The following is a 576,716-nucleotide window of genomic DNA, read 5'->3' on the forward strand; positions in this document are numbered from 1 at the left end:
GCACAACACTGTTGGCCGAAGGGCCTGTTCCTGTGCTGCACTGTTCTATGTTCTATGAAGTGAAGCAATGCATTTAACTCCAACCAGGGGAATAAGCTTTTCCTGAAACGTTGAGTGTGGGTCTTCATACACGATATGATGTGAATGAAATACTTCGCAATTTTAAACATATTTTTTTTGTCTAATGTCAACGTGTAGAAATTGAAGAACTAGGAAGGACTAGATGTGGCTATCTCTGTGGATCATTGTTGGAGACGCCGTAAGTGTGGGTGTTTACTAACTCAATCGTATTCTATCTATGCTGCCCCAATGTGACTGACTTCAAAACGCGTCCGTTCCCAGCTCCACTGCCGGTGAAATTGAGATGATTCCTTGCCAGGCGGCGCTGTTACACCGCGCGGCGTGTTTCCCATTTAAAGGTACATTACAGTAAATGCAGCCTACAGCTAGACAGGTTTTCTGGAAACTGTACAGGAACAATGTGAAAAACAAATTAATGCTGTTCTTGTATCCAGTGAGAGCCCCTTTTTTTTTGAAAACGCTCTAAAACTCACGGCAGGTCATAATCCTGCCTTTTCTTTCTTTTTGTGTGGAGGAAATCCCAGTGGCAGTGGAGTGTTCCGAGAAGCCATCGTTAAGGTTGAAGCAACCACCCCCCCCCCCCCCCCCCGCCATATTTTCTCGTCCAAAGATATACGGAAATGACCGCGATGCTACCGGAGCAAACTGTGTCATAAAAGCAAAATACTGTAAATGCTTGAAATCTGAATTTTTAAAAACTGGTCCTTGGAGTGAGTCCCAGGTGTGAATGTCTCAGATCCATGTGCTGGGCCTCCTAGATGTTAATAGAGATGTTAGGTTTTTTTCCTATCCCACTGTTGAAGCTGCAAGACCCGATATGGATGAAAGCATAGTGGAATTTAAGGCAACTGCTCCCCCTCTGTCCCTTTCCTCTCTCCTCCTGATCTCCCCAGTTCCTCCCACACCCACCCCAGCCCCTATCACCCTGTCTCTTCCCCTCCCCCCACCCACTCCACCGGCCCACCACCCACACACCCCTCCCACTGGGTCTCCTCCCCCCCCCACTGTTCCCACCTGCCCTCCCCACCTCCCTTATTTGGTTCCATGGTCCACCTTCCTCTCCTGTCAGATCCCACCATCTGCAGCCCTCTGTCACCTCCACCTCTCACCTCCCAGCCTCTGTCACTGTCTCCACTCCCCCCTCCTCCATCTGCCTATCCCCCCTCCTCACCTGGATCCACTCATCACCTCCCAGCTCTTGCCCCACCCCTTCCCCCCACCTCTTTACACTGACTATCTCCCCTCTGCTCTTTCAGCCCAGTTGAAGGGTCTCGACCTGAAACGACGACAGTCCATTTCCCTCCATAGATGCTGCCTGACCCACTGAGTTGCTCAAGCAGTTTGTTTGTTGCTCCAGGTTCCAGCATCTGCAGTCTCTTGTGTCTCACATGAGGAATTCTTCCAAATTTGGTTTCTATTCCGGGGAGTTGGCTGGGATATCAACAGCAATCTAGATACAAGTTGCCAAGCACTACACCCATCCAAACAACAGTCTAAGATCCAGTGGTACAACCAAAGTCTACCAGCTACTGGTAAACCAGGGCACAACAACAGATTCATTGTTGAACAGCCACTCGGGAAAGCTCGCTCACTCATGACTACGTACTCTGCACTCCGATATGCTGCTCTCCAAATCCTTCTGCAGGGCATAGAGTCCTGATTCCATTCTGCATGCCACACAAATAGAGCAGACTGTACCCACCTACCTCATAGAAACAAAGGTAATAGGGGCAGGAGTAGGCCATTTGGCTCTTCAAGCCTGCTCCGTTATTCAATCTGATCATGGCTCATCATCCAAATTCAGTGCCACGTTCCTGCTTTCTCCCTATTTCTCTTGATCCCTGTAGCAATTAGAATTACTTCTAACTCCTTCTTGAATATATGTAATGATTTGACTTCAACTGCCTCCTGTGATTTCCAATTCCACAGGTTCACCACTCTCTGGGTAAAGAAATTTCAACCCTAGATGGCCTACCCTGTATCCATAAGCAGTGACCCCGGGTTCCGGACTTCCCACTACTGGGAACATCCCTCCTGCATCTGGTCTGTCTGCTCCTGTCAGGGATTTAGAGGTTTCAATGAGATCCCCTTTCATTCTGCCAGACTCCAGTGAATACAAGCAATGGTTCCAATCTCTCTTTGTAGGTCGGTCCTGCCATCCCGGGAATCTGTCTGGTGAACCTTCACTGAACCCCCTCCGTAGCAAGAAAACCCTTGGATCAGGAGACCTAAACTGTACACACTGTTGAAGGTGTGATCCCACCACGGCCCTACAACAAACCCTCCTGCTCCTGTACTCAAATCCTCTCACAATGAAGCTAACATACCATTTGCTGCCTTAACCACCTGCTACACCTACATGCTTACCTTCATCGACCGGTGTACAAGGATACCCAGGTCTCATTGCACCTTCCCTTTACCCAATCTATTGCCTTCTAGATAATGATCTGCCTTCCCGTCTTTGCCACCAAAGTAGATAACCTCACATTCACCCACATTAGTCTGCACCTGCCATGCAGTTGCCCACTCCTTCAACCTGTCCAAATCCCTCTGGAACCTCTCTGCATCCTCCCCACAGCTCCCACTCCCACCCAACTTTGTGTCACCCACACCCTTGGAGGTGTCACATTTAATTCCTTCATCTAACTCACTAGTGTATATCATGAGTAGCTGGGGTCCGAGCACAGAACCCTGTGGAACCCCACCGGTTGCTGCCTGCCAATCGGAAAAGGACTCATTTAATCCAATTCTTTGTTTCCTGTCTGTCAAATGGTCTCAGTCCAGTTACCCCCAATCCCACGTGTGTTACTATTCTCAGATGTGGGACCTTGTAGAAAGCATTCTGAAAGTCCAAAGCAATTGGTTCTCTCTCATCCCCTCTACTTGAGACATTCTCAGAAGATTCCAGTGAATTTGTCGAGCATGATTTCTCTTTCATAAATCCATGCTGGCTTTGACTGATCCTGTCACTGTTCCCCAAGTGCTTTGCTATTATGTTTTTAATAATGAATTCCATCAGGCTAATTGGTCTATAATTCCCTTGAGAAGGTGGTGGTGAGCCGGCCTTCTGAAACACTGCAGTTCCTTTCGTCAACTCTCTCAGTTGATGTTGGTTCAACATGCTATGCCACTTGATATTCAGTACACAGTGAACTCAGTGCATGTGGAAAGAGTTGAATCTCACTTGCCTTTGTTGGGTCAATAAAAGCAAGGCGCGGTGCCCTTTTTCTGCCTCTTGCAGCTGCCTTAGTGACAATACTCTGCTTACTGCTGACCTTTCTGTACCAAAATCACACTGAGACTCTGGATATACTTGCTCAGCCTGTGTCCAGCCTACTCAACACAACCGTGACAAATCATTGTCCTGTAATACTCAGTCACTTTGGTGTCTTTTAGTCTTGTAAGGCGTCACGATGTTGGAACCCCATGTCTTGTAGCACCAAAGCTTTCCTTCAGCACAGGCAATCGTGCCTCTCCCACATTTTATAATGTTCCATATTTTCATTCGACATGTAAGGAGGCCATTCTGCCCATAAAGTCTATGCTGCCTCACAGTACAATCCCACCCCCCCCAACTAATTTTCTCTGTAACTTGTTCCTATCAACTCCTCCCAGATTCTATCATTCGGCCACATATGAGGAGCAATTTACAGTGCCTAGTTGACCTACCAACCCACACATCTTTGGGATGTGGGAGGGAACCAGAGCACTCGGATGAAACCCATGCGGTCACAGGGGGAACGTGCAAATGTTTCCAAATATTTATCCCATTTCTAAGTTCCCCATTTACTCTACAGCTTGCCCCACCCTTTGTAACTGAACATTTGGCACAGCCAGCATGGACCTGATGGGCCGAATGGCTTCCATCTGCACTCAGTGATTTTCTTAAATCTGCCCTTTACCTACTTTGCTCTTTAGGAGAATAATCTCAGGCTTGAGAGGTTTTAATTACATGATAAGGCAAGTACTATTGATCTCACATGTTAGCTGCACTGATGTTATCACCTCACAGAGATCCTCTGCTGGGATATATTGGGCATTCACTTTATAAAACTAAGAATAAAAAGCCACATTCCAGAGCATAGGAAAGGCTGATGCTAAATAGAATTAGCGAAAGGTATTTCTGGCAACTTAGGGGCACTACGTTTTGAATTAAATGAAGACAATTAATTAGGTTTTCCAGAGAAGGAAGTTCACACCAGCTGTTTAGTTTAATATACAGGCCGTCCCTAGGTTACAGCAGGGTTCCGTTCCTGTGAACTGTTCATAACCCAAACAGTTTGCAAGTAGGAAATGCAGCCGCAAACCGAGTTCCCACCCGGCAGAAGATGCCCGCAGCCCCACAGCAGCTGGTAAATCCATCCTGCCGGACTCCCAAACGCTCACCTGTATGTATGGGTTCTACATAAGTCAGGGGTTTGCAAGCTGGGAAGGACCTGTATGGAGATCCATCTCATGCAATTTCTTCTTTAACCTATTGGTAAGCCAATTCCCACCCCTCTCCCACCTAAAACCCCAACACAATAACATGTTAGTCCCCACTCTCTATTCAATAACGTTCGCCCTCTCACTTCCCCACCAAATGCTGGGTTTTGATGCCCCCACCACCACCCCCTCAGTCACAGGAAAGGAGAACCAAGCAGGACATTTTTGTCCAGTCTATTGCATTTGGGGCCTTAGTCGCAACTGAAGCTTCATGCCACTAATGGTGCAAGAGAATTTCTGGGTAGACGTACTTCAGTTAGAGCACCAACAGACTGGCAAGAATCAGTGGGAAAAGGACATTCAGTGTGAGTTGATGTTAAATTAAAACAATTTTCAATACAAAAAATACATCAGAGGAGTTTTATCTAAATTATTTGATGATTCATTTTTTTAAGCACTCTGTTCCCATTTCATTGGCATTTGCATTACCTTATTTGAATTATTACTTAATTCAATTGTTTCTAGTATTAAGAAAATAGACTTGAATTATTGGGAGCAGCTACATTTGTTAATACAAAAGGCTTTCCTTGCATACTCCAAGTTTAATGTAAATATTCATTTTAAGTAAAGTATTCATACACAGTGTAATGAGGTGAGCCATTCACTTTTCACTGAATTAACATCTGCAATCTATGATAACACAAATAAACCTCTGCCTTCCGCTAAATGGAAAAGTTTACACGACTGAATGTAACAACCATGAATGTTAAGGTTTTGTTTTTGCACTGTGTCTTCCTTTGTATATATTTTATTATGAATAAAGTTTCTTTTTGAAATTAAAAAAACTCAGTGTGGCATGGGGTATTTCACTAAAAATATAATGAAGCTACTCTGTTAAAATTGGTTCATACTTCTGCTGTCCATAATGCATTATTACAAGTTTAGTCCATACCTTTCTCTTGAGTACAGTGATGCTCTTCACTCTCAGAAGTAATCTGAACATCTTTAGTTCAGGGGTGTGTCAGTGTTGGCAAATATCTTCCTATATATAACCGGAAGCTGTAATGATAAAATGCCATTGAGATCTGAGCTAAGTATTCATGTCTTTTCTCACTTGCCTTTTTAAAGATGGATTTAGAAAATCCCTGCTACCACAAACCCTGATACAAATTGGAACCTTTTCTTCAAACCAAATAACCAAAGAGAGCAACATTATAATTATTAGTTCCATTGTTAATGTGTGGTTATGCAATAATACAACATAATAAAAGACACAATATTTCCCTACATTAATGAAAAATCGTCCTTAAACAAAGTCAATTCTAACTACAGTCCTGTATTTTAATTTTCTGGGCTGTGCAAAACCTTGCTCTCGGAGCTTTCCATCTGAAAGATGACTCTGTCCCTTTCTTTCGTGGTAGTGTTTCCAACCATAGGACCATAAGATATAGGAGCAGAATTAGGCCATTCGGCCCATAGAGTCTGCTCCGCCATTCGATCATGGCTGATTTCTTTCAACCCCACTCTCCTGCCTTCTCTGTGTAACCCTTAACCCCCTTACTAATCAAGAACCTATCAACCTCTGCCTTAAATACACCCAATGACTTGGCCTCCACAGCCGTCTGTGGCAACAAATTCCACAGATTCACCACCCTCTGGCTGAAGAAGTTCCTCCTCGTCTCAGGTTTAAAGGGACGTCCCTTTATTCTGAGGCTGTGCCCTCGGATCCTAGACTCTCCCACTACTGGAAACATCCTCTCCACGTCCATTCTATCCCGGCCATTCAGTATCCGGTAGGTTTCAATGAGATTCGCCCTCATGCTTCTGAACTCCATCGAGTACAGGCCCAGAGACATCAAAAGCTCCTTGTACATTAACTCTTTCATTCCCAGGATCGTTCCTGCAAACCTCCTCTGGACCCTCTCCAGGGCCAGCACATCTTTCCTTAGATACAGGGCCCACCAACCAAAGAGGGATACCTCAATGTGAAGGGCACAGGTCTGTACAATGGGTTTAATGTGGAAGTAGGCTAACAAGTTGTCGTTTGCAGCCTTTGGGAAACAACTCCAAAACCATTGTTTATCTGAATCACTTTGCACCCCTCCCCCCCCCCCAAATTTAACCTGAATTCACTTTGCTTCAATAATTCTTTCTGTTTAAAAAAGGTGCATTGTTTATAAGTGTAAGTGTACCTTTACCAGTGCACCATGGGGTCAGACTTTTGATACATTGTTGTACCAGACACTGCTGTTAGTTGGAAATTACTGCATTCATTAAAGGCTGTTCTTTTGATAGGTCGACCTCTGATATTTGCCATAGTCAAGGACAGCTTCTATCCTGCTGTCATCAGACTCTTGAATGGACCTCTCATATGCTAAAGGGTGAAGTCTTGATCTCCCAATCTTGTGGCCCTTGCACTTCATTTGTCTACCTGCACTGCACTTTCTCTGTAATTGTAACACTATATTCTACATTCTGCTTTCCTTTTTACTATCTCAATGTACTCATGTATGGAATAATCTGTAAGGATGGCATGCAAACAAAAGTTTTTCACTGTATCTCAGTACATGTGACAATAATAAACCAATTCCAACCATTTCCAATTTGCAAGTAGAAATGCTAAAGAGCCTGTACGCAAAATAAAGGTAAAATCTATTCTGAGATAGAAACAGAAAATGGTGGAAATACTCAGCAGGTTGGGCAGCATATGTGGAGAGAGAACCAGAGTTAATGTTTTGAGTTCATGACCTTTCATCAGAATTGGGAAAAGTTAGAGATAAAGAAAGTTTTAAGTTATATAGAAAGGGGAGGGAGAGGATGGCAGGAAATGAAAGGTGTGTGAGAGACTGTGGTGGTGATTTGTTAGTCACCAGGTTTCCCCATCCTGTCTCAGCCACCACTTGTGTCATTCAGTCTCTCCTGGTCTCCACCCGACACACAGACTTTCCCATTTGTTCTCTCTGCAGCTCTCCCTTTTTCTGCAACTTAGAAATTTCTTTATGTCCAACTTTTCCGGCACGGATGAAATATCATCGACCTGAAGCATTAATCTGTTAATCCTGCTTCGTTCTCCACAGGTGCTGCCAGGCCCAGAGAGTCACAGCAACATTGCCAGGGATGGAAAATAGTAAAAGTGCAAAAGGATCGGCTGGGCTGGGGTCGTTTTCTTCCGATGAAGGGAGGTGCATTGGAAGGACCCAATTCTCTCAGCAGGGAGGTAGATGACCATCGAGCAAAATTTGAAGAATTAGAAGAGAGTTGAGGAATATTTTTTGCTATGAGTGGTGGGGGTCTGTAGCTTACTGTCTAGCAGGGTGTTGGACATAGAAACCCTCATCATATTTCAGAAACACTCTTGGATGTATACCTGATTTGCTGTAACCTGCAGCGCTATGCACCAAGAACTGGAAAGTGGGATCACTCATCTTTTGGCTGCCATGGATGTGAGATGGGCCAAATGGCCTCCTTCTGTGCTGTCAACTCCTAAGATTCACATTTGCATAGAGATTCTGAATCTGTTTTAAGTCCATTGCTTCCTGAAAGTGAATAGAGTGGTAAAGAAGGCACTCGGCATGCTTGCCTTTATTGGTAGGGTGTGTTGAGTATAATAAATCAATGGAAGCAACTGGCCAGTCAATACCCTGGAACCAGAGATGAACTTCTACCCCAGAGGCACCAACTGTCTGCTGGCTCCAACAATGACACACTCAAGAGTGTTGATGGGCAAGCCTACCCTCTCTTTTCAAAGCGATTTCTGTGTCTCCTCTCATTAATGTGGAAGCTGGTTCATTAACAGACTACAAAGCAATGGAGTGATGGTTGCAGGAAAATTAGCGCAAGGTTGGTGGAGGAGAGGGTGTGGTGGTCTCGTCACATAAGGGTTGCAGAAGCAACAGACGTGCAAGTGAAGCACTGAGCAATGGAGGCATTGATGGGCATCGCAACTGTATAAAACTTTGGTTAGGCCGCACTTGGAGTATTGTGTGACGTTCAGGTCACCACACTACAGGAAGGATGGGGAGGCTTTGGAGAGGGTGCAGAAGAGGTTTGCCAGGATGTTGTCTGGATTGGAGAGTAGTAGCTATAAGGAGAGGTTGGACAAACTTGGGCTGTTTTCTCTAGAGCAGCGGAGGCTGAGAGGAGACCTGATAGAAGTTTATAAAATTATGAGAGGCATAGATAGCGTAGATATTTTTCCCAGTGTCAAATACTAGAATACTTAAGTTTAAGGTGAGAGAGGGAAAGTTTAGAGGAGATTTGCAATGCAAGATTTTTACACAGAGAGTGGTAGGTGCCTGGAACGTGCTGCCATTGGAAGTGGTAGAAGCAGATGCCATAGCAATGTTTAACAAGCATTTAGACAGGCACATGAACAGGCAGGGAATAGAGGGATACAGACCATGTGCAGCCAGATGGGATTAGTAGATTGTCATCATGGTTGGTGCAGACATGACCAAAGGGCCTGTTCCTGTGCTGTACTGTTCCATGTTCTTTTTGCACACTGTGTTCTAGATAATAACAACTTGCTGTATAAGCGCATTCTCCTCAAGCCCTGCTTTTTTTAACCAATTATCTTAAATCTGTGCCCTCCGTTTACCGACACTTCTGCAGTGGTTTCACCCAACTAACTCTAATCAAAACCACTCCTAGCTTTGAACACGCCTTAAATCTAACAGCTTTGAGAACACAGCGCCCTTCTACAGAGAGCAGCAAAAGGGAGAATGGTGGAGTGGTGCAAATTGATATGATCATTGGAAGTCTGAAGTGAGAACAGAAATACTCAGCAGGTTAAGCAGCTTCTGGCATACAAAGGGAAGTTAATGATTCAGCTGTTAGTCATCTCTGCTGCATGTTCTGGCCCCTGCATGATAAACCATGATCAAGGTTTCATCTGTATATTGTTGAAACTTTTATTGTGATAATTATAAGAGACTCCATAGTGTAAGGTAACATTAAACAGGTTTTGCATCATTTTCTCGCAGAGTCTGCATTATTATCTTGAGCTTTTGGAAACTATTGCAACAGGAAAGGAGCACAAAACCACTGAAACATCCAGCCAGACGAGAAACCTCCGCCTTTTCTTCCTACAAGAATACTTTATTTCTTAGAAAATAGTTCCATTGAAAAACATGTAAATGGACAGTTCATACAAACACAGACAATATTTTACATAGTTAGAATCAATGCATTTGTTCTAACCATTCTATGTACATTCAATACATTCATACTTTACTGACCAGCACTGAACAACTTCATTTTTATTTGGGGACCTCCACGTTGGCTCTGTCCTTTCACACGGTGGGTGCCAAGGAGGTTTGGTGAGAGTGATGGAGGACATTACACAATACTGTCCATCGGTTAAATCTGGCCAGGGAGCATCAAACAGACTTCGAGTTAGCGCTTTGGCCTAGGGTGTCAGTTTGAGAACAGCAGGGTTAAGGTTTAGGGTTAGGATTGAAGGGTTAGGGTTAAGGACTCAGGGTTTACAATTAGGGATGAAGGATTAGAGAGGGCTCAAGGGGTAGGGTGAGGGTTCACGGGTTACAATTAGGGCTCAGGGCTTAGGGTCAGGGTTAAGGCTCTGGATTTGGACGTAGTGTTAGATCTTGGGGTTCAGACTAGTGTAGCCACTTAGCAACACTCAATCATGGATAGGTTATCAGCTGGAAGACTGATGGATTTCAGGCTGACAATGGTATCTCTTCCACCAAGATAAGGAGCTGCTGGCAGTAACTGGAGTCCATCTCTACGCTTGTCCAAGGGACCAGCCCAGAGAGAAGAATCTATTTACTGACCTGCTGGGAATGAACTGGGGCAGATCCCAAAACATCTCTTTCCACACCTCAGCAAAGGAGCTTCCCAGCAGCAGGGGAGAAAGACAGTCCCTTCCCCACCGCTCCCTCGAGAGCAGCTCACAGTGAGGCAGAGGCTCCAAACATGTTGGAGGGACATTCCTCAAGGAGGCCCATTCTTGCTACCCTCTGGGCTCATCCTGACAGTTCCAGCAACAAGGTGCCTTGCCAAATGATGTTGACTGGCTAATCTAGAAGCCTTAGCTAACGAGCACTTCCTCTTAACATAAAATGCAGACTGCTGGCAGAACAGAGCCATAATATTTATGAGAAACAGAGAGACACAGCATTGTAAAATGAGGTATTCTATATTCTGGAGATAACTAAGTTTGTGTTTCTGTGATTAAGGAGAGAATCCATACTCAATGCACATCCACTCTAATGTAACTCAGCATGAGGTATGCTTAATCCATGATGATGGTAGATATTTCCCACTCTACTTTCTTTGCAGTGTTGTGAAGCAAGTGAGATAAAGGTTTTGAGAGGCCCAGTCACCAAATGATGGCTTTCACTGGCACTGTCAACATTGTTCTAGCCATCCAAAAGCTCAGCCTATCAATAGAGACCACAGATGTGCTTGCTTTTGCAAGTCTAGAAGATCCAGACCAATCACTGATGGAAAGTGTGAGCTTCTTTTGCACATCTGCACACGACTATCACACCCATGAGACGGGATCTGTTCCAGGACACGAAGACAGCTGTTCCCACAGTGTCAAGAGCCCATCCCCAATAGAGTCACTCCATGTATCTCCTTTAGAGAACCACACATACACCCAGAGCTGACTGTACATTTACATTGTCACTTAGAATGAACTATTTGTGCTCAAATGCAGACCTACCCAAGGGTAATTCTGTAGACCATAGATCTTTCGGACATAGAGGAACAAATCACAAGATTAGATCAGGCAGGCATTAGATGTGACAGACAATATCTGCACTTTTATTATCACTACTCATGCCAAAGTGCCTTAAAGCTGACGAAATATAAAATATTTTTGAAGTATGGTCTCTTTTGTAACATAAGAAAGCAACAGAAATGTAATAATTAGCCTGATAACCATTAGCCAGGGAGAATTCTCCTGCTCCTCAGCAAACTAGTGTTATGGGATCAGTCCTGATGCAGGGTCCCGACCTAAAACGTCATCTATCCCTTTGCCACCACAGATGCTGAGTTCCTCCAGCAACTTGTTTTTTGCTCGTGTTACGGGATCTTTTATGCATGTTCGACATAGCCAGAGGGGAATCAGGAGTCATCAAAAGACCAAACCACTATTGCATTCGGAGTGGCAGCCTGGATATTTTGGAGCAAGTCTCTGGAGTGAGGCTTGAACCTAGAACCCCTTGACTCATGTGTGCTCCCCACTGAGCCACAACTGACACTACATAAAGGCCAGTGTGGAACAATTCTTCTAAGTTCAAGGTCACATATCTGATCACAGCTATTTTGCAATGCTTCTTATCTATTTACCTCCTGTGGCAGAGCACAGAGGAGATGCCCCTTCAATGCTCAGAAGGTACAGCACCACTTTCAGTGAGTTATGCATGTTATTGCTTCTTTTTCCTGGAGAGATTGGCAGCATGTGGATAACCACCATTCTGTTTCTTCCCTTCTGCAAACATGCCATGATTGCAAGGGTCAGTCCCAACAGCAGATAGAGTCATAGAGCACAGAAACAGGCCCATCAGCCCAACTCATCCATGCCAACCAAGATTCCCATCTACACTAGTCCCATTTGCCAGTGTTTGGCCCTTATCCCTCTAAACCCTTCCTATCCATATACCTGTTCAAGTACCTTTTAAGTGTCATTAATGTACTTGCCTCAATCATTTCCTCTGGCAGCTCATTCCATATACTGACCACCCTCTGGGTGAAAAAGTTGTCTCTCAGGTCCCTTTTAAATCTTTCATCTCTCACCTTAAACCTATGCCCTGTAGTCTTTGATTCCCTTTCCCTGAGATAAATATTGTGTGCATTCACCCTCTCTATACCCCTCATGATTTTATACACCTCCATAAGGTCACCCCTCAGTCTCCTATGCTCCAAGGAACAAAGTCCTAGCCTGCCCAACCTCTCCCTATAACTCAGGTCTTCAAGTCCTGGCAACGTTCTTGTAAATCTTCTTTGTACTCTTTCCAGCTTAATGATGTCTTTCCTATAACACGGTGACCAAAACTGTACACAATACTCCAGGTGCAGCCTCATAGATAGACGGATCTCTGTGGAAGTAGTTGGAAGAACCACCATAGCGTCCCTCTTTCATGCTTGAAATTTACCTGTCTCGGAGCATGGGCGTTAACACCATGGGAACATGAGTGGAAGTGTGGTGTTCCAACTTTGCCAGCTCGCTGGAAGCCCAAAATGTTCCTTACCTATACAGTTGCTCCATACTGATTACTGGCAGGCTGCAAGCAGAGGATGTAATTGAATGGTAGAATCTCACAATCCATCTCTAATGAGTGTTCTTGAGGCATAAGCTGATGAGGTGTGGGGCTTGATACACTTTGTACTTGGCCCCTCAACTTCATGGCAACCACAGCTGGTGAATCGCATGCGGTGCATTTTATTTCAATGTGATCATGGACCATAATGATCATGGTTTTACTTTTCATGGTGTATTATTGTTTTAAATCAATTAATAGTATTTTGTGCGCTTTTAAATACATGTATTTAAATTTTTAAATTATAATTCTATTTCTTTATTCTTTTTCAACTGTTTCCCAATGTCCTTGATCATCAAAGACATAGAACATAGAACATTACAGCACAGTACAGGCCCTTCGGCCCACAATGTTGTGCCGACATTTTATCCTGCTCTAATATCTATCTAACCCTTCCCTCCCACATAGCTCCCTATTTTTCTACCATTCATGTGTCTATCTAAGAGTCTCTTAAATGCCCCTGATGTATCTGCCCCCACAACCTCTGCAGGCAGTGCGTTCCACGCACCCACCACTCTCTGTGTAAAAAATTTACCCCTGACATCCCCCTTATACCTTCCTCCAATCACCTTAAAATTATGTCCCCTCGTGTTAGCCTTTGTCACCCTGGGAAAAAGTCTCTGACTGTCCACTCGATCTATGCCTCTTATCATCTTGTACACCTCGATCAAGTAACCTCTCATCCTCCTTCTCTCCAAAGAGAAAAGCCCCAGCTCGCTCAACCTATCCTCATAAGACATGCTCTCCAATCCAGGCAACATCCTGGTAAATCTCCTCTGCACCCTCTCTAAAGCTTCCACATCCTTTCTATAATGAGGTGACCAGAACTGAAAGACATATGGAAATGGTGGAAAAGGTCTTTGACAGCAGAGGCTGCCAGAAGGCTATCGGGGCATTCTATGGGGATAGCTGTAATCCCCATTGGATGCAGCCCGACTGCCACTTGTGGCCTCCTGTGCCTACAGGCAGGGCTGAGGTGGTGCCATCAGCAGTGCATGGGGTGCTGCGTGGTTGCAAATATCCAGTGTGGACCCGAAGTTGGTATTGGCAGTGACGGCAAGGCACGGGCCAAGATCAGCAGGCTGCGACAGTGGTGCAACTGGTAGAGCCGCTGCCTCGCAGCCTCAGAGACCCGGGTTCGATCCTTACCTCGGGCACTGTCTGTGTGTGTGGAGTTTGCACGTTCTCCCTGTGACTGTATGGGTTTCCCCCGGGTGCTCTGGTTTCTTGCCACATTCCAAAGATGTGCGGGTTGGTGGGTTAATCGGCCGCTGTAAATTGCCCCTGGTGTGTAGGTGAGTGGTAGAATCTGGGGGAGTTGTTGGGAATGTGGGGAGAATAAAATGGGATCAGTATAAATGGGTGTTTGATGGTCGGTGTGAACTTGGTGGGCCGAAGGGCCTGTTTCTGTGCTGCTTGAGCCTATAAGTCTATGAGCACAATCTGGCCCATTAATACACCATGCAGTGTATGGGCCAGGTTTTCCTGTGGTGGGACGTTTAACTGCACCTACAATTAGACTTGCCCCTGCAAGGAAGCTAAGAACAACTTTGCCAATGAAATAGCTGAAAGTTTCAGGTGATAATGTGCAGCTTAAGGAACAAGGTATCCGGCAGCTGAATGAACAGGACAAAAAACAAGGTATCCCCACAACCAGTGAGACTGAAAGATTGGAAAACAAACAGCGGAATGAGTGAGAAGAAGAGTGAATTTGGGGTTAAGTCAGTTACAGAAAGAGAAGTAAAAATAAGAGGAATTACATTGAGAGGGAAAAAAAAACAGAATTGGAAAAAAATTACATTTAAAATCTGACATTTTTAGACTCTTAAAAATTCACAACCTGAAGGATTGAGAAAATGCTGGGAACACAGCAGGTCAGACAGCATCCGTGGAAAGAGAAACAGAGTTAAAGTTTCAGGTTGGTGCCCTTCATCAGAACTGCTGAGGTGTTTCCAGCATTTTCTGTTCTTTATTTCTGATTTCCAGCATCTGCAGTAAAGGATTGAGACTACACATAGTTCATATTTAGTGCCAGAGGCTAACTGGCAGTAATTAATGACTGTTAAAAAGAATACTTGTGCTACTTAATAGCTGAGCCAGGTGCAGAGCCATCTACAATGCAAAAGCAGTAACTCAATACGCACCAATAACAAGATTGTCAGTGGAATACAACTTTCACGAGTCAGAAGGCAGCATCTGCCCTTCACCTAAAGTTACAGCTCATTTGCAAGTAAATAATATTTGTCACTATTAGTCCCAGCTTTATTTTGGCCCATGATCACTGCAATCACAGAAGCACGTTCTGTTAAATGTTATATATCACAGCGAATTACAAACATTGAAATGATGGAAGTAAAAGCCGTGGCCCAAAGTGGACAAATGTAATTACTCTTGCATTAGCCAAGGACAGTGTCATCTGCATAATAAAAGATCATGCACCTGAAACGTTAACTGTTTCTCTCTCCACTGATGCTGCCTGACCTGCCGAGTGTTTCCAGCATCTTCTGTTTTATTTTGGATTTTCATAAACTTCTGCTTCCCCTGGACCTTGCTTTTATAAAGCTTCCTGTTGAATAATCACCATGGTGTCCTTTGCAAAGAGAGCAAGGAACTTCATGTGCTACAAGCTAACCCCTGCTTTGTTCAAGTTGAAATTTTGCAAAAGACTGTACAAGAATTTATATATTTCTATCCATATTAAAATGAAATGCAAAGTATCTTTCTTATCAAAGTAAGAAAAGCAGTGTAGGCATTTTTGCTACTACCAGTTAAAACCATTGATAGCATCAATGTGCTCCATTTCCATTGGCTAAAATTTGGAACACAATGTTACTGTGAAGCTATTGAGGCAATACCAGCTGTCACTTGCAACCTTCTTGGCTAGCTTTTCTGCTTAATGTCAGATAATTAGTTGTCAGGTTCCTGTATGCAGGTCACCAAAGCTCCCCGAGTAAAGTCATTCATCACGAGTATACTCAAAGTTTTGTAGGTAAATGCAGCAGCTAAGTTGTGCAGAGCAAATTCTTGCAAATAGTTATGGGATAGATGGTGAGTTAACCTGCATCGGTGGCATTGGTTGCAGGGAAAAAAATCACCACTGTATCAAGAGCTTGTCTCAGTTCTCCTTTGATTTTACATTAACATATATGGGCAGAGGGGGCTTGGTTTACCACCTTATGGAAAGAAGCTACATTTGACAGTGCAATGGTCCCCCAGTATGGCTCTGAAGTGTCAGTCGAGGTTACTAGCTGAAACCTCGAAAGTAAGGCTTGTGTTAGCAACATTACAGCTGAAATAACTTTTATATCTATATGTAACAACGCAGCACAATTGATTGATGTTCCCTGTTCACCTCCACGTTGTTCTTCAAACTGAGTGCTTTTCCCGTACTTCCCTCTCAGCAGTAGATACATCTTGCCAATTATAATTCACTCACATGACCAGCAGTAACCTCTCGTACCTTACGAGGTAGAATCATAAAGCAAGAAACTGCAGATGGCGGAAATCTGGAATAAAAACAAGCGCTGGAAATCCTCAGCAGATCATTGCTCTGAAATATTTATTGTTTCTCTCCCCATAGACGCTGCCTGACCGGCTGAGTATTTCAAGCACTTCCTGTTGTTATTTCAGTTTTTTGTGATAAGTTGCTCCCTCCAAGGGAACTTCAGTTTGCGCACACCGCAGTGAATTGAAACACTGAGTCTTACTTATAGTGTTTATTTGTGTGTTAGGATGCTTAATGGGCCGTTGAGCAGCATTACTGCAGCTGCATTCTGGCTAGGTGCTCAATTGTGCATGACAGAAGTCCTTCAAGAAGGTTCACCAAGTCACACATCACAAGTGTGCCAAAAACAACAAATGCTTGTGTCAAGTAATCCATGATCAGTGCACCAGGGATAAATTAATCTCTAGCCTTTGTTAACAGGCCTCTCCCTAACGCAGAAAGGTAGAAACCTTTGTTTGGCACTGAGCACTCCAACTTCTCTGCTTTTTTGGAATCCTTTTGCAACATGCTGCAGCTTATTCCTACAGCCTTGTTCAGTTCTTCATCTGTATCACAGGACACAATTAATTTACTGAGGATTGAAACTTATTCTGTTACTCTTCTCATGAAGCAGAGAGGGAAGGATTAGTTGCATAGGGGACTAGGATCTCATTGCAGATGGTGAAAAACAGATAAATGGACCAGATGCACAGGCGAATAGGATGCATGTCGGGGCAGTCATGATTATGGAATCCCCATGACCGAGAAGATTAGGACTATAGTAATACCTCTCAGCATCTCGGCTGCAACCTATGAAATCCATTAGCGCATACTGGTAAAAGAGTTCCACTGAACTATTAAACTCGTCTTTTCAGATCTGGCGAGACCAGATATATTTTACTACTATTCTTTGCATATAATGAAGAGTTAGAGTTAATACAAGCAAAGGACCTTAGTTACAACAAAACCATTGAGCCTGAAGCCTTTATTTCTCTTCCAATTGCAATAGGCATTACCTGGCTCCAAAACTTGCCAGAGTAACGTCACTAAAATTGGCAAGGATTTCTCAGCGGCGCTTCCCATACCTGTAACCTGTACCATCAGGACAGTGAAGAAGGTGATGTTCCTAGTGGCTGCATAGGAACATCACTCCCTTCAAGTATAATTGCCATCCTTGGGTCAAAATCAACAGGAGACGCCTATAATCTGTTTGAAGATGGTCACTGCCCAGCAGTTGTGTTGCATAACTGTTACTTACTACGTTTATTAGCCCAGACCTGAAGGTTGTCCAGGTCTTACTTTATGTAGGCATGGGCTGCTTCATTTTCTGAAGATTTGCGAATGGAATTGCGCATTGTGCAATCATCAGCGAACATCCCCACTAATGACTTGACAAAGGGAAGGTCCATCAAAATGTCCCTTTAGATACCGAGTTTTTGTCACTGGACAATCTCCATAATTAGCACAGATAAAAGCAATGACCCTTTTCAGCTGCTGATTTTGCTATCTGTAAGGTAGTCAAATATAATTCTTATAATTAAATCGCCTACTGGCGGTATCAGGCAAATTCCAGTCTCTGCCACTTACAGGCATATATGCCATCATGTGGAAGATCATCAAAGAGGGATATTTAACTAAAAGCAAGATGAACGGAGGGGTGCCACAATCAAAGTACCTGCATCAACAAAAGCCGTTCCTTTTTCTCAAGACTTAATGCGTGCTCCGTGAAATAAAATGGGACACAAAAGCCCAGAAACATTTTGAAAAAGCAGTTAAATCTTTCTTTTTTATTGTTGTAAAAGTAAATCATTTGCATGCACATATATAAAATAAACAATACACAGTCAGTCAACATAGCTCACCTTTTATTTCATGAGTGATAATCTTTGTTAAGGCCGTAGCATCAAAGTAAATTTAATGAAATTATTAAATTTAATGAAGTAAAACTAAATTTTACTTTAATTTTAATAACATTAGTATTTTAAAAATTGCCATTGCCTTTGTTGTCCATATCAGAACCATGAGGAATACGGCACAGAATGAGGCTATTCAGCGCATCGTACCTGTCCTGGCTCTTCGTTGGAGTAATCTAAATCTAACCCACTGATCTGCACTTTCACCAAAGCCCCAGGACTTCCTTTTGTTTCAAGGTTTTTCCTTAAAAGGTACTCCCCGCCAAGGGCACAGAGGATTTCAGCACTGTGCTCAATGCTGCTTAGATAAAGGGCTGGAAGGTGGTGTCATGTGAATGGAGACAAGTTAGTTTTCCTTCCATAACCCCCATGATAAAACACCACTTGGTCAACTCCAGTAAACTTGTGGGAGGTCTCGATTTTATACCCAATCAAAAGGTTGGAACCAAAAATCCAACACAGTTGAACTTCAATTAGAAATATGAAGTCATTCAGCCCCTCGAGACTGCTCCACATTCCACTATCTAATTCCACCTTGCTGCACTACCACAATTTCCCCTCATCCCTCTTGCATTCAAGCATCCTTAATCTTAGTTTTGAATATAAATGTCTGAGCATTCACAGCCTTCTGGGGTAGAGAGTTCAAAAGATTCACCGCCATTTAAGTCAAACAATAGAAGACTTACCCCTTATCCTGAGCCTGCAACCCCAAGATCTGGACTCCCCAACAAGCCTCCTGCATCTACCCTATTAAACCTGGAAGAGTGTTATTTTGTTTCAATAAGTTATTCTAAATTCTAAGAAATATACACATAATCTACTCAGCCTGTCCTCATAGAACAATATCCTATCCCAGGAATCAGTCTGGTGACTCTTTGCTAAACTCTCTCCTAAAGCAAGTACAAGGAAGACACCAAAACTGTATCCATTATTCCAGATTTATAAGTGGGACGCTCTCTGCTCCTAGGTTAATCTGTTATAAGGTAAAGAGAGCCCAAGTAAACACAAGTAAAGCTCGGGGGAGTCTGAATGATCTGAATGCCTTGATGATTAGCCAGAAGATTTGCTCTCATATTGTCTGCTGTGTATTATCCTTTGCACAATAAATAACTATCACATGTGGAAGAGTTAATCAAAAACAGAGACAGAAAGATTAAACACCAATTAGAGTGAGTCTTGTCATTATACAAGCACCTAATGTCTTTCTATTAAAATTTCCATCTCCTACTTTCACAAGAGTTAACCCGTTTATTTCACACGTGCTAGTGCCTCCATTATAACAGTAAGGAGGAGGAACGCAATAAGAAAAGGTGAGGCAGTTGTGTGAAGATATCACGTAGCAATTTCCAGGTTGATGCAGAAGGCACCTGGATTCCTATCCTCAAAAATCATAATAATCAATGAAGGTCAGCAGAGCCAATATACACCTGCTGCACTGGGTCGCCATAATCAGACATTAACCCATTCTTATCAAAAAAAAAGCAACCGTTTAAACAAGCAGCAACAATTGATAATCTTACATTCTCTATATGAAAAAGCATAGAAACATAAAACTGTACATTTTCATTGCATGGAACTATTTGAGTACCACACTTATCAGCACTGCTAGTCAGTTCCACTCGATTATATTGTTACATTGCTGTTTCTCTTAAATGGTTAATATTTTGAAATCCCATCATCATTATATTATCCAGCATGTCATTATTGTGTTTAATATGGATTTCTGGAAAAATTACTGATACAAACATGGAAACTGGTAAACTCTACTGAGTAATTTTTGTCAGTTGGTACCAGGACCAGAGGTCTAATTACCTTCTAATGCTCTACAGAATCGGATGGTTATTATGACAGTGCCTGGTCTCACTATTGGGAGCAGGAGTGGATAGGTCGATGTGGGTGAAAAGTTAGTGAAACCAGTGCAATAGTAAGCAGCAGCCAAATATTACACAGAAAGAGTTACTGATTCAAAGAAAAATGACTGTATTGCAAAATAAAACTGAGTGTTCAGGGGAATGTACTCCTAGCATTTGTGGGGGTGGCTGTTCTATCTGCCTCATCCACAGTCTTGTCCAGGCCTGAGTGCCAATGGAGGAGGAGCACATAGTCTTTGCATCTGCACTTCAGACCTTCTGCTACCAATGGACGGCACAAGAAACTAGAGGACGGAGTAGGTATTGGGGATAATACTTCATTATTTAGAAGTTTCTGTTGTTTTACTGTTTACTTTCTTATTTAGTCTGTCACTCTAAAGAAGCAGCTCTTTTTCTTGGTTTAGGTTAGGTGATACTTCCAGTGCCTCCTTCTTGCATGATGTGCTTTCCTGGATCGTGCCCACGACCACATTGTCATGCCGTTCTCATCTTCCCCAACACAGCCACCTTCCCCCGTTCCTCAAAGCTCTTCCACAATTCTTTGTGGTTTTTGATTCTGCAATTATTTGCAGGAGCTTGAAGTTTGGCACCAAAACAGTGGGTACTAAAGGAGATTGCAAGGCTGGTAACTTCTGCTCTGTGGCTCAAGGGAGACCTGGTGCAGGGGGCGAAAGACTCCTCTGCGTGCATTTTTCCCTTTGCTGCCTTGCATTGCTTTTTGCCTTTGCTGCACTGCGCCAAAGAAGCAAAGAAAATGCAAGACTGTACAATGCCATTGACTGGCATGGAATCCAATTGTTAGCTGCCATTTTCCTTTGTGCTTTTGCGCTGCTATCCCTTTGGGAAATACTGCTTTGAAATGGCGCTCAATTGCTTTTTGAGCCGAAACATTGGCAAATAACTAGTACTTGGAATCATCAAGAGAATGAAGGCCGAGAGGACCTAAAAGGCCTTGTGCTACAAGGGATGAAATGCTGTTGCAAAAATCAGGAGCTGTAGGCCAATCTGATGACAGACAGGAGTTACTGCCTGTGGTCCTTACATTGGGAATGATCATGAAAATCATTTTAGCTGCTCTGCATCAACAGTAGGAACTGCAAGCATCGAGAAAGTCACTTCATGGAGGCACTGCCTCAGAACCCTGCCAGATTAAAAGCCAAAGGCCAGTACTACTTTCACAGCAATCACCTGCAGAGCAAAACCATTTGCCGATGTATTGCAAACTCCCTGGGGAATGAATGAACAGTTTAAGGGAAAATGACCTTTACCGTTAGGGCTCCAACTGAAATAGGAAATGGCTGTCAGTCTCAGCCACACCAGGACATTTCCTTCTGCAAAGTACTTTTGCCAATAGCCCCTTGAAATAAATTCTCTGACTGCGTTGGGAAAGGTACCAGCTTAAGATCATTCACTGGCAATTTGCCTCAGGCATGAGCTGACCTTGCAGTGTATAACACAAAGCAGAAATGGATGGTGACGAAGCTCAAGAAGAGTGTGAAATACCAGTGATCTCAAAGACCAACAAGCAGCAACCATAGATGACAGCTTTGAGTTAATAGCTTTCATTTCTTTGCAAAGCTTTTGTCCGACTGTTATTCGGTGTTGATATTTTAAAAAAACGATCTTTCTGCCTGTCTGCTCCTTGTGGTGAACTGCAACAAATGGGTCACTTTCCAAGAAAGGGTTGCATTTGGAAAAGCTGCCTCTATTGAAAATGCAGAAACAATTAATTTATGCCACACCTTAAGGTCAACAAAATATTGTGGCTTCATGCACCAGCTGAAATGAATCTGCAGTCCAAGCAGCACGAAGGTAACATTTTATTTTCAGAGGTAAATTCAAACTTAACAAGAATTTACCCCAATTTTTCAACCCAAGATAATTCACTTGAAGGTCTTTGCTTGTGCTGGGGTCTTGTCCTCTGCCACCTTGCCCATCTGGTCATTCTTCACACCTGAGTCCATGCAGTAAGTACCAGTGGACTGTTCGTCCATAGATGCATCAAAGTCAAGACCATCCCAAGTCAATTTTAGACACTGAGGCAAATTGAGGCCCCTATTACTAACAGCTGAACCTGCCTCCATTCTACATTTGGGAGAGTGTTTACTGAATTGACTAGAAGGGTGGCCATCTTTAGCAAGCGTTTTGTCTTGGGGGACAAAAATCAGTTCTGTCCATTCTAATTTGGTGGAACACTTCCTGTGTAATGTTTCAGAATGCAACATCCTCAGCTGGTGCTCCATCTCATCTGCACTTAAGAACTCGCTTAACTAGACAAAGTTCCCATCTACATTCTGCATCCTCCAAAGTGATTGAGGTCTGCAGTGCAAGGGTCAACTTTCAGAAGATTTCCAACAGGACTGGCAAACTACTAAACCTACAGTTGCATTTTTAAGGCTAAAGTGAGATTGCGCTTCAGTTAAAGTCCGCATTTAATCCCCGTGTGAAGAATGGAGCAGCCCTGTCATCATCAAAGACAATACATTATATTGGGGCAAAATGCCAACCAGTCAGAGAAAGAAATGAAAGAATTGTCATTAATGGGAATAAATTCCTTTTGGCGCTTATTCTCAGGCAATTTGCTGCATCAAAGTACAAGATTATCAGTCCAGCCACAGACCTTGATGAACATGGACTAAAACTTGACACATTTTAGGGTAACAAAAGTTTCATTATATCAAAGGCCAATAGTCAAGACAATAAATACATTTCAAATATGTTCTTATGATCATTATAACTTTATGAAAAGCCTTGGGTATAATGTACCAAAGTTTAAAATTCTCCATCAATGGCCCCATGCACCAATGGTTCAAGATCAAATGCCCAGTCACCCAATCCTGGACAAAAAACATCACCTTCCCCAATGGGAATGGAAGCCCAAGTCAATGAGGCCTTCAATGATCCAGACAGTTGCCAGTGAGCAGTTAATAAACAACATTCTCATGAGGTCTGAGATTGGGGAATGTTGTTGGTGGTGGCAGTGGGTGGATGTGGGTCCTTCCTCCCTGCTTCACAGCTCAGGAGTCAAGTGGGGGGATGGAAATATTAATACATGGCTGGGAAGATTGGGAGAGGTAGGAAATGTAATTATTTTTCATGGGAATAGCATTATTCAGTTAAGAGAAACAGGCTATCAAATATTGATTAGTCAATAATTTAAGATCATTAGCTCTTTATTTACCAAATGCTGTGCCATTTAAATTATCCAGATGTGACCGCAATATTCCAGTATAAATTCTTAGTTTTGGTATGAGAATAGACACAGGTCTACTTTATGGTTAACAGAAGTTGTTCTTTGTGCCAAAGTACAGGTTGCAGCAGCTCAATTTATTCAGCAAGGACTGTGAATGTCGACACCCATTCCATATCTCCATTCATTGTCTATTTAGAAATGTTTCAAAATCATTTTCATGGGGCAAGATTTGAATAATCTGAATATTTACACAGTTACTGCTTTGTAGGTTGGAAACACACTGGAAAATGGCAGGATAATGAAATGTGTGTGAAAGGACTCCTACCAAATCCACTTTAAAAGCGTTCTTGGACAAATTTTTTTAACATTCAGAAGTTTTCTCATACTTAATGTATTTAACTCAATAACCATCCATAGCCACCTTGGCTGCTTGGATTTAGTTCAAAGACAATAAACCAGTCATAATCAAAAGATTAATTATAGGTGAGGCTTGTGGCCATTCAAATCCCTTTCTCTATGGCTGATTTCCACTTTATCTTCCAGCTATTCTCTGCCCCACCCCTACCCCCCGACCTTACTTATCATCTCTTCCTGATTGTTTCTCAATTCCACCCCCTTTCTCCCTCCATAATTTCACTAATGCATGTTTTGGGAACTACAAGACAAAAATATTACTTTAACTGTATCCAATTCACTAATATCCCTTAATGCATCATCCCTTCTTAATTTATGTTTTAAATACCTTCAATCTCACTGCATTGCATACTCTTTTAAAAGGTTTTTGGCAGTACTTACTTGAGGTAAATTGGGGCCAGTGTGGTCCTTGAATAGTTTCAGTTATCCAACTGAGGGGAATTTTTCAGATTTATTTTCTCCTAAAAGTGATTTCTTTGTACTTTTTGTTCTTCCAAAAGGGATGGAGGAGGAAGGGATTACGCAAAGTACTCTCAAGTGGGGTGAATAGCACAATACACACACACACACATATTGTGATGTACAAGGCACTTGAAGTTATGTGGCCCTTCTTTGTCATTGTTTGTAAGATAACAGTGGTTTGTGTGCTTGGTTAAAAGTTGGGAATTCACTGGCTCGCCTGGTTTTGTGAGGGACTCCTTAGTACTACAAAAGTTACAGGGCAGTTAAGGCAAGGATATCCCCACACAGTGCGTGTGCCTTGCTGTCTGCTCGCACACATTGTCCTCTACATATGTTAAAAGGAATCCCTTTGAAAATCCTTTCAAAACTGGTTGAGCAATTTTCTTCCAACTCAGAAAAGAGTGAAAGGTGCAAGCCAGCATTGCTTTGAAATAGAGTATCAGAGTTTCTTTTCAAAGCTGTGCTTTTTGTTTTCAAAAGAAAGTGCTTATTCTACAGGAAATCCTCCTACAGGTACTTTGGTAGACTGCATTATTGTCATAAGGCCTATTACAGTTCAAATCCCTAATACACAATGCATTTGCAAAACAAAGCATCAGCTTAATTCTCAAAGACTTTACAGTGCAGAAGAACATCTTAAAAACACCTCCAACATTAAGTTGCTTCCATAGAATGGTCCAGGATGATTTTGGTTTTCTACAGCCCTGCACCAATCCTTGTGCTTTTAAAGAACCGTTTGCCAGTCACAAGGTGTAACTTACCTTTCTGCATGTAAACCTGGCAAGAAAAAAACAGCTGGATAGAGTCAAGAGCTGGATTTCTTAATTAAAGTAGAGGTGTTCTCTAAAATGCCATCCACCAAAACAAACATTTGATGACAATCTTCCTTTAAGGCTGCAATAATAAATCCAGTTTCAGTCATGTTGTGTTACTATGGTTACCTCCAAAGCCCTGCCACTTCCTGTTGCAGTAGGCCACCCAAGTTGAGGACTATTCACAGTGTTCACTTTGACTAAGTTAAGCTTCCACTTGAGAAAATCCTCTGAAGAAAAATCTAAGAAGCCACCCTTTTGATAAGGATCAGATTTGCCCAGAGGAGTCTTCGCTGGTTGCCAAACAGATGTTGGGGTCACAAGTTTATACCTGGAACAAAAACAGTGTCAGATCCTTTCACAGAAAGCCTGATGGTCCATTACTGTGCAGAGCCATTCCCAAAAATAGGGGTACCATTCACAGTGGGGTGAAAGCCTAGAATGCCATTGGAATCTTCTGTCATCTAAAAAAGAAAATTGGACAGATGTTATCAGAGGCACTTGTATACACTTGCCTCCTACCTTGCCCCACTCTCTTCGGAAGGTTGCTCAGTGAGCAGGTCAAGTGGCATGAAAAAGAATTTGAATTCAGATACAAATGAATGCTTGCAATGCCTCACTCTTTCTCCATACCGCAGGAAACAGGCCAATTAGGGATGGTCAATGGATCAGCAAACTGTGGGCTTACATATATATTCAGGCCACTTTGTACTCTTTCAATTTCCGTATCTGGGAGGAATAAGGAGCCCTGCCTATTATCATTGACCAGAAGTATTATCAGTCATCTGGAGAGTAGTCATTGCAAACCTGGGAGAGGCATCCTGTCTCCTTCACTAGCTGCACCTCACAAATCTCCTTTCCTGACCCTTTGCTTTGAGGTGGCAGGAAGGATTTTACAGCTGTCAGTTACTCTTTGGTGCCTCATCACCTAGACATTCTACACATGATCCTTAACAACGTCCTTTCTATAGGTTTCCTCCAAAAGGAAAAGAACAAGACTATGTAGCTTTCTAATGGAGAAGAAATTAGTAACAACTTCCCTTTATATAATGCTCCTAATAGAGTGAAACATCCCAAGGAAGTTCACAGGAGATAGAAGAGGAGAAATTAGGCCAGGTGACCAAAAGCTGGGTCAAAGAACACCAGTTTCAGAAAGAAAGAGAGGTAGAGAGACGGAGAGGTTTAGGAAGGGAATTCCAAAGATTTTGTAGCCTTGGCAGCTGAAGGCATGGCCGCCAATGGTTGGGTGATTGAAATTGGGGGTGAGCAAGAGGCTGAAATTGGAGGAGAGCAGAGATCTCAGAGGGTTGTAGAGCTGGAGGGGATTACAGAGAGGGCAGGGGTGAGGTTTGGGTGGGAACTGAAAATAATGATGAGGGCTTTAAGACAGAGATATTGCCAAACTGAGGGCCAAAGTAGGTCAGGAGGCACAAGGGTGAAGTGCCAAGGATGAACAAGACAGTGTTGGAAGCAGGGGTCTGGATGAGTTTTTAAGAGTTCAGAAAATGGATTCCAACCAGGAGAGACTTAGAACAATCATGTCCAGTGAGAACAAAAGCATGGATGAGGGTTTCAGCGACAAATGAGCAGAGGCAGGGGTAGAGTTCTGTCAGGTTCCAGAGGTGGAAGTAGCCAGCCTTGGCATTGCAATGGATATATGACCAGAAGCTTATCTCAGGGTCATATACGACACCAACACTTTGGTCAATCTCAGACAACTGCCAGGGAGAGTGAGAGAGAATCAGAGTTAGCCAGCAGATGTTTGTGGTAGGGACTGAAGAACATGGCTTTGTTTTTTCCAACACATAGTTAGGAAATTTATGTTCATCCAGTGCTGGACATCCGACAAGTAGTCTGACAGTTTGGAGGCAGTGGAAGGGTGGAGGGAGGTGGTGGTGGGATAGACCGGGTGTTGCCAGCTTACATGTGGAAACCCAAAGGCGTGTTTTCAGGCGAAGTTGCTGAAAGGAGGGGGTGAAGGACAGATACGGGGGGGACACCAGAGGTAACAGTGGAGACACAGAAAGAGAAGCCATTGATGGCTATAACTTGCAAGAGGATGGTGCGCTCAATCACGTCAAAGGCTGAAAATTTATGTGATAATGATCAGATTTCCTGGTTATTACTATTTGTGGTGACTGGCTGTGTACAAATTGACTGTTGTGTTTCCTACATCAGTGACTACACTTGAAAAGTCCTTTATTGTTTAGGGCACTGTGAAAGGGAAGTGAAAGGCGCCATAGAAATGCAAGTCTTTCTTTCTTTTCCAAACTGAAATCACATTTGTAAAACACCCATTTGTGCTTGCACTTTGATTGCAATGTTTCTTTCAATTAAAATCAGCAACCAGCTGGGTATGTGGTAGCAAGCAAATAGTCGTGTCAGAGTATTGGACAAGTCCCCACAAGCGCTGAGGTATTAAGGTCAGGGTTTCTCCTCTCTCAGGCCCGTGAGGGAAAACACAAGACCTCCACAGCACGGTGAATTAAAAGGACTTAATATTGCCTTACCACATCTCTCAGAAATGTCTGGAAGCTCTTCACATGCAATTGGTTGCTATGAAGTTCAGTGCTTCTATTATGTAAACAAACTTGACAGCCACTTTGTGCAGAGTAAAATCAAACAAACAGCAACAAGGTCAATGGACAGTATGTCTGTTCTTGGCAAAGTAGAGCTTTCTCCAGAATAGGCAGACAAGTCTGAAAAACATCACCTCCAACAGTGCAGCACTCCCTCAGTATTGGGCAGAAGCTTGAGACTCAAGTTTGTAGACTGGGACTCAAACCCACAACCTTCTGACTCAGGGGACGAGAGTGGTTCCAGCTGAGCCACAGTTGAAACTCAGTATGAAATTCCTCTGTTATTTCAACAAAGCCATTAATCCATTTACAACTGGCTTTCATTAAATAGAGTTCCATGAAAATGATAGTGCATTCTGCCCAATAAGTCCCTTCTGGTGTTTATGCTCTACACTAGCCTCTTCATCTCCCCCCATCAATATAACCTCCTAATCCTAGTGACGTACTTATCCTCTCATAGGCAGCTTGATGGATTTTAAGAAGGAGCAGGAGTAGGCCATTCGGCCCTTGGAGCCTGTTCTGCCATTCAAAAGAATTGTGGCTGATCTTTGACCTCAGGATCACTTTCCAGCTCTATCCCCATAAGCCTCGATTTCTGTCATACCCAGAAATCTATCACACAACATAGAAACAGGCCCTTCGGCCCACCATGTCCATGCAGACCATCAAATACCCATCCATGCTAATCCCATTTACTAGCACTTGGCCTGTAGCCTTCGGTGCCTTGGTTATTCACGTTCTTGTCTCGAGATCGATTGAACTCTATTTTGAATGAACACAATGACCGAGCCTCTACAGCTGCCTGGGGTAGAGTTCTAAAGATTCACCACCCTCTGACTGAAGAACTTCCTGCTTATTTTGATCCTAAGCTGCCGACCCATTATACTAAAATTGTGCCCCCTAGTCCCAGTCTCCTCAAACAGGGAAACCATCCTCCCTGAATCCAGACTGTCAGGCTCTTTAAGAATCTTTTAAGTTTCAATGAAATCTCCTCTCATTCCTCTTAAAGCCAGAGAATTCAGTCCAGTTTACTCTAACTCTCCTCATACAGTAAACCCGCTATCTGTTGAACCAGTCCAGTAGCTATTTGCTGGTACTGTCTCTGAAGCAATACATTCTTCCTTAGGTAAGCAGACCAAAACTGTGCACAGTACCCTAGTTGGGATCTCACCAGGGCCTGTACAATTGCAACAAGACTTCCTTACTCCTATATTCAAACCCTCTTGTAATAAAGGCTTGCTTGTCATGTGCCCTCCTGATTACTTACTTCACCTGCATGTTAGCTTTCTGTGATTTGAGTACAAGCACACATAGGCCTCTTTGAACATCAATATTGCCCAATCTCTCACCATTTAACAAATACTTTGCTTTTCTGTTGTGTGCACCAAAGTGTTTGACTTCACACATTTCCACATTGTATTCCATCTGTCAGCTCCTCGCTCACTCATTCAGCTTGCCCATATCTCCTTGAAGCCCCTTTACATCCTCCTCTATACTCACAACCCCATCTAGTTTATTATCTTAGCAAACTGGCAAATATGGCACTTGGTCCCCTCAGCGAAATTGTTGATATAGATTGTGAACAGGTAGGGCCCAAGCACTGCTCCCTGCAGTCCCCCACTAGTCACAACCTACCGACCTGAGAAGGATCCGTTTATTCCCACTCTTTGTTTTCTGTCTGATAACCAGTTCTTAACCAACTCGAGTACATTACCCCAATTCCATCTGCTCTAACCTTGCGGGCCAACCTCCCATGTGGAACCTTACTGAAGATCTTCCAAAAATCCAAATACATCACATCCCCTGGTTCCTCCTTATCTACTATACCACTCACATGCTCAAGGAACTCCATCAGATGAGTCAAACATGATGTTTCTTTCATAAATTCATGTTAACTCTAACCAGCATGTCCACCATCTCTAAAACATTTCAGGAACATTACCATCTTCTTGTGACAGTCCCACCAAAGACTCCCAACCCAAATTAAAATCATCCAAACACTAGGTTCAGCAACTTATTGTCTGAGATGCCATCTTTGTGGAAAAAGTGCTTCACAGGAATAGGACTTGTTACTAATAACACATGAGTCTCAACTTGTCTGAGCAACTATTCTTCCTTACCTTAACTAAAATACCCAAAGCAGACATCCACGTGGCAAATTCTTCCAAGCTAAACTCAACTCTGAATTACAGAGTAATTTTCTGCTTCACAACCAGAGTTAAAGATGGTCTAAGTTCTTCAAAAGACTTTTCTATTACCACTTAACTCTTCTTGGTCCCAAGGTAAATGAGGACCCAGCAAGCTTAATCTCGCAAGGTGTTGGAAATGCATTTCATTAGAACTATGAGCCTATGAGCCAGTTCCAGAACTTGGTCAGCTTGTGGCTGAACCCTACTCCAACTCCATTTACTAGTCATATTCATTGATATCCTTGTCCTATAAAAATCTATCAAATTCAGCTCTGAACATTTCAGTTACCCAAACATCTCCCACCAAGTGGCAGAGTGAATTCTACATTTTACAAGCCATTATATGAAAAGCTGCTCCCTAATTTCACTCCTCAGTGCCCTTACACTAAGTGTAAGTCAGTAACTCCCCACACTGCACTTCTGAGTTACTGATCTTCTTGAAATCCCTTAATTATTTTGAAGAGCTTAATTAGATCACCCACTACCTCCAATTGTCTAAGCTCAAGGGAATACAAACCAGCTTTATTCAGCCTTTCATCACATGCTTAACCTTTTGAGCCCCAAGACCATTCTGATTATTCTTCATGTGTACCCTCATATATATCTTTGAGAACTCTTCTTATTCATTCATGGGATGTGGGCATCACTGCTAAGGCCAGGATTTATTGACCATTCCTAGTCATGCTGGGATTGGACCTTAGCTTTTGATACACTGTGCAGGAGGACCTGTTCCAAGGGCCAAGTTGAAAGGCCCTGTGTTTCAAAGTGTGTGACATAAGCAGAGCCAGCCAATCAATCTGCGATGGTTTGCATCTCACTGAACTTCTCTGCCATAATGTTTTATAAGAGGAAGTTATGTTGTTCGAGGTAAAAACTGCTGACTACACTGCACATTGAAGGGGAATCACATTTTACTGAACAAGAATGAGGAAGTAAAAGATTATTACTTCAGAATAGGTACCACCAGTGGTTAACACAATCTTTAGCATAGTAATAGATTCTGAACTCTGTCATTTTTTCAACATGCCCATTTGCAAAAGTTTCCATTTTGAGGTGAACTGCATTTGGTCAATACGCCAACTCTTATTAGCAATTTTCTTTAGCACTGATTTACTCCTTCACTGCTTGATGAAAAGAGTTCCTGCTTACCACTCCAGATATATTCACTCTGTTCCTTAGGAATTACCATATTTAGAGTTCCTCACCCAAGCATCGCTCTTCTGCCACCTAAACATCAGCAAGGAACCCCCACTATTCCGAGCAATCAAGGCTTCCCAGCTCCTCCCCAGCACAAGGGATTCACCATCATTCAAGGTAGCTTACCGCAGTGGTGAACATAACCACTGTCCAACCAAACCCATGGAGACTGAGAGGTAGCAGTTGGAGGAACTGGATAGGTGCTGGTCAATCTCAAAAAGCTCAAGGTATTGGAAGTGCGCTTCATAGGAACTGGAGTGGACCATTTACCCTTCAAGTCAGTTCTACCACTCAATCAACTCCGTTTATTTGTCACATTCCTTGACGTCCTTGCCCGATATAAATCTATCAGTCGCAATTCTCAACATTTCAGTTATCTGAACATCCACAACTGTTTGGGAGAGAGAATTCCACATTCTCAAAAGAATAAGAAAATGCTCTGAATTTAAAAGGTTCTCTCTGCAAGAAGGTATCAGCCTCTTAACAGATCTTCAGTGCCTAGAACACCCCTTATTACCTCAACTTTCTTGAGTGTGGGCTGAATCTAGACCTACTCCAGATCTGACAATGAAAAGCAAAAAAAATCTGATAAGGTTAGTGTTAGGTAACCACGTTAAAATTTTGGGCTTACCTTGTACAGATCAACAGTGCACCAGCTATTTTGTTCCTCGGGGTGTAAGCGAGAGTACTTGTTCATGTGAGACAATGGGACTGTTTGTGTCGGGTGAAATGCAGGAAGGTTTGTACTCTTCCCTGCCACGTGGGGTGCTGTGGAGCTGAAAAGTGGAAATGCTGTCCCATTTGGTTGGTTGGCTCCAGGGAACCAGTCAGTTTGACTGCAAGTCTCGCGTCCATGACTAGCTAGTGCAGTGCTTGGTTGACTGAAGTCAAGTCTGCTCTGTTGAGAAGGAGCAACACAGGGAGGGGCGCTGGATGGTGAATTGAAGAGGGATGTGTTTTGCTGTGAGTTAACTCTATATCTCTGTACAGCTCTCATGTATCCATTGCTGTTGCTGCAGTTTATTGTGGCAGCTGGATTTTGTCCAGTGACTGGGGATGGACTGGGATTGCTGGACTGCTGTGGATAATGGTATGACTGCTGGTTGTAGTACTGCGTTGGGAGTTGCCGATCAGGTGGCTGCATGTGCTGTTGCAATTGAGGGCCTGGTCTTGCATCCTGCTGCTTCTGGAGAACGTGCTGCTGGATGCATGGTTGCTGCATGGGACCCGAAGTCTGTGCATACTGCTGCTGCAGAGAATGGGCCCAATGCAGGTTCTGCTGCTGAAGCAAGTCCTGCTGTGGCATGCTTTGTGCTCGGTTACAAGGTTGCATTGCTTCTTGGGGCAAGTAACTTGCCTTGGGGGACTGTTGAGGAATTGATGATGACATGCTCTGCTGCAAATGCAATGATGCAGTCTGAGGTGGCCTGTTAGCTTGCGTCTGTGACATTCCCAAGCATTCAGGCAATTGGTCCCCTGTGCCTAAATTTGCTTGTAATCCAGTTGGTTGGTGTGAGCTCTCCTTCTTCTTGAGTGATTCATGGACATAGGACAAAACCTGGTCGTTTGTCAGCATGTCACTGAGGGGGCATTCTGCAACCACGTCCATACTCAATGTGCTCTCCACCCAGTGCATGAGCTCCAAGTCTTCTGGTGCCAAGCTCTCCAGTACATTGGGAAGGCCAGTCAATCCTTCGCCATTGTCACTTTGAAGGATGTCATCCAATATGGACAACAGATCATCTTCCTGCTTACTGCTGAGGGCTTCCTCTTTCACATTTTTCTCTCCATTTGGGGGACACTCCATTCCTCTCCATTTGGCTGCTGATCCGCTGGCAACTGCTCCACCAATTCGGCTGAAGGAGTACTTGGGCTCTGCTGCTGGGTGCCTGATGTACACCGCCTTGTCTTGGCTCATCATGGCTCCAAGGAGTGAGTTGGGATCCAGATATCCATCCTTTGCCACGCTGGAATTACCATTCTCAGATAGAAATGGGTTGTTGAGCCCAAGCAGAGGAGAACTGCTGTCATACAAGACAGCCTCCCCTGTTGAGAAGGGAAGTTGGAATGGCATTGTGCGTTTCTTAAAGTGATCAATCCCTTCTTCATCCCTGTGGAAAAACAAGTAAGTTCTTCAATGAAGACTTCTACAAGCAGGATAATAAGAAGCATGGCTATGCAAGACTTACTGCGCACATAGGCAAGACATAATGTGAGATCAACATGACAGAAAAGTTCACAATCATTCATAGAAAGATACAGCACTGAAACAGGCCCTTCAGCCCATCGAGTCCATACCAACCATCAACTACCTATTTACACTAATCTCATTTTATTCTCCCCACATTCCCCTCAACTTCCTCCAGATTCGACCACCCACCTACACATTAAGGTCAATTTACCATTGCCAGTTAACCTACCAACCAGCATGTCTTTGAGATGTGGGAGGAAACTGGAGCTCCCAGAGGAAACCCATGTAGTCACAGGGAGAACATGCAAACTACACACAGACAGCACTCAAGGTCAGGATTAAACCCAGGCTGCTGGCACCGTGAAGTCAGTATTGAGCCCAGGTTGGACCACTGTGCTATCAGTATTACAGTAGTTTTTTGAATTCTTTCCAGGGACGTGGGCATAGCTGGGAAGGACAGCACTTAATCCCCATCCCTAATTGCCCTGGGACCAAATAGCTTGCTAGGCCATTTCAGAAGATGGTTAGGAGTCAGCCACACTTCTGTGGGTCAGCAGTCATATTTAGGCCAGATTGGACATGGGTGAACCATGGGGGTCTTTATAACAGAGTGGTAGTTTGACTATCATTGCTGCTACTAGCTTTTCATTTCAGATTATTTAAATAACTAAACATAAGTTCCCCAGTTGCCAGGGTGGGATTTGAACTCATGCCTATGGATCATTAGTCTAGGCCTCCAAACTGCGAGATTGGTAACCTATTTGCTGCCATACACCTACCAGTAATGTTGAATACACAGAATAGTTTTATTAAATGGCTGAATTAATGAAATAAAGACCAATTAAAATAGGAAGGAAAGTTGCAAAATGTTGGTATCTCTTTTCATCCTGAAATAAAAGTTTGCAATATTTATTCCACAACCAATTTTCCTAATCAGCTCAAAATTTGAACTGAACAGTATACACAAGCTCGCATGGCACAAAACAGATCAGGTAGAGATCTTCGGTCTACATACGTTAAGAGTCTCTGCCTTGCTATGATGTAATCTGGCTGCCCGTTCTTATAGACCAGTCGGGCATTTGCCTGAACCCAGATCCAGATGTTCTGTTTTGTCAATAGCCTGAAGATAGTTAATCCACTCTCTCCTGTCTTCATCACTGGGGGAGAATAGAAGTGAACAGTTAGAAACAGCCCAGCCCAGGCACTGCAATGTGGGTAACAAGTGTGGAAACAGAAAGAAAATTTAAGAAACAAACCACGGGGAGTAAAGATGTGCATTTCTATAGTGCTGTTCATGACCTCTGGCTGTGCTTTACAACCAATGAAGCACTTTTTGACGTGTAGTCAGGTGGCAGTGTCAGAAATGCGGTGGCCAATTTGCACACAGCAAGATCTCACAAACAGTGATGTGACGATGACTACTTTTTAAATCAATTTTGGTAGCCTTGGTTGAGAAATAAATATTTCCCAGGACACCAGGTGAGCTCCCCTGCTTTTCTCCCCTGCAATCACGTGGATTTCCTCCCACATCCCAAAGGCGTGCAAGTTGGTAGGTTAATTGGCCGCTGTAAATTGTCCCTAGTATTTGGGTGAGGGGTAGAGTCAAGGGGGCGTTGATGAGAATGAATGGGGATTAGTGTAAATGGGTGCTTAATGGTTGGTGGGGACTCAGTGGGCTGAAGGGCCTGTTGCAATGCTGTATCTGTCTATGACTCCATGGAAATGCCATCACAGGAATGTTTACACTGACAAATGGGCTTCATTCAACATCCCACCTGAAGAACAGCATCACTGACAGTACAGCCCTCCCTCAGTACTGCACAAGGCTGTCAGCCTGGAGTTTGCTGCTCAAGTCTCTGGAGTAGGACTTGAACCCAGAACCTCTCAACTCAAGCAAATGTGAAAGCAACTGAGTGAGGGCTGAGAGGGAATGAGGAAGATGCTGAGGGGCTAGGAGAGTGTGAAGAGAGAGAGGCACACGCACACAGTTGCTGCAAGAAAGCACAGCATAGTGACAGAGGGTAGGAGAGAGAAATAAATCGGTAGAGAGAGGAGTGGAGAGAAGGAGGGAGGGGGAATTAGGAATGAAGGAATTAATGTTGAGGATCTGATGCACAAAGAAAGATCTTCCTAATGTTACATTTTCTGCTCATAATTTTAGTCTTTTAAAGCCCAAACATGGTTATCGCCTAAAGTTTGATTGATTTCCTCTTCCCTTCACTCCTCTGACTCTCAACACTGTAGTTTTAGATTAGGATCCAATGTATGCAAAATGTGGTCCCATCATTTTCTCATTGACATCCGTCGCATCTGACTTTTGAGTAAAAGGGGGTCTCTGCTATTCAAGGCACCATAAATAGCATGGGTGTTGCAGAGTTGGGGAGTAGCAGGAAGTACAACTCAAGGCAAGCAATGCCCAACAATGATTTCCTCTACAGTACCAGAAATGCCACTTACAGCGAACGTGGTTGTCAGCACAGTAAAGCATGTCGTGTGCATGGATAAAATGGTACCCTGAACCTCTCATGCACAGCTCCAGCTCTGAGTAACCCAGCACAATCCTAGCCCTGGAATCAAGAAAACAAAGAAACAGGGAAGGGTCAACATTCTTCGTTAGTTACTTATCTCACATGAAGACCAGCCACATTCCACCATCAAAAGAGAGAATGAGTCCATTACTGAACATTGACTGTGAACAGAATCTTGAATGGTGCCACTATTAGAGCTGTGTCGATTACAGCTTTTAAGAGCACCTGTTCCTCCTTTAACATTACTTCCATTTTCCTTGGTTTCTATCAGCATCCAAATACATCTTAACCCTTTGCAAGAGGTACAAGGCATTTATTTTTAAATGGTTAAGGGACTGGGTAACACAGTAATCCCATAAAAACAAATGTGCAGATGTCACATTGACGATTTCTTGAAGTGAGGGTTAAGCTACTTCACTTAAGGTGGGGCAGGGGAGGGGGGTGGAAGTTACAAGAGAACAAAAGTCTAAGTGTGAATTATGTCATGTGTTTAAACTCTGGGGTACTTAATGTTGAAACTGGAAGCAAAAGTGGATTAAAAAGCTTTCTAATCTCACACTGTTCTTATCCTCTACCTTTACTTAGAATAGAAGGTCCCAACCTGGGCTGCCTCTGAAGATTACAGGGGGTCTGTGAGGTTTTAATAATGTTGAGGTAATTAAGGCAGAAAGTTTACAAGAACAGTAAGCATAAATAAAATATACTCAGTGGTTATCTGTCGTGGTTGTAAGGCAGCGAGGAATCCCTGGGACAGCCCCAACTCCTCAAAAAGGGCAGTCTGTAACATCAGCAGATGGTAATTGCAGGGGTGGGGCTTTCAATCACAAACATTGGAAACATTGGGATAAACTATTCTTCTCTCTCCACAGATGCTGCCTGACCTGCTGAGCATTTCCAGCACCATATCTGAATATTAAGTATCAATTAGCCCTGGAAATACCTCAGCATTTTCTTTCAACTTTACACTACTGTATATCCAAGTATGATGATCAGGTCCTGTTAGTAAAAGGGGTTTGTGGTATCTCACATCCCATGATCTACAGTGGGAATGGGTGTTAATGTGATGGGGTTAACACCGTGGCAGCAAAAGGGGATAAGAAGCCAATAACATAAAAGCTTCTCGGGTCAGTTGCTGGCTTATCACAGCTGAACCCTTATCAGCCCAATAAGCATTTTATATGAATATAATGTATAAGTGCAACATTTGAGAACGAGGTCACATAAGTGAGCTGAAGTTCTCTTCAGACACTGCTGTTTTCATGGCTACCTCTGAGATCAATTTAACCCCTGTAATGTAAACCCTAAAAAACTCCACCTACCCAGCCATCCCACCCACCCATCACACCATTAAAAACACTAACACAGCAGGCCACTAACACAGCAGGCCAATAATGGGGCCCTCTAAGATCCACAGTGGTACCTACTTCGCATCACAGGCAACAGGTGAGAAGTCGAGCTTGTGTTTCGTCTGAAATAGAGCACTCCTAGTCCGAATTTCAACGATCGAAGGCACCTGGAGGGGGGTTGCAATGGCAAACAGTGCCATCTGAGGTGGGAGGAGGGAGCCATCTTCTGCCCGCTTGTTCTGTCCATGAAGATACTTCAATCTGCCTTCAATGTTTAGAGCCTGAACACATCATTTAGGAGAAGAAAAAGAAACAATGGTTTTAATTAAACCAGTGCTACTTCAAAGAGAGAAAGGTACAATCCTGAACAACTCAAGCAGGTTCATCCCCTGTTGGCTCTTGTACATTTGTTCATTTATTCAAGCATTCTTTTCTATCACATTTCTGCACAAGTGATTATAGTCCCTTAAAGATCTAACAATCAAAAAGCTCTCGGTGTTTAACAATTGTTTTATGAAAGGCCACGAATCATCCAAATAGCGTTAACTGTGTGATTAGCCCACTCTCATTCTCTACGGGCCTCGCCTCAGCTTCTTACTGACGTCACTCCTGTCCCACTTCCTCCTACCAGCACACCCAACTCACTTCCTCCTGACATCGTATCATCCTCACTTGTACTTTTATTGTGGCATTAAAGTAGACAATGCTGGCATTCCCAACAATGTCCACATCCTGAGAATGAATAAATAAAAAACACCTGGCAAGCAGATGCTGCTGGCACCTGTCATAGTGGCATAACAAAGGGTTGTGCATTTACAATCTGACTCAAGATCAGGGCTATACTGGAGCAAACCATATGGGGTTTGAAGGCTTTATGACAGTGATCCTGTGTGTATTCTCGCTCTAAAATATCTGTCATTCTAACATGGATACACATTCAGGTTTTGGCAACGGTCTTGATTTTTAAACCATAGGCCCACGCAGTGTCACAACTGGAGCAAGGGTACATGCACAGTCATAGCTGGGATACTGGTACACACTAAGTGCCACAGCTGGAGCAGAAGCTCAGACTGTGCCACGACTAGAACACAGATACATACTGTGTCACAGCTAGAACACAGGTATGCGCCGTGTCACAGCTGGAATACAGATATATACTGTGTCACAGCTAGAACAAAGATACACATCATGTCACAGCTGGAACACAGATGCACACTGTGTCACAGCTGCAACACAGATACACGCTGTGTCACAGCTGGAACACAGATGCACATCATGTCGCAGCTGGAACACAGAGAAATACACCGTGTCACAGCTGCAACACAGATACACACCATGTCACAGCTGGAACAAAGAGACATACAATGTCAATGCTAGAACATAGATATGCGCCATGACACAGCTGGAACAGAGATGCATGCCGTGTCACAGCTGGAACAGAGAGACACAGCTGGAGCATGGGCATGCACCATGTTACAGCTGCAGCATGGGTACATACTGAGAGTCACAGCTGGGATAAAAGTGCATGCAGTTTCACAGCTGGAGCACAGGCACACAGAATGAATCACACATGATTGCAACAGTTTCAAAAGAACGTATGCGGTGGACCAATAATTTCCTATTGTCAAAACAACTTCACAGAAACAATCTTTGATTTTCTTTGCACGGACGTAATTCAGTTATTGTCTCCAAAGACATGCCAGTGTTTCCCACACAAAAAATCAAATTCGCTGGTCACAGCAGGGAGAGATGGAGAGAGCGGAGATCCAATAAGAAAGTAAACTGACTGGAGTTTTGCCCGGGTACATCTAGAGGCAATAAAGTCACCTCATGGGCCATAGGAGATATATGCTTCTTGGTCACCTGTGTCCACCCCAATGATTGAATAAGCCTTCGTTCAAGATACCAGCCTTGAACTATTTCTTACCACATAGCCAGAGGAGCTGTTGAGGAGAGAGCGCATCTTACACACGAAGTTCCTCTCCAGGAAGGTGGAGTTCTCCGGTGGGAGTTGCTGCGGGTCATACCTGGCAACAACTTCACGCCTTGTGCCACCACCTGGATACAAGAAAACAAAAGGCATCTTTAATCACTTCGAGAAGGGAGATTCCAAAAGCTGGACAGCAATAATAAATTCATCGGCACAACAACTATTTGTGATCATAAGGCTCCATCAGTGGACCACATTACTGCAGACTTGGCAGATTAGGCAAGTCCCCTCCACTCTAGTACCCTCCCCGCACCCCCTGTCTCTGTGGAACAAATTATAACTTTTCCTGCTCTAACTAAAGTTGTTCTGTTGTTTCTGGATCTTTGAATATTAAGGGAATTGAGATATGGTTTATTTAAGGTGAGGGGGAGGGGGCAAATTTAAAGGAGGTGTGCGGGGCAAGTTTTCTTACACTGAGTGGTGGGTGCCTGGAATGGGCTGCCAGGGGTGGCGGTGGAGGCAGAAACTATAGTGGGGTTAAGAGTCTTTTAGATAGGCAGTGAATATGCAGGGAATGGAGGGATATGAATAATGTGCAAGCAGAAGATTTAGTTTAGGTTGGCATTGTGTTCAGCACAGACATCATGGGCCGAAGGGCCTGTTCCTGTGCTGTACTGTTCTGTCTCCTCTCATTCTTCTGAACTCCACAGAATACAGTTGTGGCACCCATTTTATGGAACTATTTCTGTTGGGATAGTTATTGCAGGGAACAATGGAAAAGCAGAATATTGTTTAAATGGAGAGACGACAGAATACAGAGGTTAAGAAGGATTTGGGGATTCTATACATGAAAGACAGAAAATTAACATGCAGGTACAGCTAGTAATTAGGAATGCAGGCCTATTTTTCAAAAGGGAATATAAAAATAGGGAGGTTTCGAGACCACATCAGGAGTACTGGCACATTTTTAGTCTCCTTGATTAAAGAAGGACATACTTGCATTGGAAGTAGTGCAGAGAATTTTCACTTGGTTTATTCTTGGGATGATGGGGTCGACATGTGAAGGAAGGATGAGCAGGATGGGTCCAGATTGGATTTTAGAGGAATGAGAAGTGATCTTATTAAAACATACGATTCTAAGGGGGATTGATAGGATGGATGCTGAGAGGAGGTTTCCCCTGGTGGGGGTATCTAAAAATAAGAGGCAGCTTCAGAATAATGGGTTGCCCATTTCAAATGGAAATGAGGAGTCATAGAGTCTTAAAGCATGGAAACAGGCCCATCCGTGCATCCATTCACACTAACCCAATTTTTATTCTCTCCACATTCTCATCAACTACTCCCCCCCCCCAAGATTCTACCCCTCACCTACACACTAGGGGCAATTTACAGCGGCCAATTAACCTACCAATCTGCACATCTTTGGGACAAGGGAGGAAACCCGGAGGGAACCCACATGGTCACTTGGAAAACAGACAAACTCCACGCAGAGAGCATCCAAGGTCAGGAAGCTTTACTGCGCCACCCGAAATTTCTTCTGCGAATCTTTGGACTTCTCGATCCCAGAAGGATGTGGAGAATGAGTCATGAAGTATATTCAACCTGACTTTCAAGGATTTTCAGTCTATTCGAGAGTCAAGAGTTATGGAGAACAGGCAGGAAAGTGGAGCTGAGGCCAAGATCAGATTAGCCATGCATTTTATTGAACAATGGAACAGCATCAAGGGGCCGAATGGCCTACTCCTCTTCCTATTTCTTATGTTCTTATTACTCTGCCCAAGGGCATAAATGATCTACTTTTGGAGACAGAGACTGCAGCCATCTCAGCCCTATGCTCTGAAACTCTTGAGCCTAAATCCCTCTACCTCATTACCTCCTCCTGATCCTGCAGGATCTCACTACCACACAGAGGCAACTAGCACAGAGACACAAGATAAGTTCATGACGGAGAAAGGAGACAAGGTGGCAAGAGGCTCCTGTGCAGCAGAAACACCTGTTGGGTGAATTTTCTATAGAATTCCTCGAGAACTTCCCCTTCGTATGTGCCCCTGAGGCAACCCTGTTGGAAATGCCACACATCTGCTTTCCATCTTTGTGAAGCACCGCTGGACATTTTGTAATTTTTAAAGTCTAATTGCAAGTTGTTCTTGGGAAAAGGAAACAGGCATAAAAATAATGTAAAGGAAGATCTTTCAGAATTCATTGATATTTTGCAACAAGAAAGTTAAGTGCAAGGTTGCAACAAATACCCAAAGCAAGATCAAAGAAATCAGCAGCATCTTGGTGAGGGGAAAAAAACTGTACAAGGGGGACAGGTGGGCTCAGGGAACTGGTGCAGGAGAAGAGACAGCCTGCTACAAAGTGAGATTTGGAAGAGAGTAAAGACAGCTCTGATGAAGTTAATCCTCCTGTTGATTAGGCCTTCTACAGCAGAGAAATAGCAGGGTAAACAGGTGATAGTCCATCAATAGGACAAGATAGCCATGTCGATGGATGGTATTGATTGCAAAACTCAGGTTAAAGTTGGAAACGGGAAGGATTGGAACAGGGGAGGATAGGAGTTAAGTCCTGGTGGGCAGCCCAGGATCCTAATGGAGATGATGACGATGGGAGGTGAAAAGAACCAGTTTAATTTCATGCATTATTAGATAAGATGAAATAAGATATCATTATTAGTCATGTGTACATCGAAACACACAGTGAAATGCATCTTTTGTGTAGAGTGTTCTGGGGGCAGCCCGCAAGTGTCACCACGCTTCCAGCACCAACATAGCATGCCTACAACTTCCTAACCTGTACGTCTTTGGAATGTGGGAGGAAACCAGAGCACCTGGAGGAAACCCACGCAGACACAGGGAGAACGTACAAACTCTGGCCACTGCCTGTAAGGAGTTTGCTTTCCCGCTGCTCAACAATAAATGTGAATCAACCTCTGGGCAGTTAAAGTAAAAGGTGCAACCTCAAGGTATCAGGATCTACCTTTACCCACATCTGATAGCAACAAGCCCTTGTTTTAAATAGTGCAAGGTCACATGAAGGTTGCAGCTGGGCTGCCAGGTAGTTCTCGCACCAAGGGTCAGGAATACCAATTTGAGAAGGCAGACGTAAAGGGTTGGGCACTAAACTAAGTCAATATGTGGAGAATAATTGTTTAATAACGCAATGAATGCACTGACAACAACACATACTGTGACGTAGCAAAATGCCCCAAGGTGCTTAACATAAGCAACATCAATAAAAACATTTCTTGACAGTGAGGCACATAAGGAGCTATTAGGACAAGTGGCTATAAGGTGGGTCAAAGATGAAGGCTTTAATAAGTGTATTAAAGAGAGTTACAGAGGTGAAGAGAATGTTGGAAGGAATTCCAGAGCTGAAAGCCTGAGCAGCTGAAGACATGGCCGCAGATGGTGGACCAGAATTTGGAGGAGTGCAGATATCCTGGGGGGTTAGAAGCGGATGCAGAGGTTGGAAGGAGCAAGGCCTAAGAGAGGTTTGAAGACAAGGGTGAGAATTTTAAAACTGAACTGGGAGCCAACATGGGTCAGCAGTAATTGGGTGGGTGGGGTGAGAGATGAACAAGACTTGAAGTGAATTGAGATTCTGGTTTTGGATGAGCAAAGGTTTGCACAGAGTGGAAGATGGGAAGGGGACCAAGACCGAGCTGCAATAATCAAGTCTGGTGAATTCAAAGGGATGGTTGAGAGTTTCAACAGATGAGCTGAGACATAAGAACACAAGAAAATAGGAGCAGGAGTAGGCCACCAGGTCCCTGAAGCCTGCCCACCATTCAATGTGATCACAGCTGATCTATGCTGGGCTCAACTCCTCTTCTGTGCCGGTTCCCCATTGCTCTCAATTCCGCACTCTTTGAAATACCTATCTATCGTCACCTTAAATATATCTAATGATCTGTCCCCCATCACCCTCAGGGGCAGAGACTTCCAGAAATTCACCACCTTCTGAGAGAAGAAATTTCCACACATTCCAGTTTTAATTGACTGGCTCCTTATTTTGTAATGATGTCCCCTTGTTCGTGACTCTCCTATGAATGAGGGCGTCTCAACATCTATGCTATTAAGCCCTCTTAAGATCTGATATATTTGATTAAGGTCACTCCTCATTCTGCTAAACTCCTGGTAACTGTCTAATCTCTCTTGATAGGACAACCCTCTCATCCCAAGAACTAGCTTGGCACATCTCCTTTTGCACTGCCTCCAATGTGGCTATATCCTTTTTTTTAGGTAAAGGGAAGAAAACTGTGCAATGTTACAAAGGTGAAAGTACCTTTTACTGGAGTGAGCATGTGGACCAGAGCTCATCTCAACACCAAAGTTCTGCTGTAGGTCATCCAGCTGAGGTTGTGTTTGCCAGAGACCATAAGACATAGGAGCAGAATTAGGCCATTCAGCCCATCAAGTCTGCTCCGCGATTCGATCATGGCTGATTTATTTTTCCCTCTCAACCCCATTCTCCTGCCTTCTCCCTGTAACATTTGACACCCTCACTAATCAAGAACCTATCAACCTCCACTTTAAATATACCCAATGGCTTGGCCTCCACAGCCGTCTGTGGCAATGAATTCCACAGATTCACCACCCTCTGGCTAAAAAAATTCCTCCTCATCTCTGTTCTAAAGGGACGTCCTTCTATTCTGAGGTTGTGCCCTCGGATCCTGGAAACTGGAAACATCCTCTCCACGTCCACTCTATCCAGGCCTTTCAATATTCAGTAGGTTTCAGTGAGATCCCCCCTCATCCTTCTAAGCTCCAGTGAGTACAGGCCCAGAGCCATCAAACGCACCTCGTACATTAACCCTTTCATTCCCGGGATCATTTTCGCAAACCACCTCTGGACCCTCTCCAATGCCAGCACATCCTTCCTTAAATATGGGGCCCAAAACTGCTCACAATACTCCAAATGTGGTCTGACCAACGCCTTATGAAGCTTCAGCATTACACCCTTGCTTTTATATTCTAGTTCTCTCAAAATGAATGCTAACATTGCATTAGCCTTCCTTACTACCGACTCAACCTGAAGTTAACCTTTAGGGAATCTTGCACTTGGACTCCCAAGTCCCTTTGCACCTCTGATTTCTGAATTCACACCCCATTTAGAAAACAGTCTACACCTTTATTCCTTCAACCAAAGTGCATGACCGTACACTTCCCTACGCTGTATTCCATCTGCCACTTCTTTGCTCATTCTCCCAACCTGTCCAAGTCCTTCTGCAGACTCCCTGCTTCCTCAACACTACCTGCCCCTCCACCTATCTTTGTATCATCCGCAAACTTGGCCAAAAAGCCATCATTTCCATCATCCAGAGGTATATATTACATAACCCAACACCACTCAGTTCCCATTGCTCTTTATTAAACTGTTCAGAACAAGAGGATGCAGGGATTTTCAGTAAACCATCCCCTAACCTCTGTGGATGTCAAGACTAACAAATGAAGAGCTTCCTGCGGGATGCATTGCCTTACCAGGTCCTGATTGATCCACATTGGAAGGCAGTAGTGGGTTTAGTGCCCAATGCAGCTGCCGCCGAAACTCATCCCGGTCTTCAGGATGGATCAGTTCAAAGACAGGCTGGTGCAGGACAGCAGTCTACAACAGGGAAAAAAACAAAAATATCAGAAATTTTTTCCACAGTATGTCTTCTTTCATGGCCCTAGGGTATTCGTGTTTTTTTTTGTCTCCCCTTGGTTGTGTGAGGATGGGAAAGAATGAAGTTGCTGTATGGAGGGAATAAGGAATCAAGGGATATGGGGTTAGTGCAGGAAAGTGATGCTGAAGTAAAAGGTGATGCCCTGATCTTATTTAATGGTAGATCAGGTTCAAGCGGCTGATGGCATCCTCCGGCTTCTACTTCTTATGTCTCCTTGAAACATCATTGTAGAAACACAGCAGCCAAATTGCGCACAAGCTCCCACAGTGTAGTAGAGGTTAGATAATCAGTTTTAGTGGCATTGAGTGAGGGATAAATATTGGTTGAAGACACTGGGGAGAACTCCCCTGCTCTTAGGCCCACAGGATTAACAAAATACAAGATGCACCAAAACAAACCTCTCGCAGTCGATGATGGCTACAGGGGAAGTGACTCTACCGATTTCATTATCATCTGGAAAACAACGGAGCAGAGCAAATTGTAACCCCTCCACCACACCCCTACTTGTCCAATTTTCAATCTGTTCAGTGGGCAATACCTTCCACCCATTTACCATCCAAGGTGAGAACTGCATCCTCCCTCCCCCCAGGACCAATGTTGTCCGACACCACATGATTGTTCCCGCCCCTTGCTCTCCCTGATGTTGCGAGCTCTGCCTCTGACCTGGTGGAAGCCCAGGTATTCCTGCACAGTGGGCGATGCATAGAAGATGTCGCCTTCTGCTGTCACAACGAGGACAAATCCGTTCAGAGCCTGGAAACAAAGAAGACATTGAACACTTTGGACCAATAATTCTCCCAAGAGGTTCCAACAATGCCCAACGTAAGCTTGAGGAACAGCACCCCATCTTCCTTCTGGGCACACTATAAGCTTCGGTCTCAATACTGAATTCAAGAAATTCAAGTAACACACTTTCTCTGTTTGTGTCAGAAATGGCCAGTTCTGCTATAGGTTACCCATCTGCAATACTAACTTAGTTTTCCACTCCACACACACACACACTGCCTGATCTGCCGGACATTTCCAGCATCCTCCTGTTGGTTTCAGGTTCAATAACCGCTCTGAGCTGCATCGCACAGCTTTAAAGTGCCCCTTAGTTTGTTTTCTCTCTCTCTAACTTCCCTCATTAACCTATTAACCAGACAGCTCTGTAAACATTGAAATCAACTAGACAACCTTGACCTCACTCTAGGACAGATCTTCCATTTGTCATATCCAACCCTCTCCAACTCTCTCTGCAACTTAAAACCCACTTGCATGAAGGGTTTCGGCCTGAAACGTCAACTGTCCATTTCCCTCCATAGATGCTGCCTGACCCGCTGAGCTCCTCCAGCTCCTTTGTGTGTTGATCCAGATTCCAGCATCTGCAGTCTCTTGTGTCTTCATTCTGCTTTCTCACTTGCCCTATTCTACTGCAGAGTCTTTCCACCTGAAGCTTAAACTCGGTTTCTCTTTCCGTGGATGCTGCCTGACCTCCTAAGTGTTTCCAGCATTTTCTGTTTTTACTCACAAAAGGTTATCTTACCCAGGAAAACTGCTACAGCAGGATTCCCAAAATACAAATGAGATAAATAGCCAATTGATTTTTTTCTTTTGTAGTGTTAGTCAGAGAGTCATAGAGCTGTACAGCACAGAAACTGGCCCTGCTCTGACAGCTCATTCCATATACCCACCACCCTCTGTGTGAAAAACTTGCCCCTCAGGTCCCCTTTAAATTTCTCCCCTCTCACCTTAAAACTGTGCTCTCTAGTTTTAGACTCTGCAACCCTGGGAAAAAGACTGAGTATCTACCTTCATAATTTTATTAACCTCTACAAGGTCACCCCTCAGCCTCCTTCATTCCAGTGAGAATAAACCCAGCCTTTCCAATCTCTCCTTGTAACTAAAGCCTTCCATTCCAGGCAACATCCTGGTGAATCTCCTCTGCACTTTTTCTATTGCTACCACATCCTTCCTGTAGCGTGGCAACCAGAATTGTACACAATACTCCAAGTGTGGAGTATGTGCAACTGCAACATGTACAGCTGCAATATGACACCCCAACTCTTATACTCAATGCCTTGGCCTATGAAGGCAAGCATGCCAAATGCCTTCTTCATTATCCTATTCCACTTGTGTTGCCATTTGGTAACTCTGGGAACATCAGGGGTAACTCTGGGAACATCTGGAAGAACTCCCTTACTCTTGGAATCATACAGCACAGAAACAGGCCCATCGGCCCATCATGTCCATGCCAACCATCAAGTACCCTTCTATGTTATCCCATTTACCAGCACGTGATCCACAGCCTTCGTTACCCTCGTGATCCTTGTTTGAAAGAGTGCTGGAGGATTTTTATGTTCATCTGAGTGAGTTTTGGTTTAACATATCACCTGGAGGGCGGTGCTTCAGACAGTGCAACACTCCCTCAGCACTGCCCTGGAATGTCAGGCTAGATTCTGTGCTTTAGTCTTTGAAATGGGAATTAAACCTGAGGTTGTTTTTCCTTCCTCATATTTGCCCCTCCATCTACCCACCCCCTGAAAAGAAAAAGCCACGTAAAGAAGTGAAGAAATACCCTGGAACTTCATTTACCTGTAGTATCAGGTCCCCTTCTGACAGTATTGAATTGCCGAGGTTTGGGAAAAGTTTGTCCATTCCACTGATGCCAGTTTGCTCTGTGGGAAGACTCTCCTTCCTTTGTCCCAAAGTAACTGCAAGACAACCACAAGCACAACACATGAAAGCCAACCAGAAAAAGCTGTTTCTTCACATGCAGGAGAAAGGCAAGATCCTTATTTAGTACAGGTCTCAACCTAAGTGTTAAATTCGTAGCAGGTGTCACACAGGATGGTAAATTTAGGGGTTCTCATACCAGCAATGCAATTGAAAAAGGCAGAGTCGGAGGAGAGCAGAGATCTTGCAATGCTTTAGGGATGGGAGAAATTACTTAAATGGGGGAGAGGCAAGAACAGAATCAGACTCCATTGCAATGTCCCCACAACTAGATATATTGCGCTTAAGTCAGATGTAAAAAACATATTTTAAATGAGGTACTACTCTGCAGAACTCTGTGCATCCTAGTAGAGCCACTGCCTCACAGTGCCAGGGACCCGGGTTCGATCATGACCTTGGGTCCTGTCTGCATAGAGTTTGCATGTTCTTTCTGTGACTACATGCATTTCCTCCCACATCTCAAAGATTGATAAATTGATGGAGAAGATCCTGAGAGACAGGATTTATGAACATTTGGAGAGGTATAATATGATTAGGAATAGTCAGCATGGCTTTGTCAAGGGCAGGTCCTGCCTTACGAGCCTGATTGAATTTTTTGAGGATGTGACTAAACACATTGATGAAGGGAGAGCAGTAGATGTAGTGTATATGGATTTCAGCAAGGCATTTGATAAGGTACCCCATGCAAGGCTTATTGAGAAAGTAAGGAGGCATGGGACCCAAGGGGACATTGCTTTGTGGATACAGAACTGGCTGGCCCGCAGAAGGCAAAGAGTGGTTGTTGATGGGTCATATTCTGCGTGGAGGTTGGTGACCAGTGGTGTACCTCAGGGATCTATTCTGGGACCCTTACTCTTTGTGATTTTTATAAATGACCTGGATGAGGAAGTGGAGGGATGAGTTAGTAAGTTTGCCGATGACACAAAGGTTGGAGGTGTTGTGGATAGTGTGGAAGGCTGTCAGAGGTTACAGCAGGACACAGATAGGATGCAAAACTGGGCTGAGAAGTGGCAGATGGAGTTCAACCCAGATAAGTGTGAAGTGGTTCATTTTGGTAGGTCAAATATGATGGCAGATTATAGTATTTAATGGTTGGACTCTCAGCAGTGTGGAGGATCACAGGGATCTTGGGGTCTGAGTCCATAGGACGCTCAAAGCGGCTGCACAGGTTGACTCTGTGGTTAAGAAGACATATGGTGTATTGTCCTTCATCAATCGTGTAATTGAATTTAGGAGCCGAGAGGTAATGTTACAGCTATATAGGACCCTGGTCAGACCCCACTTGGAGTACTGTGCTCAGATCTGGTCACCTCACTACAGGAAGGATGTGGAAGCCATAGAAAGGGGGCAGAGGAGATTTACAAGGATGCTGCCTGGATTGGGGAGCATGCCTTATGAAAACAGGTTGAGGGAACTCGGCCTTTTCTCCTTGGAGTGACGGAGGATGGGGGGGGACCTGATAGAAGTGTATAAGATGATGAGAGGCATTGTGGCTAGTCAGAGGCTTTTTCCCAGGGCTGAAATGGTAGCCACAAGAGGACATAGGCTTAAGGTGCCGGGGAGTAGGTATAGAGGAGATGTCAGGGGTAAGTTTTTTACTCAGAGAGTGGTGAGTGCGTGGAGGTGGATACGACAGGGTCTTTTAAGACACTTTTGCTTAGATACATGGAGCTTAGAAAAATAGAGGGCTATGGGTAAGCCCAGTAATTTCTAAGGTAGGGACATGTTCGGCACAGTTTTGTGGGCCGAAGGGCCTGAATTGTGCTGTAGGTTTTCTCTGTTTCTATATGCACATTGGTAGGTTAATTGGCCACTGTAAATTGCCCCTGGTGTGTAGATGAGTGGTAGAATCTGTAAGGAATTGATGGGAATGTATGTAAATGGGTGGTTGATAGTCAGTACGGACTTGGTGGGCCCATATCTCTCGGCTCTATGGCCCCTGAAGAGACTTGAAAATCTCATTGCCTTCTCAGAGGCTCCTTCTCCATTTTGAGCAGTCAGGGATTCCCAAAACCAGTGAGGATGTTACATTTTTTTGAGGAGGCTTTCAGAAAGTCCTTGAACGTTTTTCTCTGTCCTCCTGGATATCCCCTTCTGTGACAGAGCTGGGACTAGGGTGCTTGTTACAGGATAAGGAAGATGTGGCCCACCTATTGGAAATGGTTGACTGTGATCATGAGCCTCACTGATGGGGATGTTGGCCTGGGAGAGGATGCTGACATTGGTTCATTCATTCTGCCAATGGATCTGAAGGGTTTTGCAGAGACAGGATGGGTGGTGTCACTAGGGATCCAACAACCATGTTGAATAAGGGTAGATGATTGGCATAAACTAAACCTGACAGAAGGCCATCAATCTGAAACGTTAACTCTGTTTCTCTCTCCACTGACGCTGCCTAACCTGCCAAGTGTTTCCAGCATTCTCCTTTTGAATCATGTGTTAACTTTTAGTGGTCAGATAACCTTTAATTTGACTTCCGTGTTCAATGTTATCTTAGCCACTAAAAAAATCTGGGCTAACTTTCCCTTTGTGTGTTGCTTTAAATATGGGGAGTTGTTTGGGTCAGACAAATAGGATTTAGTAGAAAAGAAGATGACACTTGTCAGCCAGATGAGTCCCAGCATTCCTCATCCAGAACAGAACCGAATATAGTAATTATAGTTGAAATCTATAATCAGCATGATCAGTCCCACACCCACAATGTTTCCCATCTATAGGATTGGGGCAGGACAAAGGCTGGTGATGTGCAGAGAGAGGAGGTGAGAGGGAGAGGGACAGATCTCCTTTAGTCTTTCCAAAGACCAATGATTCCCATCAAAAAAGATGGGAGATGGAAATGGAAAGGACAGTGCTATGTGGTCTGGTGGTGTGAGCTGGGGACTTGGTAACTCAGCTCAGACTGTGCACACAGAGAGAATCAAAGCAAAGGGATCAGAAGCAAGCCAACTGAAGAAATACACACATGGAAGTAATGTGCAGCAACCTCAGGAACCATTAATTGATGGCCAAAGGCAATTCTAGGAAGAGAACATTAGATTTTTTTTTCAAGTGACTCTCCTTCCCCATGCCTTCCATAATGTTAAGGTCATAAAAATGTGGTGTTGGGCTAAAAGATAACCTAATCCAGGTGAAATCAGGGTAGTTTGCCAACTGGTCTTTCTAAAGATGGAGCATAACACTCGCTTTGGGAAGATGATTAAAGTAAATTGTGGGAGGTATATATCCTACCACACCATGGGCAACCATACCAACTCAGCATTATGTTCTGAAATTCCCTCCCCAGACCAGTCCTTCCCTCTACCACTGCTCAACCTTCCTTAAAATCCACCTCTGATCAAATGTTTAATTGTATCCCCTAATATCTCCTTTCACTTGCCATACATTCTCACAGGTTACATCTCAGAATTACTTGGAACATTCTGTTTGCCTTAAAGGTGCTATCTAAATGCAAGTTGCTGTCGTCATGGGGGGTGGTGGTGGAGGGTGGTCAATATGTCTCTGTGTTACACAAAAAATGATAAATCCCACTCCCACTGAGTTCTCTGTTCCTGGCCAAATACACTATTCCAATGAAGATCAATGCAAGCTCGAGGAACAACACCTCATCTTCTGACTGGGCACATTACAGCCTTCCTGACTCAACAATCTCAGAGAATGAGATGTCCAGTGTCCACAATACTTTCCTTTGGACAACTATTCTGCTCTCATTTGCACCTCCTTCAGACCAGTCATTTGCTTCTTTATTTCTCACTTTACTGCCTTCCCTTATCTTGCATCATGATCCCCTTGTATCATTCAGTCTCTCCTGCCCTCCACTCTATCACAGACTTCTCTTTTGCTTTCTTCACCCCCCTCACCTTTCCTTGTAACTTAAACATTTTCTAGTTCTGATGAAAGATCATTGACCTAAAATGTTAACTCTTCTCTTTTCACAGATATTGCCTGGCCTGCTGGGTATTTAGCATTTTGGGGGGTTTTTTTTTGGATTTCCAGCCTCTGTTGTCATTTGCTTAGAGCTAGATATCAAAAGTTGCTCCAGGGTTCTATTAAGAGGGCCATGTTTGGAAAAAAAGTGTTGATGGGCTGGCTTAAAGAGCGGGCAGGACACACCAATTTCATTGTCAGTAAGTATTGTGCTGCAGTCTGATTGCATGCGGATTGTTATATCTCAAGGGAACAGCTCTGACCAAGCATGTTTATCTCTTTCGTTCATGCATAGAACACTTGCTAACAGTTGGTATATACAGCAACGATACAAAAAATAATACAGCAATAATAGTGATCAATTTTCTTCAATGGTTCAAGTTACTTCTCACTGTACAGAATTTCAAGAACTTGAAATGCTTTCCAACTGTGGCATTGGGAAAGTTGTCAGGAGAATGCTGCTAATAAAATCCACAAGACATCAATAGGATTCATTCCTTTCATACATTCACTTCTTCTGTCAGGTTCCCAGTGCCCTCGTCCAACACAAGATGTAGTCATCATTCCATTTTACAATGTAATGTCAACACGTGAACATATCCCCACTGCACATGCAGGACCCTACTCACAATTGTCAGCAACAACAGATAGGGAGTTCAGGATTCAAACCCAGTGACAATGATGGAACGGTATATTTCCAAGCCAGGAGGGGAACTCTGTGGTTGGTGCTGTTCCCATGCATCTGTTGCTTTTGTCTTTCTTGATCATAGATTTCATGGGTTTGGAAGGTGCTATTGGAGCAGCCTGGGCAAGTAACTGTGATGCATTTTGTAGATGGTACAAACTGTAGCCACTGGGCACTGATAATGGATGGATGTCAATCAACAGGCTATGTTGCCATGGATGGTGTTGAGCTCCTTGAGTGTTGTTGAAGCTGCACTCATCCAGGCAAGTGGAGAGAATTCCATCACATGGCTGACTTGTGACTTTTGTAGATGGTAGAATGGCTTTGAGGTGTCAAGAGGCAAGTCATTTGCCAGAGGACACCCAGCCTCTGACCTTATAGCCACAGTGTTTACGTGGCTGGTCCAGTTGAGTTTCTGGTTAATGATGACCCCAGGAAGTTGATAATGGGGGACTCAACAATGATCGTGTCATAGAACCTGACATTAATAGTTGGGAAAATGTTTAAATCTACTGTTAAGGAGTGGTAACAGGACATATGGAAATAATAATAGGATTCGGCAGATTCAATGTGGATTTCCGAAAGGGATAACATATTTGAAATTTTAGAGGTTGAAACTTATAAAATAGATAAGGGTGAACCAGTTGATGTCATGCATTTGGTCTTCCAGAAGTTGTTGCACAAGAGGTTATTGAACAGAGTTAGGGAGCATGACATTGGGCGGGGGGTGGGGGGGAGGAGGTTATTATACTGGTGTGGAATGAGAATTGATTAGTGAACAGAAAACAAAGAGTAGGAAAAAACAGGTCACTTTCGGGTTAGGAGGTTGTGACCTGTTGGGTTGCCACAGGGATCAGTGCTGGGACCCCACCCCTATTCACAATCTATATCAATGTGGGAATCAAGTATACTATATCCAAACTTAATGATGATACAAAGCTGGGTGGCAGAATGGGTGTGCGGAGGATGCAAAGAGGTGCCGGGGGATAGAGACAAGTTAAGTGAATAGGTAAGGATATGACAGATCGAATATATATAATGTGGAGAAATGTACAGTTATCCACTTTGGTAGAAAAAAGTAGAAAGGAGAAGCAATTTTTAATTGGTAAGAGATTGAAAAGTGTTGATGTTCCGAAGGACCTGGGTGTCCTTGTACACAAATCACTGAAAGTTAGCATTCAGATTCAGTAAGCAATTAAAAGGCAAATGGTATGTTGATCTTTACTGGAAGAAGATTTATAGAAAGAAGAGCAGAGATGTCTTGCTCCAATTAAATAGGATTCTGATGAGGTCACATCAGGACTATTATACAGGTCTGGTCTCCCTAACTAAGGTGGGATATACTTGTGATAAAGGGAGTGCAGTGATCCGAGATCGATCCCTGGGATAGCATTTTTGTCATATGTGAAGAAATTAAGGAGACTGGGCCTGCATTCTTGAGTTTAGAGGAATGAGGCATGATATAATTGAAATATACAGATCTCTCACGGGTCTTATCAAGGTATTTGGGGGGGGTAGAACCACAGGTCACAGTCTCAAAATAAGGGGTCAGCCATTCAGGGCTAAGTTTCTTCACTTAGGGAGTGGTGAATCTTTGGAATTCTCTACCCAAGAGGGCTGTGGAGGCTCAGTGTGTGAACGTGTTCAACACATAGATTGACAGGTTTTTAGATATTAAAAGAATTGAAGGATATGAGGTTAGTACAGGAGCGTGGCACTGAAGTAAAACATCAGCTGTGCTCTTATTGAAGGGTAGAGCAGGTGCAAGGGGCCAAATGGCCTACTCTTCCTTCTATTTCTTATGTTCTTATATAACACATCAAGAGTCACCCCTTTAAAATTTGGATTCCGACCAATTCTGTTACTTCTTATTCATTCACACGATATGGGTATTGTTGCCAAGTTTACACTTATTACTTACTCCTAGAACCAGGATTCACTCACATTGTTATTGGTCTGAAGTCACATATAGACCAAAGAGGCTTTTAAACAACAGCTGGTAGTTTCATGCTAGATATTTATTCCAAATTTATTTAATTACTGGAATTTATATTTGGCAGCTGCTCGGGTGGAGCAATAGTCCAGGCCCAAGGAGATGAGCCCAGTAACTACCACCACACCAACATGTGAACACACAAATTAGGAGCAGGAGGAAGCCGCTCAGCTCCTTGAGCCTGCTCTGGCATTCAGTAAGATCGTGGCTGATCTGATTGTAAACCCCAACATTCCTGCCTACCTTTCACCTCCTCGCCTGTCAAAAATCTATCACTCTCTGCCTTCAAAGACTTTGCTTCCACTGCTCCTGCAAGGAAGTGCCAAAGACTCATGACCCTATGAGGGAAAAAAGTTTATACCTCCTCTGTCTTAAATGGGAGATCTTTTATTTTTAAACACAGGTTTTCCTGGCATGAGAGGGATTGTTTATTCTGAATTAATCATTCAGGATAATGTAATCCAAGATGGAGCGGGTCCGACAGGTCGCCATGCACAAGTCCCTGGATAATGGGGGCAAAAGTGTCCCCAATGTTGCCCTCATCCTGATGACCACCTTCATCTGTGGCTGCATCAGGCTGTGTGTGGAACCAAAGTACGTAGGCACTAAGTGTCACTACGTGCCGAGGTTCTACCTGTCCCTGGTGCTGCGAAGGATGGGCCTGGCCCCGTTGCCACGCAACGCCCCAGTCAGCTGGACATTGCCGCACTACCCGTCCTTCGTGGAATCAGGCAGTGGTCAGCACAGAACATCCTGCAAACATTGCAGGAGAAGGACTCGGGTGGTTCCCTGAGCAGACTGTCCAGACCATCTGGCAGAATGCCTCATCACTAGAACTCACCAACAAGCACCAAGACCTCACTTGGCTGCCGGTGAGAAGGGCCCTCCCAGTCAGATCCTTCCTGCATGGTTGGAACCTCACTCCCAGCGCGCGCTGCCCCTGGGAGGACTGCGATGAGGACAAGACTGTCACCCACCTCTTTGCGGGCTGTGGGTTTGCGAGGAGGGTGTGGCGACAGATGCAAGGGTCCTTGTCACGGTTCATCCCCAGCAGATGTGTAACAGAGGATTCTCTGATCTACGGGCTGTTCCCGGGGACACACACAGAGACGGACATCAACTGCTGCTGGAAGGTCATCAACTCGGTGAAAGACGCCCTTTGGTCTGCCCGAAACTTGTTGGTCTTCCAGCACTGCGAGATGTCCATAGGGGAATGCTGCTGACTGGCACATTCCAGGCTGCAGGAGTACGTGCTGAGGGATGCACTGAAGCTGGGTACAGCCAACGCAAAGGCTCGGTGGGGAAGGACAACAGTTTAGGGTTCTTTTGCCACTGGAGAGGGAGGGGCGGGGTCAGGCGAGGAAGCCCCTTAAATATTGTAAATATGGGATTGGGGTATCACCCCAGGGAGCCACACGAGTGGCATCGGTGCTGTGTTTTTTTATATAAAAAGGTAACGCTATGGATTGAACTGTACAAGAATGTAAAGGCTTGCACTATTTTATTACTGTATATAGTTTGTCCTTTAATATGAATAAAGTTTATTTTGGATTTAAAAAATTGAATGGTAAGTCACATGCATATTCAATGGAAATGCTGCAGCTCCTGTGGTTGACCATGTGCACTGTCCTGTCTCTCCGTGAATTCTAAGGGCTGATAGGTCTCGAAAATAAACGTGTGCCCAATATTCCTCGACGTAAATAGAGTCATAGAGCTATGCAGCACAGAAAACAGGCCCTTAGGCTCATCTCATCCATGCAAGGACAAGTCACCTGGATGCTGAGCGATAGAGCAAGAAACTTAACATGATGGTTATTAACACCAAACTAAAACTGTTTCCGAAGCATTTGAGAGATCCATTCCCCAGTTTCACAATTTCAACAACTATGGGTAATTATTCAGAGCTACTAGGTTCTTCACTCCCTCTGCTGACCTTCACAACATGCGTTTTCCATGCAGGAATTAGCAGTTAAATTCTGGGGTCAATACCAACAGCCAAAGCCTTGTGATTGCCCAGGACAGTGGGGGTGCATCATACAGCAGAATAATCCAAAATGTTACAGCATTTTTAAAAAACACTAATTCAGTGATTGCCTCTGTAGCACGAATCAATGCTGGCACAATAGGAAAAGTCAGTCACAAACAAAAAAAAAACCCTTCTTACTTTCCCAACAAGGTCATGGCATGCAATGCAACTCCAGGGATCAAATTAGACCTGACTATTTATAGAAAGAGAGAGAGGCTCCTGAGCATTGGCAACACGACGGCAGTACATATTCAAATACAAAGTGGCTGTGCCCACAACCAGCCTTCGCTGTGCCACTCACTAGGGCCCACTTCTTCCCTTCCAAGTTACACTTGCCAACCCTGGTCAAGTCCATTCATGCCACCAGCAGCCCATAGGGATCAATGGAAGTTGGGAACCTGTTCCATTCTGCACAGCTGCCCCTGTGCTGCCATCTGCAATTCACCAATCCTCCAAAGGGAAAGAGACTCTCTATTATGACAATTGGATGAAGTGCAAACAGAATCACACTGCACCACGGAACTTTATTTGTCAAGCAGTGCCTCAAGCTTCAGTGCTCATTTATCTGCTTCCCAGCATGCCTTCCTGCCAATGATTCTACAAGGCCACTAGAGCTGGACCCGGAAACGTGACACTGTCTTACACTTCAATGCTGCTTTATGTTAATCCAGCCTCACCTTCAGTTACAAGAGTCTATGTAGCATAAATGTTGGCACAATCTGAAAAACTGCTTTCAGACTGGGCCAACTTTAACCCTACAAATGTCAAGGTTCATTGAATGGAGTCACGTGTCCATATAATATCTAGTTAACCTAGTAATGCAGTCCTGCTAGCTATTTTCTGGAGGGTGGTGATGGCCTCTTGTATACAAGGAAGGCACAGGGATTGTCACAGCAGAGTTTACACTATCTGAGCCAGCTGGATCTGGGAGAAGCTCTCAGATCTGATGCACAGCTTAAAAGAGCGCAAAGATATGAATATTCTTCTGCTTCCTCTCTTGGCAGTCCCCTGGGATCGAGGGTGACTTGCTTCCACTCCGGTTCTGTGGGTTCTGAGGTGACTGATGAGGCCAAATGTGATCCATGGACTCTGCCACAGGTGGGGCAGGAGGTGATTGACAGGGTGGAAAATGTGGGAGGCAATACATCCCTCACAGTTTTCACTGGACTGCCAAGTTGCCCGACAACTGGACTCGTGATTCTCAATGCCATCCTGAATGTTCCTTCCACATTTTGAGCAGGCATGAGCCAGGGATCCCCAGGAATCAGTGGGGATGTTGCACTTTTTCAGGTGTGTGAACAATGTGACCTGCCTACTGGAGCTGGCTGAGTGAAGTATAAGCATGCAAATCAAATATGTGGGTGAAAATTTTTGGCAGGGTGGTTGGGACCCAAGGCAGGTGAGGAGTTGAGGCAAATATCGAAGTTAAAGCAAGCAAATCCAGTAGGTAGGGCAGGCAGCGGCAGGACAAGGTGCGAGGAAGGTCTGATGGGCTAATCTGCATTTATTTTAATGCAAGAAGCCTGAGGTAAGGCAGATAAACTCAGGGCATGGATAGGTACATGGGACTGGGATATTATAGCTATTTACAGAAACAAGGTTGAGAGATGGGCAGCTCAGTGTTCCACATTACAGAGGCTACAGATGTGACGATGATGGAGGCAAGAGAGGAGGAAGAGTTACATTTTTGATTAGGGAGAACATCATGGCAGTACTTACAGAGGATATTCTTGGGGGATTGAACATTGAAGCTACATGGGTAGAATTTAGGAATAAGAAGGAAGTGATCACTTTGATGGGATTGAACTATAGGCCCCCCCAACAGTCAGCAGGAATTACAGGAGCAAACACGTAGGTAGATTGCAGATAGCTGTAGGAGTAATAGGGTTGTAATAGTAGGTGATTTTAAGTTCCCTATTATTGGCTGTGGCTGCCAAAGCGCTAAGGGATTAAGATGCTAAGGGGTAGAATTTGTTAAGTGTGTTCCAGAAAGCCAGTGAGGGAGGGATTTCGTAACTTCACTTCCCTCCAGCACCCATTCATGGAATGGCAGTGATGGATACTTGTGCTAGGAACAATTCAGTGCCCTTACATCGACCTGCCCAACCAACAAAAGGTGCACTAATCACATAGAAACTCATACTAAGGAGATCCTGGCTCCAGTTGCTGTTGACCAGAGTGAATTAGGGATACAGGGAATGTCTTCAGCTTGATGGGCAGTCAGTCTTCCCACTCTCAATGACTACACAGCTCACTGCAGGAAGTGTTTGGCATCGATGCTAGACTGAGCACAGGATTGGGCTACTTTGATGCACTCTGCAGTAGAATAGCCCACTGGAGCTCCCTGTTAAGGTGCTACAATTGGCCACACACGACTAGGCACCGGTTTCTGTCAACTGCAGAACCATCATTTCCTGTATGAGCTGTCTTGTACCTAGGGGAAGTAGTTGTTGCTTTTAACTGAGGCAGTGGTGGAGAGGTGGAATTTGGAGGAATAACAAGGCAGCTGTGAAGGCCAGGCGTTAAATGCAGAAATACTTGAAGGGGAAAAGTGTGTAGGACTGTGCATGGGGGGAGAGAACTGGGAAGTGGGACTAACTAGGCAGCACTTTCAAAGCGGCACCACAGGCACAATGGGCCGAGTAGTTTTTATTCTGTGGCTAGAAATCATTTCCACTGTTAACCAAATGCATGCAGAATGCTCAAGAAAAAAAGTGCACTGTGTGCACTCAAAGTCCTTTTGGTTTCTTCAGAGCACAGTGCTACCTCCAGAGTGAATCTTCCTTGCCTCTCCACATGCAGGAGAGAACAGTTATTCCCTGGCTCCACGGTCAAGTGATTCGATTGTAAAGACAATGGGGAAATCCTAAGGCTGACGCCCACACTGCACGCAGACAATGAAGGGCAGCACCAGGCCAGGCACTGTACAAGATGAAGGCTCACCCATGATGTTGTGTTCCTTCTGGTTTCCACATGCATCGAATAGCGTGATAAACGAGCGTGCGGTCAAGCTGAGGTTTTCCTCTGGGTTCGGCAATCACAGCCATTTGGTATCAGCTTGACTTGAACTTGAATCATTATATTTTTGTGGTTAAGCTGGGACGCAGCCTATGACTCACCAGAAAAGAAAAATTCACTTTTAGCTCTGAAATCTAGTAAAACTTAGAAGCACGAGCTCTGGAAAATTCAGCACTGCGTGACAGCTTCTGAGTCACTGCCGCAGCAATTACTTCTGAAATGTTGCTTCTTTAACAAAAAAAAATTTACCGACTTTGTGGTGTAGTAACGTGAGAGAGAATTAGTTACCAGGAAATAAGTGGGTGAATGGAATTGCCAAATGCGAGCAAATGAGACTAGCTTAGATGGGCATCTTGGTCAGCACAGACGAGTTGGGCAGAAGGGCCTGTTTCTGTGCTGTATTAGTCTATGACTCTACAATCATCTACTTCTTCTCCAGCCCCCAGGAGCAGGAGAGTGAGCATGGGGATTTGCCTCCATTGCCAGCTTCCCCAAAGTACAGACGTTCAGAGACTGTACTTGACCTTACAGAGATCTCCCTGGCAACCTTCCCCCAGCAACACTGGGCTGTAACCCTGGAGGGTCACCATGGCCTCCATACACATTGGGCTCAGTTCTTCACCAGCCTTCTCCAGTCCCTCTGATCCCCTGGAAACACTCTTCCATTCCCCTCCCATTATTGCAGCATCCACCCATTCAGTAGCAACACTCTCCTGTAGCTGGAAGCGTGCAGCTGGTACTGTGGTGTGTCCCTCTTAGAGATGACTGCAGTGATCGCACCTGCTGGTCTATACTGGCAGCTGTGAGAACTTGTAACATGCCAATAGGGAACACAGGGCTGAAACGGCCAATGTCAGTGTCAGTGTGGTATTACACTGGGAAATCTGTCAGCACTGTTCTCTGAACCTCACAGTTCAAAACCTCACTCTTTATGTAGCCCTTCTCTAAGAGATATCAATTGATTTCAGAATTGAAAATTTGAAGTAATAAGGAATCCAGAGTATTAGCAGAAATTCTAGATTCCCATTATGGTTGTGCAATGACTGCTTCCAGGTTTCCCCCTCAAAGGCCTGCCCCGATTTTACAATTATACAATCGCTTTTTTGTTACTTTCCACACCATAGAAAACAGTTCCTCTACACCTGATCTATCGCCTTCCTCAATCATTTCACGTGGCCTGTTTAAGGTGACCCCTCAACCTCCAATTTTGCTATTCATCCTTCACAATTGGACCCTGTAAGCACCAGTATCATTGTAGCAGGTCCAACCACTTGGAGTCCAGACAACAATTGGATGAGATTAATATTGCAGCAAGATTGCAGCATGCAGGTAAACAGCCTGAAAATGTGACCATGAATGTTGAAGAGTGCAAATCTTGGGTGATGGAACACTTGCCACTTCAGGTACCTTGTGTCAACAGTGAGTAATTGCAGATTAATATTAACAGACTGCTTAAATTTAAGAAGTTTCTGTCCCAAATAATTAAGCCAGAAATCGTAGTCAAACGATCCCTACTGTGTCTGTGACATCTTCCCTTGCCACACCACTGTTCCCTGTTGGCTCTCCAGAGTGAGATCAATGCTTCTGTACCAATGTAGGCTGGAGTTTGCTGGGAACTAGAAAGAGTATGTCCAATTTATTGTAGCTAACATGCCTACATCTTCCAGACATCCCCATCAATTGCAGAGGGTTTTGATTCATGCCCACAGGGAAACTGGCACTGAGCTAAAGCACGGCCTCAGTCAGTGTGTGTGACAAGTTCTCTTTATGCGTGGGAGAAAGCGGTTCTTAGAAGTGGTCTTATTGCATGCAGGAATGCTTGTGTTAAAGATCAAAGTCACGGAATATTGAATCAGGCAACCAAGAAGCAAGAAAGCCTACAGTGCCCACATACAAATATACCATTTAGGAGCAGGAGTTCAGAACCTCAAGCCTGCTTTGCATTTAAATAAGATCATAGCAGACCTGTTTCTAATCTCAAATCCATTTACTCATGGTAACCTTTCACCTTGGAATCAGGATCAGATTTATTACCACTGACCTATGTCGTAAAATTTGTTGTTTTGCGGCAGCAGTACAGTGCAAGACATAAAGACATAAAAATTACTATAAGTTACAAAAATAAATAAATAGTGCAAAAGAGGAATAATGAGGTAGTGTTCGTGGGTTCATGGACCATTCAGAAATCTGATGGCGGAGGGGAAGAAGCTGTTCCTGAAACATTGAGTGTGGGTCTTCAGGCTCCTGTACCTCCTCCCCGATGGTAGTAATGTGAAGAGGGCATGTCCCGGGTGGTGAGGACCCTTACTGATGGATGCCACTTTTTTGAGGTGCCACCTCTTGAAGGTGTCCTCGACAGTGGGGAGAGTTGTGTCCGTGATGGAGCTGGCTGAGTCTACAACCCTTTGCAGTCTCTTGTGATCTTCCACATTGGAGGTTCCATACCAGGGGGTGATGCAACCAGTCAGGATGCTCTCCACTGTACATCTGTAGAAATTTGCAAGAGTCTTTGGTGACATACCAAATCTCCTCAAACTCTGAATGAGGTAGAGCCGCTGGCGTGCCTTCTTCGTGATTGCATCAATGTGTTGGGCCTAGGATAGATCCTCTGAGATGTTGACGCCCAGCAACTTGAAACTGCTCACCCTTTCCAACGCTGACCCCTCAATGAGGACTGGTGTGTGTTCTCCCGACTTCCTCTTCCTGAAGTCCACAATCAGTTCCTTGGCCTTGCTGATGTTGAGTGTTGTTGCGACACCACTCAACCAACTGATTATCTTACTCCTGTACACCTCATCGCCATCTGAGATTCTGCCAACAACAGTGGTGTCATCAGCAAATTTATAGATGGCATTTGAGCTGTGCCTAGCCACACAGTCATGAGTGTAGGGAGAGCAGAGCAGTGGGCTAAGCATGCATCCTTGAGGTGTTGATTGTCAGCAAGGAGATGTTACCACCGATCCACATTGACTGTGGTCTCCCGATAAGGAAGTCGAGGATCCAGTTGCAGAGGGAGGTACAGAGGCCCAGGTTTTGAAGCTTGTTGATTAGCACTGAGGGGATGATGGTGTTGAATGCAGAGCTGTAATCAATAAACAGCAGCCTGATGTACATTTTGCTGTTGTCTAGATGCTCCAAAGCCAAGTGGAGAGCCAGTGAGATTGTGTCTGCTGTAGACCTGTTGGTAGGCAAATTGCAGCAGGTCCAGGTCCTTACTCAGGCAGGAGTTAATTCTAGCCATGACCAACCTCTCAAAGCACTTCATCACAGTAGATGTGAGTGCTACCGGGCAATAGTCGTTGAGGCAGCTCACCCTGCTCTTCTTGGGCACTGGTGTGATTGATGCCCTTTTGACACTGGTGGGAACCTCCGACTGCAGCAGAGGTTGAAGGTATCCTTGAACACTCCAGCCAGTTGGTCGGCACAGATTTTCAGTACCCTGCCAGGTACACAGTGGGGGCCTGATGCTTGCAAGGGTTAACCCTCTTGAAGGATGTTCTGACATCGGCCTCTGAGACAGAGAACACAGGGTTGCCAGATGCTGTGGGGATTTGCACAGGTATAGTGTTATTCTCTCTTTCAAAGCTGCATAAGAGGAATTGAGCTCATCAGGGAGTGAAGCATCACTGCCATTTATGCTGTTAGGTTTCACCTTGTAGGAAGTAATGGCATACAAACCCTGCCACAGCTGTCGTGCATCCAATTGAGTCTGTAACTTCACACAGAATTGCCTTTTTGCTCTCACGATGGATTTCTTGTAGGGTTCTGGATCACTGGTCTTGAATACCTCTTTGCTTATCAAGGATCTCTCTACCTCTGTCTTAAAACTATTCAAAGACTCTGCTTCCACTGCCCTTTGAGGAAGAGACTTCTAAAGAATCTGAGAAAGAAGAAATTGTCTTGGCTCCATCTTAAATAGGTGACCCCTTGCTTTTAAACAGTGACCCCTAGTTCAAGACTCTCCCACAAAAGGAAACATTTGCTTCAGAGCCACCAAGTCCCCTCCTGCTTTTCTGAACTCCAGTAGTTATAAGCCCAGCCTGTCCAATCTTTCCTCATAGAACAATCCTCCCCACCACCATTCCAGGTATCAGTCTAGTAAACCTCTCAACTGCTTCCAATGCATTGATATCCTTCCTTAAATAGGGAGAGCAATACTGTATACATACTCCAGGTGAAGTCTCACCAAAGCTCTTTATAACTGAAGTACATCTTCCCCACTTTTGTATTCAATTCCCCCAGCAATAAACAGTAACATTCTGTTAGCTTTCCTAATTACTTGATGTACCTGCATACTAGCCTTTTGTGAATCATGAACTGAGACACCAAAATCCCTCTGCATTTCAGAGCTCTGCTATCTCTCCCCATTTAGATATTACTTTCTTTTTTCCTACCAAAATGGGCAATTACACATTTTCCCACATTATATTCCATTTACCAGATCTTTGCCCACTTATTTAACCTAGTTCTATGCCTTTGTAATCTCCTTATGTCCTCTTTACAACTTACCTCCCTACCTAACTTTGTGTCATCAGAAAACTTAACATCCACACCTTTGTTGCCTTCATCCATGTCATTTATATAAAATGTAAAAAGTTGAGGCCACAGCACCGATCCCTGTGGCATACCACTCATCACACCTTGCCAATTGGAAAAAGACCGATTTATGTCTATTCTCCATTTCCTACTGGTCAGACAATCTACTATCCATGCTAAAATGTTACTGCCTACACCATGAGCTTTTATTTTTGACATGGCACCTTATCAAATGCATTCGGGAAATCTAAGTACGGTATGTCCACAGGTTCCCCTTCATCCATGGGATGTTACTTCTTCAAGCAACTCCAATAAATTAGTCAAATATGACTGCTTTCACAAAACAAGGTTGACTTTGATTACCTTGAATTTTTTTTTAAGTGTCCTGCTATAGTGCCTTTAATAATAGAAGCTTCTACCATTTTCTCTGTGACAGATTTTAAGCTATCTGGTCTGTAGCTTTCTGTTTTCTGTCTCCCATGCTTTATAAATCAAGGAGTTACATTTGCTATTGTCCAATCTAATGGAATCTTCCTCAAATCTAGGGAACTTTGGAAAAGTAAAACCAAGACACCAACTCTCTCACAAGCCTTTTAAAGCTTTGGGACATTCTGCCAAGGTGTGGCGGGATGCGGGCAATGAAATCCGACCATTCAACTCAACAGCAGCCTGGCTGTCAGGGTGATGAGCCGAACAAAGACATATTCATGGGCTGTATTGGTGAGGGAGGTAGTGGAGTATGATGACATGAAAAGAGGCAATAAATTAACCAGGTCTGTTCTCACCTGCCTAGCCACAACCTGCAATGCAATTTGATCTGTGAATTCCTTTGGCTCTCCCTTTCTCTGCTTGGCCTGTTAAATAGTACTAGAAAGCCAAAGGGGCACTTTGTAAGAAGTAAGTCCCATTTTGTAAGAGGTTTTTTCTCAGCTCCATGACTATCTGCACCTTATTTTCCAATTTCCGCTGCCTCTCACAGGCTTCTGCTGGGTGACTGAGCCACAGCACCTCATCTTCCACCTAGGCTTGTTGCAGCCTTCAGGACTCAATATTGAATTCAACAATTTCAGGTGCCTCAATTTTGCTGTTTGTTTCAGAAATGCCGAATCTGCTACTGGTTATCCATCTCAGTTTTTCTCTCTCCACTGACGCTGCCTGATCTGTTCAGCATTTCCAGCAGCTCTTACCTGCATTTCACAGCTTTTACATGCCCCTTATTTTTGTTTTTTCTCTCTCTAACTACAGTCATTAATCTATCAACCAGAATACTGCATCAACAGCTTATCCCAATGGCAACCCTGGCTTCACCCTATTAGAGATATTCCCTTCATCCTATCCAACTCCACTCCCCCCACCTTCTCTGCAACTTAAAATAACCAATTTTCTCACTTTCCCAGTTCTGGCGAATGGTCTTTGACCTGAAACATTAACCCTGTTTCTCTCTCCACAGATGCTGCCTGACCTGCTGAGTTTTTCCAGCATTCTCCATTTTTATTTCAGGTTTCCATGATCTGCAGTGTTTCACTCTCTGGTAACATCCTCCTTCCAACATCACCACCAAGTTAGGGGACTCAGCCTTCCAGCCAGGCACCCCATGGGTCACTACGCAGAGAAGCAGCTTCAGAACACCTCCATGCCCCCAGTGTCTGAACTCCCTGACACAAGGACAGCCTCCCAAACAGACAAAAAAAAACTGAGTGGGCCAAAGTATGTAACTGTGCCATAGGCAAGACAAATTAATGCACCGTGGACACAAAGTACAGGGTTAAGAAATTTTTAACAATGCTTGGTGCAGATTTTTTTTGGCCCTCGGCATGACACTCAGGTTGACACATGTTAAGGTTGTCACATTTTCTAGGCTGATGCAACTCCGTAGCAACCCTTGCAGCTAGGCAGGCCTACTTAAGCTTCACTGAGGATGTCCAGAAGAAACATATCTAGGCAAATTAAGTGCAACAGAGGTTATTAAAAGAGCTTGCTTTGAGTCAGAAACAAAATGAACTAAAGATAGTCAAAGCCAAAGGAAATGAGTCACAGAGTCATACCGAACAGAAAAAGCCCCATGTGTCCATGCCCCAAGTACCCAACTATACGTGTCCCATTTACCAGCACTTCTATACCTTGGCGATTCAAGTGCACATCCAGATACTTCCTAAATACTCTGCCTTCAGAATTAGGTAGCCAGTCAGTTATGTGGTGAGTATGGTGGTGACACAGTAATTAAGTTACTGGACTAGTAATCCAGAGTTTCATGGCAGCTGCAGAAATTAAATCCAGTTAACAATCTGGGATTTAAAAAGATAGCTAGGCCTTATAATGGTGAGCACAGAACTACAAGATTGTTGTGAAAGCCCACCTGGTATACTGATATCCTTCACCTGGCCTTGGTCTGGCCTATGTAGTTGTCATAGAGTCATACAACACAGAAAAAGGCCCTTTGGCCCACCATGTTCATGCTAACCATTGTACCCGTCTATACTGATCCCATTTACCAACACTTGGTCTGTAGCCTTCTATGCCTTGGCCATTCAGGTGCTCAATCAGATACTTCTTAAATGTTGTGAGAGTCTCTGTTTCCACCACCCTCTCAGGCAGTGTGTTCCAGATTCCAACCCCCCTCCATAGGAGAAAGATTCTTCCTCAGATCCCCTCTAAACCTCTTACTTCTCACGTTAAAGTGATGCCCTCTGATAATGGCAAGCCATGAAGTTCAAAGGCAATCAAGGTTGGGCATTGAGTGCTAGCGATACCAGCAATGCCCAGGGCCAAAAAAATAGAAGTGGACAAATGGTTAGGTAGAGTTTCTGGTCCTCCTTGATCTTCCTGCATCTGTCATTGGGCAATTCTGACAGCTGATTTCTTTATCTCAGAGATGCCAAGTCACTGGTGGATCAGCTTTTATCTTTTGCTAACATGATTGGCCTTCCATTGGATGAGCAAGTAAATGACTTGGCACCAGTGACGGACTCCAGTTGGTAGCATGAAATCAAATGACATCCCCAATGCAAATAGCAATCAAGGAGAGAGAAATGACTGATCACAATTATGTCACGCACCAGGGGATGGGCAGGAGAATCTCTGACAGTAAGATCAATAAGATCTGAGCAGAACCAGCCACAAAAATGCACAAGTAAGATCAGGCAATGTTAATTCTGAATTATGCTGCACTTACTTTCAGAGATTGATGGATCTCAAGAGATACGGGTTTCGTGTAGGAGAGTGGTGCTGAGGTACAAGATCGGCCACAATTTTACTGAATGGTGGAGCAGGTACGAGGGGCTGATTGGCCTCCTCTTGCTCCTATTTCTTATGTCCTTATTTTTTCCATGACCTTTTATGGTGGAGTAGTACCTTGATTTATGAAAGGATTGTGTTTTTGGTAACAGTTTTGTTAAGCAAAATCGTGTAAATTAATAATGCTAGGCAAAATGCATTCAGGGTATTTCAATCCAATATATTACGACACCCAAATGGTGATGCACAGATTATAGCAGCAAAAAATAACTATAGGTCTCGCCAGCTGTGCTGGTTAGGGAAGGCCCTTCAAACTGCCAGTGCACCCTGGTGAAACCATTAAAAGGCTCAGCACTGACAATACCATGTACTGCCTTGTAAGCTCAGATGGTAATTGTGTGACATAGAGTTAATTTGAGGCATTCGTAATGGGGAGTGTATAAGGTATTTATTAAGGGTATGGCCACGATTTAACTAACAACAATGGTCGTACTTTGGGACTTTTTTGGATTCATCCACAGATTCTGGGTGTCACTGGCAGGGCTGGCCTTTATTGACTGTGGACTGTGTGGCTTGCTGGACCACTACAGAGGGCATTTAAGAACCATCCGCATTACTTTGTCAGGAATTACATAAAGTCAAACCAGGTAAGGATATTCTTCCCTGAAGAAAATTAGTGAACTGGATGGGCTTTTATGACAATCCAGTAGTTTCATGATTACCATTATTGAAACCAGCCTGTTCCAGATTTATTTAATTAATTGAATTTATATTGCACAGTAACTGTGGTGGGATTTGAACTCAGTTTCCAGATCACTGAACTCTGGATATCAGTCCAGTAACTTACCCATATATTGCCGTTCCCTATTGAAGAGAGTTACATAGCCTAGTGATTTTGGGTTTTGCAGTGGATTTGCACACTTCATGCAAACACTTCTAACCAGAACAAAGTTGATCACATGACCCATGCTGGCATTTGCTACTTGACAAAAATATCTACCAAGGGATGGGTTGCAAATACAATAGAGGCTTTTGTAATTCAACACAGGTGCATACCACTGGTCCCTGCCAACTCCTAAAACCAGTGAAAGCTTTCTGAACAACTTCAAACACATCCCCTTGGACAGTAATATACAGCAAGAGGAACAAAACAGTATCACAGGTCACATCAGAAGGTCCTACAGACTAAGGGTTGAGTCACATTGTGGTTAAGTTACTGGTTTAACATGTAGAAACCTGGACTATTAATCCAGAGATGAGAGTTCAAATCTCACTATGGCAACTGGGGAATTTACATTCAAGTAATCAGAAATTAAAAAGTGAGCAGCGGTATTGGCAACCAAAGGGAGTATTTTAAAAATATCCATATGGTTCACTAATATGCTTCATGGAAAGAAATCTGCCACCCTTATTGCGTTGTGGGTCTGGAGCCACTCACAACGCTCTCCGAAATAGCAAGCTACACAACCTAGGAAGAGACAATAAATGCTGGTCTTGAAAGTGACATCCATATCCTGTGAACAAAGAGGTATTTGAAATAAAACTACACATCCCTTCAGAAGGAATACAGCAAAAATTCCAGATCCCATTTCCTATACCATTCTGGGTCTGCCTGTTGGAAGAACCTGGGTGCCAGGTAAGATAGAATTGTCTCTGCTTGCTGTTCCCTGCAGCTTAATAGCCCAATGTAGGCCTGCTGGGGCTCCCACAAAGCTGAGATACCAGTGGGTTCCCAGTTCCCAGCACATTTGCAAGCCAGGAGGAAAACACTGCCTTTGGGCAAGAAGTATAAAATTAGAGAGAACCAGAAGGGAAGGAAAGGGAGAAAAAATACTTTTCATAACAATCTCCACTTGTATTGTGCCTTCAATTTGCACCAGGTAGGGAGATATGAGAGCATTAGAGAGCAACAAACAAGATGCTGGAGGAGCTCAGTGGGTCAGGCAGCATCTGTGGAGGGAAATGGAGAGTTGACGTTTCAGGTCGAGACCCTTCATCTGACTGAATGATAGAGGGGAGGTAGTCAGTGTAAAGAGGTGGGGGGAAGGGGTGGGGCAAGAGCTGGCAGGTGATGGGTGGATCCAGGTGAGGAGGGGTGATGGGCAGATGGAGGAGGGGGGAGTGGAGACAGCGACAGAGGCCGGGAGGTGATGGGTGGAGGTGACAGAGGGCTGCAGATGGTGGGATCTGACAGGAGAGGAAGGTGGGGCATGGAACCAAATAAGGGAGGTGGGGAGGGCAGGTGGGAACAGTGGGGGGAGGGGACCCAGTGGGAGGGGTGTGTGGGCGGTGGGCGGATGGAGTGGGTGGGGGAGGGGAAAGAAACAGGGTGGTGGGGGCTGGGGTGGGTGTAGGAGGAACTGGATAGACCAAGAAGAGAGAAAAGGTAAACTGCTTCCCCTCTGTCTCTTTGCACCTCCTTTATTTGGTTCCATGGTCCACCTTCCTCTCCTGTCAGATCCCACCATCTGCAGCCCTCTGTCACCTCCACCTCTCACCTCCCAGCCTCTGTCACTGTCTCCACCCTCCCCTCCTCCATCTGCCCGTCACCCCTCCTCACCTGGATCCACCCATCACCTCCCAGCTCATGCCCCACCCCTTCCCCCCACCTCTTTACACTGACTACCTCCCCTCTATTCTTTCAGTCCAGATGAAGGGTCTTGACCCGAAACATCAGCTGTCCACTTCCCTCCACAGATGCTGCCTGACCCAGAGTTCCTCCAGTATCTTGTTTGTTGCTCCACTTTCCAGCATCTGCAGTCTCTTGTGTCTCCAGTGTCATTAGAGAGATTGTTTTTAAACTGCATTTTAATGCAGGAGAGAGAGGCAGGAGGGAATTCCAAAGTTTGGAGCCTCAGAAGCTGAAGGAAAGGTAACCAGCGGTGGAGTGATTAAAATAAGGGAGATCAAGGGACTAGAGTTAGAGGGTGCATGCTCAATCCCTTTGGAAGCTAATCACCCAAACTTATAAATGGGAAGGAAGGGGATCAAAATACAGTATTGCATGGTAGAGTTAATTTGTTCTTTAGTCTGGTGGGCAAAATTTTAAAGGGGAATCAGGAGTGGCCTTCTTCTGGCTCAGTGGGAAACTGCACTGCCCACTTCATCACAGCCAACAGGCCCAGTAGGGCCTGGGTTTAGCAGAGCTAAATTAGCTGAGCCTGCATTGGAAGGGGGGGGGGGGGGGGGGGGGGGGGGCGGGGCGAGGGAAATTTAACCAACAATTTCTATCACTCTGACTCCAAACTAAGAGTGGGAAAATAATAAATCAAGTCAGGCCAAGGTTCCTGATCAGGATTGCTCACTAATGATTCCCACTGGTAGTGTGCGTGGGTAGTTGTTGGGTGACTTAAAGGCAGAAATAAAACCAGCTGAAACAAATAGGGAAAAGGTACAATGCTGTAGATAATCTGTCACAAGATAACTCTGATGAACTCTATCAGCACAAACAAATTAGCCCCTACATTCCTTAATCTGTCATTAACAATCGCTGGCTCTCATCCAGGCTCGACTTTGGCACGAAAGGCCTGACTAAACAATACCAGATGAAAGCGATGAGACAGTGAAGCAATGGCAAATATTTATAATCTGCCTTTGAATAACCAGCAAAATCAACATGAGTCCTAGGGAAAAACCAAATATATAGCCAATAGTAAGCTAACCCCCACCACCACACACACACAAATTCTACTCAGACACACACAGAATATACACTAACACATAAACACACACACGACAAAGACTACCCATAGACACACACACACAGACTACACACAGGCACACACTCTCTCTCTCTCACACACACACACACACACACACACACACACACACACACACACAGACTACAGACACATACAAAGACTACACACAGACACAAAGACTACACACAAAGCCACCTTTGTTCTCAGGGGATGGTGTATAGCAGGATAGGCTGATAGGGCCCTTAGTTTTGTGGGTGCCAAATCTAAGGCTCATTCTCTCGGACACTTCAGTCAATGTCAGCAATTGCTTGGAGCTCAGCCTCTGAGCATGCTCCTGCATTAGCACTGCCTGTGTCCTGTAATTCAATGACTAGGGATGGAGTGATCTTGGTTCTGGAGTGCAGATGGTACATTTTCCTGATCTTCTCCTGGATGAGCTCCACACCAGCGGGAGTTGGAGATGAGGAGCAGCACTGTAACAAGGAACATTAGGAAGAGGGTTGGAGTGATGACACAGACCCAAGTCTGCACTGGGACAGCCTCCAGGGTGGACCCACTGATGAGAATCAAAGCTTGCATGTCACCGTGAAGCAGACAGAGGACCAACGGCAAGAGATTTCCAGGACAGAGGAAATAATTCAGGGTTGTGCTTGAAATTCCATTAAAAAAATGTAACATCCTCACTGTCTCATGGGAATTGCTGGTCCAGTACTGTTCAAGATAGGGAAAAAATATCAGGGATGGCACTGAGCACTTCAAATCCATTCAACGGGAGCATGCGGAGGCCTAGCAAAAACGGTGGAAGGAAAACTACCCAACCGGCTGTTCTCTCAGCCAGCTCCTGCCCTATCTGTGGGAGAGTCTGTGGCTCCCACACAGGTCTTTTCAATCATCCAAGATCCCACAAAACTGGAGTGGAAGCAAGTCATTCTCAATCCCTGACAAGGCCACAGATACAGACAGCCAGACAGGGAGACAAGACGGGGCACAGGCGCACACACAGACAACCAGATAGCAGCGTGGACAAAACAAAGGGACACAGATAATCAAATGAGGGCACAGACAGTCTGGCAGGATACAGACACCAACTCAGTTGGGAGGGCAATAAATGTGGACATTCGGGCTGTGGCAAAGAGATAGACTGAGTCAAAGATGCAGACAAAGGCAACTGGGTGGGATACAGACAGGCAGCCAGAGGGCCCACAGACAGTCTGAGGGGCGATAAATGCAGATTGTTAGCATATTTTTTATCAAATTCTCCCAGTGTAAGGCACAGGCCATTCAATTTAGTCCTTGCCCTGAAATGTAACTGAACAACTTTAGCCTTTACCTACAGAAAGGATGCCATTATTCAGAGATCTTGAGACTTGCTTATCTCTGTTACTAATCTCGCCCCTACACAAAGAAATCTCAGTCTGAGAATTGAAAAGCCCAACTCAAATCAATATCTCGTGACAACTCCTTCCTCTTTACACACCACACACTTTCCAGCTCATAGAACAACAGGTAATCGCTGCCAGATTAACACTTTCAGTGCCGGAACCTTTTTTGGAGTGGATGAAATTGCTAACATACTTTGAGGGAGGGAGAGATGAAAGGAAGAAACAAGAGAGCCTGATTCCCAGAGCTTGGGGTCATCACCTCTGCATGAGAGTGCTGTGAGCGACAGCTCCACTGCTTATGCCTTCCACAGTTAAATAGCTGACTTTCTTGGTTACATTCCAATGGTTGCCAGGGAACACAGTAAGAGGGTGCGCTCAGTTTAGGCCCAAGGCAGAAACCTGGAGGCTGTTTGAATTCAGGGAAATGTGATGGAATTCATTTTTGGGTGGAATTCTACACTTTTTTTAAAAAAGATTCTGATATTTTCAGGGTGGAAGGGGAAGAGGCAGGGTTTTCTTAATTGTCCCCTTTTGTTCCATATTAACTGCTGTGTCAGGTTAATTCTAAGCTGTGACCAGGACACTTCCTCAGTCAGGCTTCAGTGGAGCTTGGACCACTGGAAAAGCTCCATGTACTCGCTCTACAAGATGAACTAATCCTAGGGGAATCAGTGACCTCTGTTGTTCCTGAAGGTGGAACTTTAGCCCTTACAAATTAGCATGGGGTTTACATCTTCAGTGATCAGTAACCAGCCATCCACCATGTCAATCAGCATTAGCCACAACAGTGAGGTTGCACTGTTGCCTCTGTCAAGAGGGTCCAGAGTTCAGAACCTTGTGTGCAAAATGTAGGTTGATAATCCACTGCAATACTGAGGCCGTACTGCACTGTCAGAGGTGCTGTCTTTCCAATGCATTAAACCAAGGCCCTGTCTGCTTGGTCTGCTGGGTTTAAAGGATTGCACAGCACTATTTGAAATTCTCCCCAGTGTCCTGGGAAATAATGACCCCACAAGAAGGACTGCATAATTGCAGTCAGAAGAATTGTTTTTGTCAGAATGTAGCCAGACTAACAAGGAGGGGCAAGGGGAAGGTGTGCGCATGCACATGTGTGTGTCTGTGTCTGTGTGTGTCTAATTCTGGATTTAGATTTTGGGAATGAAGCTGGGGTTAGATGGAAGGAGAATCAGTGTGAGATCATTTTTGAGGTAGTGATAATAATTCGGTTAGACTTAGCATAGTTATGGAAAAGGATAAAGGTAACATGGGAATATAAAATGGGGCAAGGACAATTTGACTAGAATGAGAAGTGATATAGGAAAAGTGGACTGGAAACAGTTACTGTGGATACATTGGTCTCAGAGCAAAGGGAGGTGTTCAAGAGAGAGATGGAAGGGGTCCAGTGTAAACATGTTCCCAAGATCAAATGAGCGTCACTGCCACATCTAGAGCCCTGGGTGACAAGGTGCAGAGAGGGGAACACAAGGCAAAGAATGAAACCCACGCAAGGTTCCATAGTAGGTTCCTCAAAAACAGTCAGTCTGTGGGATCCAGAAGAGAGTGACAAATTAGATACAAGATTGGCTCAGTGGCAGGAAGCAAAAGATAGTGGCTGATGGAGGGCATTAGCAGTGGGGTTCTAAAGAGCTCAGTACTCTGCCCCTTGATTATTGTAATATACATGAATGACTGAGTCCTAAATGTAAAGAATATGATAAAGAAGTTTGGAGATGATCTAAAAATTGCCTGTGTGGTTGGCAGTAAGGAGGAAAGCCTTAGTTTGCCAGAAAAGAGAGAGAGTCTGGTCACTGGACAGGAAAGTAGCAAATACAATTTAATCCAGAGAAGTGTGCAGTAGTGCATTTGGGGAGGCACAAAAGACAAGGGAATGTACCAAATATGGAAGGATATTGATAGGTGTGGAGGAACAGAGGGACCTTGGAATGTACATCCACAGGTCCTTAAAGGTAGCACGACAGGTCAATAAAGCGGTGCAAAGGGCAGAGGGGGTGCTTTCCTTTATTAGCTGAGGTGCACACTATAAGAGCAGAGAGGTTACGTTAGAACTGCATGCAAGAGTAGTTAGACCACAGCTTGAGCACTCTGTACAGTTCTGGTCCGCACATTATAGGAAAGGTATGACCATACTGGAGAAGATGCAGACGAGATTTACAAGGATGTTGCTGGACCTGGAATATTGTAGCAAAAGAATGGATAGGGTGGGGTTGCTTTCTTTGTAACAAAAGAAACTGAAGGGAGACTTAATTGAGGTGTATTAAAATTATGAGAGGCCTAAATAGAGTTTCTGACCCCTTTGTTAAGGGAAATAGAGGAAGGACCTATTTCCCTTAACAGAGGGGTCAGAAACAAGAGGGCACAGATTTGGTAATTGTTGAAACAACTGAACTTTTGAACAATTGAACAATGAAAACTCCAACGCACAGGAATGCAATAGGAATACAGAGAGCGGTGGGACTCAGCCTGTTCCATCATGGGTACAGCTCTCCCCACCATTAAAGACATCTACAAGAGCCGATGTCTCAGGAAGGTGACATCCACCATCAGGGACCCCCACCATCCAGGCCATGCCCTCTTCCTGATGCTGCCATCAGGCAGGAGGTACAGGAGCTTGAAGACCCTACACCCCAAGGTTCAACAACAGCTTCTTCCCTACTGCCGTCAGGTTCTTGAACCCACCTGAAAACCCCAACACTGCCTTGGACTATTTTTGTTTCCCTCTCTCAACTTGCACTAATGTTGTTATGTTTAATTTATTGTTTATTTTTGTGCACATGTAAGTTATGTATAATTTATGCTAATGTATGTAAATATATGTTGGTCACGTATATAATGTATTGTGTTGCTGCTGCAAAAAACTAATTTTCATGGCATTTATACCCTGGGGATATGTGCCCATGACAACAAACTTGAATTTGAAGGGAGATGATTTTTTTCCACCCAGAGGGTGGGTGGGGGACTGGATCTCACTGCCTGACAGGGTGGGAGAGGTGGAGACCCTCACCATACCTAAACAGTACTTGATGTGTACTCGAAGAGTTGTAACCCTTAGGCCCAGGGACACAGTGCTGGAGGTGGGATTGGGTTGGGCAGCTCTTTTTTGACTGGCACAAGCACAATGGGCTGAATGGCCTTCTTCTGCATGGTAAATTTTCTATGACTCTATGAAAAAGCATTCAAAGACCAGTTCAGTCAAAAGCTCATGGTACATTCAGATGTCACAAGTCCACAACCCTTACCTTCAAAGAACCTTTTAAGTCGGAGACAACTGACACTGAGACGCAGCACAGACAGTTTATCCAACCTCCCAGCAACATCCTCAGTGGTCGGAAGCAGACTCAGCAGGTTGTCAAACTCCACGTTGAGGCGGTCACGGTGCCTTTTAGAAGGGTTGGACTTGGTGGCGTTCCCAGTTCCCTGCTCGGTGCTGGGTTGGCAAGAAGGCAACGGAAAAAGAAAATTCAGGATAGACTCACCAACACCACAAACAAAATCATCAGTTCTGAGGCAACTAATTGGAATCGGTATCGTGCTCAACAAACCCAGTGAGGCCCAAGAAAATCTAGTCAATTGCGAATCCCACATCATTTAGCCAACTCTTTTGATAGTACTATTGCGAATGTACATTTTTATAATTGTAAGTGGACAGATTTGACACCAACTCATTGAATCACTGTTATCTAGTAATTTGGAGAAACCCAGAACCAACCCTTTATATGTTCAAATGTCTTGCTCTCTCCGGAGCTTGTCAACTCCTTCATGAAATATTAGTGGGTACCCATACCAGCACAACACAATAACACAAGAATTAGGAGCAGAAGTAGGCCATTCGACCCCTTTAGCTTACTCTGCCATTCAATAAGATCATGGCTGAGCACTGGCCTCAGCTCTACTTTCTTACCTGTTCCCTATTACTCTCGATTCCAAAAATGTATTCAATGACTCCGCCTCGACAACTCCAAAGATTCCAACTCCAAAAATTCCAAAGATTCACAACCCAATAAGAGCAACTCACTAGTTCTAGCCCCTGGCCACCTTTTCCATAGCCTGACAATTTTTTTCCCCACCATTGATTAATCTAATTCCCTCTCGAAGGTTACAGTGGAACCTTCTGCCACCACATCTGTAGGCAGTGTGTTCCAGATTTCAACCATACGCTATGTAAACAAAAGGGTTTTCCTCATGTCACTATTAATTCCACTGTAACCTTCAAGAGGGAATTAGATTAATCAATGGTGGGGAAAAAAATTGTCAGGCTATGGAAAAGGGGCCCAGGGGCTAGAACTAGTGAGTTGCTCTTATTGGGTTGTGAATCCCTTTACCAATACCAATGACCTCAGTCCTTGATCCCTTATATAAATAATATTACAATTATACTGTTATTAAAAATACTACTAATAAATGTAAATTGTAATTGTAAATATTGAATTTCTTGAAACAATTAAAACGAACTCTAGAAAACACACAAAAAAGTCAAATATGCTTAAATTAATTCAATTATTTCAAAAAAGGCAAATTACCGCAAACTTGCCTCTCTCCCTTGGAGTTCTTCTCCACTGAAATGAATTGAATGACTGAGCCAGTGCCAAGTGTAACCCGGGACAGGTTCAGCCCCCAGATTTCCCAGCACAATTGCCAGGAAACTATAGAAAGTTGGTTTGCTGCCGCTAGATCCCACTGAGGAGTCCAATGTCGGAGCATTGTTGGAATGAAGTGGCAAAGGCCACCCAGAAAGTTTGGGACTTTCACATACACACAAGTGTCCCTCAGAATGGTTTTGGATTATCAACCTGATCCTCTCTGCAAAAATAAGTTGTGACCACTGCTCTGCACATAATGAATTAGCATAAAAAGCTGAGTGTTTCCCTATCTTGTATGACAAAATTAATTGCAATAGAACACCACTAAGAAGACTCTGTCTATCTAGCTGGAATCCTCTCACTAATTAAGGAGGAAAGTATTTGTTTTCCAATTAAAAATGCAAGGTAATTTCCCTACACCAAACCTTTTTAGGTCATTTGATGCAGTCTTGGACTGTACCAGGAGCCAGCTGGTTCCAATTCCAACCAACGACCATTTCCTTCCAGCAACAAACAACCTGTTGGAGGAACTCAGCGAGTCGAGCAGCATCTGTAGGGGGTGAAAGGAACTGTCGACGTTTCAGGTCGAAACCCTGCATAAGGACTATTCCTGTCCTCCGACAGTTGCAGCTCAACCTGCTGAGTTCCTCCAGTAGATTGTTGCTCCAGATTACAGCATCTGCAGTCTCGTGTTACCATCTTCTTCCACCCTTGGCAACCTCCCCACAGCAACGACACTTCAGAAACAACACAATGTTCAGACATTGAGGTGGGTATGTAATGGTTCTCTGCAGCTAAACCAGCCATGAAAAGAAAAGCAAGTCAGCCTGAAATACAAGTGAATGACAAGACTTATAGCATCAACATATTCACTAAGTACTCTTTCCCCACTCTTCCTCACTGTGTAGAATCCTTCCATTAGCTCCAGTTACCATCCTTCACAGCGAGCTTGGAGAGTGAGTGCTACAATAAATTGCAGACAAATTATAATCAGGAATTCAGACCACTCAGCCCATCCAGTCTGTGTTGGTGTTTATGCTTCACGCCAGCAGCAATCCTACCCTGTCCCAGATCTATTTCTTCTCTTTCCCATCAACTGTTTATCTGACCAACTCTTAAAAGCAGGCATGGTCTAACCACTTCAAAAAATTCTCAGAGGGCATATGGCATGGCTCCCCAACAGGAGAAATTTCTTTACCCAGACCGAGTATGGATAAATGTGTATCTCACTACTATAGGGAGTATCTGAGGTGAATCCCATAGATTTAATGCAAGGGAACCTGGATAATACAGCAGGGAGAAAGGAACAGATGGATATAGGAATGGGGTGTGATGAAGACGAAAAGGATTTTGTGGAGCAGAAATACTGGCGTGGTGATGGCACAGCACTGGTTGCTGTATTGTAAATTCTTTACCACGCTCTGCAACTTTGAGTCTTCAGTTGGCATCAAGAAATTCTCTGACTCGACTTCGTGGTGACCTCAAGCCACCTCCTTAAACATTCCATCAGACTCACTTTGACAATCACAAGGGTTTGACAATACTGGACTTGTTCAGGGACCCAGTACCACACATATTATCTTGTTCCAAAGCAAACTTGAATATGTTTATACATGCTTCCCTTTTTCCCTATAAACTCCCATAAGGAACTGAGCAACATTCCAGAAATCCTATAGCCGTATGAAGGCAGTTTAATTAATATTTGTGCTTTTACCACTTCACATTCTGTAAATAGGCGGTACCAGTATCCCTTATTTACAAATGCTCTATTTACTAATTAATGCTGTAATGCTATTGACTCTTTTGGGTATGTATCTTTGATTTGCAAATTTATTTTTTGCTATAACCAATAATATGCCACTCCCAGTGCATAGAAATACACTGTACCAAAATACCCATAATGGATTTTGCCCAATCTTTTTGACTCAAGAGGTTTTGCTTAACATTTCCCAGGAACACATCCTGTAAATTATGGAAATCCTGTACTCTTAATTCAGCAAAGTAAGGGTGGCATAGTGATGCAGCAGGTAGTGCTACTGCCTCATACTGCCAGTGACCTGGGTTTGGTCCTGACCTTGGGCGCTGTCTGTGTATGTGGAGTTTGCACATTCTCCCTGTGTCTGTGTGGGTTTCCCCCGGGTGCTCCAGTTTCCTCCCACATCCCAAGGGCATGCAGGTATGCTAATCAGCTATTGTAGATGTGTAGTGTAGATAGTGCAGACGGGTGGCAGGAGAATCGGTTGGGGGGGGGGGGGGGGGGAAGAGAAAGAGTTGACGGGCACATGAGATAGAATAGTTTATAGGGAAATAAGTGGGGGGAAATAGGACTGGTGGGATTGCTCGGAGGACTGCCATAGACTCAATGGGCCGAATGGCCTCCTTCTCTGTCGTGAGGGATGTTTGAGTACAATTTGGAATGCTTTTGTCCACCCCCACACCCTCATTACACTCCTCACTCCCAACCAGGACTTTGGTACCCAAGACCTGTTCGAGTTAGGGTTAGGGTTAGGGTTAGGGTTAGATACACTAATTGGTCTCCTTATTTAAGGAAGGGTGTTAGTGCACTGGAAGCAGTTCACAAAAGGCTCACTAGACTAATACAGGTCCTGGCCAGATTATGAACACTTGTACATACAGACGAGCATTTGGGAGACCGGGGATAGATTTGCCGAGTGCCACAGGGCTGCAGACACTTTCTGCTGTGTGGGGAACTCGATTTGCAGTCACCTGTTACAAACGGAACCCTGCCGTAATCTTGGAAGGACCTGTACTTGGAATGGGCAGGTTGAACAGGCTAGGCTTACGTTTGCTAGCATTTAATGAGAGTGGTTTTGATTGAAATATATTAGTTCCCGAGGAGGCTTGACTGGGTGGATGTGGAGTGGATGGTTCCTCTTGAGGGAGAATCTAGAACTAAGGGGTCATATTGCAAAAATAAGGGGTTGCCCATTGAGGCAGTTGAGGTGAGTCTTCTCTCAGGGGGTAGCGAGTCTTTGGAACCCTCTTCCTCAAAGGGCAGTGGAAGCAGAGTCTTTGAAAATTGTCAAGGAAGAAGCAGATAGATCATTGATAAGCAACGGGGTAAAAGGTTACTACAGGAAGGTGGGAATCTAGATTTGAGGTTCCAGTCAGATCAGCCATGATCTTATCAAACGACAGAACAAGCCGAAGGGGCCAAATGCCCTACCCCTTTAGGCAGCACAATGACACAGCTGGTAGAGCCGCTGCTTCCAGTGACCCAGGTTTTATCCCAACCTCGAGTGCTGTCTATGTGGAGTTTGCACATCTTCCCTCTGACCACATCGGTTTCCTCCGAGTGCTCCTGTTTCCTCCCACATACCAATGACGTGCAGGTTGGTAGGTTAATTGGCTAGTGAAGGAGTGCAGCACTGTCAGAAGATACCAGCTGCTCTTTCAAGTGGGTTTTCTACTTCAAGGCATTATTCAGCCACGTTCTTCCTGGTACGCTGGCCAACATCACCAGCTGTGGGAGCTTGCTGTGCACAAACTGCTCAATGCTTGGGGACATCCTGTGATTGCAAAAGGTGCTATGGGAATACAAGGCGTTATTTTCTCTCGTCTCAAGGCACCTACAGAGTTACTTTGAAGTCACAGTTCTTAAACTGCCAAATGCAACAGGCATTTTTGCACACAGCAAGATCCCACAAACATCCAAGAAACGAATGAGCTGATGATCTCCCTTTGCAGGTGTTGGTGGAGAAAGACAGACTGAGTGGGCTCCTACAGTTCAGAGGTCCAAGGAATGATTGAATTGGATTCAGTGTTTTAAGTACAGTGTGGGTACGGGGCAGGGGCATGTGTGATTGGGGCTGCATGCTGGACTAACACACCAAGTAACAAGACAACCCTGTGACTATCCATGTGCTTAATCATGCCAATTAAACTATGAAACCAAATTAAATGAGCAACAATGAACAGAACTAATGATGGAAGAGATTCAGAAATGATCTTTTTATATTTCAAAAATAAAAACTTTTCATAAAAATATATACAAGAAACACAAGACAATGCAAGGCTTTCTTTACACTTGTAGTGGTGTCCGGTCTCTACATTCATAGTGTCATTAAATTTGTACAAACCACCAACGCCAGTTATGTGGCTCCTTTGAACAATACACCCTTCAAGTGTTCACGAGTGTTATGCAGGAACCGGCCCTTCAGTGTCCAGTGGCAACAGGATCTTAGACGGTGGTCCTTCCCCACCGAGCCCTTGCGTTGGCTGCACCGAGCTTCAGTGCGTCCCTCAGCACGTACTCCTGCAGCCTGGAATGTGCCAGTCGGCAGCGTTCCTTGATGGACCTTCTGTGCTGACCACTGCCTGATGGACGTGGTTAGAGATGTTCTTCTGCAGAAACTTTACAACGAAAGACAGGTAGTGCGGCAAATTCCAAGTGAATGGAACACTCCGCGGCAATGAGGCTAGGCACATCCTTCGGAGCACCGGGGACAGGTAGAACCTCAACATGACACTTGGGTGTTTATGTACTCGGGCTCGACGCATATCTTGATGCAGCCACACACAAAAGGGGCCATCAGGATGGAACTCAGAAATAATGTGTTAATACAACCTCACATTCAGAACATTAGATAAGCATCCAGCAATTGCAAGCAGCCACCACAAAGGTCTCCTGCGCCATCTTTCAGGAGGTGAATACATTTAAATATTTGATGTGGTTTGAATTGTCTCACTTTCCAGGAGCTAGAATCTCCTCCCTCACTGTCAACAGGAAGGCACGCGGTGAGCAGAGAGAGGAAATGCTTCGACATTTTCAGGTCGCATTCACGTAATAGAAATATTTGCATTCTGGGCATTTACCTAAAACAGAGCTGACTGTCCCATTTGTCCGCCAATCAGTGGTTCAAGAGAGCTGTTCAAAACTATGAAGAAGGTTAAGTGGAGTAGATGGTGAGAAGCTGCCTCCTCTATTGTGGTAGCAGAATTAGTAACCAGAGAACAGACAAGAACCAGAGGGGATATGAGGGAAACTTCTGCTTTAAATATAGTAGGTTGCTATAATGCATTATTGGTGGAAGCAGGTTCAATAGTGACTTTCAAAAGGGTGCAGATATGCACTTGGGTAGGGAAATTTGCAGGACTCCAGGGAAAATAGCCAGTCTGTGCCCAAATGTGGCCACATGGGATGCTGTGAGGATAGCGGTAAGGAAAATGGAAATAGTTACATAGTGTGGTAATAGGAAGCACTGGTATCTGGCTAGGATAATTATCCTGGCTGAGAATGCTTAATGTTCTTGGAGCCCCAAGCTGGAAGCACTTTCCAATCCCACGCTGGGCATCAAGGAGTATAGGGATAGTGGAGGAAAATGGAACAGAGCAGGAAAACCTTGGTGAATGGTGGAGTAGGCTCAAAGGGCCGATTGACTACGTCTTGCACCCAATTCTTATGTTCTCACGTTCTCCCACTGAGTTAAACATTCACGTCTGCCCTCCACCCCCACTCTAAAAGGAGGCAACTTCTCCAGCGCTCACCAAAATTAGATGCGCCGTGGTTCAAAGTACAAGCTGGGTTCAGGCCTGTCGAGTCAGACACGACTAAACGTGTATACTTTAAAAATCAATCTGATCTTTATTTATGACAGACTTCAAGTACCAGCAAAGCAGCAACATGTTTCCAGCAGTAAAAGGACACGCTGCTACATTCCTTTTGTGGGATGGTGCTTCTGATGGTGTACTGTGATGCTGGGAATAATGCCAACCAAGGTTCTTCTCTTCTGCAGGCCTCTGCCTAAGTGTAGACCTTTATAATTTCTCACATCACTGACAGCTGGTGTTCACCTTTCCCATGAACTGACCTGCACTTGAATGAACACGTGGCTACACTTCACTGTGGATGCCTTTGCGAATAGCCACTGACATGCATCAACACCTTATTTCTTCCTTTTTATGAAAGCTATTCAGCTCTAGGATCCTTCCCACCTGCGCATCCCTTGTCCTCCAATCGGTAGGATTTTGGGTTTATTCCCATACAAATACCATCTCAAATGTCTCAGCTGCTTCTGCAAAATACTATGGTCAAAGTTACATTAAACACAGAGTTACAATAGAGATCAAAGCTTAGCAATATTACACGACTCCTTGGAAAAATCAATCAGGCCTGGTGCATTATTTTTGATGAACCATTCGGCCTCTACAGCCAGCTCCGCCGCACAGTCAACCTGATCTTCGCTCGCAAGTCTACCTTCCTGCACTATCGCCACACCCATTAATTAACTTAGTATCCATGAATCCATCAATCTCACTTTCCAATATTCATTTTACTGAGCTTCCACAGCACTGCATGGCTTCAAAGTAAGAGGTTGGCTATATCAGATTGAGAATAACCAACTTCTTATTTTGAAACACTGGCAATTGGTTTCAGTCTCCACAGCCTGGGACAAACATGCTCCCAGCATCTACCTCTGTTAAGGTCCTCCAACATTTTATACCTTTCATGGACATCTCCTTTTATTCCACAATCTCTCCTCAAACCAATTCCCTAAACCCAAGTATCAGTTTAATAAACCACTCCCTCTGTGCCAAGTATTTCTCTGCTTTGGTAAAGAGACCTGTTATAATAATTTCTCCCAGTTCTCTCACTATTTAAAAAATATTTGTGCTTTTATATATCTTTATTCCGAAGTGCATGACTCCACATTTGCCCCAGTCTTGTCTCCTCACGTAACCTTATCTTTGCAGCATCCTTGACTCCTCCTCCAGTTCACTTTCCCACTAGCTGTTTAATGTCGGAAACTCAGATACATTACAATCTGTCCTTTTATCCATGTAATTGATGTTGGCTGTAAATAGCTGAGGCCCCAGCACTGATTCCTGAGGCATTCCACTAGTTACAGCCCACCAACCTGAAAGTGACCCACTTATTCCTATTCTCTATTTCCTGTATGTTAAGCAATCTATGCTAATTTATTAACCCCAGTCCTATGAACCATAATTTTGTTTAATCTTCTTATGAAGGATCTTACCAAATACTTCAGACTGAGTGTTTTTTTAAACCTCCATCCTAATCTAACATTGACCAAAGGCATCATCCAACAAAATGAGTTGCAATTCTATTGAAGGAACCAACTCCTACCAAATATAATAAACAATGTGTTCTGGATACATCCCAAGAACTACAGAGAGATGCAAAGCTTGTATCGGTGTTGGCATGAGAAGTTGAATGGCCTCCTCCTATGTTTTAAGGTTCTATATTACATCCAAGAGCATTGGAATGTCTCAGGAAGCATTGAATGAATTTCTGCAGTCCAGTGGTTGTTATCCAGACTAACGTGAATCCCATAAAAGGCAAAAAGGTGATTAAGCAAAGAATTTGTTCTCGGTGGCCAAGAGGGGTGTGGGTGAAATGTTAGCCTTCACTTGGAGAGCCTATGTCCCCTGCAGCCAATGCCAAGCCTGTACTGAAGCAGGTTGACAGGGCCATGTCTCAGTGCCTGAAGGAGCACTCCCTCAGTCTTGTAATGGCGTGTCAGTCCATGCTCACATATCGTTGTGTGACCCACACCACCCTCACCCCAACTACACCCAAAACCTTAGCCACAGAATGCGACGAACTGAGCCAAGTTGACATTCCGAACCAAAACAAAGAGAACTGTGAGACAATTTCACAACAGTTTGAATGGTTTCCTTCCCAGTCAAATCTGAGTTCTCCCACTCTCTTGCCAGTCGATACTATGCATTGCGTGATTAAGTATAAGGTACTTCTTCCAGTTTTAAATAAGCCTGTACTTGTCCCAACACATCTTCCACTGCCTGCCAGACTTCAAACCTCCTGTTTTCAATACACGTCTCTCTCTTTTCCAAGACACTTCCTCTGTTGCCCCCATCTTTGGTTCTCCCCCGACCACAATTGGCCCCTTAAGGGTGATTCACTCCAACTAACCAGCCTTTGGGAGGTGCTCAAACACACCAGCACTGAGTAATCCCCCACCTTTTCATCAGCCTCTATTCACTTTTGATGAGAGTTGAACTGAAACTCTGTCTGCTCTACCTAGTATATTCCAGTCAATATTTATCCCATCATGACATCATTAAAACATGACTGATCTTTCCTCTCAGTGCCACTTTCCTGCGCTAGCCCCATATCTTTTGATTTTCTTAATATCTAAAAAAATCTATTGATCTGTCTTTCTATCCACCTATCTACCGATTTCTGGCAGGGAAACATCATCCCTGCATAAAGCCCCTCATTAATTTTGGACACTTTGATGAGATCATATCTCATTCTTCTAAGCTCTACAGAGTTTGGATCCAGTCTGCTTAAACTCTCCTCAGAGGTCAACCCATTCTTGCAGGAATCCACCTGGTGAACCTTCACTACACTCCCTCTATCACAAGTATATCCTTTGGTAAGGAGACCAGATATGTGCACAATACACCAGGGGTTTATATAATGCAGTAAAGACATCTTTACAATTGTATTCAAATCCTCTTGCAATAAAGACCAATGTACTCTTTGTCTTCCTGAACTGCTTGTTAACTTCCCGTGATCATGTACAAGGACACCCGAGTCCCTCTGAACACCAACACTTTTCAATGAAATTACAATGGAATGAACTTTGGAGCACAGTACAACGTATTGATGCTACTATATGGCAAATTTAGTGCTTCTGACTGGGGATAATATTTTAAGCAGTTAACTCTGCATTCTACTCCTCACTAGCAATGGGCTCTTCCTGTGCCCAAAGTGGATGCTGCATTTATAGATTCACAGAATCATACAGTGCAGAAATAGGCCCTTCGGCCCAACTCATTCATGCCAACCAAGATGCCCATCTACCTAATCACATTTGCACAAGTTTGACCCACATCCCTCTAAACCTTTCGAATCCACAAACCTGTCCAAATGCTTTTTAAATGCTGTAATTGTACCCACCTCTACCACTTCCTCAGAGAGCTTGTTCCATATACCCACCACCCTGTGTGTGAAAAACTTGCCCTAAGTTCCCCATTAAATCTTTCCCCTCTTACCTTAAACCTGTGCCCTCTAGTTTTAGACTCCCCTACCCTGAGAAAAAGACTGTGACCATCCACCTTACTTACACCCCTCATGATCTTATATACCTCGATCGCCCAATATAGCTTACAGTACGTTTAGCACTCGCACTGCTAAAATGTGATTAGTTGCTTTATAAACTCAAGTGGTGCTCTGATTTTCACCCACTCTGTCCTTTGAATAGCTCTTGGCATAAAGTAATACAAGCACAACAAATTTCCTTCCACTCAAAAGAATTATTCTCTTTCTTTAAGCAGTGTGCTTTTTAAACTATTCAAACACTCTCCTGGATGACCCTCTTATTTTCCCCCTTCTTTAAACTTCAGTTCACCCCACTCCCCAACAAAGCTCCTTGTCCTATCTGTTGTAGCCTGCACATTGTGAACTCTGCTTCTTTGCTTCACTGGGCTTCACTGAAAAACAGATCGTGGAGATCAGTGTGAGAGAAGAAAGAACTGGCTCACTTCCAAGTGTATCCAAAGTCCAACTCTTACTGCAGAACACAAGGTATGGTATCTCGGCTTTGATCCTGTACCTTACAGGCACCAACAGTGCTACAAAAGTTGCAGAAAGCAAGTCTTCACATGCCTGTAGGATGAATTGAAAAAAAGCAGCAGCATTTTCAGATTCATCTCCCGGACAGCTCAAGTGGGCACTGCAAAATAGAGGAAAGGGGCTGTTTCAAAGAAATGCACTATTTCAATAAGAAATCCTCCATCTCTCCAAATCCCCGAGCCACGCTTATCCAACCATCTTGGGAGAATTTTCATAAAGAAAAATTAGGGACATGTCTTTTGCCAAAGCCTCATTCTAGTTCCTGCTCACTACCAACTGGTCAGAAAGTGAGGCAGTCCATGCCTGCACACAGCAAAACCTGGACAGGCAAGGCCAGGTCAAGGGGAAAAAAAAAATCACTCCATGCAAGCGCCAAGCGATGAGCAACTGCAAAGGAAAATCTCAACACCTACCTATCATATTCAATGCAATACCATTCCTGAGTCCCTGGCCGCCAACATCTTGGGAGTCACCACTGACCAGAAACACAGCTGGACCAGACACATAACTACTGTAGCTACAAGAGCAATTCAGAGGCTGGGTTTTCTGCAGTGAATGACTCACCTCCTGACACCTCAAGGCCTTTCCACCATCCACAAGGCACAAGTCAGGAGTGTGATAGCACATGCTCCACTTGCTTGGATCAGTGCAGCTCCAACAACACTGAAGAAGCTCAACACCATCCAGGAAAAAGCAGCCCGCTTGACAGACACCCCATCCATCACCTTAAACACTCCCTCCCTCCACCACATGTGCACAGTGACTGCAGTGTGTACCATTTACAAAATGCACTGCAGTTACTCACCCAGGCTACTCTGACAGCACTCTGACCTCCAGCACCAAGAAAGACAAGGGCAGAAAACACTCCCATCTGCAGATACCCCTCCAAGTCGCACACCACCCCAATTTGGAAATAGATCACTATTTCTTCATTGTCACTGGGTCTAAATCCTAGAACTCTCTCTCCAACAGCACTGCAGTAGCACCTTCACCAGAAGGACTGCAGTGGTTCAAGAAGGCAGCTCACCCCTACCTTCTCAAGGGTGATTGGGAACAGGCAATAAATCCCTTGCCAGGAATGCTCACAATCTCAGAAATGAAGAAAGATAGTCTCACTCAGGGACCCTAAGATTACTTGGAAACAAATAAATGCCACACTAGGCCAACAAGGAGCAATGTGTAGGACTGATGGGGAGGACTGGAATCTCTGGTTGGGCTCGTTCCCATTAACTATCCAGTCCCTTGTGCCTTTCCTACCATTCAAACAGATTATGACTGGTCCACTCATAGAGTCATAGAAAGATACAGCAAGGAAACAGGCCCTTTGACCCACAGAGTCCATGCCAACCATCAACCACCCACTTACACTAATCCTACATTAATCCCATTTTTTATTCTTCTCCCATTCTCTTCAGCTTCCTCCAGATTCTACCCCTCACCCACACACCAGGGGCAATTTACAGCAGCCAATTAACCTACCAACCTGCACCAATCTTTGGGATGTGGGAGGAAACCGGAGCACCAGGGGGAAACCCACACGGTCACAGAGAGAATGTGCAAACTCCACACAGACAGCACCGGAGGTCAGAATTGAACTTGGGTCACTGGAGCAATGAGGCATCGGCTTTACTAGCTGTGCCACTGTTCCGCCCTGAACGCCATCTACTTTGGTTCCATTTCCCTCTATCCCTTTACCCAACAAAAACCTATCACTCTCAGTTTTGGAATTTTCAGTAGAATCCTGCCTCAGCAGGTTATGGAAGTGTGTTCGCGATTTCCACCAACACTTGCGTGAGGAAGTGATTCACCTCTGAAGAGGATGGCTCGAAGTTTAAAGTGATTGTCCCTTCTTTGTGACTCTTTCATCTTTATGAAATTCTTTAATTATTTTAAACACCTTAACTTGATCTGCTGTACTGGAAGGAATACACAACTTAGATAATGCAGTCTTGCCTCCTAATTTTTGTCCCAGTATCATTCTGATGAACCTGCAATGCAGCCTCTCAAATGTCAGAAGACCTTTCTTAAGATGCCCAAAACTGAACACAGTTCTCCAGATGGGATCAGACCAGAGCTTTATATATCAATTGCATCATTTTGATCACATGGCACAAGAAACAAAGGTTTGTTATTGTCAGAGCCCCAAGTTTGGATCACTGATGACACCAGGTCTGACTGGCACCAAATACTGTCGGGCCGTTCACTGACCCAGTTCACTTATGTGGTTGTAAAGGTGAAGACAAAACATTACGCCGCTAGGAACCAGCTATTTTTACTATCAATATTAATATTGCAGACAAACAGGGAGTCAACTCCAATGCAGCCACTAGACAAAGCAGGATTCGTGAGTGGATAAACAGTGGAAGATGGAATTCGGACCATTATTTTTAATGCAAATCTGTTTCTAATCTTTTTTTTATTTTTCTTCCATGCACATTTTGCACACATTACAAGATGGAAAGCTGCTGCTCAGCCCAATGAACCTGTGTTGATGTTTATTCTGCACAAGAGCTGTATCCTAGTCCCATGTGCCTGCCCTGTTTCCATATCTCTTTATTCCCATCCCTTCAACCTCTTACCTAACCAACTCTTGAACAGTGCTGTTGGTGTGTGCTTCATTCGCTAACTCAGACAGTGCCTGACAGTGCTGGGTGAAAAGGTTTCCCATGCTCCCCATCCCAAATCACTTCCATTTAAATCTTAATCCTGCCATTCTAGACCCAGTCTGGCTCACAACATCCCATCCTAACTTGGAACATCTCTATCAAATCACCCAGTAATCTCCTGTGTTCTGATTCCAATTTTGCCAAGCCTTTTGTTCCATTTGTATTTCCTGGTATCAGGTAACACGCCAATGAATCTGTGCTGTGCCCTCTTTATTGGCTGAGCATTGTTCCCATTGTGTGTGGCCCAGAGCTACACATGGTGCTCTGACTGTGTTAAACACCGTAACCTTACTATGGCTCAATATAGCTTCATATATGAAGTGGAACTGATAGAGTAGATGAAGGGAAATGATTTCCACTGATTGGAGAGTCTGGGACCAGACAGCAGGGTCTAAAAATTATAACCAGAACTTTCAAGAGTTAAGAAATACTTCTACATGCAAACAGTGGTGGAAATTTGAAACTTCAGCAAACAGCAATCAATCCTGGGCCAATTAACCGCAGGTCTGACGCAGATGGATTTTTGTGAACCAGTCGTACAAAGGGATATGAGGCGAAGTGGAGTTGGGCGACAGGTCAGTCATGAGCCCTGTTGAGGCAGAAGGTGGCACAGCAGTTAGCATTACTGCCTCACAGCTCCAGGGACTTGATTTCGATCCTAACCTCTGGCGCTGTGTGTGTGGAGTTTGCACGTTCTTCCTTTGACCGTGTGCGTTTCCCCCCGGTGCTCTGGTTTCCTCCCACATCCCAAAGATATGCTTCTGTGTTATTTGGATTCTGTAAATTACCCCTTAGTATAACGAAGGTGTGTGAGGGAGAGTAGATTACAAAACTACAGGGAATAAGGAAGGAGGAGTGGGACTAATGGGATTGCTCTAGCTGGAAACAATGGGCTGAATGGCCTGCTTTTATGTCAAAGCATACAAGCCTGAACACCAGTTAATTCAAGTGATAATTTGTGGGTTTCATGAGCTAATTGAATGGCTGAACAGACTGAATAGTATCATAAACCATTTGCCATGTATCCTGATTATCCATCATTGCAACCGTAATCCACCCTTCATGCTCACTTGGCAGTGAAGGCGCTAGTACACCACGACTGGCAGGATATCCGGTCACAACCTGGCAGGTTTGTATAGGGAGTTCCTATTAAAAGCGAGGGCATAGGAACTTATCATGGGAGAAATTAGCAAGAAGTGCAACAGATGCAAGGTTTTGAACACAACAAATATATAAATCTGCTAGTAAATCACTGGAGGGCATTGCTCGCAGTGAATATGATTTTGATTGAATCCAGGTGGAAGAGGAACGAACCCTACAGTGCCACCTTGTGGACCAAGCCACCAACTATGACAGTGCAAAATCACCAAAGCGTGACCAAGGTTCAAGTTAACAAGGCCAAATTTATTGAAAGGGTGGATGGTGGGGAGATCTAGAAGTAGGGAATACAGGATCAGGGGTCCAACATTAAAGATGAGGAGGAATTTCTTCTCTCTGAGGGTGGTGAACCTTTATCCTTCTCATCCAGGAAACCATGCAGGCTGAGATCGAGAGACTTAGGTTTTCAGACAATTGAGAATGATGGGGATCGGGAAAGAAAGTGAAGACGAAGTCAAGATCAGACCAGCCATGGCTCGAGCTGCATGGATCCTCAACAGAATTTAATATTCCGTGGAATTCAGAAAATTAGAGGGTGGTTGAGTTTGAAGTTCAGAAGAGATGAAGGGGATATTTAGGGTGGGTGGAGAGAAACTATTTCTGCAAGTTGGGCCATGGGGCCAGATCTCAAAATTAGAGCCAGTCCTTTCAGGTTTGGTTAGGAAGTACCTGTACACAAAGACTAGTAGAAGTTTGGAACTAACTGCAAATAGGAATTGACCAAGCATCAATTGTCAACTATAAATCTGAGATTTTTGTTAACCAAGAGTATTAATGGATACAAGGAAAAGAATATGGAGTTAATTCTCAGATCAAGTGTGGTCTTATTGGATAGTGGAACAGATTGGAGGGGCTTTATGACCTCCACCTGTTCCTATCTTGTTATACACCCAGTACTATTACAACCCCATGAAACAGAAAACTATTCCACAATAGCTACCATACAGTTAACGCCAGAAGTTCACCTCCCTGAATTTTTTTTTCTTAACCATTCAATGGATGCAGGCATCGCTGACAATTTCCTGTCCAACACTTTAACGTCCTCCTCAGCTCAGGGGGCAAGTAAAAATCAACCACAATGGTGGAACTGGAGTCACGTAGAGGCCAGGCTGGGTAAGGAGGGCAGATTTCCTCCCCGAAAGCCATTAGCAAAAGGTTTTTAATAACACTTTGGCAGCTTCAGTTACCATTACTAGCTTTAATTCCACTTTCATTTAACTAATTGAATGTAGACTCCCAGCTGCCATAATGGGTTTCGAACTCAAGTATTTAAATCTATAGTGAATTCTGACTGCCAGCCCAGCAACTTAACCACTATGCTACTGTACCCACTTCATTAGGAACACATTAAACAATTTAACTGAAGACTATAGCACAATGCAACTGACTCACTGTATTGCTGATCCTCTCCAGTCTATATTGCACATGAAAAACCTATGCCTTCATTGCAGCTGTACAGTTGAAAGTCACCTTGACCAAGCCTGGGATGTGGGCCCCAGAGGTCAATGGAAGGTCATTGGGGTTCTCATCTAACCTCAACACCAAATTGAAGAGGGGGCGTCCAATTTTATTCCCCTTGAACTGAGCCCAGAATCTCACACTAAGCAGCTTATCAAGGTGATAAATGTGCAGCATACAGGTTAAAGATTTTGTTTTGTATTTAAAAGCTGAACAGTGCTACAGACTGATCTCACAAAAACAGTGAGAAACACCTTTAATACAATTAGTGATTGGATAGAGCCCTTGGAGCTACATTGGCCATAGCACGATTGCAAAAGAGAGCAGCCAAGTTCTCTGTGGCCTGCCTGACAACATCTACCCATCAACCAACATCACTAAAACTGACCACCACCGCATCGCTGCTTCCGGATGCTTGCTGTGCCGCATTTCAAAAGTACCCCATTGATTGCAGAGAGTTTTGAAAGATTATGAAAGGTGCTATAGAAATGTAGATACAGCACTGGGCACTGATACAGGTCAGGGAACTGGTTTTGCGATTCCAGATTTTACAATTAGTCTCAGATATCTGAAAGTTTGATCCAACATACTTCAAAATTTATTAAACACTTATATTGTATGACGCTAATAATTCTTCCCCTCAAATTACTCTGAGTATTTTAACCCAAGGTTGTGTAGCTAATATACTTTCCAGACACAACTTTAGCCTGGGTATGTGGCCGACTCCTGAGGAGTTGCTGAGGATGAAAATAGTTTCCAACACAGTACTCTCCACAGTCCAGTGGCTTGCCAACCATCACTATTTCGGCCTCATCATTAAGAATGGCCCAGCGTTAGCCGCTATCCACTGGAAGATCATGGGGAAATGAGAGAAAAATTGCGGAGGGGAAATAAAAAGGAGTGGTGGGAGGGTCAACTTGAAGTTTAGTTTTACTTTTATTCATATTTCATGGTGTAAAAGGGATGAAAGAAAGTTGACATTTATACTTCACCAGTAGGAACAACATGTCAGATTTTTAATTAAGAAACATCTTTGGCCAACGGAGGCCTGGAATCCATCCAGTTTTACAAGATCAGAGCCAAAATGTTGGATTATGGAAAAGGTGCAAAGCTCTTGAATAACACAAGGCTGTGAGTTTGTTGCTACTAGTCATGAGAGCACAGTGCTGGGGTTTACTAGGGTAATGATCTGTGACAACCATCCATCTTAGTGGAGGGCAATGAGTCTGTGAATGGGGTAGAGCGAGTGGTGATTAAACTTTCAAGAATAAACCCACCCAGAGTTGGCTACCCTTGCCTGTGGAAGCTGGGGTACTCACCCTGTGGCCAATGCCAACATTAATGGTTTGAGACACCCAGCAACAGGCCATCTCTTCATCTGTACAGCCTAAACCTCTTAGTGGCAGAGCAAGGAAGAGGGAAGAAGGATAGATGGGGGGGGGGGGGGGGGGGGGGGGGGGGGGGAGTCTCTCGAGAGAAAGGTACGCGTAGCATTCTCAACAAAAATGCACACGGTTAACAAGTGGATATTGCACAATAAGTTACATTTGCATTGAAATGGTAATGAAAGGCTTCGCGTTGACAGCTTATTCCGCAAGCTTCATGTTCAGCACTCCAGGCCAGAGCACCTGTCAGCCTCGTTCATTGCGCCATTGAGCGGAGATAAAGGCTGACATTGTTTGAGCCCAGAATGCCAGCACATTGGTGCACTGTCCCTGAATTACTGCTCCACTCACAGCACTTGCATCACATTCACCTCACTGACCTCCTTCAGCTGGGAACACGGAAAATGCACCAGTGTTTCCGGGTGCACACTGCCACCTAAAAAAGAGAGAAAAGAGAGCGAGAGCGAGAGAGAGCGAGAGAGAGAGACTAAATGTCAGCCAGATCCTTCAAATTAAAGGAGTGCACAACTAAGTGTTGGAGATGACAGAGACAGGGAGGGCCGAGGTCAGGGGGACTCAGAATATAGATTTTTAAATCTGGTCAATGCCGATGGGAAAGTGGGAAAGACAGATGTAACTTTTGTTTTGTAAATCATCCAGTTTAGTATTTTGTTTGAATGTCATCTACAGCCCCTTTCATTTTAACAAGGTTTAAAAAACATTTCCAAGGGAACTCAATATCTAGTGGAGTTAATCTCAGTAAATCCACCCTGTTCTGCGATGAAATGGCTACTCATCTCTGTGCTGTAAAAACAAAGGGAAGTAAAGAACACCCAGGAGACAGGAACAACATGTAGCAGTCAGGGCAATGAGGCTGTGGGAGAAAGCATGGATGGATGCAGTGAGGCAGGGAGCTGATAGGGTCAGCAGGGAAAGAGGAGTCTTCCCCTCCTTCTAACTGCCAGGGACACTATCAAAGCACAACCTTGGATTTGCTGATCACTGGGTTTTGATTTACCTTCTCCTTTCTCCTAAACTACCTGTGCCCCAGTGTGATGGGTCAAGTGAGCAGCCCAGCTTGCAAAGCTGAAGTGGTAACTACCCTGGCTCCAAAGGCTCAGGAGCTCAATGATGTACTGGTAGGTGCAGATCAGTGACATCCCAGGCCATTCACAGCTCCAAGTCAGGCTGCGGAGAAAAGGTCAGACTTTGACCCTTGGCCATGCCCACATTCGCTGCCTGCCAACCCTTTCAGCTGTTGTTGCAAGTACATTTCCTGCCGGCACCAAATCAGTTTCTAGACAGTGGGAAACGACTACACTGCGTTCCCTCCCACACTGCTGAAAGGTGTGAGAAGCCAGGGCACAGGATGTAGGGAGCAAGGCCCAATGAACCACTCTCAGGGTTTTGCACTCAGGGTTCTCTCCTTACAATGTACCAGCCTCACACCACAACCTGCCTAGATCAGGATTTGGGTAGTAAAACTGCCCTAGCAGGTGGTTGCAAATGGATCCAAATGTTGGAAAGTCCATGTTGAAAAAACTGTCTACTGCAGCCACAATGCTGGGAGATGAGAGACGAGATAGAGATAGAGATAGAGAGAAATTCAAGTGGGCCATCAGGGAGGGCCCATGTTCTGCATTCTGTGCTAAGTAAAAAAAAATGCACTGAAAACAACCAAGAGCATTGGATGCTCACATTTTCCACCTTGACATTTAAAGAAATAAAACCAGTAACAAATGGAGAGAAACTCGAGAGTTTGTTCTTCAAAAACCTCAATTGCGTGCAGAAATCAGGATGCTGTTGAACTCAGGTCTTTTTTATCTCCCTGACATCATTGCGACGGCTTCTCCCCACAGCCCCCGCTGCCGTTTACAGTTTACTCAGGGCCAGTCAATGCTCGCAGGTACCTGCTCACTCCCACCCAGTGAAAACTAGTGAAAGTGAAAGTCGACTCTCGAGTCAGCCTTGTTTCAGGCCTGGGCAATCCCCTTCCCTGCCAAGGGAAGCCAGAACTTTCACATTGCTGCAATCATTTCCTCCAAAGAGGACAGAGCCGGAAAAGGGAGGTGAGCTGGTTTGCATCTTGGCTGTGAGGGCAGGAGGGGGTTGCAGTGACTACGTTAGTCACAGATGTCGTTATTTACATGTCCTGGGGTGGAACTGGTGGGCAAACGTTAATGCATGTCAACTTCCAGCAGGATTTGCTGCTGGCACACATTACTTACATTCTGCTTCCTCACTCCTACTTTGTACCAAGTCCTCCTCACCCACTACACTCGGTGACCTGTACTGGCACTCACTCCATGTAAAAACTCACACCCTTGTGCTCAAATGCCTAAATAGCCTCACCCCTCCTTGTCTTTGTCACCCAGCCCGACTCTGCGCTCCGTCATTTCAAACTCCTTGCATATGCCAAGCCACCATTGCTCCGCCAGTGGTGAGCCATTCTTTCAGCTGCTGAGATCGCAATCTCTGGTGTTCTCTCCCTAAACTGCTTCACCTCTGTGACAAAGCTTTTGGTCACCACTCCTGATACTTCCTTACTGTCAAATTTTGGACGATAACACAGCTTCAGGCACTGTACCATTTTAAAGGTGCTATATAAATGCAACTTGTTAGCATCCTTGCAGAGAGTGCCCACACCAGACAAGATTGATGTCACTACACATACAGCAGCATAGCCTCCCAGGGATCAATCATGAAAAATCAACTGAGTAAGGTGCCTGAAACCAAATAAGACTCACCAAGTAAATGCCTTTGGGGGAAAGGGAAGTTATCAGAGAGAGAGGGTAGGGAGGAGAAAAACAACCTTAAACTTCATATCTATTGAGGAGACAGGCAACATAGTACGCAAACACAACAATCTACCCTCTGAAGAGCACCCAAAACAAATGGTTCCATTAGATGAAAGGCTTCATTTTCTGTTATTTAGAAACACTTCCTGTGGCAGTTCTGATGCTTGCACTGAACAATTCATACTGTTAACATGTTGATACAAAAGCTATTTTCAGCAGCCATTGATAAACTTTTATCTTGGACTGATAATTAAGGAAGTGGAAAAGACAACTCTGGATAGATTTGAGGTGCGTCATTTTCTTTAAAACTAGACCTTTTTTTCTAGGGCAGAAGCCTACAAACTTACACCAAGCTGTTAAGTGACCAACATGAAGGTGGGAAGGTAAAAAAGCCAGGACTCAGTGAAGGAATAGATGGATATTTAAATGAGAAGACTCCTGGAATCTTCGTAGACAGACAAATCTAGACCCATAATCCTCATCCATAATTACCCTGGGACTGCTATTAGCTATGGTGAAAGATTACTGGGTGGCAGCTAAAGTTGATGCTATGCTTTATTCTATCAGTCAGGTTTTTTACTGGGTGGCAGCTAAAGTTGATGCTATGCTTTATTCTATCAGTCAGGTTTTTTACTGGGTGGCAGCTAAAGTTGATGCTATGCTTTATTCTATCAGTCAGGTTTTAAGATTATTTAAGAAGATTACACCCATTTACCTCAATCGTAGGCTTTTTTCCTCTCCCCTAAAGTCACGATACTCCCATCCCAAATGCCCATGCAAATCACACAGATCTAAGTACTAAGTAGCTTGATGGCAGTTTATTTGTAATGATGTCTAGAAGTCACTATCATGGCTGCTTGATAAGCCTTTTTACCGACATGTCAATTTAACACAACTTCCTGGATAAATCAAATAGGTGTTTACAACCAAGAAAACGCATGCATCTTACACAACAGTGACAAAAGATGTCAGATATCCTTCAGTAGTTGAAATTGAGACTCAGACACAATCTTCAAAGAGTGTGGAACTCTTCCAGTCCCTCCCTTTCTCTCTTTCACTGATAGGCCTTTATCACCCTTGTGAACACTTTGATCCACTTTCCCCTCTTACTTTTGTCAAACGCGGTAGTGAGTTGCAGAGGGAAGAGGCGGGCAGAAGACCATCAGGGATTTGGAGCAGGGAGAGAAGGAGAAAATGAATAATATAACCCAAGCCAAATATACCAGGAAGGACCCCTCTGCTCCCTCTACTCCTCCAATCTCAGTGGGTGCTTATTGTTGGAATTCTAACAGAGACTGGCTTTTTGTGAGATCCCTTTCCTTGCAGTCGGCAAAGGCAGTAAAGCTGCTTGGAAGTACTCACTGTATGGAACCAGATGGTGCTGCCCACGTCAATAGTTCCACTGGCAACAAACCCATTACACAAAAGTGCACTCCTGGGAACACATTTACTGTGCAGTCATTTTTCTTCCCGCGTCACAACGGCCAAAGATTCCAGAATGCCACCTAAGCCTTGCCAATGCCAACAGTGCCTGACCCTTGAGCCACAACCCCACCAGTGTCACTCACAGACAAAACCACACTGGTGCCCACCCAATGCCAAAGCCTCACTGCCAGCAAAGAACTGCCACTGTCAAAGATGGCCATTACTTAGAATGATTCGCTTAGAATTATTCACTTCCCTCTCTCAATCTCCCTGAGGTGTTACAGGTACAAAGGTTTCACCCAACAATGGGGAAGATCCATGGTTAGAAATGTAAATGTTGTGAATGCAAATCAGAAACAAATACCTGCACCCAAAATTGTATGCAACAGCCCCTACTGTTCCAGCAGCACAGTGGCACAGCAGGTAGAGCAGCTGCCTCACAGCTCCAGAGACCCGGGTTCGATCCTGACCTGCAGTGTCGTCTGTGTGGAGTTTGCACGTTCTCCCTGTGACCATGTGGGTTTCCCCCGAGTGCTCCGGTTTCTCCCCACAGCCCAAAGACGTGCAGGTCAGAGAGTTAATTGGTCACCGAAAATTGCCCCTGGTGCGTGGGTGAGGGGTAGAATCTGGAGGGAGTTGATGGGAATGTGGGGAGAATGGGTTAGAGGGAAATAAGTGGGAGAATGGGACTGATGGGATTGCTCCGAGAGCTGGCATAGACTCAATGGGCAAATGGCCTCCTTCTATGTAATACGTAAAATCCAAAAAATAGCCCCTCCAGTTCCTTTCTTCCTTATGTGTTTATTTAGTTTCTTCTTAAATTTATTGAGTGGATTCACCCCAAACACTCCCTGTGGCAGCAAGTTCCACATTCTCACCAGCCTCTGAGGAAAGAAACTATCCAGAATTTCTTATCCGACTTGATTGTGACAACCTAATATTTATGGTCATTAGTTCTGGCCTCCATCACAAGCGGAAAAATCTTCTCAATAATCAATCCTTCAAAGCACTTTCGTACTCTTGAAGACATCCATCAGACTACCATTTGGCTTCCCAGTTCTAAACAAAAAGACCTCCAGTCAGCTCGATCATTCCAATAGGTATAAGCTTCCAGTTCTGGTACCATTCTAGTAAATAGTTTACACACTGACTTGAGTGCCTCTATATTCTTTACCAAAGTGCAGAGACCAGACACATGCACGAGTATACTGAATGTGGTTCGACTTAAGTTTAGCAGAACCACTCTACTTTTCAACATCATCCCTCAAGAAATGCATTGTTTGCGCTTTTTTTAAAAATAGACTCACACATATTCAAAAAGAAAGGTTCCAATTGTCTCAGAATTGGGTGTCAAAGCCTCCTAATCCTTTTATGTAGAAAAATGCAAGAAGCTTTTCCAACTACAGTGGAACAGCGCGTTTTTGAAAGAAAAGCCACAAGAACTCCTGCCGTGATTACATTAAATCTATTGTCTAATAGCAAGAGAATGAAGTCAAAGCACTGTGGTTTTTACAAGCCTGTAGTGGGCAGAGATAATGTGCTTTTAGCAGGTGGACATGAGAGATGAGGATTACCTTCAATAAGTTTCCTGCTCCAACAGCTCAAAGTTCAGTTAACTGGAAACAGAGTTCAATATGAAAAATTCAATGCACTCTCCATTTCACTTTGTGCCAAATTTTTCTCCCCATCTGCTGGTATACAGTTCCCCTCCAGTACCCTGCTTCAAGAACTGACCCAGTGGCACAGCTAATACAGCTGCTGCCTCACAGCTCCAATGACCTGGATTCAGTCCTGATCTCCGGTGCTGTCTGTGTGGAGTTTTCACATTCTCCATGTCCATATGGGTTTCCCCACGTGCTCCGGTTTCCTCCCACTTCTCAAAGACGTGTGGGTTGGTAGGTTAATTGGCCGCTGTAACTTACCCTTAATGTGTAGGTGAGGGGTGGAATCTGGGGGGAGTTGATGGGAATGTGGAGAGAATAAAATGGTATTTGTGTAGGATCAGTTTAAAGGGGTACTTGACAGCGTAGACACTGTGGGCCAAAGGGCCTGTTTCCATGCTGTATGATGAAGCCTTTTTTTTAAATTTCAGTTGTTACTGAGACCTAGATGGCAGGCCCAAGTAAAAATTGGCTGCTGCATTTCCAAAAGGCAGCGGTGAGTACATTCAAAAATCACTCCATGCAATCTACTACACAAACCCAAATTCTTTCTTTCCCTACATTGATCAAAGGAGAGAGTGAATCTTCATTTACCTAGCGCTTCAGTTTTCCCAAAGTTTTACAGCAAATGCAATACTTTGAGGCCTATTTACTAATGTATAGTACAGAAACATGGTGGACCAATTGGCATGCAGCAAGATCCCAAAATGGAAAATGACCAGATAATGTAGTTTATTGTGCTGGCTGATAGCTGAATATTAGATGTTGGATACCAGGAGAATCCCAGTGCTTTTTGAAAAGCATGTGACACGGGATCCTTCATACTCACCCCAGCCCCACACACCTTGACAAATGCAACAGAGCTACCTAAATGTCACAGTAGCACAGCAGGGTGCCGTCAACTAAGCTTGCCATAAATGGAGCACAGTAAAAGGAACTTGTGGGGCACAATCTGCCCCAGTGCTGATCAGCAAGGGCTCAAGGATGTCACTGCGAGGGTGAACTTTCACTTTTGTCACCAGACTGGCGAATGAACTTTTTTTATTTCAAAATAAACTTCATTCATAAAAAATATAAACAAGAAATACCAAAATACAAAAAAAAAGTGCAAGGTTATCTTTACATTCGTAGTGTCGTTCAGTCTATACATTCACAGTGTTCTATACATTGGTAATGTTAGCACATTCTGTGTACAAAGCACCATTGCCACATGTGGCCTCCTGGGATGATACAAACTTCAAATGTTTGGGAGGCTTCTTCACTGAGTGAGTAAAATGATTGGGAGTAGGTCGACCACCATTAAGTGTCTTGTAGTAAAGGGACGAGTCTAAAACCAGCAGCCAGCTGACTACCCACCTCACTGTATAACTGAATGTTCACCCCTGCATGCTTATAATGGAAAAATGTTCCATACCCCAACATTAACCTATGAAACCACCTGATAATCATAAAATCCCTCCACAATGTACATAAAATCAAGTGGCTCTACAGCCTGGCAACGTGTTTCATCAATACTATGGCAAAGATTTGGCCGAGGACATGACATCATCAGTTGATATCACTAGATGACCAGATTTCTGATTTTTAAAGAAAAACTCTACTTTCTCTTCAACTAAAATGCTCAACAAAGGAACACACCAAATCAGACACTGGTTGGGATATTCAACTCCAATGTTTGCCAATCCACAACACTCCAAGTTAGTACAACTGAGACAGAGTCCAAGCCAAAGCCAACACCGGAGGAATAGCCCCTTGAAACTATACCACCATCCACTTAGATCACAGTGATCCTCACCTCCAGGAGCACATTCTGCTCCAAATCACTTGATAACCCTTACCAACCTCACTCTTGAAACCTCCAACTGACCACCCAAAAGGCTACTGCCATTAAAGAGAACCAAGACTTCCCATAAAGCGCTTCCTCCATTTCCAAGATTCTGCCTCTGATCTGGATTCCCTAAATAGCTTCTCCACAGCCACCCCGTGAATCACTTTCTCATTTTTTAATACAGCCAGTATAACAAGCAAAAGAAAACATGGTCCAGAAAAGACTTTAAAATGGCGCCTCATTTTATGTTCCACCATGTGTACCGCATCAAATAATTTCAAAGTTGCACAGGAAAGGTGACTATTTCTTTTAAAAGCAATATACTATTGCCTGTTACCGGCTGTGACAATACCGAAAGGTCACACTGGAGTGACCAATGCAAAAGTACAGAAGACCTTAAGGTCTCCTGGCACTATGTCTGAAATGTTCCATGTCACTTATGCCCTCTCAATTTTAACAGGTGGAACATTGCAAATCCAAGTCAATGTTCACCTCATCAGCATTTCCTTTTAACCAACGGCACATTTTTCTTGAATACCTGTCCCAGTTGGAGTAGCACAGCACCACAGTTGGTAAAGCCTCTACCCCACAGCTCGAAAGGCCCGGGTTCAATCCTGACCTCTGGTGCTGGAGATTGCACGTTCTCCTTGTAACCACATAAGTTTCCTCCGGTTGCTCTGGTTTCCTCCCACATCTCAAAGACGTGCAAGTTGGCAGCTGTACGTTGCCCCTAGTGTGTGGATGAGTGGTGGAATCTGGGTGGCATTGATGGGAATGTGGGGAGAATAAAATGGGATCAGTGTAAACGGGATGGTCAGCACGGACACAGTGGGCCGAAGGGCCTGTTTCCGTGCTCGAAGAAATCCAGGTGCTCCTGAAGTCTCTTTGGTGAGCTATTCCAAAAGCAGACCACCCTCAGTGAAATAATGCTATCTAATCTCCTTTTTGAATCACTTCTTTACAGCTTATACTCTTGGGCCTTGTTCTGCAGTCTTATCTACAATCAAACATCCTTGACTGACCCTGCAGATCCAATATTAATGCGAGTCATATTCCCACCCCCTCAGTCTTTTCCTCTCCAATGACAGGTTCCAATTCCATGAATTGAATCTCATGTGTCTTCATTATCCAGTCTCGTAATCATTCAAATCTGTTTCTCCTGTGCCATTTACAGCTCAACTACATTCTTACAGTAGTGAGGATTAAGAACTCCATCAGGTAAGTTATTACCACATTTATAAACAAAAAAAAATCATTCCTGGGAAGTGGTGTCGCTGCCAACTAGCATTTATTGCCCATCCCTCACTGCCCCTGAGAAGGTGGTTTGGGAGTGTTATGTTTGTTCTTCATCAAGAGGTGAACTTTGCGTGGGTTTAACATCTGAACATTTTATTAACCAACAAGTTTGCTCGCTTTCCCTCTCTTTTTACAGCCACTTCCTGTTCCCCCATGTGACCCTTTGCATTGCCTACTGGGAACTGTTGTTCTTTATTAAAACTACATAATAACACATCTTCCCCCTTTAAAGAAAAACAAACACAATACTTTTGCCCTTATAAACCTGCCAAGAACCCTTGTCCACTCAGCAGCTTTCAATCAGTCTCTGTGGTGATTTAATGGTCCTTTTTGTTCTGGTACTTGTTTCCACAGGTGTGTTGCTTTCATTTGCTGCATTAGTGTTTTCCTGGGAACTCTGGTCCACATGTTCATTTTCTCCATTTGCTGGCCCCTTTGGTGTCCTGACAGGACACAGGTCACAGCCATGGGTTGGAGCTTGTGGTCGTAGATCTACGCGGTTCCTCCTCAGAGGTGGGCCTCGCTCCGTCTGGATCTGGTATGAATGTGGATTTACTTCCTCTTGCACAACTCCTTGCATGGACCATGTGCCAGAATCATGATCTCGGATTCACACTTGATCCCCAGGCTTCAGGACTGGTCAGCTTTTCGCTGTCTTGTCGTGATTCTGTTTCTGTTTTTCTTTCCCTTCCTCTTTAGCCTGTTTGACCTTGTGTGCTCCTTCAGGTGTCAACAGGTTTTCATGTATTGGAAGGTTAGTGCATATGCGTCGACCCATCAGCATTTGGGCTGGTGAAAGGCTGTTCTGCAGTGGCGCACTTCTGTAAATCATTAGACTTCTATGGAAATCCTCTCGTCCATCTTGCGCTTTCTTCATGAGGCCCTTCACCACCTTAACTGAACTCTCTACTAGACCATTAGATTCTGGGTGATGTGGGCTTGAGATTATATGTTGAAACCCCCAAACATTGGCAAAGGATTCAAATTCACAGCTCGAAAATTGTGGACCATTGTCTGATACTACTTCACATGGAACTCCATACCTCGCAAACACAGCTTTCAGGAACGTGATTACTGCTTTGCTGGACGTTGATTGCAGTGTCGCAACTTCTGGGTAATTGGAAAAGTAGTCTGTTACAACAATATGGCTCTTCCCATTACAGTCAAACAAATCCAATCCAACTTTGAAATACGGCCTGTCTGGTACAGGGTGTGGTGTAAGTGGTTCTGCTTGCTGCTTTGGTCTGTAGGTAAGGCATATTTCACATGAAGCAGTGGTCCGGCTGATGTCTTGGTTCATTCTTGGCCAGTACATCACTTCATATGCTCTGTGTTTACATTTTTCCTCCCCAAGATGCCCTTCGTGTATCTTCTGAAGCATCTCCTTGCGTAGTGACAGTGGAATCACAAACCTGTTCCCTTTGAAGACCATATCTTTAGCTACTGACAGTTCAGCTCTGCATGCCCAATAATCCCGAATACACATTGGACAGTCATCCTTTGCTGTTGGCCATCCTTTCTGTATTGTATCATTGAGTACTTTCATTATTTCATCTGCCTCTGCTGCTTTCCTGATCTGCTCTGTTCTATCTGGAGATACTGGAAGAGAGGTGACAATCATGTCAACGTAGGCCTGTATATCTGCATTAACCTGTTGGTCACTCTTTTCTGTCTTGTCGACTGCTCGAGACAGCGCATCAGCAGCAAACATATATTTTCCTGGTGTGTAGATCATCTTCACATCATATTTCTGCAGCCTTATCAACATGTGCTGTATCCTCATGGAACAGTCATTCAGTGGTTTGGACATAATTGAGACCAATGGTTTATGGTCTGTCTCCACTTCAGTAGCTTGCCCATAGATGTACTGACGGAACCTTTCACATGCGTAGGTACTGGTGAGAAGCTCTTTCTCTATCTGTGCATAGTTGGCTTCCACACTTGTTAAAGCCCTTGATGCATAGGCCACAGGTTGCCATGTGCCATCATGCTGCTGCAGTAGTACTGATCCAAGGCCGTGCCGGGATGCATCAGCTAACATCCTGATACACCTTTCTGGATCATAAAACTTCAGCACAGGCTCTTCAGTTAGGACCCTTTTCAACGTCTGGAAACACTCTTCTTGCTCATGAGACCAAATCTATTCATTTTGTTGCTCAAGGAGTGACCTAAGTGGTGCTGATACTGTTGACAGTCGAGGGATGAACTTAGCCAGGTAAGTCACCAATCACTAAGAAACGTCTCACCTCCTCTTTGTTTTGGGGCCTCTCCATGATTTTCAATGGCTGACATCTTTCTTGGGTCAGGCTTCACTCCCTCTTCAGATATGACATCTTCTATGAAGATCAGTGTCTTAACACCAAACTCACATTTCTCTTTATTTAATTTCAAATTGACATTCCTTGTCACATCAAGCACTTGTCTCAGTCGAGTATCATGTTCCTCCTTGGTGGACCCCCAGATGATGATGTCATCTATCATGGTCTTGACACCAGGCATGCCCTCAAAAATCATGTAGATGGTTTTATGGTAGACTTCTGGCACGGACAGGATTCCATATGGCAGCCGAAGATAGCAATATCTTCCATGTGGTGTGTTAAAAGTACACAGTCTCGAACTTGACTCATCAAGCTTCATCTGCCAAAACCCAGATGATGCGTCGAGCTTGCTAAACCATTTGGCACTTGAAAACCGGGACATGATCTCCTCCTGTGTTGGCAATTTAAAATGCTCTCTCGATGGCTTCATTGAGATCTCTTGGGTCTAGACATATCCTCAATGCTCCATTTTTCTTTTGCACAATGACCAGTGAACTCACCCAATCTGTTGGTTCTTCAATTTTCTGTATGACATTCATCAGTTCCATGCGTGCTAGTTCTTGTTTAAGTTTATCTCTAAGTTGAAACGGAACTTTCCTGCATGCATGGACAACAGGAGCCACTGCCTCATCTATATGAATTTTGTGTACACCAGGTAAGCACCGAGCCCCTCAAAGACATCTGCATACTCTTCCATGAGTGTCGTGTGGTCATCTTTGGTATGTGGAGCTACTATGAAAACTCTTTTCACTAGGTTGAGCTTTTCACATGCACTCAGACCTAATATTGGCTGTACTCTCTTTTCTACAATCAGTAGCTGTGATTTTAAGTGCTGCCCCTTGTGCTTAAAGGTCACCATACAGCCCCCTTTTACTGGAACTTTCTCTTCAGTGGAGCCTGTCACTTTTAACTTCACAGGGTAAATCTTACTCTTTACTGAGAGAGTCTTATAATCATCCATGGATGACAGATTCACCTGAGCTCCGGTGTCAAGCTTGAATGGAAGTACTGTCTCATTCACAGTTACTGGAACAATCCATTCTGTTTTACCAGCAGCCACAGTCTGTACAGAATCCACAAAGAATTCCTCCATTTCCTCATCAACTGCGTGCACCTTTCTCTTGTTAGCCCCAGCTTTGCAGCACCTTGCAAAGTGATTCTTCTTCCCACAGCTATTGCAGGTCTTCCCATAAGCAGGACACATCTTTGGAATGTGTCTACCTCCACATCTGCTGCATTTGTTGTTTGAGCCTTCCTCTTTGCTTTGCTTTGCTGATGCTTTCGGAAATGCCTTGTGTGCTGCTTCTCTGTTTTCACAGCATGCACTGTTGTGTCTGCCCTGTGCAGCTCCTTAGCTTGTGCTCGTGTGGTTTCTGCTGACCTACACATATTCACCGCCTTTTCCAGGGTCAAGTCTTTTTCACGCAACAGTCTTTCTCTGAGTCCATTATCTGGAATTCCACAAACCGTTCTGTCTTTAACTAGTGAGTTTCTCAAATCTCCAAATTCACAAGACTTACTCAGTGTGTGAAGCTCAACTAAGTATTGGTCGAAGCTAACACCTTGTTTCTGGTCACAGGAAAAAAAGTTCTCTCTCTCAAATGTGATGTTTTTACTTGGGATAAAATACTCCTCAAATTTTTTCATCAAAGTGCCCAACTCAAAAGCTGTCTCATCAATTTGAAAGCTGTTATAGATGTTCAAAGCATCTTTGCCAATCACATGCAGAAAAATAGACGCTTTCAATTTTTCATCGTTCCCTCCCGCTCCACTGGCATCTAAATATATGTTGAATCGCTATTTGAAGCATTTCCAACTATCAGTTAGATTGCCAGTAAACTGCATAGGCGTGGGAGGACTTAGCTTATCCATAACGGGAACTCTCGGCCTCTCACCTGAATCTCTCTTGGCAAATCCGGTGATTGCTGAACTTCAGGAACAATGTGCTCCCTCGCCACGCCGGCCAGCTTTTTCTCCATCTTATTACAGCTTTTCTTTTGTACTCACTGATTATCTTTCTCAACTGCACACAGTATTCATCTACTCTCCCTGTTCAGACCTCACTCCAACTTCTGACACCATGTTATGTTTGTTCTTCATCAAGAGACAAACTTCACATGGGTTTAATATCTGAACATTTTTATTAACCAACAACAGTTTGCTTGCTTTCCCTCTCTTTCCAGCCATTCCTGTTCTCCCATGTGACCCCTTGCATTGCCTACTGGGAACTGTAGTTCTTTATTATAACTACATAATAATACAGGGAGGGAGTTCCAGGATTTAGACCCAGTGAACAATGAAGGAACCGTGATCTATTTACAAGTTGGGACGGTGTGTGACTTGGTGGTGGTAGCGTGCCTGTGACTTGTCCTTCTTGGCGGTAGAGGTCACGGATTTGCCAATCACTGCCCCGAGTATCCTTACCTAGTAACTCCAGCCCATTTTGTTACAAAAATACACTCCAGCCACCGTGATGGAAGGAATGCAATGTGTGTTGAAGGTAAATCATGGGGTGTCGACCATGCGGGAGACTTTGTTGCACAACTCGCTCAGTTAATAACAGCACCTCGCATCAAAATTGCTGGGGGATGCAAAACAATTCTACTTGCGAGATAACTAATGACTTGCAGCAAAGTACAGCACCCAAAGCAAATGCTTTCCTTTCAAAGAAACAGATGCAGTTGGCTGACGCACAGGTACACGGCAGAGAGAACAAATGAGAGAAGAGAGGGGAAATTAATCCTCCACAACAGGTAAAACTAATGGAAATATTTATTTATCACAGTGCACGTCGAAGTGCAAGAACCACCTTGGAACTCATTCGAGTTTGGTTGCCTGCCAAATAATAATTAGAAACACACTCAGTGCAAAGGGCTACGAAAACAATCTGAGAGCGCAGACCAGGCAATCAATCAGCCCAAGTCGATAATAAACACACACAAAATGCAGACACTTGTGGATCCAACACAGCAAGGAGCAGACATCCCCATCACAGTCTCAGGTCAACTGCCCTCATACCTGGCGTTCAGCAGCACGGTGCTGTCAATCTTCACCCCCCCCCCCCCCCCCCCAATGCCCACCTCACTCTCCAGCCGAGCGCGTGCCAACTTTTCGGCGCGGGTTTTGCAGCGCGAGCCCCCTCCCCTCGGTACCTGCTGCGCCAGAGCATGGGGAAACGGCGCCCTTAAGGACACAAAGCACAACACCGACCCACCCAGCAACACTCACCTCTTGGAGCCCTGGCCGACTCTTTTCCTCTTCCTGCCCATGAAAATGTTCCTTGTGGTGGCGATCATGGTGCAGAGGCCGGGGTGTGAAGGCGTGACCTGCGGAGCTCGCTTCGGCCCGACTATTTGGTTTGACATCCTCCGAGCGAACTGCTGGAAGCGCTGTAAGTGACGGACCAGGAAGTCTGGGGCTTGTAGTCTCTCTCTCTCTCTCTCTCTCTCCCTGCAACCTCTCCATGCACAACACAACAGGAATTAATCGTGACCCCGACCTCCTACTTCGCGATTACATCATTCATTGTGATTTCTATAGTTAGTAGACAAAATGAAACTCGCACTATTATCGCATAAACATTTAAAATAATGCCCGTACCTATTCGCGTGCAGGATACAAACATAGATGTATTTGTTTTATTTTTTTTTAATGCTGTTTTGTTTCGTGCGAAAGACTGAGGCGCCTCCTGCTCCTCATTCCTGGGGTGTGGGAGATGTCCCACACCGTCCGGGGTGGCTGGTCTGTCCATAAACTGTTGTCCCCATTTCGCGCTGCATGTCAAAAAGACGCGAGGGGTGCTATTTGTCAGGGGGAGTTATCCCCGGCGCACTGGGACAATATTCCTTAATCGGTACGAGATCGTTTGCGGTTACTGGGATCTTGCTGTGCGCGAATTTGGCGGTTGTCCCAATATTTCAGCGATGGCAAAAGTTGTCTGCAGCGCAGTACCACACAAAAAAGATTCACAGGAATGTTGCCTAGATTGGACAGTTTGAGTTATCAGGAGAGATTGGACGGGCTGGGACTGTTTTCCCCGGAGCGAAGGAGGCTGAGGGGTGACCTTATGCAGCACAGAAACAGGCCCTTCGGTCCAACTGGTCCACGCTGGCCAAGATTCCCATCTAAGCTAGTCCCGTTTGCCTGTGTTTGGCCCATATCCCTTTAAACGTTTTCTATCCATGTACCTGTCCCAGTGTATTTTAAATGTTGTTAATGTACCTGCTTCAACCACTTCCTCTGGCAGCTATTCCATATACTGACCACCCTCTGGGTGAAAAAGTTACCCCTTGTGTTCCTATTAAACCTCTCCCCTCTCACCTTAAACCTCTGCCCTCTATTTATTGATTTCCCCAATCCTGGGGGAAAAGACTGTGTGCATTCACCCTGTCTATGCCCCTCATGATTTTATGCACCTCTATAAAATCACCCCTCATTCTCCTACACTCCATTGAATAAAGTCCCAACCTGCTCAACCTCTCCCTATAACACAGTCCCTCGAGTCCCGGCAACATCCTCATAAATATCCTCTGCACTCTTTCCAGTTTAATGGCATCTTTCCTGTAGAAGGGTGACTGAAATTGAACATAATATTCCAAATGTGGCCTCACCAACGTCTTGTACAACTGCAAAGTAACATCCCAACTTCTATACTCAGTGCCCTGACTGATGAAGATTTATAAAATCATGAGGGGCATAGATAAAGTGGATGGTCAGTCTTTTTCCCAGGGTAAGGGAGCCTAAAACTAGAGGACATAGGTTTAAGGTGAGAAGGGAAAAACTTAAAAGGGACTTGAAGGACAACACAGAAAGTATCCTGACTGGCTGCATCATGGCCTGGTATGGAAATTCCAATGCAGGAGGCTGCAGAGAGAAATGGACACAGCCCAGTCCATCATGACCATTGCCCTCCCCACCATTCACAGTATCTACAGGAGGCGCTGCCTCAAGAAGGCGGCATCCATCATCAAGGACCCCTATCATCTGAGCCATGCCCTCTTCTTGCTGCTACCATCGGGCAGGAGGAACAGAAGCCTGAAGTCCCACACCACCAGGTTCAGGAACAACTACTTCCCTTCAACCATCAGGTTCTTGAACCGACCTGCACAACCCTAACCCTACCTCAGCAACGGAACACTACAGACCACCTCTTGCACTGCCCTGGTCTTGTCTCTGATTGTGTCTTTGCACTAATGGTTTGTTTTGCACAGTCTTTTTCTTCACTGTCTTAAATTATACACAAATTGTACATAAATTATATATGTTTTGTGTGTTGTCTGAATTTACGTCCTGATGGTGCTGCTGTAAGCAAGTTTTTCGTTGTACCTGTATCTCACTGTACTTGTGCACATGACAATAAACTCGACTCGACTTTCACACAGTTGGTGGTGGGTTTATGGAATGAGCTGCCAAGGGAAGTGGTAGAAGCAGGTGCAATTACAATGTTTAAAAGGCATTTACACAAGTACATGGATAGGAAAGATGGGGTAAACGCAGACAAATAGGATTAGTGAAGATAAGCATCCTGGTTGGCATAGACGAGTGGGGCGAAGGGCCTGTTTCTGTACTTTATAACTCTATGAATTTACTCCCTGATCTCAGGTCGAAGTTTGGGTGGTAAGCAAGGTTGGGGAGTCGGGTAGGGGATGTGGAGACATCATCCCAGATTCCTGCTGCTTTTCAGTGGAAAGCTTCTGAAAAAGCTGGCAAGGATGGGTTGTTCTTTAACAATGCAGAGCTGCTGCAGTTTAGTGAAATGTCAGGCTAGTTGTTGTGGAACAACGAGCACAGTAGTTTTTCCTTTGACGTAGGAGAGAATTCCTAGATCCCCAGGAAATTCCTCTATGAGGATATTCCAGTTGGGCAAGGCCTGTGAGTTGGATATCCCAGAGCATCAAGATTAGAGGTGATTGCCTTCAATGTTGCCAACACTGCCTTTGATTTGAGGAAAAGGCTGTTTCAAGATCAAGACCTCAAATTTAGCACAAAACTCATGGTCTAAAGGGCAGCAGTGATCCCTGCCCTCCTACCAAGCTTCTGACACCTGGACTACCTACAGCAGGCATCTCAAGGCACTGGAGAGAGACCATCTCTGCAAAATCCTCCAAATTCCAAAGCGAACAAATATCTGTGTCACCTCCCAGGCAATGTCCTCAATAATGAGGTCCTAATTACACTCAGTTGGCACATTGGGCAGACCACGTCATTTGCACGTCTGACATCAGACTCCTGAACCAGACACCCTGTGCTGGGCTCTGTTGTTGGAAGAGATCACCAGGTTGACAGAGGAAAAGAGTCAAGATTCAAGGTGCACAAAGTGTCCTTGGAAAAAAATGCAACATCGCCACTGGCTCCTGGGAATCTCTGGCTCGAGTTCACTGAAAGTGGAGGAGGAGCATTTGGTATTGTATTGAGAACCTCCAGTCCATGTAAGTGGAATATACAGAAACCCAGATTAAAGGGCAGAAGGGGTGAATCACCTCCCAAAATAGCTACCCACCACCAACTGTCCCATCAGTGGAAGAGTCTGCAGTTCCCTCACTGGCCTCATCAGTTACCTCAGAACCCACAGAACCAGAGTGGAAGCAAGTCACCCTCGATCCCCAGGGACTGCTGGGGAGAAAAAAGAGAAAAGAAGGTTAACACAAAATATGTAGTAAATTAATATTTTCACACAATTAAATCCACTTTCAAGCAATAGACCAATGAAGTATTAACACACGGCACGGTAGCGTATTGGTTAGCACGACGCTGTTACAGCGCCAGCGATCGGGGTTCGGTTCCCGGTGCTGTCTGTAAGGAGTTTGTACGTTCTCCCCGTGTCTGTGTGGGTTTCCTCCGGGTGCTCCGGTTTCCTCCCACCTTCCAAAGACGTACGGGTAGGTTACTTTGGGTTTAAAAATGGGTGGCGCGGACTCGTTGGGCTGGAAGGGCCTGTTACCACGCTGTAAATAAAATTTAATTTAAAATTTAATTTAAAAAAAAGTGGGGATAAACAATGTACTGTGTCCCTGCTAATAAAAATCTGTACAACTCTGAATCAACCCAAGTCAAGATCTCTTTGGATTTTAATTCTTTCTGAAATCTTACTTACCATGTGTGCAGTCAGTTATTCATACTGCTTGTAAGGAAAATGGTCCTGAGTCAGCCAATGATGAGACTTGTACAGACTTGTTAAATCTTAGCACTTGCTGTGGGGCAGGTATTTCTGCCATTTATGGTAGGCAGGCCAGTGATCATGAAGGCTGTAAGCAAAAGTAGGGGAGACACCTGAAGATTTCATAAGGAGAATGTAGATCTCTATTTTCTTTGAAAACAAAATTGACAGAACAATACACACAAAATCCTATCAAAGCAGATAGGTTAACCTTCATGATCACATAGTCAAATCATTCTGCCATTGCAGCTCCTGTTGAGAGCAATCAATGAAGGCCCACCTGTGGAATGTAACTAGTGTGCATAGATTGTGATGCTAAATTAACATCCTTGTTTAGCTTTAATGGGACATGGGGAGAGGAGGAGTTGGAGTGAAGAGAAGAAAAGCTTCTAACTGTGCATATTTACCTCCTTCATGGGGGAAAAAGTACATTTGGGAAATTCTATGGCAATGTAGCTAACGTGCACAGAATGTTGGAAGATGTTCCTCAGCGTGTCAAATTGCCTATTTCTTGTTCAATACTTTCTCCTTTGCCAAAAAAATGCATTGCCACTCTGTACTTTTGAATATAGTGCTGAAAAATGTGTGCAAATTCTCCAACATATTGCAAAGCAGAAACTGTTTTATCCAGGCATCCAGCAAGGATAGGCAGTGGATAGAAGCAGTGGTGCAGTGGCTCTCTGTTCAATCGTTGGGTGTTGACAGGCTAAATTATACCAGTGGTCATATAGAGAGCCATCAGCCACTGTCTCCACCCTCCCCCTGGGCCAGCCCGACTCTGAGTCCCATGCCTATGCATTGCAATCAGGAGTTGGAGAAGGCTGGATGGCAGATGCCAACGCGTTGACCTCCCACTCTTCTTCTCCACTCAGCACTGAGTCCAAAGGCCTGCTGAACTGAAGGGGCAGATACAGTTTGTATCCAACCCCTCACTTTACGCCAGGGAGAGTTACTACATGGACATCATTTGAGTGGGGTCATTGACTTCATAAAGGTAAGTGGTTTATTTATATTTAATTTATCCTTAAGTTTTAATTAATTTCTTGTAGTTCAGAGTATTTGGAAGTATAGTTTATTTTTTCATTGTTTAAATCCATGTGAACTGTTTCTAAATGTTTCGTGCCATCAGAGTAGTTAAAAAGGCTTGTCAAAAGGACCATGGTATTTTGAGGCGGGGCCTCAGGATCTGTCACCTGAGGTCTATTCATCACTCATAGCACACTCAGCCTCACAGGATGGATGCAGAAGCCATCCTGCAGAGGCACAAAAGGTAAGTGTAGCAGTGGAAGGAACACAGGGAGTGGGGTTGAGTATGGGTCTGTCTACCTGTGATGCCACTTTCAGGGAGCAATGTACTTGTACTCCTTGGTGCCTCTGTTCGACAACACTCCCCAGGGCCCTACTGTTCACTGTGAAAGTCTCACCCTCATTTGACTTTTCAAAATGCAATACCTCACATTTATCTGGATTGAATGCCATTTGTTATTCCTCAGCCCACTTACCTGGCTGATCAAGGTCAAAGTTGAGTTTATTATCATATGCACAACTACATGTATGTACAGCTGCAATGAAATACTGATTTGCAGCAGCATCACAGGTGCATAGCATCGTACAAGCAGCATTCACAAGAAAAACATAAACAATTTTAACAAGAAAACACAATTAGAACACAAAAGAACTAAGTCTATTTCAGTGCAAAGTGATAATAGTGTTACTAAACTGTAGTGATTAGGGTTTTGCCAGTTGGTTCAAGAACATTCAATGGCATGGGACTTCAGGCTTCTGTACCTCCTGCCCAATGGTAGCTGCGAGAAGATGGCACGGCCCAGATGGTAGGGATCTTTGATGATAGATTCCCTCGTAATTTTTGATAACCTTCTTCATTATCTATGACACTATTTTAGTGTCATTTGCAAATTTAATAATCATGCCTTACTAACCATGCCATGCCTTACTTACTATGCCTTTCATCCAAATCATTTATATAAATGACGAACAACAATGGGCCCAGCACTGATCCCTGTGGCGCTAGTCACAGGCCTCCAGTTCAAAAAAACAACCTTCTACCATCACCCACTGCTTTCTACCATTAAGCCAATAATGTATCCACATAGCTAGCTTTCCCTGGATCCCATGCAATCTAACCTTCCAGACTAGCCTTCCAATGTGGGACCTTGTCAAAGGTCTTGCTCAAGTCCATGTAGACAATGTCCACTGCCCTGCCCTCATTAATCCTCTTGGTTACCTCTTCAAAAGAACTTCACCCATGGCTAAAGATGATGCAAGTATCTTTGCAAGGGCCCCTGCAATTTCTTCCCTAGCCTCCCACGAGGTCTAAGGATGCCCTGGGGATTTATCCACTTTAATGTGCTATAAGACCGCCAGTACCTCATCTTTGGTAATGTGTTTTAATTTTGGTTTCCTTTTAACTGAAGAGCAGGCTGATTATACAGGATGAAAGATTTTGAGGCACAAGTAACCACTTATGATGGGTAGCCGTAGAGGACACACATGTAAATAATAGAATATTTGGGCCTAGAAATTTGTAATCCTGGTTTCAGTATTAGGTCTGTGAAATCAGTTGCTTTAAGAATGGAGTGTGAGTATGATGCATCTCTGGCTGGATATTTGACTGGGTGTTTCCAGTTGTGAACTGTACTTGTGTGGACGGTAAGAATTCTACATGGAATGTTATAATTTCCCATACAGTACTTGCCTGGGAAATTAGGTCACATTGTTCTGAAGGACCCCTGTCATTGGGTACTCTCTGAACAACAGTGCTCCGAGCTAGTCCCATTACCCCCTCTCCTTCAGCACTCACCCACGTGGTACTAGCACCCCACTGGTCTCAGCCCTTGGCTCCCCAATCACCCTCGGCTCCCACCTCCCCCTGACCCCAAGAAGGCCCCTACCTCTGCTCTGACTCCCCAATCACTCCCCCCAATCGTGCCTCCAACTTGACTTGACCCCTGACTCTTCTTGCCCCACGATCCCTGGACAGAGGTAGCCTGGACTTACCTGGTACCTTGCGTGGTCCACAATGGCACAGTGCATAGAGGAAAGTTTTTCAGGGCCATTCAACAGTGCCTGAAGCCTCAGATGCTACTGAATTTTGTTGTGGTGAGCCCACAACCAAAACAGCCATTGGTGCAATGAGCCAAGACCCTTATTCATGCCTCATCTGGCGCTGATGAATTTCTACTCTTTGGTGACCAACTAGTGTCAGCACACAGTGCATGTGGCTCCCCCAAAAGCCCACGTCTGATCATCAGCAAATAGTCCACTGATATTAGCAGCAATATGTAGAATGCATAGCTTGGAAACAGGTTTATGCTAGTGTTCATCTCCACAGGGGCCTCCTCCCACTTTACCTCAGGCAACACTGTTAGCATGTCCTTTTGGACCTTCCTCCTTCATGGGTTCCCCAATCTCCTCTAAAGGCATCTCTGCTATTTGGCTCATCCACTCCCTGTGGTAAGGAGTTCCACATTCTAACCACTCCCTGCTAGATCGAATAGTGACTTTCGTTCATACGGAAAGGATCTCCACATGTTGGTGAAATAACCTAGGCAGCTGGCACTTCTGCAAGAATCACCCTAGCAATGAATCAGCGTTCTCAAGAAAGGAGAAGTGAAAGCCAGAGAAACTACAAACAATCAAAAAGTGGAAAAAAAACTGCAGATGCTGGTAATCTGAGATAAAAACAACATGCTGGAGATGCTCAATGGGTCAGACAGTATCTGAGGAGAGAGACACAGTTAACATTACAGGGTTCTGAAACATGAACTCGATTTCTCTGTCCACAGATGCTGCCTGACCTGATGAATATCCCCAGCATTTTCTGTTTTTAAATTTAAAAGACTGAAATAACACAATATTGAACATTTCCAAATTTTTTAATTACTTCTGAGAATTGAACATTAAATAAGTAAACTGCTTGACAAACATTCAATAAAGAAATGAAATTTGTTAACAAAATGTACAATGCAACCACACTCAAATATAGATTTATATACAACCACATTTTTTTTTAAAAATGGAGCACTTTGATTATCTGAGCTATATTAATATTCAACAGCTGTATTTAGACATGGGTGCATTATCACTTGACGTCAAAACATTTAGGTGAAAGGTCATGACTAGTGATTGACCAGTGCAGACACACAATCAGTGTGTGTGCCATTATTTATTCCCCTGCTGCCTGCCTTGACCATGTTCACACACTCACTGTGGGAGGTGAGAGGAGATCAATAATCATTTATGCATGGATATTTTGATGAAATGCACTGAGATTTATTTTGCCCCTCCCTCGTCTCTTTCCAATCTTTTCTTGGGAATCAGTTGGCGTATGGTTGAAATTAGCTCCTCACAGAGTAATCTCTGATTTGAAGCACACCAATTTGAGAAGAGACAGCACCAAATTGCACTAATGGCCTATTTGTAAAGGCCAGGCCATTGAAAAGATAAGAGTATGGGGAGTGAGAGTCTGGTGACATTGTTCAGGATATGGCATTCTTAGCAAATCTCCAGGACAGATGATCAAACAGCAGTGACATTGGATTGGTGTGTCTAAGTCTACACAGGATCAATCATTTTACCTCTCCTAACTCTACTGTAGATACAGAGTCTAACGAAGAAATCAGGTTAAAGGCAGGAACTGGTCAATCACTAGGCACAATAAAGTGTAATGAACATCAACAATTAGAGGAAGAATATCTATATTTAAACACATTAGATGCAAAGTGTACACCAAAAGGGAGCATTGAAAGCAGGTAAGGCACAAAAATATAGGGCAGAACAGTTACAGACATTTGCTGTTAACTAATTTGTCAAGGAAATGCAATAAGGGAATAATTTGTGACCAGTGATTTAGTGTCCATGTTAACCAGTTTGTGATATAAGGAGCACAAAACTTCTTTCCTTTAGGCTTGTACTCATGAGTTACATGGCTTGATGTTGTTCAGTGGGATTGTTTCTAACTTACTTGCCTTATTCACCTCATTCTGTGAAGGTTAAAGTTTTATCATGCCAGCTCGGACCTGGGACCTGATTGCAGCGATACCTACCTGTCAATCATCTGTTCTTATGGGCTGTAAAATTCCAAGTTTGAGATCAACCAACTACTACTTCCTGATTTACCTCAACTTGTCGCCAATGCTGTTTGGCCTGTCTGGTGATCAGCATAGTGGAAGCTGATCCTTCACCTTTGCTTCTTCAGTGGTTTGGTCTAAACTGGCCTCCATGAGCATCTGTTCCTGTTGGGTGCTGTGGCCACCCAGAGACAAAGGGACCAGTCCAGCAATGAACCTGCTGGACCACCAGGACACTTCTGAAGGCCTGAGAAGAAGGGGCAGGGTTGGAAGGCCAGAGTGCAGAAATAACTTCCAATGATTTGAAGAATTTTGGCATTATTAGGTACTTGACCACACACATTTCCTACAGGGAGCTATACTCAAACAGAGCACACATTGGATTTCAGACATCTATGGGACCAAACTTCTGACTGTATCCCTTCCTTAGTAGCAGCGTGGGATTAGTGAATTTTCCCTTAAATGCTAAAAATAATAAAAGATGATGCACCCTGAATAATTCACATGTGTGCATATGGGTAAGATAAGCTCACTCATTAATCAGAAATGCTGGTTCCAGCTAATTGGTTAGGATCTCTAACTGTTAGCTCCAATAAGTGTGGCAAAGCCAGTCTTGGTGAAATAATTAAATGGCATTCAAGTGAGAATTTTACCTCTAGATTCTACAAATATCCTTTAATGATTTATTGACAGTGCACCTTTTGATTCAAATCCTTCAGAGGGCGATGGGAAGGTTGAGAGAAGCTGGAACAGAACATTTGACTGCAGTAATACCAACAACTAAAATCTTTTTAGTTTTTCTAGGTCTCCAGGATTGGACAGAACAAAACTGTGTCAAAACAGTGCTCCAACGCTGATAATGCCCCTTTTGCCTGTTTGAACAAAGCCACTCTGCTCTATAGACACACTGCCTGGCCACCAAATACTGTTGCCAATCTGTTTGTCAAATATTTGATTCCTTGGCAGACAAGTGGCTCATGAAGATCCCAGAAAGCTTTGGGAGGAGGTTTCTTTGATCTGATTTAAGGCATTGGAAAAGATCAGTCAGCTCCAAAGTGAAATAACAAGATGGGGGAGCGGTAGAGGGGCTTGGGGAGGGCTGATGCATCCACTGCTGGTTTGGCACTACACTAAAAGCGGTCCTGAAACAAGCATCCCACCAAACACTTGCCCCTACATCTCTTACCACTGACTGAGTGTGTGTGCAGATTTTCTTCATTTTTCTTTAAGCCCCACCCTGTCTTGGATCCCATGGCAATAGACAGCAAGTATTCCTTGCCAAGGGCAGTTTGAACTTGACATTAGCTGAGTTGTCCCCGTCTACCAGTGGATTAACACTTAAAGAGACTAAACAATGTGGCACTTGTTCTGCTAAATGACTATAACTGGCCGAGCATGCAGATTCTAACCAGAACTTGAGAGTGAGCAGAGGGAAGGCTGGAGGAGAAACCTTGAACTAATTACAGCACCTAGAAATCTATCTCCTCAACCCTCTGTGCAGATAGAATCTCCAGCCGAGGTTCATCCAAAGTTTCTCTTTCCTGTTGCATTTAAAAGCAGACGAGACAAGACGGGGAACGTAAGCATTAGGAGCAGGAGTGGGCCACTTGGCCCCTCAAGCCTGCTCTGCCATTCAATAAAATCTTGGCTGACCTGAACGGGCTTGCTGAGGGAAAAGGGAAGGAGAATTTTTCCTATTCTGTTCCATATTCCATCTTTCCTTACATCATCAGAGTTCATTTCAGCCCATTAAGTTGATGCCGACTCACAGTGCAATCTGATCTGCTAATTTTCCCCGTAACCTATTCTCCCTCCATTCCCATCAACTCTTCCCAGATTCTCAGGGTAATTTATGGCAGACAATTAACAATTGGGATTGGTCTTAAATTAAACATGGTGTCCATTTCATGTTTCAGCAATGCCCAGACTAAACTAAGCATTTGGGCACTTTAGATTGGCACTAGCCTAAAGGTTTAGTCACCTGTCTTTGCCATTGGAACAATACATTGTGTGGGTAGAGCTAAAAGGTAAGACAGCAGAATGCGGGTTCCTCATAAAGTACTGTACACAAGTGTGAAGCTCTTAACCATGAAACAAAGATTAAAGCTTTGCTGAAAAGGAGTGTTTCCACTGTCCTCTGATACAATCACACTGATTAGTCGCATTCATAAACTGGGAAACATTGCACACCAATCTGAATCAAGCAAGACTTCACTCTTGCATGATCTCTGATAATGCACACCTTGCTACTAATGCACACAATTGATTTAACACTGTACAGTACCATACATTAAACTGTGTTGAAGTCACTTCAGGTCACTAATAATTGTTGCTGCACAATAAAGACTTTCTTTAAAGATTCAGTAGATGGTAATTCAGTGTCTGTACTCATGATACAGCCCTACAGGTCAACAGGACCAGTCAAACACGATGTCAGCCAGTTCAGAATAAAGTCATGAAGCTACGAGGCACTCTGTGGTCACGGGCCTCTGAACGGTTGGCGCCAGAACAACAGGAGACGGAAGCCCCTCCAATTTTCCCCTCACCCTCAGTATTCTCCCCATCCCCGCCATCACCCAACCCTGTGGATTATAACCAATTCCATAACCCTCAGGCTGAGATTGAACCCAAGGTTGTCTGGGCCAAGGTAAAATGGGGTGAAATTTGAGTTGGGTGGAACTGCTTGATTTTTGCTATTTCAAAGGCAAAGGAAGTAAATAATGGAGTGGAGGGTGACAGCACACCTGTTTTTATACAAACGTTGAAGACCAATTCTACCTCAGGGTTTCCGCATCAGGACCCACCTTTGAAAACTCCTGCAGAGAAACAGCAAAAGAGACTGTTGCGGGAGACACATCATGGCCTGGGGAGCAGAGAATCTTGAAATAAGCTGGTGACCTACTCATAAACACCCTGGACCACTGATAGTTCCCCTTTAGTGCTCATCTCCCAGAATAATCAGCCAGAGCACTTCCGGCCAATGGAGAGGTAGAACTGGAGTACATACCCACAGAATTAACGTTCTCAGCAGAAAGGGGGGAAACACCAGAGGCAAATTCCGGAACATGGAAGATACTTTGGAAAAGAAACTGCCAAATTAAAGGTGGAAAACCTGTAGTCTGGTCCTGTTTGCTGGTCTGTTTCGTGAATAAGTCTCCAAAACATACTGAATGTGCCAAGACATTCAAGTCCACAGATTCATTCAGACAATAAAAGAAATCAAAAACAGGAGCCATATTGGTATGTTTCTGATTACCACAGAGGAGTGTTTGAGTTTGATGCCTAATTAAGACCAGATTGATTCTGCTTAATGGGAGAGTGACCCTCAAATGTTTCTAGGCTGCATTTGCACTTTATCCATTCACAATTAGTGGTGGTGGGGGCATGGTTATCCATCTACACAGCCCATCCAAAGATATTTTCAAGGTTTAAGGACAATACAGGTTGTTGACACTTCCTTGACTTGAAGCCTCTGCCCACAGGCCCTGGCTCCCTTTGAGAAGCACCATCCACTAGGGCTGGTTGAGGGCATCTAAAAGCAAAACACTGCAGATGCTGGAAATCTGAAACATAAACCAAAAATGCTGGAAACACTTTGCTGGTCAGGCAGCGTCTGTGGAGAGAGAAACCATGTCACCACTTCAAATCAATGAAAGGCCATTGACGTGAAAGGTCAAATCTCTTTTTCTCTCCAAAGAAGCTCTCTGGCCCAGTGAGTGTTTCCATCAATTTTGGTTTATATCTCTGCAGTAATGAATGCTTCGCGTCAGTTGCACATCTATTGCACAGTTCTTAATCTCTACACTGCTCTAAGAAACAAATATGAAACAAAAAGAGAATGTGACACATGTTTCACCTCTAGAGGTGTGAGATCATGGTCACCAAAGTGGATCTTAGGGGACAATGGGGGGAAAATGGTAATTCAGGGGCACCTGAAACCTTCACCAATGCCTTTTCTCTCTCACATCCGCTGTGCATTCTCAGTATTTTCTATTTTACTCATTCCCAAAGTGAGATTTGTCCCAGAATCAGTCCAGTAATAAACACTGTGAAGCAGAGTGAATCCTAAAACATGTCTCATTTTGCATTATCATGGAGTGCCCTGGGCCTTTATTGAACCATTAATTCTGTGTGTTGGCTGCTACTGTTAACTTCTGAATGTTACAGTTCTCCATACACTAATGTTAATCAGAGCTTTGTGTCCCCAGACAGGACACCTAGGTTGGGTCCCATAGCTTGCTGGTAGTAGGTACTTGAGACTTCCTGACATCCTGGCTGTACAGTGAGCCTAGTGCTCTGACTCAGGAGATGCCAGCATCATTGAAGAAGCAGCAAGGTACTGCTTTGGTGCTGTGTTTTTGTCTGTGTTTATGGGTGTTTGTTTAGCCCTGTGCATGGCCATTTTGGGTTTACATTTTATAACAGCTGTTGCCTGAAAACAAAGTGTTGAGGGTCCTGGTGCATTGGAATTGACCTGATTATAGTGTGGGGCAGGAACTAGCAAGGATAGAAGCACTGAAATTATTCAGTGCCAGAAAATTTGGAATGGACAAGCTGAGGGACTGCCCTGTCTGAGAAAGTCTAAAGTTAGCATCATTTGGTTGTCCATGGCATTCAGCATCAGAGGGTATCTACTGCCAACAGAGATGGAGCCATGTCTAGTGCAAGATTCAATGCAGAATTCGTGCCTAATGTTCTCTGACAGTTAAACAGTGAATAGGTACTTGAATTTAGCAGTCTGAATCAGCTGCTGGAGTAAACTGGCAGCAGCAGTTTTATGGCATTAAACCTGACAAATCTAAAGCATTTAGGTCTAGCTATTAATTCTGATGACTTAAGTGGTCCTTTTAAGGCAATTCTTTGCTAAATACCTTACCTTATTCATTTACAACTGCACTGTAAGATAACATTGCTGGTTATGGCTTATAATGGATACAATTACTTCAATTGTAAAGCATAAATTACACAACTCAAGGACAGTGGTTTAAGACATTAGGATATAATTGACCAATGTAGTCAATTATTATTCTATTTGTTACAACTTGGTTCCAATTTTGAAGCGACATTTCGATGTGTCATGCATCAGTTGGATGTGGTTTTGTACCCAGAATTCAGCCTGGGATGTACTTCTAATCAGCCTAAGCCCTAAACAAAGAGCAGGGGGGAACCTGGGAGAAAGAGGTGAGGAAAATAGAAAAAAGACAAAGAGGTAGGGGAGAGAGGGTTTGGGGGCTGATTGATTCGGTTTGAAAAAACTGGTGTGCTGCATGTTTAACATATTGTGAGGGGAACACTAAAGTCTGGGGGTGGGGTGGGTTTGCTGAAGGTACTTATCTCTTCACCAGGACTGTCTATTTATCTCCATGAAGTGCTCCACAAGGAAGCCCAGACAACTACACTGGCAGATAACTAACCGGATGTCAAATTTGAATCTTAAGGAAAGTCACAGACACTTGCTTTGACTTGGAAGGAGTTATTTTGCAATTCTCCATTCTAACATGAAGCCAGACTCCAACATGTGGTTCTGCCTCTGACCTGGGTGTCACTGAATGAAACTTCACACTTGGAGCTTCACTTCACTAAATGACACCATTTTTTTGCGGTCTACTTAGTTATTAGGGGATGAGTACCTAATGTCTGCCAAAGTGATTACCTTGACCATTTCAAGACAAGACTGAAGTTCTTGTTCATGCATCTGTAGGTTCAACCCTGATGAGAAATCAGTTGTGGTCTTAGTGCTGGTCACTGATCTCAGTGACCCAGCAGATAGCCGCGCTCAAACAGAACAGAGAGTCAGAATAGGAGTTTATGCTGATGGGCTGGAGGGAAGCCTGTTAGAGCACAAACACTGGCATGGGCCAATGAGCCAAAGAGTCTACCTTCATTCAATGTCAGTCACCTCATTCCTTATTTTTTGGTGGAATCTTGCTGTGCTAACATTGGCTGCCACATTTCCTTACTTTACAGCAGCAATCACACTTAAAAAGCAGTTCAATTAGCCAGGAGCTGTTTTGGGAAGTCCCACGGATGTGCAAAGCATCTCATCAATGTAAGTTGTCATAGTTCCCTTCTCTGTTTCTTACATATTATAATGTGATCTTAAGAAGTGATGTCATCACCTCAAATCCCCAGCAGCATGATATTCCTTCATCGTTGGCATTTTGTTTGTTGTGTCATAGGCAGTCTGCATCAGACCAGCTGGAGTGAGCTTGGAAAGCAAAAGGCTATTTTCTTGCCCTGGAATGAATTGACAGGGGAGCCATCAACTAAGAACATCTTACAGCCAGTCAAATATACTCTGAATGAGTGCTAAATAGGCAGTCAACATGTCCTGTTTTACATCTGATTCGTCACATCTGAGGTGGGTCCGGTGGTAAGTGACAAGTCCCCGCTTCCCCTCACACTCAACCTGGAAACCAAGTCATAGCAGATTATTTTGTTGGGGATCTGAACCAGGGCACCACAATGGCATGATAACTGTTGACATGATTTAGTTGGGGTAAGGAGGTGGGGGTTGGCAGAGGGGAGGGTGCTTATTACCTATATAAAAAACCAAATATGAATGACACCAAGTCTTCTAATTCAGCAATGGTAAGCACCATCGTGATGTACAATGAGATCAGGGAAGCATCACCAACAGAGAGTAGTCAAGCATCTACTCTGGGTTCAGGATTCAAGTTTGTGGCTCTCACTGTCTCAGAGTGTCACCTTGTTCATTTTCAGTGCAGCTGGTAGTTGCTATAATCAGAAACATACATGATTGTTGGGAGTTGTAAGGTTGGGGAGGGCATTGTTTTAAGCTGCTTATTAAAGTATATAAAAATAAATAAGGTTCATGAGTAGCCATCACTGTCAATCCAGTGAGTCATCCATTCCTTCTGATATTGTGTCTTTTTCTCATCAATGTGTAGCTGTCGCTCCTCTTTTCCTATCCGCACGGCGTGGTACTGAGGGACGGTGTCGTTGTAACGGGAACGCTTAAAAAATCCACACTATAAAAGGACAAAAAGAGAGAATGCCATTTATTTCTGCTTCCTGAACTGTGCAAAACAAATCAAAGAAATGGGATCTGGCCATGGGCAGCCTTGGTTAAGTTTCTTTCAGTGATGCTTGGCACCTGCCTTTGGATCTGAGTTTTTCCCAGCTTCCTCCCTCTCCCCCCTTCCCCCCCTCCTCCCGCTAACCTCTGCACCCCCATCCCCACTTCTGTGTAACTGCGTCTGGCAGGGGGTTCAGTCAGTTGCACTCTCTCACCTCAGAGTTATAAGGTTATGGTTCAACTCCCATTCCAGAGACTTGAGTATGTAAATCAGACTGACACTTCAGTGCAGTGTTGGGGAGTGCTGCTTTGTCAGAAGCGCTACCCTTTGGCTGCAATGTTAAACTGGGGGCCCTATCTGTGTTCTCAAGTGGATTTAAAAGATCCCATGTGTTCAGGAAGAGCAGGGGAGTTTACCCCTAGTGTCCTAATTTATGCCTCAACCAACATTGGTAAAAGATGTATTATCTAGGTATTATCTCACTCATGCTTGTGGGAGCTTACTGTGTATAAACTGCCTGCCCTACTTTACTGCATTTCAAAAGCTTGCATTGGCTCTGAGCACCTTTGGGAGGTACTGATGTACACTGACATTTATCTATCTCTTTCTATTGCAGACTTCTACCATAGTCAAACCCATGATGCCAAGGCTATTTCTAGTTAAATTTGTCTGAGATTGGTAAACATTGCCATCCCTCCACACGACCGCCTGTTGGCCTTGTATTCTGAGCAATGGGAGATGCTCCATGTCCTGTGTGCTAACTCTTCGAGCTGAAGGAAACTGCACAGTTACAAAGAGACTTGTAAGTAGCGCCAAGATGTTCAGAAGCAACCTAGGGAGACCCTTAGAAGAGAGCAAAGGAGGAGAAACAGAGATAGTGTTTAATACTTCCTAAAGTTGAACTGTTGTTTGTGGCAATGTTACTTCATGCAAATTAAATCCAAATGCCCCTTCAGTCCAGATAAGCTTTATCTCAACCAGAAGGGCAAAAAAGCTATTTCAATAAGTAAAACATACACACAAGCATGTGGGACGATATGTCTGATTCTTTGGGGATATAAAACACTCAAATAAAATGTGTTTCATGCAGAGCATTTCAGGCTATTCTTACTGTGTACACACTGAAAATAAATCCAAACTTCACAAGGTGTGGGGAAGAGGAAAGTCACAGAAATCAACAGAAATCAACAGAAATGCATGCCTAATGCACATCGCAAACCCATCCATTGCTGCCTAATGATACACAAATGCAGGGAGTGGTGAAGAGTGCAAGGATTATTTCCTGAGCAAATCACTTGGATTATTTTAAACATCCCAGCTGATGCCTTGCCACAGCGGATGGATGTGTACTCACTGGTGCTCACAATGGGCTAGAGATCTCAAATAGTCTTTGGCTATGACTCTGCATATGCAGTGAAGACAGCTGCCAACCATCAACCTCACCCCTTGGCCAAACACCAAACCTCACTGGCATTATCAAGGCAGACAACTTGTGGAACCCAGTAAAGAATCAATGACTTTGCAGCACAAGACAATGTTAATCTGAGGTGGTGGTTGGGGATTCACTGTATTTGCAATAAAGACTTTAAAATTTGATAAAGATGTGAGCTGAGTACTGGGTTTGGTCATCTTTATGTTCTCAACCAGATTCCTGATTTATAATGGGGGGCCGAAACTGTGAACTGGGGAACATCCCTTTGAGGCATATTCAGCTGCTCAATGGGAGATGCAACAGGGTTGAAGTCTTATGCCCAAATCATTTAAACTGTAGATAACTTAAACATGAGATTTATTTATAATCCTTACACCACCCGTCATCCACTGGCGTACAAGCACTCAATGCCGTGCAAAAAACACACACTATATTCATTGGCACTACCACAGCAAGCCTTTGCCCCGGACCAAGCAGGGATCTGGCACTACAATTACCGCTACAGAAGTCAGCATTATGCCTCGGTGGCCAGTTTGTCCTGGTCAGATGGCTGGGTTTGAAGATGGGCCCTGTGATATTCGGTTTCATACTTAGCCTCTTTGCTTGTTCTCTTGAAGAAACCGCACTATAAGGAAGCAATGTTGGTCCAGTGTTATGACAGGTAAACCAAGTAGGGATGAGTTATCTGGCATCCAAAGGAATAGCAGGGATGTGTGCAGGATTTGGGGCTCTCATTTCAGGAACGCAGTCAATAGACTAGAAATCAGAATTCAGTTTGGCTCAGTTTTAAGAGACATCAATGGTCAAGACCATGACTGGAGACAGGATTTTCTAACCTCCAGGAGAGAGCAAATTCTCTCATGAATGCCTCCTTACTTCAATTTGATGGCAAAATCCCTGGATCCCATGAAGGAAATCCTGAAATGAGAGGAGTTCTGAACCCCACAGACACCGTACCTCAAACCCAATCCATGTAGTTTGTTCCTTTTTCATTCCGAGGCAACCACAGTGTCATTCTGTTCAATGCACACTTTGAAAGCACTACAATCCCTTCTGTAGATTTTAGCCAACCCTTTGGGAAGCTTTTCTCTGGGCAATAGATAGCAAAGTAAAAGGCCTGCTCTCAAAGAATATTTACAATTTAGTTGCTAATGATGCACTAAGGTAATCCACCCCTTACGATCAAGAATTGGAATTACAATTGCATGTCAAACACATTTGAAACTTAAGTCATAATTTTACATTTCAGTGAACTGATTCTTTCATATCTAACTTCCAAAGATAGTGAAAGGTGATAGAACGATAAAACCATGTCCAAATTGGCACAATATCAGCTGGAGGGATCACAGTAGATCCCAGTCCATGGTAGAGAAAGGGCAACTAATGCACAGAAGGGTAAGTGGAGCAGTCTCAAGATCATAGAACATAGAACAGTACAGCACAGGAACAGACCACTGTCCCTGGCACCATTCCAGGCACCTACCAGTCTCTGTAATAAAAACTTGCCCCTCACAAGTGGAAGGAAATGTATGATGCTGTGAAGTTGATTTCTATGAGGTTCAAAGATACCATAAGATTGAATTAACTTGATATACTGAAAGCAAATGTCACTGGCCCTATAGCAAACACCAACAAATCACAGCTCACCAATTGAGAGCTGATGACTCTGACTGCAACCAAAGTAACTAAAAAAGTTGAAGGCAATCATCATCATAACTTTCATCCATAAAGGCTGAAGCTTCTTGCAAGGAAACAGTCTACAACACGTCCCATCTGCTGATGGAACATACACCAAAGGCAGCATTGGACCTGCTAAATCTTTCATGATGCTTTGGATGGAAAGTAAAATCTGGACCAGACTCAAATGGACAATGCCTTGTTTTTTTTACCCTAATGCTACATCTAGTTACTAAGTGGAAAGAAACAGTTCTACTCATGTTTGAAGCCTCAGACCTCATAGGTCAAGAAATGTGAAAAAAAGATGTGAACTAGCGAAACCACCAACACCCAGTTGAACAGATCAGATCTGTGCTTACCTTCCAGAGGAGCAAAACAAGCAGAGCCAATACCAGGATTCCTGCTAGGACAGCAATCAGTATAATCAACCAGGGTGTTTCGCCATATGCTGCACTTGCCTTCTCTGGATATACTGGCAAGGTAACCTGTAGAAGTTAAAGGTCACAGTGGTAATTCTAATAAGTTCTCACAGGATCAGAAGCCTTTTTTTAAAATCTCTGGATATGCAGCGATTTTGTGTGTGCGTGTGTGCTTTGTCAGTGAAAAAGGGTTTGGAAACACTACAAGGAGACAAGGTTCACAGGCAATTTGTCTTCTTGCACCAGAAGTCAGTGCTGTAGTTAAAGTCTCAAAGTGCTTTCTTCAGAGGTTTTTACTGCAAAGGTTCTATGGGTCACCTTGAGGAGTATAGTAGGGGTGTGTGTGAAAATCAACAGAAAAGGGATTGGGAGCAGATAGGTGTGCACACTTTACTGATGCTACAAATGCACTAAAAACTTTAATAATTATTGTCTAAACATGGAACTTTGTAGGAAATGAGAGAAACTGACATTGAATATTAAAAAGATGGACTTCTCTTGTCTGGTTTCCATTTTAGATATTTCCAGGCAAACTTGGATGGATGGTGACCCTTCTGAGGCTGACAGTCAGCGAGTCCCTAGCATTCTCCTGGTGGGTGATACTACGCACACATTGTCCTATCATGGTTATAGTGGAGGTAGGAGATGAGTCATACAGCCTTTTGCATTAATCCAATCCCCAATGGGAAGTTCAGTGAATCTTTCTGTTGTATACGGTGCACCTGGAATGCAGCTTAAAATAGTAATAGTCAAATATCAGAAGCTGAAATAAAACCTCACGCATTCCCTACATGCCTAACCTACTGTGTCAGATCTAAAAGCTGGCCGACACTGACAGTAAAGGCTGGGTTTGTAGTTATTTCCATACCTGCGCAGCAGCCTTCTCCACCTTAAGGTTTCTAATGCTTGACTTCACACTAATGTCAGCACGAATGATCACATGTATTTCACTGAGTGATGCATACTCCTGTAATTTCAATAAGACAGGTCAACACATCATTAAAAATGAAAAGCCTTTCTGAATTCCCCGCCCTAGGCCATTCATTTCTAAGCAGGAGCAATATACCACCAAAGGTCAACACCAGCACAGCCACACACAAATGTGCTAGCACAAGTCGGCAGCCTTTCAGTGTTTCACCCACGTCTGAGTTGAGACAACTACGACACAAGATGATTCCACTGTGGGGAAGTCATCACTGCCAAGTCCGACCAATTTTCTTCAGTATCTACGTACATGCATTAAGTAAGAAGCAGTCACTAGGCAGACATGAAAGGAGGGAATGTGGGCCAGCTTTCCAGCATTTTCACCACCGCTGAACTTAGCAACATGTGCACAGACTTTGGAACCTGAAACCTGCATGATTCCATCTTCCACTACTTGCCTCAACATCTGAGCTCATAAGAAAAATACTTATCCCAACGATTTCAGTTTCCCACATCAGTTGTGCTTATGCTATCGAAGAAATTGGAAATGGACTGTAATAGGAGGAGGCTACTCAAGCCTACTTGACATTGAATTAGATTCAATCAATCTGCATCATCATCTGAACATCTTGTTTCTGTAACCATTCACAATATTTGTCCTGAATTCTAGTTAATTTTAAACTCAAAGTTATGGCCACCAAGAATTAGAATGAGGTGACATTTAATTGACAAGCCTCCACAGGCAGTGCTGGGAGACCTTCATTGCACTATTCTGGGCTGGTATGATTTGGCAGTGCAATTGCTTGTAAAATTACCTCCAAAAAAGTGCTGTTCCATAGTCGTGCTTTGACCTTCACTCTGGTTGTGTCCAGGGTTTGCAGGGGACACTGGAAGACAACGCAGTTAGCAGTCCCCTGTTCACAGTCCTGTGGGTAGACGTTATACACAATTAGAAACAAAAGCAATTTACACATGGACGCTCCATAACAGGCGTTGCTGTTTAATCAAATGTTGTGTGCAGGTTTGAGCTGATGGGTGCTGATTTAACCCACTGAGAACTGACAATCCTTCAGGTTTGTCTGACACACAAGAAATGGAAGCTTTGACTTTTGGACTATAATAGTTCAGCAAACTGGTTGGATTCCTTGAAGTAAAAAAATCAGGCTCGAAACAGTTGCAGTTTTAACCCAACTGCTGACACATGTTACGCAATTACAGCACCAGTGACCCGGGTTCAACTTCTGCCGCTGTCTGTAAGGAGTTTGTGCATTCTCCCTGAGTCTGCGTGGGTTTCCTCCCACATTCCAAAGACATACGGGTTAGGAAGTTGTGGGCATGCTATGTTGGTGCCGGAAGCGTGGCGACACTTGCGGGCTGCCCCCAGAACACTCTATGCAAAAGATGCATTTCACTGTGTGTTTCGATGTACATGTGACTAATAAAGAAATCTTATCTAATCTTAAAAGTTCCAGGAAAGACATTATTACTGTATTGTTAACTCTGCTGGGAAGTAAACAATTAAGACAGTTTCAGTTGAAGATGGGCTTTGCTTGGAGGTTTGTAACCTGCCTGTTGTTACTCACCCATTTTCTTTTTTTAACTACTTTAGCTGTCGTTTTTACACTTAGCATATATTAAATCTATGCCTCTTGTCCTTCACAGTTAAACTCTTAATTTTCTTTTTCTTTCATTCCCTGTTCACTTTGGAGGTGGAAATGACTTTCAAACACTTGAGGGCTTAGGGGTGACTCCAATCTTAGCCAATCAATAGCCAAAATTATCATAATTGGCATGGCTGCATCATACATGTGACCAGGAGAGTGTTAGTTAGGTATTGGTGTTTGGGGTGGAGGTTGGTTACTAAACTCAATAGATAAATCAGACCTGTGTTGGAACAAGGCAATGGACTGAGGTTACCTCTGGGGCGACAGAGGAAAATACTTCACTCAGCTGCGTCTTTTGGTTCACTTCTACCTACATTCACCAAGCATGTATAACAGTTTGGTCAGTTACCAAGGTCAGGCTCTTCTTTGTTCCTGTTTGGTGAGCCACCATTTGTCGCTGGTCTCCATTGTCTCCCTGTAGCCATTCTGCACGAGGTTTAGCTTGGCTTCTATTGCTAAATGTCTGCCAGGAGAAAAGAAAGATGACATCAAATTGTGCCGAACCTACTTCTATAATTCTAATAAGCTTCATTCCAGCATCCACTGAGAAAGATGTTGGTGCATGTGTACAGTCAGGTAACACAATTACCTGTGGTGAGGTGACTTGGGTGGTGCACTGAACTGGCACACCAAAGCACAGAATCACTGCAGAATAGAAAGAGGACATTCGGCCCATTGGCTCCATGTCAGCTTTCAGCAGAGCAATCCTTTCAGTCAAATTCCCTAGTCCTTTCCCTGTGGCGCTCCAGTGCCCATCCAATTCCTGTTTAGAATCCCTGATAAACTGTTTTGAACTCTCTGTTTCAGATTTCCAGCAGTTGCAGTTTTTGCTCTTTTACAGTTCCAGCAAATGCTTTTCCTCTCTCCACATCCATCTGCTGTTTATACCTCCAACAGACAGATCAGCTGTGAGTAACAAGCCTTGACTACTTTCTCTCAGCCAGCACCAACACTAACTGTGTCATTCAGTCTCTCTTGGTCTCCACCCTGTCACAGACATTCCCTTTGTTCTTTCCACCCCTTCTCCTTCTCCGCAACTCACAGCAGTTACAGCTCAGCGATCTGTTTCTCTCTGCAGATACCACTGTGTATCTCCAGCATTTTCTGTTTGTATCTCCTCTCAACCTTCTCTGCTCCAAAGAGAACAACCTCAGCATCTCCAGTCTAACCACGTAGCTGAAACCTCTCATCCCAGGACCAGTCTAGTCACAGTCATACAGCACAGAAACAAGTTCTTCATCCCAATAACTGCATGCTGACCCTCAGATACCCATCTATGCTTATCCCATTTACCAGCACTTGGTCTGTAGTCATCTCTGACTTGGTGATTCAAGTGCTGGTCCAGCTAGTTCTTAAATATTGTGAGAGTCTCTGCCTCAGGCAGAGTGTTCTCGATTATAACTACCCTCTGGGTGAAGAAGTTCTTCCTTAGAGCCCTTCTATCCCTCCTACTCCTTCCCCTAAATCAATATCTTCTAGTTTTTGACAGCTCTGCTATGGGAAAAAGATTCCTACTATCTACTTGTCTATAACCCTCATAATTTTGTACAGCTCAGTCAGGTAACCCTCTCAACCTCCTCCACCCCACAGAAAACAACCACAGCCTATCCAGTCTTCCCTTCTAACCAAAACGCTCCATCCCAGGCAACACCCTGATGAATATCCTCTGCACCCTCTCCAGTGTAACCTGTTGAGGCCCTTTACATTCTGTTTGGAGGTACGGTGATGGGAACTGGACACAGTACTCCACTATGTTTCGTAAAGATTCCTTCATTTGTCCTTTTATTACCAAGTCCTGGGGCTGAGCACAGCCCTCAATGGCTTGTTGAGAATATCTACTTGTTGCCGGTTGGAGTCGTCCAAGAACAGATGTTTGGGTATTTTTGGTCCCGTCTGATAGAATCTTTAACAATCAGGGGCCTGAGTTCAAATCTCAATGGCAGCTGTGGAATTTAAACTCAGATAATAATCTGGAAAAAGCACCAGTTCACCTTAATAATGATGACCACAAAACTACCAGCTCTCGTGCTATCAAAATCAGCCTTCTCTTAACTTAGGATCTTAACTTCAGGACCAGCCTTATCCCTTTCTATATACCTTGAAGCTCACAGTTGGTCACTGTTGCCAATGTGATCCCCAACTGACATTTCCACATACCTGCCTGGTTTCATTTCCTAAAATAATTTCAAGTACAGCTCCTTCTCTGGCAGGACTATCTGCAGAAAGTCTCTGAAACTATCTTGCACACACTTAACAAATTCCACTCCATCTGAGCCCCTTGCAGTCAAGGTTGGGAAAGTTAAAATCCCCACTACTCTACCCCTATTGCCTTTGTAGCTTTAATACCTTGGACTTAAATTGATTCTCTCTCAGCAATGACCAAGTCCCGAGCATTAAATTTCACTCAGAGGTATTTTCAGTCCAGGAAATGCAACTGGTCGGAGAGATGCTGACTTGATCTAACAGCGTAAAGTGGGTGAGCTGCCTGGCCATTCTACCTTTTCTCCTTCTTCATGTCTGTGCCAGTGCACAAAGGGAGGCAGGCACTTCTGCAGAGAAGCTTACCAGGTTAAGAGGGTTGATAGCGTGGAATGGAGAGCACTGCGTATTCTCGTCACCGTCAAATTCTACCTTCATTGGGTACAGCAGCCATTTGCCATTGCTGATCTCATGAGGCCATCGGATATTCAGGAAAGCAGAGCTCAAGGCTTTCAGAGGTTTTCCTGTGTTCAGCACCTGATGGGTTGAGAAGGTGGACAGTTAACGTTGGCTCGTGCTGTGCACAGGGGTTCTCCTCCCCACATTCAAGCACAGCTGACAACAGGTCAAGCAAACCCCTCCCATCTCTTTCACAGGCCACCGTTCCAAAGCAAAATCAAAGTTGTTCAGAGCAAACATCCTCCCCCTGTCTGTTTCTTGTTGGAAAGTTGTCACCATGTGGCTGTTAAAATATAGTAACAGAACTTCCTGAAAAAGCTGCAAGTTGTTTGGTAAAGACATGATTTAGAAGTCACCTTTACTGCAGTTTTTAATCTTTCTGATTGTTTTGCAGAAACAGATGAGGTCAGGAAGGTCCTGTGATATTGGGGGAACACTACGTGGTGAATGAGTTGAACGGCATTCAGTCTGAAGGATCTGAGCACTGAAGGAAGGTCATTTTCAAGTTATAAAAGCTAAAATGATCAGTTGAACCATTGAACAAAAATCATCAAAGTACATCCTAGAGAACTTTCAAATGTAATCCCAATATATAATTCCAATGTACAAGGGGATAAATTCACTAATTACACATTCCCAAGGGGTAGTCTCATTCAAAGGAACCATATATGGATACACTACAACTATATCTAGGCCATACTCTTTGAGGGCAAAACTTTGCTGTATCAGTGAATTCAGCCAAAACTAACTTTCCATCCACTCCCTTCTTATGGAAAACCAAAAACTGCAAACTATTTTCTGCATTCAAGAATCCAAATTATTTCCCTATCCCTCATACAAGGGATATCAGTGAAACAAATCCATCCTTATTCCATGTCAAATCCCTTCCCACTTCAGTGAATTCCAACGTGCAGAAACCCCTTCCCGTTGCTGAACTTCAATCATCAGTCATTAGTGAGTAAGGTGGTGCAGCGGTTGTGTTACTAGATTAGCATCCAAAGGCCTGGAGAGATGAGTCTGCATCTCACTGTAACAGCTCAGGAATTGAAATTAAAACAATTAAAGAAATCTGGAATTAAAAAGCCAGTCTCAGTAATGAAACTACCAGATCGTCCGAAAGACTCAGTGGCTCTGCCAACTTTACCTGGTGTAGCCTACATGTACCCACTGCCAATGTGGTTGAAGCAACTGCCTCCTTGGTTCAGAAACAATGTGGGATGGATGATAAACATTAGCCAGCCACAACTAAAAGTGAGAACTGTTGGGTGTTATATACTTGCCGCTAATTCGTAATCAACAGTGCTCCCCACAGCGTCTTCTACTTTTATCGCACTCTCTCCCACTATTTCACCTCCAAAAGTGACATAATTAGGTGTAACAGATCTGTGAAAGGCAGAAAGAGCCAGCATTAAAGAAAATCCACTGAATACACTGTTCCACATTCCCAATGAGTAATCTCGCAGTAACGGTGACCGAGTCATTAATAAGGGTGAACATCAGAAGGCAACGGAACAGACTGGCAGTTGGTACCTGGCACTGACATTGCCAGTTGGTACAAACACACCAAGTTGTAATCCAGGCTATTGGGGCAATTGGTTCCTCTCTTTGATGACTGAGGGGTCCTAACCACCCAAAACTCAACAGTTAATGCTAGATGCAAGGAGAGGCATTACTTGTAATTCAGGAAACCTGAATGTGCAGTCGATGGTATCTCACAGAGAGGTTGTTATAACTCGACACTGACCTACACTGGCTGCCCAGACCCCATTGCATCGCATTTTAAACTCCTTGTTTCCTCTTTAAAAATCTTTGAAGCCTTGAATCTCCTCCTGCAACTGGCCCTCCCTACCTCCCCCTTCTGTTTGCCCGATGTTGACAGTAGCACCTCCAGTTATTTTGGCCACACTTTCCCAGAACTTCCTCCATCAACATCACCCCCATACCTACCCTCAACCATCCACCTATCCTGCTACATGCCCTCCCCACTGCCCTCTCTGGTTCTCCATCCTCTGCCTCAAGACCTGCCTTTCCACCTCTGTTTTCAGCCACTTCTTGAAGCCTGTCCCATGGCCCATTATTCCTTGTAATCTATTTTGGGGCGTGGTGTACTTTGAAAGCAAAAGTGACAGCAACTCTTGATGTTGGATTACATTCTTAAAGTCACCACCTCCTGTTGGCCTATTTTTTTAAAAGATGAATCTCGCTCTTTGGTGATTCTTCGGAGGTGGCATCTTTCCAATGAGACATCAAATCCACTCTCTCATGTAGACATTAAAAGTCCTGGGATACAGTGTGGCAGAGCCTGGACCAGTGTTCTGGCAAATGTTTATTCAACTCATGTCACTAATATAAGGTCATCTGTTCATTCATTCTCCTGAGGCTTGTGGGATCCTATGAGAAAGGAATACTCTCTATGGCACCCCTCACAGTCTCACAACTTCCCAAAGTTTTGAAGGAGACATGGCAAGATCCCACAAACAACAATAGTGACCTGTTAACTGTGACTGCACTTTGTTTGACTATATAGTTCTCGTACCATGGAGCATGTCAGTGGGGCTCTGGGATGAGACTACTCAAATTTACTTCATGCAAAATGTCCAAAGCTGGCAGCCCATAACACATATCCCTTCTCTCTTCTTTGGGTTTACATCCAAGTCAGAAGTCAGCAACCAACCTGCGGTGTGGCCCTCTGAACTTTGACACTAGTCTTTTAAACAACTGGCACCTTTGCAACATAATAAGCTGAATTCTAATAGGAACATGTTATTGAAACAGAAGCACCTACCCAGAGAGGGTGAGTGGCAGTACAATCATGACATGGGCAGCGGCTGTGATAGGATTCAAGTCGCTCTGTTCACTTATGCTGTAAAAAGAAGCAACTAAGAATTTCAGAACCCTCATCATAATAACATTGATAAATTATCATTAAATTCAAAAATTATCATTCCAATTTTTACCAAAATATCAGAAATAATCAAAACCATACTGTAATAGTGAACAGGCAGCAGGTGGCGCCCTTGTACAAGTAGGGAAAGAAGACATCAAGGGCAACACTCCCCTCTGCTGAGAGACTTCAGAACTACAGCAATTGTCAGATAACAGGCTCCTTCAACGGAAGGGAACTGAGAGTCAGGAGCAGGAGTATGCCACTTGACCCTTCAAGCCTGCTTCACTATTCAATAAAACTATGGCTGAACTGACTATACCCTCAACTCCACATTCCTGTTCATTCCCTGGTAACTTTTCACCCCTTGCTTATCTAGCTCTGCCTTAAAAACACTCCACTCCCCTCTGAGGAAGTGAGTTCTGAAGACCCGCGACCTTTTGAGAGAAAAAGTTTTCCCTCATCTCTGTCATCCCTTATTTTTAATCAGTGGCCCCCAGTTCTAGATTCTCCCACAGGAGGAGACACCCTCTCCACACCCACCCTGTCAAGACCTTTCAGGATTGTACACGTTTCAGTCAAGTCCCTTCACACTCACCTAAACACCAGTGGATACAAGCTTAGCCTGTCCAGCCTTTCCTCATAAGACAACCTGCCCATTCCAGGTATTATTCCAGTAAAAAAAAACTGCTGGAGAAAACTCAGCGGGTCAGGCAGCATCTGTGGAGGCAGGGGGATGGTCGACGTTTTGTGTCGAGACCCTGCATCAGGACTGAGAGTGCAAAGGAGATGTAGCCAATAATAAAGAGGTGAAAGGTAGTGGTGAGGCAGGAGCTGGCAGGTGATAGGTGGAACCAGGTGAGGAAGGGGGATAACAGGCAGATGGGGCCAGTTGGGGGAGAGGGGAGGGGGAGGGAGAGACAGAAGCTGAAAGGTGCTAAGTGGAAACACAAGAGGCTGCAGATGCTGGAATGTAATCAGTAAGGAAGGTGATAAGTGGAACCAGATAAGGGGGGATGGGGGGCAGGTGGAGGAGAGGAACGCAACAGGGTGACGGGTGGGGTGGTGTAGCAAAACCAGGAGAGAGAAAGCAGCACCGGGGGTGTGGGTTACCTGAAGCTGGAAAATTCAATATTTTGATGAAGGGCCTCGACCCAAAACATTGACCATCCCTTTCCCTTCACGGAACTGCTTCCAACACATTTATATCCCTTGTTAAATAAGGAGAGCAATAATCAACAATACTCCAGATGAGGTCTCTAAAGCATAACCTCTCAATTTTGTATGTGGGAAATGTGACATGCTCTGTTTTGGCAGGAAAAAATTTTAAAAAACTGTTATCAACAGGGTGAGAGATTGCAGAGGTCTGAGATGCTGAGGGATCAGTGTATGATCCACAAAAGGTTAGTATGTGGGTGTAGCAAGTAATTAGGAAAACTAGCAGAATATTATTATTTATTGCTAGGGACGAATACAAAATAACTGTTAATGTGGAACTTTATCAAGTGCCAACTGGAAATCTAAGTATAGTACATCCACCAATTAATTGGCCAAATGTGATTCTCCTTTCATAAAATCATATTGACTTTGCCTGATTACCTTGAAATTTTCTACATGCCCTACTATAATGTCTTTAATTGGAGGTTCTAACAGAGTCAGAAGCAAGCCCATACACCAGTGTCATGCACTGGCTGAGGAAGGATGATGGCAGCTAAGGCTGCAGAGATGACCACATCTGCACTCAAAAGGGAAGGAAAAGGTGCAAGTACACAGCCAGTGAATTAATAACTGGAAATAGGACAGATTTAAGGTTAATGCTGTCCTTCAAAAAACACCCACTGCTGCCTGATTTGCAGCAAGGCAACAAACACTGAATTCAAGAGCAACAAACAAACTGCTGGAGGAACTCAGCGGGTCAGGCAGCGTCTGTGGAGAGAAATGGAAAGTCGACATTTCGAGTGGAGACCTTTCAGCTGGACTGAACATCTGCAGTCTCTGTGTCGCCAATCATTGAATTCAAGTTTTCTTAATGCACTGAAAATGTCAGTCATTCTTTTGTCTTTACAGATGTCGAATTCTTCCAGGATTTTTTTAGTTTTAATTCCAGCCACACTAACTGTATAGTCTGGCAACACCGGACCAGGGAGAAATACATGACATAATTCCCCCATGACATTGAAAGTCACATCACGTGATTGATTTTCAAGATCAAAACAACACTCACGTTGTGAGCTGAAGAATAATTGGCAGGGTGGTGGTTTCGATGGTGATCGTGGCAGTGCTTAAGATCAGGTAAAATGTGACCTGCAGATAAAGAATGTAGCATCATTTAACACCTGCACCAAGCAACTCTGCAATCAGCAACTGTCCAGAAGAATATCTTTTACACTGGTCCCATCAAACACCCAATGGGGCAGGTACAGTAAAAAAAAGAAATAAAAGGGAAAAAAAACAGGTCAGACACAAGGTGAGGCTCCCTCCGCACCATCCCGTCACACACTCCCGGGGTCAGACACAGAGTGAGGCTCCCCCCCGCACCGTCCCGTCACACACTCCCGGGGTCAGACACAGGGTGAAGCTCCCCCCGCACCGTCCCGTCACATACTCCCGGGGTCAGACACAGGGTGAGGCTCCCTCCGCACCGTCCCGTCACACACTCCCGGGGTCAGACACAGGGTGAGGCTCCCTCCGCACCGTCCCGTCACACACTCCCGGGGTCAGACACAGGGTGAAGCTCCCTCCGCACCGTCCCATCACACACTCCCGGGGTCAGACACAGGTTGAGGCTCCCTCCGCACCGTCCCGTCACACACTCCCGGGGTCAGACACAGGGTGAGGCTCCCTCCGCACCGTCCCGTCACACACTCCCGGGGTCAGACACAGGGTGAAGCTCCCTCCGCACCGTCCCGTCACACACTCCCGGGGTCAGACACAGGGTGAAGCTCCCTCCGCACCGTCCCGTCACACACTCCCGGGGTCAGACACAGAGGGAGGCTCCCTCCGCACCGTCCCGTCACACACTCCCGGGGTCAGACACAGGGCGAGGCTCCCTCCGCACCGTCCCGTCACACACTCCCGGGGTCAGACACAGGGAGAGGCTCCCTCCGCACCGTCCCGTCACACACTCCCGGGGTCAGACACAGGGCGAGGCTCCCTCCGCACCGTCCCGTCACACACTCCCGGGGTCAGACACAGGGCGAGGCTCCCCCCGCGCCGTCCCGTCACACACTCCCGGGGTCGGACACAGGGCGAGGCTCCCCCCGCGCCGTCCCGTCACACGCTCCCGGGGGTCGGACACAGGGCGAGGCTCCCTCCGCGCCGTCCCGTCACACACTCCCGGGGTCGGACACAGGGTGACGCTCCCCGCGCCGTCCCGTCACACACTCCCGGGGTCGGACACAGGGCGAGGCTCCCCTCCGCACCGTACCCGTCACACCACTCCCGGGTCGGACACAGGGCGAGCTCCCTCCGCGCCGTCCCGTCACAGGCTCCCGGGGTCAGACGCAGGGCGAGGCTCCCTCCGCGCCGTCCCGTCACACACTCCCGGGGTCAGACACAGGGCGAGGCTCCCTCCGCGCCGTCCCGTCACACACTCCCGGGGTCAGACACAGGGCGAGGCTCCCTCCGCACCGTCCCGTCACACACTCCCGGGGTCAGACACAGGGCGAGGCTCCCTCCGCGCCGTCCCGTCACACACTCCCGGGGTCAGACACAGGGCGAGGCTCCCTCCGCGCCGTCCCGTCACACACTCCCGGGGTCAGACACAGAGCGAGGTTCCCTCCGCGCCGTCCCGTCACACACTCCCGGGGTCAGACACAGAGCGAGGCTCCCTCCGCACCGTCCCGTCACACACTCCCGGGGTCAGACACCGGGCGAAGCTCCCTCCAGACCATCCCATCACACACTCCCGGGGTCAGACACAGGGTGAAGCTCCCTCCTCCCCGTTCCGTCACACACTTCCGGGGTCAGACACAGGGTGAGGCTCCCTCCTCACCGTCCCGTCACACACTCCCGGGGTCAGACACAGGGTGAAGCTCCCTCTGCACCGTCCCATCACACACTCCCGGGGTCAGACACAGAGTGAAGCTCCCTCCGCACTGTCCTGTCAAAACTCCCAATCTGTCAACAACTGCTTGCATTTATATAGCATCTTTTATTGTCATAAAATGTCTTAAGTCGTTTCAATGGAGGGACTTTCTTCAGGCCATTTAGGGAGATAACAGGGCTTGTGATCAAATGTCTGGTCAAGGAGCTGGGCTTGAAGGAAAATCTTAAGGGTGGAGGGAGAGGGATAGAAGAGCAGAAAGGTTTAAGGAGGGAATTCCAGAGTATACACCCAGGCAGCTGACGGTACGGCCGCCAGTGGTGGAGCAATTAAAATAAGGGATGTACCAGGAGCGTCTGTGGGTTTGTGAGCAGAGACATAATGGGTGACTTGGGTGAGTTAGGATTTGGGCTGCAGATAGTGAGCTCTGCAGGATGGACGGATCTGCTCAGACAAACTAACCCGTAAATTCTCAATGTCAGCAAGTCTGCAACTTTATGAGTAAAGGTTACCTTTGTTACTCAGTGCTGTTTGATCAGTCTCACACTTTCACATGACTGCTCCAAATTACACTAGTTGTGGCTGGCAGATCAGAAAGGAAACATTGCTATTCAGCTGATCGCAGGGAAGTAAATCCCAGACGTAACACAGGTCCAGAGGTACTCTGAAACGTCTGGAGTGACAGGAGCCGGAGCATCTGTTTCTGCCTCTGGACTACGTGTGGAGTCCATGGCGGAAACCAGGAGTGTTGGGATTCCCCGGCATTATACTGGGATATCTGCTTCTTGAATCCTCCACCGGCCAGATCTAACATAAGGAGCGGAGTTTCCATTCATTCCCAGCCTGAAGATGCCTGAAGTGAAATAGGTGAGTTATTTTTTCCCTATGGTACTCCAATGTTTGAATTATTCCTTCGTGCTTTAATGTATTTTTAATTAGTTTCATTTTAAAAATAATTTTTATTTTCTTCGATGAGAACTGCAGGGTGAAGATAGAGTACAACGTGCTCCTCAATGTCTGGCAGGAGAAAATAAATGGACCCATTTGCATACCTCAGTGTCCCGCTTCATGGGGTTTCCCAGCTCACATTCAGCCTGAGAGCCATTGGTATTTGCCACACAGACCAGGTTCTTGTCCTGGAAGAAGAGGCATAAATGCGTTAACCCTTTTGGGTCGCCAGCTTTATTCATGCACTTATCTATGTTCCATAGCAACTAGAAATGAGAAGTCTTTTGGTCCATAGGTCTTACTACATATGCTTTGTTCAGTCTGAGTACTGATCATTGCCTTTCTTCCTTTGAAAGAGAGAGGAAGTCTGAGCCAAGATTAAAGGGGCCGTGGTGTTCAGGAGAAAAGGGCGTCAGGTGGGATAAACTCCTTTGGAGAAGGAAGAGGCAGAAGAGGCTGTCTGTCATTTCATTTCCAGTGAAGAGTTTCACTAGGATATTGCGTTAAACAAATGAAAAGAATCTACTAAACAGTTAAATGAGGAGAATGTTTCTTCAATATAAGTTGGGCTGTGCAATGACTTGGCTCAGTGTTAGGACATCTGAGGCCTATTACAGGCCCAGAACACTGGCAAAAAATGATGCCAGAACTGAGAGGTTATAACTATCAGGAAAGGCTGGGGTTCTCTTCCCCAGTAAAGAGAAGTTTTAAAAAGTGTTTGGTAGGGTAGATGTGAAGAAGATGTTTCCTCTTAAGGCAACTATTCCACCTTCCTACTTTATTCTTGTAATAGTTCAATCCCAGAGGACATAAATATTACAGAGTCAATTCAGGAGTAGCCTCTTTTCCCAGAGAATGGTACATGTGTGAAATGCACTTTTGCAAGGATTAATTGTGGCAAACAGCATAGATACCTCTAAGAGAGATAACTAACTGAAGGAAAAATGAGAGAAGATTGTGGTGACGGAGGTGAGACAAAGAACAATGGGAAGAGGTTCATATTGAGCATAAAGCTGTCATAGACCAATGGGGCTGTAATTCAGCAGCAGAGGAGCTTAGAACCCAGGTTCTGTTTGCTAATTTACTTTGGAAAGTTTAAGGTGAGCAACGTCAACATTGACCAAAGGGTATTGGTCTTGCTTTTTGTTTTTTCACATCTGGTGTCAATATTTTCCGAGAGGTTCCAGCCCATGTACAGAATCAAGGCCCCATGTGCAGGAGAAATGCCTCTTACTGTGGCCGTGGTCCTTTCTTCCTCTGAGGAGCTGGTGCATTCTCACGCTGTGAATCATCCAGTTCCCCTGCAGCCTCTCCAAATAAGGCTGCCAGGTTTGAACAAAACTGGTGCCAAAGTACAGGCAGCTGCTGCCCATTAGAAACCATCTATCACTGCAGCTCCTCCTCTGCCTAAGCTGGCCTTTCCCTCTACAAGCCATAGGCTTGGTATGAACACAGCCAACCATTTTTGTTTACTGATCCTGTGCTCATTCCCATGATGTGGCAAGACAGTCATTGTCCATTCCTGACCCATGCCCCTGATCATTTCAGGGGTTGGTTAAAAGTCAACCACCAGTGAGTGGGTCTGGATCCACGTACAGTCAAGGCAAGGACAAGTTCTTTCCTTGAAGGAATGAACAATGGGCTGTTAGAACAACACAGAAGTTTTATGGTCAACGTTACTGTTAACAACTTTGCTTTCTAAATGTACTTAATTGCTTGAATTTCAACTCCAAGCTGTTATGATGGGAGTCGCCCACACATCTGTGGTACCATGGCTACCAGCCTAGGAACCTACCACCGCACCTACACCATGGGCCTTCTCAATTGAAAGGGACCTGTACCAAGTGATTGCTTTATACCTGTCTGCAGCCTGTCATAATACAGTACTCCAAATAACCGCGCATGGAAAAAACTTCAGGCTTTTCTGTTGGGAAGCTGAGAATTTTCTTGTACCTGAGATGATCGGAAGGCAGAGTAGGAGAGTGTGTCTGGGAAGCTTGCAATTAGAACAGCCTCATGAGCGTCGTCTCCATCTTTACTTGGGTTCCCGGGGTCTGACGGTGAGTTTGTGACTTTGATCTCCAAAGCAATGTCCTTCTGGTCACTGAGGGAAAACACTTGTCTTTTTTGTTCATCTCTGCAATGAAGGTGGTGCAGTATAAGTAAATAACCCACTGCCCTTCAGGTAAGGTTACACTCACAACTGCACTCTTGCCTGCCACCTCCTCCTTCACAATGTTAATAATTCCGAGCATTGTGATGCAGAAAGGGAGGTGGAAACATGACTCCATCTCGTCATGTCCAGGAAAAGTGGGTAAAAGAGAAGGCCGACGCAACATAAACAAGGAATTGGCAGAGAAAGGAAAACATATCAAGTTTCTTGCTTATTTCCCACCCCCATCCTAACATCGTAAGAGAGGTTCTCAGAACTGAGATGATGAAGCAGAGGGTGAAAATTTCAGATGGGAAAGAAGGTTTAAAAATATTAAAACACCTTGCAGGAAATTCAGGAGAAATGCCAGAGAGTGGTGAGAATGGGAAGCCTGATCCCACAGGAAGTGGCTGAGGTGACTCACTTGGATGTATTTAAGGGGAAGCTGGGCAAACAGATGAGAGGTAAAGGATTGAAGGATACATCATTAACATGAGATGAAGGGGTGGGAAGAAGCCAATATCGACCGTCATTTCTATTTGTTTGTAAAGAAACATGAGAAATAGTATCACACCTTCCATCTTTTTTAAATTCCAGCTGTTATGTATTTCCTTCATGTTGTTTACCTTAGGAGCATTTATGTGTCTGTGATATTTGACATTTTGAATCCATAAGCATAATTTTGTTTTATTTCAGAATAATTATTTATACAATAATGACCATAAGATTCTAGCATGCTTCCTGATCCGTGATCTTGTTTGAGTTGAAAACCCGCATTCTATTGCAAGCAGTGGTCTTTATATTTCCCAAAGGGTTAATCATAATTTACCAAGCTTCTCATGAAAAACCCAGATCGGCTTCCAAAGGCTGTTAGGTGAGTACTTGCCCCCATGTGGATTCTCAGAAACCCATCCCAAGACAACTGGCGGACCAGAAGACTAGCGGATAGAAAGTTGTCCTTGGTCACTTGCACACGACTTGAAATACACCAGTGAATGCAACATACTCCAGTTCCAAAACTCGGTTCCATTGACTCCAAAGGATATGAGTTTCGGAAGCAGAGTACAATGGCAGCCGCTACTATATCTGGTATAGTGCAAGTGACAGAAGGCAGCCATCTACCTTCAAGTTTGAAATGATAGGATAGTGTTCCACACTTAGGTGACACCAGAGGCTGCAGATGCTGGGACATGGATCAACAAACAAACTGCTGGAGGAACTCAATGGGTCAGGCAGCATCTGTGGAGGGAAATGGATAGTCGATTACTCGAATCGAGACCCTTCATCTGGACTCTAGATGAAGGGTCTTGATCTAAAACGTCAACTGTCCATTGCCCTTCACAGATGCTGCCTGACCCGCTGAGTTCCTCCAGCAGTTTGTTTGTTGCTCCACATTTAGGACTATCTTCCTGCAGCTGCAAAGTGACAGGTAAAACAGGGAAGATGAACAATTCAAGTCAATCAAAGGCAAATCGGTGGTCAGGTCAAGCAGCTGAGTGCCTCCTGGAGAAGTGGGTCCCAACATGAAGGGGAATGGGAAGGGAAAGAGAAATGAGGCACTGCTGACTGGGGAACTAATGCTCGACAATGATCGTGTACTATCAGGACCACCAAGTGCTAGTGGTGGTTGGGCCTCGAGTTTCATTATTATGTCGGTATGCGATCCACAGTAATTTGGCCATTTGGATTCAGAAATGGCTTGCCCATAGAAGACAGAGGGTAGTGGTCGATGGATCTTATTCTGGCTGGAGGTCTGTGACTAGTGGTGTTCCGCAGGGATCTGCACTGGGACCTCGCTGCTTGTGGTATATGTGAATGACTTGGATGAAAACATGGATGGGTGGGTTAGTAAGTTTGCAGATGACACAAAGATCAGTGGCATTGTGGATAGTGTAGAAGATTGCCAAAGGACACAGTGGGATATAGATCAGTTGCAGATATGGGCAGAGAAATAGCAGATGGAGTTTAATCGAGGTAGGTGTGAGGTGTTGCACTTTGGGAGATCAAATGTAAAGGGAAAGCATATAGTTAATGGCAGGACCCTTAACAGCATGATGTACAGAGGGATCTTGGGGTACAAGTCCATAGCTCCCTGAAAGTGGCCGCACTGGTTCATAGCATGGTAAAGAAGGCGTACAGCATGCTTGCTTTTATTAGTTGAGGTATTGAATTCAAGAGTCAGGACTAACGTTGCAGCTTTATAACACTCTGGTTAGGCTGCACCTGGAGTATTGCATTCAATTCTGGTCACCTCATTACAGGAAGGATGTGGAGGATTTGGAGAGAGTGCAGAAGAGGTTCACCAGGATGCTGCCTAGATTAGAGAGCATGTGCTATAAGGAGAGGTTGGACAAAGTTGGGTTGTTTTCTCTGGAGCTACGGGGGCTGAGGGGAGACCTGATGGAAGTTTATATAATTATGAGAAGCATAGATAGAGTAGATAGCCGGTATCTTTTTCCCAGGGTCAAAATGTTTAATACCAGAGGGCATGCATTTAAGGTGAGAAGAGGAAAGTTCAAAGGAGATGTGCGGGGCAGGTACCCAGGCCAGAGTGACTTTAAGGAGAAGACATAGATGGCAAGCTGGGGTGGGACAGGGGACGTGCAGAAGTTATGAGAGGTGGCAGCAGGAAGAGGGCAAGCAGGATTCACCCCAGGGCCAAATTTGATAGCAGAGATGGTGGCCACAGGGCACTACGGTACCAACGGTTCTAAATATGGGTTCAAGTTGGACCCTGAGCTGGGCAGGCTGCATTAAGTCAGTAACACTGCCCTCTTCCTCAGATGCCAGGTTGAACTCACTGCTGTGAAGAGCTGAGTTTCACAGTGACAGAACAACATGACGGTCAGTGATGTGATTGAAATAGTAACTGAACAAGGCACAGCAGGAGCATGCAGTAAGAGGCAAATGTGATATTTGCCGAAGGTCCGAATGTACATTTAATCTTTGAGGTATTGTTCTCAGATTTCCTCCGCATTGTACACAGAGTCGGAAAAGTATGACAGGAAGTAAGTGAGATACCAACAAAAAGCATGCAACTTACACATGACCTTTACAATACTGCAGATATAAATAGGAATATACAATAAAAGGAACTCTACGTACAGAGGCAATGGATGGAAAACATCATTATCGTCCCTGGTGCCAAATGTATAATTCAACCGTAGATTACTCTGACAAATCTTATCGGGCCCACAACCTTCCCTTAGGAAATTCACCTGCAAGCAGACAACAGGAGACCTGTCAGCAAAGTACAATTTGATTTGCAACCATTAAAGTCTGACCTGGTGGCTACATCAGCCTTGAAAGCGCTCTTGCGTCAGTAGGTCTGAGGGTCAAGTTCCACTCTGAGACTTGACTGCCGAAATCTCAGCTGACATTCCAGTGCAGTACCGAGGGAGCTCTGCACTCTTGCTGCCTGTTGAATGGATAGGCAGACCAAGAACCCATCTACTCTCTGGGGTGGGCATGAAACATTCCACAGTACTTGGAAAGAAGAGCAGGGAAGCTCCAAGACCCCTGACCAATATTTGTCCTTCATCCATCATTAGTAAAATAGATAATCTGGCCATCAGCACCAGGCTTTTTGTAGGTGTTTGCCGTGTGTAGTTTAGTTGCTGCATGTCCCAATTTCAATCATAACTATGCTTTAAAGATATTTGATTGGCTCTACAGGGCTTTGAGACAACCTGGGATCATGAAAGGTGCTGTGGCAATATAAGTCTTTCTTTCTTAATGTTGAAACCACAGCAAGAAAAGCAGCAGAAAAGACCCATTCAAATCATTGAACACTGTCACCAATTCTCTCCAAAGTATTCAACCCACCAGTGGGGTGAATGACTACATGGATTACCTATGTAGGTTTTTTTTAAATTAATTCATAGGATGTGGCCAAGGCCAGCATTTTTTTGCTCAGCCTTAATTGCCCTTGAACAAAGTGGCTTGCTGGGCCATTTCAGGGGACAGTTAAGAGGGAACATAGGCCAGACCAGGTAAGGACAGCAGATTTCCTCCCCAGAAGGACATCAGTGAACCAGACAATTGGCAGTTGCACAGTGACCATTACTGGAGTTCTAATTGAAAATTTACTTAATTATCAATTTCAATTCTCCCCGTTGGCATTTTTCCCCCTTTTCCAAAGGAGGTTTATTCAGTGATGACAGCATCACATCATTACAATACTACAGTATCCCACGATTCACACTATTTACAGTCAATTGTCTCAAATTATAACACAATCATCTCTATCCAGAATGCATTCAAGCCTCTGAGGTGCCCACCGGTCCCGGAATGCCCCCAATGTACCCGTAGATACCACATGCTCCTTCTCCAGGGACACATGGGCACACATAACCCCAGAAGAGGGACAAGCAATCAGCTCGGGCAGAACCCTCGATTGCCCACCGCCTGGACCCGAGAATGGTCACCTTGGCCTCCAGTTGGCATGGTGTGATTCGATCTTGTCTCGGGATTATGTCCAGGCAAACAAATTGCATTTTGATTCTGAAATCCCCCTCCCAGTGTTGTGCACATCTAGAGCAGAGGATTCAGGCGCACCTACCTCTTCCCTCAATGTGTTTGAGATGTTAGCATTTAAGACAGGCATCAAATTAGCCAGCTGTCTCTCAGCCTGCTTCTTCTTGCGCTTGGCTTCCTTGATCACATAAGTCAACGTCACCGGAATGGGCCGCAGCTTGTCTCTGATGTTCTCCTGTCAACCAAGGCAATGGTGATCATCAGCTTCCCACTTCCAATCCACGTGTGTGCCTGCAGCCAGTGCAGCACACCTCTACAATGTTCGTGCCACCTGTAGCTTTCAGCCTTACCTGCAGTTTCATTGTGACATTGATACAGTTAGACTCCTCCTGCCTTCCCAGGACCACCTCCCCGGTGTACTGGTTCTCCGGATCAATGGGCTTCCTTTTCAGAAAGAACACACGGGGAGGCCGCCGTCTCTGCCCATCAACCTTCAGCGAATCCGCCTCAATTGTAAACCCGAGAACTGCAAGCAACAAGAACAGCACATGGTACAACATATCACAGTGACCGCCACCAAATACACAAGTGGACACGTTGGTCAATCAGTTCAGGACTGGTTTCTCCAGAAGCACCCCTTCTGGTACCCTCACTGAAAAGATGGGTGATGCTTGCACACCTTCAACACTGATGCCAAGTATGTTCATTTCAGAAATGCAATTTTTAAAGAAATAGAACTGCTTATTAAAACATCAAAAGTTGTTTGCGCGTAAAAGATGGCCTACAATTGATCAAGAGTAATTCTACCTTCAACGAAGCCTGGCTGAAGAAGAGATTGGGGTGGAGGCAGGTTGGGGGTGGGGATGATTCTGCGACCCACCTCCCTGTTCACGCTCCAGCGGGGAACACCTGAAACACTGACCTTTTGGCATCACCTTAAATCAATTCTTGCAAATAAGGAAAACCTCCAGCTTGGCGCTTTTGCCTCTGTGCCAGAGGCTTGTGGGTTCTCACCCCAAACCAGCACTGGTTTAGGTGGATGCTGAAAATTCCACGCCACGTTAAGAACAGGGGGATTACGTTCCCTCCTCAAAACACACCTTGCCGCCACTTTAGTGGGATCTTGCTTTGCGCAAAATGGCTGATGCATTTGGCTGCAGAAGTTTATGAAACTCCATTGCATGTTAAGTGCTTTGAGAAGTGAGAAGCTGCAAGAGGAAGACAAAGGGAATAGGAATAACACGTTGAAAACACAGGCAGGAAACTTTGAACACCACACTGTCAGGTGTGCAATGGCACATTGTACACTCGGTGCGAGAAATGTAAATAAAAAGGCCCGTGTCTTCCATTTCAATTAATTCCAAACGTTATTTATTTGGCACTCATTTTTTCCCTGCTTGTCATGCAATATAGTGAAAATGACAGCAGTGTGCTACACACTCCACTCACTGGTCCAGTGGCTGGCGTCATGAAAGGGAGCACTGCAGCGTAGAGGGACTGCCACTTTTCCCAGGCGACACTGCCTGGTTGGGTGCCAAGCTGCTCCTCCACTTCTTCCCCATTCTCCACCTCTGTGGGCTGGGACTGAATGAGGTCCATAGGCAGGTCAAGCGCAAAGGTGCAAGGCACGGTCACAATATATCCTGCTTCAAACAGACTACGTCCATGAGAATGCAGGATTCTGCACTATATGGTGTAACAGCTCAACTCTGCCAGCTATGCCCAGAGAAGATGGCAAAACTTGGCCACCATATCACACTTCCATAAAGCACTGCTCCTCAGCTAGATCCTCTGGCCTGACAGTCCTAGCAGAGGGGTGTAAATGGTAAGTGAAGGTTCGAAGAGTTACTTTCTGCCACTTCATAATTGCTCCATCACCAGTCAATGGGACCCAGTAATGCCACCCCAGCAACACATGCAGGGCATGCAGTTCCACAGCAAGTGCTGGCTTGGCCCAGTTGCCAGTAGACTTGCCTCAGAGTTTGAATGATGTGAGCTCAAAGCCGCTCTTCAGAATATGTGCACATAGTTTGGTCAGAAAATGCACTGCATTACTGGAGAAGATAAGCCAAGGTCCTGTCTGTCAGTTCCACTGAGTCAAATGGATCTTACTGACCCCTGAGAAGGATTCAAGAAAAACTGGGGTTTTGCTCTAGTGCCTTGGCCAATGTCTGTTCCTCACACAAAATAGATCAAATAGTCATTTAACTTATTGCTGTTAGCAAGAGTTTTACTGTGCGCAAAGAATTGCTGCTGCCTTTGCCAGCTTAACAACCATTACAACACTTCACAGGAATCTGGACATTTTAGGAGATGCTGCACGATGCCATTTTCTTTCCTTCCCTGTTGCGATGTCTGCTCCTTTTACGTCGTGTACAGCAGAAGTTGAAAGAAATGATCGACCTCAACAACCTGTGCCAACTTTTTTCTCAATGGCAACCTTTTGGCACTCAAAACCCCATAGTAAACCCTGGTGTTTGGCAACTGCTCAGTCTTTTGCCCATCCCATTTGGCGTGTGGATTTCCACATAAGTTAATGCATCATGAAATCCCCATTACCCCCTTTCATTTTAACACTACGTGGATGACGCGGGCCATTCTGTTGAACTTACCAATCCTGGGGTTGTAGGTTTCAGGCTTCGATCTATAAAGGAAGCAGGCCCTGACATCAATACTGTGGGACAGAAAAAACATTGTAAATTAGAACATAAACAACCACTGAAACATAATCGTTAACACTGTGGATTCCTACCCTGCTCTCAGTTCCTAAGGTTCAACGGCAACAGGTATATCCTAATCCAGCAGCAATTCTGTGGGGCGTACTTTGAATGGTAAAGCATGCCATGGTCAGTGGCATTGCTTCAATTCCAATCTTTGATACTCATCAGAATCAGATTTATTATCACTGACTTAGATGGTGTGAAATTTGTTGTTTTGCAGCAGCAGTACAGTGCAAGGACGTAAAATTACTATAAATTACAAAAATAAATAAATAGTGCCAAAAAAAAGAAATAATGAGGTAGTGTTCATGGGTTCATGGACCATTCAGAAATCTGATGGCGGAGGGGAAGAAGCTGTTCCTAAATTGTTGAGTGTGGGTCTTCAGGCTCCTGTACCTCCTCCCCGATGGGAGTAACAAGAGGGCATGTCCCGGATGCATTGGAAGTTTGCAGATGACACTATATTGGAACAGATCTGAGAAAAAGAGGCAGCATGTATGTACATTGAAAGCTGTGTGGGTCTTTTAATATGCAATAAAAGGTGAACCTGATCACATGCTATTCAAATTGCATTTTGAGAGTGCTCCTTGGCTTGGCTTAGGAGTAGGGCAAGGTCATTGCTTAAATACCAAGTGACCAAAATGTCATACTTGGCAGGACTGTCATTTCCATCACAGAAAATTCAGAGGTCAGAGAATTACCCCAGACTCAGTTCCCTCTCTGTCTACCCTGGAGTCATGTGAGGGTTAACCAGCCTTCCCAAGCGCTCGTTAGTCTGCCCGTTTATTGCCGGCAGGAGCTCTGCAAGTAGCCACACATTGGGCCATCCAGTGCAGTTGTAGAGCCAACCAGTCCAGTCACTGACAGCAGCCGGCATCCACCCTGACCCCTGGGCACTGTCAGTGGCTGTGCCGGTTGCAGGTCTGCTTTGCAAGGGAGATTACAAGACTGAGATCATCCAGGTTTGTTGGCGTCAGCTCTGGAAGAGCTGATCGAGGGAGTTAATTAAAAGGGGGAAGAAGATCAATAATAGCGCCCCACCTCCTTTACTCCCACCTCTCCCATCCTCAAAGAGCATTTAGTACATGTAGGAACAGGCCACTCAGAGCCTCAGACTTGTTCTGCCATTCAATCAGATCATAGCTTATTTGTGACCCAATTCCACATCCCTGCCTCTGTCCCTTAACACTCATGGGAAGGAAATCACTGAAAGGCTCTTTGGAGTCTCCTAAACCCACAGGTCCTGGAATGGGAAAGGAAAATTATGTCAGATTTAATAAAATAAGCTAATAGCACTGACGCACAGGGAAACATGCAGGAAAGTCAGGCCCATTTGACTCTAAGTCTCCACCTACTACCTGCTAGAGCATGCAGAACATAAGCTGTGCAGTCCCGACATGAGAGAGCCAGTGCAATGAATGACTGGCAATGACTGGGAGAATTGTGCATGCAGCAGCTGCAATTGCAAAACCGTGTGGGCAGCAACAACACTTCAAGCAGCTTCACATGACTTGCAAGCCCCCTCACCAGATGTACTCTGTTTAAGTGGCAGCCTGCCGCCCATCACTGAAACTGCAAGATGTCGCCAGCACTCCATGTACGCTCGATATCTCGGTATTATTCTTCAGGTTGAGGAGCGAAACAGCCTGTAACGTGGCCCCCCTACAAATGTAAACTGAGCAGCACCATGTACACTTGAGTCTGTGTGAGCTACATAGCAAGGATCAGTGAGCAGCATGGAGACTACTAGACGCAGGGATGTTGCAATGCAGAGGTCAGCTCTGCCAGAACTAAGAGGAACTGGCCAGGATGCCTGTAGCACTTACGGATCAGGCCAATGACATGGATAAGCTATCAAGCAACCATGAGCAGGGCCAGGCAGCCAACACAATACTGGGCATCCATAGTTCAAAACACCACAACAGCCAACTAAACTACAACAGGCTCGTGGTGAAGTGCTGCTGGCCAAACCACTCCTCTTCCTTCAAGGCCACCCCTGAGGAGAGGCCATAGGCTAGCTGGCTAAAGTGGCAAATGAGCCATGAATCACATGAAGAGCAGTTGGGGAGAGTGATACACTGAGCCGTTGGGGAGAGTGATACACTGACCGTTGGGGAGAGCGATACACTGAGCGGTTGGGGAGAGTGATACACTGAGCGGCTGGGGAGAGTGATACACTGACCGTTGGGGAGAGCGATACACTGACCGTTGGGGAGAGCGATACACTGAGCCGTTGGGGAGAGCGATACACTGACCGTTGGGGAGAGCGATACACTGAGCCATTGGGGAGGGCGATACACTGAGCCGTTGGGGACAGTGATACACTGACCATTGGGGAGAGTGATACACTGAGCGTTGGGGAGAGTGATACACTGAGCCGTTGAGGAGAGTGATACACTGACCGTTGGGGAGAGCGATACACTGAGCAGCTGGGGAGAGCGATACACTGACCGTTGGGGAGAGCGATACACTGAGCCATTGGGAGAGCGATACACTGAGCGTTGGGGAGAGTGATACACTGAGCGTTGGGGAGAGCGATACACTGAGCGTTGGGGAGAGCGATACACTGAGCGTTGGGGAGAGCGATACACTGAGCGTTGGGGAGAGCGATACACTGACCGTTGGGGAGAGCGATACACTGAGCCATTGGGGAGAGCGATACACTGAGCAGCTGGGGAGAGTGATACACTGAGTGTTGGGGAGAGTGATACACTGACCGTTGGGGAGAGTGATACACTGAGTGTTGGGGAGAGTGATACACTGAGCAGTTTGGTAAAGCGACACACTGAGTGAAACTGAACCACTTGAAATGCTGCTTCTTTGCACATTCATGAGTCATTCTGATGTAGCCTGATCCTTGTTTCACCAGCGTTCTGGCATAAAGATATCTCAAGCCAACTTTGCAAAAGGCACCTTTGGCTTTCCAATCATTCTACCCCTTCAAAAACGGGTGTTTCAGATGATGGTCCTCAAATGAAAGAGATGAGGACATCCATTTCCACCATTGTGTATCAGTGCGGTCACCCACCAGTTCCATACTGATATCATAACATCCTTCACATCTCAGCCTGCGTCCTCCTGCAGGCCTGTGGACTCCTCTCCTGCTGCTTTACTGGCAAAAGTGATGCCCTGCAAAAATTTCATCTGCTGGATCAACCCTTGGTCACCAAACCAGCTGACATTGGTGATGTCTGTCGAGCAAGCATACAAATCTGATGCCTTCCATTTCGTTGACAGCATCTCACATTGGTTTGTTGGTCCTCACCCAGGAGACGGCACAGCTTTCCTGCTTAGCCTTAGCTTCCTGTGGCATCATTCTTCAGTCACTTCCAGGAATGGCACTGAGCTGTAGCACCTTGCTGGCTCTCCCTCCGCGCTAATGAATGGAACACTCATTGTGCACAAAATGCAGTTGGCAGGAGCTCATCATTTTTCAAATTAGAAGACCTCTCAGTGCAACTGAAGGGTTAAAAACACGTCACTGCAAGCATGGTGGCAGTTGTAGAAAATGCTTGCATCTGAAATGTGGCTATTACACCAGCTTCACCAGCCTAACACAAGTTCAGCGCTAAAGTGTTGACATGCCACACCCTCCCTCTTGCTATCGCTGCTCTGCGGTGCATGATTTGCGCAGATCTTCACTGTGATGCTGACAGTAATACCCATGTGTACTTTAACCTGTAAACAGGATCTTGGTGCAGGAGCCCAGCATGAAGTGAAATGGGAGGGGGTTTCCCCCTCCTTCCTTCAAGGTGTGGACAGCTGGTGGGACACACTTCCTTGGGTACAAGCAGCCTCTGTGTAGCCAGCCTGAGTTGTTATTCTTCATATGCAAGGTGATAAATGGGCTAGTTTGAGCATGGGTGGCCCAGAACTAAGCCTGATCACATGGGAAAATGATCAACTCTGTATAATGAAATCTCTAACCCATTCTTTATGAACAGACTGACAATTTTGTTAGAGAAAGTGCAGGGGGGTGAATCTCCTTCCCTCTTGACCTGCACTCACTCCTTCCCCAACAAATCTTCACCCAGTATACCGGGGATCACTGGGAAGTGTCCATGCACACCGAACAAGGCTGATTTTTACCTCAGACCAGGGGCCGAGGCCAATTCTGAGCAAAGACCTGAGGTCGACCTTCCCTCTTTAGCTGGCTCACCAGCTTTAGTACAGAGCTGAGCATTTAATCACTGAGCCACAGGGATCTCTTCTTTACATCGAATCACATGGAATGTACAGCAGAGAAACAGGTCCTGCGGCCCAACTGGTATTTATGTTCCACATGAGCGTCCTCCCTCCACTCTCCACCCCCTCAGCATTTCCTTCCATTCCTTTCTTTCTCACTTACACCTCGTTCCCCTTTTAATCCATCACTACTATTCACCTCATATATTAGTGAGTTCCCTCACTCTCTGCAGAAAGAATTTTCTCTAGAAACGTCAACTGGATTTATTATATTTACAGCCCTAGTTTTGGATTCACCTGCAAGAGGAAGCATTTTCTCTGCATCTAATCTTTCATAATTTTGAAAGCCTTAATCAAGCCACACCCCTCAGCCTTCTCTTTTTCCTTCTCCTTTTTAGGACTCTTAACAAGAGGGAGAATCTGTAAACGGGAGATTGCAATACAATTTCCTTTTAAGGAGAGCAGACTAAATGACCCCTAGTGCAGCCACAGCAGATGTTTCCTGCTGCCTTGCTTCAGGGAAACATCTCGTTAGGTTCCATTGTCCTTTTTGAGATGGATTCTTACCAGATCCCCGAGACACGCCTGCAGTTCTTTAACTCCAGGTCAATCTGTTGGGGTTTGATGTAAACCTGCTCCGTCACATCAATGACAGGACATGCTCTGAGGAAAAAAGACAAAGATTCAGAACTCACGTGGGGAAAACTGATAACACAGGCTTGACCACAGTCTATTAACCTTTGTTTTAGGAGCTGGAACTTCTCAGCTGTTATCAGTGCGCCTTTTTCTTCTGACATCTTTCAAGAGTTACAATTTGTTCGCAGTCTCAGAAGCAGCGTGCGCCCAAAACTTGAAGGCCCAGAATCAAGGGAAGTTGATCCCTGAGCTTTATCTACTGATTGGGGCAGGATGCTGGGGGATTACACATCCGCAAACAGTGGGCCCTGAGGGATATGGCTAGGTTGGGCCTGGCTAGGTTGGTAAGTCCCATGAGAGCTGTACTGGAGTCTGAAACGCCCTTGTTGTTGTGGTGGAGAGGAGAGGGGTGGTGGGAGGCTGGAGATGGAGACTGCAGATGCTGGAATCTGAAGCAACAAACAATCTGCTGGAGGAACTCAGTGGGTCGAGCAGCATCTGTGAGGGGAAAGGGATTGTCGACGTTTCAGGGCAACACTCTGCATCCCATTCTGATGTAGGGTTTTGACCTGAAACGTTGATATTTCCTTTCCCCACCACAGATGCTGTTCGACCCACTGAGTTCCTCCAGCAGTTTCTTTGTTGCCTGGAGAGCTCGTGCCCCTTTTTCATAAAGAAAATGCAAATTTCCTACCGCTGGTTGGCATGGATGAGAAACCCACAGCTCACCGACAACCAGGGCTCCTTCAGTGGGCTTTAGGCCCCTCATTAACATATTCCCAAGGCATTAGGCCTGCTCTTAACATTTGCCTCGAGAATGCCTGAAAAATGTGCTTGGCAACTTTACTGACAGACTGAGTACAGGCTGTCTCACTGTGAAAGTGGACACCTTGTGCCCATTTTATGCTGGAAAAACAGGAGTAATGGCAACTAATTAACCATTAATCTGCATCCAACGTCTGTCAAATCCCCAACTGGTTGTGGTTCCATATGATGCAATTTGATTCAGCACACAGGCCCTTCCAGGGTTATGAACCCCTGACTTATGGACATCCCATACATACGATCGAGCGCTTGGAAGACCAGTGAGATGGATGGGGATGGATTTGCCGGCTATTGTGGGGCTGCAGGCATCTTTTGCTGGTGGAAACATGGCACTTCTAGGTGCCTTCACCCTCTACCCCCGAGCCACAACAATTGAGGGCTGGGTGGAGCTGAGCAGAGCTGGGAGCGCTGAGCAGACTCACTCGCTCACTCACTGAGTCAGTGTGACCGGCTGGCAGCCGCTCTTCCCACGCCTGCTCTCTCCCCTGTCGCTGCTGTTTCTGTGATCCTCTCCCACACACAATTTGTTCATTTCTGACTTACAAACAGTTTGGGTTATGAACAGTTCTCGGGAATGGAACCCTGGCATAACTGCCTGAATACATTTTTGGGTCAGGTAAGCATTTTTATGTCCATTCTCTCTCTCTCTCTCTCTCTCTCAATATACAAGGTGCCAACACATATACGGTGGCTCCATGGCATGCTACTTTGACCCTTGTCGCTCTCCATTATTTGTGTTCTTTGCTGTTAGTGAAACACTTATAAATTAGGCTGATGCTATGCAAACACACACATCTCTCGAGTGATTCATTTGAGTCTCAAATTCAGAATCAAGCTAATGAAAGGCTGGATCCTTCAAACCTAAGTCACAAATTAACAAAGCCATTCAATGTGAGGCAAGTTTCCACTGGACCAGGATATTTGGATCACTCATATCCCAAGGATTGATAGAATATTTAGCCAGTTCATCTCATCTAATATGCTGTAACAGCAAAGGAGAGGTGCTTCAAAATAGAGTGACCAACAAGAGCACTATCTTTTTACTTAAAAGATCACACTTGGCACATTTTAACAGTGCAATAAATGTTATATCCCAAGAATTATGACTTCTCCACTCACTGGTCACAGGAATGGCCTGGATGTTTTGTGCACTAGCCCTTCTTCCAGAATACTAACACTACTGCCTCTCATGTACATTGACTCATAGGATGGTCACAGAATAGGAGGCCATTCAGCCCATTGTGTCCATGCTGGCTCTCTACCAGACCAACTCATTAGTTCCAACACCCAGTCCTTTCTCTATTGCCTTGCAAATGTTTCAATATCCAGGGTTTCCTTACATGAGTCCTCGCCTCCACTGGCTAACTGCCCCAACTGTTGAGCACCCCATGTGGTAAGGAGCTCTCCGTGAGGTTTTACCTGAACAGAACTGCAGAGTCAGAGAGTGACCCGACCACCATATCTGGGTAAAAATTATCGTCGATGTCTACTCCTCCATCTATGGAGTACCCGAACTTGGTCACTCCGACGGTTTCTCCTTCAATTATCTACGACAGAGAAACAGTTCAAGATTCAAAGGCAAGCATCACATTGGTGAACAAGTGCAGTGCATCCTGGCTCAGCGCTGAGGACAAATCTCTGAAACAGCAGCCCTTATCTATTTATTCATTTAGGGCAAAAGTGTCAAGTAGTTGCTGTTGGACCAGCCGGCCATTCCCCTGCTCTCCTGATTTGACCCCAATTTGAGAGTAAAATGAGCAACACATCCAACATTGTTTTGTACATTTAATCAAAGTCAAAATTGCTCCCTCTAAATGGAGACCCTCATTGCTTCTGGCCCCCTACACAATTACTGATATCAGTCAGTAGTTCGTGTGTCTTGACGCACTGGATGTGATGCCAAAGGAACCAGTCAGTGGACATTGGAGTTCCTCGCCCTTCCACAGCCCACAATCATTTTGAAATGTATTTTCTTCTCCTCTGCTGAGGAAAGGAAAACTTTCTCAGTCTTTGTGCCATGAACTCCAAGGTCAAATATAACACAGGCGAGGGTGAGGTTAAGCACTTTAGCAAAGTGCACTAATTCAAGGCTGTACAAGTAGAATTCTTCCATTTCCTGTTCATGATAGATTGATCCTCCTCTGCCCTTTTACTGGGGGTAGGGAGGAATCTGACCCTCTGAGTTTCGCACCAAGTTAAGGGCAGCTTTGCGGTGTGACCTCGCACTCAGACCGCCACCAAACCAACCCGTTTCATTTGGATCCGAACAGCAGGTTAAAGGAAGCCCTATTTCTCTGGACTGGGTTCATAGCAATAGCCCCTGAGGTGAACAAAGAACTGCCAGCCAGTCTGCACCACCCTGGAACTGAGGGAAAATGAGAGATTTAGTAAATGATCCCACAAGGAATAACAGAATTGTTCCAGTCTCCAGACGTTAAGGCATCATACTCCTCCTCATATTCTCCCTTACGACAAAGAAAGATGCCATTCAGCCCATCAAGTATATGCCGGCCCATGAATTGCCCTTGATCCCATCAATCCCATTCCCCCACTCATTTCCCTATTCTCTTTCACATGCCCATCATCTCCCCCCGATTCTACCACTCACCCGCTCAAGGGATAATTTACAGGAACTAATTAACCCACCGACCTGCACATCTTTGGCATGTGGGAGGAAACCAGAGCACCCAGGGGGAATCCCACACAGTCACAAGGAAAACGTGCAAACTCCACACAGACAGCACCAGAGGTCAGACTTGAACCGGGTCTCTGGAGTTGTGAGGCAGCTGCACTACCTGCTGCACCACAGTGCCGCCCAATATCAACGTCTTATAAAACAGAGCATAAGCTTGCAAAGGTTAGCTGACTCAATTAGAAATAGAATCGAAGGCTTCTCGTGTGATCCTTTATCAACAGCTTCTGTTGTTGCTTTAATTCAACACGTAAATTCTTGCTGGGTACCTGAGCAGGAATCGTGTTCAGCCCAAACTTGTTTCCATGGTAGATGTAGACCTTGCCATGTCCGTCGTACGGGGCCCCAACAGCAATGTCTGATAAAACAAAAGAAAGGCATTCTGTCAGCCTAGGCAAGTCCACAGCATGCTGAGTAAAACACTTCCAGGCTGCTGGAATCAATCAGCAAAAACCTGCTCTGTAACTTGCAGCTCGGAAACTATTTCCGCTGCTGTTGGGAGTCAAGCACAAGAGGACGTTACTTTAAAATCAAGGCCCCACCTGAAGTCCAGAAACACCTCTGTGTGCAATGTAGTCGAAGGATGGAACTCTCTCCCATGAAAAGCCGACTCCAGTTTTTAATCTGAGATTGATAATAAATCACCCTCCAGAGTGTATTAAAGGATATAGAGACAGGGTGGGTACGTGGAGTTAGGACACAGATTAACCATGATCCCACTGACTGGTGAAAGCGTCTGGTGGGCTGAATAGCCTCCTGTGTTTCCTCAGTCTCCCAACACTGGAGATTTGCTGCTGGATTGTCCTCGATTAGACTTTTGTGTAGGGGATTAGTAAAGGCATCCAGCAATCTGCAGTTGCGAATTTCTTGCAGACTTTCTCCCACTACGTCTGCTGGCTGCCATCCGGCCCCTGGGTTACATTTCAGATGATGATGAGGAGGTGCCCATCACAGGGAGGAGAGCTGCCATAGTTTTCCCAGAACTACATCCCCCACCAAGTTTGCCTAGGCTTTTCAAGTAGTTCTAAGTAGTCTCTTTCCCAGGGTGGGGGGTTGGGGGGGCGGTCTAAAACTAGAGGGCATAGATTTAAGGTGAGAAGTAAAAGATTTAAAGGGAATCTGAGGGGCAAGTTTTTCCACACAGAGGGTAGTCTGTATATGGAACGAGCTGCCAGAGGAAGTGGTAGAGGTGGATACAATTACAATGTTTAAAAGACATTCAGACAGGTACATGAATAGGAAAGGTTTAGAGGGATATGGGCCAAATGTGGGCAAATGGGACTGGCTCAGGTAGGCACCTTAGTCAGCATGGACAATTGGGGCGGAAGGGTCTGTTTCCGTGCTGTATAACTATATGAGTCTAGTTTTTCACCCGTCCCTGCAGGCTGCATGATCTTCAGTATGGGTACAGAAGTGGTGCAGTGGTTAAAGCAATCCAGAGACCTGGTGTAACAATCCAGACACCCAAGGTCATGGCAGATGTGGAATTTAAATTTGTAAATACAAGTTGAAATCCTGGCATTCTGTGGTCCAGCAGGTTTTGAATCTGGCACCATTGGTTTGCAGAGCCAAGCCGCCGAGTTTGTTAAGCTTTCTTATGCATGTGTATGTTTCAACAGCATTAAGTATAAACCTAAGTTCAGAACAGCTTTTCAACTGCAAGCTTTGTATTACATTTTATGAAACAATAAAAACTATTTCTGATGGCATTAATGATCATTTTATTTTCTGTTTTAAGCTTTATTCTACTTTTTAATGACATAGCAGTAAATATGCAGAGTGAATTGACAAGCCTAGGGGCTAGGCATATGTTTACGTAGGGGGTTCTTAGGGCGATTTCTGTGGTCTGGATTTTTCGGTGGTCCAGCACCATCAGATCCCAAGGGTGCCGGACTAAAGAGTTTCAACCTGTAATCTGAAATTTGGTAAACAACAAACAACTAGTCTTACCAATGGTGATTGTTGTAAAACCCCATCTTGTTCATTAATGCTCTTCATGGGAGTAAAACAGCTGTCCTTACAGTCTGGCCTGGGCTACAGATGACTCCACATCCTCCAGCCACATGGCTGACTCTGAAATGGCCGAGCAAGTCATTCACATGGACCTTACCGCCATATTCAAACACAGTGTGATGCTACATTGTAGGTCTGTGGGATTTAACCAGTGGACCAACTCCCTTCAGCCATTGTTCAGACTGCTGTTCATTCTATTCTTACTAAGCACCAGCCCAAAGATACCCAGCATTTAGGGGTGGGTAGGTGAAGAGGGGCCAGGCATCAGTAAGCAGCAAATTTAAAGGGGAGCAGGCAGGGTAACCCGCTGATGCACAAATTACCTAGGAGAGCTGGGGGTGAAAGATGAGGAAGCAGTCATCGCTGGGCAAAGGGTCAGGACCAAGGGGATCAGACCCCCAGATTCATTAGGCATCTTAAGCCTGACGGGTTAAGGTGTTAACAGCCTTCTGGCACCTTGCTCAACTGCAAGCCTGACGAATGGGTTTCAACAGGTTGCCTGGCTACAGATATTACAGTTCAGCCTCATCTTGAACACACTGCAGCAGCGGTCATTCAGTATCACACCAGATGGCGCACTTTCTCACTAAGTTACAGGGCAAGTGGACCCAGGTCAAACACTGCTAGATACGTGAAATACCATACAATAGGGTGGAAGCAGTTACCTTCTCTGCAGTTGTTTTAAAATAAGTTACAAAGTCATTGGCTGTAAGAAAATGGTGCAAGCATAATGATGATTGATATTCTACAAAGCACTTCCTTAAAGGCTGGTGCAGCAGGTTCAACTGGCAAAAGGGGAGAAAAGAACTGGAGGGCTCCAGAGCAAGACTAGCAATGTGACTAACTGGATTGCCCTTTCAAAGAGTTGCACTGGCTCATGGGGCCAGACGGTCTCCTTCCCTGCAGCACTTTTCATAAAATCAATCACAAAAAGGGGGAGGATCCATCAGTTTGATAAGAAAATCTATGCTGGGTTTATTCAAGATTGTGAGGAATCAACTTTATTTAGGAACAAAAGTGGTCAGAATTCCTTGGGCCTCTCTCCATTGGAAGTGTGCTGGAGCAGAACATCTAACAACACTGTCCTAAGTGCTGAGGTGACAGGGGAGGTGGGGCTCATGGTTGGTATTAGGAACATCTTCATAAAGGGAAAGGCGCCCACAGCTGTAACAGCAATTCTCTGGCCTTTGCTCCATAGAGAGTGCAAGAAAATCAAGGTTGCACCTTGGCACTGTGCTGCTGTATAGTCCTTGTGGTCAAAGATAATTCATTTTAAAAAATGCATTGCATGTTGTCCCTTTCTAACCACAAGTCTGTCATTGGTTGGCACTGAAAATCCAACATTGGCAATATATGGTTGGGATTGTCTAAAGTAAGTTTGGTTGCTTCACATGGGAGAAATATTAAGCTGTCCACTGTGAAGAAACAAGTGAGCAGTGTTTCATGTGCAAATATAATCCCACCACTCCTGCCTCTATCAATGACATCACATTAGCAAGCCACATTTGTCCCATCCCACTGGAATCTTTGAATGTAGGCAGGACGGAGCAGACATCCAGTGGAACTAGATGTCAGATGTTAGCGCTGTTTTCCCAGCCTTGGGAGTTTCAGGGACATTATATTTTTCCTGTTACCCATTCAAATGACTGTCCCATGATGTACACCAAATCCATACAGGCAACCCACTTTCAGACATTCAGCAATGCTTTAGTTCATGGTGCAAGAGATGCCAGGGCTGGCTCTCCATCCTTTCACCTGTTATTCACCATGGCTCCCTATGCTGGTATAGCTGATGCTGGAAGCTCAGTGTGTGGGAAAACACAGGCTCAAAGCTCACTGCTTTTTGCCAATTAAACAATGAATCGTGAAGGACCTTAGTTAGGGTTACCTTCTCTGGTTGCATGTATTCCCAAATGTTGCATCAAAATGACACCAGCCTGTTTTCCTCCTCACATCCAATATTATTATACTATTAAATGAATTGTTCAAAAACAAACAAAAAGATAAAGCTAATTTTTCTTTAAGGAATTTTCATCAGGTTTGCTTACAGCAGTTTCCAGGGATTAGTTCCTTCATGATCTTGGAAAGTTGTTAACTCAACCACAATGACATCCTTCATCTTAAAAGCCAACATAATTAGTATTTCAGGTACCTTTTTCTTTTTTGAGCCTCAGTGATTTTATGGAACTAATTCCTTCAACCAGTTCTTTCATTTCAGAATTTGGATGATAAATAATTTATTTCAAATTGTGACAAAAATTGTGCAAGCCCCATCCCCATGAATACTTTGCACAGGGAGAACACAGACCTACCTCCAAACCCATCTTGATTTATGTCCCCTATGTTAGCCACAGCCAGTCCAAACAAGGAGTCCTTGGTCCCATTCAGACGGACACAGCTCACTCGATTCAACCTGCCGGCCTGGTTAATGTAGACATAGACAGCACCACCAATTTCTTCCTTTCGGTCAAAAAAGTATGGAGCACCAACCACAAGGTCCATCCACCTGCAAAGTAATGTGGACAGAATATTTACCCATGAGCTTGCTGACCTCTCCCTAGGCTACACTTGATCCAACTGCAGTGGAATCAACTCATATCCCATTTATGACAACAGCCATACAATATGTCACCAACTCAGTTGAGGGCTTTATGGTACTGCCTCAACTCACTCAGACTGGATTTAACTCCAAGGTCCTACACTTGCACAATGAGCCACCCAGGCAGATGCCCAAAAGTTTGGTCAAAGAGGCAGATCTTAAGGGAAATGCTGAAGCAGGCGACAAGAGGTCCGGAAATAAAAACATGGAATGCTAGAAATCCTCAACAGGTCTGTGGAGAATGGAGTCTATATTTATATCGATGGCCTGTCAGGCTTGCTCACAGCAGTACCCAAGAGATTAGTCCTGACGAAAAGTCATTGACCTGCTGTTTCTTTCTCCGTGGATGCTGCTTGACCTGCTGAGGATTTCCAGCATTTTCTGGTTTTATTTTCAGCATCTGCCGTTTTTTTTTCCCTTTTCTGTAGAAGTCAAGTTTTGGAAAGGGGATTCCTAAGCCTGGGCTCAGGCAGCCAAAAGCACAGCCGCTGATGGCAGAGACAAAGAAATTGAGGATGCACAAGAGTCCTGAATTGGAGGATCACAGAGATCTTGGTGGAGTTGTAGGGCTAAGACAGATGTCAGCACGCCACTGAACGAGAGGATAAAGGAGTTCATGGGTTTCCACTCACCCATCACTGTTGAGGTCCACTGTGGCAATGGCATAGCCGTATGATGAGCCGAGTTCCTCTCCCCACAAGATGTGTTCAGGTGCTAGCCTGTTGACACCTTCTTTCCTCAGGATCACCACTGCCCCTGTGTGGTTGGCTCTTGGTGCTCCAGAGACAACGCTCAACTCGTTCTGCCGAATGAGGCCTTTACCTGAATCTACAGAGAATCCTGAAAGAAGTACAAGCAGTTAATAAAAAAAACACTGGCTATGGAGATGGTGGCATGGTTAACATGCAAGGAATTTTAGGAACAGAGCACCGGGCATAGCGGACCTGGGGTGGGATCAGTTAGGGTGTGGTCAAGGGGATGAGGTAAAGTCATTTATTTTAATAACCTTGATTAGGCATTGCTTAGGACTTTAGTATAGACCACATTATGCTGTATGGTGCAAAACGTATCAGGCATGTTACCTGAGCCAGCAAATTGAGCAAACATTTGTTAGAAACACAGATATCAGAGTGTAAAAGGACATTTTGCTAAAACACTGGGGCCAATTTTAACCCAACTCACTGGCCGGAAACCAATGGTCCTGATGGGGTTGGTAGGAAGATGGGGGTGGGGGGGGGGGGGCGCAGAAATAGCAACAATTAAGTTAAAATTAATCCTAGAAAGTCGAAGCATTCAATGCCATATTATCCAACCTTCAAAGTTTGCAGTGAAGGAAATTGTTTCTGGTTTTGATTGCAAGAGGCCGTGATACTGTATTTGGTCATTTACAGGATGGCTTGGTTGTCACACAACCAGGAACAACCTTTCCCCACTCAAAAAATCTGCATCAGTGACACTGTGTGTCAGTGTTGGGGACCATTTGTGCTTCACTGGAATGTGCATTTGCAGTCTAGGTGTCTTCAAATAATTGGTTTTAAACAAATTACTACAGAGAGACATTATCTCACAGATCAGTCCTGGTTTTGCAAGCAGGATGCAAAGCTATGTGAAAAATTTTCCACCACTCAGTCCTGTTCCTGATGAATCCAGACACAGAAGATAAACCATAATCAGTCATATTTGTTTGCAAGGTTTCCACAGATGAGACTGCTAAAGAGGAAATGTTAGACTTCATGGCGCTAAAACAGCCTACAGTATTGACAAAGAATGCATTTGACTAAGCATTGGAAAATGCTGATGTACCACTCCATAAACCTTTCAGTGTTACAGTGGACGGAGCACCTGCAACGATAGGAAAAGATGTAGGCTCTTATAGGTCCAATAAAATTTGATCCCAAGTTTCCAGAATTTCTCCCTGCTCACTGCATTGAATATCCTGCAAGCAGATACTTGAAATGTTACTTAAACTCCCCTGGAAATTGTCAATCTGATCCGCTCACACGGGAAGACTCATGGACAGTTGAAAAAATTCATCAAGGAGCTGGAACAAAGACATACCTAATGACATCTCTTACTACTGCGCTGTGAAATGGTGGTCTTTATAGGTTTGTGGAATTATTGGAGCCCATCAGTGCTTTCCTGAAAGAAAAGGGAAATCCTATAGACAACTTGAAGATGAGCAATTGGTCCAGGATCCTGAAGCTTTTCACTGACATTATGGGGCATCTGCAAGTGAGGAAAAACTTTTTTACGCAGAATGTGGTTGGAATCTGGAACACAGTGCCTGCAGATGTGGTGGAGACAGGGTCGATTATTACATTCAAGAGGGAATTGGATAAATATGCAGTGAGAAAAATTTTGCAAGGCAACAAAGAAGAGGCTAAGGAACTAGCAAGGACACCATATGCCAATTGGCAGCCTCCTACACTGTAATAATTCTATGATTCCATGACAAACTCTTAACTTGGCACTCCAAGGGAAGGATAAGATTACATCTGTCTTTACTCAGTCTTCAGCTTTCAGATTGTTAAAGTTCTGTAAAGCATAAACAAATTCTATTCCAGAAATCCAAGAAGTTCACAACCTCAAGGAACACAATGGTAAATCACAAGAATTGCTTAATAGCTTTCAGGCCAGGTTTGAACACTTGCAGAAGTGGAGATGCTGCTTCGCCTTTCTTGTACATCCGTTCATGGCTACTGTGGTCAGTAAAAGCTCCCTGATTCCCAAAATCATGGCTACAGAAGCATTGATGATGGGAATGGAATTAGTGGAACTCCAGTTGGACTTGGCTCCAAAGATGATGCATAAATCACGGATTACAATTGAATTCTGGAAGCAAGTGCCAGAAACAAAACATCCTCTGCTCAAGAACAGGATACAGTAGCATGGTAGTTAAGTTACTAGACTAGCAGTCAGTTTTGGACTACTGATCCGGAGGCGTGAGTTCAAATCCCACCCACAACAGATGGAGAATTTAATTTCAAGTAATTAAATAAATACGGAATTTAAATAAAAAGTTAGTCTCAGTAAGAGTAACTATGAAATGACTGAATTGTTGTGAAAAGCCATCTAGATCACTAATGCTCCTTAGGGAAGGGAATCTGCCATCCTTACCCAGAATGAGCTGCGTGTGTCCAATGTGGTTGACTGTTCACCGCCTCCTCAGTTCAGGGGCGACTAGGGATGGACATTAAACGCTGGGATTGTCAGTGATGTCCACATCCAGTGAATGAATAAAAATAGCACGCGATTCACTTCAATTTTCAGCACAACATCTTGTTGTGAATCACTGTATTCCACAGTGAAGTTCATGAACTCAAGATGTCGGGCAACCCTTACAAGTCAACATCTGCCTGAGCTCCCCCTTCACAACATAGCTACCAGATTTCTGAAGCTTACGACCAGGAAGGAGACTCACAGCAGTAATTAGCCATGATGCAACACGCACAGATTTAGTGATTTGTCTTTTTTATAAGGTGGAGTGTTAGCAATAAAATGCATGTATAAAAGTTCCGTGTGTCTTGCAGCTCTTTAATATCTGGATACTATTGCGTGCTGCTCTAAGGACCAGTAAGTTTGACAACCCCCTGCTCTTGGCTCACACCCATCAGAAACTGGGTTCATACTGTCCAGATCACACGACGCCCTTAAAACCAGCAGACTGTGAAGTCATGCAACTCACCAGTCCGGGCTGGAATGCAACCCAAGACCCACAAGCAAAGGATAGCAGCTAACATGTGCCAATCCCTCACCCAGTTTAATTTCCAGATTCATTGGTGACATTGTCTATGCAGGGCGTGTGCAGGACTTCATATTTGAGCACTTTTACAGGACCAAGTACACATATACTTTACACATGCAGGGATATCCACACAACCTTCACATGCATAGTGATTACTGGTGGGGTGCGGTAGACCCTGGGTCTGTATTCCTTGGAGTTTAGAATGAGGGGGTGACCTTATCCAAACATAGAAGCCTGTAAGGGGTCTTGACAGGATAGATATTAAGATGTTGCCACTAGTGAGATAGTTACAAACAAGGGGACATACCTACAAAATAAGGGGCAATCATTTTAAACTGAGGTGCTTAGAAATTTCTCCTCTCAGAAGGTGGTGAATCTCTGCAATTCTCTGCCCCCAAGGGCGGGGGAGGTCAGATCATCAGATATATTTAAGGTAGAGATAGATAAATATTAAAAAAGATTGGGGAATTGAGGGTTATGGGGAACCGGCACAGAAGAGGAGTTGAGGCCAGCATAGATCAGCCATGATTGTATTGAATGGTGGGGGCAGGCTTGATGGGCCGAGTGGCCTACTCCTGCTCCCATTTTCTCGTGTTCTTGTGTACGCCCCCTACACACACCCCTGCTTCCATCTGTTCACTGTTAATCCATCACTGTCCACAATCTGTACAATAGTAAGTGTGGACTTTGCATCTCCCTTCAATGGAGGGATGCCAGGGGAAGGGTTGTCCTGGTAACACTGGCGTCCCAGGGCGGCGTGCCATGAGTACGTACGCCAAAGTACTCAAAGCTCGATGAATTCTAAGGGTCAACAGGTGGTCAAAAGAATGTGATTCCTTCAATAGTAAGTAAATAGAAGCGGAATCTGGCCCAGGGGCAGGACTCATAGGCAGGCGCCCCAGTTCAGTAGGGCCGCAAGAGGATGCACATCCCATGTGGCACAGCAGTATACAAGGACCTGCACCTAGTCTGAAGGTTCAGCACAAAATCAGACAAGTAGCAGGGCTTGAGACAGCTGCATTAATGACCAAGAACATTTCTCCATCCCTGACTCTTGCAATATTTTCTTTGACAGCATGAGGAATGAGTGGCACAGCCGCAGGATCCAAGATTACACCTCGGAACAGTCACGTGGGGGAAAAGAAATCACTTTGAGTAATTGTGGATGTGAATTGGCCATAAATATAACCATGAAATGTCGTAAGTTCTCAGGCCTTATAACTGCTTACGTGTGAAAATGTGTGCAAAGCCTAATGGCAATTAACGTTTAACAAATTGAGTTTTTTTTAAATGAGGAGTGTCCTCTGTTCAGTTTAGGGCAGGTTATATCAAAGCAAACAACCTACCTTTCTGGGAGAAATGTCAGAGAGTCATAGAGTCACACAACACAGAGACAGGCCTTTCGGCCCACTGAGTCTGTGCCGGCCATCAACCACTCATTCACACTAATCCTATTTTATTCTCGCCCCAGATTCTACCACTCGTCTTCACACTAGCGGGAATGAACCCACCAATGCATGAATCTTTGGCATACAGCTCTCTGGTATCTGATCGGTTTTGATATAAAGAGGAAGAAGTGTCATCCTTGATAAAACCTCCATTCTTCTCACTCTCATGTTTAAGAAAGTACTGACGATCAGGCTCATACTGTTCAACTATTAGAAATTTTAAGCAATTCCTCAGTGCAGCCCCAGTGTGCTGGACCCCACAGCATGAGAAGCCCCAGTCTCTGCTGTTGTTTATTCCTCCTCCCACCACTCCTTCTTTGGGCTTTCAGCCACCACCCACACCACCATTTGTGTAGGGCCCAAGACACTCATTTAGGTAACATGACAGGAAATGAATAAAATGACTGTCCCACACACATCAGCATGTCCCACCTTCAGTTTGCTCATTTTCTTCCTCAGCTGTTGAGTGATATCAGTGCACAGTTTTATACATGGTCCTCTGGTAACTAGTTCAACTGGCCATTCTATTGATGTCAAGCTGGAGAGAGCACGTTGGCATACTATGTGGCTATGGAGAGAAATCCCAGCTGATCCACCAAGGTAAGATTCCTTTCTTCTTGCCTTAGTCCAGGAATGCTGAAATGTATATCACTATCCCAGTGAAGTCTGGTGACTCTGGGTTGATGCACATCTGTCTGACTGAACAGCTTAGAACAAGGTATGAAAAGCTGAGATGGGCTTCACAATGCACTGTTTCCAAAAGCTGTCTGGCTGATTCCTGAAGGAAATGGCTTCTTGACTGGACAGCAGAGATGCAAAAAGGCTTAAGGCATGGGCAGAGAATACAGGTAGTTAATGGGAGGGCTAATTCTAAACTGGTAATGAGACAAGCAAACCAATAGAGAGTAAAGTATGGAGGCATCACAGAAATGTAAATGTGTAGTGTGGTCAGAAATTTGATCTCAACTGGAGCAAACTAAACCTGTTTGGTGCAAAACCTGCATTTACTGCTGCCAGTTCATGCACAGCCAGATCCCAATTGATGTTTTGGAATAATCCATAATCAAGACTCCTGGGAGAATTCCACTGCCCTCCACAAAATACAGGCAAGATATTGTTAACATCCACTCAACAAGCAAACAAAGCTCGGATTTCATGTCACATCCAAGAACATTTCACACTTCCAACAACACTGCACTCTCTCAGCTCTGCACCCAAGCATCAGCAGAAAATCATGGGCTCAGGGGCTGGACTGAAGCTCAAACCTGCAAGCTCCTGACTCACAGGGATGGGTACTACCAACAAGCTAAGCTGACTCCTGAGCCCTTGCTACACAGTGACTGGGAGTGAAGCTATGTTTCCTGTAGGCAACGAACTTACATGCAACTCACTCACTTTGGCTCAGTTTAGTTCACAATGATTTTGTGCTAGTTTGGTTCAATTTAGGGTTAGGTTCAGTCAAGACAAGTGCAGGCTACAGAGAAAAAATGTACACTATGCAATAGTATGCATCACACTAAGAAAGTGGCTCTCTGTTCGCATAACAGATCCACAAAGTTCAAAATCTGGATTCAAAAAAATTGGTTTCCATGAAAGACATTTCCAAATGTCTTTCCAATCAGCTCAACTGAATATGTATGCAAGGTCCACCTCTCTAAAAAGGTGGATAGGTTATTTATTGATGCAGTTTAAATTAATTGTTAAAAAATTGCTTCTTTCCAAAACTGTGCATTAGTTGAATAAAATCATGAAAAAATGGCAGCAAGCAAGTTCAGTGGCACAAATAACCCTTTAATTTGGAGGAATGAATTAACTGCTGCAACTCACAGACCTGAGCTGCTCCACTGTCTGCATCAAGTGAAAGAGGAAACATTGGATTCACAAGGTGCAATCTCTTGAGATGAAGCAGCCATTTTATTGCAAAATGGCAGATTGCTCCAAATGCTCAATGTTTTCTTCTTTACAAAATATCAGGACTTTTCTCAGTTACCCTGTTTACATGGATCGAATATTTGGTGACATTTGACAGAAGCATTTTGGCGCCAACAGCTGAATTGTCCGTTTTGCTGCATCATTATCACAAAGTTTCAGAACCAAGTCAAATACTCTCTCCATGGGTTACCTCCTGTCTGATTTCTACACCTTATTTATTCAAATACATTCAAGGGAGCCTTGTTTTAACCCTCATAAAATAAAGGCAGTTAAATGACATCCACTTATAATCATTACATTACTGAGACTCTTGCTTTATGATTAAACCAGGCTAGTTTAGACATCCCATTACAGAACACATTCACAGTCAAGAGAACAGAATGTGATTTTCTTTGAGTTATTATCAAATGCACTTTAAGGGTCATTAACTGGGACCTAAAAGGGGCTTTCAGAAAGAAGTTCTTGATAAATAAACTCTACCATGGCCCATCAACAACATCATGCATTTAATGTGGTTAAAATGTCCAAAGGCATTTCACAGGAATGATATAAATTAAAATATGATGCCAGGACACAGAGAGAAATGTAGGAGATAACCAAAGGGCTGGTCAAAGAGATGGGTTTTGGAGCTTCTCAAAGGGGAATCAGAAGTTTACAAGAGGCAGAGAGCTTTAAGGGAGAATACAGAATTTTAAAGACCAGGCTATTAAAATCAGGGATAATCAAGAGGCCAGAATTGGGAAATATCTTGGAGGATGGTAGCGCTGGAGATTACACAGGTAGGGGGAGCGAAGCCATGGAGTGATTTTAAAACATGGATGGGAACTTCAAAGCCAAAGTCTGGAGGCAACCCCTCAGGTGAGGGGCCTGCCTCAGCTAACCTTCCAGTTTGGAACTTGTAGTTATTGCTTTCAACTCGTTGAAAGCTCCAGCTTTTGGTGGACTACAGTGCTGTCTGGTCTTTATTTTTGCATTATGAAGACTATCTGAAAACATTGGCGGGCCGATTACCATGTGGTTTGGATTGTGGTGTGGAGGAGAGGACACTGAGTCCATGGGGAAAAAGCCAGGGTGGGTGGGCACAGAAAACTGACGTAAGTGAAAGGTCAAAAGCCAGCTCCCCTTTGGCTTGTTCATTTCCCATCATTCTCAGGACTTTACGTAACGTTGGAAACTAATGTACTCACTCTCTACAGCTCTGCCACAGTATTAGTGTTCAAAGGCTCAAAAAAATACCAGAAGCATCAGCAAGACAGCCAGGCCATTCCTGAAGTTCTTCAATATACCATCCCAGCTGGCAGAGGTAAAGGAAGGCATGGGTCAGGTAGGGACAGAACAAGCACATTACAAAATGATAACATCTAGACCCCATTATCAAATCAGTCACCATAGAAAGTATCCTATCCGGATACATCACAGCTTGGTACAGCATCTGCTCTGCCCAAGACCCCAAGAAATTGCAGAGAGTTGTGAACACAGCCCAGTCCATCACGCAAACCAGCCTCCCCTCCATTGATCCTGTCTACACTTCCCACTGCCTTGGTAAAGCAGCCAACATAATCAAAGACCCCACCCACCCCAGTCATTCTCTCTTCTCCCCTCTCTTGTTGGGCAGAAGATACAAAAGCTTGCGAGCATGTACCGCCAGGATCATGACAGCTTCTATCCCACTGTTATAAGACTCTTGAATGGACCTCTTATATGATAAAGTTGAACTCTTGAACTACCTCGTTGTGCCCCTTGCACTTTATTTGTCTACCTGCACTGCATTTTTTCTGTAACTGTAACACTATATTCTGCATTATGTTTTTTTTTCCCTTTTGTACTGCTTATGTCTGGAATGATCTGTCTGGATGGCACGCAAACAAAAGCTTTTCACCGTATCTTGGCACATGTGATGATAATAAACCAATTACCACCCTGGCACTCAAAGGGTAGGTGGGTGCTGAGGGTTTTACAGGAGAATGTGATCAAGGTCATGGTGGCCTGCACCGAGCCAACCAATTGGAACTAGGCCACTGGCATGGAAGGGGAGTCCACTCTGGAAGGTCAGGACCCTCCCTCTGTAAGGTTTCCACAGTTGGACAGCTCAACTCTCCACAAAACCCTCCTGATGTCCAGAACCAGCACAAAGGCAATTCTTGTGGTATTGCTCTTTAGTAATTTGTATTGGTTTATTATTGTCACATGTACTGAGATACAGTGAAAAGCTTTGTTTGCGTGCCATCCAGACAGATCATTGGATAGTTTTGTTTTTGGTAGCTGTGTCCAGGAAACTATTTTTTTACATTTATTTATACCGATGAAAATATTGCCAGCATTAGTGCAGTACAGATGCTAGAGGCATGGTAGCATTAAGGTTAAGTTACTAGACTAGCAGCCAGGGATCTGGATGATTGATCCAGAGGCATCAGTTCAAATCCCACCATGACAGCTGGGAAATTTAAACTGGAATGAAAGCCTTTGTAAGGTGACGACGGATGGTTCTCTGATGTCCTTCAAGTAAGGAAGTTTGTTGTTCTCAACCTGGCCTGGCTTACATGTGACTTCAGTCCCACCAATAGTTTGGGGAGTCAGGGTGGCCAGTAGATTAAGAAAAGCCTCTGGAGGTGATCCAGCTCGTTGGAAGATTCAAAAGGAAAACTGCCAATAAGGTTAAATGGGACTTATGATCCTCTTTTCAACTATATAGTGTTTTCAAAAGCAGGGGAAATTCATTGAGTTAATCTGTTTGGTTTGGCAGTACTTAGCAAATCTACTATAACAAGCTGTTCAGAGCAGTGCAGGGAAAATGGTGCAATACCAGTTGCCATTATTTAAAACTCATTTTCAGAATCTGGTAGTCACTGGAAAGGCCAGCATTTACTGCCGATCCTTAATTGACCTAATGCCATGAGACTTCTTGAGGCTTGGATTCAATGTTCAGGACCCCCAGCCAACTCCTTTCCATCTGTACACCACTGTAACCTCCAGTGGGAATAGACATACTCAGGGATTACGATGGAGGAGTCTGGAGTACAGGCAATCCCAGCATTACAGCCGTTCGGGTAATGGAATTTGCCCTTACAGAATCACAGATCACCACCCAAAAATTTGAGATATGGAATAAAATTTTAAAAAGTAAATAAACACTGCAAGCTCTTTCTTCCAACTTGCAGTTCTTGACACATGCGCAGATGACAGGCTTCGCATTACGGAAAATCGTGATACAGACTGTTTTCTCAGTACACAAACCACCCCCCCCCCCCCATAAGGAGGGGGTCACCTGTACTGGCATTCTGTCAGGCTGTTTCTTGTGCAGACTGTGGGATAGCTCTCCTAAGTTGAGTACACCCTCATCACAAGATATCTGTAGCAAATCATGTTCCTAATAGAGTACTGGAGTTCCAAGCTTCAGGACCATGGAGTGGTAGGACACAGGTTCACATCCAGCCAGACCATGGTAAAGGCTTGTTAGTTGGAAAACTAGAAAAAGAAGCATATGAAATTAATACAAAACATGCAGGTGCTCAACCTGCTCATCTTCTTACATGGAAGTGCCTCAAAAATTTTAATTCATGTATAAACAATGTAATGATAAAAGTACATCATTTATCAGATAAAAATATCTTATATGAATTGGATCTCCTTCAAAGGATGAAATGATCAGAAGTTCACCACAAGCTCCCACAAGGACAATAATGCTCCTTGAAGCACTGAGTGCAGACCTGCAGAGCTATTATTGGAAGTAACAGGATACATAACTCCTCTCAGACTGATGAAGCAATTAGGATAATTCAACTTTCACATGATGAAATGTCAGCAAGTATTTATTTTGTAAGAGTAATGTTCTGAATTTTCTCACCGAGAGGTTGCCACAGTTGCTTGAGTGTAAAGCAATCTTCAAGATGCTGGGGCTGGGTTACGTATGAAGTCATAAACACTCGATGAACTTATGCAAGTGCCAACTCTCCAATTCTCCAACCCATGCAAGACACAAAATGGTGCGCTGAGTTGTAGCTGTGAGGGTTGTGAAAGGATGTGCTGGAAAAAAATGGAGCATCACAGGCATTCAGCATCCCTCCAAGATGTCGAAAGGCTAGTGCAATGAAGGCACCCAGTGGCTGGTCATTAATTGAGTGAAGCAGATGATTTTATATTTGCTGTTATGGCAAACTATTTGCCCAACTCAAGCAAGCTGGCAGCAATTTGAGGAATGGAATGTTTTGCTCCTTTATCAGGCAGCAATTAGAACTGATAGGAACTGATGGGTCAAAATACTGGCATGAGTCGATGGAAATATTAGGCATGAAATATGGTGATGGAACTGCACTGGCTAGAGTTATTCAGAGTAATCCAACCCTTAGCTTTACCAACCACCCCTTTTAAGAGCATTAAACCCAAAACCAATCACTCTAATTAGAATGGGAACTGTAAGTAATTGGTATCCTGGAGCTCATCGCTTGTATAAACCAGGGTCTCATCAAGGCAAATTGGAATTTGAACCCTCCCAGGTTTTTTATTTTTTTCTTTCCTTCTCCCTCTCTCTCTCAAAGGGACCATGCTGGGCTACTGATCTACAGGTGCAGATTCCCAAGTGGCTGCTCTTCATTTGTGTCAGGCTATAAGTCTCATCTGACTAGCTGAACACATGGGACATCCAACTGCTGTCATCAATCAAGAGCAGTACTCCAGCTTGCTTCTAGATGGCCTAGTGGGGGGCTGAAGCCAACCACCAGAAATGCCTTAGCTTCAGATGATCAACTCACTTCACAGCATGAATTAATCAAACCTGGAACAGTACTGTTTGGAAGTTCATGCCTGGTTCTGAACTGTGGCACACCACTAGCCCACACTCTGACCAAGTGATAGGGAGAGGAGGTGATCAGTGCAACTGTTTGAAGCATATGGAAAAAGGGTGGAAAAAGAGACTGGGAATGACATGACAACTATCCAACTGACACAGAAAGCCAGCAGAAACATGCAGCAGGCACTAACATGCCACTGACAGTGAATCACATGAACAAAGCACAAGCAGATTATGACCATCCACATGGATTGGGTGTGCATTACTGACCAATTCCAATTTAGAAAAAAATTGGTCCCTTGAAATATAATCTTGGATATTTCAAAAACATATCTTCGAATTCTTTCATTTTGCCCTTTGATGATACTTTCATGCTCTTCAAAATGGTTACAAAGAGGAACATTTTCCACCAGTGTCTCTGTACACAGCCAGTGCTTTCAGACAAGGCATATCTAAGGCCATTGAGGAAGGCTCCCCCTACACTGCTCGGCAACATACCTCAGTTCCAACATTAACTGACATGGGGCTTCTATTGTTCAAACCTGATATCCATTAGATGACTTTAATCCCATCTATCTTCATTGGATGCAAGCTTAGGCCCATGTTCTTGTCTGCCATATTGGTATTGGTATTGGTTTATTATTGTCACTTGTACCAAGGTACAGTGAAAAACTTGTCTTACAAACCGATCGTACGGGTTTCCTACTTCATTGTCAAAAACTCCTTTAAATACGTGCACAAAAAATGCATTAAAAATGTAGTTCAGGCGCACTGAAGGAGAGTGGTACAACAATGGATAGCAATCCAGAATTCCTGGGGTAGGAATTCATTGATGCCTGGTATCAGGTACGAAGGGATTGATACAGCCCCGGCAGGTGCCTGACCTGTGAGACCTAAGGCTGGTTCAAACTTAGTCCTTAGGCTTAATATATGTGATCTTGGAGAGCAAGTGAGAGTTCCACAAGCACTTTTGCTCTTCAGCAGGAACGAGTTTCAGGTCCCACTGCCAATGTCCTCAGTCTAAAGGGGGACAATCAGTGGGAGAGGCAGCAACTGAGGCTGGTAATAATCAAGAAACACTTTCATATACAGTAGGTCTTTTTGTTGGAGACCTCACTTCTCAGAGTGGTCCTAAAATATTCACCAGGACCCTCATTGTATCTGTGTTAGGCAGTTATTAGGATGGCTAACAGCCTTTGGATATTTATCAGTTACTTTTGGGGATGGAAGGATGTTGGGCCTTTTTTACACCCATAAAACAGGCAGAATGTCATCCAATTTCTGAGTACCTCAGTTGAGGTTCCACTATGGCAAGTTACAAACCTGAATACATAACTTTAGTCATTTGAGTTAGCATTGGATTTCCAAACATGTCTGTGGAATTTCAGGCATATGCACTGGGTTGAGTTTCCATCTCATTCAAAGCTTCAAGGGTAATAGGAAGTTCCTGCAAATCTCACTATCTCATAGTTTTCAGTGAAGATTCTCAATGATCCTGAATTCCTTTTACATAAGATATGACTTTGTAGAAGCTAAATTTGACGCGTCTAATTGGGAATTTTTCAAAATCATTCTCCAACATTTGAGATATATCTCAAGCGACCAACCTTGGAAACCATAGAAACCCATTTTTTACATTCACCCTTTCCATGTGGGGGACACCAGGTTTCAGCACTGATAGTAGTTAACTGAAACATTCTGGTGTCATAGCATGCAGAGTAATCGGAAGCACTCCTTGCAGGCACAATGGCAGGCAGCCATACTCTCTGTCAGCCAACTGTGTAATGAACTACCGGAATTGAGTGAAGCTGTTTTCAACTGGGCAGACTTCCAACTAATGCACAAAAATTCCTTTGGTATCACCAGAACTTGGATCATGACAGCTTGCTTGAAGTCAATTCGACAGTCTGTGATGTGGGCCATGCACACATCTCACACACAACATCACTGCTTCCATATGGTTCCTTGAACATCAGTAATGTCACTTTTAACAAGGCAGCTTCCTTGCAGTTAAGTACATTCAGGGACAAGGCTCTCCCCCTGATACTTTTCAACAGCCTGTCAAGGGAGCTGCAGTTTCAGTCTTCCTATTTTCAACCTTGTTAACATTTGGTAAAGTTGCTCCAAGCTGTATCTACTTAAATCAGTCTCCCGATGGATAAATTCAACTCAACTAAAAGAGCACAACTGAGAGACTGGCGACTTCATGATTTCCCACGTTTCTTAGGAACACTGGATAGTAGGAATCAGGACATTTTCCAAGACCTCAGGATGTGTTTTCTGTTCCTGTCTGTTATTCTGTTCTCCTTTCAATCCATTTTGTACTCCATCTCCTTCCTAACTAAATCAAAATAATCTATCTGTTCCTGACAAAGAAGCTCTCCCCAGTTGCTGTGAGACACTATTCCTATTTTACAGCTGGCATCCACCTCTAATCTTGATCAGCATTAACGTAGGCCAAATGATTGGTTATCAGGTTGTACTAAGGAGCCTGACCAACAGGAAGCAGTGACATTCATGTGACCATCAAAATGTGCAGAAATATGGAGCCTCGTAAATGAAACACAACACGTGTTTTTTTTTCTTTTTTCTTTTATCCCCACACAAAATGTTTGGACACAGATAAAGACACGAGAGGGAATGGCTGCACACTTTCCCTGGCACATGCTCAGTTACAAACCTAAGTAACTATGTTGGGTTACGTCATGAGGGCTTCTGGCTGGTTTCTCAGCAGGGTCCGGTGTCTTGTAAACCAGCTGATCAGGGTCTGAACTACTGGTTGTTGACAGAAATATTAAACCTGTGCGTTCGAGATGGGCAGGGAAAGGGAGAAGGGGGAAAAGAAGAAAATGAGTTAGAATCGAGAAGGAAGTGTACAGCAGAGGGAGGCGACTGGACAAGCAGCTGAGGGTTCCTCGGGGTTAAATAAAAGCACTGTTGACCTTCCAGTCATAAAACATGGAGGGGGAAGTGGGGTTGGGGGGAACAATGCTTTGCACTTCATAACAAGCAGGAACTCATTCGTTATTTCTACTGGAGTCCCTGTTTCCAGGAAACTGCCAAGGGCCATTGTTAACAGAGCCAATGTTATCTGAAAAACTTAGCTGTCAGATTACCATGATGGGCATGGTGCCAAGCTTGGGCAGTGACTGTGCACCATCAAGCAAGGCCATGCCCTTTAATGGTACTGCACGCTATGATGCCATGTGCAAAAGTAATACATAGCCTGTGAATACATCATACGTGGCTTTCACACCTGCTCATGAGGTGCAAAAAGCAAAATGGGAACAAGTGTTGGGAACCTGAAGTGATCAAATCAAGTCAAGTAGATTATATTATGGTGGTAATACTGAATGGGGTTCTAAATGGAATCCTCAGCTATCTTGGATCAGCTCCAGTCGCCACTCTCTGTCTGCACTGGACAAGTATCCTACCTAAGTAGCTATTGGCAGGTACAGGAACCAGCTCAGCTTCCTGCTTTCTTTCATCACCCGCTTCGTATGGTCCGTCGTCATAGATGCCCAAGTGGACCAAAGAATGACTGAGCTGTTCTGTCCGAACATTACCTAAAAATATTGAGAGGTAAATGAAGCACACAAAACAGAAAACAAACCATACACCTGCGTTAATCCTCAACATTGTGTATGAGCAAACTGCACACTGCCCAGACTAAGACCTGCATTACGAGCAGGGTCTTTACTCCTGGATTGCTTTTCATGCCAAGTCTTTGCCACCTAATCCACACTGGGTAAAGGGAGAGGACACGGGGCTGAACTCCACACTTGGCCAGCTTGGCAGGAGGGGACTCAAGGAAGTGGACTAGATCATGAACCACGGAATGGTGACTTACCTTGCCCAGAAGCTGAGTTGGTCAAGACCTGCAGGCCCATCCTGGAGATTGAGGATGGGTGACAGGAGAGTTCTGGGTGTGAAGTGGCACCAATCTCATTGGCCAACCTCAAAATGATTGAGGGTGAGGGGTCATCACCGCTGGTGCTCCGAGGAGTCCCAGTGAGCTCTGCTTCAACAGATTATTCTGCAGTATCAATAAAACGCACTTTATGAAGTAATAGAAAGCTGCTTTGGTTTGGAGACTAACTTTCCGAAGCCAGGTCAAGGAATTCCCTGGATGTATACCAATAATTTTTAAGGGGTCCTGAAAGTTGCATGGATGAATGCAGGAATTCCAGGAAAGAAATTGCACATAGTTGCTAATGACACCACATTGTTAGAGTTTATAGATGTTCCTTTAAAAAATATTGCCTGTGTTACGGACTCGGTGAAAGTCCCTTTAAGGTAGAGAGAGTGGTGTGTGTGTGTGTGTGTGTGTGTGTGTGTGTGTGTGTGTGGTGTGTGTGTGTGTGTGTGTGTGTGTGTGTGTGTGTGTGTGGCGTGCTTACGTCAATAGAAGATAAAGGACATAATGACGTTGTTGAAGAGGTCAGAAGAAGGGAGAGAGAGAGAGAGAGAGAGAGAAGGGAGAGAGACACCAGCCTGTTAGTGTTCTCTATCGATGGATGAGAAACAATAACTGTGTCTGCCACAGAAATCCATGTATGGAAATTGGAGGTAATCCGGTGGAGTTCATTTTGTTGCTGACCTGTAGAAGGAAACAGGTATTTGTGTGGACGACCACGATTCGGATGCTTTGCGGGGTGAGGAAGTCACTACCGAGTAAACACTGAGGTGTTGTTTGGGTTCCATCGTGGAACATTTGGACTTCGTAATTACTCTCTCTATGTTTCTCTATGTCTACGTCTTATCTTCAGACAACAGTGGTTGTTGAAGAAGCCTTTGCTCATGTTTCACCTTATGGCTTGCAGAACTGAACTTTAAGAACCATTCCCGAACTTGGAGTTTGGGACTTTGCCACACACACACGACGAGTTTAGTTTTGGGGTTAATGTTCAAGGTTTAACATTTTTGAATTTCTAACATACTAACATTTTTACTTTTATTTTACGTATTATCATAAGTAGTGATTAATAAAATAGTTTTTAACACCGAATCATGACTCAGTGTGTTTCTTTTGTTGCTGGTTCGTGACACCTGACAACAAAAATGGCAAAACGTTACTTTAAAACAAAATGGATCATCTGCAGGCCATGAAAGGTAACTTCTTCGTGACTCAGGAACAAGGCTTTGGATATAAACAACTGGAATATATATGAGCAGGTAGGAGACCTCCTTATGGGTCCTCCCTGGCCTAACTAAACAGGAGTGGCAGTGCCTCAGTTGCAGCTTGCGTCCCTCTTACATCATGGACCTGAACACGTAACCTCCCTGATCAGCTGTGAACAGGGACTGGTTTTGTCCTTTTCAAGTAAATGCTTGCGTTTGCAGTGGTGAAAGATTCAATTATGGGGGAAAATACTTGTGTTTTCAGACTGGTTGTAGAGTACACAACCCAAAGATGTATCCTAAACCCCAAGCTCAAAAAAGCATCTAGTTCTGTGGAAATGGCATCTTGCCATTCCCAACACTACCAGTTCTCAGAGCTTCTCTGAGTGAGATGCCCAGTCCAACAGTTTTGGACACACAGGAGCTGGCATCAAACTGCACCACTGGCCTCTGTGAGAGAGCTGACTTTCTACGCCATCAGTTTGAGTTGGATTCAAACCAAAACCTCAAAGGTGAAAGGACACTGTGCTAATTCACTGTACCAGTCACCTGATCTGCTACATTTCTAGAGAACAGGAAACAGTTTGGGCCCAGTGGAACTTTAACAGCTTCATGTTTCCATGGAGCCAGGTATCATGGAAGGAAGGACTCTGAGGCGAGTTTAGTAGAACAAGCAGTAGCTTGTTACCATGGTGCCATCTGAGTAAAATCTATCACACAAGAATGCCAGCCTGTCCTGGGTGCTCCGGAGCAGACAGTTGGATGAAGCAGCTGCCACGACTCTTAAGTGCTGAGCAAGGATATGGAGCAAGCCATATCATGAGCTCCTCACAATAAAGTGGGTGCCTTTGTGTTAATGTCCTGTGCCAGCTGTGGGCAATAGCTGAATAACGCTGCCCCACACACAACTTTCCAAATGTCTCCCAGCAGCTGGAAATAACAGTCAAAGCTGCTGACATCTCTGTTGGCTGCTCATACCATTAACCACTGGTGGGGATGGGGGTGGGGTGGACATTTTAAAATCCCTCAACACTGAACTGCCTCAAATAAAGCTTAGTTTTTGTCATTCACCCGCTGTATGCCTACACAGCAGCAATGGAGAGGACTGCATCTGGCACTGAGAGAAGAGTGCTCACGTCCTCCCAGCCTTAGAGCTCAAAGTGACAGTGCAGTGTGCCTGTGGTCAGAAGAGGAACCAGGATTTAAACTATAGATAACTCAATGCCTGTGATGTGAACCCATGACTCACAGGATGAGTGAGTGACAGTGATGACATCATCACCCAACAATGTTATTATCTTGGTTACCATAGCAAGAAGGCTACCTATTCCCCTCTCACACAAAATTGGAAATGACTGACCTTTCCAGTTGTATGTGCCCGGGGCACCAAATAAGATGTAGTGGTCGTCTGGTGTGAAACCCGCGGCGATGCCCTGCTGGCAGTACCCGAATCGCTGGTGACCCTGTGTGCGGCCTTCGCAGAACTTCCAATCCCCGCCGTCCAGCTCGTCTTTGATCCTTAAGTCCTGGTTCAGCACGTAGCAACGACCAATCATGTCCCGGGTTTCTGCTGACTGATTCACGCGCTGCCTCACCTCATAGCGATGAGCGCACGTCTGCAACCAATTTAAGACGGTCACAGGAATTTATATGGCAGAAGAAGGCCATTTGGCCCGACAGGTCCATTCTGGCATTTATGCTCCACCAGAGCCTCTCTCTCATTCCTTTCCATTCCCTCCTCCATCTTTCATCGTCTACTTCTCTAAATGCATCCCTACTATTCCGCTCACCCACTCCACATGACGGCGAGTTCTACATTCCCAACCCCTAAAGTGAGACCCTCCCAACTCCCGAATTGGATTATTGGTTTTGGAGTCACCAGTAAGTGGACACAATTTTTCTACAGCTGTTGAATTTCACTCCTTTAATTGAGTCACCTAACTCTTCCCCTCTCTCACGATAAAGACCACCTGCTTGCTCTATCCTGAATAGTGAGATCGTTTTCTCCCCCACAGAGTACAGCAAGATCCTAGGTTTGTTGCTCTGTCTAAGTTGAGTAAGTGGCTCCTAGTGAGAGCTGGCAATAGAAAGGGCATGGAGACACACTGTTGCCCTCAGTGGCAACACTGAGCAAGATCTGGCCCAGTGCTCTGCTCCTCGTTGCAGTTGACAGCTCCCACTGCAAGCGACGTGCTTGAATCTTGGGTAAAGGCAAGATCAGGCTCAGCCATTAAGTCCTTTGCAGTCAAATTGCCTGCAGTGTTAACCACTCAGCAGTACAACCCAAACAGTAAAATGACAATTTGTGAGAAGTCTGAAGGATTCAAAGCTTTCAGAAGGAAACGTGGTAAGAAAAGGAAACCAAATTTGTAAATCACCATATGTGTAAAAGAACTGGGGGTAGGTAATTGTCAGGGTCAAAGTGAGGGTGATCAGTATTGAGGAAATGTTAATTGTTCTTGGAGTCCGGTTCAATATCAGGGATCTCAATTTGAACCTCAGAAACAGCCATTCTTATCAAAATGGCACTCTGCTTGAGCAGAACAACTAGTCAATCCTGTTTAGTGCTGTATGTTACGAGCCCATAGCCGCTTGAAACTAGTTCTGGATGTCCTAGTCAAGAGACTTAGGATCCTTGCAGTCACAGATTTATATGATATCCACTGTTTACTCTGTCTTTACTTTTGTTCTTGTTCTTCTGGCAGCCGCCTTGACCCCAGGCTGCAAAATGGCTTCAACTAAGGCCAAATGCATTTAATGCTACTGTGTAGCCAACCAGTAAGAGGTGACCTTGCAGCAAAGTAACATGAAAGTAATGTCACTTGACTGTGCCCACTTGGATCTCAACCATACAGTGACGGAAAAATTTAAGTAACAGACCAGACTGGGATTTGAACCCACAACCATCTGGTCATGGGATAAGCTTTATGCTGATTATGTGATGAGACTGCCACAAATAGTTGCATGCCTTTTTAAGATGAGATTTTCTTCATCTATTTTCTCTGCCAGATCTTATGATCATTCATCAAGGCATCCTTTCAAGTTCAAGCAGTTTAAAAGGAAAACGATTACTTTTAACAGCTTTTGATTTTATTTCCGTTTGCCTTTTGCTTAAATGGCTTGTCAGAGAAACTGGATGGGGGAGGGGACAGCCTGACATTGGAGCTGAATCAGTATCAGGAGATAGGTTAGGTTATCCCTAAACCGCCTCTGCCAACAATCGTTTCCACTCTCTTCTGTTCATCAGTCCCTTCAGGCTCAGTAACTTGTTTTTGCATTGAAAACAGATCCCAGAAGTCAAACAATTGTTTTAAATTGACTGTCCCTTCCTTTTGGTGTTCTTCTCCAAACTCCCGACTCTCTTGATGCTGTCAGTTCCATATTTCCAACCAAGAAGCTTCCCTCTCAAGTAAATTGACCCTAAACTCCTCATGCAATTTCCCTGAATTGAACATATCCCTCATACCCAAATTGCAACAAAAAGCAGGACACTGCCAGTGACCTTTCCTTTCCTTTTGCCACAAGAACAAAAATAAAGGCAGAGAACACTGCCAGCGACCTTTGCAACCTTTCCTTTTATCTTTTTATACCCTTTTAAAAACGTTCTAACCATCACTGTACCATCATTGTTGACTCCATCCTTGAATAATCAAGGAAAAATTTAAGGATTAAATTGATTTTGAATGCAGTAGCTCCATGCCTGATCGGTTACCAGTTCACAGCTGTTCAAAAGCATAGTTCAACCACTCGAACTGTGTCTTCCAGCAGATACACTATTTTTATATAATCCCTCCAAGCTCCCTGGTTTCTCATTATCAACTCACCACAATTTTCCCTCCAATTCCTTGGCTTTTGACTGTCACCCCCAGCCACTGGTTTTCTTTGCTCTCTCTCTTCAGGTCAACTGGAAAAGACAGAGGAATGCACAGTGTGTCAGCCCCAATAGCCTGTTAGTCAGATTCCGCCAGCTAATGGATCAACATGGCTTCCCCACTGAAGACGGCACAGTATCAAATACCAACAAGCTTTGTCTTTTGTACAAAGTGCCTTGCATTTCTTACGCATTTAAGAGTGAACTCCCTCCTTTTGAACTGCTAAATTTGCTCCTTCCACTTCATTGTTTAAGTATTTCAGCCTGTATTTTCCTCTTTTTTAACTAGTTATTTGGTTTCATATTGACCAGCTCTATCGCACAGAATCTTTCATGTCACCAAAACTAAACACATTTGAACAAAAACTGTCATAACAGCTCCCCACTATAAAACCCCTAAAATACAAACTTAAAAATAAAGTAAAGGCAACAAAAACAGTCCCAGAATAAAAATCAAACCTATCGTCTAACAACAACAAGCATTTATATAGCACCTTAAATGTGATAAACATCACTAGCAGCTTCAGAGGAGTGTTATTGAACAAAATTAATAAGTAGGGGAACGGGATTGATGGGATTGTTCTGGAAGCCGGCATATATGCTAGGCTGAATGGCCTCCTTCCTTCATATAAATATGAGGGTCTTCAAAAGCTAAGCTCTAACATAGGATCAGGAGGAGGCCAGTATATTATATCTTCATAGGAGGAGGAGACCCTGCGATCTGTTATCTACCTCCATAGCCTCAGAGCACAGACATGACATGACCCTACCATCATTTCTTCTGTTGCTTCACCTCATCTTCTATACACTTCCAACCTTGAAGGTTGATTAGTTACTATTATTAATAATAATATTAACTCTGTTAACTCTATTAGTTAACCTTCACTGATGCTACCCCGGGTCTTCCCCATTTAAAATTATTCCCAACACTCAAGGCTCTGTATGGGCAGAGACCCAAAACATCAGATAAAAACAGAACAGTTTTGATTATGGAGAGGCAGAAACATAGCTGAAGAGGAATTAATGGAGATGAATTTTTTTTCTGAATTCTCATCTAGGTTTCAAGTCCTTCTACTGACCCTCAGCCCCTAACCCCTTCTTTCCCTCCACCATCAGATTTCTGAATACTCCATGAACACTACCTCGTTATTCCTTTCTTTTTGCATTATTTACTTATTTTTGTAATTTATAGATTATATGTCTTTGCACTGTACTGCTGCCACAAAATAACAAATTTCACATCATATGTGAGTGATTCTGATCTCTAAAATCTTTTGTCTGCTCAACCTTAGTCCTCTTGCACATCCCTGCTTTTTAATTTCTCCTGCCATTGCTAGCCCACACCTTCAGCTTTTGAGCCCTGACCCTTTGGAATTCCTTCACTGAATGTCCTTATGGACATTCCTGACAAAGGATCCTGTACCTGAAACATTAACTGTTTCTTCTTCTGCAGATGAGGCCTGACTAATGTTTCCAGCATTTTCTGCTTTTTTTTCAGATTTCCAACAGGTTTGTTTTTGGTTTTCATTCTTAGAACTTACTTAATCAAGCCTTTGACCACTTGTCCTACAAGGTCTTTATGTGGGTTGATGTCAGATTTTGACTTCTGAAGCACCTTTAGATACTTTCCAACATTATAGGTGCAAAATGAAAGGTAGGTTGTGGTAAATTGGTGAGAACGTCACTCATTCACAAAGTGATGTGGAAAATCCCTACTGAGAGGTCTCTCGTTCTGTCTTAATCTTTAAGTCTATTAGTTAAAGCTTTCCAGGGAGCAGACATGAGTCAATGCCTTCAGAACAGAACCATCAGGAGGCTGGAGAGGAGAAAGGATAAGCAAGCATGGCAGACTACTTCTTGTAACATGGCCCACCTGATTTTCCAATGGTTCATTTCCTGCTTGCGTGTGTTTAGTGGCCCAGCTTTGGATTTAAAGCAGTGCGTTGAAAGAGAGCTAAATTTCCTGGCAATAAGATTGGGTCAGCGTTTTTGCTCTGAGCTACAACCTATCAGGATCACGCATAGAACCATACAGCACAAAACAGGCCCTTCGGCCCACCATGAGCATGCATTGATCCAATCAGAAAGTCTGAGCAGCCACACAACAAAAAATAAACATATATAAAAAAAGTCTGAAATTAAATTGGTGATATGTTCTTCAGAATTAATAAATATAAAAGTAAGCAAGGATTACAAACTCAAAATGGGTGAGGGGGGGATTGAACGAAATGGGATAACAGAAAGACTCTGTCTGACCATCATTATCAATGCTGACTTGATCACACTCATCGTCTTCTGTTATTATCGGGCAGGCAAAGAGTCCTCCAGTGCGATTTGCATGTTGTTGCGATTGGGCACGAGCCTGGGGTGCTCCAATCAAAATCCTGCAAAGAAACAAATGAAAGGACTTTAGTGTGCAGCATCAGTAGACCATGGAACAACTGACAGACTATAGTGAGGGCTATATGCCTCAGTCTCTGAGTGGCATCAGAACGACAATCAGAGCTGGGCTGTATGAAGGACTGTGCGGTGTCGTTACGAAACAGTTTTAACTGGAATATGCCACTCAACCTTTCAGGTAATACCTTTTAGTCTGCTTGGAATTCATCTCCATGGCATCAGCTGGTACCCTGGTGTCACAGGCCAGAAAAAGGGCTACAGAAATTATTCAGCCACCAATGGTCCAGCTACCCAGAGTGGAACCCACTCAATGGCTCTTCTTATTAGCACCACAGCCAATTCAACCAGAACCAAGGCTCAGTGGACACCAATTCTGCCTCTAAGCTAGAAATCATGAGTCAAGTCTCACTTCAGAGACTTGAGCATAACATCTGGGCTGGCACTCCAGCGCAGTAGCGAGGGAGTGCAGCAATATCAGAGGCACAGATGTTTGGATGAGACATTAAACCAACTGACAGCAACTTCTGGAGTAGCCACATGTGCAGCTATATACAGTATGTCAAGAATTCCCTGCTCTTCCATGGGATCCATAGTTTTACAGCATTCTCCAGAATAATCTCTCGAAATCTGTAAATTGATGAGAACTTTGGGTATTTATGAATCACTCTCACTGTGGAAAAAAAAGCACAACAATATTGCACTATGTTGCGTGGTGTGAGAGTTTTTAGTGGCATTCTAAGCCACAATTATTGATTGGCAAACTCCCTTGTCCACAACACAAATTTTCTGCATGTGGATTGTAATTCCCTGAGATAAGTATTTCAATGGCCCAGAAATTGGACTGTGTGGTACAATGTTTTTGTGTCAATCAAAAAGGAAAATTATGGACTCACTGTGAGGTCCACATAGTCTGTGTGTGATTTCTTTCTCTGCATTTGCCGCACTAACACACAGAGGAGCCTGGAAACGTGCAACTGCGCCCACCACCCCCCTCGGCCCCACCGATCTGCAGCCACCCACAACCCAGTCCTAGACCCACACCCAATTTCCTTTGTACATTCCAATTTCTAGATCAATGGATTTCAAAATAATTATTTATTTTATTTTTAAAGCTGATGATATTTCATCTTGTACTATAACCTAGTGATTGGAAAAACATTTAAAGCATTAACTAAAAACTGCGGTGTTTCCTTCCTGGTTTTGCCATGTTTGAAGATTGTTCCTTACAGTCAGCATCACAGCTTCAGGCTGCTACAGATTCCCTTGCCTGGCACCTGAAGTCAGCAAAGAGATCACAAGGTCTGTGTAGGCAATTCTGTTTCAAGATCAGTAGCCAGTGCTCTCTCATCTGGGCCTTCAGCCATACTTGCTTTCCCTGTGCTAGTCAAGATTAAGATCAAGTTTCAGGGGATAATTTATTCCCTTTTCCTCTATCCCTCTAGTTCAACCATATAGAAGGCATTTGTTGACATTTATGGACATATATTCTTCAAATAATTAGTTTCAAAAATGTCAGACCAACAGAAAGGTTAATGAACCTATCAATGACAATTGTGATGAAATGATATTCTTGCAGACAGCACACTCTATTGCTGCAGTAGGGAAAGCAGATTTTCCCTATGTGCCTGACCCCGCTAGAATCCTAACACATCTTAATGGTGTTACCTCTATTGCCATTCACACCCAGCAAGTTATTCTGAGTTAAAGTATGCCTTCTGGAATCTGTTTTACTTCAAACCAATTTTAATACATTCAAACAAGCTACGTCACCAGTTTGATTGTATTTGATCTGTATTTCTTCAATATAACCATTAGTGCTTATAAAGCTCCCTTAACATTGTAAAACATCCTAAAAACTGTTTAGGAGCACGCTCAGACAAAAGTTGACACCAGCTATATATTAGGGCAGATGATCAAAAGAATGGTCAAGGGATTTTAAAGAGTGTCTAAAAGGAGAAGAGAGAGGTGGAGAGAGTTAGAAAGGGAGCTTAGGGCCATGACAGCAGAAAGCATGGCTCTCGATCGTAGAGCAGAAGGTAGTCTTCTCCTATCAAAGCTCTTATTTTTCAACCACAACTTATACCACACGTCCTTGGCATTTACTCCTTCTCCTTCCATTACTCTAATATTGTGCCCTTTGAATGACATTGCAAACGAATACCAAGTGTTTTGCATGAGCAACAACCTCCTTGCTTATATCATTGAGCATTGAAGCCTGGCACATTTTTACCAGAGAGACATATGAAGGTCAGGGAAGGAGGTGAGGATGAGTGAGAGAAACGGGTATCAATTCTGTATCCATCATTCAAGCTAGTAGATGGTGAGCATAGACCAGCAGATCTGTAATGGGTTTTGAGTGCTGTTGGATTCTGAGGTCACAGCAGCATCATTGATTCATTTTTCCTTTGCGTGTAATTTTCTCCCACTCCCCTGATAAAGCCATTCAGCATCTCACCACAGTGGGCTGTCCTTCAGGTCTGAGCTCAGAGCCATCAAGTAAGCATTGACGTGGTGCTGAATTGAGAAGGAATTGCGTAGAACTCCCCCTTGCTCCCGACTCCCCCACTAACCCTCCCCTGAATTCATTCCTGCTGTCACCACTCATCTATACATACATTTTGAGGCCGGCAACACTGGATAGTGATGAAGACCAGGAACCCTGGCTGCTTCCTCTTCTACCTCGCCAGCTCCTCACTGCACCCTGCCCAAGGTCTGAGTTGTTCTTGGTCTTTATTGTTCAGAAGCAGGGCAGATATCCACTGATCCTTCAGGAAGGGAACCAAGAAACTGAGCAGGCTTGGTCCAGGATTAGATTTTTTTTTCCAACTCCTTGATCAGAAGTCATGCATGGCAAGAATAAATGAATGAGAAATGATTTTAGCAGTTTGGAATTCCATGCTTGGATTGGATCAGGTATGTGTTTATCTCCTGTTGACTGTAGTATAAACGTAGTTTAAGGATAAGTGTTGTGCTTTTTCTCTTTTGGCATTCCCCAGTGAACTGCAGTACAGAGCCCTATTGTGCTGTTGGTATTTTAGGCAGTTTACTGTCCCTCAACTGTGTTAAAACTTCCTGCCTTATTTGGACAGTCTCAATCCTTGAGTCCTGGTGCTGCTATTTGAAGCACATTCCTGCAGAGCTCCATTCTATGACCAGGCTTTCACACTCATATCATCATGGATGCGTTTCACCTTGACAGAGGTTTGAGTCTTCTCCATGTTCAAAAACTAAACTGAGCCAGTTTACCTGACACAGATCTGGTCCACTTGAGACACAGGAGACTGCAGATGCTGGAGGAACAAACAAACAAACAGCTGGAGGAACTCAGCGGGTCAGGCAGCATCTGTGGAGGCAGAGGGATGGTCAACCTTTCAGGTCGAAACCCCGCACCAGGACCCTGCATGATGCAGGGTCTTGACTTGAAATGTCGACTACCCCTTTGCCTCCACAGATGCAGCCTGACCCGGTGAGTTCCTCCAGCAGTTTGTTTTTTTAGCTTTTTGTCCACTTGAACTGTCCTCAGATCCATGCATCAAAAAGCTCCTGCAAAGCATTCTTGCGGGAGAATGGAAATGGCGTCACCATGGCTAACTTCTCCCTGAACCTTTTCCAGCTTTTAAGTGACTCAAGAACTTCCTCGGAATCACTGGTCACAATTCAAACTGCAGGGAAACATTAGAAAGCTTAGCAACTAAAACACCTGCCTCTTTCTCAAATATTGTTATGGCATCGAAAGAGGCCATTTGCCCATCAAGTGTATGCCAGCTCTCAGAGCAACCCCACCAATCCCATTCCCCCACTTACTTCCCTGTAACTTGTTCTGTCTCACATGTGTCAACTGCCCCCACCTCCCCTGATTCTCTGCCAACACATACACAAAGAGGTAATTTACCATAGCCAATTAACCGACCAAACTCTTCCCTGCCCACCATCCAGGTACACACCCTCTTTCCAGTTAAAGCAACAATTCACTCCTACCTTCTCCAATTTAGTGTACTGCATTTGATGCTGATGCTGCAGTCTCCTCTGCACTGGAGTCCAAACCACTTGATGGAACACCTCCATTCAGTAAGCAAGCAAGACCTTGATCTTCCAACTGCCAGTCATTTTAATTTTCCTCCCCACTCACGCTCTGACCTTTCTATCCTCAGCCTCCTACGGCGTTCCAAAGAAACTCAATGCAAACTCGAGGAGCAGCACCTCAATTAGGCCCAGACTCTCCACTGAGTTCAAAGTTTCAGATGGTGATTCTGCCAATCCCAGTTATAACTTCTCTACCCACCTGAGCTTTGTTTTTTCCCCTCACCCCACAACTACCCCTCTGTCACCTTGCACCATCACCCCTTTTGTCATTCAATCTCACCTTATCTCCATCCTATTACAGACATTCCCTTTTAGTTCTCTCCTTATCCTGCATTCTCAAGCTCCAACTTTTCCCTGTTCTGATGAAAGCTCGTCGACCTGAAGTGTTAAGTTGAAACATTTAACGGCCTGAGGAGGATGTGGAGGGGATGCTTTCTTCTGTGTGAGAACATCAAGCTAGGGGTTAAAAAATAAGGGATTGTTCATTTAAAACAGAGATGATTTTTTTTTCTCTCAGAGGGTTGTGAAGCTTGGAACCCCCTTCCTCAAAGGGTGGTAGAAGCAGAGTCTTTGAATATTTTTAAGGCAGATGTATGCAGGGTTGGGGTTACAATCAGTTTAACCATGTTCTTATTCAATAGTAGGTTCAAGGGGCTGATGGACCACTGCTGCTCCTAATTAGTATGTTCATATGTTTCTCTCTCTGCAGATGCTGCCCGACCTGCTGACAATTGTCCACACTTTTTGTTTCAAAAGGGAAGCTCATGCTTAACATACTGTAAAGTGACATATTTTGATTTTCAATAGTGAGGCAGACATGTGGAGACCATAGCAAACTAAAAAAAACATACTGCAGCAATCCCATCCAGGAACCCAGGTGAAATCTATTTAAGTAACAGAAGCTCAAATGGACCCTGTTGTAATTTTGCTTTGTGCCCTATAAACACTCTTGGGGCTATGATCCTAACCAAGATACACCAAGTTTTTAATCAGCCAGGATCTATTCTTGCTGCTGCCTCTGTTCAGTAAAACACTGAAATGGAAGAAGAGAGGTCAGACTGGGACTGAGAAGTGAAGTGACAGGCAACTGGAATCTCGTGGACTCACTTTCATACTGAAGAGAGATATTGTGGTCACCCAACCTGAAGAAAAGGAAATTATGCCATGTAAACTGCATATAGTGCACCAAATTCAAGGAAGTTTGGGAGCCAAGAGGATGGGAAGGAGGAGGTAAAAGGGCAGATGTTGCACCTCCTGTGGTTGCATAGGGTTTGACTTGCTTTAAGAGTAAACTACTGGAGTGCTACTTTTTTAAAAAAATGTTTGGAATCCTTCACACAATTCAAATAAACTGCGAAATTACAGAAATGTAGTTAATTTAATGCTACTGGAAGCTAAACAGAGAAATACTTCCCTTTAAGTGAGATTTGATCTCTTGGTTCTGAGATGAAAGTGAAATATTCTAGCAGACTCCAGCTAAGCAGGGAAAATATTTTTTTCACTGGAGAGGGAGGCTATAATCTGAAATAAAAGTGACTAGATTTGAGTATATGATGCATTAGCTGCTTACTGCTGTGGGAGAAGGGTTCAGGAGCAGTTCAATGAACTGTAACGTAAAACAGTCCTAATTGTAGGCAGCAGTGGTCTCAAAATGTACCTGTAACAGTAAATTGTTCCCTGAAATCACTCATTTCCTCCCAGTTATCTTGACTGCAGTCTTAACCAAGGAGACTGCTACCCACTTCTACCCTGTTACTGCTAATGATAGTTTCCAATTGGGGCTTTATAACTCTTGCTTTTCAGTTATAACAAACCACTGCTTGTTTGCAGAAAGTAGCGGAGAAGCCACCTGACAATCGTAAGATTGAGTGAGAGAAGAAAAAGGCTTCTCTAGCAGTAGGTGTAATGAATAGAGAGAGAGAAAGAGACACACACAGTGGAAAGAGGGAAACAAAGACAGACAAAGAAAAAGGAGCAATGGGGCTTCCTCAAGAAGGAGGAATCCTGGCTTATTTCTCTTCCCACAGCACTGAACCAATTTTGTAGCCCTAAATATTGTCTTGATCAAGATCAACTAACTCAGAACCATTGAAACTGGGACCTTTCCTTTTCTTTAAAGCTCAGTGCCCCAACCACAATCAGGAGAGCTTTCTAAATTTGATTCACGGAGAGTTGTAATGTTCCCAATTTACACCGCAGTACATTTGACCCAAAAATGGAGAAGGAAGCTGGCTTACTTGTGATGACATTGTCTCACAAGTGGAGTTCTGTGTACGATTTAAAAGGTCAGCATGGAAATAAGGTTTAAATTTAGGAGCTAAAGGCTGAAAGATAGGAACCAGAGCAGACACATCAGTCATCAGGAGTCTCTTCAATATCCTAGAGGATGGTAAACTCAGGATTTAGCCTTTTGGAATGTGACAGTGTCTGATAAAAATCTTGGGTTATGAATGAGACAAACAACCCTGGGTTCAGCATCTTGTTAATGAACCTTTGCACAGCAAACTGTTTAACATGCATCTTTCCACTACATCTTAAATGTTTAATCCATAATGGGTAAAGTTGGATCTCATGCTGACATCAATCTACCAACAGAACTTTCTTAGATCAATGGGAATGAGGGAAAAGGGGGAATAAAAGGAGTGAAAGGTTATGAACAAGCCTCACTACCACAGGGAAAATCTCCCAGGTATTTTGGCTCATTGTCTCAAGTCCTCTTAAGCTTCTGACTGAATTTCCTAGTGAGGGGAGAGAAAGGAAAGAGGCAGCGAATTAAAATGTCTCAGAAGATCCTTCACTTAGCAGTGAAGACACAGACACAGGACATAGAACATTATAGCACAGTACAGGCCCTTTGGCCCACAATGTTGTGCCAACATTTTATCCTGCTCTAAGATCAATCTAACTCTTCCCTTCCACATAACCCTCCATTTCTCTATCATTCATGTGCCTATCTAAGAGTCTCTTAAATGTCCCTAATGTATCGGCCTCCACAACCTCTGCTGACAGTGCGTTCCACACACCCACCACTCTCTGTGTAAAAAACTTATCTCTGACATTCCCCCCTATACCTACCTCCAATCACCGTAAAATTATGCCCCTCATGTTAGCCATTTTTGCCCTGGGAAAAAGTCTCTGACTGTCCACTCGATCTATCCCTCTTATTATCTTGTACACCTATATCAAGTCACCTCTCATCCTCCTTCTCTCCAAAGACAAAAGCCCTAGCTCGCTCAACCTATCCTCATAAGACATGCTCTCCAATAGTATCAGCCTGTTGTACGCCATCCTCGCAAACATCAAGACCTCCCTCATTGATGAATACTCAAGCAAAGTATTCATTTAGGGCCTCCCCTACCTCTTCTGACTCCAGGCACGTTTCCTCTTTTATCCTAATCGGTCCTAACCTCACTCTAGTCATCCTCCTATTCTTCACATACGTGTAGAACGCCTTGGGGTTTTTCTTAATCCTACTCGCCAAGGCCTTCTCATGTCCCCTTCTAGTTCTCCTAAGTCCATTCTCAAGCTCCCTCCTGGCTACCTCGTAACTCTCCAGAGCCCTGTCTGATCTTTGCTTTCTAAACCTTAGGTAAGTTTCTTTCTTCCTCTTGACAAGATATTCTACGTCTCTTGTCAACCATGGTTCTTTCACTCTTCCATCATTACCCCGCCTCAATGGAACAAACCTATCCAGAACCCCATGCAAGTACTCCCTAAACAACCTCCACATTTCCATTGTGCACTTCCCCAAGAAAATCTGTTCCCAATTTACGCTCCCAAGTTCCTGCCTAATAGTATCATAATTCCCCTCCCCCCAATTAAATACTTTCCCATATCGTCTACTCCGATCCCGCTCCAAGGCTATGGTAAAGGTCAAAGAGTTACGGTCACTGTCTCCAAAATGCTCTCCCACCGAGATATCTGAAACCTCATTGGGCTCATTGACTAGTACCAGTTCCAGTATGGCCTCTCCTCTGGTCGGCCTGTCCACATACTGTGTCAGGAATCCTCCCTGGACACACCTAACAAACTCTGCCCCATCTATCCCCTTTAGACTAAGGAGGTGCCAATCAATATTTGGGAAGTTGAAATCACCTATGACAACAACCCTGTTATTTTTGCACCTTTCCAAAATCTGCCTCCCGATCTGCTCCTCAGTGTCTCTGCTGCTATGGGGGGGGGGGTGCCAGAGAATACTCCCAATAGAGTGATCGCTCCCTTCCTGTTTCTGACTTCCACCCACACTGACTCAACAGACGATCCCTCCAGGATGTCCTCCCTTTCTGCAGCTGTGACACTGTCCCTGATCAGCAAAGCCACTCCCCCACCTGTTTTACCTCCATCCCTGTCCCTTTTGAAACATCTGAACCCTGGAATATCCAGCAGTCATTCCTGCCCTTGTGACAGCTAAGTCTCTGTAATGGCCACAACGACGTAGTTCCATGTCGTTACCCATGCTCTAAGTTCATAACCCTCATTCCTGATTCTTCTCGCATTAAAGTAGACACACTTCAGCCCATCCAATTGACTGCAATTTTGCCCTTTCAACTGCCTATCCTTCCTCGCAGTCTTTCTACATGCTGCATCTACTTGTACACTAAATGCACCAACCTCTGACCTATCACTCGGGTTCCCATCCCCCTGCCAAACTAGTTTAAACCCTCCCCAACAGCCCTAGCAAATCTGCCCGCAAGAATATTGGTTCCCCTCCAGTTCAGGTGCAACCCGTCCCTTTTGTACAGATCATACCTTCCCCAGAAGAGATCCCAATGATCCACAAATCTGAAACCCTGCCCCCTGCACCAACTCCTCAGCCACGCATTAATCTGCCAAATCAACCTATTCTTACCCTCAATGGCACGTGGCACAGGCAGCAATCCAGACATTACTACCCTTGAGGTCCTGCTTTTCAGCTTCCTACCTAGCTCCCTATATTCCCTCTTCAGGACCTCATCTCTTTCTCTACCTATGTCATTGGTACCAATATGTACCATGACTTCTGGCTGTTTGCCCTCCCCCTTCAGAATGCTGTGGACCCAATCAGAGGCATCCTTGACCCTGGCACCCGGGAGTCTCTTTCACTTCCACAGAATTTCCTGTCTGCCCCTCCCCCTTACTATGGAATCCCCTATCACTACCGCTCTCCTCTTCTCCCCCCTTCTCTTCTGCGTCACACAACCAGGCTCAGTGCCAGAGAGCTGGTCGCTGCGGCTTTCCCCCGGTAGGTCGTCGCCCCCAACAGTATCCGCTTATACCTACCTTCCTTTTATTCGCTGCTGTTAATTAGCCAATCAACTATCAACAATTTGCATTGCTTTGACCCATCCCCCGGTGGGTCTGCTCTCCCCTCCTCCCCCGCACCTGCCTATCACTAGCTCTTACTTGCATCTACCTATCACCACCCTGTGCCCACCCCGCCTCCCCTCTTTTGTCCACCTATCACTGCTCTGCTTTTCCCCCCTATATATCGGGCTTCCCCTTTTCTTATCTTCAATCCTGAAGAAGGGTCCTGACCCAAAACGTTGACCGCCTGCTTTTCTCCACGGATGCTGCCTGGCCTGCTGAGTTCCTCCAGCAGCGTCGTGTTTTTTATTAACAATTTGCAAATGTGTCTCTTGTAGACTCTTGCAAGGTGAAACTCACAAGCACACACACAGAGACTCACCTCTTTTCAAACAACCAAGAAGATCAGCCCTTTAAATATATTGTAAGAAAACCAATGAAGTTGTAAGGGGAAGCAAAGTCCATCAAAAAATGTGTATCCAACTCTAAAAATTCCCCTCAACTGCACCAAGAGAGAAACATCTGTAGCATGTCCATTTACATGACAACCCTTTGGGAATTGGTAAATTGGTTTATTATTGTCACATGTGCCGAGGTACAGTAAAAAAAACTTGTCTTGCATACAGTTTGTACAGATCAATTCATTACACAGTGCATTGAGGTAGTACAGGGTAAAACAATACAGAACACAGGATAAAGTGTCACAGCTGCTGAGAAAGTGCAGTGCAGGTAGACAATAAGGTGCCAGGTCACAATGAGGTAGTTTGTGAGGTCAAGAGTCCATCTGGAGAGAGACCTGCCAGATTTGGAACCTTCAAAACTGGCAGGTCTCTCCTCATCTTTATCAGGTTTGAGAGGAAAATAAATCAGAGCGAGGTCATATGGTCCCGTGAACCTACTCCACAAATCAATGTCAGGGCTGATCCTGTGCCTCAAAACCTCTTTCCCTTCATTCCCTTTCTCTCCAGATCCCTTGAAGAATCTAGAAATTTAACAATAGAGTATTCCAAGGGTTAACAACTCTGCGCAAAGGAATTTCTCCTGATCTCAATCCCTATTCCAAGACTATACCCCTTACTTGTAGACACTCCAGCCAGGGGAAAGAGCCTCTCCACCTACACTGTCAATCCTTCTCAGAATCTTTGACGTACCAATGAAATTACTTCTTGTCCTTCTAGATTCCAGTGAGTGGTAACCAACCTTATACAATCTCTCTCCCCTTGCCCCGGGAATCAATCCTGTAAACGTACACTCTATAGTATTCTTCCTCAGGTACAGAGACCAGGACTGCACACAATTATCCAAATAAGATCCCACCAAAGATCTCTACAATCTCAGCAAGACTTCCTTATTTGTGTATTCCAACCTCTGCAATAAAAGCCAACATACCACTCACCTCTTTAATTGCTTGCTGTAGCTGCATGCTACTTTCTGTGCTGCCTCACCCAGCACAACCAGATTCCTCTGTGCACCAACCTTCACTACTCATTGCTGAAAAGTATTCTGCTTCTTTATTCTTCCTACTAACTTGATATTTTCCAACAATACATGTCACCTGCCAAGCTCTTGCCCACTGCTCCATCCATACCCTGTTCAATCACCCTGTGTCCACATTCCCACCTTGTTTTGCATCACAGGGAAATTTGGAAATGTTACAATGTCTTTTCATTTAAATCATTAACAGTCACAGTGTGTAGTTGAGAGCCCAGGACTGATCGCTGTGGAACACCTGTGAGTAACAGGGATCAGTCTTGTGACTTCAGCTATAATTCACAGCATGTGTCAATGCACTGTGCACCTGAATGGCTTCAGACCCATGCAAACACTGCACAATTCCTCCGGAGGGAACTAATATCAACCTGAAACCAAACATTTTGTCTGCAGCATCTTTTTTAGCACTTTTTGATGGCCTCCAGACACCAAACCTACAGTGCATAGAAATGTACATATAAGGGTTTAGCAAGCCCTTGTCTGTGGTTCTGTAACTCGGTGAGGAACAAAGGTCTTGGGAATGCAGAAAGATAAAAATAGTTTCAGTCAAGTCAATATATGTGCATGCTATAATGATAGATACAAGCTGGATAAACACAAGAGAGGTAATAAAATAGAATGAGATAGTGATTGGAGAAAATGCAGTGGTGGGAAGAGGTTTGAGAGGAGCATACACCCTGGACAGATGCCTGTTCCTGTCCTGTATGATCTATGTAATCCAAAGTAATATTATTTGCCTTTTTGCACTTCTAAGGAGAGACTGAAGAGGAAAATGAAGGGTGGGCATCTCTTCATTCTGAACTGGCTTCACAAAGCTGAGTTAGAATTTATAGCTTCTTCAGAGGAGAAGAAAATAAAATTAACGAGCTGTCTTATGACCAGCACAGAGTGAAGTTTTGGTTTGGCTACAAGTCAAGAATCTCTTCAGGGAAAACTTAGCAGCAGTCTGGAAGCTGGTGTAATTTACTGGAAGATAAGTGATTTCTCCACATGGCAGCATTTAGGTCGATAGTCTGGGTACACAATCACCAATAATCACCAGCCTCAGTTAAAAGAAAGTTAACTGATAACCTGACTTTTGAAGTTGTTTAAAGTCACTGCCCATAAACTCGGTACAAATCTGTCCCATTTAGCTTTAATGAACTGTAGTTAATGATGTTAATGTATTTCATTCAAGCTCTATAAATGCTCAAGTAAGTTTTCCTTTCTGGTAGTTCTATTTTCTTTTACTTGATGTTGCAATGGTTATTATGCCTCTGAACATAGCAGTCCTTTAGTGCACAGGACCAGGATAAGTATAAGAAACAGGGGTAGGAATGCGCTAATCAGCCTCTCGAGCTTGCTCTGTTATGCAATACGATCATAGCTGATCCAATCTTGGGCTCAAAACCACTTTCCTGATCTCTCCCCGTACCTCTTCACTCTTCTAATGGGGGTATCTAGAACTTAGAGACATGATTTCAAAATAAGAAACTTTGCCTTGAATACATTCAATGACTCCATCTCCAGTGCTCCCTGAAAGAGAGAATTCTATAAAGTCAAGACCTTCTGAGAGAAGGAATCCTTCCTCATTTCCATCCGAAATTTTGAAACTATGTCTCTGAGCTCCAGATACCCCCATTAAGGGGAACATCCTCTCAGCATCCTTCCTGTCCATCCCCCTCAGAATCTTACATGTCTTGGTAAGATACCCATAAAAAGATGATAAAATGAATGAATGCTCCTGTGATGCTGGAGACCTGGGGGGGTTACCTTTGATAGGAAACCATCAAGGCTGAAGATTGAAAAATTCTGCAATTCATTTGAAAACATTTCGGGATCAGACAGTACTACTATAGAACTTTCCCTCAAACTGAATCTATATGTATATGGTTTGTTGAAGGAGAAAACTCAATCCGCATCAAGATTTTAACTTGTACTGTGCTGTACGTTCTAACAGCCCTGTAATTACACAGTGTTCCATGAGTGCACACGTAGTTAGTGTTTATCCTCCAGTTATTTTGTACGTCTGCTGAGATATTACGGGAGTTTTAGCTAACCGGGGTAAGCCTTCATACTCTGATATCCCACAACATATGGTTACCGTATCCTTGCGCTCTTTCCTTGGAGAAGGGTTGGTAGGCTCATTAACAATCCGACAGGCCACAACACATGCACTCCTTCCATATTTATATGACCGTAACTAACTTTATACCAGCTAATTTCAAGAGGGAGGGAGCTGTAATGGTGTGTCTTATATAAACTGCGAAATTTATGGGTTCCCACACCCCACTGAATGCCCGGATCCCTCTGGGTGTCAGGGCTGGAGCTCCAGTCTTTATTCACTCAGACTGTGTGGATTGGGGTTCGAACTCTGCACCTGAGTCAAACTTAAAATGATACCACTGACCTAAATGCTCACTCCATCTTCAAGAATTAAATCATTAACTTGCACAGTTGAGCCTGACTGAATTCTATTCCCAGAAAGGATGATTCAATCAGCTTAATTTGTAAATGTGATTTTGGGCTCCTCCAGTCATACTTGTGGTTCTGACAAAGCACCACCACATAGATTCTCAGCTTTGCACATTCACTCAAGCCACTGTAGTCGGAAACAGAAACTATTTCTTTTGGTGGGGGTAGCCCAAAATGAGGGAATTAATGCATTCAACAGTGATGTGAGGAAACAATTCTTCATACAAAAGGTATTGAAAATCCAGAACCCTTTTCCTATAAATCACTTAAGGTTGAGTGGGGTAGTGGAGGAAGGAGGGGCCAAATAAAAATGTAACAAGATTGATAGATCTCTGTTAGATCAGGGACTTTTTGAACTCACCTGCAGGTGTCGCTGGCAAGGCCAGCATTTATTGTCCATCCATAATTGCCCCTGAGGAGGAGGTGGTGAGCAGCCTCAGCTGCATTCCAGATGAACTTGGACCTAATATGACCTCCATGCACCTACAGATCTGAGATATAAGTCCCTGTGTCCAGCCAACATAGCAAAGAATCATTTGGATGTTAGACAGTGTGTCAGCACTGGGAGCTATGGGAGCAGGTCACATCACCAGGAGATGAGCAGCTTTTGATTCTTCACCAAACCACCTAGCAAAAGCCCTGAGTAGATCATAAACCACGGAGGAGAAATAAGTGAGGGTGTGATGAAGCTGCATTGCCAAAGGAATGAACTAAGATCCTGTGGTGGTATAACAAACACACACAGGACAGGCTAACTACCCCAGCTTGCTCAGAAAAAGGTCCACTATAATACCATATAAGTGGTTTCGAGGACCATATACATTTCGAGGGCTTTAAACAAAGGAAAGTTACCAAGGACTCCATGGAAACAGACCAGCCCAAAAATAGATCAAGACAAAGAACATATTAGAAGGGAATAACTACGAGGGTACCTCCTCATATGTAATTAGGGATGGACATAGCAGGGTTTTAATGGAGAAGAAAGAAGTGGAGAAGCAGAGGATATAGAGAGGGAAAAGCACAGTATGCAGTTTTATGTTCCAAAATACACCTGCCACTGAGAACAATTATGTAACGTTTTGTCGCTTTTATTTGGTATAAATAGGCAACTACATAGAGTGAGGAAGCACTCCAAGGTTTTCAGGCTTGGTACACACTGTGAAGTTATATGTACGAAAAGTTCTTCTCTCAAAGTTCCAACACGTGATAAATGAAGGGTTCAGTCACAAGGAGAGGCTGACCCCGGGGAGAGTACATCAGGAATGGGATTCAAAGGTGGACGACTGGTTGGCCTGCACATGAGGAAGCACAGGACGTTTCAGAGCTCTGCGCAGAGGTCACAATATTTATGCAGCAGCTTTAATGTACTAAAGTGTCCCTATATGCTTTAGGGGAGTATAACCAGGGAGTGGATTTGGGAAACTCATGAACTAATTATCAACAGAGCAGCAGTAGAATTTAGTGACATTATAACATGAAGGTTAAATATTGAAAGTTAAACCTCAGCTGTTCCAAATGTAGGCTGTACTACTCACTTTGGTCCACTCAAACTGGGATCAGCTGCCCTGTGTAGAGAACAGCAACCAAATCCCAGAAGTCAAGTTGCAGTATGCAGACAAAGCTTGTGCTTGTGTGCACCTAGGGGCCGAGCTCCAAGCTGTTGTTGACACTTCCACTGAAGCATATGAGACAATGGGCTTCTACCCTACCCCTCCTGCACCACACTTCCCTCTGACAGTAAAGGGTCACAGCGAGACCCGAGAAGTTGGATCAATTCCCATATTTTAGCAAAGGCAGATATCAAGGATGAAATTCACCACCAGGACAGTCTTTGGCTGACTGAGGAAAAGGGTATAGAAGATCAAGTCCTCAGACCTGGGACAAAACTCATGGTCCACCAGGCAGCAGTGATCCCTGCCCTCTTATATGTTACTGAGGCCTGGATGACCTACTGCAGGCTTTTCAAGGCAATGGAATAATACCATCAATGCTGTCTCCACAATATCCACCAAGCCAATGTCAGTGCTCTCTCCCAGGCCAACATCCCCAGTATTGAGGCTCTAGCTACTCTCAGTCAGTTCCATTGGGCAGTCCACGTCACTTGCATCTGCAGATTCCCAAAACAGTCTATTCTGAGCTCTATCACAGTAAGGGGAAAAGATTCAAGGATGTGTTCAAAGCCATGTGTCGGGAGCACAAAGAAGTATAAGTGGCAGAAGTAGTGCACCACCTCTCAAACCACCCACCTGGCTGCCCCCTCGGCAACCACCTGCTCCATCTGTGGAAGAGTCTGCAGATCTCACATTTGCTTCATTTACCATCTCAGAACCAACAAAACCATAGTGAATGTAAACCATCCTTGATCCTGAGGGACTGCCTAAGAAGAACAACTGCAGGATGCAGACTGGATGTGGCCTGTTCCTCAATAATGGGGTATTGTTCTCTATGTTTAAGGAAGGATGTTCATACTTCGGAAACTGCTCAGAGAAGGTTTACTAGACTAATACCTGGAATGGGTCAGTTGTCTTGAGGAAAGGTTAGACAGGTAAGGAGTCCAGAAGAATGAGAGGAGACCTGATTGAAAGATCCTTAGGGGTCTTGACAGGGTGGATGTGGAGATGATGTTTCCCTTTTTGGGAGAACTTAGAATTAGGAATCAGCTTTTAAAAATAAAGAATCGTGCATTTAAGAAACAGATGAGTGATTTTTTTTTCTCTCAGAGGGTCTTAAGTCTTTGGAACTCTTCCTCAAGGGCAGTGGAAGCAGATTTTGAATATTTTTAAAGCAAAGGCAGATAGATACTTGATAAGCAAGGGGTTGAAAGGTTACCAGGGGAAGGCAGAAATGCAGAGTTGAGGTTATAATAAGATGTTAAATGGCAGAGCAGGCTTGAGGGGTCCAGTGGCCTACTCTAACTCCCAATTCCTATGTTCCAGTTTTTCATGAGATTATCCATACCCCTTAGCATAATGAATTTCAAGAGGATATGTCATGTTTGAACTTTTTCAAACACCCAGTATTAACTTGTTTAGTGATGAGCCAAATCCTCAACCTGTATGAAATGGACTGTATTAATCCATAAGAATCAAAGTTATGTTAATTGGTTGAGTGCACTAACAATGCCACAGTAAACCAAAGGGAGGATGGTTTTGCCCAAATGCTGGACATTTAAAGGCAGATTTCACACATTGATCCACCATGGATGCAAGAATGGGACCACTTATTTCTAGTGGGGAGCAATCATCACAATCAATGAGTCAGAGAAACAGGGCAAGAATGTTTCAGCCCCATCTCTGGTTCATTTCCTGAGAAACTAAAGAGAGGGAGTGTCCGTGTTGATGTTTGCCTTGATCTCAAGATCTTGAGTGACATTCTCAAGAGGTTTAAAGAGTTAGGTGCTGCTCAAGAATCATCAGCAATATGAGAATCAAAAAATCCAAAGTTCAGAAATACTGTAACTTACCGCTTAAAAAAAGGCAGAGAACAAAAGAATCCTCTGGACCAGTGAAAGAGCAATTCTTGGATTGATGAGATGAAATTTGCATAGTGACTAAAACACCAAAGGAGAAGGTCAGTCACTTGGCCAGTTATCAGGGGAGGAAAGGAAATAGTGTCCTCAGATCACCGAGGAACGACTAAAGTCAGAATCAGATGGGTATTCTATACAATTTTTTTAATCATAATCAATTTCCTGCAATACATGCATGCTGAGGAAAGCATCAAAAGTACTGTAATAATATTTAGCATTATTTCAATTGCACACAATATACTTGGTGCCATTTTTCCTCTTTTGCACTATTTATTTCTGTAACTTATAGTAATTTTATGTCTTTATGTCTTACTGCCACAAAACAACAAATTTCACAACATATGGCAATGATAATAAACCTGATTCTGATTTGGATGCTATTTTGGAATTAGATGGAAAGTGACAGAATTATAGTGATACAGAATTACAATAAATGTACGGTGCAGAAATATACCATTCAGCTCAACAAGTCCATGCCACATGAGCTTCCTCACATTCCCTATCAGGATAACACTCCATTCGGTTTTCTTTTAAGACATGTAACTGGTGTAGTAGTAGATGCGTATCCCTTACATCATAAACAGAGGATTTTGCCATTAGCTATTTACAGTCTGATTTTAATAGTTATTTCAGCACCATATGCTGCTTAGTAAGGTAGTCACTGATTGGTTGCTCTGTCTGACAAACAAGGGTCTTGCATACTTAGCCTCCCTGGCTTAACTGTATCAACTCTTTCACTGATGTCCATCTTCAAAGGGTGACTGGAGGTTTTGACCCTTGCAATGCAATCAGGAAACTCCCAGAAATTCTAGCAACTCAGCACCACTAAATATCAGCTACTTGCCTTGGCAGAGGCTCTGTCAGTCTCCACCAACAGTTATGAGGAGAGATAAGCAGAATTCCAGAAGAATTTTAGGCCAAAATCTTTGGAACAAACCAGGATGCTGCAAACTATCAGTGGAAATTATTGACAGAAAACCCTTGTGGATCAAAGTTGGTGGGAAAAGGAGGACAACAGTGGGAGAGGTTGTCAGGGCAAGTGAGCAGAATGATAAATAATGAGAAATTGCATCACCAAACTTCTTCATAAATCTAATTGCAAAGTTGATTTCTAAGAACAAACAAACTGTGTTGTTGCATGAGCAGACATTCCACTATTAATCCAACTGTCCAAAAGAAGTGTATCATCTTAATGGCCTGTTTCTGTTCTGTACATTCCTTCCTTTCATTCCCCAATGAGGGCAGAGTGCCAGGATGACTGAAATATAATTGAGCCCCTGCCCCCCCCCCACCACCACCCCCCAAGCCTGGCTGTTCCTCTCTTTCTCCCTGTTGTATTTTGTCAAGGCTGTATTAAATGACAGGTTTGATGTGTGGGTGGATTTTGCCTCATTGGTTGAAGGCAGCACAAGAATAGTACCAGCCTTAGTAACACACACACACACACACACACACACACACACACACACACACACACACAGAGCAGGATGTTGGTTCAAGTCCTATTCCAGAGACTAGAGTCCATAATCCAAGGAGTGCTACACTTTCAGAGATGCTGTCATTAAAATGAGATTAGATTTTGGGAGCTTGTGTGCAAATTAGCTACCACATCTGCTACAACAGTGACTCTAGTATAATTTGGGACATCCTAAGGTTGTACTTTCTCTCCTTTATTCCTTCTTTCTTTCTGTTGGAAGTGACACATTATTGACGGATAAGATGGGAGACCCAATGCATCCCTCCTTCTTCCCTATTTAAATATTCATGTGGCCCAGAGCTAGGGCTATTACTGACAACTAAGATATATTTCCCCATCTTACTAAAACCAGGCTTGAGAAACTAAGTAAACTTACAGCTGATAAAAAAATTCTGTTATATCCACGCCAACACTATTCTCCATCTTTAATTCTTTAATTAATTAATTTTAGGCGATTTTTGCAGTTTTCTCAGTACCCTCACTTTCCTGTGTTGCTTGAGCTGCTTCTTTCAAATGAGCTCTGGTTAAGAAGATTGGAAGGTGAAATTCCACCAGGACTTGAGTAGTCTAGGTTGCCACAAACAATGTGAACCTCAAAAGAGTTCCACTGTCTGCAGTATATTGGGAGGTGGTCTGGGAACCAGTCTTGTGGAATTGGTTGGTACTCTACAATAATCTCAAGGAGGCATCAGGAGATTCAGAACATGGGTATGTACTTTACTGCAGGTTCACAGCAACTAACACACGCACTTATGTCACATATATTGTCGGCATTTCCGCGAGCCTCGTTTACATATTTACACATAAGTATACTGCTTTCCCTCTTCGAAAGAGTATTTCATATAAGTCCAGCAACTACAGGCTCAGTCTCTTGACTGGCTCAGTTCTTCTCAGCTGTGGTTGGGTCTCTGTGTTGAAGTTATTTCTTGGTCTGATGAATGTGTGACATCTCTACTCAAGTTGTCATTGACTTTGGCCTCCTCTTCAATGGCTGGTTCTATATCCACTTCCAGAATAAATTAGTCATAGCATCTTTCCCCGGAATCATCTCGTGTGTCACTTCCTACAATCACTTGGTCAATGTGGACCCTTCTGATTTTCTTCGATACTGCAGACTTGTACCATCTCACCAATATCCCACAATGTGTGTCATACTGGCTGGTTGGCCTCAGTACCTTCACTTTCCTGTGCTGCTTGAGCTGCTTCTTTCAAGTGAGCTGTTGGGATGTGAATCGCATGCAGAGTCTGCGACACACCAACAGTGCTACTGGGGTAATTTCTGTGGCCTCGTATTATTGGAAGGTAGCTAAGCAATAATTCGTGGTTAAGCTCAAACAACTTTGGAAAACGTCTTTTCAAATTATCCTTAACAATGCATACAGACCTTTGGCTGCACTGCTAGAGGCTGAACAGCTTCAGGGAATTGATGAATGCTTGATACAATTGTACCTCATGAAGCCTTCAAAAAGATATAACCTGAATTAACATCTGTTGTCTGACACCAAATCATCAAGTAGACTGTGGGTTGCAAAACTCACTCTCTGCTGTTCTACATGATCCCTCACGCAGAGCTGAGGTTATAATCAGATCAGCTAAGATCTTACTAAACGGCAGGGACTATCCTTGTTCCTCATTCATATATTCAAATGAACTTCGATCCATTTAGAATAAGCATCAATAAGGAGAGAAAATTGTTGCCTTTCTGACAAAAATTAATGTGAATTCTCTGAAATGGTCTTGTCGATCACTATAGGGATATCTCTGGTGATCTCATTTTGTGCTCTTGATGGATTAGCTGACACTAAATCTTCTTCTTGATCTTCATCAGTACATGACCAATATACAAAGTATCTGGTGTAGCCTTCATATTTACAATTCTGGTATATTCTGTCTGCAGTCATCTAATATCTGCCTTCTCAGGCATTGCCCGCTCCTCTAGAGGAACCAAGTGTTACAGGAAACAGGGAAGAAAGTGGAATTCTCAGAGTCATAGAGCTATACAGCACAGAAACAGGCCCTTCAGCCCAACTTGTCAATGCTGACCAGGGTGCCTACCTGAGCAAGGTACCTGCATTTGACCCATATCCCTCTAAACCTTTCCTATCCATGTACCTATCCAGATGTCTTTTAAATGTTATAACTGTACCCGTGCCTATCACTTCCTCTGTCAGCTCGTTCCATATACCCACTGCCCTCTGTGTGAAAAACTTGCCCCTCAGTTCCCCTTTAAATCTTTCCCCTCTCACTTTAAACCTGTGCCCTCCAGTTTTAGACTCCCCTACCCTGGGAAAAAGACTGTGAACATTCACTTTATCCATGGCCCTCTTGATTTTAAATACCTCTATAAGGTCACACTTCAGCCTCCTACGCTCCAGGGAAAGAAGCCCAAATCAGAATCAGAATCAGGTTTATTATCACTGACATATCTCGTGAAATTTGTTGTTTTCCGGCACCAGTACAGTGCAAGACATATAATTTACAAAATTAAATAAATATTGCATAAGAGGAATAACGAGGTAGTGTTCATGGACCATTCAGAAATCTGATGGCGGAGGGGAAGAAGCTATTCCTGAAACGTTGAGTGTGGGTCTTCAGGCTCCTGTACCTCCTCCCTGATGGTAGTAATGAGAAGAGGGCATGTCCTGGATGGTGAAGGCCCTTAGTGATGGATGCCGCCTTCTTGAGGCACCGCCATTTGAAGCTGTCCTCGATGGTGGGGAGGGTTGTGCCCGTGATGGAGCTGGCTGTCTACAACCCTCTGCAGCCTCCTTCAATCCTACGCATTGGAGCTTCCATACCAGCCTATCCAGTCTCTCCTTATAAATGGAGCCCTCCAGGCCCGGTAACATCCTTGTGAATTTTTTCCGCACCCTTCTCAGGAATTGAAGCCAAAATCAGATAAACCATAAATGGTGCAGCAAACTCAAAGGCCCGAATGGTCTACTCCAATTTCTTATGATCTGTGTCTTGCAGGTTCTTGTTCACTGTTGACTGAAAAACTTTTGGTGATGACTTAACTCTATATGGCAATCTGGTATAACAGGATTGACCCTTTTGCACATGACAGACTGCACTTGTCCGAGTACCTTTAAGTGCTTTACCTCAGTACACCTTCAGCCTAACTGCACTTTCTGTCAAAGGCAGGTGGATGAATTTCCTGCAGTAGAAAATTTCTTGATGGAACAATCTGCTGCCATATCGCTACTTGTTGCTGATGATTTGTCACTTATTTGTATTTTTATCTTGAAGTCTTGCTGTTTCCAGCCATTTCTACAAGTCACGTCCATTTCTCTCCACTGGAGTCAGCCTCAATGTTGTGCAGACCGCCTCTGTATTTTCCGGTTGGAGAAATTTCCTCTGTAAAGGAGTCACCCTGGTAGCATTACAATTCTTCGAGATATGGACCCACATGCTGTTCCATCTTCTGATACACATGTAAAGTGTTGATACAAGAGACTGCAGATGCTGCAATCTGGAGCAAAAATCAAACTGCTGGAGGAACTCAGCAGATCAAGCAGCATCTGTGGAGGCAAAGGAATAGTCAATGTTTTGGGTTGAGAATCTGCATCAGGACATGTAACATGTTACCTTCTGAGAAGAACAGATGTGAGGTGAATACAGCCACAACATCTGTATTGAGAATTTCCAACACCCGCACTTATGTGGTGCTGACCTTGTTTTGGGAATACAGCTCTCACTGATGCCTTTTGACTGTAAGCTACAGTCTGGCAATGGATGAAATTCCTTGGTGCTTTTCACTGCCCATTTCCAGCCAGGTTGCAATTTTGCAAACCAGGTCGCAATTTTGCAAGCCAGGTCATATGCAAGACCCTCCGGCCTAACAATTTGAACTTAATCCATTCACCATCTAAGCCACACACAAATCCATCCTGCAGCACGTAGGTTAACATTTCATCAAATATACAATGTCTGGATATTTCCATCCTCTTCATGTGCATTGTCAGGGACTCACATTCTCGATTGTACACTCCTAGGTGCTCTGTGGCCCGTCTATGATTGAGCTGACACTTTGTCCTGTTTCCCCACTGAACAGTGAAGCTGCTGCACTCCGGTTTGACTGTACTATGCTCACCATGTGCTTAATTTTCTTGTAATCAGTGTCTCTCCATGTGCTGCAGACTATCACTGTCTGTCTTTCTTTTTTTAATTGCTGCTATCTCCATGGGTTTACTGACTCATTGTGCAACCAGGAAAATCTCAACACTTAAGCTGCTTCAGAATCAGCATCAGAATCAAGTTTATTATCACTGACCTATATGACGTGAAATTTGTTGTTTTGCGGCAGCAGTACAGTGCAAAGACATAAAAAAACTATAAATTACAAAAATAAATAAATAGTGCAAAAAAAAGGAACAATGAGGTAGTGTTCATGGACCGTTCAGAAATCTGATGGCGGAGGGGAAGAAGCTGTTCCTAAATCATTGAGTGTGGGTCTTCAGGCTCCTGTACCTCCTCCCCGATGGTAGTAGTGAGAAGAGGGCATGTCCCGGGTGGTGAGGATCCTTAGTGATGGATGCTGCCTTCTTGAGGTACCGCCTCTTGGAGATGTCCTTGATGGCGGGGAGGGTTGTGCCTGTGATGGAGCTGGATAAGTCTACAACCCTCTGCAGTGTCTTGCAATCCTGTGCACTGGAGCTTCCATACCAGGCTGTGATGCAACCAGTCAGAATGCTCTCCACCATACATCTACAGAAATTTGTAAGGGTCTTTGGCAACAGACCAAATCTCCTCAAACTCCTAATGAAGTAGATCCGCTGCTTGATGAGCTTCGAGATCCTGTGGTGAGTGTGGTTGATCAACAACACTCAGTAGGTGCTTCAAAGAGCTTCTTCAAACAGTTGCTCTTTTTTACCCCGTTACCAAATATACATTGATTGGCCTCATCGCCAGTGTACTGGTCGAGCTGGTAGACACTCCACAATAATCTCCAGAAGACACCAAGAGCTTCAGAACATGGATGTTTACTTTATTGCAGACTCACAGTAATTAACTTATGTCACACATCTGAAGATACCATCACATGGCTTGCACATGTGACCTATTTACATAGAAATCTGGGTATGAACATAAGAAAATCAGGCCATTCAGCCCCTTCAGCCTGTTCCATCACTCAATGAGATTATAGCTGATTCGTATCTTAACAAAAATCCATCAGTTTTGACATTTTCAGCAGACCCCGAGCCTTAACGTTTGGCTGTGGGAGGGGGGAGCTCTAGTTCCCACTGTTTGTTGATGTGCTTTTGGAAGATCCTGTCTCAAATGTTCAGATTGTGCCCCTTTGTTCTGGAGCCCCCCTACCAGAGGATATGGGACACCCCCCACCCCACCCTCCTTCCCCCACCCCATCAATTCCTCAAATAATTTTAACCACGCCCCATTTCAAGGAAACACGAGTCTCATCTATGCAATCTGCTCTCATGAATTAAGCCTTGGTCATTCTGGTGAATTTCCTCTGCAACTCCTCCAAGGGCTGGTACTTCCTTCCTGAAGTGCTGCACCCAGAACAGAACTCAGCACTCCTGATGGGGTCTGAGCAGTACTTTATAAACCAGGCAACATTTAAGCGTTAAGCCCACAAACTTGAGAAAGCCTTCATCTTCCTTAAGTGGAAGTGACCTCAGCTGGCAACTGAAATATGATTGAGTCAGAACATTACAGAGGACTAAATGCGTTAGCAACATGCAGTGAAAGGAAGCAGGCACCGGCTAAATATTGACTGTGATTCAGACCTTCCTATGCAATGAGAAGACTGCATCCTTTTGCAAGAATACCTCACACATTAATAAGTGTGCAGTAAGTCTCAGTGCTAACTTGCATCAACAGAATGGTCTTCTCCCGCTCTCTTATAATAGGATTAAGTGCCTGCACACTCTCAACACGATCGCCTACCTTGAGAATACAGTTACCGTAAATAACATTTCCATCCTTTCCATATGCACTGCGAGGGACTCGAGACTTACACTCCTTAGACTTGAAAGGGCGGTGCCGCTTCTCAGTTAGCCAGAGACTCAAACCCCTTTGCCACAGCTGGAATTGGCAGGATCACTCTGGCCAACTGTGTGGGATGTGTGTGGAGGGGATGGGCAAAATAAGACAGGAAAGACAAAGAAATTCAGGAGTCTAATGACAAATGACCAATGTACGCTTCATCCCCATAAAGTCACAACATCACACCTTCTTGCATTACCTCCAGCCAACACCCCTAGATACTTTCTACTTAGGATCTGGGTATCCTACCAAGGCCAGCATTTATTCCTCACCCCTAATTCAGATGAGTAGCTTGCTGGGCCATTTAAGAGTCAACCACATTGGTGGGCCTGGGGTCACATACAGTCCAGATCTGATGGCCAATGTTGTTCTCCTCTACCCACATCCCACAAAGTCATTAGTAAAACAGATGGGTTTTTAACAACAACCATTGCTACTGGCTGTATTTTATTTTAATTATTAACAAAATTTATATTCCATATCTGCCGTGGTGGGATTGAAATCAGTGCTATGCACCTCTTGGTTATCAATACAATAACCTGACCACTGCACCACCAACATACCTGTTTCAACACACTGAATCATTATGGGGTATATCCCCTTTACCTCAGGATTGTGCAGAGAATGCTACAACTTGCCCATGGAAGAGGCAGACCTGGAATTCACAGACATTTAGTACCATGCAGAGACAGCTGGGAGGTTGAAAGGAGAGGGAACTCTGGCTGAATGCTCTCTTCCTTTGCCAGCTGCACTGAAGATGATTGCAGTTGCCCAACAGCCTGTACTCCTGCTCAACAGATACCTCACCACTGCTGCAGATGGCACTTAAGGCTGCCAGATTAGATACTGTACATGGAGCATTGTGTGCAGTTCTGGTCACTCCACAACAGGAAGGATGTGGAGGCTTTGGAAAGGGTGCAGGAGAGGCTTACCAGGGTGCTGCCTGGATTAGAGAGTATAAGCTATAAGGAGAGATTGGACAAACTTGTACTGTTTTCTCTGGAGTGTCAGAGGCTGAGGGGAGACCTGATAGATTATGAGAGGCATAGATAGGGTACACAGTCAGAATCTTTTTCCCAGGGTGGGAATATCAAGCACCAGAGAACATGCATTTAAGGTGAGGGGGGGAAGTTTAAAGGAGATGTGCAGGGCAAGTTTGTTTTTTTTTACACAGAGAGTGGTGGGTGCCTGGAACGGGCTGCCAGAGGAGTGGTGGAAGCACATACAATAATGGCATTTAAGAGGTTGTTAGATAGACATATGAATATGCAGGGAATGGAGGGATATGGATCATGTACAGGCAGAAGAGAATTAGTTTAATTCGGCATCGTGTTTGGTGCAGACATTGTGGGCCGAAGGGCCACTTCTCGTGCTGTACTATTTAATTACAAAACTAATGGGAAGCTGCCACCATCTAAAGAGTGGGCCACAGTTGGAGCAGTGAAGGGGAAGTATAGTCAGGGAAAAGCAAGAGTGCGCTGCAGATTCATTGGGATGCTGCCTGGAATGAGCAAATTGGGCAATTTTACCAAAACACAGGAGATTCCTGGATGATTAGACAGGTATGTTTAAAATAGTGATGGATGGGACTGTTTCCAGTGATTGAGTGGTCGAGAATGAAGTGATATTTTAGTGTCTCAACACAGACTTATGAGACTGTGGAATGCACTACCTGAGGCAGAGACTGAACAAGCTGACTGAACAGCCCACTGGAGGAAAGTAGAAATAAAGGGATACAGATACAGAAGATATGGGATTAAGACCCCGGATCTGGTGCAGGCTAAATATGAGCACAAACTGGGTGGACTGAATGGCCTCTTCATATATTGTACTTTCCATGTCATTCAGCCATCTGAAGGGGAAAGGAATGTACCCAAGATAAATGGCCATTGCAATGGTAGAAAGCTCTGTGGCTCAGAAGATGCGGGGAATGCTCATAATGGGAGTGGGTGATGTTGGGACAATGAACCACAAATTACTAAGTAATAGAAATATGCTGTAAATTGATATTGCCACTTAACGGTATCGACCGGACTTAGTAAGTAATACTCCTGACCTCCTGCTTGCCACTGGGTGATGGGAGATTCTGATTGGGAAGAAATGACATCATATTCCTTTCAGTCATCTGCAGACCTTTAACCCTTGCCAGCTCAGTCACCTGACAGGCAGCCCCAGACTCACTGTAAACAGTTAAATACTTGGAAGGTTTTAGAGTAACTGCATTCCAGGAGCCATTGGCCAAAGTAATTCAACTCAATCCCTTTTAAGGTAAAGCTCTGGTTGGCATATACAGCTGCAGCAGATTTAGCCTCACCAATTGAATATTTAATGCTGAAACAAAAAGGAAAGCTTCCCCTCCTCAGCTGACTGCCTCTGGCTTGCATACAGTTCTAAGGGCACTGGTCCGACAATGTGTCTCGGTGCCAACGATCCTTGATCAGTCCACCTGAGGTCAATTGGAGGTAGTCCTGCAGGATTATCATGTGACCTCTCACATCCAGCCACCCCCTCCATCCCCTTCCCATTTACAACTGGAGAACAGGTGTTGAAGAAAATGGAAAAATAAATGCACAATTTGTCGGTGATATTTCTCCTGGGTTGTTTGCAGCAATGACCACCACATCCACCTTAAACTCCAGGCAGTCCTGGAGGGTTGGCATTCCTTGTGCCTTCCAGGCCCTGCAATCAAGACAAGGAAACCTGAATCATTTGTTTTCATGCTTTTTCTCGCCTGCCCAAGGACACGGAAAGGGATTGTAACACTTCTACCGTTCCGAGCTTGGAATCAGCTAACTCAGCACATACACGGAAGTGCTTCTTCCCATTCTGAACTCTGATCCACAGAGTTTTCACACTGAGCAGCCCACTGATTAGCAGAGTTCAGATTCATGTTCAAAATGAACCCATGAATCAGTTTAGCAATTGTTTGCAGCACTATCTGCATGCCTGGAATAACTGAGATATTTAATAGTCACTTTCCAAATTGGCTGATGGTGGGGAGAGTTCAGGTCAATGAAGACTGATTTAATGCAGACAATCCAGTCAAGAACCACATATTGTATCTTCATGTCCATACATGCCTTCTTGTCAGCCAGAAACCTAGGTTCCTTTAAGAAGCTGAAACACAGCTTCCAGGATCCAGGCCACAGAGAGTAATGCAGCAGCAGCCCCGCTTCAGTTCACTGCTGTCAGCTGTTGCTCTGTTCTCCTGCTCCCTGCGTTGTGATACCAAAGTGGCAGCTTTATCTCCCAATTCCCAACTTCAGTCCCGATTCCTGCAACAAGATGCAGCCCAGCAGGGTGGGTACAGCGAGAGGGGATTTAATCTCAGACACAGCCTGATAGTTTGGGTGGAGAGATTTACAAAGACACTGAAAAATGCATGAGGGGTGGGTTGCTGTGGGTATCAGCTACTACCTACATTTCAGAATGGCAAGGGAGTAGAGCAAGAGAGGACATGAACAAGCTAGTGAAATGAGGTAAAACAGAAAATAAACCAGGTTTTGAGAGAAGATCTCTCAGGATATATTATGCACAAAGAAATCCAGTGCAGAAAAGCAAAATAGGGTGGTTGCTGGAAATGTGAAATAAAAACAGAAACTGCTGGAATTGCTAAACTGGTCAGGCAGCATCTGTGGAGAGACAAACAGAGTTAACATTTAAGGTCAAAGACCCTTCATCAGAACAGGGAAAGGTGAAATAAGCTTAAAAGTATGGGATAGGTGGGGTTCGGAAAAGGGAACGAAAGGGAAAGTCTTAACAAAAGGGAAGGCAGGAGAGATTGAACAACACCTAACTCAAATGAAAGGTCACAGTCCTGAAACATTAACTCTGGGTCTTTCTCCACAGGTGCCGAGTGTTTTCAGCATTTTCTGTTTTCAGTAGCATCGAAACCTGCTTCCAAAGAGGAGAAATATACTCATAGTGGTTTCAAATTCTGGCTAGCTGACCTCGCGTCTCAATAGACCCCGTCAGATTGATTTACATTCAATGCAATCTGCCTTCTGCTCTGTGGTGAATGAGCAGTTACCCATTCCATGTTCCCATTAACGGGAAGTTGTTTCACGTGAAGCCCATTTGTACATCCAGCCTTCCGATTTGTTTTCCTCTTCCCAAAGTGAATGTGAGAACAGCTTTGATGCTAATGGGACTAGAGGGCAGTAGTAAAGATTCTCCACTTCAAAATATCTCTCAGTTTCTGCAACAATGGCTTATGGAGACTGTGAATCTAAAGCATATTAATTAATAAAATTCCTAATTATTTAGGTGAACAGAAATGAAGTTATGAAATAGAAATTGAATGGTCTTCTGCAATGACAAAGATTGGTTCAGTCCAGTGCAGATGAAGTCTTTACAATTCTCTCCTGATATGAGAGTTGCTGACAAGGCCAGAATTTATTGTCCATCCCCAATTGCCCTTGAGTAGGCAGTGGGAGCTGCCTTCTTGAACTGCTGCAATATTTCTGGTGAAGGTGCTCCCATGGTGCTGTTAGGGCGGGAGTTCCTAGACCCAGTGACACTGAAAGACCAGTGATATGTTTCCAAATCAGGACGGTGTGTGACCTGCAAGTGATGAGGTTCCCCTGTTCCTGCTACCCTTATTCTTCTCGGTGCTGGAGGTGGCAAGTTTGGAAGGTGCTGTCAGAGGATCCTGGGCAAGTAACTGCAGTGCATTGTGTAGATGTTGCACACTGCAGCTGTGCTTGTAGATGATGGAAATGCTTTGGTGTGTCAGGAGGCAAGTCACTCGTTGCAAGATACCCAGCCTCTAACCTGCTCTTGTAGACATGGTATTTACGTGGTTGATTTGGTTAAGTTTCTGGTGAAAGATGAAGCCCAAGATGTTGACAGCTGGCACGTGTGGTGGGAATGTTACTTGCCACTTATCAGCCCATACCTGAATAAAGTGCTCTTTGAGGTGGAATCACTGATGCAGAACTGAAACGTGGCAGCCAACTTACACACAGCAAGATCCCACAAATTTCAATGTGAAAGTGACTGGATAATCGATTTAGTGATGTTATTTGAAGGATAAATATTGGTCCCAGAGCACTGCGGAGAACTCTCTAACACTTCTTTGAAATATTGTCCTTGGATCTTTTTGCATCGACTTGACACAGAGGATGGGGCCTTAGTTTAAGGTGAGAGGGGAAAGATTTAATAGGAACTTGAAGGGCAACTTTTGTCATACAGAGGGTAGTGGGTATATGGAACGAGCTGCCAGAGGAAGTGGTTGAGGCAGGTATATTAACATTTAAAAGAAAGTGGGACAGGTACATGAATAGGAAAGGTTTAGAAGGTTTGGGTCAAACATGGGCAAATGGGAATAGCTTGGATGGGCATCTTGGTCAGCATGAACCAGTTGGGCCAAAGGGCCTGTTTCTTGCTGTATTACTCTAAGACTCAGCTGAAAAATGGTATCTCTGACAGTCGAGTGCTCTACTGGATTGTCAGTCTGGATTGTTGTGCTCAAGTCTCTGGGGTGGGACTCACCTGGGATGAGATGGCAATTCCCTGCACTTCACTGGAACATTAAGCCAAGGTACCAAGTGGAAACCAGGCTTTTTCCCACTTGGGGGAATGTAAAGCCAGGTTGTTCCTTCTGTAACACATGTCAACAGCTGAGAGAAGGTCACAGCAGATGATTGGGAGCAGGTCAGCTAATCACATTTTCCAGTGATCACAGAGGGGAAAACAATGACAAAAAACATTTGAGAACTTTTGCTGGAGGGGGTGGGGGGAGGTGATGCTTTTCAGCTGCTGCAAGGTTAACTCTGAGATATTTGTTAGCATAGGTGTTGAGGCAGTTGGTGGCAAGAAGGTGATTTGCACGGGTCACTTACTTCAGAGCATCAGGGACTCTCCGGAAATGAAGCAATGCTTGGTAGGCCTCTCCCCATCCCAAGTTAATCAATGCTGGTTTCAAATAAACTTCCTCACCAGCTTATCTGGTTCACCTGATGAAAAGCAGGAGAGGGGGATCCCAGGCTCGGCAATGAATCAGTTGGCTACAAAACGGGTGGTGGAGTGGTCATGACTTGGTACAAAAGCAAAGGCAATGTTCTCAACCCAGATGGCTGCTCTATGTCCCTTGCTGAAAGCATACATCTGCCAAGTAAAGAGTACAGTGGGCTTGGCTATGATGCCTCTTGTAGGCAACTAGCCCAGCAAGGCTCACTCACGGACAAAGGCCATTTGGACAGGGAATGAAAAATTAATGAGAAGAGGGAAAATAAAACTTACTAAATCCTTGCTGTTTCTGGAATGGACTGATGTAGACTGAATGCTTCATTCAGCTTTCAGTCACTGGTATATGCACTGTGACTTTCCCAACAGCTGGGAAAGCTCAGCAACGCAAACAATAACAGAGATATTTAAGTTTTCAGTTTTCTGAAATTCCTAGGAACCCCCTGTAAATATTGACACACTCTCCGGGGTCCCCTTGTAAATGCCGACACACTCCCCGGGGTCCCCCTGTAAATGCTGACGCACTCTCCAGAACCCCCAGTATATACTGACACACTCCCCGGAACCCCCAGTAAATACCAACACACTCCCTGGGACCTCTGTAAATACTGACACACTCCTCGGGGACCCCCTGTAAATGCTGATACATTTGTGGAGAGCCCCATAAATACTAACATATGCTGAGGGACCTCCAGAAAGATTCCCAAATGTCTGTGTATGCAGACACACTCCAAGAACACACTATAAAGAGTGATAAACACTCAAGGATCCCTGTACAGTCTTGTCACACTCCCAGGGAACCAACCATGTTCTGATTTAATATACAGCAATTGGATGACCTCAGGACTTCCTGGGATCATCTTGCAGAATGCTGGCAGGGCAGAACCCCTGGTTTGGAAACACACAAGGTGGACTAACTTCATTTTCTCTATATTAACGGAATTAGAAACTTCACCTGCAAGACCCCACTGGCTTGTACTAAGCCCATATTCACATGTGCTAATTATTGCACATGTGGAGGAACCAAAACAGATTATATTGCCATGCAATAAATGACCTGAAAAGCTACTACAAACAGAAATGGTACAGAAGGCCTCATCGATTTCCATCGCCTTTCCGAATAGGCACAGCAGGAGTCCATTCAGCGCCTCAAGCCTGTTTTTCATTCAGCAAGACCACGGTATATCTGTATCCTCTATACACATGGCAAAAAATTGTATCGCTCAGATTTAAAATGTTAATATTAGCTTGCATTTAATGCTATTTGTGGCCTCGGGTTATACTACATGTTGCTTAAATCAGTGTTTTTGGTCACGTTATTGTGGACTCACCCACCAATGGTCCACTCTCTCTACGCTGATGACTGTGTGGCTAAGCACAGCTCAAACGCCATCTATAAATTTGCAGATCACACCACTGTTGTTGGTAAAATCTTAGATGGTGATAACAAGGCATACAGGAATGAGATACATAGATCAGCTGGTCGAGTGGCGTCGCAACAACAACCTCACCCTCAACATCAGCAAGACCAAGGAATTGATTGAGGACTTCAGAAAGGGGAAGTCAGGAGAACACACACCAGTTCCTCTTGAGGGGTCAGCAGTGGAAAGGGTGAGCAGCTTCAAGTTCCTGGGTATCAACATCTCAGAGGAACTATCCTGGGCCCAACACATCGATGCGATCATGAAGAAGGTGCACCAGCGGCTCCACTAAATTTCTACAGACGTACGGTGGAGAGCATTCTGACTGGTTGCATCACAGCCTGGTATGGAGGCTCCAATGCACAGGATCGTAAGAGGCTGCAGAGGGTTGTAGACTTAGCCAGCTCCATCACGGGCACAACCCTCCCCACCATCGAGGACATCTTCAACAGACAGTGCCTCAAGAAGTTGGTATCTATCATTAAGGACCCTCACCACCCGGGACATGCCCTCTTCACGTTACTACCATCAGGGGGGAGGTACAGGAGCCTGAAGACCCACACTCAATGATTCAGAAACAGCTTCTTCCCCTCCAGATTTCTGAACGGTCCATGAACACTACCTCGTTATTCCTTGCCTTCTTTGCACTATTTATTTATTTTGTAATTTACAGTAATTTTTATGTTTTGCATGGTACTGCTGCCACACAACAACGAATTTCATGTCATATGTCAGTGATAATAAACCTGATTCTGAAATCCTTACAGTTCCCTTCAAGATTCTAAAAATCTCAATCATTTTGCCTTCTATTCTGTTGGACTTGGTTCATGTAATCACTCCTTGTAATCTAACCCTTGGGGTCCTGGTAGTGCTACCTGATTGCTGAGTTATGAAGTTGGAGATCAATACAGTCTTTCCTCTAGCTCCAGGCTATCATTGCCATCCTGTGCCACTATCTGCTTGCAGTAGCAGAGTGGTCAGGGTGTTTCTTCCTCGCCCTCTCCCCAACTAAATGACAATTCCCTCAGCACTGCACTTCACCTCTCCAGTAATTCAAGACAAGCTCTGAGCAAAGTCAAGGCAGGCTTTATTGAAGTTACATTTATTTATTACAGAAAGGCTGGGGATAGGGAAGAGAAGGCTGTTTCAATGGCAGTCAAGCATTATCCAATCCAGTAATGAAGAGTGTGCTAGCTTTCCAACTGACACACCAAATGAGAAGAATGTGGGAGCAGGAGGTCAGGTGATGGAACCTCCAGGAACCTGACCAGTTTGCAACTCAGAATTCGGCTATCCAATAGAATGGCTGCCACCTCATAAAACCCAACCTGACGAGCAGAGGTTCAAATGCTGGCCAAGTGCAAGGTGTTAACTTGGGACCCTCTTCTTTACTTTCGGAGTCCCAACACAACCAGGACAGACAGTGCAGTTGTTAGATGCAGCCTGTGCACCAGCTGGCATGAAGAAAGAGTTAACTACATTGCAGCATTTTCACTCTATTGTGAATTATCCTCAGCACAAGATAATGTGTCCATAAGAAAATCGGCGGCTATTCACTGATCTTTGAGCTGCTTGAATGCTTGGGGAGTCAGATTACCCCAGACTTCCAGTCTGTGTGTCTAAATATGCTGTTAGGATGGAGGTGGAGGGAAAGGAAATGTATGAGGAAGAAGGAAAGAGAGAGAGGGAGAGAGAGATTGAAAAGGAGAAAAGGAAAAAACAATGATGGCAAGAGGGTGAGCGAAAGGGAGAGAAAAATCAGTGTGAGGGAGAGACATTAAGTGGATGTGAGACTGAAAGAAGGAACACATGGGGAAAGAAGGGCAAGAAATATTTAGATGCACAAAGCTGACCGTGGAATCTGGGTCCATGGGGCTCCCAGCTCCAGACTGTTTAAACTGGGCCTGCAACCTTTCCCTCTGAAAGAATCCATTGTGTATGGGATGAAGCCAGCTGCTGTGATGACAGCTGTTAAGACTTCTCCAGGCTGACAACCGTGTCTGCAAGCCATAACCGTGAGAGTTTAAAAAAAGTCAGAAATTATGAGGCCGAAAACAGTGACATCATTTGGAGCAACAAGTGGACTGACAAGTGATCAGTGAGAGTGGCTCTTAACACATATAGAAACTATTAAAGTCATTGAGCTGACAGGTTATTGCTGTCCAGTGAGCAACACCACCACAGAGATCTGTGGTACACCAGAAAAAGAACACAAGCCACACTGGAAACCTCTCTCTTCTAAGAAAAGATTTGCATCCTTCTCTATGAAGTAAAGGGAGGACTTACATTCATATAGTGTCTTACACAACATCAGGAGTGCTCTACAGTCAAAAGGTCACTCACTTTTGCAGAAATGGAGCAGCCAATTTGCATAGTAAACTCCTCTATTACTTGAGGCTTGAGAGATCAGATCATCTGTTTTATTGGTATTGGTATATTATTGTCACGTGTACCAAGATACAGTGAAAAGGTTTTGTTTGCATGCCATCCAGACAGATCATTCCATACATAGAGGTAGTATAAAGGAAAACAGAATGCAGAATATAGTGTTACAGTTACAGAGAAAGTGCAGTGCAGGTAGACAATAAGGTACAAGGGCCACGACGAGGTAGATTGGGAGATCAAGAATCCATCTTCAGTGTAAGAGAGGTCCATTCAAGAGTCTGATAACAGTGGGATAGAAGTTGCCCTTGAACCTGGTGGTACGTGATCTCAGGCTTTTGTATCTTCTGCCCGATAGGAGGGGGAGAAGAGAGAATGTCCAGGGTGGGTGGGGTCTTTGATTCTGTTGGCTGCTTTCCCAAGGCAGCGGGAAGTGTTGACAGAGTCAGTGGAGGGGAGGCTGGTTTGCGTGATGGACTGGGATGCATTCACAACTCTCTGCAATATATAAGTTCTGGTTAAAGGATAAATATTGATTTGTACATTGGAGAGAACTTCTGAATAGTAGCATAAGATCTCTGAACATTAATCTGACAGGGCAGACAGAGCCTTTATTCAACATCTCATCCAAAGGACAGTGTGGCATACTCTCAGCTCTGGCACTGAGAGCATCAGCCAAGATTTTTGTGCTTAAGTTGCTGGAGTAGGACTTGGCCCCACCCTTTCTGACTCAGAAGCACGAGTGCTGCTCACAGAAGCACAACTGAGACTGTGATTCAACTCGGCAAGCACCAAAGAACAGAAAAGATCACTATACTCAGCGAAAGGGTATCCCACACCATTTGACAGAACTCATGACTGCTTCCAAAATATGCAGCATCTACCATCTACAAAATGCTCTGCAGTTACTGTCTGGTGCACAATGGAACAGCACACAGAGAACTTCTCAGGTGTTACAGACCAAGCAAGCTCAGAAGTGCTACATTCCTACAGCACATCCCACAGTGCTTGCCAGCCAATGAAGCACTTTTGAAGTGTAGTTACTGCTTTATCATGAGTGACACGGGAGCTAATTTATATACAGCAAGATCCCACAAAGAGCAATGAGTATCTGTTTCAGCAATGTTGATTGAAGGATAACTATTGGCCAAAACACCTGGAGAAACACTCTGCTCTTCTTCCAAAATAGCATCATAAGATCTTTTACATTTACCCAACAGAGACTCAATATAACATCTCATCTGACTGATTGGAATGTCAGCCTTGACTTTTTTGTGCTCAAGTATCTGGAGTGAGGACTTGAACGCACAACCTCAAAGCCCAAAGGCAGGAGGACTGTTTACTGAGCTACAGCTGACACCAGAATCAGAATTATTATCACTGACATACGATGTGAAATTTGTTGTTTTACGGCAGCAGTACAGTGTAAAGATATAAAAATCTATAAATTACAAAAATAAATAAATAGTGCAAAAAAAAATGAGGTAGTGTTCATGGGTTCATGGATCGTTCAGAAATCTGATGGCGGAGGGGAAGAAGCTGTTCCTGAATCGTTGAGTGTGGGTCTTCAGGCTCCTGTACCTCCTCCCCGATGGTAGTAACGTGAAGAAGACATGTCCTGGATGGTAAGCGTCCTTAATGATGGATGCCACCTTCTTGAGGCACTGCCTCTTGAAGATGTCCTTGATGGTGGGGAGGGCTGTGCCCATGATGGAGCTGGCTGAGTCTATAACTCTCTACAGCCTCTTGCGATCCTGTGCATTGGAGGTTCCATACCTCAATACATACCTTCCATACATCTATAGAAATTTAGTGGAGCTGCTGGCGTGTCTTCTTTGTGGTCGCATCAACGTGTTGGGGCCAGGATGGATCCTCTGAGATGTTGGCGCCCAGGAACTTGAAGCTGCTCACCCTTTCCACCACTGACCCCTCAATGAGGACTGGTGTGTGTTCTCCCAACTTCCCCGTCCTGAAGTCCACAATCAATTTCTTGGTCTTGCTGACGTTGAGTGCAAGGTTGTTGTTGTGACACTATTCAACCAGCCAGTCTATCTCACTCCTGTACGCCTCCTCATCGCCATCTGAGATTTTACCAACAACAGCTGTGTCATTGGCGAATTTGTAAATGGTGTTTGAGCTGTGCTTAGCCACAGTCATGAGTGTAGAGAGAGTAGAGCAGTGAGTTAAGCACGCATCCTTGAGGTGCACCTATGTTGATTGTCAGCAAGAAGTAGATGTTAAGTTTAACCAGAACAAACATGCAATGACAGAGACCACTGATGAACTCGTCACAGCTTATCCAACTAGGAGAAGCTTCGATATTTAAATAGTCGATTGGAGAGCTACCAATGACACATCTGTCTGTTCAGGTAGCATCAATAAGCCAGAATAAGATCAATGAGCATCAAATAACTAATGGCACCATGCAGTTCTGCTCAAGTCTTAAGTAACAGATGAGTGAGACTGCCACAAGAGACTCAGTTCCAATCTCACTTTGGCAGCTGTGTTACCTCAACCCTTAAGAGACACCCAACCAAGGAAGAAAGACACTGATTGAGCAAAAGAAATACAAGAAAAACAATGGCTTCTGCCAAACAAATCCTGAGAATAGTACAAGGCAGATGGCCAACCCTTCATGCCAATAATAAGATAGTTAATAACTTGCATTTCTATAGTGCCTAACATGACCTCAAGCACCTTAGAATCAATTAAGCACTTCTGAAGTATAATCACAGTTGGCCTGGGCAAGTCCCACTGTATAACCAGGCCCCATTCAATAACGATGCTGAGAAACTTATTGTGATGCACTCCATATTTCGTGGGACATGGTATACAGATTAGATTCTTATATTTCTGGACGACTGCAGACTTCATACACATCAGGTTCATGCACAACCTGCTAAAGTGAAATTGAATAGATCAGTCGGTACTTACAGAAACAACTGAAGCATTTAAAAGGCTGATTACACATCATGGGCCAAAGGATTGATTTACTGTTGGATACACACAAAGAAATAAAAGGCTTCCTGTAGCTTTTGTGATAGGCTGTAATAGATGCACGCCTATTAGGAATCATTAACCTCATGCAAGACTTTGGAGTTCACAATGAGTTATTTAGCATTGTTGTAATTGTGATTGACAATAACTGCTCTTCTCCTTGTTACAACACCATGTTCAGCTTGTACGTTTTCTCTGTTGGGCATGTATATTTTCTCCACAGCTCTATCCCCAGATGCTGCCTCCTTTGAAGGCACCAATTCACTGGGTAAAATTCCATGGAATGCCCTCTGCTACTCGACCAAAGTGGTCATTTTCACACATCGGTTGATATTGGTGAGATATTCTTTACCCTGTCCAGCACTCATGTCAATTTTCCACCCAGCACATGCTGGGAGGGGGGGGGGGGGGGGGGATGCAGGGAGGGAGGGAGGGAGAGGGAGAGGGAGAGGGAGAGGGAGAGACAGTAAGAGAGAGAGAGAGGGAGAGACAGTAAGAGAGAGAGAGAGAGAGAGACAGTAAGAGAGAGAGAGAGAGAGACAGTAAGAGAGAGAGAGACAGTAAGAGAGAGAGAGAGAGAGACAGTAAGAGAGAGAGAGAGAGAGACAGTAAGAGAGAGAGAGAGAGACAAACACACGGACAAACAAAGGATAAACAGTTGGGGAGAAGAGCAGAAGAGACAGAGGGGAGAGTCAAAAATATATGAGCAAAAGACAGAAAGGGGTAAGAGACTTCAGGGAAAAAGAAAATAGGAAGAGAGAAAGATTGGCCTAGAGTGGGGGAGAGAAAGAGAAGGAGAGAACTGATGCATTTTCAGACCCAAGGCAGGAGTGCTGCCAAGATATTGTACTGGAAGTTCCAGTAAAATATTTGTCAAGAAATTGGAGTGTACCCATTTTTCTTGTGGTAGAATATTGTTCCATGTGGTGCCAGCCCCACACAGGGTCCCCCTTAAATGTCATGAAATTGGTGGAAAGCAAGTGTTCGATAGCATTCGCACATTTTCAACTACAGGTTGAAATTCTCTAGTCCAGCACCCTTGGGACCTGACTGGTGCCAGACCACAGAAATTGCCCTTGATCAGCTTCCTCTGAGCAGAAGAACTATTCTTTTTAAGTACAGACACTCCCTGAGTCACGTGAGGGTTCCAAAAACCGTCAGTGACCTGAAGTTTCCGTAAGTTGGAAATGTCATGTTACTACCATCGGGGAGGAGGTACAGGAGCCTGAAGACCCACATTCAACGTTTCAGGAACGGCTTCCTCCCCTCCGCCATCCGATTTCTGAACAGTCCATGAACCCAACCTCATTACTCCCTTTTTACACTACTTATTTATTTTTGTAACTTATAGTAATTTTTATGTCTTGCACTGTACTGCTGCTGCAAAACAACAAATTTCACGACATACGTTAGTGATAATAAACCTGATTCTGGGAAAAATTACACAGGTGGGTTAATTAGCTACAGATTAGTCCAGATCTTATTTAAATTTAGATCTCAGTTAGAATGAGTTAATTAGTATAGATCTGTACTACAGATTCAAAACATGCCAGACCACAGAAGGCCAGACTACAGAGTTTCAACCTGTAATAACTTGTTTTCTCTGGGTGCTCCAGTTTCCTCTCACATCACGAAGATGTGAGGATTGGTAGGTTAATTGGCTACTATAAATTGCCCCTAGTGTAGGTGAGCAGTAGAATTGATGGGAATATGGGGAGAATGGATTACAGGGAAAATTAGAGGGGAATGGAACTGTTCTATAATTCAGCAATGACTCAATGGGCTGAATGGCCTCCTCCAATGCTGAATGGAAATATGGACATACTTATCGAGAGGCAAACAGAATGAAGCCTCACACAAACACTCTTGACCCACCATTGATATATTACAACCCACATGCAGAGGTCAAAGTTCCAAAGATCAGACAATGAAGGACACAGATGTTCCCCCCCTCACAAGAGCACCAATTCACATCTAACGCTTGACGTGGTCCAAAGCCCAGCCAGATCAGACTGCTCCTTCAATTGGCCCTGGACAGCAGTCTGGCGCCAGCCCACCATGAGCAAGAGCAGCTTGTGGGACATTGAGGACGGCTGTGCTGACTTGAAGGAAGTAGCCTTCCAGCTGCCAGAATGAAGCTACAGAACAGACACTGCTATGTAGTGAAGGTATTAAAAAAAAACACCCACAAAGTTGTCAAACAGGACTCACACAAGGGTATTAAATGGAAAATTACAACAATTACCTTTCATGTATTATTTGATTTCACTTTGTATCAATAGTTTTCAATGAACAAGAAAGACCGGCGATGGATACAACGTGATATAGATCAGTTACAGATGTGGGCAGAGAAATGGCAGATGGAGTTTAACCCAGATAAATGTGAGGTGTTGCACCTTGGTAGGACTAATGTCAAGAGGCAGTACACTCTTAAGGGCAAGGCCCCTAACAGTGTTGAAGAGCAGAGAGACCTTGGGATGCAAATCCATGACTCATTGAAAGTGGCTACACAGGTAGACAGGGTGGTTAAGAAGGCTTATTGAAAGTTTGCATTTACTAATTGGGGTATTGAGTATAGGAGTCAAGAAGTTACGATGCATCTCTTGAACTCTGGTTAGGCCGCATTTAGAGTATTGCGTGCAATTCTGGTCACCTCACTATAGGAAGGATGTTGAGGCTTCAGAGAGGGTGAGGAGGAGGTTTACTTGGATAGTGCCTGGATTAGAGGGCATGTGCTATCAGGAGAGGCTGGACAAACTTGGGTTCTTTTCTCTGGAGCGGCGGAGGCTGAGGGGTGATCTGTTGGAAGTGTATAAAATTATGAGGGGCATAGACAGGGTGGACAAGCAATATCTTTTTCCCATTATTGAGTGATCCAATACCAAAGGGCATGCATTTAAGGTGAGAGGGGGTAGGTTCAGAAGAGACATGAGGGGTAAGTTTTTTTTACTCAGAGTGGTGGATGCCTGCAATGCGTTGCCTGATAGGATGGTGGAGGCGAATTCATTGGGGGCTTTTAAGAGGGGCTTGGATGGGCACATGAATGAGAGGAAAATGGAGGGATTAGCTGTGTCGGCACAACATTGTGGGCCAAAGGGCCTGTTCTGTGCTGTACTGTTCTATGTTTTACTTGTCTTTTTTAGGGCACAAACATCTTCCAACGTGCAGAGAGAAGTCACACTGCTCTTGCAACTGCAGGTGGTGATGCTGGAGTGTGCCCATGGATGAAACGCACCAGAATCTCACTTTCATGACAACCTTGTTGTCTGTGGCTGTTGTTCTATGGACAGTCAGTTGGAGCAGTGGAAGCACGCTCATGGGTTCATTGAGGATCACTCTTGTCCCAACTCCCCCAACCTCAGTGCAGTAATGGCCGCTGAAACCATCCAGTAGTGTGAATTCCCTCAGGATGAAGGAATCAATTACTTCATGAAAATATGACATTCACCATGAGGAAATTCTTCTCAAGATCAATAACAACCTGTGCATTTAAGGAGTGGCAACCCTTTCTATTCATGGAGCTCTTAAGTACAATCAATGGCTGACTACACCTTGGGGAAGCCAGCAATGCTGCCTGATTTGCAACTTGTTCCTCACTAAATTCAAGATGTAAGAAGTTCTCCTCCCGTGAGTACAGAGCCTGGGTGATCTCTCCAGTACTGTGGGAAACAACAAACTGTGAATTGTCGTAGAGATATGCTGTGGCCGCTTGGAATGATCCTGTGGTGAGGAAGTTGAGAGTCAACGTGACCTTGACCTCCACAGAGGGTAGTCCAGGCACAAGAGTGCGGCTCAAGGTCTTCCCACAGAATGTCACATATCTTAGTGATCAAAGCCTTGGAAAACTCCTGGCTCTGCAAACATATTGCTCATCAGAAAGGTCCAGAGACGATCTTGTGTCTCTGAAGACTCCCTGGCGATTAGCATCATTGCACACAGACATTTCTGTGCCTTTTATCCTGAGGTCCCTGACCTTCCCTGAATCACCTGCAATTCCCAGTCAGAAAGCTCCAGTAATGAAGTGCTGTCAGCCATTTCTCCACTGAGGTAGGCATGGAATGAGCAATGTTCAATGTTGGAGCATTCCCTGCTAAGCTGAGCATACTCTATGGTCTTCGGGAGCTGTTTGAGCAGGCTGCAGTTAGATCTAGAGCTTTGCTTATGTCAGCAGAATCTTCCTTGATGTGGAACATTACTGGAAATGTGCAGTCCAATTCTGCAATTGGGGCAATTTACTGAGTAAAATTGATTTTAGATCATGCAGTGTAGAGAAAAAAAAGGAGAAAAAACACCTGTTTCAAGTTCAAATACATAAAAAGGGGCAATATTTTATTCAACACCAGCTGTATGCACAGCACAATGGTACCAAGTGTTCATTGAGATGATGAGCAAGTTTTGACAGCTGATCATAAAGCACATCTTTGGTCTCCTTGGAGAGGTGGCAATTCATTCTCTTAGCTCTCCTCATTCGGCCAAGCAAATAACAGAAGAAACTAAAAGAAACGTGGTAACCTTCTTGATATAAATTTTTTTTTAAAGTACTGGACTGCAAACTAACTATTCCCAACACTGGTGCAGTTGAACCTAATGACCTATTCAGAGGTTGCTGAGTCACTTGCTAGGAGATGAGGGAGAAAAGATATGTGCCATTGTCATCACATTGTTGTGATGACATCATTGATGCCATTGCTCTTTGTAATTGGGGAGAGAGAGAGTGAGAGTGCAAGAGAGAGAGAGAAAGAGAGAGAGAGAGTGCAAGTGTGAGAGAGCGTGAGAGGCAGAGAGAGTGCGAGGGTCAGAGTGAGACAGTGAGTGAGAGAAGGAGTGAACGAGTGAGAGACAGAAAATGAGAGAAAGTGAGAGAGAAATAGAGAAAAAGAGAGATAGAAAAAGAAGGAATGCTGTCTGGGTGACAAGGTGCCACTGGATTTAGGAAGGGCTCTTCAGTCTGCTTCAACAGAACCTCTGCATGGGACCCACAGATGTGTTACTGCACTGCTATTTAACAATAATAGCTACTGTTTTATTAGACTCTCTGGCCAATTAGTTCAAAGAGAAGATTAAATGATAAAGTGATAAGTGTACTGCGTGAAGCAGGGAAGAATAATAATGTATCTTTTTTTCCCATTTGGTGGAAGGACAAACTTCCAAGATTTATGCTATCTATATTTGTCCTGCTTTACCTCAGCCTTTCAACAGGGAGCACATCTTGGCATTGGTATTGGTTTATTATTGTCACATGTACCAAGGTACAGTGAAAAACATGTCTTGCATACCATTTGTACAGATCAATTCATTACACAGTGCATTGAGGTAGTACAGGGTAAAAACAATAACAGAATACAAAGTAAAGTGTCACAGCTACAGGGAAGTACAGTGCAGGTAGACAATAAGGTGCAAGGTCATAACAAGGTAGATTGTGAGATCAAGAGTCCATCTCATCGTATAAGGGAACCGTTCAATAGTCTTATCACAGTGGGATAGCTGTCCTTGAGCCTAGTGATATGTGCCCTCAGGCTCCTGTATTTTCTGCCTGATGGGGGAGGAGAGAAGAGAGAATGACCCAGGTGGGTGGGGTCTTTGATTATGCTGGCTGCTTCACCAAGGCAGTGAGAGGTACAGACGGAGTCCATGGAGGGGAAGCTGCTTTCCGTGACGCGCTGAGCTGTGTCCACAACTCTCTGCAGTTTCTTGTGGTCCCTACTATAACCAAAACCCAAACCAAAAAAGCCATTAAAAATACCATCTCTTTATATTTTATTTTCCCCTTTAAAATAATTGCCTCACCTCAACTCCCAAACTATCACACAGCCAAATGGGAGGAAGTCAGTATGGCACAGTTACCCAAAGAGAAGTTGGCCATGTTCGAACAAACCAAGCCAATCAAGACAGTCTCTCTTTAGGCTGTGTTGAGTTGATTGCTCACTTGCGATGCAACAATCGAGCAGGAAAGGAAAGAGGACCCAGCACTCCAAAGATACCAAGCCCAGTCTAGGCTTGATGCCTCCCTTGAGATAAAATAACCCCACTCACACTCTCTGGTCCAGACTTGTCCCTGAAGAAAAATTACCTTGAGCAAGGTTTTGGAAGGCTTTTCCCACTCCTGGGATCACAAACTGAAGAGGATAAAAATGTACAGAGAAAATTGGAAGGCTGATCTTATAAATTCTCACCACTGCTGCTCTGTAACCAAGCCTCATAGGCGTGCCTGAAAATGGTTTGGTGTTAAAAGCGCTTTAGTCTTTTCACCTGCCTCTAGGGCCGCCTTATATCAGCTCAATGGAGCCAAGACCAAGCACTCACCTGTAGTCAGAACCATGGGTGGTAGACTGCACAAGCTGCATTACATTGTACTCCACCAGGCCACCTTTACTTTGAATTTACAGATCAGAACCATTTGGCCAAACTAGCCCATTCCAGTGTTTATGCTCCACAAACGTCTCCTCCATCTTGCATCATCTCACCCTGTCAACAAATCTTTTATCTTTCCCAAAAATGTACCTACCTAGCTTCCCTTTAAGTACATCCAATACTATCATCTTCAGATATAGTCTCCAGGATATTCACCAAAATATAAATTACTCGCTGCCTTTCCTTGTTTACAGAAAGAGTGTTTTGTTCACTTTCAGGATGTGGGTGTCAGCAGGCAAGGCCAGCATTTATTGCCCATGAGAAAGCAGTGGTAAGCCGACTTCTTAAACCACTGCAGTCTACTGGTGAAGGTACTCCCACAGTGTGGATGGACAGGGATTTCCAGGATTCAGATTCGGCAATGATGAAGGAATGGCAATATATTTCCAAGTCAGGATGGTGTGTACCTGCTGCTCTTGTTCTTCTCTGTGGTAGAGGCTGTGGGTTTGGGAAGTGCCATTGGAGTAGCCTGGCTGAGGAACTACAGTGCATCTTGTAGATGGAAAACACTGCAGCCAGAGTGGTATACAGAGTGGATATTTAGGGAGGTGGCTGGTATGCTGATTAAGTCAGAACTTTTTTTTAAATAGACAGACTATTTTGGTCAATTAATTTGAAGATTGTATTTAGAACAGAGTCCAGATACAGGAAACTGGTTAGCCTAGACATGTCTCTACAGAGTCCAGACTGAACTAACAGCAGTGAAGGCGTGGTCACTTTTCCAAGCCATTGTCACTTTAATTTACCTAAGCTCCCTTGCCCACCAAATCACCTCTTCCCAATCACAACATTAAAAGCTCATGATGATAAGTAAATTTCACTTGCACAAATTAAAATAAAGTTGGGATTCAGCAAAGACACAATGAGCTAAATGACTTCCTTCTATGCCATAATTTAGAATATGAATATACTTCAATGATTCAATGAAAATCCCACAAAAATCTTCTCTCAATACTCAATTTCAAAATTTTGAGTTCAGCATTTGCAAAAACATCTAGAATAAAAGACTGGTATCAGTAAAATGTGACTATGAAGCTGTTAGATTCTTGTAAAAACCCAGTGTTTTTAACAGGTAAAGAGACCAGCATAGTCTTCCCTCCCTACTCTGGAGATATTTGTGACTCCAGACCTGCAGCAATGTGATTGAGCTGTCTCCTGACAAGGCCTAGCAAGCTATTCAAGGGCAACTAAGGATGAGCAATGCCAGCTTTGTCGGTGATGGCCACATCTTGAGATTTGAAGCTGTTCACCGCTTGTTTTATATATAATCAAGAAAGGTCGTCAGATCTTTCTCTTCAATCTCTGCTGTCACATTGTCTCTGATTATCACCCCTGCAGGCTCATTCAATCACAGGCAACGAATGAATACGTCCACTTACAATGGTCGGCACTGATCAAATACCTGTATAACACTGTATCAAAATTTCATTCTTATCTCTGCTGTCACTTGATAGCTAACCATCCTTCATCAAGTGGACAAGGGTCTCTCTATTACCAATATCTCCGCTATTGAAATACAACTCTGGTTTATTTCTTTAAAAGGAATCACCTTAAAGAACTCCATAAAGAAACAAAGAAAGGTTCAAAATCAAGGTAGGAAAGCCTGGCAGGAGGGGTAAGGAAGGGTGGGGAAAATTCCTTTTTGCACAGCAATGTAAAGAAATCTTAACCAAGTTCTTTATAATAGGGTTTATCATTTTATTGCATACAGTGGAAATCTTCCACCATTGTCTGGCTGGTTTAACAAAAAGAGGTAGGAAAATGGAATGTAATAACTGCAAAACAATGTGGACCGAATGTGACTGAGATAAAAAAGATTGAACTCCTTTTGCATCAATGATTTCTGTTATAAAGGGTACTTAACTCTACCTCTCTGAGTTACTCTGTTATTGTCACTTTAACATTTCTTTTTGCACTTCTTCAGACTGCACTACAATCTTTGCACCATTCATTGTATTTATTATTACCATGTATACTGTTTACTCTGTGAGCTTCATGTGAACAAGAATTTCATTGCACCCTGGTGTATATGACAATAAACTAATCTAATCACATCTGACGGTATTTGAATGAGGATAACAATTAGGTTGACTGTGATGTCCTTCATGGTCAGGTATTAGTTAATGGTGTGCAATAGCATGATGCCATTGTTGCTGGACTAGTAATCCATAGGCCTGGAAGACACAGCCCCAATCCCAACAGTGCAGGTTGAGAACTTGAATTAAAACTTCTAAACATCTGGAAATTAAAAAGCTTATCTCAGTAAAAGTGAAATGAAGCTGCTAGATTATCACAAACACCCAACTGATTCACTGTTGTTATTTGTCCTCACTTAGTTTGGCTTATTTGTGAGTCCAGACCCAAATCCAGAGCAATGTAGCAGACACCTACCCACCCTCTGAAGTGACCCAGGAAACCACTCAATTGAATTAAAACTTCCTGTTATTCAAAAAGACAACCTGCCAACATCTCCTTGGGGTATCAAAAGATGGGTAATAAATGCCAGCCTTCCAGGTGATGCCCACATGCCTGACTCACACATGTGAAGATACCATTGGGTAGCCAACCTCCTGTGGGTTTGCTCCCCCTAGCACAAATCAACCAACTTCTGGAATCAAAATACATACAGCACAGGCTGTTCCACTCCTGATCGCTGGTCACATGGCACAACTCCATGGAGCACTGCAGAGCCCCAGCATAGCATCAAGCAGCACTACACATGTGCTGTTACCCTCAATGCCACTCAGAATCCTGAAGAGTTGTAATAAAATATTGGCAAGTTTTGCAAACATGAGATATTACAAGGTTGCTTTACCAGCAAGGGATCAAGTTAATGATTACTTCAAGCACATCAGCTTAGTTTCTTTGAGACTCCGACATGTGCTAAGGATGAATGAACACAAACTATTTGGATCTAAGTCAGCCTCTGAAAAAGAAGAACTTGCTTTGATGTGGTCACTTTGATCATGAGGCTTTTGTTTTAAAACACTTCTTCCAAGGATAGTGACTCAATTTTACTTTGAGGATCTTCCTACAAAATAGTGCCATTGCACCTAAAGTAGGATTACTTACCACTGCAAAAAAATTGACAAAAATTAACATCAAAGCCACAGCTTCAAATGGGTTGATGCCTAATAGTACTCTGTGATCTCACCAGTCACTTTTGGTGTATGGGCATTGTCTGGGGAAACCTGATGCCAACCAGGTAGATACAGTCACCACAATTGGAGTGTAAAACCCAGGCCAATGAGTGGGGAATGGGAAATCTGGCAGATCCCATGCCTGAGCCTGGCAGGATGGGTTCATGTAGGGTTGTCAGGTCGGCACCGGTTCTGGATTGTCCACCACCAAAAACACCAACTTGCATTCTGTGGTAAACTTAAATGCAGCCAAACATCCCAAGGAGCTTCTTCTCGGCAGCATATCAGAGAAAATGCACTCAGCCACAGAGATATAGAAAAAAAAGAGTTTAAGAAGCACTTTGAAAGAAAAGGGCAGCAGTGCTTGCATTCATATAGCACCTTTGGCAACCTCTATTCATACCAAAACTTATAGTTTATCTCATGATCCCGTGTCCAGATTACACTTGTTTGGATTTAATAGGTAAAATTCTCACCTGAAGCTAGCTGGAAGAATGCTGCTGGGGTGCTGGAGGCTCCCAGACAACATGGTGTGGTTTGACTGGAGTTAAGTGCTGCCCATGTTGATAGGATTCCTCTTTAAAACATGTTAAAGAGCATCTCAAACAAGTCAGAGACTCCTATAATTACACAATTTTCTTGTTTTCAGAACAGTGAATTACCAGCAATCATAGGGTACAAAGAATAAAGCTAATAGAATTCAACACAGAGCAAATCCCCTGTTATCTCATGGGGTCCAAATGCATACACAACTCAATCCTAGGTATATTACAAAGTAACAACATATCAAGGAAGGATTTAAAACACACTAAACTAAAGAGAGCCTTGCCAGTTTTTCAATGCTACTTTGAAGTTTACCTCTAATTATTGATGCCCAATGTTATGCCTTGCGCCTTCACTGTTGGTTGAGGGGGTGAACATTATTGGTATTGGTTTATTATTGTCACTTGTACCGAGGTACAGTGAAAAACTTGTCTTGCATACCGATCGTACAGATCAATTCATTACACAGTGCAGTTATATTGAGATAGTACAGAGTCCATTTATGTAGTAGAGGTAAAAGCAATAACAGTATAGTACAGAGTAAAGTGTCACAGCTACAGAGAAAGTGCAGTGCAATAAGGTGCGAGGTCACAACCAGGTAGATCGTGAGGTCAGAATCCATCTCATTGTATAAGGGAACTGTTCAATAGTCTTATCACAGTGGGGTAGAAGCTGTCCTTAAGTCTCGTGGTACGTGCCTTCAGGCTCCTGTGTCTTCTACCCAATGGAAGAGGAACCACAATGGAATCCCTGCTCATCTTTAGGGAGTGTTGTGGGATCTTTTGTACCCAATTAAGTGGGCAGGTGGGTTTGAAGTAGAGGCCGTGGGGGAGGAATTTGTCTTTGACAGTTGGCGTAAAATGCGACAAGAATATCAGCTGCTGGTTGTAATTGCCTCTGCACAATGACTTCAGTGGCATGCAAGAGTGTTGGCCAACACTCCTGCACCCACTCAGTGCTAAGAATCAAGGACACAGTTTAAAATAATCAACTGTCAAGTTCAAGATGAGATTAAAAGAGTTCTCATCACCCCCGCCACCTCACATCCCCACAAGTAGAGACCATGGGGGTGTTATGGGAGAGAGGTGTTGAGAACTGTTCTAATCTCATCTTCAACTTGAACATACAGGATTTCAAGACACTTGCTGCAAATTTCAACTCCAGTCACCTTCAAAATAAAGGAGTAGTAGGTATAACTTCCAGCAAGTGCAGCACTGTGAGCTCCAGCTCAGCTGTCTGAACTTGTTAGCCACACTGACAGAAACCCATGCCTTCCATGAAGTGGTTCAGACTTGTGGTTGATTTTCTTCTACATTGCTGCAGCCTGTACCAGGCACAGAGAGAAATGTGGTCACAAATCACGGACACAAACAGCTTCTCAAAATAGTACATCTCCATGACAGTGATGAGGGTCCAAAAGAACAAGTCCCCACATTTTTATAACAAAGTCCTGGAGCCATCCTGAGATTCAGTCCCTGCCATTCTCCACCTCCGCACCCACTTTCTTCACATGCAGGCCCAGATCCTGAGCATGACCAAAGCATTTAGGCAGGGGGGTTGTCACAGCTGAGCCATCTCCTAAGCCAACAGACAGGCTGTCCATCTGAATTGGACCCTTTGCCAATCTTTCTCCTCCCTGGAGCAGTGTCAGCTGCTGTCACATAGGCCAGGGAATGAACCTGGAAGTTATCTATTTTGTATGGATCAGGACCACACTAGTCAGTGGGTCAATGCATTGGACCATTGGGTTTAGGGACAATACCCACTTTGGAAGCAGTGTCCCACTTCATCTCCAAAGAACATAGATCCAACTTCTTCAGCTACTCATGATAGGACAATTATCCAGTCGATAAATCATAATAGATGATGCAACTATAACAACTACAAAAACAACAGAAATTGATTTAAACATTGAGCAATATCAAATTAATACCCATTGTACAGCACACTCAACTGTCATTTCCACTGTAATCAATGGAAGAGGAAATGGAGTATAATGAGGACTGGGGCTAATCCAATAGCACTCATTTTATACTACTGCCCAAAGTTAAATTTATCTCACTGTGTTGATCAGCACTGACAGCAGATTACTGTTTTAAACTACTATTTCTGTAAAAACAACAATCTGCTGGAAGAACTCAGCGGGTCGAGCAGCATCTTTGGGGGGGGGGGGGGGGGGGAGGAACTGTCGACGTCTCAGGTCGAGACACTGCCTCAGGACTGAGAGCGGAAAGGGGAGATGGCCAGTATGAAGAGGAGAGGGGAATGGTGAGACGGGAGTCTGGGGTGATTGGTGGACTGAGGAGGGGTGAAAGATGACAGGTAGGGGAGGGGAGCAGGGGTGAAGTTGGGAGACAGTAGCAGGTGGATGCAGACAACAAGAGAGAGGAAAAAGGGAGGCAGGTGGAGCGAGGGTTAGGGAGGGGAGGGTGAAGGTTGGAGACGGCTGCTGGAGGGAGATAAGCAGGAACACAAAGGGCTGCCAGTGCTGGAGTCTGATACGTAAAGGAGGTGATAATGGGAAATGACATTTTCGGTAAAATGTCGCTTGCAAAGCTCACTTGTTGGTCAACACAAAGCAATTGCATATAACCTGCTTCTAACCACATTGCTATGTTAGTTACCACTGCTGCAATAATTGCCCGTGACTGCTTCTAACCACATTGCTATGTTAGTTACCACTGCTGCAATAATTGCCCGTGGTTTTCTTTGACTCTTCCCAAAAAGTAGTTGTTGAATACTTTTCCTATGTTCCCTCCTGTCCAAAACCATCAAGGCCCAGGTTCATTTGGGGGTGCAGTCTTGCTGCCCATTCTATAGCATTCACTCAAATGTCCATCCTTCCTATATAAATGTTCCCACTCAGTGACAGTGGGCTTTGTAAACATGGGAGGAAGGGGTAGTATAACAGAGCTTGTTGCCCCCTCTCACCATCCACACACAATATCCAACATTGGATACCATAGGGAGTGAAACCTGGGGTGACTTTTATTAGTGGGCAGCTTAGACCACATCAGGGCAGTGTGCCAGCAACTCACCACCATCCACTAGCTAAATCAAGCAAGGTCAGGGATCAAACCTGAGTCTTCTAAGTCTGTATGCCTTAGATCACCAACTCAGATATCAGCACAGTTTTAAATTCTCTTTTAAGAAGGACAAAAGAGCCCTTTTTATACTTTTTTTTTGAGTGTGCAATATTCCAAAGGTTATTTGAGGAGCCTGCCTTTCACAGCCCACGTCTCCCAGCCTACACATTACTACACCAAGGACACTCATCTGCTTTTTTCTTGAGAGATTTATTAATATTCATGAGCTATGTAGGGGTGCTCCTGACCAAGGTCACTAACTTTTATCATCGTTGCTATGGTAAGCTTTTCCACTCAACCTCTACAACATGATTGACAGACTGTCAAAGAGGGCGCAGACAAAAACAATGCAAACTGGCCATAAAATGGAAACCTGTCACATTTTCTGGATAAAACCCAGGCAGTAATGCAATCACAGAGGTCCAACATGACTCACTCATGTGCAAACAAATACTCATCACGAAGAAGACCCTTTTACATACATATTACAGTGTGGGAGCACATTATTGAAATATTAGATAGCATCTAAAACAATAACTTCAGTGCCCAACCAACAGAAAGCATAGTCATCGCAAATTTTGCATTCTTAAGTTTGAAGTGAATCATGGATTCCTAACCCCCGCCAGCCACCCACCCAGGGCTCAGACTGATGAAAGTCTGCTTTATTTATAAGCTGCTCAATGATACAAGGCTATATACATATGCTCATGAGCATCAAGGTTGCTTTACGACAGAGGTCACCACTGTATACACGGTGAAGCGAAACTCCAAGAACAGGCTGCCTTAATCACCCCTTAACCCCTTTGATGCCAGCCTTCACCCTCTGGCTTATCAAGCAACTAAAACCATGATAGATTCTTGGAATCTCAATTATCAATGCTGTTTGATAAGACAAAGGAGAAGTCCATTTGGGTTTAAAAAGATCTGTAACGTAAATATCAGTTTGAATATGGAGGGGTACAAGTCTCCCCTGGAATAACCTCCACCAACCCAGCAATCCACCCAGATCTCCTCCAACTGCAGTATCTTGCCGATCGCTGGATTTAAACTGCAGCCATACCAGCAGCTGCTCAAACCCCAAGCCCTTTAATTCCCTCCATAAGCCTCCCACTTCTATTCCTCCTTTAAGACACCTTTCAAAACTTAATCTCTGACCAACCATTCAGTCACTTCTTCCATTGTTCTGGTCAGTAATATGGGGATGGCACTCACCACCAATTTCAGAGATGCATGATGACAAATACTCAGTGGACTAGGTCATGGGGATTTTTCCATTTCTGACATGGGTTACTATCTGATGCCTTCTATCGGGGATCTGTAATATGCAGCAACTGTGATGGTACCAAGCTCGCTGGACAGCCAATCAGCTCAAAGAATTTTCAGAGTCAGAAAGCTAAAAAGCACTAACTTGTATAACTTTCTACATCGTTCATAGGGAAAGAAATAAAAGATCAGAATACATGCATGGGTCAAGGAAGAAGCTGAAAAATCATAACCTTAAAAAGGAATTATTTTGAAATCCATTTAATTTTGAAAATACAAAATGAGCTTTTCAGAGCTAGAGGTTGTTTATCAGTACTGTGGGTTAGAACACCATTAAAAATTCAATTACACCCCATTCGACATGGCGTAATATTATCAGAGGGAGCAAAAAAACTGCAGATACTGGAAACCTGAAACAAAAACAGAGAATACTGGCAGTGCTCAGGCAACTCAGCAGCATCAGTGGGGAGAGAAACAGAGTTGAAGTTTCAGGTCACAGAACCTTCATTGAAACCGGTTTAGTGAGAAGACAACCTTGTTTAAATAATCAAGAGTGGGGGGAAGGTGGGGAGAACAGAGGAAATGTCTGTGGTAGACTGAAGACCAAAGTTATCAAGGTAATAGTTATAAAAAACAGCAGTTGGAACAAAGTGATACAGATCCAAATTGAAACATAACACATTGAAACAAAGGTACAGCACATCTGTGAAAAAAATGTTACAACACTTGGGATTTAATGTTGAGTTTAACAATTTCAGGTTAAGCCCCTTTTTAACAAATGAGTCTGTACACATATGCAAAATTTGTTGTTTCAATATGACTCTGCAGCATTTTGCTCCAACTGCCAGTTTTAAATGTAATTGATACTTTGACAACGTTGGTCACAGACCTTCCCTCTGTCCTCCCTGCTACGTAAAACACATTTGTCTTTTCCCTTTACCATTTTTGATAAAGGACCTGAAGTGTTAACCATGTCCCTCTTCCCAGTGAGGCTGCCTGATCTGCTCAGTGTTTCCAGCAGTTTTTTGTTTCTATAACGTTCGCACTGTTTATTACAACAAGAATAGTACGTAACAAGTTAAAGCTTTTGCATAAAAAGTGGAAGCTCTTGTCTAATCGTTGAGTAAACTGGTGATGACAGTAACCTTGCAGAAGAGTGGGGCACCACCAATAGCAATTCTGGATTTCCATATTTAACTAGACAAGTGTGGACACCAAAAGTAATCATCAGTTTCACTGACAGCGAGCGCTGACAGTTTTGTTGTCAAATTCGAGGCCAATATCCCTCTGTCACTTGAAATCAAATTTAGTTTGATAAAGCCTGTACAAAGTGCTTTATGATGTTTTACAATGTTAAATAAATGCTATATAAATGCAAGTTGTTGCTTTTGGAATTTGCTTGGATATTAAAGAGGATAAACTGGCACTATTGAAACTACTAACATCCCCAAGATATTTATCATTCAATTATTCCTCCCAGCATAATAGAAAAATATCATCTGTCTTTGTGGATGCAGATTGTGCCATGTTACACTAAATTCCTGTCCAAAGATTATAAAGCTAACCTATGCACCAGATCTGAACCTGAAACCAAAAGGACATGGAGGAAGGTCTGTCTAACTGCACATCCATGCACCCATTTTCTATAATTTTTCTTACACTTACTGTGTGTTGAATTAGGATTCCTCATCTGCATTATGTATCTTTTTTTATTATTTTTTCAGGATCTGTGCATCACTGGTGCGGCCCAGCGTTTATTGCTCATCCCTAATTGCCCTTGAGAAGGTGGTGTGATCCACTGCAGACCTTCTGGTGAAGGCAAGGAGCTCCAGGACTTAGACTCAGTAACGATAAAACTTCAGTGATATATTTCCAAGTCAGGAGAGCGTGCGACTTGGTGGGGGGACCTGCAGGTGGTGGTGTTCCCATAAGCACAGACTTCTTGTCCTTCTTGCTGTTGGAAGGTGCTGTTGGAGTAACCTGGGTGAGTAACTGCACTGCACTCTAGATGGTACACAGTGCATTGCATCCATGGTGCACTGGTGGTGGAGGGAATGAATGCTTAAATTTAAAAATTTTAATTTTTAAGTTTTTTAAATTTTATTTACAGCCTGGTAACAGGCCCTTCCGGCCCAACGGGTCCGCGCCGCCCATTTTAGACCCAAATTAACCTACCCGTACATCTTTGGAATGTGGGAGGAAACCGGAGCACCCGGAGGAAACCCACGCAGACACAGGTGAACGTACAAACTCCTTACAGACAGCGACAAGAATCGAACCCCGATTGCTGGCGCTGTAATAGCGTCGTGCTAACCGCTACGCTACCGTGCCGCCCAAGGTGATAATTGGGGTGCCAATCAAACGGGCTGCTTTGTCCTGGATGGTGTTGAGCTTCCTGAGAGTTGTTGGAGCTGCACTCACCCAGGAAAATGGAGAAATTTCTGGTCAATGTTGGTCCCTAGAATGTTGATGGTGGGGTCTCAGTGATGGTAATACCACTGAACGCCAAGGGTAGGTGGTTAGAATCTCTTGTTGGAGATGGTCATTGCCTGACACTTTCGGGATATGAATGTTGCCACCTCAGCACATGACTGAATGTTATCTTGGTCTTGCTTCATTTGCTGAAGAGTTGCAAACAGAATTGAACATTGTGCTGAGATGATTGACCTCCAACAACCACAATCATCTGCCTTTGTGTGAGGCATGATTCCAACCACTGGAGTGTTTTACCTTTGATGCTCATTGACTTCAGTTCTCCAAGGTCTCATTGACGCCGCACTCATTCAAATAGTACCTTGATGTCAAGGACAATCACTCTCACATCACCTCTAGAATTCAGCTCTTTGGTCCATGCTTGGACCACGGCAGTAATGAAGTCTGGAGCCAAGTGGTCCTGCTGAAACCCAAACCAGACATCAGTTTTCAGGTTATGGGTTGATCGCACTGTCAATGATACCTTCCCGCACTTTGTTGATGATTCAGAGAATGCTGATTGGGCAGTAGTTAACCAGATTGGATTTGTCTTGCATTTTGGGGGAGCAGGAACATACCTGGGTAATTTTCCACATTGTGGGGTAGATGTGACTATACTAGAACAGCTTGGCTCGAGACATAGCCAGTTCTGGAGATCAGGTCTTCAGTACTACAGTTGGGATATTGTCTGATCCTGTAGCCTTTCCTATATCCATTGCTCTCAGCCATTTCTTGATAATGTATGGAGTAAATCGAATTGGCTAAAGACTGGCTTCTGTGTCGGTTAGGATCTCAGGAGGAAACTGAGACGGATCATCCACTCGGCACATCTGGCTGCGAATACTTCGGCCTTCTCTGAGAATAGGTGTGTTCCTGGAGCCTCCTCCTCCCATTAGCTGCTTAATTGTCCACCACTGTTCATGACTGGAGGTGGGAGGACTGCAGAGCTTTGACCTGATCTGTTGGTTGTGGGCTTGCTCGGCTCTGTCCATTGAGTGCTGTTTCTGATATTTAGCACAGTTGTAATCCTGTACTGCAACTTTACTAGGCTGGCAACTCAACATTTTTAAATATGGCTGGTACTATTCCAAGTCACACAACACAGAAACAGGCCCTTCATCCCATTGAGTGTGTGTTGACCATCAAGCACTCATTTACACTAAACCTACACTAATCCCATTTTATTCTCCCAAGATTCACATCACCTTCCCCCAGATTCTACCAGTGGCCTTCACACTAGGGACAATTTACAGTGATCAATTAACTAACCAATCTGCATGCCTTGGGATAGAACTCTCTAGTATCTGATCAGTTTTGATACAAAAAGGAAGACAGCCCACGTTACTTAAAATAGCCACCACACCATGTTCTGAGAAGAATTTGTTTCGGGAACAGAACATCTTGATAGTTAAAGGGAACACTGTCATGAAAAGATTAACTTGACCACTGGGGTCAGCTCACAGGAGGAAAATGACAATGTGTTTTCATAAAGAATGTGGCTGCACTTGATATGCACCAGGTTGCAACCAGTGCAAAGCCAGATTCCCAGTTGTGGCTGGATTCCTTCTCGCATTCCAACAGTCTGCTCCAGCTGCTGTTTTCAGAGCTTTCCTGTCAGTTAAGCCCTAGATAAGGTAGCTTCCTCCACAGCTGTTGTCTAGCACAGCTGATCAAGGCTGTGCAGTTTGATCATTCCATAAATAAATTTGTTTTGTGCTGGAAAAATGATGAAGCCCGGTTGTCAAAGTTTTGCCCTAGTCTTCATCTTCCACAACAGGAAAATTAGAGATAATGCAAGGTTGCATGCGAACAAAAAAAAAATGGGTAAAAAGCATAACTATTCTTTCTCCCTGGCAAATTTCTTCGCCCCACCTCCACCTGCCCGCCTCCAAGCCCCATTTCTCTGTTGAAATTGCTCTGGTTTGGGTCACTGCCAACCCTTTGGTCATCCATTGTGCTAGCCTTCACCAACAGTTGGCGAGTTTGTAAGTACAAGTTGTCAGCAAAGCCAGGTGCTGTACTTGTCTGACACCCACACAAATGCAAGGGTCATGAGGTAACTACTGACAGTGATAAAGTGGCCATTTTCCCATCCTTCCATTCTCATCCATGTTTCCACAGCCCACCACCAACCCCCACTCCCCCAAGCCCTGCTGGGAGCACAGGCTACATCCAAAACCATACAGGCTGCTCAGCTGAGCCCAACTTAGCACAAACCAAGAATCTGGCATTTAAGCATAGAATGATACAGCCCAGAAGAAGACCAATCTGCCCATTGCATCTGTGCCAGTTCTTTGAAAGAATCATCCATCTAACCTCACTCCCCTGCTCTCTCGCTATAGCCTCAGATTTTCTTTCCCTTCAAGTACGTACCCAATCCCCTTTGAAAATTGCTACTGAATCTGCTTCCTCCACCTTTACGTTCAAACCACAAGAGAACTAATGGTGTTAAAAAAAAGTTTTCCTTATGTCACCTCAAGCATTCATCTTAAATTTGAGTTTTCTAGTCACCAACACTTCTGCCACTGGAAAAGGTGTCGCTTAATTCTGCTCTCAAAATCTATTTTCTAGTCTGCTCACATCACTGATATTGCTCACCACTATTAGAATTCAACTCCTTCTCCTTCACTGTGCTATCGACTTGATAAGGGACTATACACAGACTGAAACCTGCACTTCACACTCCCAACACAGAATTATCTTCTAACTAGTGCTGTGCCAACGTGACTGTGCAGAATGTCAATGTGGACACACAGGTGGAGTTTCTATTCACAGGGCCTATCGAAAAATGTGATCGGCTGATTAGCATATTTAAAAAAAAGACCATTCTGGCTTGTCCAGATTATAAAAATGTTGTTAAAATGACACTATCAGCAAGTCAACCCTCTGCAAATGAACCCCACCGAGCTACTCTCCCATATCACGGAATTCTTTCTCCCTCTAAAATCATATCTTGTTCCCTCTTGAAGCCAGTGACACTGTTCACTTCAGTACCCTTCCCTGGCAATTCTATTGCTCTTTGGTAACTCCATTTGACCTGACCTCTATTCTTAGTCTGAACATCCCTTATTGTTCATTTGTGTGTTGCCCAGGGTTTGACTAGCTTAAATGGACCAATTTTGGACAGAAATTTGTAAACATTTTGGTTAGCTTTGCAAAAGAAAATTTGTTGTCTTTAATTTGATGCACTTTCAAGTTTCTGGGATTTAAGATATGGGCTGCTCCTTTACTAAAGTGAAAAGTAATGGACAAGAAACAGTTTATCAGAGAACCAGTAGCAGATAATTCTTTTTTTAGATGTTTAAATGTTATCAGATGCAACCCTAACAGATGGGTATCAAGTTCTGGTTCATGTGTGAATATAGACTACTGAAAACCTTTGACAAAAATAACAAAAGGTCTTGCTTGACAAAAGATGAGACTTTGACATGACCAACTGCAACTTTTGCAGAGCAGAGATTACAAATTTATTCAGTGGACTCCAAAAAAAGTTGCTGTGCTGTTGAAAATTGTGCTAATCAATAAAGGCAGTTCTGCATATATTTCTGGGAGTCTTAGCCCACCCCCCCCCCCCCTTTGGGTAATTTGTGTGCTCATTTTCAGGCAAGATTTGCATTCTCTCTGGAACATTTCTGTCAATGTAAAATTCCCCCTAACGTGAACAATTACTGCAACACACAATATTCAGCTGCAGTGAGGTTTTCAACCTCGCTGGCCTGAAGAACAACATTTATTCACAGAACAACCAGGTTTTATTAACCCCGATTCACTTGAAAACAGGCTATTTAAAAAGGGGCAACCCCCACACTGCATTCTCCTCACTGAAATTTGTGACCTCCTATGACCTCAAATACAGCCTCCCAAGCCAGCCTTGACTGCTTTGTCACTACAAGTCAAGATCACCTATCTTAACCTCAGGATCATTCCAGGCTGCTGCTGCTGCTGACCTCTGCCACACCTCACAGTTTGCTGCTCACTGCTGCGTTATGGAGGTCACCCCAAACTCCATACTCAAGGAGAGGAGACTCCATCTACTTCTCTTCCAGCCCCCGGGAGCAGGAGAGTGGACACAGGGATTTGCCTCCATTGCCAGCTTCCCCAAAGTACAGACGTTCAGAGACTGTACTTGACCTTAGAGGTCTCCCTGGCAACCTCCCCCCAGCAACACTGGGCTGTAACCCTGGAGGGTCACATGACCTCCATGCACACTGGGCTCAGTTCTTCACCAGCCTGTCCCGGTCCCTCTGATCCCCTGGGAACACTCTTCCATTCCCCTCCCATTATTACAGTATCTACCCATTCAGTAGCAACACTCTCCTGTAGTTGGAAGAGTGCAGCTGGTACTGTGGTGTGTCCCTCTTAGAGATGACTGCAGTGATCGCACCTGCTGGTCTATACTGGCAGCTGTGAGAACTTGTAACATGTCAATAGGGAACACTGGGCCGAAACTGCCAATGTCAGTGTCAGTGTGATATTACACTGGGAAATCTGTCAGCACTGTTCTCTGAAACTCACAGTTCAAAACCTCGCTCTGTGTGACTTTTATGGAGTGTTATGGAGATTCAGAATGGTGTGTTAATGCCAAAAAAATTCCAGAGCAATTTCTATGCCCATATTTCATTACCTGCTTAAATGTGAAGACAACTAAAATAAAAGGAATTTCATTGCACCCTGGTGTGTATGACAATAAACTAATCTAATCTAATCAAATCAATATCATACACTTTTATATCACCTCAAGCACAGTCAAATGTTAGTGGCCTCTGTCAGTGCCACTCTAAAGTGTTTGAGAGCAGTTGAGGTTGCTTTCCCATACCTATTTCTAGACCAATGCTACTTCCTTACATCTGCTGTGCCAAGCTGTTGATGCTCTTCAGTGCAGTGCAGTGCCTTTAGATACCAGCACACAACACTGGCTGAGTATGTGTGTCATCTCCCTCTCTCCCAAAGACTGGGGGGGGGGGGGGGGGGGGGGGGGGAACGACATTACTGGCAAGCTGTTCTATGGGTACCAGCCACCCTACCTGACCCATGTCAAATGGCCAACTTTGTTCTTATCCAACAGCCACACTGGTAAACTTGTAGAATCACTGACCAGCAATCAGCAGATGAATGGTGACCGACTAACACAGAAGTGGTAAGGCCAATTTCAGCTAACCCCCTCTCCCTACTCACGTTTCCCCTCCCACCATGGTGGCTAAGAACAGCAAGCCCAACATTGACTGGGTATCTTCCAGGTCTGTATGTGTCTGAAAGTTCCAGACACTAACATGTCACAAGGAGATCTCAATGGCACTTGGAAAAACAAATATTTGTTTGCAAAGTGCTGACACTGCTTCTTACTACCAAGGTAGTACTATGAGAACACGCTGACCACATCTATGCCATTCTTTACTCATGGCAGTCATTAGAGGACATAGTTGGCAGTGCCGCTATGTGATGTCACCACCCCAAGCTGGTGCTACTGCTGAGAGAAGGTGCGGAGCCTAAATCCGGTCTGGTGCCTTTCCCTTTTCCCTCTCCACTATGTAAAATCTGAAATGTACCATCCTTTTCCCAGGGCTGAGACCACGAGCTGCTCTCCATCCCAAGACCTTTCAGAAAGGACAGACGAGAAATAGACACTGTTGTTCAGTCATTCAGAAAGAAAACAGAAATAACAAAGAAAATTAGAACAAACTAGTGAGAGGGAACAATGAGGTAAAAAAAACTATCACACGCTGCTCTGAGAACCTGGTATCAGGATGAAATCGTCCAACAGCTGAAGAGGTCATTCCGTGAAATGAGTTTGGACAGCCTTAGCCCAGTTCCGAGTGCATCTGAACCCAATTTATCAGGCGCTTGCCAGAATCATGTCCATTGTTCTTTAATTAACAAGTGCTCCAGTATTCATATGCTATGATTTCAACAGGCTTTACATTTTGCAATATCAGCAAACACGTGTCAGAAGTTGCACGTAAAACAATCAGCAGAGCACACAGCAGCATGCAGTACTACACTTTAAAATGGAAGGAAATGGACTTGCTTTCAGTGAGTAGGACCGAGTACTTAATTGATTGGTGCTGCAATCAATCACCCATTCAAATCACAAGTGTCGTCTAATCCAGCACAGGCTTGAAATGGTGTCTCGTTCTGTGTTTAAATCATTTCACGGGCTCCACGCAGACATAAGCATGGGTCAGTCCTACCACGTGCAGTAATAGAACTGTTGCTTTCTGCAAGCAGCAAAAATGGAAACCTGAAGAAAGGCACAGAGCACTACCCTGTGAAATTTGCTATTTCCCCTCCCTCTCTATTTCCCATACAGTGGAAAATCCTGAAGGTGCTTGGGGGTAAAGCAGGGAGCATTCAGAATGTTGCTTGAAGAACTGTTTGCCACATTCTGCTGGAATTATACGAGAATTAGCACCATCAGAAGCGAAAGGAAGAAAGATTAGGAGAAACTGACATACAAATTGTACCCACACCCCTCCCCCCCACCAAAGAGCAGCTCAATAAATTCTCCTTAAAATAAAAGATGTTTATGTGAGTATTGATATTACTATAAGACCTTATTAATAGAAATGTTGCTGTCTGCTCTTTCAAATTACACAGACTGATGCTGAGAATCAGCTTACATTAGTTGTAAGGTCATAGCCGGAGTGGGCGCTGTTATTAAGTCCTTCAGAAATTCCTCACTCCTCTCCTGATGTGCATGGAAGTGGTTTTTGACATTCTCCAACGCGCAACCTCCAATTTGACAGGTATAAATGAGTGTCCTTCCAGCGAAGCTTGACATCTTAGGCAGACTTTGCTACTCCTGTCTCTTTATCTTTATCTCCTAGTCTAAATAGTGATAATGAACTGACACTGGCTTGAAATCACTCCAAGATGCCTGTTATTGAAGGTGCTACTTCTGGAGGGGAATAGTTGAAGGCCTCCCGCCACTACCTCGCCTAAGTAGCCAGCAGAACACAAAAAAATAGGAGCAGGAGGAGGCCATTTGGCCCCTCTAACCTGCTCCAAAATTCAACAAGATCATGGCTGGTCTTCTGCCTCAACACCATTTTCCTGCCTTATTTCCGTATCCTTTGATTCCTCTAATATCCAGAAATCTATCGATCTCAATTCCAAACGCAATCAATGACTGAGCCTCCAAAGCACTCGGGAGTAGAAAATTTCAAAGATTCACCATCCATTAAGTGAAGGAATTTCTCCTTCATCATGACCTTCCTTCCATCACAAGGTCAGAAGTGGGGGTGTTCGCTGACAATTGTGCAATGTCCAATTCTATTCACAACTCCTCAGCAAACGAAGCAGCCCATGCCTACATTCACCAAGACCGAAACAATATTCAGGCATCATCTGACAAGTAGAGGTAATATTCGAGCCTCAAAGACATCAGGTAACGACCATCTTCCATAACAGAGTATAACCAGTGAATATCAACACTCAATGGCACTATTGCTGCCGAGCCTCCCACCATCAGCATCCCAGGGCTCATCTCTGACCAGAAATTTGACTGGCCCAGCTACAGGAACAGGCTAGAGACTGGGTATCCTGTGACGTGACTCACCCCATTACACCCCAAAGCCTTTCCACCATCTACACAAATCAGGAGCGTGATGGAACACTCTCCACTTGCCTGCGTGAATGCAGCCCTGGCAACACCTAAGAAGCTCAACACAATCCAGGACAAAACAGGTCCTCATCAACATCACTGTAAACATTCATTCCCTCCATCAACAGCGCGCAGTAGCTGCAGTGTGCGCCATCTGCAAAATGCACTGCAGTTGCTCACCTCTGCACTCCTCTAATTCAGGGCTCTTGTATTTCCTCCAACCCACCATTGACAGGTGTGCTTTCAGCTGCCCAGACACCATAGTTTGGATGGGATCCCTAAACCTTTTTCTTGTTCTAATACTCTTTAAGATGGTCCTTAAAGCCTTCGAACAAGTCTTTAGTCTCCATTTTTATTCATTGTCAGGATGTAAATGTCACTGGCAAGACAAGCATTTATTGCACATCCCTAATTACCCTCGAAAAGGTGGGGGTGAGCCACCTTCTTGAACCACAGCTGTCCTTCCAATAAAGGTGCGCTCACAGTGCTGTTAGGAAGGGAGTTCCTGGACTTAGACCAAGCAACAATGAAGGACTGGCGCTATATTTCCAAATTGTGATGGAGTGGGATTTGGAGGGGAAGCTGCAGGTTGTGGTGCTCCTATGCCTGGGTGAATAACTGCAGTACCTTTTGTAGATGGTACACACTGCAGTCACTCTGTACTAGCAGTGGAGAGAGTGAGTGGTTAGGGTGATGGACAGGGTGCTGGTCAAACAGGTGCTTTGACTTGGATGATGTTAAGCTTGTTGTAGAAAACGTAGCCTCTGACCTGTTGTAGCCACAGCATTTATGTGGCTGATTTAGTTGGATTTCTGCTCGATGGTGAACCCCAGGATGTTGATGGTAGGGGACTCAATGATGGTAATGCCACTGAATGTCAGGGGTAGCTGGTTAGGCTCTCTCTTGCAGGCACATTTGTGGCATGGATGTTACTTGCCACTTATTAGTCCATGTCTGAATGTTGTCTGGGTCTTTCAGCACATAGGCATGGACTCTTCATTTGCTGAGGAGTTGTGAATGGAATTGAACACTGTGCAATCATCAGTTAACATCCCCACTTCTGACCTTATGATGGAAGGAAGGTCATTGATGAAGCAGTGGAAGATAGTTGGGCCCAGGACACTGCCCTGAGGAACTCTTGTAGTGAGGTCCTGGGGCTGGGATGATTGACCTCCCACAACCATAACAATCTTCCTTTGTGCAAGATCTGGCTCCAACCACTGAACTTTTCCCTTTGATGCCTATTGACCAGTTTTACAGGGGTTCTTTGATGCCACACTCATTCAAGTGCTGCTTTGATATGAAGGGCCATCATTCTCACTTCACCACTAGAATTCAGCTCTTTGGTCCACGTTTGGACCAAGGCTGTGATGCAGTCTGGAGCTGAGTGGCCCCAACAAAACCCAAACTGGGCAATGCTGAATCAGTTACTCGTGAGTAAGTATCACTTGAAAGCACTGTCACTGGCACCTTCCATCACCTTGCTGATGATTGAGAGTAAACTGATTGGGCAGTCATTAACCGGATTGGATTTGGTATCTCCTTACGTGCCTTGGTTCCAAATTTTGTTCGATAAGGCTACTGAGAATTGCCTTGGGATGTTTTATTATGTTAAAGCCACTTCAAAATTATAAGTTATGGATGTAGGGAGTACAGGAAACACACAGAGCAGTTTGGTTTTCCAACAACCCAGTGCTGATTAAACTTTAATAGTTTTACAGTGATCAAGTCACATTTGTTGAGGATATTTTGAACAGGGTCTGCAGTGCATTTTGATGGTTCACGATCGAAGAATCATACTTCTGAATAAAATTAAGATAATGAAAATTATGCAATTGGAAGCGATGTAACTCATCCCTCCTGTCAGATTTCAAGTGACAAATTGGTTGACGCTTCACTCCATTTATCAGGACTACCTGAACTCCTCTGTAAGATTATTTCAATGAATCCCCGTGATTTGCGATATAATTATGATGGGGGTTTAAAGAGTTAAATGCTTCCTGCCTGTAATATATTCCATACAAATTCCATAGTCGTTGAAAAAGAAAATGCCACTATCTGCAGAGCTCAGTCCTCAGGGACACCAAAGGTTAGAGATCCAGGCTCTTCCACCACAAAGCAATTTGTAGAACAGCTGCTCCCAGATTTCTACGACCATATGAATCATTCATAACCATGTACTTTCAAATAATCTGCACAGGCATGGTCAGCAGAACCAATGTAACCAGCATGACCCCTCTTTAAAAAGTGAAATTGCCAGCAAGGTCTCTACTACTCAGGGTATGGTGCAGCAGTAGTAAAATTATAATGTGAATAAGCAAATGGTGGGTTGAAATCAGATCGAGATAAGTTGACTACTTGAATGCACTTTTTTAAAAACCTGAAAAGGATTGCATCAGTGAGAGTGACCAGGAAACTGTCAGACTGTTGCAAAGATTCAACTGGTTCACCGAGGTCCTTGGGGGAAGGAAACCTGTCTTCCTTACACAGCCTGGCTTATTACAACAGTGATTACACTTCAAAAGTACTTCACTGGTGCTTTGGGAAATGAAAGACGTGACATAAATGCAAGTTCTTTGTTTATGCCTGACTTCAGTCTGTTAACTGCTCACTGAGGTGACCCAGCAAGCCACACAAGGGCACCTGGGGAAGAGCCATGCCAGTGATGCCCATATCCTTAGAGTGAATATGTGCCCAAGAGAAGGAATACCAGCAGGATTCACTTCACTAAGCAGGGTCACTGGTGTCATCCACCCTTTCCTTTTGACCTCCTTACAGACCAGCAAAATCCATTCATTCGAGTTCTTCCACGTGGAACTGCCTACTGTTCACAAGTGTCACAAACATTGATCTTCAGGCAAGGGAGATTGAGTTTGGACAGCAACCAGGGATAAGTAACCGGCTGACTTTTTCCCTCCTTAGTTGAAAAAGAGAACAAACTTACAATTCCCTCACACCTCTCGCAATTTCAGTAAGCCCGAAGGGGCTTTACTTTTGTACTGTAGTCACTGTTGTAATGCAAAAAATGTAGCAGTCAACTCAGATTCAGAGGGATCTGACAAACAGCAAGAAGATAAATGATCAGAGCTCCTTTTTGTTGACGTTAGTTGAGGATAAATATTGGCCAGGGCTCTCTGCATAACACACATCTTCTTTTATACAAACACAAGAAACAGAAGCAGGAGAAGGCCATTTGGCCCCTTGTACTAACACTGCCATTCAATAAGATGATGGCTGATCTTCTACCTCAGCACCACTCTTCTGTATTAATTCCATATCTCTCGATGCTCCAAAATCTAAAAATCTATTAAAGACAGTGCCTTGTGAACTTTTATAGCCACCTAAAAGGAAGATCATGCCTCAATTTAACATCTCACCTGAAAGCTGGTCTCACCAACAGAAGGGTGAATTATCGTCATCCCTTCCAAATCCCCACTAATGAGCTAAGCTATCTAATCGTATATCGGAGATGGAAATGTGGCACCTACCCAGTCTGCTTATCTCGAGATATATGTTTGAAAGCTCTATATTCCTGTCACACTCATTACTACTAATGGCCAAAAGAAAATAGGAAACTGAAATGAATCAAACCACCTGATCGACACCCTCAACCATCTCACCCAGTGCTGGCACCACACCAGCATAAACAGTCTCACAGCAATCTTTCACAGGCAGGGAAGAACATCTGGAATTCACACTGTCACTAATGAGATATGCTTTTATTCATAGGGAGAGATCATTCTTGGATTCTTAGACTACAGAAGACAATGCCAAGCGTTGAATGAGAACTCACACGTGTTCACTTTGGCTTGGACTTTTCACTGCTGCTATCATTGACACCACAGAATCAATTGCATTTTGGGGGTGGGGAACAAGGAATGTTGGATATTGCCTTGTAGTTCATTGCAGAAGACAGCTCCATCACGTCACCACCAATTGTGAAGAGCTATTCAGAAGACTCGCTCTATCAGTCATTTTAGAATGTTTTCATTAATGTTACAGTGGCAGTGTGCTTCCAATGCACTTTTTCCAATGAGTTAGCAACCATATGCTCCAGCTATCTTTCAGGAGGAACAAGCAGAGTTAACAATTCCACAAGCAAAAGAAAGAGTCCAGCACCTCAGAGAGTTATTGACACTTTCTAGATCCTGGGGCTTCAAGAAAGCAAGAAAATGGAAAATGACCAGGTTTGTTCTGTCCACAAAAGACAAATCTAATCCCACTAATTACTGACTAATTGGTCTATTCTCAATCATGAGCAAAGTGATAAAAGGAGTAGAGTGATTGCCCTTAGCAACAAGCAGCCCTGATAAAACTAAAGTCAATAAGCATCAAGGGGTAAATAAGTAGCATCAAGCAAAAAAGGAAATTGATTGTGATGGTCATTGATCAATCATCTCAGCTTGAGTTCCTCAGGACAGTGCTCAAGCCCCGACAATTTTCCACTGCTTCACCAATGACCTTCATTCCATCACTCGTTCAGAGATGGTGATGTTTGCTGATGATGGAACATTGTTTAACTCCATTTGCAACTCCTCAGCAAATGAAGCAGCCCGTGTTTGCATGCAGCAAGACCTGGACAACATTCAGGCATGGGCCGATAAGCAGCAAGTAACATTCGCACAAAAAATGGGGTTGATAATTGGCAATATTTCCACCACACACATGCCAGGCAATGACCATCTCCAACAGGAAGGAATATAACCACCTAACCTAACAGTCAACTGCATTATCACCACCAAATCACCAACAATCAACATCTTGTGCATCACCACTGATCAAAAATGTAATCAGAACAGCCACAGAAATATAAGGTCAGAGGCTGAGTATTCTTTGGTGGGAGACTCACCTTCTGACTCCTGAGAGCCTTTACACCATCTATGAGACACGTCATGATTGTGATAGAACATTTTCCATCTGCCTGGATGAGTGCAGCTCCAACAACATATAAGAAATCAACACCATCCAGGACAAAGCAGCCAGTTTGATTGGTGCCCCTTGTACCACCTTAAGTCTTCATTTCCCTTCACCACTAGTGCACAATGTCCGCAGTCTGTACCATTTACAAAATGCACTGTAGTAACTCATCAAGGCTACTCCAACAGCACCTCCAAAACTCACGGCCACTACTGCTAAGGACAAGTGCACATGGAGCAGAGGAACACCCTCCAAGTCGCACACCATCCTAACTTGGAAATAAATCACCATTCATTCATCATCGCTGAGTCTAAATCCTGGAACGCCATCCCAACAGCACTGTGGGAGCACCTTTGACAGAAGTACTGCAGCAGTTCAAGATGGTGGTTCACCACCACTTTCTCAAAAGCAGTTAAGGATGGGAAATAAATGCTGAAACCCAAATCCAACCAAAGAACACAAATTAACAGCACCACATATTGCTGCAGTAAGAGAAAATCTGATAGAACGCCACACATTTCAATTGAGTCCAACAGAATACTTCTAAACTCAGCAAGCCCACCATGACAGTCACCCTTACTGTGCAAGATTAACTGACATTTTTCTTAACTTTGGAAGAAAAGTTTGTTTAGAATGCGAACTCGTAGGTTTTCCTTATGAATGATTTCTTCTGTATGGACAAGGACAGTGACTCAAAAAAAATGAAAGAATCAATATTTCATACCAGAAAAATCTCGTTTCTAGTTTTGGAGCTTGTGATGAGAACGATCTGATCTCAGCCATGCTATTGTGTAGAAGGGAATGGTCCAGGCATTCCCCATTACAGTGATAAACCATAGGCAATGAAATGTGATATCCTGTAGCATTTGACTGAAGTGACTATTGAGCCCACACAGTGAGTAGCTGCTGCTGGCTATCCAGTTGGGGAGAACATCACATGGAAGCCCAATTGTTGCTCATCTAGTATCCATGCATGCATGCTTTACAACAGGGGATACCAGATAACAATCAGGAGAGTGGCCCTTGTCCAATATTACCCCTCCCTCACTCAGAGATCCCTGCAGCCGCCTTCATTGCTGCCTCAGCTGAGGTCAGCTGATAGAGCACAGATGGAGGATCTCACATGGCATGTTGTGGATATATACAGTCCATTACAATGCCAGAGAGTTGATTTATCATTGAAGTTATCAGGGAACCAGAACTAATCTTCAAAAAGATTTGCATCTCTGTAGCGACTTCCGTGACTTCAGGTTGACTCAAAGCACTTTGGAACCAATCTTCTCCGTCCACTCAAATGAAGTAAACACTTCCCAAAGTCAACATGAATGGGCATCAACACCCAGATCTTGGTGGAACAAGGTGATATGTGGTTGAGAATTCAAACAAGGCACTTCTTCAGATTAACTTAGTTTATCGTCACACACACCAGGGTGCAATGAAATTCCTTGCTCGTGTGAAGCTCACAGAATAAACAGTATACATGGTAATAATAAATACAACAATAAATACAGCTACGTAAGATAACAGAATGGTGCAAAGTATAGCAGTGCAATCTGAAGTAGTCCATACAGTAATTCAAGCTGAATAGAGCAGGCATAGATCTTGGTCTGAAGTGGATTGGGCTTAAAAGTAGTGACCTTACATGGTCAAAAAGCCTGCCTATGCTCCAGTCTCGAAATGACTGTTGGTGATATTAGCAGACAAATATTTAATATGTTCATTCCTCTGCCTGTTTCTTTGCAGACAGGCATTGCTTCTACTAAGATCAGGGGCAAAGAAATGTCGCATGAATGCTTTGAATGTTTACCTCCTAATATCATCATAGTGACGGTCTTGGCTCACACAAGGAGTGGTCATTTAAGCCAGGTCCAATCCGGAAATGGACTGCAGCAAGAGCCAGCAGAATAAGAAAAAGGGACTGTGAAAACTGAAGATATAGAGAGAAGGCACGGCATAAGCATTGACAGCCAGATATTCCCTTCCAAGAAACACAAGTTTTTCAGAAAATCCTTCCCTTTTTCACAAAATGTGCTGCTTTCATTTAGATATCCATGTTGAAAATATCAAATGCGCAATGTTAAGTACACGGTATAGAGACAGGGAGGGAATGGGAGAATGAGAGAAGCTTCACAAGTTAAACACATTGCAAAGGAAGTTGACAATATGAACTGCGTTTTTAAATCTACAGCAACAAAAAACATGTACTTCCTATCAATTAAAAGCCAAAATGTCCGCAGGCAATTTCTATTCCAATGAAAAACAAGAATGAAGTTTGTCTTTGGTGACTATGACAAACCAATAGGTTTGAAGTTGGAAGTACATTGGAGAATAGTTGATCACTGGCTACACATATGCAAATACTTTGGGGGCAATTATACCAACAGCATGTGCCACTGCCACTTGATTCCTATAAGTCCATCTAGAGCTATGTGATGCTGCTTTATTTTACTGTAATCTAAATACCTGCATTATTCCAGTCTATAAAATCCCTCATCAGTGTCCTCATTCCACATGTTTTAAATAGTAGGAGGAATCTACATAACCTTCAGTCAAGAGTTTGATACAGTTGTGGTAATTATTAACCCCAGGTCATATAACCTCTGCTGTGAAACCACTGAAAGGGATAACTGTTTAATACAAACACTGTTTTAACTGAGGTCAATTCTACATAATTTTTGGTGCATAGTTAATACCCCAGATCAGATAATCTCTGCAAGTGCAGATCCAAGTTACTGTAATGGACAAGGTCCTGCTTTCAGGAACTACTACAAAACCAATGAAAGGGATAACTGTGCTGCTCATACACACAGACACACTTAACTTAGCATTTTGAATTTATTGCAGTTTCAATAAAGGAACCATTTAATGTAAATATGTTTGGTAAGTCATTTAGATTGGAGTCTAGCCAATATGCTACAAGATATCTGCCTTGAGTAGTCAGAACACTTAAGATGCAGTTGAACAATGGAGATGAAAAAGCATGAAGCACAAAATTTGGTCCATCAATCCCATATCATCCACACACCTTGTTAGTGAACGTTGATCTCAACAGCACTGACAGCTGGAACTCCTAGGGGCGAGGCTAAACCAGCACCTAGAATACTTCTGGGGGCAGGGCCTCTCAACAATGCTTGAAAAAGCCCTGAATATTAAAAGAAACTGCAGATGCTGGAAATCTAAAACAAAAACAGAAAATACTGAAAATACTCAGCAGGTCAGGCAGCATCTGTGCAAAAAGAAACAGAGTCAATGTTTCAAGTAGCAGACCCTTCAAAAAAGTCCTGCTGGGCCTTGCCCATCAGCCACTAGCTGACTTCCCAGTAGAAGATTACACACAGGCAATGGCTCCAGTTCCAACAGATCGAGAGGGCAACAATCCAGTAGGTTTGGGCAGTTGGCTGGTCAGGGAAAGATCTGGGTCATTATCTCTCTGCAATTGTGGGACCGTGCAGCACAGTCCCAATGAGACAACAGTAGCAACATTTCAAAAATATTTCATTCACTGTGAAGCACTATGGAACATCCAGAGGTCCCTATGGGTACTATAAAAATGGAGGTCCTTCAGTTTTATCACCTGGTAATTAAGTGGTTGGAGCCTATCCATAAAACCACCTGTATTTAAACTTAAAAGTCAAGTGAAATAAACTGCCTGATGGTCAAGCAAGTGTCAGATGGTGAGAGCCAATCAATTGGCTTCTGTAAACTGTAAAAATAATTGCCATAGAGATTGACTGTAGCTTTTCTTTTGGTTGCCTGCTTCCTTATTCTGCTAATTCTAAAAATATAACTTGATTTTGTCTAAATTTACCCAAAATTTCTCAAAATTCAATTTTTCCAATTTTTTTCCCCCCACTGTGTTTCAACTGGATTGGTAGTAATTGGAAAAGTAGTGATGGAAGAGCCTGTCAATCAAACTGGTGGTGGAGGAAATGAGTTTAAGGTCCAGGGTTATAGCTGACCCAGTCCTTGGACGAGTTTTGCCAATTGTATTGGTTTGCAAAATTGGTCAACGTTTGTCTTGGGTAAGGAAACAGAAACAAGCATTGACCTCCTTCTCCTTATACAGACCCTCATGATAGAGGGTGACTTGCTTCCACTCTGGTTTGATCAGTTATGAGGTGACTGATCAGGCCAATGTGGGACCCACAGACGGGACAGGAGGTAGCTGACAGGGCAAATACATGGGCAGTTTGAGAGTTACTGCACTCCTTTGGCTGCTTACACATGGCTTCTGTGCACTTCTGTAGCATGGACTCGAGGTTCTCAATATCATCCTGGGTGCTCCTACTCCATTTTGAATGGTCATCGGTCAGAGATTCCCAGGAATCAGTGGGAATGTTGCACCTTTTCAAGGAAGCTTTGAGCACATCCTTTAATCTCTTCCTCTGTCCAGATAATAATCTCTTCCAATGACAGGGTTCAGAATAATGTGTTTAAGGAGTGTGGGGTCAGGTAGACACATTGCCTGCCAAACGTAGCCAACTGTGTAATTCGGGCCTCAGTGCTGGAAATGTTGGCCAGGGAGAGGGTGCTGACTTTGATTCACTTGTCCTTCCAGTGGATTGAGGATTTGGCCGAGGCAGCATTGGTGGTAACTTTCCAGGGTCTTGAGGTGCCTGGTGCCTGTTACAGTAGTCCAAGTCTTAAAAGCAAATAGGAGGCCACAAATCACTGTTAACTGATAGACCATGAGCTTTGTGTCAGGTTTGAGTACTTGAGTTTCAAACACCCTTTTCCTCAGATGGCCAAACACTGTGCTGGTGCACTGAAGGCAATGGTGAATATCATCATTGATGTCTGCCTTCACTGAAAATTGCTCTTTGACACAGCCTTGTTTGCCAATTGTCCACATTGACAGCAAGTCTGTTGTGGAGCTGTTGGTTAGAATAAGGTAGATGAATTTCTGCCGGCAACCAAATTTGAGATGGATGCTCTACAATCCCTCTCGATTAACAGAGTCAAAAGGCTTTTGTGAGATCAAAAAAAGGCCATGTTGCATGGTCGATGTTGCTGCCTACATTGCTCTTTGAGATATCACGTGGTGAAGATCACGTCCACTTTCCCTCTAGATGGACAGATTCCATACTGTGATTCAGGGATCAACTCTTCAGCCACTGGGAGGACGCAACTAAGGAGGATATTTACAATGTCTTTCCCTGTGGCAGACAGCAGGGAACCCTTCTGTGATTACCGTTATCAGATTTTTCTCCTTCCTTGAAGGTGGTCATTATTACAGTGTCTATTACTCCACTGGCATGTCCTCTTCTTCCCAGATCTGGGAGAAGAAGCTATGAATGTGTCTGAAGTTCCTTTCTGTCAAATTTTAGAACTTCATTGGGGATACCATCTGCTCCCAAAGCCTTGCTGTTTCCCAGCTGAAAATATAGCCTTGTTAACTTCTGGGGTGAAAGCAAGGCTGGACTGGATAGGTTGCTACGGGATGGAGTCAAGGACACTTGTGATTCCTGGAATGGCAAGAGTGCTGTATGAGGAGAGACTTGGGTTAACTGAATTTGTATTCACTGGAGTTTAAAGAACGACAGAGGATCTAATGGAAACCTCCATGATTCTGTAGGGCTTGACAGACTGGATACAAGAAGGAAGTTTCCCCTGGCTAGGATACCCAGAACCAGGAAGGGTCACAGTCTCAGATAACAAGACAAGAGATTTACTTAGAGGAGGTGGACCTGTGGGATTCACTGGCACAGACTGCTGTGGAGACCAAGTTGCTGAATATTTTTTAACAAGATAGATAGATTTCTATCGCAAAAGGCATCAAGGGGCACAAGCAGAGAATGACAACGTGATATTGAGATAAACCATGATTGTATTGAATGATGGAGCAAGCTTGAAGGGCCTAATGCCCTACTTTTGCTCATTTTTTGTGTTTCTGCATCGAGGTCAGAGTCACGGTTGAGGACTTCTTTGATGTGTTCCTTTCAGCGGGCACTGACAACCTCTCTGTCCTTGTAAGCTCTCCTCTGATCTTGGCTCTCAGTGGGGCGAGCACTTCGCTGTCTGGGACATAGATGGCCTTGACAGCAGTGAAGAATCCACGCATATCACGATCAACCGCCAGCTGCTGGACCTGCTGCGTTCATTCTACCCACTGTCTTTAGGTCACAGATTTTCTGTTGGACCGCAACTTTTCAGTAATAGTTAATTGCTTTATTATTGTCACATGTACTGAATTTTAGACTCCCCCAGTCTGGAAAAAGACTCTGACTACCTATCCTATTTCTGCCCCTCATAATTCTATAAACTTCTATAAGGTCACCTCTCAGCCACCAACATTTCAGTGAGAACAAACCCAGCCTATTCAATCTCCCCTTATAACTACAGCCCTCCATTCCAGGCAACATCCTGGTGAATCTCTTCTGCACTCTCTATTGCTGCCACATCCTTCCTGTAGTGTGGCAACCAAAACTGTACACAATAATCTAAGTGTGGCCTGACCAATGTTCTACACAGCTGCAACATGACATCCCAATTCAGTGCCTCAGCCCATGAAGGCAAGCATGCTGAATATCTTCCTCACTACCCTATGCACCTGTGTCATTATTTTCAGGGAGCTATGAACTTGCACCCCAAGGTCCCCCTGTACTGCAAGACTCCCTGTTCCTGCCTGACTCTGAAACCTGCAGGGGTGGAAGGATTGAGACAAGTTCAAACATGATTAGCTTTTCAGCATCAGCTAAGAATGCACCCTGATACCAGTGCAGAAGCCGTCCTGCTTGATTATTGAAGGGGAAAGGCAAAAGCAGTTAAGAATCATTAATAATTCCTTTTATGTCAGTGTAATATGCTGCTCTATCACAATCTGAGCTATATATTTGTTGATCATGTAGCTTACCCTGAGACTTCTACAATACCAAACCACAATTTTCCAACAATTTGGAAATGTAGCAACTCATACATTGGAAGGCCCAGGTAGTTTTCCAGTGTAGGGAAGTAAACCAGCTTGGAAAATTGTAATAGATTTGACAAAATTAAGCCTGGCAGAGAAAGTTAGAAGATGTTGCAAATTATCAATCTTTTCTTTGGCTTTTCAAAACAAAGTGCAGTATTTGCAGTACTTCCTTTTAGACGGTGGAAGTTTGTTAAGAGGGTTCACTTTGAGAGCACAAGAAATAGGAGTAATAGGCCATGTGGCCCCTGAAGCATGCTGCACCATTCAATAAGATCATGGCTGATCATGCATGCCCACTGTCATTACCCTACATCAAAACAAAAATGTGGCCCCAGCACTGGCTCCTGTGGGATGTCACTGTCCACCATCCTTGAGTTGGAGTAACATGATTCTATGATTGCTGCTCAGGAACACTTCCATGGCTACACTTGCCTTTCTGAACCCCAACCAACTGGTAATTCTTCACATACACAGATAGTGTTGGATACCTATTTGACAGCCAAATGTTCACTTATTATAGATCTAACAGCAATTGTTTCTGGACAGTCATCAGGAACAAGAACAGTGGCTGAGCTTTCCTCTCTCAGTGAAATACCAAAAGGCTGCCAGTACTGTACAACAATGCACAATATGACTCACTTGAAGAAATGTTTGTGAGAAAAGGTGATAAAACTGGGAATGGGCCACAGAATATTTCAAGAACCAAATTATTCCACAGATCATGGCAAGATCTCCACTGCCATATCCAGCGGTTCTGCTTCGATTTACTTATGGGCAAGTTTTTGAATGATACCTTAAACCCACGATTATAACAAATCGATTCATGAGAGGATCTTGTGCAATCGCATCCACTGGAAACTCAGCAGGATCAATGTGACACAACTCATTGATGCCATATGAAAATGAAGAATATCATCTGTGTGTTTATTTCAAAATTCTGAATCAGCAGACCAGCACCCTTGCTCCACACTACCACTGCAACTACCTTCCCTACCCCCAGTATCCCACACAACTCACAATAATGACTAGGCTTTTAGTTCCATAAACAGGAGGAGCAAATTGCATGGGACTATGAGGAATTAGTTTGGAATCCAAGACTTTCATTCACTTAATGAAAATCGCACACTCCAGGGGCCTGTAACCTGCAGTGTGTCTTTATGAATTCAGGGCACGCTCTAATCATCTGAAATTGGAAATTGCTATTGACATACATGCTCTGACACACAAAATGACCAGCTCAGCAGCTCCTGAATCAAATGCAATGTTTTCTTTTGTTTTTAAATTTTAAATTAATTATCTTTCTGCTTATAATGCATTCACGGGGTCAATAGTTCAGAAGCCACTCCTCAGTTTTCAGGCTGGATTTTTCTGGTCTGACAATGAAGTGTCTCAAAACATATCAATCTGTTAATGTATTTAATTTTGCTTAAGACTTCATTCTTGTTTATTTAACCATTCTTTTTCCCAGGGTTGGGGAATCAAGAACTAGAGGACGTATGTTTAAGGTGAGAAGGGAGGAGTATAATAGAAACCTGAGGGGCAACTTTTCACCAGGCGGGTATAAGGTACATGGATAGGAAAGGTTTCAAGGGATATGGGCTAAACGTGGGCAAACGGGACTAGCTTAGATGGGAATCTTGGTTGGTGTGGACCAGTTGGGCCAAAGGGCCCATTTCCATGCTCTATGTCACTCCACTCACAGATTCTTGGTAGCTTTAAGCTGGTAAGGTTGCCAAGCAATCCATAAACTGCTCAACTACTCCAACATGATTTTTTTTTATGACTTAGCCAGCAGAAATTATGGTAAGTGGCATTATGATTAATTGGACAGATAGATAAATTGATAGGCTGATAATTTTTTTCATAAATATATGAGCAAGGAAACTACACTAAACGTTCATAAAACTGATTGGACCCTGGCTGGAGTACTGCAACTAATTCAAGGCATCACATTTTAGGAAACATGTCAAGGCTGCAGAGGATATTTTCTCAAATGATATCAGTGATAAGGGACTTCAGTTTTGGAGAGAGCCTAGAAAAGTTATAAGATTCTCCTTAGAGAGACAGTTAATTAATTTAATCCTGATGGCCAAAACTATCAAGGGTTTTGACAGTAAATAAGAATAGCAGTTTCCATTGGCAAGAAGGTTAGTTTAAGATTTAAGGTAAGTGGCAGAAGAACGCGGGGGGGCGGGGGGGGGGGGCGGTGTGTGGATGATGAAGCAAAAAAAAGATTCATGCAACAAGTTGTCATGGTATGAAGTGCACTGTTTAGAAGGGTGAATAAAGGTAATTGAATTGTAACTTTCAAAGCCTGAATCACATATACACTTACGAAGGAAAAATTGCAGTGCCACAGGGAATGAGTAAGTGAGTGTGACTAATTTTTTAAAATTTTTTTTTTAAATTTTATTTACAGGGTGGTAACAGGCCCTTCCAGCCCAATAAGTCCGTGCCGCCTATTTTAAACCCAAATTAACCTACCCGTACATCTTTGCAATGTGGGAGGAAACCGGAGCACCTGGAGGAAACCCACGCAGACACGGGAGAATGTACAAACTCCTTACAGACAGCAACATGAATTGAACCCCGATCGCTGGCGCTGTAATAGCGTCGCACTAACCACTTCCAGTGAGACTAATTATAGAGCAATTTTAAAGAATTGGCATGGGTATGATGGACAAAGTAGCCTCTTTCTGTGCTGTGTCATTTGAAATGATGAACAGATACCTTCATTAAGAAAACAATGTAACGTACATGGAGAATTAATTGACATCCAAGCTATGTTTTATTATAAGAAGGTGCCCATCAGCCAATTGTAAAGAGTACTATTATACCACCGGATTCTAAGCTTCCAACAACATTCAGAGGGTAGCTGCAAACAGAATGGCTCCAATGACAATAAATAATTTGTTAACCTTGGTTCTGTGCTTGATGTAATTCATTGTAACTCAGTGATGAAGTGTTTCATCCAGTAGCCCAATGAAGTTCAGCTGCAGACTGTGAATGCAAAAGCCCCACCACCCCCACCCTCTGCCCTCCCAACTGAACTGAGATACATTGGTGAGCAAACATATGACTTTTCTTTGCTTACATGCATAAAAAAAAACAACCCGGCATGACATTTTCCACAAGTGTCCATGTGATTCTGTCAGCTGCCTGAAACCATCAGCTCCATGCTCTCACTGTAATGCCTTGATACAATGCTACCACTTCAAACAGCTTGGTCTGCTTTAGTCATTCCTTGTCAGGCAAAAGGAAGCCATCAGTGTTGACAAAGGATTTTCAACTTTTACAGCCCAGGTCCACTCCGGGCAAATGATCTATTTGAGAGTAATTTATTAAAGCACTTCAATGTTGTAAGCAGCTGTTAAGAGTTACAATGAATTCTTGAACAATTGACTGGTTATTGAAAGTGTCACCCTACAAACTATACTTTCCACAGCTCCGAATTTGACAGTATGGTTTCCGCAATCTGTTCCTTAACTAATTCCCTGTTGAGATGGGTCTCTCTCAACAGGGCCCCTGGGACAGTCACATTATCTGGGCACAGATGTTTGAAGTAGCCCTTCTAACACTGTCTTATGAAAGAGAGAGAATTAAAGACTAGCTGCTCCTTCTCACAGCATCCCAAGGGAAATGTCTATTGGGAAGGATCAAGGGAACTGGATAATCAATCCAACTGATCTATATGGAATACACAGAGATAAACTGCTCTTCTTTAAACCCAGTTTTGGTTGGGTGGAGGCCCCAGCCAAGAAAATAATCTTCATGTCCTGAAATAAACATTTGAAAGGGGGCCATTGAATGTGTGGTATCAGAAGAATGGGATTTAATCTTTACCTTGTTTATACAGCATTGCACAGAGTAACAGTGCGAACAAAATACCGTTCAGTGAATAAGTGTACAAAAAAGGTCAAAGACTTCCAAAAGGAATCGGAAATCAAAGGGAATGAGGCCATTTGAAAAAGAGCAGAATTGAAGGAACAAGGATTGACCACAGGGCCTAAGGGGGTAGGGAGTAAATAAACAGGGGTTTCCCAAGTTCCGGATGAGCAAGAACCACAAGGGCAGAGCTTGGGCTACCCTGGATACCTCCATGATCAAACAGCCCCAAAGGCAAAATGAGCAGTGGTTAAAACAGGGGAAAAAAAGCAGGAAGGAAAATATAAGATAAAAAGGGAGCTTACTTCCCAAGAGTTATAGATGGACAAATGAGTCAGAATACACACACTGCATTCTTCAATAATGTATAACTGGATGCTGCACTGTCAAACTGACTCTGGGATATTTTTGTAATGTTTCTAATGGGAGTTAATAAACTGAACGACACGTATTCCTGGAGTCAGACAAAAATAAAAAAAGACAACCTTCAAATAACTCTGCTCGGTCATCTCGTATCGGAACGAATGCAGTGTTACCAAAAAAGGGCACCGGTTCCCATTAACTGGCCAGATTTAAAGGTACCAAGGGGTCATGGGTGTGTTTATAGTTGAGGGGCTATTTGCCTGCATAAATACCCTGTGCAGTCAAGACCTCTGTTAACCCCTTCACACCCATGCTGAGCAGTGTGTCTGGGAGCATTCCGAGCCTCTCTCTGCATGGGCTCTCCATAGCTAATGATGAGTTGTCCTTAAAGTTATACGTTAACACTCCAGCAGACAGAAAACAAAACTATCTGGGAGCAGATGCGTGCTCTTAAAACAGAGCACCTGCTAATTATTTATGAATATTTGCTTCACTTTATTGCATTTTCTTTTGCCTCCAAGTCTTTATATTGAGATTGATTCAATAAATTGTGCATCAAACCCCTTGACTCACTGAAACATTACATCCACAAAATAAGTATCCCCTCTCCGAAAGTGTTTAAAAGCTAACTCCAGCTCAAAAAACATTCTATTTTTCCATGAGCACCAATTCCAGCCAGCAGTAAAATTCTCATTACGTACACAGTAGCGATCATGCATCTTTCTAAAATCAACTTCATCGATCTTGTGCTAATGCTTCACGTTAACAAACTAAAAGTGCACAATAGCACACTTCCCGGACCCCAATACATGGACACGTTCCTGAGGACCCTCTGGACACTAGCACACTCTCATGGACTGCTATACGTGGACACAATCCAAGGAAACTCCTATCCTACTTTTCATTAGATAGTGCCTGCTCCCCAAAGAAAAGCAGTCCTTATTTACATACACACACCAGGTGTGAGGAATTAATTATTCAATAAATACAAAAAGCTAATGATCCTTCCTTCCTGTTACTTGCTGTCAGTCACAAGACTTCTTACTTCACTGCCCAGAGTCATCATACTGGCATTCAAATCAGCCATGAATGCTGGACAGCCTTGGGGGAGGGGCTGAATGGCCTAACCTTGCTTCTGAATAAAATCCTAATTGTTTATTAGATGTCTCCGAACTTCACTGTTTCAATACTCACTCCTCACCAGCCTCCTTATTTTCCACTCACCAGAAAGTTGAGCTCATCTCTAACTCTGCTGCCCATAACCAAACTCACAACAAATTACATTCACTCATGTACATTGGCACCAGGGCTGGGAATGAGATCTAAACAAAAAATCTTGTTACTAAAACCTTCCAGGGGGCCTCACCCATATCTCAAAAACCTCTTCTAGCCTTACAACCTTGAATCCTTCAGTTTTGATGTCTTATGGAGACCCCATTTTCAGCACTTGCCCATGCCTACACCTGTCAATTTCCTCTGTAAATCATTCCACCTCTTCTTCTCCTTCATCCCTTTTGACATCTCTTAAAATCTTTTCTCTTTGATCAGGCCTGAGGTTACCTTTTCTAATATCTCCTTGTGAGGCTCGGCGTGAAATGTTCTTTGATAATCACTGATGACATCCAATTCAAGTGCTAATTGTTATTACAATGTCCAGCTGTTGAGATTTCCTTTTTTTTTGTTATTCCTATGCTGCTGTTTACAACCTCAGGATATCCCAAAGCATCATAAAGCCAATTACGTACTTTGTGGGGACAGTATTCACCTACATGCAGCAAAACAATCTAAAACAAAAACAGAAAATGCTGGAAATACTCACTAGGTCAGGCAGCATCTGTGGGAAGAGAAACAGAGCTAACAGTCCACATTGGAGACCCTTTATCAGAACTGAAATGGAGTCAAAAGAAGCTTGTAAATCTGTGGGGAGGGTGGGGAGTGGGATGTCTCTGAAGGGGTAAAATCAAGGTGACTGTGGGGCTCCTCCAGCAGCTTTTTTTTACACCAGATTACAGCATCTGCAGCCTCTTGTGTGACTTTGGGGATAAACTATAAACAAGGTTATCTGATCAATGAGTGAATGGGGGCAGTTAGAGAGTGAGAACGTTGACAGAAGAATGTAGGAGTTTCAAAATACAAAACAGGACAAGCAGGGTTATGTTCTCACTCTCTCACTGCTCCCATTCACTCATTGACCAGACAACCTTGTTTACAGTTTATCCCCATGGTCACCCTATCAGAGACACTCCCTACCCCACCCTCCCTGCAGCCTCACAAGCTTCTTTTGTCTCCTTCCCAGTTCTGACCAAGGGTCTTTACCCTGAAACGTTAACTCTGTCTCTCTTCCCATTGATGTGGCCTGACCTGCTGAGTATTACTTGCATGTTCTGTTTTTGTTTTAGATTTCTAGCATCTGCAGTTTTTTTTATTTTCTCTGATAATGAGCAGATAATTAGTTTTAGTATTGATTGAAAGATAAATATTGGCCAGGACACTGGGAGGCACTCGGCTGAAAGATCGGGAAATTGAAAGCTATGGGGAACCAGCAGAGAGGAGGAGTTGAGAGGCCTGGGGTAGATCAGCCATACTGAAAGGTGCAGCAGGCTTGAGGGGTGGCCTACTACTACCCTCATTTTCTTGTATTTTCTTATAAAGAGGGCCATAGGAGCTTTAACGTCCACCTGGGAGAACCGTCAGGATTTAGGAAGAAAGGAAGCACCTGCGACAGGGCAGCAATCCTACAGCAGAACACAAGATGTGGGCGTGGATATTCATGCACGATCCCGTTCCGGATTGGGTTTGAACGTGCAATCTTCCGACTCAGAAGCAAAACCGACTTTAACTTTTGCATTGTCAGCCCTCCAAATTCTGCAGCACGAGCATAACAATTTGAAGTATAAATTTCGTGCACGCCTGAATCCTAATTTAATCGCCCTGAAATTAAACCAACCTCGGTCCCCGCATTGTCAATTGGTTCTTTGGCCGCAGTAGATTTTGTCAAGCGCTCTTAAATAATTCATGAGCGGTTCCCACCAAAGCAGCCAGATTTTAAAACATAAAACGATTGGGTTAGGGAGGAGAGCAGGCAGCCAAAGGCAGCTCTCGCAGGTTGAAGTCAATGGGCGAGACAGCCTTGCCCACGTTGCACCGATCTGTTTAAGTTCCACAAAACAATTCTTTGTTGATTTAAAAGCAAGTCTGAAAGGCATTTCTCGATCGATTGAAGGGAATAAATCACGTTTCGAATATTTTGCTGCCTGCATCCAAACCTTCAAGTTGAACTACAGATACTGACGTGTTAGAACTCCCACTGCACCTTGCAACGTCGTTACATATGCAGAAACACGGGCTGTTAATATATAATTCTGCAGAGAAATAACGGACATGCTTCAACGCAAGGATAGTAAGAAAGAATTAACTGCTTGATAACGCTTGGCTGCCGGCTACAATATTTAAGCTCTTTTTAAAAAAAAGCCTTACAACGTGTCCCAGAAAGAGTTAAGGATACAGTATTGGTACTGGCATGTTCAAAAGTATAAGCATTGCCTTTTTGGGATACTCGCACAGAGATACGTTAAAAATAAGTTGACACTAAGACAAATGAGTTATTCCGTTAATCTGTGAACGTCACATCTGCGTAAGTATCTTCTGTAAACATCATCCTTTGCCGCTTTTCTTCTCCCAGCCCCGAGTGATAAAATTCACAATACTTGATCATTCTGCACTTTCCCTATCTTTCCCGCACCTCACCGTGAGGGTACTAGCTCAGATAAACAACGTTACAGATTCAAAATATATTTTTCAACTCACCAACTCTGCGCGTCCGGGCTGATCTGTTTGTGTAAAGCCACGGAAAACCCAAACAAACTCCCTCTCTCCCCTTCCTTTGCGATCGTGTTAGTTGTTTCCAGATTAAACGCCGAGCCGCGGGCTGCCAAGAGCAGCCAACACACGCGCAGGAGAGGTGTCATTTCTGTAATGTCTCTAGTGCAGGAGAAGCTGTTTCCCAGCTTGACAGAGAGGTACTGACTGGCTGAGTGTTTGCGACCTCGTGTTTACAGGAGACGGAATGTACCGCTGCCACTGCTGGTAAAACACTCCCTCCCGCCCGCCCTCTCGTACACACGAGCTCTCACTGAAGTCTAACAAGACTAACAGTAACCCTTTCACACCTCACTAGATTATTTTAGATTTGAAATCCCATGGACAAGCGTGTTTAACAAATTAACACCAAGTGCAGTTTTACGCAACGTAATTTTGTCAAACTGTTATCAAACAGGCTGAACTGAAGAAAATTGAAATACCTCACGCTGCTGTTATTTTTGGAGATGGTTCACAGTTTATGTAATGTGAACGCTTGAATTACTTATATTTACTAAATGTTGGTTAAGGGAAAACATTTAATATTTTCCTACTTCAGTCAGGGGCTCAATGATCTGAATGGTGAAGTATCAGAGGGAACAGGACCATGCTAGAATCTGGTCCATCTGGATCGTTTTGAGTGAAGTAGGAGATATAGAAGCATCTATAGATATTATTTATATGGACCCAGAAAGTATTTGATAAAGTCCATTGCTAACTAAAATCACAGTTCTTGTAACTGAATGCAATTGTTTGACATTGCATTGGTACTCTGCTGAGCATCAGGGGACAGAGAAGAGGGAATAGCAGGCAGGTATTCAGACTGGCAGGACATGACTAGTGGGGAACTGTGCTGCAGCCACACTTATTCATTGTATACAATGGAGTAATAAACACATATCCAAGTCTGCCAGTGACACAAAAATAGGCAGCATTGTGACCAATATTAGATGGAAGCTCAACTGAAAATAGAAACAAAAAATATGAATGGGAAAGCCTGTGACAAATGGAAATTCATGTCGCCAAATGTGAGGTCAACCACTTAGAACCTAAAAAGGACAGAACAGAGCTTTTACTAAGTGGTGAAATCTGGAAGCAGTGGAGGTCCAAAGAGACTTTGGACATCAATCATTAAATGTGATTGAGAGATACAGAAAATATTCAGAAAGGCTAATGGAAGGCAAGCCTTTAGATCTGGAGACACAAGAGACTGCAGATGCTGGAATCTGGAGCAACACACAGTCTACTGGAGGAACTCAGCAGGTCAAGCAGCATCTGTGGGGGTAAGGAATCAGTCCTGATGCAGGGTTTCAACCCAAAATGTCAACAATTCCTTTCCCCGGACAGATGCTGCCTGACCTGCTCAGTTCCTCCAGCAGATTGTTTGTTGCTTTAGATCTGGAGAGCTGGATTACAAATGGGTAGAGATTATACTGCAGTCATAGAAAGTCTAGTCAGACTACAACAGGAACACTGTAAGCAGTTTCCTTACCACCATACCTTAGGATGGGTACACTGAGACTGGAGGGAGAGTGGTGTAGGTTCATCACAGACTGGACTGCAAGGGTTAAATTGCAGAGAGATTGCACAAACTAGAGTTGCATTCCCCAGAATTTAGGTCAAGGGGTGATTTGATTGAAGTTTATGATATTAAGGGGAAATGATAGTGTGGTTGAAACTAATTTAGCTGGTTGGAGAATCTTAAGGGACATTGTCTCAAAATTAGAGCAAAGCCTTTCAGGACTGAATGATTAAGGGGAGGTAATAACACTGATGAAAATTCATTGACCCAAAATGTTAATTCTGTTTCTCTCTCCACAGATGCACACTGACCCACTGAGGATTTCCAGCATTTTATGTCTTTAGTTCAGGAGTGAAGTTTGGAAACACTTCTACATGCTGATGGTTTGGAAATTCTCTTCCATAAATGACAACTGTTAATTGCTAATGTTGAATCTGACCCTACAGATTTTTGCCAACTGAAGATAATAAAGGATATGGAGCAAAAGTGAGTATATGGAGTTAGGTCACAGATTGGCTCTGATATCATTGAATGGTGGACCAGACTCAAGGGACTGAATTGCCTCCTCCAATACTTATATTGCCATGACTCAAGTATGGAAATATGAGAGGGAACAGAACTCTCATGGAATCTGGTTCACCTGATGTTGAATCAACAACAGAATGAGTAGTTTTCCTGTTTGAAACAAGTTGTCATTCAGCCGATGTCATCCAATTGGTTTCAATCTCAAGGCCTGTGGCTCATAACCTCCACAAATGTAATGTGCCTCCTTTTCAAGGAAAGTGTACAATTGTGATTTTATCAAAACCATCCATTAAACCATACTGTGGCAGCACAGTGAAGTCTCTTACACACTTAGCAGCAGTTTGAAAATAGAACTGCCCTCACCCTCCCTGGATTTATAGGGGTTAAGAGCAGCCAGGCTTTCTGTCTCTGAACACAAACCAATGACCTCTGCTGCAAAGTGCATTTGTGTGGACATGATCGGGCTCAGCTGTTCTGCTGCCCTTACAATCAATGGTGAAAATGACAAATGACCAGTGAAGTAAAACAATGGAAAGGGGTTCCACCTGTGGGGCTCTAGCCAAGCATGCAGGGAGGAAGTGGGGGTGCAGGTTATTAAATAATTGGGGTGCTGTTGGGTTGGGGTAAGCAGCAGAATTAGAATGGAAGAATGCGCAGCTAATCAATTTATTAAAAAAAGTAATTTGCCATTCATAACCTCAGGACAATCCCAAGCCAATTATGTTTTTTTGAGGTGTACACACTGTTGTAATTTACGAAATACAGAAACCAATTTGCACACAGTAACCTCCTGCAAACATCATGATTAGTGACCATTGGTTATAGCATTGGGAAGAAGTCTCTGGTTCTTTGAGGTACTTTCAGCAAAAAGGGCAAATGGAACTTAGGTTTAACATCTCATCCGAAAGATTTCATCAGGAGTGCAGCACAACACTCAAGAAGCTCAGCATCATCCAAGACAAAGCAGTCTGCTGAATTGACATAGCCTCCACTACTGGAGCACAGTTACCGCACTGCAGTAACAAAATGCCCTGTTGTTACTTGACCAGGCTACTCCAACAGCACCTGCCAACCCACAACACCCATCATCTAGAAGGACAAGGACAACAGGTGCATGTCCTCCCAGTCACACACCACCCTGGCATTGATTCTTCATTGTTGCTCTATCTAAATCCTGGCACTCCCTATCAATGGCACTTCGGGAGTAAGTTCACCAGTAGGACTGTGGCGGTTCCAGAAAGGGACTCACTGTCAACCTTCTTGAGAAATTAGGGATGGGCAATAAGCGTTGGCCTTGGCAGCATTGGCCAGATTCCAAAAATAACTAAATGATAAAAAGCAGCTTCAGCACTGCACTTGTGTTAGCTGAGATTTGTGCTCAAGTATGAGAGGGGCTTGAAATCACAATCTTGTGTCTCAGATGCAATATGAGGCCCTTTTTTCAAAGTCTAGTTTCTAAGCTTCTAATGAAATGTCACATAAGATGTAATTCAGCTACTAAATTGTAACGTATGTGGCAACAAAGGCCACATTAACCCCTTTGAAACACAATTTTTTTTTTTGCCAGTTGCAGTTACAGATATTCACAACTCACCAAGTAATTGATGCACAATGATACCTGCACAAAGGATTATGATGGAAAACTCCTTTAATGACCGAGTGGAGAAGAGCACCCACCCTCCAATACCATTAAGCTAAGTGTTAGGTTAAGTTCTTATCAGAAGGGATTGATAGCAATAACTTATGATCTGATTATGAAAATACGTCTAGAGACACTTGATAAAATTAAGAATGAATGGGAAAGAGAACTTCAGATACTCTTACCTATAGAGACATGGAAGAAAATTCTCCAATTAGTTAATACATCTTCAATGTGTGCTAGACACTCTTTGATACAGTTTAAGGTGGTTCACAGGACTCATATGTCTAAGGATAAGTTAGCCCGTTTTTATCACCATATAAATCCTATATGTGACAGATGTAATTCGGAGGTGGCTTCCCTGACACGTATGTTTTGGTCCTGCCCTCTTTTGGAAAAATATTGGAAAGACATTTTTAATATTATTTCAATTGTATTGAATATTGATTTACAACCTCATCCTATCACTGCAATTTTTGGGTTACCAATGATGGATTCCGGCCATCTATCCGCTTCAGCTTGTCGTATGATTGCATTTGTTACATTAATGGCCAAGAGATCCATCCTATTTAAATGGAAGGATCCTATACCTCCTACCACACTTCAATGGTTTTCTCAAACTATAACATGTTTAAACTTAGAAAAAATTAGGAGTGGTACTGTTGATCCTTCACTTAAATCTGAGGAAATTTGGAGTCCATTTATTCAGTATTTCCATATGATATAGGCAGACCTTTTTCGAATCCCTTTCAATAACCTTTTATTTGAATATAGAGGAGTGGAGCTAACAACATAATAATGTTTTTTAACCGAAGAAATAACAGTCCAGCTTTTTTTTTTAAGTGTTTGTGGTTTGCTTTTGTTTATTTTTTTTTAATTTTGGGGTTCTCTTTTCATATAATCAAATTTCTTTTCAAATTCTTTTGTATCATGTTCACTTAGTAAGAGATTGGGAGGTTCAGATTATATATTTTACTCTGTGTTTGTATATGTCAACTGTTATTATCGTAATCCTGATCTCTTCACACCATGTGTGTAATCACTATTGCTATGTGTATTAATTTGAAATTTAATAAAAAGATTGAAAAAGAAAGAAAGTTCTTGGTCTTGAGTAAATTAACTGATCACAAATGGATTACCACAATTGACTCCAATAGCCCTGAGCCAGGAAGAGAGAATCTCAACATGGGTTCCCAACCCTGATGGTTAAGCCGTTGAGACTATTGGTGATTCCCAGGGACAGGATTGTATGCATCAAATCAGAACCTTAATTAAAAGACAGATTCACTGAAGTAGTCACCCCAAAAGTACTCTCTCTTCTTCTCCTTGAAAGTTCCTTGGGGTCAAGGTTGATTCAATTCCACTCCAGTTCTGTGGGCTCTGAGGTGCTTGACAGGGCAGGTGGGTAGCTTGTGAGGTGATATGCTCCATCCACCATTTACACTAGGCTTGCGTACTCCCCATGCATGAACTCAAGGTTTTCAATACCATCCCGAGTGTTCCTTCTCCACTATTAGCAATCATAAGTCAGGGATTCCCACGAGTTGGTGGGAATGTTATACTTTTCCAAGGAGGCTTTGAAAATATCCTTGAATCTTTTCCCCCGTCCACCTGGTAATCTCTTCCTGTGAAAGAGCTCAGTACAGAATGTCTATTTCAGGAATCTGGTGCTGGGTATGCTGTTGTGAGGCCATGAAAAGCCACGTATGCTGGTTGATGTTGCTCCCTGCATTTCTCTAAGAGTTGTTGAGCAGTGAAGATCATGTCCACTGTGCCTCTAATCGGATGGAATCCACACTGTGATTTGAGGAGCAGCTCTTCAACCACTGAGGTTGAGGAGGACACCGATGATAACTTTCCCTGTAACAGACAGCAGGGAGATTCCTGTGCAGTTACTGCAATTGGATATGCCTCCTTTCTTAAAGATAGTCATGATTATGGCATCTCTGAGGTCTGCTGGCACATCCTCCTCTTCCCAGACTGGGAGGTGAGGCTGTGAATTTGTGACTGAAGCTCCTCTTCACCAAGTTTTAGAATTTCAGCAAGGATACCATTTTCTCCCAAGTCCTTCTTATTTCTCAGTTGGCATATGGCCTATTGAATTTTTGTCATTCAGGTGCAGCAGTAAGACTGGACCGGATAGTTTGCTATGGAATGGAGTCAAGGACACTCACGTCAAGAAGAGTCATAGTGGTGGAGTTCCTTAAAGTGTTTCTTGCAGTGCGCACTGATTGCCTCTCCGTCCTTATTAAGCTTGCCTCCGTTCTTCACTCTCACTGGGTGTCTGTGCTGTAGATGGCCTTGACAGCGCTGAAGAACACATACATGTCATGGATATCAGTGAGGTGCTGAACTTCCTGAGTTGCTTCCACCCTCTGTCTGTTCTTTAGGTTAAGGTTTTCTGTTAAACCTCGACCTTCTTGTGCCTATAGAGGTATTTAAAGTACAGTATTTGAGTACACTCTCTGTAGTCAAGTTTATTTTCATGTGCACAAAAACAGGTGTGCAGAGGTGCAATGAAAAAACTTACTTGGAGCAGCATCAGAAGAAAAACATAAAAATAAATTATACAACATTTTTACAAGAAAGAACACAATTAGAAAAAAAGTCCATTTTAGTGCAAAGTGATCAAAGTGGTCATAGTGTTGCTAAACTATAGTGATTAGGGTTGTGCAGGTTGGTTCAAGAACCAAATGGTTGAAGGGAAGTAGCTGTTCCTGAACCTGGTGGTTTCAGGCTTCGGTACCTCCTTCCCGATGGGAGCTGTGAGAAGATGGCATGGTTCGGATGGTAGGGGTCTACCATCCCTGAATGGATGTTGCCTTCTTGAGGCAGCGCCTCCTGTAGATACTACTGATGGTGGGAAGGGATGTGCCCGTGATGTATTGGGCCGAATCCACTGCTCTCTGCAGCTTCTTACGTTCTTGTGCATTCGAATTGCTGTACCAGAATATGATGCAACCAGTCAGGATGCTTTTAACAGTACATCTGTAGATGTTTGTTGGAGTGTTCGGTGACATGCTGAACCTCCTTAACCTCCTAAGAAAGTAAAGATGCTGGCGCACCTTCCTACACACTATGCCGTGGATTCCTCTTTACCACACACAGTTTTGCCTGTTAAATACTTTGTTCAATGTTTACATTAATTCATTCCTTGCAGTTGTTTCAGAATCATTCTTCCAATCTCGAACCTTTCAAGGACAAGAGTCGCATATTCTAACAAATTAGCAATGAAAGAAGTATGTATGCCAGAGTGATTTGTGGTTCAGGTATCTGCAGGCAGCTGGTGTAGACTCAATAAGCCATGGATATTCATAATTTGACAAGTTTCTGCTGGGTCTTTAAAGCAGTTCATGACAACAAAAAAATAACAAGCTGCCATGTTTACAGAATTCCTCAGTTGCTGCAAAATAGAGAGCATCAAATCCCTGTCAGTAATCCCACAAAACATCAGTATTATATACCACATCTGCCAATGCCTATGGTCTGACAGACAGTTGTGGCAATGGTTGAGAGAAATGCATGACCCAAGACAATGGCACCGAGTTAAGAGATGTTTTCTACAGCTTGTACAATTTAGGTATGTCTCATTTTCTTCTATTAACCATACCTAAATCACTCAGTCCATGATCCATTCTTTTCATTTAATAAACCTTTAATATACAGGTTAAGATTGTGATCTTGTATATTTCCCAGAACTATATATAAAATTCTACAACAACTTGCATTTATGTAATCCCATTCACATCTCAAATCATCACAAGGTGGTTCGCTCAAGAATCAAAGTTACTCAAACCTCAGTATTTGAGCTGCAGTCTGCTGAAATCCATAGTGTATATGGATTTCAGCAAAGCATTTGATAAGGTACCCCATGCAAGGCTTATTGAGAAAGTAAGGAGGCATGGGATCCAAGGGGACATTGCAGTGTGGATTCAGAACTGGCTGGCCCACAGAAGGCAAAGAGTGGTTGTTGAAGGGTCGTATTCTGCGTGGAGGTCGGTGACCAGTGGTGTACCTCAGGGATCTGTACTGGGACCCTTGCTCTTCGTGATTTTTATAAATGACCTGGATGAGGAAGTGGAGGGGTGGGTTAGTAAGTTTGCGGATGACACGAAGGTTGGGGGTGTTGTGGATAGTTTGGAGGGCTGTCAGAGGTTACAGAGGGACATAGATAGGATGCAAAGTTGGCCTGAGAAGTGCCAGATGCAGTTCAACCCAGATAAGTGTGAAGTGGTTCATTTTGGTAGGTCAAATATGATGGCAGAATATAGTATTAATGGTAGGACTCTTGGCAGTGTGGAGGATCAGAGGGATCTTGGGGTCCGAGTCCATAGGATGCTCAAAGCGGCTGCGCAGGTTGACTCTGTGGTTAAGAAGGCATATGGTGTATTGTCCTTCATCAATCGTGTAATTGAATTTAGGAGCCGAGAGGTATTGTTGCAGCTATATAGGTCCCTGGTCAGACCCCACTTGGAGTACTGTGCTCAGTTCTGGTCACCTCACTACAGGAAGGACGTGGAAGCCATAGAAAGGGTGCAGAGGAGATTTAGTAGGATGCTGCCTGGAATGCGGAGCATGCCTTATGAAAGTAGGTTGAGGGAACTCGGCCTTTTCTCCTTGGAGCGACAGAGGATGAGGGGGGACCCGATAGAGGTATATAAGATGATGAGAGGTATTGATTGGGTAGATTTTCCCCAAGGCTGAAATGGTGGCCACAAGAGGACATAGGTTTAAGGTGCTGGGGAGTAGGTATAGGGGAGATGTCAGGGGTAAGTTTTTTTACTCAGAGAGTGGTGAGTGCGTGGAATGGGCTGCCGGCAACGGTGGTGGAGGCAGATACGATGGGATCATTTAAGAGACTGTTGGATAGGTACATGGAGCTGAGAAAAATAGAGGGCTATGGGTAAGCCTAGTAATTTCTAGGGTAGGGACATGTTCGGCACAGCTTTTTGGGCCGAAGGGCCTGAATTGTGCTGTAGGTTTGCTATGTTCTATGTTCAAACGACTCTTGCATTTGCACTCAGAGGCCAAACTCCAAGCTATTTTTGATTCATTCTCTGAAGCATAAGACAGGATGGGCCTTACACTCAACATCCACAAGACAAAGGTCCTGTAGCAACTTGCCTTTGCTGCATCTTACTGCCCTCCAATAATAAAGGCTCAGAGCAAGACCCCTGGAAAATGTGGACCAATTCCCATATCTAAGGGGCCATCTCATGGCGAAGGCAGACATTGATGATGAAATTCACCCACACCTTCATTGCACCAGCACAGCCTTTGGTCAACTGAGGAAAAGAGTATTTGAGGATCAAGACCTCAGACCTTGTTCCAAAACACATGGTCTACCAGGCTGCAATGATCCCTGCCCATTATATGTTTCTAAGACTTGGACTATCCACAGCAGGCACGAGAAAAATACCACCAACACTGCCTCTTCAAAAATCACCAGAAGGACAAGATAACCAACATCAGCATCCTCTCCCAGACAAGTTCAAGTTTATTGTCATGGGCATATATACCCAGGGTATAAACGCCATGGAAATTAGTTTTTTGCAGCAGCAGCACAGTACATTACAAACATAAGTTAACATCAACTGAAATTAACATAAATTATACATAACTTACACAACAAAATAAACATAACCACATTAGTGCAAGTTGAGAGAAAGAAAAGAAATATAGTCCCAAGGCAGTGTTAGGGTTTTCAGGTCGGTTCAAGAACCTGATGGCAGTGGGGAAGAAGCTGTTGTTGAACCTTGAGGTGTGGGGTCTTCAGGCTCCTGTACCTCCTGCCTGATGGCAGCATCGAGAAGGGGGCACGGCCCGGATGGATGTCGCCTTCCTGAGACATCGCCTCTTGTAGATGTCCTCGATGGTGGGGAGAGCTGTACCCCTGATGGAACTCCAGCATCCCCATCATTGAGGCCCCAGTTACACTCAGTCAGATACATTAGGCTGGCCACGTCGTCCCCATGCCTGACACTAGACTCCCAGAACAAGCGCCCTATTCCTAGCTCTGAGATAGGAAGTGACTGCTAGGCAGACAGAAAAGGATTGAAGGATGTGCTCAAAGCCTCCTAGAAGAAATGTAACACCCCCACCACCAGCGCTTCACCTGTGAGTCTGTCAGTGTTATTTATTGCATCCAGTGCTCCCTCCTCTACATCAGTGAGACCCGACACAGATTGGGTGACCGCTTTGTCGAGCACCTCCGCTCCGTCCACCGCAACAGCCAGGATCTCACGGTAGCCACCCACTTCAATTCTGCATCCCATTCCCATACTGACATGAATATCCACGGCCACCTCTACTGCCACGTTGAAACCAGATGCAAGTTGGAGGAACAACACCTCATATTCCATCTTGGTAGTCTCCAACTTGACGGCCTCAACATCGATTTCTCTAACTTCTGGTAACCACTCCCCTCTGTTTTCCCTTTCCCCTCTCCCCACTTTGTTTACCTTCATTCCTGTAGCCCCCTCTCCCATTCTCTTTCCCCTTCCCCGCCCTTATGACCTGCCCATCATCTCCCTCTGGTTCCCCATCTCCTTCCCTTTATTCCATGGTCTACTGTCCTCTCCTACCAGATTCCTTCTTCTTCAGCCCTTTGCCTCTTCTACCTCCCAGCTTCTCACATCATTCCCTTTCATCCCCCCTCCCCCACCCACCTACCTTCCCCCTCTCACCTGGATTCACCTATCACCTGCCAGCCTGTGCTCCTCCCCCTCCCTCTACCTTTTTATTCTGGCTTCTGCCCTTTTCCTTCCCAGTCCTGATGAAGGGTCTCATGACTGTTCATTTCCCTTCATAGATTCTGGCTGACCTGCTGAGTTCCTCCAGCATTTTGAATGCATTATCCCCACTAACATCTTCAAACCTCTGGTCTATGAACATTAAAAAGGAGCACACAGACACCTTGAGCAAGCAGTGGAAAAAGAGAACCTCCTCACAAACTACCCACCCACCTGCCCCATCAGTCACCTCCTGCCCCACCTGTGGAAGAGTCTGCTGTTCCCACTTTGACCTCATCAGTCACCTCAGAACCCACAGAAATGGAGAAGAAGCAAGTCATCCTTGATCCTGAGGGACTGTCTACAACGAAGAAGGTTCGCAAGAGGAATATCAACAAAGGAAAATTGACACCAGCCCCCAGAACATATCAGGAGGGAGATGGAAAAGCTTGATCAAGAATGTAGATTTTCATGGAGCACTTTAAAGGATGAGCAAAAGGCAGAGATGTTTTTAAAAGGGAATTGCAGAGCTTAGCACCAAGGCAGCAAAATCACCAATCGTGGAACAATTACAATCAGGAATGGGCAAGAGGCAAGAATTGAACGGGCATATAGACCTCTAAGGCTTGTTGGGTTATAGAGATGGAGAAGAGAAAACTGTGAAAAGAAATAAGGCTTTTATATACAGGGAGCCAGCATAGGTCTGAAAAGTACAGGGGTGATTGTTGAATGAGACTTGGAGTAGGTTAAGCCTTGGAGAGAAGAATCTTGAGGAACACTAATCTATAATATATAATGGGAGGCCTGCCAGGAATGCATTAGAGCAGTCCAATCTTGAGTTAACAAAATTATAGATGAGTGCTTCAGCTGCAGATGATCTGAAGCAGAGGTGAAGTCAAACAGTGTTGCAGAGGCAGTGGGCACGGAGACGTGATCAGAAGCTCACCTTGGAGCCAAACGTAACCTCAAGCTTGTGAACAGTCTGACTTAGATTCCGAAAGTAGCCAAGGCATGATATTTGTGGCAGGAACCAAAGCTAAGATATCATTCTCCTTACTATTTGGCTGGAGGAAATTTCTGCTTATCCAATATTAGATGTTGATTACTTAATTGAGTTTTTTGAAGAGGTGACAAAGGTGATCGATGAAGGTAGAGTAGTGGATGTTATCTACATGGACTTGAATAGGGCATTTGACAAGGTCCCTCATGGTAGGTAATCCAAAAGATTAAGATGCATGGGATCCATGGTGACTTGGCCATTTGTATTCAGAATTGGCTTGCCCATAGAAGATAGAGGGTAGTGGTCGACGGATCTTGTTCTGGCTGGAGGTCTGTGACTAGTGGTGTTCCGCAGGGATCCGTACTGGGATCTCTGCTGTTTGTGAAAATGTGGATGGGTGGGGTAGCAAGTTTGCAGATGACACAAAGGTTGGTAGAATTGTGGATGGTGTAGAAGGTTGTCAAAGGATACAACAGGATATAGATCAGTTGCAGATATGGCGGAAAAATGGCAAATGGAGTTTAATCCGCGCAAGTATGAGAGGTGCTGCATTTTGGGAGATCAAATGTCAAAGAAAAGTACACAGTTAATGGCAGGATCCTTAACAGCGTTGATGTACAGAGGGATCTTGGGGTTCAAGTCCATAGCTCCCTGAACGTGGCTGCATAAGTCAATAGGGTGGTAAAGAAGGCCTGTGGCATGCTTGCCTTCCTAAAACTCTTGTTGGACCATATCTGGAGTATTGCATTCAATTCTGGCCGCCCTATTATAGGAAGGACATGGAGGCTATGAAGAGGGTGCAGGAAAGGTTTACCAGGATGCTGCCTGGCTTATAGAGCTATAAGGAGAGGCTGGGCAAACTGGTTTGTTTTCTCTGGAGCGGCAGAGACTGAGGGGAGACCTGATAGAAGTTTAAAAAATTATGAGAGGCATAGATAGACAGCCAGTATCTTTTTCCCCAGGGTCAAAATGTCTAATACTGGAGGACATGCACTTAAGGTGAGGGGAAAAGTTGAAAGGAGACGTGCGGGGCAAGTTCCAGCCATCCACTACACAGAGAGTAGTGGATGGCTGGAATGTGCTGCCTGGGGTGGTGGTGGAGGCAGATACGATACAGGTGTTTGAGAGGCTCATAGATAGGCACATGACTATGCAGAGAATGTAGGGATATGGACCATATGCAGGCAGAAGGGATTAGGTGTTGATTGTTTAATTAGTTCAGCACAACATCGTGGGCCACTGGGCCTGTTCCTGTGCTGTACTGTTCTGTGTTCTAAGGCATATAATATATCAGAGTTCATAGCAGGGTGGTGAGCAGCAGTCACATACAAATGAAAATTAAAAACAGGCAATTATAGCTCCTTGACATTTCAGGTTATGAAGAGTGGGAAGTGAAGCCATTGCAGGTTATTCTCTACAGTTCGATATATACTAACAGAACCAAGCAAGGATAGTTCCAGCCAACTGCACAATGGAGGAGCTCTTGAATAAAAAGTGTTTTCAAAACTGTGGATACAACAAGAAGTATGAGGAGATAGCTTCATATCCACAGTCACAAACAACATTATTTGTGACTTTACGAAGGTCTATTCCAGTGTTTGGGCAAGCCAAGAAACCCAGTGGGAGGGTTTTAAACATGGAATAGTAAGAATCATAGGGTAAAGGACCTGGGCAGCAAAAGCATCTTTAAGGACTTGAGAGAAAAAGGATGAAAGTGGACGGGTAGTTTGCAAGGATGGTGAAAGTAAAAGAGGAAGGTGTTGCATCTTCTGCACTTGGAAAGATGATATTTCATGGAGATGGGTTGTTGGGGGTGATTGAAAAGTGGACCGACAGTTAAGAAAGGAATGGTTATTTCCCAATGCTGAAAGGAGAAAGAATGGTAAGATATGTTTGGTGGTAGCATCACATTAGAGGTGATGGAATTGATGGAGAATGATCCATTGAATGTTCCAGTTGGTGGGTGGGAGATAGGAATAATGGAAGTACTATCATGGTTCTAGAAAAGAGAGAGAGGGGATGAAAGCAGACATAGAATGGATGCAGGTGAGTACCCTGTCAACATATGTAGAGGAAAATCCTCAGTTGAGGAAGAATTATTGAAAGCTGGGTAACAAGCAGGTTCTGTTTTTACAGGTGTCCAGAAGTCAAAGTTGGAAAATACACAAATAAAAATCACTCAATATGGTAACCATACCTCAACAGTATTGTAATGATAAGACTGATAAGAAAGAAGAATTACTAAAAGTGGAGAGAAAGGAAACTAGTTCTACTGTTCATAGGAATGAACGCATGTATGTATGTTGGAATTTTGAAGTTGATAATATTATGGGAGATTATTTGTAGGTAGGGGTGTCCATAACTTGGACGTTCATAATCTGGAGACAGCCTGTATATGCATGATGGCAACATTAGAACAAATGTTATGGAGAAAATGGGAGAATGGAATAGAATCCCTACAGGAAGGTGGGTAGGAGCAACTGTCATCAAGGTAATCAAATCATTGGGGTAATAGCAAATTAGGTCACTGGACCTGGAATGGCAAAAGGAAAGGAAACTGTCAGTGGCACAGTAGCGTAACACTATTACAGCGCCAGCGATCAGGGTTCAATTCCTGCTGCTGACTGTAAGAAGTTTGTACGTTCTCCCTGTGACTGCGTGGGTTTCCTCCTGGTGCTCCAGTTTCCTCCCACATTCCAAAGACATACGAGTTAGTAGGTTAACATGGGTGTAATTGGGCGGCACAGGCTCGTTGGGTCAGAAGGTCCTGTTACCGTGCTGTACAAATAAAGTTTTAAAGTTTTTAAAAGATGCCCCATGCAAAGGAGAGGGAGGAAAATGGATGAAATTGTTGCAAAGCGTAGCTAAATAGAAAGGTGTCATCACCCCTCAGGCCATGATGTCAATGTGATAATTCAGTGAACTCATGGATAGCAATACAGTTCTGGGGAGAGAAACAGGGAGAGCAAATGATAGCCAATCCATTGGCAGAATCCATGGTGTCACAGTGAGCAGCAATGTGAGTGACAGGAGGAAGTCTGACAATATTAGTCCTCATGAGGGGAGACAGCAAATGGAACAAATAGAGTTTCTGTTCTTTTAGAATGAGTGAAGAATACCTCGATGGCCATTTGGAAGATACTAAGGGAGGCAAAGATTATTTAAGAATGAATCAACCCTGGGACAGCAGCAGTAAAGATGATGCTGAATGATTGTGATTGTGAAGGTGATCTACCTGAGAGTGGAGAAAATAAAGGAGGTAAAATGACTACAGTGGCAAAGAGAAATGTGGAAAAGGGGAAAAAGCGATGGAGCGACAGTCAAAACCTATGTGTGAATGGACTTGGGGAAAATTAAGCTATGTCAGTGCAGTTCCACGCTAGATCCAAGTAGGTTATCCTTGAAATGCACGGGGAGTACTGGGAAGATCTAACTTCAGAGGTCTGATAAAGTTGATACAGACTCAGTGAAGTCAGCAATGAACAGATATTTTGGTGCCAAAGTAGGTGAGTAAGACAAGAATCCACGAGGGGCAGGGCGCTGAAGTGTATATTTCAAATAATGTAATTGTTTGCTGTGGCCGTATGGAGACAGCTGTTGCCAGTGCCTGGACTTCTGCATGAAGACAGGACAGCCACTGGTGCCTGTGGATGGATCTCCTGGGAATCACTGTTGAGAAATCTAAAAGTCACAGTGATGAATAACAAAGAGCAAAATGAAGAATAGCCAATGATTCTTTTTTGGTGGTACTGATTGAGGCAGAAAATGTTTGCTTTGGCACCAGCAAACCTCCCTGCTCTGCTGGTATGTGAATTTAACCCACAACCTTCTGATTGACTTTTGGATTCAGACGAAAGACTACAATTGATTGAAGCATATTTACAAGATAGGGGACAGAGGGTGATTTCTTTAGCTGTGGAAGTGGGGTCTCAGCTTAATACTGGGAGAAAGGTTTTTCTGTCATCCTGCATTAGAAAAATGTTGAACTATAATCTGGTCCACCTTCAGGCACATTTTATTGCATGCAATTTCTTCGAAGCAAATTTTTCCAAATGCAATTTTCATTATATGCAACTTTTTTTAGACAATTACTTGGAATCCAAATTCCTTCCAGCTGCAATGACTAAAAACAATTATAAACTGAATATGAAGATTTCTGAGAAGCAAGAAGGAAAACCTAATTAAATTAGTTAAGAACAGCTTCTGAAAAAGATCTTCAATCCATGGTTTTCCATCAATCTGTCCCCACCCTAACTAATTTGAAGTCTGGTTTAAAATAAGCTTTCTATCAGATATTTCCATCTAGCACGATTCAGTTTCAAATGTATAAAATCACCTTGTGTGGATTCGAATGGCATCAGTGATGCTTGCAATTGAAAGCCTCAGCCTAACAAAAATTTGGGGCCTGGATGATAATTTCATGAAAGCTAAAAGGCTGCTAGTTGAAGAGAGACACCACAGTGAATTCAATAAGACTGGATGTACGAGTAGTATTTTGCTTGTTTCCATTCTGCTCTAACCGTATATATCTATTTATTTGCTTTTACAAATGAATTGAAGAAAGTTCGAGGACAAATGGCAATTTTTTTTTAACATTCATGAGAGCCCTGTGGAAGCAAACTTTCAAAATGGGAGAAGGAGGCAAAAGGTCAAAAGAAAGAGAAATTGTCAGGGTGGAGATGAGCAAATACAATGTAAGCATTTTATTAAAACTGAAAGCATGATTACTCAGTACTGGGAAACAGACAGGAAATTTGGGAACTAAGGACGATTCCATAAAGGGCACAGGGCAAGGCACGGAAGAAGAAAGGGACATTATTCCCAAAATGTTTCTTTTAACTCTTGCTCCCAATATTTGCAGTGGGTTTTGAGTCTCAAGGAAGGGTTTATTGGATACCACTCATGGGTACAGTTTTTTTTTTACAACTTCTGGTCTCTGTTTAGGAGAAGAAAAAAGCAGATACAAGTTCACTTTCTTGATTGTTATCAAGTCAATCATGCTGGCAAGTTAGCACTTCAGGACAAGACTGGACTCAGCTGCAATATTTTCTACATTTGAATCTCTTTCCACAGATACTCATGACGAATGGCCACTTGCTACCACGTGCTGCAATGTGGAACCATGCACAAGCATCTACTTTATTAGTAGAGAGGTGCAAAGGCAAGATAGAACATAGTAAGAAAAAAAATTGGCAAAGTTACTTCATGATCTCATTAGCCTAGTGTGCTGAAATCTTGTCTTCATCCATTATTCCATCAATTATAAATGAATCATTGAAGTAGTGCTTGATTACTGAAAGAGTAACTGAAGCATTACTGTAATTTAGAGTTGTATTGTAAATGAATAGTTTTTTATGATTACAAAGATAGGTCATACTTTTGATAGAGTCATCTTCATTTTTCCAGATTATGTGGATTGTCCACACACTGCACAAGTATAACCTTGGAAGAAAATCATGAACTCAGAGCATGACATTGCAGATTGGCAGTGCCCTCCATGAACTCTGGGACAAGAGTTATTACACCAGTTCATTTTTCCAGAAAATGAACTCAATTAAACACTTAACACTCATGCATTTCAATAACTACATCCCTCAATGCCTCTAAGTACAGATTGGAGCAGAGCATTCTGACAAAAGGCCCCAAACTTGCAACATGAACTATTTTGCTTTCCACAGATACTGCCTGACCTGCTGAGTGTTTCTTACATTTTCTGTTTTTATTTCAGATTACAAGCATCTCAGTTTTTTGATTTAAATTTCATGAAGAGCATCCCTGTTGTTTAAAGAACAATGTTTTTGTGGTAGGTAATCCATCTTTCATTGTGCTCCCTCATACATCCACTACTGTACAAATTTAAGAAGCTGCTCATGTATCAGAGCCATAAATAACACCAGGGCCAATCTTTCAAAAATGCCTAGAACCAGAAAGTACCATTGAAACCCATCTGGCTAGACCTAGAGTTGTATGTGTCAGTCAAGCCTCAATATTAAAATGTAACAAAGGTTTGAGTGTTCTCGATTGCAGCATTGTGCGTGCTAGCTGTTCGAACTTGATTGAGATACCTATGAAGTAGCTGGGGAATGATCATAACTTGACAATTTGGCTTTTTCACCAGCAAGAGAGAAGCAGAATGGGAACACTGAAACATCTATTGCTCTCTCTGCTGTTACCTCTTTGGTTTGGCTTAGGTCTTTGCGCCATTGTAAAAGGAAGTTAACTGCTGAAACTCTGCTGACTCTGAGTAAGACATATTAAAAACATAGTCTTGTACAAGCATCCAACATTATAAACAGCATTCCAATTATTACTCATATGGTAGGAGACAAAATAAGGGAACAACAATTCCTTATTAAAGTGAGAGCTGTGTTCAAGTAAGAAAATCCTATGCATCATTCCAAAGTAATGCAATGTCAGAAAGCCAGTCAAATGTGACCTTACATAAGTGTTGTAATTCCCAAAATCTGAACCAACATTTGACACAAAAGTAAAAAATTGCAGATGTTAAAATTCTGAAATAAAAATAGAGAATGCTGGAAATACTCTGCAGAGCAGGCAGCATCTATAATGGCCTTTCATCAGATCTCAAAAAAGACACATTCAAGCACAATCTGAACTTCTATTAACTTTTTCCCCCCTGCTCCTCTCCTGAAAGCACAAACTCCTCTTGGAATATGTTTCCAGGTCTCTTGGGTATCTTCTGATAAATTATTTTGACAAATATTCTTCATTTGTAACTCCAGCTTGTAATTGACAGCAGCCTATTCAACTACAGAGGGAAATCATACCAGCCAATGCTGTCCTTGCCCTACATCTCTCTATGCATACCCAACCACAGGATTTACTAGGCCATTAGGAGCAGGAACTCAGTCCAATGTTCCTACCTCTAACACTGAATACAGTAGCAACTTATGAGAGTTACGGGTGTCCTACTGCCTGGTAGTTACAAAGATCAGCCCATTCAGTACAGGTAGAAATTGAATCTGGACCACCTTTTGGTGACTATAATATATGCTGGTTTCAGCAAATTAACTATTATTGGAGTTGCGATTTGTCTCTTCCCTGAAAGGGTATGTGTCTCCACAAACTTCTTATCACAAAATGGTTAGCTTGCTTCAATGCAATAAAAGCACTGCGGTTACTAACTCCAGTAACCATCGTTATAGCCAGTTGTAAATTTCAGCAACCCCACACTTGTATAATGCTGAGTCTTTTTTCTCTCTAATGGACTTGTCTTATCATCATTTTTGTTTAAATTCTAGATCCTGATCTTCTCCACTGACTTTGCTTCCTGGGACACAAGACAGACGCCCCATACAATCCTGACTCTCAAGATGAGACAGTTCATTCATCAGTATTCAGGCATGTTCTAGGGATCTGACCAGATCATTAGTGATCAGGGCTGACACTAACCCATCAGGTGTGGCTTCCATCTCTAAGCTGCTCCCCATACTAGAGTCACTCGGCAGCGTCTTTGAGGCATCTTTCACTCTGCTTCACAATATCTGTCAGACTAAGCTAACCTCTCCTTTCAGCTTCTTGACTGCCATAATTATCATGGCCATGTCAATTGAATTAATGAGCTGGTCTGACTAAGCTAACTTGAGTGCATTGCATCAACATATGGACAAAAACAACATTGGCTACAGCTGCACCAAATCTGTCAGTGGAGACACAAGAGATTCTGCAGATACTGGATTCTGGAGCAACACACACAAAATGCTGGAGTAACTCGGCAGGTCAGGCAACATCCATGGAGAGAAATAAAAGGTCGATGTTTCAGGTCGAGACCCTTCATCAGGACTGGAAAGGAAGAGGCAGAAGCCAGAATAAGAAGGTCAAGGGAGGGGGAGGAGCACAGGCTGGCAGGTGATAGGTGAGTCCAGGTGAGAGGGGAAGGTAGGTGGGTGGGGGAGGGAGGGAGGATGAAAGGGAGTGAGATAATAAGCTGAGAGGTGATGGGTAGAAGAGGCAAAGGGCTGAAGAAGGAGGAATCTGGTAGGAGGGGGCAGTGGACCATGGAAAAACAGGAAGGAGGTGGGGAATAGCTGGGCAGGTCATGAGGGTGGGGGAGGGGAAAGAGAAGAGATGAGGGGGCCATGGGAATGAGGGAAGACGGGGGTGGGGTTACCGGAAGTTAGAGAAATCGATGTTGAGGCCGTCGGGTTGGAGATTCCCAAGGCGGAATATGAGGTGTTGTTCCTCCAACCTGTGTCTGCCCTCGACGTGACAGTAGAGGAGGCCACAGATAGACATATCAGTATGGGAGCGGGATGTGGAATTGAAGTGGCTGGCCGCGTCTAATAGCAGGTTCATTTCTGTAGCTACAGCCTCTGAGATATGTTTAAGTTTTACTAATTTACATTTGGACCAATGCTATCATTATGTTTTGGATAACTCAGGATCTTTTAAAGTTATTCATACCAAATGATTAGACCCTGGTGTTTTGGAATATAATCAGGAATCAAGCCATCATCCATTAGCATTTATATTGAGTTCCAGGAGACACAGGAGACTGCTTTCGTTGGGATTTGGAGCAACAAACAATCTGCTGGAGGAACTCAGCAGGTCGAGCAGCATCGGGGGGGGGGGGGGAACTGTCAATGTTTCGGGTCAAATCTGGACCACCTGATGCAGGGTTTCGACCCGAAATGTCGACAGTTCCTTTCCTCCCACAGATACTGCTCGACCTGCTGAGTTCCTCCAGCAAATTGTAAATTGAGTTCCATCTGTTTATAAAAGCTTACTAAAGGAGCTATACTGTCTTCCAAGACTATTTTCCCTATTTTGTGACAGCATCATGTTATCCCACAGCAGTGCTGGGTTGGTTTATAATACAAAATGGAGTCATTGGTCTATCAATCAAACTACCCAAAGTCGATCTATTAGAAATTAAATCAAGATGCATATTTTCTAGGAAATTCCTGACAGTGGAACAGTTCACTTTTGCAGTAGACTGCTGCTTGTCAATATTTTTGTAGGGTAGATTCAATCAGATCCCTGTGAGGTCTTTTCCTTCCTGACAAAAGCTAACCCAAGTTTGTTAACTATTAATTCCCTCGAACCATTATCACCTTGGCTGCTCTAATCATATTACATTGTGATGCAATTTCTGTCCATTCTTTCAGCATTTTCATTGGCAATGATGAGCTATATATGTGGTAAGAAATTCTGAGTTGAAAGCTATTCCTAGCTGTCATATTTGCTAAATGTTCTAGCTTCAGATAACAGCCTATCAAATTTACTTTGGGACACAGGACCCAGGGATCCTCATTCTGATCTGACTGGATGCCTTTTCATTAAATTTCTTTCCAGTTGCTTCATCCTGCTTGCCTTTTTATCACCTGGAGAATTTCTCAAGCTCACAGCAGGGTTATCTTATTATCTTGCTAATGGCCCCTTGCACTGCTCCACCATGCTGACATGCTGGAGGGGCAATGCATTTTATCTCAGATTCTCCTTTAAAATAAAAAGAGAGATGATTTCCTGAGAAGGGTGTTGTTAACATAGCTCAACAGTGCCAGCTCAGGAGTTGTGCTATTCATTATGCAACTCCCTCAAATCTTTGTTATCCTGTAGAATGTTAGAAGTTAAGTAGTTGTAAGCCATTGCCCCCTATATGATTCCTTGTATTTTAATTCGTATTTCATTTAAGTTGCAGGTGGGTGCCAGATTCTTGAGCAGTTTCAAAGCAATTATATTTACAGCTGGCCTGAGCAAAGTCACCCAGGGTAGAGCACTGGCTTTTCTGACTTCAGGAGTAAATAAAATTGAGAGCTTCCTGAAGCCAAAAATTCAATCCTATCTCCAGGGGATCCAGATGTATCCTCTTTATTCCACTAATCTTAGCTCCGGGCATTATCTGCCCCTTATTGGATTACTGATTGCCTGCAGAGTTAGCCTTTGCTCTCTGCTCAGGAAGGCACATTGACTTCACTGGCTATGCAGGAGTTCCTACAGTTGATGCCCCACAGTATTCTCTTAATTCAAAGTCACTTCAATTTATCTAATAAATCATTCTTCAGCCTAATTCCAACATTATTTAAATAGTTCTGACAAATAAAAACAACTTTGCAAAATCAGAACGAACTTTACATCAAACATAAGTGAAAAGATATTTATAAGCAAAAATACTTTGAATGATCATGACACACTTGACTGATTATAGCTCTGTCCATACATGAGATCTACAAGGACACTACATGGAGTCTGGATTTCTGTCAGTGTACTCCAATTCTAACAGATCAGCTTTCCAAATTGTCACTACTCTTACTAGACTATTTTCAGCCTACTTCCTCTTCAGTTACTGATGATGTTGATGGAGATTCTGGTGGTCATCCACTGTATCTCCAGCAGGGAACTGACGGATCCCACCAGGGAAGAGAACAGGCAGCCAATTGTGCTAGCCTTCCACTTTTTTTAAGGGATGGCAACACTGCCAGCAAGTGTCAGAGATAGAGCATCCCTGTGCTGGAAGCACCTGCTTATTCCTGACGCAGTGGGAGCTGGTAATAATGATGAAAACTAGCACATAGAACAAGGCAAAGCACAGTTGGCCTCCAGATGAGGGAAATAAGAACCCCAGAGTTCAAGTGAATTGGCCTGGACTCTGAAAGTCAGGGACCATATTTATACTTTTAAAGGAATCTGAAAGCTCTCCCACTTACACAGGGTGCTGAACACAAAAAAGGCAGAGAACATGATTGCTGCTGGAGCATGGCAGAACAGGGCAAATCTCACACCTCACTCAAAGCTATGCCATTTCTGTCTACAAAAGGCAGGGGTTTACCAGGGAGGTATCATCTCACCTTAGTCTCTGAGCCAGCAGGTTGTGGGTTCAAGTCCTACAGCACTGCATGAGCATAAGAATTGAGGTTATGACCCCAACACTGTACTGAGGAAGCTTTGTTCTATTGGAGGTGCTGTCTTTTGAATGAGACATTAAACCTCAGGTAGCCTAAAGGATTCCATGGTACCATTTTGAACATCTGGTGCATTTATCCTCAATCAATGTCACTAAAGCAGATTATCTGGTCATTATCACATTACTGTTTGTGGGAGCTTGCTGTGTATAAACTGGCTACACTTCAAATGTATTTCATTAGATGTTAAACGTTTTGGGATGTCCTGAGGCATGAAAGGCCCCACAGAAGTGCAAGTCTTTTTTTCTCTATCTTTGACCTTGGGGTCAGTGTTGGAGGGCACTGGTGAGCACAATCCCAGAATAACCCACCGGTATAACACCTCAAGAATTTTTGGAGTGAACTTACTTTGAGCCAAGGGGCCCCAGTTTGTGCAACATTTGTTTTGTGCAACATTTGCACAGAAATCTTTGACTGCCACTGCAGCAGATACATATTAAATTATGCACAGAATTGGCATTTTCTTTAATACATTGTCGCTGAGACTGAAGGATCTAGCTCAATGCAATTGGCTTTATTTAACTTTGTTTGCCAATGTTTTATCAAGATAATAATAAACTTAAATGCAAGCTCACATCTTTAGCATTGAGTATTAGTTGGAGAATCCTCTCTCCCCTCTGCTTACGCATTAAAGAAGTTGAATTGTTACATTTTATCTCCCTCCTCACCTCTCCACTCAACTCCATCCCCATCTTCACATTCTCTCCTCACTGTAAAAATAAGGGAAATCTTGTCATTGCATCATGTAAAACTCCCATGGATATTTTGACTGGAGAAAATGAAGGAAATATTTTTGCAACCCAAACAACGCCATTATTGTGGAGATGCCTCAGTTTGACAAACACAAGTTGATTCAAGACTTTGTGCATATTACATACTCATATTTTCTTACAACATTGAAAGGCGCCATTCAGCCCATTGACTCCCTGTCACCTCTCAGAGACCCCATCAGTCCCATTCCACACTTATTTCCCTGTAACATGTTTTCTCTCACATGCCTATTAACTCCCCCTGATGCTCCTACCACCCACCCACGCAGTAATTCACAGTAGCCGATTAACTCACAAACCAGTAAATATTTGGGATCTGGGAGGAAATCAGAGCACCTGGGGGAGACCCACATGGAAGAACATACAAACTCCACACAGACAGCACCAGAGGCAAATCGAATCCAGATTGAAGAAGCTGTACGGAAGCAGTACTATCTGCTGCACCACTCTGCCACTGAGCAGAATTCTCAGGAATCTTCTGTTTGCAATTCTTTTGACTTTGTGCATGTCCAGTAAACATCCTCCCTGCCCTCTGCACTTTTTAGCATGTCTTCTCCTTTGCAGCAATTGTAGACTGTATTAAACCTTTCCTATCCTGTCTGCTTCTGTACTGAAATGTGTTTCACTCCTCCACAGATTTTGGCTTGCGACTCACCACAGACGATAAACCTCCTGGTTCAAGTGCACATTGATGCAGTTAGCTTGTTTCAAAATGGACATTGCATGGAGTCACAACGTGCCATAACATGGTGAATAGGAAAACTAAATCAACCGTGGTTCCTGTGAACTTGGGAACGTCCTGAATTTGACAAGGAATCTCCAGTAATTTATGAAAGTTCCCAGGGTTTCAGTGACTAAATACTAGATCACTTGCCAGAGCTGCATTGTGCACCCAACGATGGAGCTTATGACCTGTCTCCTGGTAGAGCTCAGGGTCAGACAATGCTAAAGGTCACAGGAGTGCATGGGCTTCACACCTCCCAGCGTAATATTAAAGGAAGGATATTGAGGACCTGGAGAAGATGCAAAAGAGATTTACTGAAAATGACACCAGAACTGAGAAGTTATATTCATTTGAAAAGAATAACAAGTAGAGTTGTTTTCAAGACTAAGCAAGGATAAATGTAAAGAACATGTTTCCACTTACAATCAATTTAAGGAGCATAAATCCAAGGCAGTAAAAAATAACAACAGGGAATTCAGGAGAAACTCCTTTATCTAGAGAGTAGTTAGAAAATGGAATGTGCTACCACAGGGTGTAGTTACAATGAATAGAATAGATGGATTCAAGGGGAAACCCATGAGCAGAAAGGAGTAGGAGGGTAAGTTGATGACTGAGGATGGAGGAGACTTGTGTAGAGTATAAAAGAGTATAAAAAGTAGCATGGAGTTGGAGCCATCATGGCAAGTTGGATCACAAACCAGAAGTACAACATGACAGAGATGGGTGTGGAAGCTCACCTCAGTCTTTGGTCCGTTCTCACCTTTAATTGCTCGTATTTTGGTTGACTAATATGAACACAGTCTTCACAGAATCACATTCAATATTTTTAAGCAGTATGTCTTGCTCTGATTTTAACATATACGTCCACATGTTATTGATTTCTCCGTCAGCGGAAATAAGTTAACAGTCCATGCGACCTACATAAATTAGTGTTAAGTGCAATATATTATCTGATCCATTTATACAGGAACAGATTCAGGAAGATGGATGAGCTTATCCATAAGAACATAAGAAATAGCAGTAGGCTGTTCACCATCATGCCTGCTCGACTACTCAATAAGGTAATGACTAATATTTTACCTCAGCACAACTTTCCTACACTAACCTCAAATCCTTTAATATCTAAAAATCTATTCATCTCTTGAATATACTCAGTGACTGAGACTCCACGTCCATCTTGGGCAGGGAATTCCAGAGATTAACCACCCTCTGGGTGAAAATTCTTTCTCATCTCAGTCATTAGTGGTTGATTCCTAATTTTGAGAGTGTGACATCCCAGCTGTGACAAACATCAACTTCGTATCAATGCTGTCAAACCTCCGAATAATTTTGTACATTTCAATGGGATCATCTCTCATTCCTCGGAACTATCTGCTTAATCTCTCCTCATACCACAAACCCACCATCCTAGGAATCAGTATGGTGAATCTTATGTGTGTACAGTATGGAATGTGTGTTTCTGTAAATAAAAGCTTGTTAGCAACTATTGCTTGTTCTAGTATTCTGTCCTTCATGCCAGGCTATCCGAATGTAACTCCATCATACCACCCGGCTCCTGATTCCAAACACCATCTGCAACCTGAGACCAGACCACAAAGCAAGTTTTAGCAACACTTCCCCTGCCTGGAGAAGTCCTGCATTACACAGTGCAATGGATTTTAAGATTCACTGTGGTCTCTTGTATGTTTTATAATCTGAATCTACTACACGAGAATTCATTGATTATCTCCCCCTCCAGGGATCTCTGACTAGAGTTAGTCTTTCCCCCTGCACTGGCTGCAAACCACATGTGCAGTTAATAAGTAGTATGAAATGTGCTTGGGTGAAGTTATGTTGTAAAATGCAGGTGTGAAACTTGGAGTGGTGATACATGCATGAGACTGTGACTGGGCCACTGATTTTTCTTTAGGTCCCAGTTCTGATTGCTGGAGCTTGTTGATATGAGAGTGATGGGGTGATTGGCATGTGGTGCATTGAGTATTGGGTGAGGCCGGTGATGCAATTGGTGGGACATAGCTTTTGAAATGCATTCATTAACCCTGACTATTCGTATTAGGCCATTGAACTTTTTGTGTCACTGCGTCCAGTTCCTTGGAGATTTACTCCCTGCATTAACCTCCACAGCCATCACCTCCCACTGACATTTTAGCATGTGCCCAAGGCTTCCTCCTCTCCACTTTGTTGATGCAAGCTTCCAATGTTCCCTCAGAAAATTAAGGTGCTCATTTCCATCCATGTTCTGCTATCTCCTCCATGAATAAACAATGATCTCTGGCATGACTTCCACCACCTCCTTCAGCGTCAATTCATTTAAGAGATGCAGGATCAGTTTTATTCAGCACAAGCTAGCTTTAACTCATGCAAGCCACACATGGAACTAGACTCTGTGGTGGTGTGCTAAGGTCAAATGGGCATGGATTATATGCACTTCACAAGCCCAGTGCACTTCCCTGCACCATTCAATGAAATGGATTTTAATATTTCAGCATCAAAAATATTGTTTTCACTAAAATACTTTGGTCAGTTGATTTTTAAAATGTGTGAAATGTGATTTTCTTTCTACATTGAAAGAAATGTAAAATCAAATGTACTTTTTTGGCAGCTGGAATTCACAGAGACCAATTTTGCATAGTGATGAATGTACTTTACTAACAAGAGACAAACCGAGCATATTTTGTATGGAGACTATACCATAGTTATCACTGGATTTCTGGAAAGGGAACATTTGCCCTCCATGGTCTAACTTTGCAGTACATCATGGAATGAAAAAGGCCAACTGTTTATTTTTTACTAGAGTTATGTCCATGCAATTTAGTGTGTCACAATAATGATAATTACTTGCCAAAAGTGTTCTTGGTGGCAGTCTTAATGTTCCCTATTTGACATCTCAATTATCGATGACATGAGAAAAATAATTTAGATTACCTCTCTATACACCATGTTATTTCTTAATCAAAAGCCAGAAAATTAATAGTTGTCCTTCAGTTACATTGCAAGGTCATTTACTGGGAGAGGAGACAACCCTGTACTGGTTGAACATTCCCTTTTAAGAAAAAGAGAAGATTTATTCACAGTTTAGGATACTACCAAACAAAAGTGTTAAGTACTAATCTATGATTGATGACCTGTGCCAAAAGAGACCTTTCATTGATGGGAATAGGTTGACATCAGCCATTTTCCCCTCTTCCATAGTATGCTTTCCAATGGTTCAACTGCTAAAAATAACATTGCAGATTACTCTCTTCCGGTCCACCTAATCTCTGTGGGTTTTGGGATTGGGGCAGAAGGTGGGAATTTGTAAAATCCACTTTTCCATTTCCTGTCACCTAATGTTACTTTCATGAATCTCTCACAAAACTGACATCGGGTGTACGATATGTTTTCTCAAATATGGACCAGTTCACTGTGATGAGACACCAATAACAGGAACACATTACATGGTGTATTTCCCCTCAATTGAGCCATAGCAACACCCTACTAAAAATACCCTGTCTTCCTGGTGCCCTGGAGCTCTGCAAGGGAGTTGGAGGTGAGAGAAGAAGTTGTTACATTTTAAGGATTCACTTTGCCTCACACAAATTCAATTGCACTAGTAGGAAATTTGTAAAAAAAAATGTTTTCTATTCCTCTCATGGCTAACAGCTGCACTACTCTGTGGCATTTCCCAGTGTTCCCATTAATTGGCAGATATCTCAGGCCGCTGACAGCAACAGCTCTTGGTATTGAGATTTAGTGTTTATCTGTCAATGGGACAAACAGCAAGAAGGAAAGCATGTTCCAAATCTCCAGCCCACAAACTTCAAACAGGATAAACTAGCTATAAATGCACAAAAAGGACTGAATTGCCTGAGCTTCAAGGGGAAGGTTACCTGGGGTTAGGGTCCATAAATATTATAGAGTCATACAGCACAGAAATAGGCTCTTTAGCCGACCATGCCCATGCCAAACATCAAGTACCTATCTGTACTAATCCCATTTACCAGCACTTGGTCTGTGGCCTTCTGTGCCTTGGTGATTCAAGTGCTTGTCCAGATGGTTCTTACAAGCTGTGAGAGTACCTGCCTCCACCACCTTTTAGGCAGTGTGTTCCAGATTGCAAACACCCTCTGGGTGAAAACAATCTCCCTTAGATGGCCTCTAAACCTCTTACTCCTCACAAACCTGCACCTTCTGTAATTTGGATACCCTTGTTCTACTGCACTCAAATACTTAGAAATGACTGAACTTAGAGGTAGCCCATATTCCTATCATCAGCATTCTGTTCTGAATATATTTTGATCCTACTCTCAAAGGCCAAATTCCCAAGTATGGCTTTTAAGTGGTACAGAATAGAGGTTTGTTTCCCATTCTCCAAGTTATTTGATATCATGCCCAGCAACATGTGGTAAGCAACTTATAGGCTAAAAGGGTAAAAGGTTTCCATTCCTACTTAGTTATTCAGTACATCTGGTGGAAGGTGCATGTTTGTACATTAGCCAAGTAGAGAAATGGGCTGCAGAGTGACGCATTGTGATGGACTATCCTGCCAACACTCATCACCTCTGCTTTCAATGAAGAACAGCCTTTCAGGTGAAAACAAACAAATTACTTCAGCTGGGCTAAATAACTTCAGGGAAAACAAGGGAAACCCCTCAGCATAAAATATACAACATCATAAGGCACTGTTGGGTCCTGAACTGTACAACCAGGAACCTGCACAGCTAGTTGATCTTAAGTTTTGTGTCCCCACCATGGAGATAAAATAACCTATGCAATGATTTTTGCTGAAAGGTCCACATATCGGTATGTGAAAGGCAGAGTTGTGCTTGGCATTTATGTCTTCTACCACAAAATTTATTGTTAAATTCACACTTCAACAAGGTACAAGAAGGTCACTGATCTCCAAGGAACTGTAGCCCTGCAGAAGTCATGGAATTTAGAAAAAGTGAAGACACAATGAGAGTTTTACTAAGGATGGGGGAAAGCAGGAATAAAATATTTAAAAAATTGCGACTTAGTAAGAAGCTGAAGTGGGAAGGGTGTTCAGCCTGGCAGGGCTCCAGGTTTGTCCAGCTTTTTTGATACAGTCAAGGCCACCTCCATAACAAGTCAGTCGAGTGTTTTTACGGTTCTCATATATTTATTTTACATTCTCAATTCACTTAACAATATATTTTGGAATTGTAATTCTCAGTTGAAGAGAAACTCTGCTTCAAAAAGTGGCATATAGCTTATAATTACAAATAATTAATATTATTTAAACTACAACAGTAGGTTACATGTTGCTACCACAGATCCTGCCTTGGCAGCTGTAGACTGTCATGTTTTTGTAGCTAGAGTGCATTAAAAGAGTATTTTGCAACTTCTTTTTGAACCGCAAAACATGACTTATACAATGCAGTATACTTTCAAAATTAATGCCAGGAAGTATGTTTGCTGGACATTTACAAGTTTTATAACTGATGTAAAAAAGTCCTAATTGACACATAGAATTCTATTTGCATGGAAGTACAAATAATAAAAAAAAATGAGCCAGTAACTTATTCTGCTGATTACACCTGTCAAAAAGGTGTGAGTCACCTTCTTGAAACACTGCAGTCCCTGTGTTGTAGAAACTTATATAGTTCTGTTTGGCAGGGAGTTCCAGGATTTTGACCAAGTGATATTGAATGATCAGCAATATATTTCCAATTCATGATGGTGAATGGCTTGGAAGACAACTTGCTGGTGTTTCTCTAGCTCGCTGACATCATAGGTTTGGGAGAAGCTGCTGAAGGAACCTTGGCCAGTTACTGCAGAGCATTTTGTAGATGGTATCCACTACAGCCACAGTGCGCGGGTGGTGGGGTGCATGAATGTTCAGGTGGAAGACTGACATCCACTCAAACTGGCTGTTTCATCTTGGATAGTATCAAGCTGCTCTCATTAAGATGAATCACATGTACTTCATCACATCTTGTGGATGCCTTATGTTGCAGATGATGGAAAGGCTTTGGGGAGTCAGGAAACTAGTCACTCCCTCAAAAATACCCAGTCTCTGCTTTGCCCTTGCAGTATTTATGTGCATGGCCCACCTAACTCTGAGGTCAATGGTGACCCCAGAATGGTGATAGTGGTGATGTAGCAATGGTGGAGATATGGCAATGGTAATGTCATTGATCAGTAAAGGAAGATGGTTAGATACTCTTGTCAAAAACAGGCAATTACATGGCATGGTGTGCACTTACTTTCCACTTATCAACCCACAAAGTGCTTCACATACCACAACTCACCAGATTTCCTTGGCAACACTTCCAAAAGTCTACCACCTAGACAGACAATGGCAGCAGGTGCAAGGTAACACCACCTCTGTAAATTATCCTCAGAAGTGTACAACATAATGACCTGAAAATATATTGGCATTCCTTCATTATCAATGGCTCCAAATCCCAGAATTCCCCATCTAACTGCAACGTGGGAACATCATGATCATATACACTGCAACGCTTCAAGGAGGCAGGTTGTCATCACATTGGCCTCGCCAGCAACATCCATGAATAAAAAAAGAATATGTATTGTCCCTCAGTGGTTTCATTCAGATTAATGGAGATTATACTGAGTCAACCATCACAAAATGTTCCCTGTGTAATTCTTCTCAAACCCACCATCAATAACAATCTACTGGCTCAGGAAGTACAAACCAATCTTATCCAACTCAAGTTCTTCCCACCAATACACTTAATCTCTTTTAAGTTATGCAACACTCCATCAAGATTTGGTTTTGAAAATCCAAGAAAGCTGCACTAACTTGACTTTCCACAATCTACTTAGTATTTTTTCCCCAAAAATTTACTTATTCATAAAAAATACACTTACACAATGTGGGACATGCCATAGTCTTCATTCTCTGTGCCATGCACATCACTACATTCACCTACAATATTTACAATGTTACAGCATGTCATCAATTTTTCAGTCTCATTAGCAGTAAGTCTGAGAGGTTATTACACAGGGCCCAGCTCCTCAGTGTCAAACAGCAGGAGGACCTTACACTGTGCTCTTTCTCCACAAAGCCTTTGCAGTGGCTATACTGAGTCCCAGGACATCCCTCAGTACATATGGTCAGCTCATCTAGAGCCAATGGCTGGTCCAGAGTCTTTTTCTTGCTGTCGTCTACAATATCCGAGATAGAGGTCAGGAGGTTCAGGAAGACTGCACTCTTTATGGCCTTCATAAGGCCAGCAGAGAAGGTTTAGCAGATCTTTAATATGTCTAGCTGTGAGGATGTCACAAAGCCATCCTCTTTCTTAAGACTGCTTGCTGATCATTAAACTCTCTGTGAGCCTTTTGGAAGAAGAAACACAAGCATGTCTCATCCTGCTCCATGGAGCAGACTCTGGATTACTTAGAAACTCATTCAAAAGGTTCAAGCAACTTGGTAAGACCTTCTTTTGCTGAGGCTATGTTCAAAGACTCCTGGGACCTTGCCTATAACCAAGGCCCTACATGAGTTTCAAAATGAACCAGAAAAACTGCATCCGATTTGCAGACAAGGCTGTCAAAATTGAATAACAGTAATGTTTACTTTTATTAATTGTGGTAATTTGCAAAAGTCAGTAGGCACATTCATTTCTGGGAAGGTGGGTGTGGGGAAACAGCTTAAATACTTCAACACAGATATACTTTTTCAAAACATTTAAATCACACCATTAAATAACATCTGTGGAATGCTTTACCTTAGTAACAGTTGTGGTTTTTTTCCAATACACATCCCTTGGTGCACTGCAGTTCAACTGATCCAATCCAGGGACGTGACTAAAAAGCAATAAAAACTGCTACTGCTGGAAATCTGAAATAACAAAACTGCTGTAAATATGCAGCAGGTCAAGCAGCACCTGTGGTAAGAGTGTTAACCTTTCAGGTCGATGACCTTTCTGATACCAACAGGAAAGATTGGTTATCTGAAATTGTTGAATTCTACATCAAATCCCAATGGCTGCAATGCACATGGATGGAAGATGAAATACTGATTGTTCCTTGAGCTCATGTTGAGCTTCATTGGAACAATGTAAGAGGCCAGAGGCCAAAGACAGGGAGATCACAATGGCAGTGGGATGGAAAATTTAAGCAACAATAGCTCCAGATCACCCTTGTGGACAGAGCAGAGGCATTCTGCAAAGCAGTTACCCAATATGTGTTTGGTTTCTCCAATACAGAAGAAACCAAATACAGTACACTGAATTGAAAGAACTGCAAGTAAATTGCTGCTTCACCTGGTAGAATTGTTTGGTTTCTGGATGGTGGGAAGGAACAGGGTAAAGGGATAGGTGTTGTATCTTCTGCAGTTGAATGGGAAAGTGTCATGAGCAGGGGAGTCACTGGGAAACTGTGCCCATCTCACCTGAATAAATACTGGCAGCTACCCCTACCAATTGTTGGTAGTTTTAGCTACAGCACCTGCAGCAATATTTGGCAGAGTTGTGGATAGTGAGGAAGGTTATCAAAGGATTCAGCAGGATGTAGACCAGTTGGAAATGTGAGCAGAGAAATGGCAGATGGAGCTTAATCCAGACAAAGTATACAGTAAATTGCAGGACCCTCAGGAGTGTTGATGTAGAGAGGGATCTTGGAGTGCAAGTATAGGCTCTCAGAAAGTGGCAGCACAAGTAGGTAGGTTGGTAAAGAAGGCGTATGGTATGCTTGCACTCGTCGGTCAGAGTGTTGATTAAAAAGGTCGGAAAGTCATGATGCAGCTGCATAAAACTTTGGTTAGGCTACATTTGGAGCATTGTGTGCAGTTCTGGTTGCCGCATTACAGGGAGAATGTGGAGGCTTTGAAGAGGTTTACCTGGATTGGAGAATATTAGCTGAAAGAAGAGGTTGGACAAACTTGGATTGTTTTCTCTGGAGCGACAGAGGCTGAGGAGCGACCTGATAGAAGCATATTAAATTACGAGAGGCATCGATACGGTAGATAGTCAGAGTCTTTTTCCCAGGGTGTAAATGCCATATACTAGAGTGCATAGCTTTAAGATGAGAGTTGGAGAGTTTAAAGGAGATTTAAGAGGCAAGTTTTTTTTAAACATAAAGTGGTAGGTGCCTGGAACACACTGCCAGTGGAAGTAGTGGAAACAGATATGATAGTGACACTTAAGAGGCGCATGAACGGGCAGGGAATGGAGGGATATAGAACACGTGCAGGCAGATGGGATTAGTTCAGACTGTATTATGCTTGGCACAGACAACATGGACCGAAGGGTCTGTTCCTGTGCTGTACCGTTTTATGTACACTTCCAAGTTTTATGAGAGCTAAGAGCAAATAATCTCGGGCACATATATCCGAAAGCATGTTCTACAGGTTTAGAAGTACCTTTAAATGTCTGCTCAATGAATTGGAGGCAAATGTGATGAAAAGCAAGCGACCTGAAAGGGTAACAGTTTCTCACTCTCACTCTCCACAAATACTGCCTGGCCTGCTAAGTATCTGCAGTATTCTGCTTCCCCCCGGCTACAAATGTTTAAATGTATTTGTGAGAAGCCTGACTCTCCCCACCGCACTGCTTTCTCCAGCGAGTCGGCAGCCAATGCCACACTCAACTGTTCACGTGAACGCCGCCAATATTCGTCCCGAGCAGCGCTCTCGCGAGATCTGGTGCAAATTCCCGTTTGAGGCGGAGCGGCGCTCCTTCTCTTCAAGAATTTGGCCTGCATCATGTTGTCCCGCTTACTGAAAGATCACCAAGCCAAGCAAAATGAACGCAAAGAGCTACAAGGTGAGTCCAAATATTTCTATTTCACCCTCAAACCAGAGATATCCGAACGCCTTCGACTGCCGCGAAACAGCCTGAGATCGAGGCCCATATCTCCATGGAGACAAGCCTACGTTTATGCTGATTGGTCTAAATAACCAGAAGGTCTGCCTATATACGGCGTGCTGCCATAAATAGCTGTTCCTGATTAGTGGATTCAGCTGTCTATCATGGTACCCTAAGATTCCATTTTATTTTGTTTAAAAACATGAAAAACACCTTAAGGGATGTGTTTAGAATGGATAGTTGTTGTGCTGGAGAAGCTAAGCCTTTATCCACTTGAAATGAAATATGACTTCAATTTTTTTGTATTCAGTTAAATTCTGTCAAATGGACCACATACTGTACCTTGGAGATACAAGAGGCTGCAGATGCTGGAATCTGGAGCAACACACAAAAAGCTGGAGGAACTCAGCGGGTTCCTCCAGCTTTTTGTGTGTTGCTACATACAGTACCTTGAACTTGCATTTATCACATTTCAGTTATGTGTTGAAATTTGTCAATGACACACCTGGTACAAATCAACTAATCATGTTTAGCATTAGTTGAGTGTAGACTGTAAATTTTACTGGGTTTAAACTTCAGAACCAGCAAAATTGTTGTCCCTTTGTGTTTAAGAAAGTAATTTGGTTACTTTTCTTGATTTCAGGGTGGGCCAAAGTGTCTTGCAGTCCATTAAGTCATTGTTTTGAAGACCATGTATGTAGGCAAATATAAGACCTAAAGGAATTGCGAATCAATGAATCAGTAGTTATTATGTTTCTGGTGGTAAAGTTGACATATTGGCCAGTATACCAACTGAACGTTGTATTCTACCTGAGTAGGTACATAGAATAAAAGAAAAACTAAATTCTATCTGCATTGCTCCTTTCACTTATCCAAAAGTATTTTGCAGCTAATAAAGCACCTTTTGAAGTGTACTTACTACACCTTGGGCAACACGTCAAAGGTCTCGCAAACGGTATTGGAGATAAATAACCACAAACTATTTTATGTTAATATTGGCAAGTTCTCAAAGGGAACTTCCCACTCTTCAGGTTGTGTGTGGGAACTTTTACAACTTAGCATAATCAAGATACTGTATTACATCTTGTCTGTCCTTTGAATTTGAAGATGACTGTGATTAATTTGGTTTCTGTGAACGTGTTTGGTTGATCAGGCCAATTGGTGCTTTGAACTGTCTGTAGCGCATGAGCAAGTAATACCATATAGGGTTGTATGATTTTGATTTAAAGTGTGTGCTCCATTAGATTTTGTGACAAGAGTGTAAATTCAGATCCACAGTGCTGTGGAATTTCTCATGCAACCTGGGGAAAATACTGAAAATTTTCAGACCATCTTCAATAAGACAGGTTGAAGTATGTTTGCAGTTTAGTTTATGAGAGAGTCTGTAATTCCAACTCATTTCATTGACCTGTATTAATGACTGGTCTTTCAATTGTTAGCTTTTTTTTAAGGTATTTTCAATGGATTTGAAACTATTTTTCAGTTTTTTAGTGGCTTTGTTGGGTTGATTATGCAGACTTCTTAAAACTTCGGGTTCTAAATGACATCTACAAGCCACTTGAGTGCCTCAGTGATGTGAGAATATTACACCCTTGTTTTGGTGAGCCAGATCTTTCTAATGCTAGGATAAAAGGGATTATGTCAGCTCCAATCAGAAATAGACCATGTTAGATCCTGATTTCATCCCTTTCCTCAGCCATATTTGACCCTGAGGTGTAATTTAAACCCTGTATATTGCCCATCACCAAATATTCTATTTCCACATTTAGAGGTTTACAGCTCAAGGCAATTTAGTCCACTGTGTTTGTTCAAGCAGCCCACAACTAATCTTACTTCCCTCACCCCCCCCCCCCCCCCCGTAGATTAACTTTGTAACTTCTTTTGTGTCAAACATTTAAAAGATTTGTTGGTCTCTGCTTTAACTTCTTCCTGCAGCAAGACATTCCCTGCTACAACCCTTGCAAGAAACTCCTCTTGTATCTCTCCTCATTCTATAGTGACCCTCTTTAAATTGATAATCCCTCGATACTGATTCCACATGGAAAATGGTTTATTCCTATTCATATCAAAAAATTTGAGAGATCTCTCAAATCTCCCCTTTCTCTTCTCAGCTTTAGTATTGCAATTCTCTTCTGCATCTTTCAAATCTTGTTAGCCCAAGGCACTAATGTTCTATCTATAACAGGGTAGTGAAACTGGACACCAGTGAATGCTAGAACTTTGACCCAGTCACTGGTTTGTAGAGATTTACTGTTACCTCTTCCCTGCTGTACTCTCTTCCCCTATTTGCTGTGACTTTAATTACCTGCATCTATGCTTTAAAGGAATTGCTAATTTGCACTCCTGGATGTTTTTATTCACCCACACTCTTCAGTAATTTTTCATTATGTGTGTGCTTCCATTCCTTGTTTGGCCATACAAGGTCAATTATTTGCTTGTTAGTCTATCTAAAAAGCAATTTTTTTACTTATGCAGTCCACCATGCTACTTGTTAAACCATTTATTTTTGTGTCAACAACAAGTTTTGATACTGTGCTTTTTAGGGCTGAGCATTGAGTATGTATTAAGTGGACCGAGGTTAACCTTAGGTTTACATCACTTGCAAATCTTCTACACTGGAGCAATATCCATCAACCCTCGCCCCCATTTCCTGTCATTTAATTAGCTTCCTATCCAGTACTCATTATTTAGGCTTGCACATAGTGCTGACGTACTCTGGGCACACTGCTCTGCCACATTGTGCCAAGATTTCTGCATTGTTTTGATTGCATTGTTGAATCTAACTGCTTCACCATTGACAGGCATGCATTTCCCCTGCCACCGCTATTAGTTCTTGATTTCCCTCCCTAAACATCTCTCCCACATTAAGATAATCTTTGATCAAGGTTTTAGTCCTCTGGCCCATATCACCTTCTGTGAATGAATGTCAAATTTTGTTTGACAGTTAGTCATCTGAAACACTTTGGGATGTTATTGTTGGTTCACCACTGTGACATGCATTGCTGATTATATATGCAATACATCTTTGTGACAACCTTCAATAAAATAAAAGAATGTATGGACTCTTTTCTCCCCCCCACCCCTCACCCCCTTCCTCCCCTCCCCTTTATTAGACCTTGTAGTGAAAGAGAAGTTCAAGACTGAATGTTTTTGTCAGGAACATTAAATTAGTTACTTTTTGTGTTGCAGGTTGAAACGATTTATAGAAGGTTAGGGCCACTAGAATGACAAATGACGCATTCTCCATTTTACTATGTCCAGTCTAACATCCTCCCCCACCGATCTCTTTCGTGTGCTGACTGTCCTGCTGTGTGCTTACAGCATTTTGTATTTTATTTCAGATGTGCTGTGTTCATGCTTTGCTTTGTACCTATAACGATTTGCAGATTCAAAGCTTGGTCTTGTATTAAATCATGAGAGATTTTGTGGCTTACTTTTCTCAGCACTTTAAAACTGTCTGGGCCAATTTCTCAAGTTAAAAAGAGAAAAAGGAATAAAGCACTGCAATGCTGGGCTTTGACCCTGTTTGCATTAAATGTTCATTTCTTGGAGCATTTCCAGCCTGGGTAGAAAGCTCCTGTCTGAATTGAAGGAGCTTTTAATTTTTTTCAGTCTTATCTATCCAGTCATATCCAGACTATAACAAACAATGGCTTCTCTGACTGCACCCACATGGTTACCTCTGGTGCCCCCAAGAATCTACCTTGGCCTTGTCCTATTTTTCAGCTACCTTCTTCTACTTGGCAATGTCATGGTGGCACAGGAGGTAGTGCTGCTGCCTCACAGCTCCAGTGACCCAGGTTCAATCCTGAAATCTGCTGCTGTTCTCCCTGTGAATGAGGGTTTCCATCAGATGCTGCAGTTTTCTTCCCACATCCCAAAGACGTGCTGGGTGGTATGTCAGGCTACTGTAAATTGCCCGTAGTGTATGTGGGTTTTAGGAGAATCACAGAATCGTGTATTAATGGGCATATGTGAGATAATACATTACAAGGATATAATGGGGAGATGGGATTGCTCTGAGAGCTGGTATAGACTCGATGGGCTGAATGACCCCCTTCTATGTCATAAGGAAATATAAGAAATCATCTGAAAAGCCACTGTCAAGTTGTATTATCTCACAGCCACCTGCATCTCCATTGCCTCCAAGTTATCATAGTTTGCCTGAGATCTGCTATGAGATTGAATCACAGATAAGTGGGAATTTCCTTGACCCAAACATCACAAGCTATTGTTTCTGGTTCCTATTGCAAACTCCATCCTCTCACCACCAACTCCATCCCTTCCACTGTCTGAAACTAAAAAGACAGCTTGCAACCATGTTATATTTGGCCCAAAGCTTTGAACCAAGTATGCACCATCATTAAGAATGCCTGTTTCCGCCTTGGTACATTGCCGAACTCTACTCCTGCCTCAAGTCATATGTTTGCCAAAACACATAGGTGTGTCTTTGTCACCTTTAGCCTTGGCTATTTCTTTGCACCCCAAGCTGGCTTTCCTCAGTCTGCAAACTTGATGTCATGCAAAACTCTGCTGCCCGTGTCTTAACTCACAGCAGATTACACATCACGTTACAGACCTATAGTTGGTTCTGTTGTGACAAATTTTAAAATGGACTTCATAATGTAGTGGAGCTGTCCCTTTTTCCTGGGAAATAAAAGTATAAAAAGGTTAAATGTTCATCCTGCATCTTAGCACGCCAAATAACGTTGCGGAAGGCGAAACCACAGTTCATGGGCTTTCCAATTATGAAGTCTTTTGCACAATGTATTGGAAAAAGAATCATAGAAAGGCCTGGGTTGTGATGCTCACTGCCTTATGTACGCAGTGTCAGCCATTTTTGTTTTCATTCTAGTAGATGGAGGGACCATTTCTACACTAGCAAGTGGCTAAGTGTTGCATATTGATTATGGTTTGCCAAACATTTCTTTGTAATGGCAGTGCTTTTTAAAACCAACTGAGATTAATAGAGCAGTTTTGAAAACAACAGGGTGGTATTTCTTTAAACTAGTGTTTCCACCTCCCGACCTCCATTAATCAATAATTGTGATGGAGACTTTACAAGTTGCAGAAAAAGCTTGTCATTTGTTCTATGGCTGTTATTAATTCATCACATAGTAATACATTCCAACTGTAAACATGGGAATTATCATCTAACCTTCAAATTGCAACAGGCTTATTACATATTGTTCATTATTATGTCTCCTAATGCTTAGTGATTGAAGCATTCATAGATTTTGCTGCACACTTTCCCCTTTGGTTGCAGACAGTTTAGATGCCATTTACTATTGATGGACCTCATGTACAGCTACATCAGTTTGCGTCTTTACAACGTTTCTCATACAAAGCAAGAAGGCGTCAGCATAATTGTGAAGGAAAAGCATTCATGGTGGAAAGAGAAGATTAGGGGAACAATTGAACAGGAGTTTGAGGAGGGTTTTGAAAGTGAGAGCAAGGTGACAAGATGCAGTGGTCCAAGGAAGGATCCATGGTTAGTGATGAAAGAGCAGCTACGTTGATGGACTATAAAACAAGGTACTGATGTTATAGCTTGGATCCAGCAGAATCAGGGTTTAATTGTTATGTCTCTTGTACAAATACTGTAAGCTTCTTATGCAAGTGATGCATAGTTCCAATGTGATTTGTGTTGGGCTCATATTCTGTGAGCTGTGTAAAGGGGTTACATTGTGGTATCACCTTATCCCTGAACACCATTTTTTAAATTCATTATAAAAGAGGTAATTCTAAAATTTATTTTAGATTCAGGCCATTGTTCAACAAGAATATCTGGGAAGTATAGCAGTTCTGAGCTTTGAAGTTAAAGTTCTGAATTTTTGGACATCTGCCTGAATGGAGAATTGTTGGCAAAATCTAACATTGTGAAACCAGGCCATTTGGACACTGTCTAATTTTTCATAATTCCAATATTCGAATTAAAGCTGAAGTTAGTGTAGTTAGGGATATGTTGCCCTGATTGACAATAGTATTTGTTTGTAAATGTAATTGCAGTGCACAATAAGCATGTCAGTGACATCCAGGATGACAGGGAATCATAGATATTTTTAATAGGATTCACGGTACAGAAGGAGGCCATTCAGCCAATAGTATTTTTGCCACCACTGCCACATCAATTCCAGATATCTTGTCCAATCCCATTTCTCTGTCCCTTTTTTTTTGTACCCTTTTTATATTTTCCCTTACAAACTGCTTCTCCAATCCCTTCATTTAAACTACATTTTGATCCCAGCTTCAATATCATCTTGCTGTAAAGCATTGCATGTTTTGATAACCCCATCATTGTCGTCATCAGTCACTTGCTCTCGCTAGCACAATGCCAGTTGATCCTGCAATTGCTACCATACAAAGCAGAAAGCATGTGCTTGTCCAGGTCAACTGTGTTCTGCCCTAGAGTGTTGTCAGGTTCATCAAGATGTTTTACACCAGCTTCAGTTGCTGTTGCAGGCTGCACTGAAGTGTCCACCATTTGAGTAGCAGTAAAATGACTGTTGCTGTCGGAAATGAACATATAGAGACATTCTTAAGGATTCTTAAAAATGTTGTTCCTGAAGTGGAAACATCTAATGATGCAGAATTGACAATCTCTTTGGGTTTAAATGAATTTGAAATTCTCCTGTGAACCTTAAATCTGTTGCAGTGAGCGCTGCACCTCTCCTGGAAACACTGGATCCCCATTGCATGCTGTCATTCAGGTTGCTGATGGAATAATAGCAGTGATACATGATAGAAGAATGATTTTAAACCAGCAAGTAGGCTTAATGGAGTACAACCATGCAAATGTATCATGCACTGATTCACAGGCATCAAAACTATAAAGTATTCCAACTGCCGAGCTCATATTGGCTCAATTGGGGTGAAAATATAGGAAGGAAATCAGATCTTTGTATAGATATAGCAGAACTTCTACCCCCTGTACTCCAGTCCTCTAGAAGTAAAGACCACCATGCTGTTAGCTTTTTAATAACTTTCTGTAACCGTCCATGATGCTTTAATCTATGTACAAGGACCCCTAACTCTCTATGGACCTTCATTACTTTTTGCTTTTCGTCAGTTACAAAGTTCTCTTGCTTAAAATTTGGTCAGTGCCTATTAAGGTACATTATGTCAATGAATTCATGGCAGGCCAATTAACATTTTGTTCTAGTATCCACCACTGTAATATTTAGCAGCACACAATAGCCAGCACACTCAAAGGGGTCTCCTTTCTATACTTTGCAGTGATGGAACATGCAAAGGAAATTGGATCATTCAGGGTGGAGGAGGGTCTGGGATTCTCTGGAGTTTGGAATGGTTAAGAACTAGGTGGTGCCATTGGGGAAAGGGAGCAGTCGGGTTGGCAGATCAGTTGGGGGATGGGTCAGATGGATTTCGATTGAAATCTGTTTGCTTCAACTTTGCCTCTTTGCTTAATTTATTATTGCCATCCGTAGCTGAATAGCCAGCTGGCACTCACTGTTTAGCCTTGCGCATGCAGTGTAACTGGTTGAAACAGGCACCGTGGAGATGTTGGCATTGGTGAAGTTGTACCCCAACAAGTCTTACAGCTCCCTAGAGGAGAAAATTAGTGTTTATTCAAAGAAAAACATCCTGGCACTAAGACATCTTTATTTTGTGGGTTGTATAGCAAAACATCTTCTGTGTGATATTTAATGCTTTCCCTTCATTAGCAGTTTTCTTAAAAAGCTATTAGTTGTAATAAGTCACAACAGCCAATTTAACGAATAGCTTTTTAAGTTACGTAGGTGTAGTTTGCCAATAATTCACAAGATAATTTTGAAGCATTCATGCCAACTTTCTGACTGTGTAGATCAGATCAGACTTCTTCTTTTCCTTCCCCCATGCCATTTTATATCTTGGAAAAAATGTAACCATCGAGTACACTATCAGGGCATCTCTTCAGCAGTAAAGATAAAACTATTCCACAGTCTCAAACAGCCTTTTTCTAATTACCCTGGAGACCCAAATTACTCTCCAAGCAGACAAGTTGAGGCCCAGGCAGCATCTTTTCCCACAGTCAAAGAGGAAAAAAAATTCCCCAAACAGTTGTCATTCAATTTAGACCTAGCATCCAAAGGCTAGAAAGTTTATTTTTCCCCTTTCAAATAAAGTTAAGTTTTCTTTTAGCAGTCACATTGCATCCCACTCAATCTGATCCGCAAAACTTCTCCAATCTGCCAACCAATACCGGTTTAACACCAGGGTTTTTATGTTACTGTGCTCTGTAGGAGATGTTGCAGTTAAGATGGTATCTTAATGGTGTAAAAACAATATCAAAGCTGTATATAAAAAATGAAAGTGATAAAAATTTAGCCTAGATAACTGTCTGCAAAGAGAAATGACAAGATTGTATTTCAAGCAACAATCTGCTGGAGGAACTCCATAGGTCGAGCAGCATCTGTGGGGGGAGGAAGGAAATGTCGACGTTTTGGGTCGAGACCCTGCATCAGGACTCTAGCATCTGCAGTGTCATGTTTCCAAGATCGTATTTCAGGTGTAGATCCTTTGTCAGAACTGGTTTGCAAGGTGATTTTTGACTACCATTACTTTTATTGATTCGCTCAATACATTATTTCAGACCTGCAACAACCAGTGTTTCACCATAGCTTTATAAAGCTTGAAATCTTCAAGTTGGAAGGACTTTATATTATATTTAATAACTGCTGTACATTGTGCTGTTGCTGCTGAATCCCTGACGTCTAAGTCTTGTATGATTATCACTCTTCTACCACTTTTTTCCCTTCTGCTTTGTATTCTTCAACAGATATAGGATGCTGAAGTCGCTGAATTAGTGGTGAGTCAGTCAGGTAACCATGGATCTTGTTTTCTAAAGTGATGATGTATAATTTGCAGCCAGAAAGATTTTTACTGTTCAGAAGCAAGAAAATGAGAACTTGAATAATCAGCAGCAGATGCATGTAAATTCTTACAGACAAGTTATTGGTTATTTCTCTTCTTCATCTTCTGGGTTTAAACGTATCCAATGTTGGATCATTTATTTTTTGCCTCCTGATTTTTGTTTTTCTCTTCTTTGAAGACAAGTTTCAGCTTGCCACTCAGGCCTTTTGTTGTGTCTCCTCTCCCTGTGGTAAGACCAAGGTTAAGAATGTGTTGCGTGGGAACTGCAGACATAACCCACTTTGTGGTTTAGTTAGTACAATAATGGGTTGTTAATACCCTACTACCATCGCATCAACCTTGCTAAAATAAAATAGAAAAACAAGGCAACTTTTGACATTGATTCAAACACTATTATGATGGATTTTGAAGAAGGTTTGATCGGCAAATACACTGCACAACACAATATGATGCTGACCTTTGCAGGCAAAAAAGAACCCTTGGGTTCAGACTTTTTGCTGTACTGAGTGAGCAGATAATAGGTTGGGGGAGTGAGTGACAGATAGTTCCTGTTAGTTTTGGAGTTCTACTGTTTGGGAATGAATAAATCATTTATTGTTGCTGTTCTGATCAACATTCAGAAAAGCACTAGATGAGGACAGCCCCTTCACACTGACTTATATGTAAAGAGTGGGGACTTGGGTGAGGTACTGAGTTGCTTGTGCATATGGCACAATTTCTCAGTGTGAGGGGGAGTGGTGAGATGTGGGGAAGATTATTTTTAAAATAACACAGATGAACTTTTGGATAGGTTTCTAGCACCTTAATATGGCATTAGTAGAATCTCTAATACTGCAATTTTTCCATTACAAAATAATTTTAACATCTTTTACAATGGATAGGTGTTCTACCTGCCTTGTTCCTCCCACTGAGCTTTTGCTACAACTGGACAGAAAACATGTTGAGGACAGGGAAAAGGGAATGGTTAGTGTATATTCTGGGTTGTTTGCTGGCTGCTTTCAGAATGTTATCAAGGAATAGCTGTGATTTACTCCCACTATTTGCTATCGCTGTGCAACATTTGAGGACAGATGTAAATTGGAGCAATTGGATACCATTTTGGTCTTCACTCCCATTCCGACACAGCTAAATGATCTCGAGGTAGTCACTTCCATACAATATTCCAAGTGTGCATTTTGATAAACACGGCAGGTATTTACAATTACATCTTTTGTCACTTGTACGTGGTTGTTATTTATCCCTGTCTTCAGGTGGTGAGGATAGAATTGCATAATCATGCAGTTCATCACCAATCTTGTTCCTTCATTTCCTTCCAGAAAAGCGGAGGAAAGAAGCTGTTGCAGCTGCTACCCGTCTCACTGAAGCGCTTGTGGATCATCTGAACGTTGGGTGGGTATTTATATTTATCACTGACCTATAAGTCACAGTAAAGCGTATCTAACATGTGGAAAGTATGCATAATTGAAGAACTTGTGCAGGAGAAAAAGACTGTCAAAATGAGCAGCAGCAATTTTTGTACTCACTTTACCACTTTTGTATGCAATGTTTCTTCCTCCTTCAATAGGATTCTGTTGCAGAATTGACTAACTATTTTCCTGACAGCCTTGTTATTTGTTATGAATGATCAAATCACCCATGGTAATTGCAAAGGATAATGGTCTGATTGCCCCAAGACAGGATTACAACCTGCTGTAGGTACTATTTGAATGGGTCTAATAGTCTGGGCTCTCTGCATTGGAAATATTGAATTTAAGCATTCCCACTTGCACAGTAATCCTTATCACTTGTAAAAAGCCAAAGGCAATCTGTAAAACATCGACCAATAAAATCCACTATCTTTGGAACCATGCTTACAAACCAGATGTCAGTGGCAGTGTAAATAGTCCAGCTTTTATTAGTATCCCTGCCCAGCAAAGTGAAATCCAGCTATTTTCCTGTGTGCCTTCCAGATTTGTACTTGGGCCATTTTCACAAGCTGCCCACCTTACTTATGAGGCCTCCAGCAGTAGAAATGGCAGAGAAACAGTGACTGTTACTTGGGTATCTAAAGCCTGTCTGATGCAATTTCCAATCCAGTCTGTGAATGGGTACTCGTTGCTCCTGGCAAAAACAGGTGGGAGTCAGTTTACAAAGTGACTGAAATCTAGGTCCTTCACTGATTTTAGGATCCCATTTGCAATTTCCAAATATAAGCCTATGGATCCTGGCACCATGAATGCACACTGACCAATAAACAGACTAACTGGATGACCTTAAAAGGATAGTGGGGACTAGAATGCCACTCCTGGCCTTGCATGAGAAACCTTTTTGTCATTATTTTTGGGGTAATTTATTTCCCCATCCCTCACCATAATATGAACTGCCTCCTGGAGCTCCCTGAACACTGGGCAGCTTACTGGCTTTATTCCAATGAGCTATGAACCTGAAAATGTGTGGACAAGCACAATACCAACTTCACATTCATCATAACCATACCGGTCTCTTACTAAAATACCATTTGGTGGAGGAGGGGAAAAACTTGTAATCTTGACACTGAAGAAGATTATTTAAAACATTTTGTTTCATAACCAATTGAAGCCACATATGTTTCTGTCTCTGCCTACTCCATCCACTGTGGCTGTCTGCAGCTCCCGGTAGCAGCCATTTTAATTCCCCTCCCCATTCCCACACCGACCTGTCTGTCCTCGGCCTCCCCCACTCCCAGGGTGAGGCTGAAAGCAAACTAGAGGAACAGCCCCTCATACTCCCCCTGGGGAGTCTACACCCCGAGGGTATGAACACCAAATTCCCCAACTTCAGGTAACCTGCTCCCCCTCTGTCCCTTTTCTCTCTCCTCCTGATCTACCCAGTTCCTCCTACACCCACCCCAGCCCCCATTACCCTGTTTCTTTCCCCTTCCCCACCCACTCCATCTGTCCATCACCCACACACCCCTCCCACTGGGTCCCCTCCCCCCACTGCTCCCATCTGCCCTCCCCACCTCCCTTATTTGGTTCCATGCTTCACCTTCCTCTCCTGTCAGGTCCCACCATCTGCAGCCCTGTCACCTCCATCTATCACCTCCCAGCCTCTTGCTATTTCCATTCTCCCCTCCTCCATCTGTCTGTCACACCCCCCCCCCTCACCTGAATCCACCTATCATCTGCCAGCTCTTGCCCCACCCCTTCCCCTCACCTCCTTTATACTGGCCATCTTCCCTCTATCTTTCCATCCAGTTGACAGTCCATCTCCCTCTACAGATGCTGCCTGACCCGCTGAGTTCCTCCAGCAGCTCTTTTTTTTTGCTGTGTTTCTGAATTCTTCAGTCGCCAATGACAATCCTCCTTTTCCTTGGGCAGTCCCTCAGGATCGAGGGTGACCTGCTTCCACTCTGGTTCTTTGCTTTCTGAGGTGACTGATGAGGTCAATGTGGGCACCCCAGACTCTTCCACAGACGGGGCAGGAGGTGAGTGACAGGGTGGGTGGGTAGTTTGAGGAAGCACTCTCCACCGTTTATGTAGGGCCTCCATATTCTCCTGAGCAGTCAAGGGCCAGAGATACCCAGGAGGTAGTGGGAATGTTGCATCTCTTCAAGGAAGCCTTTAATACATCCTTGAACCTTTTCCTCTGTCTGCCTGGTAACTTCTTCCCATGGCTTATCGACACCAGATTCCCAGTGACAATAGGACCATAACAGAAGACCCTAAATGTGATTATCTGACCCTTCATTAAAAGCTTATGAAGTATTAGTAATATTTCTGTAACATTGCATGATTTTAAACAGCTGTTATATGCAAGAGAGGATTAAATGGTATGCCATTCAGAAGTCTGAAGATCAAGTGTTTATGTTGCCTAACATGTATCTTCATATTCATTAATTTTATGCTTTAAAATATTCAGAATAAAGCATTGCGTTAAGAAGGCTAAAGAGAAAAGTAGGGAATGTTAAATAATTATAAGCATAAAATTTTCATTGCTTTAACAAGCATTATGTGTAGAGAGGATTGTATCCCATTCAAAAGTACCAGCTGTGCAAATGGGATAAACAGAAAATAGTCAAGAGTTAAACATTGATTAATTTCTCAAGAAGCAATTATAATGTGTGGGAGGGGTCCACCACAAATCTGATGTTCTCAGTATTTCATATTTCAACACTGTCAAGCAACATTGCAATAGTAGTATTAATTGAGTAGCAGCAGCTTTAAAGATTGTGTGAGGCTGGGTAAGGTTATTATTTTGCTTCCACTAAAACCTACTGCAGTGGCATCTGCTTAACCTATGCGTGACCTATTACTCACCAGCACTATAACAGCTGTGTGATGGTGATGTGAGTTTGGGGAGGGGGAGGGTTGCTCAAATGCTTTGGGCACTCATTTGCTACAGAATGCATGGACTGTGAGCTCCTCCTCTTTCTTGGTATCACAGCTGTGCTTATGATTAACAGTGGCCCACTTCCGCTCTTTCCCATTTGTGCTGTCATCTCTCTATCTTCACATTTTGTCAACCGCCATCATCAGACCCCTGCCTTCCCCCCCCCCCCCCCCCCCCCCCCGTGTTTGTCTATCAAATTTGGTCAAACGTAATGCTGATAAAGATTTCTATCAATGTAAGGTGAAGAAATGGACTACAAGATAGAGCCTGAGTGCACATGGTGCACGTGCATTGAGAAATGTGCAAACCAAAGCTAAGTATAATGAGATGTGAATGATGATCACACTATTGCTGTGTGTCTGGTGTGGGATTGTACAATCACTTGTACAATTGATTGTACAATCATTGTACAAATGGTGTGGAGACAAGGTTCCATAGTAGGGAATGAACACTCAGTGTTGCTACCTTTTGCATATTGAAGTTTTTGAGTCTCTATTTAGTCTTTCCTATTCTAATTGGGGGATCTTCAAAGCGATATGATCGGCATTTGGCCACTTCATATCTCAAGGATGAAGCAGTTCCACCAATATATACATTTCAGAGCTGTTGTGGTATATTCCCAATTCAGCAGGCTCAATTTTGACACTGATTCAGGCTGACTTGCATTTGTACCAATTATCAAATATTAATTTTGCATGTGGGAACCCATAGTTGATTGGGGAAAGAGAAAGGTAGGCATAAGAGCCTGATTCCTGTCAGACTCTCTAAAAATTCTCCTCATTAGCTTGAGGATGCAGAGGCCTATTGGCATGCTCTTATTGGTTTGGACCAATCAATGTAATAAAGATCGAATTTAGTTTCAAGTCTACGCGAATGTACATTTTGTACATTTGCCATTATGCCTGGAAAGTGCACTATGCTAATTGCATAGTTCCACACAACTCACAGTAACTTTTGTCTTGAGTTTCCCCTCGCACTTGCTCATCCTTCTTGTAGCTTGTTTAAATGTGGCTGAATGGTAAGGAGCCATTTGATTCTTGCACATTTTCCAGAAATATCAAGTGAAATCACTAAGATATTACCTGTATCCTCAAAGGCTTGCACAACAACTAATGACATTGTGGACAGAATTACTTAAATTAATTATAACATAGCAAGAAAGAATGAGGTTGTGCTGATCAGGGAGGATGGGGTGGTGGTGAGTCGGAAGTACTCAAAGACGAGAAAGAGTTTGTAAAACCTGCTGGGCTATAATAAAAGTTTCCATTGCAATTTTTACAGGAAGGAAGTCAGATATCCTCCCCTGATCTGCTGTACTTTGACTTGGTGGATCGAGTTAGTTCATTATTCAGTTGTTGAAAGCAAACCACCACCACAGAAAAAACCCATCACTTATTGTTGATGGTCACAAAGGATAAGAATTACATTAGTGAAGCTTGCATCCAGGGAGCAAGTTTAAAAACAAAATATCTATTTCTTTAGGGATTTGCCAGAAAATGAATATGGACAAATACAGTCACAATTTTTTGTTAATATAGGTTTCAGTTTTGAGTTCTTCTCTTGCCTTGGCCCTTTGGCAGGCTGACTCAAAGATAATTTCAGCACTGCTCTCAGTTGCTACATGTGGCAATATTGCATTGCAGGAAATTCTACAGCTGTAGCACTTCCTAGGAGCCAAAATAATTACAGTTGGGCAGTGTTACAAAAGAGTGAAAATTCACTACAAATGTTGGCATACAATGTGCCAATTTCTTTTGAGGAGGTGTTTGTTTACTGGAGAGTCAGATTCCAAGAATTTCTAATGGAACTATGGCTGAGACAAAGGGGAGTAATTTTAATTGAGTCTGAAACATTTACCATGGAGTGTATCTAGAGGAATGCAAGAATCTTGTTTGGATGACCATTTCTTTTTAAGCTTTTTGTGTAACAAACTGTTTAGAATCGTATGATAAACTGTTTGGAATCAGTTGTTTAAATTTCACTTCGTACTTTTTTAACAGTATACACTTTCCTTAAGTCTTTCATCATGTTTATTTAACGGTTCTGTGCAGGAAGTCTGTAAGATGTGCCCTATATATCGAGCTGCAGTATTTTGGAGTTTTGAGATGAAAGGTTTATTTAAATATTGCTTCCTGGAATTCATCTTGAAAATCATAAATATACTGTCTTAATTCTTCTCGCATTCAAATAATGTATAGTTTATTTTCACGAGCCAGAGCTCATGGAAGTCTTCATGTTCTCAACACGCTTATCCCTAGCTCGCCACTACCATATCATGAACACCATTATACATTTCTCCTGTATAGAAGCACTCCTCCAAAACCTTCATTCTTTTTGTTGACTGCATTGCAACAGTGATGCAAAGGTATCCTTGTGTGTTTTTACAAAAGCAAGAGATTGAAAGAAGACGATAGCAACTACAGATATCAACCTGTCAGCTTGAGCAATGGCTACAGCACTTGAATGAGACTAGCTTGAATCAAGAACTCTCTTGTAGATCAACACCACAAACAACAACCAGGCTTTGCACAGGATAGATTTGCAAAATGCAGGTGGGAGCTAAATAACACAAGTACAATGAATGCAATGTATATGCTGCCTACATTGATTTAAATAACTTTTGACTCGGCTCTTGTTACAGTGTCTAGGGCAGGCACGGTAGTGCAGTGGTCAGTGTAATGCTATTACAGTGCCAGCGACCCGGGTTCAATTCTGGCTGCTGTCTGTAAGGAGTTTGTACGTTCTCCCCATATGTCTGCGTGGGTTTCCTCCAGGTGCTCCGGTTTCCTCCCACATTCCAAAGACGTACGGATTAGGAAGTTGTGGGCATGCTATGTTGGCGCCGGAAATGTGGCCCCCAGAACACTCTACGCAAAAGATGCATTTCACTGTGTGTTTCAATGTACATGTAACTAATAAATATATCTTATCATTAATTAAGACATTTATGTCCACACAAGTAACTGGGTCCATATTGATAGAAAGCTTCCTGAGCTCTTTGATTTCATTGCCATGGTACATTGAGCCATTAAGTACAGTTAACCAACATTATTTGTGCTGGGTATTGACTGCATCATGAAATCAACAACAGAAAAAAATATGGAAAAGGAACCTGCCTGTAGAATAAATAGAGCTGAGACACAAAAAATTCTGCAGATGCTGAAATCTGGAGTAATACACAAAAAGTGCTGGAGGAACTCAGCAGGTCAGGCAGCATCCATGGAGGGAATAAACAGTCGACATTTCAGGCTGAGACCCTTCATCAGGACTGGAAGAGGGCAGAAGCCAAAATAAGAAGGTGGGGGGAGGGGGAGGAGCACACGCAGGCTAGGGATAAGTGAGTTCAGGTGATACGCGAGTCCAGGTGAGAAGGGGAAGGTAGGTCGGTGGGTAAATAGAGCTGAGCTTTGTCTCTGCCAGAGGTCTTACCTGAAAGTATAGACACCATCACCAAACTCCTGTGAAGGAAGTAGCTTGCTTTGGTCATCGGGTCAGCTGGAACAAGCCTAAAGTACAGTTGATAAAAACGCAATGTCATTCCATCTATCTCAGAATAGTGACTATCCATCCAGAATGGTGGAATTGGAGGGCTATTGACTCGCAGAACATTATTTCCTCCAAAGGGGGTTATACATCTGACTACGAACTCCATCCCAGGTGTGAATATTATGCACACATCATTCAGCTTTAGCCCATTAGTAAAACCTCTATTTAAGTATAGCCAAGAACAAAGTAAACAAGTAAAAGTCAAATAGTGGCTTCGATTCTAGATCACTTCATTCACTACTGAAAGGTAAACCCAAGGATTGAATCTCAAATGAGACTGTAGCAGCTTGATTAACCGAGCATCGCTGACTTGGTTCCTTTATTATTTCCAGCCTTCCTGGACATACAATTTATGCACCGTGCAATTTCTGACCTTGCTATACCATTCACCAATCTTCCAGAAGCTATATGGTAGACCCAGGGCATAGTGGAATGAGACCATTAAAATACACCTTAAAGAATGATATGTGAACAGGTCTGAATTGTAACAGTTGGAGGAACTTGGTAAAGGCAATGTCCTCTTATGGCAACTGTGTTAATACTTTTGCATGCCATTTGAAATTTGGTTAACAGATTTTCAAGATTGCATCAATCCTTTTGGACGAGTACTGGTAACTCTCACAGGGAATGTGGATGTCAAAAATCTGTTGTGTTTCCAGAGGATGCTGCTTTCATGTGCTGATTTAAACCTTTTTTTAAAAAAAATCAATATTTCCTACATCTGTCTGGAATTTTGCTTGGAGATATTTCAGGTGGAAGTAACAAGTGATAGTGTTAGATCAAGGCTGTGGCATTGGATTTGATGACACCTCAAACACTTGAGAGGAGAGTTTGGGCAGGTTGGATTTGTCATTTGAACCATAAAATCAGTTAAACATTTTAAAATGACTGAGCAAAATCCATTAGTGATCATGGTCCATGCAGATGGTAATGACTTTTTTTTCCTGTTATTTTTCTTACTGTTGCAGTTCCATGATTCTTGGTGACCTGTGTCTGGAAAGAATATCACATTAGATTATAAGGCATCAAGTACAATGCCTTTACAGTCAAAAGTAATTTCTTCGCATCACATCTCAAATTAACCTCCACCTGTCTCAGAATAATAAGGATAACGCCTCATAAGGTGATACGTTGTTCAAGGTCTTTTTGCTCTGCTTTGCTCTGTCTTTATTATCCATGGCATGGGCTGCTGTTTGAAGTTTGCGCTTGGGAGCAATATTTGTACTTTATGACCTTTTTATAATTGGAATTTCACAGGCCAGAGTGAGGAGTCTCTGCTGTGCATTTGAAAACTTGTTGAATTGTATTTCTAAAGTTTACATAGCACTGGTATTTCTCTAAGAGTAGCAGCTTGTTTTAAGCTCTTAAGTTTATAGTTTGTGCTGGAGTGCTAAGGTTTGTTCACGATCCTAAATTGGTTTTGGCCTTGATATTTCAGTGGCTTCAAACCCCTAAAGAGCCACTTATTCTTGAAATTTAAGTAGCCAAGTTTTGCCTGATTTATTTGTCCAATTTTCTTTAAAAATGCTCTGCTCAATAGACTATTACAGGCATTGGTAATTCTAAATAAAGTGTAAACAGGTTTTGTGACATAAAATAATTGGAATTTTAATGCACAGCTAACATTTTCCATAATGTAAAGGAGTCTTCATAGCAAAACAATTGAAGAATAGCAGGACTGCATGACTACAGGTACCTAAAGAAGGGAACAACAATTGTAACTCTGGAACCGTGGGATACATGAGCTTGCAAACACTGGTGGTAGTACACATGGAGCTGCACTTAATAAAAACAAAATAGTAGTCAAGATCTAACTCATGAGCATAAATAAAAGAGAGCCAGACATTGTGCAGAAGAGTAATCCCTAGGAGAGAAGGAAGAATCATCTCATTTACAATTGCCTGATTATGTGAGTGACAGCAAGCTTAACATCTGCCTCAAAATATGTCCAGTATAAGGAAGCCTCCAAGTGAAACAGTAGGCATGCCAAGACTGGAACATTCCATCTGCCAATCAGTCAGAGGCAAGTAAATAACCAGGATTGGTGAGTGGGGGGGAGAAAAACAAGAGCTGACCTGGATCCAAGTTCCTTCTATGTACTCCATCATCTTCAGTCCTCTGACATTATTTCATTCTGCACTTTCTAGCTGTGTTTGGTCCTTCAAATTTTTGCAGGTTCTTGCTATCCTCACTAGCTGGCTTCTCCTCAGTATTAAAGGTGGACTTTGTTACTTTTTGCAATCAATTTTCTATGATTGAGGTTGACTTTTGACCTCTCGATGTATTAGGTTTTTCCCCCTAACTCTTGGGAGGTGTGATTCCCAGTCCATTCTGAGTGAACTGATTAAATGTTATAAATAGCAGGCACCCAATGGCTAAACTTGTTAATCCTGGTAAGATGAGGAAAGTTTTAACTCCTCCTCACACCATGTCCCTTCCTTTGCACCACTGGTCTCTGCCAGGTGGTTGGGAGCTGTAATGGAGTATAAGCTCCCCCTCTGTCTTGCCACCCAATCTGACTAATTGTAATTACACATTGTAGGCTGAAAACAGGGACCCATCTGAACTCACTGGGATCATTTATTTGTCCAAATTGGAGTGTGATGCTTTCATCAACAACTGATTGCAATATTAACCTGTGGCCTGAACAAGAGACTGGCCTAGCTGTCAGGAAGCAGAAGTGATTTGGTCCCTGAGGGATGATCTTTATTTAATTGTTTCCTTGTGGAGCCAAGAACAGAATAGCTCCTCTGTGTCCCTTCTTGCCCCATTGCCAACCCTCTCAGATAAACCTCCCTGCCTGCAAGTGCTCCCTATCATTTATCTTTGTGCTAGGGATTATCCTCTCATCCCTGATGTGCCTTCCTTTGCCCAAATTTAATGGGTGCATGTTGGCAACCACCAAGCCATTTTGATTTGGAAAATTAACCTATGGGAATTTAGTAAAGCCCAGGTTTTTTTTAAATCATCTGGGCCACCCTGCTGCTTCCCCAGGTAGTTGCTAGGCCACCTTGCTGCCCAGAAACTAAAGCTGATATCTGTTGAACTATGGAGAGAATTACCGCTGAGCACAATCATTAGGATTAGATATACTGATAGGGTGAGATGAAGAGGAGGAGGCTTGTGTGGAGTGTAAATACCAGCTTGGACCAGTTAGGCCGAATGACTTCATTCTGTGCTCTAAGCGTTCTCCCGCATGCACTTCCCATTAGGATTACCATGATAGTGACACCGAAGCCAGGTTGGAACTCGAACACTGAATCAATTCACTCAGCATGAGCTGGGAATAACACCTGCTTCTATGGCTTACTGCCACGCCACGCCATGCCTGTACCCGTTGCACCATCTGGAAAGCTCCATTCTTTTAAAAGAGTGGAGAAAAAAGTGATATGTTAGAACAAAATGCATTTCCAATACTGGCAAATATGCCACTGACCTCCTGCATGTGGACATGCAGAGTTACAACAGAAGAGCTTTGGTGCTGACAACTTTGAGCAGTTTTTAGTAGTGGTTTTAACATGGGATCCGATAGCCAAAGCAGCACTTTTGAACACTTGGGTAGCTTGTTATGTCTACTAGATTCTATCCAGAACACAGTTCCTCCAGAACTGGGATCATGAAGTATTGTGCTCCCCTCAAAATCCTCATGTAAATGGTTAAGAAAAGACTGGTCTTGACTTGTTTTGCAGAATTTTTTTAAAAAAAGGAAAGCTGTTAAATTTAAATTTCAAAATTCATGTCCCAATCAAAATTAGGTGATAGAACAAGTCATGTGTCCTCTTTGTTTTTAAGGTAGACTTTAAAAATCACCTTTTGATAATAAGCTTTTCTGCAAAACTGCAGTAATATGGTTGAATCCAAATAAATACACAAGTGAAGCCAAGAAATTTAAATCTTTGGATCAAACTTTTATGGGATACATATGAAAAGAATTACCATTTTATGGTATGCTGTATTCTTGCCCTGTTGTCATTATACATTTTTTAAAAAAGTGAAGGACGAGGGCTCAGGCCACCATTAAAACTTAAATACTTCACCTGAAAAGCAGAGGCACGTTACACACAGCATTGTGATTGTGGGGCGCAGCAGGCTGATGTTTTGTTAATCATTACATCTACTAAACAGTTCAGTGGCAGATTGAATATTAGCTACTCACTCATGCCTTCTTCCATGCATTGTATTTATCGCATGGCCAGATTCTCGTATCTATTATGATTTTCCCCATGGCAGGAAATTGGTGAAGAAAATTGTAGCCACTCCCTCATTTTAAAGAGTGAGATCCAATGTCCAGGTAAGTGTTATTTCCTACAGCAAAATGTGCCCTTGGCTCTTGACGACAGTGGGTACAAGAAACATCTGCATTAGGACTGATCAATAACAAGGAGCCATCTGCCACTGTTCTTGGTTGTTCAGAACATGAGGATGAAACTGATTTTTTAGAGTGAATGTGCCAGCTAGATTTCACTCTTAATTCCATCCTCAATTAATTCACAAACTCCCTGTGGTGAGATATTGCATTTTTTTGCTGGACTACGGGTAAGGAATGCTCAAGCGGCAGGAGGCAGGGGTTGTGTCAGCTGGGGAAAGAAAAATTTGAAGTGGAGCTTCAGCCTATCCCACAAGCTGTCTCCTGTCAGTCGGCACTGAGCGACATTGGATATAGACTGTGTGTTTTGGATGAAAATGGAGCAATTGTGAAGGGGGAGGAAGTAAAAAGCTTCAAAATCTTGTTGGCCAGCTGAAGTTTAAATGAAATGTTCAGTATAATATGTTTCTCCTTTACAGTCAACACTTTAAGGCTGAGTTGACACACAAAATAGAAATTTTGTCTTGGGTAAGTCCTTGGCCTGTGTAGCAATGGAAAGTGTTTTAGTAAGGTATGTGAAGTTGGCTGAGCCAATTTGGAGAAGCTTTCATAAAGTAGTCCATCATCATGCGGTCACTAGATACTGGGATAAATTATATTGTGTGGGGGATGGGAAGAGAATTCAACTACACGTCCAGATATTCTTTAAATAACTAAACTGTCTGGATGTAGGTGTTAGATAAACATGGGTGACTGTACTTATAAAATAGCTTTTTTCCTCCAAGTGGCCTATGAATTGACCTTGTTTGTATCCTTTTGTTGAAATGTAATTTACAGCTGTTGTTACAATGATCCTTCAATGCCTTTGGTAAGGAGATTGTTTTCAGTTTTGCTTCCACCTGTAGCCTTGCATTGACGGTGAAGGATTGATCATCAGCAGCTTTTCTCTGCATACTGTAAATGGACACTTATGTTAGTTTGATAGCAAATAGATGTTCATGCACCTTTTTATTGGTGGGTGCTGTTGTGGATAAATAGCTCACTTCAGAATTTTTTTTAGTTATGGGCAAATAACTTTGAGAAGCTGCCAAGAGCCACTTTATTCAATAGCAAAGATCTATGATTCCTTGTAATTGCTAGAGAAGAACAGTAATACAGCTGCACCAAGACTGGAGATGCTCAGACTATTCAGCCTTTCTCCCAATGAAATAAAATTCTTGAAATACAAGTCTTAAAAAAGGAAAAGATTGAAGCAGCTATAGAAGTACTGCTTCATCATTTGTAAAATGTTGGACACTTTGTATTCTTTTGAAGAATTGGCAAAGGGCCCCAAGTGATTGAAGGATTCTCCAAAAGAAAAGGAATTGTTTTGGCACTGTTGCCAAGAAATTGAACCCACTTGCACTCATTTGTAATGCCTAAAATACGCATAAAAATAGGTCTTTCCTTTGCATGTTTCAATGCAGTTGCACCCATTTCCAGATTTCCAGTTGAAGTGGTGCTCATCAAGAAGTTGGACCAGGCACTTCTGGGCAAAGGATGACATTGTCAATGTGCATGACTCTCAGTTCCTCAATAATGACTGAATTTGGTGCAAAATGTCCAACCTGAGGCCTAGACTTCACTCGCTGTCCAGCAAGTAGCAAATTGCAACCAAGCCACCAATCATACATGAATTAGTGTCCTTCCTGGAGCCCTGCCATTGTGTCTGTGAATGATGATTGATCTACTTCAGTCACAGATCAGTTCTGTGTGTCTATGGGTTTGCAGCAGCTTTTAACCACAGATCTGTGCTGCTTATCTTTCTCTGCCTGTATTGTAATCTTGTGTCTGAAAGTGGCTTGGGAGATCAAAATGGATGTATGAGCACGATCACAGGGGTTCAGGATGGTGTGGTGTAACTAGGCTCATTGTGGACATGCCATCCTCCCCTGCCTCCACTCCCTTAGGCTCACCATCACCTACATGGCAGCCTTGTGCCACTGTACTACTACTACAGTTGCCAAGGAAAATGCAGTAAAAGCTGCTGGCTTGATTCTTAGTGATGAGTGTGGGAATGATGCAGCAGCTGCAAGCTCTGCATGTTGCTACAGCTGGGAAACACACAGGTATTGTTTTAACAATAGGCGTTTGACAAAAGGAATTCTTTTTTTCAAAAGTTAAAATTCACCAATTTTGCCAGTTTATTTTGCAGCTCCTCTTGCTGGGAGTTGGGGGTAAACACAGCATCCATTTAGTGCACCAAAAATGGGTGAAATCCAATTCCTAGGCAAATGTATTTTTAAAATTCTACTCATTATAAATGCTGTGCACATCTACAGAGGAAAACATTTGCAGATATCTGGGTCTTATCTAGTGCAGTGTGTTCAAGATCTCTGTCAGCTCCCCTTTATACCTTCACAATGTAGAAATAGTGCTTAAACATTAAAACAAGGTACTGGTAGTTTAAATTTTACTGCAAGATACTGGTAGTGTAAATGTTACTCCAAAGTTGGCAGTTTTCATGTAGCATTAGCTTTCACTGCAACAACTTGATAAATGTTGTCAGTATCCTTGCTTAAACTCTGAACTTTGAATTTTTAGGGTTAAATTATGTAACACTTGTTACCACAACTGAGAAATTACAAAATGGAGTATTTTGTGGATGAAGCAGATAATGTAGCTAAAGCCAGTCGCGTAGATCTATATCATGGTATAATAAGCAACTAAGAAAAATGCTTAAAATACATGTTCACAGCTGTAAAGATAAAACATTTTGGTACTTTGGATGAAAAGGTATGCGGCATTCTGTGATTTTTATATTTACTTATGATGTACCTTTTTGAATGCCATTTCTTTTTGAAATTGCAAATTGTATTTTGCTTTTGAGGGTGCAAGTAATTCAGTCTTAGCTTTGCGGGGAGCTTTCTTCCTAGATTTGTTTTATTCTGAAGCATTAGTGTACTTCCTGGTACTCTGCAGCTACTCAAGTCTGCTGAATTGAGTAATTTCTGATCATACAGAAGATAACAATAGCTTGCATGTATATTGCACCTTTTACTACAGTAAGATGTCCCAAAATGCTTCACACATCAGACAAAATTTAACACTGAGCTACATATTAAATAATAGGACAGAAAACAAAAGATAGCTTTTAAGGACCACATTAAAAAAGGAAAGAAAAATGATGAACTTTAGGGAGGGAATTCCAGAGCTTGCAGCTAAATGTATGAGCCACGCATGTAAGATAGCCTGTTTATCACATATTCTTGTTATTTATGTATTCATTGGTCCTTGGGATGTGGACACCTTTATTGTCCCTTCCTAACTGCCCCTGACTGAATAGGTGTGAAGAATCAGCCACATTGGTCAGTCTGCAGTCACACGTTGGCCAGACCGAATAAGGACAGCAGAATTCCTTCCCTGAAGGCCATTAATGAGCAAGATGGATTTTTATGGCAATCCAGTAATTTCGTGCTCACCATTAGAGACAAGTTTTTTTGTTTAAATTCCAGATTATTTAACTGAATTTAAATTCCACAGCTGCCAGGGTGAGATTTGAACTCTGTCATACCCTAACCACTGTGCCACCACCGTAATATGGATCACAGTAAACTGGGGAATGTTTATTTTGACCACAACATCTTGGTTCCTTCTTGCTCAAAAAAGCTAAGCTATTCAAATGAAATTATTCCATCTGATTTCATTTAGGGTTCCATTTGTGGCACTGGGCTAGAAATTCAGAAGTCCTTAAACATATATGCTTTAAGATGGTCCAAGGCAACCCATGTTAACTTGTCCTACTGATGCTCAGTGAGCACTTCATGCAAGTAATTGTGCTAATTCAAAGCCCCAATTGCAATCACAGCACAGATGTGGGCTGGGCACCCTAATACAGCAATTCATTACTCAACTTTATTGGAAGAGTTGAATGTCTGCAGAGGGATCCTGCATCCTAGGAAAACCTGGAAGCCATAAAGGGCAGAAGTAAAGCACCATTGGGATGAGGTGTCCAAAGAGGTCAGTCTCTGGAATGATGCTCAAGGACCTGTTCCAGTGCTGCAAGAATCTTTGGCAAATTCTGGTTGTTCTTGAAACTTTCATGGAAGAATGTGACTTTCCACATGTGGTCTAAGTTAGTGAAACACCTATAACACAAGCAGTATGGCCTCGTGCTCATCAATACTCCAACAATGCTTTTACCCATTTACAGCTATTCAACCTTGGCAGGCAGGTCATGCACACACATTGCAATGCCCTCACTATCACTTTGCCTCTGTTATTGTGGAAGTTAATTTTCTTAATCGCAGACAAAGTAGTTGTCTATTGAGCCCTGAAGTGAACTCCTTTGAAGGAATGAGTGCTGGCAATTGTTTGACTCAACTTTCACAGAGCCAGTGGCCATAGATCAGAAATCATTGAGACTGATAACATTTTCATATCCAATCCACCTCCCTCTTGTCCTCAATCTCTCCTGTCTTATAACACCCAGATAGTTCAAATGTGTCCTTCTTGCCAGGCTTTAGGGCTGCAAGATTCAGAGGAGGAAGAAGGTGGTATGCTACCACTCCACCTGTCACTCCTATCAAGCAGTATTGGACAAGTAGGGGATAGCTGGGGATAAGATCTGCACAAGGTGAGCATCAGGTATGAATGGATGGCAGCCAGGTTTTTAAAGGATAACTTGTATGCTAGTTCTCCAAAAAAAAAATAGGTTTCACAACAGTCCAGCCTTGAAGGGTTATGATGGGGCAACTTGTAGACAAAGGATGATACAAGTGAATATATGTCATAAAGTATAATGGCATCCAGTTCCAACTTTGCATTGAGTCTGAATACCATTCTTTCTAGCATGGAAATGTTATCCATCTCCTTTCAACACTTGCAGACCTAACCCTGGTGCAGGGTCTGATGGCAAAGGCTCAGGCATCCATTGTAGCACCAGAGAAAGTGGCCCAACTTCTAAGTACTGCAGTGGAAGTTCAGACTGCATCCATTGTGGATCTGGATTCCACGATTGCTAGGGACTTTAAGGCAGAGTGAGTGACACTCCAGTCCTCCATCTGACATCGAGCAGCCCAGGGAGTCTTTCTCTGTCCTTTCTCAGCATGTCAGTATTCATGCTCCCACCACTCATTCTGACAGGCCCATGCACTGCCAATAGTGCCAGCAAAAGCAGCCTGGGCCTCAAGCTGCTTGAAGTCTCCTTTCATGCCCATTTGCAGCCTCTTCAAAGGAGCATCCATCCACCAGCTTTGTGCAGCCATTGGGGGGTGGAGGGTAAAGCACTGCGTAAAATTAGTAAAGTGAGCAGTGGCACTACCAAAATGCACAAGGGTGACTGGTCAGTGATTATTGTTTTGAATATATTTTTAAAAATCCTTTTTTTAAAATCGCTAGAAATACTTAACAGTATCTGCAGAGAGAAATGGAATCACTGCTTCAGGCGAATGATTGACATGTTGATTTGCTTGGCTTTCATGATTTGTACAGAATGGGACAACGAGGGACTCTGAGTTACAAGGGATGGCAACGTGAGGATGTATACCAGGAGATTTGTGTTTCTCATTATTAATGAGTGGGTGGGCCTCATTGGGAAGTGTTCATCCCTATGTGTCATTGTGGGTGGTGGGGAATCACTTTCTTGACCCACAGCTCTGGCAATGAGGATTTTATATTTATATTTGATTTCTGATAAAAGATGTTGCGTGACCTGGGATGTAGCTTATAAGTATTAAAATAGTGACAACTATCCTTGGCTTCCTAGTTGATGCTATTCCTTGTGATAGGAAGGAAGTTTTTTGTGAGTTCCTGCCATTCCTGTTGGAAGGTGGTATGCACTGCTTACATTGCATCGATGTCCTCTGATAGAAAAAGTAAGCTTGATTTATGAGTGCTGCCTCATGCTGAATGTGGAAAAGTGTTATCAGCGTCCTTGGGACTATAGAGAACCCCTCCCACCATCCAGACTGTAGCCTTTGAGATGGTTGAAACCTTTCAAGGTAAGATAAATCTCTCATTGGCACTCACAGCTTTCACTGCACTGCTGCAGCCACAGTTCTTGTATGCCTGTTTCCACTTTCTTTGATTAATGGTGGTCCCCAGGAGAGAGGGAAATGTGGAGCCTTTGAAGGGCAAGAGGACTACCATATAATACAGGAAGTCACTACCAAGCACTAGGACGGCATGGCCAGTGTGGATCTCTTGTTATTGTCGACTAACCTCAGCTGTACCCTCTTGATGGCCGGATTGTAGAGGATATAGCAAATGCCAACAAAGCTCAATGCTTTGTCTGGAGAATACTGCAGACAACCCCTGACCCTGCTGACAGCAGACCTTCATCTTGAGGACTCTGGTACTTTGCTGCTGGTGGCCCAGTGGCTGCAGTTGTACTTGCACTTTACAACACAGCCTGAACACTGGATTGGAGCAAGGAGCTAAAGGTACAGATGGCAAAAATCCCTCTATTAGCTGAAATATGGTGGGTCCAGAAGACTGCCTGAGGGTGAATGTCCTTCTGGTACATGAGGCGTTAACTATATGATTTTCTGTTAGTGGCTACCCACCATCTGTAAATTCGGGGAGTTCACATGTGGAATCCAGAGCACCGTGACTACAGTCCATCACTCCTTCAGCCTCTGGGAAGTTAGCAGTCCTGACACTCCCCCTCTCTTCTTTCTGTGAAAATCAACATCTTCCACAGACTGTTGAAGACTCTTGCGAGATGGGGCCTCTTACCCAGAGCATCATCATCTCTTTCATTCTCTGGCAAGGTGGCCTCTTCTTCTGCTCTTCATCATGATGGAGGTCCGTTGATTCCACCACTAAAGCACCTACTTTAAGCAGCATTCCAAGGTTAACGGCCTGAGTTCTTGCCCAATCCTGCCACATGATCTATCAGTGCAGTCTTCTTGTGAAATGAAGTAAGCTCTACTTTAAGTGACTACCTGACAAACCTGCAAGTGATTGATGATCCCTTCTTGAATACCACAGCTACAGAGCTTTCCCAACTGTTGAGAATTGCATTTTTTTTATGCATGGTCCACACTGGGCATTGATTACTTTTTGGGGTTCGGCTTTACAGGAGAGTCAGCAATCAAGAGTTTATACGTGGGCTAACATTAATTCTGTGCTCCATAGCTGCTCCATGCATCAGCACGTCACATGCGGGGAAGTGGCCAATCACAGATCACATATTGCCTACTATCCTATGCATACTATAAGATCAATTTTACATTTATGTTACTTTAAAATACACACTCTACAGCTGCTCTACTCAATCTCCAACAGCTTTTAGATGGGAAGAAGAAAATTAACCAGATTTATAACCCCAAATTCCAGCTTGGTGTCCTCCACCAAGTGCATTCTCATCAATGTTAGGTGAAGGTAGAATTGAGTGAGGCCTTGCTTTCTCTCCCTTTTTCTGTTTGCCCCAGATCACCTCACCCCTTTTAGTGGTCAAATGGCCTGCTGACTCGTGAACCGTCATTTGCGCAGTGCACTGGAGGCCTTCTGCTGCCAATGGAACTGTAAACCTGCATGAGTATGCTGCTTCAGCAGAGAAGGCAGTGGAAAGTAATTCCTCTTTGGAATGACTTGTACTGTTTTCCTTATTGATGTTCTTGGACTTTGTAGTGTGTATCTTCTTTCCCTGGAGAATAATTGAGTTTAAAAATGGATACAATTCTGAAGTTAAAAATTGAGCATCACCATGAGAACCTTTTTTTAATCTATATTTTCTTATTGCCAAGCTGTTACAAAAATGCAGTATTTTTATCCTTCAGTATTTTTGAGAAACTATTATTAAAAGCAATATTTTTAAACGGCAGTTACTGACAGTCATTATTGGACTCAAGTAGATAGATGTGTTGTGAGTTCAGTCATCCTCTCTTTCTTTGTGTGACCACTACATCCCATGTAACTGACTTACGAGCCTTGGCTTGAGAAGCTTCCGTGCTTCATTGATATTCAAAGGTTTTTGTTATAATTCATGCCCAGACAACATTTTTATAGTGAGGGACCGTATGCTGTACCACTTCACATTGGGCGCAAAAGAACAGCATGTCAGAAGAGGATAGAAAACGTCATTTGATTTGATTTGTTTTTGTTAAACAATTCCCACTTTTGGAGGGATGGGAATTTTTTTTTGGGCTCCACAGGAAACCTTTGAACTCTATCTCTCCCCCCTGCCCCCCGCAATCTCCAATTGATCTTAACCCCCACCACTGTGATTGCCTTTGCTCCAGCACCCCCCACATAATCACTGCCCTTGCTGCAGGAGACCAACATCGCATGTGCCTAGCCACATCCCAAACCACTTGCCCAAGCCATCCCTTCTGGTTTAACATCATTATTGTCAGGTTCAGGTGGAAATTGGGCTTTATGTATATCAGATGTTAATTTGGGTTGGGCCTCATGTCTTTGAGCGTAACACACTGCCCCACCAATACCACCATCCCCCCACCTCCCCTCATTAAACTTGGAATTGTCCCACATGCTGAGCTGGGTTAGGTGATCTCAACCAGAGCAAGACTGCAGGTACCACGGATGGCTTCAGCACTTACAACCTACCCCCTTCCCATCCACCCACCCTGCCTCACCCCCCCCCCCCCCCACACCTTGTATGGAGGTATGCACATCAGGTGAAAACTGGATTGATTTCACTGGTGGTGACTCGTAGGGTTGAATAGCCCACTTTCAGTAGCTTTCTGGGACTTGTGCTTGAAAAATGCCCATTTAGGTGAAATAGCCAGAAGTGACCAATAAACATTTAACCCATTCCCACTGGAAATCAGAATGTTGTCAGAGAAAACTCTGCCCTTAAGCCAGTGGGCTTGATTCAGTTGCCTGAATCATTTATGCACTTTGATTGCAGAGTTAAAAATTTTGGCTGGTTTCACTTATAGTTATACTGTAGCTGATGTAAAGCATAAATTTTGCAACATCACTTCTTCTGACTTCTGGCACTACATTGACGATTGCTGAGTGATTGGGAGCATCCTTTGCACACGTGGTGTGTCATGACATTTGGTGCCACACCCTGTGACCCATAGTAAAGTCAAACTCGTATCACTGAAGCATATAGTTTTTATTTCTTTAAACTGTCCCTTTTTTCCACTGTCTTGGATATTGAAAGATTATCTTGGTGGGAAGTATTTGGCTCCTAACCTTGTGCCTTCTACAGAAAATTACTTTTTCCATCTGTTCTTTGACATACATCATGTGCACGTTTTTGGAAAACTGCAAGATCCACTCAGTGCTACAAATAGTCACTTGCCTTTATTGTTCCCACGTCTGGCTTAATTTTCCCTCATGGTCATGACTGCTATTTGTTTTTGGTAATCCAGTTCAGAGTCTTTTTTAATTTCTGGCCCCACCCTTGGACTGATCCAGACCGGCTCTCGTCACTTTTTCCAGTTTCCCACTAATAAGAATCTAACAATTGTGCTTTACCAGAGTGAAGTTTACAATCTCTTGAGCTGCCTGCAGTGGCAGGCAGCTGTGGGAGGCTGAGACCCTGCTATTTGGCAATAGAGAAGTTCTCAAGCAATGTGCAAGCTGTTTTTAACCCTATCCAACACCTTGAATGTCCATTTTTAAACTTTTAAACCTGCCCTGCATTTAACCCCCACCCAACCCTCCTAAATTCTTATTCCTTCAAGTCTGGCCTTTTGTGTTTCCTCCTCCCTTTGCCTCACTATCAACAGCTGTTCCTTCAGCTGCCAATGGCCCACTTACTGGAATGCTATTCCTAAACCTCTGTCTCACCATTTCTTTGAGACATCTTAACATGTTAAAAGAGGCTATATAAATACAAGACACTGTTGAAAGTGCAGTGGACTATAAAGCATAGATAAATGTAGATGTTAAAAGATGTTAAATTTGCTACTCTAGTTGCTCAAACTCCATATGTATTCCTAAAGCATACAGAACAAAAGATCAGTTGATCACCAGTCTGGTTGAATTTGGTGATCATAGTGTAGTCACGAACTAACTGCTGGAGGAACTCAGCAGGTTGAGCAGCATCTATTGGGGAGGGGAAGGAATTGTCAACGTTTCAGGTCAAAACCCTGCATCGGTGTAGCCATTGGGCACTGCAGGTTGTCTTTGAAGTCCTGGGCTGTGAAGTTGTGGATCTAACTGGAAGTTAGGCACCTTATTCTTTGTGCTGCTGCTACGAGTATAAATGTTGAAACCAAGTGGAGCCATGGTTAGTTTCTGCTGGCCCCTCTGTGGAATAGTTGAGAAATATTCACCATCAGCACTTGCACATTTAAAGGCTTCCACAATACAATGATGTTTCTGAATTAGTAGTGCCAATCTGTACCTTCAGGAAAATTAGCTGGGAAGATCTTTAACATCTTTCAATGGGTTGGTATGGTCGCACCAGTGCCCTTGTTTCTGTGCTGTTTCAGTATGTATGGTTTGTAGCGTACACCAGTGTATTACTCCTACTCAGAATGGATGCTTACAATCAGGAATCAATGCTACTTGGATACAAATAGAACAGAAGATCTACAACTAGCCATTGGAGTCCAATGACCATTGTGACCAATTCGACAGGAGTAATCATTTGGGACAGAGGGAGTGTGTGAATGAATGATCTTAAGAGTTACCTGTGTTTTGTTTTCCAAGTCCCACCAACATTCAAATCTTATCAATATGTTTTTATGATGGATTGGTAAACCTTCTTTTCCCGCCAGGGGTTTAGAATTAAATTGAAAATGTTCCTATTTCACTTGATTTTTACAAGAGCACAATGTAGCAGAGGCATGTATTATCTGCATTTGAGTTTATTTTCTATCAGACGTTGCTGTCAAACTGATTCCTTTTACAATAATAATTGTCATTTACCGATAACCATGATATTTCAGGATACATCACCTGCTAAAAATCCTGAAAATGTGTACATTTTAAAACTCCCCCAATGTAAGATAACAGTGATACAGCCTTATTGTGAGCTTGGGCATTGCCTTTATGATTTATAATGCCATCTGAGCCCTTAATTCAATTACTGTCATATGTTTCACTGCCAGCTATCCATTGACCTCTGTGTATATTCCATTTTCAGCAATATCCACTCTTCCCATCGCCTGGTAGCTGGAACAGGGGAGCAAAATGTGGGAACTTTTTGCTGCTGCTCTGTATCATGCTCTTGGGACCTTGCATGGCTGTATAAACAGCTTAATCTTCACCCGTGTATATATTTCCAACATTTTCTGTGTTTATACAAGATCCACCAAATCTGAATGCTAAAAGATAAGATGATATTTCCCTAAAAGTGTTGGATCCTGAGGAAAAATCTTTATATGGAACCTGTGCTTCTCTTTTCTCCTGCCAGCTGCTGGGTGAGCCAGTTGAGTATTGCCACTTTCTTTTGTTCTTACTTAATGCAAGCATTTGCAGTTTCCTTTTCTTCTCTCCACATTAATAGTTTGTGGTCTCCTGCGAATTCCACCAAGTATGTCACAAGCTTTGTAAAGACTATTGGGTGTCATTTTTATTCCCTCTGGATAGATGCATAGGATTACATAAGCCTGAATCTTTGACAGCTAAAATTTAAGTCAGATGTTAAAAATCTGAATCCTGACCCCAACCCCCCACTCCCACCACCTCTGGGTTTAACAGAGGTTGGGCGAAGGGAAAGCCAGTCAAGTCACTCCCACAAAATGCCTTGGCAATTGAAGTATTTTGTTGCGGCCTGTTTTACTATGGCTGGCCAGGTTTCCTAGGCCTTGGGAAACTCAGCAGCTGCCAGGACTAAGGACAGCTTTGATGTAAAGCTGTGTTTTTTTTAACAGTACTGATTATAGGTAATGAGCCAGGAGGAGTAGGTGTGTTGAACCACATTCTACCTTATCGCTACTGCTGCATCAACCCTCTATCTCCACAGACAGGCTGCCAGGATCAGATCTACTTCCTCCTGTGGACTGTTCCAGGTTCCTTCCTGCGCAGCTGAAAATCAAGCCTTTAAATCGGGCTGACCTACGGGTGAAGAATCTGTTGAGTACCAAAGACAACTTCATTAATACACCATGTGAACTTCTGCTCCATTTCATGCTATTATTATAATCTTCTATTCCTTTCTCTGTCTTGTGTTTGGCTATATACACAGTGCCTATGAAGTGTGCGTCATAATAGTACAATACTGTTTTATACATTCTGTCAAATAATGGGGCTGGCAAAGTCCATTCATAGACTTGACTAGTATGATTTAAGATTTAACTGGGTTTCAGATTTTGCATAATGTGGAATAATCTCTGTCCAACAAAGAATCCAAACCTTCATCGGAAAGAGTGTTCAACGGAGCTGACGTTTCCAATGTACAGCCTGGCTACAGGGTGGATGATCGTGATATGAGTTGGGTTGAGCTGGATGGGCTGTTTAGTCATTTCAAATTAGTTTCAGCCCTCCCTGACTGTACTCCTGGGCACCAAGTATCCCACATCTAGTACTGTTTTTCTTTCTCGTACCCCTGACTAGCAAAAGTCAAGATTGGCGGGTGGCATGAATTACTAAACTTTGGGAATGTTGTTGCAATGTCTCAAAAATCCCATATCCAATTACTACTAATGAACTGCCAGATAGGAGAGTAACTCTCAGCACCTTTAAACATAAACAGAATGGAACCAGAGAGAAAAACAGTTTTAAAAGTTTTAACAGTTGAATTTAACTCAAGTTGACCTCTATTCTTTGAAATTTATTTTTGCTGTCTGTTTTGTGCATCACACTCTTCAAAGTTAATTATCTTGGGAATGGGATGGAAATTCTGGAAGTGTTAACATTTTTCATGTTGTGTGGCTTGGGTTGTTCTACTTGACATTCATTAATAGTAAGACCATTTTTCTTTTGACCTATCAAAAGCCCATCTTTTTTAAGATTCTATTCACTTTGTCTCTACCCCTCCCCTCCATTCTTTCTTCATCCTTCTTCTCGCCTGTACCCACTTGCCTTCACACACGGTGCTCCATCTTGCTCTGCTCCCACCTCATTTGCACAATCAATAATCTTTGTTGGCACCATGTCAAATGATGTTGTCAGTAGCATGGGAGAAATCTTGTACATTATCACCTGCAGCTTCTGCATTGTTGGGTTTAATTTCAGCTGAGGTGTTGTGATATTGAAAGGAAACACAAAATCATCATGTAATGCGTAGGTTGAATCTTTCTAGTCTTTCCAAATCATCTGAGTGAGGTCCAGTTGGCAAAAAGAATAACATTTGATATTTCAATAAGCTAATATTTAATAATGATTGTTTGGATCCTAATGCAGTTTCCTCCACCACTAAGCAATGAAGGAACACTCTAGAATCATGCTTTGAGCTAAATATTAAACCATTCAGCTATGTTTATGGAAGGTTAATAGTAAGGATGAGCTAGCACTGAAGTTGATGCCCCTTAGAAGTGGGGGCACTACGAGTGGGCTCAAGCACTTCTGGATTTACCAAATACAGTTAGACTTATTATCAAATAAGCATGACTGGAAAGTGTGCAGCAGTATGGGTGAGCATTGGGCAAAGAAAAGATAATCCTTAGTTGGGAGGCTTTGACAATGGTCTTTTGACACTCATTTCTCTGACAATACTGAAGAGTTGCCAACACTTGCAGAATTATAAGCCAGTGACAGTGGTTGATGCAAGTTTAGAAGAGACCCTGTGCCTCTTCCTTCCATTCACACCCACTTAAATATCTTTACCTTTATTCCTCCGGTTTGCATCTCCAAAAGACAGCAACTTGCATTTATAGCACCTTATTAATGTGGTTGGGCATTGAGAGCTGCTGAAATGTCTCTGTCCAGCAAGGACCACCAACTTCAAAAAAAAACGCAGCAAATCATTGGAAGTGGGGAATTTTAGTGTGTAAATGTTAATGCATTAAAATATAGTCTGTGACTTTGATAAATAGCAGATAAATCTCTTTTTTTAAATGTTGTGCTTTAACTTAAGAGCATGCAGCTGAACAAACTATGTTAATCCCAAGACCATGTCTTAAAATAAATGGTAAAAGATCACTGTTCATTCTGAGGTGCAGATGCTAAGTATATTTCACATGGGGGTCCTATGACTCTCCTGTGCTTCGTATTTCAGTTTTGGACTGTTGATCCATAAAAACAAGTTGAGCAAATCTTCTCTGCACAAAGTAACTTGCCAAGCAAAATAATATATTTCAAAAAAAAACTTGCATATCTTGAATGTTTTGTGTTTGTCTCTGAATCAAAAGCACTTTGAATGGAGTAATCTACTAAACTTCTCTTATTACATCTTAATTTTTTTTCTCTCTGTGGGAAGTGTGAGTAGTGTACTGGAAATCAGAAGAGCATTCACTGATAGCCTGTGTCCACCCAATCCATTCATGTTGATTTATATTGGCATATGTCTGTGATGGGTAATGGGAGTGGAATGTTGACTTCAAATAGCAAGGAACACAGTACACAATGCATTGAAAGAAGTGTTCTCCCCAGAGCTGGGTGTGCCACTTAAACTTTTAAGCCTTCATTTATATGATGCTGTCAAGCTACTGAATCATCTGTATGTATTTCAGGCCCTCCTTTGGACGCAAGTTTGGTCCAGAAGTATCCCATTTCAACATCCATAAGGATTACCAACTGATCAAATACAGTTTCAAGATGCATATAGAATGATTTCACACAGCGTATTCAATAGCATAGAGTGTCCAAAGCAGGCAGTGAAATGTTACTAAGCAAATTGCTGTTATATTATTGGGAGTGGTTCAGGGAGGGAAGTTTTGGCATATCTGACGAGCCAGTTTTTTATGCAGCTGAAGGAGGAAATTCAATAATTCCAACTGTTTCAACGTGGATATTGCTCATGAAATCTTTAATTTTAAAACAATTGCATTCAGTCCATCTTGCCAACTCATGACCCAGTATATAAATGAAAAGCAAAGCCATTGATGTTGAGTTTTTTTTCCTTTTTTATTTCCTCCACTATATCCTGAAGCCAGTATCTTCCTGACATATAAAATACAAGCACCAGTTATGATTTTTGATGCTGAACCATTTGAAGAGCTTTGGGATATAATTCCCTCAAACCTCTTCACCCTCCAAGATCTCCACATTCCTGCAGTACCGGGGTGTTCCATATTCTCTTTTTTCATTACTCCATCATTAGCAGCTATGCTTCTAGCTGCCGAGGTCCAAAATTCTGGAATTCCCTCCCAAAACCTCTGTCTCCCTTCCAAACTCTCCTTTTAAGATATGCCTGTGACTGCCTTTAATTTTCTGCCTATTCTCCTCCAGTGGTTTGGTGGTATGTAAATATATTTTTGTTCCTCTTTGTTTGCTGCAGTTGTGATTCCCTTCATCTAACCTGATTCAAAGATGGATTTGTGAATGGCATGAGGGTTCCCATTGGCCACCAACTCCAAAATAAAGAAATTAATGTTTGTAGGATAGCACTAGAATTTGGTTGGTCAGATCCATAGTCTGAGGTATGTGTTTATTGGAGATCTGTGAAAGGCAACTAACCTTGGCATGTCTCTGTTGATACTGCATTCTGGGAGACCACAATAACCGTGTCTAGCATTCTAGTCCCAGAGGGGACAATCCTGGTGCTGTTAGCTCTAATCACCATACCAAGAGAGGACCCTTGCAATCTGACCAATGTTACTGTATTTCTCTCAGCTTGGGGAAATGTACTAGTTGGAAAGCACAATTCAGTAATCTATAAATAACTCTGAAAATTCACATCTGCCTGCTGGACCTTCCCCTGATAATTGTTCCTAGTACTGTAATATAATGTTTCAATGATTTTTTTCCTTAATAGTGCCAATTATACGTATGTTCTTCTGTAACTAAAATGAAAATGTTTTCAACATTCTTACTTAAGGAAAAGAAACAAGCTCTTCGTTTTAATTTATGCACCGATGGATTGCGCCTCTTTTTTAATAATAGAATGGTGCTTTTTGTTCAGAGTCTTCCCTGTGTTTTTCGCTCTGTATGTGGAACCTTTGAACTTGTACTGTAATTACTTGAAATGTACATCTGCAGTGTAGCTGTGGGAGGAAATTCAATAATTCCAACTTCAATATGGATAATGCCTTTTGATAAATACAGATCTAGTTTGCTCAGATTTTATATTTGAATTGAAGTGCGTTACAAGTACTGAACTGGGTAAGTTGCAATAGCAGGGCAGTCACTTATTCAATTACTCGGTTACTGATTTGTAAAACGAAGCAGTGTCCTGAAGATGGCTCTGTCATGAATAATTGAACAAACACTTCAATAATTGGGAGGAGTGGGATGAATTTTTTGCTGCAACTGCTGTGACTAATATTTGAGCCGTCCACCCAATTCTCTATTATAACAGCTGGGGTCCCAGCACCAATCCCCACAGCACCTGATGGGTCAGAGCCTCGCAGCCCAAAAATGACCTCTTTATGTCACAAAACCTCCTGAAGCAGAAATAGTTCGATCGTCCCTGGTGCTATGGAATTCACTATATGCATTTTGTAGACTGAATTCACAGAACGAGTGCAACAGTTGGAGATTCATAATCTGAAATACAAACGGAAAACTCTGGAAACACTCATCTGGTCAGGTAGGGAAAGAAACAGAGTTGTTTCAGGTTGATGACTTTTCTTCACTTGACAGGTCTGCCCATTGATTGGGGAAAGTCCATGTAACCTACTACTTGGAAAGCTAATCACTATCATGTGAGTGATCTAAGCAGTCAGGCCAGCAGCACCCAATATGAGTGGTGGTCGTTCACATTTGTGTTCAATTTCACATTTTCACAATTTCACATTTGTGGTGTTGCTGTCTCCAGAGGCATCAATGAAACTGCATTCACTTATTCTTGGCACTTCTGATAGTTGCAATATTGCCTGTGTTCCATATAACACTACTGTCGACAACAGCATTACTCCCTGTGCTGAGGCAAAGTAGTATGAGGGATTTACTCACACTCCTGCATATCATTGGATTAGGTGAGTTAGATTGAAGTAATGCTCCTCAATATTTTACCTTTAAAAATTTGTGATCCACTATTGCTAAATGCAAAAGTTGGTAAATAACAAAATGAAGTGAAATGGATGGTGTGCAAAATAGAAATGCCACACTGTTTATGCCTTTTCAAAGGAAAATTCTTGTCACATTGCCAAAGAGCAGTAAGCCTGAGGATTGGGACCAAGGCATTTGACAAAGAAAGAAATTAGAATTTGAGAATAGTCCAACTACAAAACATGAAAACAGACTTAAGAGTTTCTATAGATGCGGAAGCAAATCCCTTACAGACTGAAACAAGAGAAATTATACTGGGGAATTTCGGAGAAGTCAGACAAATATTTTGGCTGTCTTCTCAGAAGAAGACACTGTAAACCTGCTCTAAATAGTGGAGGACTACGGGTCTGAATAAATGAACCTTAGGGAAATCAGTAAAATATTAGTTGTAGAAAAATAATGGGACTGAAAGCCCATAAGTCTCAGGGCTTGATGACACAACATCCTAGAGTTTTGAAGGAGGTGGCTGTGGAAATAATGGATGCACTGCTTGCCATTTTCCGAAATTCTATATATTCAAAAATGGTTCCCACTGATTGGAAACAAAGTTAACGCCACTATTTAAGAAAGGAAGGAGAGAGAAATGAGGAGCAATGGACCTGTTAGCTTGACATTAGTTGTAGGGAAAATGCTAAAATCTGTTATTAAGGAAAAGATATCAGGGCACTTGGAAAATAATAATTCAATTGGGCAGAGTCAATGTGGTTGCATAAAAGGGAAATCGGGTTTGACAAATAGTTCGGATTTTTTTGTGGCTGGAACTAACAGAAGATAGGTAAGGATAAACCAGTAGATACATATTTGGACTTTCAGAAGGTCTTTGATAAGATACCACACAGGAGATTATAAAACAGAATTAGAGTGCATGGTACTGAGGGTAATATACTGGCAGGGATTAATGATTATTTAATGGACAGAAAACAGTGGGAATAAACAGGTCATTTTCAGATTGGGAGGCTGTGACCCATTGGGTGCCACTGGGATTGGTGCTGTGACCCCAGCTGTTCACTATCTACATCAGGGATTTGAATGAGGGTGTCAATTGTAATACATCCAGGTTTGCTGATGATTGCAGTGAGGTGGATGCAGCAAGGAACCTTAGGGGATATAGGCAGGCTAAGTGAATGAATGAGATGTGGAAAATTGTGCGGTCATCCACTCTGGTAAAATAAATAGAGCTGAGAATTTTTTAAATAGTGCAACATTGAAAAGTGTTGGTGTTCAGAGGGACCTAGGTGCTGTTTTATACTGATCAATAAAAATATACAGGTTTAGCAAGCAGTAAGGAAGACAAATGGTATGCTCGCCTTTATTACAAGAGGCTTTGAGTATAAGAATAGAGATGTTTTGTTCCAAATATATGAAGTTGGACAAGAACATATCTGGAATATTATGCATAGGTCTGGTCTCCCAACCAAAAGAAGGGTATACATGTGATCGAGGGAGTGCAATGGAGACTCAGTAAATTGATTCCCAGGATAGCAAGTTTGTCATATGAGAAGAGATTAAGCAGACTAAGGTTGCGCTGTCTTGAGTTTAGAAGAATGAGAAGTGATCTCTTTTGAAATGTACAGAGCTTTTACAGGTCTTGAGCATGCAGATGTGGAATTATTGTTTCCCTTGACTTGAGGGGGGGGGTCTAGAACCAAGGGGCACAGTCTCAAAGTAAATGGTCGACCATTCGGGACAGAGATGAAAAGAAATTTCTTCACCCAGATGACAGTGAATCTTTGGGATGTTTTACCCAAGAGGGCTGTGGTGCTCAGTCACTGAGTATATTCAAGACCAAGATCTACAGATTTCTAGATACCAAGAGATGTGGGGATAGTGCAAGAAAGCAGCCCTGAGGTAAAAGGTCAGCCGTGATCTTATTGAACAGCAGAGCAGGCACAAGGATCAAAGAGCCAACTCCTGCTTCTGTTGCTCATGTATGTTCATCCATATGTGCAGGACAGTCCTGAGCAAGGGTTGATTATAACTTTAGCATGCATGTAAGCAGAGTGGTTGCAAGGTGATTTGCGAATCTGGTGCTGGATGGGTTAAAGGAACCGTAGTCTACACTCAAACTTCTAAGCTTTTCCTGCTTAAAACTGAAGTTTAAACATCTGCTGTCGCCAACCGAAAGAATCCTGTTCTTAAGGCAATTGAAACTCCAGTTGGATGGAGACCCATTTATCTGGACCCTACTGCTTTATCTGCATCTCCAGATGTGGACTCAAACCTTTGTTCTAACTTGTGTTCGGGAAGGAAGTTTATAAATAGACATATCTTGTAATTGCTTGGCGACTCATAATGATGAGTAATATTATTGGATAGAACTAGTGGGTAACAATGCACATAACTCTGAGTAATACTTATTGAGGGAGAATCTGAAACTGACAACATATATTTAAGTTAATTTTTCCGTTTGTGCTTAATTTGATTATCTGTGCTAGGGTGTGGTAGGGGCAAGGGAGAGTTTGGCATTAGGGCTCAAATTCTGATATTTGGCGAACATCAAAAAGCTAAAGAATTTTGGTGATTAATCCATCCATTATCAGAACTTTCACACACTTTTTAACCAGTGTTTGTGGAGGAAAGATCAACATTTGTTTACAAAAAAAACTTTTGGTATCTGATCTTCCTTTCAGAAATCTCAGAATAACAGGACTGGTAATGATTCTATTGTAAAACAGGGAGACCCTAGGGGTAAAGGTACATAGTTCCCTGAAAGTGATGACACAGGTAGACAGGGTGGTGAAGAAGGCGTTTGGCGTGCTTGCCTTCATTAGTCAGGGCATTGAGTACAAGAGTTGGGGCGTCATGTTACAGCTGTACAAGACATTGGTGAGACCACACTTGAAGTATTATGCTCAGTTCTGGGCACTCAGCTATAGGATGGATGTCATTAGGCTAGAAAGAGTGCAGGAAGCAGGAAAGATCCACGAGGATGCTACCAGGACAGGAGGGCATGAGTTACAAGGAGAGACTGGATAGGCTGGAACTTCTTTCCCTGGAGCGTAGGAGGCTGAGGGGTGACCTTATAAAGGTTTATTAAATCATGAGGGGTGTAGATAAGGTGGATGGTCACAGTCTTTTTCCCAGGGTGGGGGAGTCTAAAACTAGAGGACAAAGATTTAAGGGGAAAGATTTGAAACTGATTTGAGGGGCAACTTTTTCCACACAGAGGGTGGTGGGTATATGGAACAAGCTGCAAGAGGAAGTGGTTGAGGCAGGTACAATTACACTGTTTATAGGCATTTGGACAGGTTCATGGATAGAAAAGGTTTAGAGGGATATGGGCCAAACGCAGGCAAATGGGATTAACTGAGATAGACATCTTGGTTGGCATGGATGAGTTGGGCAGAAGGGTCTGATTCCATGCTGTATAACTCTATGACTGTGATCCCAACCCACATCTGCATTTCACCTGGAGAGTTTGTCCACCTGACAGTTTTGCATGACTTTAGTATTCTGGGTTTGTCAGTACTGGGCAGCAATGATACTCTGCATTGAACCATCTTGTCCTCCTGACTTGGCACAGTGGGGTTGAGTGGGGGAGGGCAGGGGAAGAGGGGCCCAAAATATGTAGATAATATTGAATTGATCATATTCAGTTATCTTTTACTTTATTATAGTTATGGCAGATGTTGACTGGAAATCCAAGTGTACATTTGATGGAAGCAAAGAAATTAGTGTGGGATGCTTTACAGCCATCCACAGAAACATTTTGTATTGCTTTTGAGCAGAGTTCTTGTTCATTTTCACTAGATAGTCTGCAGTCAGACCCAGAGGGCTCAAGTGAGCAAAATTACTATATTTAAAAAAAAATTAAAAATAAAAACACTCTTGTAGCTTTGAATTCTTCATTTCTATTATCCTTTGACCAGCTCACTCCTGTTGTTTCCTTGGTGAGCTTTCTGTCTTGATTTTGTGACAATTCAACATTCTTGTGGTCTTTTTAAACCAATTCCAGTTTTACTCAAATTCACAATTTTTTTATGAAACGGAGTTTAAGTTTTTGAACTGCAGATGATGAGATTTGAACTCTGCACTCTCTCAAATATCAGTCCAGGCCTTTGGATTGTTGCTCCAGTAGCATAACCAGTGCTCATGGTTTAAAGAACTTGGTGTCATCGCCAATTAAGCATTCAGAGGTCGGTAGATGCACGCTGGTTATGTTGCTGTGTCAGTTTGTGTGCAGCCATTTTTTTAGAAGCCTGACTGAACCTATGGAGTAGGCCACTCAGCCCCTCGAGCCCTGCTCCACCATCCACTGAAATTGTGTCTGATCTGACTGTTACCTCAGTTCTGTATTCCCGCCTACCCCTTCCCTGCAATTCCAACATCCTCTACAAGATAAAAAATGTCACAAGCAGCACCAACCTTGCTATTCACAAAACATTTAAAATCACACCAGACTTCTGGGAAACAGCCATCAACATCTGTCCAGTGAACACAAGCACTATAAGCAAATAGAAAGAATTGTGCATTGCATCAGATACAGGGAACAAGTGGCTCATCACTGACACCAAATTAAAGGTGAAAATCAAAAAAACTGTAGATTCTGGAAATGTGAAATTAAAACTGAAGCACTGGAAACACTCAGCTGGTTGAGCAGCATCTGTAGAAAGAGAACCAGAGTTAATCTTCCGAGTCGGTGATCTTTCAAAAGAACAAGTAGATATCCCTGGCTTTGACCTCCCACTAAAGACAGTGGTCAGCCTTCAACTGGATCTACCCAGGCTATGGACAATGTAGCCATCTCGTCCACAAATAGAAAATGCTCGATGACCAAGAGTACAACTGTGGCCATGAGTCCCAAGCCATGGGACGTGTCACATCTACTGGTCTGTTTAAAATCTGTTGCAGCAGGCATCTCCTTTCTCCAATTGGCATCTCAGGAGGCCATTGACTGTATTGACGGACTAGACATCCAAATTTGAGACTTTCCATGTCATACAAAAGAATACCTATCCTAGTATCTCTATCTGTGACTTGGTGTCAAATTTTTATTGACGATGTTCCTGTAAAGCCGGGGGCCATGGAGACAGTGTGTTGAGTGGCCTGTTTCTGTGCTATGTCCATGCCAGCCATTGAGTACCTATCTATACTCATCCCATTTTCCAGCACTTGGCCTGTAGCCTTCTTTAGCATGGTGTTTAAAATGCTCATCTAACTACGACTTAAATGTTGTGAGAGTACCTGCCTCAACCACTTTCTCGGGCTGCACTGTCCAGATTTCAAACATCCCATGGATGAATAAATTCTTCCTCAAATCCCTTCTAAATCTCCTACCCTTAAATCAATGCCCCATGTAAAAGTTGAGCTGTGTATGTAAAGTAACATAATATCATTCATTCATTCAATGCAAGTTGTTATGTATTCAATTGTATCTCTCCTCATCTCCCCTTTGTTCATGGAGACACAAGAGACTGCAGGTACTGGAATCTGGAGAAACAACAGTCCTGATGTAGAGTTTTGACACTAAATGTTGGAAATCCCTCGACCTCCCATGCCCCCCCTGCCCCCACAGATGCTGCTCAAACCTTTTGAGATCCTCCAGAAGATTTTGTTGTTCTCTCTTGTTCTTTGCTAGTTATCTTTAATCTGTGACTTGCTTACCAACCCATCTGCCAGTCATAACCTGTCATGATTTTAAATGTTTCTATTAAGTCTCCCAAAATACTTTTCTTCTCACCTGTCTTTCTGCATCAAAATTTAATGTTTGTGTCCCATCCAAAAGGACATGTCTTTGACTTCCTCCAGTGTTTGTTGTAGTGTAAATACTATTACATGGATGACGAAATTAAAACTTCCTCACATTTATTCTGAAAATCGATTGGGCGCATTGTGTATAATGTGCAATGCTAGGAAGGCCATGCTATTCAAGCATGGATGGCACTGGACCTTGTCTGTTCCAAGAAAGCACTTAAAAACATTTGTTTATAAGAACATTTGTTTACAAAAACCCGTTAGGGATAGAGACAAAAAGTTAGTGTGACACACTGCAAAGTAAAGAATTAACATTCACACCTTGAGAAATACCAACTCCTTTCACATGCGTGTGGATATACTGTATATTCCTCCAACTCTTAAGAGCCACCACTTGGAGAGCAATGACAACCATTGGCTTCGAAGCAGCATTTGTTTGAGTGTGGCATCAGGAAGTCCTGGTAAAAGTGAAATCAATTGGCATCAGTGGGAACACTCCAGTCTTTGGATTGACAATCACACTAAGGAAGATGGTCATTGTTGTTAGAGATCTCTTCTTTGGGTGCACAGAGATGCCCAGCGTTAACGGCAGAAGAGAACACCACCTTCCAAACTACCCACCCATCTGTGAAAGTCTGCGGGTTCCACATTGGCCTCATCAATCACCTTGGAATCCACAGACCCAGAGTGGAAATAAGTCATTCTTGATTCCAAGGGGCTACCTAATAATAATAATAAAGAAGAAGAAGAAAGTGAGCAAGAAGTTGCTCTCATTTTAAAAAAAGAGAGAAAACTATTTTGAAAGACGTCTGCAAAATACTCTTTAATCAGATAAAGTAGGACGAGAGAGAAATGCAGCAGTTGGAAAGTTTCTGGAGGTGATCCATCTTTATCCACACAGGATAGTGATTAGAGTATGTGAATGTCTTGAATTTCTTTTCTCAGGCATTCTAATTTTTTCCCTTGTTTTCAAAGTATTTTTGGTATCATTGCAGTCATTGCTATTCAAAATAACAAGCAGTCTTGACAAGGATGATAGAGAAGGCAAACAATAGACAGCAGAGTAAGTGCGATGAATATTTTAAAATCAGCAGTCTTATTTTCTCCTTCAGTTTATACAGTATATAATAATGTGATCTTGAGCTCTTCCTAATTTCTAGAATTTTTCAGTAGCTGAGTCATCCATGTCTGATATTTGATCCTCTTGGAAGTTATGTTTGAGTATTGGGGGAGGACAACCAGGAGCAGGGATAAGTGATCAAGATGGCATTTCTGATCTAGAAGCCACTCTTTGAGTAGTGCCATGTGTGGGCCAATCATTGGGTAGTACATTCAGGGAAAATTATTAAATGGCGTGGTCTGGGATCTGATAATTGCATGGTGCAGTCTTTTTTCATATTTTTATAGAATTCCAAACATAACCACAAAGAAAACTATTCTCGGTCTTCCATTGTTCAAAACCACAGATGTGAGAGACAGCATAGTGAAATAACACAATCTCCACATATTTTTATATTTATTTCTGTGAAGCACCTTGGAACATTTTCCTGCCTTCAAAGTGCTATTTAAATTTGAGTTGTTGTTGCAATGAATTGCTTGCCTCAGTTCTTTTGCAATGGAGTGTGCAAAAAAACAGATCTTGTACTGTTGAAAGGTGGTTGGGAAAGAAATGAGAAGTAGCAAATTTACAAAATTGTCATGACCATCTTAGAGACAAACTATAGAGCAGACAAATTCTTGGAGAAAGTAGTCCCCACGTTTTTTTTTCCAAAAAAAGGGAAAACTTGCAGCTTAAAACTTGGTACCATATCTTCTGATTGTAAGAAATGTCTGAATAATATTGGTGCTTCAATTTGTATTTTCATTTTAGGATGCAGCTGATTTGCATAACCATAATTATAATTAACAAAGAGACTCCAGCTACTAGATTGAAGAATAAGTGAAGTTATTACTTTATATTTCCTAACTAAAGTTTGGATTAAGAGTTGGATTTAACATTTGTTAGGCCTTGTGTTCATAATGATAAGGAGCTCGGTGATATCAACAACCTCATTAAAAACCACTTGAGTAGATCTTGCATAGGTGTTTTTAAGTGAAGGTAAGAAACATTTTGTGATTTCTGTTGCACTTTTAAGTTGCACAAACTTAAATGTTAGCAGAGTAGAACCTTGGTTATCCAGCACTTCGAACACTGTTAACAGTTCTGGTCTTTTACAGAAGGAAGAAAAGAAGGTTTAGTTGCATGATATTGAACTGATAGATTTGCATATTGGAAAACAAAAGAGCCTGCGAAAGGACAGAAGTGACCTGATGAAGTTCTAAAATCATGAATGTTTGATGGGGTGGAAAATGTGGAGGCAAGAACTGGAGCCCATAAGTGTACAATAGTTGCTCATGTCTATCAAGGAATTCTGGAGGAACTAATTTTTCCAGAGAGTGATTTATATGTGGAACGTGCTGTCCCAAGGAGTGCTTGAGGTGAATCACAGATGCATTCAAGGAGAAACTAGATAAGCACATGAGGGAGAAGGGTGTAGAATAATTTGGTAATAGGGTTGATGGGAGTGGGAGGAGGTTTGTGTGGCACACGAATACTGTGGACCTTTTCGGAGGCCTAGTAGCCTTTCTGTATTATAAATCCTTTGTAACTTTTGGAGGTCTACTTGAGAAACAAAACTAATGCTATTTGCTAAGTTCAACTTTCAATTATGCATCTATTGAATGTTTTGAGGTCGGGTGCAACAGCAGTCCAACGTGTTGCTCCAGTTTGTCTAAAATCAAACTTCATCGCACCATTATCACAATTTTAGTGTTAGTCTATTTTTTCATATTTCTCAAAATCTTGTATGTTTCTGCAAACATTAACAATGGTTATACAAATATCATTTAGAGCTATAATTTTGCTGCATATATTGAGCAGAATACATTTGAACACCGTGGCATTCATGGATTATGTTTCACTCTCCAGCTCTAAGATGGAGATTATCAAGGTGTTGTCCAGAAAAAGTTTACAAGAAAGATCATTGTGAAAACAGAAGTCATTCATTACTATCCCAATCAATTCTTTTCCTCTCCTTGCATTAAATATGGTACTGCTTTTTGTTGTAAAGCAGGCAATCTAGCAATTTTTGAGGGAAGTTTGTACTCTTCAAGATAGAATGCAGTGCTGAAGATTTTTAGCCCCACTTGACATTTTGATTCAGTCACTTGCATCACAAACCTTTGAGCAGTCTGACTTAGTTGTAAATTTATAGCATACTACTCAGTGGTGTATTTTAACCCGAGTTAGATAATTTTATAAATACTTTTGTGTGATAATATTGAAATGATGTTTTACCACATTCTAATTGCTTGATGCTTTTACTTCATAGGCTTCCTTAATAATCCAATTGGGAGGAGAAGTGCGCTGTACATACCAGGACTCCCAGGTTCAATTCCAGCTTTATGCTGGATTGGCTAATACTTCAGTGCCACTTGAACAAAAGTCAGGGTGTGAAATGCCCAGCTTAGTGAAGAATTAGTCACATATATAGGAATATTTAAAATACAACTTTCCTAAACCCTTGCCACACTATAATAGGTTAATTGGGTTGTAACAAAACCAAACTACAAATAAATAATAGATCCATCTCTTTTTATGAAACGAAGCGATATGTTTAAGTTCAGTTTTAATATCTGTATCTTACATCAATTGTCTCGACTATACTTGCTGTTTTCACTATTTTCTACACCTGGATATTACTTTTAAACTGTAAGCTTTATAATACCTTCCATTAGTCTTGCCTTTGGGTTCTCCCAACATTAAGTGTTACTAGTGCTCCTCCAAACTCGTTGCAGGTGTATGTGCCTTGGTGCCACTGCAAGTAATTATATTTTACTTTTCCCTTCCATCATCACTATCTCTTGAGTTTTACTTTTACTTGTCACTCAAATAATATTTATAACAATGTTTTATTTTACTTGCTACAATGTCACTTGATATCGAGTGCTCTTAAACCTGTGATGAACAAATTCTGGCCTCTTGACTAATTCCTAAATAAATAGTTCAACCAATTGGCAGCCATTTCTTCAGCTCCCAATCCATAGACCATAAGATGTAGGAGCTGAATTAGGCCATTCGGCCCATCGATACTGCTCCGCCATTCAACCATGGCTGATTTTATTTTTCAACCCCATTCTCCTGCCTTCTCCCTGTAACCCTTAACCCCTTTACCAATCAAGAACCTCTCAATCTCTACCTTAAATACACCCAATGACTTGGCCTCCACAGCCCTCTGTGGTAACAGATTCCACAGATTCACCACCCTCTGGCTAAAGAAATTCCTCCTCCTCTCAATTTTAAAGGGACATCCCTTTATTCTGAGGCTGTGCCCTTGGATCCCAGACTCTTCTACTGATGGAAACATCCTCTCCACGTCCACTCTATCCAGGCCTTTCAGTGTCCGGTAGGTTTTAATGAGACCCTCCCTCATCCTTCTGAACTCCATCAAGTACAGGCCCAGAGAGCCCTTAAGTTCTGGAATTCCCCCTCTAAATCTCTCTTCTACCTTTCTTTGATTCTGCTTAAAACCTACTTTTACTCTTTAACCAGGGTTTTGGTCATCACCCCTAATATTTCTTTATGTGACTCGGTGTTAAATTGTGTTTGCTAATACTCCTATAAAGTGCTTTGGGATGTTATGTGAACACCACTATGTAAATATAAGTTGTCATTGAAAGGCTGCCAATTTTGGTTTCAAAGTACTCATTGCACCCATAAAGTGTTTCCCACCATTGTTATTGCACTGAATGATTTCAAAGTAAAATTGCTGATTTGCTTGCTTGGTGCTGGAAAGCTGGCAAACATCAGTCAATGGACAAGCAGTAAAGGAGTGCCAATTTCTGCATTTGAATGAAGCTCTGAGAGTGAAATCAGTGCAGAGCACCCTCAGTGGCTGTAGCCATGCTTATGGCTAGTTGTTACCCATTGAGCGGTGGGCATTTCAGATGCTGTGAGGGGCAGCAGTGAACGGTTTTGAGTCTAGATGGTCTGGCTTTGAGCTCGCAGTCCAAGGTAGCATCTCGGAGGGCAGAATTGATGTGGCAGTGGTGGGACCACAAATACTGACGTCTTGAGAGAACAGAATTACACTTAACACACTGTCTTTGATTATGAACATTGGTGAACATTGGGTTCTGGTCACCACACTACAGGAAGCATGTGACAGCACTAGAGAGGGTGCAGAGAAGATTCACCAGGGTGTTGCTTGGGATGGAGCATTTTGGTTATGAGGAGAGGCTGGGTCTGTTCTCCCTGGAGCAGAGGAGGCTAAAAGGGAACATGATTGAGGTATATAAAATTATGAGGGGTAGAGAGAGGGTATACAGCAGGAAGCTTTTCCATTTATCACAGAGGTGAACAAAACTAGAGGATGTAGATTTAGGGTAAGGGCTGAGAGATTTAGAGGGTATCTGAGGGGAACATTTTTCACCCAGAGAGTGGTGAGTACCTAGAATGCACTGCCAGAGAGAGTGGTGGAAGCAGAGTCACCAACAGCATTTAAGAAGTAGAAAGACAAGCACTTGAATCATCTAGTTATACGAGGCTGCGGGCCAAGTGCTAGAAGGTGGGATTAATATGGGTGGGTTCCCACTGGTTGGCATGGATGTGGTGGGCAGAATGGCCTGTTTCCATGATGTATGACTCTATGACAACCTGCTCATGCAGCACAGAGGGAAGAATGGTAATGAATGTACTCCCATCCTGGAACTATATTTTATGTTGAGTGAGTGATGGGGTTGGTGGTAAGTGTGTGTAGTAGTTGAGCTGATGGTAGATGGGATTTGTTGCCGTTTCCACTGACCTTGACTGCACACGTGAGGTCACTAAACAACATGTGGGACTGAGACCAGACTTCGGGGCATTCCTGTTGGCATTGATCCCTCAGACCACCAACTCCCACTGGTTCTTCATTTCACCTCATGGCTTCATGGGTCTCTAGCGTATGTCTGCCTCTTCCACCAGGAGTCAGTGTAACAGGGTGCCAGCTGTTAACTGCTGTCCAAGCTGCTGCTCAGAGCTGCCCAAGCTGTGAAATGACTTTAAGTAGAGTTTGCATCCAGTGGAAACCTCCCCTTTTTAAAAAATGCACGCATTAAGTGAATTATCACAAGTTGTCAGCAGGTGTGTAGGACGCTTGAAATTAAGGGTTAGTGCATATTAATGGGAAAAACGTTGTGATTGGTATTTTCCAAACACAAAAGTCCAAATAAAGAGAAGCATACACTGATGCCACCAGGACAAGTTAGTGCAGGTCCTCACACAGTATTGTCTGAGCGTACATTTTCATGGGTGATTGAATTTCAAACTCTTAATGTTGCTATGCGACAAATTGCTGAAAAGCAGAGTTTACTCATCGTTGCTCCTAACCTTATGGCTTAAAATGAGTGAGCAGTACAACAAAAGAAATTCCACATGAAAAGTAACAAACATCTGCTGAAAAGGACTTGCTTTTGGCTTTTCTCTCATTTTAAGTAAAGCTCCTTTTTTTTTCTCAGTATGATTTTTGGTTGATATAAGTTTGCCCTTCATGAAACCTGTACTTGTAAAGGTGCTCCAGAAACTTGTTTCTCTTCTTCTTTCTGAGCTTTGTTCTATTTTCTTCTCCCCTTTCCGTTGAGAGCACAAACCTTTGCTTGGATATGATGGCACTCATTGCCCACCTGCCTTTTATTTGCATGGCCAGCCTCTTTGTGCACAGGATTTGACGTTGAGGGCTTGCTGTTTGAGGCTTGATGATACTGTGGATGCCCCATTGCTGCTATCAGTGTAGCCACTGCCATCCCTCCTAGGGTCTGACCCTTGTGCAGCAAGAGTTACTACCCAAGTCAAATGCTGGCTCAGTTTAATATACAAATCAAGGTCCTGCAATGTTCTTTTCCAAAATTCACACTGCGCTGCTGTAGTGTTCTCCCCTGGTCCAGCTGGCAATGCAGTTAAAGAAGAGCCCATTTCTTGTGGGACCTAGAGGAGGAGGAGTACCTCTTTGGGCTCCTCAAAAAGCAGCCAGGGCTGCTGTTATGTTGTGTCACTTTCTCCCTTGGGGGGCCTACCTACCTTCTAACTTGAATGCTGGTTGAGTCGCTCAGTATTATGCCAGTCCAGACTTGGATGACTGTCTCCCCACTGTGCTGGTTTTTCTGCCTGTAGACTGCCAGTAACATCATGATGAAGGAAGGCCCCAAAAAAAAGGGTTGGGCATCCTGCCCAGCTGAGCTGGTATGTTGGGTTGGCTGGCCAGCTGGAGTAAGTGCCAAGGAAGTCACTGCCTCTGAGTATCCTTGGGCCCTACTAACACTGAAGGTTCCACAGTTAAACCAGGCTTGACCTTATTTGATGATCACCTGCATGCACTTTGCAGACACAATCACTGATTGGTTCTTCCTAGCCTCAGGGTGCTTCATCTAGTGCTCCCAATGTTTCTTGATATCACATGGAGTGAATCAAATTGGTTGGAGAGTGGCTTCTGTCAATGGTGAGGATCTCAGGAAGCTGCAGTGTGTACCGTCTACAAAATGCACTGCAGTTATTCATCCAGACTATTTGGACAATACCTCCGAAGCCTGCAACCTCTACCACAAAGAAGGACAAGTGCAGGAAGTGCATGGGAATAACACCCCCTTGATTCCCCTCCAAGCCGCACGCCATCCTGGCTTGTGAATCTATCGCTGGCCTTTCATTATTATTGAGTCTAAATCCTGGAACTCTCTACCCAACAGCACAAGATGTCCATGCGGAAACACTCCCATTCTCCTGGTGACTCCAATAAGGTAGAGTAGCACAGTAACTGCTCTCTTCGGTAGAAATTCTCAGAGAATTTCCAGAAAAAATGTTGATTTAAAGTATTTCTCAGAAAGCTTGGTGTGTTTCAATAATCCACTTCAAGCCTCCAACAGCAATTGAACAGTGACAGGCCTTGAAGCCATGATCAAAATTTTCAGCATTGTTTCTTTTTAACTCTCTGGCGAAATATTTAGGTACTACAACCAAAATGCCAAGCACTACTTTATGACCTTTTGACAGGCAAGTTGAATGACAATCAACTTTTAAACAATTCTTTGAGCAGTGATTACTAGTGTTTGTTTCAGCTCCTTTATCAACTAAACTTGTGATGTAGCTCCAGAACCCATTTTGGCCACCTTTTGAGTCTCTTTAGCACCAGAAGTATTTGACACAAATTGCTCCTAAATTAGTAATCTTCCTTGGACCCTAAAGTGACAATCCTGAAGGTATATGCTGTCATATTGTTGCAGTAGACATAGAAAAATAGGAGCAAGAATAGGCCATTCAGCCCTTCGAGCATGCTCCGCCATTTGATGCAATCATGGTTAAAGCTCTATCTTGATACTATATTCCTGCTCTCTCCCCATACCCCTTGATGGCCTGTGTTCTTTCTGATATTGATAAAAGACTGGGACATATAGTTTGGGCAGTTGGTCGAAGGAACATTTACTGTCCCTTTGGCTCTACTGTATCTGCACTGAGGGATCTTGTTGTTGACATGGAGTACAGAGAACTGAGGAAAGTTACCTCAATTTTAAAGCATGCCATTTTCTTTGCATTTCTGAGATGCAAATCCAAGATCTTTTATCTTCCTTTAGATGGGACCTTTCGCAATTTCCTAAAATACATTACAATGAAGTACCTTTAAAGTGCATGTTTTATAATGTAGGAACTGTGGCAACTGATTTGAACACTACAAGCTCCCACAAACAACAAACTAAAACAAGCAATGTGATAAGGACCAGAAAAGCTGTTTTAGTGATGTTGATTTTCCAGAAAATACTGGAGAGGGCACTGGGGAGGACTTGCCTGCTCTCTTTAAATAATGGCATGGGATCCTTTGCACCCTCCTGAGAGGATCAACAGGGTCTTTAGCTTAAGGTCTCATTCAAAAGACATTTATTTTTATTTTACTTCACTGATCCCTTAATCTTAATTTATATTACACTTTCAATTTAGCTGGTGTTCTGCACTTTGGACCTTCAACTAGGTTCAATTACAACAAATTAATCTCTAGAACAGAGTTTACAATGTTTTTTGGCAGATGGTCTGTGACTGAAATGATGCAGATTTTAAAAGAACGTGGAGTATTAGAAGAGTCCAGTTGAATTACTGTAGCAAGAGAGAAATAATTGACATTGAAATTAACTGTACTCTTCACAGTTGTGCGTTACTCTTTTATTTTTAAAAAAAAGTGTGATTGTTGCCAGAACACAAGGCTTTTGTGTTGCATGAGCTGAATTATCCAATGTGAAATGATGTTGACAATCTTGTGTGACAAACATCTGGTTTGAACATTACAGCAAACTTGGTTAAAGCATTCATGGGAATAGAGAACGTCAGACTGTCCCAAGCATCATCAAGCAGTACAGACAGTAGTGCTTATTATATATAATTTCACATAAATCTGCGCTGAGAAGAAATTGAGAAGAGCCATGGTTTTCATTTTATTTTCGTCTGACTTTTCTCCTCTTCTGAAAGTACTGACTGTTTCTGGAGTACAGACAGCGCTTTGCCATCTCACTTAGGGAATTTTGCCATGCAAGCTTAGTGAGTGTCGAAGGCTTTTCGACTGCATGTACATCAGTTATGCCTAACCTTGTTCTTGCATGCCTCTTATACGTGCACTTTCTAGCAGGATACCAATTAGAAACAAGAACCCCAAGAGGTTCTCTTTTCTCTTTCTATAACCACCTGCACCGTTTCTACTTCAAAAAGTATTCAGGCTTAGCTATTCTGCCACTGAATATCTTTGTGTGTCTTCATGATGTTCCCTGTTACTTGCATCCTTTCCTTGCAACTCCAGTCCTCCAACACTAGAGCCTTGCAACTATTCTCTGTTCTCAGTTCTTGGATGCTTTGTTTTTGTTCTTGTGGCCAAAACTGTGTAGTGTCAAAGGTGTGGTGCCACCATGGTTGCCTTAGCATAAAGATTTGGCAACATAGCTCAATGTTATGTTTACTTTGTTAATTGTTGCTTTGCAGTGACACTAGATGACAGTGTTTATTACTTTTCCTGGATCTGTCTCAGCCACTTACAGCCAGACAAATTAGAAGCAGGAGTAGCGAACACACACCAGTCCTCATTTGAGGGGTCAGCGGTGGAAAGGGTGAGCAGCTTGAAGTTCCTGGGTGTCAACACCTCGGAGGATCTATCCCGGGCCCAACACATTGATGCAATCACAAAGATTCAGCAGCTCTACTTTGTTAGGAGTTTGAGGAGATTTGGTATGTCACCAAAGACTCTTGCAAATTTCTATAAGATGTACGGTGGAGAGCATTCTGACTGGCTCCATCACCACCTGGTATGAAGGTTCCAATGTGCAGGATCGAAAGAGGCTGCAGAGGGTTGTAGCCTCAGCCAGCTCCATCACGGGCACAACCCTCCCCACCATCGAGGACATCTTCAAGAGGTAGTGCCTCAAGAAGGCAGCATCCATCATTAACGACGCTCACCATCCAGGACGTGCCCTCTTCTCGTTACTACCATCGGGGAGGAGGTACAGGAGCCTGAAGACCCACACTCAGTGATTCAGGAACAGCTTCTTCCCCTCTGCCGTCAGATTTCTGAACGGTCCATGAACCCATGAACTCTACCTTGTTATTCTTCTTTTGCACTATTTTTATTTATTTTTTGGTAACTTATAGTAACTTTTATGTCTTGCACTGTACTACTGCCGCAAAACAACAAATTTCACAACGTAAATTTGTCAGTGTTAATAAACCTGAATCTGATTCTGAAGCCTGCTTCACTTTTAATAAGATCGTGGCTGACCTAATTGTAACCTCTGCATTCCTGTTTACCCGGCTATTAAGTACCCATCTACCTCTGCCTCTCCTTCATTCCAGCCTGTAGGTAAGGCTACTTCAGACTTCAGAAAGGTACATTGGAGGTTAGCTTGGATTAAATGCAAGATATTTTGGACGAAGAGGAAAAGAGTTTTCTGAGGCTGAGACAGAATTGTGGGGCGGTGGAATTCACTACAAGGTAGTGTGATTAAGGCAGAACTTCAACATTCAAGATTGGGTAGATAAGGATGGGGGTGACTGATTTAAGGCTGCCTGTTTGGATGGAAAGTAAACATCAACATGGATTAATTTGGCCAAATGGCAGTTACTGCATTGCAATTTTTATGTAGTTCAACAGTACTAATTATGCATGACTGCTCTTTTTATTCTAGTTGGAAAAATACTGCATTATTTAACATTAAATTTCATTTGACATAATTTTGCCCACTTGCACATATTGTCAGAAAGGAAGATTTGCATTATGTAGCATCTTTCAAAATCTTAGGGAGCCCCAAAGCACCTTACAGCCAATAAAATGACTGTTGTATGAAATTTGACAGCCAATTTACACATTGCAAGCTCCCACAAGCAGGAGTGGGAAAAGACCAGATGATCTGTTTTAATGGTGTTGGTTGAGGGATAAATATCTGCCAGGACACTGGAATCATTCTCTGGCACCTCTTCAACACAGTACTTTTTGATCTTTTATATCAACCTGAGAGAGCAGATAACCCTTGCTTTAATATTTCATTCAAAAGACAGCACTTCCTACTGAGTGTCACTCAAGCATAAATCAGGAATTTAACCCAGCAATATTGAAACCATTTGAAGATTTCTTATTGATCTTTATGCTATTAAATTCCTTCCTTTTTTTGGTGATGCTCTTTTGTCTGTAATGTTCTAGGAAGCTTAAGTGCCTTGTTGCTGCTGTATTTACCTTCTCTGTAAGAACCTAAAACTAGTCCAGTTTAGATAAAGCCAATCCCATTAAACACCACCTCCTTGCTTCGGAATATACATTCATGTCTTGGAAATCTAAAATCCTTTCAAATACCAACTGTCTGGCCACATTTCTAACCTGTGTCTGCTGAAATAGTCCGGTGCCAGTCCATAGTCTTGACGCCTTTAAAGTCTTGCTTTCCATTTAGATCCAGATTCCTCAAACTCCCTCAGGAAGACTGTCATCCATTGTTTTCTGCATGAGTTATTATGATGGGCTCCTATCCATAGATAGAATTTTTCTCACCAACTTTTTAGTTCCTTCCTCCACTTCTACCACCTTCCGCATTCCTCGGCCAAAGCAAATGGGAAAGATAGACCTGGGTTTTGAACTTGACGGTTCCTTTGATGTTGAGGATTGAATGATTTGAACTGCTGCCTTGAACTTCTTCTTCCAGTCCACTCCATTTTGCTCTTTCTACAGTAATGAAATGTAACATTCTTTGGTTTTTGCATAACATTATCATGAGCTCACAAATAGGAACAGAAAATGCTGGGAATCCTCAGCAGGAGATAGAAACAGATAATGTTTCAAGTCAATGACTTTTTATCAGAACCCACTGGATATTGACCCGAAATGTTAACACTCTTTCTCTCTCCAGGGATGCTGCCCAACCTATTGAGTGTTTCCAGCTTCTCTGATTTTATTTTGGCTTTCCAACATCAACAGTATTTTATTTTTGTATGTTTGAATGACAGCTTTTAGTTACCTAAATTTTGCTAATCTGTTTAAAATGACTGACCTTGCTGTGAAAATAGCAGAGTCACGTCAAGCACTACAATGTTCTGCTGACTGAAAAGGTAAGAATACAGCTGCTCTCCTCCAAAGCCTAATGTTACCTGTAATTGATATTTTTGCATTACAAAAACTGGCTACCAAAGTAAATTCTGGTCTCATCTCTAAAAGGAATGATTCTCCTGCTGTTAAACACAATGGTTCAGTACTGTGATTGAATTCCAAAGCAGGCATCTCTGTTACATCAGCAAAGAAACAGTTTTGCATCAGCAACACCAACACTTGTTTGAAGATGTAATGGAATGATTGATTCAACTTTTTAACCATGAAGCTCTTTGCAAGTCTTGGCAGAAACATTGTTCTCCCTTATTGGAATTTAATGTCGGAGCATTTCTTTTGTGCTATTGTGGCGACTCACCGTCTAGTCGGGCGAACTGGCTCAGCAGTTGGGTCGCGCGGCGTCGGAGCGACGAGGCCCAAGATGGCGGCGGGCCTCGTCTTTCCGAGTGACGGGGAGAACCCGCGCGCGGGAAAGTCCTGATGACGTAGGACTTACGTCATTGCCAGTTGTTTTGGGCGGGAACATTCTCCCTTAAAGGGCCCGCGCAAGGCGGGAAAAAAAACCAGTTCTGTTTGGCAATCCTCCGAGTAGAGTCTTGTTTTATTCCACGGTAGCAACCGCTACATTGGTGACCCCGACGGTCCAAACAGCTTTTGAACCCGCGAAATGGACGACATACTGATCGCCAGCCGTAACCGCCAGGAACACCTTTCCCACCTCCGCCAGCTGTATTCCCGCCTCCGCGATTTCGGCCTCACGATCAACCCGTCCAAGTGCCAATTCGAACTTGACTCTATCGATTTCCTCGGCCACAAAATCACCAGCGACGGGGCAACACCCCTACCCGCCAAGGTGGATGCTATCCGCCATTTTGCCCGCCCCGACACAGTCAAAGGCCTACAGGAATTCCTTGGGATGGTCAACTTTTACCATCGTTTCATCCCTGCAGCAGCCCGTATCATGCGCCCTCTGTTCTCGCTGCTGGCTGGTAAGGGCAAGGACATCACCTGGACTGACGAGGCTGCGGCTGCTTTCGTTAAGGCCAAAGACGCCCTGGCAGACGCCACGATGCTGGTACACCCCAGGACTGACGTCCCGACTGCCCTCACGGTAGACGCATCCAACACAGCGGTGGGTGGGGTACTGGAACAGCTACTCAAAGGCCGCTGGCAACCCTTGGCATTTTTCAGCAAGCACCTTAGACCGCCCGAACTGAAGTACAGCGCTTTTGATCGGGAACTTCTAGCGCTGTATCTGGCGGTCCGGCATTTCCGATACTTTCTAGAAGGCAGGCCTTTCACCGCTTTCACCGATCATAAGCCTCTGTCCTTTGCCTTCTCCAAAATCTCCGATCCCTGGTCAGCTTGTCAGCAGAGACATTTATCCTACATTTCCGAGTTCACAACTGACATCCAACATGTCTCCGGAAAGGATAATGTCGTTGCTGATGCACTTTCCAGACCAACCATCCACAACCTATCCTTGGGTGTCGACTGCACGGCCCTAGCTGACGCGCAGCAAGCCGACGACGAACTGCCCAGCTACAGAACCGCAGTCTCGGGTCTGCAGCTCCGAGATTTCTTGGTTGGTCCAGGTCAGCGGACCCTACTTTGCGACGTTGCGACTGGTCAGCCCTGCCCTATAGTCCCTGCAGCCTGGCGGAGATGCGTTTTTGACTCGGTACATGGGTTGGCGCACCCGTCCATCAGATCTACTGTCCGACTGGTCGCCAGCAAGTTCGTCTGGCATGGCCTGCGCAAACAGGTCAGTGAGCGGGCCAGGACTTGTCCGCACTGCCAGACGTCAAAAATCCAGCGACACACTAAGGTCCCACCACAGCAGTTCGAGCCTACCCGTAGGAGGTTCGACCACATACACGTCGACCTCGTGGGCCCTCTGCCGGTTTCAAGAGGAGCCCGGTACCTCCTTACCATCATGGACCGGTTCACGAGGTGGCCTGAGGCAACCCCCCTGACTGACATCACAACTGATTCCTGCGCCCGGGCGCTGCTCACAACTTGGGTCTTACGTTTTGGCGTTCCGGCCCACATCACTTCAGACAGAGGCACCCAATTCACTTCCAGTCTCTGGGCTGCATTAGCGAACCTGCTAGGGACGCAGCTGCACACCACCACGGCCTACCATCCTCAATCAAACGGGTTGGTGGAACGTTTTCACCGCCATCTGAAATCGGCCTTGATGGCCCACCTGAAGGGTCCTAGCTGGGTTGACGAGCTGCCTTGGGTCCTGCTCGGCATACGCACTGCCCCCAAAGAAGACCTCCGCACTTCGTCAGCTGAGCTTGTATACGGGGCGCCATTAGTTGTCCCCGGGGATTTCATACCTGCCCTTCGGGACCAAGGGGAACAACCCCCAGCAGTCCTACAAAGACTGCGCGAGAAGCTTGGCACCTTGGCCCCGATTCCCACCTCACGGCACGGTCAAGCCCCATCCTGCCAGCCCAAGGAACTACGGGACTGTAAGTTTGTTTTCGTTCGCAGGGGCACACCTCGGGCGCCATTGCAACGACCATATGAGGGACCGTTCAGAGTCATACGGAATAACGGATCCACTTTTATTTTGGACATTGGAGGCAGGGAACAGGTTTTCACGGCGGACCACCTCAAACCGGCCCATTTGGATCTGCAACAGCCTGTCGAGGTTGCCACGCCGCGATGCAGAGGCCGCCCTCCTAAGCGGCAGCTGGCACAGCCCACGGACCTTGGGGACTGTATCACTGGTTCTGGGGGGGGTTGTGTGGCGACTCACCGTCTAGTCGGGCGAACCGGCTCGGCAGTCGGGTTGCGCGGCGTCGGAGTGACAAGGTCCAAGATGGCGGCGGGCCTTGTCTTTCCGAGCGACGGGGAGAACCCGCGCGCGGGAAAGTCCTGATGACGTAGGACTTACGTCATTGCCAGTTGTTTTGGGCGGGAACATTCTCCCTTAAAGAGCCCGCGCAAGGCGGGAAAAAAAAACAGTTCTGTTTGGCAATCCTCCGAGTAGAGTCTTGTTTTATTCCGCGGTAGCAACCGCTACACTATAATAATTTAATCACATGTACAAAGCAATGTACAAGAGGGAGTTTAGAAAGACATTTGTTTCCTGAAGTCAGTATGGAGCAACTTTTTTTTGCTCTCAAATCTACTGGAATTCATCTCTTTTCCCCTTCTCAGACTGGGCACTAGTTCCTCGGGATCAATTACCTTATGATAACTATGAGCAGAATAGGTGAAAGTCATTTAAATGCCAAATCCTGTTGTCAATATCTGTGCATGCATGTTCTTTCAAGACAGACCTGTCACCTGAGACTACTTTTACAAATTTAGTCATTTTCCAGTCTCCTTCATAACAAAGAACACTAAAAATTGAAATAGGCCTTGACTTTTCCTGATATTGCTTGACTAATGTCCCATGTACCTTGATGATGAGAACTGACCTTGTACTCATGGGGCAGTCCAGCTGGAAGCACCATGGTTTTTGACCATGACTTTCTCTGACTTGGACTGTACTGCTCTGGAAATTATGCATTCTCTTGGTTTTGTTCATTTCTACTCCACACTGATTTGGACCAGTTGAGTCAACTAAGACTTGTCTATTTCAACTTCTTTTATGGTATTTCAGCACCCATCAGTGCCTTTCTCCCTTCTAAGTTCTATACTTCTGATAGGTTAAGTATTTTGTCTGATTCATTTTGTAGCTCTCTTCTCAATTTTTATGGCCCATTTTCAGTTGGTATCGTAAGAAAATCTGATCACTTTGGAGCCAATTTAAGTCTTTGATGCATATTTAGAAACAGTAGTGCTTGCAATATAAATACTCCCTCCTCGCCTGACATATCTTCACCAACAAATGCCTGTGGGTCAAAATTTGTATTTGGCCATTATTGCTAAATGAGTGCTAGACTATTGGCCCTCATTCTGATCTTTGCTTTCATTGGTCAATGGAATCAAAAGTTGAAATGAGAGCATAATTGGTGACCTGCACTCTTCTATATGTCTAGTACTGGCGAACCAAAGACTAATCTCTACGCCTTTCCCCAGTGTTGTATACCTTCAGCCAATTTCTTATATACTGGGTACACATAATTTTGAAACTATCTAATAATGTTTTGTGTGCAGCTTTACCTTTTGGAAATATATGTAAGCAGTTTAGGATTTCCACTGTCCACTTGAATTGTCACCTCTTTATAGAAATCAAGAAGGTTAGTAAGGCAAGATTATTGCCTCCTGAATCCATGGTGATTGCAATTTTTCTCCTGATCAGTTACACGATTTTATATAAAATTCAAAAATCTTGGAACTTCAATTGCCTTTGTCTTTTTACACCTTCTTTAGAATTAGGTCAGTGGGGGAGATATCAATCGATTTGGAAAAAGCCCAGCGATTTCCTCATAATAATGATCAGTGCCTTACAATTCCCCTCCCTGGGCTCTTGTAGCCCTCAGACAAATGCCATATATCCCTGGGCTTTGCAGCCTTTTACTGTTGTTGCAGATTGCTTGTTCACTAGATTATGTGCACTATTTCATTGGCTGTTCTATCATTTAGGAAATTTATTGGTAAATTTTGAAAAGGGGCCATGTGGTTGAATATTAGATTTTATGACGCAGGTTAACCAAAGCTTTTTGATTACGTTGAAAGTATTGAGTCTGGTGAATGTCCGAGAGCCTTTGACAATTGTGATTAAAATGTAAAGCGCCCTCACATCATTCCACATGCCTTACAGCTTCTCCATTGCTGTCCGAGTTCACTCAAGTTAAGTTCACAAGCTGACATTATTCAGAAATGTCCGCCTCTGGCACTGAACTAATCATGTCCCATGGTACAACTGCCTGCTGATTTGACCAGGGCGGATGCCACTGCTTCAGGGTTTCTGCAATACTACATTGGGAAATCAGTGACAGTTTTTGAATTTTCACCTGCATTAGAAGTATTTTGCATTTTAATAAAATGCAGAAATCTAAAATAACTTTTTCTCCCAGCTACCTTTGAGAGATGGTTGGGAGGGGGGTGTGAGGAGCTAGATGGAACCCAAAAAGGAGAAAAAAAGTTAAGACTTCAAAAAAGAAGCAAAGCCACGAAGTATTCCTTGACAGAATTTGCTGGGAAATTAAATGCAGGATGTTTGTTAGCATGAACCAAAACATTTTGGGGAAATTGTGGAATTTTAATATCCAGTGTGAGCATGGGAGTTGTAAATGCCAGTACAAATGCTTTGCCTGGAATGGGTTCTACTTCTCCTTTTATTTCTTGCCTCCTATCCTGAAAAGACTGACTCGTGCTGTGGCACAATTCCCCATGCACAAATCATTCCACATGCAGGAACCTTGGCACTGAGTTCTAGCAGGCAGTTCGACTCTGGGGGCGGGGATGTCACAGCCGAAAAGTATAACCTGAATAATTGTATACGTGCTGCAGTTTAAGGCTGTTAATTGGAATGATGTTTTCTCAGCTGTTTCTTATTGTGCATGGCCATTAATGCTGATTTGTTGCTTTGATTTCATTGTGGAGATGGATTGTTTGTTGCTTGATTAGAATTGTTGTCAACCATTTAATCCAGAACACCACCCTGCACAATTAAAAGCTGCTCGACTTCAAATAGAAGTAGCTTCTGTAGTATGCGGATGCTGTGGAATATATATTGTATCTCTCTGAGATCTCTGCACTTCTCTAACTGGCTTCTTGAACACCCCTGATCTCCATTGCTCCACCAGCTGCAAGTTCAGCTGCAAGTCCCTACATTCTGGGATACTCTCCCTAAAGCCTTCTAGTTTAAAACGAACCCTTAAACCTACATCTTTAACCAAACTTTTAGTCACCTGTCCAGTATCTCCTTAAATTTGTTTTTGGTAATTCTGGTAACGTGCTTTGGAGCATTTTATAATGTTAAAGGTGCTAGATAAACATAAGTTGTTGTTGTTGTTGTTGTCGTCGTCGTCATTTACCTAGCATTTACAGATCTGCAACATTGGCACCATCATATGACCAGATGTGCAGAGCTTTTAATCTCAACAACTGGATCTTTATCTCCATGACTGTACAATCCAAAAATGTGAAAACCGCAATCAAAACTCGCAGAAACTCTAGATGCTGGAAATCTGAAATTCAAACCTGAGAATGCTCAAAACACTCAGCGGGTCAGGGAACATTTGTGGGGAGAGAAACAGAGTTAACGTTTCAGCTGAATGATCTTCTTGGTCAAAGTTGATCTTCTTGGTCAAAGTTGATCTTCTGATGAATACTCATCAACCTGAAACCTTAATTCTGTTTCTCTCTGCACAGATGCAGCCTGACAGCATTTTCTGTTTTTCATGTGAAAACCATACTGTTCACCCTATATCAAGAGGTTTTATGGTTAGCCATTTGCAACCAGGCAAGACAATGCATTGTGCCAGCAGCAGCTGGTGCCAAAGCTTCTGGGGGAACAGGCACGTATCACATCTCGAAGGGATTCTTTGCTTCTCACGCAGCAGAAATGCCACCTTTTCATGTTTACAGCTTTCACTCTAATGTTGGCAGTGGTGCTGAATCCATATAAGGGATTAAGTCTTCTCATTGTAGGGCAGCAAAATCAGGTGAACTTACTTAAAATCAGGGATTCTGCTTTTAAATATTTATGGCTATGTATGTTTAAACCCAGTAGTGCCTTTGAAATGCCTGTAAAAGAATGTCTAATATTTATGGCTATGTATGTTTAAACCCAGTAGTGCCTTTGAAATGCCTGTAAAAGAATGTCTTGAATGATTGCAGTTTGTTGTAATGGAATGGAAATGGGAATTGTGACTTTTTTGGGTAAGAATTCATTTTAGTTTGGGATGTGGTTATATAATCTGGAGCAGTTTTTTTTCTTTAGCTGTTTGTTGAGTGCTGTATTGCACTGGAAGGGTTGCATTTATTTTCCATCTGTAGTTGTCCTAAGACTGTAGTGGTGGTGACCTTTCTCCTTGAGCCACTACAATCCCTCTCTGTTGTTGCCCCTGTAATATTGTTAGGTGGGGGACTCCTGGATACTGGCCCAGTAATGATAAAGGAAAAGTGGCACATCAAGCCAGGTTACCATGTGACTTTCAGGAGAACATAGAGGCTTTGATGGGAGGGAGCTGTTGAAGACTCCCAATGATTTTGTGATTTTATAACTTAGAGCAAATATGCTGTGCTATATTTAAGATAACTAATATATTCAATATAGTGAGAGATAAGTACATATGAACAATTTTATTCTGATAGTTTAGAGTATATTTTCATTTACTTGGTTCTACAAATAACCTGTTATTTATCACCTCTGCAAACCGCTGACGAATGTTTTGCTGTCTTCCTTTCAGAGTGGCCCAGGCCTACGTGAATCAACGGAAATTGGATAATGAGGTAAAAACTCTGCAGATCCAGGCAGCCCAATTTGCCAAACAAACACAGCAGTGGCTTGGTATGGTGGACAACTTCAACCAGGCACTAAAGGTAAATTGTCACAGTGGAAGAACCTGATGTACGTTGAAGTATATCAATACCTGTTAATCATTTCGATTGTTGTTTTAAATATACTTTGAAAGTAACATCTTGTAAAATACTTTGTCTTCGTCACCTTAGTTATTTGTACTGATCTGAGACAAAAAATACAAATTATAGAATTGTACAGCACAGACACAGGCCCTTTTGGCTCACTTTGGCCATGCAGACCGTGATGCCTATCTACACCAATCCCATTTGCCTGCATTAGGCCTGTATCCCTCTACGCCTTTCCTATCCAAGTACCTGTCCAAAGGCCTTTTAAACATTGTAATTGTAAACTGCCTCGACTACCTCCTGGCAGCTCGTTCCAGATAACCACCACCCTCTGTGTGGAAAAACGTACCCCTCAGATCTCCTTTAAATTTCTCCCCTCTCATCTTAAACCTGTGCCCTCTAGTTCTAGACTCCACTGCCCAGGGGAAAGGACTCTGACTATCTATCCTATCTACCCCCTCATAATTTTATAAACCTCTATGAGGTCACCCCTCAGCCTCCTACGTTCCAGTGAGAATAAAACCAGCCTACCTAATCTCTCCTTGCAACTGCATGCTTCCATTCCAGGCAACGTCCTGGTGAATCTCTTCTGCACTCTCTATTGCTACCACATCCTACCTGTAGTGTGGCAACCAGAACTGTCCACAATACTCCAAGTGCGGTCTAACCAATGTTTTGTATGGCTGCTATATGATGTCCCAACTTTATACTCAGTGCCTCAGCCTAGCATACTTAATGCCTTCTTCACTACCCTATCCACCTGTGTTGCCAATTTCAGCAAGCTATGGACTTGCACCCCAAGGTCTCTCTGTACATTAACACTCCTGAGATCCCTGCCATTTACTCTATATATGTTCTACCAGAATTTGACTTCCCAAAGTGTATAATCTCACACTTGTCTGGATTAACTTCCAAATAAGGTCACCCAACACACCCCTTCTCCCCCCACCCTCCACATAAAAGACAATTTTCTATCAAATTCAATTTAAAATAACTAGGGTAATTTTATTTTCTAAACAGGAAAAAATTAGTTTTAATTTCATCAGAATCCAGCATTAGCCTGTTGCCTAAAATCTTATATAAAATTGCTACAGTGGGAGCTGGGAAAGAATAAGCTTGCATTTGTATCACACTTCATGTACTTAGTATTTTGCTAAATTCAGTTGGTGTATTTCTTTTGCAATGCTCTCACTCTTGGACTTGGCTTAGTGGGTTGCATACTCCACACTCACCTAAACCTTCATACTTTGCTGAAAGTTCCAAATGCATGAGATTGTTAGTGTGTGATATCTGTGTGTAACCCTGTGAACATGCTATTAACTTAGTGTGTCACAACTGAACATGTCGTGCAAATTGTTTATGCTCTTATCATTTTCCTTGGCGGGATTATTGTGTAGGGTGATGGGGGAGGGAGTTGGTTTTTTACACAATTGTCTTCTAATTGTGGGAACGGGAAATTAAGTGCATCTGATTTCTGGCATAATGCCAAATTCACTGACTATAGTCTGTAAAGAAATGTTAAACCTTGAAGTAATGAGGTGCTATATCTTTCCAACAGCTGTCAGAGAGACTGTTGCTGCCTTCAGTCTGCAACAACATAATCACTTAATTACTCCAGGTTAATGACTATCACCACTGATATCCCATGTCACTGAGTTGAATTTCCATTAATAGGTTGTCAGCAACTTTGAATGCTTTGTCTGTGTTGGACTGGGTGGCATCTTCACTGCTCTTGTAACTCCTTGCCATATTGCAATGGTTTTACTGGATAGTTGTAACGTCTGCCAAGTAAATCTATTTTCTTGATACAACTTAGAATTCTTGTCCTTTCCACCTGATGGTAGATTTTTTTTGAGTGAAATGACTACTAAAGCACAGTCTAATATTAAAAATTTTAAAAGGCAGCTATTGCTGGCATGTGGCATTAGGTTAGGGTGGAAAACTATTATTTTAATTTTAGTATTTTGTGCAAATCATCTGATAATGCATTTAACCAAGATGTTTAAAGATCATTCTTGTGCACTCTGATCATTTTCCAAAGTCATTCAAATATCTCACACCAAATGTTCTACTGAAGCGGGACAAAACAAGTATGCTGTTTGCCTCTGATCAAGAGCCCACACCTGTGGGTATTAAGAGATCGATCTCCTAAGAGTCCAGGCTAACTATAGATGCTTTAATTATTTTCAGCTCCCCAGCTGCTGCTCAAAGCAACTGGATAAACAGCCTTTATCTTTAATGTTGAGTTTTTGAAGCTGCTCGGTCCGTGCTCAATAATCGCATTTCACAAGGGCTGCTGTTTTTTTTATGGAAAATGTAGCTCAATACATGGAGGTTTTATGTTTACTTTGGAATCTTTATCTTTCCAACCTGCTCTCCTTGAATGATCAACTCTATAAGATTCCACTCTGCCAATCATATTGATTTAATAAGTGAGATTGTTCTGGATGATGTGGCTTCATTTACCCATCATGTGCCAGAATGGTGCAAATCTGTATTCGGAAAGTTAGCATTGACACCCCCCTAGGAAGTCAGTTTTAGTGTGAATGATTTTGTTTTTGTAAACTGCTAACCATTTTATGCACTTGTAAAACATTTGTTAAGGAAAATATTTAGAAAGCACACATTGAGAATGATGAATTTAATTCTCAGTTTTTAGAAAATGACAAGAATGCAAATGACATTAACTGTATGATCATTCAGATGTATTTTCTACACTATATTTAAAATGAGAAAAAATCATCCTGATACTTAGAGTTCAGGAGAGTGTAGTTCTTGTTCATTTTATAATGCCCGTCATTTAGCAGCTTCTGAGATTGTGTTTTTGCAGCTATTTTGTGAGGTTTCTTTTCTTCCTTGGTTGGAAAAACTAATTAAGTGTTTAAAAAAAATAGAAACTGTTTTTGTTTTGTTACTATCCTGGATTTTTGCTCTCAGCAGCATCTTGAATGTTAATCTCCAGTTCCTGGAGAACTGCTACCCTATTCCAAGGAGTTGTCAGTCACTCTCAAACTGTACCCCAGCATGAGTCAGTCAGTGCTCTGGGGAAGAAAGGCAGAAAGTTAGATGGAGAAAAGACAAAACCTTTTTAAGTTACCATCACTGAATTAATGCAGAGCTCAGCACCATCTGCTGGCTTGTGGAGAGAAATCAATGAAACTATGATCCTGGCAAATCAGTTGATTGTAGCCATCTTGCATTATTGGTTTAAAAGAGACAGTGCTTTCATGGAGGCGTGCTTATCAGGGACATGGGAGAACCATTTGTCATTTTGTCAAAGTAATGTAATGTATAAGTGATACAATAAGATTTGCACTGTGTTTCACAAACTATTGTGCTTCCCAGATTTGCAGTTATTTTTAAATCAATTTTTATTCATCCAACAGTCTTTCAAAAAGTCCCTTGTGCCACATGGGACTTGAATAACAAGGTGACTGAAACCAGGGCCCTTTTCCCTTTTTTTTGAAGCGATATTTCAGTCCTTCCATAGGCTATGATCTTACCTTTTTTTTAAAAGAAAGAGCCTGGGTGTCAGAAACATAAACAAATTAATGACTTTGAAAATGCAATTCCTGTTGTTAGTTTTGTCAACAGAACAGTCAGATTTGTGCACACTAAGATCTGACAGAGTAAAGAGGTGAATGCCCACCTTTGGTGTTGATTGTGGTAGAAATAGTGGGCAGGAGATTGGGACCACTGCTGTTCATCTTTCATTAGTCTGCTGGAATCTTCTTAAAGACAAAACAATGTTCACTTTAATATTTTACCTCAAAGAGGGTACCTCAGGCAGTGCTTCAATGCTGTTTTGAAGTGTCAGCCAAGACTATGTACTTGGGCCCTGGAGTAGAAATCCACTGCTTTCTGGTTTCAAAAAGGCCAGTTTTAACTAGCGGCAGTATGGTGCAGTGCAGGAAAGAACCCCCAAGGAGGGTTTCGGCTCAAGTCCTTGGGCATTTTATGACCAGAGCTCCAGAGACCATCTGTAATGAAAATTATTTTAAAATTCCTTCTTTGTTCTTCTAATTCAGCAGCAAGAGGTGCTCGCAAACAAAAGAGGCAATTGTACATGCGTTAAAGGTTACAAAAACTACTTTATTAGAATTATATAAGAACTACTTATTAACAACTTCAAAAAAAACTACAGAAGGATAGAATACAAAGAATACTTATCAACCACTCAGTGAACTGATCTACACAGTGCTGGAGGGAAGCCCAGCTGCTTCTGCTGTTCTCTCTCTGTAAGTCTGCCACTCAGGTCTGGTCACGACTCCAGCCTAAAGCGAGGGTACCCCTGCCCTTTTTTTTATGTACTCTTAAAACCCCTTATCCTAGGACTTCAGAATCAGATTCTGATTTCCACGGTTCTGGGTGGCACTTACTTATCTCTGTGCCCTTTCAGCGTAGACACAATTTAAAAACAGACAACATGTTTTGGAGTAAAACACGTTTTCCACCATTATCAAGCAGCCAATTTGTCCTTGCAGCTTGTAAACCTCTTAAGCAAGCACATAGCAGGGCGAGGGGAGGGAGAGGGAAGGAAAATGCCACAATGCATACAATGCAGCGCAAGACTAATCAATTATTTAGCATCCAGCCAGGGCAAGCAGATATAACAATCCATTTCAGAAGCTACTTTTCTATCCACACTTTTGCACACACTAAGGAGGAATCAAATATCACTTCTAGAAAATTTAATTCTCTCCTTACACCATATGTACCTGAAACCAGTTGGAGTGATGACAGGTAGGTCTTGTAAGGCAAGTAACATGTACTAGGTTGGGTATGTGAGCATGATGGAGACCCAACTGAACAGCTGTCAGAACAAAATTAACCCTGGGCAGGGTCTTTGGTCGAGGCTGGTGTTGGGAGGGAGAAGCCTGACGGACTGAGGAGATAAGGATTCTGAATTGGCCAAGGTCAAAATGTTATCTCTGAGCCAAGCTGACACAAGGAATCAAGCTCCACAAAAGATCTTGTTTCTGATGGGTGACCAGACTTCTGATCCTGTTTTCTTCCCATTGTTTGCCAAAGGGAAAGTGACTTTCCAATGTCATATCCACGACAGAATATGTTAACAGGCAATTTAGCCATGAAGGCACCACAGTAACTCTTAACCCAGTCTACATACACAAGCTAGTATAAATCTTCGTGAAATTGAAGAATTACTGGCAATAAAAGGGAATATAAAAACCTGCTGCCTAGAGATCCACCTTTGACCAGCCTGAGTGTTGGTTTAGATCAACATTGACACATCTTACCCTGACTTTTGAAGGCCAGATACAACATCCTGCTGTTACTACATAACACACATTCTAACCATAGATAATTTTCTTGGCACAGGTTCATTGATAACCCTATCAGGCCTTGGATCCATTTGACAAACTGATTTTTTTTAAATTCATTTTGCCAACTGGCAAATGGCTTTCTGAATCAAAGAGCTGCATGGAGTAGCCATGTGACCAGCACACAAGTAGCCCAAGGCTTGCTACTCAGGGTCATAACATACCCAAGCCAGCTGATTTATTCTGTATTAGTTCTGTCAGGCACACCCCTTCACAGTATGAATTGGATACATGCAACCAGCTCGCAAATTTCCTGTTATTGTCAAGTTCATCTGTAGTCTTCTTAAGGTTTTGATTGATTCACCATTGCATCTCAGCTTTGATATTCTGTCGCCAAAAATAGAAACCTTGTTAAAATGTAGGCACTTAGCATTTTTAAAAAAAGGTTTCAAATGCATGCCTGCCTCCCGTGGACTACTTGGTCAGCTGCAGAACCTGCTCTCTCTCCCAGTGTCCCACCTCTGTTAAAACTGGAGGTTGGAAGTAGGTTGGGGTAGTGTTTTGCTGGGGTAAAAGCTACTCCCTCATTTCCTCCCTCCCCCTCTCCCCCCCCCCCCTTTGTTTGAAGTGGTTATGAAGTTGAGGCTGAGAGGGTTGTAGATATAAGATTAAATGCAAGTGATTTGGGATCTAGAGAAGGAAAAAACATTTTGCAGAACTCCAAGGCTCTTTAAAGCTCTTTAAATGATTGAATCAGAGACCAGTTCTGCATCCAAGAAGATGCAGTTAGGATGGTTGAAGGCAAATGGAATAAAAGCGTGTGGCATTTGTTCATACAAACACAAGTGCCTAGAAATTCTAACATACCCTGAAGAGTATGGTACAACAGCATAAATGCCATGGGACAGTGAGCACTTTGATCGCCTTCCGTTCTCCAGGCTAGAGACTGGAAAACCTGCCAGAATTCATGTTCTTTAATTTAAAAAAAGAAGTGTATTCTCTAAATGGCAATGGAGTGCAGGGCACGGAAATGCAAAAGGATCTGGGTATCCCAGGGCTTGATTGGCAAAGGGCTAGTATGCAGATACAGCAAGTAATCAGAAAAGCCAACAATGTTGTTGTTTATGGCTAGGGGAATTGAATACAAAAGTAGGGAGGTTATGCTTGAATTATATGAGACCTAATCTTGTCCCTTATTCAGAAAGTTGAGGGTTCAAGATCTATTCTGGCATATAATGTTGGCTGATACTTTTCAGTGCAGCACTGAGGGAGGTTTGCAATGTTGGAGGTGCCGTCTTAATTGGTACTGTTTCCAGGCACTTCTATTTGTATGAACAAATGCCACCCATTCTGCTCTCTAAAGTGTCTGTAAAAGATCCCAAGGCTTCATTCTGAATAAGTGCAAGGAAGATCTCTCTGAGGTCCTAGGTCTGGTCAATGTTTACCCCTTTATCAACATTACTGAAATAAATATTGGCTCTTTGTTGAACCTTGGACAAATTGGCTGCTGCACTTGCGTACTTAACAAAAGTACTTGGCAGTCGAGTACTTTGGGACATCTTGCCAATGTGAAATGGTTTGTTTAAACGTAAGTGCCTCAACTCTCGTGTGCCATAAAGAGTGTGGTAGAATGGCAAAGATGTGATGGGACAATTGGTTATTTTCCTATTGCATCAAAATTCTAACTGAATCTTCAGTCATAAGAGACCCTGGGCTTGGATATTCTCAATTTGGTAAAAGTCCTGGCATGGTTGCAGAGGGACTCCTAGATCAGAAACCTACTGGCATTCTGCTGAGGCACTTTGGAGATCATCTCCTCAGTGTGCGTAGGGGCTGGCAGGAAGGGATCGGCACTTCACTTGTACATCAGTAACAGTGGTGAGGGAAAGGGAAGTGATCAAGTGTCGGGGGAGGGAGGAATCAGATCAGTGCTTGAGAAGTAGGGGAAGAAGCAAGGATGGTAACTTCACCATGTGCGGGTAAGGGAACAGAAACTTGAGGCGATTGCAGGGTTGGAGGAGGGATGCAAATTGGGAAGGTGTAGGAGCCTACTGGATATTGGAGGCAATTGGTGCGATGCATTTCATGGGGTTGGGGCAGTACCTCATTTACCTGCAGGCCTCCCCAGGTTGGGGCTGCAGGAGGCAGACTACATTATCCCACAAGTATCCAACCTTGGGTGCCCCAGGACAGCACAGACCAAGTTCCTCCACACTCCTCCAAAAGGAGCATTGCAACAGGGAATGAGATCATCCCTTGGACCACCAATGCAGAAATTGCATAAAGGTCACAAGTTTGCCTGGCGACAGGAAATGCCCTTTCAAACTTAATGAGTGATATGAAACAACCCAGGAATGGTCAATGTCATGCTTCACTCCAGAAGAAATCAATTTTCAATTGCAGAACACTGGAAAAAAACAGCACAATGCAATTGACAAAACCTTCCTTTTGGAAGGCTGGCATCTCTGGAGGATAGGCAAAAACTGCCTACATGAAAATGTCCTTATAACAGAGCTGTAAATGACAGCTGATTAAAGTTTCCATCAAGATAAAAAACCACACTTGGTTCTGCAAGGACAAAGGGCCATAGGTTAACAAACTGACGAGCAGCAAAGAGTCAGCAGCAAGCAGATATTGATCCTGCTGAAAACCTGTTTTCTTCTCAGGAAATTGGTGATGTGGAGAACTGGGCAAGAAGTATTGAGATGGACATGAGGACTATCGCCACTGCCCTAGAGTATGTCTATAAAGGGCAGCTACAACCGGCAACGTGATACATCATGCGCGAATCAAGAAATGGGCACTTTGTGAGGAAGAAACGGAATTGCCTTCAGAAGATAAAGCTGCCGTTCAAAACACAAGCTCTGTAAAACAAGATTTCCAACAGGAGGAATGCAGTAAGCCTGGAATGCCCTTCCTAATTCTAATGAAGATAAGAACTATAAAATATTCCTCCCACTGTGATGACTGTTAGCTACAATAATCTAGAAATGAATGCGCATATGCAAGACCCAATGCATTTGCTTTCCCAGGGTGTAATAGTCCCAAAAATAGAATGTGCACGTTAAGATATTAAATAAAATACCTGCAAACCTATTTCATATTTTACTGCAAAAATAATGTGTGCCTTTTCTAGTTGTTAGCAGCAAGTTTTGTTTCAAAATAAACACATCCATGAGTATCAGTGGTAGAAATATTCAGTGGAATGCTGCCCTTGTGAAAAGAAAATTATTACATTTTAATTGATTCCCTTTACAAGCCCTATCCTCGGCCAAACATTTTGCATCATGGGCTGCTGTGCTGTGTAATACTGCAATTGTTTGCCAAATAAAGGGTATTATTGCTTCTCATCACTGCGATTTATCTGTGGAATGATGCCAGTTGCCAGTAAGTAATTATTGTTTCTCTACCTTTTTGATTGCACTGTCATGTTGGCACATTCCTTGCCAGAACAGTCAATGTCGATGCTAATTCTTCCTGAAGTGCATTGGTGATAGATGTCCACATTCACCGGCTTGTCCTTTGCATCAGTTGCTTCTCCTTTCTGCGGGATATTACCTTTAATATCCAGCCTCTGCACTGATGGCCTTCTGTTTTCTGTTCTTGCTGGAGTACACTTCAGTCGCTTGGTTGTATTCCCTCATTACATTCGGACATTCCACAGAATTTGCAGTCCAACATAATATAAAAGCTTTTCTTTAAATAAACCAAATTCGATACAGAACCACAACTCTGCCCCACCCAGAAGTAAAAAGTGTTTTTACCAGCATTACTGATGCTTTCAAATGAACTATTAAAAACTTACCATTCTCTGTGCACATTTAATAAAGTAAGATGATGACTAAACCTTCAATTTAAATGACTTAATTTGTTAATTGTTGCATGTCATTTGGATCTTTTCGATTAGGCTGAATTTCAGAAGTAGAGTTCAATGTGTACACATTACTATGAAACATATGAAGCATGTTGAAGAAGAATTTCTACCCCATCAACCCTGGTCTGTGTGCAACATGTTTGGGAATGATCGTGTATTCCCAATGCAGTCACAAGAACCCAAGAAAACAGGAGCAGGAGTAGGCCACCAGGCTGCTCATGCCTGCCTGTCATTTAATATGACTTTGCTGATCTATGTTGGCCTCAACTCACTCAATCTATATCCTGTTGCAGAATCACAGTATCCTTATCACGACATACCATTCCACCTATTTTCGTATTATCGGCAAATTTGGAAAACTTGCATATTGTTCCTTCCTCCAGGTCATTAATGTAAATAGTGAACAATTGAGGGTCAAGAACTGATCCCTGTGGTACTCCACTAGTTACCTCCACCTAGTCTGCTAAGGACCCATTTATTCCAACTCTGTTTTCTATGAGACAACAAGTTTTCAACCCATTCTAACACACTTTCTCCAATACCGTGGGCATTTAATTAATGCACCAACCTTTTATGTGTCACTTTGTCAAATGCCTTTTGGAAATCTAAATATGCTACATCTACAGGTTCCCCCCTATTGACTCCCTCCATTACATTCTCAAAGAATTCGAGCAAATCTGTCAAACATGATTTCCCGTTCGTAAAACCACGTTCACTAGGTTTGATTATATTCAGCTTTCCTAAATGATTAGCTACTTCCTCTTTGATTATTGACTCTAGCATCTTGCCAATAATAGCTGTTAAACTAATCGGCCTGTAGTTCCCTGTCTTCTGCCTTCCTCCATTTTTGAACAAGGGGGTCACATTGACTGTATTCCAATCTCCTGTACTCTCCCAGAGTTGTGAGAAATTTCAACCAATGGGTCCACTATCTCTGCAGCCACTTTCTCTAAAACCCTAGCATGCAGTCCATCAGGTCCTGGTGACTTGCTTGCCTTTAGCTCCCACCCCACCCCCAAAGTTTCTCCAATACCTTATCACTTGTAATTGGGACTTTTGTAAGTTCTAGCATGTTATTTGAAATTAGCCCAGCTGATACCTTCAGGATATGGTGAAGTCTGAATCAAAATTTGTGTTTAACGTATCTGCCATTTATTTTTTTTCTGTTATTAATTCACCACTTTCATGCTCTAAAGACCCCATATTTACCTTAGCCACCCTCTTCGTATTTACATATCCATAGAGACTTTTACTCTTCTTATACTACATGCAAGTTTTCTCTCAAGATTTATTCTCTCCCTTCTTATGAGCTTAAATGCTGTTTATTCACCATTTGCATTTGGGTTAAGTCTAACTCCGGATGAAAGTTTTTCTAGTCTGCTGGCTGTAAGCATCCATTGAAAAAACATTTTGGGTGTTTTCAATGCAGATCTCTTCCAGTATAAGCCGATTAAGATAGCACTGAACTGAGAATCTAGAAGGAATACAGTACACAACTCTTCAATAATAGTAAATGTTAGTATTAATTAACTTCCTCTTTTCTGGTCATTCCTATAATGCAGAATATCCTGGCAGACAAGTAGTTGAAACAAAAACCAGCAGGCATTGGAAATCTAAAATAAAAACAGAAAATGCTGGATGTGAGTTGCCTGTGTGGCCCAAAGGAAATATTTGTATATTTCTGTTTCATTTGTTAATTTAAATTTCAAGCAAAATAGTTTTAGGTAGCCGATTTTCTCACAGGTGTTTATTGGTGTCGTAACTTTGAGAGGCAGTTGATTGTGTCTCTGTGAGACCAGGATCATCCAGCTCTATGGCTACATGGATTATGTAAAATAGAACCTGCTTTCAGGTTTTTAATCAAGAAGCAAAGAAACCACAGCATAAAAAGCAGGGACACTCTGTAACTAGCAATATCTACTCAATCCCCTTTTTTTTATTGTTCTTTTTTCTATTTTTTTCAAATACTTATCTAGTCTTATTTTAAATGGTAGTCCCTGGTTCAATACAGTTTATAGAAAGCATTCCATGTCATAGTCACAGAGCTGTACAGCACTGGAAAAGGCTCTTCGGCCCAACACGTCCATGCTGACCTTTTGGCCCATCTACACTAATCCCATTTGCCCACATTAGGTCCCTATCCTTCGATGCCTTACCAATTTAAGTGCTTGTCTAAATCTCTCTTGGATCTCTCTTAAATCTCTCTTAGACACAGTGATTGTATCTGACTGCACCATCTGCTCTGGTAGCTCATTCCAGATTTCAACCAGATGTATTAAAAAAAAACTTTCCCCTCAAATCTAAAACTCCTTCCTTTCACCTTAAACCTATACCCTCATGCTTTTGATGCACCTACCGGGGGGGGGGGGGGGGGGGGAAGAAGATTTTGACTACCCATCTATGCCTCTTTTTTTTATATACAGTCTTCTTCACTCAAGAGAAAACAAACACAGATTACCTAATCTCTCGCCATAACTAAAGGCCTCCAATACAGGCAAGATCCTGATGAATCTCCTCTGCACTTTCTTGTGCAACTGCATCCTTCGTCTCGTGTGATGACCAGAACTGTACATAGTACTCGAAGTGCGGTCTCACCAGGGTTTTGTAAAGTTGCAACGTAACATCCCAACTTTTATATTCTCTGTTCTGATTTATGAAGACGAGCATGCCATATGCCTTCTTCACTACCCTATCTACCTGCATTGCCACCTTCAGAGAAGTATGGACTTGGACCCTTGGGTCTTTCATCAGCACTCCTTAGTGCCCTACCATTTACTGTATATGTCCTATCCCTATCTGATTTCCCAAAATGCATCACCTCACCCTTATCAGGATTAAACTCCCATCTGCCAACGCTCCACCCAACTTTCTATCTGATCTGAGATGCAGTGGGAGTGGAGGGAGTGGAATTTATAAACATAAAAACACTGAAAATAGGAGCTGAAGTAGGCCACTTGGCCCTTCAAGCCTGTTCTAGCATTCAATACAATCATGCCTGATCCTCTATGTCAATAGTATATTCCCACTCTCTCCCCATAGTCTTTGATATCTTGTGTGTCTGGAGCTCTATCTACCTCCTCCTTAAATATATTCAGCAATCTGGCATCCACTGCCTTCTGTGATGGAGAATTTCACAGGTTCACCACTTTAGTTCTCCATCTCACTCCGACCTAGAGGTCTGTGGGCTCCTGCACTGTTACCATGAGACCCAACGCAAGCTTGAGGAACAGCACTTCATCTTCCATCTGGGCACCTTGCAGCCTTCTGGACTCAGTCGTGAATTCTACAACTTCAGGTAAGTTGATTTCTCTGTCTGTATCAGTTGTCCATCTGTGGGTTTTTTTTCATTTTTCTCTGGGAATGGAGGACATGCCCAGCCTGACCTGCCTGGTACGTCTTCCTGCTCTGCATTTCACAACTCCCACATTCCTCTATTTTCTCACTCCCTCACTGCTCCCATTCACTCATTGACCAGACAACCTTGTTTACAGTTTATCCCCATGGTCACCCTGGTTTCACCCTATCAGAGACACTCCCTACCCCACCCTCCCTGCAGCCTCACAAGCTTCTTTTGTCTCCTCTTCAGTTCTGACAAAGTGTCTTCAACCTGAAACGTTAACTGTTTCTCTTCCCACAGATGCGGTCAGACCAACATTTTCTGCTTTTGCTGTATCTTAAATGCGTCTTGTGTTGTAATCCCTTTAAGCACAGAGTTCCAGTCCTCAACAGACTGCCTGTAATCCAGCCAGTGCTGATGAAGGGTCTCGGCCCGAAACGTCGAATGTTTATTTCCCTCCACAAATGTTGGCTGACCCGCTGAGTTCCTCCAGCGTTTCGTGTGTGTTGCCTTCACTCCAGGAAAAATTTTTAACTTGCATCTTATCTCACTGCACTAACACAGGAAGCTCCCATAAGCAGAAAGGGCGAATAACTAATTATGTGCAATTTGAGATCTGACTGTGACAACTTAACCTTTCTGCAAAGATTTCCTGATGGAATCTTTTCCATTTGTCCAAACCAGGAGACAGGAGCTTAATATTTCATGTAACATATCAGCACTGCAAACAAAGCAGCACTCCCTCACTGTTGCAGGGATGTGAGTAAATTATCTGTTGAAGTTCTGCCGTGGAGTTTGGACCTGTAACCTTCAATTTAAAGGTAAGATTTCTGCCAACTGAGCAAACCTGCAGTGCTAAGGCAAGTGTGGGGCAGTCTCCTACATGAATGAGACCTGAATAATTAGTGCGGATGAGGGAGGATCTCATTGAAACCTACCGGATGCTGAAAGGCCTGGATAGAGTGGACGTGCAGAGGATGTTTCCATCAGTAGCAGAGTCCAGGATCCGAGGGCACGGCCTCAGAATAAAGGGACGTCCCTCTAAACCTGAGATGAGGAGGAATTTCTTCAGCCAGAGGGTGGTGAATCTGTGGAATTCATTGCCACAGACGGCTGTGGAGGCCAAGTCATTGGGTGTATTTCAGGCAGGGGTTGATAGGTTCTTGATTGATAAGGGGGTTAAGGGTTACATGGAGAAGGCAGGAGAATGGACTTGAAAAAAATTCGCTATGATTGAATGGCAGAGCAGACTCGATGGGCTGAATGGCCTAATTCAGCTCCTATATTTTATGGTCTTATGAAACATTTTACCCCCTGTTTTAAGTAGTTCTTTTAACTTTAAAGAACCCTTTTTGTTTGCTGTTTTATCACAATGCCATTGTTTACCCAAATATGGATTATAGTTAGCGCAATTGCAAATGTTTATACTTTGCATCACAAAGTACTTTTTACAAGAGTTATCAAACAAAAAATTTGACACGTGTGCCGGGGCATTTGATCAAAAGTTTGGTGAACAAGGTCGCAATCTTGTTCAAGTTTGGTTCAAAGGAGCATGGAAAGCAGTTTTTATTTTGAAAGAGGGAGACCACTGGGTAGTTTAGTGCATGTGATACTGAACTGCGGAGACCAAGAAGGGCCCTGGGTCATTCATTGGGTTTGTGATGAGTTATCTAACCTCAAACTGGATGGGGGTGGAGATGTCACAATTGGTCTTGCTGGTTTTGGGGCCCCCAGGAGTAAATTATCAGCACCTGGAATCAATATTCCACTGGCTGCTGATGAACAGAGGATGTTAGATGATAAAATCAGGCTCTGCTGTCATATCTGCTGTGGTCAGATAGGCAGTTGACGCTCACTGGTACGTGAGGAATAACAACTTGGATGAAATAAATAAAACAACTGATGCCCTTGGAGCCCTTTGAGAAGTCAGCATCTTCAGCTTTACTTCCTTTACATCCTTTTTACTCCCTTTTTATTCCCTTTGCACTCACGACTGCATGGCCAGATTCTGCTCTAACTCTTCAGCTCTAAAGTTTGCAGATGATACCACCGTAGCGGGCTGTATCTCAAATAACAATGAATCGGGGTACAGGAAGGAGATAGCTTAGTGACATGGTGTCATGACAACAACCTTACCCTCAATGTAAGCAAAACAAAAGAGGTGGTCATTGACTTCAGGAAGGGACATACACTCGTCTACATCAATGGTGCTGAGGTCAAGAGGGTTGAGAGCTTCAAGTTCCTAGGAGTGACATCACCAACAGCCTGTCCTGGTCCAACCATGTAGACGCCACGGCTAAGAAAGCTCACCAGCACCTCTACTTCCTCAGGAGGCTAAAGAAATTTGGAATGGCCCTGTCGACCCCTCACCAATTTTTATCAATCCACCACAGAAAGCATCCTATCTAGATGCATCATGGCTTGGTATGGCAACTGCTCTGCCTGTGACTGCAAGAAACTGCAGAGGGTTATGGACACAGCTCAGCACATCATGGAAACCCGCCTCCCCTCCATGGACTCTGTCTATATCTCTCGCTGCCTCAGTGAAACAGCCAGCATAATCAAAGACCCCACCCACCTCGGACATTCTCTCTTCTGCTCCCCCCCACCCCCCCCCCCCCCCCCAATCGTGCAGGAGATGCAAAAGCCTGAAAGCACGTACCATTAGGCTCAAGGACAGCTTCTATCCCGCTGTTATAAGACTGTTGAATGGTTCCCTGGTATAAGTCTTGACTTCACAGTCTACCTCGTAATGACCTTGCATCTTATTGTCAACCTGCACTGCACTTTCTCTGTAACTGTAACATTTTATTCTGCGTTCTGTTTACCTTGTACTACCTCAATGCGCTGTGTAATGAATTGATCTGTATAAACGGTATGCAAGACCAGCTTTTCACTGTACCTTGGTACAAGTGACAATAATAAACCAATTCCAATTCCAGCTGAGGGAGAAACTCTCTCTTTCCCTTTTCCCTCCTCACTGTGAACCATTGGGCGTACCAATTACGAATCTTGATTCCAATGTTTGTAGTGGCTAGTGTTGTACTCTAATTAGTGAAGGAAGTTATTTCTTTGGATAGGGGGTGGCAAGTTCCTCTGAATTGCGTCTCCTTTAACATCAATTTGTTTTTCACTGAATCTCACAGAACTGACGAGGAAAGACCTTCCTTTTAATTCCCTCCTGGAGCCGCATGGAAACCTGACATTAAAGGTCAGGAAGTCTCCTGAATGCCTTTCGTCTGACAGCAAATAGCTGCATTGAATCAGCGGAGATTAGCATCCCTATGGACTGGTGGTTTAAAGGAAGCTTTCTGCTATTAGGTAGGGGAGCTTTGTTTCAGAACAAAATACTTGGCAGTAAATAACCAAAAAGGCGGATGCAAGAATGACCTTATTCACCATCCTGTGCACATGCACACACACACACACCAAGTTCCTCTTTCACACTGAAAATACAGAATGGTTGCCAATATTGCCTTGATTGAAATATCATCATTCAACTTTATCTGGCTGATGGAACGTAAGTGAATAAATATTTCTCCGCGGGATGAGCAGGAAGACCAAGTGTACCAGCTGTCAAACTGAAGAGCGCATGTGTTTCCTCCCAAGCTAGAACCCTATCCTTTGGATCTCCTGAATATAGATCTCCATGGATGCAATGGGCCAATGGTTCTTTGTACCTCAACACAATAATTCTATTTAATTATCAACATTCAGTAAATGAGATTTCATGCTGTCTGAAGTGTTTTCGTTTCAGCATTTAAGTTATTTCTCTCCAAATCGACATCAACTTTGCATTGTCAGACAAAGGACTCAGCTCCGTCCTTCTTAGCACTCCCACCCCACATTGCCTCTCCCACTCCACTTCAGTGTAACATTGAGCAGAAGAGCAAAGATTTGATTCCTGCTCTGTGTTGAATTAGCTCATCCCAACTGTGACAGTCAATGCTAACAGTTTGTGGTACTATACAGTCTCCCACTCCCTTCTAACATGTTGCCATAACTGTTATGTTTCTTCTTTTCAGGACAGCTTGAGGCCTTTAAAACTTACCTGGGATTCACAGTAGCAACAGAGAGTAAAGCTGCAGCCTCGCGCCTCCAGAGACCTGGGTTCAACCTTGTGGAGTTTGCACGTTCTCCCTGTGATCATGTGGGTTTCTTCCGGGTGCTCTGGTTTCCTCCCACATTCCATAGACATGCAGGTCAGTGGTTTAATTGTCTGCTGTAAATTGCCCCTAGTGTGTAAGTGAGTGGTAGAATCTAGAGAATTGGTGGGAATGTGGGAGAATGAAATGGGATTAGTTTAAATGAATGCTTGATGGTCAGTGCAGACTCGATGGGCCGAAGGGCCTGTTTCTGTGCTGTAGTACTCTATGATTCTAGATTTAGTTTCCTCTCATTTTCATATTTTACTGAACCACTGAATTTCCTGAAATTTAAGGTGTGCTTGTATGAGAATACACAAGTATGTTTTTTTTTGGAGGGGTGGGATTTAGAATCAGAAGGGGCAAGTTCCTGAGCATGGCATCTGGCTCAGCAGCGCCACTAACTGACAGTTAATGATTATTGCCGTTATTTGCTTGATGATATTTATGATCATTTTCTATTTTAAAATTGTAAACTTTTGTAAAGAGATGTGATCCATTGTATTTGTGAACTCCATATTTTGTATTGTTTTGAAAACATTGTAAGAACAATAAATTGTGAAGGATGTAAAAGAGCAACCAGGATTTGCAGTGCTGATTACAACCCTTGCTGAAAAGTGTACATGGAAGATGTTGGGTGAAAGTGGGATCTAATTTAGCAATTATATCCCTCATGAACCAATAGCTTGTCAATACTAACTGTGTGTTAGATTCAAGTATTGTTAATCAGTTTGATACAGGCTCAAGACTGAGGAGAGAAAGAGATGTCTGATTAATAACCTTTATAAACACAAACCCAGTATGTTATAGGACTTGTGAGCTGACATTACTGCTAATAATTATCTGACTGGAGCTCATGAGCTGTCATCCAACCACTTACAAGTAGTTGAGAATTTTTAAGTGTGCTACATGGTTAAGGGATCATACTAGTTCCTAAGTGCATCCTTGATGTATGTGATTAGTGCATAAATGCACAGGGTTAATATATAACCTTGTTCATCTTTTTCCACCCCACCCCACTGCATGTGCTCATTAACAATACTATTTGTATATTCTTCTCCAACCATTGCACGTGCATAATCAATGAAGGTTGACAGTTGGAACTTTTGCATCGTTATCTCTGGATATTTATTACATTCAGAGTTATTCTTCATTCACAATCCTCACCTCTTACCAAAAATTAATGTTATTCTTTTAAACTGAATCACATTCCAGACACAAAAATACAAGTTAACCTTTACCACTATCCTCCTCCTTAGAAGGCAATCCCTTGGAATGGAGGATAATTCGTTTCCACTCTGCGTTTTTCATGTCTTCACACAGCCCCACACCTTAGGAGGCCATTCGGCCCATTGAGTCAATGCCAGCTCTTAAAGCAATCCCATCTGTCCCATTCCCCCACTTATTTCCCTCTAATGTATTCTCGTTCACATGCTCATCAGTTCTCCCACCCACTTGCACTGGGGAAAATTTGTACCATCCAATTAACCCACCAACCCGCACATCTCTGGGATGTGGGAGGAAACCGGAGCACCCGGGGGGACCCACACAGTCACAGGGAGAACGTGCAAACTCCACACACAGACAGCACCCGAGGTTGGGATCGAACCCTGGTTTCTGGCACTGTCAGGCAGCAACTCTACCTGCTGCACCACTGTGCCACCCGATGACCCACAGACTCTTCCACAAACTGGGCAGGAGGTGGCTGATGGGACGGGTGGAAGGGCGGTTTGTGAGATGGCGCTCTCCTTGCATGTGTGCTCCCGATGCCTGGACTCAAGGTTCCCAGTCCCATCTCGAATACTCCTCCTCCATTTTGAGCGGGCATGGGTCAGAGATTCCCAGGAGTCAGTGGGAAAGTTGCATTTCTTAAGGAGGCTTTGAGTACATTGTTGAATCTTTTCCTCTGTCTACCCGATAATCTCACAGCCTACCCATATGTCTGACTATCTCATCCAGTCAACTGATACTTACACAGGAGTTGGTTATTACATTTGAGCTTTTTAGTTTTGGTTATTACCTTTTGAACTATCTAATTAACAGCAAGAGGGTTTTTATGAGTGGATCTGGTGGATAGGTTACTTTCAGACTTTCGAAAGACATGAGTTATTTCACTAACAGTAGCTGGGAAGTTTAAATTCAGTTAATTAAATAATCTGGCTATTTAAAAAAAAATCACTTGTCTTGCTGGTGAATCTAGCTACTTCACATTCTCCTTCAGGGAAGGAGGTCTTCCACCTTTACCTGCCAGTATGCGACTCTTAACTGAAATTACCTGGCAAGCCACACAGTTGTATCAAAATTGTTATGTTGAAGCACAATAAGATGAAACCAAGATACAAGAGATTCTGCAGATATGCAAATGCAAAAAGTGCTGGAGGAACTCAGCAGGTCAGGCAGCATCTATGGAGGGAAATAAACTGTCAAAGTTTCGGGCCAAGACCCTTCATCAAGAAACCAATTTTACAACCCACTGATGACCCAGGCACTGGATTCAGACATGGTAGATTCATTTTCACCCAGTCAACTTTGCAAAAATCCTCCTCACAAAAATCTGGGACTGGTGTCTAAATTGGGAGAACTGTCCTGCAGACGTGGCTGTTGTCGTGACTGTGAACTGAGTCACTGGAGAGACACTGAAGCTGGTTGATAAAGGTCTTTATTCATCACAACAAGTAGGCATCCACCTGGAAACCCTCTCAGTAGAGTCTCCCATAAAGTACATCACCTTTTTTGTACTCTTAAGAACAAAGGTAACAGCAGGTGATTCAGTGCAATTTCAATAACTACAATGACATTGTTTACTTCAATATTTTGAGTCTGACAGTGCTTCCATTGAGTTACACATCTACAATGGGAGATACCTTTGTATGTTCAAACACCTTTTCTGAGGCAAAGTAATTCACACAGATGGTCTAAAACCTTCTCAGGACAGAGAACCCAGACACCCAAAATTAATGCTGTGAGGGCTGACTCTCTGAGTGCACAAATATCCCAACTATTGATAGATCAAGTATGCCTGTGACCATGTTTGATGTGCTAAGTGACGATATCAGTCTGGTCTGCAAAATAACTGAAGGTCTGGTTTGATGTGGGCCAATTAACATAGCCCTATTGTCTTGCTGATCTGGCTGATGCATAGTAGTACATCTCATGGTCACTTCACTTTACAAACCATATCTCTTGAGCAGTCAGCCCCTTGCTGTGGGCTAGTAACCTGTGCTCTGTAGACAGTACTGTTTGTTTACAAAGCTGTCCTTTTAATTTCAAACTGATTACTGCTTGCAATGTACATTTGAACTGAAGACTGGCTCTCGTTTGAATTGATTCCTGATATAATTCACATAATTCCATAGCTCCTGTAATTCCTGACAGTCCTACTCACAGACAACTTGCTGGACTCCTCCGTCACAATCCCTGGGCAAGTCCTGTCCTACCAGCAAGACAACCCCACCAACACTTACTGCAGATTCTATGTACTCTTCTGACATCAAACTGAGAATAACTGGGTCCTTCTCAGCTTGCCAAGCTGTGACTAATGGAGTACTGCAGGGACCAGTGCTTGGGCCCCAGCTATTCACAACCTATATCAATGATTTGGTTGAGGGGAACCAAATGTCATATTTCCAAGTTTTCTGATGATACCAAACTAGATGAGATTTTGAGTGGGGGGGGGGGGTGGTGGGTGGAGATGTTAAGAGTCTTTAAGGGGAAATGGACAAGCTAAGCAAGTGGGGGAGAACATGACAAATGGAATATAATCTGGAAAAGTGTGAGGTTAACCGTTTTGCACAAAGCAGAAAAGGAGATTTTTTTAAATGGTGACAGATTGGGTAATGTTGACATTCAAAGAATTCATGGAACACTGCCACCTGCAGGTTCCCTTCCAAGTTGTGCACCGTTCCTTCACCGTCATTGGGTCTAAGTCCTGGAACTCCCTCCCCAACAGCACCGTGGGAGCACCTTCACCAGAGGGACTGCAGCAGTTTAAGAAGGCAGCTCAGCCCCTACTTTCTTAAAGTTAATTCGGGATGGACAATAAATGTTGGCCTCTCCAGTGATGCCTGTCTCGTGGAAATGAATTAAAAAAGCTCTCTCTCCTCCTCCTTCAAGAAGCTACTTAAAGTGTTACCTCTTTCTCAGCGTATGCAGCATGGAAACAGACCCTTCGGCCCAACCCACCCATACAGACCAAGTTGCCTACCTGAGCTAGTCCCACTTGCCTGCGTTTGATCCCTATCCCTCTTAATCTTTTCTGTCCATGTACCCGTCTAAGTGTCGTTTAAATGTCACCTAGATCCATCTATCACCTGCCAGCTCTTGCTCCACCCCTTCCCTCCACCCTTTTATTACCAGCTACCTCCCCTCCAGATGAAGAGTCTCAACCTGAAACGTCGACTGTCCATTTCCCCCCACAGATGCTGCCTGACCCGCTGAGTTCCTCCAGCATTTTGTGTGTTGCTCCAGATTCCAGCATCTGCAGCCTCTTGTGTCTCTGTCATTTAATGTTTGCTCACTGAATCCTAATATCTCCCGCTGTGGCTCGATGTCACATCTTCTTTGACAATGCTTCCGTGAAATGCTTTGGGATATATCACCACGTTAAAGGTGCTATATAAATGCGACTTTGTTTTGGGTCAGAAATAAGTACGTACTTTTGGTTGATTGCACCCCCTGGTGGGGTTAGGCCAGGTTGCAGTTAGTTGTCCCATCATCCCGACCCCAGCTGGCATCAGCTAACTCTCCAGATCAGACCTGAAACCCTGGCACCTTCTTGCTTGAAATATTTCTTGTCTGTGTGGAGGCTCAGGCAAAACACTGCTACACCTCCGCTAACATTGTCGTCAAGTCATTCGTTAGGACCTGTGGCATTGATAGGGGTTGGTTCAGCTGGTTTGCTTCCCTGAGGGGCAACACTGATTCATTTGACCTGATGACACATTTTCTGAATTCAGGAACTTCCTGTGGAAGCAACTTTGTGCATCACTGACATTTCAAAGCCACCTTTTATTTTTGCCAGTCTTCCCGGATAAAGTCAACATTTAACAATTTGAGTTGGCACTTCAGGAGATGAGAGTGGAGAAAATGTGCAGGATAGAAAAGAAATGGTAAAGGCCTAATATGAAAGTGGCAGCTCTAGCAGAGGCAGGGGTTGAGGACAAGTACATTGATGTTGCCAACCACCCAGTGTAGTTCCTCGCCAAAGCTGGAAAGGTAATGTGCCTGAGCCAGTTGGTAACTTAAATTTCCAACCCTAATTGCATTTCTTTGCATTTCTGGTTTTATCCTTGTAATTCTCCAGTGTCTTCATGTACCATTTATGATATGACAACCAGAGCTGTATGCAGTCCCCCGAGTGTGGTCTAAACAAGGTTCAATACAGATTTACACACAAAGTGCTGGAGGAACTCAGCGGGTCAGGCAGCATCCGTGGAGGGAAACGGACAGTCGACATTTCAGGTTGAGACCCTTCATCTGATCTGGTCCAGATGAAGGGTCTCAAACTGAAACGTTGACTGTTTATTTCCCTCCATAGATGCTGCCTGACCCGCTGAGTTTCTCCAGCATTTTGTGTGTTGTTCCAGATTCCAGCATTTGTAGTCTCTCGTGTCTCAATACAGATTTAGCAGAACTTCCCCGCTTCTCAATTCTATCCCCCTGGAAATAATCCTTAGCAATTGGTTTGTTTTTTGTGGTACAATGTTTGTTCATTGTGTATCCGTACCTGAGATCCCTTTGCTCCTCTACCCCACCCAGACTCACACCTCCCATCAGTGACCTCCCTGTTCTTCTCACCAATTTGTTCAACCTCACATTTATCTGTACTGAACTGCATTTGCCAATTACTTGCCCATTCTATAGGTTTATCAGTTCTCTCCTCCCATCCTCCTCAGAACTGACTCTTCCCCCAGTCGCAGGTTTAGAAATTGTGTTTTTGTTTCCAGAGTTTAAATCGTTAAAGCGAGTCGTGGGCATCAGTGTTCTTGGGACTGATCCTTGTGGAACGCCACTCCCACCTTCCGCTGTGAATAGCGTCCCTTTACTCCCACTCTCTGCTTTCTATCCTGAAGCCAGCCAGCAACGCGTTCTGCTGCTTCTCCCTGACTCCACATTCCCTGACATTCATGGGGTACCTTATCAAAGACCTTTTGAAAATCTGCTAAATTGCAAATACTATATTCTGATTGCCCACTCTTTCTGTTATCTCCTTAAAAAGTTCAACAGCTTGGTCAAGCAAGATTTTCCCTTTTCAAATTCATGCTAAGCCTGTATATAAATTGTGGGTTGAACTTCAAATTGTGGCTAAGTTGCAGAGAAGGAAAACAAAAAGAGGGAAAAGTGATATTTCCTTATATTAATTAGAGTAAAAGCCAATGGGCATATTTTTTTTCCAAAAGGAAACAGCTTAAACCACATGAACACTTATTATGATTCCTTAAAGCATTTAAATCATTCCATTAAATCATGTCAGTGGGATGTTTTACCTTAGTAACTATTGTGAGTCAGGGGTATGGGAATGGATGGTAGACAGCTCAGATGATCCGGCCTGATGTTATGGAATTTGCAGCTTTTGCAATATCGCAGTTTAGGCAGAGACAAAATGCTGACTATTCATTGTTATGCTATTCTCCTGTACAGTCTTTTATTAGGGATTCCATTATATTTCCTACCATTGATGTCAAGTTGGGCTATAATTTGAGATTCAAAAAAAACTGCAGATACGGGAAATCTGAGATAAAAACAGAAAATGCTGGAAACTTTGGTGAAAGACCTTTGACCTGAAATTTAACAGTTTCTCTCTCCACAGATGCAGCCTGGCCTGCTGAGTGTTTCCAGCATTTCCTGTGGCCCATAATTCCCAGGACATGTTCTATCTCCCTTCTTAAATGTAGATATTACATAAGCTATCTGCCAGTCCTCAGACAGCACACCTTTTTCTATCAAATTATTGAATACGTGTAATAGTCCCTCTGCTGTCTCTTGCATAGACTCTTTTAAAATGTGTGGATACAATCCATCTACAGCAAAGGTTTTATCTTCTTTGAGTTTGATGAGCAAATATAGTATCTCCCCTTTTACTAATTTAAAAGCACTCAGCGCATTAATCATCTCATCATCCAATGCCATGTCCACCATTTTATCTCCCTAGTAAATACCAATGCCAATAATGATTTAATTCTCCTTTCTCTCTATTGTAATCTGTGGTATTTTCCTGTCTGTTCCCATCCTAAGCTTGCATCTTTATTGCTGTAGATATTTTACTGTTATGTTTTGTTTCTTGATAATTTAATTTCATTGTTGCTTTTTGCCTTCCTAATCATTTTTTCAACTTCTTTCCTAATCTCTTCATATTCTCTCTTATCATCCACTCCTCTGCTGTCTATGTACCTAATGTATATAATTTATAAAAACACAAAACTACATTTTGGCAGGTGGAATCTGTGTTGGCAGTTCATTGATTCAGTGCTGGGCTACAGATACTCATGTACTTTTAATAAAAACAATATTTTCTGAAGTATTGGCCTGCTTGAATACAACATTTTTTTGTCAATTTATTACTTTTAATATAACATTGGCAAGCTTAAGAAAGTGTCTCTGCTTCTGGCAGTGTGGGGGCACTTAAGTAATTAATGTGGATTTGAATTTTGCACAATGGAATAAACATAGCCAAATGATGGAAACATTATGTTTTATTTATTCAGTTCTCAGGATCTGGGCATTGTTGGCAAGTCGAGCATTTATTGCCCATCCCTAATTGCCCTTGAGAAGGTAGGGGTGAGCCACCTTCTTGAACCGCTGCAGTCCCTCTGGTGAAGGTGCTCCCGCAGTGCTGTTGGGGAGGGAGTCCCAGGATATAGACCCAGTGATGCCACCTGGGTGAGTGACTGTAGATGGTAAACACTGCAGCCCACGTTGGAAGGTGTGAATGTTAGGGTAGTTGATGGGATGTGAATCAAGCAGACTGCTCTGTCCTGGATGGTGTCAAGCTTCTTGATGGCTGTTGGTGCTACACTTATTCAGGCAAGTGTACCTGGATCACACTTCTGACTTGTTCCTTGTAGATTGTGGAAAGGCCTTGGAGTGTCAGGAGGTGAGTCACTCACTGCAGGTTACCCAGCCTCTGACCTGCTCTTATAGCCACACTCTTTATGTGGCTGGTCCAGTTGAGTTTCTGGTCAATTGAGACCCCCAGGATGTTGACAGTGGGGGACTTGGCAATGGTAATACAATTGAATGTCAATTGACTCTTCCTCATGTTGGAGATGGTCATTGCCTGCTACAAATGGTGGCACAGTGGTGCAGCGGGTAGAGCTGCTGCCTTACAGCACCAGAGACCCAGGTTCGATCCCAACCTCCGGTGCTGTCTGTGTGGAGTTTGCACGTTCTCCCCGTGACTGCATGGGTTTATTCTAGGTGTTAAGGTTTCTTCCCACGTGTGGGTTGGTGGGTTAATTGACCACTGTAAATTGCCCCTAGTGTGTAGGGGAGTGGTAGAATCTGGGGGGATTAATGTGAATGTGGGAAGAATTTTAAAAAATGGGACCAGTGTAGGATTAGTTTAAATGGGTGGTTGATGGTCAGCACAAATTTAAAGGGCCAAAAGGCCTGTTTCCATGCTGTGCACCTTTATGAATCTATGACAAATGTTCCTTACCATAGATCAGCCCATGCCTGAGTGTTGTCTTGGTCTTGATCCGTGCAGGCATGGGTCACTTCATTTGCTGAGGAGCTGTGAATGGAATTGAACACTGCAATGTCACGAACCAGCAACAAAAGAAACACACTGAGCATGATTTAGGGTTAAAAACTATTTTATTAATTACTACTTATGATAATACGTAAAATAAAAGTAAAAATGTTAGTATGTTAGAATTCAAAAAATGTTAAACCTTGAACGTTAACCCCAAAACGAAACTCTTCGTGTGTGTGTGTGTGTGTGTGTGTGTGTGTGTGTGTGACAAAGTCCAAAACTCCCAGTTCCGGAATGGTTCTTAAAGTTCAGTTCCGCAAGCCATAAGGTGAAACATGAGCAAGGGCTTCTTCAACAACCACCGTTGTCTGAAGCTGAGATGTAGACGTAGAGAAACATAGAGAGAGTAAGTACGAAATCCAAATGTTCCACGATGGAACCCAAACGACACTTCAGTGTTTACTCGGTAGTGACTTCCTCACCCCGAAAAGCATCCGAACCGTGGTCGTCCACACACAAATACCTGTTTCCTTCTACAGGTCAGCAACAAAGTGAACTCCACCGGATTACTTCCAACTTCCATACATGGATTTCTGTGGCAGACACAGTTATTGTTTCTCATCCATCGATAGAGAAAACAAGCAGGCTGGTGTCTCTCTCCCTTCTCTCTCTCTCTCTCTTTCTTCTTCTTCTGACCTCTTCAACAACGTCATTACGTCCTTTATCTTCTATTGACGTAAGCACGCCCCACACACACATACACCCACACTCTCTATCTTAAAGGGACTTCCACTGAGTCCGTAACAGCAATCATCAGTGAACATCCCCACTTCTGACCTTATCATGGAAGGAAGGTCACTGATGAAGCAGCTGAAGATAATTGGGCCCAGGCCACTGCCCTGAGGAACTCCTGCGGTGATGTCCTGGGGCTGGGATGATTGACCTCCAACAACCATGACCAGGAAATTGGGACTAGATGGGTGGGCACCATGGTTGGCATGGACTCGTTGGGCCGAAGGGCCTGTATCCATGCTGTATTGCTCTATGACTCTATCTACCTTTGTACAAGGTATGGCTCCAACCACTGAGTGTTTTCCCCTTGTTACCTATTGACTTAAGGTTTACCAGGGCTCCTTGATGCCAAACTCGTTCAAACATTGCCTTGATGTCAAGGGCAGTCACTCTCACCTCACCTCTGGAATTCAGCTCTTTGGTCCATGTTTGGACCAAGGTTGTGATGAGGTCCTGGTGAAACACAAACTGGTCATCAGGTGGGTTATTGATAGCACTGTCAAGAACATCTTCCATCACTTTGCTGATGGTTAAGAATAAGACCAGGCAGTAGTTAGCTAGATTGTTTTTCTTTTGTACTTTACTGATCAATCGATCATTGGGGTGTGTGGCAGGACAAGGCAAAGTAAGTTATTGTGTAATTTTCTACATAAGCTTGAGAACATGCAGCACCATGATCAAGGACGGTTTCTATCCCACTCTTATCAGACTCCTGAATGGACCTTTTATATGATAAATATGAACTCTTTATCATATCTCTCATCATGGCCCTTGCACTTTATCTGTCTGCCTGCATGCACTCTCTCTGTAACTGTAACACTATATTCTGCATTCTGTTTTCCCTTTGTACTACCTCGATATACTTATGTACGGAATGATCTGTCTGGATAGCACGCAAACAAAAGTTTTTCACTGTATCTCAGTGCATGTGACAATAATAAACCAATTACCAACAAATCTTCCCCATGCATGAAAGCTCACAGTTTGACGAAGTTTAAATGCTGAAGACGTACACTTGTTGAAATTATTGAGTTCAGCATTGAATTCTTCCTCCCCATTTGACTGATCTTTGATTCACTGGGAATGACATTGCACTCCTTTGCTGCATTTCTCTGCTTAAATGATGCCCAGGATTTCTCCTCCATGCTGTATCGCGATGTCTACTCTGAGCTTTGTGTGAAGAACTTCCTAATGCTAGTCCTAAATTTATTTCTTCCTACAACACACACAAAATGCTGGAGGAACTCAGCAGGTCAGGCAGCCCTAGGCGATGAAGGGTCTCGACCTGAAGTGTCAACTGTTTATTTCCCTCCATAGATGCTGCCTGACCTGCTGAGTTCCTCCAGCATTTTGTGTGTGTTGCTCCAGATTCCAGCATCTGCAAAATCTCTTGTGTCTTTATTTTTTGCTAGCTTGAATACGAGTCCCCTTCTATTACTCTCTTAGTTTATAGTAAACCTGATTGGCCTTTTCCATTTCCATGACAATACCCTACAGGATCAGCACGTAGATGCCTTTTCTACTGTTTAAAATCTATTCATTCTTTCGGCATAATTAAGACTTTCTAATTCTCTTAAGAAATACAGTAATTTGTCCAAATAGACCAGAAGACGACATGAAATTGAACCATCTAATTAGAGTTGTAATCCTGTTAATATATTAGTCAGTCTTAAATCAGCGTAATTCTGCTGAAATCTCCTATAACTGAAAATGCATAATGTGTTTGAATGTTTGATGATCTGAAGTGGTAAGGTTCTTTGTGACTTTAAATATTCAAGCCCCACCCTCCATGGAGTGTTTACAGTTATACCCTGCTAAATCAGCTTTACTTAAAACAGCTTTCTCAACTTCTCGTTTCTAATCATCTAAAACAGCAAGCAAAAGGAGGCTGGTATTGCAAACTGCTTGCAGACAGGAACACTCTGGATAAGAAGTCTCTGTTCATCTTCCCATAGTCTAGGTAAGTTAAATGAAGATTATTAAGGCTGATAATGAACAGAAGCAAAAGCTAGTTTAATGGAGTCTCCACTGGAAAGATTGCCTGATCAGGCAATGTATATTTTGCCCGGCCGCTAACAGCAAAAGGCTTTTCCAATTCAGTCACTCTTATCTCTTCATTTGCATTATATCACTTTCTATTGCTGATTTTTTTCTTACTTCTTTGGACTTCTCTCTGATGAAGATGGGTGATATGTTGGGTTACTAGGGCAACGGGCAATCTTTGTGATTGTACACAGACAAGAAGCAATCTTTTGCAGCTAGCAGCAATTCTGTATAATGTGTCATACTTCTCACATGTTTTCCAGCTGTGATTCCTGGGTGTTGTCCTGATTTTGTCACGAAATTTTTGACAAAATCAGCAATACTTTTTTTTATCCTTCAGAGTTTGAGATACTGCTTGTGTTAAGCACCTGCTAATCTTGCACAACCTGTGCATCTGAGATCTGTCTTGGTAGAGGTTTCCGAGTTGTACCATTCCCTCTGCTCTTTTTCCCCATAGCTCTGATTTTTCCCCCCTTTTCAAGTATATGTCTAATTCCCTTTCGAACATAATCTGGAATGTAGATTCAATTGTTGTAAGAATTTGTTGTGGGGGGAGAAAGTTTCATTTTCTCCTGGTTCCTTTGCCAGTTCTTGCATCTTATAAATAATACCGTGTTGCAATTTAATTTCTAATCATTGAAATCTATCTTCATTTACATTCCCAGCCTAGACTGCAGCACTTGGGCTATTTTCTCATCTAACAGGTCAGCAGAGTAAAATCAAAACGGTAACAATACAAGAATGTCATTCAACAAGAACCTCTCCATGCATTCTTTTTGTCATGTGGTTTTGAAATTACAGCTCATTTGGGGGTTTGTGGTCAGAAATTAATTCTTTATAATACAATGCAGATCATATTCTTAGGAGGAATTCTGACTTTGGACAATAACATAGGGCACATTCTGCACTTCTTCCAATTTTCATTTCTGTTGTGCATTTTACACTATTCCTAAAAGTACAAATTTTTCCCATTGTATCAAAGTCAACTCTGAAAGATTAGATGGTTATCTACTACATGTGTGTAATGTTATTGAAATTACACCTATGCAGAAGAAAAAACTATTCAGGCTCATGAAATACCAGGAGGGCCCAGGTCCGATTCCAGACCCTCCTCGCTGCAGTTCCACTCCTGAACTGTGTATCTTGTGACATGGGATTTTAAACTGAGATCCCAGCTGCCTGTCAGGAGGGCATTAGAGTCCATGGCAATGCACTGAAGAACAGCAAAGTGTTGTCCCATTTGCTGTTCATGTGACTTTTGTGTACAAGTTGCCTGGTGTGATTCCCAGTATGACCGTAACTACATTTCAGAAGTTATTAATTAACTGTTAAGTACTGAAGAGTTGGAGCAAGATTTGGAGCAGGAGATTTGAAAAGAGGTGAGTCTCTGCTTGTGCTTGGGAGTTTCACCTTGCAGGAGTCTAAAAGAGGCACATTTGCAAGTTGTTAATAGTTGATTGGCTCATTGACTAGTTAACAGCAGCAAATAAAAAGAAGTAAGGGTCAAGCAAAGCAGCCATTTTAGAGCAGTCATTGTGACAGTGAACCAGTGTCAGAGTGGGGGAGCTGAGGCTTTGGCTCAAGACACTTCGGTGAGAAGAGGTGGAGGCTAAGGAGTTGGTAACTTGGAGCAAGAGCAGGAGATTTATAAAGAAGAGAGTCTCTTTGCTTGCTTGTGAGTTTCACTTGCAGGAAATTAAGAGGTAAGTCAGCTAATTGTTAGTTGATAGGTGATTGGCTAATTATCAGCAACTAATAAAAAGTTGGGGTCAAGGGGAGCAGCCATTTTGAGAGTGAATACCAACCTGTGAATACTGGGCATCAGTGAGGAGGGTGAGCAACACCAAGATAAGGTGAGGGTAGGTTTTTATTTTGTCTCTTTATTTTCCGTCAGAGCTTTTTAGTCATGGCAGGTGAGCTCAGACCTGTGTCATGCTCCTCCTGCGCAATGTGGAAACTCAGGGAGGCTGCCAGTGTCCCCGATGACTATGTGTGCAGGAAGTGTGTCTGGCTGCAGCTCCTGACGGACCGCATGACGGCACTGGAGCTGCACGTGGATTCACTTTGAAGCATCTGCAATGCTGAGAATGTTGTGGATAGCATATTTAGTGAGTTGCTCACACTGCAGTTTAAAGGCCGAGGGAAAGACGGAATGTGTGACCAACAGGCAGAGCAGTAGCAGGAAGGTAGTGCAGGAGTCCCCTGTGATCATCTCCCTCCAAAACAGGTATACCGCTGTTGGGGGAGATGGCTCATCAGGGGAAGGCAGCAGTAGCCAGGATCATGGCACCGTGAGTGGCTCTGCTGCACAGGAGGGCAGGAAAAAGAGTGGCAGAGCTATAGTGGTAGGGGATTCCATAGTAAGGGGAATAGACAGGAGCTTCTGTGGCTGCAAATGGGACTTCCAGTTGGTACGTTGCCTCCCAGGTGCAAGGGTCAAGGATGTCTCAGAGCGGCTGCAGAGCATTCTGGAAGGGAAGGGTGAACAGCCGTATGTCGTGGCGCATGTAGGTACCAACGATATAGGAAAAAAGCGGGATGAGGTCCTACAAGCCGAATTTAGGGAGCTAGGAGATAGATTTAAAAGTAGGACCTCAAAGGTAATAATCTCAGGATTACTACCAGTGAACTTGTGGCACAAATCAGTACAAAGGGGTATGATTTAGTGGCCATTACAGAAACGTGGTTGCAGGGTGGATATGCTTGGGAATTAAATATCCAGGGGTATCAGGTAATATGGAAGGATAGGCAGGAAGGGAAGGGAGGTGGGGTAGTGCTCTTAATTAAGAATGAGATCAGGGCTATAGTGGGAGACGATATAAGATCTAGGGAGCAGAATGTTGAGTCCATCTGGGTAGAGATTAGGAATAGTAAAGGGAAAAAGTCACCGGTGGGAGTTGTCTATGGGCCACTGCATAATAACATTACAGTGGCACAGGCAATAAACCAAGAACTATCTGATGCATGTAAGAATGGAACGGCAGTTGTCATGGAGGACTTTAACTTCCACATAGATTGGGCGAATCAAGTTGGTCAAGGTAATCTTGAGGACGACTTAATTGAATGCATCCGTGATAGCTTTCTTGAACAGCATGTTAGTGAACCTACAAGGGAACATGCTATCTTAAATCTGGTCCCGTGCAATGAGACAGGTAAAATTAATGATCTTGTAGTTAGGGATCCTCTTGGAAAGAGTAATCACAGAATGATTGAATTTCTCACACAAATGGAGGGTGCAATAGTTCAATCTAAAACCAGTGTATTATGCCTAAACGGGAGACTACAACGGCATGGTGCCGCATAAAAGACTTATCCATTAGATAAGGATGCACGGAGTTGGTGGTAATGTATTAGCATGGATAGAGGATTGGTTAACCAATAGAAGGCAGAGAGTTGGGATAAATGGGTGTTTCTCTGGCTGGCAATCAGTGGTGAGCGGGGTGCCGCAGGGGTCGGTGCTGGGCTCGCAACTGTTCACGTTATACATTAACGATTTGGAAGAGGGGACCAAGTGTAGCGTATCTAAATTTGCTGATGACACTAAATTGAGTGGAAAAGCAAACTGCGCAGAGGATACGGAGAGTCTGCAGAGAGATGTAGATAGGTTAACTGAGTGGGCAAGGGTCTGGCAGATGGAGTACAATGTTGGTAAATCCGAGGTCATCCACTTTGGAAGGAAAAATAGAAGATCAGATTATTATTTAAATGGTGAAAGATTGCAGCATGCTGTTGTGCAGAGGGACTTGGGAGTGCTTGTGCGTGAATCGCAAAAGGTTGGTTTGCAGGTGTAACAGATTATCAAGAAGGCGAATGGAATGTTGGCCTTCATTGCTACAGGGATTGAAGTTAAGAGCAAGGAGGTTATGCTGCAACTGTACAGGGTACTGGTGAGGCTGCACCTGGAGTACTGCGTGCAATTCTGGTCTCCTTACTTGAGGAAGGATATACTGACTTTGGAGGCGGTGCAGAGGAGGTTCACCAGGTTGATTCCAGAGATGAGGGAGTTAGCCTATGAGGAGAGATTGAGTCGTCTGAGACTATACTCACTGGAATTCAGAAGAATGAGAAGGAACCTTATAGAAACATATAAAATTTATGAAAAGGATAAATAAGATAGAGGCAGGAAGGTTGTTTCCACAAAGTGGAAACTTTGGTAGGTGATACTAGAACCAGGGGGCATAGCCTCAAGATTCGAGGGAAAGATTTAGGACGGAGATGAGGAGAAACTGCTTTTCAGTGGGAGTAGTGAATCTGTGGAATTCTCTGCCCAGGGAAGCAGTAGAGGCTACCTCATTAAGTATATTTAAGTCACAGTTCGATAGATTTTTTTGCATAATAGAGGAGTTAAGGGTTATGGGGAAAAGGCAGGTAGGTGGATCTGAGTCCACGGCCAGATCAGCCATGATCTTATCGAATGGTGGAGCAGGCTCGATGGGCCAGATGGCCTCCTCCTGCTCCTGTTTTTTATGTTCTAACACACTACCTCTATCAAGTGGGTATCCCTACTACACAGATGCGCCAGACCACCCAAGCCACAACTCAGCTGCTCTCCACAGTGGCATGGCTGAAAGCAGAGATGCATATTGCAGGAAGAATCAGTGATCTCTCGCTCTCTCTTGCTCTCGAGCACTTGTATGTCATGCAGTTGAGTGTAGTTACTTTGCACATTTGCAATTCTTTTATATAAACCGCTGTGGCAAATCTAAGTGCCCTTATAGCAATAAATCTTGCACAACGGAAGATTAATGTTTAGCTCGTAACGACCAAAGTCAATGTTCTTCCATTTTGCAACAGTGTGTCTTAACATATCTGGCTTACATATTGATCAACTACAGCATACCATAAAAGCTCCCTTAACACATACAATTCAGTTAATGTTGTGACATAGTACAAGAGACAGAACATACAATTGTTCATATAATAAGTTTTCATTTCTTACACATTTCTGAAGCACTTTTGAAATTGTTCCTACTTAAAAAGCCTCTGGATGCTAATTACGTTGAGTCATTTTTTTACCAAATCCACTCTTTGCCAAACCAGAGACAATCACACTGCCTCCCCCACCCCACACACTTCTATGTGACGGTTGTCACAGCATTTCCTTGATTGATCTGTTTGATAGATGCTCTCCCAAAACAACTCCTGGAAGAAAGCCTGCAGCCAGTGTCAATCCCCAGCACTGAACACTGTTGTCTCATACTGATTCATTATCAGTGAAGCTAACAGCTTCAGGTTTATTTGTTCCAATTTCTGTTGCCGCATCCTCGTGAAAGAGCAAAAGGTGACGCTAGCATCTAAACTATCCAAATTGAATGCTCATAATACAAGTGGATCAGAACAATACCCAAATTTAGATCTATCTTATTCATTAGCAGTTACAGATTCAGTTATAATCTATCTTCTTTTCCCTCTGTTTCTGGACAGCATTGCTGCTTGGGTTTCTCTCTTCACAGTCCTTTATATTAATTGGTCCCTGGTTTGTGGGTAATTCATAGTTAATTTCCATGAGCTAGGATTTAATGAGATTAGCAGGATGAAGCTAATCCTGTATGAAGAATGCCATTTTCACCGTGAAAGTGCTTGTGTAATAAGGTTTAATAAATAAAATGGGTGTGTTCAGGGTATTAGAGCAGGCCCAAAACCAAGTTCAAGCATAATAACAGGGATCAATGTTACAATAGTGCCACACATCAGAACTGGAGTTGAAAGATTGGAAGTACTAATTCTTCAGATTAGATTCTGAAGTTCAAACACCAGTATGGCTAGAAATCTGGCCAACCAACCCTCTACACTTGACTCCAGATGTCCAGATAAAGGGTCTCCACCCAAAACGTCGACTGTCCATTTCCCTCCATAGACGCTGCCTGACCTGCTGAGTTCCTCTGGCAGTTTGTTTTCGCTCCAGATTCCAGCATCTGCAGTCTCTCGTATCTCCTCTACACTCTCCAACAAGGTAGGCTGCCAATTCATTCAAACTCTCCAAACAGGAACTCTGGCAAGGGTTTCCAGCTGCAGCTTCTGTTAACTCTGTACTTTGCAAAGAGCTGAGAAATCCCAACTGCATTGATCTTTGGTTCTGGGAACAAGTAACAACCGCATGATGTTTTATTTGAACAATATTAGAGTTTTGACATCACGAAAACCAGCCTTCACTCCATTGACTCCTTCTATATTTCCCACTGCCTTGGGTAAGCAGCCAGCAAAAACAACTGCCATACAACTGAGTCAGTGCATAACTGGCTGCAAAAGCAGAAGTTCTTTGCTGACAGCAGCAGGAAGGCAAGAACCACTGATAATTGCATCTGTGGCCTCTCCTGATATGACTCAAATCTACACAGGAAACTGCCCCACACTTTCTTGTTTCCAGGGTAACAATCACTGTGATACAAGATGTTTTATTTGAACAATATTAGAGTTTTGACATCACGAAAACCAGCCTCCACTCCATTGACTCCTTCTATATTTCCCACTGCCTCGGGAAAGCAGCCAGCAAAATCAAGGATCCCTTCTACCCTGGACATTCTCCGTTCTCCTCCCTTCCATCGTGCAGAAGATATAAAAGCTTGAAAACACACGCCACCAGGCTTAAGAACAGCTTCTGTCCCACTGTTATAAAACTATTGAATGGACCTCTTGTATGATAAAGATGACCTTGACCTCAATCTACCTTGTCATGACCTTGCACCTTATTGTCTGCCTGCACTGCACTTTCTCTGTGACTGTAACACTTTATTCTGCATTCTGTTACTGCTTTTCCCTTTGTACTACCTCAAATTTGTGTTTTGAAATAATCTGTAAGGATGGCACGCAAACAAAAGTTTTTCACTGTACCTCAGTACATGTGACAATAATAAACCAATTGCCATTCACCAATTTTGCACTTCTGTGGTGAAAGAGCCCCAATGCCCAGACAGGTGCCAACTGCATTGCCCTACACTGGGTAATCCTGCTGCCCAGTGAAGCCCTGTGATGCTTCCAGCGCAAGCTGCCATTCCACAAGAGGTGCTGCTCCTTGGAAACATGGTGTTTTGGTTGTGAGCCCAGACTGACTGCTGGGGCAACTATCTCCTGGAGTGGTTTTGAAGGCTGCAGAAGCATGGTGTATCATCCTTCACTTCTGCTTGAAAGGATGTCCCTGTTCCAGATGTTGGTTATAGGTAATTGGTTTACTATTGTCACATGTACAGTGAATAGCCTTTGTTTGTGTGCCGTCCAGACAGATCATTCCATACAGAAGTACATCGAGGTAGTACAAAAAGGAAAACAGAATGCAGAATATAGTGTTACAGTTGCAGAGTAAGTACAGTGCAGGTCATCCACAACGGAGGAGGCTCCTACATGGCAGGTCTTTCATGTGAAATTAGGGCGATATGTGTAGGCAGCTTCTGTAAACGTGTGCCAGGACAGTGATGGATGCAGACCAGATTCTTCGCATTGGCCCCTCGTAAGCTATTCTTTCCCCATTTAGATCGGCCAATATGTCAGGACTCCTTAAAAAGGATACCAGTCTTCACCACTTTTCACAGTGGGCTTCAAATGCCACTGATTCCCAAGAGCTGAGTAGTTATGCAATACTGGACAACCAGGGCTGGGGAATGGGTCAGTCAGCATGGATTTTTTTTTAATATATACTCTGTGATTGAGTTCCTTATTGAATTCAGTCTGCTGGTTGGATCATCTGTTTCCCAAGGCGGCAAGCATCCTGGACCTGTTCTTCCCAGATGGTCTCCCATTAGAGTCCCGACCAGACCTGACTCTGCTGAGTACTCATGGGAGCAAGACAAGAACAGGAATCCATTGCCGACAGGTGACCATACTGGTAGGGATCAAGTGCCCAACAGGCTATTGGAGACAAGGTGCATTGCACCATCTATTTGCCACAGATTAAATGCACTGCCACTATGATGCTGCAAAGGGTTCAATTTACATCTACCCACAAACCAAATGCAATCAGATGCACTGATATTGTCCTTCATGCTTGACTGCAACTAAGTAGTATTTTGTTTCCATTCCTATAACTTCAGTTGATCCAAGTCTCCCTGGGATTTCAAATTCTGAGTGCAACAAAAGAATCAGATTTGTCAGAGTCCCCATTAAATAAATCCTAATGCAACTCAGAGATTTTTGACTTAGACTTAAGCCCTTAAGATCCTGTTAAAGTAGCACATTGTTTTTAAAAAGGAATCCCTTTGAGGCTGCTCACAAGTGAATTATACGGCAAGCAACACTGTTCAAGGCTTTCCTGCTTATTTTCAAATTTTGTCATTCAGGTCATGATTTACATTGTGCTCTGTATGTCCCTAAAGGACCGAAGAATATAAGAAATAAGAGCAGGAATAGGCTATGTGGCCCCTTGAGGCTGCTTTACATTTGATAAGATCATGGCTGATCTGATATTTGGTCTCACTTCACCTTCTCACCTGTTCTCGATAACTCTTGATTCCCTTAAAGTCTAAATATCTGTCAATCTCAGCCATGAATATAATTAATGACTGCGCCTCCATAGCCCTCAACCCTCAGGAGAACTCATTCCTTCATATCCCAGTCTTCGATGCTGACTCTTTACCCAATCTTCACCGTGCATTGGTTCAGGAAGGCTAACAGTATCGTCAAGGATGCCTGCCACCCTGGCCATTCCCTTTTCTCTCTTCTCCCTTCTGGGAGAAGATACAGGAGCTTGAAAGCCCGGACGTCCAGACTCACGAACAGCTTCTTCCCCACTGCTGTCAGACTCCTGAACCAGTCAGAATCAGGTTTATTATCACTGACTTGCATGACTTGAAATCTGTTTTGCAGCAGCAGTACAGTGCAAAGACATTAAGTCACTATAAATTATAAAAATAAATAGTCCAAAAAAAGGAATAACGAGGTGGTTCACGGACCATTCAGAAATCTGATGGCGGAGGGGAAGAAGCTGTTCCTAAATTGTTGAGTGTGGGTCTTCAGGCTCCTGTACCTCCTCCCTGCTGCTAGTATCGAGAAGAGGGCATGTCCTGGGTGGTGAGGGTCCTTAGTGATGGATGCCGCCTTCTTGAGGCAGCACCTCTTGAAGATGTCCTTGATGGTGAGTATCAATCACCTCTTTCACATCCCCTACCCGGTGATGCTGCCACATTCTCTGATTCTTAACCCTAACTTAACTCATTTGCATTTTTTTCTGCACTGTTTCAGATTGCACTACTTTACTTTGCACCATTCTGTTGTTTTGCATTCATTGCTGTATTTATTGTTGAATTTATTATTACCATGTATACGGTTTACTCTATGAGCTCATGCGAACAAGGAATTTCATTGCACCCTGATGTATACCAATAAACTAATTTGAATCTGAATCTGAATAACCCTAGTTCTAGACTCCCCCACCATGAACAACATCCTCCCAACATCTCTCCAGTCAAGCTCCCTCAGAATCTCATATATTTCAATAAAACAACCTCATTCTTCTAATCTCCAATGACCATAGGGACAACCTACTCAATCTTTCCTCATAAGACAACCCTGTCATCCCATAAACTAAACTAATCAACCTTCTTTGCACTGGCTCCAATGTAAATATATCCATCCTTAAACAAAGAGACCAAAACTATACACAGTACTCCAGGCACGGTCTCATTAAAGCCTTGTGCTCTGTAGTAAGGCTTCCCAATTTTTTTTACTCCATCCCTCTTGCAATAAAGGCCAGATTCCATTTCCCTTCCTAATTGCTTGTTGGCCAGCATGCCAACTTTCTTTGTTTCTTCTGCAAGGTCAACCAGATTCCTCTGAGCACTAGGATTCAGTAGTCTCACATTTAAGTAATGCTCTGCTATTCTTCCTACCAGTGGAAAAACCTCACATTTCCTCTCATTATACTCCATCTGCCATCAATTTGCCCACTCAACTTTTCAATATCCCTTTGCAGACTCTTTGTGTCTTCCTGTTGTATTGTTAACAAACTTGGATACAATGACTCGGTCCCTTTATCAAAGCTGATTGCAAAACTCGGTCAAGCCAGGCCAAGATGATTAACTGCTTTTTACAAGAACTACACAAAAATAATTTTACAATTTAAAAGAAAGTATTTCTTAAGAGAAAAGAAGTAGATATGGCAGTCATCTTAAGGTTGCCGTTGAAACAGCAGTGAAAAAGAACCACAGGAACACTGGTAAAATCTTAGTCATGTTGGGAGCCAGTAGGCAATAAAACTTGATGCAGACCTTCACCTCACAGAAACTTTCAAGCATTCCTCAGGGCAGAGTCAGATGTCTTTATAGGAGTTAGTGGAGGTTTGCATTAGCATTAACTGCAGCAGATTCTGCACGGGTGTTGCTAACCCCAAGTGAACCTTGTATTCAAACATTTGCTGGCACTTAGCGATCATTCCTGGTGACAGAGGGAAATTGGTGTTGCGGGATATTCAATAAAGGCAATCTCAGAACTTGGAAATTCTGGGCCCAATAACTTGATGGTCATCGTAGGAAATTTGCTGGAAAGATCATTCGGTGCCTTGTGAATGTCTTGTCAGAGGAGGCTGGTAAGCAGAGACAATGTGGTTCTGGAAAAGATTGTTATGGCTGGTAGAAGTCCTTGAAGAGTTTACCAGGCTGATGCAGGTAGCACAAGTATGCATATTTGGTCTTTCGAAAAGCTTCTGACAAGGTAATCACAACAGATAAGTGTTCAGTGAACACGACCTGTGTTGGAAAGGGAATAGGTTATGTTCTTCAGCTTTTATTAGTTGTAGCCGCTCCATACAGAAACCAGTTAAGAATGCAGATTCTCAGGGATCTATACTAAAACAGTTACTCCTTGCAATTTGTATTAGTGATTGTAATTAGTAACTGGGGGCACTGAACATTAATTCTGTTGTTAAAGTTGTGCTGGTTTCAGAACTCTTGCTGGTTGCAATCTGATCCAGGTCCAGTGGAGAACTTGTCCCGTGTCATCTAGCTGACATTTAATGTAATCATGGTAGCAGCATGCACATTGCCAATCATTTTCAGGATCTGGGCACCACTGACAAGGCCAGAATTTATTGCCCATCCCTAATTGCTATTGAGAAGGTGGGGGTGAACCACCTTCTTGAACCGCTGCAGTGGTGGAGGTGCTCTCACAGTGCTGTCAGGGAGGGAGTTCTAGGACTTAGACCCAGTGATGATGGAGTGATGAAGGAAGGGAGACCCACTTCCAAGTGGGGATGGTGTGTGAGTGGGAGGGGAACCTGTAGGAGGTGGTGTTCCCATGTGTCTGCCGTTATTATACTTATTGGTAGTTGAGGTGGTGGCTTTGGATGGTGCTGTCGAAGTAGCCTGGGCAAGTAACTGCAGTGCATTTTGTAATCGTATATACTCACTGGTGATGGAGGGAGTGAGTGTTTAGGATGATGGATGGGGTGCCAATCAAGTAGTTTTGGCCTGGATGATGTTGAGCTTCTTGCACTCCAGGCAAACGTAGAGTATTCTGTCACATTCCTGACTCTCCTGACTTGTGCCTTGTCGATGGTGGAAAGACCTTGAGATGTCAGGAGCTAAGCCATAAACACCAGGATACCCAGCCTCCAAACTGTTCTTGTCAACATGGTGTCTATTTGGCTGATCCAGTTGAATTTCTGGTCAGTGGTGACCCCAGGATGCTGTTGGTGGGGGAATCCAACAATATTAATGACATTGAAGGTCAAGGATAGTTGATTAGACACTGTCTTGTTGGAGATGGTCATTGTCTGGCACTTGCAGTGCAAATGATAAGTGCGTACAATGCCAGGTTCTGAATTAAAGCCTGTGGAGGAAGAAAGGAGGCTTGGATGTCGAAGGGCACCTGGCCAATGTTGCGTGCCCATAGTGATAGCAAACAGGGCACTAGGATGTGCAGGCGAAATGCAAAACCAAGGACACCAGAGTGAACCTGTGCAACATAACATCACTGTCTAGTTCTGGTTTGTCTTGGAGATTTTGAATAACTTAAGAAGAGATTAAAACCTAGTCCATAATGCTTGACTTACACAATAGACCCAAAACTTGGGTTCATTTACCCTGGAAAATCGAAGGCTTTGAAGAGATTTGACTTAAAGTATCTAAAATAACAAGAAAAAAAGATTCATTAAAATAATGAATTAACACGTGGGCCATTTATTTGAAATGGGTAAGACTGATACTGCTGCACACAAGGTTCATGGGTTGTTGGGTGATGTATCTTGTGGTCATGGCTACTTCTTAGAACTCACCTAGAGAGGAATTTCCCTGATCATCTTTTCTCCTGAATTAATGCAATGATTTTCAGAGACGGTTTTTGGTTTTCCAGATTACATACTTCTGTTAAGTGGAGAACTTTGAGTCATGCTGGTTAGCTGTAACAAGGCTGATTTCAGTGCTGATTGACAAGCCTTTGCTCCTGTCCATCTTCTTGTCTGTTCCACCCCATGAACCATCTTCTAGCTCATTACAAAAATGCCTGAGCATGTGAACGAATGCCCAGCAAGGATTTGATTAAGCATTGTTACAGTGCAGTCCAAGGTTGAACAGGCTCACGTGCATTGACTTGCATTTAAAGAATGGCTCTTTGGATAAGATTTGGAGAGCTCTTGTACCCCTGAGCCTCATGAGGATCAGCACCTCCTTGAGGGTGGGAAGAGAAGAAATTAAAAACAATATTAACATACTTATTAACATACATCCATATAGTCCCCATGTACATAGTCATAGAATAAAGCAGGACTGAAACTGGCCCTTTGGCCCTACTCATTCATGCTAAACAAGATGCCCATCTAAGCCAGACCAATTTGCCCACATTTAGCCCATATCCCTCTAAACCCTTCCTATCCGTGTACTTGTCCAAATGTCTTTTAAATGGTCTTAATGTACCTGCCTCAACCACTTCCTCTGGCAGCTCGTTCCATATACTGACCACCCTCTGTGTTGAAGAAGTTGCCCCTCAGGTTCCCTTTAAATCTTTTGCCCTTCACCTTAAACCTATGCCCTCTAGTTTTTGATTCCCTTTCCCTGGGGGAAAAAGACTGTGCATTCACCCTATTGATGTCCCTCTTAATTTTATACACATACCATTCACTTTATTAACCAAATGGTTATTAGTGCCATTGTAACATCCATTTGGTGCAGCCAATTGTTACAACAGCACTAATGACTGTTTTGATCACTTTGCTTCCTGCTGCAAGCTTCAGTTCTGCACTTGACTTGGGTGGAGGGTTGGGTAGGGCATTGCACCATTGGCAGTGAGATAAGTGGAGATGGTGGCCACTATTGAGAGCATCAGCTGATTCAAAATCAGTGTTTAGGAGTTGGGGCCTGGGCTTTGAGTGATCACAGGGTCGGGAGAACAGCGTGTCTGGATCTCGTTGGAGAATGGGAAGGGATAAAGTTTCAGATTGGGATGGGTTGGGGGTGTTGGGGCAGGTGTCAGAAGGGTGCATGGTAAGCACAACACTTACTTGACAGGGGTCCCAGTCAGCAGTTTGCTGAGAAGACCAAGGGGTCCCAGGAGTGCTTGATAAGTTGTCTACATCACTTCAAAAGGGAACTTTACATGGGGAACAACATCATCCCATGCACACAATGCGGGACTCTCCAGTGCCTGGTCAAATATCCAGAATAATGTTGAAGTGCACAAAAATTGTTATTATTGTGATTTTCAACCTTCTTCAATTCTTTTCTCTGTGGGAGTGTATCCAGCACAACTCTTCCTTATGGTCATATGTTCCACATTCTGGCAGTGAATTCCACACTCAGAGGAAATAGGTCACTAATTTTGATCGGATTACCCAATGTGGCTGACAGGCTCCCCTCATCTATATGCATCTTGTTTGATGGATGTGGCCAAGTGTTGGTGAAGCAATGTGTCAGCACCTCTGAGAGAAAATTGGTGTAAAAATTCTCTTTTGATATTCTAAATGAGTACTTTATTACATTTAAACCTAGTTTTCCCCAATCACATGCAGACGGATAAATGCTGCCTTTTATTCTGGGGGCCAGATAAGGTCCTGAATAAGGAAATCCTTGGAACTCTCTGAAATTTTACAATGGCTCTTAATCTATTTGCAGAATTAGGAATTTCCTGTAAATCGCAGGAAGTCAGCTGAGAATCTTATGCAGGAGATTAGTAAACAATGAGCTACTTATCATCTCATCAGTGGCTCAAAGCTTCAAACAAATAGGTTATATACAGTATCAAAATACAATTGCGCAACCAGACATAATTAGTGAAGCCGTCATGAGCTGCATTTGATTCAAAGTGGAAGAAAAAGAGTTTGAAATTGTAAGTTTTAAATTTGTAAAGTTTTAGATTTCTTTTGACTTCAATGATAGGAGACCGTTTTCCCACAGTCAGACAAAGTGTGTTTGATTGCACACATACTTCCTTAATAGTGAATCCTCATGGCTTTTATATGTAAAGGGCTTTGAGGCTGTAGACCCAAGGGATCTTGAGCTGATCTGATCTCTGACTGTCTTGGGATGTGTATTTTGTATCCTATGAGCACACGTTATGACATTTCTTCACCTAAACTCAACACTGTTTCTGTTGCTCATTTTTGACTGGGTAGCTGAAACTTTTGTTTTGTAAGTTAGGAGGGACACACTTTTACCCCACTGTCTCAGTATTTGCAAGGGGTTCCAAGGAATAGCCTGATATTTGCAGGGAGTATCCAGTGGGAGAAGGTTATCTTAATGTAAATAAGGGTGATCACTGTCTTAAAAGACAACATGGGGACACATCAAAATTGAGTTTATTGTCAGATGCACAAGTACAAGTATGCAGAGGTGCAATGAAAAACTTACAGCAGCGTCACAGGCACATAGTGTCAGATAAGCAACATTCACAAGATAAGCATCATTCACAAGATAAGCATAAATTATACAAGAAAGAACACAACTAGAGCAAAAGATAAACAGACTATTGTAGTGCAAAGCAGTCAAAGTGATCATAGTGTTGCTATACTGAGGTAGTGATTAAGGTTGTGCCGGGTGGTTGAAGAACTGAATGGTTGAAGGGAAGTAGTTGTTCTTAAACCTGGTGGTGTGGGACTTCAGGCTTCTGTACCTCCTACCCAATGGTAGCTGCAAGAAGATGGCATGTCCCGGATGGTGGGGCTCTTTGATGATGGATGTTGCCTTCTTGAGGCAGCACCTCCTGTAGATACTACTGATGGTGGGGAGGGATGTGCCCGTGATGTATTGGGCTAAGTCCACTACCCTCTGCAGCTGCTTACGTTCCTGCGCATTCAAATTGCCACACCAGACCATGATGCACCAGTCAGGATATTTTCACACAGGGCTGGTGGGTGTTTAAAGCTGGCAGTAGGTGCTTTCATTGCATGGATGGGGTAAGTGGGTACTAGTATACAGACTTATGAATGGGGAGCAAGAGTGGTCATTTGGCCCTTGAACCTGTTCCATCATTCAATAAGAATATAGCAGTAATTTCAGCTCTGCATTCCAACCTACCCATGTCAACATTTCATCCCTTAGCGTACCGAGAATCTATCTACTTCTACCTTAAAGGTATTCAAAGACTCTTCTTCCCTTCTGAGGAAGAAGTTCCTCACCACCATGCAAAAGAAAAGTTTTCACCTCATCTCTGTCTTGTTTTTAATTAGTGAGACCTCGCTCTAGACCCTCCCATGAGCGGAAATGTCCTCTCCACATCCCCACCCCATCGAGAGCCCTCGGGACCAGCATTCTCCCTCAATCTGTATCACGATGCTGCTGGGATCTTGCTTCAAAACAGTGCTGCATCTGACACAGTCACAGGCTGGGTTGCACTACTGAGCTGGACCTACAAGAACAGTGCTATGCATGTTCCCATTGGGGGGGAAAAGGAGGACAAATGCTGTCTTGGAAAATGTCCCACCCAGTCAGGGACGGGTAGTTACCTTAATGCAAACCCTTTACCAAGCAGCTCAACATTGATGAGTGTTAATATTCAAGTAGGTAGGGGTACCTGGCCCTAATGATAACCTGATGAAAGGCTTCCAATATTCCCAATTTTGGGAATGATTCCCCTGTTTAAAAAGACATGTGTTTGAGGAATCCTCAGTTCACTCCTCGACATCCAAAAATGCTTCACTACAGAGATATCCAGTCAATAGGTGGGACGGGTTGACTGGCAAAGTTCTCTTTTTATAATCCCAGATATGGGCCTTTTGTTGTTTTTATGCTTTTCTCCCCACCAAGCTAACAGGACCGGTTGGAAGGTAATATTTCAGCTTCAGGTGGATGGGGAGAGGGACCCACTGATACCAAGTTTCCCCTTCTGTGTTACTGTCAGCTTGATTTTTGATTCATTCCACTGGAAGCTACATACATGCGGCCAAAAAATGAGCAGCCGCATGTAGACAGGACATTAATGTGAGGTAAAACTGGAATACTGAAATTGCTGGAAGTCTGAAATGAAAACAGAGGATGCTGTAAATCCTCAGGAAGTCAGGCAGTATCTGTGGAGGGGGAAACATTTCAGGTCAATGACTTTTCATCGGGTACATCCTGTCTTTGATTGGTCCTGCCTCATTTACTTTGGCTGCTAATCACAACTTCATGAACATACAAACACAGGAGTTAGGAGCAGGATTAGTTCACTTAGTCCCTCAAGCCTACACTGCCATTTAATATCGCAGCTGATCTGATGTCAACCTCATCTCTGCGTTCCCATCAAGCCACAGTAACCCTTCACCCCTTGCCTATCTCGCTCTGACTTGAAAATATTCAAAGACTCTGTTTCCACTGTCTATTGAGGAAGAGAGCTGCAAAGACTCTCAACCCTCTAAAGAGAATACTTAAGACAGAAATGAGGTGAAGTAGGTGACCCCTTATTTTTAAACAGTGGCCCCTAGCTCAAGATTCTCCCACAAGAGGAGATATCCTATCCACATACAACCTGTCAAGACCCTCAGGGTCTTGTATGTCTCACTAAAGTCCCCTGTAACGCTTCTAAAGTCCAGCAGACGCGGGCTTAACCTGTCCAATCTTTGCTCAGAAGACAACCACCCATTCCAGGTATCAGACTAGTAAACCAACTTTGAACTGCTTCCAATGGATTAACATCCTTAAATACTGATCAATACTATACCAGTACCCCAGATGTGGTCTCACTAATGAAATATAGGGCATTTATAGGTGATTTATAAGTGATTTTAAATTCTATTTTTGACTATTGATGCTAACTTTCGAATAGATTTTTAAGTGGCTTTGTACAGTGTATTCAAGAGAGGCAGGGGTGACGACTTTTGCCTTGCCTGCTCTGGTTAGATTATTCATCTTCTTTGAGAAGAACTTAACTGGATATATGACCTGGTTTATTTGGTAAATAAACAGCCTAATATAGATGTATCAGGGTATCTATCTCCTATTGCAAATAGCGTCAATTCCAAATCAAAGAAAGACGATAATTTATGTGATTTCATCTTGTGAACTAGTTATGATGACTTTCTTGGATTCAAATGTTCTGCCTCCCTCTCAGATTCATGTGGCTGTACCTCTTGTGCGCTGTCTTCCTCCTTACCGTTGGATGGTTTATCAGGGATCGCCAAAAGATCCGAGATGTCAAAGACAAGTACGTTCTCATCACTGGATGTGACACAGGTTTTGGCAACCTTCTGGCAAAGTGCCTGGACCGTCAAGGATTCCGTGTCCTTGCCGGCTGCCTGACCCAAAAAGGAGTGGACACCATGCACAGGAGCAGCTCATCCAGACTTAAAGCCATCCTGCTTGATGTGACTGACGACATCAACATCCAGAAAGCAGCGGACTGGGTCCAGGCACAGGTGGGAGAGAAAGGTAACAGTGAGCCTACTCTGTTGATCCAAGGTCCGAGAAAAATTCTTAACCATCTGAACAAAGTAAAGTACCATGACAAATTGTGACAGACTGTCTCCAATAGACACGTACAATACTGAGACTGGGTATGGTACCTTCTATAAGTGTCTGGTTGAGGTCAAGTAACTCAGCACAGATCCATCCATATATTCTCGAGTTATCCATGCTTTCCAATCACTAAATAATCACCAGGGCTGGGGAACAAGACTGACTTAATTCCCTGACCAGGATACTAAGGTTACAAAGGTACCACTGCTAAGCCCACCTGCAGAGATCGTGTCAATTCAGTATAGATCAGTTGCTGACTATTCCACTCTGGATAGTGCTAACGCACCTTTATTCCAGTAATCATGGGGAGGATGGTAATAAACTTCAATAGGATATAGGTATACTGGCAAAATGGGCAGGCAGGTGGCAGATGAAATTTAACACAGAGAGCTGTGAATTGATGTATTTTGACTGAAGGAATGGGAAGAGACAATATAGACCAAATGACACTGTTCTACAAGTTGTACAGGAACAGGGGGACCAGGGTGCAAGAGCAGAAGTCCTTGAAAATGGCAGAGCATATTGAGAGAGTCATAAGTAAAGCATACATAAATAGAGTCACAGAACACAAAGTAGGGAAGTTGCATTGAATCTTTATAAAACACTGGCTCAGCCACAACTGGAAGAATGTGAAGGTCCTCGAGGAGGTGCAGAAAAGCTTTACAAGATTGGTTCTCAGGCTGGAGGATTTTAGCTGTAAATCTGGACTGGGGAAGCTGGGGTTGTTGGAGGCAAGAAGGTTGAGTGGAATTTTTATGCACGTTTACAAGATTGTGACTGGGTAAATAGAAGGAAGTTCTCATTAGTGGATGCTTCAAGAGCCAAGGGGCCAGATTTAAAGTGATCTGCTGAAGAAGGGCGTGGAAACTTCAAAGCACAGAGAGTGACGGTGACCTGCCTGGAACTTGCTTCCTGTAGGAGTGGGGGAAACGGAGACAATTAGTGCTTTCAAAAGGGAATTGGATAGGCACTCGAGAATAAATAATTTCCAGGACTGTGGGGAAAGAGCAGAAGAATGGGATGATGCTCCACAGGAGGCCAGCATAGATTCGATGTCTGAATAGTCTCCTCCTATACTGTAGCAATTGAACGGCTCAGTGGCACAGCGGGTAGAGCCGCTGCCTCACAGCTCCAGAGACCTGGGTTCAATCCTGACCTCCGGTGCTGTTTCTGTGGGGTTTGCACCTTCTCCCTGTGACCATGTGTGCGTTTCCCCCGGGGTGCTCCGGTTTCCTCCCTGTAGTGAGACAGCCCATGGCTGTCACGTGACAGTAATGACACTGATCCCTGCTAGTCGGAGGACAGCATTGCTCCTCGGATCGGAAGTGATACCACTGTCAATCAAGGTGCGGCTCCACCCACCCCTCAGGTGTGAGACTACCTTTTGTCTCTGAACTTGCCTGACCATTGGCTGTGGCAGGCACCTTTGTCCTTGACCCCTAAACCATTGGCCCATTTAAATCACTCAGTAAGGCTCCACCCAGCCTCCTAGCACCATAAAAAGGGCTGCAATCCCCTAGCCCTTCCTCTTTGATGACTCCAAGAGTAGTGAGACAATGCTGCAGAGATCACTGGTAAGAGTGCATCACCACGTGGTTTGGGAGCGTTTCACTCAGATTCCAGGCAGTGTTAGAGCAAATGCTAGTATGGGTCAAGCATTGAAGTATTATATCCTGAAGTTGTACATTGTTATTGTGTGCTTGTGCGTATCATTTGCGATTCAGTTGCGTATCTTATCCTAGTTGCGATTTCCTTTGTGTTTGCGTTTGCCTTTGTGATTAAACTAGTTTTGATATCCAAAGCTCATGTCCAGAGTCCTTCATCCTTAAGGCCGAAAAGAACCATTTCACACAACACTCCCACATCCCAAAGTGCAGGTTGGTAGGTTAATTGGTGTGTGGGTGAGTGATAGAGTGTGGGTGGGGAATTGATGAGAGTGTGGGGAGAATTTTTTTTAAAAAAGGATTAATGTGGGATTAGTGTAAATGGCTGGTTGATGGTCAGTGCAGACTCCGTGGACTGAAGGGCCTGTTTCCATGTTGTATTTCCCCATGACTCTGTAACACTAATTCTTGCCTCTGTTTCTCTTCTCAGGATCTCTCTCTGCTCTCTGCAATTATGAGAAATTGTCCAGGCAGTTTTTGAAAGCAAGAAGTAATTAGACAGACATGACTGATCTTGTGTGCTTTTTTTCATCAGAGGGAGCCAAACCTGCACCATTTGTACATTCCCCTTTATTTATTTAAACACATTCAAACATTGAAACCCAGAATTGCCACAGTTGCTCAGTGATTAACAATGTCCATTATGGGTAATTTGTAAAGCTGAGCTTTGGCTCAATCAAGAGTCTTTTTTTGCTTTGTCATTACAATGTGTACAGTGAAACCTGACGATAGAAGATCTCAAATGTACCAGAGAAACAGGGCTGGTATCAGAAAACTCACATTATTCTTGTGCTTTTGAGCCTTACCTTGAGACAGAATCTCTTTCTTTTGAGTCTGGAAATAAAAGTTGCAGCTGGTACCTACTGACTCCACCAGCCATTGCTAATTGCAGGCATCTCCTTTCTGTTCCAGGTATCTGGGGATTGGTCAACAATGCAGGCAGATCTATTCCCGTTGGTCCAACAGAATGGCTGAAGATGGAGGATTACCATAAAGTCCTGAATGTGAATTTGCTGGGATTGATGGAAGTGACACTCACCTTCCTCCCATTGGTCAAGAAGGCCAGGGGACGGGTGGTGAATGTGGCCAGTGTGATGGGGAGGATATCATTTGCAGGAGGTGGATACTGCCTCTCCAAGTGTGGAGTGGAGTCTTTCTCTGACAGTCTGAGGTTAGAACCCTGACTTGCATCTTCAGGATCAGCCTTAAAACTTGCAAATATGCAGAACTCTTCGGCTTCAGCAGCACAAACTGTTTCCACAAAAGTAACCATTCTTAGCTTGTGATTTGTCTTTTTTTTTAAATATTATGAATAAGGGGTGTGTTTCAGCCCTACAGTTTTTGGTGGGGGGAGTTGTTTTCTGTCTGTTATTGGTGATCTTGAGAAAACTAATGGCCGATGTATTAGCTGTAGCAACACACAAACTGCTGGAGGAACTCAGCGGGTCAGGCATCAGCTATGGCGGGAAATGGACAGTCGATGTTTCAGGTCGAGGCCCTTCATCTGGGCTGAAAGGTAGAGGGGAGATGGCTGGTATACAGAGATGAGGGGGAGGGATGGGGCAAGAGCTGGCAGGTGATGGGTGGATCCAGGTGAGGGGGTGATGGGCAGATGGAGGGGAGGGTGGGAACAGCGACAGAGGCTGGGAGGTGAGAGGTGGAGGTGACAGAGGGCTGCAGGTGGTGGGATCTGACAGGAGAGGAAGGTGGGGCCTGGAACCAAATAAGGGAGGTGGGGAGGGCAGGTGGGAACAGTGGGGGGGGAGGGGGCCCAGTGGGAGGGGTGTGTGGGTGGTGGGTGGATGGAGTGGGTGGGGGAGGGGGAAGGGACAGGGTGATGGGGGTCTGGGGTGGGTGTGGGAGGAACTGGGGAGATCAGGAGGAGAGAGGAAAGGGACAGAGGGGGGGAGCAGGTTACCTGAAGTTGGAGAATTCAGTGTCCATGCCGTCGGGGTGTAGACTTACCAGGGGCAGTACAAGGGGCTGTTCCTCTAGCCTGGCAGCAGAGGAGGCAGAGGACAGACAAGTCGGTGTGGGAAGGGGAGGGGAATTAAAATGGCTGCAACCAGGAGCTGCAGACAGAACGCAGGTGCTCCGCAAAGTGGTCGCCGAGTTTGCATCCGGTCTCACCGGGGTAGAGGAGGCCACGTCGGGAGCATTGGATGCAAGAAACAAGACTGGAGGATATGTGTGTGAATGTATTAGCTGTGTTCAGATGGTATGGGTTGTTTGGTAGCTATTCTTGCTGTTGAGTCAGAGGGTTGTGGATTCAAGTTCTGCCCCAGCTCCTTGAGCTCAAAAGTCCTGGCTGACTCTGAGGCTGTGCTGCACTGTTGGAGGTACCATCTTTTCAACGAATCAAGACTTGCTGTGCTGGCATTGTGGGTTGCATCTCAGTTCCAGTCCAACCCTGGTACTTTTAAGGGGATAACTCATGCAGAAAGCAGGACATGCAAGCAAATGAATTAGGAGCAGGAGTAGGCCACTCGGCCCCTCGAGCCTCCTTCACAGTTTGATATGATTGTGGACTTTCATTGGGTGATGGTATTGAGAAAGGCAGAACTAAGGTGGGTAAATGGGATTGGTGATTGGCAGATCTGGCTCAAGGGGCTGAGGGTCTTCCTTTCCCAGTGTTTGAGATTTCTGCACTCTTGCAGTTCCCAATTTTCTGCATGCCCCTAGTCCACTACAGGTCTTCATGCCTTCAGGTACCAAAGCCCTCAGCTCTGGAGTTCTCACCCTGACCCTCTCCACCTCTCTCCTATTTTAAACCACTTTCAAACCCACCTCTTTGATCAGGCTTTTCATGTTGGCCTAACATTGGTAAATGGTTTGGGGACGTTGACCAGGTTAAAGCACAGGAGGCTGACGGGTGACCTTATAGAAGTTTATAAAATCATGAGGGGCATGGATAAGGTGAAGGGTCACAGTGTTCTTCCCAGCTTAGGGGAGTCTAAAACTAGAGGGCATCAGTTTAAGGTGAGAAGGAAAGATTTAAAGAGGACCTGAGGGGGAAGTTTTTCACTCAGAGGGTGTTTGAGCTGCCAGAGGAAGTGGTAGAGGCAGGTACAATTACAACATTTAAAAGACATCTGAATAGGTATGTGGATAGGAAATGTTTAGGGGGATATGGGCCAAATGCAGGCAAATGGGATTAGCTCAGAAAGACACCTTGGTCAGCATGGATGAGTTGGGCCGAATGGCCTGTTTCCTTTCTGTTATAACTCTGACTCAATGAAAAGTGCTGTATAAATGTGAGTTGTTGTTCCTACTGCACTTTTATTGTTAGAGTGCTATTAGTTGAAGTACATGACTTGAATCTTGTACATTTCCACTTTTTTTTTTGCTTCAGACGGGACATGCAATACTTTGGTGTTCAGGTTAGCATCATCGAGCCCGGATTCTTCAAAACAGCTGTGACAAACCTGGAGAGCATTGAGAATGACCTGCAGAGACTGTGGGATAGGCTGTCTCCTGAAGTCCGTGAGAGTTATGGACAGAAATACTTTGAAAAGTGTAAGTAGCCTTTAGCTGATTCCAGCTATCCAAAAACTCTGAAGTTGGATCAAGTTCAGTCACTTCTTTATGTCAGTAGGTTAGGTGTTAGCTGCTAACTAAATTCTGACATAAATGCGCAGCAAATTTATTGGTGTAAGAGCTTGTTTTGTTATAATGATCTGCGATGACACTGTCCTTCATTCTGGTCAGGGAGGCAGTGTTCTAATCTCCTTCTCAGCTTTTCCAGATTTTGAACAAGTGGGCACCCCTAGGGTACTACTCTCGAGTACTGAGGCCAATTGTAGTGTCCCTTGCCCTGGACAACCCTGGGATTGAAGCCAAGACCTTTTTTAGTTGGTATGGTTCAGTAACATTCTAGATGGTCCATTTTTCCTCAGAGATAACTGACAGAACTGCTCACTGACTTGCCATGGTCTGTGAGGAGATTGGTTGGTAAATTTTGATTTGCTTATATTACTAGGTTGATGGGTCAAGAATTTTATATATCACTGATTCTACCAAGTTCAGGGAAGAGCGAAGTGTTCACCAGCATCCTTGCTCTCTGAGAAAGTTAAGGATGTTAGGCTTGTCACTGAACACGCTAACAAACTTCCACAGATGTACCGTTGAAGGTATCCTGACAGGTTGCATAACGGTCTGGTACGGCAATTCGAATGCACAGGAACGTAACAAGCTGCAGAGAGTGGTGGACTCGGCCCAATACATCACAGGCACATTCCTCCCCATCATCGTATCTACATGACGCACTGCATCAAGAAGGTAACATCCATCATCAAGGATCCCCACTGTCCTGGCCATGCCATCTTCTCACAGCTGCTGTTAGGCAGGAGATACAGAAGCCTGAAGTCCCACACCACCAGGTTCAGGAACGGCTACTTCCCTTCAACCATTCGGTTCTTATACCAACCTGCACAAACATAATCACTACCTCAGTATAGCAACACTAGGACCACTTTGATCTATTTGCACTACAATGGACTTTGTTTTTTTTGTTCTAATTGTCCTTTCTTGTAAAAACTGTATATTTTATGTTTAATTTATGTCTCTCTTGTGAATGCTGCTTATCTGATGCTATGTGCCTCTGATGCTATGTGCCTGTGATGCTGCTGCAAGGAAGTTTTTCATTGCACCTGTGCACACGTACTTGTACATATGACAATAAACTTGACTTTGACTTTGAAGCCCATTTACATCTGCGGTTGGAGCAGCTTGATGTGTGGGGAGTGGGAGTGTGATGGTAGTTGTTAAGTAATGGGGGATTTTCCTATTCTAGTGAAAAGGAGTGAAGAGTCCCTATCAACAGTGCTGAGGTGGAGATGGTTCAAGTTCCTTTGTGTAAATATCACCAGCAATTTGTCCTGGTCCAGCCACATGGACACTACGGCCAAAAAAGAACACCAGCGCCTCTTGTTCCTCAGGAAGCAAAGGAAATTCGGCATGTCCCCATTGATCCTCACCAATTTTTACAGATGCACCATAGAAAGCATCCGATCCGGATGCATCACTGCTTGGTACGGCAACTGCCCATGACTGCAAGAAACTGCAGAGAGTTGTGGACACAGCTCAGCACATCATGGAAACCAGCCTCCCCTCCATTGACTCTGTCTACACTTCCCGCTGCCTTGGGAAAGCAGCCAACATAATCAAAGACCCCTCCCACCCCAATCATTCTCTCTTCTCCCCTCTCCCATCAGGCAGGAGATATAAAAACTTGAGAACGTGTACCACCAGACTCAAGGACAGCTTCTATCCTGCTGTTATCAGACTCTTGAACAGACCTCTTAACCTCAGACTCTACCTCGTCGTGGTCCTGGCACCTTATTGTCTGCCTGTACTGCGCTCTCTCTGTAAATGTAACACTATATTCTGCATTCTGTTTTCCTTTTTACTACCTCGATGCACTTACTTATGCATGGAGTGATCTGTCTGGATGGCACAAAGGTGTTTCACTGTATATTGGCACATGTGACAATAATAAACCAATTGCCAAGAATAAAGAGTTTTCTTTTTCTCTTTTGCCTTTCCAGATCTGAAGGTCCAGAGGTTTTGCTTGAACACATTATGTGACAGTGACCTGTCCAAAGTCACCAACTGCATGGAGCACGCACTCACTGCCCAACATCCGCGCACGCGGTACACAGCTGGCTGGGACGCCAAGTTGTTCTGGATTCCGCTTTCGTACATGCCGACGTTTCTTAGTGACTTCCTGCTCTCTGCCATAGTGCCAAGGCCTTCCCAGAGCGTCTGATAGATGGGGGTGAAAGTCAGTTGGCGGATTGGAATGTAGAGGAAGGGCTTTCCGGATTCATAATATTTCCAGGGCTTCCACTTGGTAGTTTCTTTTCTGTCACATCCCTTCCCCAACTCTCCAAATCCAGGAAACTGGATTACTGGCATCGTGCCTGAGGCCATTGAGTGGGCAGGACAACGCCATTGTTGTTTCCCACCCAAAGTGATGTCACCCCCTAGATGTTTCCTAGGTGAGAGATCATGTGCAGACTGAGTCCTTAGAAGTGCCAGTTGTTACTCTGTCATTGATGCATTGACTTGTACACTGAAGTAACAGTCACTCCCATTGTAAGAGGCCACCATGGCATGGTAAATGTTGGTTTCAATGCCCCCCCCCCCACCCCCGTGTTTACCTGAGATATCTCTCGGAGGACACACTAGAACTCTTCCTTGAACACAATAGGAGCAGAAGTGGGCCACCAGTTCCCTCAAGCTGCCCTGCTATTCAATATGATCATGGCTGATCTATGCTGGCCTCAATTCCTCTTCTGTGCCAGTTCCCCATCACCCTCAATTGTTCAAAAATTACTCTACCTCCAACCTTAAATGTATCCAGTGACTGAGCCACCACAACCCCTTAGGGTAGAGAATTCCAGGGATTCACCACCCACTGCAAGAAGAAATTTCTATAGACCTTGAAACTGTGTCCTCTTGTTCGAGACTCTTCCATTACTGAAAACATCTCAATATCTACCCTGCCCTGCCCCAGTTAGGCCTCTGATATGGGAGAGAGGGTGAAAGTGGGAAGAACTAGGAAGAAGTTCCAGCCTGGGTTACTAAGGTGCACCTGTCAATGGCGTGAGCAATGGGTCGGAAAGATGCCTGTTGCCAATCACACTCCAGAATCTACAACCAGGGCATCCACAACAGGCAGAAAATGTAATGTAGCTTACGTAAAAAGTTGAGCTTAGAATCTTGTCTGTACATGAAAAGTAAGTAAGTAGCTTCTAAGATAACTGGCTTTGTTTGCACAGTGGAGTTTAAGATATTCATACCAAGCCACTCACATCAGAAAGTTCAATGAAAGGTCAATGTGTCAAAAAACTGCAGATGCTGAAAATCTGAAATAAAACCAGAAAATGCAAGAAACACTCAGGTTAGGCAGCATCTGTGGAGGGAGGAACAGAGTTAATGTTTCAGGTCAGAGACCCTTCGTCAGAACTAGGAAAGAAAAAAAACCAGTTTCTTTTTCCTCTTTCCTATTTGATGAAATGTTAACTCTGTTTCTCCCTCCACAGACGCTGCCTGACCTGCTGTGTGTTTCCAGCATTTTCTGGTTTTATTTGGCCAGGATTGCTCCCTGAGTTGATCATGGGGATCTGTAATTGGTGTCAGCAGCCCTGGGTTAGGGAGTTGAATATCAGCCACCTTGTAAACTGTTGATAACTAGCCAGTAACTCACAGCTAAAACTGCAGGTGCTGGCACTAACACTTGGTTCATTAGTTGATCGCTCATTGAATATGCTCCCAATGCTCTCTGTCTGGATTCAGATGTGAATAAGCCCTGACAGAGCACTGGAGGGGACCCAGCAAGGAGTCTGGCTATGTCTTCAGGAGACTATATGATTGGTGAGTCTGGGGGAGGGAGTGAAATTCATTATCTCTGTAAAAGATCATTTCTCCAACTGTTGTCTTTATTAACAGCTCCAATATTATTATAATAATTTTGGCTAACTCATTTATAGCAGAGCTGAGTATACCTGAATCAATGGAATAAAAATTTCTCTCACTTATTTGGCTTAAAGTCTAATTCCTTTTTAACATCAAAAGCATTGAAGCAAAACAAACTGGTGAATGCCACCATTTATTCTTCATGTGAACCTACTCCCACCTCTTCATTTCACCTGGATGAAGTGCAGATTTTGTCATATTGTTCTGCAGTCAATATCATTAACTAATAACTCGTTAAATTTCATTATTTGGAGGGCAGCACTCCCAGCTCAGAGTCAGTAGGTTGTGGGCTCAAGTCCCACTCCAGAGACTTGAGCACAAAATCTAGTACATTGCCAAGGGAGCATCAGTGTTGGAGGTGCCATATTTTTGAATGTCAAACCAAATCTCATCTTCCTTCTCAGGTGGATGTAAAGCATGAAGGTATACCAGAATTGACTTTTGGAGGGGCGCACATGTGTGCTTAATGTTGTGGAGCGAACATGTGCCTTTACAAAGCTCTTGGTTGTTTGGTTGACTGTTGAGGTGGGTGTTGGCCAGTTTGTACATGTCCCCCTGGTGTAGAAAAACCCATGGTTCTGTTTTAAAGTACTGGGGAGTTCTCCTCTGTGACTGACTCATATTCACCTCTCAGTTAACACCACCAACCCAGATTAATTTGCTTTTCATTATTTGTAGGGGATCTTATTGTGTGCAAGGACTGCCACAATTCCTACATTACACAGTGATCACGCACTAAATCTAATTTACTGGCTGTTAAGCAGTTTGGGACATTAAAGTTGTGAAAGGTGCACTAGGAATGCACACTCTCTTTAACAACCTTACAGGCACCAGCGTTCTGTGCAGGAGTGTAGCCTGATGATTAAGTCACTGGACTTGTGCTGTTGATTTGTGAATGAGAGGTTGGGCTCCCTTCAACAGCTGCAGGGGAATTTAAGTTCAAGTACTTAAAGGAATCTGGAATTTTAAAAAAAAATCAACAATGGTGTCTATTGAAACTACCAGAAAAAACCCAGAGCTAACATCCTTCAGGGGAGGCAATCCATTGTCCAGCCTATATATGACTCCAAACCCATACCACAGTTGGCAGTGAAATAGCCATTCAGTATGAGGTGTAATTTGGGATGGCCAATGATGTGAGCTTCGCTGGTGATGTCCTCATCCTGCGACTGAAATCCCATCTATTGCCTGATGGTTTTGCCCATGCCATACATCAGCTGCTTAGTTTGCCAGTTGAATGACTGGACTAGATTCCTATTACTTCTGTGCATGTTCTACCAATGGAACCAACACACAATCTGCTGGAGGAACTCAGCTGGTCAAGCAGCATCTGAGGGGTGGGGAAAGGAATTGTCAATGGGATGGTCCTGAGGCAGGGTCTCGACCCAAAACGTCGACAATTCCTTTTCCCTTCACAGATGCTGCTCAACCCAGAGTTCCTCCAGCAGATTGTGTGTTGCTCCAGATTCCAGAATCTGCAGTCTCTGGTGTCTTCATTTGTCAACGGAAATACTTCAGCACAGTTAGCTGCTCACTCAGTCTGTGAGAGTCCAGCTCCCTGCCGACAGGATATAGAGAGAGGAGATGCTGACCTTGGCACATCACATGGTTCTCTGGGCTTCATCCAGCAAGCTTTCAGACTTTCCTTTAACTGCAACTGCTGTCAACGATAAGTTTGCAGGGAAAGACTCTCCTTCGCCTCTCTCCCCTCCTTACCACTGTGTTCCAAAGGAAAAAAGTTCAGTTCTTAACAACACCTTTCATGACCTCAGGTAGCCCCAAAGCTTTTACAGCTGCTGTTATAATCCAGGAAGCATGATAGATAATTGGTGCACAGAAAGATCCCACAAATAGCACTGTGATAATGACCAAATCATTGATTCTGGTGATGTTGATTCAGCCAGCGTTCCAGAGGACTCCCCTACTGTTCTTCAAATAGTGTTGTGGAATGCTTTGTGACCACCTGGAAGATTTGAGCTCTCTTCCAAAAGATAGCACCTCCAGCAGTTCAGCACTCCTTCGTCACGGCACAGGACTGTCAGCCAAAACTTTTGTGCTACCCTTTCTGGAGTGGGACTTGAACCTGTGTCCTTCTGACTCAGAGATCAGAGTACTCGGACACAGCTAACATAGAGCAGTCAGCACAGCAACAGGCCCTTCAGCCCACAGCATTGTGCCAAACTAATTAAGCCAATGACACCTAATTAAACTAATCCCTTCTGCCTACAAGGTCCATATCCCTCTGTTCTCTGCACATCCATGTGCCTATCTAAGCACCTCTATTGTATCTGCCTTCACCACCACCCCTGGCAGCCTGTTCCAGGCACCCACCACTGTGTAAAAAAAAACTTGCCCCGTACATCTCCTTTGAACTTTCCCCCTCTCACCTCAAACACGTGCCCTCTCATATTAGACATTTTGATCCTCAGAAAAAGATACCAGCTGTCTACTCTATTTATGCCTCTCATAATTTTATAAACTTCTATCAGGTCTCCCCTCAGCCTCCGACGCTCCAGAGAAAGCAACCCAAGTTTGTCCAACCTCTCCTTGTAGTACATGCCCTCTAATCCAGGCAGCATCCTGGTGAACCTCTCCTGCACCCTCTCCAAAACCCCCACATCCTTCCTGTAACGGGGCAACCAGAATTGAATGCAATACTCCAGATGCGGCCTATGCTCCAGGGCAGTCACGGTAGTGTAGCGGTTAGTGTAACGCTATTAGAGTCATATGGCACAGAAACAGGCCCTTCGGCCCACCATCTCCATGCTGACCATCAAGTACCTATCTATACTAATCCCATTTACCAGCACTTGGTCTGTTGCCTTCTATGCCTCGGTGATTGAAGTGCTTGTCCAGATGATTAGAGTCATACAGCATGGAAACAGGCCCTTCGGCCCAACTGGTCCCTGCTGACCAAGATGCCCCATCCAAGCTAGTCCCATTTGCCAGCATTTGACCCATAACCTTCTAAGCCTTTCTAATCCATGTACCTGTCCAACTGTTTTTAAAAAGTTGTTACTATACCTGTTATTCAACCACTTCCTCTGGCAGCTTATTCCACATGGAGACCACCCGTTGTGTAAGAAAGTTGCCCCTCAAGTTCCTCTGAAACTTTTCCCCTCTCACCTTAAACCTGTGCCCCCGAGTTCTTGATTCCCCAACTCTGGGAAGAAGACCGAGTGCATTCACCCTATATATGCCCCTCATGATTTTACACACCTCTATAAGGTCACCTCTCAATCTCCTACACTCCAAGGAATGAAGTCCAAGCCTGCCCAACCTCTCCCTATACTTCAGCCCCTCAAGTCCTGGCAACATCCTTGTAAATCTTTTCTGCACACTTTCCAGTTTAAGAACATCTTTCCTATAGCAGGGCAACCAAAACTGAACACAGTACTCCCAAGTGCGGCCTCACCAGCATCCTGTACAATGGCACCATGACCTCCCAACTTTTATACCCAATTTTTAAATGTTGTGAGAATCTCTGCCTCTACTACCCCCTCAGGCAGTACGTTCCAGATTCCAGCCACCATCTGGGTGTAACGTCTTCCTCAGATCTTCTTATTCCTCACCTTCAACCTACGTCCTCTGGTCTTTGACACCTCTGCCATGGTCCTGAGATGGCAGTGGCTTTTGAGCTGATTTTGGAATGTGAATCAGCCATGATGAAGGAACGATAAGGTACTTTCAGGAGCAAAAAAATGAGCCGCTGGAGAAACTCAGCAGGTCGGGCAGCATCCGTGGAGGGAAATGGACAGTCAACTTTTGGGGTTGAGACCCTGCATCTGGACTGAAAGAATAGAGGGGAGATAGTCAGTATACAGAGGGAGGGATGGGGCAATAGCTGGCAGGTGATAGGTGGATTTAGGTGAGGAGGGGTTGATTGGCAGATGGAATCGGAGGAGGGGAGAGTGGAGATAGCAAGAGGCTGGGAGGTGACAGAGGGCTGCAGATGGTGGGATCTGACAGGAGAGGAAGGTGGGGAGGGCAGGTGGGAAGAGAGGACCCAGTGGGAGGGGTGGGTGGGGGAGGGGAAAGAGACAGGGTGATGGGGCTGGGGTGGGTGTAGGAGGAACTGGGGAGATCAGGAGGAGAGAGGGATCATTTTACCTGAAAACAGAGAATTTGGTGTTTATGCCATGAGGTTGTAGACTCCCCGGGGGAATATGAGGGGCTGTTCCTCTAGTTTGTGTTTAGCCTCACCCTGGCAGTGGAGGAGGCTGAGGACTGACAGGGTGGGAATGGGGAGGGGAACTAAAATGGCTGCAACCGGGAACTGCAGACGGCCACGGCGGACGGAGCGCGGGTGCTCAGCGAAGCGGTCGTCCAGTCTGTGCCTGGTCTCACTGATGTAGGGGAGGACACATTGGGAGCACCAAATGCAAAAGAATGTAAAGTTTTTACTCCAGATTCCAGCATCTGCCATCTCTTGTGTCTCCGAAATAGGTTCTGGTCCACAACAGCTCGTGGACCAAGGTAACACGCGACCCTGTGGATGTCACACTTGTGTGGTGAACTGCCCCTGAGACATCTCAGGTCGCAGGCTCCAACTGGGCCCGTGTGTGGCTACAACATTGGGTGCAAACATGGGGCAAACACAGGGTGGTGGAGCCAGAGTTCACTCTGAATTCCCCTGATCCCTGCTAGTTTTCATTTGTTACAGGACTGTCCAATCAGCTCCACCGAATGTAAGGTCACTCAGAACAACTCTCAGAGACTCCCTGATGGTCTCCCTTAGGTTACATTGGCTTGCAGGGTGTCCATATTAATATTAATTAAATTTATGCTCTTCTTTTAGATTTGTCCCTAAAGTAATTTCATAATGAGGGGAGCAGGCAAGTCCCTGGCTCCTGGGCCTGGGCAGAAATTGCTCATACATCGGCCACCAGGTGGTGCTACCGAGAGACCTGTGAAGCTATAAGCCACTCACCATTGGCCAGCCAACCCTTGCTGCTGACGCTGTGTGCTTGGAAGCGGCTTGGCCACCTGTGTGAAGCACCCTTTAAATACCAACCCAATTATTTCACCTCTCCTCCTCTGTAGAAGGCACAGAGGTTCATTGGGACCCAGTTTCAGGGATACCAACCCAAGTGGCCAGTGTAACAGCAGGTAAGCTGTTTAATCAGGCAGAGCATCACCTAGAGTTGTAGACTCCTGCAGCACAGAAACAGGCCCTTTGGCCTACTGAGTCAGTGCTGACCACCAAACACCCATTTACACTCATCCTATTTTTTTTTATTATTCCCACCAACTTGCCCCAGATTCTCCCAGTCACCAGCTCCTGGACACTTTCTCCCCTTATTTGGAACTCGGAGATGGTAACTCAGTGGGAGGGGTCCCTCAGTCCTGTGGAGATGGAGTATCCACGTGGAGATCAAACGCAAAAGGAGCATTCACTGTCTTAAAGTGCCTCTCACAACCTCAGCATGTCCCCAAAACACTTTACAACCAATGAAGTTCTCTGGAAGCATAGTTACCGTTGCAACTTGTGCACAGCAAGATCCAGTAAAAGCAACAGCCTGACTGTGTTTCAGTGATCAAGCATGGAGCAGGAGTAGGCCACATTCAAGCCTGTTGCGCCATTTAATAAGATCACGGCTGGTCTGATTTTAACCTTTCACCACCTTGCTTATCAAGAATCAATCTCCTTCTGCCTTAGAAAATGTGCCTGTCGCTAGGTGGAAAGGTTAGAGTTTGCAAGAACATTGGGATCAATGACTCAGTCACAGTTTCATAGCGAGTGATGAGACGTCAACTCAACATTCACAAGACAAAGGCCATATATCCTGCCCTGTTTATCCCCCCCCCCACTTTGAGGAAGAGTTCCAAAGATAAACGACTGTCTGAGAGGAAAAAAATTGCCCTCTCTCTGCCTTAAATGAGTGACCACTTATATTTAAACAGTGACCCCTAGTTCCAGACTCTCCCACAGGAGGAAACAGCCTCTCCACATCCACCCTGTCAAGATCTCATGATTTTGTATGCTTCAATCATATCCCCTCTGAACACCAGCAGACGCAAGCCTATCATATCCAACCTTTCCCAGTCCAGTCTCCTAACTGCTTCCAACTCAGTCACATCATCCCTTAAATAGCAGGACCAATACTGTACACAGTTCTCCAGATGAGGTCTCACCAATGCCCCACATAACTGAAGCACAACCTCCCAACATTTTCATTCAGTTCCTTTCACCATGAGCCCTAACAGTCTGGATGGCTTTCCCAATTACTTGCTGTATCTGCATACTTCTCCAAATCACAAAGTGAGACACCCCAATCTCTCAACATCTGAGCTCTGCAAGCTCACGCTAAAACAATTTGCATTTTTTAAAATTTTCTTTTAAAACAATTTCCCATTTTCCCCACATTATACCCCACTCACCAGATCTTTGCCTACTCACTTAACCTATCTCTATCCCCTTGTCCCCTCCTTACATCCTCGACACAACTTACCTTCCAACTTATGTTTCTCTCACAACCACACCTTTGGTTCCTTCATCCAAGTTACTGATATAATTGCAAAATGTTGAGGTCCCAGGACTGATGCCTGTGGCAAACCACTCGTTATGGCGTGAGAACCGGGAAAAGACCCATTAATGCTGACTTCCTTTTGGTTGAGGGGCAAGTATTGGCTGGACAATTGCATTGTGCTCCTTCAGAATGGTGCCTTGGGATTTTTAAACCAGCTGAGAGGAAGGGTTTCACCTCTGTACAAAAGACACTTGACAAAGCAGCACTCCATCACCACTGCTTTGTGAGCCAAGGTGTCTGAGACAAATATCTGGAGCAGGACTTGAACTCATAGCCTGCCAGGACAAGAGAGAACAATCCACTGAGCCACAGCTGCCCCCTACAAATCCAGGGCTCATAAGAGATAACTGCCTACAAGCCTACAGAGAGAGGGAGTGGAACCAGAGGTATGTAGTCCAGGGGTCTCAGGTGACCCAGACTTGGCAGTGTGATATTTTATGAATGGAAGTAAATCAAGTGTTAAGAATCTAAAAGAACAATCCCCTTTGCATTATACTATTGCCAGGGTGAAGTTTGACAATTATACTGAGCACAGGTCTAAGTTACATGGAAGTATGGGTTAAGCAGGGAAACCATCACTGTCTCAGGTTAGTGAATGAAAAGCATTAACTGGTTGCATCACTGCCCGGTACAGAAACTCCAATGCACAGGAACACAGGGAGTGGCAAGACTCAACCAGTTCCACCACAGGTACAGCTCTCCCCACCACCAAGGACATCTACAAGAGGTGATGTCTCAGGAAGGCGACATCCACCATCAGAGACCCCCACCATCCGGGCCGTGCCCTCTTCTCGATGCTGCCATTGAGCAGGAAGTACAGGAGCCTGAAGACCCCCCACCTTAGGGTTCAACAGCTTCTTCCCCACTGCTGTCAGGTTCTTGAACCCACCTGAAAAACTCTAATTCTACCTCAGAGTATATTTCTCTCAACTTGCATGAATGTCATTATTTTTGTTTATTTTGTCATTAAGTTGCATATAATTTATATTAAAGTTTACATTAACTTATGTTTGTAAAGCACTGTGCTGCTGCAAAAAACTGATTTTCATGGCACTTATACCCTGGGAATGTGTATCTGTGACAATAAACTTGAACCTGAACTTGAGGTTTACACAAGATAGTGTAAAAGGGAATTGTGAATGCTCCTTTTGTACTTTATATGTCAGGCAAAGTACTGTAATATTTACATAGTTTGTCACAAAAATGTAAAATAATTAAAAGCTTGCCTTGTCTTGGATCAATGTTATCCTATCAGTCAAGGCTTGGTATTATCAAGGTGCTGCTATTGACTCAGTTTGGAATAGAGGAAGTGAGAACAGTCATTCACTATTCAGGTAGCAGGAGATATCTGACATCACCTCAGAGCAGCAAGGCAAAACAAACTTATTCCAGGCTGTAATTTTATTTCCAGAAGGCAGGGGCAGGAGGTTGAGCCAAAAGAACTCTGGGCAGCTGTGCTTACTGTGGAGAGTTGATTTCAGTCATTGCTAGTCCTTAACCAACAGGCCAGGGCTGCGACTGCAGCCTGCTCTCACTGGCTCTGCTGTGTATAATCCAATCACATCCTGCAGCTTGTTGGAACATCCAGTATAAAACTAACTACTTGACCCAAGAAGCCCACACTTGGAAATGGCAACAGCTCCACATGTATCATCACTTTCAACCCTCAATAATCAAAAAACTTCCAGCATGTCACATCCCAGCCTTGTCTTTCCTGGAGCAAACAGCCACATCTTGTTCAACCCCTCCTGATATGCATAACTTCTATTTCTCTCATCATTCTGGGAGCATGTGCATGCACCTGCATGTTCATGTGCATATCATGGCTGATCTGTTACCTCAGCACGACTTACCTGCACTAACCCCATATCTAGAAAGCTGTCCCTGTCTTTATCCTCAGCAACTGATCCTCCTTCCACTCAGAAGAGGGTAACCCACTTCCACTCTAGTTGTGTTCAGAGGTGACTGATGAGGCCAGTGTGGGACCAGCAGACTCTTCCACAGATGGGGCAGGAGGGTGTGATGAGACAAGATGGGTAGGTAGTCAGTCCTCTCCTTCCACCATTTATGTAGGCAGCCTGTGTGCTCTTGACACTTGGCCTTGAGGTTCTCAGGACCACCCTGCTTCACTGTCAGTGGGCCAAAGATTCCCAGGAGTCAGTGGAGATGTTTCATTTCTTCAAGGTGCATCTTTTCCTGTTCACCTGTGATCCCTTCAGAATAGGGTATCAGTTCTGGGAGTCTAGTGTTGGGCATGTGAATGACATGCCCATCAGAGCTGACTCAGTGTACCTCAGGCCTTAGTCTGGGATAGGACACCTATTTTGGTTCATTTATCTTTCCAGTGGATTTGGAGGGTTTTGCAGAGATGTGGCTGGTCTCAGTCTGGTGCCTCAAGGTACCTGCTATCGGTAGTCCAGGTCTCAGGGATACATTGGAGCACAGGGATCACTGCAGTCTGGTAGACCACGAGGTCTTGATCTTCAAGACTTCTTTTCCTTACCCAACCAAAGGCTGTGCTGGTGCATTGAAGGGAGATGGGTGGTGAATTTCATCATTGACAGAGGTAGCTGCAAGCTGTGGGAAGTGTTTTACAGCTTCCAGAGTTTCACCATGAAACTCTATTGTTAGATAACTGCTCTGCCCGAGACCACAAGAAACCGCAGAGAGTTGTGGACACAGCTCAGCACATCACAGAAACCAGCCTTGCTTCCACAGATTCTGTCTACACTTCTCACTGCCTCAGGAAAGCAGGCAGCATAATCAAAGACCCCACCCACCCTGGACATTCTCTCTGCTCTCCTCTCCCAGCAGGCAGAAGATACAAGAGCTCGAGAACACATACCACCTGGCTCAAGGACAGCTTCTATCTGTCACAATGTCAAGCAAAGAGCAAACTCACAGAGAACTCAAATGCAGGACACTTCTTCAGAAGCAAACACAGGCCGCAACAGGAAGAAATCTTGCCTCAGGACTCTGAGGCAGAGTCCCAACACAGAAACTGGATATCCTAAGAGGAACAGCAAAACCAGGACTGCTCAAGAGTTGCCAGCTCTAAGCAGCCAGGAGGCAAAGTATACCCAAAGGTTGACCAATACTCTGGCAGCTAGTGCTGCTGAAACCAGGGTTCTTATGCTAGTCTCCTGATGGGGCTCAGGTGTGTGTTGTTATGTGATTAGTGGTGCATGGAATCCATGTGCTGCACAACGAGGCACCATCAATGGGGCCGAATCGAGGGCCAGCACTCGGAACCATGACACTATCCTGCTGTTATAAGATTCTTGAATGGACCTCTTGCCTGATAAAGATGAATTCTTGATCTTACCCTCGCACCTTATCGTCTGCCTGCACTGCACTTTCTCTGTAACTGTAACACTATATTCTGCACTCTGTTTCCCTTTGTACTACCTCGATGTGCTTATGTACGGAATGACCTGCATGGATGGCACACAAACAATAGCTTTACACTGAATCTTGGTACATGTGACAATAATAAACCAATCCCAGTGTGGAGTTGCAGGGGCAGGCGAATGTCCGTCCAGGAATGCTGCCGACTGGCATATTCCAGAGTGCAGGAGTATGTGTTGAAGCTGGGTGCAGCCACCACAAAGGCTCTGTGGGGAAGGATCACAGTCCAGGCTGCTGCTGCCACTGGACACGGAGGGTCCGGGCCCCGTGTAACAGCCTCTCAAACACTTCACAGGTGCGTTGCTGGAGGAAACGGGGGTGGCGTTGACCCATTGTCAGAGAATGTCTTGGACTGACACTACAACGACTGTAGAGAAAGGCATTTACCAAATGTATATATTTTGAATGAAGTATACTTCAGGGAGGAGAAACAGGGCAGGATAGATGGCCTTTGTCTTGTGAATGTTGAGTTGAAGTCTCATCACTCGCTATGAAACTCTGTGACTGAATCATTGGTCCTAATGTTCTTGCAAGCTCTAACCTTTCCACCTAGCGACAGGTACATTTTCCACAAAAACATTTATTAACCAGAGCACACAGCTGCCGTGGCAACAATTCTCCTTGGTAATGCTACGGATAACATTTATTGATTTCAAGAGGAAGGGCGATGTGTTCCAGAGCACTGTCTCCCTCCACTGTGGACTGGGGCCAGTGTTTGTTCATGTTCCAGTGTTGAGCATCCAGGAATCACTGGATTATCCCCATACCCTCTCCTCTGGGTCCTCCACGTTGCTGAGGGATTATAGGGAGTGGCAACTTCAGGGATTTAGATCCAAGAACTGCTGACAGTAACACAGAGGTTATATTACTGGGCTATTAATCCTGAGAGTTAGAAGGAGACTCAGAGTACACTGTGGGAATGGGTGCAGTGGAGGCACTGGGGTAAGTTGCTGAACTAGCAATCCAAAGAATGCAAATCAAACAAAACCGCAGATGCTGGAAATCTGAAATAAAAACAGAAAATGCTGGAAACACTCGGCAGGTCAGGCAGCATCTGTGGAGAGAGAAACAGTCAACATTTTAGGTCAAAGACCCCTCATCGGTCATCCAAAAATCTTAATTCAAATCTCACCATGGCAGTTAAATTCAGTTAATAGTCAGGTTTTTTTAAAGCACTCATCATTAATAATGATGGTTCACTGGTGTCCTGTAGGGGAGGAAATCTGCCTCCTTACCCTCTCTGAGTCAGTGAGTATGTGACTCCAGGCCAACTAAGGTGGTTGACTCTGAAATGACACAGGAAGCCACTCAGTTCAAGGGGCATTTAGGGATGGGCAATAAATGCTGGCCTTGCCAGTCACACTCAAACAAAAAGTGGGGAAACTAAGTTCAGTTAAGTAGGGCCAGTGGGCTGAGGAATGGCAGATGGAGTTTAATTTAGATAAATGTGAGGTGTTGCATTTTGGTAAGACAAACCAGGGCAGGATCTGCACAGAATGGTAGGGTCCTGGGGAGTGTTGTAGAACAGAGGTGCAGGAACTAGGGGTGCAAGTATATAGTCCCCTGAAAGTAGCGACGCAGGTAGACAGGGTGGTGAAGAATGCATTTGGCACGCTTGCCTTCATCGGTCAGGAGCTGGAATGTCATGTTACAGCTGTAGAAGATGTTGGTAAGGGCACATTTGGAATACTGCACACAGATCTAGTCACCCTGCTGTGGAAAGGATGTTATTAAACTGGAGAGGGTGCAAAAAAGATGTACAAAGATGTTACCAGGACTGGAGGGCTTGAGTTAGAGGGAGGGGTTGGATAGACCAGGATTTTTTTCCCTGAAGCGTAAGAAGCTGAGGGGTGACCATATAGAAGTTAAAATCATGAGGGGCATAGCTAAGGTGGATGGCCACAGTCTTTTCCCCAGGGTAGGGGAGTCCAAAGCAAGAGGGAATAGATTTAAAATGAGAGGGGAGAGATTTAAAAGGGACCTGAGGGGCAACTTCTTCACGCAGAGGGTGGTGGGTAGGTGGAATGAGTGCTTAATGGTCAGCGTGGGGATTTTTTTTATTCCAAAATAAACTTCATTCATAATAAAAGACAAACTATATACAATAATAAAACAGTGCAAGCCTTTACATTCTTATACAGATCAATCATTAGTGTTACCTTTTTATATAAAAAACACAGCACCGATGCCACTCGTGTGGCTCCCTGGGGTGATACCCCAATCCTGTATTTACAATATTTAAGGGACTTCCTCGCCTGACCCCGCCCCTCCCTCTCCAGTGGCAGAAGAACCCTAAACTGTAGTCCTTCCCCACTGAGCCTTTGCGTTGGCTGCGCCCAGCTTCAGTGCGTCCCTCAGCACGTACTCCTGCAGCCTGGAATGTGTCAGTCGGCAGCATTCCCCTACGGACATCTCGCTGTGCTGGGAGACCAGGGGGACACTGGGCCGAAGAGCCTGTTTTAGTGCTGTTACAGCTTGGTGTCAGTGTCGATTTTTAAGCTCTTGTTCAAACCCATACCCTTCTGACTAAGGGGTGAGGGAGAGCTGGCCGTTGAATCTCAACTGACTCCTGCCTGCCTCTCCAACGCCAGATGTTTCTCTTCAGCATTTAGGAACAGGCAGGGTGTCTGCTGTGAGACCGACCAGAACCTAAGTAAATGGGACTTCTCATAAACACATTAATGATTCATTTCCACAGTACTTACTGTTGGCCTGTGTTTAGAGGATCTGAAGCAAAAGGAAGAATGTACTGGGTTGCTGGCAGATCAGACAGTGCTTGGGACAGGCCAGAGCCACCACTCAGAATTGGAGGATGTGACAATAAACAGGATCGAGAAAGGAACAGATAGAAATAAAGCAGGAGCAACAATAATGACATGGGAAAAGAAACCCTGTTTACTGTGAAGTGGCGAGGAGGTTAAGGAGGTCTGTTTGACCATGGAGTGATACTGCGCAGATACAGGCCCTTCGGCCCACCGAGTCCATGCCAACCATCAACCACCCATTTATACCAATCCTACACTAATCCCATTTATTCTCCCCACATTCCCGTCAATTCCCTCCCCCCCACCCCCCACCCCCAGATTCTACCCCTCACCTACACATTAGGGACAATTTACAGCGGTCAATTAACCTGCCAAACTGCACATCTTTGGGATGTGGGAGGAAACCGGAGCACCCTGGGGAAACCCATGCAGTCGCAGGGAGAACGTGCAAACTCCACACAGACAGCGCCGGAGGTCAGGATCGAACCTGGGTCTCTGGAGCTGTGAGGCATCACACAAAATAGCATGGCCCCACTCGAACATGCCTTTGGAGTTTCCAACCAGGCATCTCCACAACGCAGCCCTCTCTCAAAACGTTACAGCTGCAAAGATTTTGCACCACACTTCATAGACTTGAACACAGGAGTTTTGCACAGAGTGACACCGGTAAGTAACTGGCTGAAGGTCGTTAAAAGATTTGCCAAATAGAGTGGGAAGTGGTTGACTATTTCAAGTGAGCTGCATTTCCTCATCAACTTGTTACAGGAATAAAAAGACTGCAGCAGATTGTAGGTTTGCCTCTTATTCCCATTGGTCAGACGGGAACAATTACTCCTTGGACAGACTCAGTCTACAGAGTTACAATTCCCTGTGTTAGCTGGCCTCCCTCCAGTGAGGGAGTGGATGAGCTACACTTGGCAATCAATACAAGGTAAAAACCAGACACGGCTCCTGCTTCTGAGTACCATCCAGTGACTTTGGCTAAAGTGTGTGTGTGCGTGTGCGTGCGTGCGTGTGTGTGTGTGTGTGTGTGTGTGTGTGTGTGTGTGTGCGTGCGCGCATGTGCGTGTGTGCGTGTGCGTGTGTGTGCGTGTGCGTGTGCGTGTGTGTGTGTGTGCGTGTGTGTGTGTAGCGGGGGGTGGAAAAGAGCTCAGGAACTATGCCTTTCACAGTCGAATAGCTTGCTGACACTGCTCAGCAGAGGTGGCTGCCTCAGTGTCTCTGTAAGAAAAAGTCAGATCACTTCCTGGACTCCATTTCTGCATACGTTTCCCCAAAGCTGGTGCTATAGATATAAGAAAGTCACTAATACTTTGCATTAGTGGTGTTGCAACAACAACCTCGCACTCAATGTCAGCAAGACCAAGGAACTGATTGTGGACTTCAGGAAGGGGAAGTCAGGAGAACACACACCAGTCCTCATTGAGGGGTCAGCGGTGGAAGGGGTGAGCAGCTTCAAGTTCCTGGGTGTCAGCATCTCAGAGGATCTATCCTGGGCCCAACACATTGATGCAATCAGGAAGAGGGCACACCAGCGGCTCTATATCATTATGAGTTTGAGGAGATTTGGATGTCGCTGAAGACTCTTACAAATTTCTGCAGATGTACGGTGGAGAGCATTCTGACTGGTACATCACCGCCTGGTGTGGAGGCTCCAATGCACAGGATCGCAAGAGACTGCAGAGGGTTATAGACTCAGCCAGCTCTGTCACGGACACAACCCTCCCTGTCATGGAGGACATCTTCAAGAGGCGGTGCCTCAAGAAGGCAGCATCCATCACTAAGGACCCTCACCATCTGGGACCTGCCCTCTTCTCGTCACTACCATCGGGGAGGTGGTACAGGAGCCTGAAGACCCACACTCAACGTTTCAGGAACAGCTTCTTCCTCTCCGCCATCAGATTTCTGAACGGACCATGAACCCATGAACGCTACCTCATTATTCCTCTTTTGCACTATTTAATTTTGTAATTTAAGTAATTTTTATGTCTTGCACTGTACGGCTGCCGCAGAATAACACATTTCACGTCATATGTCAGTGATAATAAACCTAATAAAGCTGATTCTGATACATCCACAGAAAGTGGTGAGAGTGTGGAACTTACTGCCATGGGGAAAGCATAGACGTCGTCGCAGTGGGCCGGATATGCTAATACACTGAGATGGAGGGTTAGCCAGCGGCTTCTTCTTTTCCCCTTATTCAAAGAAGAATTATTCCGTGATTGCAAGCATCACATTATTACATTACTTCAATATTCCACCGTTACACAGTTTACAATCAACAGCTTAAGTTACAACACATCCAGCCTTATCCGGAATGCACTCAAGCCCTTGCGGTGCCCAACAGTCCAGGAAAGCCTCCCATGTACCTGTGGACACCACGCGCTTCTTCTCCAGGGACATACGGGCATGGATGTAACCCCGGAAGAGGGGCAGGCAATCAGCCTTCGACTGCCCACCGCCTGGATCTGTGGATGGTCACCTTGGCCAGGCCCAGGAGCAAAACCAGCCAGGAGATCTCCTGACTGACCCACCCCTCTCTGCACTGGGTGACCACAGACCAGGAGTGTGGGGCTGAAAGTCAGTGAATTTTATGGAGCATTAAGCACCAGCAGGTCAAGTTGGCCTGGTTTTGTGCTGTCAATTCTGTGTAAGTTTAACAACAACACGCCCCTTGCTGTAAAACCTCCCAAAAACTGAATGCATGTAAATGTGACCGCAGCTACCTTTAATCTGTCTGAACTTTTATTAACGCTGTGTGTATAGTAAAATAGTCGCATTCGGTCTCACTCAGCCTATCTTATCTCTGGCAGCTTTATTGGACCAAAATATACCTGCAATTGTCCCACTTCAACAACTCAGCCCTGAGGCTACAGTAATTAACTCACACGGCAACACAGATAGCGAACAGGTTTCCTGGAACCCTTCCTGATATAAAGCTTTCCCCACCTCCTCAGTACAATAACCACCCTTCTCCCCTCTTCATCAGAAGCCACGTCCTTCCCAAGGTCCTGTTCTACGGGCATCGCTGAGCTCCAAACCGGGTCCCACTCAAAAAACTCGGAAAACTGGTCAAAAGCAAATGTGCAACATGAGGGTGTTCACACCCAGAAAGAAGCACAAAATGACTTGCGTGAAGACAGCAGGGGCCGCACTCAGATCAGTGCAGCTGCCAACACTTTGCTGTGTAATGATCACAGAGGAGTGTCAGCTCTTAAAGGCAGCAGCAACACATCCTGGCTGCCATAGAGGAGAGACAGAGAGCGGGGAGTGGAAGACATCTCCCAAATTCATCAGGTCTTCAGCACTACAGCTGGGATGGAGTCTGGACCCAGAGCCATTGCTGTATCCGGTGCTCTCAGCTGCTTCTTGATATCACCTGGAGTGAATCGAATTGTCTGGAGACTGGTTTCTGTGATGGTGGGGATCTCAGGAGGGAGCTGAGACGGATCATCCACTCGCCACTTCTGACTGAACACGGGTGTGAATCCCTCCGCCCTGTCCCCAGCACCCACACACTGGGCCCCACCGTCACTTGAGGACAAAGATGTTCTTGGATCCTCCTCCTCCTCCCGGTTAATTGTCCACCACCGTTCACGACTGGATGTGGGAGGACTGCAGATCTTTGATCTGACCCATTGGCCGTGGGATTGATTCTCTCTGCCGACTGAATGCTGGTTTTGCTCCATAGCACACGAGTGGTCCTGTGTTGCAGTTCCACGATGCCGGCACCTCATTTTGAATTGTGCCCGGTGCTGCCCCCAGCGTGTCCTTCTGTCCTCCTCATTGACGCAGAGTCGGGCCCCTGGCCTGACGGGGATGGTGGAGTCAGGGGTACGAGGTTACAGGTGGTGGGGGTGGACGTTTCTGCTGCTGATGGTCCACAGTGCCTCATGGAGGCTCAGGTTTGAGCTGCCAGATCTGCCCTTTGAGCACGATGTAGTGCCACACCACACGGTGGTGGGTGTCCTTGGAAAGAAGACAGGGCTTTGTCTCCACAAGGACTGCGCAGTGGTCACTTCTACTAACGGTATCATGGACGGATGTATCTGCCACAGTAGACTGGTGAGGATGAAATCAGGTGGTTTAATCCCTTGTGTCGTTTCACTCACCACTTGCTGCAGACCAAGTGTGGCGGCTGTGTCCGTCAGGACTTGGTCGGTGCTGGTGTTACCAAACCCTCTTGATGACAGACAGTGAAGTTCCCACCCAATTCATGCCCAGCAGATCTTTACTTCATGTTCTTTATACGTGGCACAGTGGTAAATAACTTCTCCAGTGAACCCAGTGAGTTACAGCGGGCACTGGAAATGGGGTCCTTGTGACTTTAAGGCAGTGTGGGAAACATGGATCCAGTGAGCTTAAAGTGAGAGTGGGAAACGGGACTACAGTGAGTTTAAAGGGAGCAGGAAACGGGACCCTGGTGAGTCGAAAGGGAGCGGGAAACGGGACACAGTGAGTTGAAAGGGAGCGGGAAACGGGCCCCGGTGAGTTGAAAGGGAGCGGGAAACGGGCCCCGGTGAGTTGAAAGAGAGCGGGAAACGGGACCCGGTGAGTTTCTTTACAATATTTTTATTGAATCCATGAAAAAAAACAGAGTACATGCATCAAGAAAGAAAATAAAAATACTACTGAATATGTTGTATTAAATCGTACTTAGATTACAATACTCTAAATTAATAATCACATACAGTAATTAATTAATTAATAAAGGAAGAAAAAATTGAAATATTTTATTATTAAAAAAAATCTACTCCCACTACCAAAACCCAAAGCTGTTAGATGGAAAAAACAACAAGGAAAAACTTTTAAAAACGTAACCGTGTCAGCCAATATCTGCATTTTAGTCCCCAAATCAGAGATTCTGAAAATAATTCAAAAAAGGTCCCCACAGGGTTTGAAAGTCTAGGTTAGGTTCAAAAAATGAACAGCGAATCTTCTCTAGATTCAGGTATGACACAACATCCCGTAACCATTGAACATGCGTAGGCGGAGTAGCTTCCTCCATTTAAGCAACACAGCTCTCCTGGCTATAAGAGAAATAAAAGCCAGAATGTGTAAATCAGAAGCCTTCAAAGTTATATCTTTTTCTCCAACAATCCCAAATAGTGCAGTCGAAGGATTAAGTTTAAAATTTATTTTGAAAAGTACAGAAAATGTATGAAAGACCTCTGTCCAATATTTTTTAAGACTCTGACACGTCCAAAACATGTGAATTAAGGAAGCCACTCCGTTATTGCATTTGTCACAGTAAGGAGAAATATCAGAATAAAAATGGGATAATTTATCTTTAGACAAGTGAGCTCCATGGACCACTTTAAACTGAAGGAGAGAGTGACGAGCACATAATGACGAAGTATTAACCAACTTGAAAATTTCATTCCAAGTTTCCTCAGAAATTGACATCCGCAACTCTTGTTCCCAAGCGTTTTTAATTTTATCCAGTGGCACCTTACTCATTCCTAGTAATCTGTCATAAATATTAGATATTGAGCCATCCTGAAAAGGTTCCAAATTAAAGATTACATCTAATAAATTCTTATCAGGACTCAAAGGAAAAGAATGTAATTGAGATCGAAGAAAATCTCTAATTTGTAAATATCTGAAAAAATGAGTTTTTGGTAAATTATACTTGGTAGACAATTGTTCAAACGGAGAAAGGTTTCCTCCAACAAACAGATCTTGAAAACAAGTAATACCTAACTTGTCCCACTCTTTAAAAACTACATCAGTCATAGAAGGTTTAAAAAGTAATTAAAGAAAATGGGACTGAACAAAGGGACCCAGTGAGTTTAAAGGGAGCAGGAAATGAGACCCCGGTGAGTTGAAAGTGAAATCAGGTAAAGGGACCCCGGTGAATTTCAAAGGAGTGGGAAACGGGACCCCTGTGAGTTTAAAGGGAGCGGGAAACGGGGCCCAAGTGAGTTTAAAGAGAGTGGGAAACAGGGCCCCAGTGAGTTTAAGGGGAGCGGGAAACAGGGCCCCAGTGAGTTTAAGGGGAGCGGGAAACAGGGCCCCAGTGAGTTTAAGGGGAGCAGGAAACGGGACCCCGGTGAGTTTAAAGGGAGTGGGAAATGGGCCTCGTTGAGTTGAAAGGGAGCGGGAAAGGGGACCCAGTGAGTTTAAAGGGAGCGGGAAATGGGACCCTGGTGATTTTAAAGTGAAATCGGGAAAAGGAACCCCGGTGAATTTCAAGGGAGCGGGAAACGGGGTCCCATTACAGGAAGGATATGGAGGCTTTGGAGAGGGTGCAGAAGAGGTTCACCAGGATGCTGCCTGGATTAGAGGGCATGAGCTATAAGGAGTGTTTGGACAAACTCGGGTTGTTTTCTCTGGAGCAGCGGAGGCTGAGGGGAGACCTGATAGAGGTTTGTAAGATTATGAGAGGCATCGATAGGGTGGACAGTCAGAATCTTTTCCCCAGCGCTGAAATGTCTAATACTCAAGGGCGTGCATTTAAGGTGAGAGGGGGAAGTTTAAATAGATGTGGTGGGGGTGGGGTCAGTTATTTGTACAGAGAGTGGTGGGTCCCTGGAACAGGCTGCCAGGGGTGGTGGTGGAGGCAGATACGATAGAGGGGTTTAAGAGGCTGTTAGACAGACACATGAATACGCAGGGAATGGAGGGATGTGGATCACGTGCAGCCAGAATGGATTTAAATTTGGCATCGTGTTCAGCACGGACATGGTGGGCCGAGGGGCCTGTTCCTGTGCTGTACTGTTCGATGTTCTACGACAGGCGTGGAAGCGAGTGAGGAGAGGAAAATAGCAGAGCCAAAAACATGCACGCAAACAGGCACAGAGGGGCAAGTCACGTGGGCCGGGATCTGCAGACACAATTAGGACTTCTAAATACTGCAAATGAACGAAGAGCAAATTCATGGAGCAGTGGAGGGTCAGTTCTAAAGTCAGAGAGGCTGTAACGGAACGAAGCTCCGAACTGGCCCCCACAATAGGTAAGGTGGAATCCATACGGAATATTGGCAAACTGAGGGGAAATGTCGGGATCTATAAAGAAGGATGCAGTTACAGAACTCTGGAAACGAGGATTGGGCAGAGTCAGCACGGATTTATGAAAGGGAAATGGTGTTTGAATAATCCGCTGACCTTCTTTGCTGATGTGACTTGTAAAGTGGTTGAGGTTCAAACACAAAGGGTTAATTTTCAATCCGTGTGAGGGGCCATTTGTGGTCAGAGGTGCAGGGTATCAAGGTCGAGTTTATTGTCATGTGCACAAGTATGGTGAGGTACAGGAACAAAGTAAAAACTTCGACAGGCACCTAGGTACAGACAACACACTAAATATTAATTATACATAAATTATACAAGACAGTGAAGAAAAAGAGTGTGCAAAACAAGACATTAGTGCAAAAACACACTGGTCAGCTGGGATTTGGCTTCCCATCGGAACACTAATCGCAGGACAAAACAACGCAGCCCCAGGACCACTGACCGGCAGAATCCGCCCAGTGGTCAGACCAGCCTGTTGCGTTTGTCCAGCTCAGAATTGCTCTTTTAATGCTGGCCAGCAGGTGGAGATGTGAGCAGCGTTGAACTGGGAGAGAGAAGAGGCTGAAGCTTCGGGTCTGACTGCAGCAGAGTGACCAGCTGTGGTCTACACAAAGTCGCGGCTTTGCAAGAGACTTAGGTTAAATCCTGTCTCAGAACAACTCCATGCATTTGTCACCTTTAGACCTGACTATTGCAATCTGGTCTCATCTACCGCCCACTGAAGCTCAGAATCAGAATCGGGTTTATTATCACTGCGTATGTCGTGAAATTTGTTGTTTTGCGGCAGCCGTACAGTGCAAGACATAGAAATTACTCTAATTTACAAAAATAAATAAATATTGCAAAAGAGGAATGACGAGGTAGTGTTCATGGACCATTCAGAAATCTGATGGCGGAGGGGAAGAAGCTGTTCCTGAAACATTAAGTGTGGGTCTTCAGGCTCCTGTACCTCCTCCCCCATGGTAGTAATGAGAAGAGGCCACGTCCCGGGTGGTGACGGTCCTTAGTGATGGATGCCGCCTTCTTGACCACAGTGCACCAGTGACCACAGTCTCGGTGTAAACCAGTCTGAACTGCAGTGATGTACAGAACTGATAAGACATAAAGGTCCCTGAAATATAATGTGTCTTTCTTACCACCTTTAGGCCCTGTTTTACAGCAGTGATTATACTTCAAAGCCACTTGCTATATGGGAAATAGTCTGGGCCGTTTTGTGAGGCAAATTAAAGGAGTTTTAAAAATGTAAATACAGAAGCAAAACACTGCAGATGCTGAAAACCTGAAATAAAAGCAGAGTGTTGGAAACTTCTGGCACCAGCGGAGGGAGAAGTGGAGTTACATTTCAGCGGAAGATTTCCATCAGAGCATTTAAATGTAAATTTCTTTTGCTCTGCTTCCATTCTAAGCACCTCACCGTTGGTTAAATGTCATCAGATGTAAGCACTGTGTGGTATTTTAATTAATATGTCAATAAAGTGCAAGAAATTAGCCAATAATCAATGCAAGCTAATGTGGATTATGTTCAAATAAGCCTGTAGATGCTGGAGTCTGAAGCAAAAACCGACTGGCTGGAAGAACTCAGCCAGTCAAGCAGCATCTGTGGAGAGAGAAACCAGTCCACACTTCAGGTCAGCCACCCTTCTTCAGAGCTGGAGGAACGCAGTGGGTCGAGCAGAGCCTGTGGGAGGGAAGGAATTGTCGACGTTTCGGGTCGAGACCCTGCATCAGGGCTGAGAGTGGGGACAGGAGATGGTTGGTATAAAGGGGGGAGGGGGAGGGGTGAGACAGGAGCCCGAGGTGATTGGTGGACTGAGGAGGGGTGAAAGATGACGGACAGGTTGTGCCGGGTAGGGGAGGGGAGGAGGTGGAGTTGGGAGACAGAGGCAGGTGGGTGATAGATGGAGGCAGATGGAGCGAGGTGGGGGGGGGAAGGCGAGGGCGAGGGGGGAGACAGTGAGGTGGGTGATAAGCAGCAACACGAAGGCCACCAGTGCTGGAATCTGATGAGTAAGGAAGGTGATAAATGCAACCATTAGGGGAGAGGTGTATGGCAGATGGAGCCAGAATGAGATTGGGGGGGGGGTGGGGGTGGGAAGAGTCGGTGGGTAAAATGTGTGGGTAGTAGGTGGATGGAATCAAGGGAGAGGGGTGTGGGGGGGCTGGAGGGAAGGGAGAGGTGACAAAAATGGGAGGATTGAAGAAGGGAGGGGGAGGAACACACTGTAGGTGAACGTTACCTGAAATTGAGAAATTCAACGTTCTTACCACTAGGTTGTAGACTGCCCAGGCGGATAAGGTGATGTTCTCCCGGTTCACGTTGGGCCTCACTTGCGGCTGCAGACAAGTTTTGGATTACGATCGATGCTAATTCCGAGGCAGTGGACCTTAGACAGAATGCAAAAAGATAGAGGGTTGTATAAAGCCAAGAGGAAGAATAAAGAAATAGTGCTTTTAACTTACACTTGTCTTTAACATAAAAGGCTTTTAAGGTGAAGCTCACAGATGCATGGTGTGCTCAGCTGGAGCAAGTTTGGCCTTATTTCTCTGCAGAGGGTGAGAACACACTATGATGTGATCAGAACGAGAGGAAGCTGGGTTCTAATACATCCAGACTGATGAGAGGGATCAGTTTCGTTAAGCTAAGAGTGTGCCTCAGGCAAGATTTGGTGAGGAGGCCAGAGGCAGGGGAGAGACAGGTGGAGGTGTTCGATCGCCTAGTCCCATGCTGGAAGTTACTGTCTGACTCCACTTCAACGAGTGTTTTGAGGGGTAGAGCGCTTAGTAACAAATCCATTTTAGGCTAAGATAGACACAATGGGCCCAGTTGCCCACTAATGTGCTGAGAATTGCTCTAAATCAATGACATATGACAGATGTCAAGGCAGAGCTGGGGTGCCTCAGAGGTTTGTAGTTTGTTCACCAGCGACTGAGGTAGTAAGAGACCAATGGGACACCGGCAGACCCTTCAAAAAAAGATGACAAGATATAAGATTTCTTTATTAGTCACATGTACATCGAAACACACAGTGAAATGCATCTTTTGCGTAGAGTGATCTGGGGGCAGCCCACAAGTGTCGCCACGCTTCCGGCGCCAACATAGCATGCCCACAACTTCCTAACCCGTACGTCTTTGGAATGTAGGAGGAAACCGGATCACCCGGAGGAAACCCATGCAGACACAGGGAGAATGTACAAACTCCTCACAGACAACGGCTGGAATTGAACCCGGGTCACTGGTGCTGTAATAGCGTTACACTGACCGCTACACTACCGTGCCTGCCCGTCACTAGAGGGAAATAGGGAAGTGGTCGTTGAGGTAGATCTGATTCTGGCCTTGGTTTAACACCTTGATCAGTCCAAAGGACAGGTAAAGAGAAGCCCCTGCTGCCTGAAGTGAATCACACAACCTTGTCACTGTTTGTTTGCCTGGGCCACAATCAATTGCAGGTCATACATATGTTAGTGTTGCATGCCACACAGGTTTATGTGTTGTAATAATTACAGTCACTGCCATTTGTTTGTGAACCAATAAATCATCCCATTCTGCAGCCCTGTCCCGTGATCTGTATTAAGATAGTCAGTGGTGGATTCAAAACCGCTCAGTGTCCTGAGGTTTACCGATAATATGTCTCTGTTCAATCGATACAACCATATTGGGGTGAGCTCCAGGGAGTCTCCCTGCTTGTCAGATTACACCGATTTTTATATACAGTTAAGGACAGAGACCATGATTGACATTGGTACTGGATGGGTGACTATCTTGATCCACCCCTCTTGTCCTCAATGATGTTGACAACACTCAGGCCAAGACTTATGACTTATAAATCACAGCCCATTTATCTAGTCTCCTTTCACCCTTATTTCACCTGTGGTTCCAGTTCTCAAAGCACTAACGCACAAGACTACTACACTTAAACAGTACTTAATGTTGAACCTTTTGCTGGTGATTGAATCTGTTACCTATGTCCAGTGTCCCACTCTGTGTTGTGTATAGGTTATATTCATAGCTTCATAACAGTGCAAGGTACGTAGTTAAAATGAACCCTGTACTACAAGTACACTTAAAGTACCCTATGCAAGCCTAATTAATTCAGAATAAACTGGAGATTGATGCTCATGATCTGTGCATTCCCAAGGCCCATTTCCTTTGACCCTCCCATACTGAACTATAGCCAAAGACCATGAACTGTACCTCAGAGTCAAAGTCCAGTTTATTGTCAGATGCACAAGTCCACGTGTGCACAGGTGCAATGAAGAACTTCCTTGCAACAGCATCACAGGCACATAGCATCAGATAAGCAGCATTCACAAGAAAACATAAAGGAGCATCAAGGAGCTGTGACTCTCAGTCTCGCACACTCTGCCCTTACCCTCTAAGTGGCGATGTGAAAGGTTGGAGCCGGGCAGCACAAGGGAGCACGAAGATGTTTTGGAATGTTGCCTGTGCTTTAGCCGGTAGTCTGAATGAATATTGCGGCCCCATCAGTGAGGTGCCCCAGGGATCAGCTCTTGGCCCTCAGTTATTTACCATTTACACTAACGACCTGGAGGAGGGGGTAGAATGCAAGGTATCCGAGTTTGCCGATGACACCGAAATAGACGGAAGGTGTCGTGATGAGGACGTTGTGATTCTGCAATGGGATATCGATAGATTGAGTGAAAACCTGGCAAATGGAGTTGAATGTGGGGAAGTGTGAGGCCACGCACTTCGGTAAGAGAAATCAAACGGTGGATTATTATCGAAATGGAGGGAGACTGTAAATGAATGAAGTTCAAGGGGACCTCGGTGTTCTAATGCATCAATCATAAAAAGTTAGCAGGCAGGTCCAGCAAGTAGTTAAGAGAGCAAGTGGCATGTTGCCCTTTGTGGCAAAGGGGTTGGAGTTGAGGAATGGGGAAATTTTGTTCCAGTTTTACAGGGTGCTGGTGAGGTCGCACCTGGGATACTGCGCACAGTTTGGTCCCTTTATCTAAAAAAGGATGTAGTAACATTGGAGGCAGTCCAAAGGACATTCACCGGGCCGATCCCTGAGATGAAAGGTTTAGAGAAACATAGAAACATAGAAAACCTACAGCACAATTCAGGACCTTCGGCCCACAAAGCTGTGCCGAACATGTCCCTACCCTAGAAATCACTAGGCTTACCCATAGCCCTCTACTTTTCTAAGCTCCATGTACCTATCCAACAGTCTCTTAAAAGGCCCTATCGTATCCGCCTCCACCACCGTTGCCGGCAGCCCATTCCACACACTCACCACTCTCTGAGTAAAAAACTTACCCCTGACATCTCCTCTGTACCTACTCCCCAGCACCTTAAACCTGTGTCCTCTTGTGGCCACCATTTCAGCCCTGGGGAAAAGCCTCTGACTATCCACACGATCAATGCCTCTCATCACCTTATACACTTCTATCAGGGTTGTCCTATCTAAAGAGGCTGGACTGTTTGGGTCTGTATTACATGGACCTTAAAAAAATGAGGGGTGATCTTCATGATTCTGGTCACCACACTGTAAGAAGGATGTGATTAAGCTAGAAAGGGTGCAGGAAAGATTCACAGGAAGGTTGCCGGGACTGGAGGGCTTGAGTTATAAGGAGAGATTGGATAGGCCCGGACTGGTAACCTGGAGCGAAGGAGGCTGAGGGGTGACCTCATAGAGGTTTATAAAATCATGAGGGACATGGATAAGGTGGATGGTCACAGTCTTTTCCCCAGGGTGGGGGTGTCTAAAACCAGAGGGCACAGGTTTAAGGTGAGAGGGGAAAGATTTAAAGGGAACCTGAGGGGCAAGTTTTCCACGCAGAGGGTATGTGGACCAAGCTGCCTGAGGAAGTGGTAGAGGTGGGTACAATCATAACGTTTAAAAGATGCTTGGACGGGTACATGGATAGGAAAGGTTTAGAGGGATGTGGGCCAAATGTGGGCAAATGGGACTAGCTCTGCAAGGCACCTTGGTTGTCATGGACAAGTTGGGACAACAGGTCTGCTTCCGTGCTGTGTAACGCTGCTGAAACATATAAGATCCTGAGGGGCTTTGACAGGGGTAGATGTTGAGATGTTTTCATCAGTGGGAGTGGTCATCTAAAACTGGGGTACGTAGAAATTTCTTCTCGCAGAGCGTGGTGAATCTCTGAAATTCTCTCTCCCAGATCATTAGGGGTATCTAAAATGGAGGTAGATACAGTTTTGAAAGACTGGGGAATTAAGGGTGATGGAAAACTGGCATAGGAGAGGAGTTGGGCCCTGGGGCAGATCAGCCATGATTGTATTGAATAGTGGGACAGGCTAGAGGGGCCGAGTGGCCCACTCCTGCTCCTGTTCTGCTTGTGCTCACTGTCCCATGCTGGGGACTCCCCCCAGTATGGCCTCGAGGGAGGGTTGCACTGTCAGGGGAGCTGCCTATTGCTAAAACATTCACCTGAGCCCCAGTCTGCATTCTATTTCATAATTGCAGACTGGTCAGTATTTGTTGCTCAACAGACGTTGCTTCAGAAAGAGAAATCATGTTATCCGCTTATTGCCACATTACAATTTGTGGGCTCTTGCTGTGCACAAATTGTCTGCTGTGTTTACTTCATCATGACATTGACTGCGAAGCGACTTGTGATGTCCCGGAGAGTACACACCAGGGAACTTGCAACTGACCCCAGTTTCCCCTCCCCACAACACTACTTTCTGCTCCAGAATATGGGAACTGTAGGCCATTCTGCCCCTCTAGCCTGGGGTTGTGTCTGACCTATGACCTGACTCCATGTTATCACCTGGTGATCACCACATGTGTATCAGTGTTGGACTGGATTCAATGGCAAGTGGCTCTCTTGCCCAGTGAACACCCTTTACCCCGGCGAGTCCGTGCCCTTGGTGGGAGAATAGGGGAGGAAGATGGGGAGGGTGGCCACTGGTCAGTGTGGACGTGATAGGCCGAATGGCCTGTTTCCCTGCTATACCACCAGTTTCAAGAACAGCTACTTCCCTTCAACCATTCAGTTCTTGAACCAACCGGCACAACCTTAATCACTACCTCAGTACGGTAACTAAAATGGACTTTTTTAATGTTCTAATTGTGCTCTTTCTTGTAATAATTGTGTATAATTTATGTTTAATTTCTGTTTTTCTTGTGAATGTTGTGTCTCTAATGCCATGTGCCTGTGATGCTGCTGCAAGTAAGTTTTTCATTGCACCTGTGCATACATGGACTTGTGCATCTGACAATAAACTCCACTTTGACTTTGACTCTGAAAGACTTAACTGAAGAAGGAATAAAAACCGGAAATGCTGGAAACACTCGGCAAGTCTGGTAGCATCTATGGAAAGAGAGTTAATATTAACTCTGTTTCTGACAAAGAGTCTTTGACTTGAAACATTTTCTTTGTTTCTCCCTCTGCAGACCTGCCTGACCTGCTGAGTGCTTCCAGAATTCTCTGTTTTTATTTCAGACTTCCAGCATCTGAGGGGTTTTTTTCTGCTTTTTCATTAACTGAAAAAGGAATTAATTGGGGAAATGTGACCTGTTTGAACTTTCAAAGCTCCTCACCTCCTGCTAAGTTAATAGCAGTCACATGAAGGCATTGACTGAAAACAAGACAGCATTTGGAGACCGTTGCCAGCTGCTTTCTGAATCTATTGATATATTAGGTGAGCTTGCTTGTTCTTGTGTATTTGTAATTAGCAGGTGGATCAAAATGTAATCCACTCCAATCTCATCACTGGGCTTGGGCGTGTGCTTGCTTTATTCATCTGAGCAAATGATCACTCCTCTAGAGTACATAGAATGTTGGTAATTCTCAGTCACTGCTTTAATATTTACTTATTCAGGAGATTGCTGACAAGGCCAATAATTCTTGTGTATCCTTTTAGTGAGAAGGCAGAATAAGGGAAGCAAATTTCTTAAAGGACATTCATGAAGTGTTTTTACAACAGTCTACTAAATTGGTAAATTGGTTTGTTATTTTCACGTGTACTGAGGTACAGTGAAAACCTTTGTTTTGCATGCCATCCATACGGATCAACTCATTACAACAGTGCTTGAGGCAGTGCAAGGGAAAACAGTAACAGAATGCAGAATGTAGTGTTACAGTTACAGAGAAAGTGCAGTGCAGGCAGACAATAAGGTGCAAGGGCCATAACAAGGTAGATTGTGAGGTCAAGAGTCCATCTTATCGTATTAGGGAACCGTTCAGTAGTCTTATAACAGCGGGATAGAAGCTGTCCTTGAGCCTGGTGGTACGTGCTCTCAGGCTTTTGTATCTTCTGCCCAATGGGAGAGGGGAGAAGAGAGAATGTCTGGGGTGGGTGGGGTCTTTGATTATGTTGGCTGATTTACTGAGGCAGTGAGAAGTATAGACAGAGTCCGTGGAGGGGATGCTGGTCTCCGTGACTTGCTGGGCTGTGTCCACAACTCTCTGCAGTTTCTTGCGGTCCTGGGCAAAGCAGTTGCCGTACCAAGCCACGATGCATCCAGATAGGATGCTTTCTATAGTGCATCGATAAAAGTTGGTGAGCGTCAAAGGGGACATGCCAAATTTCTTTAGCCTCCTGAGGAAGTTGAGGCGCTGGTGAGCTTTCTTGGCCGTGGGTCGACATGGTTGGACCAGGACAGGCTATTGGTGATGTTCACTCCAAGGAACTTGAAAAGCTGTCAACCCTCCTGACCTCAGCACTGTTGATGTAGACAGGTGCATGTACACCGCCCCCTTTCCTGAAGTCAATGACCAGCTCTTTTGTTTTGCTGATGTTGAGGGAAAGGTTGTTTTCATGACACCATGGCACTGAGCTCTCTATCTCCTTCCTGTACCCCACCTCGTCATTATTTGAGATACGGCCCACTACGGTGGGATCATCTGCAAACTTCTAGATGGAGTTAGAGCAGAATCTGGCCACACAGTCGAGAGTGTATAGGGAGTAGAGTAGGGTGCTGAGGACACAGCCTTGTGGGGCACCGGTGTTGAGGATAGTTGAGAATACTAGTTTCATAATCACCAGTTTTTAAAATTTAATTTGCAATCTAACTTCCTCAGTTGACATGGGAGGCCATTGGGCCCATTGCGTCTGTACTAGCCTTCAGAACAGTCCCATTCCCCGGTGTATTTCTCTGTCATCTCCTCTCTCATGTGCCTCCTAAACTCCACTTTATTCTCCTGCTTTCCTCCTGCCTGCTAAGTGGTCATGAAGCTGCCAGCACGTCTTTGGGATGTGGGGGGAAATCGGAGCACTTTGGGGGAAACCCACGCGGTCACAGGGAGAACGTGCAAACTCCACACAGACAGCACCTGAGGTCAGGATCGAACCCGGGTCTCTGGAGCTGTGAGGCAGCGGTACCAACTGCTTCACCACTGTGCGGTTCACGGTGGGATTTGGTGGCTGGCCAGAGATTTAAACTCATGCACTATAGACATAGGCCTCTGGATTACTAGCACTAAACCAGCATCAGACAAAGACAGTGGAAGTGCAGCTTGGATTTAAAGGAAGGTCGCCTCTGATGGGTAATATTCAGGTTTGGGTGGTCAGCACCAGCACGTCGAGTGGGACAGTCCCATAACTTCTGGTAAAAACAGCAGGCTGGTGAGTGAGAACTCACTTTGCCCCAGTTTGTGGGCACCATGTGGCCTCAGAGAACCTGTGGAGACGTGAGGAGCCAAGGACTTGCCCCTGGGATTCATTTCAATTGTGGTGAGCTTGTCAGTGTCTGCTGGTGTCTGTCGATACTTGCCAACCTCTGGTCATCAATGCCTGATAGTGTCCACCTGTGTGTGTCTGATGTCCCTGCTGGTGCCTGCTGGTAATTGTGTGTCTGCCTGTGTGTGTCTGATGTCCCTACTGGTGCCTGCTGGTAATTGTGTGTCTGCCTGTGTCTTCTGTAGATACCTTCTGGTGTCTACTGTTGTGCATGCTTATCTACCTGTGCATGCTGTACCTGCTGGTAACTGCTGGTGTCTGCCAGAGCCTGCTGATGCATGCTAGTGGCAGCATGTGTCTACTGGTGTTGATATGAATGCCAGCATGTGCTGGTGTCCCAGCAGGAGATAATAGGGAATGTCCCCAAAGGCAATTGAGTGAGTGGGCACCATCAAACTTGGGGAAGGGGAGGTGAGGGAGTCTGGGCAAGAACGTGACAAGCTGTAGGGAAAAGAGACAATGGCGCTGGGCACTCGGAGCCAGATTTATTTTTCCACTGCTGTCATCTATCTCTGATGATAATTGGGATCAATGCTCTGTCAGTACAGAGGTCGGCATGTGCACAGCCTCTGGGACTTTGCTGTATGGGAACAGTGCGTAGTGAGTAGGAAAGTGCCTGTTACGTGAGGCACAACACGAGTCACTGCCTGACACAGTGCAGAATGGAACAGTTTGAGTTCTGATGGTTAAGGCAGCAGATCACCTTGCACCCCGTAACCCTCCAAGGGTAGAGTACACCGGGAGGGCGCACTTTGCTCAACCTCTGCTCCTTAATGACAGCTCAAAGTCAAAGCCGAGTTTATTGTCATCTGCACAAGTCCATGTGTGCACAGGTGCAGTGAGAAACTTCCTTGCAGCAGCATCACAGGCACAGAGCATCAGATAAGCAGCATTCACATAAGAAAAACATAAATTAAACATAAATGATACACAATTTTTAAAAGAAAGAACACAATTAGAACAAAAAAACACGACGTCCATTTTAGTGCAAAGTGATCAAAGTGGTCACAGTGTTGCTGTACTGAGGTAGTGATTGGGGTTGTGCAGGTTGGTTCAAGAACTGAATGGTTGAAGGGAAGTAGCTGTTCCTGAACCTGGTGGTGTGGGACTTCAGGCTTCTGTACCTCCTGCCCGATGGGAGCTGTGAGAAGATGGCACGGCCAGGATGGTGGGGATCTTTGATGAGGGATGTTGCCTTCTAGAGGCAGCGCCTCCTGTAGATACTACCGATGGTGGGGAGGGATGTGCCCGTGATGTATTGGGCTGAGTCCACTTCTCTCTGCAGCTTCTTAGGTTCCTGCACATTTGAATTGCCGTACCAGACTGTGATACAACATCAGGATACTTTCAACAGTACGTCTGTGGAAGTTTGTTAGAGTGTAAATTGGTAAATTGTTTTATTATTGTCACATGTACCGAGGTACAGCGAAAAACTTGTTTTGCATGCCATCCATACAGATCAATTCATTGCACAGTGCATTGAGGTAGTACAAGGGAAAACAATAACAGAATGCAGAATAAAGTGTTACAGTTACAGAGAAAGTGCAGTGCAGGCAGACAATAAGGTGCAATGCCATAACGAGGTAGATTGTGAGCTCAAGAGTCCATCTTATCGTACCAGGGGACTGTTCTATAGTCTTATCACTGCGGGATAGAAGCTGTCCTTGAACCTGGTGGTACGTGCTTTCAGGCTTATGTATCTTCTGCCCGATATGAGGGGAGAAAAGAGAGAATGCCCAGGGTGGGTGGGGTCTTTGATTATGTTGGCTGCTTTACTGAGGCAGTGAGAAGTATAGACAGAGTCCGTGGAGGGGAGGCTGGTTTCCGTGATGTGCTGAGCTGTGTCCACAACTCTCTGCAGTTTCTTGCGGTCACGGGCAGAGAAGTTGCCATACCAAGATCTGGATAGGATGCTTTCTGTGGTGCATCAATAAAAATTGGTGAGGGTCAATGGGGACATGCCGAATTTCTTTAGCCTCCTGAGGAAGTAGAGGTGCTGATGAGCTTTCTTGGCCATGGTGTCTACGTGGTTGGACCAGGACAGGTTATTGGTGATGTTCACTCCTAGGAACTTGAAGCTCTCAACCCTCTCGACTTCAGCACCGTTGATGTAAACAGGAGCATGTACACCGCCCCCCCCCCTTCCTGAAGTTAATGACCAGCTCTTTTGTTTTGCTGACATTGAGAGAAAGGTTGTTGTCATGACACCATGTCACTAGACTATCTCCTTCCTGTATGCTGACTCATTGTTATTTGAGATTTGGCTACTATAAGCCAAACCTCCTTAACCTCCTAAGAAAATAAAGATGCTGGCACACCTTCCTCATGATTGTATCTACAGTATGTGCTGGGGCCAGAACAGGTCCTCTGATATATTAACGTCCAGGAATTTAAAGCTGCTGACTCTCTCCACTGCCAATCCCCCAATTTAGACTGGCGCAAGTCCACCCAGTCAGACCCAGTTTCATAAAAACTTCAGTCAAGTCACACACACCCCTTTAATCTTTTAAATTTCACTTCCCTAGTTTGTAAAGTAAAAACAGAAAATGCTGGAAACACTCAGCAGGTCAGGCAGTGTCTGTGGAGACAAAACAGGGTTAACGTTTCAGGGGAAAGTCTTGTCAGCTCTGACTCAAGAGGCCGCCCCTTACTTGGTGGTCATAGATAGTCTAGAGATTGTAGAGTCAGACAGCATGGAAATAGGCCCTTTGGCCCACAGAGTCCATGCCAGCTATCATCCATTCTTTTACACTAAGGAGACACAGGAGACTGCAGATGTTGGAATCTACATCTATACCAATCCCATTTTATTCTCCCCACATTTCCATCAACTTCCCCCAGATTCTACCCCTCACCTAAACACTAGGGGAAATTCACAGTGGTTAATTAACTGACCAACCTGCACGTCTTTTGGCTGTGGGAGGAACCCAGAGCACCCAGGGGAAACCCATGTGGTCACAGGGAGAACAAACCAGGGAGCAAAAAGTGTAACTTTTAACTAATATTTTAATTGCATCACAGAACGCAAAATAAAGATCAGAACACTTACAAAATAATAAGATAGTTGAAGTATTATAAACAAACTTATTCAAAAATATAGTCCATGTTTTATTATTTTAGACATTTAGTTTTGGGAATTAAAATCTACATTAATTTTTAGAAGGCCAGAGATTTGCCAAGCTGTATTATGGTTTCGTAACCCATTAAAAACTTACATTGCAAGTGACAAAGCATAAGATCCACATGGCATTTTACAGGGAGAATCGATCGTAAATACCCAAAGTTCACACCAGTTTGGGGGATTTCCCTTGATTCTATTGACAAAGGTTGTGAAGCTTTTGTGGGAGGGCTTGAATCACCGACAGCAACTTCGAGGTTCATAAGTTCAGCCATGTACTCAGGGAAATCCCAAAGTTGCTGTCAGTTTCTGTCCAACAATAGTTTTGCCATCCCACTAAATCAGGAACAATGTAGAGAGAAGCACAGAGGGCATTGGAACGGTGAAACTTTCAACCAGTAGAAAGCGCGATGGACGAGGGAAATGTCTATTGAAGTTTTGAAATTAGAGTGTTGGGATTTTGCTTGCCGAAGGTTTGGAAACAAAGAGTGGCTATGTTGGAATTAAATGGCAAAACAGGCTTGAGGGACTGAATGCCCTCACTTGTTCCTGGAACCCTTCTCAATGGCTGCAATGCAACCATTAAGGTGAAATAATTGATTAATCCTGAATGAAGCTGCCCATTCCTGCATGTAGCAAGAGCTAGAAAACAGTCAGGCACAGACTGCTAGGTAGCAGGTAATACTCGCACCATAGAAATGCAGGCAGTGACCAGCTATAATGAGAAAGAGTCTATCCTGCTACCCTTGATGTTCAATGCCACTACCATCAACAAGACCCCACCATCAACACCATAGGGGGTCACCACTATCCAGAAGCTCAACTGGACCAGCCACAATTTGTGGCTGAAATAGCAGGTCAGGCACTGGCTATCCTGCAGTGAGGGTCTTACCCCATGACACCCCAAAGCTCTTCCACCAAGTTCAAGTTCAAGTCTGAAGTTTATTGTCACGAGCACACACACATACCCAGGGTATAAATGTCATGAAAACTGGCTTTTTGCAGCAGCAGCAGCACAGCACATTATACAGACACAACAAAGATAAATTGCCATCTGCAAATGACAAGTCGGAAGTGTGACGGAACACACTCCATTTCGCCTGGATGAGTGCAGATCCAACAACGCTGAGGAATCTTAACACAGGACAAAGCAGCCCACTTGACTGGCACCCCATCACCCTCCCTCCACCACCGGGACACAGTGGCTGCAGTGCATCTACAAAATGTACTGCACTTACTCTCCCAGGCTAGTCCAACAGCAGCTCCCGAACCCAATACCTCTACCACTAGGAAGATCAAGGGCACCGTTCTTTCATCATCACTGGGTCTAAATCCTGGAACTCCCTCCCCAACGGCACTGTGGGGGGGGGGGGGGGGGGGGCACCTTCACCATTTGTTCAAAAGGTGGCGCACCCCTACCTTCTCAAGGGCAAATAAGGACAGGCAACAAGTTTGCCAGTGGCATACAGATCGTGAAAAATAAATGAATTAAAAAAATTCTCCCTCCAACCAAAAGTCTCCTTTTACTTTTTCCTCAGATTTTCTGGTGGTATGATGCTGCTGTTTCCAGAAGGTTTTGCGAGCAGTTTTGGGCCCTGTATCTAAGGAAAGATGTACTGGCCCTAGAGAGGGTCCAGAGGAAGTTCACAAGAATAATCCCAGGAATGAAAGGGTTAACGTACAAGGAGCGTTTGATGTCTCTGGGCCTGTACTGGATGGAGTTCAGAAGAATGGGGGGGGGGGGGGGGGGCGCAGTGGAATCTCATTGAAACCTACCAAATATTGAAGGGCCTGGATAGAGTGGATGTGGAGAGGATGCCTCCATCAGTGGGAGAGTCCAGGATCCAAGGGCACAGCCGCAGAATAAAGAGACATCCCTTTAAACCTGAGATCAGGGGGAGTTTCTTCAGCCAGAGGGTGGTGAATCTGTTTGCCACGGTGGAGGCCAAGTCATTGGGTGCTTTTAAGGCAGAGTTTGATAGGTTCTCGATCGGTAAGGGGGTTAACGGTTGTGGGAGAAGGCAGGAGAATGGGGTTGAAAATAAAATCAGCCATGATTGAATGGCGGAGCAGACTCGATGGGCCAAATGGCCTAATTCTGCTCCTATATCTTACGGTCTAAAGTTGCTGGACAAAATAATTACCTGATAGGTCTTCCAGGAACTTTTCACTGTCCAATATTAAATGCTCATTCAATGGGGACATCTTAAGTAAACATAAATTTCTCCAGGTTCCAGAACAGCTCAGTAGCGGCCTAAGTGATTGTTATTTTTCTCTGAAGAATTTCACACTTATACCAATGGCAGATCCCCAGGAAAGACAATTACACCAAACCACCTCACTCCCACTCACCACTGACTCCACTGGGAACCCATATATCATAGATCCCACTACCTCCCAGTCCTGCAAAACAAAGCCCATTCCAAAGTCTTTCACGCTGAAGCCATTTCCGATCAAATCTAGGCTCACAATTTCAGTTCAGCACTGCTGATGAGGCAAACTATTCCCCTGACACCTTCCACCCCCTCGCACTCACCCAGGCATTTCTGGTTTGGAGATTCCCACAATACAAAATACAGCTTTCCACTTTACTCTGCAGTGAGTTACCTCGTTCGGCTTTGGCAACAGCAGAAAGATAGGTGCCAAACATCAATAATTTGGCCAAAGAGACTTGTTAGTGAGAAAGTTGTGACTGATGAGCCAAGCACTCCAGGCTGTGTGTGGTTCATACATGCAGAGAATTGTACACAGTGCATGTCCTTAACTGCTCTGCTGATGGGTCACATGTTTTCTTTACGACAGGAGCCAGTGAGATGTGTGTCCTTGGATTAGTTCACAGGTCAGGGGTGTCCATGAGCCAAAGATGAGAATCAGTGTTTGGCTAATTGCAATGGACAACATTGGGATTTGGAGGGGAGTGAGTGGGGTACAGAGGGGTGGGTGGGGTTCAGATAGGTGGGTGGGAGGTTCAGAGGGGTGGGTGGGGTTCAGATGGGTGGGTTGGGATGCAGAGGGGTGGATAGGGTTCAGATGGGTGGGTGGGGTTCAGAGGGGTGGGTGGGTGTACAGAGGGGTGGGAGGGGTTTTGAAGGGGAGTAGGTGGGGGTTCAGAGGGGAGTGGGTGAGGGTTCAGAGGGGAAAGACAGAGATGTGGTGTGTGGGAGGGGGAGAGTGGATTGTGCGATCTACAGCGAGGAGTGTGGGGAGGGTAAAGAGAGGGGAGTGGGGCAGAGAAGGGTTGGTGAGCAGTAAGGAGGGGGCAGATCGGGAGAGAGGTAGAGGTGGTAGTGGTGTGTTGTGGGAAAGAAAGTGGGGGGTTGCGACAGTAAGGGTGGGGTCAGGGGATAGGGAGAGTGTGGTGGCAAAAGGAGGGAATCAGGGATAGGGAGTGGGGAGTAGGGGAGAGGGGGAGTGGGGGAGTGGGGCAGAGAAGGGGAGTGGGGAGAGGGAGTGGGGAGAGGGAGGGGGAGGGGGAGTGGGGAGAGAGAGAGTGGGGGAGAGGGGGTGGGAGATGGAAGGGGGAGAGGGGGAGAGAGGAGGGGAGTGGGGGAGTGGGGTAGAAAGAGGGAGGGGGAGAGAGGTGGGGAGAGAGAGGGAGTGGGGGAGACAGTGGGGGAGAGAGTAGGGCAGAGTGGAGGAGAGAGGGGGGAGTGGGGGAGAGAGTCGGGGAGAGGGAGAGGGAGTGGGAGAGAGGGGGTGGGGGAGAGAGGGGGTGGGGAGAGAGGGGGTGGGGGAGAGAGGGGGAGTGGTGGACGGGGGGATTGGGGAGAGAGGGGGTGGGGAGAGAGGGGGTGGGGAGAGAGGGGGTGGGGGAGAGAGGGGGTGGGGAGAGAGGGGGTGGGGGAGGGGGAGTGGTGGACGGGGGGATTGGGGAGAGAGGGGGTGGGGAGAGAGGGGGTGGGGAGAGAGGTGGTGGGGGAGAGAGGGGTTGGGGAGAGAGGGGGTGGGGAGAGAGGGGGTGGGGGAGAGAGGGGAGTGGAGGAGAGAGGGGGTGGGGAGAGAGGGGGTGGGGGAGAGAGGGGGGGAGAGGGAGAGGGAGTGGGGGAGAGAGGCGGAGGGGCAAGTGACGGTGGGTGGGGAGGCGCAGCATGGGATAGGAGCAGGAGCAGATCACGTACTGTGGGAGTGAGGGAGTGAGGCTGTAGAGAGGGTTGGAGTGGGGGAGCAGAGTGGGGGGAGGGGAGTGCAGCGATCGGTGTAAGACTGAGGGGGAGGGTGGGGAGGAGGAGGGGGAGTGGGGAGGAGAGCTGTCACCGGTTACAGACTGGGGATCGTGCAGCGAATCACAACAAACTCTGCTCTCAGTCAAAGAACCCGCTGGGGACTTGGGGTCTGGGGGAGGACAGGTCACCGCATCCCCCCCCCCTCCTCTCCACCTCCTCCTCACCGCTTCCTCTCCCTCCCTCCCCTCCTCCTCTCACCCCACACCCTTCACTCTACCCCACCCATCATCTGCACCCCCTCCCCCCCCCCCAACGATGTCTCTTTAAGCCCCCAGTGTGTGGGAGGATCTAGGGGGCAGTTGATGGGAATGTGGGGAGGATGTAATAACCCCAACCACCCCCCACTTCCCACTCACCCCACCCCCTCCAACCCCTAGCCTCCCCACCCATTTACTCCACCCCTGAACACCCCACAGATTCACCACCCTCTGGCTGAAGAAGTCCCCCTCATCTCAATCGTAAAGGGATGTTCCTTTATTCTGAGGCCGTGCCCTCAGATCCCGGACTCTCCCGCTGATGGGAACATCGGTTTTAGTCCAGGATGGACGTCCTTTATCTCTCTGAGAGCCCCACCTGGGAACAATGTGATCCTGCCTGTTTCCTCACCTGCTCTGCTTGCCCCACCGCTGCAGCACACTGTCACTGGGTCAGTCCAGTGGACGGTGTCAAATGCAAGCTCTCCATCAACACAGCTTTGCTGAATTTGCACCATCAATAGTGTAGCCACTGGAAATGGAGTCTCACATCAAACAAGGCACAGCCTGTGTTTACTTTCTCCTGAAAGATTTTATGATTAATGTGTTGCCGTGCTGATTTAATATACAGACCTCTGCAGTATTTGGGATTTAACTCTGGGTACTACGGATGAGTTACTACCAGTGTCCTCAGACATTCATCAGTGAGTCTGTTGGTTGAGCTTGGGAAGTATTTTGCATTTAATTAACTGCTTGCTTGCTGAACAAAGTTATGCAGATTCACAACCCTTCATCGGCAGGAATCAAGCAGCAGGATTCACTCATAGAGTCAAGCTCTTCGGCCCACCAAATCCATGTCGACCATCAACCACCCATTTCCACTAATCCTACACTAATCCCATTTTGTTTTCCCCAGATTCCCATCAACTCCCCCCGGATTCTACCCTTCAGCTACATGCTACACAAAAACACAAGGAAATAGGAGCAGGAGTAGGCCACTCGGCCCCTCAAACCTGTCCCACCGTTCAATATGATCAAGGCTGATCTATGCTGGCCTCAACTCCTCTTCTGTGCCAGTTCCCCACAACCCTCAATCCCTCGCTCTTTCAAATATTTATCTATCTCCACCTTAAATATATCCAATGATATGGCCTCCCGTACCCTCGGGGTCAGAGAATTCCAGAGATTCACCACCCAACAAGAGAAGAAATTTCTACACACCTCCATTTTAAATGACCTTCTCATGTAACTATGTCCCCCTGTTCGTGACCCTCCCACTAGTGGAAACATCTCAACATCCACCCTGTCAAGCCCCCTTCGGATTAACCTACCAACCCACATGTCTTTGGGATGTCCGAGGGGACTTCCAGCACTGTTTGTGTGGAGTTTGCACGTTCTCACTGTGACCACATGGGTTCCTAGTTTGACCACCTTTGTCAAATTTCTTCTCAGCTCAAAGGAGAACAACATGTGCAAAAGATTTCAGAGGCGCGCAGCCAGTAGAGCTGCTACCTCACCACTCCAGAGACCCGGGTTCGATCCCGACCTCCAGTGCTGTGTGTGTGTGTGTGTGTGTGTGTGTGTGTGTGTGTGTGTGTGTGTGTGTGTGTGTGTGTGTGTGTGTGTGTGTGTGTGTGTGTGTGTGTGTGTGTGGAGCTTGCACGTTCTCCGTGTGACCGTGTGGGTTTTCCCCCCGGGCGCTCCGGTTTCCTCCCACATTCCAACTACGTACAGATCGCTGGGTTGATTGGCTGCTATAAACTGCCTAGAGTGTGGGTGAGGGGTAGAGTCTGGGGGGAGTCAATGGGAATGTGGGGAGAATGGGTTAGAAGGAAAATTAGTGGGGGATGGGATTGCTCTGTGAGCTGGCATAGACTGAATGGGCTGAATGGTCTCTTCCTCTATCATATGGAAAGATGGAAAGTAGTAAGGAGCTTGTACGTTCTCCCTGTGTCTGCGTGGGTTTCCTCCGGGTGCTCCGGTTTCCTCCCACATTCCAAAGGCGTACGGGTTAGGAAGTTGTGGGCATGCTATGTTGGCGCCGGAAGCGTGGCGACACTTGTGGGCTGCCCCCAGAACACTCCATGCAAAGGTGCATTTCACTGTGTGTTTCAATGTACGTGTGACTAATAAAGAAATCTTATCTTAATAAAATGACTGTGCAACCCCTAGTGTCACAGTGATAGCCCACAGCCCCAGAATAGCTTGGGAAACCTCCACCTCCTGTTCCCTTGCACTTACATTCTTCAAGCCAGTGGCTTCTCCCGTTTGTATTGTTGAGCCTGGAGATTTGGGTGGTTTCCGTCACCTGAGATCTGCATTGGCAGCTTTAGCTACTGTGCAACCACAACAACTTGCATTGATATAGTGCCCTGGACATAAATAAGTGCCTTGGGAAAACTCATAAGTGTGTGATTAGGCACAATGTAACACTGAGGCAAAAGGAGGTGAGACGATGAAAAGCTTAGTGGGGGGAGGGAGGGTTTTAAGAAACGTCTTAGAGGAGGGAGATGGAGGCTTGGGGAGAGAGTTCTGGAGCTTGGGGCCTTGGCAGCTGAAGACGTCCTGTGATGGAGCGATTAAACTGGGCAATGCTCTGGAGGTTTACAGTTCACACTTGAGTGGGACTCAGTGTCAGTTTGTAATGATCTGTGATTGATTGACAGGCTGCACACCAATGGTGCGATTAGTTCAACCAATGACCCAGTATCATGGAGCTGGTCAGGTTGTGACTTGAAATCTGCTCTGCTGTCGTTGGTTTGACACAACTCCCAGCTGCACTAACCCAGCATAAAACTTCAATACCCAACCCACTCTTCACCTTCTAGTCACTGTTCGATTCAACACTCTCTCGCACTCTGCTACTTGAATCAGCTCTAAACGAAAGCTGCATTTCAACTACCGTGTGTGTGTCCGTCACAGACCCTCTCAAACATGAAGAAAGGGCTTCCTTCAACCCCAGCAGGCATGCACATGTTGGAGGGGTCTTTAGTTGGAACTCCCCTCCAACCAAAGGCATCTTGAGTCCCAGACGCAAAAGACAGAAAATGCTCAGTAAAACTCAGCAGGTCAGGCAGCATCTGTGGAGAGGAGCAGTCACAAAGGGTCGCAGACCTGAATCGCTGACGATTTCTCTTTTTGCAGAGTTTTTGCAGCATTTTCTGTTTTTGCTTCAGATTTCCAGCATCTGCTGTTTTATTTTAATTTTCACTTACTGAGTTCCAAAGAGATTGCAGCTTGCCCTTCAAGCTGACTGTCACTTTAACAACCCAGCCCAAATGGGTTAATGCATCCTACTGTTGCATGTGTGGATTCAGCAGCATTTGATGCATCAGTTTTTGATTTTATTACCCTCTAATTTATCCAACTCATTACCTTTTAATTGAACGCTGCTCTGAATAAACAGATTACAACAAATTGTAATTACTGGGACTCTCTAATTACCGACTGATATCCACGCTCCTGTATATCTTGTCAGACAAGGCAGTGCTGATAGCATCACTTAAATGGCCATCAGCGTTTTCCTTTTGCGATTAGAGCACCAGGACGTGAGGCAGCATTAGGCCTCGATGGCCCGCCGCTTATGGTTTCCACGGCAACCCAGCTCTGGTCGCAACAGCAACAAGCTGTGAAGATTAATGAGGTGTGCCTCACGATTTTATTTCTTTCAGAATCAAATCTAATTTGGCTTCCTCCTAGACACGGCAGACTTGAAACTTGAAGTTAAGTGACAGGAGACTTAGCAAACTGATCCATTTAAATTACAGCCAATTCTCGACCAGAAGCTAACCGACCCAAAAGCAGAGAACTAAATCATTTTCCCTTTGTGATAAAGTATGCTTCACCCAGGCCTTACATTAAACATTAATCGTCCTTTGCTCAGCTCTTCATTTCTCATTGTAGATGACAAGTTATTGTGCCATTTCTGGCAATTTTTTTTCTTTTCCTTCTAACAATTATGGATCCCCTGTTGAGTTCCCAAGGAGATTTTGTTCCATCCTGCTTCAGAGCTCTCCCACAACCCACTCTACCACCCTCTTCCCTGTTTCCCAGATCCCAGATCCCAGATCCTCCGACAGGTTGTCACCCCTCTCTCAAAGTTCCCTCTCCACACCTGGGGGTCTCTCTCACTCTCCCTCTCTCTGTCTCCCGCCTCTCTACATCATAGAACATAGAACAGTACAGCCAGGAACAGGCCCTTCGGCCCACCATGTCTGTGCTGACCATGATGCCAATCTAAACTGCATCTCTGCCTGTACATGGTCCGTATCCCTCCATTCCCTCCCTGTTCATGTGTCTCTTGTAATGCGTTGCTATCACATCTACTTGCACCACATCCCATCACACTCCGTCCCAGGCTCCTACCAGTCTCTGTGTGAAAAACATGCCTCGTAAGTCTCCTTTAAACTTTCCCCCTCTCACCTTAAACCCATGCCCTCTAGCATTTGACATTTCCACCCTGGGGAAAGACTCTGACTACCTACTCCATCGCTGCCTCTCATAATTTTATAAACCTCTATCAGATCTCCCCTCAGCCTCCAACGCTCAAGAGGAAACACCCCAAGTTTGTCCAACCTCTCCTTATAGCACATACCCTCTAATCCAGCCAGCATCCTGGTGAACCTCCTCTGCACCCTCTCCAAAGCCTCCACACCCTTCCTGTAATGGGGCGACCAGAACTGCACACAATACTCCATGTGGCCTGACCAAAGTTTTATACAGCTGCAGCATGACTTCCCGGATTTTATACTCATTGCCCTGACTGATGAAGGCAAGCATGCCGTAACGCCATCCTTACCACTGGCAGGAGGTGAAATAGGCTCACTGCGGTGATCTGGGAAACATGGCAGTTAAGTTGCATCCAACAAGATTCCACAAGCAGCTTTGTGACAAAGGTTCAATCCCAACCTTGGATATTGTCTGGGTGCACGTTCTCTCTGTGACCATGTGGGTCTCCTCCCACATCCCAAAGACGTGCGGGTTGGTAGGTTAACTGAAAATTGCCCCCAATGTGTAGGTGAGGGGTGGAATCTGGGGGGAGTTGATGGGAATGTGGGGAGAATAAAATAGGATCAGAGTAAATGGGTTGTTGATGGTCAGTACAGAGTTGGTGGGCTGAAGGGCCTGTTTCCTTGCTGTATGACTCTAACCACACTGGAGTAGAAGAGTAGATTTCATGTGCTGGTCTCTGAGGCGGGTCTTGAACTGATTACCTTTCAAATTAAAACAACAAAAAAACTTTTTGAACAGTCCCCTTGTATCTTAAGATGAACTCTCAACCTCACAATCTACTTCGTCATGACCTTGCACTTTATTGTCTGCCTGCACTGCACTTTCTCTCTAACTGTAACAGGTTATTCTGCATTCTGTTATTGCTTTTCCCTTGTACTACCTCAATGCACTGATGTGATGAAATGATCTGTATGGATGGCATGCAAAACAAAGTTTTTCACCGTACCTCGGTGTATATGACAGTAATAAACCAATACCAAATGAGTTTACCGATCTTCTGATTTAGTAGAGAGCAATATAAAGGCTGAGTGATATTTGGTGCCAATGTTAGGAGCTGGTTGGTCAAGTTGGACCCGGACTTGTACAGAACTGACACAGCTCCCAGCAGCAGCATCTCCCTTGCAACTCAGTGTGATGGTGTGGAACATTCTCAAGCTTTCTACCATGGTCCTCAGGCAGGGAACGGGACCTCCACCTCAGGGTCACAGTTGTACCTCAACAATATCTCATCTGAGTTGCAGAGAGTTGTGAACACAGCCCAGTCTATCTCGGAAACCAGCCTCCCCTCCATGGACTCTGTCTACACTTCCCGCTGCCTCGGTAAAGCAGCCAACATAATCAAAGACCCCTCCCACCCCGGACATTCTCCCTTCTCCCCCCTCCCATTGGGCAGAAGATACAAAAGCCTGAAAGCACGTACCACCAGGCTCAAGGACAGCTTCTATCCCGCTGTTATAAGACTATTGAACGGTTCCCTAGTACGATAAAATGGACTCTTGACCTCACAATCTACCTCATTATGGCCTTGCACCTTATTGTCTGCCTGCACTGCACTTTCTTTGTAACTGTGACACTTTATTCTGCATTCTGTTATTGTTTTCCCTTGTACTACCTCAATGCGCTGTTGTAATGAAATGATCTGTCCGGATGGCATGCAAAAGTTTTTCACTGTGTGACATGTGACATGACAATGGTACATGTGACAATAATAAACCATTTACAACAGAGGTGGAATACTCACAAAGCTTTGGATAGCTCTGTCTCACATTCTGAACCATGTTAACATACAGTGTGGGTTTACAATAGTTGAACTAGTTATTGGGCAGGAAGTGGTTGAAATGTAAGTAACACTACGACATCCACAAGTGGTGAGAGAGCACAGCGTAAATGGAGACCAGCCAGCAATGGAGTTCATCACCAACACCGAAACACAGCCTCAGAAAACAATGGCAGAAGTCAGAATTGCTGAAGCATGTGATCCATGTACACTTGTCAGGGATTGCAAAAACACAAGCCTCTAACTGTGTGGGATCTTCTCTGGCTGAGCTTTCTGGGGGACAGCTTTAGATTAGCCGTCTGTGGTTCCCATATCCCTTGCGCAGAGCAAGTTATTTTGTGGAAACAGTTGGTGGAGTGGTTACAATCAGTCAAAGTGAGTGAAGCAGAACTAACAGAAAAACGGTGCCAACTTTGCTGCCAACCTCTCTGCTCCAGCATTGGTCTAGACATGAGCTACAGAACTAGAGATACTTCAGTCCTATGCTGAACCAGCTAAACCGAGCAAGGGCTGGTGATCCAGTCAGGGTTGTTGCTCCTGGTGATTTTTCTTATTCCTTCTTTGTTCACAGGACATTGATACCCGTGGCAAGTGGGGCTTTTATAGTCCATTCCTGAAATGAGTGGCTTTCGGGGGCCCACTTTAAGATCCCACTTTTGAGGGCTTGGAGTCACACATCGGCCAGACTAGAAAAGGCCGATAGGTTTCCTTCCCTGAAGAAAAAGACAAAAGTGAACCAGAGGTGCCGGAACCCGTGGTCCTTCGGCAGTCCCCGGGGATCGAGGACGACTTGCTTCCACCCCAGTTCTATGGGAGCATGGGGCCGATGTGGGAACCACAGACTCTTCCACAGATGGGGCAGGGGGTGTGTGAGGGGGTGGGTGGGTAGTTTGTGAGGTGGGGCACTCCTTCCACCACTTACACAGGGTCTCTGTGCGCGACCAATGCACGGACTCGAGGTTCTCCATCCCATCCTGAATGTCCCTTCTCTGCGTTGAGGGGCCAGGGATTCCCGGGACTCAGTGGGAATGATGCATTTCCTCAAGGAGGCTTTCAGCACATACCTGAAATTTTTTCCTCTGTCCAGCCTGGTGATTTCTTCCCAGGACAAAGCTTGGAATTCTGAATTTCATGGTTCCCATCATTGAGACTAACTTTCCATCCCAAATTTATTTAGTTGCTTGTATTTATATTTCAGTGATGGGATTCAAAGGGCCAGGCCTCTGCAGACTAAACTTGTTAGATGACATACACCTCGGACTCCTGCAATTTACAGAACAAGACCATTCAGCCCCATTGGTCTTTGCTTTTGTTTTATTGTTGAGTTGAGGATGCCATTGGGTTGGCCTCTTGTGTGAGGAAGTCTCTGCTGGCATCACTCCTGAAGGCCCTCGATCTAACCTTAAGGTGTTGCTTTCAGGTTAAGAGGAACTGGAGGGTAGCACGGAGAGAAGCTATTTCCACAGGATGGGGAGTAGTGGACCAGGGGAAGTTCTATGGTGGTGAGAGGGGACCTCCCAGTAAGATCCGTCCTGCACAGTTGGGGCATCACCCCCAGCGCGCGCTGCCCCCGGGAGGATTGCGCCGGGGACGAGACGGTCGCTCACCTCTTTGCGGGCTGTGGGTTTGCAAGGAGGGTGTGGCGAAAGATGCGAGGGTCCTTGTCACGTTTCATCCCCAGCAGCTGCGTAACAGAGGATTCTCTGATCTACGGGCTGTTCCCGGGGACACACACAGAGATGGACATCAACTGCTGCTGGAAGGTCATCAACTCGGTGAAAGACGCCCTTTGGTCTGCCCGAAACCTGTTGGTCTCCCAGCGCTGCGAGATGTCCGTAGGGGAACGCTGCTGACTGGCACATTCCAGGCTGCAGGAGAACGTGCTGAGGGACACACTGAAGCTGGGTGCAGCTAGCGCGAGGGCTCGGTGGGGAAGGACGACGGTTTAGGGTTCTTCTGCCACAGGAGAAGGAGGAGCGGGGTCAGGCGAGGAAGCCGCTCAAAGGTTGTAAATATGGGATTGGGGTATCACCCCAGGGAGCCACACGTGTGGCATCGGTGCTGTGTTTTTTATATCTAAAAAGGTAACACTAAGAATTGAACTGTACACGAATGTAAAGGTTTGAACAGTTTTATTATTGTATATAGTTCCTTTTATTACGAATAAAGTTTATTTTGATAAAAAAAAAGTTCTATGGTGAGATTGTGGATTTGCTAAGGGGGTGTGGAGACGGATGCAAGGGTCCGTGTCCTAGTTCATCCCCAGCAGCTGTGTGACAGAGGCTCTCTGATCCATGGGCTGTTCCCAGGGACACACACACAGACAGACATCAAGTGCTGCTGGAAGGTCATCAACACAGTGAAGGACGCCCCTTGGTCTGCCTGAAACCTGTTGGTCTTCCAGCACTGCGAGATGTCCGTAGGGGAATGCTGCTGACTGGCACGTTCCAGGCTGCAGGAGTACGTGCTGAGGGACGCACTGAAGCTCGGGGCAGCCAATGCAAAGGCTCTGTGGGGAAGGACCACAGTCTCGGCTCCTTCCGCTACCGCACATGGAGGGGCAGAGATGGGTGGGGAAGCCCCTCGAACAATGAAAGGGGGAGTCACCTCAGGGGGCTACATAAGTGGCAATGGTGCTGTGTTTATTTGTGTTTTCTCTTTAAAGTTTACACGACTGAATGTAACAACCATGAATGTTAAGGTTTTGTTTTTGCACCGTTTCTTCCTTTGTATATATTTCTTGTTATGAATAAAGTTTATTTTTGAAATTTAAAAAAGTTCTTTGGTCAGGAACAACATCAGTGTGCACTGCGTGATGATTACATCCGTAATCTGCTTGCTGAAAGTGACTGGATAATCACCACGTGGGTCCCAACTGATGCCAGGTCGCCTCTGGGTCCTCCAGGTGTATATGGCCTGCTTCTGCATGAAGGTGCTCAGACATGTGATGTTCAACAGTGTACACCTCACCTTTAAGTGGGCCGCACACAAACTGGCTTTCCTGGATCTCCTTGCTGGTGAGTCTAACCCCATCCAGTTCACTGACGTCCTTCAAGGAGAGAAATCTGCCATCCATACCAAGTCTGGTCACTACGTGACTCCAGGCCCACCTCGTGTGGTTGACTCTTAACTGCCCTCAGAACTGTCCCAAACACACCACCAGTTGTCCCGTTGCTGCTCCGTTCTAACCCAGAAGGAATAAAACCAGACAGACCACCCGGTATCAACCTAGGCTCCGAATGCAGACATGGCAAAGTCACTCCCACCCAGTCCCCCTCACGTACCCCTGGGGACTGGTGTCTAAGTGGGGAGAGCCGTCCCACAGACTGGTCAAGCAGCAGCCCGGCACAGTCGTACTCACAGAACCAGACCTGACAGACACTGTGCCGGACTCCTCCTTCCCAATCCCCCTCCCACTGGCAGGACAGACCCACCAGAGGGGTCGGCACAGTGACGGACAGGCAGGAGGGAGTAGCCCTGGGAGTCCTCAACATTGACCCCAAACCCCGTGACAACTCCCGGCAAAGGACCAAACATGGGTAGGGAAATGTCCACCTGGTTCCCACCTACCGTCCGCCCTCAGCTGGGGAGTGAATGCTCCGCCGTGTCGTACAACACTTGGACACAACATTGGAGGTAGCACGGGCACTGAATGTCCTCTGGGTGGGGGAAGGCACAGCTTAGAACATAGAACACAGAACAGTACATCACAGGAACAGGCCCTTCGGCCCACGATGTTGTGCCAAACTAATTAATATAGTAATTAAATGCCTAACTGAGCTAGTCCCTTCTGCCTACCCAAGGTCCATATCCCTCCATTCCCTGCATATTCATGTGCTTTTCTAAGAGCCTCTTAAACGCCTCTGTCGTATCTGCCTCCACCACCACCCCTGGCAGCACATTCCAGGCACCCACTGCTCTCTGTGTAAAAAAACTTATTCCCTCTCACCTTAAATGTGTGCCCTCTAGTGTTAGACATTTCAACCCTGAGGAAAAGATACCGGCTGTCTACTCTGTCTATGCCTCTCATAATCCTATAAACCCCTATCAGGTCTCCCCTCAGCCTCCGCTGCTCCAGAGAAAACAACCCAAGTTTGTCCATCCTCTCTTCATAGCGCATGCCCTCTAATCCAGGCAGCATCCTGGTGAACCTGCACCCTCTCCAAAGCCCCCACATCCTTCCTGTAATAGGATGACCAGAATTGAATGCAATTCTCCAGATGCGGCCTAGCTAGAGTTTTATAAAGCTGCAACTGTGTGATGACCAGAAGGTCACATGGAACCAGGCAGGTGATGACCTGTACTCCCCACTGCCTATGGTACAGGGTCGCAGGATGCAAAGTTTTCACCAATCCACATCCCTCACGTACATGTGCTCAGTTGAATGGCGACAAAGAGCCTCAGCAATATGTGACATAAGGGCCGGTAATCCTACACAAAGCTACTTCATAGTGTGAGATCACCAGCAAAGATATTTGGAGCTACAGTGGACAAGGTACCACAAGGAGCAGAAAATAAAGATATAAAGAAAGATATTTATTTATTTGTCACGTGTACATCAAAACACACAGCGAAATGCATCTTTTTGCGTTACTGAGAATGTGCTGAGGGGCAGCCCACAAGTGTCGCCACGCTTCTGGCGCCAACATAGCATGCCCTCAGCTCCTAACCCGTATGACTTTGGAATGTGGGAGGAAACCGGAGCACCCGGAGGAAACCCACGCAGACACGGGGAGAACGTACAAGCTCCTTACAGACAGCAGCGGGAATTGAACCCGGGTCGCTGGCGTTGTTAGAGGAGAGGATAGGAGACTGGAGACCCAGTAGGTTAAGTGTGTGGGTGATAGGAAGCTGGGGCTAGTGGGGGGGAGGAGGGTGAGTTGGGAGAATCTGGGGAGATCAGAAGAGGGGACAGAGGGGGAGCAGGTTACCTGAAAGTGGAACGTTGAAAATCAAAGTCAAAGTTGAATTTAATGTTCATACCATTGGGTTGTAGAATACCCAGGTGGAGTATGAGGGGCTGTTCTTGTTTGCCTTTGGCCTCACCCTGGCAGTGGAGGAGGCTGTGGGTGGACAGGGGAATGGGAAGGGGAATTGAAGTGGCTGCCACCGGGAGCTCGGGACGGCCATTACGGACAGAGCTCAGGTGTTTCGCAGAACAGTCGCCCAGTCTGCTCTCGGTCTCGCTGATATAGAGGAGGCCACATCGAGAGCACCTAATGCAGTGGACGAGGTTGGAGGAGGCGCACGCGTGCCTTTGCCTCACCTTGAAGGTACCACAAGGTATCTATGCAATCAAGATGAAACACTAATAGCCACAAGTACCCAAGAAAAAATTCTTTGATTATCACAAGTGTTCAGGTAGCAACATGAACACAATGTCAAGTTCAAACAAAGGAAATGTACATTTGTACAAAAGGACGTGGTTTACTTTGGGCTAAAGGTTGATGCAGATAGATTCAGCAAGTCAAAGAAAAAGTGGAAGGAAACTTGAAACCACTGCAGAACTGGGATCATTCCCAGGGATGGGATGGGACTCTGCTGGATTCCTGCCAGATCTTGCAACAGTACTTGAGACTCACAAAACTTGTGAATAGGTTAAATCTGTAAAAGTGTAGCCTATGTTAATGTGTGACATATGTACAATGCATGCACACATTTGCAATGTCGTTAGGTGCAGCCATTTTATTCTCCCCACGTTCCCCACAACTACCCCCAGATTCTACCCCTCACCCACACACCAGGGGCAATTTACAGCAGCCAATTAACCCACCGACCCGCACGTCTTTACCCTACTCATTGCGTCAACCTTGTTAATGCCCTCATTTCATCCTTGCCAACAGCAGAGTGACTCACCCATTCTGCCTGCAACCATCATTCCTTGGAGTTCTTTTGTTTACTCAGATTTAGTTTTGCAACGTCAGGGCTAAAAATATGCATTCGTCAACATTCAAGGAAGAGTTTGAAATAGTTACTAATTTTCAACTTGTGGAAATGCAGCTGAGGAGGTGGTCATATCCCACTTTGGAGCATTTCAGACTGAGCTCTGTAATTTGGCTGATTCCAAAGGAAGCAGAGTGTTTAACAATTCAGGCTGCTCCCTCTAATCTGTTTGCTTTGAGTTATTGCGGACAGGACTTGTCTTCCTGCACACACACACACACAGACACACACACACACACACACACACACACACACACACACACACACACACAGACACACACACACACACACACACAGACACACACACACAGACACACACACACACACACACACAGACACAGACACAGACACACACACACACACAGACACAGACACACACACACACACACACAGACACACACACACACACAGACACACACACACAGACACACACACAGACACAGACACACACACACAGACACACACACACACAGACACACACACACACACAGACACAGACACACACACACACACACACAGACACAGACACAGACACAGACACACACACACAGACACAGACACACACACACACAGACACACACACACACAGACACAGACACAGACACACACACACACACACAGACACACAGACACACACACACACACACAGACACACACACACACAGACACACACAGACACACACACACACACACAGACACACACACACACACACACACACACACACACACACACAGACACACACACACACACACAGACACACACACACACACACACACACACACACACAGACACACACACACACAGAGGCAGTACAAATCAAAGCAGCTGCCGACTGGAAAACCGAAACAGAAAACACCGGAGAGGGAACACTGGAAAATGGACAAGCTGGGAGTGTCCAGCTGGTCCGAACAAGCCTGTCCAGTGTATCGTGATTGCGAGGTCACTGTTACCACATATCTCCAACCTATAGCTTCCCCCAGGGTCCTGGCTTTCTGGAATACGGCCCATAGACATTGAAGAAGCCTGAGGCATGTAAGAAATCCCCTAATTTCTGCTCAACGACATTGCCTCATAGGGCCGGAGGCAAATTTTCCTGGCAGATGATGTCAAAACGACACCTGGCAGCTCTCCTCCCGTCCCCCATCCCTGATGTGGAGTCAGGAATGATCATGGTTTGGTGCTGCTGGCAACTCCTGTCTCCAGCCAGATAGAATTGGTGAGGAACATCTGGAAGGAATAGGCAATTCTGCCCCTTAAGCCTGTCTTGCCATTCAGTCAGGTCATGATCCAATTGTAACTCAACCTTATTAATCTGCCTCAGTGCCCTGCCACAACAAAAATGTCTCTCCAATTTGAAGTTTCCAATTGTCCCCAAGTACTTTTGGCAGAAAGTTTCAGAATTCCCCTCCCATTGTGTGAAAGTGTGCTTCCAGGCTTTAACTTTGAGGAGATAACTTCTTGTTCTGGACTGCACTCTCTCCACAGCCCCACCAGTGTATTTTGTTTCTCTCTACCTACCCATCAATTCCTTCAATCATCTTGAGTGCTTCAATCAGATAAGGACTTACTTTCCACTCAAAGGAACAACGTTCGAGTCACTGCCAGACTTGGCCTCGTTGGTGGACATCTGTTAGATGCAGTGGGATCGGGCCAAATGAGAAGCCAGCTTCATCCTCCAGCTACCTGCAAGAAACAAATCCCCTCCCATGCTCTCCTCTGCTGTCTGCTGTGACTCAGTCAGTGGTGCTGAGGTTATGGGTCTCACTTCCAGAGACTTGAGCAGGCTGATCTTAGTGCAACACTGAGGAAGGCTGTACTGTCAGAGCTGCTGCTTTCAGATGAGAAGTTAATCTGAGGCTCAGGTGCACGTGAGGAATTCCAGGGCATTACTTCAAAGGTCTCCCTGGTGATCCGGCCAATATTTTAGTGCACATTCACATTTCTGAATGAATACATTTCCTGATCTTGTGGTTGTGGCAGTTTGTGCATATTGGCTGTAACATTTCTGACAGGGAAAGAGGGGGTGTCTGGACTTGGAAGGGAGGGCAAGAACTGCCAGACAAAACGTGTGACGTCACAGGTCAGGCAGGTGTGTGTATCATTACATCATTACTTGAATTGGTTTATGTTCTTTGATTTCACATCAGTAATGCAAAAAATAATGTACTGTTATTGGTATTGGTTTATTATTGTCATTTACACCGAGGTACAGTGAAAAACTTGTCTTGCATACCGATCATACAGATCAATTCATTACACAGTGCAGTTACATTGAGTTAGTACAGAGTGCATTGATGTAGTACAGGTAAAAACAATAACAGCACAGAGTAGTGTCACAGCTACAGAGAAAGTGCAGTGCAGGTAGACAATAAGGTGCAAGGTCACAACAAGGTAGATCGTGAGGTCAGACTCCATCTCATCGTATAAGGGAACCGTTCAATAGTCTTATCACCGTGGGATAGAAGCTGTCCTTGAGCCTGGTGGTATGTGCCCTCAGGCTCCCGTACCTACTGCCTGATAGGAGGGGGGGAGAAGAGAGAATGTCCCGGGTGGGTGGGGTCTTTGATTATGCTGGCTGCTTTACCAAGGCAGCGAGAGGTAAAGACAGAGTCCAAGGAGGGGAGGCTGGTTTCCGTGACGCGCTGGGCTGTGTATTATTCATTTCAATAACACAAGTGAAATGTTTGTGTATAAAATAAGTTATGACATGCGTATTGGAGTTATCTTGTTAAATCTGCATGGAATAGAAGGACAGAGAAATCTTGTTGTAAGGGAAATCTCAATACCTTAGCCAAGGGGTCAGTGCAAGGTCTGTATCCCAGTAAAGATTTGGCATGGTGATGTAGCACTGATTCTCTATTGCACCCATTGCTATACCCAACCAGGGGGGATGCTAATCTGTGTCTCCCCAGTGCTCACCCTTCCTGGGGGACCCCAGACAATAAATACTGCCCAGCTGTTCCACTGTGAAGATCACTGTTCATTTCTCAGTGCGTAACTAATGGAGCAGGGGTCCTGGATGACGCTATTTCAGCTCTCAAGTGCCCCGTGTAGCCCTTCCGATGGAAGCCCAGCTGGGAGCCAGTCATACTACTATCTGAATGGGCGCAATAGATAATCAATGCTGCCTCACCCTGCAAAACCTTTACTGAGACACAGACAGTGGCTAAGGTATCGAGAGTTCCCTTACAACAAAATTTTAATGTCCCTCTATTCCAGCTAGATTCAATAAGACAACTCCAATACCCAAGTTATAGCTTATTTTATACACAAACTTTACAACTGTATTACTTATGTGAAATTAAAGAACAAAACCAATCACAGTAATGATGTGTTCTTGGCTGTCTAATTTAGTCTATGAATAATAGATCACATGCTATAATAAATGGTATTTGGCAAACTATCAGTCTCACTGGGAGGTGCATCCACTCAACATTAAAGGGTTCAATTGACAAAGTTGTTTGCCTCAGGAATAATAAGTGACCAAGCTGTGTGTGCACTGGGAGTGGACCAGGCAGTCCATTACTGCTGCTGGATTCTGAGCTTCCATCTCACATCTGGCAGCATCGTATGACACAGATTGATGGCTGCCCATGGACATTTAACTCACCCGCAGCAGGCTTGTGTCTGCACTATATTAACAGGTTGCCCTGCCTGCATTTGTAACAGTGACAGAAGCAACTGGGCTGGAACATCTGGTTACTTGGAATTAACAACATAGAGATAGTGAAGTAGCCCCCACCACACCACACCGATCCATTGACTTGCCAGATCCATTTTTAGCTACATTGTGGATGTGTTCATGATGAGGTCCCTCAGGAAAACTTCATTGCAAAATCAGAAATGTGTTCACTGCTGATTTCACTACCGGGGAGGGGAGGGTGGGAGGGTGGGAATGGCTGGGGGAAGGATCTTCCTTCAGATCCTCACAATGTAGCAATGCAAAACCAGCAGACAAATTCTTCCCCAATTAAGGTGACATCCTACCCCCACTCTGACCTCTGCCTATGGCGTCTGACACTGTTCTGATGTAAGCTCGACGAACGTCACCTCATCTTCCGTCTCAGTGTGTTGCAGCCCTTGGGACTCTGTATCAAATTCAACAATTTCAGACAACCAGTTTTCACTGCTGTGTGTCAGAACCAGCCAGTTCCGATGTAAGACCATCCACTTTAACTCAGTTTTTCTCTCTCCACAGATGCTGCCTGACCTGCCGGGTATTTCCAGCATTCTCTTTTGTCCCAGATTTCCAGCAGCTGCCATCCTGTCTCTCAGTTCCAACATGTCCTTCTGTTTTTTCCCTCCCTCCCTTACTGCCCTGATCCATCTGTTAACGTGACGGCTGTGAAAGCACAGTGTCACCTGGACAACCTCAATCTCCATCCTGTCACATCCTTGTCCCCCCCACCCTGCACCTCTGCAACTTAAAACACACTCATTTTCTCAGGGTCCCAGTTCTGACGAAGGGTCTTTGACCTGTTTCTCTCTCCACAGATGCTGCCTGACCTGCTGAGTGTTTCCAGCACCTTCTGTTTTGATTGCTTATCTTTCCCAGAAGTGGATAGCCATTGAGGTACCAGAGGGTAGACGACACAGGCAGCTCTTTGCCACGTCGTGACCTTGTGCCTCTGGGAGATGAAGAGAGAAAGGCTGAAGGAAAATCTGAAAAAGACAGCCTCAAGTAATACCATGAAAGTTCCCTGACTGGTAGATTTCTACGTTGGTATGGAAGTGTCTATAGTCAGAGGGCATAGGTTTAGGGTAAGAGGTTTAGTTCAAGTTTATTGTCATGGGTATACATACACAGGGTATAAATGCCATGAAAATTCGTTTTTTGCAGCTAAGTACATTTAGAGGGGATCTGAGGAGGAATCTTTTCCCCCAGAGGGTGGTTGGAATCTGGAATGCACTGCCTGAGGGGTGGTGGAGGCAGAGACTCTCACAACACTTAACGAATGTTTAGACGAGCACTTCAATCACCAAGGCAGAGAAGGCCACAGACCAAGTGCTGGTAAATGGGCTTAGCACAGGTGGGTACTTGATGGTTGGCATGCACACGGTAGGCTGAAGGGCCTGTTTTTGTGCTGTGTGACTCTATGACTTTATTTCCTTGGTGATCATTGTATAATGAAGCCTTACATCAACTCCCGGTGAACAGGGTGACCATTGGTGCCACACATATTGTGTGCAAGCAATCTCTCAACATCTAGTGTGATGTGGATGTTCATTTGAGGGCAGCACGTTCACAAGCTCCTCCAGCCTCACAGCTCCCTGAGACCCCTGCCCACTCCCTTCAATCCTTGCCTGCTTCAGCATTCCTGCTCTCCACTGGTCCACCAGTGGTGGCTATGCCTTCAGCTGCCAGGGTCTAAGTTCTGGAGTTCCCTCCCTAAGCTTTCAGTCTTCAATTCTGGTGTCTCCTCGGGTGCCAAAGTTTTGTCTGACTACGCTCTGTGAAGGGCCCCGACAGGCTCAGGCTTTGCTAGTGGCGCTACACAAATGCTGGCGATTGGAGCTGCCATGCCCTCAAATTATTCCCGGACCCTAGGCTAATGCATTGAGAATACAATAGGAGTGTGAAAAATAACTCAGTCAGGTTTCTTCTCTGGAAGCCAGCCCAAAACTGTCCGTTATTAACATAAAATTAGGGCACGGACCAATAGTTGGCCAGCACTGAGCAGTTTAATTAATTGGCAACTCGCTAACACATAGGAACCACATTAAAAACTGATGCAATGTAGGAGCTAGTTGTATGATCTGGGACTACTGACATTTCCAATGTTTTCTTACTACATGAGAGGCTATTCAGCCCATTGAGTAAATGCTGGCTCTCAGAGCAATCCCATCAGTCCCATTCTCCCACTTATTTCCCTGTAACCCATGCTCCCCACATTCCCATCAACTCCCCCCAGATCCTACCCCTCACCCACACACCAGGGACAGTTTACAGCAGCCAAATAACCCACCGACCCACACGTCTTGAGGCTGTTGGAGGAAACCCTGGGGAAACCCACATGGTCACAGGGAGAACATGCAAACTCCACACACAGACAGCGCCGGAGGTCAGGACTGAACACGGATCTCTAAAGCTGAGAGGTAGCAGCTCTAGCCCCTGGTTTCCATACTGGATCTGCTCAGCCAAGGATGCAGCCTGCAAAACCCTCTGACTCCACCCTTAAATCCCAGCTGTGGTCCGTCAGAAGGGAGGGTGAAGTCTGCCAGACTCGGCGAGTCAGATGCCAGAGGTGCCTGACAACATCACACACCCACATGCTGCCTACGTGCAGATCTTCGACTGAGGACCTCCCAGTAGCACAGCCCTGCCCCCCATCCTCCATTGCCACAGGGCACATGAATTCATCAGAAGCCCGTGCTAAGCACAGGGACTCCCATCAGCATTCAGGTCCACTCGACCTTGGCAGTTGATGACTGGATCCAGTGCCTTGGCTGACCACAGTGACCGAGGCTACAGCCTTTCTCCACCTGCTGTGTCTAGAACTCCTACCTTGACCTTCCCACCATGGGTGGCCCTTCTAGGAGCATAAACTCCAGATGTCATGGCTCCTAGGGTCATTGGAAGAATAAGTCCCTCCCCCACAGTACGGCAAGAACCCCTGCAGAGGCCCAGCTGTGTGCCCCTACCACAGCTACCAACGTGGCTGGGTGAAGTACAGTGTAGACATTGTAAACCAGTAGAAATATCACCCAGTATTGGGCATATAAAATCCAACTAGTGCCTTAAGGCACTGAACCATTTGGTACCAGACTGGAATTGCCTAGTTGGGTCCTGGAAGCTAGAGAGACTCAGGGCTAACGGGGGCTTGGATGGAAAACCATCACACGCTGTTCAGTCTCATCATAGAAGAGGTGGGCTGCACCAATTCACTCCGCCTGAGCACATTACAACAGCATTGGGTCAGACTTTGATTGGGATACAAGCAGAAATCACTCCAGATTAGAGTTCCTGCTTATTTCCTGATATATACAGTTAGGTCAGGGTCACAGCCCATGACCTGTGGAGGACATTATATCTGTGGAACCAGAACATAGGAGGCTCTGGAGTTTGAGGAGGGGCTAGCAGGAAGAGACACAATGAAGAGTACCAGGGCAAGGAAAAATGCATTTCATTTTGCTTTAAACTTGATATATAAAAAATAAAGCCCATGGAATCCAAGGCAAGTTGGCAAATCAGATCCAAAGTTGGCTTGGTAATAGGAGGCAGAGGGTGATGTGGAGTTTGCTTTTCTGATCGGAAGTCTGACATACACAAGTTTTGGCGCTGGGATCCTTGTGATATACACAAATGAGTTAAATATGAATACAGGAGGTACTACCACACCCCACAACTATTTCCCTATAGTTTCACTGCTGTGCATTCTTGGAAGGTCAACTCCTTTGATCTTACGTCCAGGTCATTTTCCTTACACGGCAACCCATAAGTGGGGTTCCAAAGTTGGCACTCAAACAATATTGGTGCCTAGTGGGCCAAGAAGCTGTAACAATCATCACGTGGGTGTCAAGTTGGAAAGCAGAGGCATGCTGGGGAGAGTCAAGTATTGAAGACTTGGTTAGTCAATTCACAGCACATGGACACTTACTACCCTGAAGCTATGCCTCATTGCTGGCCTTATCCTTGTTACATGGAGTCACAAGGTAGGGCTGAGGATTTGTTTCATACCAGTGTAAAAAGGGAACAAATAAAGAAAGCATCCAGAGTTCACCTACCACTTGCCTTTCACAAACTAACACCACAGTCAGGTTGTTACAGATCCACATTACAACTTCACTCCCTGGTTGATGGGAAAGGGGCATCAATTTTCACAGCTGTGTTGACAACTTTGCATCAAAACATTTAAGCACTAAACTCCTACTTAAGTGAGTGCTAAAAGATGCATTGTGTTTTCCTGATGCTTGGCCAACATTTGTTCCTCAGCCAACCCCAATAAGCCAGTTATTTCATTCATTATTGAATCTCAATTGGCAGATGGTTTCCTAAATAATGTCAAAAGTAGTAACTAAAACACTCGGGAACAGATTAAACATTCTCCCTCATCACCCCAAATCCATTGAAACAAAACTAAGCCATTGTTGGAGATGAAAGGTTATTGGAGTAGCCGCCATATCAGTGAGGGCACCACTGGCTAGGCTGGCACTGATGGCCCATTCCCACCTGCCCTGAAGGAATCACAGTAAGACTTGTCACCAACTTATGACATGAGATTTGTTTTGTGGCAGCACTACAGTGCAAAGACAAAAATTACTATAAATTCTAAAAAAAAATGGCCTGTGGGCCATTAAGACCTATTAAAAGTTAGCCATGTTGAGTGGGTATGGAGTTACATAGATCAGACAAGGGAGGTACCAGATTGGTTTGCATCACCACCATTTACAGCATTTTGACCCAAACTCCCCAGATACTGTCATGGGATTCAAACTCATCCCATCAATAGCCTGGATGTTTGTTTACAACCCAGCAGATAACCACAAAATAGACAATGCCATGAGCAGAGGTCAAATAAAACAAGATACATTACAGGCATGGCATACAACCTAGAAAATGTTTATTTTGCCACATACAGAACATCAAAATCTCTTGACACTTGAATATACAAGGAGCCATATTGAAAATAGCATGCGGTCACATTCCCATGCTGACAGACTGGAAAAGAAATACATCAAATTTAGAATTCTATCAAAGGATCCCCCAACCCTCTTCTCTAAGATTGGTCAGAAAGCTGGAGCAGTTGTTGCTTGCAGGCATAGTTCTGGGTTTGGGGAGGGGGTGGGAAGAGACTACCCCTTGGATAGGCTTCACCCATATTTCTGTGGGTGGGTGGGGGGGGAGCAGCGATGAAATTGGAATGGCCTTTTCTTTTTAAAAAAAAGGACAGGGCTTTTTTGTTTAAAAATGTTTTTTGGGGGAGGTGGGGTTAGGAAACAAACTGCACCCTTCTCCACCCCTGCTCAATGTACAAGGGCTCCTATTCCTTCCCAAATAACTGCAGTACAAACAGAATGCAAAGGGTGTGGTGTTGGGTGCAGTTTCTCAAAAGCTTTCAAGATCTGATTTGAAGAGAAGCAGCTACTGACACCAACTGAATGCACCAGCTTGGCCAAGTCAGGTAGTGCTGTGGTGTGGCAGGGCAAGGCATAGTGACAAATGCACAATTGGCATTCCACACTCAAGCTTCAGGAAGTGATGTGGCAGGCCCCATTATTCCCCCTAAATATATAAAGACATGTCCTCCACACGCTGTGGAGACAGCAAACACCCTATTGCAGCAGCCCAACTAAAGTCTGGTCCAAAAAAAAGCATTTTAATAAACGTCTTTGCCTGCCTTCCAAAATCACCTTTGACAAAAATTCAATTGAGTGAAGTCATAGGCTGAAGTTCAGGGGTGGGAGATGAAAGTGGAACAAGGTGTTGAAGGCCTGCCCATCAGCAGGTGTACAGATTGATCTGCAGGAGAGCTCCCACACTCCCATTCCACAAGCTATTAGATGACAAACCAATGTTCCAAAACCCAGAGCAAATCTTTCACCCTGGAGGCCGAAAAGACTGCAGGCAGAAGCCTTTGATCAAGATGGAAAAAAAGTTACCATGGCCTTCATCCTACCAGGCTGTTTGCTGCAAGTTTGGGGGGGGGGGGGGGGGACAAAATAGGGAAGGGGGAACAGCACAAGAAGAGAGACATTAGTACCAGGGTTCTGCACCCTGGATATTAGAGATGTACTTGGCCAAAAATGGCTAGCTACCCAGATAACAAGGCAAAAGGGTCCAATATACAAAAAAAGGTATCTGATGTAGAAATTTTAAAACCAACATGAGTTTTGGAAATGTACAAACAGGACACTCAACTAGTTTTCCCTGAAGAGAACTTTGATCAAGTGGAACTGTAAACCATCTCCAATGAGTTGAGGCACAGTTCAATAACTGGGTCAAGAGCACATCACAAATGGAAGCAGAATTCTCGATCATCTTGGCTCGGGAAAGGAAATCACTCCCAGTGATCTGCACCCTCTCTACTGGGAGTCATCTAGTTGCTTAAAATTGCAAGGTTAAGTGGACAGGGAGTGGTATTACAAACCATTAACACCTTCTTTAGAACAAAACCTTTTAAGAACTCCACCCCCCTTAATAGAAGGGTGAAATGCACACTATCTAGGGAAGGCAAACAGCACAATTTGCAGACAGTGCTGCTTAAAGAGCTGTGGCCTCTTGACCAAACACGTTAGTGGAGTGTTGCCTGATGATTGCAGAGGCTGGTGAGCAACAGAAAACATGCTGGCAACCATTTAATCAGAAAGTTCCCCTTGAAATGTGGGAGAAACTCCATCGCAAATCATGACTCCCAGTCCAGTTTGACTAACTCCCAACAAACTAAAACACCCTCTGCACATAACGATCTCTTTTATGGAAAAAAATCCTTTTGACCATACCAGACATTTGCAGTCTTTTCAGAGACAAGCTTAGGGTAGGGGGTAGAAAATGAGTGGCATTTGCTGGGTCACCTTGGTTACATTTTAGTGCTCATGTTTAAAATGTCAAAAGTAATGAAGGAGAAAGGCACAGACATTCATTTTCTTTTAACAAAAGAATATTCATTGTGATCAACGTTCACCGTTGTGGCAAAAAACAATACAAACAAAAAGTATCCAATGAACATTGGTGGTTGAGATGAAGACTACATTACTTCATAGCCACTCTTAATGCCCTTCATCAGCACACATGCAAAGATGATTCCAATGAGCTGAAAAGGAGAAAACAGTGGTAAAGTGACATTCAACAAGATTTACACTAAAATCTAATTAACTGGCCATTTATGCAATTGTTTTGAGATCTCTTGACATTCAATTGCAAATAGAGTGTCTACCAGTGGTAGATGCTTTGTATTCATCAAGGTGGCAGCAATGTGCTTGGATCAAATTCCCATCACTGCAATATTAGATCAAAAAAAAGGGCCCTCTGGAAAAAGTCATCAAGGCAACTCAATGATTAGGAATGACTGAACCTGCAACCTCTAGCACAGAGGACAAGAGCAGCAGGTGCGTGCCAGCACCATCGCCTGCAGACTCCAAGTCACTAACAGTCTGACTTGGAAATATAATTGTTGGGTATAAACCCTGGAAGTATCTCCCCTACAGCAGTCAAAGTGGCTCATTGCCCTTGTGGTGGTAATAACTGCTGGCCTTGACCTTATCACTCATAGCCTGAAAGAATGCTTTAGGAGACTGTTCTGGCTCAACAGGTCCTACACAACACAAGCTTCACTGCCCACCCCAGTCCTCGCACCTTGCCGACAGTCTTGCACAATTTTTTTTTGCCTACGTCACACCCTGACTGAAGGTAGAGTGCATATTATGAATTGGTGTATAGCCACAGGAGATCAAAGTCTCTTGATAAAGAGTTTATTTCTTGTCAATGCTTCATCTCCCAGTACCACTGGTAAATGTCATCACCATGGTCAACCACTGGGTAACCACCTCTCCTGGAGCTTGACCATTACAACAGCAGCTGGCCTTTAGCTTGCAGTCTATCCAGCCCATTTGATCCCTGCTAGCTCTTTGCAGGAGGAATCAAACTAATCCCACTGCTTCTGCCAATCACCTCTATGCAATTTTCATAAACCAGATTCAATCCTCTTAGCTGCTCAGTGTGGCATTCATTCCATCACCAGTCACCTCCTGCCATTCCTCCTCACCAAGTCGGGACCTCTTAAACACTCCAGGAAAGACTTCAGAATTAACCAAAAACTTTGGCCTTTTCCAATTCTGTGGAAACAGACCCAGTGTCCGGAGTATTTCTCAGGACAACTTCTACTCGTCATTAGCAATGCTCTGCCCAGGGAGGAAAGTGTGAATAAACAATCCAAAAACATGCAACTAAACAGCCTGGAAAGTGGCCCTAACCATTGAGGCCACTCAATCCAAATGCAAGGAGGAAGCTCCCTCTTGATCCATTTATGAAGCCCATATATCCATTGGCTAACAGGATTACAATTTGACTGCACAGAAGACAGTCCCTCCCAGCTTCTGTCACTATTTCTACTTTCCCCCCCTCTTACCAATCACCCCTCATCTAGATCCATCCATCACTTGCCAGTTCTTGCCCCACCCCTTTACACTGGCCATCTCCCCTCTATCCTTCAGTGCTGACGAAGGGTCGAGCTGACTGCCCATTTCTCTCCACAGATGCTGCCCGACCTACTGAGTTCCTCCAACTTCTTGTTCCCTTCCCAATGCTCAGTTTGGCACTCAACCCAGCAGTTTACAGGAAGCAGATAACTACAACAGCAGAACAAAGGATGTTTCCATTGGCTGGATCCTGTGCTACTCTTAACAAGCCAAGCCGATCCGGAGAGACGGGCCCAGCAAAAGGAAAAAGGATTCACTGACTGAAAACAGCCACAGCAGGTCGATAACACTATAGTGCTGGCTGTCACGTTTGACATCGCCATTTATCACTTAGGCTGTCACATGGAAGAATTTTTGTTCTTACCTGGAATAAGGCAATCCCAAGAGCCACACCTGCCACGATCACAATGTTGTTTTTAAGCCAATCATTAATAAGCTGCACACAACCCTATATTTAAAAAAAAATAACTTACTGACAGGCAAAAATGCACGAAAGCTACAAAGGATGGAGATTAAGCAAATCATGAGACCCACAAAACTTAGTCCATACGTGGAGAGTTTTAAAGATTCCCCAACCCGAAAGCAGAGCCCAAAATAGCCCAGGTGAAAGGGCAGGCGCATTGCTGGTATTGGGGAACTCCTGCAATGGTGGCATAAACCTGGTGCTGATCAGGACCTCAAAGGGATAAGGACTCTGGAAGAGCCAACTCAACATGCTGCACCATTTTAGGCTAGGTCCCATCCATAAGATATAGGAGCAGAATCAGGCCATTCAGCCCATCAAGTGTGCTCCACCATTCAATCATGGCGTTTTTTTTTAAAAAGCCCCATTCTCCCACCACCCCATAACCATTAACCCCCTTATCAATTGAGAACCTATCAATCTCTGCCTTAAATACACCCAATGACTTGGCCTCCACCACCCTCTCTGGCAATGAATTCCAGAAATTCACCATCTGCTGGTTAAAGAAATTACTCATCTCATTTTAAAAAAGGGACATCCCTTTATTCTGATTCTAGACGCTCCTCTCCACATCCACTCTATCCAGGCCTTTCAGTATCCAGTAGGTTTCAATGAGATTCTAACTCACCACTCCCCCCCAACCCCTCCGAACTCCATCGAGTATAGGCCCTGAGCCATCAAATGCTCCTATGTTAACCCTCTCATTCCTGGGGTCATTCTTGCGAACCTCCTCTGGACCCTCTCCAGGGCCAGCACAACTTTCCTTAGATATGGGGCCCCAAAACTGCTCACAATACTCCAAATGTAGCCTGACCAAAGCCTTATAAAGCCTCAGCATTACATTCTTGCTTTCATATTCCAGTCCTCTTGAAATGAATGCTAACATTGCATTTGCCTTCCTTACTACTGACTCAACCTGCAAGTTAACCTTTAGGGAATAGTGCACTAGGTGCCTCTGCACCTCTGATTTCTGAATTCTCTCCCCATTTAAAAAAAAGTCAGCACCATTATTCTTCCTAATGAAGTACATAACCCCACACTTCCCTACGCTGTATTCCATCTGCCACTTCTTTGCCCATTCTCCCAACCTGTCCAAGTCCTTCTGCAGACTCCCTGCTTCCTCAACACTACCTGCCCCTCCACCTGTCTTGGTATCATCTGCAAACTTGGCCACAATGCTGTCAGTTCCTTCATCCAGATCATTAATGTACAAAGTGAAAAGTTGCCATCCCACCACTAACCCCTGATCCAAAACCAGGAGTCCTGGAACCTGCTGGAGGGCACCCCACCCACAGGGAAAGCAGCCTCCTATCCTCTACCTTTGCCGATCACAAGAGTATGCCCATCAAGGGGCCTATGTAACTTGCTCAACTTAAACCTTGCATGATGCAGGCACTGCTAGTATTCCTTGGCCACTCCTGCATACGTGGTTTATTAAAACACTCCAGAGGGCTCAAACTGTCCCAGTCAAAGCCTTTGACAAAGAGAGGTGGCTCCTTTTCTACAAGTTAGTGAAGCCATTGGTTGTCAATGACAATCCAATAGCTTCAGTTGGCTTCTCGATACCAGACTTACAGGTGAAAGTTAAACATCCCCAAGTTGACCGGGTGGGCTCGAAACTCAGTTATAGCATTCCCATATATAGGAGTGCCACTGTACCCCACAGGTTCATGTGGAACCAGAGGCACAGCACGAAGGCTTCCCTCACCCCCAGCAACGTGAAGCAGAGCAGGTCAGAGATGGTGAAAGCAACAATCCAAGGTAAGGTTTCCCCACCATTTCCTCTCAGCTTGTGAAGTTGCAAGCTCTATTCATTTGGGGTAGGGGCTCACTCAAAGGCTCCACCCTTCTGTACCATCTGGTGGATGCCTACACTCCAGCTTTCAATGTGCGAAGAGAGGGATGAACCATTACCTACCCGGTGGTATATGTTAGTAGAACTAGTATTCTTGCCACACCCTGGAGAAACATGCTTACAACAAGAATCTGGCACGTTGTTGTTCAATTGCGGGAACCAGTCACGATAGCTGGCACTACCACAGCAGTCAAACTGCAGAACAAAAAGGAATGAAACAGATTGAAGTCAACGTGGGCTATACGCAGGTCGGACACCACGAACACGATAAGAAACAGGGACAAGAGTGCTAACTTTGTACAACTAGCCTAGTTAGTAAGAGCTCACAGTGAGATCTGAACCCCTTAGGATTATTAGACCAAACCACTGGGTTCCCAGTATTGGAGCTTGCTCATTTGAATTACAATGCGCATTTACAAGTAGTCTGTTTTTGCAAAGATTTGGAGGGACTGCTGGAAACACTTCAAAAATACAAAAAAAAATTACCTCAAGTTTATTATCTTCACTGCATCTTGGTAGACATAAGCTTTTTTGCATGCCATCCAGATGGATCATGCCACATACATTGAGGGAGTAAAAAGTAAACAGAAAGCAGAATAGTGTTGCAGCTACAGAGAAAGTGCAGTGCAGGTAAATAAATTGCAAGGGCCATGAAGAGGCAGATTGGGAGATTAAGAGTTCAATTTTAGTGTACGAGAGGTCTGTTCAAGAGTCTGATAACAGTGGGATAGAAGCTGTCTGAGCCTGGTGGTGCATGTTCAAATTTTTGTATCTTCTGCCTGATGGAAAGGGGGAGGCACGGTAGCGTAGTCATTAGTGTAACGCTATTACAGCGCCAGCGACCCAGGTTCAATTCCAGCTGTCCGTAAGGAGTTTGTACGTTCTCCCATGTGTCTGAGTGGGTTTCCTCCCACATTCCAAAGATGTACAGGTTAGGAAGTTGTGGGCATGCTATTTTGGTGCCGGAAGCGTGGCAACACTTGCAGGCTGTCCCCAGAACACTCTACAGAAAAGATGCATTTCACTGTTTCGATGTACATGTGACTAAAAGATATCCATCTTAAAAGGGAGAATGACTGGGGTGGGAGGGGCCCTTAATTACATTGACCGCTTTTGAGGCAGCGGGAATTGTAGATAGTGTTCATCTTTGGCATACGAGAGGTCTATTCACGAGTTTGATAGCAGCAGGATAGAAGCTGTTCAAGTCTGGCGGTGGGTCACATCCGATGCACTTAGTGAGCAAGATTTTATTTAAATAATCTATCGAGAAGGCCAGCATTTATTGCCCATCCCTAATTGCCTTTCAAGTGAATGGTTTTTGGGCTATTTCAATGTCCACTTAAGAATCAGCCACATTGGCAAATCTGGAATCACACAGGCCTGACCAGGCAAGGACATCATTGAACCAGCTTTTTTCAAAAAACACCCTCCAGTAGTTCACAGCCAGTGTCCATAATAAATCACTCAAAATTTCACTTCTGTCGAAATGTGGGATTCAAACCCGCATCTCCAGATCAGTAGCGTAGACCAATAATACAAATACTTGGTTACTATATCATGGTCAGTGCTCACTCCAAGTTGGGTCTTAATTTAAGAGTAAAGAAGGTTTTAAAAGTGCTCTCCTAGAAATGCTAGGAAGTTTTCACTAGGGTTTAAATAGAGTACAAACTACAATGCCACATAAGAAAAATCCTCAGGATGGGTATTACTGTTTCTTTTCCACTAATAAAAAAAAAGGAATGTCCCCTTTAAATGTGTCACCAATGACCCTGGTTGATGAAACTTGCAGTCAAAGGCTCCTCAGAGGCACACTCACCTGTTCCTGCAATTTGTCAATGTTGGCATTAGGGGCCGACTGGTTGTAATTCGCCATGGTTTCATTAAACGACTTCTCAAAGGCATCTCGAATCTGTCAGGTGGAGACAAGAACAAAAATTGAAAAAAACAACCAATTCAGAACTCAATGACACAAATTGATGTCAAATCTTAGGAAGCTGTGATGGATACTACATGGGGGTTCAATGCCCATATGGCCAACCACCTCATGTTGTGCTCTCATTACTCAAGATGCCCAAGAACTAAGAGGCAGCAACAAACTTCACCGATCACCAAGAACTAATGCTGGAAACACTGAAGGAGAAAGGGTTAACATTTCAAGTCCCAGACCCTTTCTCCTTCCGGAGGCTGCCTGACCTGCAGAGCATTTCCAGCTTTTTCTGAGTTTCAGATTTCCAGCATCTGCAGTTTTTGACCTTCAGCCCCATTTTGCCTCGTTCTGGAACACTCAAAAATCATTGAAGTGTGGAAAAAGTATACCGTTCTTACAAAATGCTGTATGTGCCTTTGAACCCTCTCACCTTGGTCTATTAAAAAGCCATTCCCCCATAAAATCTTTGCACAAGAGTTGGGAGATGGTCAAATTTTACCATGAATGAGAAAACTGTACTAAACTCCATTTCAGCCAACAAAAGCATGCACCTATGTGCAACCTTCCCCAGGGATGGGACAAGGTACTCACTTGGTCCTTGAAAACGTAACCAGCAATGGCAGCAGCAATTTCCACAAGAAAGATGAGGACGAGAAGAACTGCAAACTGGAAGGGAAGATAAAGTTTCATGACTTAAGTTGGGAGAGAAGTACAATTACCATATCACATTCCCCATCAGGAGGTGGGGAATTTTTTACTGCAGAACTCTTCACAATCCAGAGGCAATTTGTTACCATTTTAAAAAAATTGGACCACCAAGCTCCTTGGAGACATTGCAGAAATAATCCCTTACATTTCAAACTATTTACTGAGTGGATGGTGGAAGGGGAAGAAATATTTGCAAGCCCACTGAAGATTCCACGTAACCAGCAGTGAGCAGTCAACCAATGGGTGAACAATCCCATATGAGACCAGTGACGATGCAGAACGACACTGAGACTCGATAGGCTGAACTGCTGCCTTCTATATTGTAAGGCAGTACAAAAGGTGGCATTACCAAGATTCATTGCTGGCTGGGCTAAGTGAGTACAAGGCTCTCTCCATAACCAGTCACCTTAGCAACTACAGCCCATCATATTCTAGCAGCTTAGCAGTCCTGGCCTCCAACTTAAATATTGGGGGGGGTGAGGTGGGGGCAGGAGGAAAAAAAGTCTGGGGGGAAATGCAACATGTTTATAGGATTGTTCTGACAGTACAAGCACATTAAGTACTGTACCAGCTCTTCTAGAGCTAAACACGTGTATCGATAGACAACCTCTTCCACTGCAAAACAAACAAAAATTAGAAGTAGGCCACTCTGCCCCTCAAACTTACTCTGCCATTCAATAAGACCATGGCCAGTCTGTCTGCAACTTCAACTCTTCCTGGCCACCCCCAGTAACCTTTAACCCATTGCTCATCAAGAATTCATCTACTGCTACCTTAAAAATAGCAGCCCAGACAGGTCTCTTACCGTGGTTATCATGCAGTAATTCTCATTCCAGGCACCACAGCAACCAAAGAAGGCAACGAAGTTGATGATCACTCCAACCACAATGATGACAATGGGAGCTCCAGAGGCAGCGACACTGGTGATGTGCAGCGTGCCATTCAGCTTGGTCTGGACCAGAATACCAATCACAATGAGTGCAATGCCTGAGATCTGGAACAAGAGGGGGAAAAAAATTAACATGGATTTTCAGGATTTTAAAAGAGAAAAGAATGGAGGTACTGAACCACAAAGTAACACATCAGAAAATGTGTTGCAGAAAAGGTGGTTTATAGCAACTAAAACATCAGTGAGTGGATTTAGAAATATTTTCAAAGGCCAGGATACAATGATACTCAAGTGTGTAACATTTGTCATGACAACTTCTGCAATACATCAGACAAGTCATTCACGGAACATCTGCCTGTGGAATGTTGCATTGGACTTCAGTCACCTGACAGCAAGTACTTGCTGCACAGGAGGCAAAACAGCCACACTCAATACCACACACAAAGAAACAAAAAATCATAGTTGTTTTTTTTGAGCAGCAAACAAACCTTGAATGTATCCTTGGGCAAAGAACCTCACCCACTGGGAAAGTATTGAGGATTTTCCCCAATTATCTTCATTCCCTTGGGAGGCACTACTTTGAACTACAACTCACATTATAATGCTTTACTACCAGGCTCATTTGGTAGTTCTTCACTTGGTTTGGGAATGTTTGGGATTCTCTCCCTCGGGGGACTGTGGCTGCCCAGGTGTTGATTCAAGGAAGAGGAGATCTTTCAATTTCTAGAACCCAGGCTGGGAATTGGTCTAGAAAGTGGGAAGCAGATTATCCATGGCCCTGTCAACTGGTAAGGAACACCAGTCCAACTTTTACACATACATTTGAACCTTCTACAGGAAGTATCAATAGATTTGTGCAGCAATTCAATTGTACAACACTTTTAGTGTTACACAACCAGAAGTGGGACTTACCCTACTCTTCCCCCAGAAGAAAAAAAATTGACACCACATCCAGGCCATTTTACTTTACCCTGGATATGAATCTGGGTGGCACCCTAATGCAATTTCTGCTCCTTGGGCAAGGGGATTAAATTCCCTGACAACAACCCCCTGGTGAGGGTGGCCTCTAAGTTGTCCTAGGAGCAAGGACAGCTGGGTTCTCCTTGGAGAAGGTCTCAGCATTCCAGTTCTAGTCTGGGATTAAATTAAAATGCTGGAAACACTCAGGTCAAGCAGCATTTGCGGAGCGAGAAAAACCATTAATGCTTCAGGTCAAACTGGGAAGAGAAGTTAGCACCAAGTTGCAGAGAGAGATGGAAAAGGACAAAAAGAATTCTCTCTGTAGGGCAAAACCACACAGTTGCCATGAGGACAAGTTGTACACAAAGTAAATTAGGTTAATGGGGACAATTGGGCAGAGAAAACATGGTCCTTTGACCATAAAAGCTACGAAATACAGGTAGTTGGTGAGAACGTGGGCAAAAAAAAAGAATGTCAGTTGCAAAATGAGGGGCTGTAGGATATGCCCAGCAGGTCAGACAGTATCTGTGGAAATAGAACATTAACACTTCAGCTTGAAAACTGAAACATTTTCACAGATGCTGCCAGACCTGGTGAGTGTTCTGATTATCATCTCAAATTTCCAGCCTGGGACACCCACTTATTATGTAAATTACTTATTTGGAACACACACACCCTCCCCAAAATCTAGTGCAGCATCTACAGAATGTTTGTGGTATACAATTACAAGTCTCTAAGCACTGAAGAGTTTGTGATGGGGCACTGGTGGCTGAAACCACTGCTGGCAGTCTACCGTGCCTATCTTGTGCACCCAGAGTGGGTCACTTGGCTCAAGGGGAGAGTTGTGCGCGCGTACAGCAGTGGAGGGTGGGGGAAAGAGCAAGGACGAACTCCATCTGCACCCGTGCAGCAGGTAGTGACTCAACTATTACTGGGAATCCAGGCCGTCACCCATTCCCACTCTCTCTCCACCTCCCCACCCCAACCCACAGGCAAAACAGCCGAGATGTTGAAGCAGGCAGCAAAAGGCTAAGAAACAGTTCATTCTCGTTTCCCAGCCGAGCCACTAGAGCAGGCAGAGACATTCTAGCACAGGTTAGGGTGTCCACTTGCCACAAGTTAACTACTGGCAATACACAAGAGCAAAAGCAGTTTCCTCCAACAGCCCCATCACACAGAAACCGCTACTGCTTTGTTAGACGGCAGAAGAAATACAAGTGGGGAAAAATGTAAAAGTTATCCACTTTGGTGTACAAAACAATTAACATTTTAAAAAGAGAGAGATTAGGTCAGAGTTATACGGCACAGTAACAGGCCCTTTGTCAATGCTGATTGAAGTGCCTTCCTGAGCTAGTCCCATTTGCCTGCGTTTGGGACATTTCCCTCCAAACCTTTCCTATCCACGTACCTGTCCAAATGTGTTAAATGTTGTAATTGTACCCACCTCTGCCACTTCCTCTGGCAGCTCGTTCCATATACTCAGGCTGCATAGAAAAACGTGAGCCTCGGGTCTTCTTTAAACCTTTCGCCTCACACCCTAAATCTATACCCCTTACTTTTAGACTTCCATATCCTGACCATTCATCTCATCTCTGACCCTCAAGATTTTATAAACCTCCAGGTCACCCCTCAGCCTCCTTCGTTCCAGGGAGGTTAGTCCCTGCCCATCTGGTCTTTCCTTGTAACTCAAGCTCTCGAGTCCTTGCAACATCCTCGTGAATCCTTGCGACATCCTCTCCAGCTTAGTCGCATCTTCCCTATAGCATGGGTGGTGTCAAGAAGAACTTGGGCGTGCTTGTACACAAATTACAAAGCCAGAACACAGCTGTGAAAACTGGGAAGGTAAATAGCACATTGGCCTGAAAAGGAATCAAGTGCAAGAGTAAAGATGTCTGACTGCAATAGCGCAGGGCCTCGAGATTGCACCTGGAGTACTGTTGGCAGGTCTGGGTCTCTACCCAAAAGAGAACATACTTGCATTAGTGAGAGGGCAGAGTTTCACTAGACTGATTCTGGAGTATGGCAAACCTGCCACTGAAGAGATTGAACAGACTTGGCCTGTACCTGAATTTGGAACAAAGTTAATTGTGCGCGGGGATCAAGCAGATTGGGTGGTGGTGAAAGGAAGACAATTCCCCCAGGTCAAGGGGTCTGCACCAGGGGTTATAGTTTCAGCACAAAGCGATAGGCCAATTCAACTGACAAGGAGTTTCTTCACACAGATGGGGGGGGTTATCTTTGGATTTCTCTACCCCATAGGGCTGGGAGGAGAGAGAGAAAAAAAAAGGCCCACTCATTGAATTCACTCAATTTGATTGTTGGATTTCTGGAAGTTGAAGGATTCAAGGGATATGGGGGATATGATCTTGACAAGTGGTAGAGCAGGCATAAAGGCAGCGAAATGGCCTACTCCTGATCTGGTTTCTTCTGTTCCCAAGGGCAATCTCCACAAAGTAACAGCCTGCTCACAGCAAGACGGACACAACGACAGACTAGTGGGAAGCATTTAAAACACCATGCCAGTTTGAAGGGGGAACTGTTTATTTGTCAATAAGTTAGACTTGCCGATATGCCACGGATGACTGGAGTTAGAGAACAAGCAGGAAGGGAAAAAGGAGCAGCAGTGGTGCAGCCAGTCCCACCTCACAGCTCTGGGTTCAATCCCAGCCTCTGGTCCCATCTGTGTGGAGTTTGCATGTCCTCCCTGTGACTGCATGGGTTACCTCCCACATCACAGATGTTCTGGTTGTAGGTCAACTGACCACCGTAACTTGCCCCAAGGTGTATGGGAAAGGGGTAGAATCCCCGGGGGGGGGGGAGGAGGAGGAAAGCAATGGGAAGAGAATAAAAATTGGATTAATGTAGGATTGATGCAAAATGGGTGGTTGATGGTCAGCATGGATCTGGTGGGCTGAAGGGCCCTTTTCTGTGCTGTATGTCTCCATGACTCAGGTAAAAAAAAGTTACCCAGTAACCAGATGGAATACAAAGAACAAGAGTAACAATAATATCAAAACCAAACCAAGGAAGCAACATCCATTGCTTCCTTATTTGTACTTGGTCAGGAATTGACTACTGCAAAATAAGGAAGCAATGGAGGTACAGTGATCCCAGTAGAGAGATAACATGCTGGATGTCTGAGAAACGTGCTGAGCTAAAGAACAGACTCAGTACTGTAGGAGGCCATTCAGCCCCTCATGCCACTCAATATCACAGAAGATCTTTACTTCAGTACCACTTTCCAACACTAACCTTTGATACGCAAAAGTCAACAATCTTAAAAACACACGTGAAACAGTCCAAAAACATTATAAAACTAGATGATTTCCGTCCCAGGGTTTTAAAGGGAATGAGTGAAACTTTGGAAGATTAGGACACCCAGAAAAGATTGGCAGTGTTCCAGTTTCCCCATCAGGGCTGGAGGCAAGAAAAAAAGCAATGGGCCAGCACAGACAAGCTGAATGGCCTCCTCCAGCATCACAAGAACATTGGAGAACCAGGACCCGTTTCCTCAATAGACGTCAGACCATTACTGAAGTCTAGGAGCGAGCAATAAACAGAGTGCCAACATGGAAGCTGGGTCATGCCTGCCAAACTAGTGGGGGTGGTTGCTGCTTAACAGAAGACAGGGAAATCTTTACAGATGGTTATTAATATGGATTCCCAGAAGACACTTAGAATTGAAGGCAAACATATTGAGCTGGTTAGAGTACTGGCTGAGCAACACAGAACAGGGGCATAGGTACTCACAATTGCCAAGACATTCCGGGGGGGGGGGGTCTCTTGCTGTGGATGTAACTACTCACATATTGTACACCAATGACAAAGACAGAGCATTGCATGCAGTCTTAAATGGGATCATTAGGTAATAGCAAGGCTGTAAATGAGAAAGTGGAGATACTGGAGACCGTAGAAACTAGAATCTGAAGAGGAAGAGCCACTCAGGAAGCGAGTGGGTCAGGCAGCATCTGCAGAGGGAAGTGGACAGTCGACGTTTCAGATGAAGGACATCGACCCAAGACGTCAACTGTCCACTTCCTCCACAGACACTGCCTGACCCACTCAATTCCTCTGGCAGTTTGTGTTTCGCTGTGAGTTGCTGTGATCATCCACTTTGGACAAAAAACAGAATGGTGAAAAACACTGATCTGAAAGAGACAAGGCCGCGGGTTTAGGGCAGCACAGTGACTGGAGCCAATCGCAACTGCTGGTGCTGTACGTGTGGAGTTTGCATGTTCTGTGACTGCATGGGTTTCTCCCAGGTACTCTAATTTCCTCCCACATCCTAAAGATTTGCAAGGTGAACAGGCCACTGTACATTACCCCTTAGGGTTGGTTAATGGTAAAAATCATGAGGGGGAGTTGATAAGCATACAAGAGAGAAGTTGCAGAGGTACAGGGAAGTGAGGCAATGAGGTTGCGCCAAGAGATCTGATGGCCTCCTCCTGGAGTGTTACAAGGGAGGGGAAATATCTGCAGATCATTTGGGGGGGGGGGGGGGGGGGGGAAGATGGGTGGAAAAAGGAGAGAGAAATGCCTTTGCTTGGAAACATCAAATGGACAGAAGACTGAATTCCAACTTAATTTAAGTTGGAAGGTAGAAAAGGCATTCAATCCAACTTTGCAGCACTGGACCAGTCAATTTTATTCAAACTGTGCTAAGACAGTTGTAACAAGCCAGTAGAAAAGAAGGACTCGCTTCCCCAACACTGTCCCAGTTGTTCCTGGAGCCAGTGGGATAATCGGGAGTGTACATCTGGCACCGTATTCAGAACCTAGAACTTCTGCCTTGTGATCATGCACAAGAACCCATTTACTCCCCCTCCTGAGGGAGGCACTTGCCAAGGGACATTCTACATCAAAAAGGTCACATTTCAAACATAACTATTGACAGCCAATGGGATTGAAGAGTGCTGTTAAACCACATCAAGTAAAAGGGCCATTTAAAAACATACCATCTAGTTTGGGATTTTTCTAGCACACAGCCATTTCAGGATTGATTAAAGCCTTTAGAAGCATTGTCTCAAAAATACACTGGGACTTCAAACAAGGCAGCTCCTTCAGAAAAAGGTCCTGTGCAGGATCGGGGGAGCATCTCTTTTCAGGCAGTCTCTTGCGGTCAGGGATGACTTGCTTACACTTGGGTTTGGAGGTAGCTAACGGGGCCGATGTGAGACTGCAGATTTTGTGACAGGGCAGGCAGACACTTTGTGGAGGTGTCATGCAGCTTCTGCTGTTTACATTGGGCTTCTGTGCGCTCTTGAAGGGACTGTGCTCAATACCTACTGATCCTCAGACAGTGCTGGTACAAATGCAATGGGAAATTTCATCAACACCTGCCTTTAAAAAGTGGTTCCCAAGATGTGGGAAAACTGCCCACATTTATATAATAATAAAAAGGGTGTTGGCTTGGATTTTCATTGGAGGAGTGTTGAACTACAGGAGGTGGTTGGTAGAGGAATTTGGTTTTCCCCAAAGGTCTATTCTCTGTGGAAGCAGACACATTGGACAGGTTCAAGAGTTTGTCGGATAGGCATATGGAGGAATGTGAGATAGAGGGATATGCGGGAGGAAAGGGTTAGATAGCGTGAGGGTGGTTTGATGGACGGCACAACATGGTGGGCCGAAGGGCCTGTTTTGCGCTGTATGGTTCTCTTGGATGCTTCAATGAGAAAGGATGACGACAACTTACAGCTCAGCCTCTGAATGTACCTGTCACCCATGCAGCACAACTCAATCATGCAAGCTGGGGAGGTGGTACCACCATAGTTTAAAGGGTTTCCCTTTTGCCCTGTAGAATAGTTCCACCCACTGGGAAGTTGAGGCAAGGTGCACTTCGTGCAATAAGATAAGCATTGGGTGTCTGGAGTCAGGCAGGGCTGCCCTCTCTCCAGTCTTGTTCGTGTGCTGTATAGAACCCTTTGCTGAGTCCATCAGGAAGGACGAGGGCATCAGAGGGGTGACATTGCCAGGCAGTGAGGTCACCCAGGCGAAAACCCTCCCTGTACACGGACGACGTCACCGTCTCCTGCTCGGACCAGAGGTCAGTCGCAGATTGATCAGCATCTGCGACCAGTTTGAGTTGGCATCAGGGGCCAGAGTCAATCACGCGAAGAGTGAGGCCATGCTCTATGGCAACTAGCCCGACCGATCCATCGTCCCCTTCACCGTTAGGCCTGACTATCTGAAGGTGCTGGGATCTGGTTCAGAGGGGCTGGGGCGTGCAACAAAAGTTGGCGGGAGCAGATTGGGAAGGTGAAGCAGAAACTGGGACTGTGGGAACGGCGCTCCCTATCGATAACTGGGAAGAACTTGGTCATCAGGTGATAGGCGCTCTCAGGGCTGCTGTACTTCGTGCATGTGTGGTCTGTTCCTCACTCCTCTGGCTTGGGAATCACCCGCGCCATCTTCTGGTTCATCTGGGGATCCAAGATGGAGCGGGTCCGATGGGCCACCATGCACAAGTCCCTGACAATGGGGGTAAAAGTGTCCCCAGTGTTGCCCTCCTCCTGATGACCACCTTCGTCTGTGGCTGCATCAGGCTGTGCGTGGAACCCAAGTACGTGGGCACCAAGTGTCATTGTGCTGAGGTTCTACCTGTCCCCAGTGTTGCGAAGGATGGGCCTGGCCCCGTGGCCACACAGCGTCCCAGTCAGCTGGATGCTGCCACACTACCTGTCCTTCGTGAGAAAGTTCTTCCAGACCAACACATTTGACCACAAGTCCATCAGGCAGTGGTCAGCATGGAACATCCTGCAGCCACTGCAGGAGAAGGACTCGATGGACACCATGGGGTGGTTCCCTGAGCAGACTGTCCAGACCATCTGGCAGAATGCCTCATCGCCAGAACTCACCAACAAGCACCAAGACCTCACTTGGCTGGTGGTGAGAGGGGCCCTCCCAGTCAGATCCTTCCTACATGGTTGGAACCTCACTCCCAGCACGCGCTGCCTCGGAGAGGACTGTGCTGGGGACGAGACGGTCGCCCACCTCTTTGCAGGCTGTGGGTTTGCAAGGAGGGTGTGGCGAAAGTCGCAAGGGTCCTTGTCACATTTCACCCCCAGCAGCTGCGTAACAGAGGATTCTCTGATCTACGGGCTGTTCCCGGGGATACACACACAGACAGACATCAGCTGCTGCTGGAAGGTCATCAACTCGGTGAAAGACACTCTTTGGTCTGCCCGAAACTTGGTCTTCCAGCACTGTGAGATGGCCGTAGGGGAATGCTGCCGGTTGGCACATTCCAGGCTGCAGGAGTACGTGCTGAGGGATGCACTGAAGCTGGGTGCAGCCAAAGCAAAGGCTCGGTGGGGTAGGACAATAGTTTAGGGTTCTTCTGCCACTGGAGAGGGAGGGGCAGGGTCAGGGACAGGGAGAAAGCCCCTTAATATTGTAAATACAGGACCAAGTAGCTTCCAGGGAGCCACACGTGTGGCATCGGTGCTATTTTCTATATAAAAAAAGGTAACACTAATGAATGATCTGTACAAGAACATAAAGGTTTGCACTGTTTTGTAATTGTATATAGTTTGTCTTTTATTATGAATAAAGTTTATTTTGTAAAAAAGAAAATTGGGTGATAGCAGATTTCTCTTTTCCTGAAGGCAGGCAAGATCAGTGCCAGAGGTCACCCTCTTCCCAGGGATTTTGGGGGGTGGGGGGAGGTGAGAGAGCGCGCGAGACTAAGTTTCCCTCTGCCAAGATTTCAGAACCACTTCAAAGGCTGTGTTTTAAGTTGGCATGTGGCCTACTACTTGACCATCAGTGGTAGCACCAACTCTGGACTGGATAGTGTGTAGGAGAGAGGAGTCAGGGTGCCCATATCATGGATGGAAACAGTTTGAATTCCTTGAAGTATTCCTTCCAGTGGATGCCGACTGCCTTCCTGCCCTCGATAAGTTCTTGGCTCTCACCAGGGTAAACCATGGCTGTCTGGGGTGACTATGGCTCTGACAACACTGAAGAATCCATGGACATAATGGTCATCAGCAAGTTGCTAGACTCCATCCACACTTTGTTCATTGGGTCACTGGTTTTCTGCTGCATCTCCACCATTGGTGAATGTAGCACCATTTCTTCTCCCAAGGCAGAGTTTCCAATCCAGGAATGCCTTGCATTTATTGTTAATTAGCTTCTGATCAGCTTCACACAAGTTGTTTGTTCTTGGGAGAGAAGCCAAAGAATCTCTTCACCGATGTTATGAAGACTTCAGGGACAATCCAGACACTGGTTACTGTTAGTTCAACTAGGAGGCACTACATCGTGGTCACCATCTCCCACACAGGAGACCACTGAGGGAAACACTGCATGGGAAGTGGTTGGCAGTGGTGTTCTCAGGGCTGGAGGGCAGGGTAGGGTGCAGAGTGGAGAGCAGGTGGCCAGAAGAGGGTTCATGCAACAGAAGATTGCCACACATTACATCTTTGACATTGGATGTTTGTGTGTCTGGGGCCTTGCACAAAGTATAGGAAGAGCAGAAAGATGTTCCAGTTAAAAATAAAAGGGAATGGTTTATAGAGTAGTCATTAGTGTAATGCTTTACAGCACCAGCAACCCGGGTTCAATTCCAGCCACTGTGCAAGGAGTTTGTATGTTCTCCCCACGTCTGTGGGGGTTTCCTCCAGGTGCTCTGGTTTTTCCCCCACATTCCAAAGATGTATGGGTTAGGAAGTTGTGGGCATGCTATGTTGGCACCAGAAGCATGGCAACACTTGCAGGCTGCCCCCAGAACACTCGACACAAGATGCATTTCACTGTTTCAACATACGTGACTAATAAAGGTATCTTTAAAAGGATGAAGTCAAGGATTGAACCCATTTCCTCCACAGCCCACAACACAAAGTGGGCCATAGAGTGCATTCAGTAGGGTAGGATACCCCCCCCTTCACCACAGCATTACAGTTCCACTCCAGGGAGTGCACATCCGTGCAGTACTGAGGCAATTCCCTGTCCAAAAGGCACTGTACTGCAGACAAGACATTAACCACAAGTTCCAACTACCCCATCCAGGTGCCTAGAGCATTATACCCAAGTACAGTGGGAGCTTTGCCCTGGCTGGGGTTTATCCCTCAAATCAATATCCTAAACAGATTCAGTCATAAGCATGCAGCTTGTGTGGAACCTCATTCCCTTCATTTATAACAAAAAAAATTTACATCTCTGAAAGTATTAAGTACATTGAACTTTTGTGGGCATTCAATAAAAGACTGCATAAATACACCTTTCTTAGAAAGAACAGATCATTCAGCCCACATCTGTGCCATATGAAGGGCTACCCAGCCCAATCCCACCTCCCCACACTGGATCCACAGTCCTGCACATACACACCTATGCACTCCAAGGCTGGGGCAGAGGAGGGTTCTGGAGTCTCATATTAACATGTATAGGCTGGACTTCAAAACAAATTCTAACTTGAATATTAGCACATCTTTCCATAAATGTTTTTAAAACAAAAAATGCTAGCACAAGTCTGGTAAAAACACATTTAACATTTAAAACTGCATAAACATTTGTGACATCCAAAGTAGATCTGATGGGCAAATCTACCCACGATTGGAAGGGGAAGAGGAGAAAACTATTGTTTGACGATCTATCAAGATCTCCCAAAGGAAATAACCATTTTTATTCACCAAAAATCCTTTTCCAATTTCAATACTTAAATCCTGTCATCTCCAGATCAGAAAAACCTCCAGGAATCACCATTTGCACACAGCCACTTTAAATGTCTTTGTATAATGAGGCATCTAGTACAAGTATTGCGGGGGGGGGGGGGGGGGGGGGGGGGGGAGAAAGAGAGGCTGCATGCCTAGAAAACTGTCCATATTGCGATTTGCTGTAATGTGAAGCTACATCTGCATGTGTTGAGAAACAAGTTGGGGAAGAACCCCCGCCCCCCCACACACATTCCACAAGACCAAATTTTATTCCACATCTCAAATTTTTAGGTAGTGATTTGTGAATTCTGGAAGGGCAAATTTCTGTTACCCAAACAACCATAACACACAGGGGTCGCTTGTATAGCTCTCAGCATTGTGGCCAAAGCAATTGTTATAAATTTCAGTCATGAGGCAGAGCACTTCTCTTAAGCAATGTCAGTCAGGAACCTGCTGTTTGAGAGCAGATTTTATTCTTCTACAGCTGCCAGTAGATTGAGACAGCAATGAAGTTTACTTATGAGGACTGGATTGGTGTTTTACAATTCTTTACTTGCTCTCCCAAAAGAGGACCCACTCAATTTACAAATTTCAACCATGCTTAATTCCTTAGTAAGATGAACTATACTGAACAAATAGCTTTTCCATTACAATTTATTAGGTATACAAAAAGGCCCATGCAACTGTACTTAGTGATCTCACAGACCCTCTTGGTACTGGCTGTGTAGTGAATGGTCAGAGGAGTGAGATGAGTGTTTCAGTCCAAACCTTCTAACACATGCTGTAAGACAGCTAGTCTTGAAGGTTACAACTCATGGACAATACAATCCCTCTTGTCAATTGGATTTCCCCTTTGCGACAATCACAGGCAGTCCAAGTTACAACAGGGCTCTGTTCCAGAGGACTGTTTGTGGTTGTCCATTTCCAATTTGTGAAAAATTCACATGACAGTGTGTAGGAGAGGATCACAGAAACAGCTGCGAGGGGAGAGCAAGCAGACATGGGAAGAGTGGTCATCAGCCAGCATCTCTGACTCTGAGTGAGCGAGTCTGCTCAGCTTGACCCAGCCCCCAATTGTTGCAGCTCAGGGAGGGGCAGGGAAATGCCCCGTTCCCACCTGGCAAAAGATGCCTGTGGCAGCTGGCAAATCTATCCTGCTGATCTCCCAAACACCCAGGGAAATACTTCGCTCGACACCAGGAAAGATTGCCTGCAACCTCACAGCAGCTGGCAAATCCATCTTAACTAGTTTCAAAAATATAGTTTAAAAATGCATCTGAAAATTTTCAGAAAGTCAGAAATTCAGAACTCAGTTCATTTGTATATGCACAGGTGTCTGTAACCTGGGGAGGACCTGTAAAAGGACGGACATGAAAATACACCTTGCCAGTCCAAACTTGGGTAGAGTAATCAACTCAGACAATGGAGCGTGTCAGTATGGCATTCCCCCATTTACCATGGCACAGTATACAAACTCCCGATGTACCTTGCTCCAAAACTGGAGACTGCCAGAGGTAAAGTGTGCGTTAACACTGCCACTGGACAGCCCTTCGAGCCAGATGCTATTTAACAGCAGAACAGGCAGCTTGACATCTGCCTGAAAAACCCACATTGTGGAACAAGCATTTCCTTGAAGTTTTAAAAAAAAGTCTGCCATCATTGTGGATGTATGATTCATTAAGGGAATTGCTCACCAGAGGAGATCCAGACTAGGAATGCACCTTGGAAACTTTATAAACAGGCACCCACTTTTCCCCCAGCTAATAAAAAAAGCTTCCAATTACTCATTATACCATAAAATCCATTTTGCACTTCAATAAATCTGTTTCCACAAATTTCCCCCAGGAGCCCATTCTGTCAGTTAATCTATCACTGACTGTGCTCTCTCAAATTAGCTCCTACCCCTCACCACTGGCCCCACCTTCTCAGGCAGTCCCACTGTTCTGGACAATGGAAAATAGTTGCAGAGGCCACACCAGTCATCAGCATTTCAGCTGGACTGGCATTAAAAACACCAATGTTACCTGGATCTACAAATCTGCTGCCCAGTTCATAGATATCGCGATTTTAAAAAAAGCACGAGACAGGTGGTTTACAGATGCTCGCCATCCAACTTGAAGTCCTCTAAACCAAAAAGTCATTTAATCAGTACATTTACACCCTACTCCTTTGAACCCCAGTGGTACTCTGCACTGGAGGTTCCTCAAAACCCAGATCAACACCATGGAAATTCAATGGACTAAGTCTGAGCTATCTCAATTTAACTGCAGTGTCAGCTTAAAAAATACACTTAAGGGAGATGTCAGGAGAGGGACCAAGTGATTTCTCAAAAGATTTTGAGAAGACTCCAAGACATTTAGGGAGGAAACTCTAGAGTCTAGGATGGAAACTTGTTAGGTATGGCAAGGACAAGAACACCCTCCTCAGGGCTCAGCACCCACAGAGATTCACCTCTGTGCAAGTTGTGGTGATGGGCACAGGGTAAGTGGTCAGGGGAAAAATTAGGCCACATCACTGCATTGGTCCAAAGCTTTACACGCACCCGCAGGCAAGGCAGCTGGTCCTTAAAAAAGGTACGGCTCAAGGACAATGTAGCCCTTCCTGTAACTTGGACTTCTCCAGTGTAACAACTAATGGAAGGACATGAAAACACACTGGCTACCCACCCCACAAACCAGCAGTTGTCAATGGTGGAAACTGCTCCTGTTATACTGCACAGAGCTGGAGACATGCAGACTGCAACTGAAGCATTTGAACCGTTACCTGGAAGAATTAAAGCTGTTATTTCCATGAACATTCACTTTGACGTTAATTGTACATGGAAGGGCATCAATCCAAAACATTAACTCTCTTCTCTCCAGATGCTGCCTGACCTGATGAACATTTGCAACATCAACAGTATTTTGCTTTTGGTGAAGTGGTGTCAGGAGAACAAAGCAGGCATTCACCCCACTTCAGCGAGTCAACAGCAAGTGGTAGTTCCGGTCCAAGAAACTGGCTCTCAATACAAAGCTTAAACAAAAATCACTGACAAGTATTCCATTGATTGGAGAGTGGATGAACGAGGGGTCAAACACATGGTGCACAAGGAATGAAGAGGGAGCAGTTGGATTTCCCTGCACAGGGCTTTGCGTTGCTAATGTTTTTTTTGAAAACCAAAAGCAGCCATTGAAATGGGCCAATCACAACAAAGAGGGAATTAAACAGAATGTTTGTTAACTTATTTGGAGGAAGAGATGAAAAGCAGCAGGGAAAATTGCACTCGACACGTCCCATTTCACCCAATGGAAGCACACAGAGGTTGCCCTCAGAGTCTCTTCAGCCAATCAGATCACAGCTAATTTAAAAAAGTCTCCTTCCCACCTCCCTGCATGTGTTGCAAGCCTCAATGACCTCGTGCACGCGTCTACAATTAAATTTAGAAATCCAACTTGAGCCTTGGAAGCAATGATTCTACTACAACATGCACGTGTGTACGTAAAGGTGCGGAAGTGCTTCCCAGCTTCCCTGTGGGGAGGGCAGGTGGGAGGTTTTAGATTCAGTGTGGCTGCAAGTGTACATGGCCAACTACAAAACAATATGCATGAATGAGCTCAAGAACACCTTTGGGAGAGAAAAACCTGCCTCTTTAAAAGATCACCTGGTCTGCTCAAGTCCCACCATCTTCAAGTCACTACATCAATAGTGAAGGCTCCAGAGTATTGTGAAGCACAAGAATACAGCAAGAGTATATTACAGGCCCAACTGCCATCTGTCACCAGTGCCGAGACAACCAAACAAACTTAGGCCAAGGAACCATCGCCTGGGAAGAGAAATTTAAAACGAAACATCTTCCCCCAGTTTATACTCCTCCACATCCACGTGATTCAGCAGGACTGCTCAACTTGGGCCACATCTGAGAAAAATAAAGCTCAAACTGCTCGAAAACCCAGTACTGACTGTGACAGAACTGTTATATACAGATGGATGAATTAGGCCAACATTTGGCCACCAAACCTGCTCCTTCATTCAGTCCCATCCAATTATAACTTCAACCCTGCATTGCCATCTATTCCCCCACCCCCCTCTTACTTACCAAGAATCTAACTCTGCCTTAAAAACTTCCAAAGGCTTTCTCAAAGTAGTGGAAGCAGAACATTTTGGCTGTTGAGAATCTTCCAGAAGGGTTCACCTCCTGTCTTAAATGGGCGACTTGTTTCGGACAGTGATCCTCATTCCAAATTCTCCCACAGGAAGCATCCTCTTCACACCCACCCTGTCAGAAGCCTCAGAATCTTGTTTCAGTCACATTCCCTCTCACTTTAACTCCAGTGGACAACCTCAGATCATCCAACCCTTCCTCTCAAGTCAACTGACCCATTCCAGATATAGGTCAAGTAATCCTTCTCCAAACTGCTTCCAAATAGCTTGGCATCCTGAACAGCAAGTTGAACAAATTAAACTTCATCCAAGGCAACAAGTGATGTTTGATTCACCCATGCCCTACCTCAACCATCGCCATTTGGGATGGGGCACAGGGGTTAGAATCATGGAGCAGAAACAACCCTCTGACCCATGTCCACAAACAGAAGAGCTAAACCCAGCAAAGCAGATGTTGTACAGCACAGGGGAAGCCATCTCACTCAATATGCTTGTATTAGTCTTGGAATGGGCAATCAAAGTGCCCCCAATGGCCCAAGTTCTCTCCCATCCTTTGAACATTACTCGATCTGTTTCAGGTAGCACATGCCCAACCACATCAAGTTGCCCTTAGTGCAGGAAACCTTCTGGCAATATCATCAATGCCCACTTACACACCACCACCAGAGCCCATCAAGATTTTGGACCCCTCCTTCAAACCTACCATTGACCTTCTCAACTCCAAGGAGAAGGATCTTTACTCTCACTTGAGGGACATCTCCCTGGTACCACTCCAACACCTCCTCAACAACTTTCCAAGTGCAGTGCCTAGAACCAGCTACAATACTCTAGCAGAGGCTCAAATGGTATTTCATGCAAGGTTCAGTACAAGTTTGCTTTTTACTTGATAAAGCCTACTTCCTCAAGACTAAGAATCAGTTGAATAATGTTTCTCAAGTTGCCCAACACCCTTTCAGAGATGTGTACAGAAGGTTCTGCCCCTACACATCCTTTGCAAATTGACACAAATTGCTGCTGAACTACTTCCTCAGTTAACTAATTGTGTTCCAATTTCTCTGCATTGAAGTCAATTCCCCCAAAAGGAGAAAAGGTGAACAACATACATCATTGGAGACCAATTCTTCACATAAAAGGAGCACCAGGCAGACACTTCATCCCAAGAGGCTGTTCCAAGAACAAAGAAGAAATTTTGACTACCTGTCATGTTTGGAGATGGGCAGGGCTGGTTCAGTGAGAAGGAACAGAGCCAAATTGTACGTAGAAACTTCCCAAATCAGGATCAATAGATGACTGACAACATTACATTCATATTCAAGTTACTACGCTTTAAACACCGAACAAAATACTGGATAACGATCAGTTTATTTAGTCTTTGGTCATATTACAAAGAGCATTTGATAAGATGTAGCCCAAGGTTACTGCACAAAATTACAGCTTGTGGGATTGGAGGGCTGGGTAACATCAGCACGGATCAAGGAATGTAAGGGATTGAAAACAGGTACTTAAGTTCAGGTTGGCAGGCTGCGACTGCTGGGATACCACAAGCAGAGCACAGACCTCAGCTATTTACAATCTATCATCAAGACCTTAAGGGACCAAAGTAACTTCAGAAAGTTAGATAGGAAAACAAGCAGCAAGGTTAAGAGTGGGCAAAGTAATTGGAATGGAACATAAAAGGGAAATGCAAGTTTATCCATTTTGGAACTAAAAGGAGAGAAATAGAAGAGTATAAATGTTGCTATTTCAAATGGGATCTGGGTGTCTCTAATAGACCTCATGAAAACAGACCGCTAGAGTTTTAGTCTCCTTGTCAAAAGAAAAATGTTCCATTAAGGTTGTGCAAGGATCACTGGATTATTTCTCGGATGAGGGATTTTCACATGGAGGAAACATCGAGTGGCCCAGGCCAATGTTCCCTGGAGTTTAGAAGAATGGAAGTGGTTGATTGAAACAAAATTTGTAAGGAGCTTGATCAGTTAGAGGTCAAGGTCACAATCTCAAGTGTATTCAGGTCCCAAATTCAAAATAACCTTCAGGAAAGTCTTACATTGGACACCCTGTGTTTTGGGTTTGTGTATTAAGAGTCTGAACATTAGTACTATCTACTCTAAATTAAACCAGTAGCTAAGAAACTGGTGCACAAATACTCTAATCAACCCTTCTGTCCAACTGCTAAAGGTTGCAATGTGTGACAGAGGTCAGTAACCAAGATAAAACACCACTGAAATACAAGTGACTGTCATAGTGGCCTCAACTTCAAGTCAACCAGGGGTTAAGGCAAGAAGGAACTATTGATGCAAGCACATGCTAATAAGGGTGTGTGAAGCTTATTAGTGCAGCCAGCAAGGCTGAACATTCCCAATCCAACAGAAAGGCAACACCCAAGTCCCTTTATAGCTTCATCCTCTTCCCCAAATGCCTCCAGCTCTTAAACCCTCAGGATCTGCATCACTCAGATTGCAGCCTTGACTACTCTACCATTGGGACTGATGTCTTCACCAGTCAGACTTGGACGTGAAGAGTTCTTTTCTTTTTAATAAAAAATAAAAGACACTTGGGACATTGATGCAGCTGGTATAAAGTGCTATAACAACTAATATCCCCATCTTATTAAGGAAGCCAGACCTGGTTCCTGTAATTGAGCTTACAGGCTTGGCAGAACACCTGAGAAGGCTCACTTTCACCCACAGACTGGTGGGTAGTGGGATCAACAGGGAGGGTCTAACTGCTTTCCTGTACCATTCAAATTCCTCACCATCTTAGGAGTATTGCCAAGCACAAACTTAACTAGACCTGGCAAAAAAAAGTGACAAGAACAGATCAGAGCCTGCCCAGCTCCACTGACAAAGCCTTTCCACCGTCTGTCTACAAGTGGGGAACGTGACGGAATACTCCTCGCTGGACACAAGTGAGGTACCAGATGGCTGGACAACAAACAGAATTCCCTCCCCTCACCAAAAGGGCAGCAGGGAAAAGCCTGGTGACGATAGACCCGTTAGCCTAACAGTGGTAGGAAAAGATACTGGAAGACATTAGGGGGACAGGATCACTTGGAAAGGCAGGGACTAAATCAGAGACTGCCAAATAGCTCTGTCAAGGGCAGATCCTGCCTGACCAATTCCAATTCATTGAAGAGGTAACAAAGTGTATCAGAGGGGAGGGCAGTAGATGCAGTTTATATGGACTTCAGTAAAGCTCACAAACTGGATCCAAAAGAGACTTGGCAATAGGAGACAGAAGGGAATGGTGGAGGGTTGTTTTCATGATTAGCTGCTTCATGGTGTCTCAAAGGGTCCATGCTGGGGCTCTTGCTGTTCGTAACACATGCAAATAACTTGGATATGGGAGGCAAGATCAGCATGCTCACAAGAAATAATGTGGAGGAGAGTCTTGGATGGTAGAGAGATAGATGTTTTGATGAAATGTGCCAAGTAGCAGCAGATGGAGTTTAATCCAGACAAATGTGCGATGATGATGTATTTTGAGTGTACCAGTGAGGCTCGAACATAAACCATAAATGGAAGGGTCCTAGAGTATTGAGGAACGGAAAGGACCTTGGAGCACAAGTCCACAGATCTTTGAAGGCTTCTGGACTTGGAGATCCTTCAAGCACTACGTGCCACTTCTGCTAGTTCCAAATGCAGGGAGATAATGTGGGACTAAAGTGTAAGTGTATTCAGGATAGATAAACCAACTTTTGACCACTAGGAACAGGTATGCAGCAAGGTAGAGGTTAGGCTAACAATCAGCTAGGATTGTATTGAATGGCACAATAAGTTGAAGGAAGCAAAAAATAAAAAGACCTTGTAGCAGGTTTTAAGACCAAGGCAATCGAGATCATACTAGGATGAGTCAGGTCTCTTACTGGTTAAAAGGTGGCATGGGACATGGTGCTGAAGGAGTCCCAAAGCAGAACAGAAGAGGCATCAGTTTGGAACAGCAAAGGTGGCATGTAGGATCTCCAAGTCCAGAAGGCTTCAGCCTGTAGAGGAAGACAGCTCCTGCACCAGGGAATGGGGGAAAAAAATCAACTGCCCTGCCTGTAGTATTATATCACAGTAGATTAGCTGACTACTGTTTCACTAAAGCTGCCTACAGTGAAAGTATCCAGCTAATGAAGAAAGGTTTTTCTGGAGGGGGGGGGGGGGGGGGGGGGGATAGAGACATCCTTATAAAAGGAAGGAAGGAACAGATTTACCTCCCCTCTCCAACCTAAAAGAGAAACTATTGACTTCAAGTATCCATCTTCAACACCAGCACAAAAGGTGAGTGGGGGCAGGTTAGGAACCAGACAAAAAACAAGATGCTGGAGGAACTCAGCAGGTCAGGCAGCATCTGTGGAGGGAAACGGACAGTCGACATTTCGCGTTGAGACCCTTCATCTGAACTGAAAGAGGGGAGATAGCTGGTGAGGGGTGAGGGGTGAAGGGAAGGGGTGGAGCAAGAGCTGGCAGGTGATGGGTGGATCCAGGTGAGGAGGGGGGAGTGGAAACAGCGACAGAGGCTGGGAGGTGATGGGTGGAGGGCTGGAATTACACTGCAATCTTTAAATCATCCAGATTGCTGAAGACATTTGAATGCAAAGATAACAGCAGATATTTTCAGCTTAATGTTATATTAACAAAAGGTTGAACAAACAGTTAATCATGAAGTGAACAGAGAAGGCAAGGCATACACTAAAGGGCACTTCCTTGGCAATCAACACTCCAATCATTGGAATACAGAACGACTGTCAATTGTGGAAGAGACTTTGCAACCAGAACAGCAAAGATATCCTATTTACTGCAGAAATTTGAAATACTGATTGGTTGTCCCAGCCAACAGTACTCACACAGCTATCTGCCCACAGCCCCTCCCCAATGTTACACAAGATTGGACTCCTTGCTGGGATACTTCACCACAGCAGGTCACCCAACTGCCTCCAATGATACCAGAAAATACAGGGTTTTATTTTAAAAAGAAAATTGGAAAGCAAATGCTATAATGTGTTTCTGGTCAAAGAATTAGACTCCAGGACAATACAGTAGAGTTAGAAACTAGTCAGTGTTAGAGTACATCAGCACAATGCACATCAATACTGAGAACCTGGGAAGCAGAAACCATCCAGGAGACCTAACATCAGCTGCTGCTCCAGAGGTAGCACCCACAGCTGGCATAATTCAGTGCACCGGGCTCAATCCAACAGTTCCCAGTTCAAATGAAAAGATCATTGATGCAAACAGTAACTGCACCTTGTTCCACAGGTGCTGTCTGACCTGCTGAGGATTTCCAGCAGGGTTCCATTTCAAGCCTCCATCTCAAGCCTCCATCTCAATCAAGGCAGATCTTAGCAGGTCGAAATATGCATTGCAAATAGATCATCCCAGGATAAAACTTGACCTTGTAGAGTTAGCCCCTTCTGGATTTGAGTGCAAACCTTCACCAACCCTTTCCACCCCATCCCCCATTACTTGTGCCACAATGCCCCAAAATTGGAATTAAAACCAAGTGTGACCATTCATCTCTATTGGACAAAAATAATAGAAACAGCACCAATGGCAGGAGTGGCCGAGGTCACACAACCCAGCACTCTCAGCAGCAGGGATACCCAGCTCCTGGAGAAAATAGCTTGGGTTTACATAGCAATTCTTCAGATGCCAAACTTTCCCTTATCCATTAGGATGGAGCAGATGTTTAACATAGAAAAGTCCTCATCACTACAGAGGACAGGGGATGACCACCTTGCACATCCAGCTTTAAAAGGGTGGTCACCCTACTTAAAGTGATTGTCTACATAGATTTTAGTAAAACATTTGACAAGGTCTCTCATGGTGAGCTGATTCAGAAGATTAAGGCACATGGGATCCACAGAGACTTGGTAGACTGGATTCATAATCGGCTTGGCCATAGAAGACAGAGGGTAGCAGTGGAGGGTTGTTATTCTGACTTCTGACCAGTGGTGTTCTGCAGGGATCAATGCTGGGACCTCCATTTGCGATTTGTACAAAACAATTTGGATGAAGATACAGGTGAGTCGATTTGCAAGTTTGCAGATGACAAAAACTGGCAGAATTATGGATAGCGAGGAAGATTGTCAAATGATACAGCAGGATGTAGATCAGTGGGAGATATGGGTAGAGAAGTGGCAGATGGAGTTTAATCTGGACAAGTGTGAGGTTTTGCATTTGGGAGGTCAAATGCAAGGAAAGTATACAGTAAATGGCAGGACCCTTAGGAACATTAATGGATAGAGGGATGTTGGGGTGCAAGTCCACAGCTCCCTGAAAGTGGCAACACAAGTGGATAGGGTGATAAAGGCAGCATGCTTGTCTTTAATCAGTTGGGCATCAAGTATAAAGTTGCCAAGTCACGCTGCAGTTGTATACATGAAAACTTTGGTTAGGCCACATTTGGAGCACTGCGCAGTTTTGGTTGCCACATTACAGCAAGGAATGTGTTCAGTTTTGGTCACTATTGTAGGAAAAACATCATTAAGTTGGAAAGAGTGAAGAGGAGATTTATGAGAATGTTGCCAGGACTTAAGGGCCTGAGTTATAGGGAGGTTGGGACTTTATTCCTGAGTGCATAGGAGGCTTTATAGAGGTGTATAAAATCTGAGGGGGTATATAGGATAAATGCACACAGTCTTTTTCCCCACGGTTGGGGAATCAAAAACTAGAGGGCATAGGTTTAAAGTGAGAGGAGAAAGATTTTTAGAAAAGGGACCAGAGGGGCAACATCTTCGTGCAGAGGGTGATGTGTACATGGAACAAGCTGCCAGAGGAAGTGGTTGAGGCAGGTACAACACATTTATCCATGTACCTTTCCAAGTGTCTTTTTAGAGTTTTAGAGGGATATGGACCAAATAGGACCATCTTAAATGGGCATCTTGGTCAGCATGGACCAGTTGGGCTGAAGGGCCCACTTCTGTGCCGTATTACTCTACGACACCAAGGATGGAGGCTTTGGAGGGTGGTAATGAAAGTTCACCAGTATGCTGCCTGGATTAGAGTATTAGCTGCAAGGTTGACCGAACTTTTCTCTAGAGCAGAGGCTTAGGGACAACCTGATAGAGGTATACAAAATTATGAGGGGTAGGTAGTCTTTTTCCTGGGTGGAAATGTCAGACACTAGAGGGCATAGATTCAAAAGGAGGAGATTTAAGAGAACTTGCCTTTTCAGAGTGGTGGGTGCCTGGAACACATGCCAGGGGAGGTGGTGGAAGCAGATATGATAGTAACATCTAAGAGGCATCTAGACAGGCAGGGAATGGAGGGATATAGACCATTTGCAGGCAGATGGTCTCAGTTTAAATTGTCTGTGCCAACCATGATGCCATCATGGGCAGAAGGACCCATGTTGTACTATGCAAATCCCATGGTAGATTTTTTTTAAATGAATAAACCATTCGATAGGCTGCTGATCCAGTGCAGTACAGCAGAGAGCATAGGCCGCACCAGAGAAGTACAAATAGGAGGCCCCGTCATCTCAGGCCAATTCCAAAGATCCCATGAAGAGCAGGGCACAGTTCCTCACTGTGCCGGCCAACACTTTTCCCCTCAGTCAACATCAAAAAACACATTTACTCATAACATTACCGTTTATGGAAGCTTGCCATGCACAAATTGCCTGACATTTTTCTACATAATAACTATACTCTTAAAAAAGTTATTGGCCACAAAACATTATGAACATGGGATATTACAAAGTGGAAAAAAGAATCCAGAGTCAGGCCAGCAGCTTATAATCAGGTTCCTTTTGTTTGGCAAAATTGTCAGCAGAGTTTGAACCCTGTTTAAGAGCTTGAGGGACCAATCAGCTGCTTTGCTTGGGAAAACTAATTTCCTTTAAGGAAACTATTTTGAGAGCAAGTGTACACATGCAGCTTGCACAGACACTGGCAAGTGCTTTGTGTTTCCATTGCAATGTCATGCAAGGATAATAATCAGTTATAAAACCAGCTCAGATATCAGCTTTTAAATGGGATGGATGTCAACACACCACAAGATGTGGGTTTATGAACAAGCTTAGCAGCATTTCAAATTGATTTGGGCTGAGCAGCAAACAGTAATTGTCTGAAGATTTGCAAACACAAAGTGAGCAGAGGATTAGAACCTTTCAAATGCCACTCAATTAAGAGCATAAATAAACCCTCATCCAAAACAAAGGAGGAAAACACCTAAATATTTGTCTGTTGAAGAATGGACATAGCATTGGTCGTGACCATAGGGTCTTGACACTTCTCCCCCAAATGAGACATCAGTCCGAGTAGCAGGAAATGGCACTGTGGGGTCAATACTGGCCCATTAAGCAGAAGAAAACCATGCCAAGTAAAATTTTGCATGGGAAGCTCAACTTTCTTTCAAAAAAAAATTCTACACAAGATTCAGATTCTATATTGTTCAGAGACAGTTCAAATGAGATCTTCATATACTGTATAGGTCACCACTACAACAGTGCAACAGGCTTTAAGGTAGCAGGAATAAAAGTTAAGGCATTACTGTGAAAATCCAGACAAATTTGAATTTAAGCTCAAAATCTGTAGAAAAAAAAGCTTGGCACTTCTTTCCTCCAGTAAAAGACACAAATAAATTTCCAGAGTAAAGCAAATGAATAGAGCTGTATTGCCAAATTAGAATACAAGCCTGAGGCAGTCACACCAAGAATAAGCACCAATCCAGTGTCAGGAAAGATCTAAAGCTGAAGATTGTAATTTCCACCCCAACTCCTCAAAATACATGAGGAAACTTGTTAAGAGTGTGCATGAACAAAGTTCAAAATGTGCAAGTAAATCCACCCCACCACCCAGAAAGGCTTCAAGATAATTGCAGGATGAGCAAGTCAAAGCACAAGCTTGGTGAAAGGAAAGTTCGGAGACATTTCAGACAAGGAAGAACAACTTGGTGGGAAAATAATGTACAGCCATTGAAGACAGTTTAAAAATTAACTTATTTGTGCAGTCTCTCACCATTTTGGTTGTAAAGTAACTCGAGATACATTTCCTATACAAATGAATGCTTGGGTGTAACAGTGTACACAGCAAGCTCCCAGAAATTAATTTGATGAAAAGGTCTTTATTTGATCTGGTCTTGAAGGACCAAGACATTGAACACTTGCTCCCAGGTCTTATTCAAATCACTACCATAGGATCATTCACACAGGAATTGAGAGTAGGCCACTCGGCCCCTCAAACCTGTTCTGCCATTAAGACAAAGGCTGATCCAATTACAACCAGAGCTCCAAATTGCCCACCCTTGGTAATCTTTCACCCATCGAGAATCCATCTACTTCTAAGATTTAAAAATATTCAGAGACCACTTCCACCATCTTGGAGGAAGAGTTCCAAACAATCACCATCCTTAGGAAAAATTTCACCTCATCTGAAAGAGGGCAACCTTTTGTTTTTGAAGCTTAAAATATTCCCCACAGAGGGGACATCCTCTCCACACCCACCCCCTCAAGAGTTAGGTTTCAATCAAATCCCCTATTGTTCTTTAAACTCCAGCAGATACAAGCACAGCCTATCCACCCATTCGTCAGAAGGCAACTTACCCATTCTGGGTTGTAGTCCAGTGAACAGCTTCCAAATAATTAACATCCTTAAATAAGGAGATCAATACCACTGCAGACAAGGTCTCACCCAAGCCCTATACAACAGAAACATAACCTAGCTATTTGTGTATTCAGTTCCCTTACACATCCACAAAGCAACAGAAGGTAGTTAGGTGTCACCACAGAAAGCAGGTGCAAGAGGGAGAATTTGACCATCACTGCACCTTGCACCCACGAGTGCTCCTCATTAGATCGCAAGAGGGAGGCAGAAATTACAGTTACATTGACGAGATGCAGCTCAAGTGGAAAAAAGGCCTCCCATTTGGAGATCACTTCACCAGCAGGTTAATGTACTGCCTCAGATCTACTTCCAGGAGGACTAATGGGGATATTTAAGAGGCTGACGGAGGAACAGAGTCTACAAAGCAACATTCATATCATAAAGGCAGCAAATCCAGGTTAACAGAAAACAGCATCAAATTGCAGGTGGTGACAGTTTGTACTTGGCAGTGTCAACCATAGGTCAGTGTGGCACTTCCCACCCCATTCAGAGTCATGGCTACAATAACACTGACAGGGGCATTAAAAACCATTCTCCGCCAACAGTACTGCTGGAGGTGCCGTCTTCTGGAGGAGACTTCCTGAGATCAGGTCTGCTCTCAGGTGTACCAAAAACCCGCAAGATCACTTTCTCCCTGAAAGGAACAGGGGAGTTATGCTTGGTACCCTGGCCTAAAATGACCAATCATCTGGTTCATGACATTACCATTCTTGGGAGCTCACCATACACAAATTAGCTGCTACATTGAGAGACAATACCTTGAAGTACCACTGGCTGTTAAGTACTTTGTTTGCATTCATAGTTCACATGGACATCACTGGGCAAGGGTAACATCAATATACCTCAAGATCATGGTGAACCACCTTCACAGTAATTAAAAAAAACCCACCGGTCTTTCCAATGCTGTTGGAGTTCCAGGATTTAGATCTAGCAATGAAGGAACAGTGATCCATCTTCAAGTCAGGATGGTGGACAACTCTGAGGGGGAACCTGCAAGTGGTGGCATTCTCTTCCCATTTCCTTCAGTGATAGAGGTCATAGGTTTGGAAGGTGCTGTCACAGTAGCTTGGGCAAGTAACTGCAGTGTATTTTGTAGACAGTACACACTGCATCCACTGTGCACTAGTGGACGAGGGAGTGAATGTTTTGGGTGGTGGACGGCCACCGATTAAATGGTCTTTGCCCTGGACGACGTCAAGCTTTTTGAGAGCCCTTCTCGTTCAGGCAAGTGGAGAGCACTTCACACTCCTGAATGTGGATGATGGAAAGACATGGGGTATCAGAAGGGAAGGATACCCAGTCTCTGACCTGCTCTTGTAGCCAGTATTTGGGACTGACCCATTTGAGTTTCAGGTTGATAGGGATACATTCACCACCCCCCACCAATCCCTTCCCAGGATGTTGACAGTGGGAGACGAATGAATGCTAGGTAGTTAATCTGTTGTTGGAAATGGTTATTGCCTGGTCTTGCTGCATGCAGGCATGGGCTGCTTCATTTGTTAAGGAGTGTGAATGGAATTGATTATTGTACAGTGAACATCCCCACTTCAGACTTTATGATGGAAGGAAGGTCATTGATGAAAAAGTTGATGTTTGGACTTAGGACACTGTCTTAAGTGATGCTCTGGGATGACCAACCTCCAATTAAACTATCTTCCTCAGCACAAGGTACAACTCCAACCACTGGAATATCCCTCCCTGATGCCCATTGACTTCAGGTTTACCAGGGCTCCTTGATGCCGAATTCAAATCAGATGCTGCTTTGGTAGTCACTCTCACTTCTGGAATTCAGCTCCAATGCACATTTAGACCAAGACTGCAATGAGGTCCAGCACCAAGTGGCCCTGGTAAACCCAGAACTGGGTACTGCAAGCATGACTAGATAGCACTGTCAGCAACACCTATGATTTGGTAATCAGCCAGATTGGATTTGTCCCATTGTGGGCAGGACACACCTGGGCAATTTTCCACATCAGGTAGATGCCAGTGTAGTAACTGTACTGGGACAGATGGGCCAGAGGCACAGCTAGTTCTGAGCACAAGTATCCATCCCACTGCTGGGATGCTGTCCGATACCACAGCCTTTGTTTCCAATGTCCTCAGCCATTCTATGGCATCATGTGCAACAAATCCAATTGGTTGAAGACTAGTTTCTGAGAAGGTGGGCATTTTAGATCATGAAATACTCTGTATAAATGCAAGATTCTTGTCAGAAATACAACAGGAAAGTGACTAGTGCTTTAAACATGGTTGCTGGCATCAAGAACCACCCTACAGAAAGACAAGTGACTCACTGTAATTGTTATATCAGGATATTTTTAAAAAGGTGCAGGGTGGGGGAAAAACAGACAGCATTATACAACAGCTCTGTTACTTAAAATAATCTGCATAGTCATACAAGAGAATGATGAATCCAAAGAAAAGCCCAATTTACCACAGTGCAGACACTGCTTTCAGAGGTTCTTTACTGAAGATGGCCTCTTATGCAAAATAACAACTCATGCATTGGGTTAAGTTCTAGATGAAGTCAGAAGTTATTTATTTCAAAAAGTGATTACATTGTTGAATATAACCCAGGTGACTCAGATGACTCTGATTTAGTGAGAGTCACAGTACTTCAGGCAAAAGATGAGCCAACAGCTCCTTCATTTACAGTATGTGTACACTTATTACTTCTGTCTTTAACTGGAAAGGAAACTGGTTTACAGATGAACACCACAAAAAAAAGAGTCAAAGGGTTCTTTCAGCACAACCTCTCGAAGAGTAAGAGTTCAAGAGACAGATTAGCATGCCAGACAGAAACTTAAATGGTGGGGGAGAAGCTGACCTACTCAAGCCAAGGAGACCTGACAGGCTGGACGGTACCCAGCCAACCATACCTACACCCCCTTGGTGATGACAGAGGGGGGGAACTACCTTGGCAGGACCAACACAAAGGGGATTGCAGCGTACGGTCCAGAGGGCAGCCACTTCCATTCTCAACCATTCCAGCTCCAGGTTAGGGGAGGGAACAGCAGTAGCCACCACCCTGCCCATGTACTGCATTGATGTGCCAGCCAGCAACCTCCACCTCACTCAAGAGGTCTCAAAGTACAGGAGGATCAGCAAGGGAAGTCACGGTGCCAACTGGGCATCAGATTCTTGCTCCTTCTCAGCTGTGCAAAGTGACTCACCAGTGCCACCTTCAAGCTCACCAACTGCATCTTCATGTAGGTGTACAGGTGCTAGCTAGCAAACGTTGGTGAAATAGACAATAGGGTGTAGTCTTGTTCAGTGCCTTCAGAAGCCTGCTCCTCCAGGTCTACAAAAGACAGGAGAAAAAAGGGCACGTTAGAATATTTTATTCCTAGACACCTGAAAAATAAAGTTTGTATTGAGACATACCTTGAGGTTGATTTGCAACATGTACAACCAAAGCTTGCACTGCAGGTTACTGTATGCAATGTTCACGTGTGCCCAAAAGCAGATGAGGATTACAAGAATGGGACGTTAGCTTCTAGCTATTACAACACCAAAGCCACAGGCTTGCATTGCAAGTTGTGTGCAATTCTCATGGGCATGGCCACGAGGGAGCAAAGATGATTAGGAGGGATAGCAGGAACTGGACAGCACTGACAGGGCTTGGAGCAGTATCTCAAGTGTCACCTTCACCTCTCCCTTCATGCTGCTGTAGGTCAAGGTTAAACCTTGGAGGCCTCGCTGCTGAGCTCACATTCAAGTCTACAACCTCAAACCTCATTGAATCAAGAGCAGACAAATTTAGACTATATAAAGTTCATCCAAGGACAGGGCTGTACCTAAACTTTACCCCATCCAGTCTTAACAACTGACCATGTAGTTGCATTACACTTCCTTGTGTGAAGCCCTTGTTGCCAAGATTTTCAGCTGCAAGTTGCAGCTTGAATGTGTGCCCTGCTAGAATGTGGTTACACAACCATGCATAATCATTGCAAGAATGTCTGAAGGGCTGGCACAAGCCACCAGCAAATGCAAAGTAGATCAGCAAGACAAAAATTGACATCGACACATGGGCCAACCGCCCAGTATGTGGTACTGTTGAGTAACCGTACCTTGGCAGTTTCCTCAGTGTGCCATCTTCTTCTGTATCTGTTCCCAGGTTCGGCAGAGGGCATACACTTGACTGCGACCACCAACTCCTGTCAGCCACGATGCTGTGTCATCCTTGGGTTTGCCAGGGCACCAAGCAGGGCAACCCTCCGCGCATCCTCTTGTCTAGTTCTCCACCTGGCAAGTAGAGCGCTCCAGGTCCTACGCCACTCATTTGGCTAAGAGTTTTTGCGCACCTAGAGTTTTAAAATTCTGGGTTCTCAGAATCTTGCAGCAACCACTTGCATTTCATTTGCCATTCTGCTGTTTAAATCAGTAGCTACAGCCCATTATGAGCTACAGCCACTTTGGATGTGCTAGCATTGCTTATCTTGGCAAGTTGACAGCAGGTCTGGTGTGTGCATGCTGTAAGTGCAATGATTAGGATGGCCACCTTACATGACACATTGCTTCAGAACTGGGGAACTGGTGGGGAAAAGGAGAAAAAAAAACAAAAAAATAAATTTATACCAAAATGGCTTTGTGCTCCTCCTCAGTCACTCACTTATTTTGTCCCGTGGAAAGATTTGTGCCAAGCTAATCATCACTTGCTTGAACCACCCGACCTCTGAACCATTGCTCAGACAGCAAAATAATGAATGAGCCCTTGGATCCAATGCTTTTCCCTCTGAAGGATTTGCAATTGTTTCCCACGATTCAGCCAAAACTGAGATGCCTTGTGACACACCAAGGGCAACAGTTACTCAGATGACAGCATTCGTTGAATAGAATATCAAGTTCAAGAACCCATCCTCCTAAAAGCTTCTTCAGTGTGTTCTTTAAAAATCCCTCCACAAAACCCAAACACTTAGAAATGCAATACTGACATCCAGTTTTATCAGTAACTTGCTGGCTTGAAGAACTAGCCTGTTTAATCCCACTCCCTGGCTCAGGGGTGTATAAACACAGATTGTGATTTCACCAACTTTGAGGGGCTGTTGGGGGACACTACATCAACGAGATCCAAGCATCAACCAACTCCATTTCCATCCCCCACTGCCACCCCAAAAGAGTCCATTGGAGAGCAAGAGTCAACCCCCTTCTTCAGATCCCACACACCCCAACATCAGTCAGGTTTATAAAATATTAAGGAACCCAGCAATATTGGAAACACATTTCGCATCAGTCTCTACTGACTTTGTAGCATTTTGGCCTCATCTTACCCAGAGTGATGGCATCACAAATTTGGAATGGCACAGAATCCCAGTGTGGAGAGGCCAGTCAGTGAAAGAATCTGTACCAGCTCCATACAAGCAACCCAGCCAGACCCACTCCCTCACTAAAGCCCTGCAAGCTGTGTCCTTTGATACTTATCCAGCTAAATCTCCCTCCCACTGCCTGACCCCACCAGCAGAGTATTCCAGACCATAATCTCTTACTCAGTTTAAAAAAAAAATCCTCATCTCACTTTTGGCTACCCCCATACCAATGAAAACAGTTTCTCTATTCATGCTATTTAGTTCCTTAAGTGATTTTAAGCACTTAAGGAGTGCTCCTCAATCTCTTGTTCCAAGAGAACAACCCCAGCATCTCCAGTCTATCCATGTAACTGAAGTTTCCCCTCCCCAAAACAAATCATTTAATAAATCTCTTTTGCACACTCTAAAACCTTCACTTTTCCTCATGTGGCACCAAGTACCGGACAATAATTGGTGGATGAATTTTTGTGCCTTTCATGATTTGGGCTCTGAAGTTCATTCCTTGCAATGCAGGAGACAGCAGCCAATTTGCGCAGAGCAGATTCCCATAGGTAGTAATATGTAATGCAGTAACATGTAATGCATTTAAGTTCTGTTGGTCAATGACTAAAGATTAGCATGGGGGGGGGGGGGGGGGCGGGCAGAGGTGGGGAAGAGGGGAATGGTACCATGGGACCTTTTACCAGCATCCAGGAGGACCCTAATTTATTATTGCAGAAAGTGGCATTGAAAGCCAGCACAGCACCACATTCAGGTATCAGAACAATTATTCTTTCAATCCAAGGGAGCAGAAATTGAACCCGTAACCACACTGCAGGGAAAGTGTTGTCGACTGAGCTGTAGCTGGTACTTTCAGAATGTCGTGTGGGCATTTGTAGGAGGGGAAAGAGTGTGGAAATGAGAAGCACGGCTGTGTTAACGTTCCTGGAATGACGGTGCATGTAGCTGCTTTGTCCCATTTCACCCCCAACCACCCAGTGCACTCTGCCATCAATGCTGTGCCAGGGAACCATGCCCAACAGCAAATTAATGACTCAACCTCCACTGCACCTTGAAGGGCCAATGGCTGCACCTGTCACCAGTCTGGCCGACTCCCACATCCAATGGCAGCAACTGGTCTCGCAACCAACCCAGGATTCTTGCGCCTTTTTAAAAATGGTAGCAGCGCAAGGGCAAAGCTGAAGTTAAGCGCCAAGCTCCTGCTTTGAGCGCCGCACCCAGGAGCAAACATTAAGCGCCTCGAGGCAAGTTGCTTGCGCAGCACAGGAACAAGCAGCCCAGACCTATCCAACCGCCAGCAGGACCTGTTGCTCACTGTGCATGTAGTCAGCAACTACTTGAAGTCCAGCCTGCAAGCACATGAAAGGGCAGAGAATGATGGTTACACTGAAAATTCAAGATACAAACACAACTTTAACATTAAAACGTTTGAAATGAGCCAACACCCTTGATTCATGCAAAAAAAGTCATTGTTTGCAATTATAAACCTTTTGCCAGAGGAGAAATGGGAAAGCCTAGACTGCAATAACTTGCATTTATATAGTGCCTCTAGCACAGTTTAAAAGAAATAAGACAGTTTCACAGCCATTAGGCTACAAGTAGCAGGTTTTAAAAGAGTCTTAAAATAGGGGAGGGGTTATTTCCTGGAAAGCATTTCAGAGCTTACGAACTTGGCAGTTGAAGGCATGAAATGGAGGGGTGTGCACAAGACCAGGTCTGGGGAAATTAGAGAGACTAGAGGGATGATGTTGGGCGAGAAGAAAGTGAAGAGAAGCGAGCTCATGGTAAGATACCTGTACTGGAGGAGCAAAAGTTAGCAGGCAACATACCCATGAACTTGCACAAGATTTTATTGCTGCCACAGCATCCACTTGGAATTTCCAGGTTTGGTGGGAAGGAGCCCATTATTTACATAGTTGGCAAAACACCACACATGTTCCCTGAAGGGTGTCAGGTATCACAGGGATTCTGTCCTACTCTCCCATGGCATAAACCAGCTTTACACTATCCTGCTATACCAGTACTGTTTTATGGGCTCTGATAACCCTAGTGGATTGAAGGTGGGGGCACATCATTGAAGAGGAAGATCCCATTGGTCAATACTTGCAGGACTGCCTGCAGTAGGGATTCAAACTCACCTTCTAACTGAGGCAGGACCACCACCATTGAGCCAAAAGTTCTTATTTCAAAAAAAAAGTTATTTAAATTGGTCACTGGGGAAGTACCATCTTCCTAAAGCCCATTCAGAACCTCTGTTGGCCTGTTAAAAATTGAAACAGCAAGCAGAGAAGGTATCTGTTAAACACATGGTCTTTCAGAGACCAGGACAAAACCTGCGCAGCCAATAACCAAGTCACAACATTGGCCTCACCCCATTGCAAGAAAACAAAAAGATAGTTCAGAGGGACACAGCAGTCAGCAGGTATTAGCAAAGTTGTTTGGACCAGATCCTGCCTTCGTATGCTGCTTGGGAAAGTCTCCAAGTATGATTGAGAACAAAGCTCAAGACAGTGAAAAAGATCAAGCTTGCACCTCCTTGTGTTACTGACATCCTGAAAAGGAAAGAGTCCCAATAAATTGAAGGCACGCTTAACTTTAGAGCCAAGGCTAAATAAAACCATTTGCGCATCTTTCATGATGTCCCCGAGTGCTTTGCAGCCAATGAACTACTTGACATGTAACATTATTAAAAGGAGAAAATGCAACTAAATCAGAACTCAAAGCTCCAGTGTTAATAACAGATCACTTGTTTCTGCTTGAAGATGATGGCTGAGGAATAAGTAATGCCAGAACACAATGCTGAAGTTCCACTGGATTTTATTTTACATCCACTGGGAGTGGAGGTGAGGCACCAATTTAACATTATACCCCAAAAGACTGATGTTGCACTGCCAGGGGCTTTTATAAGTTTCGACCTGTCAGCCAAAGTCTCCGGAGTGGGCAGTAGAACTTCAGACACCAGTGAGCAGGCTGCCAGAGCCACAGCTGACACAGTTTCATAATAAAAGTCACGAGGCAGTGAGCAAAGCATCAGGAAAACCACCCCTATGCTTTGACTCATTGAACCTTCCCCAACTGTGTGGGCACGGCAGCAACAAGTATCCCCAAGTAAACCAGTTACTTGCGTCAAATAGTTTCCTCTGGAGAAAGCTGACTGGAATGTCTGTGCAAACAAGTATATAGAAACTCAGTTTCAGTCTTGTTCAAAGCCAAGTCCTAATCCAAAAAAAGTAACTGGCAGTTTGAGGACCGTGCTGTAATACACAAACCTTTCAACAGACATCATATCTGCTTTCTTGCAGAAAACACGAAAGTGCCAATGTACTGTTATCATTGGCGAAGTCATTGTGGCCTTGGCGAAACAGAGGTGGGAAGGACCCATGTGGTTGTCTACAATGTCAAAACCAGAAACCAGCCTGCTTGCCCAGTCATCACACCAGGAAATGAGTGGACAAAGGGTATTGTAACCAGCCTGGAGGTGAAGGAAGTGACTGAACTCCTTGGGAGAGCACACAGCCAGTGCAGAAAAAGAGATAGGGAGTAGGACACACCCCACAGCTTCCAGTGGCTCTGCCCCACCCGTGACTGGCAGCTCTGAGTAAGCAGTCATTGTACTTCAACTGTTCCATCCTCAATCATTTGTGGGAGGGGAAGTTGGCAGCTTTCCCATCACCTCACACAATTCCTTTCACCAATCTCAGCGCAGATTCTCTCTGGGATAATCACCAATCTCAGCGCAGATTCTCTCTGGGATAATCAGAGCAGGGACCAGCAATCCAGCTCCTTCCCCAACAGGCACTGACCTTACAGCCCAAACTGTACCATCAGGTAGTAACAGTCATTTACTGCAGCACTGGGGGAAAAAAGTCAGAGGTGCCACCTTTCAGATGAAGTGCGCAGGAGCACTGTCTGCCTGTGACTAGACAGGGCACTGCAACCAAGTGAAGGGCAGCACAGTGGTACCACAGCTGCCTCACAGCTCCAGCGATCCAGGGTTAATCTCAACCTCTGGTGCTGTCTGTGTGGAGTTTGCACAACTCCCTGTGACCGCGTGGGTTTCCTCCCCCATTTCAAAGATTGGGAGAGTAATTGGCCCTAGTGTAGTGGGTGGTAGCAGAATTAGGGAGGAGTTGATGGGCATGCAAGAGAATAGGCTACAAGAAAATAAGTGGGGGGGGGGGGGGGGGGAGAAGAGAGGGACTGACGGGATTGTTCCGAGTATAAACTCAATGGGCCAAATTGCCCTTCTGAATGAAGAGGGAGATACTCTCATTTACCCCAAAATCAAACTTTTCTGAAGATCCAGTGATCGATTTGAGAATTGGTGCATGCAAACTGGAGAGAAACTCAAAAACCCTCAGTCCACAACATTTAGCAGAAATACAAGTCTACCTTTCTATTACTGGGATGGAGTCATAGTCTTGGTGCAAACATCCTGCTTAAACATAACCGAGCCCAGACATCAAATGATCCTGACATGTTGGAACATTTGTGTGGGTGAAGCAGGAGAACAGTCGATATCAGGCATTACATCTGACTAAGGCAAGGCAGGCAATCAATTACAATTCTCCTCCCACATTGGGGCAGCTACCTGATGACACACTGTCTGGGCTTCAGTTTTGGGGAGGTGGAAGGTAAGTGCATGGGCCAAGAAGTTGTTAAGAACGATCTCAGTATGGTTTGGCCTTTGCTGCCATAAGGGAGAGCATTCTTCCTTATTACACAGTCATTCTGCCAAGGCAGACAGTCACCTTGAAGTGTACTAGTAAAGTCAAGAGACCATTCAACACCTCAAGCTTTTTAATTGGATCATGCCCCAACATCATCTTTTAAGTTTGTGGCTGAAATATTATAGTTATAAATTGCCCCTTTGTCCCTGAAGTTACAATGCAGGGGGGAGTGGTATAATCACAAGCCAAGTGGATTCATTGCAAACTAACTCTGGAAGTATGTCAATCTTGCAGCAGAGGGAGAAACCAAAAATCATAAATTTCAAATGGAAACCCCCTTCCAGCCCACACTTAAGCTACAACATGCCTATGTTGCAACAAGATTGTGTTTTTATTAGGTATAGAGTTCTTAACAGGCTGTTTACACATCTCCAGTTCTAGACTGGCCACTAACATACAAGGCTGTGTTCTGTTCACAAAACAAATTCTAGCACTCAACTCCCCTTTAGAAAGGAAAGGTTGGATTTTAAAGACTTTCATGACATCAGGATTTTACAACTGATGTACTTTGAAAGTGCAGTCACCACTGTGTTGTAACAAACAGAGCAACCAGTTTTCACAAAGTTCCCACAAAACAGAAGTTCGATAAATAGCCAAATTAAACTTCCTTTAGTTACACACAGGCCAGCATTACCCATCCCCAACTGCCCCCAAACATGGGAACTTGCCATTTCAGAGGTCAGTTAAAAGACAAACCACATTACTTACGACAGGCTCAGATGAGATTGGGTTAGGGGTGAACCAGTACGGCTTTTAAAAAAATGACATGTTTAAAAACTCCATTGGCAGTTTTATTACAGATTTAATTACTTCAAATTCCCCAGCTACCAAATAAAAAATTGGCAACTAAGACAAGCCGACCATTGGGCCGAACAACTTACCTGCCTGCTATACTGGACTGTAGGAGGGGCAGGGATTTAACTGTAATGAAGGTCAGTCAGCAGAAGTAGGATACAAGATGGCTAACCAGCAAGTTTATTGAAAAGCAGCAAACATGGCTGAACACCCACCAGGAGACACAAACACTCAACACAGCTCAAGCTGGTCTCAGCAAGCTTTATTGTTTAACCCTTTTGAACAGGTACAGATGAAGTGTTAGAGATTTGGAAAGTAAGAAGGGGGAAATTTTGAACATGCAGTCCCATCAAATCAGAGGGCTAAAGTTATTAGAAAAACACTTGCTACATGTGACTGGAGTTTGACCAAACAAAACAATTGTTCCATTACTTAATGGAGACAAGCCAGTGATTAAACAACTTCAATAACAAAAAAAAAATCAAAAGTTAGGCAGTAGATGGTATTGAATTACTGAAGGGAGAACTCAGAAGAGGGCAAAAAGGAATCTACTCCTGCAATGTTCCCAAGATTACCAACCCTCCAGGGAGACTAATCTTCTGGACACTGCTCCGAGTAACCCAGGCAACATTTTCTTTGAGGCTTTCAATTAGTTAGGAGAGGGGAAGTATAAAATGATTGGGTGGGGGTGACTCATGGGCAGGTGGTGACATCACTAAATAACCAGAAGTTGCCAATCTGAGGATCATTGCCTGGAGGATGGGAGGGAGTGGAGGGGTAGTAGTTGAAAACTGGCTGTTGTGCAATTATTTCTTTCATAAAGAACGCATGGCAAATTTCTTGGCAAGAAAACATGGCTAGCCCAGTTCCCCAAAATGCCATAAAGCTTTTATTCTACACTTCTCTGCCTTATGGAGCAAAAAAAAACTAACATGTGGAAAAAGAACTCCAATAGCCTGGTTGCCATGGAGAATTTAAAAAACAGCTAATTTGGGTGTAATGCATTATTAGTGTACATTGATTCTGGGGTATGATTACATCAGTGCACCAATACTGCTTTCAGGCTTGTGGGAGGCAATAATTCTCAATGGGGTAGTCATTTAATGTAACTGTTCCCCTCCCTGGTCCAGCCAGAGAAAACAAAACCTCAGCAACCTATGCAGCATTACTCAAAATAAAGTTACAGGAAACTGTAGCCTTAAATATTTCACAACACCTCCCCCCCCAAACACTTCCACTACCCCAATAGTGCCTCAAGGTCAGTTTACATCTAAAACACTAATCACCCTTGTCCGCACTTCGTACTAATAACAGACTCTTGGCAGATTGCCTGCCTCAAAGCTTAAGGTGTGAGGAATTGGTTTCACACCAGTTATATTCTACCCAAAGTCCTGTCTCCATGCAACACATTTAACAAAAGTCAAAACTGGACCACAGCCCAGCAAAGTGTTGAAGTGCCTTGGGCAAACAATGGGAACTCACTGCAAGCATCACCAGGTTCTCAATTTGAATAAGTGCAATCAAGTTTTGATTATGGCAAACAATTAATAGAAACAAAGTGAAGGTCACCTTTCAGCATTAGGACAGAAAAAGGGAAAGTAGAAAAAAAAGGGCACCCTTCCATACAGAGCAATGATGCTTCAAAAGAAATGTCTCAAAGACTGAATAAGTGCAACTGTATTTCATTGACTGTAAATGTGTAGGCCAAACAGGCTCTCTCTTATTCCAAACTTGGTTAAACTACAGGGATTGCAACACAAACCTCAACTCATTCATCACAAGCAAATCATGCCTCATGCTTAGTTATGGCCCATGATCTCACCCACGTGGTTATGAATCACTCATGAAAGGGGAAAAAAAATAGAATCTAGTCTCACTAGACAACTGCTTAGGTGACAACCCTGGAGTAACCAGGGCAAAACTAACAAGTCTCGACTTTCAGTGCAGCTCAAAGCCACGCACAGGAGACTCAATGGTGAAGTAACAGACACAACCGCCCTCCCTCCCCCAACTTCAGGGGAAATCAATTTTTCAATTTGTCGAGGGACAGGCTGACATTTCACCGAGACAAGGTTTAGAGAGCAGCATTAAAACCAATAGGAAGTGTGTGAATGCAGCAAATTAACAGCCAAGTGATGGTAGTCCGTGACCTCCACCCTATTTAGCATACAAAAACCTGGCTCCGAGGCAATTCCGTGCTGCATGTTCCGGGACTAACCCCAGCCTCCGCCCATCCCCCCTCTAATCAGCCCCACTCAACCCCACCCCATACTTGCCTGGAGTTTGGGCATTAGGAGACGGTGGGTAGTGGCAATTACAAGTGGGAGAGACAACATGTCTGGTCAGGCGAGACGCAGAATAAATGGTCACCGCCAGCCCACACTAGTCCCTGTAGGATTTAGGATTCAAGTCCTCCAACACCCTGGTGTTTGGAGGAGACTCCTCCGCCTCACATAAAACGTTTCTTTCCCCAATGGCATTTCCTCCGCCTCACATACAAACAATACACTCCCCCCCCCTTCCAGAAAAACAATGTACGAGTGTTCGTTTTACACCCCCCCCCCCATCTTAAACTGGACACGAAACTCACTGACCCAAGGGTACGCTAGACCTGTGCAGACATAACACAGTCAGACCGAGTCATTTCCAAATTTGAAACAAAACCATCCACGTAGCCGCTCCCTTTATCTTGCCAAAATTAAAGCGATCAAGAGCATAGGGCTTGAATTTTTAAAAAAAAAATTGGGAGGGGGTGAAAGAGTAAAAATAAAAGCGATCTATAATATTTTAAAATCTTTTGCAATATTTATCCGTAGGTAAGTGTTAAAGGGAGACATTTAGACACTTTTCCCGGCTCATTCCAACACTAACAGGCTGCTATTTCAAATCACTTAATAAGAGTTTACCCAAAAGGAAGTTGAAACTCAGAACCACAAGATCAGATACTGAAAAGCATGTTCCTGCCATTAAAAAAGGGAAGTTAACACGGCGAAGTATTAATTAAAAATAAACGACTCACCCAAAACAAGAAGTTAAATATGAACATCAAGTACTTGACGCACTTCATTCCTCCTTCTAGAGTCATTTTCACTTGGGACGGTTATCTAGAAAGAGAGGGAGAAAGAAAGAAATAGATCTATAAACACAAGCTTGAATAGTTGAAGGAAGGGAAAAAAAAGTCTAGAGCCAACACCACAGCTTAAAGACATGGCTGAAAAACACATCCCCAGCCATATTCCCCAACAATCTGGCACGGCTCAGTACCTACCAGGCAGTCTGAAACACAGACACACAAACAAATGTAAAAGCAAACGATATGTAAAAAAAACAGAAAATGTTGGAAATACGCAACAGAGTCTACAGAAAGAAAAACAGAGAACGCTTCAGGCTTGCAATTTCCAACATCGACTGTAATTTTGCTTTTGGCTACAGAAATAAAGCTACCCCCAACAAACAGTAAAAAAGAAGTCTGGATCCGTACCTCAAACCTTAACAAACACAGCACTTTGCTCCAGAAAGACTGTACAGCAAGAGACTCTCAAACACCTTTTTTTCCCAATCCCCTGATCTGACGTCAAGCCACTGCGATTTCTCCTTAAAGGGGCAGTGCCCTTGCAAACACGATAACCCAATATAACACCCCCTGGAGGAGCGATCGAGAAGAGGCACAAGAGACTGATTCTCCGATTGACTGTGTTCTGAAGGGAAGCTGGCATAAACATCTGGAACCTCACAGATCTACACAAAAGGGTTTTTTTTTAAAGAAAAATAAACATTTAAGAATGGTAACCTTCAGGTGCTGTTTACTTCACAAAGCTTTTTTTATTATAACAGCTGACTTCAACAGTCAGTAAAACGCTTGTGGGTGAGGTTTCAGCGATTGACTGGGTCAATGAATAGCTTGCACATTGTCAGAATTTCAAAACGTCCTTTCCCCACTTCCTGGTTTATCACATCCAAGCCGAACAATTCCTTAGTTTGAGGGCCAAACATTAGAAACAGCTGTGGGTTACCAACTAAGTCATGTTTTAACACTTATTTTTCTTGCAGGACTTTGCAATACTGTGGAATAAGATATCAATCAACACTTTTAATTACTGTAAGGCAGTAATTTACTCTGTTTTCAATGGTGGGTTGATATTTGAGCTATTAGCTTTTGGAACGTTGTGTCAACCATTTTCATATCCGTCCCTTTTTGTTTAGTGAACTGCTTTGGGATTAGACTTGAATCCAATCCCCAAATGAGAGTTGGCAAGTCATTACCTTGTGAATCATCTGCCTCTTTTTAGGGGATCCCTCAGGATTGAGCAAAAAACAAACTGCTGAAAGAATTCAGTGTGTCAAGCAGCATCAACCCAAAACATAGATCATTGCTTTGCCTTCACAGATGCTGCTCGACCCGCTGAGTTCTTCCAGGATTTGTTTGTTGCTCCAGATTCCAGCATCTTCAGTCTACTGTGTCTCCCTCAGGATCGAGGACAAATTGCTTCCACTCCGGTTTTGTGGGTTCTGAGGTGGGTAGTTTGTGCCGTAGTACGCTCCATCTGCCACTTGTGCACGGTCTCTGCGTGCTCTTGATGCATGGTCTTGACGTTCTCAATCCCATTCCAAATGCTGCTTCTGCACTTTGAGTGGTCATAGACCATGAATTCAGTGGGGATATTGCATTTCTTCAAGAAGACTTCTCCTCTCCTCCCCCGCACCTGCCTGTCACCATCTCTTACCTGCATCTACCTATCACCTCCCTGTGCCCACCCCGCCTCCCCTCTTTTGACCACTGCTCTGCTTTTCCATCCTATATATTGGGCTTCCCCCTTTTCCTACTTTCAGTCCTGAGGAAGGGTCCTGACCCGAAACGTTGACCACCTGCTTTTCTCCACAGATGCTGCCTGGCCTGCTGAGTTCCTCCAGCATCTTGTTTTTTTCATCCAGATTCCAGCATCTGCAGTCCTTTATTTCTCCAGACTTTGAGCAAGGGTGTCATTAAACTGGAAAGGGTGCAAAAAAGATTTACGAGGGCGTTGCCAGGACTGGGCAGCTTGGGTTATAAGGAGAGACTGGATAGGCTGGGACTGTCTTCCCTGGAGCGTTGGAGACTGAGGGGTGAGCTTACAAGGTTTATAAAATCATAAGGGGCATAGATAAGGTGAATGATCACAGTTCTTCCCCCAGGGAGTCCAAAACTAGAGGGCATAGATTTAGAGTGAGAATGGAGAGATTTAAAAGGGACCTGAGCGGCAAGTTTTTCCACACAGAGGGAGGTGGGTGTGTGGAACGAGCTGCCAGAGGAAGTGGTAGAGGCGGGTACAATTACAATGCTTAAAAGACATTTAGGCAGGTACATGAATAGGAAAGGTTCAGAGGGATATGGGACAAACTCAGGCAAATGGGACTGGCTCAGGTAGGCACCTTGGTCGGCATGGACTGGTTGGGCCTGTTTCCCATGCTGTATAACTCTATGACTCTAAGTCCTTGAATCTTTACCTCTGTCCACTTGGTAATCTCCTCCCATCACAGAGCTCGGAATAGTTCTGACCTGTGGCTCTGAAACCTCCGAAACGACCATGTTTATTTCTGCTTCTGCCGTTTCCAATCAGTTCTGTTATTAACGTATTCTTCTTTAACCCACTCAAGCTCAAGTCAGACACTGAAATTTGTGATGATACACAAGGTACAAGACGTTTATACGTAAATATAAGTTCGACATTAAGCACCCAAAATTGGTTCAATATTTGAGTTTACCCATGGTATTGACAAGAGTCAGAATCAGAATCAGGATCAGGTTTATTATCACTGACATGTCGTGAAATGTGTTGTTTTGCAGCAGCAGTACAGTGCAAGACATAAAAATTACTCCAAGTTAGAAAAATAAATAAATAGTGCAAAAGAGGAATAACGAGGTAGTGTTCATGGGTTCATGGACCGTTCAGAAATCTGATGGCGGAGGGGAAGAAGCTGTTCCTGAATCATTAAGGGTGGGTCTTCAGGCTCCTGTACCTCCTCCCCGATGGTAGTAACGAGAAGAGGGCATGTCCCAGGTGGTGAGGGTCCTTAGTAATGGATGCTGCCTTCTTGAGGCACCGTCTCTTGAAGATGTTCTTGATGGTTGTCCTGTTTGAGGGTACACAAATGATGTGGTGAGCACAATGGCTGAGTATAACTAGGGCCTCAATACTGTGGATATTGGCCATGGAGAGGACACCAGTGTTAATTCACTTACCCTCCCAGTGGATTTGGAGGATTTTGCAGAGACAGCATTGCCAGAACATTGAGGGACCTGCTGGAGCTAGTCCAGGTCTCAGAAGCATATATACGTGCAGGGAATCACTGCTGTCAGTAGACCAGGAGTTTGTGTCAGGTTGGAGGTGTTGATGTGCAGATGCGTTGAAGGTGGTGGTGAATTTCAACATCGATGACTGGCTTTGCTGAGAGGTGGGTCCCACAATATGGGAAGTGGTTCACCATGAACATGAACCATCACCATGAACCTTTATCATCAGAGAGAATGGGAAGTAGAGGAAGTTGGTCTTGTTGAGTATAAGGCCCATCGCCCAGTATGCTTCAGTGAACGCGTTGACAATGGCTTGGAGCATCATTAGTAAAGCACAATGTTGCACAATTTTTTGATGACGGTGCATTAGTTCTCATGTTGACTCATGATCAATGATACATTGATGCAATCACGAAGAAGGCACGCCAGCGGCTCTACTTCATTAGGAGTTTGAGGAGATTTGGTACGTCACCAAAGACTCTTGCAAATTTCCACAGATGTATGGTGGAGAGCATTCTGATTGGTTGCATCACAGCCTGGTATGGAGGCTCCAATGTGCAGGATCGAAAGAGGCTGCAGAGGGTTGTAGACTCAGCCAGCTCCACCCTCACCATCCGGGACATGCCCTCTTCTCACGACTACCATCGGGGAGAAGGTACAGGAGCCTGAAGACCCACATTCAATGATTCAGGAACAGCTTCTTCCCCTCCACCATCAGATTTCTGAATGGTCCATGAACCCATGAACACTACCTCGTTATTCCTCTTTTGCACTGTTTATTTATTTTTGTAACTTAGAGTAATTTTTTATGTCTTTATGTCTTGCACTGTACTGCTGCCGCAAAACAACAAAGTTCACGACATGTCAGTGATAATAAACTTGATCCTGATTCTGATTCTGACTCCTGTCAATACCATGGGTAAACTCAAACATTGAACCAATTTTGGGTGCTTAATGTCTCAAACTTATATTTACATATAAATGTCTTGTACCTTGTGTATCATCGCAAATTTCAGTGTCTGACTTGAGCTTGAGTGGGTTAAAGAAGAATACGTTAATAACAGAACTGATTGGAAATGGCAGAAGCAGAAATAAACACGGTCGTTTCGGAGGTTTCAGAGCCACAGGTCAGAACTTTGGGAGAAATAAACGAAATCGGATTCACTGCAGTGCAGATATGTCGTTAGCTTTCAGCACCTTATCACAGGAACAACAAGATTCTCATGAGCATGTAATCTGTTCTTGCGTGCAATGATTGAGGAATAGGCACCAGGGAAAACTGTGAAATTGTGCCAAGGGCTGATTTCAACACACAGTAAAATGGTTGTGATTGGGTTAATGAAGAGTCTGCACATTGTTACAATTGCAAAATCTCTTTCCCCATGTTAAGATCCCCATATTTGGTTTAAAGTCTCATCTGGCTAAACTGGAAGTAGTGGGTAGTTCTTGTGTGTGACCCAGGCCCATAATCATCTGACTCAGTATCACAGTGGATGCAGTAACGAGGACGATTCTTGAGGTGTCGACTAATTTGCAAAATATAACCAGTTCCAAAGTCTCAAGGATCCAGTCAGTGGTGGTGTCAATAGTAAAAACTGTTCTGACCGTTGTAGCGTTGGTGCCAGGAGATTTTAATTCCTCGTATTTATCTGCATGCTTATCTTCAGAATCTCCAAGCAGAACAAGGAGAGGAACGGCTAGCTCAGTCCCCATCAAATGGACAGGGACGGGTTTGGGGAGAACTTTCAGGAGGAAGAGGAGAGACACATGAAGCAAGAGGATGCCCAAGGTTTCATCAAGGGATCCACAAGGGCCTCTGCTCCCTCCAGCAGCACAAGGTAACAACAAAGTTACAAATAACTGACCTTCCCAAGCCTGTTTGACACTAGGATGGCCCTCATGAGAAACCATAGCAAGCTCACCTACATTGGGCCGAGTATCAAAATCAGCAGTTGGACTTTGATGACATAGTTTGCATAGTTAAAGCAAGACCCATTTCCTTCCAACAGCATGTCCCAGGTGCTTGACAGAAAAAAACAGGTAAAAGTTATCTCCAGCTATACTCTTGGCAACTTCCCCTCTGTGCTCTAAGCACAACCCAGAACTCTTCCTCTTCTGCCACAATCCTGGTGCACTTTGATGCAATCTGATCTGGGGCCTGAGAAGTAAGTTTTTATTTAAGTTTTTATTTACAGCATGGTAGCAGGCCCTTCTGGCCCAATGAGTCCGTGCCGCCCATTTTAAACCCAATTAACCTACCCGTATGTCTTTGGAATGTGGGAGGAAACCAGAGCACCCGGAGGAAACCCACGCAGACACGGGAGAACGTAGAAACTCCTTACAGACAGCGACAGGAATCGAACCCCGATCGCTGGCGCTGTAATAGCGTCGCGCTAACCGCTACGCTACCATGCCGTGCCACCCTGATTTTAACTGTCTGCACACTCAGTTTCTGCTGGAAAGCAAAGCTTCAAATCGTGCCTGCGCTGTCTGAATTAAAAATAAAGGAAAGACCTACATGTCTATAGCACCTTTCATATTCCTCAGGACATACCTAGAATCATTTTGAAGTCAATTAAGTACTTATTAAAATGGGTTCCGCGTTGTAGAGAGCATGGCAGCTAATGAAAGTACAGCAAGCTCCCACAAACAGCAGTGTGGTAATAACCAGGTAATCTGCATTTAGTGAAGTTGATTGGGGGATAAAGATTGGCCAGCTCTTTAGGTATAAATCCTCTGCTTTTATGTGAGACACGACCATGGGATTTTTTACAGGGAAAGAATGGGGCAGCGTTATTAGTTTGGGATTGATTTAGGAATGTTGATGAGTGGGATTGGTAAGAGCCTATGGGTTGAGAACAAGATACTGAAATTGGTTTGGGAATGATACAGGGCTATGCGTAGTAGTGGGATTAGTGATGGGATTTTTATGGTGTGATGGGTTGAGAAGAAAGAAGTGGGATTTGGGAATCGTTCAGGGCTGTGAGGAGAGAATATGGCAATGGGATTCATTTGGGATTGCTGCAGACAGTGGGGAGAGAGCAGGGCAGTGGGATTCACCAGGGATGGATCCACAAAGAGCCAGTACTGACAATTAACAGAATAATCTATTTCTGTACTGCACATCTTTGTAGTTCTCAATCAAGTCTCAGATGAAATCACAGCCAGCAGACTTGCCAACTGAATCTCAAAACTATCAGAAACTTACTTTATGTATGAAAGCTTTTTACCCCCTCCTTCCTCAAAAGGAACATTCCAGCATATTTCAGAACAAAAGCCCATCCAAACAGATTATTCATGGGACTGATAAAATACCCCTGGGGTCTGAGTAAATGTGCAGTTCGCTTCTGACTAAACTTCGTGACCCGCTCATGGTTCTGAAGTTCATTGCTTAATTCTCACCACATAAGAGGCCATTCTGCCTATTAAGTCTATGCCGGCTCTCAGATCAATCCCATCAGTCCTGTCCCCCACTTAATTTCTTGTAACCTATTCTCTCCATATTCCCATTAACTCCCTCCACCCCCCAGATTCTACCCCTCACCTACACACTAGGGGCAATTTACAGCGGCCAGTTAACCTACCGACCCACATGTCTTTGGGATGTGGGAGGAAACCGGAGCACCCGGGGAAACCCATGCAGTCACAGGGAGAACGTGAAAACTCCACACAGTCAGCACCTGAGGTCGGGATCGAACCCAGGTCTCCGGAGCTGTGAGGCAGCAGCTTTACCCATGTGTCATGTGCTGCCCATGAAGGCTGGCTTCCCTTCAGAAGTTATCTAATTGCAGTAGATCTGTGACACTATCATTGTGATTTGCATTTAAGTTATATTCCTTTCAGATCAAATAAAATATGCAAAAGAATTTAGTCATTTACAGGTTTCCAGTTCTGAGAAAGTTGGAGGGTTCTGATGGCAATTAATTGTATCCAGACTTTGCTCCTTCCCATTAACCCTAACAAGGTTACTGACAGCTTTAGAAGGCTGACAGCCCTCCCAAGGTGAAAAGGATTATCAGCTGTGGTTCAGTGGCATTTCATTTTTGCCCTCAGAACAGATAGTTGTGAGTTCCAATATTGCTCCAGAAACAGACCAAACATTTAATGCAGTACTGTAGTCTTTCAGGGGCGACATTAAACTAAACTTGTGTCTGCTTCCCGAAATAGTTATGAAAATGCAATGCCATGGAAGTAGTGTCCATACATATGGAGCTCTTAACATCGCCAAACATTCCCAAGGTGTGGTTAACAAATAAAATGTGGCACCCAAAGGTGTATTAGATAAGACGGTTGTCCAAGAGGTAACTTTCAAGGAGCCTCTTAAAGGAATAAAGTAAGGTGGAGAGTTGTAGAGAGCTTATGGCCTCTGTAACTGAAGGCATGGCTGTCGACAGTTAAACGATTAAAACTGTGAATGATCAAGAGTTCAAGATTAAAGGGGTGCAGAGATCTCAGAAGGGTAAAAGGCCGGGAGAAGTTACAGAAGGACAAGATCATGCAGATGTTTAAGAAGAATGATGAGAGCTTTAAAATTGAGGTGTTGTCCAACTGGGAGCTGATGTGGTTGAAAGAGCCCATGAGTGATGGCTGAAGAGGACTTGGTGGAGTTAGGCCACAGGTAGCAGAGGCCACAACTTGATGAAGAAACTGGGTTGCTGCTTCCCTTCTAGAAGGCTCTGTTTGTGTACCCAGTGAGCTTTGGTGAGTGCACAGTAAATTAATTTTCAACATCAACTCATTGAGGGTGAAAGGGAAGAAAGGGGATGTGTAGGACTGGTGAGAATTAGCGCACAGGAGCTGAGGGGTCGTACAGTGGCACTGGAAAAGGACGGCTGTGTGGGGTCAGGGTGGGAATGTAGGCAGGACCTGAGGAAACAAATGGAGTGACAGGTTTTCTCTGCTTAGTGTCACAAGAGCAGCAAAATTCAAAGTCAAAGTCAAAGTCGAATTTATTGTCATATGCACAAGTCCATGTGTGCACAGGTGCAATGAAAAACTTCCTTGCAGCAGCATTACAGGCACAGAGCATCAGATAAGCAGCATTCACAAGAAAAACACAAACTAAATATAAATTATACACAATTTTTACGAGAAAGAACACGATTAGAACAAAAAAAACAAAGTCCATTTTAGTGCAAAGTGATCAAAGTGATCACAGTGTTGCTAAATTGTAGTGATTGGGGTAAATTGTAGAGAGGGATAGGAGCAGACGATATGGGAAAGTATTTAATTGAGGGAGGGGGAATTATGATACTATTAGGCAGCAACTTGGGAGCGTAAATTGGGAACAGATGTTCTTGGGAAAGTGCACAATGGAAATGTGGAGGTTGTTTAGGGAGTACTTGCATGGGGCTCTGGATAGGTTTGTCCCAGTGAGGCAGGGTAATGATGGTAGAGTGAAGGAACTGTGGTTGACAAGAGACATAGAATATCTTGGCAAAAGGAAGAAAGAAGCTTACCGAAGGTTTAGAAAGCAAGGATCAGACAGGACTCTGGAGAGTTATAAGGTAGCCAGAATGGACTTAGGAGACCTAGAAGGGGGCATGAGAAGGCCTTGGCGAGTAGGGTGAGGGAAAACCCCAAGGCGTTCTACACATATGTGAAGAATAGGCGTGTCAATGTGAGGAAAGAAGATGTGCTGGAACTTTTGAAAAACATTAGGATAGATAAGTCACCAGGGCTGGACGGGATATACCCAAGGTTATTATGGGGAGCAAGGGAAGAGATTGCTGCACCTTTGGCGATGGTCTTTGCGTCCTCACTGGCCACAGGAGTAGTGCCAGATGACTGGAGGCTGGCAAATGTTGTTCCTTTGTTCAAGTTTGCAGATGATACAAAGATAGGTGGAGGGGCAGGTAGTGTTGAGGGAGCAGGGAGTCTGCAGAAGGACTTGGGAGAATGGGCAAAGAAGTGGCAGATGGAATACAGCGTAGGAAAGTGTACGGTCATGCACTTTGGTAGAAAGAATAAAGGTGTAGACTATTTTCTAAACAGGGTGCAAAGGGACTTGGGAGTCCAAGTGCAGGATTCCCTGAAGGTTAACTTGCAGGTTGAGTCGGTAGTAAGGAAGGCAAATGCAATGCTAGCATTCATTTTGAGAGAACTAGGATATAAGAGCAAGGATGTAATGCTGAGGCTTTATAAGGCGTTGGTCAGAACACATTTGGAGCACTGTGAGCAGTTTTGGGCCCCATATCTAAGGAAGGATGCGCTGGCGTTGGAGAGGGTCCAGAGGAGGTTTACAAGAATGATCCCGGGAATGAAAGGGTTAACATATGAGGAGCATTTGATGGCTCTGGGCCTGTACTCACTGGCATTTAGAAGGATGAGGGAGGATCTCATTGAAACCTACTGAATATTGAAAGTCCTGGATAGAGTGGACGTGGAGAGGATGTTTCCAGTAGTGGGAGAGCTTAGGACCAGAGGGCACAGCCTCAGAATAGGACGTCCCTTTAGAACGGCGATGAGGAGGAATTTCTTTAGCCAGAGGGTGGTGAATCTGTGGAATTCATTGCCACAGACGGCTGTGGAGGCCAAGTCATTGGGTATATTTAAAGTGGAGGTTGATAGGTCCTTGATTAGTAAGGGTGTAAAAGGTTACGGGGAGAAGGCAGGAGAATGGGGTTGAGAGGGAAAAATAAATCAGTCATGATCGAATGGTGGAGCAGACTCGATGGGCTGAATGGCCTAATTCTGCTCCTATGTCTTATAGCCTTAACAATTTCAATGGAAGATCCTGCTCTCACACTGTGAGTCTGAATTCCCATTTAGTAACTTTGACAATGCACTGTAATATCTTTTTGTTTCCTTTCTGATTATTCAACCACATCGAGATGAGAATGGCTCATCATTGAATTTGTGACGCAGCCATTGTCAGTATTGCCGATTTAGAACTAGGAATAATGGTGAGTAAAATTGATGGAAATTTTCACCCCCGAAACAATTCCTAATGCCCCTCCTTTACAACTTGAACACAGTTTTCCTCACTCTTTGTTGGGTCTGTGATGCAGGTGCAATTGGTTTGCTTGATCATTGTCCAGGACTGATTACTTCTCCTCCTCCAGAACATGAAGCATCACATGCAAGTTGCAACATCCGTTACATTGTAGTGAACTAATAACATCTTAATTTCCGCACTCTCTTAATATGTCATATGCCTTTTGCTGTTTTCACCCCAATTCCACTTCTTGTCTTTCCAAACCTACTGGTGCAATGGCAGCAGTACTGTTGCAAGATCTGGCAGGAATCCAGCACAGTCCCATCCCATCCCTGGGAAAGATCCCAGTTCTGCAGTGGTTTCAAGTTTCCTTCCACTTTTTCTTTGACTTGCTGAATCTATCTGCATCAACCTTTAGCCCAAAGTAAACCACATCCTTTTGTACAAATGCACACTTCCTTCGTCTGAACTTGACATTGTGTTCATGTAGCTACCTGAACACTTGTGATATTCAAAGAAATTTTTCTTCAGTATTTCATCTTGATCATGTCGACCGTGATCTGTACCTTGTGGTACCTTGTCCACCGTAGCTCCAAATATCTCTGCTGGTGATCTCACACCATGAAGTAGCTTTGTGTAAGATTACCGGCCCTTATGTCACATATTGCTGAGGATCTTTATCACCATTCAACTGAGCACATGTACGTGAGGGATGTGGTTTGGTGAAAACTCTGCATCCCGCAACCCTGTACCATAGGCAGTGGGGAGTACCAGTCATCACCTGCCTGGTTCCATGTGACCTTCTGGTCACCACACAGTGGAAGAGTCGCATCTCCTTCAGGTACAACTGGAGTCTCCCTGTCCCCCGGACTTGTCTTCACTAGACCTCCGCTTCATTCTACATTATCCAACTCTTCCTCTGCCTGGTTCTTCAGTGCACACGGGACAGCTCGAAGCTTCCAATGGATGGTTTTGGACCCAGCTTGATATATTGTGATCTCTGATACCTGTGTAGGTATCTGGAACACTTCTGCATCCTTTCCCTCTGGCATGGCCAGGCGGGATTTTGATGCATCCATTGTGAGCATCTCTTCCCAGTCTCTGAGCCGGTCTTTGCCCATCAATGTTGGTCGGTCAGTGTCATCAGCTTCAATCATTGGTCATTCTATTGCTGATGGTAGTGACTCAATGAACATTTCATCTGGCCTAAAATCTTCACATTCACCGTACTCTTCATCAGTGGCGCTTGGCTGAGCTGACTCAGGTAGGTGCCCTTGTCCATCACTGAGAAACCTGTTGCCATGTTGAGGCTCATGTCGATGCACTGACCATTTAACCAGATCTTTTGCTTTGAACTCATTCAGCTTCCCAGGATTGCTGGTGGTGGAACAGTGACATAAGCCCAACTCTCCACTCTTCTCAATGGCTTCAGTATGATGTAGACTCCTTCTCTGTGCTTCTTGGTGTGAAAGCTTCCCTTCTGCAATGAACTCACACTACTGGAATAGCTCTGACTAACTAGTTAATCTGTAGACTTTGTACGTGAGGAGATGGATCCTTTTATCTGAAAGTTGAAACATTTTACCATGTGTTAGATGGCGCCTCTTACCCCTGGGGCAGCTGTTCTTGTCCCTCTCACCCACATGCTGCCAATTCTGCTCTGGAGCTCCAACCCTCATTACCAGTCTTCTGCTGTGTACTGCCGGTGGATGTGTACCTTGCATTGGACAAAGTTTTTTTGGCTTTCTTCCAGGCCATCTCCACGGACATTGCAATTCTGCACACGGTATTAGGTGTGAGTTCATGCTTACAATTGGATTCGCTCAGAAATTAAACCACAAACAAATTCGTTGTACAGCACATGGTCTAGAAAGACATTGAACGTGCAGTGCCAAGCCAGGTTCATCAACGTGTTATCACTGACAGTCTCACCTGGCTTCTGTTTCCTAGTTCCATCTTTGTAGCATTTAGAACTAAAATGATCTATAACCATTGCACCATTTCACTGAACAAAACATCTTTTGTTAGAAGATAGAAGAGAGAACTAGAATATAAAAGCAAGGATGTACTGCTGAGGCTTGAGAAGGTGTTGGTCAGACCACATTTGGAATATTGTGAGTAGTTTTGGGCCCCGTATCTGAGGAAGGATGTGCTGGCGTTGGAGAGGGTCCAGAAGAGGTTTACAAGAATGATCCTGGGGATGAAAGGGTTAACAATATGAGGAGTGTACTGTGATACCTGATACAGTGTGCAGAATTGCAATGCAATAGAAGATTTGTGAATGCACTTTATGTTTCTCAATCTATTTCTGCTAGAAGAACGGTTTTCTTGTGTTCTCATGCAACACACACTCCACACCATACAGTATCTACACAGCCTTCCTCTTCACTATGAGAGTCGAGTTGCACTGGTTCTCGGCTGCATTACTCACCAGGAGCCCCTCTAGCCGTGCTGCACCCCGTCCAGTGCAGAGTTTGGGCAGTATTCTCTCCCGTGTTCACACTTACCAACACTCACTTTGGGTTAGCTGCCGCTATGGTCACCAACACTTCCCTCAGCTCACACTGCTGCTGCTCTCACATACAGTGCTGGTGCCTCACTCTGTTCCTGTCCTCAGCAATACTGTGGTGCTCAGCAGGCATATCTGCATTTACTGTCAGAAGCTGGCTTGTAAGGTGTGTGTGAGACCAATGACTTTCCTTTCACACTCACAGTAAAACAAAGAACAAGCCACTCACCAAGTCAGCAAAGGGAAGCAAATTAGAGGGTCCCCGATTGGGGCATGGGTGTTTTGCCCACAGCCTCTGCCAGGATCACTGTTCTGTACTCCAGTTTTGTCTGCAGACATCGCTGACAGAGATCACAGCACCTCTGTACTATGCAGCTCAGTACAAGACGCTGTGACCACTGGCTCTTGATGAGCTCACCTCATGGTGGCTTGGATCCACATGGGATACATGAGTCAATCGTCCAGCACATTATGTGGGTAGGTTCCCAGACATACCGGGGATTGCTGGGGTTTGCCTTCAGCCCCTTGGCAACCTTTTCTGCTGCTGCACTGTGGCTGACACAGAGAGAATTCTTAAAGGTTTAACTCACTTTCCAGAGTTCAGCCAATCAAGAACTGCACAGGAAGGGTGAAAGACCAAGGACTCAACACCTCCCTCTGTAACTGGATCCTTGACTTTCTAACCAACAGACTGCAATCAGTGAGGATAGGCAGCAATACCTCCGGCACAATTATTCTCAACACTGGTGCCCCACAAGGCTGCATCCTCAGCCCTCTACTCTACTCCCTATACACTCATGACTGTGTGGCCAGATTCTGCTCTAACTCCATCTACAAGTTTGCAGATGATATAACCCTTGTAGGCCGTATCTCAAACAGCGATGAGTCAGAGTACAGGAAGGAGATAGAGAGCTTAGTGGAATGGTGTCATGACAACAACCTTTCCCTCAATGTCAGCAAACAAAAGAGCTGGTCACTGACTTCAGGAAAGGGGGGCAGTACACGCACCTGTCTACATCAATGGTGCTGAGGTCAAGAGGGTTGAGAGTTTCAAGTTCCAGGGAGTGAACGTCACCAACAGCCTGTCCTGGTCAAATCACGTAGATGCCACGGTCAAGAAAGCTCACCAGCGCCTCTACTTCCTCAGGAGGCTAAAGAAATTTGGATTGTCCCCTTTGACTCTCACCAACTTTTACTGAAGCACCAGAGAAAGCATCCTATCTGGATGTATCATGGCTTAGTATGCCAACTGCTCTGCCCAGGACCGCAAGAAACTGCAGAGAGTTGGAGACACAGCCCAACGTATCACGGACACCAGCCTCCCCTCCTTGAACTCTGTCTTTACCTCTCGTTGTCTTGGTGAAGCAGCCAGCATAATCAAAGACCCCACCCACCTGGGACATTCTCTCTTCTCTCCTCTTCCATTGGGTAGAAGGTACAGGTACCTGAGGGCACGTACCACCAGACTTAAGGACAGCTTCTACCCCACTGCGATAAGACCATTGAACGGTTCCCTTATACGATGAAATGGACTCTGACCTCACGATCTACCTTGTTGTGACCTTGCACCTTATTGCACTGCACTTTCTCTGTAGCTGTGACACTTTACTCTGTACTGTTATTGTTTTTACCTGTACTACATCAATGCACTCTGTACTGACTCAATGTAACTGCACTATGTAATGAATTGATCTGTACAATCGGTTTGTAAGACAAGCTTTTCACTGTACCTCGGTACAAGTGACAATAATAAACCAATACCAATACCAATACCAAAATGACTAGAATTTCTTTCGAGTAGGGTTGTATCACAAACACAGCATCGGTCACTTTCTTATGTGTCCACACTAGCCAGTTTCACATCTGTGCACAGGTAAAGTTAACCACACAACTCGTGTTGAAAACCATAATTGATTTTATAACTGGACCTTGCACCAATTTCTTGAATTTCCTTTGGCAGGTATGAGTACTACACACAGCATCTGGATGTAGTGCATCTAAAAGGGGTAAGAGAGGTTTAGGCGGGGTAATCCAAGGCTTGGAGTCTTGGCAGCTGAAAACAGTGTTGGCATTATGTAAGAGGAAAATGTGAGTTCATCATGAGAAATATATGTCATCAGGGCTGGCATGTGTGTCTCAACTTCAGTAAGAAAGTATTGAGAAGAAGCCCTCCAATCTCTCATGACGTTCCTCATGGTCAGTCAGATGATTGCTGATTTATGACAGAAGTGTCATGCAATGGAATTTAGTTCTTTTCAACGTGCCGACAAACAGCTCAGACACTTTTAAAGGGGGCTGACTTGATGCTGTTTTATTTTAGCCCCATCCTCTCTTTTGAAGCTCAATTGGAAATGTAAAGGAAGCTGTGGAGATTTCAAATAAGAGAGAAAAACATTTCTGTGCGCAATGCAACACAGTTTGGCAGACTGTGGACCAGGAAAGTACACATTTTAAGGAGCAGGTTTCTCGGCGGAATCTCAAGTGATTTCACTGCGTGTGACAGCATTTTGCGTGTACAAAGAGTCGCCACTTCTGGATCTAATCTGTGATTCCAGTACTCCAAATGTGGCCTTACCAACATCTTGTACAGCTGTAACATGATGTCCCAACTTCTGTACTCAATATCCTGGCCGTCTTTTAATTGGGACATTTTGGGTGGGGCACTCCCTGATATTATGCAAGGAATTATTATTATAAAGTGCTTCAATGAAACCATTCTGCCCTGGCAACATTCCTCGGCCTATAATTAAATGAATGATCAATAATTTATTTATAATCATGTTGGATGAGAGAGGGATGTTGACCCAGCCAATCAAGAGAGAATGGTGCCAAACTATTGTCAAACTATTATCGACCCGAGGAAGCAACTTTAATGTTTCCAACGAAAGACAGCATCATCGGCAATGCAGGACTCCCTCAGTGCTCCACTGGGGATGTGCACAAGGTGCAGTTAAAACTATGAGCTCCAATCAATGACCCTCTGACCCTGAGGTGAGTCTGATGCTGAGCCAAACTGACCCTAAAGGACAAATTTTGCTCGGTCTTACACTGCCTGTGATGTTTTGTCTTATGTGCAAGGTCCAACTCAAGGCAACCAAAGTTTACCCAAAAATTCAGCTTTTCCAACATGCTGTACTCACATTTCCTATATTTACATTGTGACTTTCTTGTTCACAGAAATCTTGAGTGGGAATATTTTAACAGCTAAATTGATTCCAGGACTTTTTTTTGCTGCATATTCTGGCGTACACCCAATCCATGCACGAATAGATAGAAAGGCATTACACACAGGGAGAGAGGCACAGGGAAATGGATGCAGATCATAAAAGCAGTTTGTGATTTGACACACTGTTGCCATGCAGTTGGAATATACTTAATGAGGCAATTTTCCCAGTCCTTCAGGTTTTTCCTTGGTACTAAAGCAGTAATGATATTGTCTGGGTTATTACTGGCTGGTACACAATACGGAGGAGATGAAACCCTCTCAAGTATAAAAAGATATTGGAGGTGATTTTTTTTTCTTTTTCAATCACTTCTCCACTCCCATTCCCCTCACCTCCCGGCTCGGCAACACTTTGAAATGGAAGATTTATCGTCATCTTCATTTCCCATTCTGGCCTCAGCCCTGCTATCTCTGAAACCACCTCCAGCCCTGTGAGATTGCTGCAGTCATCCAATTCCACCCTGAATTCGGTCGTTCCTTCACTAGCAGTCGTGCCTTCAGCTGCCAAGCTCTTCAGCTCTGGAATTCCCATCCTGAACCTCCCCGCCTCTGCTTCTTTCCTTTGAGCAGTTCCTTTCAATTGCCCTCTGCGGACAAACTTTTGGTCTTCTGCTCAACTAGATCCTCATGGGCTCATTGTCAGCCCTTTGTCTTGGTAATATTGCTGGGAAGTGCTTTGGAATATTTTTACTGTGGTAAAGGTGCAATAAAAATGCACGTTGTGTGAGTGATTGTGCTTCTGAGTGAGAAGCACAAGGAGAGAGGAACATATTGGGGCAGTGATGAAAATACTGCCTGCAAATTCATCCACGGTTGAGTCATCATATGGCATTCCTTGACTGAACTACATTCCGTTGATTCCAATGTGAAGAACTTCAGAAACAGAACACAACACACTGACACTACTGGTTGGGGATGAACTCCTTGGCATAAATCTTTTGCAGAGGATTTCCTGGCAAGGAATGAGTTAGCTCTGACTGAGCAGTAGTGTGTGCAATGCTCCCTTTGGACCACAGCTATACTGACGTATGTGACCTGATATGATTGCTCTCTTGGAGAAGCAATCGTGTGGCTATCCATGTTCCTGCAGCCTTTGAATACACCCTAACAATGAATCAGTGCCCCCTGAACATGTGGGCCTTAACAGTGGGGTTGTGCCCATGGTCTAGAAATGCAGAATTGCTCTCTGTGAAACCTATTGATTTGTTAACCACAGCAATTTCAATTCTAATCTTTTGACCCACAGGCTTCACTTACTCCGAGCAGGATTCTGACATACTGCGCGTGCCTTAGCAAACCTTGTAATTCCTGTTTGCCCCACCTCTAATAAGTTGAAGATGTCAGTGTACAAGATTAACAGGAGTGGCCACATACTTTGCTGCTTTCATCCTGTGAGTGCCTTGTGATACAACACAACCCAACAAAATAGGCTCTGACAGGTCACCTTATACACTTTGTGGCCTTTGTCTTCTTTTGAATTTCAAGAGGGTTGGTTGCACATGTCATTTCACAAGATCACAAGACAAAGGAGCAGAAGTAGGCCATTCAGCCCATCGAGTCTGCTCCGCTATCTCACCATGAGCTAAACTATTCCCATCTAGCCCCAATTCCCGGCCTTTTCCCCATATCCCTTCGTACCTTGACTAATTAGATACCTATCAATCTCCTCCTTAAACACCCCCAATGATCGGGCCTCCACTGCTGTATGTGGCAATGAATTCCATATATCCATGACCCTCTAGCTAAAGAAACTTCTTCTCATTTCTGTTTTAAATGGGTACCCTCTAATTCTAAGACTGTGCCCTCTAGTCCTGGACTCACCCACCAAGGGAAACAACTTAGCCACATCTACACTGTCCAGTCCTTTCAACATTCTATATGTTTCTATGAGGTTCCCTCTCTCTCTTCCGTACTCCAATGAATACAGTCCAAGAGCCGACAATCACTCATCATATGTAAGCCCTTTCATTCCGGGAATCATCCTCGTAAATCTTAAACTTCAACAGGTGTGTGCTCACGGTGAAGAGAGAGTCACATCCAAAAAGTTCAATAAAATTAATCATGTGTGTCCATTAACAGTTCTTGATGACTGATCAACCAGATTTTAAATAAAATTGTTGCGCAGCTTTGAAGTCAGAGTTGGATCATTTAGTGCTCCTCAAGCTTCTTACTCGAGCCCTTTGTCCCCCCAACTTTGGTGAAGACCACTCACATATTTTAATATTGCATTATTTTGTAACAGATGATTTGGGGAAAAATATCTCTAGCTGAAGTCCTACCAGTGCTTTATAACAGTTTTTGATTAATTTCATGCCTTAAATAAATTCAAGGATAACAGCTACTATGTTAACAGGCTTCTCAAGTGGTCCTGACACTTTCAAGTGTGTGTGTGCCTAAACCCTCAGGGCTCTGTTTTCCTGCACCCCCTTTATATTTGTACTTTTTAATTTATATTACCTTTTCTCATCAAGCAGCACAAAATGATCTGTCCCTGAATTAGAAGCTGCACAACAGATTTTTTAAGTATCTGACTGATTAGTCATCAAGAACTGATAATTAACTAACACCTGTAGTCAATTTTATTGAAAGTGCTAAAATGGTTATCCATCTACCAAACCAATGATGCCACAAAATGGCAATGTACGTAAAAGTGATGGTACCTTACAATTATTCATTATAAAATATATCACTTCTCCTTCCTTGGGTTAAGTTTCATTGCCATGCATCCATCCTTGCTATTCTATAGCATTTTTGACACCACCTCAAATTGCTTTACCACTTTTAAAGTAATGATGACTTCACTGTTGTAATTCAGGACGTACAGCAGCTGTTTTATGCACAGCAATCTCCCACAAACAGTGGCAAGAGAATCCAGTGACATTCACTTTGGGAATATTGGCCAACAAGCCCATTTCTTTGGAATGGTGCCATGGGATCTGTTACTGAAAGAAGGACCTCTTTAGCAGTCTGCCTGAAAGATAAGGCAATGTTATCCACCCTTGGTACCGTACTGGAGTGTCAATCTAGATTTTTGTGCTTAAGTGTCTGGAGCTTGATCCTGTAACATGAAGCACAAATGAACCATGACTGACACTTAACATGAGTAGCTCCTCCAACATTATCAACAGTAAGGAAGGAGATGATTTAAATCAGGAAATCATTGGGTAAATGGGGAACTAGGAGGATGGGAAGGCTGAGGGTAATGAGGGGAGTATTGGAACAGCTTTTTGGGAAGCAGGTTTCATTAACATGAGTTAGCTTCTGGCTATTAGTAGTAATTTCAGCTGCTGATTTACATGAACTGCCTTAACATCCAAGTTGTAACTAGTCTCTCCAAAAAATTTCAACATCTCATGACTGCCCTTACTACTCTGTTTTCCATAAGGCTGAACATGAGTATAAAGAAGAATTGAAACTGGTAACCCATTCTGATATTTTAGTAGATGGCAAAGGTAACATCTGTGGTTAATAAGGAAAGTACACTCTCAAAATACACTGTAAAGTAATTTGAAAGATTTTGAGGCTGGACTTTCCTTATTAACCCACAAATATTACCTCAGCGATGAGCCCTGTTTAAAGAAGCTTGTCAATATTCCACTGTCTGCACAGCATCAGACCATACTTACTGCTTGGTAAACTCTCTGGCTCCAAAAGACCTAATTTCATGGATGTGGATTGTGATACCTTCATGTGAAGGTATCACAAAGGATTTTTTTTTAGAAAGAGATATGTTGAAATAGTTTATTTATGATATTTCAGCTGTTACCATTACCACATGTCCCAACCATTTTATTAAACAATCACGGGGGATTCAGAGTAATTCCTTGCTTGAGCCTTCTTGCATTACTTGAAAAAGGAAAAAAGAAATTGGCTGGATACAGTACCTTTCATGACCTCGCAAGGTCCCAAAGGATTTTACATCCAATGAGGTCGTTTTTAGTCACTGTTGTAACACTGCAGACATTGGGACAATTTGCATAGCAAGCTCCCACAGAAAACAACAGGATAATGACCAGCTAATTATTTAATCTGCTTCTGAGTAATTGTTTATATTGATTTATGTGTTTACAACATAAAACACATTATACTACGTGCCCTGTTTCATTAGGTAAGACTTTACGGTGGGTTAGTTCTTGAATTATTTTTTGCCTCCCGCCTTTCTTCTCTCAGGACAATATGATCTTCCAAGTAATAGTGCTGAACTAAGACTAAGGTAAATCCCACACTCATCTTCTATCCTTCATCTACCACCCCATACTAAGGACCACTCACCCACCAATCTCCACTCACTCACCAATCTCCACCCCCCACTGACTCTGAGCCCTCCACCTGTGCCAATATGGCAATCTCTGTCTCCCCTAATCTGCCGATCCCTTGTAGGTGCCCATCAACCATCCAACGCACCCATTAGCTGGCCATTATTTCATCGGCTTCTGTGGGATCTTACCATGCAAACTGTCCCCAACTTCCCCAACATTACAACAGTGACTGCAATTCACATGTGCTTCATTGGGTATAAAGTGCTTTGGGATGAGCTAAGGTCGTGACAGGCACTATATGTAGCTAAGTCATTTCTTTTCATGCAACAAGTGGAGGTCCAAGCAAGAACTTGCTCTGAACCGCCTGTGATTGGGTTCAGGTTGAACTGTGCAGCGTGCACTCAGCCCCATCTTTTGTCTGGCAGCGTGATTGGACTGATTCTAATGCCATCATCTCCTTTCACTTCTGTGGCATTGTCCTCCTGTAACCCTACTTCTCCCTCACTGTTGTAGAAATAGCTGTGTCACCTCCAGACCTGGTTATACCAGCACGTGTTGGGCAGGCCTGCTGACTTCCACCTTTTACCTCGTACGCCGTCTACTCTCCATCAGCCAGGCTGAGTCCCACTCAGTGTGATTTAGATACAAGAGGCCTTGTGATGCAATACCTGGGAATCTGTCCAATAAAGTATCAACTCTATCTTGCCTTGCACCAACAGCAAAAGGGTTATCAAAGGCAGGGAGAGCTGCAGGAAATGACTGGGCTTTCTTTGATTTTAATGTTTTTTTTGACACTTTGATGATTGACAATAGACTCAAATTTCCAATGTATTATAAAACTAAAGAGTCTCCTATGGCACTGCATGCAATAAGTTAGGAGCACTGGTTTACAAAGATGGAGATATTCAATTGTTACTTACTACAATGCAGAAGGAGGCCATTCAGCCTATAGGATTCATGCCAGCAAGCAATCACAGCAATCCCACTCACCCTTTCTTTGTTTCCCTGCAGCCCTGCAACTGATTCTCTCTCACATGCCCTGCAACCCCCATAGTCACTACGAAAGAGCACATTACACTGTGCTTTTCACTCCTTGGGACATTCCAGAGTTTTATAGCCAAGGAAGTGTAGTCACAGCTGCAATGTGGTAAGCACAGTAGCTAGTTTGCACACAGTAAGTTCCCTCAAACAGCATTGAGATAATGTGTTTCAGAAATGTTGACTGAGGGATGAATATTGGCCAGGACACTGGGGAGAACTCCCCAAAATTTGCATCCAGCTAGAAGGACAGACACGGTCTTCGTTTAAAGACAGTAACTGACTCTGCAGCACTCTCTCATTGGAGCATCCTCTCTGAAGCAGGACTTGAACTCATAACATTCTCACTCAGAGGCAAGAATCTTACCAGCTGAGCTATGGCTGCTGCAGTAGGGTATGCTTCAGATGCCTGGGTTTAGGGAACATATTTCCCCCACTAAGTTCTTAACATTGGTCATCGATGATTACCTTACTCGAATGGCTAATAGGGGCTGGCTTCTCTTCTGTCATTTTTTTTCTTTGTTGACTGCACCTTGATGAACTGCTGCACATAAATCCAAGAGAGAGCCCAGCCTAACAGTGTCATCCAATATGCAGGGGGGAGAGCTTCAGACTGTAATAAAGCTCTGCTGAGATTGACAGAAATAAAATTGCTGTTTGCTTGTCTGAACTTAGAGCTCTTTGACAAGCACAAAAGTTCACTGAAATTAAACTTCAAAAAAAGTCTTCACTGTTATGCTAGCTGAGATTCATTATTAAATGGCTGATCGCCAAGACAGGCCTTTGTACTGTCCTGGTGGTATGACATTTTGGACAAGTGATTTATTATTACTCAGAGCTGGGCAAAAATCAGTAATTTTACTGTTCAGCCAGTTTGTGGCAAATTACTGTGTTGGAAAGGTGAGGAGGCAAATGTTTCTGCAGCTAGGTGAAATGTAGCTACCCACTGAGTGTCACACTGCACTCAATCACTTACCCAACTCATCCCATATTTTGCAGTTGCTTGGGGAATTTTAGTCACATATTTTGATAATACACTGCATAACACTAGGCAGATATAGTATCGCAGCATGGTATAACATAGCCATTCAGCCCATCAAATTTGTGCTGACTCTTTTGAAGAGTGATATCGGACCACTTTCTCACTCTTTCCCCATATCCCTGCAGCTTTTCCTCCTTTGCGTATTTATCCAGTTCCCTTTGGAAAGTTATTATTGAATTTGTTTCTACCACTTTATTGGGTGGTACATTCCAAATCCCAAGTACTTTCACTTGCCAGTCACCTTAAAGCCATCCACATTACCTAGGCTACCAATAATGGAAGATAAATATAATTGTACCTTATAACAGAATAGATGCAAAATTACGTAGTGTAAGTGTAACAAATTGAAAATGGCTGCATATGATGACACAGTGAAGATGTTTGGATAATTTCCCCTTTAAATTACAGTTGTGACCACACTGCCGCACATGATTAAAATTGACTTTAATGCACTAAAGTTATGTGTAATATCTTCTGCTCATTGAATTTTCCAAGAGAAATTACTGGCTTATATTGAGAGAAGTTGGTCTCGTTTTTGTTCCTCCATCTCTTTAAACAGACTCTGTTTCTGAATAAATTGACATTGTTTGCTGTACAATCATTAGTTGTGAGTCATATGCCTTGCCCCATCACCAATTCATTGGCTAATATTGTGGTGTCAATAAGTACTGTTTAAAAAATTGCACAATATCAGTGTATGCCACAGGGAGACACTGCCAGAAATGATTTCATCTCCATAAAAATGCTGTCATCATTTCTCAGTATACATAACTCAGAGAGTCACGAGCACAGGAACTGGCCCTTTGGCCCACCAATTCCATGCCAAACACCAACCATCCATTTTACATTAGCCCTACACTAATACCATTTAATTCTCACCACATTCCCATCAACTCCTCCAAGATTCCACTTCCCACCTACACTTGGAATTAACCTACTAACCCACACATCTTTGGTATGTGGAAGGAAACTGGAGAACCCGGGGGAAACCCATGCAGTCACAGGGAGAACGTGCAAACTCCACACGGATGGGACAAAAGGTCAAGGTTGGACCCAGGTTGCTAGAGCAAATGTTACATGCTGTGAATTGTATAAAACACACTGGAGCTGCATTCTCAGCAATATCAATGACTAACTCATTACTTAATAACAACAACAATGCATTTATAAAACACCTTTAATATAGTAAAGCATTTTCGCAGCAACATCATCAGACAAAATTTGCACTGAACCATGCAACAAGGTATTAGAATGTGTGACCAAAAGTTTGGATTTAAGGATTATGAAGGAAGAAGGAGGAAGTGATGGGGATTATTTCAGGAGGAAATTCCAGAGTTTTGGTCTTTGACAACTGGAGACAAACCAAAATATGGCTCTATACTTACCATCAATAGCTTGACCATGTACAAAATCCCTGACTATTCAGGATCCCATGAGACTATTTCCAGACAGAAAGACAGTAGGTTCTGTGGGAAGTTATAATATCACATAAAACTTAATTCTTAAAGAATGTTATCAGATCCAATTTTGCTGGATTTTAATGCAGGGTCTCTCCTGTTTGTTATTTTTGAGATTCAAGGAAATCAGTTTAGCGCAGTAAATCTAAACGTGGTTTTTGTTGCTGTTTCTTTATTTGGTAATGAATCTGTTTGGGTAGGTTGTGGTCCAATAGTGTGTTTGTTTCACTGCCTTCCAAAGATGAAGCAATCGTGTGAGTGCTTATTATAGATGCAGTTCACTGAATATAGCACCAAGAATTTTGACTGAATCCCGGACTCAATTGGTTTATCAGGTATCACGTGTATTAAATACACACTCCAGGTCATAAGGACCAAGGGGAATGGCTTGTACAACATTAGGCCAGTAAACCAAAGGTCCCAATCTGGTGGTTGCTGCCTGGCAAAGATCCCATGATACTATTCAAAGAAGAACAGGAAATTATCCTGGTGTCTTGACCAAGATTCACCAAAGACCACCATCCAGAACAATAACTTCATTGCTGTTTAGAAATACTGCTGCCCAGAATGGTGGCTTAGTGTGTACACACTCATCGCTGAAGTTTAAGAGCAATTCACAGTGGCAAAATGGCTGGACGCAATGGTTTATAAATTTGAGTGCATTCTAAACATTGTGTTCAGGAGAGCTCAGGGGGTGGAATTTCACGTACTCATGAGAATGAAAAGAATTAAAAGCAACATATATAAACTATAGGGTATTGGAGGAACGACGAATGACTGTACCCAAACTGGTTGGGCTAGTTTTAAAGTGCACACAGGTAACAGATCTAGACCCAGGCACTATAAAAAGGATTGTTGAAGTACAAATTTCATTTGAAATTGTGCTGCCTTTGAAACTCCATACCTTGGAATTCTGATGTAATGGAATATATAGGATCAATATCTCCTGGGTTGCAACCCTTATATCTATTCTCTTAGAAAGACACATGAATGATAGAGAAATAGGGGGCTATGTGGGAGGGAAGGGTTAGATAGATCTTAGAGCAGGATAAGATGTCGGCACAACATTGTGGGCCGAGGGCCTGTACTGTGCTGTAGTGTTCAATGTTCTATTCTTTTCTTTGCTACTTTATATGTTCAGATCAGACATATATGATTCTAACCTAACAAGGTCGGCATATGTGTTGGCCCTTTGTACACAAGAACTTTCAAGCCCTTTAAGAAAAGTTTCCAACCCTTAAGGAATTCAGCTGTAATGCAAAAAGCAAATTTTGAAATATAAAATAATGCAAAGTCAATAAATGAAAGAAAAAATACAGAACTTCAACCAGTTTAAGTGAAATTCACAGAAGAAAATGTTGCATCATTTGCTGCATTCATCACTTTCCTATTTAACATTCAAACACAATGTAACACGTCATCACATCAACATCTTTAACATTAAAACAATTATACAAATAGATTTTTGTTGCTCTATAGTATGTGTTGGAACTATATTTAATTTTAAAACCTCCCACTGTGGCACAGTTGGTTCACCTCTCAAAGCCTCATTCCACTGAAATCAACCATGCTTTGGGTTAAAACCTTTGCTTGTGTTTGATCTTTATCCTGAAATTTAATGTCAAACACAACTGTGTTATTTTACAATTCTACGTGTGGATTGTGTGAACGTCAGCAGAAGACATGACTAAAATCTGATTGGATGCCCCTGTTGTTGATTAGCCTGGCATTAAGCAAATAAAAACAATATTTTTACAGAGTTAAACAGTTCTGAGTCATTTTGTGTCACTCAGGTAACTAAACAGACTTCCTGTTGCAATTCACACTGACAGACTTCTGTGCTGCAGTAGGAGGGGTGAAGTCATTCCACATGCAATGTTGCTTTAGGAGCAAGGCAGGAGATGTTGGACCCTGTTGTCCTGGGGGCAGCAGGTGTTGCCTGCCTCCCACAGGACTGGACTGGGACACTTGTGAGACAGGTCAATTACTCACCTTCCATTCTTGGCCAGCACCTCCCTCCCCCCTCCCTCCCCACCCTAACACTGCACCAACCACCACCAACAACAATAAACCCCCAATCCCACCCAAGCACACGCTGCTGCCCCAGCCCCAATCTGCCACCACCCAATGTCCAAGCACCTCCCAATCCATCTGTTTTTACCACCCACCATCCAAACTGATGGTTTCTGATCTCCCCCTCAATCCGAACTTCCAGTCCCCATTCTCCCCACACCCCTCCATCCAAACAGTCTATCTCTGAGCCTCCCCCCACCATCCAAACTGCTTGCCTCTGATCCTACTGCCCTCCCCATCCAAACTGTCCGTCTCCAGTCACCCTTCACTTTTCCTTCTCTGACTCCCCCCAACAGATCCGAACTGTCTGCCTCTGATCCCATCTATCCAAACTGACAGGATTCAATTTCCCCCATTGCGTCCCCACCACCTTGCTCGACTCCAAGCCCTCCCCATCCAAACACCTCATCTCTGATCTTTCCCCCTGCCATCTTAACTGCTGGCCTCCTGAGTCCACACCTCGGTGCCTTCAGCCTCCACCATCCAATCTGCTGATCTCCTGATCCACGCTCACTTCCCCTCCCGCAGCACAGCACGACACATCCTGAACCCAGCCCCTAAACAGAGCACCTGGCGGCACTAGAATTTCCAGCCAAGCATCTGCTCATCATCCAGCTGCTGTCTGTGGGATCCTACTATGCAAAAATTGTCTGCTGCGTTTTCTGCTCCAGAGTCATAAAAGTTATACAGCATGGAAACAGGCCCTTCAGCCCAACTTGTCCATGCCGACCAAGATGTCTATCCAAGCTAGTCCCATTTGCCTGCATTTGGCCCATGTTCCTCTAAACCTTTTCTATCCATGCTCCTGCCTAAATATCTTTTAAATATCATAAGGTAACGTTGGAACAGGTATAGAAAGGACTTCAATACCACTTTAATTTTTTTTGTGCTTATGAAAGGCATGATCAAAATGCAAATCTCCCTTTCTCTTTTGGAGACGTGTCAATTGTCCAAACCACTAACACTTACGTTATTCGGGTAAAAAATTTTCCTCTTATATTCAGAGAGCACTAACTCATACATGGTTATTGGACTGATAATCACTCCTGGTACTGCACATGTCCAGCCCTCCCTTGACCCCAGATAAGATACAATAGAAGTGGTATATTCAAATTAGGATTTACATATTCATTTATCATACTTCTGAATAAATTTGCTGATAAAATAATTTTTTAGATGCATCATATCAATTCCTCTCCACGCTATCACACTTGGAACAAAAGTCGTTATGATATAAGGACATGAGCAGGAGGAAGACATTCAGCCCTGGAGCTTGCTCAACAATAAAACCAAGGTTGATCCTCACCTCGTCTACTTTCCTGCCTGATCCCTGTAATACGCTGGTTGTCATTGCGTTCAAAATTCCTGCCACCCAGTCTTGGATTTACTCAATGTCTGCCTCCACAGCTCTCTGGAGGAGAATATTCCAAAGATTCCTAACCCTCTGAGAGAAGAAACCTGTTCTCATCTCCATCTGATCCCTTATCCTGAGACTATCTTGAAACACTATGGTCAGGGCACCCAGAGTTATTTTTTAGAGTCATGGTATGGATAAGAAACAGACGGAGTTATTGTCTGCACTGCACATCCTCAATGCTGGGTTAGCCCTGGAATTAATGTTTCGCTGTGCTTGCAGAGGGTTGTTTTTGTGGTCCATTGAATCAATACCAAACAGCTAAGAATTATTACTGTGCACTTATAATACAGAGGTATTTGCAATTGTTCACACTGAGTGCTATGAAAACCAGGATTCTACGTGGGTTCCTGTTGCCAGTGTGCTTTGTCTAAATCCATCCTTGTTGATGTCTGAGCATTATCAGAGGCTGGGCAGCCGAGTGAGAACTCACTAATTGGAAATGGGAAATGTTTTCACAAAGAAGAAAGGAGGGGAAGCATTGAACAGAAGATGGCAAATGAGATTTAAGGAAATAATTACAATGGTGGGACGGTGTGGTGATACATTCCAGATGTGAAAATCTGTCAATAAACAATTACTCGATCCTGGTAGAGGGCATCCTGTTAATACTGAGATTGATTAGGCTTCGGCTGTGTTAGAAGACATTCAATAAGGTGCCTTGTGAAATGTTTTTCCAAAAATAAGGCTCAGTAGATCTGTGGAGACGGGCAGAGTGTGTACTCTCTTCTGAGCTCTGTCATGGGTAGAGATTACCAGGCAGACCCAGAAAAAGATTCAAGGATGTGTTGTGTGTCCTTGAAAAATTGCAACATCTCCATTGACTCCTGGGAATCTCTGGTCCATTACTGCTCAAGTTGAAAGAAGGAGCACTGAGGATGGTATCGAGAGCCTCGAGGACATGAGGACACAACAGCCCTGGATAAGCAGCCGAAAGAGTGCACTATCTCATGAACTACCCATCCACCTACCACTTCAACCCTCTCCTGCCCCATCAATGGAAGTGTGCAGGTCCCACATTGGCCACCTCAGAACCCACAGAACTGGAGTGGAAGGCAAAAGAAACTGCAGATGCTGGAGTCTAGAACAAAAACAGAATGCTTGGAAGGACCCAGCAGGTCAAGCAGCATCTGTGGGGGCAAAAGGGGTAGGTCGACGTAGGTCCACCTAGTTTTCTTCTCCCTTTGTTCATCCCTCACATCCCCTCCCCCCACCTGGTTCCATCTGTCCATCATCCCTCCCCTGTCTATTTCCACCTATCACCTACTAGCCTCTGTCCCACCTCTCTCTCCTCACCCAGTTCCATCTGTCCATGAGCCCCTCCCCATCTGGTTCCACCTATCGCCTACCAGCCCCTATCCCTCCCCACCGCACACCACCCCCCACCCACCCCCTGATGTACTGCTGTATACTGGCAATCTTTCCTGTTCCCTCAATCCCGGTGCAGGATCTCAACCTGAAATATCGACTTAAAACTTTTGCCTCCACAGATGCTGATTGACCCACTGAGTTCCTCCAGTGTTCTGTTTTTGTTTTAAACTGGAGTGGAAGCAAATCGTCCCTGATCCTGAGGTACAGCTTAAGAAAAAAGTAGTAGGATTATTTTTATATTCATTCAAAGGATGTGGGCCTCGCAGACTGAGCCAGAATTAATTACCCATCACTAGTTGTCTTTGAGAAGGTGTAGGTGAGCTGCCTTCTTGAACCACTGCAGTCCTTGAGATGTGGACACAATGCTGTTAGGGAGGGAGTTCCAGGATCTTGACCCAGTGACGGTGAAGGAACGGCGATATATTTCCAAGTCAGGATGGTGTGTGGCTTGGAGGGCAACTTCCAGGGGGTGGTGTTCCCCATGCTTTTGCTGCCCTTGTCCTTCCAGCTGGTAGAGGTGGTGGTTTGGAAGGTGCTGTCTGAGGAGTCTTGGCGAGTTGCTGCAGTGCATCCTGTAGATGGTACAACCTGCTGCTACTGTGTGTCGGTGGTGGACTGAGTGAGTGGGTGTGGATGGAGTGCCTACCATGTGGGCTGCTATGTCCTGTATGGTGTTGAGCTTCTTGAGTGTTGTTGAAGCTTCTCTCATCCAGTGGAGTTTTGCATCACACTCCTGACTTGAACCTTGTAGAAGGTTGACAGGCTTTGGGGAGTTAGGAGGTGAGTTACTTGCCACAGGATTCCTAGCCTCTGACCTGCTGTTGTAGCCACACTGTGTATATGGCTACTCCAATTCAGTTTCTGGTTGATGATAATCCCCAGGATATTGACAGTGTGGGACTCAGTGATGGTAATGCCATTGAATGTTAGGGGGTTACAGCTGGATTTTCTCTTGTTACTTGCCAGCCATCGGCCCAGGCCTGGATATTGTCCAGGTCTTGCTGCAGTTGGTTGTGAACTGTCTCATTATCTGAGGAGCCGCAAATGGTGCTGAACATTGTGTAATCATCAGCGAACATCCCTACTTCTGACTTTATGATTGAAGGAAGGTCATTGATGAAGCAGCCGAAGATGGTTGAGCCGAGGATACTGCCCTGAGGAACTCCTGTAGAGATGTCCTGTGGCTGAGATGATTGACCACCAACCACCACAACCATCTTCCTTTGTTATTGGTGTGATTCCCATCAGTGGAGGGTTTTCCCCCTGACTGTCATTGGGTCCAGTTTACCAAGGACTCCCTGATGCCATACTTGGTCAAATGCTGCCTTGAAGTCAAGGGTAGTTATTCTCAGTTCACCTCTGGAGCTCAGCTCTTTTGTCCATTTGGGCTGAGGCTGTAAAGAGGTCAGGAGCTGAGTGACTTTAAAGTAGAATAGAGGAAGTAGTGAAAAATGGGGTTATTTTCAGGTTGTCAATGGGGTCACACAGGGATCAGTTCTGGGCATTTCATGTTAATGATTTAGATGGAAAGACAGAGTGTAACAGGCAGGTTTTCTTATGATACAAAGCTGGCTGAGAAAGTGAGCTGTGAGGAGGAAACTGAGAGTCTCAAAAGGGGAGAGGCAGGCTTAGTGGGTGGGAAAGATGGTAGAGTACAATGATAAGTTATTCATTTTTGTTGGAAGTATTGAAGAATTTTGATTTTAAATGGTTAAAAACTATTAAATGCTGATATAGGAGAGGGACCTAGGTGTGGCTGTACATCATTCACATAATTGAGGTTACAGCAAGTAACCAGGAAGGCAAATGATAGATTGATCTTTATTGCAAGGAGGTCTTGTGTATGAGTTCAAATCCTACCATGGCAGTCATGGAATCTGGAAAAAGAACATTAGTAATAATGACCACAAAACTACTGGATTGTTGTAAAAAAAACATCTGGTTCACTTATATCCTTCAGGGGAGAAAATATGATGTCTTTGCCCATCCGGCCTATATGTGACTCTTAATTGCCCTCTGAAATTGCCCAGCAAGCCCTTCAGTTTACCATTACCTCCCCCACAGGACTGCAGTGGTTCAAGAAAGTGACTCATCACCACCATCTCCAGCACGCTTAGGGATGGAAAATAAACGCTGGCTTTGCCAATGATGCCCAGGTCCTAAAAAAATAATAAATAAAAGAAAGTGCCTTGAAATTGGACTGGGTAACAAGACACTACACTTTTGTGTGCTACTTAATTCCGATGAAGACTCACCCGCTTTAAAAATTGGGGACAGTGTGAGATCCATGAAGTCTATGATTTTTCTTCCGTGTTCTCTGTCAGTCAGATGCGCTGACACTCCAGGAGCCTGGGCATGTGCTGTGGCATTCACTAGCAGGAAACACATCCCTAGATGTCCCTCCCAGGCATGTTCCGTATTGCCTGCAGGCCACTCACGCAGAAGCAAGTCTTCTCAGCACTTGGGAGGTCTGCTTCAGCAACGGGAAAGGGCTCATTAATAATTTTGCCGTAAAGGGGCCTCAGGGAAAGACTGACCATCACATGATAGCATCTTACTTTGTTTGAAAGTGATGTAGTTCAATCTGAAAGCAGGGTTTTCAATTTATACAAAGGAAATGATGAGGTAATGAAAGACAGATTGGCTGGGGTAGTTTGGGAAATTGCATATAAGGGAAAAACAGTGGATATTAGCTTGCAGTTTAAAAAAATACATGATTTCCAACAATGTACATTCCTTTAAAGCACAAGGATACAGCAGGAAAAGTGGCATAGTCATGGATTACTTGAGAAACTAATGATAGAATTAATCGAAGGAAAAGGCTTACAAAGTTCCAGAAAAAAAAGCAGCAGACCCGAGAATGGAGAGTGTTTTAGAATTCAGCATAGGGTGACCAGAAATTGATAGAGAAACTGAAAATAAAATATGAGAGTAAACTAGCAAGAAGCACGAAAACAGACTGTAAGAGCTTTTACAGGAAAAGACTAGCAACGAAAAACCTGGATCTTTTACGGATAAAGAAGGGAGAATTTACAGTGGGGAATAAGGAAATGACAGAGGAATTAAACAAGCACTTTATGCCTGTCTTCACAGATGACAATACAGAAACTTCCCAGAACCAAAGATCCAGTGCAAATGAGGAAGTAAAAGAAACGAGCAATTGTAAAGAAATATAACTCGAAAAGTTAATGAGTCTGAAAATTGGTAAATCCAAATACCTGACAATCTACATCCTAGAGTTTTGAAAGAAGTTGCAATGGAGAGAGTGGACACTCTGGTTACATCTTCCAACGTTCTATAGATTGTGCAATGGTTCCTGCAGATTGGGGGGGGGGGCGGGGGGTTGCAAATGTGACCCCACTGTTTAAGAAAGGAGGGAGAAGGAAAGCAGGGAACTACTGACTTGTTAGCCTGACATCGGTGGTTAGAAAAATGCTGGAATCTATAATAAAGGACATAACATCACGACACAAACAAAAGAATAATATAACTAAGCAGAGTCGCTGTGGAATTATTAATGGGAGATTGTGTTTGACCAATCTATTGAGGGTCTTTTAAGGATGTACCTAGAAGGGTGAATGAGGAGCGACCAGTGAATGTATTGTATTTGGATATTCAGAAGGCTTTTGATAAGGTCCCACATAGGTTGGTGAAAAATGTTAGAGTAATATACTAGAGTGGACTAAGAGTTGGTTGTCATTGAAACATACAAAATTCTGAAAACTTCCCTACTTCTATACTTCATACCCCTTACAGTAAAGTACATTAGCCTTCCTAATTACTTGCTGTACCTGCATGCTAACTTTTTCTGTTTCATGTACTGGAATCCCCAGATCCCTTTGCACTGTAATGTTTTGTAGTTGCATTCCATTTAAATAATAATTTGCTTTTTCATTCTTCCTTCCGAAGTGGGTAACTTCACATTTTCCCCACATTATACTCCACCTGCCAACTTCTTGCCCACTCACTTAACCTATCTACATCCCTTTGCAAGGTCTTTGCCTCCCTGATGGAGGAGACTAGAACTAGGGGCTCACAGCCTCAGAATAAGCGGCAGGCCATTTAGGACAGAGAAAAAAAGAAATTTCTTCAGAGGGTGGTGAATCTTTAGAATTCTCTACCCTAGAAGGCTGTGGAGGCTCTGTCAGTAAAACATTCAAGAAAGAGGTCAATAGATTTCTAGAGTGAGAGGAATAACGAATATGGGCAGGAAAATAGCGTTGAAGGATAAGATCAGCTGTTATCTTGTTGAAAGGCAGAACAGACTTGAGGGGCCGAATGCCTACTCCTGTTCTTATTTCTTTTATTCTTATGCCCTGTGAGGAGAGATTGAATAGGATAAGCCTATACACTCAGAGATTTAGAAGAATGAGAAGTGCTGAGAGGCTGCTTCCTTAGGCTGGAGAGTCTAGAGCTGGAGGCACAATCTCAATATAAGGGGTCAGCCACTTTGGACTGAGATGAGGAGAGGCACTTTACTTGGAGGGTTGTAATGCTTTGGAGTTCTCTCTCCCAGAGCTGCAGAGGCTGGATTCTGGTAAATAAACAAGGCTGAGAGCAATAGGTTTTTGGGAATCAGAGGATATAGGGATGAGGTGGAAAAGTGAACAAGGTCCAAGAACAGCATTAATAAGGCTAATGGAGACATAAAAATTTCTGCAGATGCTGGAATCTGGAGCAATACACAAGAAGTGCTGGAGGAACTCAGCAGGTCAGGCAGCATCTATGGAGGGAAATAAACAGTTGACGTTTTGGAACGAGACCCTTCATCAGGACTGGAAAGGAAGAGGGCAGAAGCCAGAATAAGAAGGTGGGGGGAGGGGGAGGAGCACATGCAGGCAGGTGGTAGGTGAGAGGTGAGTTCAGGTGAGGGGGGAAGGTAGGTGGGTGGGGGGGAAGATGTAATAAGATGAGAGGTGATAGGTGGAAGAGACAAAGAGCTGAACAAGGAGGAATCCGGTAGGAGAGGGCAGTGGACCATGGAATAAAGGATGGAGGAGGGGAGGAGAGGAGATGGGCAGGTCATCAAGGCAGGGGAAGGGAGCCTCAGGAATAAGGGAAGACGGGGGGGGGGGGTGGTGGGGGAGAAAAAGAAGGGGAGGGGTTACTGGAAGTTAGAGAATTCAATGTTGAGGCCATCAGGTTGGAGACTCCCAAGGCGGAATATGAGATGTTGTTCCTCCAACCCAAGACTAAGCAGAGCAGGCTTAGGAGCTGGAAGTTTCCTTATGTTGCCATACTCCTGGCTTTGACAAGTGAAACTGATAACCCAATCTCATGAGAAAGGTTGTTGTAATCAATGGGGACCCGAAGACTTGTTGAATTTTTACAGGGTAGTGATACTTCTAGTCACTGTGTTCTCAGATGAAATTCTGAATCAAAACAGAAAAAGCTACGGATACTCAGTGGGTCAGGCAGCATCCCTGGAGAGAGAAAATGAATTAATGTTTTGGGTTGATCAACCTGGAATGTTAACAATCTTTCTCCACAGATGCTGTCTGACCTTATTTCAGAGTTCTAGCATATAAAGCTTTTATTTGATTTTCAAAGATCTGATTTAATTTGGGTTGAAATCAGGGAGATTTGACAGGAGCAATACAATGTCCATATGAAGGGTCTTGACCCAAAACATCGACTGTCCCATTTCCCTCCACAGATGCTGCCTGACCCACTGAGTTCCTCCAGCGCTTTGCGTGTTGCTCTGGATTCCAGCATCTGCAGTGTCTTGTGTCTCCAGACTTAAGACAGGAACTCCATACTTGGGCACTGCGGTAGTCCAGGAGGAAGAAATATGTGAGGAATGTGAAATCCAGGTCAGGAAAGGTGGGCAATTTTAATTATCATGAATTTGGAAAGCAACAAGGTGAAATTGCAAATTGCAGTATCATTGTAAGTTATGGGTAATTGACTGGTGTTGCCTCAGCTTGTAGCTGTAGGGGAAGGTAAGGTGTGTCTGTGAAATACTCAGCCTGGGTTCCATTCCTCAGCCATGATGAATATGCTCATCTCAACCTGGCAGCAGGAAAAATATTTGCATTTATCATCAGTTTATTGCTCCTAAATTAACCTCACCCATGTGCTTTACACAACAGTGAATTACTTGGAAATGCAGGTATTAATGAACAAAAATAGGTAATCCATCTTTGAAGGAAAAACCCGCATTTATACAAAACCAAGAATGCCCCTTCTATGACACCTTGAGTGTTTTGCAACTAGTGGTGTACTCCTGAAATGTGAAAAACATTGCAGACAACATGCGCACAGCATGCTTACACAGAATGCAGTATAATGCAGTCCAGATCATCTGTATTTTCAATAATATCAAGTGAGGAATAAACTCTTCTGCTCTTCTTCGAAACTGGGCCATGGTATATTTTACTCTCACCTAAGAGAGCAGACGGGGTCTCCATTTAATGTCTCTCTTCACAGAATGACTCCAACAAATTGGAGATTAGTTTTTTTGTTGTTCTTGCTTTCAATGGAGGAACACAGATCCAGTTCCTATCTTTCACCAAAAGAATGTCATTGGCTGCAAAGTACATTGGGACACACTGAGTTCAGAATCAAAAGGGATTGGTATCCAGTTGGAAATGCAGATGTGTAGTTTACAATCCCAACAGGGCATGGTTCAACTGTAATGACCTCAGCAGTCCATTTGACCACTGTCATCCAGTGTCCTGGACTGAGAGGTACCTTGGTATGAACTACTACCTCAGAGAGCAGGAGCAGGGATAAGGAGGGCAGGGAAAGTGGAGGTCAAAAATAAAGAAGGCAAGTGTCATTTTGTGGGTGACACAATGGCACAGCAGATAGAGCTGCTGCCTCACAGGTTCAATCCTGACTTCCAGTGCTGTCTGTATGGAGTTTGCATAGTTTTCCTGTGACCGAGTGGGTTTCCCCCGGGTGCTCTGGTTTCCTCCCACATTCCAAAGACATGTGGGTCAGTAGGTTAAATGGCCGCTGTAAATTGCCCTCTAGTGTGTAGGTGAGGGATAGAATCTGGGGGAACCAAGCCTTGTAATCTTAAGAAGTAATCAACAGATTAGGGATCGTGGTGGGAACCAGGAGGAAACTAAACAGTGGTTCTTCTCCTGGGGTACGGGAGTCCTTCAGGGGGATGGGATGGGATGGGGAGGGTCACCAAAGATTGCAGGGGATCTGTGAGGCATTATTAATATTGAGGTAATTTAATCAGAAATTTCACAAAATAGTAAGAATAAAATATACCCAAAAATCATCTTTCCCTAATGTAGGAGCGAGCAGTCCCCAGACATTCCCTGGACAGCCCCAACTCCTTAAAAGAAGTGGCCTGTGACATCATGAGGGATCATGTGATTGTTTTGCAAAGTGAGAACAAGTAGGGCTTTCATTCAAAAAGGTCAGGAACCATTGATCTGAAGGGCTTAAGTACAAACACAAGTCTGACAAAGCCTTGGAGCTGACCCAGAGTTTAACTCAAGGGATAGGCTGCCACCTACTGTAGGGTCTTGCTCAAGTCATTTCAGCACAAAATAGTTGAAGTTTGATTTGCAGTCCTTCGTTTGGTCCTGTTCCCTGCTGGAGGAGAGTCCTAGGTTGGGCAACAGTGACATGGTAAGTCAGAGCCCTCAGCCACATCACCTGGTCTTCTCACACTGGAGACAAGTTGGGGAGCAATGAAGAGTGGAGTGCCAGCCTTCACTTACTCATTCTCACACACACACTTACACTTTCATGATCCGTCTCACACATTCACCTTTCACTCTCAAACACGCACACTCGCTCCTTCACACATATACACACATGCATGTACTCACTCTCACACACACATGCACTCACACACAAAGTTACAGGTAAACACATCCTTTTACACACACTCTCTCACTATCCTTTGTGTACATTCAGTCTCACACACACACCCTCACATTCACTCTCACTGTCACACATATTTACTCTCCTATACACATGCTTCCATCTATTGTCTTTTTCACACAAATACATGCACTCTCATTCTCACACAAATGCTCACTCTCTCCCACACAAACTCACTCACGCATATTATCTTTCAGACACACACTCTCTCTCATACAAACACATAAGTGCACACACACATACACACTGCTTCTTAGGCAGTCCCTTGGTTGGTTGGAGGATGACTTGCTTCCACTCCAGTGCTGTGGGTTCTGAGGGAGCTGATAAGGCCAATGTGGGAACTGCAGACTTTTTGTCAGATGGGGCAGGAGGTGCTTGACAGTTCAAGCAGATGGGTAGTTTGCGATGTACTACATCCTCCTGCCGTTTCTGCAGGGCTTTTGAGTGCCCCGATGCATGGACTTCCGGTTCTCAAGAACATCCCAAATCTCCTTCTGGGCGGCACAGTGGTGCAGCTAGTAGAGCTGCTGCCTCACAGTGCCAAAGACCTGGGTTCAATTCTGATCTCGGGTGCTGTCTGTGTGAAGTTTGCATGTTCTCCCTTTGACTGCGTGGGTTTCCCCTGGGTGGTCTGGTTTCCTCCCGTATCCCAAAGGTGTGTGGGTTGGTAGGTTAATTTGCCACCGTAAATTGCCTCTCGGTGTAAGTGAGTGGTAGAATGTGGAGAGAGATGATGAGAATGTGGGGAGAATAAAATCTGGTATTACTATAGTCTAAATGAGTGGTTGATCGTTGGTGCAAACTCAGTGAACCAAAGGGCCTGTTTCAGTACCGTATCTTTCTATGGCTATTTGTATCATTGATAGCCATGGGTGAGGTGCTGGAGGACTAGAGGGTGGCTAATGTTATGCCTTTATTTAAGAAAGGCTGCAAGGAAAAGACTGGGAAATAAAGGCCACTGAGCCTAACGCCAGTGGTGAGTAAGTTATTGGAGGGTATTCTGAGAGACTGGACCTGCATGCATTTGGAAAGGCAAGGACTGATTAGGGATAATCAGCATGGCTTTGTGTGTGGGAAGTCATGTCTCATGAATTTGATTGAGTTTTTTGAAGAGGTGACCAAGAAGGTAGATGAGGGACATTGTCTACATGGACTTAAGCAAGGCCTTTGATAAGGTTATGCAAAGTAGACTAGCCTGGAAAGTTGGATCACATGGGATCCAGGGTGAGCCAGTCAACAAAATTAGCTTGACTGTAGGAGACAGAGGGTTGTTTTCAGACCAGAGGCCTATGACTAGTGGTGTGCCGCAGAGATTGGTGCTAGGTCCATCATATATGTTAACAATTTTGATTAGAATGTCGCTGGCACGGTTAGTAAGTTTGCGGATGACACTAAAATCAGTGATATAGTGGACAGTGAAGGAGGTTATCTGAGGTTACATTACGATCTTGATCAACTGGGCCACTGGACCGAGGAACGGCAGATGGAGTTTAATGCCGATAAACATAAGGTGTTGCATTTTGGTAAGATGAACTAGGGCAGGATATACACAGTAAATGATGAGGCCCTGGGGAGTACTGTAGAACAGGGAGACCTAGGGGTGCAGGTACATAGTTCCTTTAAAGTGGCAACGCAGGTAGACAGGGTGGTGAAGAATGCATTTGGCACGCTTGCCTTCATCGGTCAGGAGCTGGAATGTCATGTTACAGCTGTACAAGATGTTGGTAAGGGCACATTTGGAATACTGCACATAGATCTAGTCACCCTGCTGTGGAAAGGATGTTATTAAACTGGAGAGGGTGCAAAAAAGATGTACAAAGATGTTACCAGAACTGGAGGGCTTGAGTTATAAGGAGAGACTGGACAGGCTAGGACTTTTTTCCCTGAAGCATAGGAGGCTGAGGGGTGACCTGATAGAGGTTTATAAAATCATGAGGGGCCTAGATAGAGTGACTAGCCAAAGTCTTTTCCCCAAGGTAGGGGAATCCTAAACTAGAGGGCATAGGTTTAAAGTGAGGGGTGAAAGATTTAAAAGGGACCTGAGGGGCAACAAGGGCAGGTTGGTAGAGAACCTTGGTCTTGTGGATGTTGAGTGCAAAACTCACCCTTTTCTATGCCTCAGTAAACAAGTTGACAATGACTTGGAGCTCAGCCTCCGGTCATGCACGTCTTTGCAGTGCAGCTCGATGACTGAGGTTACACTGATTTTGGTTCTGGAGTGCAGGGTACATACGTTGAACGGCTTCCCACCTGTCCTTTACATTAGCTCCACTCTAGCGGGAAGCTTGTTGGAGGTGAGGTGGAGCATTGTAATGAGAATGGTTGAGAAAAGTGTTGGGGCGATGACATGCCCTTCCTTGACACCAGTCTGCACTGAGATTGGATCTGCTATAGACTCGTTGGTCAGGATCATGGCTCAAATGCATCACAAAGCAGGTGAAAGAACTTTATTTTATATTCATGCAAGCGATGGAGGCTTCGCAGGCTGAGCCAGCATTTAATTGCTCAATCCCTAGTTGCCCTTGAGAAAGTGGTGGTGAGCTACCTTCTTGAACTGCTGCAGTCCTTGGGGTGTGGGTGTAGCCACAATGCTGCTAGGGAGAGAGTTCCAGGATTTTGACCCAGTGACAGTGAAGGAACGGTGATATACTTCCAAGTCAAGATGGTGTGTGGCTTGGAGGGCAACTTCCAGGGGCTGCCGTTCCCATGCTTTTACTGCCCTTGTCATTTTAGCTGGTAGAGGCTGTGAGTTTGGAAGGTGCTGCCTCAGAAGTCTTGGTAAGTTGCTACAGTGCATCCTGTAGATGGTACACACTACTGCTATTGTGCGTCGGTGGTGGAGTGGGTGAATGGGTGTGGATGGGGTGCCTATCAAGAAGAATGCTATGTCCAGTATGGTGTCAAATTTCTTGAATGTTGTTTACAGTCAAATTTTAGAAGGGTGCGCCACAATCTCTCTAAATTGACAGACGCTTTTGTGAGGTTGAAAGGGGCCACGTGTAGTGGCTGGGACTGCTATCTGCAACTTTCTTGGGGTTATTGTGCAGTGATGATCATGCCCACTGTACCTCTGGCTAGGTGGAATCCACACTGTGGTTCAGGGAGTAGCTCTTCAGCCGCTGGGAGGAGGTGGTTGAGGAGGACCCTGGTGATGACAATGCTTGTGGCAGGCAGCAGGGAGACCCTAGTCTAGTTACTGCAATCAGATGTGTCTCCTTTCTTGAAGATGGTTATAATTATGATATCTCTAAGGAGGCCTTCCCATGGGCTTTGATTGCCTCTCTGTCCTTGATAGGTTTATCTTGGTTCTCAGTGGGCGGGCTCTTGGCCTTGATAGTGTTAAAGAACCCATGAACATCAGCGTTATCAGTGAGTTGCTGATTCTCTTTCAGTTTGTCCATCCATCATCTGTTCTTTAGGTTATGGGTTTTTGTTGGACCTCAGCCTTCGGCTGCATGTAGATTTGTTATTTTTCCCTTGAGGTGTGTTCCAATCCATGAACACCTTATGTTTGTGGTTAATTAGTTCCTGGGTCTCCTGGCCATTTTATTCAAACCAGTCCGGGCATTTTAAAGTAGAGAAGCTCAGTCTCTTCAAAGGTGTTAATCATGGTAGACATCAGGGCAGTCCAGTCACTGCAGATATTCTCCAGCTCCTGTTGGTTCAGGGTGACGGAACAGGAGTGTGGCCGGGATTGGCTATAGTGTGTCCACCAATCTGAGGCCACTGCCGCTTCCACATATTCATACAAGCAGTCATTCACCACCCCCCCCCACACACATACCACTCCCACTTTCTCCCTCGCACACATACCCATTCCCTCTCTCTTTCCCTCAGACATAAATGTATTTCCCCTTTCTTTTACACACACTCATGATCACAAATGTACAAACACACAAACATGCACAGAGGGGTTCTGTGGGGGTCCACCTGCCTGTGTCTATGTGTGGGGTGGGTGTGGGGCCCACCTGCCTATGTCTGAACAAGGCCAGATATTTGAGGAGTACGTTGAACTGTCAGAGCTGTCACAATGATGTGTCTTATCAGGTTATGGTACTTTTTGTGACTGCTCTTTACTGAGATACGTTTCATTCCTGATGGGCAGCACAGCCGCCACTCCTGCTAAGTTCTCCTGGTTTTGGCCCTTCTGAAGGCCTCTGGTCCCCTGGGCATCTAGTACCTTCCTTCCCCCTTTAATTTCATTCATTTGGATCTCCAGATCACTGGGGGCACACCTCCCCTGCTTCTCATGGCAACTATTACATTTTTTGTTGCTGTGGTGTGTCACCATGGAGGGGTTCCTTAAAAGTCTGGAGCCCTGATGCTGAGTAGATAGTTGCACAGTTGTGCAGTTACAGGATTAGCATTCAGAGACCCGAACCATTGCTCCAGAGAAAGAAGTTCAAATCCCACCATAGCAGCTGTGGGAAACTACAGCAGGAAGCATCAGACCTAGACTGCTTCCCTTGTGTGTAAACAATACTAAACCTTTGCCCGCCTGTGCTGTTGCGCCAGGATGGCGATCTGAAACCGTGATCCTGCGTGGCTGATCCATACCGATTCATCTGCACTAGCAATGCACAGCCAATCCACCCAGCATTTACTGTTTATCAGGGCAAGTCTGAAAAATGCTGGTACATTATTTATAAATTGTATCCAAACATGCTTCAATATTGTGATTCCTCATCTGTGGCAATTACATGCATATTTGTTGCACTAGCAGTGTTTGTGTGCAATGGTCATAGCCCAATAACCAGTAACCTAGATTGATTTTGGCGTCATTGTGTAACTGCACTGTTACAGCATTGCTCTCCTATGGTGCGATGCTGCAAATGATGACTAATATACTCAACTCTTTCTCTATGGAAAACCTAAGAACCTAAGAAATAGAAACAGGAGTAGCCCACGTAGCCCCTCATGCCTGCTCCACCATTCAACCAGATTGTGGGTCATCTTTCCCCTCAGCGCCACTATCCTGCACTACCTCTCTCAGCTTCGATTCCCTTAATATCAAAAAACCTTTTGATCTCTGTCTCGAATATATTCAACAACTGAGCCTCATAACCCTCCTGGGCAGAGCATTCCAAAGATTTACAACCCTCTGGGTGAAGAAATTTCTCCTCATCTCAGACCTGAATGGCTGACCCCTTATTTTGAATCTTGGCACCCCAGCCAGGAGAATCACCATTCTCGCATTTACTCCAAGAATTTTGAGCATTTCAATGAGATCACCTCTTGTTCTTCTAAGCTCCAGGGAATACAGGTCTAGTCTGGCCAACCTCTCCTCATAGGAAAAACCCACCATCTCAGGAATGAATCTGGTGAACATTTGCTGAACTCCCTTTATCGCAAGTATAACTTCCCTTTGCTAGGGAGATTTGACCAGTACACAATACTTCAGAGACATTCTGACAAAAGCCTTATATAATTGGAGCAAGACACCTCTACTCTCGTACTCAAATCCTCTTGCAATAAAGGCCAACATGCTAGTTGCCTTCCTAATTGCTTGATGTACCTGCATGGTAATTTTCAGTGATTTCAGTAATACCCAGGTCCCTTTGAACACAAACACCTTTCAAATTCTCAGCATTTAAAAAATATTCCACCTATTTTTTCTAACAATTTGGATAAGCTCACTTTAATTCCATCTGTTATATATCATTGCCCATTTACTTAACCTGTCTCTATCCCCTTGGCACCTCTCTGCATCCTCCTCACAGCCATACTGCCACCCAGATCTGTAGCATCATACATTTTGGGTATATTATACTTGATCCCCACATCCAAATCATTGATATAGGTTGTAACATGGGGCTTTGGCACCAAGATCCACAGCACCATATTAGTCACAGCCTCCCAACTTGAAAATGGCCTGTTCGTTCCTACTTTCTGTTTTTTGTCTGTTAACAAGGCTCAGCCCATGCAGTGTATTTCCCCCAATACCACATGCTCTCATTTTATTAGTGTCTTGTATATTATCAAAGGTTTTCTTAAAGTCCAAATATACCTCATCCACTGGTTCATCTTTATACATTCCACTAGTTATAACCTTAAAAAGTTCCATCAGATTTGTCAAACATGACAAAATTTGAATTTAAATTCTCCAGAACCATGGCAAAATTTGAACATGCATCACTGAATCAATTGTCATTGCTAATCCAACAATTTAAGCACTGTGCTACCATCTACTCAGCAACTGAGCAACCACTGTCCTCTGAGGTGAAAAATTACAGATTCACAGTCCATTTTATTCAAAGGGTTTCTCCTCATCTCAGTCTGAAATGTGCAACCTGTGCAATCCTGAGCCTGTGCTGCTCATTTTAGACTCTCCAGACTGAGGGAACAGCCTCAGCTTCTACCTTGACTATCTTGGGCAACTCAATGAATCACCTCCTGTTCTACTAAACTCCAATAAGTGCCCAACAGAATAAGGCACTTACAGAGATGTGAGGTAACGAGGAATGAGAAACGAGTGCCAAATTCAAGAAAGAGAAATCAGGAGTGGCAATTGAATGCTTGGGCTTCAGGGAAAGGCTTCATGGAAGGGGAGGTTGAAAGGAGAAGAGAGGGAATTTACAAGCTTATGGCCCACAGGCAGCCATCAATAAAGGGTGCCGAGATACACAAGGGGCTCCTCAGAGTGGAAGAGCTGTCGAGGGTGATTGAATTGCTGGAAGAGGTTATAGATCAGAACAGCAAAGGCTTTAAGAGGATTTTAAATTCAAGGGACTGGAGGAGTGAGGGTTGCCGTAGATCTGTGAGGACCCACTGTGCAAGATGTAACTATGATTATAAGATCACAATGGCCTGGAAATCTCATCGAATTTCAGCACTGCATGACTGAAAATGGACTTTCCTCAGAGTGAAATGTGAAAACATGTGCCAGATGTGCACAAGTCTGGTGAAGTCATTACTCTGTATAACGTGCCTTTTGGAGTACTGTGGGGGAATTTAAGTCATATAGTCACAGAGAGATACATCACAGAAACAGGGCGACCATCAACCACCTATTTACACTAATCCTACATTAATTCCATTCTCCCTACATTCTCATCAATTCTGCAGATACTAGCACTCACTTACACACTCGGGGAAATTTACAGTAGCCAATAAACCTACCAACCCACACGTTTCGGAAAGGAGAGGAAACCAGAGCACCTGGAGGAAACTCCCGCAGTCACAAGGAGAATGTGCAAACGCCACACAGACAGCACCTGAGGTCAGGATTGAATCCAGTTGTTTACTAGCTGTGCCACTGTGCAGCCTGTTATTTGATCACATAATCTTGAGGAGCGTCCATTGTTGGGCACTCCTGGGACAGCCACACGTTCACTGCGCCACATTGGACTGGGTCACCAACTCCCTTGACTTAATTTTGAACTTTTGGCTGATCTTCAAAGCCCAACCATGGTATGAACCTCCACTCACCCATCTGCCACTTTCACCCTCAACATCCTGAATAGTCCAGGATGGATTCTGACCCACTGATGAGCCCAGCGAAGCCCACCTAGATACCACACCCTCTCCCAACCACTCAATCATCAATCTCTTAACTGCCCAACGTTGATTGCCTCTGGCCCCAAGTTCCTTTTAACTTCCTTTTTCCTTGATGAGGAGCTTAATCACATGCAGACCCATCCCCAATAAAGCACTGATCTCTGTCCAGACAACCCCACCTGCCTTCATGCCTTGACTGGGATTTCCACTGCTGTGCTTCCCTCCCCACCAAACCCCTTGACCTGGCCTTGGTCATGGATGGCATGCAAAAGAAAAACGTGCATCACCCATTCAGTACCTGTTGGGGTCTGCAAAGGCCATTGGCCCACTGCATGTTGTCCCTACACCTCACCCTTAAGACTTAAAGCAATTACTTGGCCAGGCATTAATCCTGTGGCAGAGGTTAGGCAGAGCCTAAGTCTGTAGAGCACATTCCTGGCACTATCAGTTCCCATTTTCAGAAAGGTCACCAAGTGGTAAGGAAGTAATTCTTCAAGGGATAAAAAGGTGAAGCAATCAAGGTGAATGATCCTCGTATGCACAGTCAGGTGGCAGTCACTCGGAAGAATTAGCTGGAGTTTGGGGAGCTGTTGCTATGTAGCAGAAGAATGAAGGGGAGAGTGGAAGGAGCAAAGTAAGAGACATCACAGCAAGACCACATATTGACATGTGGTCTCACAATTGGATAAAATCCACTGGCAATGCCACCTCCCTGAGGTTGACAAGGTAATTATTTAACCATGGATATCATGGCCCACCCCTGAACATACTGTGTACTTGGGGATGCACCAATCAAACTTGAAGCATTAACTCTGTTTCTCTCTCCACAGGTGCCACCCGATCTGCTAAATGTTCCAGGTTTCCAACATTCACAGTATTTTGATTTTGAATTACGACCAATCAAACCTGTGTCATCCAGAGTTTGAATGGCCCAGTCCCACACAAGACATTTCCTCTCTGAGCTGCAAGTGCAGTTACACAGTCATTGTTAATGCATCACTAAATCACTGAATGTGTTAAAAGTTCCATGGCAGTGAATAAAATGGCATACAATCCAATCTAGAACGTTTCCCAACCTTCAGTTATTTAGGAGCTGTATCCAGTTATTCATTCCTGCAGCTTGATTTAGTTCATGCTAATGGAATTACTCTGAAAGAATGACCCAACTGTTGATTCACCTTTAAGTGAAGCAGTTATGTGCCACTGTAAGTTATTTTAGAAAGGAGGCCCCAGAAAGTGTCTGGACAGGGCTATGTGATGCTGGGTTCATCATGCTACTGTGGATCAGAGGGTAAAAGATCAATTATATCCTGCATTTTACTGGATGGATAGATGCTCTTTATCACTTCTTGCCTGGATGAGGAGGACAGAGGACATCCGCCAGCCAACCCAAGCCTAGGAGAACTTGAGGACTTGTTTCTGACCTTTGCTGTCTGTTCACTGCAGCCAGCCTGATTTTACAACACTTGGAGACTACTGTACTGGGTGTTATTTTCCGCTGGGATGTCCTGAAAGATGCAACAGAAATACAATCTTTTTCTTTCCAAGATCATCAGCTGAGGCCTAGAAGTAGAGAACAGCTGATCTGAAGGGTGCTGCTTCTGGCACCCCAGTGTTGGATCACATGCCAAAGGCTGGCTGAACTTGAACCCATAACCTTCTGAATGAGAGATGAGAGGGGAGATGGTGAGCAAGGCTCATAGCGCTGGTGGGTTTCTAAGCTACTCCCTCAACCATAGTGGGTGGTCTAGAGAGATGGAAGAAGAGTAGATCATAAGTGGTCTCCTGAAAAAACACAGATCTCAGTAGTCCAGTCCCCTTCTGGACTAGAGCTCCAACATCCTGAGCTGTTGCAATCAGTCTTCTACACAGTAAATTCTTGATGCCATTTTCTGGCAGGCCTTGAGCTATGCTTCCTCACAGGGGTAACGAAGGAACAGCAATAGCAGAGTGTGGCCACTGTAAATCGGAATGAGCAGAGGCCCTGTCTAGTGAATGGGGCTGGTATATGGTGCATAGAGACTGCACAAAGATGAAAGCAGCAAATGCATGTTACTTCATATGATTTAACAATTATTGCACAATAAATCTTGCAGAAAGATACCAGGGCATAAAATGCAGCCAATACAGGAAATGGAGATGCAGCACTCTTTTCAACTTTGGATTTCGAGGGCATTGTTGGAGCAAACAATGTGGAATCAAGTTGGCCCTTGATTCAAATAATACAGCTGTTTACATCAGCACAGAGATTATCAGAGAAGATTATAAGGCAATTTAATAGTTTAAAATAATGAAAAGGTGAGGCAGAATAGATGAGGGGATTGAGGGAACAGTAAATGTAAGCTATTTAAGATTGTGTAAAAAGATTTCTCTGTTACTCTAAGTGCTGTGAGGCACTGCCTAATTTACTGACTGGCAGCAGAGATCATACGCAGGAAATGGTGACATATCTGAGAAAGCACACTAAAGAAACACGGGGGGGGGGGGGGGAGGAAGGAGCCAGCTATGAAGGTCTCTATCAGTTTTCCATGATGCCTCCCCAGCAGCGATGGGATGTTCTTCCACTGCAAGACTCACACAGAGCCCTTCCCTCTGCAAATTTCCACCAGAGAAAGGAGCTGACAGGGGAGGTCTTGGACCTAAACCATTAACTGGTTTACCCTTCACAGATGCTGCCCGACCTGCTGAGAGATTCCAGCATTTTCTGCTTTTATTTTCCAGCATCTGTGGTTCTTTAGATGTTCACACAGCAGATTGAAGGCGGAGAGAGTGGCATCAAAGAGCAGGAGAGGTAAGGGGAGGGGGTAAGGGGAGGGGGTAAGGGGAGGGGGTAAGGGGAGGGGGTAAGGGGGGAGGGAGGGGGGGAGGGGAGGGGAGGGGGGGAGGGAGGGGAGGGGAGGGGGGGGAGGGGGGAGGGGAGGGGAGGGGGGGAGGGGGGAGGGGAGGGGAGGGGGGGAGGGGGGAGGGAGGGGAGGGGGGAGGGAGGGAGGGGGAGGGAGGGGGGGAGGGGAGGGGGGAGGGGAGGGGAGGGGGAGGGGGGGAGGAGGGGGGGAGGGAGGGGGGGGAGGGGGGAGGGAGGGGGGAGGGGAGGGGAGGGGGGGAGGGGAGGGGGGGAGGGGAGGGGGAGGGGAGGGGGGGAGGGAGGGGAGTGGGGGAGGGGGGAGGGGAGTGGGGGAGGGGGGAGGGGAGTGGAGGGGGGGAGGGAGGGAGGGGGGGAGGGGAGTGGAGGGGGGGAGGGAGGGGGAGAGGGGAGTGGGGAGGGGGGAGGGAGGGGGGAGGGAGGGGGGGAGGGGAGTGGGGGAGGCGGGGAAGGGGAGTGGAGGGGGGGAGGGGAGGGGGGGAGGAGACTGCCGGGGAGAGAATAGGGAATGATTGGGGAAATGACTGGGGTGAGAGTGAATGAGTGTGTGTGAGAGAATTGTGTGTGGGGGGGGGGGAGAGATGATTACATTAGGGGGAAGAGGGAAATAGCGGGGGAAAGATTATCATGAAACAGAGAACATGCAGGGGAGAGAAAGAGAGAATTGCGGGGTGGGGTGGGGTGGGGGGGAGAGATGATCACCGGGGAGAGGGAAAGATGATCATGGGGTAGGGAGAGAGACAATTGTGGAGGGAGAGATTTATTGGGGGCAGGGAGAAAGATGGGGAGAAACAAAAGGCTCGTTCAGAAGGGGTGGGGGCTGCAGTTCGAGGGGTAGTTGGGGAGATGATGAGTGGGGTTGAGGGAACGGTGAGATGGGCTCACGTTAGGGGTGGGTGGGCGCTTGGATGATGGCCAGTGGGGTGGAGGGCGCCGGAGGGGACAGACAGGGAAGGCGGGCAGGAGCAAGGACGAAGAATGGAAGAACCCACCTGGAGGAAGATGGATTCCTCGGACTACCCGGGATCCATCTACCGCTACAGCAGGCCTCAGCCCGATGTGTAAGCCCCCCGTGCCACTTGCAGGCGACGGAATGCGCCCACCACGTGTCGCCGAAGACCTGATACCACAGTTGCCGCCTGATGCCACTGCGCATGCCCACCACCACCACGCCGCGCACTCCGGCGTCAAACACACCAAGAACTCGAGGACCGGCAGTTCGCTGTTAACAGCTAACTATTTCTTTGATAAAATTAACTCGCGTAGCCCAGAGGGGTAAGTTAGATCGGCGGTTGAAGGAAATGAAGGATAAAGGGAGCAGGGCAGGCTTGTGGCACTGCTACTTTGGCGAATGAAGCCTGACTCTTGTCGTCGTCCCCAACCCGCCTCATGTCCATGCTGGGCACATCCTTCCCCAAACTTCCCCTCCCTCATCTCCAAAAGAGAAAAGAATCCGACTGCGGATAAAGGGGCAAATTGTATTAAAATAGCACAAAGTCTGCAATGTCTGATAACGACACTTGCCTCAAAATTATGCACTAGTCTTGCAGTTGAGGATAACCATTGTCAAAATAACCCTGATTGGCTTAAAGCATGTAACAAACACACCAACTGATTCATTATTATCAAGTTAAACGTGAGCCTGAAGCGACGCAGACACAGGCTGTTAATTTTCCCATCTGATCCATTTCAATCCAACAGAGACTAGACTCAAACGAGGGGGCGGGAAGGCTAGGTGTGCGGTAGTTCTCCTTAGGCTTTGACTAATGCCCACCAAATCCCCACCTATGCTCCAGCCCCATGGTCTATTGTGCTTCGGGAACTCCAATTCCCACCTGGTCATTTGACGTCATTACTAGTAACCTGCTGTTTTCGACAATGTCTGCGTTGAGAGTGTGCCTTTGATGTGAGACCATATTTCCGGGTCACTTCACAAGTAGAGGGTGAGAGAAAGTGAAGCCTTTGTATTGCAAACAATATTAAAATGTCTCTTGACTACATTGTGTCAGCCAACAGAAGCAAGGTGGGACCTGTGTCTGAATTTACAGCAAACTGCTGATTGCACAGAAAATAAAGTCAATTTAGTCATATTTTGGGAGTCTATTTAAAGAGCTACTGTAACCTCTCCTGATAAAAGCAGGGCAATTTCCCCAGTCAAATGCAGTGAGTGGAGGATAGTTACATGCAGATTGTGTGCATAAAATCAATCTTAATCACTTATGGCAATGCAGGCACCAGCTCTGATTGACTGGAGAATTGCCTAATCATTTCCATTCTCTCCAAGGATAGCTATGTCATCACGTGCAGCCATAGAGAAAAGTAAATGGCCTATTGGTAGTTTTCATTGGTCCAGGGACCACAATTTACATAAAACTTGATGAACTTAATATAATTCTTATTAAAAAAAGTCTCCTTCTCTGCTAAGGGTGTGGGCTCTTGCTGATGTATCACTCCATGTATGCGCCTACAGTAATCCTCTGTTCATCACATCTGAGCCTGAAGAGTGAGTGTCACCAGGCGATTCAACAGTAGCTGAGTTTGAACTTGAGCCCGCCTTCAGCTGACAGCCACATACGCTGGACATCCAGACTCTATTGTTTAGCCATCGGAAGCAAGAACCTTATCTAAAATTTCATTTGTGAATAAAGCGCTGAAGCTAATTATAAAACTCCTCCTGCCTTTCTGGCTAGGATAACTTAAAATGGCTCCCTCCAGGAAACAAACCGGGGTCAATAGATAGCACTTCTCCTGAATCAGAAGCCTGTGGGTTCAGGTCCCAGTCTAGTGACCTAAACTGATTATTTAGGCTGTTCCAAGGGAGTGTGCATTGTTTGAGCTGCAATCTTTCAGTCAGATGCAAAACTGACACTCCCTTTTCCCTTGTTGTAAAGGATGCCACAGAGCTATTTGACAAGGGGTGTTGTACTGATGCCCTATCCAACATACAACCTTCAAAACTACAGCTGGTCATTAATCTTATTTTGTATTTGTGAGAGCTTGCTGTGTGTGGATTAGCTGCTGTGATTGGCTATATTGTAATTGACTGCAGAATCACAGAATGGTTATAGCACATAAGGGGACCATTTAGCCTGTCCTATGTAAGAACAATCCAGCCAGTCCCATTCCCCCTACTTCTAATGGTAATTCGTTGCTTTGCACTTTGGCACAGGAAATGTGCTAACTCTGATTCCTACTTAAAGTGCAAAGCCAGCAATTGCTTGACACTCAATTAAAGGCAACAGAGAATACAATAACAATTTCCTGAGGCTAAAAATGGAGCAGTTTGTGGTGATTCGCAATGCACAGTATATCTCATTACTGTGGTGTGAATTTACCATTCTTTTTGCAGCAAAGTCTAAATTGATAGAGCTACTCCTGACAGTTGAGCTGTTGATGACTAAAATACAGCATTCAGATTTGATTCCATGTCATCCTGTGGAAGTTAAAGACCATTCATTACAATTTGTGAAGCATCCAGCAGACAAGGGGTTAATTATAAGGATCAACTTGCAAGCTTCACTAAATGAGGGAGTGACCTTTACAGAAATGGCAGTGGTCTAGAAATGTGACATTTTTCCAGTGTTAGTCTCCCTAATGATGACACAAAACGTTCAAAAGAATTGTGAATTTCATTAGAGCCAGCTCCAAGACAGGGCTAGCTGCTCCTTGTGTAACCAGCAGAGGGAGAGAGTATGAGCTAGGTGTATGAAGATATATATAATGATAACAAAAACCTGTATTTATATACCACCTGTTTCAGGAACAGCAGAGGTTAGGGGTCAGATTTCCCATGTTAGTAGCACCTTCCATCACAGCTTGTATACAGTTCTTGTCGCCGCACTACAGGAAGGATGTGGTAGCATTAAAAAGAGTGCAGAAGAGATTCACCAGGATGTTATCTAGAATGGAAACCTTTACCTATAAGGAGAGAGTGGATAGGCTGAGTTTATTCTCACTGTAACATAGGAGAATGAGGGGTAACCTTATTGCGGTTTATAAGATTATGGGGGGCATAGACAGGATAGAGAGTCGCAGTCTTTTTCCTATGGTGGGGTAGTCTGAAACCAGTTTTTCACACAGAGGGTGGTGGGTATATGGAACAAGCTGCCAGAGGAAGTGGTAAAGGCAGATACAATTATGACATGTAAATACATTTGGACAGGTACTTGGATAAGAAAGGAGCAGAGGGATACGGGCCTAATGCAGGAGATAGGATTACTGGAGATAGGCATCACAGTCAGCATGGTTGAGTTGGGCTGTAGGGCCTGTTTCTGTCCTGTACAACTCTGTGACTGTGACGTTATGAATTCTGACCTCAGGAAGTGGCCCCCAAAGGGTCACCCCACCAAACAAACAGCACTCTTCCAGCTTCTGGGGGAATGTTGTCATGGCATGAGTGCATGGTACAATGATGGGAAGTGGGTGGCAGAGACCTCTCAGGAAGATAGAGGAACTTGCACACAGGGGACAGCTTCCTTGTGCAAAAAGCATTGCCATGGAGGTACATGTTAAGGCCATCGGAAACCTCATTGAACGCTTGTATTTTGGGGTCCCTGCAAGACAGCCAAGTGCCCCTGGCAGTTCTGAGTGCCAAAGATGCATTCCCCAAAAATTGAAGGTTCCTCACCATGATGATTGAACTTTTCTTGATTCTGCAGTATAGCAGTGAGGAGCAAAATGTCACATGTGGCCTATCTGGTTTTGGTATATTATTGTCACATGTACCAAGATACAGTGAAAAACCTTTGTTTGTGAGTCATCCAGACAGATCATGCCATACATAACTATGCTGAGGTAATAAAAGAAGACAATGCAGAATATAGTGTTGCAGTTACAGAGAAAGTGCAGTGCAAGTAGACAGATAAAGCTCAAGGACCACGATGAGGTAGACTGGGAGATCATCTTTATCGTA

The 576,716-nt window shown here is 44.1% G+C and overlaps 5 protein-coding genes across 12 annotated transcripts; 2 read left to right on the forward strand and 3 right to left on the reverse strand.

The window, feature by feature from the left end:
* Positions 1-17,502: 17,502 nt before the first annotated feature.
* LOC127567030 (aryl hydrocarbon receptor-like) lies at positions 17,503-107,335 on the reverse strand. 2 transcript variants are annotated; one of them, XM_052009658.1, is made up of 11 exons: positions 107,191-107,335; positions 75,046-75,233; positions 47,149-47,267; positions 45,238-45,327; positions 44,390-44,513; positions 38,904-39,034; positions 37,055-37,257; positions 35,560-35,669; positions 34,118-34,259; positions 31,543-33,022; positions 17,503-25,410 (listed from the first exon to the last, which is right to left on the reverse strand). In XM_052009658.1, exons 1-11 carry the CDS (start codon positions 107,325-107,327, stop codon positions 25,327-25,329), a joined length of 2,808 nt encoding a protein of 935 aa, XP_051865618.1. In that variant the 5' UTR covers positions 107,328-107,335; the 3' UTR covers positions 17,503-25,326. The 2 variants fall into 2 exon arrangements, with proteins under 2 accessions (XP_051865618.1, XP_051865619.1); XM_052009659.1 differs by having other exon boundaries at positions 17,503-25,277; positions 107,191-107,327.
* A 7,660-nt stretch (positions 107,336-114,995) lies between these two features.
* On the reverse strand, positions 114,996-300,342 carry LOC127567029 (integrin alpha-6-like). 2 transcript variants are annotated; one of them, XM_052009657.1, is made up of 26 exons: positions 300,203-300,342; positions 298,569-298,681; positions 185,357-185,484; positions 183,054-183,133; positions 180,590-180,845; positions 177,543-177,674; positions 162,830-163,037; positions 161,911-162,104; positions 157,855-157,943; positions 156,313-156,440; positions 154,000-154,095; positions 149,140-149,201; positions 146,878-147,053; positions 146,613-146,762; positions 145,157-145,269; positions 141,853-142,036; positions 140,004-140,087; positions 137,131-137,210; positions 134,808-134,885; positions 133,303-133,405; positions 131,930-132,100; positions 129,714-129,827; positions 128,516-128,626; positions 127,645-127,743; positions 126,717-126,842; positions 114,996-123,200 (listed from the first exon to the last, which is right to left on the reverse strand). In XM_052009657.1, the coding sequence occupies exons 2-26, from the start codon at positions 298,601-298,603 to the stop codon at positions 123,042-123,044; spliced, it is 3,156 nt and encodes a 1,051-aa protein (XP_051865617.1). In that variant the 5' UTR covers positions 298,604-298,681; positions 300,203-300,342; the 3' UTR covers positions 114,996-123,041. The 2 variants fall into 2 exon arrangements, with proteins under 2 accessions (XP_051865617.1, XP_051865616.1); XM_052009656.1 differs by lacking the exons at positions 298,569-298,681; positions 300,203-300,342 and adding an exon at positions 266,991-267,191.
* Positions 300,343-300,457: 115 nt separating this feature from the next.
* bloc1s1 (biogenesis of lysosomal organelles complex-1, subunit 1) lies at positions 300,458-373,173 on the forward strand. The gene is made up of 4 exons (XM_052009660.1): positions 300,458-300,605; positions 310,838-310,910; positions 364,364-364,496; positions 372,490-373,173. Exons 1-4 carry the CDS (start codon positions 300,545-300,547, stop codon positions 372,595-372,597), a joined length of 375 nt encoding a protein of 124 aa, XP_051865620.1. The 5' UTR covers positions 300,458-300,544; the 3' UTR covers positions 372,598-373,173.
* A 7,921-nt stretch (positions 373,174-381,094) lies between these two features.
* On the forward strand, positions 381,095-419,751 carry rdh5 (retinol dehydrogenase 5 (11-cis/9-cis)). Of its 6 annotated transcripts, none has more exons than XM_052009691.1 (5): positions 381,095-381,236; positions 410,149-410,465; positions 413,129-413,387; positions 415,569-415,732; positions 417,763-419,751. In XM_052009691.1, the coding sequence occupies exons 2-5, from the start codon at positions 410,153-410,155 to the stop codon at positions 417,981-417,983; spliced, it is 957 nt and encodes a 318-aa protein (XP_051865651.1). In that variant the 5' UTR covers positions 381,095-381,236; positions 410,149-410,152; the 3' UTR covers positions 417,984-419,751. The 6 variants fall into 6 exon arrangements, with proteins under 6 accessions (XP_051865651.1, XP_051865648.1, XP_051865654.1 ...); XM_052009688.1 differs by lacking the exon at positions 381,095-381,236 and adding an exon at positions 390,120-390,277; XM_052009694.1 differs by lacking the exon at positions 381,095-381,236 and adding an exon at positions 392,562-392,623.
* A 57,637-nt stretch (positions 419,752-477,388) lies between these two features.
* cd63 (CD63 molecule) lies at positions 477,389-525,621 on the reverse strand. Its single transcript, XM_052009549.1, has 8 exons — positions 525,484-525,621; positions 525,022-525,106; positions 486,743-486,931; positions 485,821-485,895; positions 485,119-485,211; positions 483,366-483,497; positions 481,349-481,432; positions 477,389-479,600 (listed from the first exon to the last, which is right to left on the reverse strand). The coding sequence occupies exons 2-8, from the start codon at positions 525,085-525,087 to the stop codon at positions 479,535-479,537; spliced, it is 705 nt and encodes a 234-aa protein (XP_051865509.1). The 5' UTR covers positions 525,088-525,106; positions 525,484-525,621; the 3' UTR covers positions 477,389-479,534.
* Positions 525,622-576,716: the final 51,095 nt, after the last annotated feature.

The sequence above is a fragment of the Pristis pectinata genome, chromosome X, assembly GCF_009764475.1.
Source record: "Pristis pectinata isolate sPriPec2 chromosome X, sPriPec2.1.pri, whole genome shotgun sequence".
Taxonomy (NCBI): Eukaryota; Metazoa; Chordata; class Chondrichthyes; order Rhinopristiformes; family Pristidae; genus Pristis; species Pristis pectinata.

Bases quoted from the DNA above. Each gene is read 5' to 3' on its own strand.
- LOC127567030 (XM_052009658.1), bottom strand. From the start codon at position 107,327: ATGTCAAACCAAATAGTCGGGCCGAAGCGAGCTCCGCAGGTCACGCCT. The intron at 75,234-107,190 runs GTGAGTGTTGCT...TTGCCAACCCAG, and splicing joins GTCGGCCAGGGCTCCAAGAG to CACCGAGCAGGGAACTGGGA. The intron at 44,514-45,237 runs GTCAGAGGCAGA...TCCCTGTTGTAG, and splicing joins AATACCTGGGCTTCCACCAG to ACTGCTGTCCTGCACCAGCC.
- LOC127567029 (XM_052009656.1), bottom strand. From the start codon at position 267,151: ATGACACCTCTCCTGCGCGTGTGTTGGCTGCTCTTGGCAGCCCGCGGC. The intron at 140,088-141,852 runs GTACAAGAAAAT...CTCTTCTTCCAG, and splicing joins CTGCCTTCCGATCATCTCAG to GACAAGAACCTGGTCTGTGT. The intron at 133,406-134,807 runs GTAGGTGCTTCT...TGCCTTTCACAG, and splicing joins CTGCCACTCACCCTCTCTGG to ATCTGTTACACCTAATTATG.
- bloc1s1 (XM_052009660.1), top strand. From the start codon at position 300,545: ATGTTGTCCCGCTTACTGAAAGATCACCAAGCCAAGCAAAATGAACGC. The intron at 300,606-310,837 runs GTGAGTCCAAAT...ATTTCCTTCCAG, and splicing joins TGAACGCAAAGAGCTACAAG to AAAAGCGGAGGAAAGAAGCT. The intron at 364,497-372,489 runs GTAAATTGTCAC...TTTTCTTCTCAG, and splicing joins ACTTCAACCAGGCACTAAAG to GAAATTGGTGATGTGGAGAA.
- rdh5 (XM_052009691.1), top strand. From the start codon at position 410,153: ATGTGGCTGTACCTCTTGTGCGCTGTCTTCCTCCTTACCGTTGGATGG. The intron at 413,388-415,568 runs GTTAGAACCCTG...TTTTTGCTTCAG, and splicing joins TCTTTCTCTGACAGTCTGAG to ACGGGACATGCAATACTTTG. The intron at 415,733-417,762 runs GTAAGTAGCCTT...TTGCCTTTCCAG, and splicing joins ACAGAAATACTTTGAAAAGT to ATCTGAAGGTCCAGAGGTTT.
- cd63 (XM_052009549.1), bottom strand. From the start codon at position 525,087: ATGACTCTAGAAGGAGGAATGAAGTGCGTCAAGTACTTGATGTTCATA. The intron at 486,932-525,021 runs GTGAGTCGTTTA...CTCTTGTTCCAG, and splicing joins TATTTAACTTCTTGTTTTGG to ATCTCAGGCATTGCACTCAT. The intron at 485,212-485,820 runs GTGAGTACCTTG...TCCACCTGACAG, and splicing joins GTTACGTTTTCAAGGACCAA to ATTCGAGATGCCTTTGAGAA.